The 576,716-nt window shown below is 45.0% G+C and overlaps 5 protein-coding genes and 1 non-coding gene across 17 annotated transcripts; 3 read left to right on the top strand and 3 right to left on the bottom strand.

The window, feature by feature from the left end:
• Positions 1-70,597: 70,597 nt before the first annotated feature.
• On the bottom strand, positions 70,598-137,315 carry CDH26 (cadherin 26). Its single transcript, XM_039479333.2, is given in 22 exon segments — positions 70,598-70,798; positions 73,402-73,404; positions 76,444-76,518; positions 79,849-79,902; positions 81,261-81,329; positions 83,188-83,265; positions 86,063-86,088; positions 86,091-86,192; positions 86,770-86,991; positions 88,278-88,517; positions 90,465-90,607; positions 98,402-98,661; positions 99,918-100,103; positions 102,419-102,547; positions 103,360-103,454; positions 103,457-103,525; positions 105,122-105,269; positions 122,226-122,387; positions 123,786-123,890; positions 124,960-125,011; positions 133,014-133,144; positions 137,244-137,315. Coding segments are annotated over 22 exon segments (2,622 nt in total).
• Positions 137,316-141,049: 3,734 nt separating this feature from the next.
• Positions 141,050-151,332, bottom strand: FAM217B (family with sequence similarity 217 member B). Of its 2 annotated transcripts, none has more exons than XM_010343169.3 (4): positions 151,249-151,332; positions 149,540-149,651; positions 149,352-149,437; positions 141,050-147,583 (listed from the first exon to the last, which is right to left on the bottom strand). In XM_010343169.3, the coding sequence occupies exon 4, from the start codon at positions 147,577-147,579 to the stop codon at positions 146,428-146,430; it is 1,152 nt and encodes a 383-aa protein (XP_010341471.1). In that variant the 5' UTR covers positions 147,580-147,583; positions 149,352-149,437; positions 149,540-149,651; positions 151,249-151,332; the 3' UTR covers positions 141,050-146,427. The 2 variants fall into 2 exon arrangements, with proteins under 2 accessions (XP_010341471.1, XP_074262832.1); XM_074406731.1 differs by lacking the exon at positions 151,249-151,332 and adding an exon at positions 150,620-150,707.
• A 120-nt stretch (positions 151,333-151,452) lies between these two features.
• On the top strand, positions 151,453-155,079 carry PPP1R3D (protein phosphatase 1 regulatory subunit 3D). The gene has a single exon (XM_003932713.4). The coding sequence runs from the start codon at positions 151,878-151,880 to the stop codon at positions 152,775-152,777; it is 900 nt and encodes a 299-aa protein (XP_003932762.2). The 5' UTR covers positions 151,453-151,877; the 3' UTR covers positions 152,778-155,079.
• A 15,877-nt stretch (positions 155,080-170,956) lies between these two features.
• Positions 170,957-237,705, top strand: SYCP2 (synaptonemal complex protein 2). Its single transcript, XM_039479600.2, has 43 exons — positions 170,957-170,980; positions 171,905-172,048; positions 172,873-173,001; positions 174,048-174,152; positions 174,448-174,472; positions 176,992-177,077; positions 178,008-178,093; positions 178,349-178,383; positions 179,197-179,339; positions 179,421-179,473; positions 180,997-181,042; positions 181,868-181,963; positions 186,135-186,195; positions 192,372-192,520; positions 193,390-193,464; positions 193,922-194,068; positions 198,293-198,392; positions 200,038-200,198; positions 205,614-205,683; positions 206,314-206,371; positions 206,789-206,922; positions 207,062-207,498; positions 215,027-215,154; positions 215,903-215,939; positions 221,786-221,856; positions 221,950-222,007; positions 222,469-222,524; positions 223,226-223,283; positions 223,755-223,923; positions 226,418-226,455; positions 226,913-227,083; positions 229,311-229,509; positions 230,941-231,146; positions 231,834-232,019; positions 232,920-233,010; positions 233,271-233,426; positions 233,981-234,117; positions 235,173-235,267; positions 235,383-235,482; positions 235,876-235,934; positions 236,084-236,162; positions 236,288-236,344; positions 237,364-237,705. Exons 1-43 carry the CDS (start codon positions 170,957-170,959, stop codon positions 237,439-237,441), a joined length of 4,593 nt encoding a protein of 1,530 aa, XP_039335534.2. The 3' UTR covers positions 237,442-237,705.
• Positions 237,706-246,911: 9,206 nt separating this feature from the next.
• On the top strand, positions 246,912-246,973 carry LOC120367985 (U7 small nuclear RNA). Its single transcript, XR_005582217.1, has one exon. It is a non-coding gene; the product is annotated as a U7 small nuclear RNA (small nuclear RNA).
• A 5,042-nt stretch (positions 246,974-252,015) lies between these two features.
• On the bottom strand, positions 252,016-515,504 carry PHACTR3 (phosphatase and actin regulator 3). Of its 11 annotated transcripts, none has more exons than XM_074406723.1 (13): positions 515,349-515,504; positions 355,195-355,356; positions 350,814-350,891; positions 343,267-343,449; positions 331,330-331,539; positions 325,298-325,472; positions 324,209-324,456; positions 291,774-291,927; positions 263,101-263,156; positions 259,245-259,306; positions 258,135-258,275; positions 254,425-254,501; positions 252,016-252,607 (listed from the first exon to the last, which is right to left on the bottom strand). In XM_074406723.1, the coding sequence occupies exons 1-13, from the start codon at positions 515,455-515,457 to the stop codon at positions 252,592-252,594; spliced, it is 1,671 nt and encodes a 556-aa protein (XP_074262824.1). In that variant the 5' UTR covers positions 515,458-515,504; the 3' UTR covers positions 252,016-252,591. The 11 variants fall into 11 exon arrangements, with proteins under 11 accessions (XP_074262824.1, XP_074262823.1, XP_074262826.1 ...); XM_074406722.1 differs by having other exon boundaries at positions 331,330-331,542; positions 515,349-515,503; XM_074406725.1 differs by lacking the exon at positions 515,349-515,504 and adding an exon at positions 513,512-515,200 and having other exon boundaries at positions 331,330-331,542.
• Positions 515,505-576,716: the final 61,212 nt, after the last annotated feature.

Below are 576,716 nucleotides of genomic sequence, written 5' to 3'. Positions count from 1 at the left end.
TCCCCATCTCACACACAGATTGATAGATGAGCAGAATATATAGAGACATGGGAGGGAGAAAGAGAGAGAAACAGAGAGAGAGAGAGAGAGAGAGAGAGAACAAGCTCATGTGGGTCATCATTTACTGCTCTCATCAGCCAATATCGCCGGCATACCTGGTAGGAACCTCAAGAACCCGGGGACCAAACAGAGAGGCCTCTGCCTCTCTCCCCTTGGGGATGTTCTCGCTGAGCTAGCAGCAGCTATAAATGATCTGACATGCTATCTGTCCCTTTGCTCTTGGGACCGTAAATGCAGCTATAGTATGTGATGCACGGGGCTGGGCCGTTCCCAGCCTCCCAAGTAAGCAGCTCTACCCAAGGCTGTAATTTCACTTTATCTCTCTCCCATTAAAAGGCAATTGAAAGTGAACCGAAGAGAATGAGGGCTGCTTGCAGCTCCTGGAACCCTTGAGCAGTGCGTGCTGAAGGGCGGCTGGTGGCCCAAAGGCACCTGGTGCTAAAGGAATGGAAAAAAGGCAACTATTTGCAGAATAGCAAACTCTCAATAATAGTCACAGAAATAATCACAATAACCGCTGCTGCTTATGAACACTTCTGGATGCCAGGCTCGGTGCTAGGGGCACAGGTAAATGCTATTGTTGGTCCCATGAGACGAATTTGCAGTAAAAGAATCTGAGTGAGGTCCAGCGAGGTCTCAGCTTAAAAGTCAGCGAGCCAGGAGCTGAACTTGGCTCTGCCAGACTCCAACGTGTCCGCTCAAGACTCGCATGTCCTCCTCCTCCTCGAACCTGGAGGATTCAGCAGAGTCCCCCGCTGAAATTTCTGTTTTTAAATGGCAGAAGAAGGTTCCTCCGAAATTACGTTTCATCAGGCGTTTGGTAGCCAATGAGCAACTGGACTCAAGATTCGGACCCCGCCTCCAAATCCCGCCTTCTTCCCAGCGCGCCAAGGTTTTCTGCTCAGCTTCTGCTAAAGCAGCTCCTGAGAAGTTTAGCACTCAAAGTGACCCCCCACCCACCAGGGGATGGGTGGGATTCCAGAGCCCAGGGCATACAGCGGTGGCAAAGGGGCCCCACTGGAACTGCAGGCTTGACAGACAGCATTGGCACCTTTGATGAAGATTCAGCCTATGTTAGGAGAATTGCCAAAAAAACACCCATTCAGATAAACCCAGGTCGCCCTCAGGAGCAGAGGAGAATATTTCCAAGTCCATAAAGTCCCCAAGAAGAGGAACAAGATGAAGGACAGGGGCTTTGTCCTCAGGGTCGACTCCCTGGGCACCTTGCTTCTCCCTTTGTGACCTTGAGTTATTAATTAATACCTGGCCGGGACTCTGTTTTCTCGTCTGTGACTGGAAGATAAAGACAGTGCCCATGCACCCTTCTGGAAGGAGCAAATTTAAAATGCATTTAAGATGCTTCACGCAGTCAATGGAAATTGTTAATTGCATAGTAAATGTTAGAGATAAATAAGCCCATTCTTACTGATGATAACAGCGCTTGTCTTCTGTCAGGCAGTGAGCCCTTCCTCTTTGTTTGGAATCTAATTTCTTGCGAAAATTGTGAGGCTGCTCAAGGCTAGTAGCACTTTTTGCAGCTTTTTTTGCCCCTTTTTGCATTTTTCCCCCTTTCCTCAGATGCCAGACTCATGACACACACTGCTGTCTAGTTCCTAAGAAAAGCAACCATCCGTGCATTTGTTCATTGTAAGATATATGTGGCTAAATGCAATTGGTGCCTCAGCATTTCGTTTTAAAGAGGGAGCCTGAGAAGAGGGGTGTGGTGGACCACAGGGCACCATCGAACCTGGGCAGGGTGGCTACAGGAGCACTCTCGCGTTCCTGCCATTGTAGATGGTAGGGCTGCTGACTAGGGAAGGGAGGAGAGCCCCTACACTCATTTTACAGGAGAGGGTGGGAGCTCATGTCCGTAGAAGGAAGTGGCTTGCTCAGGGTCAATTAATAAATTAATGGGAGATGTGGGCACAGGACCAGTTTCACCTGGGAGCATCACATGCCCTTCCCACCTCATCCCATTGCCTGGGTGACACCTGCTGTGCAGAAGTGAATGGTAGCTGTTAAGAATCTTCTGTGCCAGTGATAAAATCCCATGCAAACTGGCTTCTGTTTGAAGGAGGAAGTGATTGGCTTGCATATCAGCAAAGTTAGGGAGGGGAGCTCTGTCTTCAGAACCAGCCTCGCTCAGGTGGCGTTGCAGGGACACTGCTCTGCCTCAGCTCCTTGTCCCCATGTCACAACACGGAAGTGGACAGAGAGAGGCAGCCCCCGCTCAATGCAAGCAAAACACCCAGCGCTCAGTCCCAGAGTTTTATTCCTCCCTTAATCCCAGCAGCCAAGAGCAAGGCTGAGTCACCGCAGGAAGCTGTTCTGTCTCAGGAGAAGAGACAGACTCAGCCGTTCAGAGCCAGGCTCTGCAGCCTGATACCTGGGTTAGTCTCAGTTCTGTCACTTTCTCATCAAGTGAACACCAGTAAGATATTAAATGGCCCTGGGCCTCAGCTTCTCTGAGGGTAAAATGGGTAGCAGAGTGTCTGTGGTGCTGCTGCAAGGCATGATGAGATAATCAATATCAGCTCTTACCTGGGCGCCCTGGCAAAGAGGGTGCCCACAGCAGGGAAAATCATTCTCATCTGAATGCACATGGTCTAGGAGGAAGCACGCAGCCATCCAGAGAAGCCCTAACAATCAGGGGTGCCCTAATTTATTCAGACTCATCATAAAATCCCATTAAACTGGTCAACAAATGCCAACTGAGGACCCACCTACTAGGTGCCACAGCTTGCTTTCAGGCTACACACTGGGTTACATAAGCGACCACCAAGACAACAGAAATAACACTCAGGTCACCGTTCTTCATGACAGATCCCTTTTCGTGAGTCCAAACAAGCCTGGGGGGATGGTTAAGATACTGTGAAAATGCATTATTACTGCCCCGGGCATCCAATTACATATATAAGTTGCATGTTCTAATTAACTTTTCCTAATGTCATGTCGGCTTTGCCCACTGCTATTAATTACTGAAGCCATGTTTGGCTTAGCTGGATTTTCCTCTCCCACCTCACCTCCCGTTCACTCTCTTCAGTCCTGGCTGCCCCTCAGCTGGCTGCAACCTCTCTGAGGACGGATCACCTTTGAGCAAAGGCACCCACCGTAAGTCTCCCCTGTTGGACAGGGGAGGAGTCACCCGTTAAGAGGAGAAAGCATCACCAAGCTGCTTCTTACCAAAGACGATAAGCACGATGATGGAAACGGGATATTCCAAAACATCAGAAAGCTTCCCTGCCCCCCTCCCCCAAGGGGCTCATTTGCTCTCTTCTCACCATCACCCACCCCCTGCCCTGAAAAAGTGATAACTGCTCCTTCAGAAGGTTAAAGGCTGTGGTCAGAGCCCAAGACGAAAGCATGCAGGCGGATTCAGCAGAGGGCGGTTCCCAAGCCCCTGAAACCAGACTTTAAAGCATGCCACGGATGAAGGAAAGATGCAGAGCTGGAGAAGAACGAGGAGCCCAGCCTGGAGCTTTTTCTGCTGTGGCCACCCTGGGAGCAGCCCCAAAGCAGCAAGCCCAGCCCTTCGCAAAGACTAATCCTGCAACCACACACCCGCCGTGCCCCAGACTCTGCCCATGGCTCCCACCCACAACCAGCCCACCTTTTGTGGTAAGCACCCAAGATGTGCAGAAGCCCGAGACGCTCCTGAGCCCTGGACCACGCTTGAGGTATGCCAACAAGCATAGCTGGAATGAATTCGCATTCACAGCACTAGGAAGAAGGACACGCCACAATCTTTATTTTCTCGGAGCCAAAGTTCATCTGCAAATAACCCTCACTGCCCAAGGGACAGCAAATTCAACTGTGGTCCTTGTTACTCCCCCACCCCACGGTGTCTTCGGGGCCTGGGCTCATGCATGGTGGGCACCCCACAGAGATGGGGCCACGGGGGCAGGACCTCTGCCCGAGTCTGCTGCTCTAAGTGCTGGTCCCTGACCCTGAGGTGTCACTCAGCTCCAGGGAAAGGCCTCAAGGTGCCCCTGGCTGCTGTCCATTCTCGTACAGAGTGGCCCACAGGACCGCCTCAGCTGCTCTCCAGGCCGTGGGAAATAGTACCCCACTGTCCACCCACCCACAGCAGCTTCTCATCAGGCGTGCTGCAGCCCAGCCCCACTCCGGTCCTCAGCGAGAGACGACGCCCACTGCCATGGTGTCTGGCAATTCCGACTTTTGCAAAAGACAAGTCACTAAAACCTCCCTTTTCTAGACACAAAGGCCTAGACCTGCGAAATGAAAGCTTAGCTGCCATCCATATTGGGAGTGGAAGCAGGGAAATGTCAGCCAAGAGATAAAGTGTTCGACATACGACTGCATCCACACAGTTCGTACGGGGGGACAGCTCACCTGCCACATGCACACATTTCTGCTCTCTGTCCCCGAATGAATGTGAAACACACAGAGGACTAAGAGTGGCTCCAATAGCTGATGTGCTCAGGGAGAATTTTAATCATTTATTCATTCAACCAGAAAACACCTTCATGAGTGCCTGTGATGTGCTAGGCATTGTGTAGGCACTGGGACACACTGCAGACAAGAGAGACACAGTTCCTGTCCATGTGATGCTGTAACTATAGAGGGGGTAAAAATGCTGCATAAGCATTGGGTGTGCAGGGAAAGCGAATTCCAGGCTACCGTGGGTACGAGTCAGCATAGTCTGGGGTCAGGCTGCAGTGATAAACACAGACTGGAAACCACGATGCTTGCATTTGAATCCCAACTCTTCTACCTTGGATGTAACCTTCGACAAGTTCATTTACCTCTTAGTGCCTCAGTTTCTCTACCTGCAACTGGAGACTATATGTGATCTATGTCGTAGGGTTATTGTGAGGCTTAAATGGGTTACTCTATGTAAAGGCAAGCACCTGGCACATAGCAAGGGCTTTATTAATGTTTGCTTATGCAGGTATTCAGGGAAGTCCCCTCTGAAGAACTCAGACTGAGACCTGGAAAACAAGCAAGATTTGGCAAGGCAGGACTGGGGAAAGATGTTCTTGGTAGAGGGAACAGCGTGAGTGGAGGCTGGGCGTGGGGAGGCGTGGCATTAGAGGAACCGGAAGAAGATAGGGAGGCAGGGAGCAGGATGGGAGATAAATGGACAAATTGGTTAGGATCATGCCCCCAAAAGCCTTAGGCCATGTAGTGATCTTGAACTTTGACCTCAAGAGCCATGGAGGTTTTAAGTCGAGGTTAACGGTGATTCCAGCTACTCCGTGGAGAACAAATTCATGAGAGTGATGGCAGGAAGACCCATTAGGAGACGGCTGAAACTGCAGATGCAACGGTCCAAGGAGGTGTTGGTAGAGATGAGAGGAAGTGTATAAATTCAAGAGGTAGTGAGAAAACAGGGGAAGCAATGCTTAGTGAATGACTCGGTGTGCGCGGCAAAGGAGAACGGAAATTTTAAAATGATGCCAAGGTGTCGTGCTTACTTGGAAGATGGGGTAGACAGTAGCACCATTCATTGGGCTTCACACAGAAGAAAAAATTATTGAAGGGGACATTATCTGTCCTGTTCCGGTCATTTGGCATGCAAAGGGACAAACTGATCAGGTAGTTGGATGCGGAGATTTTGAACTGGGAGGAGGGGTCATCACAATACCTCAGATGCCAAAGAGCTACACAGACAAGGTCCTTTATGGAGTGTTTGGGATCAGCTCTTGCTAGACCAGCTCCAGATAAGTGACAAGCCCTGTGAAGGGCACTAGGATTTCAGAGATGAATAAACATTGTCCCTGCCTCAGAGGTGACAATCTCATTGACCCTGCAGTCATTCTCAATCTGCCTTTATGGTACGGCATCTCTGTTCACCAAAAAAACTATGTTTGGAATCCATGATTTTGCCTGTAGAATGCCAAAAGACTTTCTCTACTTCCTTATTGTGACAGACAGATTCCATTAAAGTATCAACAACCCTGAAGCTCTGTTTCTCCCCCACTGCCTCCCCTCAAGAAGTAAAGAGGATGATTATTAAAAATTACAAGTGCCACCTTCCACACTCCATCTCCCAAACTTCATTTCGCAATGGCTGCTGACATCAATAATGTCAGACAGGATAATCAAGTTTGCATAATGTAACAGTCCTCCCAGGGTCCCTCTGCACAAACACCCCTCCCAGCCTGGATACAGGGAAACAGACAGACCTTAGATGAGACAGGAAAGGCCCTTAGACTGTAAAATGCAGGAGTCCTTCCTCCACATATGATTTTACAGGAGTGAGCCTCCATCAGAGAAGCTGACTTCTGATTCCAGTTCGACTCTTTCCTGGCAGGAGGTCAGGGGCAAATCATTGAATCATTCTGTGCCTCCATTTTCTCTGCTTTAAAGTGGAAATAACTCTGTAGTATTCCAAACGAATGTCAGTGTTAAATGTCATATACATACCATGTAATTGATGAAGTTTATTAAGAATAAAAATACGGTGATAGTTCAATAAGTTACTTTGTCAACTTATTAAATATTCATTAACATGCATTGCCAATAAGTTATTTGGAAAATAACTAACATTTAGTAAAATAGAACAACAGAATTGCTAGCCTCTGGTATATCTTAAGATGAACTCTAGAGAAAATGTTAAAAATTCAAAAATCAATGACACACTAGTTAAAATGAACAATAAATTAAAACAATTTCTTGTGGCCTCTTGGTAAATTTTACTTATAACATGTAATTATTTGCAATTTATTGCATATAGATAGGGTGGGCTCTATGCCATTTACATTCAGTTTAAGATATGAAACCCAAAATGACACTAGATAACAAGACAATACACGTGAGAAGATCTCCACAAACTTGCTGTGTTATTCTGAGCCAGACTTTGACATGCCAGGTGTTTGTGTCTTGCATGCCTCCCTCCACCTGCCTCCTGACTGTCCTCATAACTACTTCCTGTTCATTCTTCCATAATCTTACATATTACTTCATCTGGAAATTATGCCTGACAGTGCGTGCTGTATCTCCACTGCCCAACAGAGGGCATGGCACAGAGGGGTGCTTATGTATATTCCCTAAATGAATAAATGACATAATTGAGGCAATCATAAAGCTTAGCAGTTAGTGAATGGCTGAGGCTGAACATGCATGATGAAGGACTCAGAATTCTACTTTCAGAGCACACAGGAAAGGTAAACCCTAAGGACCAAGACATTATAAAAATTCCTTTGGGAGGCCAAGGTGGGTGGATTACTTGAGGTCAGAAGTTCAAGACCAGCCTGGCCAACATGGTGAAATCCTATCTCTATTTAAAATACAAAAATTAGCCAGGCATGGTGGTGTGCATCTGTAGTCCCAGCTACTCGGGGGGCTGAGGGGGAGGATCACTTGAACCAGGGAGGTGGAGGTTGCGTGAGCCAACATAGTGCCACTGCACTCCAGCCTGGATGACAGAGGGAAGGTAAAAAAGAAAGAGAGAGAGAGAGAGAGAGAGAAAGGAGAAAGAAGGAAAAGAAAAGAAAGAAAGGAAAAGAAAAAATAATCATGCCATATCTTTTTCAAAGGGCTTGGAAGAGACTCAAAGGAAGAAATTACTTGCAAAAGCACTCTGTGGACTACAAAACACTCTGCCCGTGAGGAAATATCCCATCTCACAGAGGATGTTCAAAACACCTTTGCAATTTGCACAAATACATACCAGTGCCCCATGTGGCCCAGTCTTTGCATGGAATAACACTCAAAGACACACATTCCAACAGCTAAAAATGATTAGAAATAAATTACCATATTTTCTTGCTTCTCTCCATGGACATAATGGGAAGCCTATTTCCAACCCAAAGCATCACTTCTCCAAATTTTCTTTCTTCCCCAATTACCTTATATCCTCCAGATGTCCCACCTGCCAAAGCCCCAAATCAATCTCCCGATATCCAAAATGGCCCTCTCTTCCCCTCCTCCTCCTCTACCCACCCCTTCAGAATGTCGACTCTCTGGGCACTGCCGCCGCCTCGCCCAGCTTTCTCTTCGTGTCACCCATAACCCAGATGTCATACAAGAATAGAGCGCCTGGGTGCTCTTCCAGCCAGCATGAATCCCTCCATCATATTTCCAGTGGACCCTGACTTTCCATCTCTGCATCTCAAGTCTTAGACAGAGGAAGAACTGAGGACAGTAAAGTCAAGGTCTTCCTAAAGGTTGGAGGGTCCTGCGAGGAGGGGCTGGATGATGCCCAGCCATGGTCAGTCCTATCTCTCTGGAATCTCGGCTTCTATTTCCACAGCATTTTGCAGTTTACAAAAACATTTCCTTGCCATCATCTCTACCTTTCTTTGCCAAACTGGGAAGTCATTCTCCCTCTGCCCCCACCTTTTTTTTATTTTTTCCAGATAAGGAAACTGAGGTTCAGGTAATCAAAGGGACCAAAGAAAAGTCACATATCAAGCAGGAGACAGAATGGAGCTGAAACAACACAACCTCTGACCCTGAGGGCACAGATGCCAGCTCTCCTTAATGCCCTGTGTACCAGCTACCAGGCAGCAGACTCTAGTGAGCGGATACGATCACAGTCATCCTCACTTTACAGATGGGTAAACTGAGGCTTGGAAAGGTATAGTAACTTGACCAAAATCTCACAACCAAAACCTGGCAAATCTGGCACTTGATCCGAGTCTGATTAATGGTAAGATCTGCGTTCTTAACCACTATGGCATCTGTCCATTAGATGTTTGTCCCACGAAATATGATCAAAAATGCTAATAGTTGTTCACTTCTCTGTTCTCTGCTTGGGGCATAGAGCTCACCCTTAAAATACTAATGAAGTCAAAGAAGCATGTCTTTTGTGACCCTTCTCAGCCCCTCCTTCCGCCTGTGCCCCAGGACAGCGGCCTCACCTTCCAGGACAGGCCCTGCCCATTCCTGCTCTGGAGGCTGCCTCGCCTGGACCCTGTCAGTCAGGGCTCTCTGCAGCAGGCAGAGAGCTGGAGTCCACAAGTGAAAACGGCGGGCACCTCCACCAGCAATAACAGTAGCTCAAGTTCTAGACCAGGACTGTTCCCAAAGGGCTTTATTTTACTTTATGTTTATAACCTCAGATGGATTTTCTAGGTCTTTGGGGGCTTTTATTTGGTTAGGGAAGAAAACTAAGCAAGATTGATTTTTCCCCATAACGTCAGTATCAGAAACCTGTCATGAGCTTGGCCCGTGGGTCAGACAGACTTCAGCTTTAAGTTCCTACTGGTTCCCTTGCACTCTGGAGGACCCGGGGCAGCTGCTTAATCCCTGAGGTTGAGGTTCGGTCCGTCTGCAGTGAAATGGAGATGAAGCAGGAGGGAAGCTTCATCACGGATGACCTGTGTGCTGTATTCCTATCCACAGAAGCCGGAACACACAACCCTCACCTGTGCGTGTGATACGGGAGGGCTCAGTTACACCGAGTCCTTTCTGTGTGCCAGAGCCACCTGCTGTCCTCCCACTCTCACACCTTAGCTCCAGCCCAGACCCAGGGGCGTTGCACATCTCTGCTCTCTGCCCTTCCGCCCCTTCCCTCCCTCCAGTTCCCATTGTGCTATGAGGGCTCCGAAGTGTCAAGAAAGTCTTCTTTTTTTTTCCAATCAAAAGGGGAGAATTCTTACATCTTAAGTCTGGGTGCTTCCTTGAAAGGTCACCTAGTATACACCCTTGACTCTAGATGGGGTCATTTTTAACTGATCCAGACAAAGAGGAGCTTTCTTCCCACATTTGCTTAAAAAGGACACTTCTTTCTTTTTTTGTGGTTTGGGAAGAAGCTAATTTTAACACATCAGAGAAGATATTTAAAGGACAGAGCAATATGCAGTCAAATGTGCCAATTATACCTTTGAGCCATTTGGGGCGAGTGCTAATGAGTGGGCCCTTTTCATAGGCAGTTGTCTGGGCCAAGTCCTCACAGGGTCTGTAAGGTCAACCTTTCTTGTTCTTGATTTTGTAAATCGAACAGGGATAGCCTAGACATGCAGATAAAGACCTAAAGTCACGATGAGCACATTGGGACAGATTAGTTCACTTGATCTATAAATGATAATTCTGGAAAAAATTAGAGCATGGTAGCTTCCTAATCAAAAGCCCTCACCTGCTCAGCCTCCTGAATAGATCGCTGCCAGTTCCTGCAGCTGACGGCCTCGGCTTTGACACATTTTTTATCTTATTATTTGAATACCTCAAGAAAGATAATCCAATAAAAAGAGGAAAATAATATTGGAGCTTCCAGCCAAAAGAGAGATGCATTCGCTGAGGGCCCACACCAGTTTTAACGGGAGCCAAGGACCTGAGTGTTCCCAGGGAACGGTGAGACTTTGAGGGGACAGTGCTGAGCATGAGAGAGGGGGAGGCTTGTACCCCAGTCAGGGCCTCCGCCTGAGAGCGTTCATGTGCAGAAAGCCACCCTGCAGAGGAGGAGCCACCTCAGAGGCGCAGGTGGGACGGGTTCTGCATTAGAGCCACCTGAGGCTGAGAGCAAGGCCTGGGCAGAGCTCACCTGTAGGGCTCGGGGATCGGGGTTCAGGTGAGCAGGGTCTTCAACAGGCTTCCTCACGGCCTCTCTGGGGCTGACCACCTGCTCTTCGGTCATGCCCTGACAGGCTGGGCCTCGCCTGTACCTTCCTGTCTCTCAGCTGGTCTCAGCTGGCACCAATTTTGACTTCCCAGGGAACATTTAGCTTTGTCAAGAGATACTGCTGGTTATGATATCTGCGGAGGGAGTGCTGCTGGCATTGTGTGGGTAGAGGCCAGGGTGCCATGCACAGCACAGCCTCACGACACAGAATCCCACACAAAACGTCAATAGTGCTGAGGCTAAGGAAGCCTGCCCTAGAGGCTGGGTGGACATTGCTGAAACAATCATGGCAGCTCTGCAAACAGCTGAGGCACTGCCACTTTGGGAGACTGTGTTGGGAGTGAGCCCTTCCCTGGCTCCCTGTCAGGCACCTCACAAGTCAGAGAGGACGGTGACAGGGAGGGTGGCTGCGAGGCTGCGAGGCTGCGGCCTGCCGTGTGCGGACAGAACAGTGAGACAAGAAAGGGAGGCGGCCGGGCCCTCTTGCTCCCCCCACGCAGGACCGGAGACCAGCAGCGAGGACAGAGCCAAGTGGAGGCGGAATTGCTCCCGTGATGGGACAAGGGGTTCTCCTAGACACGGGGCCACGGTGATTGCATTGTCTATTTCTGTGTGTTGTTCATCTGAGATGTCATGAAATTGGATGAATGTGACTTGGGGAGTGTGTGAGGTGGGCAGGAGTGATGTGTAATCATGGCAGGCAGGGAACTCTCCCAGACATGCAATTGTTTGATTAAACCAAATCACCCCTGGAAGGAGCAGACAGAACAGACTGGCCTTGTTCCAGCACAAAAGGCCACAATGGGAAGGCTGGACTGTTCCCTCGTGGAACAATCAAAAGTGTTTCCTCCCAGCCTTAGCTGCAGGTGTCAGCCCTGCCACCGGGGCCGCCACCGTTTAAAACAGAGCCTCGGGGCACAGGAGTTGCAAAAGCATTTGTGTAAGGAAAAGAGAAGTGCCCAGAAGGGCAGCTTCATCAGTCCATTCACTGCTACAAGGCCCAAGCCCCACCTCTCCTGCAACCTCCCACAGGGGCCTTGGGAGAGGCAGCAAAGGAGGGAGCCCCAGCCCAGGACCTGGCTAAAATCCAAGCACCTTACCTAAAAAATTCACAAGCAGTCCTGTTGCCCTCTGTAATGTAACTGCATTGTCTTAACAGTCTTCAAAGGCTGACATTGCTGACTGTGGAAGAAACTGGTGATCCAGGCAATACACCAGCCTTCTCCCTGGGCTTCACTCAGCCTCTGCCTCTCAGCCTTGCAGCCCTGAGACCTGCGCCCCAAACCAGAGAATTTCTGCCGTAGGGTTAAACCGAGTCACAGTGGAAAGGAGCACACACAACCATCTGGTCCTGTCCCAACAAGAGACAACTAAGGTGCACTCCTTCAGCCTTAAATGATGTTAACAGTAATTAACAAAGATGCTGGAGAGGATGTGGAGAAACAGGAACGCTTTTACACTGTTGGTGGGAGTATAAATTAGCTCAACCATTGTGGAGGACAGTGTGGCAATTTCTCAAGGATCTAGAAATAGAAATTCCATTTGACCCAGCAATCCCATTACTGGGTATATATCCAAAAGATTATAAGTCATTCTACTATAAAGACACATACACATGTATGTTTATTGCAGCACTGTTTACCATAGTAAAGACTTCGAACCAACCCAAATGCCCATCAGTGATAGACTGGATAAAAAGAATGTGGCACATATACACCATGGAATACTATGCAGCCATAAAAAATGATGAGTTCATGTCCTTTGCAGGGACATGGATGAAACTGGAAACCATCATTCTCAGCAAACTGACACAGAAACAGAAAACCAAACACCACATGTTCTCACTCATAAGTGGGAGTTGAACAATGAGAACACATGGACACAGGGGAACATCACACACTGGGGCCTGTTGGGGGGACTAGAGGAGGGATAGCGGGGGGTGAGGGGATTGGGGAAGGACAATATCAGGAGAAATACCTAATGTAGATGACGGGGGGTGGATGCAGCACACCACCGTGGCATGTGTGTACCTCTGCAACAATCCTGCACCATCTACACATGTACCCCAGAACCTAAAGTACAATAATAATTTTTAAAAGGTGGAAAAAAATAAAAAATAATAAAAGCCATGGGATGCTAAAAAAAATTAAAAATAAATGCAATGGACATTTTATATGGTTTTATCACATTTGATACTCTTGAGATTAAGGTAAGTTCTATTATTATGCCCATTTTACAGATGGGGAAACTGAGGCTCGGGGAAGTTAAAGGTTTAACCAGAGTCACATTGCTGAGGCACTAATTGAACCCAGACAGTCTCCAGGCCAGGGTCCACCACAGCATAAGACCTGGTAGGCTCAGGAGCTCTGCAGAGAAGGAAAAGAATGTGCATGAATCTCACTCACTCGTTCATCCAGCAGACATTCAGCTTTGCCGTCCCTGCGGACACAACGTGCTAGATGCTGGGAAAATGTGGCCAGAACGACACCATCTGTGCCTGCAGACATGTGCCCTGTGTGGAGCTGAAGGGAAGATTTCCTTGGCAAATGCCACCAAAGAGACGGGAAGGGCGAAACCCATGGGTTAGAGCTACCGGGAAGCTCTGGGCAGAAGCCTCAAGGGGGAAGACAAGCCTGACAAGATCCAGGAGCAGGAAGAAGGTTTCAGAGCAGTGCTTCTCAGAGTGCGGGCCCCGGACCCGCAGCATCGGCCTCACCGAGAAGCTTGTGAGAAATGCACCTTGTGAGCAGAAACTCCAGGGAAGAATGTTTTCACAGGTCTCCCAGGTGAGACTGATGCCTTCCCAAGCTTCAGAGCTGTTGCTTTAATCAAAAAGAAAAAGTACAGAGAAGATGGAGTCCGACATACCTGAAAATCAGGGAGAGCTTCCACACAGACCCTGCTGGCTGCTGTGCCTTCTTCTCCATTCTCAGAAATCTCTGTCTGAGCAACAATGTGCATCGGAAAGGTGGATGAATCTCTTGGCCTAATCCATGCGTCTGCTTTTGATGATTAAAGAGGAAAAAAAAAAAAAAAAAAAAAAAAAAAAACAGAGAAGAAATCAGCTAGGCGGGCTTCCAGGGAAAATTGTGCTCATCTGCAGCGGTGTGAAAGGTGCCCCTCTAAAGATCATCCACATCCTAATTCCCAGAACCTGTGAATGTAACCTTACTTGGAAAGAAGGGCCTGGTCTTTGCAGCTGTGATTAAGCATCTCGAGATGCGATCATTCTGGATTTGAGTGGGCCCTAAATCAATGACACGCGCCCTTACAAGAGATAGGCGAGAAAAAGATGCGGACGCAGAGAAGGCCAGCTGAGGGCAGAGACGGAAACAGGAGTGACGTGGCTACAGAGGGAAGACGGCCAGGAGACGCCACCAAAAACCACAAGAGGCAAGGAAGGAGCCTCCCGAGGCCCCCAGAAAAGCACGGCCCTACCAACACCTGGAGAGAATACGATTGTAGTGATTGAAGCCACCTGATGCGCGGTGCTTGTTACAGCAGCCACAGGAGGCTAAGCCACCGCCGACACAGTGTATTCCCTGATGCTTTCATTTCCTTTCTGCTACACACTGCAGTCTCCAAGACATGCAGTTACCTGTTTGGTTGGTTGGTTGGGTTTTTCCCCTGTGTTCCCACTGGACTGTGAGCACTGAAAGGGCATCATCTGGCGTTACATCCAGCACAAAGCAGGTGCTCCGGAGATAGTCGTTAAACGCATGCACGCATGGAAGACAATGACATCACAAAGATCAGCTTCTGACTTCAAGTAAATATTTCCTCCTCTATGCGTTAACAAAATGACAGAGCAAATGACAGTCTAACCAGTCATATTATGACACTGAGCGCCTGGTGCTTGTTAGGTCATACCACATCAACGTGAAGGGCACGCTGCCTCTCCGATGCCCAGCTGCTGACAAAGTGAGGCACATCAGAGTAAAGTTGGCTCACTGGGCCTACGGCAGGGTTGCTCAGCCTGGGCACTATTTATACTTCGAGGACAATTCTTTGTCTAAGAGAGGGTGGCCTGTCTGTGCATCTTAGAACATTCGGCAGCATCCCTGGTCTCCACCACCAGATGCTGGTAGCATGCCCTCCCTGTCTCCATGCCCAGTTATGATGACCAAAATGTCTCTAGACATTGCCAAGTATCCCCATCATGCAAAATCACCCCAAAGTAAGATCCACTGACCCAAGGGATCCACAAGTAGACTAGTAAAGTCAGCCTCGCCTGAGGCTGGGGAGCAGCACACCGCCAGCCCACACTGATGGAAAGCCACCAGAAGCAATCCGATCAGGTCAAAGTCAAAGGTGCAGAGAAGGTCAGTCACTTTAGCTTGTGGTCAAGCAAGAGAAGATGCGAGAGTCGGGGCCTGGGTCACAGGTTACCAAGGAGAAAGAGAAACCATCTGCTTGGGCTGGTGACCCCAGCAGGCTGGGTGAGCAGGACCCAGGCGAGAAGGGACAGCCCTGTCATTTTCACTAACTGGCAGGCAGTCCTGAAGAGTGACCTAGGAATCAGCATTGCAAGTCCAAGGAGGCCATGAGGGACACACATAGTGTTCCCATCAAGCACAAGGGCCTACACCCCAATTTCTCAATGGGTTGCCATTCCCACCTCAGCCTGGGAAGAGCGGGGAGCCCAGAGGGTTCACCCCAAGCTCACTGGATTCACACCAAAGCCAGGCACAGAGGATTTAGAGGGATGCACACAGAGCCAGTGTCGAAGAGGATGATGGGGCCATCTAGCATTTATTGGACACCTGCCCTGTGCCAAGCACGGTGTTAATCTAACTCAAAATACCTGAAGAATAACCATTTTCAGGGCCCAGCCTCTATCTCCAATTTTTATAAGAAAGATGAACAGACAGAACTGATAGAAACACAATAGGAGCCTTTGAAACACCTCTCTAGTCCTTAATGGAGAAACCAAATAGAAATTTATAAAGAAAATGTCATGTGTTTCCGTATTTACAACAGACCTTTTTTGGTTAATGTGTAAAATACTACAAGCCCCTTTGAAGCCCCATTTCTCTGTTCCCATTTTTTCCCTACTTCCTCCCTCCACAGGGGAAACCCTGATTCTTGAGGGTGACGAATACCTCTCTCATCTGCGCTTTGGATGATATATGTGTATATATTATCTACACTTGGGCTCACAAAATCATATAGAGCATTGTTTCTTGTTATTTTACCATAAATCATATCATGATGAAGATGTTCTTTTTCACTTTCTTCTCACTGTCTCCTCCCCCATATTAAGTTTTTGAGCATTTTCCAGGTTGATATGGGTAGACCTAATTTAATCACTGTATCTGTGGCAGGGTCATCCATGGCATAAATTACCTAATCCAATCCCCTACTGAGGAACATTTAAGTCACTTCTGATTTGTTAACCAGTACGAATGACGCTCCAATGAAAGTTCTGACACACAGCATTCATTGCGCATGCATGGGGGAATTTCTCTAGCCAGGGTCCCCAACCCCGTACTGCCTAGGAACCAGCTAGGATCTGGGCTGTACAGCAGGAGGTGAGCAGCCGACGAGTGAGCAATGTGGCAGCTGCATTGATACCTGCTCCCCATCACTCACATGACCTCCTGAGCTCTGCCATTTGGCAGGTCAGCAGGAGCATTAGATTCTCACAGGAGCGCAAACCCTGTTGTGAACCGCACATGTGAGGGGTCTAGGTTGCACGCTCCTTATGAGAATCTAACGCCTGATGATCTGTCACGGTCTCCCATCACCCCCAGAGGGGACCGTCTAGTTGCAGGAAACATGCTCAGGGCTCCCACTGATTTACCACTATGGTGAGTCATATAATTCGCTCATTATATATTACAATGTAACAGTAATAGAAATAAAGTGCACAATAAATACAATGTGCTAATAATAATAGAACGAAAGGGCACAGTAAACATAAGGCACTTGAACCATCCTGAAACCATCCCCCACCAACCCAGCCCACGGAAAAATTGGCTTCCACATAACCAGTCCCTGGTGCCGAAAACACTGGGACTGCTACTCTATGGCCCAGATATAGGAGTAGCGTTGCAGGAGCATAAGGCATAAATGTTCCGACTCAACTGGATATTAACAAAAGACTTTCCAAAGTGGCTGAAACTATTTATACTCCCAACAGTGGGATAGAAGTTACTGCCTGCCAGAGTTTTATTTTCTCAAACCTTCAAGGAACTGATTATTTCTGTACTATAGAAATAATTCCAGTGCATTGAGAAAGACAAAAAGTCACTGAATGGTTTTCCCACAGTCGGTATAACCTGAATGCCAGGGCCTGACGCAGATTCCCCTCCGAAAAAGGTAATTAGAAAAAATTCATGCAAAAAGCTTGAGAAAAGTGCCGGCAAATGACACACCATGATGATGAGTAGCTGATTCACACAATCCAGGAGCTATTTGGTTTAGGAAACTTGTAAAAATCCTCTCAAAATGTTAACAGGACAGAGGGAATAGAAGTATATGATCATTTCTTAAAAGTCATAAAACATTTGATAAGATTTAACATCCATTTCTGATTCTTGAAATGATCGGTAACACCTTATAAGATTTTGTTTGTTTTTTTGCTTTGAAGTTTTTTTGTTCTAGTTGTCTGTTTGTTGTTTTTTGGAACAGGGTCTCACTGAATTGCCCAGACTGAAGTGCCGTGGTGGCACCATGCCATCTCAGCTCACTGCAACCTCTGCCTCCAGGGCTCAAATGGTCTTCCCATCTCTGCCCCATGAGTAGTTAGGTGTGTGCCACCATGCCTGGTTGATTTTTTTTTTTATTGTTTGTTTGTTTGTTTGTTTGTTTTGTAGAGACAGAGTTTTGGCACGTTGCCCAGGCTGATCTCAAACTCCTGGGTGCAAGCAATCTACCAGCCTTGTCTTCTCAAAGTGCCAGGACTGCAGGTGTGTGCACCATAGGATTTTTTTTAATTCACATTCCAATCCAAAAGTTACCATCAAATTTACTTGTTAAAAATACTAGCAGCATCCTATGAAAGCCACAAGGTAGGAGTACCCTTTACAACTAGGATTGTATGACATTATTTTAGAAGTACTGAACAAAGCATTCAGACAAGAATATAAAAACAGTCATGAACATTGAAAAAGGCAAAACAATCATAATTTGTAGATAATAAGGTTGTATTACAGGAAAACCCAAAATAATAGAAAAGCTATTAAAACAATAAAAATACAGTAATGTGATCAGTTATAAATAATACACAACAATCAATGACTATCTTACATGTAAATTACAAGTTAGAAAATACATACATTAAAAAATCATTTCCTCTGAAATACCTAAAAATAAATTTAACAGTACAGTTGCAGGACATGTGAAAAGTCAAAAATAAGTCTCAGTGAAGATCTTCTTAAGAGATTTCAATACATGGAAATTCATGTCTTCTTTATTGGATAAGAAGACTCGATGCAATAAAGACATATTTTTTCTAGACATTCAGCATAATTGCAATGTGGGATATATTTGACCTTAGACAAAAAGAGTGATTCTAAAGTTTACCTAGAAGAATAAACATCTTACAACCACCAAAAAAAACTTACAAAGAGTGACATTGAAGAACTTGTCTTGCTAAGTATTAAAAATGTATAAGATGATAACGGTTCAGTAAAGCACTGTGGTTTGAAAGGAGAACCAAAAGATAGCTCAAAGAAACAAGCTGAGATTATAGGAAGAGTCCCAAGTATGTAGATATTTTAGAACATAATACAGTGGTCATTTTTAATAATGGAAAATATGGAAATGGAACAGCTGAATCACCATCTGGGAAATGGAAAACTGGAAGCCAGTCCATTTCTTACTGCAAAGTAAACTCCTAAAAGAATCAAGGTTTATAGGAAAAGAAAGTAATACCAAAAGCAAACATGGGAGAATATTTATATAATCACTAAGTTGGGGTTGATTGACCATTCTAAACATATGAGCATCAGAAAACACAAAATAAGACATACATTTAACAACATACATATTTGCAACATCTCTGAACGGCATTAAACTTGATAAGCAAAGCTAAAGATGACAACAATTTCATAATTCTTATCACAAAAGCTAATATTCACAATATACAAAGAGCGCTAACAAATCAATAAGAAAACAAGTTAGTATATGAAGAGAAACATTGACAAAGGATATGAACAGATGTTTCACAAAAGAACAAATGCAAAAGGCTAATGGGCATGTTCAAGCTCACTATCAATCAAATAAAATTAAATATCATTTTTTACCTAACAGATTGAATGAGAATTAAAACGTAGTTGGAAGCATTTAGGAAAACAGGCGTGTTCATGCAGTCTTGGAGGGAAAGTAAAATGAGCACCATTTCTGGAAGGTAGTTTGACGTTATTGTTTAAAAATGTAAAATGGTCATGACTTTGAACCCAGCAATCCAATTTGGGGAATTTATTCTAAGGAGATCATTTCAGAAGTGGGAAAAATGCATGTGTGAAAAAACTTTCTATACCCACCACTGAGTCTTGGTTAAGAAAAATGCAGTATGTGCTTGAATAAGTGCTCTGCAGCAATTGAAGATGATGGTGAAATATATTTGTTGACTGGCAATATTACCTTTGACATTTTCATTGAGCAAAAAAGGCAGGTGCCAGCGTATAATGTGGTGTCAATTACGTCAAATTACACACATGTAATTTGTATTTATTTGCATCTATATATGTCAAAGGATTTTTCACTCTAGCTCTTTCCTAAAACCTTCATAGCCCCCAAAGTTTGCATGGTTCTGTCTCATTGTTGAGAAGATCATCTCAAAATAGACACCACCTGGAACTCTTTTATCTTGTGGTCGTCATGATCAGCATCTGAAAGTACCTGTGTATTTCATTTTCTCATTGGCTTATATGCTGCCCCTTCCATGAGAAGTGACACCATGGGGCCAGGGCTGGCTGCTCCACTCAGAGCCTCCAGAGCCTAGCACAGACCTGGCCCAGAGTCCCTGCTTGGTAAATACTTGCTGGATGAATGCATGATGTTGAGAGAGCAGCATTTATCAAAGCACACTCTCCAGAAGAAATGCCAACCTGTGCAATGGAATAAGGTTAGCAAGTAGGTTTTGGAAACATGGCATTGGATCAAGCCAATCCAAGGGTTTATTTGGTGCAGAACTTTTAAGAGCCATCAGTATATGAATGCACATTGTGACTGTCCAAGAGTCTCCCAGTTCTCTTGACTGCAGAAATCCCTCTCTCTTCAGCACCCTTGGAGCGTCTCATATCATGGGACAGTGCGGGATAAACTATCTTCAGAAGAATATTCAGCAAAATATTAAATTGGGGGCTGAGATTAGAGCTGATCCCCGACTTGTCATCATACTGTCCGTTGTTGTTTGAAGTGTTGACACTGATTGAGCACAGATCATTTCATAAACACATCAGTTTTTCAAGATAAAAGAATAAACATTAAAAATGCACTATTGTCTGAATCTCAAAATCAAGTTTATTTTCTAAAACCATGAATCCCATTGAAGTTGTTTTGAAAGAAGAAAGGCTGGCTTGAACCACATAGAAACACAGAAAGTAGCAGAACTAGGTTTTCCGTATTCAACTTCTACGTTCACCATAGACTTATTGAGCATCTTTGGGGAAATCACACTAGATCACAGTCTGTAGGTGACGGGGTGATGGATGCAGCAAACCACCATGGCAATATGTATACCTTTGTAACAAACCTGCATGTTCTGCACATGTACCCCAGAACTTAAAATATAATTTAAAAAAGGAAGTACATATATCAAAGAGAAAAAAAAATGAAATCCCTCATAAATTGTGAGGATTCAGAGTAAAAATCTAATAAGCCCCAATAAACAGTAGCTTTTCCCACTGTTATCAGCACTGATAAATCTAAATTAAATTGTCATCTAAATATGTTTGCATTCCGCTTATTTCAGCCTGCTCAAATCATGGTCTATATCCAAACTCTCCAGAGCCTAGAGCTGCCCCCATTTGCTAAGAAGTCAATAGACAAAGGTTTCGGGTAGGTCCGGTGTTTACTCCTGTTTACCATCAGGAAGTTCCGTGCTGGAGTCACCTTCAGCCTGTGACTGTGCCCATAGCCCTCTGCCTGCCAATAAGGGCTGTGCTGAAACAGGGTAACCATCGGAACCCAGCCCTGGAAGAGCCTCTGCTGGAACAAATGCTGAGAAGCCAATTCCCACAGCTGGGGGTTCTGTTTGTTTATGGAGTGGTTATTGCAGTAACATCTGGATTCCTTAACCAACACCATGGAAAGCCAAAGGTAATGTTTAGTTGCCTGGTGTATTTCAAGAGATGTAGCTTTTATTCTGCACGATCGGGAAGTGATTAGCAGCTTAAACGTGATGCCTTCACTCAGAGGGGATTCCATGCCTCTCTTTCAGCAAGGACAGCAGTAGAATTTGTTATTAATAAATTTCTACTGTCTACCCCAAATCCTTAGGTTCAATGCAAACAGAAGACCTTTCTGTCCTTTGAGTAATTTACAGTTTGAGTTGCCTTTTTCATGGGGCCCCATGATGACCAGGAAAAGTGAAATGGAAAAATTACCCAGCAGCCTGATTATTCAACAACCTTTACCAAAACACAGTCACGGCTACTGTCCACCAAGCAGCAATGGGATATACCTGGGGCTGGGGACGTGGGGAGAATCAACCAGGAAGAAATACTGAGCTTCAAGCGTAGCATGGAAAGGAAGGATTCAGGCTGGAGATTGGATTCCTCTCTGTCTGGATCCCGTCTCAGCTGCGTGACTCCATTTCCGTCTAGAATGTGTGCTCTCCCCATCTTCAAAGTAGGGGAGTGACAGTACTGATGTTGCCATGCTGTCTGGGAGGCCAATAAGAGTGCACACAAGGGGCTTTGCTCCAATTTGGGAACAGAGTGTCGCATTTACCTGGTGGCTTTACTTCTGAGGGCTGCGGCACACAGCATTTCCACTGAACAGATGAGCACGGGCTCAGCGAGTGGGCTGCTGGAGGCTTGGGAAGAAAGCCCTCCAGCCTTCCAGGAGAGGCCCCTGTGCCAGCTCTGGGTCTGAGCGCCCGGCACACCTCCACCTTATGATTATTCACCGACCTTTCTCTTCATATAGAATGGTCTATGGTTTTATACATCTAAAAAATGTTTTTAAAAACAAAGCTCAGGAAGCCGAAGTGACTCGCCCAAGGTCACACAAAGAACTGGAAGTAAATATGCATTTGGAGCCCATTTCTCCAAGTATCACTAACAAGCTATGGTTCCCGCTTCTCGTGGTGGTCACAGGCATAGCCTCCCCCTGGGTTGGAATTCTCCATTCCCATACAGGTCACTTTCTTTCCACATGTGCACAGACACAGGCACACAACACATGCACACGCAAACACACACGTGTCCACACACACGCATGCATGCATACACAAATGCCCAGCACACAATAGGGGTTTAATAATGGCAGCACCGATTTCATTGCTGACATAATGACCCAAGGACAGTCTTAACAGAACAATGGCCTCATCTGTGTGATGGGGACAAACCTGGGAAGCCCCTTCGGGACTGCATGGAGATGAAATGGCAGAGGGTACTCACAACACTTAGAATAGGGCCCGGCATGTAACACAGGCACAGTCAATGGATGTTATTATTGTGGTCCTTGTTAATATCAGCCTTCCTCTGACTTATTTCCAAACCAAAACATGTCAAATTCTCCCCATCCCTTCCTTTGGAATATGCATGTTGGCTCTGAGCGGTAGAAGAAATCTTGCCAGGAAATGCCTTCGCTCCTGGTCTGTAGAAAACACAGCCCGAAGCTGGGCTTTGCACCTCTTCAGCAAAGTCTTCTCTGCCCAAGTCAGGACCCCATGCCCCTCCTCATACAAAAGCTGCTGCCAACCAGCCGGACGACCCCCAGGTAACACAGCTCCTGAGAAACTCCAGATCCCCAAAGTGGATTCTTCCAGCTTTCTCCAAATAGAAAGGTTTTTAACATGTTTTAAAACTGAAACTCATTAGTTTAAAACCCCAGAGTGTGATTGTGCACATTTATCTCCCTACCATTATTTTTGAGATCAGAAAAAATATATAATTTTCCTTCCTGAGGAAACTCAAATTACATGTGCACTGACTTTCTTCAAGTAACACAACCCCAGCCCTATAATTGATATCACCACCTTCCACAGGCTCGTCATTAAACATGAGATGCGCAGGACAGGGAGGAAGTCACGGGAAGGCAGGAGGTAAATCACTGGGCTGGTCTCTGCCACGGTTTCTTAGGAGCCCATAGGAAGGAGGGAGGTGGCATGGGGACCAAGAGCAGCCCTGAAGCGGGCTGGAGGTCACCTGAGCCCACACAATCATTTATTTCCCTTGATGGCCCACTGACCCAGGGCCGACCCAGGAGCATGAGGCCAGCAGTGTCTATGAGTGACTGTGGCGTCTTTGTGCGCTGCCTGACGTATACTCTGCTGGGATGGCCAAGGTGCAGACACCCCAGCCTGTGGGCTGGCCTAACATGAAAGGAGATGGAGGGTTTGTCCTGAGTCCGTCCCTGCTGTTCTCACCGACCCTGAGTTTCCAGAAACCCCTATGCGGGGAAGATCTGAAGGATCCCTTGAGTGTTCTCCCTGCTTCTTGTCGTCTCCTCCCGCCACAGACCTCGGGCTGCGTGGCTCTTCCCTCTCCCCGCTTCTCCCAGCAGTGCCCACCCAGTGTCCCTCCTCTAGGCAATGCCCACCCTCCTCCCAGCAATGCCTTCCCAGTGTCCCTCCTCCCAGCAGTACCCACCCTCCTCCCAGCAATGCCCACCCCACATCCCTCCTCCCAGCAGTGCCCACCCAGCATCCCTCCTCCTGGCAGCACCCACCCAGCATCCCTCCTCCCAGCAAGGCCCACCCTCCTCCCAGCAGCACCTACCTAGCATCCCTCCCGCCTCCTCTGTTCCCCAGACTTCCCTGCAGGAGGTGGGAGCCACAGGGCAGGTCGGGTGAGATGGAAGGGGGCCTGCAGCTACCAGGCTGATGACAACTTGTGTGCCTCCGTGTTCTCCCCTTTGACAAACCTCAGAGGCCACGTATTCCAGGTGAGGAGACCAGGAGGTGGAGACGGTTCTTTAGGTGGAGCATGGACAATAGAGGGCCACGCCCACCTGCGCTGGCGTTGTCATGTGATCCGCAAATAAACCTCTCCGAGACAAGCCACTGAGGTTCTCTGGGTTATTCGCTGCTGCCCCTTGTATTAATTACTCTACTAAAATCAGCACATTCTCTGTGCCGGGCACTGGTCCATGCAACATGCAATAGCCTCGTGAAAGACACAGAAAAACAAATACATATTTAAAAGTGTGATCAATTTTATGAAAGACATCAACAAGATAATGTCACAGAAAATAACAGGGGCAACCTACCGATGTAGCTTGACCAGAGAAGGTCTCTCTGAAGAGCGACATTTAAGACAGAATGATCAACATCTGGGAACAAGCCGCACCACGTGTGGGAAAAGCTTGTGCAAACGCCCTGTGGGAGAAGGAAATTTGAAACTCTTTGAAAAACAGAAAGCAAAAACCACGTGGCTATGATTTGGGGCATGATGGGACCAAGAGAAGGGGAGGAGACAGGTGGGGATGGGTCCCCTGGGCTTTTGCTCTAATTTTCACAGTGCGAGGGAGCCTCGGAGGATTTTTAAGGAAGGGAAAGACGTGGCTGGTTGGCTTGTAAAGGATCACCCTGTATGGAGAAGAGGCTGCACAGGGGCAAGATGAGAAGCGGCGAGATCAGAGAGGAGTCATGGCTGCCACCCCCTGGGAGACAGAGGTAGCTCAGGGAAGTGTTAGGAGAGAGGAAGAAGGCCACGCTCTTGAGAAGCTGTCACAGTGACAGCTCCTGGCCTTCTTCCTCCCTCCTTGTGTGCCACCCGGTTCTCAGGACATTCTTCCTCACCCCAGGTGCGAGGTGTGCAGTTTCATCTACTCAAATCCTCAATGCTGAGGATCCTGGCCCCTGCCAGCAGCCCCTAGGGCTTCCAACTGGTCCCTGAGGTCTAGCATGTGCATCCCCTTAGAGGACACTGATGTCAGGACCCTAAAGAAACCTTAAAGATCCAAGCAGGGACATATGGAGAGGCAAGAGGGCCTCGCAAGTGTCTCCAAGAGCTCAGCACCCAGAAAGGGATGCAGGGTCACCAAACAGGCCTCTTCACAGATGGACCTCCGCGTGAGGACGCAGGCTGTGACACTGACCTCCGGGCATGGAACTCTCTGTCTGCCGTCTCTGTGCTCCCTGTGTGGTTGGAACACTGGGGAATGGGCTCCCCATTTTCTGCATTTTCCCTTCTTTCAAACACATTTTCTCTGTTTGGAGGTATGTGTGGCTGCACGAGAAAGTTAGCGTCAAATATGATTCTGCCTCAGTGCTACTTAGGAAAGCTTTTCAAAAATACAGACTCCAGGACCCGTGGTGGATCAGAATTGTTCAGGAAGAGTTCCAGAAGTCTCTTTTTCCTAAAAGCCCCCTAGAAAATTCAGAGGACCAGCCGCTTTAGCCCAGGACCAAATGGAATTAAAAATGCAGAGATGCATTGCTACCTTTCCCCAGAACTTGCTTTGAGGATCTGCCATGCAATCCCAACGCACAGCACGGAGAACTGGCTCAGACATTAGAGGCTGGGCAGAGCACCCACAAGAAATTCCAGCTAGGAGCTCCAGCGTCCCCAGGACACCTGCACTTCTGGCCAACTGGCCAAAAATGTGGCATTTCCCACAACCCCCTTAGCTTTCGAAATTTGCCAGGAAACTGCTGCCGTTACAAAATTACAGTGTTGCTATCTAAGGGTGGAAATGCAGCCCAGCACAGTGAAGAGATGCGTAGGGCCAGGCCTGGAAGGCTCCATGGCACCTCCCTGTGGGTCAGGACAAGTCACCTCCAGGGACCTTGATGTGTTCACCAATAAGGACCTCACCTGAGCCCAAGTCCAGAATTTTTATTGGAGTTTCATTACATAGACATGATTGATTAACTCACCGGCCATGCAATTAAACTCAGTCTCCAGCCCTCCTACCTTTACTGGAAGACGGACGTCATGTGGGTCAAAGCCCAAGCCTCCAGTCACCTGGTCGGCCTTTCTGGTGTGCTCAGCTCGCATCCCGGTAATTTCTGAAGCGTGAACTCTGGCATGGTTGGAAAGTCCCACCATGAACAACACAGATTCTCCCTATCACTCAGGAAACTCCAAGGACTTAGAGATTTCCTCCCAGAAACCAGGGCCGTAGCCCAGCCAAATCCTTTATCATCGCACGGGGAGATTTGTAACTGAACTGACGCTGTCACACTGTCACGGAAGAAAGCCATTTATGGTCTGGCCTCCGGCAGAAGCAGTTGACAATAGCCTTGAGACCTCCACCTCCTTGTTAGTGGCCTGAGGGTGAAACAAAGACAGTAAGGGTCTGGCCATTTATCACAGGGTGTGGGTTCTGTGGTGAGGACAGTCAAATTGGAGGAGAATTTAGAGAACATTCTGGAAGGAGGTCTGTGTGCATTTCAGGGAAATTTCCTCTTTCAGTTGTGCTTCCTCGGCACCAGACTGCCCGGGAAGCTCCCCAACTTCCTGCAGGGTGGGCTGGGTTCTGTGGGTTCGCGCCGATCCGGGATCACAGGCAGGCACACAGCTTCAAAGGCTCAGGGGTGGAGGACCAGGCCACATCCTAGCACAAGAAACGATGTCTACACCACAGTCCGTGACACCAATGGCCATCCATGCCGTAGTGGGTTCTGGGCGTCATGCTTCCATAGCAACTCCAGGCTCTCCTCCCCAGCCTCATTTCTTGTGACTCAGAGGGAAACTAGAAAGAGAGAGAATCCATTTTGGTTTTTCACTAAAGAGGACCACAGTGGAGGGAATTAAATTGCTCCTAGTCAAGGCTGTTCCCTTCCAGTCCTGAGGGAAGACGTAATTTTACAAATTAGCCCAAGAGCCCTAGACTGAGTGAGATCCACGGAAGCCACAGTCCCATTCCCACCACTGCAGAAGGCTCGGGCCTGTGAATTTAAGACGCTTTCTGCCGCCCCCAACTCAGAGCACACTCTCCCTCAGGCCTTTTCAAATCCTCCCAACTCTTCTCCAAGCAGCCAGCTCAGTCTTGGGTTCCAAGACCCATCCATGTTCAAAGCAGTGACTTTGGCCAGAAAACACAGCGAAAGAAGGGAATTCTCTGTGCGAAATAACAGATTACAGATACAGGCACTCCCCTGTCACTGCCACCACTTTAAAATGAATTTCCAATTGAAAATAGCCGTCGGACTATAGATAGCTTGGTGCGGAGATGGCCGGTCAGGCTGCACTTTCAGATGCCCGGGTCAGCAAATTCCAAAGCATCTACTCAGCAGTTCCACATTCTTCCAAGAAAGTTCACCTCTCTCTCTCCTCTCAGCCCTGGGGCCCAGGGGCGAGAGATGAGGGTGGCCACCCCCACCCTGTGCTGATGCCAGGAACCTCTCCCATGAGGGACTCCAGGTACCAAGTTAAGTAAATTAAATAAAACTATTTGAGCTTATTTATGGCTTGTGGGTTTTTCTGGTCAGCCTGACCTCTGTGAGCACTTCCAAAATAAGATTTCTATTAGGGAAGATGACTTCAGTGTTTTTAACTTTTTTCTTGCCCCCAAATGTCATGTTTTAATTAACAGTATCAGGAAGTGGCTCTCGCTCAGACAGCGGCGACGCAGGCCTGCTGAGGCCCAGCCGGGAATGAGCCAAGCGGATTCTGTTTGCCTTAATCCCGCCAGCGCAGAAGCTGCGTCTCAGCATAGGGCGACTGCAAAACGAGCTTTCAGGCCATGAGCATCTTCCAGCAGAGTCTGGGGGTGTCAAGGCTGCCAGACACAGCAGGCATGCCCACCCGATGCCACGCGGGACAGGCCGGGCTCGTGGCAACCCCAGCTTGCTGCAGGGAAGGCTGCGGAGAATCCCAGCTGCAGCTGGTTCCTGACAGGCCAGGCGGTACTTTGGCACTGCAGATTCATCGTCTTCTCAGGCACCCAGCTTCAGTGCCAGCCTTGAAAAAAATCAATCAGCTGTGACTCTAATTAATTACAAGCTCTGTGCACCCGAGCCTGTGCCATGAGACAGGCTGAGCTCTGCATCCTGGCTTGGTGGGGCCCGTGGGTTTAACAGGTCACCGCGGCAGCATGGCTGCAAAACGCCTTTCCCACTGTCCTGGTAGCACTGCTGCCTGACAGCGAGCGGTGAAGCCCTAAGAGAGGATTTCCAGCAGCCATTCATGATGCAGGTTCTTTGGGAGCATTTATTCTGTCTCTTGTCAATGGCAAGGCGAGGCAGAGATTCATCGCGACAGGCCCTGTTCTTCCTGATTCGATTCTGTGTTTGACGTCGCCCGATCATATAAAAATATCCCCCTCTACCAGCAATTTAGGTCAGGTAAAGTACAGACACCTCTCACTGTCCAAATATTGTCAATTCCTGGAAACACTGTGGAGAGCAAATTTCCAGACATCAGGGCTTCATCCCTTTATGTGCACTGAGAAAAAATAATAACACGTTCCCAGGCCAACAAAACAAATCCCCAACCAATTTCCCAAATGTCTCTTAAAGCACTCTTAAACACCTACAGAGCAATACGCTAAGGAGGCTTGCATAATGCAAACATTTAGAAGCCCGGCTTTTAATTAGTCTACACGGGATGAACTCCTGGCTGGGGGTGTTCACATGCAGTATTTAACTGCACTGAATGGAGTCAGATTGGAAGGATGCTTTCCTTCTACACGGTAAGGGACGTGCATAAAACGTTAACTGCACAAATGAGGTAACAAGTGAAAGACAAAAGCTAGGTTTGATCCAGTTTGCGAGGAGCAGCCATGGGAGCCTAGAAAGGGCTACACCCCAAGGAAAGGGAGGGAACAGGGAGATGACACTGCCAGGCTGCTCTGAACGACCTGGCAGGATCCCAAAGGGCAGGGAGCCCAGATGCCCACTGCTGTGCCCCCACACTCTTGTGGGCACTTCTAGGCACTTTCTTATTCTGAACAAACTTGGGTATGATGTTAACACATTGCTAAGGTAGATAATTCAGATCGGGAAAACCTGGGGTGGGTGGAGTTAACAATGCTGGGTCTTCCCTCCCAAAAGGGAATTGAGCAATGACCGTGTGTGACAGAGACAAATGCGTTCAGGTGCCAAGAGTTCAGCCCTCCTCTTCCCCCGCCCACTAAAGAAAGTGTCACGTTTGCCATTTAGCGTGTCTGCCTCATGCTACGAAGTGGAGCAGCAAACAAGGCCAGAGCCGGGAGGGCTGGCTCCGCGGAACCTCTGGGAAAGAAAAGGGCCCTGGAAAAGCTCTGGAGTGAGACCAGGGGAGGGGAGAAGCCTGGAGGGAGAGAATCGAGAATCGGAGGGGAAAAATCAGAGAGGGCTTTAGAGGCTTAGAGACAGCTGGATCTCCTGCAAGTGTCTGGATGAATTCAAGTCATTTGTCCAACTCCCTGAGTTGCTTCTCTTAGTGGGATGCTGGCTTAAGAGCAGCGCAGAGGGGGCCCCGGAGACATTCAGGTTATGCTGGGAAGTTCAGTTCAGTTTGCCCAGATTTACTTTGGGGTAGCAGCATTCACTTTTTAAGGAGGCTACAGGTGTCACCAGAAAGTCTAGTGTTCAAAAGTGTGCTACAAACACAAGGAGGCTGAGTGCCACCTTGTGCCCTGTCACAGTATCCGGTTACCTGTCCACCCCGACACACCTGAGCTTCCCCAAGGCGACCCTCATTCACGAGCCCTTGCTGCCTGGTGGTGCTGCAAGCATTCCGCCGTGAACATGTTTCACCTGAGTCTTGTTCGTGTCAATGAGAAACTAAGCCCAGGTTATCGGGCAATTTCCCCGCCTCCCTCAGGACACGGTGAGTCTGGGATCTGGACCCAGGCAGGGCGGCTCTGCAGCCAGACCCTTCATGCAGCTGCCCTTCCAGGAATGCCTGGCTGTGCAAAACTGCACGCTGAGCCACCTGCTGTGACCACTGATGAGGCCTGACCTGCCCCTGCAAGGCTCATGCCTGCAAGTCATTGTCGGGACTCACCTGTCAGAATCACGCAACCTTGCTTCTTGACCTGGTTCTGCTAGGAGCCTCAGCCATGACACCCCTCAAGCCTATGAACCTCCCCAAACCACAGATTCTTCCTTGTCAAAGCGATGTTGTTGTGAGGGACCCACGAGGCAGCACCTGTGTGGAAGGTGTGGGGGCCCAGGGCCCACCTGCCATCACCTGCAGCACAGATCCCCAGCCTCTGCCTGTGGACCCTCGCTGGCCCCAGGGGCACAGGGCCTGTGCTGGGCAAACTAGAAGTACCAGGAGTTCACGCCCAAGAGCAGGAGATGGCGGTCAACACAGTTTTCTGGCCCTCCAGAGAGCAACTCTGACGCATGAGAGAACACAGTCTCTTAAATGCCCCCACCGGGAAACGGAACCCCGAGGTGCTCAGTGCTGACTGGGATCACCGTCACCCTCATCCCCGGCCTTCCTCCCTTCCGGTTTCCAGCCCCGCCTCCTCACAGCACTGCTGGAGCACTGTCCATGTTAGCTGCTTACACCCGAATCCTCAGCTCAGGGTCCGCTTTGGGGCGACCTCAGATTAAGAGAGGAGGGCCTGGCACCTAGTAATACTAAGCCCTCAGCAAAAGGTGTGTGTGTGATGTAGCGGGAGAAAAGATTCATGCATGTGTGTGTGTATGTAGGCATACAGGTACCAATGTGCACGTGCAAATGTGTAAGTCTATATGAATGCACGTGTGTTTCCCTGTATGTCTATATGCATGCATACAGATGTGTGCATGTATGTGTATGTCTATTTGATATTTGTCTATATTCACACACGTATGTGCATGTATACAGATGTGTGCATGTATGTATGTATGTGTATATAGTATTTGTATGTGTACCTAGGAGTGTATGTGTAATGTATGTATGTGTGAAGAGGTCAGTGCATGTGTGTATATGTACATGAATGTGCATGCATGTGTAAACGTGTATATGTGTGTATATATATGCATGCATGTGCATATTTAGATACAGCTGTGTGTATATGTTTGTGAAGGTATATGTGGACATATATGTGCATATATGTATAGGTATGTGTATATAGATATGTGTGTGTTTATACACAGACATGTGAGTATATATCACATATATCTATATGTGTATAATATATTAGACATATTTAGAGATTGGACATAAGTATTTGTGAGTACATGCATGCCTATTGTATCTATGCACATCTGTAAGGATGCACATTTATGTGTGTATCTGTAGGTCTATGTGTACATGTGCATGTGTGAGTGTACATGTGTGTACAAGTGTATACATAGGCATGTGTGTATGTAGATATGAATATGTGTATTCATCATGTCTATGTGTGTGCCCATGTATGCACATGTTCCTTTGTGTGCATGTGTTTGTGTGTGCATATGTATTTCTGTGTGCACATGTGATCCTGTGTGTGTGTGTTCCTGTGTGTTCATATGTGTTTCTGTGTGTGTGCATGTATTCCTGTATGTGCATATGTGATCCTGTGTGTGCATGTGTTTCTGTGTGTGCATGTGTTCCTGTGTGCATATGTGATCCTGTGTGTGCATGTGTGATCCCATGTGCACATATGTGTTCCTGTGTGTTCATGTTTCTGTGTGTGCATGTGTTCCTGTGTGCGCATGTGTTCCTGTGTGCGCATGTGTTCCTGTGTACACATCTTTCTGTGTGCATGTATGTGATCCTGTGTGTGCATGTGATCCTGTGTGTGCATGTGTTTCTGTGTGTGCATGTGTTCCTAGGTGTGCATATGTGATCCTTTGTGTGCATATGTGTTCCTGTATGTGCATATGTGATCCTGTGTGTGCATGTGTTTCTGTGTGTGCATACGTGATCCTGTGTGTGCATGTGTTCCTGGGTGTGCATGTGTGTTTGTGCGCATATGTGATCCTCTGTGTGCATGTGGGTTCCTGTGTGTGCATGTTTCTGTGTGCATATGTGTTTCTGTGTGCATGTGTTCCTATGTGTGCACATGTGTTTCTCTGTGCAAATATGTGATCCTGTGTGTGCATATGTGTATATGTGTGTGTGTCCACAGCTGGGTTGTGAAAGTCACACAGCAGGAAATAGGTGTTCCCTGACTGCACCCCAGAACTTATTCTGGGGTCTCTCAGTGACTATGTGTTGGCCTCACTTCCCGGCCCCCTCGCTGGGCCTTATCACACCTCTCCCTGCCCTCAGTTCCTTCTTTGCACAGGTTCCCATTCACCAGAGGTCCCTGCCTTCTTCCCGACACCGCGTTGCCTCGGGAGGTGGGAAAGCTGGAAGGGGAGACCTTGCAGCAGAGCCCACCGACAGCTGCTCAGTGGCAGGACCCAGGGCCGCTGGAAGGAAATGAAATCCCCTCTCACTTAACAGCCTAATAAGTATTTGAACCTGAGTCTGCCAGGAATTGTCAGTTTAACTGCTTTCTCAGATGTGAAGAACATGTCTGGGCTTTCAAGCATGCCCCAGGGAGGAGCCGCGACAGGCTGGAGGGGAGGATGGCGCCTCGTGCTTAGGCTCCACCTGCCCGAACGAGCTTCTCTGTGAGGCCCCAGAAAACAGCGCAGGCCCGGTGGGGAGCTAGATGTGCAGACGAGAGGTGGCAGCTGCCCGGGGAGACCAGCCCTTGCAGGGGAAATGGTGTCAGCAGACATGGCTGGAGCGCAGCCAGGAGTCTCTTAAAGACATTTCCAGCTGCCCTGAGCAACCTGATCTTCCTGGGAGAGGGGCCCATGGACTCAGAGGGGCTGCGGAGCTCAGAGCCCAATCCTCAGGGCTGTGCACTTAGCCAGACAGGCTGAGCTGCATGAAACTGCTTCGTCATTCACACGGGGCCATTTATACTCTCCCAAGTGGAATCCCCAACCCAACCCTGCTGGCAGGTAGCTGGGCCACAGGCCACTCACTTCCTCCTTCTGCCTCATCTGTTCTGCTCAGCCACCTTGGCCTCCTTCTAGCTCTTCAACAAGAGAGGCTCATCCCCTCCCAGCGTTTGCTCCTGCTGCTCCCTCTGCCTGGAGTGCCCGTCCAAGCTCTGCACAGGGGTGGCTTGTTCTAGGCATGAGGTGCCTCAGGCTTCCCTGACCCCTGCCACCAGCCTCCTGCTTGATTTCATTCTTGCAGCTGGCCCTTTCCCACTCTGTCCTGTTTAACTAACTCCCCACCAGTGTGCTGCCTCTCTCCCTGGAAGCTGTGCTCCCTGTTCACCACCAGCCTTGCGTGTCTTTCTCATGCTGAATCCTCAGGGCCTAGAGGCATGGAGTAGCTGCTCACTAAATCCTCATGGAAAGAATGAATGACTGACCACACCCATCACATTCAGTCTTAAGGGATTATTATCAAGAACGCCCTGTTTAATGATGGGGACATGCGGCCCCACTTCCATCCCTGGGCCTTGGTGCACAGACCTGAAAGCCTGGGACAGACCACCTGTTCTCCCTACAGGGGACCAACTTGCACAAGCAAATGGTCATCAACACCCACTGGGAGCAGCCGAGACCCCCCAGTCCTCAGTGCCAGGTGCAAGGCCAGTTCTGAGTTTGTTCAGAATCCTGCCTAGAATGAAGGATGTTCCTACACTGGAGGTCTCTTAATACGACCACCATACACCACGGGATTTTCAAAGGCAGCGGCCACAGCCGCAGAGCACGAGCTCGGTTCCTGGCTTGCTTCTGCCATCTACTGGCCACTTGATAAAAGGCACCGGGGGGTTATTTTCCCGTCTCTCCGATGCTCTCGTTTCCTTGCGAGAGGAACTCATCACCACCTTTATTTATCTTGACGACGGCTGCTTGGCAGACCTGTCCCATAAGGAGTGCAATAAGCAGAGAAGATCCTAGACCCCGTGTGGGAGGGGGACACTCATCCGTCCTGCATCTTATGACTTCACACGTTACAGTAAGGGACAATTATCATTAGTATCTACAGGCAAGGATAGTCAGGTACACAGAGTTTCAGTTGTGCAAAGTCACACAGCTACAGAGTTGTGGAGCTGAGATTGCAACTCAAGGATGGCAGGCACCTTGATGGCACACCCTTTACCAACAACCATGCAAATGGCCCAGGTGCCCCTGTGACCTCTGACCCAAGGGGAGCCAGAGGGGAGCACCAGGGAGACAGGAACGTGGGAAGAGCCGAGGACAGAAGAAGACATGTGCAGCTCTGTCTTCCCACAGAGCCCTTGCGCCTCGTCCATTCAAACGTTCCCTCAGATGGGAGCCTCCTGTCGGAGGACAGGAAGAGGCACTCTAGCCTTCTGAGCCTCCATCTTCCAGTCAGGAGAATGGGAGCACTGGATGTGCACTCTCAAGGCTTCATCTACAGTTCTCTGAACGGGACAGAGGCGGGGAAGTATAGTGGTTAGAGCACAGGCCTTTTGGTCAGACAGATGTGGGTTAAAGATCAGACACCTCCAGTCACCCTCAGTGCATCCGTATCTGTAAGCCTAAGCTTCCTTCCTCACACATGTTGATGAAAAAAAAAAAAAAAAAAAAAAAAAAAAAAAAAGAGGCCAATTGCAAAGTTTTTAACATTGTTTCTGTTCAGGGTATGGACTTAATAAATGTTTTCTATCATTATGACCACATTAAAGGCTCTGAGAAGTCCTGCAGGAAGGAAAACTACTTGTCTTGATCTCGGCCATCCCCAACCTAGCTGCCTGCAGAGTCTCCACGGGCCTGCAGCTGTCCTCCCACACAGCCCATGTGCCTGGTCCATTCAAATTTCCCCTCGGATGGGAGCCAGAAGTCCCACTGGAAGCAGGCTCAGGAAACAAACGCAGGCCCCCTGCTCCCGGCTCCGCGCTCTGTCCTGTTTCCACGTCCATCTACCCCAAAAGCAGTTTTTATAATCCATAAACAAAAGAATTCAGAGACAATTCTCCAAGGCGCCCAAGACTAAATATTTCATCTCTGGCTCTACAGTGCTTATGTGCAGGTTTTACAGACCAGAGGCAATTACGAGTCTAAGGCCGAGAAGACTGTTTTTAATAATTCTGTCATTATTCTCAATTTTCAGCACCACCACACATGAAAAACCCATTTCCAATTTCCTTAAAGGTGCTAAATGGTTTTTACACTGCGTTGCAAAAGTTTGCCGTCAGCCACACTGCTGCGAAGCCGGCTTGCAGCGTCCGGTCCTGAGCTGTGGGAGCGAGTTGGTGGGGCCTGATCCGCTGGGGCCTAGCTCTTTCCCCGAGTGTTCAATTCCCAGCACAGGCCACGCGGGGCACTGCGGATTTCAGGGCGGACTCACAGCGCTGCGGGATGTCGCAGTCCACGCGATTTCCCAAGACAGCGCAGGGCAGGCGGGGTGTCAACAGGAAACCGCTCTTTCCTGCTGGTGGACGCCCAGGAACTGATGAAGTAACCCGGTGCCCAGCCCCTCTGACAGCCACGGAGCCACGAAGACGGAAGGGGGTTAGCATCCGAGGCAGCCCCTGCAAAGCACGGGGCAAGTTCAAGGGGTCTAGGACTCCCCAGCAGCTGGTGGGGGCCAGGGAGGAGCAATCGGTTTTCAGGGCATTGAAAGTCCTTGGAAGGAGAAAACTTTTATGAGGAGTGTCAAGGCCTGGATGCAGAAGGTGGGAGACCCCTGCCCTTAATAACAGTCATAGTTAACAATGACAACTATGATATAAAGATGACTTTCCATTCCATGCACCCGCTGCCCTCCGTGGTTCTAAGCACATCACAGAGAATTCTGAATTCTCATGAGCCCCCATTAGGATATCTTATAACTGTGATCCTTGTCAACATCCTGATGTTACAGATGAGGGAACCAGGACACAGAGATGCTGAGGGACTTGTCCAAAGTCACACAGTGCGGACACAGCCTGGGACATAGCAGTGAGCGGGACAGGCCCTGCCCCTGTGCGCCGAGCCATCTGCTGGGGACGCAGAAATCAAACAGCTCATGGCTGCCCTTGTGCCCAGCTGTGAGCAGGAGCGAGCTGTTTGAAGAGACAGCGAGGTGACCTGCCCTGATGGCCCAGGCAGCGCCACACAGCAAGAAGGCAGGCTTTGAAGGGTTTTAAACAGACTTGTTCCCACGTCCGCAGTGAGAGGCCTGCAAGCCTTTGTGTCTTCACACAGCGTTACCCACGGCGTTGAGGTCCACAAACCCACCTGGGAAGCTGCTCGTGGGCAAATGGGTGACCACAGGTGGGGGAGGACATTTCCCCCAAACACACACAGGCTTCACCTACAGCAGCCCAGCTGTTTGTGTGTGTATTCGTGCGTGTGGATGTGTGTGTGTGTCTTATGCCTAATGGTTCATTCAGTTAAAGGATCTCTCAGCTCCCTTTCAGCAGAAAGGTTTCATAATTTGGTAATTAGCACACAGCGACCAGGCAATACACGTTCATCAAAACGCACCGATGAGGTGGAAACAGGAGAGGATGTCTTGGCAGGAAACAAAACATCCAGGAGCACGGCACACCCCACCCCCCAGCCCCAACCTCGGAGACCAGCAGGGGAACAAAGGGCGTTAGTAAGCAATGACCAAAGAGGCTCCCCAGCCGTCTTCGGGCTCCCTGCGACACGTGTCTGGCGGGACAGAGGAGGAGTTACTCTTATACCCAGGAAACAACCAAACATTGTACATGCTCAAAGCCAATTCGGATTTAAATACCTTTTATAATTTTTCTGACTATGGAGATAATACATCCTAAGGGCATAAAATTTAGAAATTGTAGAAGAGCATTTGGGCAATAACCACAATAAAGATTTTACTGTCTTCCTTTCTTGTCATTTATCTAGGCTCATACAGATACCTGGGGCTTTTTTTTTTTTTAACAAAACTAGAAAAATGTTAAAAAATATATTCTAATATTCCCTCAAGATTTTATTATTAGATTTATCATAACAATAAAAGACTATAACACTTTTAATGACAGCATAGTATTCCATTTACACGGAATTACCATAATGAATCCCCTACTGTCGGCTTTCAGTTGCTTCCAAATTCGAATGTAAATAATTTGGGTACAGTTCTCATTCCAGCAGACTAGGTTGAATACAGCCGAGGTTTTGCAGGCACACGCTCTGCCCAGATTAAAGCCACAGCCCAGGATGCTGGCCGTGGACAGATGATGCTTTCAGCTGTATCAACCGCTGACGCTGGTGAACCATCGCTTCTCCCCTCCAGGCGCCAGCAGATCCGCTCCTCACACTCTGGGCTCTTTGCTGTGCTGACAACTCCCTCCTTGCCCTGCAGGCCTTCCCTGAGCTCCAGGGTCTTCTCTCTGCTCCCATCCATAGTTCCCTGTGGCCACTCCATCTCAGCACTGACACCCTCCAGGGCTCTTTGTCCACACCTGCCTCCCCGGACCATGCGTGCCTTGTGAGCTGGGCCTTTGCCTCCCACATGGAAGTTCTCACTAAACGCTTGAGTAAAGGAAAGAGGACATGAATGAAGGAACGAGCAGCTAGCAAGGAAGGAGCACGTGGGCTGGCCTTGCAGGGCGCTCGGGCCAAATCCTGGCAGCGCCTTCTGCAGCTGCTTCCGTCTCCCCCACTGTTCACCTGCTGCTCAGGCCGCACCTCAGCAGTGGCGTGTGCAGGAAGCGCGTGCTTGTTTGTGCTGGCTCCATGTTTGTTTGCATTGAGGATCACGGCGTTTACTCAATTAAGAAATAGAGTGAAGAGGAGGCACTGCCTGTATTTGGCAGACAAAATAAAGAGAGGAGAGGGGAAGATGTCTCGGGCAGCTTTCTCCCGCTTTCACTCTTAAATAAACCAGTTTCCTGATGCCAATTTTTCCTCTTTATGATCTTGTCCATCTGTGCACAGACGATGAGGTCTGATCCCTTGCGGTCCCAAATGCCAAGTGGCAATTTGTCTCCAGGCCTTGTCCACATTGCACCAGGACAGCCCAAGTGTGTCATTGTGAGCATGTTCACAGTTAACCTTGTTGATCATTACATGAATGTATTTCATCCTTACAGCAAGCCAAAGAGATAGGAACTGTTATTGTCCAAATTGCACAGATGGGGAAGCTGAGACACGGAAAGGTAATGTAACTTGCTCAAGGCCACACAGCCAGCAATGACAGGGCCTGGACTTTAATCCTGGCAATCTAATTTCAAAACCTATACCTGTGCTCACCAGCTAGTCCTCAATAGCCAGTGTGCTAATTTCTAAAGAAATTCTAGCACATTTCTGTCATATATAATCAGCCTGTTATTTCCAGGGAATATAAATGCCTTGGGTTTAATTTAATGAAAGCTGTTATTGGAAAAGATACACGAAGATAATTAATTCCTTAAACAACGGAAATGAGGCTGCAATTGTGTACAATTTTGTTTTTGATTGGAGGTCCCCCACCTCTAGGAGAGGGTGCACTAGAAAGCTGACAATCCAGGAAGAGAATGGTTGGGTGATTCTGGAGGCTGCACGGGCCTGAGGGTCATGGAAGGAGCGCTGGTGTGTGCGTACCAGATCTGAAAGGGGGTGCTAAGATCACCTGGAACAGAGCATCCAGGGAGCTGCATGAAGCTCTCGGAGCTCCCTTCCTGCTCCGACATGAGATAACCAATCCAGGGTATAAGTCCATCCTGGAGCCCTGGCAGAGAGCGGACTAGGACCCAGCCCACCAGCTCCTTTTTGAGGCTGGGACATCTTGTTACCTCTACAGGATAGTACGATAGAAGTCCCACCTGGCATAGAGCCAGCTGGCACATAGTAGGTAACTTCTGCAGGTTCAGAGGTTAGTTTTAGCCTTCTTTCCTTTGATGATAGCACCCTGATCCCCCACCTCGACTTCCCATTGTGTAAGTCCTGCTGGGACCCTCCAAACCAGGATCCCACCCTGCCCAGAGGGGAGGCACGTGACCTGAGCAGATCCACTGGACCCTCTTGCTCAAGGTCCCCCCTTCTTTGAAGAGAAGACCTTCAAAAGAGTAGAAAAGGGCCTATTTCTTCTGGCCACAGCCCTGAGGTCCCAGACACCGAGGTGCCTGGGCTCTTGTTCCTTCTAGCTCCATTTTTCCAGCTTCTGCCCTAGCTTTGTGCACTCCTCCAAGCCCTTCCAGCAAACTCCCTCTCGGCTTCCCTGTTATGCAGAGCCAGGCTGATGCTGGCCCGGGGCCCCTGTCAAAGCAGACACCTCACAGCTGGTTGTTGAGAGAATGAACAGCATCTGAGTAGGAGCGTGCGTCCTCTGCAGCATGCCAGGCCCCGCTTAAGGGCACTGCCAGGAAAGCCTGGGAGCATCTCTGCACCCCACTGAGCCTCTGTGTCCCCGGTAAGATGAAAACCATGACAGTCCCACAGGGCAGGAATGTGGATAGAACAAGGTCATGAACATGAAGTGCCAAGCTCAGAACTTGGCACCTGGCATCTGGTACAGAATAATGGCATTCTATGTCAAAAGCCCTGGGCTGCAATCTCCATTCTCGAACGTCCTCTCTCTGCAACCTCTTTGAGGCTCTGTTTCTTCAGCTCTGAAATGGACACAACAGGGCCCAACTTCAGGAGTAAGAAGCATGGGAAGTGAAATACATTAACACCCCTGAGCAGGAGACACGGACCTCGATGATTTTTTGAGGTCCACCAACAGAGACACGATGAGAAGTACTTCGTTTTTCTAACTGCCCTTCTATCTTCTATTCCCCTGTTCCTTTACTGCCTACAAAGTTTCCTGTCAGCACTCATCTCTAGCAAAGACCCCATTAGAATACAGAGAGCGCAGAGCTCAGCCAGGTCCTCACAGGCAATACTATCAACCAGCATTTAATTGTATGTTTTATGTCACCTTTTTTGTGATTTCTTCCCATTCCTAGAAAGTGTTACTAGTTTTCCACTTAGAAGAGAGTTGGAACTCTTAACTTTTTAATGTTTTAATTTTTGTGGGTACATAGTGGGTATATGTATTTATAGGGTACATGAAATGTTTTGATCTAGGTGTGCAATGCATAATAATCAAATCATGGAGAATGGGACATTCGTTGCCTTGAGCATTTCTCCTTTGTGTTGCAAATAATCTAATTATACTTGATTAGTTATTTTTAAATGTACAATTAAGTTATTATTGACTCTAGTCACCCTATTGTGCTATCAAATAGCAGGTCTTATTCATTCTTTCTAATTTTTTGTACTCTACTTTTAAAAATATATTTATTTTAAACTAAAAATTGAGTTGATTTAAAGAAAAATGGGAAGTAAATAATAGTACCAGCATTACAAGAACGTGGTCAGGACCCTGAAGGTGCCACATGCTAGAAGGTGGGGAGGCTGGAGATAGCGGAGGTAATGCAACAGGAACATGCAGGTGTGCTGTCAAGCCAAGCTGCCGGCACCATTATCATTAGCCCCAGTTAGCAGGCCTTGTGAGCAGAGGGGCTGGCCTGTACTAACCCCCTTCTGAAAGCTGCTACCTTTTGGAAGAATAATCAGCTCTGAGGGCACTAAGGATAATTACACAGGGGATCCATGCCACTGCGCCTGGTGATTAATCACCAGCTCTCCCTGACGCTTCCAAACAACCCCTGCTGATGGGCGTAATCAAACTCTGCAACTTGGGTCCTCCCTCCAGCCACAGAAAAGTGTTCCTTGTGGCTCAGACAGATGTTCCTTGGGTTTCAGACCATGGGAAAATGAATGGGCTAATTCATCACTGCTCCTCTGAAAAACATAGTCCAACCCTGCAATATCCACCAACTCCCTGCTGGCAGAAGTCACCCCCTGCACTAGAGACCCCAGGAGACAAATGGCATCCTTTGCCTGTGACTGCTTAGTGGACTCCTGGTGTGCCAGACCCAGACACAGCCATCAGGCAGAGTTCATTCTCAACCCCACCTCCAGGTGGCACTTTTCACCTGAGAGGCTCAGCCCCAGCCAGGTAAGCCCAGCTGTGCTTAGCTATGTGTGCCACAGGGAGGAACTAGAGACAATGCTCATAACGCGCCTGGGCAGGGGATTGGCACAGGTGAGTTCTTGTGATGGTCTGCTTGCATAAAAATGAAAATGAGCCAGGCAAAAGCCTGCAATATGGAGTGTGGCTCTGACTGGAGCTGGACAATGTTTGACCCCCTCATCCAAAATGTCCACATCACCACATCTTTCTCCTAATAGAGTTGTGTGCCTATGAGCCTTGAAAAAATATCTACATTATAATTTGTAAATGGCCAGGAGTCAGTGTCAATTCTCTGAGGACTCCATGGATATGATGAATGGACAGAAAGATCAGGACAAAATTGGGACCCCAGGGGAGAAGGGAGGAAGAGGGGGAAGGAAGGAAAACAAGAAAGAAGGAAAAGAGACGAATCATAGATTAGTCAGGACCTCTTGAATGGAAGTCGCAACAACCTAAAATAAACTGGATTAAAAAGAATATTGACTCATGGAAATGAGATATCCAGCAAATGAACAGATGTCAGGCAAAACCGGATGCCGGTTTCTAAATAAGAGTATTGGCACCCATTGTCCCTCCATCTCTTCATGCTGCTGTCCTCTGCACCTCAGGAAGGCAGGTATGGAGCAAGGCTAGTCTCCAGCAACCTCGGATTTTCACCACCTTACAGCCCAGTAAGCAGGAGGCAGGAGAGAAACCCGGAAGTTATATCATTTCCTGCCCCGCCTCCCTGACAAAGACTCTCATTGGCTTTCCCAGGTCATGTGCTCATTGCTGGACCAATCACTGAATCCAGGAACAATGAACCATTCTAATTGGTCGGCTTGGGACACGTGATTAACAGTAAACAGCAACGTGGACAGAAGAGGAGGGAAGTTCCCAGCATGAGGGCAATTCCGCAGATAGAAAAGGCAGAAAGGGCAGAGAAGGAAAATGAAATTTCCTGGACACCTGCTCTCTGTCAAGAACAATTGAAATAGCTGGGGTTTTTTTCCAATTTAATCTTCATAATAACCCTGCCAGATTTGCATTTGTGTCCCCATTTTACTAGTGAGAAAATGGGAGCAATGTCAAACTTGACAGCTTCCAGCTTTGCAGACGTATCAGACACTGGAATGTGACCACTGTGGATGGATTCACGCCGCCCCACCTCCACCACAATACCCAGGACTGATGTGTTCAGGAGCCCACCCGGGCTGCTGACCCATGAGACTTCAGCTCCAGCCTTAACTGGTCACTCAGGCAGCAGCCCGGCCTCCAGTGCAGCTCATGGAATCTTCACAGACCTTTGTTACTTTATTACTAAGTAATCGTCGGTGCACTTACTCGTCATGTCAAAATACCTTCCGAGTCCCTACCATACACCAGGCACTGTAATAGGGACCAGGGACACACAAATGAATAAGATACAACCCCAGCCCTCAAGGAAAGACAGGGGCAGACAATCGGGAAAATCAAACAAACATTTGTAAAAATATTCTCAAGAGGCAAATGCAGGAAGATCTTGATTGTGAGGAACACACCAAAAATTTAGCTAATTCAGAGGGGTCAAACTTTCTAGATAACTAAGGCCTTAGGTGTTTTCTGTTTGCTTGTTTGTTTGTTTTTGAGATGGACTCCCACTCTGTCACCCAACCTAGAGTACAGTGGCACGATCTTGGCTCACTGCAACCTCCACCTCCCAAGTTCAAGCAATTCTCCCATCTCAGCTTCAGAGTAGCTGGGACTACAGGCGCACGCCACCATGCCCAGCTAATTTTTGTATTTTTAGTATAAATTAGGTTTCACCATATTGGTCAGGCTGGTCTCGAACTCCTGACTTCAGGTGATCCACCTGCCGTGGTCTCGCAAAGTGCTGGGATTACAGGCGTGAGCCACTGCACCTGACCAGGCTGGGGTCTTTCAGGATAAAACTGGCTACAGTGAGCTATAATTGCATCACTGAATTCCAGCCTGGATGACAGAGCAAAACCTTGTATCTAAAATAAAAATAAACATAAAATAGCAGGGGTCCTTCTAGGGTAGAAATATTTATTAACTGTAGCACACAGTTTTCCTGACAAACTGAGTGGCATCTGCTGCACCCAGTGGAAACTTCCTTGATGACTTGGGCTCTTCATGATCAACATGAGTGATGTAATGAACTGAGCGGCCTCACAGTGGACCTGGCTGCCCAGGGGAAAGTACTGGAAGCACTAGGGGAGAGGCGACATCCCCATGTGGGTGAGATCTTGTAGGTAGATTGAAAAGAATGAGGGATTCTGCAGAGATTCTCAACAGTGGTTAATTGTGTCCCCCAATGGATATTTGGCAATGTCTAAAGATATTTGTGATTATCAAAACTAGGGATGGAGAGGATGCTGGTGGACTCCAGTGGGTAGAGGCCAGGGATACTTCTAAACATCCTACAATATACATGATGGCCCCCTGCAATAATGCATTATCCAGCCACAAATGTCAGTGGTACTGAGCTTGAGAAACCTCAGACTAGAAGGAAATTGGTTTGTTGACAGTTTAAGAAGTAATCCAAGTAGATGATTTAGCTTAGTGTATGGCACATAAGGAGCTGTTCAAATGTATTAAAATACTTGCTGCTATTATCTTCATCACCACCATCATCACCGTTACCATCATCATTGTTATTATCGTAATTTTTTTCTTATGAAGATACTTCCAACCTCCTCTATTTCAGCTCTGTGCCATCTCAGCCATTCTTGCCCACTGGCTGAGGACTATTCAGGCAATGGTAACAAGGATTTCTGGGTTAGACCTCCATCATCAGAGCACACACATTGTTGTTCCATCACTGACGCCTAAGTTGACTTTCAATACATTACACTGACCCTCCTAAGGAGCTCAAGATCCTCACCTATAAAATAGGCAAACTACTGTCCCCTTCATGTGATGAAGACAGAGCCCAGTGCACATTAAGTTTCCTGCTGTGAATTACTTTGAACGTCATGATGAAAAACAAGGCTATACATCCGAGAAAGTGAATTCCCATATTCCTCCATAGTTGTCAGTGTTACTGCTGGAGACACCACAGCTGTCACCCTGACTACCCTTCAGCTGTATTCCTTTCTTGCAATCCTCCAGCCCTTCAACATCCAGGCAAAATAACTGCCCCCGCGTGCCCCCCGCAACACACATGTCTCCCTGGAGTGTCTGCCCACCCCAGAATATTTCCGAAGATTCTAAGAAGTGGGAGAAGGAGGCGCTGGGCTTTCCAGTGGTTGCCCTGCCTGTCTTCTTGCTTTTCTCAATACCACTAACGTCTTGTTTCTATTGTGGCTGATCCATTCTGGCCCAAATGTGAACACGGCTTCTCTGTTTCATTTCCCAATATACCACCTCATACGATTTACACCAGGTAAACCTTTCCTACCGAGTTAGTGAATATAGAATCTCATGACGAATTGGAGTAGGAGGGCTGTAGAGAGCATGAGGAAGGCAGATCAGAGCAGAGAGCAGCAAGCAGCTTCACACCAGGTACCAGATGATGCCCGCTCAGCCCCTCAGCCACAGCCCACCGTGGGAGCTCGGATCTGCCCTCCCCTGCAGTGCCAGCCTGCCCTGCCACCCACGCCCATACAGAGCCCATTCTTCCTTGGGGCCACATTCCCTGCCTCAAATCTGTCTTCAGGGCCTACTCCAAAGAATTGTGTTTAGGAGCTACTTCTCAGAAGACTGACAAGTGTAAACTACAATTGAGGAATATTTTGTCTGAAAGAGTGAAAAACATTTCACACAGGAACATGGAGAACTCACATTTACATTATTGTGCAGAACAATGTGGCTTTCTCTGCCAGGATTTCCCCATTCCAGGCGACACTGTGTACTTTACCTCCCATGACAAATAGGCCCAACAAACGTTTTCTGAGGCAGAATGGCTATTTTGTTAGGCAATAAATTTTCCTTCCACTTCCTCATGCAGCCAGAATGTGTTAGGCCTGGTTTTTAAAACAGGAACTTCTCCTTGTCCCGGTGCACTGTCTTTCAGAGCCACATCGCTGTGGCGTCCTCTTTCCGCTGGGAGCAGTTCCGATGACCTTGGGGCAGCCTTCCTCCTGGGAGACAGCCCAAGAAGCTGCTAATCCCCTTGATCTTAGCCACAAATCCATCATCTACTGGATTGTTCTTCTTGGAAGATATTCAAAATGTGATACATTTTAAAACCACTTTTCCTTTGGTGTCCAGTGACTTATGGGTCTCATAGAGCTTATTTGAAAGCCACTAGAGGCTATTTGTCTTCCTTCTCTTTTGCTATTCAATATGGCTTTGAAGGCTTTCCCCAAAGTAGAGATAAAACTCATATGTGTATCATGCTTTTGACTCAAACTCCATTCTGCTGTAAAACACCAGAATGTATTCATCCGATTTAAGTGTAACTTTGTACCCATAACCAATCTCTCTGCATTATCCTCTTCCTTCTACCCTTCCCAGACTCCGGTAAACATTATTCTGTTCTCTGCTTCTATGAAAGCAGCTTTTTCTGAATCCACAAATGGTGAGATTATGCTCTGTCTTTTTGTGCCTGGCTTACTTCACTTAACAAACGTCTTTAGGTTCATCCACATTGCCACAAAGACAAGATTTCATTCTTTTTTGGCTGAATAGTATTCCAGTGAGTGTGTGTGTGTGTGTGTGTGTGTGTGTGTGCGCGCGCGTGTGTTTCTTTGTCCATTTATCCATTGTCAGACACTGAGGTTGACCACACCTTGGCTATTGTGAATAGTGCGGCCATAGACAGGGGAGTTTGGGTCTCTCTTAGATATACAGATTTCATTTATTTTAAATAAATACTCAGTAGTGGAATTTCTGAATCATATGATAGTTCTTTTGAAACCTCGGCTGTGGTGATTTACATTCTCACCAACAGTGTTCCCTTTCTCCACATTCGACCCCGGCATTTATAACTTTTTGTCTTTTTAATAGTAGTCATTCTAATTTGGGTGAGGTGATATCTCACTGTGGTTTTTATTTGCATTTCTCTTATGATTAGTGAAACTGAACATTTTTTCATGTACCCATGGGCCATTTGTATGTCTTTTTTTGAGAAATGTCTATTCGTATCATTTGCCCATTTATTAATTTATTACAGTCATCCCTCAGAGTTTCAGGACCCCCCTCAGATGCCAAAATCCTCCGACGCTCAAGTCCCGCAGATACTACATTTTCAATCCACGTTTGGTTGAATCTACGAATGCAGAATCCACAGATGTGAGACCCTCAGAAAGGGACAGCTGGCTGTATTTGCTTTTTGCTGTTAAGTTGTTTGAATTCCTTATGTATTCTAGATAGGAACTCCTTGTCAGACTCATAGTTTGCAAATATTTTCTCCCACTCTGTACGTTGTCTCTTTACTCTGCTGATTATTTTCTTATCCTCTGGAGCTAGAACAAGACAAAGACACCGATTTTCACCACTTTTACTGAACAAGGTACTGGAAGTTCTAGCCAGAGCAGTTAGGCCACAGGGGGAAAAAAGGGGGTGATCCTCCAATTGGAAATGAACAAGTCAAATGGTCCCTGTTTGCAGAGGACATAATTGTGTGTATAGAAAGCCCTGATGACTCCAAAGAATGAAATCCTGTATTTGTGGCGATGTGGATGAACCTAAAGACACCAGTTTTTTAAAAAACTGTTAAAACTAACGAATTCAGTAAATTTGTAAATTCAGTAAATAAAAATTAGTGGTGGTTCTACACACATTAGTGACATATATGAAAAAGAAATCAAGAAAGCAATCCCACTTATAATAGCTACAAAAATAAAATAATCTACTTAGGAATACATTTAACCAAGGAGGTGGAAGACTTCTACAATGGAAACTATAAAACATCAATGAAAGCAATTAAAGAAGACAAATATAAATGGAAAGATATCGCATGTTCATGGTTTGAAATAAATAATATTGTTAAAATATTTATACTATCCAAAGTGAGCTACAGAGTCAATGCAATTCCTATCAAAATGCCAGTAACAGTCTTCACAGATTTTTTTTTAAATCCTAAAATTCTCATGGAACAACAAAAGACATTAAATAGCCAAAGCAATCTTTACAAAAACAACAAAGCTGGAGGCATCAAACTACCTGACTTTAAGATAGAATATAAAGCTATACTAAGAAAATAGTATGGTATTGTCAGAAACATAGATCAATAGAACAGGATAGAAAAATGCAAATAAATCCACACACTTAAAGCCAACTGATTTTCCACAAAGGCACCAAAAATACACATTGGGGAATGGACAGTTTCTTCAAGAAATGGTGCTGGGGAAACTGGATATCCACATGCAGAAAAATGAAACTAGACCCCTGTCTCTCACCATGCACAAAAATCAAGTCAAAATGGATTAAAGACTTAAACGACTTACATGTAAGACCTGAAACTACAAAACTACCAGAAGAAAACATAGGCGTAGGGGAAATGTTCCATGGCATTGATCTGGGCAAAGATTTTTTGGATAAGAACTTAAAGGTATAAGAAACGAAAGTGAACACAGACAAATTGGATTACATCAAACTAAAAGATTTCTACACAACGAAGGAAATCAATTTTCATTTTCTTACGTCAATCGGTCTGTGGCTCTCCAATTCTCACCTACCTGGGAAAAAGGGGGAGGTGGAAAGCTTGTCTCTGGCATGGTTCTAGCTCTCCCTTGACAAATGTCAAGCAGAGTTCCTCATCTTTACATGCATCAGAAGTCACTAGTAGGGCTCATTAAAATACTGATTGCTGGACCACACTCCCAGGATTTCTGATACAATGGGGCCTGAGAAACTTTTATTTCTAACAATTTCCAGGTGATGCTGATGCTGCTGTTCCAGGGACCACAGGCAATAAGTTATATCAATAGTTATAAACTAGCTCAGTGGTAGTTTAGACTGTTGAATATACAAGTATCATCAAGGGGTTTTTAATGATGAAGATTTTAGATCATAGTCCTCAAGAGAAATAAAATACAAGCCACATGTGTCATTGTAAGTTTCTAAACTTTTTTAAAAAAAATAAAAAGGAACATTTTTAAAAATCAAGGGGAAACCATGAAACTAATTTTTAAGATATACTTTAACAATATATTCAAACTTTTATCATTTCAACATATAGTCAATATCAAAGTAATTAATAAAATAGTTTTCTTATTTATACCAAGTTTTCAGAATCGAGTGTGTATTTTGTGCAATGCAATTTCCGATGCTCAGTAACCGCTGAGGGCTCACGGCTCCCATGGCAGGCAACGCCATTCTAGGGCCTGACCCTGGGAAACTCAAGAAGCTCCTCTTCTAGAAAGTCCTGCCTGCCTCCCTCCTGCCCCTGAACTTCCCTCCAGCACCACACAATTTGTACCAACTTTCTCTAATTCAGTGCTTCTCAACGCTGGCTGTGCACTGGAATCACTCGAGGGGCTTTAAAACATCCGAGGCTTGAGCTTCGCCCATCTGTGTTCTGATTTCAGTGATGTCGGGTGCAGCCCAGGCAGTGGGTAGTTTAAATCTCTGCAGGTTATCCTAATACCCAGCTCTAATCATCTCATGGAAGCTCCGTAACCCAGCGTGGCTGTTGGCTCCTGAAGACAGTGATCCTCACCTCCCGGAACCATCCAATATGTTCTCAACCCCAGGCCTCATCCAGACCTGCTGGGTTAGGTCTGGTGTTTTTGTAAGATTGTCAAGCAATTTCTCTGCATATTGAAGTTTAAGAAGCACTGCCTTAACAGGAGCAATTAAGAAATTAGTTGGGCAAATATTTCACATTGTCTGTGAGGGAGACAAATACACCTTCTCTGTCCTCCACACCGGGGGCCCAGGCCTAGAGTAACTTCTCAGTAGAAAGACAGAGGTTGTGCAAGGGCTTCTTGGAGGGGTCGTGGCTCCAGCTCCAGCCCAGTGGTTGCGCTTGCTGCTCTGTGTTTGGGAAACTCACTTGCCCTCTCTGAGCCTCAATTTATGTAGCCATAAAATGAGGACAAAGAGCGTAATCAAAATGACACAAGTCTAGTTTCCAGAAGCATTTCTCTAGGTTAATAACTTTCAAAAATCAAATTGGTTTCTACTGTTTAAAAAAGGGAATTTGACATAAAATCCCCAAATTCTAGTTTATCCTTACAAAATCAGAGATCTGGCATCCCCGGGTCCGTATTGCTTCTGGCCAACAGTTGGGTCAAGCAGTTAACCCTCCAGGTGCTCACAGACTCACCCAGCTCCTCCGCTCGTGACAGTCCTCACCTGGACCAGGAGAAGGTTGTTCTGAGAACTTGTAGTGCAGCAACAACATTGAGCTGGAACTGTATTTCCCAGAATTCTTTCTGCTGTATGTTTCCAGGCCAAGGTTGGCCGCAGAAGGAAACTGTAGTGCCCTGGAAGGCAGAAGTGAAGGCACATCAAACAGGCTTAGAAGGTCTGGGCGTCGCTGAAACACCTGAGCGTTGTTTCTGACTGCGGGCCAGGCCTGCAGCTCTTCCAGCTCCAGTGAGTCCTGGGTCAGGTGCGTGAGCAGCTTCCTGGCAGCTTCCTTCTGCAGGTCACTTGTGGCTGTCACGTGTGGAGGGGATATGAGACAGATGTGGCTTCTCCTTGGCCCTTGTGCATTCCAGGTTTCCCTTATTCTCCCTACCTCCTGTCTCTGGGACTCTCAGCACCTGCTGATCTATGGGCAATTCAGGCCAACCACCAGGTGTGGAAGCAACAGCCATACGCTTCTTCCCCATCTTCCTACTTGCATAAGGTATAACCCTATAAGAAATCTCAAACTCCAAATCACTCACAGGGAAGTGAGCCATCAGGGAAGCAAACCCTTTATCAACAAGGCCCTGGACTTCACAAGTCTTCAAAGCAGCAGTTACATTTTGTGGTCAGGTCAATATGAAAATCATGTGAGAACTCTGGGATCCCTCACAGACAATGCAAAATATTTTGCCCAGTGGATTCAATAGACGAGTGGGTCTCAAACTTTAATGTACACACATATAACCTGGGGATTATGGTCTCTTCTGAAATACAGATTCTGGTGCAGCAGGCCTGGGGTGGTAGCTGAGAATTCTGCATTTCCAACAAGTTCCCAGGGGATGCTGGTGCTGCTGGTCCAGTGAGCACAGGTTGAATAGCAAGGTGTTCAAAGGTTCATAAGCATCTCATGGAAGATCTCCCCTAAGATCACTCCTAATTATAATGTGCAATTGTTCGCCCAGTAGTTTGGCTGAATAGATTCCCCAAACGGAGAGGGAAGTCTGAGTTTGCCTGAGCAATGTCTGCTAAACCTCATCATAAATGTCCCCCTGAATCCCCACAATGAAGCTTCAATGAGGTAGAAAGCAGCTCGCGCCCCAGGCTCTGCAGTGGTGACCGGACAGCTCAGCCAGCTTTGATCAGCACAGCCTTGCTTCTGGGAAGGAGATGCTTGCCCGCCCTGGGCAGGGAGCGAGTTCAGATAAAGACCTTGGCTACAGGGTACTCTCTCCCTAGCCCCCACCTGCCACCTGTGGTGAAGTAAGGACTTCACCGTCTTCACTTTCCCATTGAGTTATACAATCCAGAGCCTACCAAACTGTGGGTTTCTATAGACTGTGTCATCCCTATTTACCTTTTTCTCTAGCACCCTGTGCTTCCTGATACACATAGTAGATGCTCAGTAAATGTATGTGAAATGAATGAGTGAATGAATGAATATGAAATTTTCACAAGAGTTTATCCGAAATTAGGCTCCCTTGGCCATCCGGTCCTGCCAGGGCTCCCCACCCGCCTCCCACTGTTTATTTTTGTGAGCATTCAAAGACCAGAGGCTCTTGTCACCATTGTCCTCGAAACAATAGAATTAGAATGGTAAGTCCATGGTTCAAGGTCACAAGCATGGTTTTCAGAGGCAAAGAAAGGTTGAGAGCAGAGGTTCTCAGATTTCAGCAGGCACTCCAGTCACCTGTGAAGAGTGTTAAAAATGCAGATTCCAGCCAGGCAGGGTGGTTCAAGCCTGTAACCCCAGCACTTTGGGAGGCCTAGGTGGGCAGATCACTTGAGGTCCAGAGTTCAAGACCAGCCTGGCCAACATGGTAAAACTCCATCTCTACTAAAAACGTACAAAAATTAGGTGGGCGTGGTGGCAGGTGCCTGTAATCCCAGCTACTCAGGAGGCTGAGGCAGGAGAATCCCTTGAACCTGGATGGTAGAGGTAGCAGTGAGCCCTGATTGCGCCACTGCACTCCAGCCTGCGCAACAGAGCAAGACTCCATCTCAAAATAAAAAAAGCAGATTCCCAGGACCTCAGCCCAGACCTGCCGATGAGCCTCTGGAGGTAGGATCCCAACATCTGCATTTTAACACACTCCCCAGAGACTTTGGTGCCTGGTACCTTAGGTTCCACCCCTCATGACCTTCTGTCCTGCACCCACCCTTTGTTAGCATAAAATAGCAAGGGAGTGTGTTCTTTCAACCTTTAGTGCAACGTCTGTTGACGAAGGTTTCACTTCTCAACAGCACTGTGTTGAGTGTGAAGCTACAGAAGAAGATGAGACACATCACTGACCCCCAGGGAGCTCGCCTACAGCCTAGAGGAGGGGCAGGCAAGCTGGGAGGCAGTGTATTTCCCAGTGGTTCTGTGAGGAGCTGCGGGGATCAGAGGAGAAATCTGGCCCCGTGGCCATCCTTGCTGGCACCTGAAGGCTGAGAAGGAAAGAGCCAGGAAAATCTCAGTGTGATTGGGACACAACATTCCAGGTAGAGTGTGGAAGAAACACGCTTGAGGGTGTCAAGTGCAGAATCTGGCCTTTCATCCTGGGGGCCGACAGGAATGCAACATGTAAAATCCACACTTTACAGTTAAACTCTCATGAGATGGGTGTGGAGGCCCACAGAGTGTCAATGAGGTGCCCTGGAAACATCATCTACTTTTTTTTTTTTTTTTTTTTTTGAGACAGTCTCATTCTGTCACCAGGCCGGAGTACAATGGTACAATCTCAGCTCACTGCAATCTTCACTTCCCAGGTTCAAGTGATTCTCCTGCCTCCGCCTCCCAAGTAGCTGGGATTACAGGTGTCCACTACCATGCCCAGCTACTTTTTTTTGTATTTTTAGCAGAGATGGGGTTTCACCATGTTGGCAAGGCTAGTCTTGAACTCCTGACCTCAGGTGATCCACCCACCTCGGCCTCCCAAAATGCTGGGAGTGCAGGCATGAGCCACTGTGCCCGGCCAACACCATCCACTCTTGAGAACGTAGGTGACTGTCTCCCTTCTGAAAAGAGTCTGCAATAAAATAGTCTTTACATTTATTCAGAGTTCACCCTGATCCTGCCAACCTCCATGCTTGATTTAAAATCTTTCCATCTGGAATTATTAGTCCAGGGCAGTTTATCAAAGAAAAGATGGATAGTGCAAGCCGACTGCTGCTAGCATTCAGAAAAACATGTTCTCTCTCTGCCATTCAGCGAAAGTTCTTTAATCACAGTTGATTGGAGGTTACCAACCTTGAATTATTAGTTAATGGCATCTCTGCAAAGGAATGATTTATTGGGTGAGTAAACTTCGCAAACAAACACAGATCCTCAATCGCTGGCTATTTTGTCAGAAGCTGAAATATGCATTATTTCAACTATTTGTCTTTCCAGTGGAATCAAACTCCCAAGCAGAGGCTAATATTTAGCCTTGATCTCAGATTTCTCTGCCGTCCAGATGTTAAGAACACAGAATGCCAAGGCACAAAAGAATCCCCAGATGTTCTGTTTCCAGGGTTCACCTGTGCTCACAGGCTCCCTTGCAGCTGGCACCCCACCTGGGGGCAGCCTCCCTGTCGAGGATCACCGTCAGGAGAGGAGCCTGCGGCTCCATAGCTGTACCTCCGTCACCTTTCACCAGGACCCTATCCTGAAACACCAGCCACGGCCAGCACCACTCGCTGCTGGAGGATCCCTGCTCTTCACCTCCCCGTGGTTCATTTGCTTTCAAGCACATGACACTGACACCCAGGGAAAGGAATGTGATCTATTTGTCAATCGTCAGACAGGGGACACATCTTCCCTTTCTTCCCTCAAAGGGGGACTTGTTCAGCCTCAAACCCTCTGAAGGGCAAGATTGATCGTGGGAAGCAGGAATGCTGGGGCTTCCTCAGCCCTCTCCCCAGCCTTGTGAGTCAGGGTGCACCAGGCTCCCTTCTGCTATCCCTCTGCTGAGACACCACCCCCTCCAGTTCACAGTTCAAACTTACAGACAGCTTGGGCATTTGTGGGACTTCCCTGACCCCCAGACTAGGTCAGACCCCTGGGGATACACTCTCCTGACTCACAAACCTTTTGTGTGGCACCAAATATAGTTCCGAATGCATTTGTGTGTATGTAATTATTAGATCAAATTCCATCTCGCCTCTCGGGAGGCTCACTGTTTTTGCTTCCTTCAGCATCCCTGGGGCCCAGTGCTGGAGCTGTGGTTGGTTACTAAGAATGACCAGCGAGAGCAAGAAAGCCCAGGGAGGTGGCAGGTGGAGAGCACCTTCCCACTCTGTTACACAGAGGAGGGGGCTGACTCGGGCATGCAGCTCATGGGCTGGCCAGTCCTTGCTGCTCCCTTTGCCACCTGCAGCCAAGACCCTGGGCAGCTCAGTATCCTCAGCTCTTTGTTAACAACACCGGAGGAGGTAAGCAGAGCCCCAGCAGCTGCGGGGAAAACAGCAAAGTATCTGCCATGAGGGCAAGAGGACCAGAGCCCACATGCGATCTGGGGAGGTAAACAAGGCTTCCTGGGCAAGTACCATCAGGGCTGCCAGGAAGGCTGGTGGAGTTTCTGTAGGTAGGGGTAGGGACAGAACTCTAGGACAATGGAACAGCATAAGCAAAAGCCTGGAGGGAGACCCAAGATGGTGTCTGGGGTAAGGACCTGTAGCCGGAGTTTCTGGCTTCAGAAGAAAAGGCAGGCTCATGGTTCAGAGGCCATTGAATGGAAATTCCCAGGCACTGAAGAGCCGTTGATGGTTTTGACCCAGGAAATGTGTGGCGGGGGATCTTCTGCAGATGTTTGTACCCCACAGATCAGAGCACTGAAGCAGGAAGATTTGTCCAGAGGCCAGGGGATAGGTGGCAGTGGGGACAAGAAGGAGCTTGGGCAGGTGATGCAGATCCAGCATGACTTCACAGCTTAAAGGCTGAGCTTGGAGGAAGCAGAAGTGACAGTGACCAGGATGAGAGACGGGCCATCAACACCCCGCACAGGACACACACAGCCAGGTCAGCTCGCTGTGTTCCAGGGTCAAGTCTGGTTTGGTGCAGGAAGGTGCAGAAGTTTCTCGTCACCTCCTTTTCTCACCATTCAGAAAGCGGTGTCCTCTTAAAGCCATAAAGAAGGGTAATATATTTGACTACGTTTTTTTTTTTTTTAGTTTTTGCATGGAAAAATATATCAAAAAACAAAGGACAAACTGAAAAACAAATGTAACATATATAACAAACAGAGCTAATATCCCCACAGACTGTATTAGTCTGTTTTCACACTGCCATAAAGAACACCTCTGAGACTGGGTAATCTATAAATGAAAGAGGTTTAATTGATTCACAATCTGCATGGCTGGGGAGGCCTCAGGAAACTTACAATCATGGTGAAAGAGGAAGAAAACATGTCCTTCTTCACAAGGCGGCAGGAGAGAGAGAAGAGAAAGTAAAGCCCCAAATATAACCCCCAAATCTCACGAGAACTCACTATCACAAGACCAGCATGAGGGAACCCCTCCCCATGATCCAATCACCTCCCTCCCTCAACACACGGGATTACAATGCGAGATGAGATTTGGGTGAGGACACAGAGCCAAACCATACCATATACAAAGCATTCTTACAAATAATCCACCCGAAAAAAATGGGTGAGTGACAAAAACAGGCCGTTCGCAGGAAAGTAAGTGGCTCATAAACATAATTTCGTATGTCCCAGTTTCATTTATAATAAAAGATACGGAAGTTAAGACTGAAATTACAAACTCTTTTTAGGTCTTTTCACTTAGGCTAGTGAAGATGGAAGAACTGCTAATACGCACAGTTGGTGGGAATGTTGGAAAATACTTGTCAATAGGTATTAAAATTTTAAGTGTACGTTCCCATTCCTCTAGGAATTTCACCGCTAGGACTGTATCCTAACAATGTGCTCGTGCATGCATAGAAAAAGGGTAAATTAGAATGTTCTTAGTGGGACTGTTTGTTGTAGCAAAAGCCAGAAATCGCCTGAATGTTCTCAGCAGAGAACTGCTTAAGTTACAACACAATCACGCAAACAATGACATCAAATCTCTAAAAGCGTGCTAACTATACATATGTTGATAGGGCAGGATCTCTTAGGTGGATTGTTAGGTGAATAAATTAAGGTGTGGTACAGTTTACACATTGGTATTAAAAAAAATTTTTAATAATTTATTTTATTTTAGGTGAATACTATATCTGGCATTTCTCCCCATGTTATCCTTCCCCACCCCCCACTGTCTCTCCCCTACCCCCACAACTGTCCCCTGTGTGTGATGCTCCTCTCCCTGAGTCCACGTGTTCTCATTGTTCAACACCCACCTATGAGTGAGAATATACGGTGCTTGGCTTTCTGTTCTTAGGTCAGTTTGCTGAGAATAATGGTTTCCAGATTCACCAAGTCCCTACAAAGGACACGAAGTCATCGTTTTTTATGGCTGCTTAGTATTCCATGGTGTCTATGTACCGTATTTTCTTTGTCCAGGCTATCATTGATGGGCATCTGGGATCTGACAAAAATGTTTTAATGATATGCATTCCTATTTAGAAGATGCTTTGAACCATGATCGCCTCTTTGAAGGAGGATCAAAGAACTTGGATCTGGGATAGGCAGGAGTCCAACTTTGAGCTGCTCAAGGTTTGATCCCGTCCTTATTAGGCCTTCTGAGCCACAGCCTTCCCTGCCTGTGCTGGAGACTCCACCATCAGGTTAAAGCCCGCTGTGGGTGGGGGCGTTCAGTCAGCAACCACGCATCTCTCAGACTGGCTGTCCACAGAGTGAAACAGACAGGGCCTTGGCTCCAGTCTCTGACAGTGTCGGGGAAACTTGCTGAAGGTGGCCTTTCATTTGAGCCTGAACACTAAAGGAGAACTGGCAGGAACACCCATCTGCAGGCAGCTGGGGGCTGGCTGGCCTTTGCAGCTGCTGGGGCCCCTGGTGCCCACACTGCAGGCAGCTCTCCCCGGGCTGCCTCTGGAAAGCAGCCTCCCAAATGTAATCTCTAGGTCCCTGACCAAAGTATTTTTAGCCACCCTCCCTGGTAGCCACAGCTCTGAGGCTATGAGCCAGGGAACATTCCTGAACTCTGGGTGTCTGCTCTGGGCCTGGCTTGTTCCCAAGGCCAATGGAGAACTTTCCTTGCCGCCCTTGTGACCTTTTGCCTCGTGACCCTTCCCCCAGTGCACAAAGCTCCGGCTCCGCAGTTCCTGACACGGCACACTGTCTTTTCAGGGTGAGCAGCGGTGGAGGGACGTTGCCTTCCCTTGGAACAATGTGGCTTTCTGGACAAATGGAGCTGGTGAGACTCAGTCTTGAAGAGCAGCCCTTCTAAGCTGGAATGCAGGAGACACTCCCTGCCCCAGGGTTCCTGAAGCTTTAGCTCCTTGAGCTTCCCACCTTTGCTATATTGACAATTCCTGCTGTTCCCTCGCTGCCTTCTGCACTGAGTCACCCTCTTCACCCACAGATTTCCTTTAGTTGCACCCTAAAAGATAGGATATGTGACGTCATGGGTTTAACATGCTAGTTTTTTTTTTTGTTTGTTTGTTTGTTTTTTTTTTTAATGCATTAAAGGACATCCTGTTAGAATTTGTAGAAAGGAAAACAGAGAAAAAGTAATTCTTTCATGCATACTAGATAAGCAGCAGCCAGGCCAGTGATGAGAAACACAGTGAACTGCCATCCACAGTTTGCAGAGGAAAAATTATTTATGACCAGGCCTTTGCACATTATTTCTTCTTCATGATCACACACACACACACACACACACACACACACACACGTACACACACACACACACACACATCTTTTCTACCTGGATAATTGCCACCTCCTCCAGGAAGCCATTTCCAAGGCCCTCACCACCAACAGCAAGCCCATATCCCTCCGCTGTACTCCCGGCTCAGCCTGAGCTGGCCCTGCCCATCCTCCTCTGCAGTCTCCTGGGAAACATGCCTTTTTGTTAAAGGGTGATGGGGAGTGTGCAGTCCGGACTCGAACCCCACCTCGTTCATTTCTCAGCTGCATAACCTTAAACAAGCGGCTCATTTGCTTTCCTCAAACCTGACTTTCCTCATCTGCAAAATGGGGATGACAACAGAAAGTGAGAATGAAATAACGTAGGCAAAACGGTAACACAGGCTTAGCGTTCACTAAGCATTTGCTAAGTATTTGCCAAAGGCGTGTATGCATGAAGGAGGGTACACACAGGAGGTTAGACAATAACCCACAGCTTAAGATCCACCAAAAATCTTACTACTAAGACAGCTTCCTGGGGTCCAGCCGGACTTCCTGAGTCAGGTCTGGAATCTGTATTTCTAACAAGCCCTCGGCCCCGTTTCTGTCATAGAGACAGCGCCCAGCCACGGAATGACCACGGACAGCTTCTGGGTGCCTCCACAGACACAAAGTCCCCAGGTCTGGTCACCTTACCCCACTGCACTCACGCCTTGTTCACCACTGCTTATAGTCATAGTGGGGCTCTCTCTGAAACTGGAAATGGAAGATAGCACGTGGAGGACAGTCCGCAGGAACGTGATGTCTGAATGACGGTTCACCTGTTCAAGACCCAGAAGTGCGGTTTGTTGATAGTATTATTGATGATAATGATGGTGGTGGTGATGACGGAGATGAAGATGGTGATGGTGGCGCTGGTGATAGTAACAGCAATGGTTTCTTTAAAAACCTGTAAAAGGGGACGTACTATTTTCCCCATTACACAGACAAAGCAATAAGGATTAAGTGTTGAATACACTTAATCAAGCTCACACAAGGGGAGGAGTGGAGCCAGTGTCAAGCCCTCGCTTCCTCCCCTACCAAAGCCAGTGCTCGAAATGCCTGTGTCATGCGTCTTTCACACGCTGTAGTTTGACCCTCTATGAGACACCAGAATTGGAAATATGATTCTTACGTTACGGCCACATTGAAGTTCTTCATAATTCCCTCATCTAAATCAGTCTTGAGTTTTATTTCTGACTAACAGCAGTGGAAATCCAGCTTACACTGGTGGAGGGGCCGCGTGCGTTCCGTATCTCCACGTTCCTTCTCATCTCCTCGTGAGTCGCGGCCACAGGACCAGTTCTGGCCAGCAGAGTTTAGCAGCCACTGTGCTTTCTTCATCCTCCGGCCACAGCCAACCTAGAGGCCCGAACTGTACACTTGCTGGATTTTGCCCGAAAGAGAAGTAAACCTTTATTGGGTTAAAGGTCTTAGTGGATTTACCTGTTTCAGCTGCCAGCATTAATTTCTCTGACTAATATACAGATTGATTTCAGGGTGAATTTCTCACTCAACTTTCCCCACACATTGCAAAGCTCGTGCTTTATGCTACCATGTTAATAATGATAGTCATTGAATTATAATACGGTTACATTATGATTTTTCTTTACTATTCTTAGCCTGTTCGGCTTTTGAGAAACAACTTGGTGTCATTTCATATTAAAAACTGACTTACAGAAAGAAGCAGTCCTTCCACACAGTGTCACCTGTGTAGTGAAAGCTAATAGAAGCAGACAGCTGCCTGTTGGGGCCTCGATTTACAAATCACCTGACAGATGAAGTCTGTAGGCTTCCAAAGTGGGAGGATGAAAACTTTAAAAAACAAAACCAGAAAGTGGGAAAGCAAAGACACTGGCCACCACCCAGCTCCGTGATAAACTCCCGAGAGGCTGTGAGCCAGTGTGGGAAGGATGCGGCCCTCACACCTTGGGTTCCAGCCTCTCTATAAAGGACCATGCCAATCAGCAAAATACAACAAAATAACCTCAACTGTTGCGGAAATTACAAGCAGAATTCTGTGAACATCATCCTCCTTTCATCTAAAGAACCTGAGGACATTTTTACAAATAATTAATTCAATGTATTTAATTCTGAAGGATTAACTTGAGAGGCCTGAATCTGTAACTGAATCTTTTTTAAAAAGGAGAGATCCAATACACGCAAAAACGTGGAGACTCAGACCTTCCTTGTGGTCACAAAGACCATTGTAGAAAGAGGCATTTGTGTTTCGCAGGCTGAGTCCGTCCCGGTGACATCATCTCCTTGTAAATACCTTGCGGTCCCCTCCCAGCCGTGGCTCTGCCCTGGGGGCTGATGCAGCCCCTGCTGAGGCTGAAGTCATTTCTCAGTTTAGACCACACAGAGCAAGTGAGAGGTGCCCACGAGAAGGTTCTCTGGGATAGCAGGGCTTGCAGTCCGACCGGCGCCGTGACAGTTTACAAATGCCATGGCGACATCAGGAAGTCACCCTATATGGTCTAAAAGGGGAAAGCATCAATAATCCACCCCTTGTTTAGCATATTATCAAGAAATAACCATAAAAAACGGACAACCAGCAGCCCTCAGGGCTGCTCCGTCTACGAAATAGCTATTCTTTCTATTCCTTTACTTTCTTAATAAACTAGCTTTCAGTTTGGGAAAAAAAAAAAAGAAAAACTTTTGAAGGAAATGTTTTCACTCTGGACTGGTTTCTAAAAACTTGAATCAGGCACGAAAGTGAATTCATTGGTGCAGGTAATTGTCCAAGGGCTGTCACGGCTTCTTAACTAGCTGCAGGACTTCAGCAGCGTCACTAGAACTCACTCCTCTCCCTCTCAGCTCACTTCCCTGCTGCCCACATCTGGTGGCCCCCAACCACTCTGCATCGTCACCTCATGCTCTCAAGGTGGCTGCAACTGCCCCTGCACTTACAGCCTCTCAGCTTCCAAGTCCATCCAAACAAACAGTTGGAAAGACCCTGGGCCCGACTCTCACTGGCTCAGTTTGGGTAACATGCACATCTCTGAACTAATCATGCTGGCCAAGGGAATGGGCTACATCAACTAGCTACAGTCTTCCAGGATCTGACTCTCGAACTCACAGAAACAGAGGATGAAGGGATGGGGAACTGCCTGAAGGAAATCCAGGTGATTTCCTAGAAGAAGGTGAAGAGATGCTGGTAAAAACCCACATACTTAAAATACCAACAGACCGAAGTTTCTCTGCCGTGATTGACTTCAAATGACCCTGGTGTCCCTGGAATGCTGAGGCTCTGGAGAGCTCAGGTGGAAAAACCCCACAATCAAAATGAATCCTCTATTTTACAAATAGACATTGAGGCTCAGACTGCGGAAGTCACCCAGTAAAAAACTAGCAGAGCTCCACCAAACTTGGTTCTGGTGATGGCATGCTGGGTGTACACATATGTCCAGACTCCTCAGATTGTAGATATTCAATAGGTGTCATTTTTTATATTAACATATCAGTTATACCTCAATAAAACCAGGCAGTTGTGGGGGAAGGTGGCAGAAAGGATCCCCAGTTCGGCTTCTCTTCCCCTTCCTTGTTTTTCTGCCTCAGTGAGGACGGAATCTCTTGCCTCTCAGCGACCATGTATTCCTTTACTTTTATGTATTATTCATTTATTTATTTTTGGTGGTAAGGACACTTAACATGAGACCTACCCTCTTAACAAATGATTAAGTGCACACATATACACCACGGAGTACTATGCAGCCATGAAAAAGAATGTGTTCATGTCCTTTGCAGGGACATGGAAGAAGCTGGAAACCATCATCCTCAACAAACTGACACAGAAACAGAAAACCAAACACCACATGCTCTCACTCATAAGTGGGAGCTGAACAATGAGAATACATGGACACAGGGAGGGGAACATCACACACTGGGGCCTGTTGTGGGGCGGGGGGCAAGGGGAAGGAGGGCGTTAGGACAAATACTTAATGCACACAGGGCTTAAAACCTAGATGACAGGTTGACAGGGGTAGCAAACCACCAGGGCATATGTATTCCTATGTAACAAACCCACATGTTCTGCACATGTACCCCAGGACTTAAGTAAAAAAAAAAAAAAAAAAAAACGTTTAAGTGCACAATGCTGCAGTGTTGACTAGAAGCACTACATTGTACAGCAGACCTCTAGGGCGGATTCCCCGCATGCAACCGTCACTTTCTACCCGCTGACCAACAGATCCCCTCCGACCCTCTCCCATCTCCTGGAAGGCTCCATTCCAGCTCCGGCATCTTTGTCTGACTCTTTGATCCCTCACATTGGTGAGCCCTTCCAGCGCTCATCCTTCCGGGTCCCACTTAGTTCCCTGAAAAGAATGTCTTCCCTTGTTGTGGCAAATGGCAGGATTTCCTCCGTTTGGATGGCTGAATAGCATCCCCTTGTGTCTCTACACCACGTCTCTTTCCTTGTTCATTTATCTGGGGACATTGAGGTTGTCTCCATAGCGTGGTGACCGTGAATAACGCTGCAGTGAACTTGAGAGTGCCGATACCTGTTTGACATCTGGATTTCTGTTCTTCGGATATGTCCTCAGAAATGGGATTGCTGAATCCTACCGTAGTTCCATTTTTAATTCTTTAAGGAACATCCGTATTATTTGTCATAGCAGCAGTACCATGTTACATTCCCACCAGCAGAGTACAAGGGTTCAAATGTCTTCACAACCTCACTTGCCATGTGGATAAGACACGCTATCCATGCAGGTCTGGCTTCACAACCTTACTTGCCATGTCAGCCTAAGACACGCTATCCACGCTGGTCTGGCTGCAGCCCCTGATTGGCCCTGCCTCCCAGCTGTTGCCCACTCTGTGCCCCTCTGAATGCCTCCTGCCTGTGACCTCCCTACTCAAGTGTTTTGAATTGTCTCCTTCTGCAAGCTTTTCTCTCCCTCCACTGCACCCTCTGCATCGCAGGGACTGGCACGTGCATGCTTTTTTATTTGGATTGCCTCTCGCTAAATCAATAAACATAGAGTGCCTACTAACTGTCAGGCCCTGGGGATTCAGCCATAAACAGTTCCTTCCCTCAAGGAGCCTGCAGTCCCAGTGGGGAAGACAGACATTTTTTAAATGTGGCAGATCAAAAGAAGCCAATCTCAAAAGATTGCATACTGTATGGTCCCATTTATATAACATTATGTAAACGAAAACATTTTAGAAATGCAGGAGACACTGATGGTCACCAGGGGTTGGGAGAGCGAGTGGGGAGAAGAGACAGGTGTGGTTACACTGGAGCCCCCTGGGGTCCTTCGAGGGTCCTGCCTGGCTCAGCACCTTGTTCAGCATCAGCCAGTGATGGTGACCACACAGACCTACCCAGGTGAAGAAACAGTGCAGAACTTAGTACGCACGCAGAGGAGGACAGGTGAAACCCAGAAGCGTGAGTGAGGTGAGTGGAGTGTGACTATGTCAGTGTCCTGGTTGTGACACTGTCCAGGTGTCTGGTCAGATTGTTACCCTGGAGGGAAAACCGAATGAAGGGTGTAAGAGACCTCTCTGTATTGTCTGGTACAAATGCATGTGAATCCATCATGATTCCAACTACAATTTCAATTTAAAAACGTGTCAGGTCACCCATATAGAATATAAACTTAGATTATTTAAAATTGAATAAAATTAAACATTCAGCTCTTCCATCTCGGTAGACACTTTTCCAGTGCTCAAGAGCACACTAGTGGCTGCTATGCTGGGCAGCACCAATCATTTTCATCACTGCACACCCTGCTGTTGGCCGTCAGAAGCTCACTGCACACCCTGCTGTTGGCCGGCAAAAGTCTGGTCTTCTCTGGGATGTGGGTTACACAGTTGAAGGCATTTGTCAAAACTCAGGGAATGGTGAAGTTAACATCTATAAATTTCCTTTGTAAATTTTACCTTTAAAAGTATCGAACTCAACTAACACTATCTAGGCAAAGGTCTTTAGGGGTAATGTGCACTGATATCTGCAACTTACTTTGAAATGCATCAAAGAATAGGATGAAGAAAGAAGAAAGAGGATAAAGAGAGAGGAGGAGGCAGAGGAAGAAAAAAGAGTGACGGAAAGATGCATTAATGTGTGTTAAAACAAATAGAGCAAAACACTAATATAGAATCCAGGGGATAGGTGTACGTGACCTCATTGTACAGTTCACTTAACTTTTCTGTATGGAGAGAAAAAAAAGCAGTAGATTAAAATGTGACCCTATGACCCCCATCCTCCCACCGCTATATCCTTCTTTTTCACCTGAGCCATGTACAAGCAATGACCTTGAGGCCTCTACTGGCCAAGGGAACAGAATCAGAGTCTTGTGATCACATCGGCACTACTTTGCCTCTGCCCAAGACCATACCCCTGTTTCCAGAGAGCTAAGGGACCACCCGCGGCCCCTACCCTCCACGTTCCCCCCAACATGCACACGACACACACTGTCCTGGCTTCATGCGCTGCTCAGGACCCTCACGTCTCCTCCAGCCTCTTTGCAGGAGCCACATACCAACAGTCACCACTTCACTCACTCACTCGGTGAGCACTGAATGAGCACCTATGCTGCTCCAGACACTGTTCCAGGCACTGGAGGTGCCTTGCCAAAGCTTCCCTCTGGAAGTTTACATTCACACTAAGGGGGAGTGTATGAGTCTTCTTTTGCTATCAAACAGATAACCAGAAAATTCCCTGCTTGAAAGCAGCAGAAATTTATCCAAGAGTGTCTGTAAGTCAGGAGCGTGGGCACAGCATGGCTCAGCTGGTTCTCTGCTCTGAGTCTCACAAAGTCAGGGTGTCATCCAGGCTGCATTCCCTCCTCCAGGCTCTGGGGTTGTTGATGGAATGCAGGTCCTTGGTTGTGGGACTGAGGATCTTGCGTCCTTGCTGGCGATCACCAGTGGGCTGAGGGGATGCTCAGATCCTGGAGGCCATCCGCATTCCTTGGCTTGTGGCCCCCTTCAAAGCCATGAATGGCAGGGTGAGTTCTTCTGCTCCAGTCTCTGTGAAGTCCCTTCTGCCTCACCTCCCTCTGCCTCCTCTTTTCTCTCTCTCTCTCTCTCTCTCTCTCTCTCTCTCTCTCTCTCTCTCTCTCTCTCCAGCCAGAGAGCTGTCTCCACTCTTACGGGCTCATGGGATTTCACTGGCCCACCCACAAGATGCAGGATCAACTCCCCGTTTTACAATCAGCTGGTTCTTTACTTTAATCCTCTCTGTAATGGCCTTCACAGCAATGCCAGATTAGAGTGTGCACTGAAGGGCCTCAGGAGTCTTGGGAAGATGTCTTTACCGTTCTGCCCCACATAGGAAAACCAACGATAAACCCAGAGCAACCTCGGACTTCCCAGAGGAGTTTAAGGCAGCAGGCATTTTGTGGGACTTCATCTCCTGCTAGATTCTAAGTCCGAATGAAGCCTTTTTTTGGGTTGTGTGTCCCAGTGAGGGCCTGGTGCCTGGCTCTGGGCTCTGAGAAAGTGAAAACCACAGATTCCACATAAATGAAATAGTGTCCAGCACACAAGGTTCATCTTGGTAGATTGAAAGCATTCAACACTCTCATTCTGTCTATGCAGGGTTCATTTCGATCAGGGCCAAGAAGCTCCTAATCACCTTTATTCTATTTTTCAGACTCTTGGTTTAAGGGTGTTTTGTTAAAGGACAGTGTCAGCTGGAGTCAACACTTGGCAGTCTGGGTGCTGGGGAACCTGGCAGCCCCAGCCCAGAGTTGGCAACCTAGAAACATACTTACTCCACCGCTTAATGCTCCTCTCAGCTGGGCTGAGAGAGGAAGTTTCTACAGAGTCACTTAAAACAGGTATGCCCAAGGGCTCAAACCCAGTACAGGCCCATGTGGGAATGGCCTTGTGACTCGGGTAATGAGCCCATCTGCCCTTCCTCACACCTGCTCCCAGCGCAGAAGGGTGTCGCTGAGGCTGATCACTCACCTGCTTACCCTGCAAGGCCCTGGAGGGCTTCCGGCAGTTTCCAAAAATCAGATCTAAGCTCAAAAAGACACTGTGACATTGTGTGGTCAGTGGAAAGGGCTAATTGAAAGGATATGCTATGGGGCAGTGACAGCCATTTTGGAAGAGAATTTTAGAAATCTGTTAAGCAATAGTAGAGCACAGCATAAGGAGGAAACTCACTCATTGTACAAATACCTGGTTGAACATCATGGGAAGAATCGGTTCACTGAATACGTTTAACTCATGGAGGTAATCACTCTCAAGCATGACACCCATTTATGCATCAATGGTTTCTATGTATTGGTTTGCTTTTTAGGTCACATTACTTGGGCTAATTAATATTGACTATGAATGACAGAACACGTTGCCCCAACAAATACTGACTTACACTTATTTCTCTTTCGTAAAAGTTTGGGGCTCCAGGCCTTTTTGGCCTGCCAGTGTGAGGGACTCAAGCTCCCTCCAACACAGGATTCGGCTGTGGACAGCTCCATTCCCGAGCTCTGCAGATAGTCCCCCTTCACGTCTGCAGCCAGCCTGCAGGAAGAGGGAGGAGGGCACACCTGCTCTCTGCAAGACTCTCCAGAACTTACACAGCCACCTCTGCTGCCACTGCATGAATCCCATTGGCCAGAACTTAGTCACCTGGTCACAGCTAGTTCCGGGAAGGCTGAGAAATGTGTTGCACATTTGGGAAACCCATAGTCCTGGCTAAATTCAGGGTTTTGTTTCTTATGACTAAGGACAGAAGAGGTCACGGGAGGCGTGGGAAGATAGGAGTCTCCACTGCAGTCCACTCCTTCGGCCACGCACAGGCCTGTGTGAGCCTTTCTTCCCATACACAGAACATGCTCATCTCTTGTCCCCAAGAGATACATCTGCAAAGTTCCATCCAATCCTGCATCTGGCTCTAGAGCTGGGAACCCAGGGTAAAGCACAGTCCTTTCTATGAGATACGGATGAGGATTTTTATGGCTTGACAAACTAGAAACTAAATAAGAAGTTACTTGTTCTCAATACATCCAACATAAGGGAGATGAGTGAGAACAGGAGAGCTGTGATTAAAACTCCCACCTGGCCGTCGGAGGCTGACACACACAGCCGTCATCATCCACACACCTGAGCACATCCCAGTGGGCGGGAGGACTGCAGTCTCCTTCTGTAGCATCACTCACCACGGTCACGGCCTCGTGTTCTTGGGGGCTCCTCCCTACTTTTATCTCCACCGCTGCACCCAACGTGAGGGGCGGAGGGTAAGCCCTTCCTGAGGCTGCACAGCGCTCACAGTCAGCTTCTTGTTTTGAAGGTTGGTGGTTCCAGGGATCCCTTTGGGGTGAAACAATCACAAGCATTCACAGACCAGGCTGCTGGTTTCTTTGGCAAAACCATTTTTAAAAAACATAAAGACTTCAGATCTGCTCGTTTCCAGTGAGCTCTGCTGGGAAGACACGTTTTTAATGCTGAAGCTTCTGTTTTTTTTTTCCTATTGGGCCTCCACGCTCTGCTGATATTCTCTCTCTCTCTCTCTCTCTCAGCGTAATGGTACCCACCTGCAGCCACGGGAAGCAAGGGCTTAGCTGGGAAGACAAAACTCTTAAAATGACTTTCGACACAAGGTTCCAAATTGGTGGGATGGGCACTGGTTTTATTTTCTGCTAAGCAGGCTGCTTTGCAGAAACAATTTCTACGACTGATGTAGTTTGCAAAACACAGCAGTTGCTTTTTCAAACCTGCAAGGCTCCAAATCACCAAGCTCTCAGTCCACTTAAATCGCGGTCCACAGGCAGAGCGTCTCCATCAGCACACTGTGTTTCCTTTCATTGTTGCTCAGGTGCCGGCCAGCAGGGGCCCAAGTCCAGCTCACTCTCATAGAATGTTGCTAAAAGCAGTGAGAAGCAGCTAATGCTTTTTTTTTTATTTTACATTCTAAATTTATCCTGCCATTTTCTGCGTCTGTCCTTCTCAGGACATGGGCTGCTTTTCAAAAAATAACAGGCAGTGGTTTTTATCAAATGCTTTGTTTCTGTATAACCAGGGTCACGGGCTCTCTAGCTCACAATGTTTAGCGCCTGCCACCTGAACACAACCGTTCAGCCAACGCCACGTGCTTAAGTTCTGCTACTGCAGCTCGCTTCTCTGGTTCTCTGTTTTGTATCAGTTAAGATGAGATCTGGCCTTGACTGACAGAAAATCCAAAAGAGTAATGGCTTAAACCAGACACGTTTAGCTCTTCCTCATGTGGAGCGGGGCTTCCTGGTGCCCGGGCACCTCTGCCTCTCTCTGCTGTACCACACTATGTATCAGCTCTGATGGCTGCCCCACCTCCAGCCATCACATTCTAAGCCCAGCAGACACAGCACTCTCTGCAAGGACACTTCCTGGAAGTTGCCATCCATTGGCCAGAATGTAGTCACACAGCCACGCCCCGCTGAAACGCAGGATGGGAAACGTTGCTGCCATTCTTCCTGGCATGTACACAGAAAAAAACTCAGGGTTCTTCTACTGGAGAAGAAGAGGAAACACATTTTAGGGCAACCAGTAGTCTCTGCAGCCTCATACTTGCATAAAATTTCAGTAGTAGAAGGCTTGTATTGGGAAAAGTTAAAAGACTGTTTTTATGGCTCCAGAATTGTTTATACTCTCCTTCTTCATAGCAGGTTTGTTTGGCCTTTGACACACACATTTCAGAGAAGACAAGGGCTAGACAAAGGTCGCAGGCTCTGCCACACAGAGAAACTTCTTGATGAGAGAAAGCCATCTCCGAAACACCCTCCACCTGGCACTGTCTTGATATCCTTGATGGCTGCCACTGGTCATCTTTGAGGGGACGGTGGCTGTGTCTACTTCTCAGAAACATAAAATGAGGTCTCCTTAGTCAGTGTTTCCCTTGGGAAAAGGAAAGTTTTCACCACTGAGATATCTGCTGTGTTTAGTAAATCGTAAAAGTAAGCAAAACGAGCATCTCAGATGAAAAGCTCCACAAAACCAATCAGATTGTTATTGCACATAAAAACCAAAATTGATGAAATGCAAAATAAATATTTAACGTCTCAGACTGCAGCTATCTTTGGACTACTAAGTAATTTGGATGCTAATGTTCATAATAAAATCACATTTTCTCTGAAAATATTTACTATTTCAGTTTATTGCCGTATTCATGGCCACTAGCAAGAATTGATTTAATTCACGAGAATATGTGAATTCCATTACAGGCTAAAAATTTTCACCAAAACCTCCTGGTGCTGATGTTCCTAATGGATACTTTCTTTAAGCATGTAGGTAGACTTGAGAATGAACTTGTGCGGAGAACCAGCAGACATCCAGAAATGTTTCCTGCAGACATCAGTCGGGGAATGTGACAATACGTAGCATAAACTTGCATGCAAAGGGAAGGGCTGAAGGGTCCTATGCAAAGGGTGCTTCCTAAAGATGCCAACATGGCCATTTTCTTCACAGGACAGGAATTCCAAGACTGAAGGCCTGTGAACACAGTCAGAATCTGAATCTACGTGTGTGTGTGTGTGTGTGTGTGTGTGTGTACAGATATAGGTATCAGCTTCAAAATACACAAAGAAGAAAGTAAACTAAAAATTTGTAAATGTCTAACTAAATATCTACAACATATGACATTTGGTTATCCTCATTAATTGTTAAACGTGCTGTTCATGAGTACTGCATGAATATTTTATTACTATTAGAAACAATGTGTTGAAGAGCTGCTCATAATGGGGGAATTGACAAATCAGCACAGCTGACATTCTGTAGCCAGTAGCAAGATAAATAAGTTACCTACAGTTAAAAATGAATGTAGTTAAAAGCTTTCAAAATTCATATTGCATGTGTTTTTTTAATGCAAAATATGAATACATCCTAAAATATTCGATGTGATGTAGAGTTTCCATATAGAATGCCCCAGAGAAGGAGTCAAGCACACGTTTTCTATGAAGAGCCAAAAAAGCAAAGATGTAGGCTTTGTGGGCTGTGGGGTCTCTGTTGCACCTACTCGGCTCTGCTGCAGAACACAAAAGGATCCATGGGTAATAGCTGCACAAATGATCATGGTTGTGTGCCAATAAAACTTTATTTACAAGAACAGACAGTGTGCTTTATCGTGTTAGTAAGGTAAATCTGGAAGGGCCAATAACCACCCATTGCCCCTGCCAACAGTTCAGACTCAAAAGTATATGTTTCTTGGAGTGACATCAGCAAGATGGCCAACTAGAGATGTCTGGTGCTCCCCAAGACCCCCACCGAGAAAGAATCACGGCAACAAATAAACAGCTAAGCTTTAACTGGAGTGTTGAAAAGAAAATGTTGTCGTGCAGCAGGGGAGTGGAAAAGGCCCTGTGATCCTGGAAGCCTGGGAAGGCAACGCAGACGCACCCTGCATCTGTGCCCCATCTCCTCTGCCGGACTCAGATCGGCCCAGAGACAGGAGGACTTTCGCTGCAGGAAAAGGTAAGCAGAAGATCCCTAACAGTCCCCATTGCCACTGCAAACACCTACAGTCCTTATGCACGAGACTCCCACAGTCCTCACAAAGCCATCTACAGATGCAATGCAAACATTCGGTTTCAGATAGCTAGAAGGGGGATATTGAATGCTCCCTCCCAATACAAAGAAATGAAAAAATGTTTGAGCCAATGATTATGCTAATTACCCTGATCTGATCACGGTAAATGTATTGAAACACGAAAAATGTATGGAAACATCCTTATGTATCCCATAAATATGTACAATTATTATGTCAATTATTTAAAATAATTAAGTTTCAAAACTTGAGAGAATTTTTTATAAATGTGCAGGGAACAGAATGGAAGAGACAAGTATAAGGAGGCAATTAAATAAACTAATGTGTTTATTTTGTTTGTTTTGTTTTCCAAAAACATATATTTTTTAAAAAAATGACTTTTATCCTGAATTACTCAGAAAATGTCCTAGACTGTCCTCTGAGTCATGCTACGATCAATACAGCTGCTCTACACATTCAAGCATCCTATTCAGACATGCCAGTGCTTTAAATATGATTTTTCTCTTTTTTCAGCTTCCCAAAGCAGAGAAAAAGTGAGGTAACCAGGTAGAAAAAGTCCAGATCTCTTTAAAAGAAGTATTTGCACAGCTTCTTCAAAAAGAAGGAAAAAGTTTTAACTCTGAGCTGTAACTCACGTTTACCATAATGCTTCACTGATTTAACAGCAAACATGTTTCTACTGATTTATTTTAGGGCGTGAGAGAGGGCATTCACAAAAGGTTCTGCTCATTAATTATATAAAAATGTTTACAGGGCTGTAGACTTTTAGATATCCAGCATGTGCATTAAAGTGTCCTAACAGCATTTTAAACTTTGCTTAGACAGTGTCTTATCTATTACTTAGACTAGCAAACTGACTATTTACAGGGTATATGTACCCCTATTAAGATTTTGAAAAGAAACCATTTACTCCCCTGAAACTTACACTAGCAGTAAGTGGACAAGTAAAAACCAATTAAATTTTGTGGTTTGGTTTAAAGATAAAATCTAACCAGAAGTTATTCATTCAAAGCCTCCTAAACTCTTTTACTTACATAACACATACAAGTTAAATTATGCCAGCTCATCATTTTTTTAAAGAATGTACTGTTTATAAAGCTTTCAGCATAATCACTTCTCTCAAGATAACATATTTCATCTATTTATGTCATCAAAAAGTGAACAGGGACAAATATTTATTTTTTAAATCACTTAAAATACTGATTACAAACGTTCTAGAAAACATTTCTCTATTTACCTAAGTTTTCCCTTAAATGGAAGGAGTATCATAATCATAGAAATGTAAATAATATTTTCAAAATCTATTTTTATTTTTCTTCAGTATTACCTACCGTTCCCAAGTGGCTGAGTAATCTATGGGTTATATTTTCAATTACCCTCAAAGCTAGGCTGCCAGTGGAAGCCAAGAATAACACAATTAAATTTAAGTTTGTCTAGAAAATATGACAAATCAAATTTTAAGAAAGCATAACTTGTGGTTTTGCTTTGGTTCAACGGGGCTGGTCTGAGAATATCCAAGCATTTAATTCAAACTAATAGCGTGTCCTCATCCTAAGACTAGAAGGTAATTTTTTTTTCAGGAGAGAAAAGAAGAACAAAGGTGAAAAATCCTGGAATAGTGATTCCCCTCCATGAATTACTTCAATTCTCCAAAATATGCACCATTTTAGAAAGGAACGCCCGACTCTGAAGGTATTTCCTGGAATGGCGTCGCTTTGGAACCCAAAGAGTCCAGCAAATCAGGCGGCAGCTCCTGTTCCGAGCTGGCCAGAGAGCTGGGGGACGGGGCCCCTCCACACTCCCCCTCCTCACTGTAGGCATGAGGCAGGTAGCTGGGGTCATCTTCCAGCACATCCGCTACATGGAGCTTGTGGGGAAAAGCGGGGGAAAGAGGGTAAACGCCACATGCTTCCATAACCAGCTCATCTCTGCAGGTACGATTCGAGGAACACCCCAGTGCAGTAGTAACAGCACTCAGACCCCGCGTCCTCAGCTGATGCAGGGAGTTTGTACCGTCTCAGAAGTGGCAGCCACGCTGAGGGGAAGATCGCACCTTCTAGTCTGACAGGGAACTGTGACACAGTGGTGGCCGTCCCAGGCAGTATGACAGGAGCTTTCAGGAGGACCCACCACCTGCTCCCACCCTCTTGGAGATTCATTCCTAGGGACTCACCCTTCCCTGCCCTGTGCCCTGGACACCTCCCCTTCCATTAACCCCCAGACCCTCGTTTGGACAACCGTCCCCTCTCTCTTCATCTTTACGTGGCCTCTTGCTGTGGGCTCCTTTCTCCTGATCCACAGACGTGCTCAGGTCTATCCTTCAATCCACTCCTACCTCACAGCCTCCTCCCAAGAAAACGTGGCCACCCCTTCCTGCTACGACTTTCTCACCCACATGGCTCCTCAGACCACTGCCCTCCAGTCTCCCGGTCCATGCTCAGGCCATGGCTTCGTCCATCCCTAACCAAGGTGATGTCCCAACCACTGTCTCTCTCGGTGACACTCCCTATGGTCACATCCAGAGCCGAATCCCAACCAGACAGCTCCGCAAGGACGTCCGCAGAGACCTCGGGCTCAGCATCTTGGAAACCACGTCGGCTGGCCCACAACCTGCGTCTCCTCCTCCACGCCCCCCGCCATTCCCTGCTCACCAAGTGTGGTGCGCACTCCCTGTTACAGGGGCTGGCTGGCTGGCTACAGCCCAGGGGACAATCCGGGAGACCACCTGCTGTTGGAAATTAAGTTCTAATGGAGCACAGCCAAGACCGTGTATTTGTGCATCATCGGTGGCTGCTTTCACAGAACAACGGCAGAGCGGAGCTGTGGGAACCGGCCTTCAAATCCTACGAGATGTACTCTGGCCCTTGACAGGAAGTTCACTGACCCCTGCAGCATTAGATGATTTCGGTGGCATCAGGACACATATTTATTTGAGTCGATGGCCATTTTATCATATATTTCAAAACATACTAACAAGCATATCAACTCCATGATTGCACAAATACCATGGCTTAGCGGATCATAAAGCCAAAAGCTAATTAACATGGAACTGATTTACAGAAATGCATTAAATACATAATAGTGAGTGGGTTAAACACAAATGTGACAGAATGACCAGAGTTCACGAAACTCTAGCCTGGCTCAAGTCAGGACATCCCCAACAGCCCGGCTGCTCAATCGTGAAACCTGGAGTCATCCCCAGCTCTCCCCGCCTCATCTTCTCAAATGCTCAGCCATATTTCTAGTTTTGCCCCCTCTTCTCCAGCCCCAAGGCCAATGCCTGAGGATAGGTCCTTATAGTCACTGGGGTGAAAGCGGCAAGGAGTTCATCGAACTCATTTCCTGTTCTTCTGGGCACCCGGCGAAATCACATTTCCCGCCTCTCTGCTAGATGTGGCTACAGGACTGATGAAATACGGATGTCAGGGACACGTGTCCAGCCATGAAAACCTCCCCAGGAGCCTCTGTTCTCGCTCTTTCTGTCCTTCAGCCCCATCTCCAGTTCCGAGTGATGGCAAAGCCACAGGTGGGAGGACCCTGGGCAGGCTCCAGCTCAACACGCACCCTGATCTGTGATGTGAGCCAGAGGTGTCTGCTCTGCGCATTAAGCCGCCCTGCCATGGGGCGGCCATAACCTCCTCCTCCTTCCCAACAGCCCTGTTCTCACTGTCTCCTCCTCTCCCCAACCTCTCCCGCCTCAGGTCCACCCTGTGCACAAACCCCAGAAACATTGTCTAAGCTTCATAGCTGCTCTTTCGTCTGTCTAGAACCCTACACAGTCTTCCTCTGCCAATCTCCACCCAGAAAACTGCAGCTCAGCATCCAGGGCCCGGGTCATCTCTCTGTGAAGAGGTTTCCAGCCTGAGTGATGAGGGAGGGGAGGGAGGGGGGAGGAGGCGAGAGGAGGGGAGGGGAGGGGAGGGGGCTTCATCCTATTTACCTTCTAAGACCTCTAAAGGGTGTTGTCTGAACCAGGAGCCAGTTCCACAGACCTTGGCAGTCATGGGTTTAGTGGGAGCCTGTCTGATTCGTCACTGCTGAAAGTGATTCTGAGAGGGTGAGCTCACGTAGAGCATGAAAACAGTCAGAATCCTGGGGCTCAAGCCCAAGGTGGAAGATGGGGAGAGCCTGGAAAGGGCAGCTCCGGGGACCCCACGCGCGTCCCCATTCTGATGACACCACTGGGCATCCAAGCTCTTAACTATGCCCCTTCCCACGGCCCCCCGACACACCCTAGTGGCTGCAGCAAGCTGTCTCCAGCTTCCTCTGGTTCACAGGAGCCCTGCCTGGGCCCTCGTTTAGAGGGAAACGCTGTCTCCCGGCCCCCGTCTACTGCTGTGTCAGCTTGGTGCTCACCAGAAGCGTGGGAACGCTCACCTGGACATCCGACCCATTGACTGGGTCTGCTTATTCAGGGACTGTGGGCCACATGGCGTGGGGGGTGGGCTGGGGGTGGCGGGAGGAAAGAACCTTCTTGCAGCAAAACCAGCAGATTCACAAGCTCTGGCCTAGTGTTGAGAGTCCTTTCACATCCTTGCAGGGAAGCTGAATAGATCGTTAAGGCGGACCTGATGTGCGCAGAGCAAAACAGAATCTGCGGTGGGGGCTGCGCTGGGTGGATTCGACTCAAAACGGCCCAGGCCGCCAGCAGAGCAGCGGGTGTCTACGCCCTGACTCAGCAATTTTGGAAGCCTCGTCAGATCAATAATTCATCATACAACACCATCCAAGTTAGAGCCACACAAAGAAATAACCGGCCCCTCTAATCCGGTGTTTCCTCCTCTCTCACACCACCAAGCAGAGCTGCGAGCTTCCTTCCCTTCAGTAAAGCTGCCTGCCTGCCTGCCCCGCAGAGGGAGGAGGGTCCCACAGCTGGAACACATCCATCTCCTGCTCAGCCAAACAGGACCCGCAATCCTGTCCACGTGGCCCATTTGGCCCGAGTGGTATACGTGCATATGTGTGTGTTCGTGTGTGTGTGTGTGTGTGTGTGTGTGCACATATGTGAAAATGGGTAAGCCAGATGCTATGTCATGGTCACCAAATGCTACATTACGTAGTGACATGATTTTGTCTGCACAGAGTTTCCCCCTGCTACACTAGCAGGGCTGCCGCAACCCTCTTTTGTAGATGGGAAATTAAGGCTCAGAGAGAAGGGTCTTCCCGGACCCCGATCAGGGCTGAGGTGGGCCCATCCGTAGTCGGCCAGCCTGCGCCCCATTTCCGGCTCTGTCCCTCGTGCCTCCACCTTTGGAGCTACTTGTCTGAGCCTCCATCTTTTGATTCATCTAGCACATTGGGTTATAGTGAAAAGGATTCTTTCACTGATTCTTCAGTGACCTTATGTCATGCACCAGTAATGACACAGCCTGGCCCTCAGGGAGCTTACAGTCCGCTCAGGAGACACACATGGAAATTTCCCCGCGGCTCATCCTGCGGGAAGAGCTCTGCAGCGCTGACTCTGTGGACCCACAGCCCCTTCTGCAGGAGCCCGGCTTGCCTGGTTTTAGGGAAGCTTATAGCCTTGGAGAAGTCTGTGTTCTCTCAAAGTAGCTGCCAGGCAGCACCCATTCTGCAGGGCTAAGGAGCAGGAGTGAGGAGGGGCCACGCCTGCAGTGCCTTTGGGGCTGTCACTGAGGCACAGAGCTGGAGCCCCAACCTGCGGACTGCCACAGCAACCAGAGGAAGCTGACGCTGGGGAGCCCCCAGGCAGTGACTCTGTGTCCAGACACAGTCTGGGTTCACTTCCTCAGGCCACGGTGTTCACAGCGCTGTCTGTCATCCACTCTGACACCCACAGCAGGGGACACCCAGGCTCACCACCAGGTTTCACAAAACAGGGTCCCAGGACCTCAACTCAGAGGCACAGCTATGCACCCCAGATCCACGACAGCAGTGCCCACAGAGTTGGTGCTGAGGATTGCTGCTTTTGCATGTGTACCCCGCAAGTGCCCAGACCCTGGAGCCCCGTTGCCTGTATTTGAGTCCCACATCTACTGCTTTCTATGGCTGTGACCTTGAACACATTACCCAGCTTCTTTGTTCCTGGGTTTCCTCATGTTATAAAAAGGTGTGTGGCAGCACCTGCCCCAACAGGCAGATGTGCAGACTGAAAGTTACCATCTTTCAAGTGCTCAGAATAGAGTCTAGGACAAAGAGTGTTACACACGTGTTTGTCAAAAAAGCAAATCTAGCCTGATGGAGCCTGTCTACGTCTGTGTCTGCCTTTGTGTTTATTATTCCTCCGGCAACAGGAGGAGTCGCTGAGAGTCAGAACAGCCTGGGCAGCTCCCTGGTGCATTCTTCCCCAAGCAGGGGGCACGGAGAGCCGCCAAGACACGAGCAGGTGGACTGGCCCTGCCATATCCCGTGGGTTTGCCCAGCTCCTGAGCTGCTTTCTAATCCTGCCAGGAGTTCACAGTGGCTGCATTGAGGGACCTTTCCAGATATACCTAAAATCAGAGTCACCCAACAGACCCCTCCAGGCCACTCAAACCGTATCTTTCCCAATTTTGTAGAGGAAGACCCTTCATTCTGAGGTAGGAGACCCATAGGTCTTGTTTCCCACTCTCAGCCCTGCTGACCAAAACAGGATCTGGTCCAGATGGGATGAATTGAAAAAATAAAAACATGGCAGAAACCAGCAGAGGAGACGAACGTGATCCCTGGTTGGCCTCATTGCTGGTTGGTGCAAGACTCTCACAGCAGCACCATGACAGCTTACAAATGCCATGGCAAGGACCCGGAAATGACCACGCCTTTCCCAGAAAGTTCTAAATGAGCAGCCCCTCAGTTTGCATCAACCTGCCCCTTAATGTGCACGTGATCGAAAGTGGATTTTCATGGGTATAAATAGAGTTGCCAACAGCCCATACGTTTCTGAGTCTGAGCACACTGCCTGTGAGGCAGCCCTGCCCTGCCAGGAGCGTACCATTCAATAAGACTTCTGTCTAACACACCACCCCACCTTTCCTTCTTTCCAAGAAGCCTCCGGGGCTCGCCTGTCCTGTGTCAATTCCGTCTTAGGTTGAGTTCTACAATGCATCGCTGGAGGGAGGATCCCCATGATCGTGATTGCTATGGACTTAACTGTGTTCCCTCCCCAAATTCCTACGTTGAGGCTCTAAGCCCAGTGTGAAGGCATTTGAAGATGGAGCCTTTGGGAGACAATTAGGTTTAGGTGAGCTCATGAGGGTCGAGTCCTCATGGTGGGATTAGTGCCCTAATAAGAAGAGATACCGCGGAGCTTGGTCTCTCTCTCCATCCCATGTGAGGACACCGTGGGAAGGTGGCCTAAGCTAGCGAGAGAGCCGTCACTGGAACCCAACCCTCAGACTTCCAGCCTACAGAAACATGAGGCGAGATGTCTGTTATTTAAGCCACGAGGCAGGGTATGGTACTTTATTATGGCAGCCTTAGCTGACTAACACAGTGATTCCCAAATCAAGCCTGGAGCACAGTAGGGAGGCAGGACCAACAGCCAGGGCACAGGACAAGGGGAGCCCTCCATACCTGACTCAGCGTCTCAGCCGTCCTTCCTTCCACCGGCGCCAGGAGTCGTCTGTGCACTGTGGAATCTGGGTAAGCCTGAAAGCAAACGAGTAGAGGTTAATACGAGGAGCCCTTGTCCCGACCTCTGTGTGTCACCGACCCCAGCACAGAGGGGCGAACTCAGTGCAGTTCCCTGGGAGGTAAAGAGCCAGGCTCAGGGCAGTTTGCTCAGATTTCCTCTCTTTGTGTTGGGGTGAGAGGGAGATGCTGCAAGCTCTCATGGCTAGACCTTCCATGCCTGAGCTGAAACACACCTTTAGTGAGGAAGGAACCTGAACAAGCCTGGCCAGCAGGGTTGTCCTGTTGACAGCCTCAGTCATGCCTTGCGCCCACTCAGCTACACTGCCCCTCCTTGCTCATTTTGGCTTCTCTTCCTCTGAGCCCTGCCCACTGTTCTCCATGGTGGGCTGCCAGCAGTCACCTGCTCATCTGGCCCATGTCTGTGGCTCTGGGCCTCTGTGCTATCTAGGGCAGTGGCAGGAAACAGGGTTGGCACCTACAGGGAAGACCGGCTACCTGGGGACCCACCAATCCCACAACTAAATCACACAAGTCGGGGTGGCCTGGAAGCAAGGACAGCGCCTGAGGCCTCACTGTCAGGGCCACACAGGGGCAAGGCCGACACCTCACAGAGAGTGGCGATAAGTGTGAGCCTGATCACCGAGGGAAGATTTCAGAAGGGATCTCACGCAGTTGAGACCAGGGAGTTCTCAGGAGGAGGAGGGTGTACAGCCATGGAACAGAAGGGAATTTCAATCTGAAGAAACAGCACAGGCCCTGAGCAGCGAGTGAACTTGGAGTGTCCTGTGGCTGGACCCCAAAGAGGTGGGGCAGTGGGAGGGCTGGGGAGGCGGGGGGGGTCACAGCAAGTTGATGCCGTAGGTAAGCAAAGGCCGCATGGGCTGCACAGGACCTTAAGGTCATAACGCTGAAGACTGTATCCCAGGTGCAATGACAAGCCATCAGAAAGTTTTAAGTTAGAGAGTGACATGATACAATTTGTCATGTCATGACAATTTTGTACGTCCATGAGGCTATATATACACATACATATATATACATGTACATATACAGACATGCATATACACATGTTCATATATACATACTTACGCCTATGTACATGCTTAGATACACAGACATATACACTTACATGTATGTGTGTATAATCTATGTATATATGACTTACATGTATGTGTGTGTAGACATATACATATGCAGTTGACCCTTGAACAATGTAGGGCTTAGGCTGCTGCCCCTGGCAGTTGAAAACATGCCTGTAACTTCTGATTCCCCCCAAAACTCAACTCACAGCGTAGTGTTGACTTGAAGCTTTTCCAATAACGTAAACAGTCAATTCATGCATATTTTGTATGTCATATGTATTATATATTATAATAAAGTAAGCCAGAAGAAAGAAAATGTCATTAAGGAAAATATATTCACTCTTCATGAAGTAGAAGTGGATTATCATAAAGGTCTTCATCCTCATGTCTTCTCTCGGAGTAGAATGAAGAGGAGGAGGGGGAAGGGGGCTCTGCTGTCTCGGGGTGGCAGAGGCAGAAGAAAACCCTCATATAACCGCACCCACGCAGTCCAAACTCCCGTTGTTCAAGGTCACCTGTCTATACAAATCTATCTATATACACATACATACATATGGTCATGCACTGCATAACATTTCAACGCAGACCACATATATACGGCTTGCCCATAAGATTGTAAAGCTGTATTTTTACTGCACCTTTTCTGTGTTTAGGTGTTTAGATACACAGATACCACCGTGTTGCAATTGCCTACAGTAGTTAGTACAGTCACATTCTGTACAGGTTTGCAGCCCAGGAGCAACAGGCTATACCATGAAGTCTAGGTGTGTAGTAGGCTACACCATCTAGGTTTATGTAAAACACTTGATGAGGTTCACACGATGATTAAATCACCTAATAACACATTTCTCAGAATGTATCCCCATCATTAAGCAATACATGACTGTACATATACACATGTGTACATATATAATGAAGCCACATCATACCAAGGTAAACCGAACCACACATACTTAGCCAAAGAGGCAAGGTGTGGACCACTACAAACAGCCCTAGGGACCCTGCCTGCCTGGCTCCCAGTGCTGGGAGCACTTAACTGGAGGTGCTGTCCCTCAGTCTGTTTAGCTCCAGGGGCCGCTCAGAGGAGGACCCTTCAAATGTAGGCTCCGTACAAAGTACCCTCACACCAGATGCTCACTGACCAAGCACAGGGTTCATCCAGGGCTGGAGGAAGACGCCATGTCCGTCTCCAGCCTGGCTCCCTCCGGAGGTAGACTCAGCGGTGATTTTGCCTCAAGCCGACTTCAGGTCCTAATCCCACACCACGCATGGCTGCGCTGTGGCCCGGAGGGCACCATCTCTCCTCTCCGGGCTTCTGTGGACTTAGCCACTGGTTTCACTCTGTCCGCAGGGCCTACGACTCCTCAAAGTTACTTCAGCCAGAGTATTTGAATTTTCTTTTCATTATGTACAAATTATTCAATAATAATATTGAATATTCTTTGTATAATATAGGAGAAAGTGGTTTACATCCTTTTTTTAGTCTCCCACACCAACATGAATTCGGGATGCCATGTTAATTTGCTTTTATGAAACGCGAATGAAGCTTTTTGTCCCATGTTTCTTTAATCAAAGAGAATCCTAATATTGTAAACTGAGCTGTTCAAAAACCATTAATATTTGAAACTGCTTGTTTGTGTATATCAAAATTTCCTTGATACTTAAGAAACAAGTTTATAATAATATAATGCAATGAATTTAAGTTAACGTAAATTTGCAAACTATATCCACAACATTCAACTTCCTTTTGTTGACATCAGAATTATTATTTTTATTGGCTATTTTGGTAATAGGTGTGTGATATAAATGTCACTGCATACAAAGTTAGTACTTAGATGTTTGATATATAATGGAGTTATTTGTACGATCTCATTTGAAAAGAATTCTGCTGTAAAACATATTTAGAAAAAAAAAAATGTCCAGATGATCTCTAAGACCCTCTTAGCTCAAAATGTCTATAGGTCTGTGACAAAGTGCAGCAGAAAACTCAGCCTATGATTGAGGTCTTACCAACTCAACAGCAAAAGAAATTTGCCAGGGACTGAAAAGCTCTTATGCCCTCAAGTCACAGGATAAATGTGCCTTAACTACTTCCAAGCCCTCTTCCACATCCACTTCTCCTTCAGTTTGTTTGGATGTTGGCACATTTTTTTTTTATCATCTCTTCCCTTCCACATTTCCAATGTTCAGGGCTTTCCACAGCTTTGAGACAGAACAATATTAAGGTAATTTTTTTCGCAATCACACCTACATCTGTACTTACGGGAGTAGAATATATGTTTTTCACACCTCTTGGCTCAAAGAGCTCTCCATAACCCTTAAATTAAAGAAAGATGAAATATTTACTGATTTCAAATAAATCACCAGAGGATGCAAATACCTAACTAGAAATTCTTGCAGTCATATTGCTTTTCATTTTGTACTAAAGTATAGTAATTCTAATGAATGTAGATATTCATAGTAGAAATCCATGAACAAGTTCTGCAGTTGCTTTGTAAAGAAGAAACATGAGAATATTAGATTTGCAAGCCCTGTCTTGAGTCCACGAACACCCAGTAAGATTTCCTTTGTGCCATGGCCATGCCCTGAATACAAACAAATAACACACATCTACTCCTAGGACCCAGGCTCAGCTACACAGCTCTCAGGGCTCAGTGCAAGATGAAAGTGTGAGGCCCTTTGTTCAAAAATTAAGCATTTCAAGATGGTGACAGTAGAACATTAAACCAAGCAGGGGTCCTTTAGAGCAGGAGACCCTGTGCCATGGTGTGGATTTCATGTCCACGCAGCTAGCCCCACCAGGACCAGAGGGGCCCTTCAGTGATGGATTTATGGCATCGTCTTTGTGTAAAGAAGAACAGCACGTTTTCATCTCCGCTCAGGTGCTGTCTGTGCACAGGTATGAAACTGGAGAGATCTTGAATTTATTTTAGAAGCTTTCCCTCATAAAAATTGGGTTATGATTCCATGACTCTTTAGACCTTGAATATCTCTTTTAGTTCTATATTAGAAAAGTAAATTTTTGTTAAATAATGGCTGGTTAAACTGGCGAGGTCCAATTAAGGTTTTCGATTGAGACCTGCACTCACTGTGTTGTGCCAAAGTCCATTCTCTGGTTTGATCATGGCGTAGGGTTACATAAGATGATATCCTTGGGGGACCCCCAAGAACTCTCCATACTATTTTTGCAACTTCTAGTTAGTCTAAAATCCTTTCGGAAAAAAATCATTTCACAAAGCAAAGCAATATGTATGTAGAGTATACGAAGACACCACACAGAGGTGAAGTCAGGCCTCCCTTTGGCTGGAAGCATGTAGTCACTGGGCTGGAATTTGGTCAGGGTCAAAGTCTTGTGCTCTTAACTTTATAGATGATCTCTGGTGCCCTTAGAAGGACACGAGAAAATGTGTCTATTTGTGGATGTTCTAAAAAGTGTTGTCTTTGATCAGGACCATCCAACAACTCGATAAACAGCCACCACCAATAATAATAATACCTATTTCTATAGATGGAAATAGAATTGCGTGGAAAAGGCCCAACTTCTCAGATTTTAATTGACTATGTGTCTTTTGCTGAAAGTATCACAGAATCTTCTAGAAGGGCCCTCCCTCAAGGGAACCAACTGTCAGTCACTAGTGAGATGGCGACCGCAGGGAGCAACCTTCTGAAACTCACCCTACTCCCCAGAGCAGAGCGTGCTTGGGCTGGCCTGCTCGGTGCAGACAGAGGCACTTTCTGGAGATCCTAGGGGAAAAATGCTGATTCACTCAAAAGAGAAGGCATTTCTCTCCAGCTGGAAACAAGGTAGGCACGTGTGAGCTCCCAGCCCTTTCCCTGGCTCATATACTCATAGGTGAACACAAATCAACACGATGAGAGGGAGGACAAGCGGGAGTGGAAAAGGAAAATGAAGAGAGGCAGGGAATTAAAGGGCAGGTGCAATGGAACCGCCTGGCCTGAGGAGGCTGGAGCTTGAAGACGCTAATGTTCTTTCCAGGACAGACACCTGAAAACCGCACAGACTCGAGCACGAGGCCTAGAAGGCGACACTCGCGGGCGAAACTGTTTAGATGTAGGAATGGGATTGTGGGCATTTTCTGCTTTGGGTTTCTATTACTTTCATAGTGACCCTTCAATAACGAAGTTAAATTTCAAAGAAAATAAAGCAGTCAACGGACCTGGACAGTGGTCTCATTGAAGATATTTCATGCTATGCAGCAGATTTTAAAATATCGGGTTACCCCATAAATCGTAATGATGGCTTAACATAGAGAAAGTGTGTGAATGGAAGTTTGCTTAAGCAGTCACCACAGATGCACTTACTGGAACATTCACAGGACACTGAAGGGAACCCAGAGATACACCAAAGCCTAGACCAGGCGTCCCCAAACTTTTTACACAGGGGGGCAGTTCACTGTCCCTCAGACCGTTGGAGGGCCGCCACATACTGTGCTCCTCTCACTGACCACCAATGAAAGAGGTGCCCCTTCCTGAAGTGCGGCGGGGGGCCGGATAAATGGCCTCAGGGGGCTGCATGCGGCCCGCAGGCCATAGCTTGGGGACACGTGGCCTAGAAGGCAGAGGCCTGGTTTCCTCCCCTGTAAAACAGGGAAGCAAGATTGCCCCACCACACACACACCCCTATGGGTTCTGGTGAAAATTCATTAAGATGCTGCAGGCAAAGTGCACGGTGTCCCTCAGGGCAATGCCTAGGCCTCTAGAAGAAGACTGGCTCAGAGGAAGGAGAGAGAAGGCTCCCACCAGCCCAGGAGGCAAGTTTGTAAAAACTAGAAAAGGTAACCCTTCCCCCAGAAGCACGGATTAGCGGTCAGAACGTACAGCGAACCCAGCCCTGCTCACTGCCCTGGCCAGGCACATGCTCATTTATGGCAGCCCTGGGTCAACTTTCTGTATTCAAAGTAGGGGACACCTATGACTTATAGAAGGGAAGATTTAGCTACTTGGGAAGCAATTTTAAATAACGCTGATTTGCATGGTGAGAAAATCATTCCCTTTCTAATTCCATTTCCACATCCCAATGACATCCAGGAGGACGCGTCACTCTGGCGCTGGCCTGGCTTCCGTGCGCCGCCTTCCTTTAGACGGGCCCCAGGCCTTTGGCAGTGACGTCACCCACCCAGTCATTGTGCACTAATTCTTTTGTGTCTATTTTCACACTTGCCCGCTCTTTTAGTAAAACTATGTTTTTATTTATGGTTGAAATATAAAACTTCCTACTTAAATAAATGTACTTAATGTGGACAGAAGCCCATTTTAAGAAAAAAGTGTTTTAAGAAATACGCTAGTCCAAGTGGCAGGTGCATATGGCAAAACATGATCATATGGCACTGGACACAGTGATATTTGGAAGCGCCGGGTCATCCGATGCCGTAGCAAAGATGAAGGAACTTGGCCACCGAAAGGCAAGGGTGTGTTACGCTAAGGGGACCATGGGGCTTTGCAAGTGGGGGCTGGGTCACTGACTTGCGGAAGGACCTCCCTGGATGTGGCAGTGAGGGGAGCATCCCAGGTGTTCCTTGTCAGGCAAACAGGAAAGTCACTTCTCTGTCTGAAATCCAGAAGCAAGTAAGGGGCATGTTACCTTAGCTCCCTGCGTGGCTCCCACTGCAGCCATGCAGAGCAGCAGAGCCGGCCTCTGGCCTTCAACATCTGACCATGTCTATAGAACACAGGGAAAGAAATGTGAGAGGGGCTGAAACCACAGACTGCAGAAATAAAGGCAGAAGGAAAGGAACGGCATTTTCTCCAAAACACATTGTATCTATGCCGACACAGAAGAAGTCCAGACTGTAAAAAAAATATACCCATCCTATAAATCTGGACGACTTATGTGGGTAAAAATGGTATTTTTGTTTGTCTTTTGTAATTGCTCACTGGGAGGTTAAGCTTCTCATGGTTCAGTGCTCCATGTAAACTGATGGTAAAAGACTTGTTTCAGGAGGCCTCAGAATCTCGAAGCTCATATTTTTCTAGGGCGTGGTGATGGCTCTTGGGGGTCACCACTGTTGCATGGTATTCTTTACATTATCCCATTTGTTTATCATACAACATATATGTTCACTGAGGGACTCGTGTTGATGGCTGCTGGATTTCTGTTGGCCAAGGGCTCATTAACTTCCTGATATGCAGGGCAGGCATCCATGCAGTCCCATAGGTCATCAGATGGCATCCCTATAGTTTAGCAGCAGAATGTGACAACGTGTGTGCAGCTAGTGGTGATGTCTTAGATGGAGTCTTCCCAAGAGCACAGAATGTCCCTGGTGAGTGGTTGTGCAGTGTAGGATGGTCTATTTGCACAAGATGGATAGAGGGAAGTGCACCTAGAGATGGTTTTATTTACCAAGGTTACACAGACATAATCAGTAATTACTGCTAATAATGCTAATATTGGCAGCCACCCTTTACTGCATGCCTGTGAGTGCCAACATTTTTACATATTATTTGATTAAAGTGTCCAATAAACCTAAGAGAAAGGACTATCAAGCTGACTTTATATGTGAAAGCCAGAATCTGTTAGATTCCGTAACTGATCAATCACAGATTTGGAATCTGTAGATCTCAGGTCTGCTGGCTCCTACTTCTTAGAGCCCTAAGAAACTGACACTGAAGCAGGAATGGAGACGTGCCTTTGGCTGTAAGTGGGAAACAAGAGGAAGATTTGCTGGAAAGAGAGGAGAACAGAGCCCCTTGCCCTGGATGAGGCTCTCCTGTCCCCCTGGCATAGCTGGTCTTTGACCAGTGCCACCATGCCATTAAATCCCCTCCACCCTCCCTGGTCGTAGCATCCCACGGGCCAAGGCTCCTTTCCATGCACATTGCTTCCATAGCAGCTTTCTCTTTTCCAAGAGCCAGTCACAAAGCTGCTGGGCAAGAGGGGTACCCAGGGCATCCCGTCTGTCCCTTTCATCTCAGCTACAACCTGAACCAGTGCTCAGGGAGTGCGACATTCCTGCCAGTCTCCCCCAAGCTCAGCAGCCCTCACTCCCTCCCGCCTAGAAGGAGGTTGAGGCACAGGCCCTGGGCCTGGGAACCATTTCTGTTTTCCTTCATGGTTGAGCCTCTGAGCCAGCGGAACTGTCCAAGGCAAGAAATTCTACTGGTACACAAAGACTACCGTTTGTCCAGACGGTTGTCTTCTTAAAATTATACAACAAATCAAGTTTGCTGCTGCTCTCACATTTGGGATGGGGGGATTCCTTCCAGGGGACCTCACAACCTGGGGAGTTTGGACCTTGCTCCTGCTTCCTCACCCACACCCAGGAAGGGCTCACAGGAGGGTGTGCAGGCACATACCTGCAGAGGGGCCTAAGCGGCTGCTCCCTTCCCTCCTTCACACCACAGGGAAGACAAAATGCTAAGAACCCTGGGAGCCTTGGGTGAGCACCAGTTTCTTCAATCTAATATTTTTGAGAAAATCTCTCTAATTACATGAGCATCACATCAAAGTTCATTGGAGTATCTTTTTCCCTCAAGTGTCTCATTTCATTCAACAAATCTCTCTCTTCCAGGAAAAATAAAAAAAAAAACATTGGTGGAGATGTAAGATGGGGTGACTGAATCCTCTGTGTGTGTGTTTCTTTTTGACATTTCTTTTGTGTTCATTTCCTAAGTCAACCGCTTAATTCTAGATAAAGACAAACAGGAGAGCTCACAGTGCTTTCATCTCTTTGTCTGTCTCACCCCAACCCAGGGTTGCTGCAAGGATGATTAAAATAAGGCAGGGCTCATTTCAGAAGCAGCAGATTTGAAAAACCAGTGGCTATTGGCCAATTAATTACATGGGTCAAGCCTTGTGTTAGGTACCTTCATAGGTATCCTCTGATCCACAACCTATCTGTGAATTTGACTTTATCACCGCAGTTCACAGAGAAGGATGTGGGAGTAAACAATGCAGCTAATGAGATGCAAAGGCAGAAGCAGAGCCCAGGCTCTCCTGGTTGGCCTTTGCCAGCCAAGGAGAGAAGAGCAGGTTCTGCCACGCTCTACCAAAGGCCATGGCAAAGAAGCCAGCTCAGATCATTCAACTAGCGAGCCTAACACCATCCCATTTAGAGAACGTTGACGTAATAAAAATCACTTTTCCCCCGAGCACATTTTCTCAAACGCAGCCCTTTGGAGACTGGGCCAGAGAATTCTCTGTGGCAGAGGCTGTCTGTGTGCTGCAGGATGTGTAGCAGCATCTCTGCCCTCAACCCTAACTGTGATAATCAAAACTGTCTCCAGGCATTGGCAAATATCCCTACGGGGCAAAATTACTCATGGTTGAGAACCACTGATCTAAAACTGTAAGTTCATCTACCTGAGTTAGATAGCTTTTGCAGGCACACTAGCAGCTACTCAAACATGGGTAAGAGTAAAGAATTAAGAGGTGGTACAATGGGTGAGAAAACATGTACCATATGTCTGCGTATTACTGAATTCCTTGCCATAAGACACACAGCATGACTCTCCACTACCTGGGCTGAAGTGGCTTTGCTCTCCCGTTATACACGGCCAGTGTTTGGTGGCCTTCGCCATTGGAGATGGAGCATCCGTGCCTCTTGGATTCAAGCACAAAACAGTATCACAGCAGGAAAAGCAGAGCCACTGTGAAAAGACAAAGGGTGAAAACGGATTAGACAAGCTCACTCATATCAGAGTTTCATGAGGGGCTTGTTCTGTTTATTGATAACTCAGCCGTGAACTGGCAAGGCCAAATTGCATCTTAGTCACCTGTGTAGTCACAAAGTTTAGCGCAGTTTGGGGGCGCAAGTAGATGCTACAGAACTGTTTGTTGAATTAATCAGTAATACTATCTGGCCTAGTAATATTGTACTGTTTATTGGAAAAACTGTCTTCTTTTTAGCTTTTCCAAGTTCAGGAGCCTGGATATCCGGACATTGCCATCCCCATGGTTATTACAAACAAAGGGCCACTGCTTGACTGTGTTTACCAATGGATTCCATTGCTAGGAGAAGCTGCTTTTGCTGACCAGGGGTCTCGTCCGGCCAGCATGGCAACCTCTGATCTGCATCTAGGAGGCTGAGTAAACCCAGAAGTCATCCTTAGAGCCATTCCACCCATCCTGCCACCGGCTGTCTCCTACCCCAGCAAACTCCATACCCCTGGCATATTGCCTGGGGAGAGGAGCCACTGTCCCAGGATACCCCTACAGACCACTGACCTGCCAGAGCCGCAGATGCTGCACACACAGGGGACAGAACCCCCACAAGAAGCCCCACTCCTGCATCTGTATGCTCCACACACATGGGCCCACTGGCACAGGGGTAGATCCTCACATGGACAGTTTGCCTCTAGGAAAGTCCCTGTTTGTCACCAATGAAGAGTGGCACCAAGTAATTACCACGTGGCAGGCTTCTCAAGATTAAACGTTCAACTGACTGACCTGCAAAAGAGAAAAGAACGTGGCGTGCATTGATTCACTCATCTGTTCATCTGCTTAATGCATGCTTACAAAGCACCCTGCACAGGCCAAGCTCTGTACGAAAGTAAGCCAACTGCAGAGTTGGAGGGAGGGGTCCCCAATAACACCGTGACTTCTGACACCAGCTGCAAGGTCAGGGATTCCCAAGACCACCGTCAGGTTCTGCAGTTCTCTAGACTCACAGAACACACTGGAGGTTGTTACAGTGATGGCACCATTTTCTCCAGGGAAAAGATCTAGATGAAAGTCAGACAAGGAAAAGGTCACCTAGGGCAGAGTCCAGAAAAGCGCCAACTGCAGAGCTTCTCAACATGCTCTCCTGAGAAGCCAGGTCAGCATGGATGAGGGACACACACATGGGATGCTGGCAGCAACCTGGTGGGCCTCCCAAGTGAGCAGCCTCAGCCTCCATACTCTCTGGTAGTTGACTGACACTATGTGACCCGAAGTTCCCAATCTAAATCACATTGACCCTATCAGGCTCAGCCCAAGACGCCCCAGGTAAAGAGACGCTTGTATCAGACGTGATATCCCGAGGGCTTAGAGATCACCCAGACCGCGTGGACAAAGACCACACCTCTCTTTGGGCAAGATGAAGTGCTTTACTACATACTTCAGATCTGGGAGCTATAAACATGAGCGCGCAGTGCCAGCTAAAACCATGCCACAGTCTACAGACCCGGCGGAGAGAGGTACAGAGGAGCGTGTTGACAGTGGATGCCAGTTGCTTTCACCTGCTCAGCATGTTCATCTTCTGGTAACAGCGCCCTACTGTTTCTCTGGGGAAGCCCGCCCTTCCTGAATTCTCAGGATGAAGCAGGAGAGGCTGAGCCCAGATCCCTGCAAGGTCCAGGTGTGGGCTGGGAGCCAGCCAATCAGCATGTCTGCCCTCCCAAGTCCCACCCACAGTGATTGACGGGGCAGCTGACCCAGGCCAGTGACATCAATCCTGGAGCTTTCCTGGAAACACCCTTCTTGCCAGGTGCGAGCATGTGTCTCAGGGACTCCCAGCAGCCTCCTACCCCTCGATGAAGTGAACTTCCTAAAACTGAAGGAACCCAGAGAAAGGTAGACCGTGTGTGGGAAGGTGGCTTCCAGGGATGTCCTTTGAGCACCTAGAGTCAGCTCTGCCAGAACACAGACTTTGCTGGCTTTTTAAGCTAATAAAGTCTTTTTTTGCCTAAATCTCTTTGAAATGGATGTCTTTCATTTTCCACTCTTTGCCCCTGACCAATACAAACACTCACCCCAATTTTTCCCCGACTTCCACGTGGACTCTGCATTTCCCCAGGTATTGTCCGATTCAAATGTAAATGGTTCCGAGAAGGACTCCAGGTCCGGATCCGCTGCCTCAATGTGGAGGGCCTCATGCACAGCAGACTCACAGACCTCCACGTAGCGGGAACGGGGCTGGAGAGTCGGGACGTTGTCATTGATGTCAGACAGGAAGAGCATTAGGGTCCCCGTAGCAGTCTGCGGTGGGAGGCCTTGTAAGGGGAGGAAGTTCCAGAAGGAGTTGTTTATTTCATGCACACAGAGCCCTGGAGGATGAGCACTCTCCGTCTCTCAGAAAAAAAAAAAAAAAAAAAAAAAAAAAATTCCTGAAATACTAGAACTGTTTCCCTTTCAAAGTCATAAGCTCTCCTGGCAGGCACGTGATCTGTTTTCCTGCCTTTATGAACGTTCAGAATATCTGGGTAAGGTAAGCTAATAAAACAGTGGCCACCTTAAATAATTTGTAGAACACGTAGAATGAGGCATCATTAAACAAACAAAAGGTGCCAGGCGTCAAGGATGGGTGGGGTGGGGAAAATGGCTGTGACTAAAGAAGGGCACCATGGGGGTCCCCGTGGGGAGGGAAATGCACTGTGTCTCTGCATCGATGTCCTGGTTACAAGGTTAAACTGTAGTCCTGCAAGGTGTTGCCCAGGGGGAAACTGGCAAAGGATACTCAGAATCCACTAGATTATTTCTTAAAACTGCAAGGAAATCTACAATTATCTAGAAGTACTTTATTTAATGAAAAAAGTGGCAATCATCAATTCACAACTGCAAATATGGCATACTTAAACTACGGAATACTACTCAGCCATAGGAAAGAACGAAATAACATTTCTTGCAGCAATGTGGATAGGGCTGGAGGCCATTCCTCTAAGTGAATGTGTAGCACAGCTTCCCTGTGCTGGGGAGGGCACACAAGCTCAGGTAAATGGGACTGTAATGGACACATTTGTCATGAACCAGGATGGGTGGTTTCACGAGCATGTTTCAGCACTTTTCTCTACACTCTCCTAAGGCTGAATCTTTAAACACACCAAAACAAAGCTGAAGAAATAAAAGTGCTCAAATAACTTTAGAACTATATTCAAGAAAGTCTGTGAACTAAAACCCAAGCTCCAAGTGACACGTAACTATACGTTCCACTCTGTAATTAACTAGTGGAACCAAATACTCTATGTTCTCACTTGTACGTGGGAGCTAAGCTATAGATATACAAAGCGTAAGAGTGATATAAGGAACTCTGGAGCCTCAGAAGCAAGGAGGAGGGAGCCAAGGGCTAAGAAACCTCACACTGGATCCAACGTGCACCACTCAGGTGGCCAGTGCAGTAAAACCCTAGACTTCACCACCGCACAGTTCATCCACAGAACCAAAAACCACTTGTACCCCAAAGGCTTTTGAAATAGAAAAAAAAAAAAAAAAAAGAAAGAAAGAAAAAAGTGTCAATCATAAAATCATCCATCACAGAATCATGGAGCCCAGAAACATTGATCCCGCTTTTTCTCCTTCATACGGATTAGGAACATGTTTCATATCTCCACTGCCCCCACCTCTAACATTCCACTAGTTAATTACAGAGTGGAACGTATAGTTATGTATCACTTGGAGCTTGGGTTTTAGTTCACAGTCTTTCTTAAATACAGTTTTAAAGTTATGTGAACATTTTTATTTCTTCAGCTTTGTTTTGGTGTGCTGAAAGATTCAGCCTTAGGAGAGAGTAAAGTGCTGAATCATGTTCATAAAATCGCCCATTCTGGTTCATGACAAACGTGTCCCTTATAGTCCCATTTACATGAGCTCATGTGCCATCCCCAGCACAGGGAAGCTGTGCCACATATTTATCACACATCATTGGCTTTGACAAAGAACTAAAGAGTTAGCTCATGAACAGATAAAAAAGATGTCGGGTTTGATTGCAGCTTCCTTGCTGGTTTAATTGTCTCTTCTGAATGAATGCTGCCCTCTTTCGATGGTATTGCTCCCTCCTTTACCATTTAAAGAATTATTACCAAAAATAATCGCCAGCATGGATGCAGAGTGATAACAAGGTTTATTTTATCTTTTTCTCAGCTGTGCCGAAAGACTCTCGTGAGGGTTATTTTCCCGCAGGAAGCGAGAATGAGCATTTCATTTTTCCAATTTTGGGTAAACACCATCATCAACAGCGTGAACAACGATCATATAAAAACTGTCGTTTACAGGAGGGGCTTCTCGGTCAACTGACTCTACGGTGGTGACCACTTCAGAGTTTTCATCTACACTGACCCAATTTGCTGGGTCATGAATCAGTTTATATCTTGTAGAAGGACAATGGACAGCAATTGTTAAAGTTAAAAAGGTACATCAAAAGATGTAAAAAATTACATCAAAACACCAAAATATTTCATAGAAACATTGTTTCTATCACAAGTAATTTGAGAAATTCTAAGAGCAATTAAACTACGAGAATGTTTAATTCATGAATGGAATGGAGGCCCAGGGAGGACAGCCCAAAGATGCTCCTAAGTCTGTGCAATCGATAGTCACCAGAAGACCAAGCATCCCCCATCCTTATTGGACTGAACACAGTTTTGTCTGCCCTAGGGAAATGTTCCATCCTGGAAAAGAACCATCTTCAGTCACCTGTAGGTGATGTTAGCTTAGTGTGAAATACCAAGCTGCTCTTGCAACAGAAACCCAGGACTTTATCCCTGGTGTGTCAGCTTTGCCACAGAGGCCCCACAGTTCACAGGTGGGTAACTATTCCTCAAAGTGGTCTTCTACATCTCCCTTCACCTCTGTGAACCTGACACCACTTTAAGGGGTGGGCATGCCAAGCCCTCCAGGATTCCTGAGAGCTGGCAGCCACTGGATGGCATCCTTTGCAACCTCGCCAGGTTGCCATCCACAGCTACGTGCTAAGGGCCCCACAGCAGGAACCTCCTGGACTCAGGCAAACAATAACAACAGTGAAAACTGCAGGTCCCAGAAAGGTGTGGAGAGGGGCAGTTTCTCCTTATGCTTTTCGTTCATCATCCAGGCAAATGCTTTCCAAAGGATCAACAACAGTCCCTCTCTCATGTTGGGTGGGTCACAGTTTTTAAAGGGATTGAAGCTTTATGTGCACTGCTTCACCTCTTAGGGAAAGTTCCAGAAGTTCCTTAGAAGCACTGTGATTTTGCAATGTTTACAAATGAGGGAAAGAAGCTCAGAGTTCATCTGTGGATTATCTCAGGTCAAAAGGTAATTCCCTCAGCTAATGCAGATGAAGCAGAACCAGAGGAAGCCAAACCAGCCCCCACACCCAGATCATGCCTCCACCCTATTACAAAAGACTCACCCTGCCTCCTGGGCAATGCCACACTGAGGCTAAAATGATGGACTGTTTAAGTTCTTGATTTCAGCACAGTCCAAACATTTACTGAGACCTACATATGAGCCAACCATCCTCAAGAGACAGGAAGACAGCAATGAATTGGAAAAGGCTCTCTAATTTTCTTTAATAAAAAAGAGTGAAAAAATTATCAAACCCTTCAAAAAATATGGTATTATGTAAAAAGACCTAATCTACACTTGATCAGTGTACCTGAATGTGACAGGGAAAATGAATCCAAGCTGGAAAACACTCTTCAGGATACTATCCAAGAGAACTTGCCCAGTCCAGCAAGGCAGGCCAACATTCAAATCCAGGAAATACAAAGAACACCACAAAGATACTCCTCAAGAATAGCAACGCCAAGGCACATAATCATCAGATTCACCAGGGTTGAAATGAAGGAAAAAATGCTAAGGGCAGCCAGAAAGAGAGATCGGGTTACCCACAAAGGGAAGCCCATCAGACTCACAGTGGATCTCTCAGCAGAAATCCTACAATCCAGAAGAACGTGGGGCCAATATTCAACATCCTTAATGAAAAAACTTTCGACCCTGAATCTCATATCCAGCCAAACTAACTGTCATAAGTGAAGGAGAAATAAAATCTTTTATGGACAAACAATTTTTGAGAGATTTCATCACTGCCAGACCTGTCTTACAAGAGCTCCTGAAAGCAGCACTAAACATGGAAAGTAACAACCAGTACTAGCCTCTGCAAAAACATACCAAATGGTAAAGATGCAATGAAGAAACGGCATCAACTAATGGGCAAAACAACCAGCCAGTAACAAAATGGCAGAATCAAATGCACACATAACAATATTAACGTTAAATGTAAATGGCCTAAATGCCGCAATTAAAAGACACAGACTGGAAAACTGGCTAAAAAGTCAAGATCCATCAGTGTGCTGTATTCAGGAGACCCATCTCATGTGCAAAGACACAAATAAACTCAAAATAAAGGGATGGAAGAAGATTTACCAAGCAAATGGAAAGCAAAAAAAAAAAGCAGAAGTTGCAATCCTAGCCTCTGACAAAACAGTCTTTAGACCAACAAAGATCAAAAGAGACAAAGAAGGGCATTACATAATGGTAAAAGGATCAATGCAACAAGAAGAGCTAACTATCCTAAATATATATGCGCCCAATACAGGAGCACCCAGACACATAAAGGAAGCTCTTAACAACCTACAAAGAGAGTTGGACTCCCACATAATAATAGTGGGAGACTTTAACACTTCACTGTCAATATTAGATCAATGAGACAGAAAATCAACAAAGATATCCAGAACTTGAACTCAGATCTGGACCAAGCAGATCTAATAGACATCTACAGAAATCTCCACCCGAAATCCACATAATATACTTTCTTCTCAGCACCACATTGCAATTACTCTAAAATTGACCATGTAATTGGAAGTAAATCACTTATCAGCAAATGCAAAAATACAAAAATCATAACAGACAGTCTCTCAGACCACAGTGCAATCAAACTGGAGCTCAGGATTAAGAAAGTCCCTGAAAACCACACAACTACATGGAAACTGAACAACTTGCTCCTGAATGATGACTGGATAAACAATGAAATGAAGGCAAAAATAAACATACTTGAAACCAATGAGAATGAAGACACGATGTGCCAGAATCTCTGGGACACATTTAACGCAGTGTGTAGAGGAAATTTATAGCAATGAATGCCCATATGAGAAGTGAGAAAAGATTTAAAATCGACACCCTATCATCCAAATTCAAAGAGCTAGGGGAGCAAGATCAAAAAATTTCAAAAGCTAGCAGAAGACAAGAAATAACTAAGATCAGAGCAGCACTGAAGGAGATAGAGGCACAAAAACTCTTCAAAAAAATCAATAAATCCAGGAGCTGGTTTTTTGAAAAGATCAACAAAATAGGCAGACCATTAGTCAGACTAATAAAAAAGAAAAGAGAGAAGAACCAAATAGATGCAATAAAAAATGATAAAGGAGATATCACCACAGATTCCACAGAAATACAAACTACCATCAGAGATTACTACAAACAACTCTATGCACATAAACCGCTAAATCTGGAAGAAATGGATAAACTCCTGGACACTTACACCCTCCCAAGACTAAACCAGGAAGAAGTTGAATCCCTGAACAGACCAATAACAAGGTCTGAAGTTGAGGTAGCAATTAATAGCCAATCACACAAAAAAAGTCCAGACCCAGACAGTTCACAGCTGAATTCTACCAGATGTACAAAGAGGAACTGGTACCATTCCTTCTGAAACTATTCCAAACAATACAAAAAGAGGGACTCCTCCCTAACTCATTTTATGAGACCAACATCATCCTGATACCAAAACCTGGCAGAGACACAATTGCAAAAGAAAACTTCAGGCCAATATCCATGATGAATACAGATGCAAAAATCTTCAATAAAGTACTGGCAAACTGAATGCAACAGCACATCAAAAAGTTTATCCATCACGATCAAGTAGGCTTCATCCCAGGGATGCAAGGCTGGTTCAACATATGCAAATGTGTAAATGTAATCCATCACATAAACAGAACCAAAGACAAAAACCACATGATCATCTCAATAGATGCAGAGAAGGCCTTCAATAAAATTCAACAGCATTTTATGCTAAAAACTCTCAATAAACTAGGTATCAATGGAACATATCTCAAAATAATAAAAGCTATTTATGACAAACCCACAGCCAACACTAGAAGCATTCCCTTTGAAAACTGGCACTAGACGAGGATGTTCTCTCTCACCATTCCTATTCAATATAGTAGTGGAAGTTCTAGCCAGACCAATCAAGCAGGAAAAAGAAATAAAGGATATTCAGTTAGGAAAAGAGAAAGTCAAATTGTCTCTATTTGCAAATGACATAATTGTATGCTTAGAAGACCCCATCATCTCAGCCCCAAATCTCTGTAAGATGATAAGCAATGTCAGCAAAGTCTCAGGATACAAAACCAATGTGCAGAAATCACAAGCATCCCTATACACCAATAACAGACAAACAGAGAGCCAAATCATGAGCAAACTCCCATTCACAATTGCTACAAAGAGAATAAAATACCTAGGAATACAACTAACAAAGGATGTAAAGGCCGTCTTCAAGGAGAACTGCAAGCCACTGCTCAAGGAAATAAGAGAGGACACAAACAGATGGAAAACATCCCATGCTCGTGGTTAGGAAGAATCAATATTGTGAAAATGGCCATACTGCCCAAAGTAATTTATAGATTCAATGCTATCCCCATCAAGCTACCATTGACCTTCTTCACAGAACTGGAAAAAAACACCATAAACTTCATATGGAACCAAAAGAGAGCCCACGTAGCCAAGACAATCCTAAGCAAAAAGAACAAAGCTGGAGGCATCATGCTACCTGACTTCAAACTATACTACAAGGCTACTGTAATCAAAACAGCATGGTACTGGTACCAAAACAGAGATATAGACCAATGGAACAGAACAGAGGCCTCGGAATTAACGCCACACATCTACAGCCATCTGATCTTTGATAAACCTGATAAAAACAAGCAATGGGGAAAAGGTTCCCTCTTTAATAAATGGGAGTGGGAAAACTGGCTAGCCATGTGCAGAAAGCAGAAACTGGACTCCTTCCTTACACCTTACACTAAAATTACTCCAGATGGATTAAAGATTTAAACATAAGACCTAACACCATAAAAACCCTAGAAGAAAACATAGGCAATACCATTCAGGATATAGGCATAGGCAAGAACTCCATGACTAAAACACCAAAAGCAATAGCAACAAAAGCCAAAAAAGACAAATGGGATCTAATTAAATTTAAGAGTTTCTTCACAGCAAAAGAAACGATCATTAGAGTGAACCAGCAACCAACAGAATGGGAAAAAATTTTTGCAATCTACCCATCCGAAGAAGGGCTAATACCCAGAATCTACAAAGAACTAAAGCAGATTTGCAAGAAAAAAACAAACAAGCCCATTCAAAAGTGGGCAAAGGATATGAACAGACACTTTTCAAAAGAAGACATTTATGAGGCTAACAAACATATGACAAAATGCCCAACACCACTAGTCATTACAGAAATGCAAATCAAAACCACATTGAGATACCATCTCATGCCAGTCAGAATGGCGATTATTAAAAAATCCGGAGACGATAGATGCTGGAGAGGATGTGGAGAAATAGAAACACTTCTACACTGTTGGTGGGAGTGTAAATTAGTTCATCCATTGTGGAAGACAGTGTGGCGATTCCTCAAGGATCTAGAAATAGAAATACCATTTGACCCAGCAATCTCATTACTGGGTATATAGCCAAAGATTATAAATCGTTCTGTTATAAAGACACATGCACATGTATGTTCATTGCAGCATTGTTTACAATAGCAAAGACCTGGAACCAACCCAGATACCCATCAGTGATAAACTGGATAAAGAAAATGTGGCACATATACACCATGAAATACTATGCAGCCATAAAAAAGGATGAATTCATGTCCTTTGTAGGGATATAGATGAATCTGGAAACCATCATTCTCAGCAAACTGACACAAGAACAGGAAACTAAATGCCACATGTTCTCACTCATAGGCGGGTGTTGAACAATGAGAACATATGGGCGCAGGGAGGGGAACATCACACACTAGGGTCTGTTGGGGGATAGGGGGCTAGGTGAGGGACAGTGGGGTGAGTGGGGAGGTTGGGGAGGGATAACACTCGGAGAAATGCCGGACGTAGATGACGAGGGGATGGAGGCAGCAAACCACCATGGCATGTGTGTACCCATGCAACAGTCCTGCAAGATCTGCACATGTGCCCTACAACTTAAAGTACGATTAAAAAAATAAAATAAAGTAAGAAAAGGCTCTCTATCAGTGGTGTTGAAAGATATACATGATGGGGAGGAAGATAAAAAATCATACAGCCATGTGGGTGCCCATGCAACAATCTTGCATATTCTTCACAAAATATGTGAAGAATATTTTAGGTACCCCAGAACCCAAAATGCAATTAAAAATAAATTAATTTTAAAAAATAAAAAGAAAGGGAGCCCCAACCAGCATCACTGGCATCCTTGGGAGTTTCTTAGAAATGCAAATCTCAGTTCTGGCCCCAGACCTCTCAATCAAACTCTAGGGGTGGGTTAGAAACCAGTCTGGCCAACATGGCAAAACCCTGTCTGTACTAACAATACAAAATTAGCCAGATGTGGTAGCATGTGCCTGTAGTCCCAGCTATTCGGGAGGCTGAGGCAGGAGAATCATGTGAACCTGGGAGGTGGAGGTTGCAGTGAGTTGAGACTTTGCCACTGCACTCCAGCCTGGGTGACAGAGAGAGACACCATCTCAAATAAATAAATATATATATATAAAATTCTAGTGGTGGGGTCCAGCAATCTGCATTTTAACAAGTTTCCCCAGAGACTGATTCACACTATAGTTTGACAGCCACCTCTTAAGAGCCACGCTAATGCAAGACACACCACTGTGCACCAGAAGGGGTCTGTGAACTCTTGGTTAGCTGAGCACGAGATAATGCAATAACGAAGAGCAAGTGTTGAGAAGCTCTTAGAGCTGTCAGCATTGCTGTGTCCCACTAGTGCATGACAATTTTTCTAGTAATTCAATTTCATTAGATTTTGCAGACTTACCACACCATCATGAATTGTAAAATTTTTTTAAAACTTAGCCTTTCCCAACAGAGGAACTGAGAAGTATTGCTGTAAGGCGAGGAATCTCACATCGGAGTGTGGACAGGGGCAAGGAAGCACTAGAAATGAGTGGAGCCAGCGGAATGGGGCCTGGGGCTGACTGCTGACCTCGGCCCGGAGAGGGAAGAGGCATCATGACGCATGACCCCACTCTGTCCCCATGATCATGGTCTCATGGAACACAGACCCAGAAATGCCAAGTTCTTTCATTTCTTCAAGAATATCAGGAGATTCAGGCCATATGCAACCCAAGCGCCTGTCAATGGATGAGTGGATAAACAAAACTGTGTCAATACCACATATGCATATTCAGCATCAGAAAGGAAGTAAATTCTGATACACGCTAAACATGCATGGACACTGAGGATATTATACAAAGCGAAATAAGCCAGTTACCTAAAGACAAATGTTGTGTGAATCTACTTCGTGAATTATCAGGAGTCGTCAAACTCAGAGAGACAAAAAGTCGAATGATGGGGGCCATGGGCTGGAGAAGGGGGAATGAGGAATGAGTGGTGAATGGGGACAGAGCTCCTATTTTGCCCGATAAAGAGTTCTGGAGATGGATGGGGGTGATGGCTGCATAACATTGTTAATATACTTAATGCCCCTGACCCGTACCCTTCAAAACGGATAAAATGGTAAATTTTCCACAACTTCCTAAAAAAAAAAAAACAACTCACTTTTCTTGCCGAGAAGCAAGAGCGGTACTGGTTTATAACTTCTGGTACAGAGAGGGGAGATCGAAAAATACAATAAATTATTCTAACACAAAGGAAAGAATACAAATAGAAACATGGAAAATGCAAAGGAAAACCAACAGGTGAGTTCTCCTTGTAGGGTCAGAAAAAGCTGCGGATGGAAGACGACATTTAACCCAGGCCACTGATCATGCACTGTGGCTTCCTGTATTTTCATCACGGAGACTGAGGCAGCCTTGTGAACACACCCAAGGAGCTGGTTTTCCAACAGGAGCCCTCTCGGCTATGTGCCTATTTCCACCCAAACGACGCCCTTCCTGGCCCTCTCTTTTCACCTTATCTGGCTGTCTGGATCCATAGCATGGAAAGTTCCCAACAAGGTCCCAGGCCCAGCGCCCTCCTCTTTACTGACAATGAAGCTCTGGGGGTGAAAGGCTGGTGGGTCGTTGGCATCTGTCACCTGCACACTCACAGTGGCACTTGCTGCGCCCTTCTCTGGCAGCTGAAGCTTTCCCCTCTCGCAGAAGAAGAGCTGCTCCTCATTCTCCACAGCAAAGACGAGGCTGTGCACTGGGCGAGTCTCATAATCCAAAGGCTGGAACCCCAGAGAAAGAATTTCATTAGCACCTGCTGCCCCTCTAGCCAGAGGAAGCCCAGCACCGAGCCATCATGGCGAACTCAGAGCCTGTGGCTTTTGCTCTTCATTCATTATTTACATTGTCTTTGATAATGATCAAAAAGACAGTCTTCAGCTCATTTTCAAATCATTTATGGAGTTCTTTTCTCTTTTATTTTTCCCTCCTCCTCTTCTGGTGGAAAAGAGCCACCATCCTTCAGAGACTAATGAAAAATGCAACAAAAACCATCGCCTAATGAAACATTAATGAGACAACCATGCTGCAAAACAAAAAATCAGGGGAGCTTAGGGAAATGTGGACATTAATGATCACAGTCATTCGGGTACAAAGTGGCCAGCTGACTTAAAAGGATTGGAGGGCTGGGAGTAGTTTGAAATTCAACCCCCAGCGTCTGGTGGAGCATCTGTCGAGTTGTTATTCACAGAACGGTCTGCAGGCCATTGGCATCCCCTGGTTAAGTGAGTAGCAGAATCTCGGCTCTGCCCCAGACCCATGGGCTCAGGTCTGCCTTGTCCCCAGGTGACGACTCACCTGCACCGCACTAGACGCCCTGATCACTCTAGGTCTGGCTGTGAGCAACAAAGACTAGAGGCACTGGGGCCAGACTGCCCCGGGGGATCCTCCACTCCACCGCTCTCGAGCTGTGTGGCTTTGTGTAAAAGACCTAACCCCTTGGGGCTCTGGTATCCTAATCAGTAAAGTGAGGTGGTGACATTAATACTTTCTTCCAGGCCAGCTTCTCCACTAGTTACAGTACCAGAGGCTCGCCATACTCTTAGGGGCCACACAAAAGCACCCCCATTTCTTTTAAACTTTAAAAGTCTTAAATATTGACAACTCAGACAAAAAGAAAGAATGTTTAAGGTTGAAGAAAATGTTTTCATTTTTTAAATCACATCTGAAAAGGAATAATCATCCTAAGGCCAATGTAAATCTATTATATTTTGCCTAAAACAACAAAAAATTAAACGGTGAAGTATTTAGTCATATCAAAAAAGTTTTATTATTGATATTATTTTGGGCGGAGGCATGCTCGGCCTGCACACAGAAGTGGCACTGAGACCCTGCCTTCCTTGCCAGGTGACACGTGGTACGTAATGGGCTCAGCACACAGCATCCATGGTGTTAGCTCCTAGTTCATTACGAGTGATCCTACAGAAGGGGCCTCAGCGTCTGCCACCACCTGGTTCACATGTCACTGCTATGGTGTTACCTGGATAACACGTAATATCCCTTCATTGGTCTCAGGGTCAGTCGAAATGTCAAAACGTCCCTCCTCGTTGCCACGAGAGATGTTGAACTTTACTCTCCAAGCTGATGTAAATGGAGAATCTCGATCTTGAACCAGGAGACACAGCACGCCCTGGCTGACTCGGCCTTCAGGAATCTGAACCTTACACTGAAAGAGGCAATCACATGTCCATACCGTGGAGAGAAACACAACCGAAAAGGAAAGCAGAGAGGAAGGAGAAAGAGGAATGTGGAGAGAGCCAGAGAGACAAGGAGAAAGAAAATGTAGCTCCTCAGCACAGCACCCGGGATATTCCTCACGCTGCTGAACTTGACCTAAAGGATTTGAAACTCTACCTGTTACAGCAGAAGGTGCATCCATTAGAATATCTGCCCCCTCCTACCTGTGACTTGCTGAAAAATTTTAAAGTGCTCTTAAATCTAACTCAATGCACTATTTTTTTCTAAGAATGTTACAAATGATACTATGCAATCCTAGTTTGTGCTCTCCAAAAATCCTAGCTCTTCCCATAAAATAGGACACCGTGGTTTATTCAGATTAAGGTGATCATTTTTCTAACACACATAGATCTTCAAAATAACTCGTTATTCAATATTTTTGGTGACAATGTTTCTAGACGAGCACTTCACAATAACAGGGTATATTTTTTTCCAGCTGTATTTTTGAGAGCATGGCTTTTTAGCAAGCCAGGAAAAGATTTTGAAACAAGGTTCAAACATAACATTGTTTTGTAGTTATTATATACTTCTGGCCAGGTGCTTTGGTTTGCAAACATTTCACTTTGGTTTATAGGGATTTTTTATAGTAAACGACATCTTCTAAAAATCATTGTTCGCGTCATTTATTCAACAACAGCTACACATTCCATTTCAGATGCCATGAGCAAGACAGGCAACAATTCCATCCTTGGGGAGCTGAGAGCTGAGTGTGTGTGTGTGTGTGAGTGTGTGTGTGCGCGTGCGCACACACGCGTGTGTGTACAGGGATTCATACAATAAATGAAACCAAGTGATTAAGTAGAACGCTACTAAGAAGAAAAAAGCACAAAAGGGCTTGAGTGTGTCCCAGAAAAGAAATGGGAGGGTTTTATCTGGATAGTGAAGGCCTCACTGAGAGAGTCAGAAGAAAGAAGAAAATGTGGTCAATATTTACTCTTTAAAACTACATATGGAAAAAAAAAAAACTACATATGGAATAGTAAAAAATAAAAGATCGGAAATAGATCTTGAGTGGTTCTTATTTTCTCTCTTAGCCATCTCACATGCCTTAAGTGGAGCATCAATCCCAAACCATCTCACACAGTGGTTTTCAACACTTTCTTAAAGGCTAGATGTCTTGCAGCCTGAAAAATCCCATGTGGACCCTGACAGGCAAAGCAGGTGAGGCGGGAAGGCGAGGCCAAACCTGCCTGCTCACCTTCCCCTCTAGGATCCTGAATACACTGTGAAAACCTCAGGTGCAGACTTCTCACCCACGGGTGATTCTTCTCCCTGAGAGACATTTGGCAATGTCTAGTGACATTTTTGGTGGTCACAGCTGAGGAGTGCTACTGACTTCTACTGAGTAGAGGCCAGGGGTGCTGGTGAACATCCTGCAGCATGCACAGCAGCCCCCACTCCAAATCATCATCCGGCCCAGTGTCAAAAGGGCTGAGCATAGGAACCCCTGACTTCAAGTAAATGGGAATTCTCTGTCTTCCCGAGGCCTCAGTTTTCCCAACTTTAAAACAGAAATCATGTCACAGTTTCAACAATCAAAAATGAAAAAACACATGTAAAAGTTCTCAGCATAGTTTCTGGCATAGAACCGTCAAACATGTCAGCTCATGTGACCATTATGAAGTGCTTCTATGTCGATATGATTTGGCTTCTTGATTCTAGCGTAAGTCACTTTTGAGAACTGCACATATCTTGGGTAACTCCCTGATATAGTTTGGATATTTGTCCCTGCCCAAATCGCATGTTGAAATGTGATCCTCAATGTTGGAGGCGGGGCCTGCTGGGAAGTGTCTGGATCATGGGGGCAGGTCCCTCATGACTAGCTCCAGCCATCCCCTTGGTGATAAGGGAGCTCTCGTCCTGAGTTCACATGAGATCTGGCCATTTAAAAGTGTGTGGCACCTCTTCTCTCTCTTGTTCCTCGTTCCCCCACCCGCCGTGTGTCACTTGCTCCTGCTGTGACCAAGTGATATGCCTGTTCCCTTCTCCTTCCGCCATGATCACAGACTTCCTGAGGCCTCCCTCGAAGCTGAGCCTCTGCCAGCACCATGCTTCCTGTACAGCCTGCAGAACCGTGAGCCGATTAAACTTCTTTGCTTTATAAATTACTCAGTCTCAGGTATTTCTTTATAGCAATATGACAACAGTCTAACAGCCTCCCCCGCACCCCGAGGAAAACTGAGCCTAGGAGCCAAGGGCTGCTTGTGTTGGGGCTTAGCCATCGGGGCGGCCCAGGTGGCTCACCTTCTCCTGGGTAAAAGCGGGCCTGTGGTTGTTGCCTTCCTGCAGGCCCACGTGAACAGTGGCCGTGGATGACAGTGACGGTTCTCCACAGTCCCTGGCTCTGATTAGCAGTGTAAACTGAGGAGCAGTCTATATGGGAAGGAAATGGAAAGTTAAGCCCCTCAAATACAGGAAAGGAAAATATTAATAAAGAAATATTCTGTTTGGGAGGCTGAGGCGGGTGGATCACGAGGTCAGGAGATTGAGACCATCCTGGTCAACATGGTGAAACCCCGTCTCTACTAAAAATACCAAAAAAAAAATCAGCTAGGTATGGTGGTGCGTGCCTGTAATCCCAGCTACTCGGGAGGCTGAGGCAGGAGAATTGCCTGAACCCAGGAGGCGGAGGTTGCGGTGAGCCGAGATCGCGCCATTGCACTCCAGCCTGGGTAACAAGAGCGAAACTCCGTCTCAAAAAAAAAAAAAAGAAAAAAAAGAAATATTCTGTTTTACCAATTTCAATGGCAAATCTAGTCACAGAGGGTTTTCCACTACAAATGTAGAATCAAAGCCTGGGGCTCAAGGATGAGCCGCACATTTCATTTAAAAAAATAATAAAATCCGGCCGGGCGCGGTGGCTCAAGCCTGTAATCCCAGCACTTTGGGAGGCCGAGGCGGGTGGATCACAAGGTCGAGAGATCGAGACCAACCTGGTCAACATGGTGAAACCCCGTCTCTACTAAACATACAAAAATTAGCTGGGCATGGTGGCACGTGCCTGTAATCCCAGCTACTCAAGAGGCTGAGGCAGGAGAATTGCCTGAACCCAGGAGGCGGAGGTTGCGGTGAGCCGAGATCGTGCCATTGCACTCCAGCCTGGGTAAGAAGAGCGAAACTCCGTCTCAAAAAAATAATAATAATAATAATAATAATAATAATAATAATAATAAAATCCACATAACCTCATAATCTAAGCATCCGGAGAGTCGTATTTCTCCACTAATATGATCAACCCGGAAACCACCTTCTTTCAGTAATGATGTTTGAGAAACAAGGAATAAAGGACTTGAGAATTTGGAGTGTTTTCTTCATCCAAATCAACTGCTGACATCTGAAAAATAGGTCGACCTAGAAAGAATTTTTTAAAATTGTTACTATCAGAGAAAGGTAGCCCATCAAACCAGTAAGAGGATGAATTACTTGCTAAATGGCATGAGGGCATATACGAAGATGAATGAAATGTTTAAATATAAAATAAACTATGAACATACTAGAAAAGACAAGGATGAATTTTAATTAGCTATAAGATCATGACTGCCAATGCAGAAGACTTACAGGACAAAACTGGTAGATCAGATTACATTTTTAAATGTCTGGCAAAAAACTATAGACAAAATATAAAAGAATATGATAAAGCAGAAAAAAATGTTTGAAACACACATGGCAGGCAGATATTCTTAATATAGACTGCTGAGGTTAAAATAAGAAAAATGACAAACACACTAACAGAAAAATGAAGAAAAGAAAGGAAAAAAGCCACTGACAGAACATGGAAATGGCCAAGAAACATATCAAAATGTTCAAGCACATGTTATCCGAGACCAGCAACACACCAGGCTCCTTCATGGATTGCAGGCAGGTGAGCAAGTGAGGACCCTTACATTGTATGTGCAGTACGAACCAGCAAGTCTACATCTCTGAATTCATGCTAAGTAAATAATGCTTCATTGGGAAATAGATATAGCTTAAATTTTGTCATTGAAATATATTTTATAAAAATAACAGAAAGTGGCAAAAACACAAATTTCCAACAATAATAGATCAGTCAAATACTTTAAAGCACATCCATAAAATATTACACAAAGGGTATTTTAGAAAAATATCAAGTTATAAGCAGTAAAACTGCATCTTTAGAGAGGAAATTTATAAATATGCACATGTAAAAAAGCTCACAGAATATGTGTAAGTATATAAATATTTACTATATATACATATACAATGTATACTATGATAAAGATGAAAAATGTATGTATATACAAATATTAAAAATGTATGCACATACAAAAAAGTATGTATATACAAATACAAAAAATATTCATTTGTAATTATATTACACATATGCAAGTTTAACATATTGTGTGTATATACACACAGAAAATGCAAGGAAAATGCTGAAAGAATACAAACTAAAACATTAACGGTGCTTCTATCTCATGGGTAGTATTAAAGATGCTTTCTTTTTCCGTCTTTTCCTTTCTTGGAATTTTTTAGAGAGATGATTATACCAAAAAATGGTTTTTGCTATTAAAAATAGATCCACATTCTAGTAAGAGTAGGTTGGCTTTAAAAATGCACAGTGTCTGTATGTAACTCAGACGCTTTAGATGTGATCGTGTTGCCATTTTTCAGACAAAAAATTTGCAGAGCTGTGCAGAAGCTCATTACCCAGCTCTTTTTCCCTCACTGCATGTGGCTTTATTTTTAGAATGCCATTTACATATCAGCTCTTCCCACTGATGCAATTCAACATCATTTTATTACAATACAAAACGAGGCTTACAGACCTCAAAGCCTTTCGCTCAGATCTGGGGCCTGCGACCTTTGAGATGTGAACAGTAAAAACTCTCCCTGAAGACGACTAGGATCAAGCTCCTCATCAATGTTAAGGAAGGGAAACAGAGCAGAGACAGAAGGAAGCCCAGCAGTCCCCCCAACCGCACACACCTGCAGACTGGTTTTCTTGCACAGTGATGTTAAATTCCTTCTCTGGAAACTGGGGTGCATGATCATTCACATAACTGATTCTAATGTTGAAAATTAAGGATTTATCCACAATTTTTGCTGTTGAGCGATCCGCAACATTAAAATAAACCTGGGAAGCAGAGAGCTGTAAAAATGCTGCAGAACAATTTACTTCGTGATGCTCTAATCAAATAACTGTTATCCTAACTATGTGTTTACATCTGTCTCCTTCTCTAGACTGAGCTCCAGAGGGCAGGAATCAGACTGCCCTCATTCACCACGTACCCCAGAGACCAAGCACAGTACTCGTGGCACAGACGAGGTGTTCAGCAAATGTGTAGAACAAGCCAATGCTCTGGCAAGGAAAACAATTATCAGTTGTTATTAGGTTCAAATCTCAGTCTCTCCACTGTGTAAACACACGCAGGTTGCTAGTGAGCCTCCATTTCTGTGATCTATCAGTATTGTAATGGGAAATAAATATATTAATTGAATATTACTGAAATATCACAGAGAGCAAACACTTAAAGGTTTTTGGGAAAGTGGACATTTACAGTAACTAGCACAGCTATTAACATGCTAGGTTGTTAAACGGTCACTGCAGTTACTTATCTGCTTGGAGAGAAAAGTCAGAAAATACCCATGTGTGAAGTCTTTCACTTCAAAAGGTTTCAAATCAATAGTTTAAGCTTCTGCCTTAAGAAATTTTAGGAGAGAGATCCAAGATGGCTGATCACTAGCAGCTCGGGATTGTAGCTCCCAGTGAAAATGAAAAGAACGAGAGGACGCCACACCTTCACATGAATTCTTGTTGCTCACGCACCAGGAGATTCCCAGCGGAGGAGCCCCATGGGTCGCCAGCGCGACTCTTGTGACCAGCGAGGCGGTTTTGCCGGCACCTCAGAGCGTCGGTTCTTGAGGCAGAGTCAGAAAATCACCAACAATCTTAACGCTGCTGATTTAGTCGGCGCAGTGGGTTGCTCAGATTTCGGCGCTGAGAATCAGTAAGTTGGACGTCCACTCAGAAACCCAATTACAAAGACGGTAAATACAAAGACCACAGATGGATAAATTTATAACGAAGGGAAGAAAACAGCCAAAAAAGGCTGAGAATACCTGAGATCAGAACGCCTCTCCCTCAGCAGGGGATCCCAGTTCCTCATCAGCAACGAAACAAGGCTTGATGGAGAACGAGTGTGTTCCAATTACAGAAGCAGGCTTCAAAATGTGGATAATAAGAAACTTCTGTGAATTAAAAGAACTTGTTCTAACTCAATCTAAAGAAACAAAGAACTTTAAAAAAAGGTTTGACGAAATGTTAACAAGAATACACAATTTAGAGAGGAAAATAAGTGAATTGATGGAGCTGAAAAACACAATACGAGAACTTCGTGAAGTATGCACAAGTTTTAACAGCCGAATTGATCAAGCAGAAGAAAGGATATCAGAGGTCGAAGACCAACTCAATGAAATAAAACTAGAAGACAAGATTAGAGAAAAAAGGATAAAAAGGAACGAGCAAGTTCTCCAAGAAATATGGGACTATGTGAAAAGACCTAATCTACGCTTGATAGGTGTACCTGAATGTGACGAAGAGAATGAATCCAAGCTGGAAAATACGCTTCAGGATATTATTCAGGAAAATTTTCCCAACTTAGTAAGGCAGGATAACATTCAACTCCAGGTAATACAGAGAACACCACAAAGATATTCCTCAAGAAGAGCAACTCCAAGGCACATAATCGTCAGATTTGCCAGGGTTGAAATGAAGGAGAAAATACTAAGGGCAGCCGGAGAGAAAGGTCAGGTTACCCACAAAGGGAAGCCTATCAGACTTACAGCAGATCTCTCAGCAGAAACCCTACAAGCCAGAAGAGAGTGGGGGCCAATATTCAACATCCTTAAAGAAAAGAACTTTCAACCAAGAATTTCACATCCAGCCAAACTAAGCTTCATAAGTGAAGGAAAAATAAGGTTTTTTTCTGAATAAACAAGCACTCAGAGATTTCATCATCACCAGACCTGCTTTACAAGAGCTTCTGAAAGAACCACTACACATAGAAAGGAACAAACAGTATCAGCCTTTCTAAAAAATACTAAAAAGAGCATCAATAAATGAAGAATTTACATCAACTAATGGGCAAAATAGCCAGCTAATATTAAATGGCAGTATTAAACTCACATATGTCATTATTAATTCTAAATTTAAATCGACTAAATCCCCCAATCCAAAGACAGACAGCCAATTTGAATAAAAAACTAAAACCCATCAGTATGCTGCATCCAGACCCATCTCACATTTAAGGATACACAAAAACTCAAAACAAGGGATGGAGAAAGATTTACCAACCAAACAGAGAGCTAAAATAAATAAATAAATAAAAAGCAAAGTTACAATTTTTGCCTCTGATAAAATAGTCGTTAAAGCAACAAAGATCAAAAGAAGCAAAGAAGGACATTATATAATGATAAAAGGATCAATGCAACAACAAGAAGATCCTAAATATATACTCACCCGATACAGGAATACCAGACATACAAGACTAATAAAGAGACTTAGACTCCCACACAATAATAGTGGGAGACTTCAACATTAATATTAGACAGATCAATGAGACAGAAAATTAACAACGATATCCAGGACTTGAACTAAAATCTGGAACAAGTAAACATAATTAACATTTATAGAACTCTCCACTTTAAATACACAAAATATACACTCTTATCAGTACCACATCATATCAACTTAGAAGTTTAAATGAAATGTTGGTTGGCTCCTTGTTTGTTATTCTCTTCCCTCATTTTCTTTCATGTCTCCATTATTAAGGACAATTAGAGGCATACCCATATTTAGACTGCATTCTAGCCCGGGCAATAAAGCAATACCCCCATCCTCTCTCCCTCTTCCTCTTTCTCTTTCTTCCTCTTCTTTATTCTTTTTCTTATAAAGAAAAAAAAAAAAAGAGGGGGAAACAGTTTGCTAGTGTGAGATGCTGGAAAGAGAAGGGAGGCATGCAGGGGCAACAAGCCAGGGTGGGCCAGACAGGATGCAGCTCACAGGGTGGGTGGGCCGCAGAGCAAAGGATGGCACACCCTCAGGAAGTGAGTAGAGAGTATAGGTAGGCACCCCTGTAAAAAAAAAAAAAAAAAAAAAAAAAAAGAAAGAAATTTTAAAAAGAGATCATAATAAACCCAAACAAACTAAATGTGATAATAAAGGTAAAAAGCATATATCAATGAAATGGAAAACAATCAAACAATAGAGAAAGTCATGTGACCAAAAGAGATTCTTTAAAATGATCGATCAAATGAATAAACCTCAAGAAGGACTGATAAGGGAAAGGAAGGAAGAGGGGGGAATCATCAATAACAGGAATGAAAGAAACGCTATCACTAGAGATTCTGCATCTGTTAGAAGAATAAGGACTAATATGACCAAGTCTATGCCAATGAATTCAGCAACTTAAATAAAATGGACCAAATTCTTGATAAGAAAAACTATCAAAACTTTCTCAAGAAGAAATAGAAAATCTGGATAGTCCTATATTTTTTAAAAAGTGGAATTTGTAGTTTAAAATTTTTTGAGACATAAAATCAACAAACTCCAGGCCCAGATGACTTCAATGTTAAATTGTAGCAAAATATGAAAGAAGAAGAACGGATTCAACACTCTCTTCCAAAAAATATGAACGATAAAAAGACAGATTATACGAGACTAACATTACCATGATACCAAGTCAAATTTCTATGAATTACAAGGAAAACTACAGAACAATATCTCTCATGAATCTAGAGTTAAAAATTCTCAACAAAATACTAACAAATAGTATCCAGAAACATATTAAAAGGATAGTACAGCATGACCAAATGAGGTTTATCCTGAGAATTTTAGACTGATTCAACTTTCGAAAATCAATTTCAGCAATGTCACAAGATATAGTTAATCTGTAAAAATCAACTACATTTCTATAAACCAGCAATGAAAAATTAGAAAAAAATTTTAAAACAGCCCCGTTTACAAATCTAAAATATGTACAGGATCTGTTTACTGAAAACTTTAAAAATTTTTTCTTTCTTTGATGAAAGAAATCAAAGAAGACCTAATTGAATGAAAAGATATACTGTGTTTATAAACGGAAAGATTCAGTATTGCCAAGATGGCAGTTCTTTCCAAATTGATCTATAAAGTCAGCACAATCCCAATCAAAAGACTAGTGGAACATTTTAAAGATACCAACAAGCTGATCTGAAAATTATATGGAAAGGCAAAGAAATTGAATACCGAAAGTCATTTTGAAAAGAAAAACAAAGTTAAAGGACTCACACTATGTCATTTCAAGATTTATTATTAAAAATACAGTAATTCAGAGAATATAGTATTGATGAAAAGATAAATATATACATCACTGAAACAGAGTCGAGAGTGCAGAAACTGGCCCGCACAGTATGGTTGATTAACTTTTGAGAATATGCAAAGACTAGCCTTTTCAACAGGCGATGCTGAAACAATTAAATGTCCATATGCTTAAAAAAAAATTTAACCTGGGTCTTTTTCTCATACTTTAGACAAAAGTTAACTCAAAATGGATCACAGACCTACAGGTAAAACAGAAAACTATAAAACTTTTAGTAAAAAAAAGAAAATCTTGATGACAATGTGTTAGATACAATACCAAAAACATGATCCAGAAGGGAAAATATTGATGAATTGGATTTTATCAAAATGTAATAACTCTTGCTCCACAAGAAATGCTGTTAAAGGCCAGGTGCAGTGGCTCACGCCTGTAATCCCAACACTTTGGGAGGCTGAGGCGGGTGGATCACGAGGTCAAGAGATTGAGACCATCCTGGTCAATATGGTGAAACCCCGTCTCTACTAAAAATACAAAAAATTAGCTGGGCATGGTGGCACGTGCCTGTAATCCCAGCTACTCAGGAGGCTGAGGCAGGAGAATTGCCTGAACCCGGGAGGCGGAGGTTGCGGTGAGCCGAGATCGCGCCATTGCACTCCAGCCTGGGTCACAAGAGCGAAACTCCGTCTCAAAAAAAAAAAAAAAAAAAAAAAAAAAAAGAAAAGAAAAGAAAAAGAAAAAGAAATGCTGTTAAAAGAATGAAAAGACAAAGAGAAAGAATGAAAAGACGATTGCCTGAGAGAGAATATTAGCATATCATATGCTGACAAAGCATTTGTATTCAAAACTCGGTAAGAAGGCAGACAAATCGTGGCTGGGCATGGTGGCTCAGACCTGCAATCCCAGCATTTTGGGAGCCAAAGCAGGTGGATCACCTGAGATCAGGAGTTCAAGACCAGCCTGGCCAACATGGTGAAATACCATCTCTACTAAAAAAATTACAAAAATTAGCCAAGCATGGTGGTAGACACCTGTAATCCCAGCTACCCGGTAGGCTGAAGCAGAATTGCTTGAACCTGGGCGGTGAATGCAGTGAGCTGAGATTGCACCATTGCACTCCAGCCTGGGAGACAAGACAGAATCTCCATCTAAGAAAGAAAGAGAGGGGAGGGGAGGGAAAGCGATGGGAAGGGAGGGGAGGGGAGAGGAGGGACGGGAAGGGAGAAAGGAAGGAAGAAAGAAGAGAGAGAGAGAGAGAGAAGTTGAGTTATTCTGAGAAATGGTTTGGGAATTGCTTATCAGGTTAAACATATACTTTTGTGTTCCAACGAAGCCACTCCTAGGTATCTACCTAAAATAAATGAAAACTGATGTTCACATAAAAACCATATATGGGCCAGGTACGGTGGCTCACACCTGTAATCCAAGCAATTTGGGAGGCTGAGGTGGATGGATAACCTGAGATAAGGAGTTTGAGACCATCCTGGCCAACATGGTGAAACACCGTCTCTAATAAAATACAAAAATTAGCCAGGTGTGGTGCTGGGCGCCTGTAATCCCAGCTACTTGGGAGACTGAGGCAGGAGAATTGCTTGATCCTGGTAGGTGGAGATTGCAGTGAGCTGAGATTGCACCACTGCACTCCAGCCTGGGGGACGAGCAAACTCCATCTCAACGTGTGTGTGTGTGTGTGCGCGTGTGCGCGCGCGTGTGTGCATGTGTGCATGTGCGTGTGTGTGCATGTGCGTGCGTGTGTGCGCATGTGTGCACGTGTGCGCATGTGTGTGTGTGCGTAGCAGCTTTATTATCACCAAAAATGAAAAGAATCCAAGCCTCCTTTAGTTTTCTAAAGTGAGAAGAAACTACTCAGCAATAAAACTCTTAACGCACATAACAGCATGGATAAATATCAGAGGCCTTATGCTGGGTGGAAAAAACCTAGACTTACAAAGCCATGTATTGTGTGAGTCCATCTCTATGATGTTCTGAACAAGGTAAATATATTGAGATGGGAAGGAAATGAGTGATTTCCAGGAGTTAGGAGTTGAAGGAGGGTTTGTCAAAACTCTTAGAACTATACATTAAGAGGTATAAATTTTACTGTACATGAATTTTTAAAATAAATTTTTAAAAGTAAAATACATACAAATTTGGAAGGAATAATGGCAGTTAAGGGTTCTCAGGTCAATGTATTGTCAAAGAAGTTATTAAAAACTTTATATCAAATCTAATAAGCAAAGAATGAATGTTGTAATTTCTCTGTAATTTTTTTTCTCTGTGGAATTAGATCAAAGGGAAAAGTTGTGGGTGGGGTGGGATTCTTCACTTCATATATTGCTTGAATGTTTATAAGAAGCCCTTATTAATTTTACAAGTAAAAAGTAAATATAGGGCCGGGTGTAGTGGCTCACGCCTCTAATCCCAGCACTTTGGGAGGCCAAGGTGGGTGGATCACCTGAGGTCTGGAGTTCAAGACCAGCCTGGCCAACATGGTGAAACCCCTACTCTACAAAAATTAGCCATGCATGATGGCAGGTGTCTGTAATCCCAGCTACTCTGGAGACTTGCTTGAACCCAGTAGGGGGAATTTGCAGTGAGCTGAGATCATGCCATTGCACTCTAGCCTAGACGACAGAGCAAGACTCCTTCTCCAAAATTTTTTTTAAAAAGTAAATATAAATAATAGGAACTCTTCTTTATTGCTGGTGAGAATGCAAAATGGTGCAGCCACTTTGGGAGACAGTGTGGCAGTTTCTTACAAAACTAAACTTACTCTTGCTATACAACCCAGCAATCACCCTCCCAAACCTGTTGAATATGTATGTGCACCCGACAACCCGCACACACTTTTACAGCAGCTTTATTCATGATTGTCAACATGTGGAAGCTACCAAAACGTTTTTCAGTGAGTGAATGGGTAAATAAGCTGCGTCCATCCATACAATGGAATATTATACAATGAAAAAAAGGCGTGGGGGACCTTTAAATGGATATTGCCAAGTGAAGGAAGCCAGTCTGAAAAGGCGGCATAGTGTATGATTCCGACTATGCAACCTTCTGGAAAAGGCAAACGCTGGGAGATAGTAAAAAGACCAGTGGTTGCCAGGGGTGCTGGGGGTGGGGAAGGGGGAATGGGCAGAGCCCAGAGAATTTTTAGAGCAGTGGAAGCATTCCTTACGACACTGTAGTGCTGGACACGTGGTGTCGCACATTTGTTGAAACCCATAAAAGGTTAAGATGCTAAGAGTGAACCCCAATGTAAACTGCAGGTTTTGGTTAATAGTAATGTAAAATACTCACTCAACAATCACAGCAAATGTGGCACACTTCTCTAAAATGTTCATAATGGGAATGTGGGGGGGGGAGTAGAGGGGAGGATGGGCACTCTATGCTTTCTATTCTGCGCTTCTGTCAATCTAAAACTGCTCTAAAAACTAAAACCCATTAATTTGAAAACTATGTCCCTACTTACAAAATAAATACATATATGTGAATAAAATATATGTAAACTATAATAAAATACATACATGTGTATTTTAAATAAATATACATGTTTCTCAAAGCAGGTCTGATCTGCCCTGCCCCTAAATCCCTCGTTGATCTATTATCAGTGGAGTTTTTGTTTGTGGAAGGCTGAAAAGGCTGTGGGGAAAGGCCGGAGTTCAGAGTCGCAGCAAGGAGAGCGGGAATAAACGTGAAAGCTGGCACGAGGGTGGTCCAGGCAGGTGCCTGCTCTGCGGGGAGGTCATTGCATTCTCAGGGACCATCTGGTGGCCAGGTACAGTAAGTATCCTGCTTGGGGTAAAAAGGTTGCTTTCAGAAGCATGGCTGCGGGCTTCCGCCAGGCCCAGGGCGGCCTCGCCAGCACCAGCCCTACACAGAGCTGGCCTCCCTTCATCCTCGCTGAAGCCCTGGAGGAAGGCACCCTTGCTGTCGAGCTCTGCACTGTGGAGAGGCTAGGCGACCACTCCACCTTCAGCTTGGACGCAGAGCAGCCCAGATTCAAGGCCAGTCAGAGGTCAGGACTGCACCTTCCGCCAATTCTTCCCCCCACATCTCTCTGTGGCTACTCAGTGGACAGGGTCGCCGGCCCTCCTGGGGGTGGGGTGGGGCGGTGGGGGGCTCTCAGGGCCTTTAAAGCTTTAGGCAACACTCTCTCCATCCCCTTCCTCGGGGGCCTAAAGGTCTTTCCCTCTGTTTTGCTTTGCGTGGCTGCTTGAGCCCCTTTTCCTGCAGCCTCGTGGCTCACTCCGCAGCTTCCATCACCGTGGTCCAGCCAGGTATCCTGCAGCAGCAGCGGAGACCCCATGTCTAGTGCAGGCCAGCGCTCTCCTCCCCCGCAGGAGGACCGAAGGAGGCTTCAGGGCTTCTACACCGAACTAGTCTGCTTCAGGGACTCCAGCGTACATTTTATATTTTTGTGCGGGTAAACTGGCTTTCTCTCACACCGTCTCTGCATTCTCCTCCATAATTCATGACTGGGCTGGCAACTCTTTGCTCTTTAATCACGCTGACTTCTGGCTCCAATACTGTGCCAACTGTATTCTTTCCATTTTAAAAAGGAACCACTCATTTATTTTATATTTATTACTTTATATTTCATTTATTATCCTAAGGCTACATATGAGACCTTTAGTTCCGTAAGACGCCTGAGAAACATGAGTGCTGTTTATTCTTTGGCAAGATGCTAAGAATTTCTAGGGACTCAGAATTACAATGGAGAAAAGAAATGTCATGGACATTTTTTGCACTTGGAAGGTGTTTTCAGCTTTTGTTATCGCCTCAAGATTTATACCTTTGGATAAGCAAACCACGGTGCATTGACATGATGCATCACCATATGGCTGTTTGAAATTACAGGCACGAGATCCATGGTCTTACACACGAACGAACACATGGAAACACCTTTGGTACCACGTGCACAGTGAGAAATCACTAAGGAATAGGTTAAACTGTGTGGTGACAAAAATTAACAAATAATTATTTTGAGAAATATAAAAGGATGGATTTTGGGGTAGCTTTGTATTCTATAAAAATGAGCATATTTGGATATAAATAGATAAGGTCCACACACAGAAAAAAATCAACTTTTGTCTTGCTGTTTCTGTCTTAAATCAGACAGTAATTCTCAACTAGTGTTACTGCTTTCTTGTAGATACATTGAGTTAATAAAAGGTTAGCCTCCCCTTAACCATGCCCTAAACATAATTTTGCTCTGGCAGGTTTTAGAGACCCCATCAGAATGCTCCCGAGTGAAGAAGTGTTACTAGAATGTCTTTTTGCCACTACATGAGGCTCACTTGATTTTTCATAATGGACTATCTCGATGGACTTCCAAAGCCAATAATAAACTTCTCTTACAGGAGTAGAAGGGTAAGCTAGGATGCTCAATTTGTCTCGTGTTTAGGACATGTCCTAATTTATAGGACATGGCTTATGCCACCCTTCCTGGTTGGTGATCCTTCTTATTGGACCATTTCATATGCTCCTAACTAGTGTGTAAACCCCTGGCTGTCAGTTTCCTGTGGCTGCTGTAACAACATAGCACAGACCCCGTGGCTTATGCCAGAAATGTATTATCTCACAGTTCTTGAGGCTAGAGTGGAAGTGGAGGAGTCAGCAGGGTCGGTTCCTCTGGAGGCTCTGAGGCAGAGACTATTCCCAGCCTCTCCTGGCTCCCGGTGGTGGCTAGCGAGCCTCAGTGTTCCTCGGCATCACTCTCATTTCTGCCTCCATCTTCACCTGGCATTCTCCTCTATGTCTGTCTCTGTGTCAAAGATTCCCTCTTCTGGTCACAGGGTTATGGCCCACCCTAATCCAGTATGACTTCATTTTAACTTGATTACACCTCCAAAGGCCCTACATCCAAATAAGATCACAGGCATAGGTACCATGAGTTAGGACTTGAACATGTCTTTTGGGAGACTCAGTTCAACTCACACCATCCGGCAAGGCCGAGGCTACATTTCGCTGTGCTTGTTCATTCATTTAGTCATTCATCTCACATGATTAAGAGAGAACCTGTTATGTGAAGAGCCCTGATTGTGACCCTGGGGCAATGGCAGACTTTCCCCAGAATCAAGAATAAGGCAGAGTCTCTCCCTTCTTAGAACCTGCATTCTGATAGAGGAGATCAACATTCTAATGGAGGAGATCAACTATCAACAGGGAATTAAACGCAAAGTCCACATTTCAAGGGATGAGCGATGTTGAGGAGAAAATAAAACAGGGAAATGGGATGGAGAGTGACGGGCAAGGTTGGGGCATACCTCAGAATCTCCACCCCGTATCTTTCTTTGTAGAAGTTTATAGTTAAATGAGAAGGCCAAGGATCAAATAAGTAGATAAATCAATATTACAGGACAACTATGGTCAGTGTTTGGGGGACTAGATCATGGACTTGACCAAGCCGGGGAGGTCCGAGCACAGGGCCCTGAACACCTGACATGACAGGACGAATGGGGATGCCGTGTGCTCCCCCGCAACCACACACTGTCACTCCGCTCTGAACGGTGCCCAGGATCGCTCTGTGACATGCCAAGCATCTCTAACTCAACTTCGAGTTTCAGGAAATGCTCTTAGATATTTGGCTTTAGCGTTATCAGCTTCTAGACACAAAGTCCCACATTAAACATTATGAATGCCAACCCTTACTACGTCATTTAAAATGTTAAAAGCATCATTTGCAAAACTGTTCTCCCATTCGGTAGGTTGTCTGTTTACTCTGTTGATAGTTTCCTTGGCATCTGACAAAAATCTAATATCTAGTATCTATAAGGAACTTAAATTTACAAAAAAAAAAACAAACAAAAAAAAAAAAAAACATTAAAAGGTGCACACAACGAACATGAACAGACACTTTTCTAGAGCAGATATACTTATGGCCAATAAGCATATGAATAAAACATCACTGATTATTAGAGAAATGAACATCAAATCCACAATGGGATACCATTTCACACTAGTCAGAATGGCTATTACCAAAAAGTCAATAAACAGCAGATGCTGGTGAGGTTGCAGGGGAAAAAAAGGAGCATGCATACACTGTTGGTGGGAGTATAAATTACTTCAACCATGGTAACTGGTGGTGATTCCTCAAAGAGCTAAAAACAGAAATATCATTCAAACCCAGCAATTCCATTACTGGGTATATACCCAAAGGAATAGAAATCATTCTACCATAAAAACATATACAAATGTATGTTCATTGCAGCAGGATTCACAGTAGCAAAGACATGGAATCAACCTAAATGCCTATCAGTGGTAGACTGGATAAAGAAAACAGGTTTGCAGACACCATGGAATACTATGCAGCCACAAAAAAGAATGAGATCATGTCCTTTGCAGGAACATGAATGGAGCTGGAGGCCATTATCCTCAGCAAACTAACACAGGAACAGAAAACCAGTACTGCATGTTCTCACTTATGAATAGGAGCTAAGTGATGAGAACACACACGGACACACAGAAAGGAACAATAGACACTGGAATCTGTCCGAGGGTGAAGGGTGGGAAGAGAGAGAGGATCAGGAAAACTGAGGATCAGGAAAATCTAATAGTGGGTATTAGGCTTAATACTGGAGTGATGAAATAATCTGTACAACGAACATCCATTACACAATTTACCCATATAATAAACCTGTAGGTGAGCTTAAAATGAAAATTAAATGATAATGATAATAGTAATAAAAGGAAGGAAAAATATTAAAAGCAAACAAGCAACGAGTGAGCCCCGCATGTTTGTCTCCATCCTTGCACAGATCACGCCATGATCATCACTAGGCCCTCCCTACTCAAAGCGTGGAAGCCCAAGGGACAGCCGCATGGGCCTCACCTGGAGCTTGCTAGAAATGCAGGTTCTCAGGCCCCGCCCTGACCTACTAAAACAGAATCTGCATTTTTACCAAGATCCCTACTGATCTGTTTGCTCGTTAAAGATTGAGAAGGGCTATCTCAGGGTCACCTTATGACTACTCTATTCCTTCTTTGTAACAGACACAGTAAATTCTGCACAGAAGCGGGGCATGCATTTACATAGATAAGGAAGACCTAGAGAGTCATCTTTGCATGTTCATTGGAGTTTTAGAACAATTTTCACCTGTTTAAAACTTAGAGATTCAGAGCCTATTGATGAGTTAAGGGTATATGTTTTATTGTGTATGTAAGTACTTTGAGGTTATTAGAGAAATGTTCATATAGTACTTTTTTAATGTTAATCAACGTCTTTCCACCCTGAAAGAGTTAATGAACAAATGCACAGCCAAGCAGGCCTGAGAACCAAGCCCAGTTCCCAGCAACTCCATTCCACTGAAGTCGAAATAGAACAAATTTTGACTACCTAAAGACTCCCTATTATGTTAGATGGGTAACGTGATACATGGTTTAGAGCTTTGTTCTTTGAAATTTCTAGTTTAGAACCTGAATTTCAGCTTTATAGCAAACCACACTATAGGAGTGATGAAATCATAGGAACACCTGTGCTCACAATAAGACATTGTCAACAGGTGCACATTTGGTCATTCACCAGTTATTGGGCAACCCGTCGGATCTGTCATGGCTTGCCTCCATATTTCAGATGTTACTCATAACAAAATAAATTAGCCCCTTTTCTAAACATTCTGTGACCCTTATCCCCAAATGCTTTCAGATATCCTCATCGTGCTAGGACACTGGTCATTAGAATAAAGACCTATAGCAGCTCACATCAATTGCAGAAATCATTACAAAGTCAAAGTCCACCACTCTAAAAGAAGATTACAAAAGTCTCATGCCTACTTATAAAGCTCGTCACAATGTATAATTTCTCAGTCTCCCAGAACCTGACACAAAGTCAGCTTAAGTAATGCTCACCAAATACAACAGTCTTGCAAGAGCTCTGAAATCCAAGCTTAGAATATACCAGGTTTTAGATACCATGAAAGACAGTGTTGTTTCTCTATCCACAGGGCGGTGAACATATATCCTTCTATTCTCATGATCTTCTAGAGAAAACAAACCAATCTCTGGGTCTTCATCCACACCGGGTCCACAGATTAGATACCTTAGTGACACGTTATCAGACACGTTATCCCGAGTGAGGAAGTGTTACTAGAATGTCTTTTTGCCACTATATTAGGCTCACTTGATTTTTCATAACGGACTATCTCGATGGACTTCCAAAGCCAATAATAAACTTCTCTTACAGGAGTAGACGGTTAAGCTAGGATGCTCAATTTGTCTCGTGTTTAGGACATGTCCTAATTTATAGGACATGGCTTATGCCACCCTTCCTGGTTGGTGATCCTTCTTATTGGACCATTTCATATGCTCCTAGCTAGTGTGTAAATCCCTGGCTGTCAGTTTCCTGTGGCTGCTGTAACAACATAGCACAGACCCCGTGGCTTATGCCAGAAATGTATTATCTCACAGTTCTTGAGGCTAGAGTGGAAGTGGAGGAGTCAGCAGGGTCGGTTCCTCTGGAGGCTCTGAGGCAGAGACTATTCCCAGCCTCTCCTGGCTCCCGGTGGTGGCTAGCGAGCCTCAGTGTTCCTCGGCATCACTCTCATTTCTGCCTCCATCTTCACCTGGCATTCTCCTTTATGTCTGTCTCTGTGTCAAAGATTCCCTCTTCTGGTCACAGGGTTATGGCCCACCCTAATCCAGTATGAGTTCATTTTAACTTGATTACACCTCCAAAGGCCCTACATCCAAATAAGATCACAGGCATAGGTACCATGAGTTAGGACTTGGACATGTCTTTTGGGAGACTCAGTTCAACTCACAACATCCGGCAAGGCCGAGGCTACATTTCACTGTGCTTGTTCATTCATTTAGTCATTCATCTCACATGATTAAGAGAGAACCTGTTATGTGAAGAGCCCTGATTGTGACCCTGGGGCAATGGCAGACTTTCCCCAGAATCAAGAATAAGGCAGAGTCTCTCCCTTCTTAGAACCTGCATTCTGATAGAGGAGATCAACATTCTAATGGAGGAGATCAACTATCAACAGGGAATTAAACGCAAAGTCCACATTTCAAGGGATGAGCGATGTTGAGGAGAAAATAAAACAGGGAAATGGGATGGAGAGTGACGGGCAAGGTTGGGGCATACCTCAGAATCTCCACCCCGTATCTTTCTTTGTAGAAGTTTGTAGTTAAATGAGAAGGCCAAGGATCAAATAAGTAGATAAATCAATATTTCAGGACAACTATGGTCAGTGTTTGGGGGACTAGATCATGGACTTGACCAAGCCAGGGAGGTCCGAGCACAGGGCCCTGAACACCTGACATGACAGGACTAATGGGGATGCCGTGTGCTCCCCCGCAACCACACACTGTCACTCCGCTCTGAACGGTGCCCAGGATCGCTCTGTGACATGCCAAGCATCTCCAACTCAACTTCGAGTTTCAGGAAATGCTCTTAGATATTCGGCTTTAGCGTTATCAGCTTCTAGACACAAAGTCCCACATTAAACATTATGAATGCCAACCCTTACTACGTCATTTAAAATGTTAAAAGCATCATTTGCAAAACTGTTCTCCCATTCGGTAGGTTGTCTGTTTACTCTGTTGATAGTTTCCTTGGCATCTGACAAAAATCTAATGTCTAGTATCTATAAGGAACTTAAATTTACAAAAAAAAAAAAAAACCAAAACATTAAAAGGTACACACAACAAACATGAACAGACACTTTTCTAAAGCAGATATACTTATGGCCAATAAGCATATGAATAAAACATCACTGATTATTAGAGAAATGAACATCAAATCCACAATGGGATACCATTTCACACTAGTCAGAATGGCTATTATCAAAAAGTCAATAAACAGCAGATGCTGGTGAGGTTGCAGGGGAAAAAAAGGAGCATGCATACACTGTTGGTGGGAGTATAAATTACTTCAACCATGGTGGAAGACAGTTGGTGATTCCTCAAAGAGCTAAAAACAGAAATATCATTCAAACCCATCAAATCCATTACTGTATATACCCAAAGGAATAGAAATCATTCTACCATAAAGACATATCCAAACGTATGTTCATTGCAGCAGGATTCACAGTAGCAAAGACATGGAATCAACCTAAATGCCTATCAGTGGTAGACTGGATAAAGAAAACATGGTTTGCAGACACCATGGAATACTATGCAGCCACAAAAAAGAATGAGATAATGTCCTTTGCAGGAACATGAATGGAGCTGGAGGCCATTATCCTCAGCAAACTAACACAGGAACAGAAAACCAGTACTGCATGTTCTCACTTATGAATAGGAGCTAAGTGATGAGAACACACACGGACACACAGAAGGGAACAGTAGACACTGGAATCTGTCCGAGGGTGAAGGGTGGGAAGAGAGAGAGGATCAGGAAAACTGAGGATCAGGAAAATCTAATAGTGGGTATTAGGCTTAATACTGGAGTGATGAAATAATCTGTACAACGAACATCCATTACACAATTTACCCATATAATAAACCTGTAGGTGAACTTAAAATGAAAATTAAATAATAATGATAATAGTAATAAAAGGAAGGAAAAATATTAAAAGCAAACAAGCAACGAGTGAGCCCCGCATGTTTGTCTCCATCCTTGCACAGATCACGCCATGATCATCACTAGGCCCTCCCTACTCAAAGCGTGGAAGCCCAAGGGACAGCCGCATGGGCCTCACCTGGAGCTTGCTAGAAATGCAGGTTCTCAGGCCCCGCCCTGACCTACTAAAACAGAATCTGCATTTTTACCAAGATCCCTACTGATCTGTTTGCTCGTTAAAGATTGAGAAGGGCTTTCTCAGGGTCACCTTATGACTACTCTATATTCCTTCTTTGTAACAGACACAGTAAATTCTGCACAGAAGCGGGGCATGCATTTACATAGATAAGGAAGACCTAGAGAGTCATCTTTGCATGTTCATTGGAGTTTTAGAACAATTTTCACCTGTTTAAAAATTAGAGACTCAGAGCCTATTGATGAGTTAAGGGTATATGTTTTATTGTGTATGTAAGTACTTTGAGGTTATTAGAGAAATGTTCATATAGTACTTTTTTTAATGTTAATCAACGTCTTTCCTCCCTGAAAGAGTTAGTGAACAAATGCACAGCCAAGCAGGCCTGAGAACTAAGCCCAGTTCCCAGCAACTCCATTCCACTGAAGTCGAAATAGAACAAATTTTGACTACCTAAAGACTCCCTATTATGTTAGATGGGTAACGTGATACATGGTTTAGGGCTTTGTTCTTTGTAATTTCCTTTCTAGTTTAGAACCTGAATTTCGGCTTTATAGCAAACCACACTATAGGAGTGATGAAATCATAGGAACACCTGCGCTCACAGTAAGACATTGTCAACAGGTGCACATTTGGTCATTCACCAGTTATTGGGCAACCCGTCGGATCTGTCATGGCTTGCCTCCATATTTCAGATGTTACTCATAACAAAATAAATTAGCCCCTTTTCTAAACATTCTGTGACCCTATCCCCAAATGCTTTCAGATATCCTCATCGTGCTAGGACACTGGTCATTAGAATAAAGACCTATAGCAGCTCACATCAATTGCAGAAATCATTACAAAGCCAAAGTCCACCACTCTAAAAGAAGATTACAAAAGTCTCATGCCTACTTGTAAAGCTCGTCACAATGTATAATTTCTCAGTCTCCCAGAACCTGACACAAAGTCAGCTTAAGTAATGCTCACCAAATACAACAGTCTTGCAAGAGCTCTTAAATCCAAGCTTAGAATATACCAGGTTTTAGATACCATGAAAGACAGTGTTGTTTCTCTATCCACAGGGCGGTGAACATATATCCTTCTATTCTCATGATCTTCTAGAGAAAACAAACCAGTCTCTGGATCTTCATCCACACCGGGTCCACAGATTAGATACATTAGTGACACGTTATCAGACATATTATTGAACAGCTGGAAGAAGGAAAATGGAAAGAAGAAAAAAAGCAGGATAAGAATAAGCCACTGTGATAATCAAGTATCAAGGTTAAGAATCAATGGCATCTTTAAGAAATTATACCCAGCAATGGCACATCTGAGAATTTATACCAAAGAAATAAACAGATAGGCAGAGATGGAGGAATGATGGTGTGGGCTGCAGTTTGGTCTATAATAGTGAAAATTTGGAAATGTTTATTTCCATAAATGTTCACTGACATGAAAAATATAATAGAATGATACTCCCTACACATAGCATGGGATATTCTGTAGCCTTTAAAGATGTATCTACACGGCCGCGGAAAGACAGGCAGGACACATCATTAAACAGGAAAGGCAAGCAGAACCACACACCAAGTAGAATCTCATTTCTTTGATGCAGATTCACATCAGAAAATCTATAGAGAAATATCTGGAACCGCACACACCAGTTTGTTAATATCAATTATCCCTTGAAGGAAAGAGAAGTCGTGATCACACAGCTAACGTTTAGAAAGAGCAAGCCAACAATATGCCTTACTTGCCTTAACCTATTTAATCTTTAAGACATCTCTGAAATGTAGACAATATCACTGACCCCATTGTGCAGACGAGGACACAAGAAGAATCTCTAACCCAGCAAAGATGTGCTGCAGTAGGTATATGAACCCACTGACTCTTAAGAGTATACACTTTTAACCACTGAGACTTGAAAACTTTCTGTACTCTTTATGGTTGTTTTTTTTTTTTTTTACAGTAGGCATCCACCATTTCCATAAATATTACAAAATACAAGATAGTTTTAATTTTTTCTAAGAATCATGGAATGTCACAAGTATAGCAGAGCTTAATCAATACATAATTCAAAGGCCCATTGGTACCAGGAAGATAGTGGAAATAAACAACCTGGACCTGTGTAAAGATTCTGCCATTCCAATATCATGTGACTTCTTCAAAGGGCTGCTTTCCCTCAGCATGAGGGAGGCAATGTGGAGTGGTGGAGACTGGTATTCTGAGTAACTGAAGCTCCACCTAATTGTTGTCATGTGGAAAGGATACAATCTCCCTATTTTTAAATAATATATATTTTTTAAAAAGCCTCTGCCTGGGCCAAATAAAGCAGACCTGTCAGTTGAAATTAACCACCCTGTTGCTGTATGTGATTCTCGTCTGACACTCACATGGAGAAGTGACTTGCTCAAAGTCACATACCCAGGTAGAGGCAGAGTGAGTTCTAGAACCCAGGCAACCTGAACCCCAGGCCAGTGCCCCTTCTGCTCTGCTTCACTTCCTGGCCTCACTAGCACACAGCCCATCAAGACAGTCTTCCTGGCCAAAGGGGTGTGCTTACTCAGAGGGCACGATGGGGTCATTCCTTACGAGTAGACACCTTACCTCACCAATGAGTTTGGGAAAGGGTCCTGGGTCTTCTTCCTCCAGCTCCAAGGTGGTGGTAACCCATCTTCTCTTGGATCGCCATAGAGTTTGGTAGCTCTTTCCCTGGAAATGATAGTGACAATGACGACAAAAAGGATGGCTGTGATGCTCACAGCCAGGATTGATCCTACCCTTACTTCATATAAAGGCCCTGGGCTGACACTTGGCCTGCATTCTCTCCTCATCCCCACAACAGTCACCTAAGTTTGGAAAATGCAAGTGCCTGTCCTCTTAATAGCTCTAGAGTCATCTCTAACCATGGGGGCAGATGCCACCCAATGATTTTACGTGGTTCTTGAGCTAATTTTTGGAGCTCTCCAGACATAGTATTAAAGATCGCTGCTCTGTGCCAATGCTTGTCCTATAGTAGACATGCAAACATGTCTAATACTAGTTGTTGAGAAAGTTTTCCCATTTCCATTTGTCTCTCAATCTTCCTGAGATTATTGATGATTAGGTGCTAATAGACATTTAATGCCTCTCTGTCCACAAATATTCCTTTTAACAAATGTGCAGACATGTAGGCAAAGAGAAAGAGAGTGACTTAGACTCAAATCTTGGGCTCAGATATTTGCCAGGTAAGAGAATATATGAAATTTAAAGCATTGTTTTGTTTGAGTTATGTATTTATACAGTTGCCATCTATTACGAGTGAAGCTGGTTTTAGCCACATTAACTTTATCAACAAAAATGCAAGTTCCTTTTTTAAAAAATTACTTTATGATAAAGTGAATTGATCAAGAGAACGATACCAAGTAAATAATCCCAGCGTGGCACGAGGATATGGCACAACCCCACAGTGGTGGGTGCGTGACTGCTACAGTGCAAAGTATTAAGTCCAATATATTTTCATTCCATTAAGAAAAAGATGATGTGGACAAACCTCCAAGTTGGCACTGTGCAGTTGAATTTTGCTGTTCGCAGGCTACTCATATTCTAATTAGACATAAAAGCATCATCTGCAACTCTCTGGCAGTCCCTCAAGATCCTAAAGGGCCACATGTAGTTACTATTTTCTTTTCTGCAAACCAAACATTGGCAGGGCACTACAGAACTCCAAACTGCAATTCTATCTCAAAGCCAAGTGTAGAGACTGATTTTATATATTAAGAAACTGACTTCCAAACCTCACTTTTGTTTGCTTAGTAAGATCATCTTTTTCTTGCTGGATGCTATTAATAATACTGACCATAAAATGATGTTAATAGTAGAGAATATACTTATCAGAATCACATAGGCACTGCCTGGAGTTGCACAAATAGAGAATCACAAATGACCAAAAAGAACTTCTGCATTTAGGTTTGGTAAATGTAATTTCTTATCCTCTACATCTTAATTCCTGATTACCACTTATCTGCTCTAACTCTAGGAGAAATAACCAAAAGAATTCTGATTTATTATTCGAAATGGTGGGGAGACATTTAAAACCATACAACGCTACTGTCAATTAACAAAAATAAGAAGTAGAACTTCTTTATTCAGGATGAACACAGATGAATTTAGTACACATGTAAAATAACACCAAATGTTAGTTGGCAATGGGGTTTTAATGGGTTTTTCTTTTGTTTTTGTCCCTAATTTCTAAGACATTATTTACCTCAATTAATAAAATAATAAACATATACTTTATCTTTACATAATGGATTACAGTGGTAATTACTTATCTATAATTTATATCTCAACAATCCTTTCCCTTCCTCCAAAAAATATACGAGACTGTTGAAATAGAAAGACATAAGTCGGCCAGGCATAGTAGCTCACATCTGTAATCCCAGCACTTTGGGAGGCCGAGGCAGGTGGATCGCCTAATGTCAGGAGTTTGAGACCAGCCTGGCCAATATGGTGAAACCTGTCTCTACCAAAAATACAAAAATTAGCCAGGCATGGTGGCACACACCTGTAATCCCAGCTACTCGGGAGGCTGAGACAGGAGAATCGCTTGAACCCGGGAAGTGGAGGTTGCAGTGAGCCCAGATTGCACCAGTGCACTCCAGCCTGGGCAACACAGTGAGACTCTGTCTGAAAAAAAGAAAAGAAGAGAAAGAGATAAGTCCTCAATGTATGGTTAGAACCAGCAGCAAACGAAAGTGTGGGAGTGAGGAAGGAGAGAGAAAGTGTACACACAGGGTGACTTGGATAAAGCAGATGGGGCACAAAGTATAACTGGTGAATTTTCATACAGGGTATTTTGGAATTCTTTGTATTTTCCTTAAATCTTATAAGTTTTATATTAAAACAAAAAGTTATCAAAAAAGACAATTTCAGGAACTAACATTGGGTATTTAACTTAGCACTAAGATCCTTGCCAATTATAATAAAAAGGGAAAGTCTATCTTTAAAAATGAAACATATTTAATACAACCTTTTCTTGTTATATAGTCTTCCTATTTAAAAGAAAATTTGATAGCAAAACACTTTAAGCATACAGAATGGCATAATGACGCCCATCACCAAGTCCTATCAAATCTTAATACTTTTACCCTATTTGCTTCCAAGTGTTGAGATGTAAATTGTTACAGATAAAACTGAAACTTCCTGTGTAGCTCTCCCTCATCTCACTTTTCCCTCAGAGGTAACTCTTACCCTAAATTATATTTAGCATTCCAAAGCGTGTTTTTAAACCTTCACAATATGGATCTGTGTATTGAGATAACATCTTTATATTCATAACAATGTGTCATTTTTATGGTTTTGGATTGGACTTTTAAATAATGGTTCACAGTAAGCACCATCCCATAACTTATTTTCTTTAACTTGTCTTTTTTTTTTCATTTTGGGGGAGGATGTGTGTTAACGCCTACAGTTCTAGTCCATTCATTTTCATTGCTGTAGAGCATTTTACTATATGAATTGACAAAACTCTATTTAATCTATTCTTCTAGTGATGATCTTCTAGGTTGGTTCCAGTTTTTCATTACCAAAAATGCTGTGGTAATAAACATCCATGTATATATTGAAAGTCTCTCTCTGGCAGCAATTTTCAAAGTATGGTTTCTACAGCACTGCAAGAGAGTCCACAAGTCCAAACTCTTCCATAAGAACGTTAAGGCATTGTTTGCCTATTTTGCTATCTGACATTTGCATTGATGGTGCAAAACAATAACATCGGTAGATGAAATTGCTGATGCCTCAGCACAAATGAAGGCAGCGGTACCAAACTCCCCATTCTATTCTTCACCACCACGCACTTGCAGGAAAAACAAAAAAGCAAGAAAAAGAAAACTAGTTTCATTTAAGAATAAAATAATTGGTGAATTGACTCAATTACTGCAACTGTTTGAGAACTGATGAAGTAGTAAAAACATTAATTATTTTAAATTGCAACACTTGAGTGTCCATCTTTTAAATACTCTTTGTGAGTGGATGGAAAGTATGTGCCAAGCTGTTGCTGTATATCAAGGCAGAAGGTTTATTCCAGAGAAAAGTACTTGTGTGATTGCTTGAGTTTCCAGCTGAAAAGGCCACTTTCTTTTTTTTTTAAACAGACCACAATTTTACTTGAAAGAACCAACGAATTATGATGATTCACATCTGGTTATTTGATACATAGTTCTTTGATGATGAACAAAGTGAGTCTTTCACTTCAAGAAAATCGGTCAATGCACAGTATCTGTTCCCAATGATAAATGTAAGCTTTCAAGCAAAAATCCGAATTTTAGAAAACTTGGGTCTGCCAATAGGAGCGTAAAAGCTTCATAATAAGGGAAGATTTTTATGATAATAGCAATAGTGTTTTTTTTTTAATTTTATAGGCTGAAATATGTCCACATTGGAAATGCCTGCATAACTCAATGAGTCAATGGCTTCCTAATGATCAACATATCGTGTTCTAAAATCAAGTGCAGGTGACAGAGTCATCTAGAGTGCAAGAGAGATGGTGGATTTTAATGGAATGGTGTAGGGAAAGTTCATTGACATAGTATCAGATTCCACATTGCAAATAACTGTTAAGACATTACAATGTGTCAAATTTTGGTATAATATCAAAGAAAAATATCCAGTTATCTATTCTAGGTTATTAAAATATTCTTCCCTTTTTGAATATCTGTGTGAGGCCAGAATTTCTTCATATACTTCAACCAAACAAATTCACAACAGACTGAAGGCAGAAGCAGAAAGGAGAATCCTGCTGTCTTCTTTGAAGCTGGACATTCAAAATATTTGCAAAAATAGATAGATAGTGCCACTTTTCCCACTAAATGGAATATTGAAAAATATGGAAGGTTTTCAAAATATGTGTTATTTTTATTAACATAGAATGGGTTTATTATGGTTATGTCCAATGAATTGAGAAATATGTTTAACATTTCCCTATTTTAATATTTACCATGGTATCAGCACATATAACCCACATAAGCTAAATCTCTAAGACTTACACCTAAATCAGCAGGGACAGAGTCTCCACCCTGGTTGCCTTGTCCAGGTCAGAATATCTCCTTATTTGAGATCCATCACAATACAAGAGACCATGCATCTGAAAGTGGTTTCACGCAAATGAAGAACATTCTTCATATGTTCATTTCTTGTGGTCAGCCACTCTCATGGTGGGTGGGTGATATTATTGGGTTATACCGTTAGTGTCAGAGCTAATATTTGCATCCTGGCCAGATTATATTTCTATCTATATACCTGAAGGAGAAGAATGTTCAAAGTCTTTGAATTCTGAAATCTCTAACTGACTTTTTTAGACAATGAACGCTTTTTGATTAATGTTGGCAATTTTAAATTAAAGGCCTACCCAGGTGCATAATTTTTAAATGGAGAAAACTGTACCTCCCGCAAAAGATAAAGAAATTAATTCTGTTTCTAAAACAGGTGTATTTCCAGGTGGCCAAGGTTATTAACAAGGACTATACTGAGGTTTTCTGTTGTCTCTGGGCCTCAGTTTCCCCTTCTATAAATTGAGGGTATGAGACAAGGTGTCTTTAAGGGCTCTTTCAACACTAAAACTCTGTAAATTCATTTGAATAAGATAACACATAAATGGCACAGTGACAGTCATGTAAGATCTGGTTGTGGTGTTCAGAAAGAGGCTAGAAATGGTGGATGTTTATACTTTGCCAGAGATGCCTTAAATTTCACATCATTGTGTGTGTTTCATTTCTCCTCTCTTTATGCATGCCTTGGAAATTAACTTGAGATCTCTTATATGAGTGATGCAGGAAGAGTAGAAATGGTTACATTTTCTGTAATGATTTTGTAAGTGCTCTTACTATATTTCTCATCTGGGCCAATTTTAGGCAGTCTGTCCAAAGAGGAAATCATTCCAAAGATTTGCATAATGCTTTCTATAACATGGTGGGGAGGGGCAGAGGCAGGGGTTCTTTCTAGATGCTTGTTCCCTCAGCTGCCATGTCCACAAAACCACTTTATCAGAGAGGACCAGGCGGTCATATGATTGCATGGTCCACCTTGCATATCATTTGACAGCTGGCTCTGGACCTGGGGCTTGTAGCCAATATTCAGGCTGGCCTGGCTGGGCAGCCATGGCACCTTTTGGGAGAAAATTTTCTGGGTGAATGAAGATGTAATCTATGACTATACAGGATACTAAAGAGCTAAGAGGTCTATATAGAAATCAGTACTTCCCAAAATGCTTGAAAATATTTCAGTTTTGAATGCAAGCTTTTATTCAAGCAGAATTCAAGTCCTAAAAATAAGCAGAATTTGGATGCTGGACTCTGTTCTGCAGGTGTATGTCTTTGTATAAGGTTCAGTGACAAGTAATGACAAGCCATAGGAAAGCCATCATTCTCTCCTCTTCGGTCATTTCCAGTCCTGAGAGCCGATGAGTCCTCAGCCTGGGCTGTGGCAGGCTTGAAAGACCAGAGAGAAGATGAAAATCGACAGTGAGGAAAGCCTCTTAGGCTTCGTTCAGGGAGAATTTGGATTCTAGAAATCACAGAATTTCCTATGAGAGATTCCTGTAGATATTCTTTTTTTTTTTTTTTTTTTTTTTTTGAGACAGAGTTTCGCTCTTGTTACCCAGGCTGGAGTGCAATGGCGCGATCTCGGCTCACCGCAACCTCCGCCTCCTGGGTTCAGGCAATTCTCCTGCCTCAGCCTCCTGAGTAGCTGGGATTACAGGCACGTGCCACCATGCCCAGCTAATTTTTTGTATTTTTAGTAGAGACGGGGTTTCACCTTGTTGACCAGGATGGTCTCGATCTCTTGACCTCGTGATCCACCTGCCTCAGCCTCCCAAAGTGCTGGGATTATTTAATCCGTATCCAGTATCTCTCTTCTGGGTTTTAGACCAGTGCAGTCCCAGGAAGTCTCTGTGAAGATGAAAATGTCCCTGCTGTGCTGGCCACTGTGGTAGCCCCTAGCCACATGTGGCTAATTGGGACCCTGAAATGTGGCTGGTGTTAGTGTAGAACTGAATTTTAAATTTTGCTTAATTTTAATTAATTTAAATTGTCACATGTGACTAGAGGCCGATGCAGACAGCATAAACTAGTGGTTAAACGTGGATTTACACATTTAGAAGACCTGAGTTTAAATCCTGTTCTATGGGCAACATGGCACAATCCTGTGTCTACAAAATGTATAGATGTTAGCCAGCCATGGTGGCCCATGCTTGTAATTCTAGCTGCTTGGGAGGCTGAGGTGGAAGGATAGCATAAATCTGGGAGTGGAGACTGCCGTGAGTCGAGATCATGTCACTGCACTTCAGCCTGGGTGGCAGGGTAAGACCCTGCTAAAAAAACAAACAAACAAACAAACAAACAAACAAACAAACAAAAAAAAAACCTTTTCTGCCTCTCACCAACTACATGTTATGTGATGTGGAACAGGCAATTTATCCTCTGGAGTCTGCATTTCCTCATCTGTGCACACACATGCACACCCCCCACATACGTAAATGTAGAAGTGTATGTATATATTGGGTCCTCCCAACAGCCCAATCATGAAGGTATTATCATTATTTCTTTGTAACATATGACACTCGCACACAAACTGCGTAGGAGGGCAAGGGCTACGTGAGTGTTTCCTCTTTTTCCAAGTCTTTGGGCAACATTTCCACTTGCATCACCCACAAGCAACTCAAATCCTACATGTTCAAGGCTGTTGGCGTAGCTTGTCTCCTCACAAACCTGCCCATCTTCAGGGCTCCCTAACCACAAGAGACACTTACCTGCTCATTCCCAGGGTCATCCTTGATACCTCTGCTTCCCTCATCCCCATGCCCAGGTTCCATCAAGTTGACTTCCTAAGGCCATTACTGTACTGTGAATCTAATAGCAGAGAGCGGCTCTCTAAGAGAAGATAATGTTTCTTTGGGAAAGGACATTGCAGTGGGAATATGTGTGCCACGGTAAACGATGTGCATAGTCAAAGCAGTAAAGGAAGATAAAGGTTTTTAAAGGGAAAAATGAGGAGTATTATATCATTGTTTTGAAATAATTATCTTTGGCTACAAAGGTCAATAACAAGGGTGACACCGATCTGAGTTTGCACAAAATTTGCTAAGAAGATTTCTTTGAAAAAGTATTTTTTGTGTAAGGTTTCAATGGCCTTTGTGCAAAGTTATGTTATTTTTGCAGAGCTTTTGTGATTTTTAGTTATCAAGCATACAAATGTGAGAATCCCCTTTCCTTAGCCTTGTGTCTACATATCGGGGTTTGTGCGTACATGCGTGTGTGTTTCAACGTAAGGAACTCCATTTTGATTCTGACAACTTATGCAGTACCAAGGGCTTTTACGCATTTTCTCATTTACGCTCACAACCACTGGGTCAGGTAAAGTCAATTATTACCTCCATTTTCAGGTGAAGGAAAATAGACTTAACAAGGTTGTATTAAAACTCCTGACACCCAGGTGCACTCCCAGGTCAGCTCAACCTGAACCTTTGGGAGCAAACCCAAGCATTGAGATTCCCTTGATGCTCCCCAGGTGAGCTCAACTTGAGCCAAGGTGAGGACTGAGGTTAAGCTGGCCTAGGTCCTCAGCTGACTGTGAAGGAGCCTGGGTCAGGACGTCAAGCAGCCCAGTCCAGAGCTCACAGTCACCAACCACTGTGCCGCTTCCTGCCCTCAGCTGATACTGAAAGGAAGAAATGGTTCCCTCTCCCTACCTATAGAAAGCCAGTGAGGCAGATCATGACCAACAAGCACATGCAACATTACCCCTGTCCACTGTAGGTACAAACAGAGCAAGGGCCATCTGTTTCAAATGCTGACTCTACTAGTTTGTTTTCCTATATAAACAGCAGCGGTTGGGGGCAGTGGATTTAATCCTTCCACCCAGTGGGTTTGCTCAAATTGCCTTTGATGCAGACAACTGAGATTTCCTCAATCTTATGTGAAGTTTGAACAGAAGTATCATTACGAAACGCGGCAGCGCTCAGTGTCTCATGCCTTTCATCCCAGCTCTTTGGGAGGCAGGCAGATCATTTGCGGTCAGGGGTTCAAGACCAGCCTGGCTAACATGATGAAACCCTGTCCCTAATAAAAATACAAAAACTAGCTTGGTGTGGTGGCATGTGCCTGTAGTCCCAGTTACTCAGGAGGCTGAGGCAAGAGGATTGCTTGAACCCAGAAGGAGGATGTTGCAGTGCTCTGAGATGTCACCACTGCACTCTAGCCCGTACGACAATGAGACCCCGTCTCAAAAAAAAAAAAAAATTATGTGTGTTGGGTAGGTGAGGTGGCTCATGCCCATAATCCCAACACTTTGGAAGACCAAGGCGGATGAATCACTTGAACTTAGGAGGTTGAGACCAGCCTAGGCAACATGGTGAGAATCCATCTTTACAAAAAATACAAAAATTAGCCAGATGTGGTGATGAGTGAATGTAGTCTCAGCTACTTGTAAGGCTGAGGTGGGAGGATCACTTGAGCCTGGGAAGTTGAGGCTGCAGTGAGCTTTGATCATGCCACTGCACTCTAGCCTGGGTAATGAAGCCAGACATTGTCTCAAAAAAAGGAGAAAGAAACAAAGAAAACGTGTGTGTTGATGTAATCTAAATAAAAATAGTGTGAGCTATATAAATTAGTTTTAAACAAGTCCTTTAGCCTGCTCCCACTGTTGCCCCAAACAGTCTGGGACCCTTAACCTTTCTTCATATAAATCCAGAGCCCCCCACTGCCTCAGCCATTCTAAAGACTGTCACTGAGTCACTCTCCCGTCCCTTAGCCTGGAAGAAGCAGGGCCAGCTTGCCCTTGGCTTTCAGTCCCCTGCACCTGAGCTCTAGGCTCCAGGCTCAGCTCACCTGCAGCAGCCACAGCAGCAGCACTAGAAGCAGCAGCAGCGACGGGTGCCTCCTGGATCTCATGGCCACACGAGAAGCCCAAAACAGACTCAGAACGGGCAGCTGCTAGCCAGTCCTCCAAGCTGGTGGTCTCACTGGAGCCACACACCCTCCTTCCCAGCCAGTGGCTTCTTCTCCGATGGTTTTCAGGTCACTTTGGCCCAGATAGTTTCATCCCAACTTGCTCCTTCCTATCAGAGTGGGGCGGGCTGCTTTGTAAGCCTCAACATCCGTTTGCCACAGGTAGAGTTCCTAGGAAGGGTGGGGTGGGCACTAAAGCCACCATGGTCCTGCCCGTACACAAAAAACTGGCTGAGGGCTGACCTCAGAAACAGCAGCTCAGCCAGAGGAAGTAAACTAGCACCTGTCACAAAGTAGAATTATTTGTTTCCTTGTTCATTCTAGTTCACAAATAGAAGGCCCAATCATCTCTTTCTATAGCAGGATATGTTAATGACTATTTTCTATAACACTTATGCTCTTGAAACAAACAAACAAAAAAAAGAAAATGACTGCAAGAAATGATAATTTAAGGGGGAAGGGATTTGGAAGAATCAAAGAAAAGAAAAAACAACTTTTACTGTCCAAAACACTAAAAATCTTTATTCCAACAATGTCCCAGGGCTCTGGGGTTTGCAGATTATTTCTCCTAAAACTTCTTTTAAGCTCAGATTAATGTGCCTTTTTGAGTTTGGAATTAAAGTGGGAGGGAGAAGTAATGGGAAAAAGCCTCCTTGTGGACAGAGATCTCTGTGGTGACTTGGGAGTCTGCATTAGAATTCTGAAAAAGGACAATTTGAGATTCTATTATACTAATACTTAAGATGGCAATAAGCAAGTTCTCAGCAAACTGACACAAGAGCAGAACATCAAACACCACATGTTCTCACTCATAGATGAACAATGAGAACACATGGACACAGGGAGGGGAGCACTACACACTGGGGTCTGTAGGGGGGAAATGGGGGAGGGATGGGGGGTGGGGAGGTGGGGAGAGATGGCATGGGGAGAAATGCCAGATATAGGTGAAGGGGAGGAAGGCAGCAAATCACACTGCCATGTGTGTACCTATGTAACGATCTTGCATGTTCTTCGCATGTACCCCAAAACCTAAAATGCAATAAAAAAAAGAAAAAAACCCACAATCAGTGATACATTAACCCCAATTACCTTAACATGACCTTGTTATCATATTACCTTGTTTAAAGTAGCAAACAGATAAAATAAAGGTAAACTTTCTTTGTTTATTCTAGACATTGGCTTAGGCAAGGATTTCATGACCCAGAACCCAAAAGCAAATGCAATATAAATGAAGATAAATAGTTGAGACCTAATTAAACTAAAGAGCTTTTGCCTGGCAAAAGGAACAGCAAGAAAACAATCCACAGAGTGGGAGAAAATCTTCACAATCTATACATCTGACAAAGGACTAATACCCAGAATCTACACGAACCCAAACAGATTAGTAAGAAAAAAACAAAAAATCCCATCAAAAAGTGGGCTAAGGACATAAACAGACAGTTCTCAAAAGAAGATAGACAAATGGCCAACAAATATGAAAAAATGCTCAACATCACTAACGTTCAGGGAAATGCAAATCAAAACCACCACACACACGATACCAACTTCACTCCTGCAAGAATGGCCATAATCAAAAAGTCAAAAAAGAGTAACACGTCTACACTGCAGGCAGAAAGGTAAACTAGCACAGCCCCTATGGAAAACAGTGTGGACATTCCTTAAAGAACTCAAAGTAGAACTATCATTGGATCCAGCAATCCCACTACCAGGTATCTTCCCGGAGGAAAAGAAGTCATTATTTGAAAAAGATACTTGCACAGGAATGTTTATAGCAGTATAATTCACAATCGCAAAACCATGGAACCAACTCAAATGCCCATCAATTAACTACTGGATAAAGAAACTATAATGTGTGTATATATATATATATATATATATATATATATGTATGACAGAATATTACTCAGCCATAAAAAGGAATGAATTAACAGCATTGCAGTGACCTGGATGAGATTGGAGACTATTATTCGAAGTGAAGTAACTCAGGAATGGAAAACCAAACATCCTATGTTCTCACTGATAGGTGGGAGCTGAGCTATGAAGACACAAAAGCATAAGAATGACACAACCGACTGTGGGGACTTGGGGGGAAGAGTGGGAGGAGGCGAGGGATAAAAGACTACAAATCAGGTGCAGCGTACACTGCTCGGGTGGCGGGTGCACCAAAACCTCACAAATCACCGCTAAAGAACTTACGTAACCAGATACCACCTGTACCCTAATAACTTATGGAAAAATAAAATTAAAAAATAAATTTAAAAGAGCATATCAAAAGTAAAATATAAAATAAAAAATCTCCCATTTAAAAAACTTTCTTTGTTTGACTGAACATTCATGGCTCTGAGATGCTGCCGAATATTTTAGTTTGAATAGTTTATTATTTTCATTGAAGTTAATAGCTTATGATTGAAAACAGGAATAAATACGACTTTAAAGTCTATAGATATTTCCTGTGCATAAACTGAAAACCTTGCGCTGACTTTAAAAGTGGATGTTTCTATAATAATAGCCTATTGAAAAAAACCTAAGTTAGAATTACTAATTTAGAATATGTAAGTCAGGTGAGCTAAGCCATGTTAAATATTTGTGAAAAATACACACAGGTTGAGCACCCCCTGCAGCTAGAATAGTGCTGGGGACTAAACTGTTCTTGTTAGAAAGGAGCCTCGCAAAGGTCTAGCCTGGGAGGGGCTGGGGGCTGACAGTGAAAGATTCCACTTTCACATTCGTTTTAAGTTTAAAGAAATTGGTATTTTAAAATTAGCCGAGCATGGTGGCACACACCTGTAATCCCAGCTACTCAGGAGGGTGAGGCAGAGGAATCACTTGAACCCAGGAGGCGGAGGTTACAATGAGCTGAGATCGCACCATTGCACTCCAGCCTGGGCAACAAGAGTGAAACTCCACCTCAAAAAAAAAAAAAAAAATAAGGAATTGGTATTTTAATATATTAGAAACAACCAAGTTTTCAACGTTCTCAAGCATTTAAAATAACTGAGCAAAATACCAGTTTCCCACACAGCAGCCCTTCTTGGGTAGGCCATGGGGCCGTGAACTCAGCTAGTGATTCTGGGCATCGCCTGCCGCTCGTCTTGGGTGAGGCTGAGCTAGAAGATGTCCCACTCCCTTTCTATTCTGAGCATGTGATCACAGGGACAATAATCTAGTGCTCCTTTCTGTGTCCTTGGAAGTACAGTAATACTTTATAACGACATGGTGGCAGCTCCCAGCTCCCTGAAATTGCTCTTGAGATAAAAATTACTGGATGATTGCAAGGGAGGTATGAGCTACAATTACTTACCCAGAGTCAACCTTCTCATCTTTTGGAGGGCTGCCCCCGCCCACCTCCAGTTCTCACTGTTCTTTTTTTTTAATAATGACGTATGCATCACGAGGGCATCCCCACCCGGCTTGGACGTCTGCTTGGACAGTGGTCTGGCTGGCCAGGCCCATACCCAGCTGAAAGGAAGGAAAGCGAGGTGGACAGCGGGCCTGAAGGAAGATAAACGCACCTGCCTCTGCCTCCATTTGGCATTTTCCACAAGGATCAAGTAAATAGCAGACAAGTAAAGTGCTGGGCTCGAGCCTTCTTTTCTGTCCGGGGAGGTGAGAAGGTGGGCGTTCGATGCAATTCCCCCTCTGAAGAGGTGAGCAAGCCGCAGTGAAAGGCTGGGAGGGTGGAGGGTGTCCTGTTACAGAGGACAGGTCTTAGGCTCTCTCCGTGGTCTCTCTTTCTGTCACCAACACTGAGGGAGACACAGCCTGGAAGAGGGAGGGAGCAGAGGTGTCCGATGGCAAAACGCCACCACGCCCTAGGATCTCGGTGCTGGGTTGAAAGGTGAGGAGGGACTGCCCAAGCCTCCCCTGCCCACACACCCATCTGGGAGTCTAGCCTACCCAGGGCAGATGGAAGAGATTAGATTTCCATCAAGGTGGACATTGAAGTTTTCAGCTGGGCTGGTTTTACTAACTGACACAACTAGGTAATGATGAACTTCAGTTGTAACTGAGAGATTGAAATGGTTTGGGTGAAGACTCAGATTAGGGAAGAATAACATGGCTCATGCTTATGAGTCAAGACCTTGCTACGTTCACGAACAGAGAAATCATTCTGTAGCCAAATACTTCTGAATTCAAGGTCCCGTTTCTTCATTGTCACAAGAAAAGTTTTAGTTCTCAGAACATTCTTGAGAAGAGTTTTTAAAAATAATCAAGTTCTGCTTGCAGTAGTGGTGAAGTAGCTCCAGCTCTGCTGTAGACAGAACAGCTATTAACAAAATATAAAGCAGGGCTGGGCATGGTGGCTCATGCCTGTAATCCCAGTAAGGAAGGGGATCACCTGAGGTCAGGAGTTCAAGACCAGCCTGGCCTGTCTCTACTAAAAATACAAAAAAAAAAAAAAAAAAATTAGCAGGGTGTGGTGGCAGCTGCCTGTACTCCCAGCTACTCGGGAGGCGAAGGCAGGAGACTCACTTGAATGCAGCAGGCAGAGGTTGCAGTGAGCGAAGACACGCCATTCCACTCCAGCCTGAGCAACAAGAGCAAAATTCCACCTCCAAAAAATACATAATAAAATGTATAAAACAGCTACCCAGAGTGGAGACCCTGGAGGGTGAGCACAGCAGGCAGAAGCTGGAGGGAGTCGAATGCCTGGAAGAGGCCATAGCTGGGACTGCTAGGTGGCTAGAGGGTTGGACGGAGCAGATGGAGCCAGGTGGCAACTGTCCAGTTGTGAAAGTAGGCATGCATGCATTCACTGTGAAGCCCTTTCCACTGTCCTGTATGTTTGAATTGTTTTGTTTTGTTTTGTTTTGATACAGAGTCTCACTCTGTCACCCAAGCTGGAGTGCAGTGGTGCAATCTCAGCTCACTGCAACCTCCGCCTCCCGGGTTCAAGTGATTCTCCTGCCTCAGCCTCCCGAGTAGCTGGGACTACAGGTGCGTGCCACTACACCTGGCTAATTTCTGTATTTTTAGTAAAGATGGAGTTTCACCATGCTGGTCTGGCTGGTGTCGAACTCCTGACCTCTGGCGATCCACCTGCCTTGGCCTCCCAAAGTGCTGGGATTCAGGCACGAGCCACCATGCCCAGTCTGAAAATGTTTATAATGCAATATTGGGAAGAAAACAAATGGTGAATTTGACTCCATCAAGGAAAACTCCACCAGCACTTTTCTTCTCTGGTGTTTACTTGATCCATATGGGAAATGCCAAATGCAGGTAGAGTTGGATTTGTTACCTACCCTCAGTCCTGCCGTCTTCCTTGGTTCCCTTCCTTTCAGCTGGGCATGGGGCATGACCAGCCAGACCACTGTCCAAACAGAAGTCCAAGCTGGGCAGGCATACCCTCCTGATGCATTCATCATTATCAGGTATAGAAAACTATACTTATTTTTAAGTGTAGTTTTACCCAATACTTGATATTGTATCTCTACTTGTACCCCAATATCTTTTCACATATATTAAGAACTGAAGTTCATTAGACTTCTTATTACAATAAAATACTCCGTCATTTGTATTTCTGAATTTCTTTTTCAAGGTTTAAGAATTTCGTTTTACAATTCTGATCGCTTTACTGATCACATGGGTTGATCTGAGTGTGCAGTTTCTTAGGTTTTGTATGTCGTCAGCCACCAAGAGCTGGCCAGAAAATTACCTCGGAGAGCTTTTAGTCTCCTGCCCCAATTTTTTCAATTAATCTGTAGTTGCAGATGAACAATTAGAAAAACAAACAAAAACTCTGCCGGATATAATATATTGAAGGCTTTTGGCTAGTATATTCCAGTGCTAATCATACTAATGGTATGAATCACCATGCTCTTTCTTCCATCATTTTTGTTTGTAAATCAAGATGGTTCAACCTGTGACCCAGGACAACTTTGAATGTGGCCCAACACAAATTCATAAACTTTCTTAAAACATTACAATTTTTTGTGAATTTTTTTTTAGCTCATCAGCTATTGTTAGTGTTAATATACTTTATGTGTGGCCCAGGACAATTCTTCTTCCAGTATGGCCCAGGGAAGCCAAAAGAATGGATACCTCTGACATAAACTGTTTATCTTTCTTTAGGAAAGGAGAAAAAGAAGGAAAGAGAAGGGGAAGATTTAAACAGCTGTTTTTATCTTTCTGCATCAAAACCTGTTCTGCTAAGGTGAAAATACATACTTTTAAAAAATCAGAGCATCTTCACTTAAATTTGTTAAGCTATTTCAATATTACATAAATTCTATAAAAAGCATTTCATTCCAGAATTTAGAAAACTGAAAACACCACAGGAGAAAAGCAAAGCCTTCCTTTTCTTTCTCCTTACTTTATTTAGGCAGAGTATCTCAAGAGATAGGTTTAGAGGAAAAGCTTGCTGACAGATGGTGAAGACCCTTCTAATGCTGCACAAAATGACCAAGTGAGCGAAAGGAAAGAGACAAGGGAAGGTAGAGTGAGTGTTCCACACCTAGAGTTCGAAAATCTAGGAGTCTGAATGTAAGGAAAATGAGATGAGGTGGTTAGGTGACCCAAGAAACCCGAACGCTGATATTTTAAGTCTTTGATCCATTTTGAGTTGGTTTTTGTGTAAGGTGAGAGATAGGGATTCAGTTTCATTCCTCTACATGTAGCTTGCCAGTTTCCTGAAACACTAAAAATTCTAGAAGACAACATTGGAAAAACTCTTTTAGACATTGGTCTAGGCAAAGAATTTATGACTAAGACCCAAAAAGCAAATGCAACAAAAATAAAAATAAATAAATGGAACCTAATTGAACTAAAAGCTTCTGCACAGCAAAAGAAATAATCAGCAGAGCCAACAGACAACCACAGAATGGGAGGAAGAATTTGCAAACTACACATCTGACAAAAGAAGTAGTATGTAGAATCTACAAGGAACACAAATCAGCAAGAAAAAAAACTAGCTAATCTCATTAAGAAGTAGGCAGAGGACATGAGTAGACAGTTCTCAAAAGAAGGTATACAAATGGCCAACAAAAATGTGAAAAAAAATGCCTAACATCACCAATCATCAGGGAAATGTAAATTATAACCACAGTGAGATACCACCTTACCCCTGTAAAAAAGGCCATTTTTAAAAAGTCAAAAAACAATAGATATTGGCATGGATGTGGGGACAAAGGAATCCTTATACACTGTGGATGGGATGTAAATTAGCACAACCTCTATGGAAAACATATGAAGATTCCTTAAGGAGCTAAAAGTAGATCTATTGATCCAGCAATCTCTCTACTGGGTGTTTACCCCAATACAGTTTGGCTGTGCCACCACCCAAATCTCCTCTTGAATTATAGTTCCCATAATCCCCACAGGTCTGGGAAGGACCTCTTGAAGGGTGATTAGATTATGGGTCGTCATAGGGTGAGTGAGTTCTCATGAGATCTGATGAGGGTTCCCCCTTCACTTGGCTCTCATTCTCCCTCCTGCCACCCTGTGAAGAGGTGTCTTCCACCACGATTTTAAGTTTCCCGAGGCCTCCTCAGCCATGGGGAACTGTCAGTCAATTAAACTTCTTTTCTTTATAAATTACCAGTCCTGGGTATTTCTTCATAGCATCATGGGAAGGGACTAACACGTTCCCAAAGGAAATGAAGTCGTTACATGGAACACACTTGCACAGTTATATTTATAGCAGCACAATGAGCAATTGTAAAGATGTGGAACCAATGTAAGCCCCATCAACTAATGAGTGGATAAAGAAATGTGGTATACACATATATCTGTATCTGTATATGTCTATGTACACGCGCACACACGCACCATGTATGCCATGGAATACTACTCAGCCATTAAAGGGAGCTAAACAGTGTCTTTTGCAAAAACTTGGATGGTGCCGTTTAATTGTTCTCTAGGAAGGAGAAATTTAAGTCCACAAAAACATAACGTGAATTCTGTTTATTGCATACAAAACTAAACCTACAATATAACAACATTATTCTAACTGAAGTAACATAGGAGTGCTCAACCGAAATCTGTGTTCTCACCTACAAGGGGGAGCTAAGCTATGATATGCAAGGGCATACGGAGTGATATAATGGACTTTAGAGATGGAGAAGGGGAAAGTTGGGAGGGGAAGCTAGAGATAAAAAAAAAAAAAAACTGCACATTAGGTACAATGTACGCTACTCGGGTGGCAGGTGCACCAAAATCTCAGAATTCATCACTGTATAATTTATCCATGTAACAAAAAAACACACATACCCCAAACGCTATTGAAATAAAAAAAAAGAAAGAAAGAAATTTCAACTCCTTAGCATTCACTTGTGGAGCAGACATCAGAGGCCGTAAATCACTCATTTAGGCAACCTCTTAGGTAAACAGCCAGCCCAGTGCCTTTAAGCTATGGAGAAAACAGGGCTAGATGAGCAAATGGCTTGCCTGAGGGGAGGGAGGGCCTGCCGGCTACTCACATACCATAAAGGCAGTCACTCAAACTTGCAGACTTCAGGAAAAGCAGGTTTCTCAAACTTTAATGAGCCAAGTATTTTGTTAAAATGCAGACTGTGACTCAGTAGGTCCAGGGAGGAGCTCGCAATTTCAGTAGCAAGGCAGGAAACTGTCCTCGCTTAATGTAATCTAAATACATGCTATTTGTTTGCTTTAAAATCTCATTTAAGCTAGGACAATTATATTTATGACTATCCCATTTTTAAATTCAATATATATTTTCCAGTATTATTACAGTAATTTCTTATATATTAAATTGCTGAAGACAAAAATCGTTGAATTGTATTTTATGAAACAGGGATCTCTGTGAAGATTTCTATAAATTAGTGATTTATGTTACTTTGTTGAGCACGATTCTATGCTGGATACAGTGTTTTATGATGTGGGAATGTTCAATGAATCAGAGAATCCTCCACATCACCTAACTGCATATAATAAACCATTTCATTCTCTGATGGCAGAGTAAAGTTAAATCAAGAACATGCTTTGGGCCTGAAGTCAAAAAGTCTTTTTCTCTCCATTTCTTTTTGATTCCAGTAAAAACCTTTTTATTTGACTAGAAGGCACTCACAGGCCAAATTCACTGCAATCTGAAAAGGTTTAGTCGCCACCTTGTGGATAAGAAAACAGCAAAATCCCAAAATAATACATTTCCTGTGCAAAAAAAGAATGAATTTAAGCCTCCCACATGGTTTTCAAAACATACCCCCAAAATTATTTTTAAGCCACCAAACATTACTGCCACAATTTGGTTGACTCAAAAGAATGCACCCTATTATCAGAAGTGAAGTTAAAAGAGCAAAGGGCCTTTCAGAATGCTTGCAGCCAGATCTACTCGAAACTGCCCTGTCCTAACCAGGCCACTTCCTTGAAAGAGACCTACTCACTTCCGGATATGTACATAAAGGTACAACTTCATTACATCACATGTTATCTTAATTTATGCTTACTGAATTTGCATCCTCCTTCCCTAATTAATCCTCAACACCTTCTGAGGGGCAATAAGGAGAAGACAGACTCAAGAAATTTACTGTTATACTTCTCAAATATATCTGGTCATGTTAACTCTGGATACCTATGTCGCTTACTGGTAAGACAGGAGTTGAAACAGCATTTCATCCTGGGTAATTCTTTTAAATAACCAGGCAGCAAATAAAAGCAAGCTTCAGAAGAGAACTGCATGAAGAGCAAAGCAAAACAATACCAGAAAAATCCAGACAGTATTTTTCTGCTGTTTAATTGATCTCAAGGAAGGAGAAATGCAAGTCCACAAAAACTTACATGAATTCTGTTTATTATATACAAAACTAAACATACAATATAACAGGAAATAACGAACATGCTGAATATTTTGAGGCCATTTTGAATGTCCTCCTGTACATGTACATAAATAATAAATACTGCTTCTGAATTACCTTAAAATACAGTACCACCAAGAGTCTTATATTTTTATGTAACTACTCAATAAATGAGCATACAGGAATGAGGAAGTGGACAATACCCATATCATATGAAGTAGAAAGTCTTATGTCCTGAAAAGCAACATTATAGGCTCAAGAACAACTACAGACCATTTTCCTTTTAGTAATTAGGTATATGGCAAGACCAGTGATACTCACTTACCCATCCTTTTGGTCATAGGGCACGAAGTCTACCCTATTCAAGTTAGTTACAAGTCTTCAGCCCATTTAGTCATTTAAGAAGTTGAGAAAGAGTCTAAGCCTAAATAATCATAGCGAATACTGCAAATGCTGATATATCTTATTTTTGTACTTTTTTTTACAATTTTTCCATTAGATAATTCTAAGCCTGCAATATTTTTCTTTTCTCTGTGTGTGTGTGGTTTTTTTCATTTGGATTGTTTTAATTGGTTTAAATGCAGGGTATATGTAAACAACTCCCCCAAAATGAGAGGCACTTCTTGGAAATACAATGACCCACGTCACTAGACTAGCAAGACACTCAGTGTTTTTGACTTGATGAATTGAATGAGTTCATGATTTAACTTTCCAATGTTGTCTGCTTGAAAAATAGCAAGATTCTTATCTGCAGCATTTAGTGCATTAAGATGTATTAGATATGTGTATCACATATCATAAAATTAAAATTGTGCTTATGTTAATTCTGTAATAGACCTAACTTTAAAATACTTCATGTTATTCACTAGGAGCTATGACCCAGCCACAATAATATTGGTTAAAATAGCCAATCTGAGGCAGAGTGAAAACAAGCAAAGTCACTTTTTCAGGCGTTTAAAACTGTTTAACACATGAAATTATGGCTATTTCCCAGATTATGGAATCAGCTTCAGTTGAAAAATAACAAATGTATGAGGTATTACCTCTAAATTTCTTCTTTCTTTCTTTTTTTTTTTTTTTTTTTTTTTTTTTTTAGGACAGAATTTCACTCTTGTTGCCCAGGCTGGAGTGCAATGGTGCAATCTCAGCTCACCACAACTTCTGCCTACCAGGTTCAGGCAATTCTCTTGCCTCGACCTCCCAAGTAGCTGGGATTGCAGGCATGCACCATCATACCCAGCTAATTTTGTATTTTTAGTAGAGACCGGGTTTCTCCATGTTGGTCAGACTGGTCTCGAATTCCCAACCTCAGGTGACCTGCCTGCCTCAGCCTCCCAAAGTGCTGGGATTACAGGCATGAGCCACATGCCACCGTGCCCGGCCACCTCTAAATTTCTTAATCATGATTGTCTTCAGCTCAGACATACACAAGGCAAGTAGAAATATTAATAAATCACTTTACCTTCAACTATTCAAGGTCTCTAAGAATACGCACATGGATACATTAGAGAAAAAGGCAGCAACTCAGCATAAACCCTTTAGTTTAAACATAAGGAGTATATATATACACATGTGGATAGAATATCATGCTTTTGGATGTCTGTCGGCCATGAAACTTCATAGAGAGCTGCAAAAAATCTAGCAGAGAAAGGAGCATAAGGCAAAGTGCCAGCCATGGGTAACAGACTCATCTGTGCTCACAAAACAGAGCAGGCAGGGAACACCAGACATCACTCAGGAATCACATGAAAGCCAAGGATAGTGCTGTTTTCCAAACAGAAAACATACTAAGTACAAAAATTATAGTATATTTGAGGACTACGGAAGTAATGCTTACTCTATGTATGTCTTTCATTCACGTAAAAAGCTTAAAGACCATAGTGTAAAAGCATGCTTTCTCCAACAGGATGGTGTGAGAAAGAAAGAATGTAAGAAAGAACTCGTACAAGTTTGAAAATTAAGTCTTGAAAGAAAAAGCGTACCATAAAAAATTTTAGGTCGTTTAGTAGGATTAAAATCAGATTTTAAAAGATCTTAAAACTTAGCCTTTGCACATTGTTTTTTATAATTATATACATATAATTATAGCTACATAATCTTGTCCTTATGCTGTTTTTGATATTTTTTCAGACATTTACTGCTGTCTGGAAAGCTCTTATATATTCCCAAAGGAAAAATGCCAAGTTTTTCATTTGCCCCAAAGGTGAAAAAATGGAAATCTCTATGTGAAAAACAAATGCAGTAATTGTTTAAAGGGATAAAATCAACTATAATTACATAGGCAGTATTAAAACACACTGCACAAATATAAACTGAAAGCCCACAGCACAACTATACGAACAAGAAACCTTGGAGAGAGTCAGGAAGCCTTAAAACCAGATAAGGGGGTTTAAACACCTTCAGCAACTTTATACATATTCCACTCTCCCGCCCCGCACCCCCAAGCAAGATAATAAATTTCTGCTCTTGAAAACTAAAATGGATCATTATTTTTAACTAAGGACAACAGGGTGTGGATCCCAAATCAGTAACTTTGTAACTATTATATTCAATGTAGTTGCATGTGTTCTGATCCTTTTACAGGCCCTTCATTTACAAATTGTAAAGAGTGATTTCCCTGTGGCACCTCTCTGGAGAAGCCTTACATGCCAGCAATTCCAGAGTGTCAAATATTTCATTCTCAGCCCCACCAAACAGCAGTAATCATGCTAAGCCCATTGTCTTTGGAAAATTCTGCACATTATTTTAACCTCAGTTTGGAGAACTAAAAATTGGATTTTACCACCACCTCTAAGTTTAAAATGCCCTTTAAAAAAAAAAAGAAAAAAAAAAACATGTCAAAGAAAATGTATTAAAAGTACTAGATTCCACTGTCTCTAAAGAGCCAGCAGCTTAGTGATCAATGACTACTCAAAACACAAGCTCACTCCTCGCTGACTTGAGGAAGAAGTAGAGCTTCTCCTAAGGGTAAAATGAACAGAAATTCGGCTTGAAGAGCTTATAAAAAAGTAAGAGAGCCACTGGGAGAAGTAAACTAATTGCCGGTGCTCTGTCAGCGAGGGCAGGAAGGGCCTTCTTTTAAATAGTTAGGATGCCACACCATTGGAAACAGTCTGCACTATTTATATACTTCAGTGCATGTGAAAATGGGAAGCTAACACCACTCCCTGCTCTACACAGGCCAGCTACTAGTGCCGAGGCTTCGCTGGCTCTTCCCCTGGAGAGAAGCCATTTTATTCCTTTATATGGCACATATTTTAGGTAATTTTTATCTAAAGTGCTCTCATTTGCCTACGACTGACAAGAAGAAAGGCTTATTGAAAGACACTTCTCTTTGAAAATAACCCCACGGGGGGGGGGGGTGGGGGGGTAGAAATAAGGTGGACAAAAATGCCTATCAACCGCTTAAATGTCAGTATTGTAAAATTTCTCAAAATGCACAGTATTTTGACTTATGGAAGAGCTCTAATATCGAGGTACCTGCAGGTCTTGGCAATTCCTCATTTTAGATATTTAGTTGAGTTTGTATGTGTTTTGCTTTGCTCCATTTGTTTTCAGTTTTTTCTCACTCGACACAGTGGCATGACCACTGCCCTCTGCCTTTCCCTTTTTCCTAGGATGTGCATGTGCTGGCGTTCTGGAGGCCTTGCAGGAATCGGCTGAGTCCAGAACCACAGCTGCCTGTTTGGGAATTCGAATGTTCCCGTTGGTTTCCACCTTAGAGCTGCTGTCACCGCAGGACAGATCCCAACGCTGCAGCCTCACACACTTACTGGGTTTCTTTTTCTTTTCTTCTGTCCTCATTTCAAGGGTTTGTTTCTGAGAACAAAACCTGGTACCCCCCAGCACATCAGCGGGCCTGGGGGAAGTCTCAAATGCATAATGTGATGGATGGACTTCATCACGGCGAAAAGCTTTCTTTCGGGAAGGACCGAACTTTGAAGCCCCTTCCTGGTGAGGTAGCGGCCTGGACAGAGCACTAGCAATTAGCTTAGTTCTCCCAGGGCTTTTCAGTGCCCCTGGGGTCCCAGGAAGAGTGGGAGGCCTTGCTTTGGGCGCCTTTGCTTTTTCATACTGTACAGTCTGGATCTGCAGCCACTCAAGCTGAATAAGTCTATCGATATACTTGCCAAGAAGCCCTCCCACCCGGGGCCCAGCTTCAGTTTTGTACTCTGCATTCAGAAGCAGGGCCATATCTCGCAAATCCCAGGAGCTGAAAGGGGGTGGAAGGAAATCAGGATAATAGTATTCAGACTTTGCATGGTCCTGACCAGGGTGAAGATCAAAGTAAACCGGATCAATTTCTTCAGCTCGAAGATTGAGATCCGGAGGTGTGAGGGGAGAAGGAGGAATGGGAATTCTTTCTGAATCAGACAGATCACTTGCACTGTCCTCATCGCTATCTTCTTTAATAATTCTCATTGACTGGAAATCAAGAAACAATTTATGCCCTGAGGTCCCCTGACATCTGGAACCGAGTGGACTCCTTTTGGGTCTTGCTTCTGGGGAAATGCTTTCTTTGAGTTTTGCTTCCGTTGGCTGGGTGACAGCTGAGAGGCTGCTGCTTGGCTGGGAAGAAGCATGGGGTACTTGGGATTTACTCTGCCTTTTTCCTGTAGAATTCTTTGAATGTTGCACTTTATTCCAAGACGGGCCAGCATTCATATTGCTGTAAAAAATAAACTGCAATTCTTACCACATAAGACAAAAAATGGTCTGACTATAATGAAAGGAACAGAAAGAATCTTCCAGTTATACTTCTTTGTCCCAGCTATTACCGGGCATTACAAAATGTCAGCTTCTGGCCGGGTGCGGTGGCTCAAGCCTGTAATCCCAGCACTTTGGGAGGCCGAGGCGGCTGGATCACGAGGTCAACAGATCGAGACCATCCCGGTCAACATGGTGAAACCCCGTCTCTACTAAAAATACAAAAAAAATCAGCTGGGCATGGTGGCGCGTGCCTGTAATCCCAGCTACTCAGAAGGCTGAGGCAGGAGAATTGCCTGAACCCAGGAGGCGGAGGTTGCGGTGAGCCGAGATTGCGCCATTGCACTCCAGCCTGGGTAACAAGAGCGAAACTCCGTCTCAAAAAAAAAAATAAATAAATAAATAAAATTAAAAAAAAATGTCAGCTTCCAAACTCCTGACAGCAGAAGTAATTTTACAGAATTATTTTCCCATATAATACTCTATTTGAAGTACATGATACAATGCATGTGACAAAAGAGAATGGACAGTTTCCATTTTATATCAAATATTAGAATTTAGGAAAAACTAACAATTTCTCAAAGTGCTTGTTTTATACTTTTAGAGCAATTATGTGTACTGTAAAAAAACGTAAGTTTGGAAAAAAATCAGTTGTAGAACTCTGGAATTGTTATGGTCAAAAGCATTTAATAATATTCAGAAGTAAAAATCACTTTTATTTTATACACCTCTTTTAAATTAAGTGTAAATATAACATGCAAGTTTTGCAATTTAATCACTGATTAGCGACCATTCTGAGCTGAGTAAAAATTTAATATATAAAAGTGTAGCACGCACGAACCTATACCATAAACCAAAAGCTTGTTAAAGTATTTTCAAACAGAAAACACATTTGGGAAAATTGTGTTTAAAGAACAGAAATAAAATCACATGGTGCCGTAAACACATATGAATGAAAACACAGGGTCTTAGAGCTATCTTGTGAATAGCAGGTAAAGGAAATAATGAATACTGTGTCCCTTACAAGCATAGCAACTAATTCTTTCAGGCATAATTTATTCTGAAGCCAAATCTCACATGAGAGTTGAAAATATCCTCTTTTCAATTTATTTACCAAGTACTTAGCATTTAAGATTAATAATACTTCCCTGCAATATAAGTCAGATAGAATGAATAGAAATGGGTGATAAACATGGTTTCCGGAAACCTCAGAGATTCATTTGGCCAGTGGTTTCAAACAAACCAAGCAACTATTTGAATATGTACTACATTTTAATTGAGAATAAGGAGGATATTAAATCATTGCCAATAGTATAACGTGTACTCAATAAATGCTGAATAAGTGAATGAAAACATGAAAGAATGTCCATTATTCAGAATTTGTAACCTGTTAAAACATTTTGTTTCTGCCTGGTTGTCAGTGTGCATCCATAAAAGTTAATTATTGTTAGTAACCTTTTTTATAACGGGAAACTAACATAGAAAAGTGAGTAAGGGACTTACTCAAAATTATAATTCTGCTAACAACTGACAGAATTATGACCACTAGAATCCTTATCCACTAATAAATATGCTTAAACTCCTTTTCCACTCATTTCTGCTAGATAAAAATTATAAATGTATGTTTCTTATACATAGACATGCTTTTTTTTTTCCAAATCTACATATTCAATCTGGACAACAGAGATAATGAGTCTTTTGCAAGATACAATTATACTAAAACTATTTACCTGCTTTTCTGATGCGATTCATTCACCCTATTCCTCTTCTTGAAAAAGTCACATGGCTGATCATCATGTAGGGTTTGACGGGCTGTCTAAAAATCAAGGATGCAGTAATAAATACTGTGAACACATACATGAGAAACAAACAAAAAACCCAGAATAAATCTAAGATTTTTCTTCTAAGTTTACATTACCTTTTCTGTAGTGCTCAAAATATTCTTGCTCAATCTGCTGGAAGATGATGACAGCTGGGGAGGTGACTTCTTTATTCCTCTTATATTTGGAAAGGTCTCCTCACCACCGGAACTAGAAGCCACAGAATACTGTCAGTAACTATTGATTGCAAATGGTCCTACCACCGGTATTGGATTGGTTTTTCACTTGTTTTTTTAATACTTATATAGTATTAAAATATTAGGGCTGTGATCCTGGGGAAGGGAGACATTGTCTTATGCTTACAGTTTTGTCTTTTCTGCTTATTACAGTAGATATTAGAGACAGGATCACACTACTATAACTACTGTGAACAGATTCCATCTCTCTCTCCCTCCCCCTATTCGCACACAGGTATATCTTCCTTGGAAATAACATGTTTAAGAAATTTGGAAGGCTTAATAAGGTCAGGTCTTATTACAGCGTTCAGTCATTGCGTTGCCCAATCATTCATTCATTCAACAAATATTTATGGAGTGTCCATAATGGCAGCGATGATGCACGTCCTTGCTCTACAGGAGCTTAAACTCTAAGAGGAGCCTTCCCATTCAATTTTTCTGCCTTCTCTATCGCATCAATCCATTACAAGATTTTCCATATATTCATACATATTGCATATTATCTGTTTGTGAAATATTGTTGACCCAAACCACAGACAGCTGTTATTCCCCTCTCATTTTGAGTGGCCTGTTAAAAGTGCACTGAATGGAAATTGGATATTTCTCTTTCCCACATCACCTGTCTCTGTAACATAAAAGAGACGTGACTATATTTTCTTCCTGAAACTTTCCTGTATTTTTTCCACAATAATCATGCAAGCCTTTTTAGTTAGCTCACATTCGATGATAAATAAAAACAGTCTCCCACATTTAATGAATTATACCACAATCAACAGGCTCGACTCATTTTGTAGAAAATGTTCTTTAATAAACTCCCCTTCCTTAGTCCTTTTTTCTTTCTGCTTTGTCCCTCTGGACAGGAAAAAGGAACCTTCTCAATGCAATGCCTGGCCCCAAACTGCTCTCTGGAAAGTGCACTTGGATCTTTCTCACTCATTTCACCTGGTAAGATTTACGCCAAAGGCTGTGTGGGGTTTTGTGCTCAGAGCTACCCGGTGAGAGACTCGGAGGCTTTCAGGGTTCTAAGGATGCAGAAAACGAGCTCCAGGCCTCGCTGGTGTTTCCGGCTTGCTTGGAAACAAAAGCTGAAAGGCGGAGACTCTGGCTACAAATAGGCTCCCCAAGCGCCAGACGGTGATTAAGGGCGGCTGCGGAAGCCGTCCCCGGGTGTGAACTCTGGTTCCCCGTCTTCCTCTCCGGCGCTGCGTCCAGGAAGACAACAGCAGCGCGTCCGTCCCCACCCTGCGGGGAACCTGCGGGCCGCTCGCTGCGGCGAAGCGTTGCGGGTGGCGTGGACAGGACGCGGATCCCCCACGCAGCGCCGCTCCCGCGGTCCGGCCCGGGGTCCAGGTTGCGGTGAAGCTGTCCAAAGCCGGTGCCGGCCGCGATGTTTACAATTAGGCCGGGGCCAGCTCGCGGCAATGCCGGTCTCTGCACCCCCGCTCCCCACGCCACGACCCAGAAATGGAAGGACGCGCAGCATGCATTTTCCTCGTCCTCCGTGGGTGCAGACACGGTCTAGGATCGATAGGCGCGCAGTCCGGGCAGACGTAAACAGAAATTGATCAGACCTGTTTCGCGACTGCAGCGCACACGTGACGAGGCCGCCAGCCTTCCTTCCTCTCCGGCACCCGCGCAGCGAGGCCCGGCTGCGGCAGCGGAGCTGGAGGCGGCGGCGCGCGGCTCCGCGGAGCTCCCAGGCCCGGCCCGGGCCCACGGCGGCCCGCCCGCAGGCGGCGTCACGAGGGGCGGGGCGGAGGCTCGCTGGGAAGTTGCACCCGGTCAAGTTGCGGCCTCGTAAGTAACGCCACGGACCGGGAAAGTGGGAGGGGCCGCTCCCGGAACGCAGCCTTCTCGTAAGAACCTCCAAGGAAGCAAGAAAAAAAAAAAAAAAAAAAAAAAGGAAAGAAAAGACAAAAAGAGGCGCTAGCCTGAGCTCCCGGGAGGCCTCTGAAAGCTTCCACTCGAGAGGAACTCGTCTCTTACAATTTCTTTAACTGCAAGAAGCGGAGGACCTGGGCGAGGACTCCAGGGGCAAGGTGGCGAACGAGAGTAGGGCGCGCCGGGCCCCAGCGGTCCCCCGCAGGTTGCAGACACGGCGGATTCTCGGCGGCTTCTGAGCACGGAGGGAGCTGTCGCGGGGTCCGGAGGCAGCCCCTCATCCCTGTCTCCCCGGGATCTTCCGACGGCCAGCGGGGCCATGTCCAGAGGCCCGAGCTCCGCAGTTCTGCCGAGCGCCCTGGGATCCCGGAAGCTCGCCCCCCGGAGCCTCAGCTGCCTGTCGGACCTGGACAGCAACGTGGCCCTGGAGCCGCGACACTGTAGGCCCCCGGGGAGCCCCGGCCGCGCGCCGCCACCCACGCCGGCGCGGTCGGGCTGCGACCCCCGCCTGCGGCCCATCATCCTGCGGCGGGCGCGCTCGCTGCCCAGCTCCCCCGAGCGCCGACAGAAGGCCGCGGGCGCGCCGGGCGCGGGGTGTCGGCCGGGCTGCAGCCGGCAGCTCCGCGTGCGCTTCGCCGACGCCCTGGGCTTGGAGCTGGCGCAGGTGAAGGTGTTCAATGCGGGAGACGACCCGTCGGTGCCGCTGCACGTGCTGTCGCGGCTCGCCATCAACTCGGACCTGTGCTGCAGCAGCCAAGACCTGGAGTTCACCCTGCACTGCCTGGTGCCCGATTTCCCGCCGCCCGTCGAGGCCGCAGACTTTGGCGAGCGCCTGCGGCGGCAGCTGGTGTGCCTGGAGCGTGTCACTTGCTCGGACCTTGGCATCAGCGGTACGGTGCGCGTGTGCAACGTTGCCTTCGAGAAGCAGGTGGCCGTGCGCTACACTTTCTCTGGCTGGCGCAGCACCCACGAGGCGGTGGCGAGGTGGCGCGGGCCCGCGGGGACCGAGGGCGCAGAGGACGTCTTCACCTTCGGCTTCCCGGTGCCGCCCTTCCTGCTGGAGCTCGGCTCCGTCGTGCACTTCGCGGTGCGCTACCGAGTGGCGGGTGCCGAGTACTGGGACAACAACGATGGCCGAGACTACAGCCTCACGTGTCGCAACCACGCGCTGCACATGCCTCGCGGGGAGTGCGAAGAGAGCTGGATCCACTTCATCTGAGCCGCGCGGGGCCGCAGCCTGCAGCCTCCACACCGAAGCCGCGCCTGCTGTCATTCATTTCCCTGCTGGGCCCCTCCGCTTGTTCTTCCCCACCCTGCAAGTCCTCCGACCTCATTTTCTGCTGCGAGGTCCCCCGGCAGAGACCCATCCTGCCTTCTGCTTGAAACGTCTGAGTCACTTGGTCTAAAAAGCAGCCTCAGGTGGCCGGAAGGCCGAGTTGAGTTGTGTAATGAGTTGGGGCACGGTGGTGGGGTAGGTGCGTGGCAGGCTGGGCCCTCTGGGGAGGCCCGAGTCCTGCTAGGAAGAGCTTTTGCCTGTGTCCTGAATGTGTCTCTGTAAACATAGCTGTTATTTATTATTGTGATGTTGGGACCTTTAGCCCATAGCGAATGCCTCCTCAGGAATATTCTCGATTTAATAAGCTAAAAAGTTCTGTTGTGCATTTGTGCCTACAGTAAACAGAATGTACAGTGTGACCCACATCATGGTCCCTCCAGGCATTCCTGCCCCACGACGAGGAAAACCTGAGACCGTATCTGCTTGCCAATGGCTGTAGTCTTCTAACAGTGGGAAACTATTAATAGGCAAGAAATTATCAGTCATCACACAACCATTCCTGGGCATTGAGAAGGCCCTGGTGGGGCTGTGTGTCTCCAATGTTAACAGCTGGGGAGGAGGGGAAAAGCTTCAGACTTAAACTAGCAAAACAGTTCTTTCTCTGCAGTCACAATTCTGATTTCATGTATTTCTCTGTTCAGGCCATTCTGTTTAAGTTGGAAACTACCTAAACATTTTAAGAAGTCTTATCTATTTCAATTTTCAGGTGACTAGAGAATTTTAGGCAACAGTGCCCTTGGGATTACCTTTTTGACCATTAAGGTGACTCTTTTTATTTCTTGTTAAGCATCAAAGGATGTCAGCATTTATCTTTTGGGAATCCAGTTACAAGGTGGAACTAGAAGGTGTTTCAGCAATAGCCAGAGCACTAGAGAAAAATAATTGACAAATATTTGTACTTGTAAATTGTTTGGAACTGTATTTACATATGTCATGTTTTATCAGGTACCCACAACTTTATACTTTGTGCCTTCAGATAGGGTTTCTACCATGTTCTAGATTTGTCAGTTTTAAAATATTAAATTCTTTTTTGTTTTAAACCTTCAGCCAAGAAGTCAAGACCACTGTCTCCTGCTGGGTTAGGCAATCGCTTAAAACTCCGAAGAACTCCAGGCTGATGAGTTCTTTTGGTGCTGAACAGTGGTCTCTCTGATTACAGGTGCTAGAACTAAGGTGTGGGGAAAAAAAGCCAAGAAGGATCAGATCTCCAGTTTGTGAAGTGTGATTGTGATACAGTTGAAACCAGTGTGATCAGTTTTGTGATACCTGTCACCAGGGAATTAATTCTAAACTTTTGAATGCTTGTTGGCATCTGTGAAATCAATACCGAAAGGACACATTTTGCCTTTTACCAATTTGGTTTTGATAATTGCAACCTCTGTGCTTTTATAGTTCAAAGAACAGGGATGGCTTTCTTTGGTATCTTTTGATCTAAGAACACTGAATTTTGACTTAAAATATTGTGACTAAATTGCAGTCTTTGGCCGTTAGCACTGTTCACTACATTGGCATGCAAGAGAGAGGAAAGCCTGGTTACATTTCCTGCTATTTAACCAACTGTCCAATTAGGTCGGCAAGCCTGTTCCGGGCCTTGGCTGTTACGCCCCTGGCCCCCCAACAGAGAGCAATACAATGGTCCAGAGAATTTAGGTATGAGAGCTGCCAGATTTATTTTACTTAAAGGCATGTAGGGAATCTCATAATCTATGTGTTCAGGTCATGAAATAGAAAGTCAATGTTATATCTTGAATATTAAGTTAACCTCAACGTGCCTTTTAAAAAATATCAACATTATGAAATTTAAAAGCTTAAATGTACTTGCCTAGTTAATAAAGATGCTGTGGAACAACTGAAGGAGAACTTTCAGATTGACCCTAAAACAGTTATATTGCTTAGATGTTAACATTTTCTAGTGGACTGTGCAATTGCTGGGTTGTGTCCCCACACATATTTTATTGTTATTTAAAATGATTTTACCCGTGCCTAAGTATTAAAGTGTATGTGTAAAAATAGCTGTGGGCCATTCTATTACGCTAGAGTATGTTTTTCTTGTGGCCTAATTACAGAAGACCAAGCTTTAGGAACTTCTTGTTTAAATAATTTCACGTCTTATCCTTTCTACGACACTGATAAATGTAGAGTGTTGGCAAAAATAAATAAATTTTGTCATTGTGCCTCAGCTTCAGTAGCAGAGTTGTTGTGTATGTCTTTGAGAAAAGGAATTATAATTTTATATGCCAGGTCAGCATGACATATGAAGAAAGCTCTAGGGGAATACAGGGAATCGAACTTTAATGTACTTCTCTTACAACACTTAATGACACTGTGCAGGCAGTAATGAGTGTGTGTCTGCCTTCCTCCCAGATCAGGACCCTCACCTAAGTACAAAGTCTTGCACATGGGGGAAGAAAACCTACATTTATTATGTCTTCCCTTATTTGCTTGGCCACAGTGCTGCATGCTTTAAATATGTGATTTCATTTAATTCTGAATGTTATGCTACCTGGTAGACAATATCCCATTTTTCTTAGCTGACAAGAATAAGGCTCAGAGAGGTTTAGGTATAGCCATAGGCTACGTAACATTTCACTCAACAGGGGACTGTATGTTTAACAGTGGGTCCATGGAATTATGCCCCCTTTTTTTTTTTTTTTGAGATGGAGTCTTGCTCTGTCACCAGGCTGAAGTGCAAAGGTGTGATTTCAACTCACTGCATTCTCTGCCTCCTGGGTTCAAGCCATTCTCCCATCTTAACCCTCCTGAGTAGCTGGGACTACAGGTGTGTGCCACCATGTCCACATTTTTTTGTATTTTTAGTAGAGACGGGTTTCACCATGTTGGCCAGGATGGTTCTGATCTGACCTCACGATCTGCCTACCTCAGTCTCCTAAAGTGCTGGGATTACAGGCGTGAGCCTCCATGCCTGGCCTATACCATATTTTTACTTTTCTGTGTTTAGATATGTAAATACTCACCATTGTGTTACAGTTATCTACAGCATTCAGTGCAGTAACATGCTGTATGAGTTTGCAGCCTTGATGCAATAAACGGCACTATACATAGCTGAGGTGTGTAGTAGGCTATACCATCTAGGTTTTTGTAAGTCAACTCTAAGATACTCACAAGATGATGAAATTGCCTAAGGACACCTTTCCCAGAACTTACCACTATCATTAAGCAATGCATAACTGTAATTCACCTAAAGTTCCTTAGCTGGTAGTAACAAATTGAGCATTTAACCCTATTTCAAAGTCAATGCTCTCTCTACCTGTGATATGACATATAGAATATTCCAAATAAATGTTGATTCAGAAAGCTAAATTAATTGAAAACCAAATTTTGATTTTTTTTTTTTTTTTGAGACAGGGTCTTGCCCTGTCACCAACGTTGGAGTGCAGTGGTACAGTCATAGCTCACTGCAGTCTCCTGCTTCTGGGCTCAAGCAAAATTCTCCCACCTCAGCCTCCAAGGTAGAGTAGCGAGGTCCACAGGTGCATGCCACCACACCTAGCTAATTTTGTTTTTTATAGAGACAGAGTCTAGCTATGTTGCCCAGGCTAGTCTCAAATTTCTGGCCTCAAGCAATTCCATCAACTCAGCTTCCCAAAGTGCTGGGAATATAGGTGTGAACCACTGCATGTAGTTTCCAAATATTATCATAAGTTTTTCATGAAACGCCGCAGTCTAAAACCTTTAAAAAGAATTCAATTAATATTAAAATTAGAGATACCCTTTTTTCTCCCATGTTGTCATTTACTGATGTTTACTAAATAATCTGCAGGCTTTTTGAATATATGAAGCAATAAAAAGGGATCTAACATGGTTCTTCTACTAAAAAATGGCAAGGTAAAAAAAAAATCACCATTAATTTTTGAAGTGTATTAGGAAAATTGCTGTGCATTCGAAACTCCATCATGAAGGATCCTAAATCTATTGGCAAACAATTAGGTGTGAAAATAATTATGCGAAATTGTCAGGTCACAATTTTGAAGTGCTCTACAATCTTTTTACATTTTGTGTTATACATTAATACTTAAACGTATGAAGAATTCAAAAGCTTTGAACATATATAAAAAAGCTTTGAACATATAAAATCCCCTCAAATCCCTGCGTGCACCTGTGTACGCATAGGTACTGTGTCAACTGAATTTAAAAACTAATATATCAAAATTAAGTCAAATTGGGGTCGTTAAAAGGTTGTCAAGAAGTTGGTAATTAAGCAGAATATTTAAAACACTTTTGAGAGCTTATTTAATGTGATTTGATTGCCTCTGGTCCTCAACTGAGCTTTGATTTTATTCCTTGGGTTTATTTTTTCAAGTGCTTTCCACTACACATCTAAATCCTAGTCCCGTATTTTTAAACAATTGGTGCCTTTTAGATAGAAAATTTAAATGTTATTAAAATAGAATTTTAAATTTTGATTTAGCGATATCTATAAAAAGTTTACACATACAATTCCACTTTAAAAAATCTATCTGACACAAATGTTGGATAATCCAAAGGTGGTTTGCTGCAATATTATTTGTAATAGAAGCGTAGGCTAATCAGTGGAGGGCGGAATTCCTCGGATGAAGTTAATCCACGTAATTCACAGCTGTTAGAAAGACCAATTTGCAGCTCAGTGCATGTGGAACACTTTCCATCCCAGAAACACGTGGAAAACACCCAGAAGGCTGAGCACCGAACACCGACGCCCTCTGCGAGCCAAGGGGCAAGGGGACCTTTCACTGCTATGCCTGTCTCCAAAGGACTTGCGTTTTTTGTTTTTGTTGTTGTTTTGAGACGGAGTCTCGCCGTGTCACCCAGGCTGGAGTGCAATGGCGTGATTCTGGCTCACTGCAACCTCTGCCTCCCAGGTTCAAGCGATTATCCTGCCTCAGCCTCCCGAGTAGCTGAGATTACAGGCGTCCGCCACTGCGCCCAGCTAATTTTTGTATTTTAGGTAGAGATGGCGTTTCACCATGTTGTCCGGGCTGGTCTCGAACTCCTGACCTCGTGATCCTCCCACCTCGGCCCTCAAAGTGCTGGGATTACAGGCCTAAGCCACAGCGCCTGACCCAGAGCTTGCGTTTTGTACACAAGCACCTGCTGGCTGCGTAAGTTAAACAGTTATTTTAAACGAAAACCTCTGAAAGGGCCTAGGAACACGCACGCGGTAGGGGACCCAGCTCAGCACCGCGTCCAGGCGCCCGGGCCCCTCCCGCACCCAGGAGCCCGGGCGGCCCTGCGCCCCCTGCTGGCTGGAGCCAGGCTTCGCCCACGAGCCATCGGCTCCGCACCCGGCTCCCCGGAAGTCCGGCTCGCCTCCGCCTCCCCAGCGCTGGCTGCAGCCCCGGGACCGGTGGCTCCTGGGAGGCGCTCCTCCTGGTTCCGCTCGGGCTTCCATCCCGTCCATCCTCGCCTGTCCCGGGGCCAGGGCCCGAGTGTAGGCGGCGCGTCTCCTCTGGGGCAGGAGCGACTCCGCTCTCGGGGCGTTCACCAGGAGAGCGCAGTGCGGGAGGACAGGGAGCCGAAAGGCCGCCCGCAAGGCCGGAGCTCCGGGACAGCGGGACCCAGGGACCGGAAGGTCCGGCCTGAGCCACGCCCCCTGCGTCCCCCACACACACACCCCCCCGCCACGCCATCGCAACGACCTCTCAGGTCACGGACTCCTCAGGCCTCGTGTGCGTTCAAGGGGCGGGGCCTGGCCGGCGGCGACGCCGATTGGACGCACTACCGACCGCGCCTGGCGCGGATTGGACGGGCTCGTCCCGCCTTCCAGCGGCTTCCGGAGGTGCCGCGGCGGTGCGTGAGGCGCGGAGCTGCGACGCCCGGAGGCAGCGGGGACCGGTCCGCCGACGGCGCGCGGAGGCCTCCTCCTGCCGGCAGGGTGAGCAGGGCGCCCGGTGGGCCTCCCCGGCGGCGGGCGCGGAGGGAGGGCGCGGCTTTGGCTCGGTCTTCCAGGCCAGGCGGGCGGGAAGCTGCCGACGGTTGAGGCGGCGCCGTTGTGGAAGCCGCCGAGGGGGAGGGGCGCGGTTCCGCGGCCGCGGGGCGGAGGGGGGACGCCGGGCTGGGCCGGGGCGCGGGCTCTGCGCGGTCGGCGGCGAGGGTGGGGCGCGGGGCTCGGCCTCGGGGTGGGACGTGGCTCTCCGAGCCGCCCCGCGCGTTCGCGACTCTGTCAGCGCGGCTGAGGCGCGGGGCCGAGGGGCGCGGGAGGGGGAGCCGGGCCGCCCTGCCTGCTGCTGTGGTCCGGCGCCCCCCGCCGCGGCGTTGGCGCTGCGGCCTGGGGTGCGCCTCAGGGGGTGTGTGCTTTGTTGGTTCGGGGGTGACCCTGGGAAAAAGGGTCGTTGGGGAAAAAAAAGGTGTCGGCGTTGGAACAGGAGCTTCGCCTTCGGCCTCATGGCTGCCACTGCGGGTTCCACTTAGGGAACAACGGAGCGCGCTCAAAATGGCCCCCCTCCCCCCTCCCGCCTCCCTCCTCCCCCCTCCCGCCTCCCTCCTCCCCCCTCCCCCCTCCCCCCTCCCCCCTCCCCCCTCCCGCCTCCCTCCTCCCCCCTCCCGCCTCCCGCCTCCCCCCTCCCCCCTCCCGCCTCCCCCCTCCCGCCTCCCTCCTCCCCCCTCCCGCCTCCCTCCTCCCCTCCCGCCTCCCTCCCCCCCTCCCCCCTCCCCTTCCGCCTCCCCCCTCCCCCCTCCCCCTCCCACCCCTCCTCCTCCCCTCACCTCCCCCTCCCCTCACCTCCCCCCTCCCCCTCCCCCTCCCCCTCCCCCTCCCCGTTTCCCCCTCCCCCTCCCCCTTCCCCTCCCCCTCCCCCCCTCCCCCTCCCCCTCCCCCCTCCCCCTTCCCCTCCCCCTCCGCCCTGGCCGTCCGTTCTTGCTTTCCCTCCTTCCGCCTGCACCTGCGGCCCCGTGGGTGGCACGTGGCTCCACTTGCGGCCTCTCCTGGGTGAGGCCCGAGGCCCAGCCGAGGATTTGCAAAATCAGCAGCGTCTGCGTTTTTATTTGTATTTATTTTTTGAGACACAGCCTCGCTTTGTCACCCAGGCTGGAGGGCAGTGGTGCGATCTCGGTTCACAGCAACCTCAGCCTCCCGGGTTCAGGCGATTCTCCTGGCCCAGCATCTGGAGTAGCTGGGATCACAGGTGCGCGCCACTGCGCCCGGCTAATTCTGTGTTTTTAGTAGAGACGAGGTTTCACCGTGTTGGCCCGACTGGTCTCGAACTTCTGACCTCAGGTGATCCACCTGTTTCGACCTCACAAAATGCTGGGATTACAGGTGTGAGCCACCGCGCCCGCTCTGCATTGTAATTTTAGTAATGACGCTAGGAGGAGGACATCTTTCCTCCCCTTCATTTGCCTTTAATGGCTTTTTGGACATCTTAGCTATGTTGTTACCATGGCAGAGGGGACTTTGATTACCCACTGCTGCTTGTGTTCATTCAGCGATTTTTCCTTTGGGGGGGAAAAATCTGTGCCTCTTCCATCTGCCAGTTTGTTTTGCTTGTGGTGGTTTTTAACTGTAACCCCTTCTGCAGCCTGATGATACACAGTCATCTTCTCACTAGTTCTCTGTTGCCCGCTAACCAATCCCGAGTTCAGTAGACTGGGGCTCAAAGCCTGCTTACTTGACATCGAAGTCCACACTTCTCTTGAAACATTTTTATTTTATGTGCTCGGTTTCCGAAGTCGTTTTGTTACATAGCAGTAGTTCCTAAATATCTTTTATATTGTTTCCTCAAGGGAGTGGAAAAAAGTGTATAACTTTGTTTCTTTTTAGTTATATTTCTCTTTCCTTTGCAAATGTTGACTTGTTGATACTGTGGATAGTGCTATACTTTTGACTCTTGCAGCCTGTATACATTTAGCTTTGAGGCGTGTGTATGTTTATGTGTAAATGGATTACTCAGTTTGCTTTCCTTCCTTGGTTTTTCCCCGACTGACTTCGTGCAAAAGTAGATTAGAACGTAAAACCTTCTTGTTAGCCTTATGTGCCTTTTTGGGTGTACTTTTTTCTGTGCTGTAGTTCATGTCTCAGGGCACTTTGTAAAATACACTGTTGCAAATCGCTTTACTTATGAAAACAGCTAAAGCATATACTAATAGGCAAGGCTGCCGTAACAGTTGTTGGTCCTAGAGAAAGGGTGTAAATGGAGCCCCCAAAACATATTTCAAGTTTTTTAAGTTTTCAATCAAATTTTCAAACTGAAATAAAATAGTCTCAAATTTTACAAATACACTTTCACTGCATTGAAATAGAAAAATACATGTATGGCCGTTACTGAGACAGGGTCTTGTTCTGTCCCCCAGGTGGGAGTGTAGTGGCGTCAACATGACTCATTGAAACCTGGACCTCCCACTTCAGCCTCCTGAATAGCTAGACCACAGCTGCAAGCCACCAGGCCAGGCTTACTTTCATTTTTGTAGAAATAGGATCTAACCATGCCCATGCTGGTCTGGAGCTCCTGGGCTCAAGCAGTCCTCATGCCTGAGTCTCCCACAGTGCTAGCCACCAGCATTACAGGCATAAGCCACTAGCCATGGCTATTATTTTTATGACTGAATCCTGAAAAGTATAAAAGATAACTGAATGCATTTATTATGGATATCTGATGATGGACTGGTAACCTTTAAGTGATAAAATACATAATAAATTACTATATATAGTCATTTTTAAACGATGTTATAATGAAGACTACTATTGACAGCAATGATCTAAGGATTAAAACTAATTGTTCAAAGTGTGTTATACTTAAAATGTATCAAATTTGGGGTTATATCACAAACATAAAATACATGTAAAAAGTATTTTTCTTTAAAAAAAATCCTGAAGTATTAACATTCTGATAGAATTGTAATTAATGATTTCCTTAAGATATTTTATGAACACTCGAATTGCTTATTTCTCAATAACATACTCAATATTTTAGAGCAATCTATTCACTATTTTAGTATTTGCTTGCTGTCTAATGTAAAAAGTTCATATCATGTTTGTGTAGTTCTACATATATATTAATATGGATTGCTTGCTACTACAAAATGTTCCTCAGCCACCATGTGCAACTGTTGCAGGTACTGTGCACGAATTTGCTAGTATTTCTAGAGTCACAAATTGGAATAAAAAGAGAAAGAAGATGGGCATTTGGCACTGTTAAGAAGTAACATTTTATCATGCAAGAATCAAATGTATTCTTGCTCTGCCAGAGGAAGGATTTGACAATATCTCTTTTCTCTTACCTAATAAGCACTTTCTCACATGCAACCTTCATTCTAAAGCGGAGACTAAAATACCAGTATTAACACAGTCTGAAACCTTCTCTGCATTCAATTGTGGCTTCACACTCGCCGACTTCTTTCAATATTTTAAAAAATTATTATGGAAAATTCTGACACACATAAAGTAAGCAGAATGGTGTAATTAATTGCAGTCCCTTTCTTTCATAGGCATAGGCAAAAGAAGTGTTTCTCAGGGGCCTGAAGGATAGAGTTATGAGAATGAATAATGTGTTCACGGTTATAGACTTTCTGGGGGTAGTGCCAAGTTCTGGATTTTGAGCTCATAGAGATGCCTGTGTGTTCCATAAGAAGAGAGTGAGAAAGAGATTGCACTACACAGAGCGCATAGCAGGGGCCCCTTTAGCTCTGTCCTAAGGGTGTGGTGATTAACAGGGTGTATATGAATGTATGTTGAACCTTAGGAAATAGAATTGGGTTAATTTAATCCATTGTATTCTCAGTCCAGACACCATGCATTACTACACTCCTCTAAATAAAGAATTAAAATTAAAAAAAAAATGTTTTTTGGGGGCATTTGGTCCGTTTTATTCCCTATCCCTAGGGTTATTTTTCTTCAATGTTCATATATCTAGTATTTATATCCTTCTATAATTCGGTACCCTCTAATTATTATACACACATATCAATACCAGTGCACATAAGCTTTTATTAAATATATTTTAAATTTTACATAAAGAATTTCCATATCTTATTCTGCATTTCCTTTGCTTTATATTGTGTTTGAGATGCACCATATTCTGAGATACAGATCTTGTTCATTATATTCAGCTACTGTATTCAGTTGCATCACTCACCACGTTTCATGTTCATTTACTTCCTCCTCCACCACACTGACATTGGGGCAGTTTCAGTTTCTTGCTATAAGAAGAAATAAATCAGAAAATGTTTTTATATTCTCTTTGGGTTTTTGAGTTTCTCTAGGGTGTAAAATTAGAAGTGGACCTACTGTGTTATATGGTATTCAAGTTTACATTTTTACCCAATGCTATCAAACTCTTTTTCAAAGTGCAGTTATTTACTTCCCACCAGGGGTACATACATGATTTCCATTCCTTTATTTCCACCATGACTTGGTAGTATCACTCTCTTTAGATTTTGCCAATCTGGTGGATGGTGGAGAGGGGACTGGTTATTGTTTTACTAGCATTTTGATTACCATGGAGGTAACATTTTGTTTGCTTTATTCGCCAATTGAGTTTTCTTTTCTGAATGAACTTCTTTTCCATTTTTGCTATTGGGTTATTGCTTTTTCTCCTTGATTTGTAAGTGCTTCATAATAATTCTTTTTATGTTAATCCTTAGCCTCTTATTCCTTTGCAAATGTCTTCCTAATATGCTGCCGCTTTTACAAACAGTGATGCACAAAAAGTTCAAATCTATTACATTTTATGTTTTGTGCCTTTTGTTTTAAATTCTTTGCTGTTGGAACATCTTAGTGATAGTCTCCTGTACATTTACTTTTTACATTTAGGTAGTTAATGTATCTAGACCTTATTTTTTAAATGGCAAAATAGATGTCTAATGTTATTTTTTCCACATGCCAAGTCACTTTTCCCAGACCATTTATTGACCAGTTTACCTTTCCCCGATTTGCAAAACCATCTTACTCAAATATGAACTTCTAGTATATGTTTGAGTGTGCATTTGAATTATCTTCTGTTTTATTGATTCATTTGTCTGTTTTCCATTCTTAATACTTCACTGTTATTTCTTATGACTTTGTAATATGTTTTAATATCAAATAAGGTGATTTTTCTTCTCTGATATTTTAAAAGTTATTTTAGTATTAGAGCAGCATTATTCCTTCATACACATTTTAAAAGAGCCTAATCTCTCAAATTATTATTTTGTGGTTTTTACTGGAATTTCTTTGATATTTAGAATTTCAGATATTTATTTTTAATGAAGCATTGATGGTTTAATAATGTTAAGTTCTTCCATTAATGAATAGGAACAGCTTCATGTATTCCTATCTCTTGTTAAGGTCTTTAGTATATTATCTTCATAAAGATTATGTTTCTTTTTTGTTACATTCATTTTAGTTTTCTACATTAACAATTGTGTGATTATTGCTAACTTAAAAAAAAAAATAGATGTTTATGCTGAGCCTTGCTGGAATCTCTCAAAGGACTTCTAAAAACAGCATTTCTCTTTCTTCCTGGGTTCTAATCAAGTAGGAAAAGGAGTGCCAGAAATAAAACCTTCATTAGTCCTATATTGGTTCAGTTCATGGGTGTGAGTTTAGATTATTGGCCTAGTGAATTTGTTAACACTGAGCTTCAGAATTAAGCAAATTTACTGCCCGAGGCACTCCAAGATAAATGAGTCAGACCTTTCCAGCCCTGCATTTTTTAGCTTCTACCCTGGAGGAGAAAGCTTACTATATTGACTCCAGAGAAAAAGGACAGAGCAAAATACTTCTCACAAAAACAGAACCTCCAGAAAACAACATAAAATTGAAAACAACATAAAACTCCTTTTTCAGTTTTCATGTAACAAAAAAAAGAGGTGAGCTGAGCCTGACTCATTTTCCTTCCCAGATTTACTAATCAAATAATTCTAGCTCCTCACTGGTGATGTAAGTTAAAGCAATAGAGCGCGGCCAGTAGTATACTCAGTCTTTCTCACAGAAGCTAGGAGTAGGGAAGAGGTATTTCTCTCAAACATTTCCTAGATTTGTGTTCACTTAACCTGTTTTTTTGGAGGAGATTTATCTGAATGGTTCTTTTCCTTTCTTCATGCGGCCATTATCTTCTTTTGGGTATTTGGACTGTGGAAGAACTTTAGATGTTGACCCTGGAAAATTCTACTTTGAATTAGAACAGAAAATTAATTAAAATCTAATGCCACTTTCTATCTAAGGCAGAAATTTTATTATACTTCCCATTCCAAATTATGTCTATTTATATGGTAGAGAACCTTTGATATACTCTATTGAACAAAGGCATTTGGCAATACATAATGATATTTCAGCAGTAAAATGCCAACAAATGTGAATATAAAGCCATTCTGTTTTGAACATCTCAGGGAATATTACATTTGAAAGATTAAAACCCTTTATAAGTTCAAGATCAAGGACTGAAAGATTTAAATGTCCAGAATAATTTTTTTTGTGCTTCTGAATTTAAAAATCTAGAGACCAGGCCATGCGCGGTGGCTCACGCCTATAATCCCAGCACTTTGGGAGGCCTAGGCAGGCGGATGATCTGAGGTTGGGAGTTGGAGACCAGCCTGACCAATATGAAGACACCCCATCTCTACTAAAAATACAAAATTAGTCAGGCGTGATGGTGCATGCCTGTAATCCCAGCTACTCGGGAGGCTGAGGCAGAACTACTTGAACCAGAAGGTCGAGGTTGCCGTGAGTCAAGATCATGCCATTGCCCTCCAGCATGGGCAACACGAACGAAACTCTGTCTCAAGAAAAAAAAAAAATCCAGTTAAAGTACCAAATACACATTCTCCATTCTCAACATCTTATTATGTTCAGGGGCAGTCAGATTCTTTGATGGAGTTAGAGTTCCTTCATCAGCTGTAGCTTGAGCTGTCTTCAATGGAAAGGAAGCACCAGTTAAACACATTCTCAGAAACTATATTAATTCAATGCCAAAGTTCTGGTATATATTATCTTCTAAAGCATTAAAAAATTAGTAGGACATTATGCCTAGTACATTACTGGACCTGTTTCAACATAGAAAAATTGCCAATACTTGGTCCCTGGTACAGTAATTTCAGGGAAAAAAAAGTTTTTATTACCTAGTACTTAGCATTGCCAAAGATTGTTTCAGCAGGCTCAGTGGTATGGTGGCAGGGGAAGAGAGTAGCCCGAGATGATGGTCTTCTTAACACTTTGCAGTAGACCAATCTCTGTCACTTATCCAGAATCTGACTTGCTTTACTTTAATTGAAATGGAGAAAATATTTCAGCAAGAGGCTAATTTTGGCACTACATTTGGGGAAAATTTCTATGATTATTTCACTCTGTAATGGCATTGCTGCCTTATATGCAGTGGTAACCGGGACTGCCCTGGTTACTAGCTCTTATTTGACGTTTTCCTTCCCCACCCAGTACATTAAAAACTTCAACTTTTATTTCTTCTTTGAATCCCAAATGTTTGGCATTCCAATATTGAATTAAGTTTGGTATGTAGTGACTGTTATAGGTTGAATTTTGTTCCCCTAAAAAGCTATATTGAGATTCTAATCTCCGATATCTCAGAATGTGACGTTTTCTGGAAATAGGGCCTTTTGCATTTAACCAAGTTATTAACTTACTAAGTTATTAAGTTATTAGGGTAGGCTCTACTCCAGTGTATCCTTATAAAAAGGGGAAATTTGGATACAGATGTGCATAGAGAGAAGACAATGTGAAGAGTAAAAGGAAGAATATCATGTGAAGAAAGAGGCAGAGACTGGATTTATGCTGCCACAAGCCAAGGAATGTTGGCAGCTACCAGAAGCTGAAAGAGACAGGAAAGACCCTTCCTCTAGCACTTTCAGAGGGAGTATGGTCCTACTGACCCCTTTATTTCAGATGCTTTGCCTCCACAATGAGATAATAAATTTCTGTTCTTCTGAGCCATCTAGTTTGTGTACTTTGTTAAGGCAGCCTTAGAAAATTAATACAGTGACATAGAGTCCACACATAGCTGTGAGCAAATATTTTTCTTGTTGTGTTACAGAGGCAGTTGGCAGAATACTACCTCTTAAGGAATTTCGCAGATTTATGAAGCCTGTTTTACAGAAGGGTCCTCCTTCAATCCATATTTGTTTTGGCTGAAGACTCTCTCCCAGCAGATTCCTGAGAGGAAGCTGCTTTTGTTGCTTCTGAAGTTTGTTTCCTTAATACTAGGAGGTGGGGCCGGGTGCTGTGGCTCACGCCTGTAGTCCCAGCACTTTGGGAGGCTGAGGCAGGTGGATCACCTGAGGTCGGGAGTTCAAGACTAGCCTGACCAACATGGAGAAACCCCATCTCTACTAAAAATTAAAAAAATGAGCCAGTTGTGGTGGTGCAAGCCTGTAATCCTAGCTACTTGGGAGGCTGAGGCAGGAGAATCGCTTGAACCTGGGAGGCGGAGGTTGCGGTGAGTGGAGATCACGCCGTTGTACTCCAGCTTGGGCAACAAGAGAAAAACTCCATCTCAAAAATACAATAAAATAAAGAAACTAGGAGGTGGGGTGAGGAAGAATTGTGAGCCTATAGACAAATAAACATAAATTCAGAGCTATTATTTCCACAGTTCTCTAAAAGATTTTGACAAGCTAGTGAGGTTTTAAAGCAGGCAGTGTTGATGTGCCTCACTTAATCTCAATGGAGCACTCATGAACTTCTGGTTTCCTTAAAAAAAAGAAATCTAGCAGATTGAAAAATTATGGTATCTACATGCATGTGGGAGAAGACATAGTCCTAGCAATCCTCTATTTGATGAAGAAATCTTGTATTCAAAACATTTATGAATCAAAGATGTCAATTATAACCCTGTTGCCAGGGCAATACGTTAACAAGTGAGGCAACTGCTCAGAATTACAGATCCTTTTGAAGGTGAAAGGTCAGAGGCTATAATATTAAATAGGTTGTGGTGCCAAAACAGGACCTTTTTGTTCAGTTCATATTTCCAAGAGTATGTTTACATTAATTGATAACCAAATAACTTAGTAACACTTGTGAATATTCACACAAATGAATAATGTACAAGAGAAAAATATCTTCATATGTGTTGCCTGCCTTGTTGTTCTCTTCAGTGATGTTTTTCCAACAGAGTTCTTTCTTTTTTTAAAGAAATCCCAGACATGCATGGTGGCTCAGGCTTGTAATCCCAGCACTTTGGGAGGCCTAGGCAGGCAGATCACCTGAGGTTGGGAGTTTGAGACCAGCCTGACCAATATGAAGAAACCTCGTCTCTACTAAAAATACAAAATTACTTGGGCATGGTGGTGCATGCCTGCAGTCCCAGCTACTCAGGAGGCTGAGGCAGGAGAGTTGCTTGAACCCAGGGGACTGAGGTTGCAGGGAGCCGAGATCACGCCATTGCACTCCAGCCTGGGCAACAGGAGCAAAACTCTGTCTTAAAAAAAGAAATTCCATGCTCGTGGATTGAGAAAATCAGTAACTTATTTTATTTTAAGTTCTAGGGTACATGTGCAGGATGTGCAGGTTTGTTTCATAGGAGAATGTGTGTGTGCCATGGTAGTTTGCTGGATCTATCAACTTACAAATATTAAACTCAACATGCATTAGCTATTTTTCCTGATAACACTGCCCCCGGCCATCCCACCGGGCTCCGGTGTGTTCCCCTCCCTGTATGCATGTGTTCTCATTGAATAAGAGTTTAAAATTTTAAGATTGTCCAACTTACCAGTCTTTTATGGTTAGAGCTTTTTATAATCTGTTTAATGGATTCTTGCTTATTGCATGGTCATGATGTTCTAATATATTATGTCCTAAAAACTTAATTATTTTACTTTCACATGTCAATTTCATTCCACCTGGAAATGGTGTTTGCATATAGTATGAGATAGTTGGTATGAAGTCATAAGGTTTTATTGTATTTTTTATGAACATCCAGTTGAACAGTATAAATTAATTGAAAAGATTATCTTATCCTTTCCTTACGGCTTTGTGTTCTACCTTTATCATAAATCAAGTTATATGTATAGTCAGTTTCTAGATTCTCTTTTGTTCCATCTGTGTTGGACTTTTATGGTTAATCCAACAATAATGTAGTTTTATTAGCTTTCTTTTGGTTAATGTTTGCGTGATAGATATCTTTTCTATCTTTTTATTTCCAACTTTGTATAGCCCTTTGTTTAAGGTATATCTCTTAAAAGTCTATTTTTGGACAGCATGTGGTTTTTAAAATGATTAACCTGATAGTCCAACTTTTTTCTTTTTAATTTTTGTGTGTACATGGTAGGTGTCTATAGAGTACATGAGATGTTTTGACATAAGCATGCAATGTGAAATGAGCACATCATGGAGAATGGGGATATATATCCCTTCAAACACTGATCCTTTGAGTACAATCTGACTTTTAATTGGAGTTGTAGGGAAGGCAAAACTTTGCCTCTTTCCTTTTAGAGTTAAATTGACATAGATCAACTGGAGAAAAGCTACAGATTTTTTTGATGCAAGTTTTACATGACACAGGAGACCTCATAAGAAAATGAATACCCCAAGAAGCAGTTAGGGTCAGTTAGTTATATACTGAATTGGACAAAGAATAGTAAGTTGTGAAGATAAGGCAAAGGGGTTTCGGGCTAGGGAAATTAGTTAATTAAGTAGAGAAATGACTAGGAAGATAAGGTTGATTTGACAGTTTGGTTGTACAGATTTTCATGATTTTAACTTCCCATCTTTGAAAAAAAAATATGTGTATGTGTATGTATATGTATATGGAGGACCTCTTTCACACAGGAATTTCATTTCCTGCTTTTAGGAAACAGAATGAAGATCAGAGTGGTCTTGTACCTGCTGTTTTTTGTTAAGTGTCCTTAATTTAAGACAGTCAACATGCTAGAGCAGCATATTGACAGGGTGACATATTCTTACTTCTTCAGAGTATTTCATATATTTTACTTTCAATGTGTATCTACTGGTATGTAACTTTTAATCTACCACCTTTGTGTTTTCTGTTTTTCCTCCTTGTTCTGGGTCTCTGTCTGTTTCTCTGTCTCTCTCTGTCTCTCTCTGTCTCTTTCTCTCTCTCTCTCTGACTGATTAAAATGAAAACATTACAGCTTTCCTTACTCATTTAGCTTAGTAGTTATGTATTCATCCACTACTTATTTAGTGTTGCTTTGAGAATGACCTTTGGTACTTTGTTCCAAAAAAGACGGAAATAATTGCACATATTCTACAAAATAGGGATACAGAGTTTTGAGGATGACTACAGCAACAATTTGTATTTTCTTGACCAAAATAATGTTAATTCCTTAGGTGTTCATGGCAGGGAGAATAAATGACCTTTATCTTCCCACTTGTCAGAAGCACACTAGACAGGATTGTTTGAAAGGATTTAATCTGCTTTTGGTCGTGTTTTCATAAGCATGGAATCTCTCATTAGAACCTGGGGGATACTTGGTGTTAGCCGTATTGTAATATATTAATTTGTGGCAGTCATTTGTATTTGGACCCCATGGTCTTTAAGGACCCACATAACTTTGGGAAAGTGATGTCCTCACCTTAATTTCACCATTCAACCGGAAACTGGGGGTTGGTTCTTTCCTGCACACTCTCCTGGACATAAGAAATGTGTTTGGGTTATCTTTTCCTCCTTTCCTTGCATATTTGATCCTGTTGACTATTAGTATATCTGCATATTCCTCCGTTCTTGAATATTAATAGTCCAAATTTCATTTAGACATTAATTCAAGTTATTTATGTATTTATTTATTTTTGTTCTCAAAGGCGGAACAAGTATAGCAGGGAATCATTGGAAAGGGAGATACAGGTTTCACTGCTTTTACTAACTATCTTTGTGACCTTTTGGCAGGATATTTTACATTTATTTAAGTAACCTATAAAAATAAAGAATTTGAATAAATGATCTTCAAGCTTTTCTGTAGAAACTTTTTTGATCCTATTTAAATATGTTTTAATAAACGTAAAAAATATTTAATGAGGAAGTTAAACAATATTTATTGCCTTTGGTATAAATAACAATGCTTATTTATGTATGTAAGATTTTTAAACTGCTAAACACAGGAAACAGATTGTGAGATACAGAAAATATATCTTTTCTTTTATAGTGTTCATTTTGTCCTGCCTTTTTTTTTTAAATGAAGTCAAAATGCCACTAAGATCAGATCTCCAGGTATGTAGCCCTAGACCAAAAGTAACTCTTTTAATTCTGAAAATCGCTTTTTGTTTACTTAGAAGTATTTACTGCTATGATTTTAGCAATGACAAAGCTTACAAGTTTTTACAAAATGGTCAAGAATAGTTTAAAGTGCTCTTTCATTTAGTCAATAGATTTTTGCAAAAGCTATATTAAGAATATAAAGTATTAAAGATGTCCATTCTTTATACCTACCTTTTACATTGAAAAGAATTGTGCACTGATTTATGCATAATTTATGCTTGGATATTTTCATATTAAGTTTTAGAGATTAAGATATTATGTATTTACTTAAAGTGTAAGTGTTAATAATCTATTCGTATATGCACTTCACAGCCAAACCTGTTTAGTGATCAGGTTGTAGTATGAACATTTGTTATTTGTGAAGTTGTATTTTAATAGCAATGTTGGCATATTTTATTAAGATTATAAATATTATATAAGGGTAATGCTTAGGTTATGTTGGCATAATTTCTAAAAGGTGCTTTTGCCTGTCTTTATGCATTTTTCTTTACTATTTAAACCCTGTTAAGAGATCAGTAGTCAGATATGCTAGGCTTTTATTCATGGTATTATTAGTTACTCTAAAGTTTATTTTGCTTTTTTCATTAAGTTTTTTTTGAGTTTGACATAAAGATGACTTTAGTAATAAAATATATGAATTGGGAAATATTAGTAAAAAAATTTTTCCTGTTGAGAGTCTTGTTGTCAAAGAAATGTAATTTCTAACTCAATTGTTCCAAATTTAATAGTGGCCACATTTTTAAAAATTAAGCCAATTAATATTTTATGAGCTCATTTGAGAGTTTTCATGTGAAAACAGTTCTCAAATTACTAGATTGCGTAAGGTAATTAATTTTGGTTTTGATTCAGTATGTGCCAATTAATATATTTCTCTAGCAGCTGGAAAAATGCATTGATGATGCTCTAAGAAAAAATGATTTCAAACCTTTGAAAACACTTTTACAAATTGATATTTGTGAAGATGTGAAGATTAAATGCAGCAAACAGTTTTTCCACAAAGTGGACAACCTTATTTGCAGGGTAAATATTTGTTTTTGCTGAATGATTGTTAAAATTATTAGATAGAACTCTAGTTTTAGGAAGAAGTACTCCATCAGAAAAAAAAAATAGAAAGGCTTGGGCAAGCTCAGTTATAATTATAGTAAATAAATGCTTATTTTACCATTTGCTTATTTTTGTTTGAGGAATATCAACACATGGAATGTCATTTCCCAAATAAAAAATACAAAAATAGGTATTTACATAGGCTTTACTATTATTAGCTGTTACTGAAATTGGGGAAAAATTACTTCAGCTGTTTGAAGTTTGCACAAGTTGATAGATTTTCTTTTAAACACCTATCAGTGTATACTTAATGTTACATGGACAGTGCCTACTTCTGTCAAAACTAGTATGGAAAATAGAAAAAACACCCCAAACCTTGAATTAAATTGATCATATTTAAGGCATTTTCATACACGAGGAAGGGTGGTTATTGATAATCCCCTCAGCATCTGAGATTCATTATGAATCCAAGAAATTGAATAAGAATTTTTTGTGTCTGTAAATACATGGAGCTTTTTAGAATGGAAAGTAGCTGTTTCATTGTATCATAGTATAAGGTTTTTTGGATTTATACAGATCTCCATTTTTGTTCTGAGTTTTGTCATTCCCTGACTGTGTGGCTTTAGACAGGTTGTGTTCTTGAACCACATTTTCATCCATTGCAATATAGAGATGATTGAAATATGACCATCATTCAGGATTTGTGAAGATTATCAATATGTATTTAAAGCTCCTTGTACAATGTCTATTTCATACTGTTTTGTATTTACAGAAATGTTAATGTATACCTTTTATTTCAGGAACTTAATAAAGAGGATATGCACAATGTTTCAACCATTTTGGTTTCTTTTGGAAGATGTGGCAAAAATATCAGTGTATTGGGGCAAGCTGGACTTCTAACTATGATAAAACAAGGACTAATACAAAAGATAAGTATAGAATATGTAACACATTCATGTGTGTATTTTCTAATAAAATAAGAAATTGTCCAAATTGTTGAAAATAAATTTAGCAATTTCATAAACAATTTTGAGAATAAAATATTTCTATAACTCATGTTACAAATACGAAGATCACAAGAAAACTGTACAGACTCCTTGATAATCATGTGAGTTTAAGCTCCCTAAGGCCTTTATTTGCTTTATTATCTCTTAAACTCTTATTATCTAACTTCATTTTTGTTTTTATATTGTTGTCTGTCTCCCATACTAGAATGTAGGATATTGATTTTTGTCTGTTTCATTCATTGCTACATTATTGGCACCTAGAATGATCTGATATGTATGTACTCAAATATCTGAATTAAGGTAAAATAATATGAAAACTTCTCATACAGTAACAATACCAAAATGGTCTGAATTGTGATGATAGTTTACTTCCATATATTATAAATAATGTATCCTAACTAGGAATTTGATGGACGAAATGAGGATCTTCTGCATGGAATCTAGATTAACTTAATCTCTTCCCATTTTAAACAATAGGAAAATATTTAAAAAAAAAAAAGGAAGATCTTTAAAAGCATTGTTTTGATACAATATTAAAATTTTGATTTTGAGTGTCTTTTTTCCTAGGTTTATACAAAGACAGATAAGTACATTCTTAAAATTATTAAAATGGCTGGGTAAGTGGCTCAAGCCTGTAATCCCAGCACTTTGGGAGGCCGAGGCAGGTGAATCACGAAGTCAAGGGATCGAGATCATCCTGGTCAACGTGGTGAAACCCTGTCTCTACTAAAAATACAAAAAATTAGCTGGGCATGGTAGTGCTTGCCTGTAATCCCAGCTACTCAGGAGGCTGAGACAGGAGAATTGCCTGAAGCCAGGAGGCGGAGGTTGCGGTGAGCCGAGATCGCGCCATTGCACTCCAGCCTGGGTAACGAGCGAAACTCCGTATCAAAAAAAAAAAAAAAAAAAAAAAAAAATTATTAAAATGGAACTCAAAGTAACTAATAAGTTCATTCCTTTTTTTTTACATGGTTTCCTGGTTTGAAAAATCCAAGGAGATTATTCAGAGTCAAGAAAATTCAAAAGATGAAGCTGCTCTAAATATGATAGAAGACTTAGTTGATCTTCTGCTGGTAAAAATCACACTGATTACCCTGATGTTTATAAAGCATGTGTTTATTTAAAAAACAATTTGTGTTCTCTGTGCCCTGAGCCTAAAAGTCACTAACAGATTGATTGGTGACTCGATTGGATATGTCGTTCAGATTATATCAAGCATTTATTCTGATGAATATAACTAAATGATTAGTTAATAAAAAGTAATTTTGCTATGAGTTAAAATGCAATCTGTCATTTCAGGACGATTTGTAATGGTTTATAATATAGACAGTAACTTGTAAATTAAATATTATTCACTTTTTTTTTCAGGTCATACATGACGTCAGTGATGAAGGTATAATACTATTTTCTATTGGAACAATAAATTACTGTTAGAGTTTTAGTATAATTTTACAATTCCCATAGTATTGTCTTAGTATTAGAAACTCATTGTTTGATTCAAGGATAAAGAAACTTTTTCTGTAAAGGGCCAGAGATAGTAAATATTTTAGACTTTGTAGTCCAAGAGAAAAACAATTAAGAATATTATGTAGGTACTTGTACAACAAGAAAAACAAATTTTTATAAATGGTTTATTTATGCCATTGAATAATATAATAGTAAAAATAGTTGTACAGTTTTGTAATATAGGTTTCCTAATAATGAAACTTGCATTCTTTTTGTGAGACAATAACATTACACTTAATTTTAGGGTTCAGAGTTAGTGTTCTGTTTTCCGAATTGATTGTAAACATTCATTTGTTAATGCCTATCTATAATGAGGTTTTATTTATGTCACATTAGAAAATGACTTTTCATGCAGACAGTGCCAAATACTGATATCAGTCCATACGCATGCTTTTAATTGAGCGTGTTCATCACTTAAAAGGTATTAATAGAATTGTTAGGTTCTTAACATTTGCATTTTAGAATGTCATTACATTGCATATTAATCACTTCCAATTGAAGGTTATGTGGAAGCTTTCCAACTGCACAATTAAATGGATTTTGAAATCTGGAAATTTCCTTTGTACTTACAACAAAGTTTAAAAACACTGCTAGACCTGTAGTTGGAGTTTGGAAAAAATATATTCCCTGAAAATTTGTGTGGAAATGGAGATGTTGCTTCTTGTTTTAACTTTGGACAGTCTGAGAAGTTATAAAGCATTGCCATTCAAATCACCATAGTTACCAGAATGAGTTCACTAGAGTGTAAATTCATGATCTAAGCATTATTTTGTAATTTTGGGCCCAGTTCATTTAGAAACATTGTCAACTCTGCAACCAGTGCTAATTACCAAAGTCATTGAGTATTCAACAATAAGGGGTGATAATGATTCTTGTTCAGAAAAATTTCAGTCTTGGTGCTGGATATAAAAAAGTCACAATAAAACCCCACTGCCACTGGGCTGCTGTGTGTTAGGGAAAGTCAGAATATTCAGCTTCTGCTTCTGACAAAAATTCAAATAACTAACCATGGCTAAATTGACAAGAGTGAATGATGTTCACCTTTGACACTACTGGTTTAATAAAACACGATAGATTCAAATAATTTTCACAAAGCACTTGCTGTTGAGTAATACAGTCATGCAAAAACAGGCAATGTGAGTTACATTTAGTTTGGGGGCCATAGTTTGTCAACACTTGATCTAGTGGAACAAATTTTCAATAGTAAACTATTGAAAATACAGAGCATGTTACTCCTCATCCTTTCACTTGTGGCCTGCAACTGTCTTGTGCCAAGCAATCGGATCAAGTTATTTTAGCTCTGTGTTGATTGAAGAAGTCTTACCTAGGACTAGTCACCGAGGCTGGTGAATTACTTATAAAGATACTTGCTGCCTTTAAGAGTTTTAAACAGATTGCCATTGATGTAAACAATAATTAATTCTACTTCTTCATTGACTCTTTTTGCTACATAACAATGTAGTCTAAATTTTGTTTTTAGGGAGAAAGCAATCTAAAGCACCAACAATTGTAAAGTGATCCACCTGGTTTTTAAAGTAAATAATTGTATCTTTTCATCTGAGTACTTTTGCTCTATCTATGTAGTCACTTTGGAAAATTGTACATTAACCTAAAAAATTGTATGTTACCCTAAAATTGGCTCATATCATTTAGAATTTCATTAAGGTTAAGATATGTTGGTCTTTATGGGTATAAAAATTTTGATGTCTAACTGAAATTTTTTGATGTGTAACTAAAAATGAGGTCAGTTTTAGAAAAAGCTTCAACATTGAAGTTTCCACTTTGGAACTATACTTAATCTAAACAAACAAACAAACAAACAAACAAAACAAAGTTCCTTATGTGCCTGCAGTTAGAAGCTAGATCTAGACTTACTCCCTTGACAGTATTAAAATCAGTCCTATCTGTTGAGTGGAAGTTTTTGCAAGGCCACATAACTAGTTTAGTGATAGAATTAGGAACTTAGTTTCATTCTTTCTCATCTCTAAGCCCTAGTGAACCGCCTTCTGAACTACAGTAGTATATCCTTTGCACTAACTACTTTTATTTTTTGATAGAGTCTCTTGTCACCCAGGCTGGAGTACAGTGGTACAATTATGGCTCAGAGAAGCTTTGACATCCTGGGCACAGATGATTCTCTCACCTTAACCTCCCAAGTAGCTGGGACTACAGGTGCCCACCACCAGGCCTGGCTAATTTTTGTAGAGACAGGATTTTGCCATGTTGCCCAGGTTGGTCTCAAACTCCTAGGCTCAAGCAGTCTGCCCACCTGGGCCTTGCAAAGTGCTAGGATTATAGGCCTGAGTTACCATGCCTGGCTCCCTTCCGCTAACTCTTATAAGAAAAGACTGACAGTTACAATAATTTGAAATGAACATTTATCAATAATTTAACACTTTTATTCAGGTAAAAAACAAGTAGTGGAAAGTTTCGTACCTCGCATTTGTTCCCTGGTTATTGACTCAAGAGTGAATATTTGTATTCAGCAAGAGGTAAAATCATTTGTTTGATTCTGTTTTAAAAACTAAAAATGAGAAAGTGAAGAAAATCAATAAAAAATTGAAAAATTATTTTATCTAGGACTGAATTACTTAACCTGGAGTTTATTTCTATCATCTTAATGATCTATTATTGCCTGATATATTTCTTAGTTATGGAAAATTTATAACCATACTGGTTTATGTATACATGTAGCTCAAATGGAAATTATACCATCCAGATTTTTGGGGTCCTTAAGTATTTAAATGCTGAAAATAATCTGTTAGTATATGTATGTGTGTACACGTACTACAGTCATAAGAACAAAATAAGTTAATACTTTTTGGCTTTCTTAGATCTTATAATGGAGTTATAATAAATATAAGTTGTATTGTAAAAATTAAATGCTTTAAGTACAGGAGTCATGTTATATCCTACTTTTGATATTCCATAGTTTGTTTTTATATTCATTATTTTATACTTTATCTTTGTATTTTTTGGGACAGAGTCTTGCTCTCTGCCTAGGCTGGAGTGCAGGGGTGCAATCTCAGCTCACTGCAACCTCTGCCTTGCAGGTTTAAGTGTTTCTCCTGCCTCAGCCTCCCAAGTAGCTGGGATTACAGGTGTACCCCACCATGACCGGCTAAGTTTTGTATTTTTAGTAGAGACGGGGTTTCACTATGTTGGCCAGGTTGGTCTTGAACTCCTGACCTCAAGTGATCCGCCCGCCTAGGCCTCCCAAAGTGTTGGGATTACAGGTGTGAGTCACCATGTCTAGCCTATTTTATACTTTACATATTCTTTCCTCCATCCTACTCCATTCCCATAATAAAGTTTAGTGATTAAGCAAAAATTAGGCTTATAAGTTTATGTGTCTAGAATATTTTTCTAAATAGTATTTCACCAAATATAAAGTTAATGGATTATCTTTTTTTCTTTTCTAGATAATAAAAAAAATGAATGCTATGCTTGACAAAATGCCTCAAGATGCCCGGAAAATACTTTCTAACCAAGAAATGTTAATTCTCATGTAATAATTTTTACTATATTGTTTTGATTCTTAAAATCAAGAATTTAAGAATGTTTTATAAGACAATCATGAGTTTGCATTAATAATGAAACTGATAAACTTCTAACTTTTTAATATAATTTAGTATATGTATATAATTTCTGCAAAAGTTGGTGATATTAGCCACTTATAAATTTTAGTGAAGTTTCTTTTTCTCATGGACTTCCTATTTAATTGATTCTGGTCCAGTTTATAATCTTTTGTTTTAATTCACAGGGGTAGTATGGGAGAGAGGATTTTAGACGCTGGAGGTAAGTCTTTTCAAATCTAAAATTATTCCATATTTATGAAGAGTAGATAGTATCTTTTAAATTAGAACATTAGCATAGTAACGTGAGACTGAGGGAATTATAAACTTTACGTACAATCAAGCAATTTTTAATAAGTAAAAATGAAAATTATCTTTGGGACAAAAATGATTTATGACAATAGGTGTTAGATACATAGAATTTGTGCCTAATGGTAGACTTATGAATAATATAATAGCTTGATTTTTCAATAGATCTGAACTACTTGTGCTAAAAAATTTCTCAGATGGTATTTTATGAAATTAGGGTGTCTGATATACTTGGTATTGATGAATTTGTTTTTAAACAATTTGTTTATTAAAATAACATAAAATTTATTTTCTAAGCTTTTTTGTGAATGCATTTTATTATGATGATTTACATGTAGAATAAATCATGGTTTAAAGTACTCTGAGATAACTATAATCATGGTTACACAAAAGGAAAGCAGATTTTATGACTTCTAGACAATTGTATGGGGTTACTTTGCATTTTGTGTCTCTAATGATGAAATGGCAGTGTCTTTGAATATTTAGAGGTCTCTTAAAATTTTAAAAAATTTTGCTTATTTCTTCTGTTAACATGCTCATTATTTGAGCTGTGTTAATTCCTCAAATGATATTTCTAATCCTTATGAAGAAAATGTTAATAGATTAATAAATTACACTAATATGTTCTTATTTCTCTTGCTTATTCTAATGCCTTGTAAAATATGTGGTCTTTTATAAACTTAATTTTCATAATTGTAAATCAGACATTAACTATTTTTTTAAATAGATTATGACTTACAGGTAGGCATTGTAGAAGCTTTATGTAGAATGACCACAGAAAAACAAAGACAAGAACTGGCACATCATTGGTTTTCAATGGATTTTATTGCTAATGCATTTAAAAGAATTAAGGACTCTGAATTTGAAACAGTAAGTTGTATAAAAATAAAAGAAATTCATGAATTTTTAAAAATTATTATGATTTTTAAAAGTCTTTCTCTTTAAAATTAGGATTGCAGGATATTTCTCAACCTTGTGAATGGCATACTGGGAGACAAAAGAAGGTAAATTTAATGGAAGATACAATCATTTACTGATAAAGAAACAGAGTTCAAGAGTGAGCACCCAATGTTGAATCTTTATAAATTTAACTGTATTTGTTCTGTTATGTTGGAGTGTAAAATGTGCATAGATATTTTATTTAAAACAATAACTTGATTTCAGCAAATTACTACACTAGTAATCTGAAATAATTCTGCACTGGCCTTGTTTTATTTTGTACTTTTCAGAGGGAAAAGTTCATTTCTGTTTAATTTATAATAATAACTTTGTATGTTCAAAATTGGCTTTCTATATTTCTGAGTTGCATATCCATTATTAATGTTTGAGGGATAAGATAAATCTAGATATATTTATTACTTGAATTGTCTCTTCATCCACATACTGGAATGTAAATACATAGCAAACAAACCGTCTTCCTTTATAATTAACATACTTTAGGGTCTTTCTGAGGGGCATGAAAGGATATGTAATGTAAATTTTAATTATTTTTTTATAATGACAGAAAAACAGAGTATTTGTAATACCTGGCACCTTATAGATGTTCAACACACATTTATTTGATGAATGAGTTCGCATTTACTTTACTTACTAAAGAAATTAAAGCTATTGTAAGGGTGGTGAAAGGAGTCTTATTACCTGGATTTGAATCATAAATTTCTCTCTTGCTGTTCTAATATTAGGCAAACTATTTAATCTTATAGGCCTCAGTTTTCTTAGCTATTATATAGTACTAATAACTACCTCATGTGTTTGTTGTATAGATTAAATGAGATAATATGCTAAATATTTAAAATAGTACCTAAGAAAGCATTCTGTGAATTTAACCATTTTTAACAGAATTATTCATTTATATTCTTATCTCATTTAAGTTATATGGAAACATCTGTTATACTAATAATATAAGCTAAATTAGGAAACTCTGGTCATATTTGATAGCACACTGTATTAATCCATTTTCATGCTGCTGATAAAGACATACCAGAGACTGGGCAATTTACAAAAGAAAGAGATTTAATTGGATTTACAGTTCTATGTGGCTGAGGAAACCTCACAATCATGGCGGAAGGCGAGGAGGAGCAAATCCCATCTTACATGGATAGCAGCAGTAGCAGCAGGCAGGGAGAGAATGAGGAAGATGCTAAAGTGGAAACCCCTGATAAAACCATCAGATCTCGTGACACTTATTCACTACCACGAGAATAGTATGGAATAAACTGCCCTCATGATTCAATTACCTCCTATGACATATGGGAATTATGACAGTACTTTTCAATATGAGATTTGGGTGGGGACACAGAGCCAAACCGCATCACATACAAAAACATTTGGTGCAATCATTTTGATCAAAATGGTAGATTGAGTAGCATCCTCAAAGTACTATGATTTTCTCTGTGTAAATGTCCATTAAACATGTATTTTGAAAAATATTAAAGAGGGAAATAAGATTGGGCATGATTTCTATTGATGGACAAGATTATGCTGTGAAAGCTTATTTATATTTTTCTTAAACTACTTTTTATTTCAGGGTTTTTACATTTCCTTGTTTGTCAGCATTTCTTGATAAATATGAGGTAAATTTTTAATTTAACATGTTATTTTAGCTAGTGCATGAATTTTGATAGAGTCAAGTGAATTGTCAGTTAAAAATGAGTAAGAAAATTAAAAATATTTGTAATTAGATCATGAATATAGCTGGTCTAGTATTCTGTATCTGGCAGTGACACCAGGAGAAATTTTATGGAATAGCATGTTCATTGCCAAGAATAACTGAAAAATAAAGGCTGTAGTCCAAATTTTCTCCTGTTTCCTTAAGACCATTATTGATTTATCATGTATGAATCTATTCAAACTAGTACTTTCAACTTTTATTAGCATTTGGAATATTCATGATTTCTTGGAACTAATTGATTTTTTTGTAAAATGTTAAAGTAGGCTGGGCGCGGTGGCTCAAGCCTGTAATCCCAGCACTTTGGGAGGCTGAGGTGGGTGGATCACGAGGTCAGGAGATCGAGACCATCCTGGTCAACATGGTGAGACCCCGTCTCTACTAAGGGTGCAAAAAATTAGCTGGGCATGGTGGTGCGTGCCTGTAATCCCAGCTACTCAGGAGGCTGAGGCAGGAGAATTGCCTGAACCCAGGAGGCGGAGGTTGCGGTGAGCCGAGATCGCGCCATGGCACTCCAGCCTGGGTAACAAGAGCGAAACTCCGTTTCAGAAAAAAGAAAAAAAAGTTAAAGTAGCATTTCATTTGATTGTTTTAAAATTTATCTAAATACTATACTTGTCTCTATTCTCTCTCCTACTTTGTTTTCTTGATGTAGCCATTAATGCAACATCATAATTTTGTTATTTCTAAAATCATTGTATATGCCAGTTTTATATGTTTATTTTATTAGCTGCAAATACCATCAGATGAAAAACTTGAGGAATTTTGGATTGATTTTAATCTTGGGAGTCAAACTGTCTCATTCTACATTGCTGGAGATGATGATGTAAGTTTTATTCCCTTGGTATTATTCTATATGTATATGTGTATGTAAGATTTTTACTCATTGTAAGAACGTGGATTTCTTTATATATTTATTTTTCTAGCCAGTCTTTACATAGATTTTTAACATTAGCTCTAGTAGTTTAATTAGATACCAACCTACTATGCTAATTGTAAATGAAAATGTTTTCTGATGTTTTATTGTACCAGAAAAAAAATACTCAATTTCATACTAATTTTTTAACATAAGCTTTTCAAAAGTAAACTACATGTTAATTTATGACAGATAAAATTTTGTATTCATATAAACAAAGTGAATTGACTTTTAAAAAGAGAACAGTTACTCAAATACAAAGGCATTTTATTAAAAATTTTGTTAACAGGGACAAGTAGTCTTAATCATTCATAAAATCTTCTCTTTGGAAATAGGACTTGATTGGAAGTTAATTTTAGCTCTTTTCTTCCTATGCTTTATCATAGCTATGTTTAAGTCTTCCAAATAGGTGGCATATTTTCTACTGACCTGCATATTTTTTACCTGAGGAAAATCTTTGAGCTATTATTTCATGATAGATAGCACCTCATATTTGATACATTTGCATACATTTAGCTTAAATTGTGTAGTCCATTTGCCAAAATCTGAATAAGAGTTGATCAGCATTTACTAATCTGGTTGCAGCTGGTGATACGATAATAAGGCATTAGTCTTTTTAGTTCTTTTCTTCTAGAATCCCACTATTTGTCCCAGGTAAACTTTATAGGTGAACATTAACCAAATGCCTTTTAGGATTTCCACGTCTTTACTGCTTTTTGTTCTAGAGTACTTTCTTTTAATGCTTAAAATTGAGTTCCAGTGATTAGCACTGCTTCTCAGGGGCACTGACAAGTTTCCATTAGTGTATTTCTCCTGCAGAATTTGTAGGAATACTTGAAACATTTTTTTTTTTTTTTGAGGAGCCACTTAGGCAGGTGCAAAAGTAATTGTGGTTTCCACCATTGCAGGTAATGGCAAGAACTGCAATTACTTTTGCACCAACTGAATAGAATTTTAGGAGAAGAAAAAGTATTTATATTAAATGGCAGTAAGTACTATAAAGGAAATAAAAAGGGCAGTGTTCTTCATTCAGCTTGGTCTAATGGATTATTGACATAAGAAAAGCAATTACACTATAAAAGTAAAAATGATAGGGAAAGTGGAAAATGCATTTAGAAGTGTTAAATGCCTACTATGTTCCAGACACTGATCAAGATACTGGGGGATTCTTCTTTCCAAAACTCTGTTTAGAATCTGCTCTTTTCTTAATTTCTGTAGCTGTAGTATGTTGTCCCTGTATTCTCTTCCTGTCCATAAAAGCCATTCTCCACAGTGGCTCTTTAAATCCTTCTTCTGTCTCTCTGACATGGCATACAAGGCTTTTTGTGGCTTGGTCTCTGGCTGGTTTTCTGATATTTTATGTATTTTCTATGATGACTATGTTCCAATCACATTTTTTTTTTTTCTTTTTGAGACGGAGTTTCCCTCTTGTTACCCAGGCTGGAGTGCAATGGCACGATCTCGGCTCACCGCAACCTCCCCCTCCTGGGTTCAGGCAATTCTCCTGCCTCAGCCTCCTGAGTAGCTGGGATTACAGGCACGCGCCACCACGCCCAGCTAACTTTTTTGTATTTTTAGTAGAGATGGGGTTTCACCATGTTGACCAGGATGGTCTCGATCTCTTGACCTTGTGATCTACCCGCCTCGGCCTCCCAAAGTGCTGGGATTACAGGCTTGAGCCACCGCGCCTGGCCCTTTTAATTTCTTTAACACAGATCATACCCATCTTAGGTCTTTCTACTTCTTAGTTCTTCTGCTTAGACCACTTCTTCCAGGTCCTTGTGTCTTAGTCCTTCCCATCTAGATTTAAGCACAAATGTTGCCTTCTTATAGAGTATTCTCTGGTTACTCAATACAAAGTATCCTCACAGCTGTGGTATTCCACATGATGTTATTTCCTTTATAGTAGTTATTACTATTTAAAATCATTTTGTTTTTTGTTGTCTGCTTTTCTGCATAGAGTAGAAGATTAATAAGATCAGGAACCTACCTTTTTTTGTTGTTTATAGTTATTCAGTGGCTCATGTTTGTTGCAAGAATGAGTAAATGGAACATTGAAAGAATTAAAAGATACATAGAGGGCATAGGGGATTGGAAAAATATAGGAACTGTGGAGCCAAAGGAGGATTATAAGAGGTAACATCAGTTCAGTGAATATTTGAGAACTATGTGTCACAGATGTACTAGGCACTAGAGAACACATATGTGTAAAAGATCCCCCCAGTAGGAGTAATCGATAAAAATAGACTGGGGAGAATGGATTAAAAAGGAACCAGACAAGAGGCAGTTTGGAGTCTTTCACAGTAATCCAGGTGAGAAATAATTATGGCATTTTTTTGAGATGTGACAATGGGCATGGATGGAAATTGATAGAATCCAGAAGGACTTGAGAGGAGACCGGACTGAGCAAACTTTGTGATTTGTAATTTTTTTGAAAAGAGGAAGGATTACTAAAATGTGGGTAGCTAGATGGAAATTGAGCCATAAGTAGAGATATAGAAGCTGCCTGTATATAAATGACAGAACCATGGGATTTAATGAGTGCCTACATGAAAGAACTTTGAAAAACATACATTTCTACAGGATAGGTAAATGAGATTTTAGCCAGAGGTGTACTTGAAGAATCGGCCAAAAGGGAACAAATTAAAAGGGTATAGTGTTATGGATGACAAAGGAAAGGAATTTTTATGAGAGAAAATGATGAACACAGTGAAATACTCCTGAGAGGTGGGATTAAATAAAAACTGGTAACCCGTGAAAGAGCAGTTTCACTTACGGGATGAAGAGTTTAGGCCCTCCTAGAAAGTTAAAATATTTGTCGAGGAAGTAAAGACATTAAGGAAAGAGCTAGCGTGAGATACGGATTCAAAGTAGGGGTTTTTATTGGGTATATTAAGGATAAAAGCTTTCAAAAATTGATGGTGAAGGGCAGATAGGGAGAGATTGAAGGGAAAAAATGAAGTCCAAAGGAGGAGGAATATAATGGAAGGAGAGTGGAGATGAAAATGGAACAAAATTACTATGACATACTGATAACTGTTGGAGCTTCTTAAGGGTCTATTTTGGGTTTATAATAAATACTATGATTTCTGATTTTAAATAATCTGAAAATTTTCATTATGTAGTTTTTTAAAGTGAACTAAATGCCTTGATATATAAGGAAGAATCACTTTTAAGTTGGTAGATGATAACAATTATTGAGAATAGAGTATGCCAGCTGAGATATTCCTCAAAGGAGTTTTTTACACACAGAAATATGAGGCTGCTCAAAGCTTTGGGGAAAAATTGGAATACCATCCCTTTCCTCCTGATCCTGAGGTTTTGAGGTAAGGGATAAAGGTCGTAACATCATCAGGGTATGATTGGTTTCAATTAAGGTATAGAAGAGAAGAGAATTAGTGAAAAGAATGATGATTTAGAGGAATTACTCTGGAATGAGTCCTTAAATAACAAAAGTTGTGATTTATTTTTCTTACAAGATTTTTGTAAGGTTTTAGGGTCCCATTTTTTTAGGAATGGTATTTAATTTTTACTACAGCTTTATGAATTCAGTGTCATTTTATTCACTTACACAAATTTTCAATAAAAATACTTGGGGCAAACATTTTGGGCTATCATTCATGTATATTCATATTTAAATCAAAGGATAATTGGTTAATGAGTATTTTGGTTACAGGACCTGGAATATGTAGTAGGAGTGGGAATTGAGGAATGACTATGACTTCACAAAATATTTCAAAGACAACATAAAAACACTTGGTAACATTTTTAAAAAGGGTATCCTCTAATAAATATTAACAGTCATTCTTTTTTGGCTAAGGATAGGGAATTGTCAGTACCATCATTTCTTTTTAAAAATGAACAAATACATTAAATGTAACATGTATAATATGTAGTTAATTGATGGAGTGAGAAAGGTGTTATGTAAACTAGTTACTTGGAGATTATTTATAAACTAGTTGCTTAGTGATTATTTAGGGAAAAAAATGATAGTTCATGTAACCTAAAATATGATGTTTAAAGAAACTTTAAATCAGAAATAAATTATTTACTTATGGCCAAACCTGTTTTTAAATTTAAGGATCATCAGTGGGAAGCTGTTACTGTGCCAGAGGAAAAAGTACAAATATACAGCATTGAAGGTATTAAACTTGTTTTTTTAATGTAATTTTCTTCTCAGTTCTTACCATATGGAACAAATGTTACATCCTTTCTGAGTTAACAAAATAGGCTAATGAAAGCAAAATTAGTATTTCCAGATGTTCACATTCAGAAATGCATCAAATTCCTTGATCCCATGTTTCTCTACTAATCTCCCAGCCCTACCCATGTTCTTACTTTCTTCCATTTGGTCTAGAACCAGTGATCCACATTTGTCATTCTTGTCTCTATGTTCAAGGCTCCACATCTTTCATCTCATTTGCTTGATTAAATATGAATATCTGGTTTCTCCAACCCTATAATGGGAACTGCATAACACTATGGACAAAATCAGACTAATACTGTTACAAATTCAGATATTGACACATATTTTAGTCATTTCAGTAGACATGTAGTAATTTCTTAATGCTTTTTATTTGCATTTTCCTAATGATCAGCAATATTGAACACCTTTTCTTGTGCTTTCTGGCCATTCATGTATCTTCCTTTGTGAAGTACATATTTAAATATTTTGTTCATTTTTTTAAATATTTTGTTCAAAATTTTTTTATTGGACTCTCTAGTTCTTAGGTATCCTAGATTCCAATCCTTTGATAAATGCTCTAGTTTTCTCCCAAACTGCATCTTGCTTATTCATTTTCTTAATGATGTCTGGTGAGCAGAAGCTTTAAATTTTGAGATCTACTTGATCTGTTTTTATGGTTATTGCTTTCTGTGACCCAAGAAATTTTTGTCTGCTCTTAAATTGTAATCTCAAATTAATATTTGATTGAGGTGTGATGTACAGATTGGAGGTTCATTTTTTCTTATAGGTATGCAGTTATTACAAGATTATTGCTCTAAAGGCTTTTCTTTTCTACTGGATTTCTTTGGTTTCTTTTTGAAAATCATGACTCTGTAAAAGTGGGTCTATTTCTTGGTGTTCTAATCTGTTCTATTTATCATAGATCTACTTGCTCTTCTTCATGTCACTACCATACTGTTTTGATTATGGTAGATTTGTGGTTAGTCTTGAAGTCAGTTAGTATGTCTTCCAACATGGTGGTTTTTAAAAGTATTGTTTAAGAAATTATAGGCCTTTTGAGCTTCTATGTAAATTTTAGAGTTAATTTGTCAGTTGTTTCATGGAATTATGACTCAGGTTTTAGATTAATATGGGGAGAAATAACATGTTAACGGTAGTAACTTTTAGTTTATAAACATGGTGTATCTCCCCATTTGTTTAGGTCTTTGATTTCTCTCAACAGTGTTTCTTAGTTTTCATTATATAAGGCTTTTGGTGAATTTATTCCCAAGTATTCAGTCTATATGACGATAAATAGAATTGATCTTTAATTTTACCAGTAATGGGATCTGCAAATAGAGATAGTTTTACTATTTCCCGTCTGATCCTTATGCACTTCCTCCCTCCCTTCTTTCCTTTTGTTGCTTTATTGCAATGGATAGAGCCTTGAGTGCAATATTGAATAGAAGGGATAAAAGTGAACATCTTTGCTTGCTTCCCAATCTTGGCTTAGGAAAGAGCATTCAGTATTTTACCACCGAGCATGATGTTAGCTGAAAGTCTTTTGTAGATAACCTTCATCAGGTTAAGGACATTGTTAACTCTTCATGTTTGTACATGCCTGTGAAACCATCATGGCAATCAAGTTAATAAACATACCAAAATTTCTTTGAACTTCTTTTAATGTATCCATCCTTCTCCTACTGTACCCCCCGGCAGTTACTAATGTTTTCTTTATCTTAGATGCATTTACATTTTCTAGAGTTTATATAAATGGAATCATACAGTATGTAGCAATTTTTGTCCAGTTTCTTTCTTTTAGAATACTTTAAAAAAAAAAAAGATTCGGCCGGGCGCGGTGGCTCAAGACTGTAATCCCAGCACTTTGGGAGGCCGAGGTGGGTGGATCACGAGGTCAGGAGATCGAGACCATCCTGGTCAACATGGTGAAACACCATCTCTACTAAAAATAAAAAAATTAGCTGGGCATGGTGGCGCGTGCCTGTAATCCCAGCTGCTCAGGAGGCTGAGGCAGGAGAATTGCCTGAACTCAGGAGGCGGACGTTGCGGTGAGCCAAGATCGTGCCATTGCACTCCAGCCTGGGTAACAAGAGCGAAACTCCATCTCAAACAAAACGAAACAACACAAAACAAAAGATTCAAGCCTGTTGCATGTATCAGTTTGTTTTTTTCACTGCTGGATGTTATCCTATTGTATAGATATTCTTCAATTGGCTTCTATATTCAGCTGTTAGTTAATAATGAGCATTTGTAATGTTCCCAGTTTTAAGCTATTATGAAATGCTGCTGTAAATATTCATGTATAATTTCTTGTGAGAATATATGCTTTTATTTCTCTTAGGTAAATACTAAGGAGTTCAGTGGTTAGTTCAGACCCATAAGCATATGATTAGCTTTTGAAGGAACTTCTAAAATGTTGTCCAAAGTGATTTTGCCATTTTACATTACCACTATCATTGTATAAGAGTTGCATTTGTTCTACGTCATTTCTAACACTTCTTATGGTCAGTTCATCCTACCATGTTGCCTTATTGCACTGGCTATATAATCTTCAGTACAATGTTAGTAGAAATTATGAGAGCAGACATACTTGCCTAGTTTATGATGTTAATGTTTGAGGATGGAGGGGATATTTTTTCTTCAGTAATTATTTCATGGTGATGATTTCTCTAATCAGGTAAGAGGGGGTTGTTTGAGTATGGCGCTTCCTCATCACTCTCTTGCTACCTTTCTTGCCATATGACACACCTACTCCCATTTTGCCTTTTGCAATGATTAAAAGCATCCTGAGTTCCTCATCAGAGGCAAATGCTGACACCATGTTTCCTGTACAGTCTGCAGAACTATGAGCCAAATAAACCTTTTTTAAATGAGTGGCCCACTCTCAGGTATTCCATTATAGCAGACTAATGCAGACTAATATAGTCTTCTTCTAAAAAGATCTGTTGTTTTCTCTCTTGATGAGTCATGTTGTTTTCTCTATGCATGTCAAATAATTTTATGATAGATAATGCATATAGAGGACCTGCAGATGCTCCAGATGGTTCTTCTACCACAGGGGTTTCTTTTTTCTTCTTAGGCAGAGGGGCTTAAGGACTGATCTAATCATGGATATTGGTCTGTGTTCTAGTTTTAAATTTACTATTTGTCTTATTTGCCTCTATTACTCAGGTGTGGCCATCCCAGTCTGTTGATCATGAGCCTATTAGATTTGTATCTTCTGAACTTGAGAGACTGTGGGAGATACAGTTCTGTCTTTTAGAGGATTCCAGCCCAGCTCTCCAGCCTTTTACTCTACTCAGTCCAAAATTCAGCAAATGTTTTGAGCAGGACACTGAGCATATGCCTGAGGATGATACTTGTATCGGGCAGTGCCTTGATTTTAAACCCGTGAGGCTATTAGAGAGATAACTCTGCCTTTTCACAGATTTTGTCCAGCTCCTTGTGCTGCCCCACAATGAAGAGAAAACTAGTTATGCCTTTAAAGCCTCTGAGTGTCCTGTTTGTTACTCCAGGGACTACTGCTCATTAAACACTTGCTTGTCTTTCTTATCTCCAGCAGAGATTCTCTTCTTAAGCCTACAAACAGAATTAGCAAATTTCCTTAGAGAAAAAAGGGCCAGAGATATTGTTACATGCACAGCTCAATGACACCTTTAAACATACAGTATTTTAATCCTACTGATTTTTCAAAAGTGGATATTAGCCTGCCACAGTGTACTACATTTTCCCTGGAAGTGGAAGTCTCCAGCTTCCAATTTTAAATCTCTCTCACTGCTACTTGGCAGTCTTCCACGTTCATGGCTGCCATCCCTCTCCAGTTCTCTAACAGCCGCTATTTAAAATTTTAAATCATCCTTAAGAATCTTGCCTTTTTGCTTTGATGTGTTAACCTTCACTATGATGTGTTAATTCAGAACATGAATTTTTCGGGTAAGAATGCCTATACATTTTGGCCCTTCAGACCCTCCATCTCCAAACATCTATGTATCTGCATCCTCCTTTATCTCTCCTGTAAACAGAAGATAGGTATCTACTCTTGTTGAAGGGTAATTTCTCTGAGTTCTTCATACATGTTATTCTAGTCTTTTCTCCATCAATTCATATTTCTTGTATCTTCTCTCTCTCTCTCTCAGTACCTCTTTTCTCTCAGTATATCAATGGGCTCAAATGTCTACATCATAAAACAAAAAGCCTACTTTTATCCTGCATCTTCCTTAAGCTATCTTTTTCCCCATTCGTAACCAATTTTGAGAGAACAGTTTTTACTCTCCCCTTCTCTTTTTAGTCATTCTTATGTTATAAAATATTGATGTATTGATATCCATAAATACTTGAATTTTATGGCAAGCAACAAAGCAAAGTTTTCTTGTATCTCAGTAATACTGCTAACTAATTAAAAAGGAAACCAGGCCATGATTTAGTCCAGACAGAGCAAATATCAGGAATTTCAACAAAGCAATCATTAAAATAGGACAGATATTGATAAATTCCTGTGTAAGTAGTTACAATATAGGTAGACAGATTTTTGTACAAATAGGCACAAAGCATTCAGCAAAATACATTTTAAGTAATTCTAATACCATGTGCTTGCAAGGAGTGAAAACAAATATTACATTTAGTATGATTTACAGCAAGCTACTGTGAAAAAGTCAAATGCATATCAGAGGAATAAAACAATCAGCCAAAATAAACTTAAGAATTATGAATGTTTTAATTTTCCTCAAAACATGAAACATCATCTTGAAAGCTCACTAAATTTTCGTCTCTGAAACCTGAAAATTTGTCACTGTTGAACTTTTAAAAACTACTGGCACTCCTTGAGTTTGAAACTATGGTTGCCACTACTTTAAAGCAATTGATAATTCTTAGTACCTTCCAAGGGCATTACTGTGAAAGTTTCATGATGCTGGCCGGGCGCGGTGGCTCAAGCCTGTAATCCCAGCACTTTGGGAGGCCGAGGCGGGTAGATCACGAGGTCAAGAGATCGAGACTATCCTGGTCAACATGGTGAAACCCTGTGTTGTCTACTAAAAATACAAAAAATTAGCTGGGCATGGTGGCACGTGCCTGTAATCCCAGCTACTCAGGAGGCTGAGGCAGGAGAACTGCCTGAACCCAGGAGGCAGAGGTTGCAGTGAGCCGAGATTGTGCCATTGCACTCCAGCCTGGATAACAAGAGCAAAACTCAGTCTTAAAAAAAAGGAAGTTTCATGACCATATACTCATATACTTAAAAAAGCAAATAAAACATTTTCTGCTTGGGCAGGCCTCGTAAGAATTGGGACATTTACAGCCTGTAGGGACATTTGTTCCTTAGGCCACATCATGGCTTGGCCTGCAGAGCTTTTTCAGAAGTAGAAATTTCCCTACTTTGTGTGATTCTGCTCCTTCAGGGTGTTTTTCTCCTGCCCAAAAGTACATTTCGGGCAGAGGTGGAGACACTTCATTCAGCAATAGAATCCCTGCCAGAAGTAGGACAGGAGCTTGGTGGCCTCTGGTCTGTAATACAGGCGCATTAATTAGGTGCCAGGTAATTTTTTGGTAACTTTTGTAGGGAGGGAGAGTGTCACTATTTCTTATAAACTGGTACTTGCTGTATTCTCTGCTTACTGGACTGGTAAGTTAATTGAGGCCAAATACTAGATCCTTCTCACTTCACAATTTCCTGACTCTTAATTTTTATTAAATGTTGTTTATTGTCAACATATTTATAACAGCTGTGGATTTAATAGAAATTGTTATATGTTTATGCCAAGAAATGTGGTAATTATAAAAGTTATTTTTGTTTGACTTTTTTAAATGAAGAAAATAATATTTTCAGATGTGTTCAAGGAATATTTTATTAAGAATGTGTTAGGATCCAGAATGTATTTGGGATTCTAGCTTATTAGTCATGGTAGTATTCTGTAATTTATAGATCAGAACACTGAGACTAGCAAAATTAAATTGACTTATTTGTTTACATAGGTAGGTAGTGCCACAATTGATTACTTTAAACACTGTTCAATATTGAGAGTTTGAATTTTGATTCCATTAATATGCTGTATCCATGTCTTATTTATAGTATACTTGCAGAGTAGTATCATAGAAATTCATATAAACTAATCAGTGTTATTTGTTTGTATACAGTGAGAGAATCAAAGAAGCTACTGACCATAATTCTAAAAAATACAGTAAAAATTAGTAAAAGAGAAGGGAAAGAATTGCTTTTGTATTTTGATGCATCACTAGAAATCACTAATGTGACTCAAAAAATTTTTGGTGCAAATAAACTTAGGGTAAGTTTTTAAACTTCCTAATAAATATTTACTATTTTCATAATTCTGGAAACACTTAGTTTGGTGCTATAAGTTTTATTGCATTTTTTTCCTTTCTAGAATTCTTAAAATGACATGTACATTTTAGTTCTTTAAATCTGTACTGTTGAATAGCCATCAGCTTGTTAGTTATATCAATTAGAAAGTATCTCAGTTGACAAAATTAGCAGCAGCTGCTCAAAACATTTAACGAATTTCTGCCAGGTGTTTAAAAAGTAAAATGAGAGAAAGCAGTGTTTTCAAGATTTTAAACATCGTGAGAATTACATGATACATCAGAAGTAAATAATGGCATAGGGAACATGAGTTGTAGACATTGAAGAAAGAAAATACTCATAAAGAGTTAGGTTTGGAGATAGGCATTATTTTTAATAGCCTTGAAATGGCCTTCGAAGTTAAAGGAAAGGATTTAGATTAAATACTTTCCAGGAATGTGAAAGACATGAGACAAATATTGTTTAACCAAATTATGTTTGAGCCAAAATATGTTTAACTGAGAATTCTAAAGTGATGCATTCATGTGATGTTTTAGGGAGATATTTAATTGACAAATTTGGATAGTAAAAAAGATTTATGTTGCAGAATATTAGATGTATTTGTGAGGAACACTTGTTGTAGAGGGACCAAAATGACAGGCTAAGAAAACTGGTTAATGGGGAGTAATTGAAATACTCTGAGAAGGTATTCATATATGCAAAGTAATGACTTGGAATATTTAGCAGTTTTGGTGGAAAACAGAAAATAATTTCATTAAATGGAAATAAAATGACATATGAAAAATTGAAAGAAAATGAAGAAAATGGCATCACTGTGAATTGATTTAATTTTAGGAATCTATCAGAAAACAAGGTATTTCAGTTGCCAAAACATCAGTGCATATACTTTTTGATGCAAGTGGATCCCAGGTATGTCTCAGACTTACTTGATTTTTATCACTGGGCTAAATTTAACTGTAACTAATAGAACAGTAATAAAGTTGATGTTGGAGGGTGACTATATAGAACACAAATGGTTTCAATATAAACAGTACCCCAATGTATGATTTTTAAACATATTAATAATTTTAGTGTAAACCAAGAGTTATTAATAAGTAGCAGTGTGGTAACTTTAAAAATTTTAAAAAGCAGTAAATGTCCTTCCATTAATGCTAAGCTTGTTTTATGGGTATTAGAGTTTGAAAGTATGGATACTTTTTGTAGTGTCACTTTGCAAAAGTTATAATAGCACGTGGATAGAAAAGGGAAATAATTGATAGTTGAATATGTGAGGTGAGTAGGAGCTTTATTAAGACATCCAGTGATTTTTGAATACTTTCTGTGGTTTGCAGTTTTAAATACTTTTTTTTATCTTATTCTCCAACAGATTCTAGTGCCAGAAAGTCAGATCTCACCAGTTGGAGAAGAACTCGTTAGTTTAAAAGAAAAATCTAAGTCCCCAAAGGAATTTGCTAAATCTTCAAAATATATAAAAAACAGTAACCAAGAGAATAGAAACAATAGTCAGCTTGAGGTAAAGATGGTGTCAAAATACTGGTTTATAAAACTACCACTGATCAAATCATTACTACGTATGAGTATAGAAAGAAGCATCTAGAATTTTTTTTTACTGCATTTTAGGTTTTGGGGTACATGTGAAGAACATGCAAGATTGTTGCATAGGTGCACACGTAGCGGTGTGATTTGCTGCCTTCCTCCCCTTCACCTATATCTGGCATTTCTTCCCTGCTCTCTCTCCCCAACTCCCCACCCCCATCCCTTCTCCATTTCCCCCCAACAGACCCCTGTGTGTAGTACTCCCCTCCCTGTGTCCCTGTGTTCTCATTTTTCAACACCTGTCTATGAGTGAGAACATGTGGTGTTTGATTTTCTGCTCTTGTGTCAGTTTTCTGAGAATGATGGTTTCCAAGTTCATCCATGTCCCTACAAAGGACACAAACTTATCATTTTTTATGGCTGCATAATATTCCATGGTGTATATGTACCACATTTTCCCTGTCCAGTCTATTATCGATGGGCATTTGGGTTGGTTCCAGGTCTTTGCTATTGAAAACAGTGCTGCAATGAATGTCGTGTGCATGTGTCCTTATAGTAGAATGATTTATAATCCTTTGGATATATACCCAGTAATGGGATTGCTGGGTCAAATGGAATTTCTATTTCTAGGTCCCTAAGGAATCGCCACACTGTCTTCCACAATGGTTGAACTAGTTTACACTCCCACCAACAGTGTAAAAGTGTTCCTATTTCTCCACATCCTCTCCAGCATCTGTTGTCTCCAGATTTTTTAATGATCGCCATTCGAACTGGCGTGAGATGGTATCTCTATGTAGTTTTGATTTGCATTTCTCTAATGACCAGTGATGATGAGCATTTTTTTCATATGTTTGTTGGCCTCCTGTATGTCTTCTTTTGTAAAGTGTCTATATTAATGGTGTTGATCAAATCACATTGGAGAGTTTTACTCCGACCTTTGACAAACGCAAACAAAAGATAGTGTCTAGCAAATTGTGTACGTGTATAGGAGTTGAAACAAGATACACTTTACACCTGTAAATTACAAATTAAAGATTAGAGAACATTCTTCTTGTATTTATCCTTTTTGTTCTATCGTTGCATTTGGATATAATATAGAAAAGTATAATGTTTATTTGCATGAGGGAAAAAGAAGAGCATGAGGTTCTTTTTCTTATTTTCTTCCTCTTCCATTGAAGGACCTCCTCTAGGTCACACCCAAGAGAACCATTTCTCATACTCCACCCCCCACCACCATACCTTGTTGTGACACTTGACATTGTTGACAGCCCTCTGTTTCTTGAGGCCTTCTCCTTCAGCTTCCACCATATATCACAGTTCTCTTTCTGCTTCTGTTACTACATCAGAAATACGTTCTCTCCATCTCTGCATACATCCTTGTAGGTTTACTCCAAACTGAAAACCCTGATATTCAGCTTTTGGAACATCATGTTGCCTTCTTTCTTAGGGAGCTGCTTTGATGTTCATAATACGAGCTCTTAAAATGTAGTAGACTTTTCTTCAAAGCTCTATAGCTGCATCTCTGCTTGTTTTTCTGGATGTCCCTTTGTATATGTCTTCAAGCCCTTTTCTGAAGTCTGAGCTCAAACATTTTAACTTTTGCCTAAAATCTGCATCTATCTGTATTTCAGTAATACTGTTATTTATTTATTTATTTATTCATTCATTGGGCAGTATGCTTGATTCCAGCCTCTTCTCCCCTTATATCTGGAATCAAGGTACTTGTGATTATTCTTTCATAGTATCTCTCACATCTGTTCTTTCTTATTTTTTCTACCATTGCTCATTGTAGCACACTTAGGTTAATACAGTAGCCTCCTCATAGGACTGTTGCCACTGTTTTATCCTGTGAGCTACCCCATATAGTAAATCAGCACTTTTTCTTAAATATCAGTACCTTGGTAGCATTCTTCTGCCCCAAAAGCTTAGTGATTTCTGTATTCATCCCACTGACTCAATAAATTTTGGCTCAGTTCTGAGACTTCCTATAATTTAGTTTTACTCTTGCTATTAAAACTCTAGTATGTGTTCTCCCTTTTTGTAAGGTAGTTTGCTTTACTGTTTCTTTGCATGCCATGTTCATTCATGCGTCAAGATCTTTATTGGCATTCTTTTTTTTTTTTTTGCCTTTACTCATCTAAAGCATATTTAATGTTTGCTAGTCTTGTTCATTTTCATTCTTTAGTTTTGCTTTCCTTTTAAAACATTTTACATATCCTTTCTTTTTTTAGGAAGTCCTTTTATATTGTACTTTAAGTTCTGGGATACATGTGCAGAAAATGCAGGGTTGTTACATGGGTATACAGATGCCATGGTGGTTTGCTGCACCCATCAACCCGTCATCTACATTAGGTATTTCTCCTAGTGATATCCCTCCCCTAGCCCACCACTCCACAACAGGCCCTGGTGTGTGATGTTCCCCTCCCTGTGTTCATGTGTTCTTATTGTTCAACTCCCACTTACGAGTGAGAACATGTAGTGTTTGTTTTTCTGTTTCTGTGTTAGTTTGCTGAGAATTAAGGTTTCCAACTTCATCCATGTCTCTGCAAAGGACGTGAATTCGTCCTTTATTATGGCTGCATAGTATTCCATAGTGTATATGTGCCACATTTTCTTTATCCAGTCTATTAATGATGAGCATTTGGGTTGGTTCGAAGTCTTTGCTATTGTAAATAGTTCTGCAATAAACATACGTGCATGTGTCTATAGTAGAATGATTTATAATCCTTTGGATATTTATACAGTAATGGGATTGCTGGGTCAAATGGTATTTCTAGTTCTAGATCCTTGAGGAATGGCCACACTATCTTCAACTTTATTTTTATTTTTTGAGATGGAGACTCGCTGTTGCCCAGGCTAGAGTACACTGGTGCTATCGCCACTCATTGCAACTCCGCCTCCCAGAACCTCTGCTTCCCAGGTTCAGGCAATTCTCCTTTGTCAGATTCACAACAAGCTGGGATTATAGGCACCCCCACCACACATGACTGATTTTTGTTTTCTTGTTTTAGTAGAGACAGGGTTTCTCGTATTGGCCAGGCTGGGCTCAAACTCCTGACCTCAGGTGATCTGCCTGCCTCAGCCTCGCAGAGTGCTGGGATTACAGGCATGAGCCACTACACCCAGCCCATTTTTGCTTTCTTCATGGAGTTTTGCCTGATAATTTCAGTTTTTACTAATCTCTCATCTTTAGGTAACTCTAATTTTCACAGGCACTTCCATACATTTTGGCATATTTATGTTATTCACTGTTTTAGTCTTTTGTTAAATACATGCTCTGTTTTCAATAAGGATGAAACTGTTTGAGACATTTATTTGAATAAGTAACTTTTCATGTCTCACTATACCACTAAAAACTGTTAATTTCTCTACGAAGAATCTATTGGCTCAGAAGCTTGTTTTCTAGTTAATCTTAGAATTGTCTTTTCTCTTATCCTTTCCATCCTTCCCTCACATCCCATATACATACCCATTCACAACTCCATCAGTTTTTTTCCCCCTGTTCTAGGGACAGGTGCCTCAAAGCAAAATGAAACAGCTCTCCTATGCCTCTATGCCGTATATCACCATCTACTTCTTTATATGGAATCCTCTGAAACTCCTATCTCCTGTAGTCCCTGCCTCTGCTTATCTACTTCTGTCCCTCTTATAAATCAGTGTGAGGTGATATGGGAATACACAGATCTTTACTGGAACCAATAGGTTATGTGCCACTGAATCTTTGAATTCCTGCAGCTACTTCACTCCAGTTTAGTCTTCACAGATTATTAGTACAATTTTCAAAAATATGTGAATGTTTTGAAGAAAGCTTGACATGAAAGCACTCACAATAATTTTATATAAATATGTAATGCATACATTATCCTCATGAAATACAATAGGAAATTGCAAGCTGTGGTTAACTAGATAAACTCAATATCGATAAAATGTTTTCAGGTAGCATATAAAGGTACTGTACTTAATAGGTATGGATATTTTATAAATATTCTTTAAAGCGGTATTACTTGTTTTAGCTACTTATTCCAAACATGATCATGTTTTTCATATCAGCCTAAAACATGGAAATGTATGGATATTGTGGTGTTTATTTAAAAACCATGTATCTTCGGCATGTGTCAAGGCAAAATGTTATAAGTAAAATTGTAGGATATTTAATTTCAACAAGACTGTTTACAGTGGTTGTTTTTCATTATGGTTTCAGATAATTACTCCTAGTAAAAGAAAAATGTCTGAAGCATCAATGATTGTTTCTGGTGCAGATAGATACACCGTGAGAAGTCCAGTACTTTTCATCAACACATGTAAGTTTTATAGTTTTAAAAGATTTCTAACAATTATTTTAAAGAAGGTATTTTTTAATTTAAGGAAATTCTGAACATAATTTACCTAAAGGATGAGTTTGGTATATAAAAATTGATAAAATATGAACCACAAATGTCTTCTATTGGGAAGAAAAGTAATCCTAACATATGAACAGAACAATGTTCAAAATAGTAATATTCAACATTAATAACTTATTGTAATTTAAGCAGGACACGGCATGTCTCACTGGTTAAAACATTGAACTAACCAGGCCAGGTGGGCTTAGCTCCCCACTTCCAGCTGTGTACTTTGTACAGATGATCCTCTAGCTAAATTTAGAACCCGTTTGTTTTCTATAAGTGGCACTAAAGTATCTTATCAAGTTGTTTAGAGGATTAAATAAAAATCATTCATTCAATAAGGAATCTAGTGAAACTTTAAACAGTGTCTGATACATACTAAGAGCTCAATAAAAGTTTTAAAACTTTTATTACAAGTACTAATACTCCATTACTACATTAATACTCCAGTATTGCAATTGTTAATGCTCTGTTATTACAAGTTATTGATACTGTGTTCTAGTTTCTTTAAATAAAGTCTTAGTCTATATGACAATTTAATATTGACCTTCTGTTCTAAAAATCTAGTTGCCTACTGGCCAGTTGCCTAGTATCTGACAGGTTTCTCTGTGGCATTGATCACATTGGTTTGCCCCACTTTTGGGCACCTCCTGTAATAATGATCCTGTCGGGTCTCCTCACATGAGGCACCAGCTGTGGTGTTGATCACATTGGTTTGCTCCATGTTCAGGCCCCTGCTGTGATGCTGATCATGTTGGGATCACCACCTGAGACATTTATTACCACCTGGGGGTGGGGTCAGTCCTGCAAATAACTCCACAATGGATGAATAAATAGACTCAAACACAAAGTACAGTGGGCTCGGGAGGTCATCAGCTGCTCTCAGAGGGCAATTGCAGCTATCCAACCTCTATTAACTGTTCTTCCTTGCATTTATTCAGTATAGATTTAATGACAGAGTTTCTGAGTTCACACACTTGTAGATAATTAACATGATTAAAAGTCGTTTTGTGAATGATAAAAGCTTTGGTTCCAGGGCTGAGAACAAACACCATTAATTGGTAATCCCCCCTCAGCCTCCCTGAGAGGGCCATCTGGCACAAAGTTTACATAAGTACAAAGGAATGTGGGGTAAACAGACTTAACTGGGGAAGCTTCTATTATCCCTAACTTTCACCCTATGACCTAATACTCTAAGGTGAGAATAGGCAGTCTTCAGTCTGATCCATTATTACAAGTTAATGAAAAACCTTTTGGCCTTGCAAAAGGTTTGAGACTGTATCTTAAAACTTTCCCTAATGTTTCTCTTAATATTTTGCCAACCACCCTGAGTGAATCCCAATACTCCTCAGACTTAATAGTCCAAAATTAATCTTTCCACCCTTCTTGCACATTTTTCCTTCACTTCTTTTCTTGGTAAATGGCATCAGTATTTACTTACTTAAGCCAGAAACCTGGGAACCATCTAAGAATCTTCATTTCTTAACTTCCTCATCTGAAAAGTACCTCAATAATAGCAATAGGTATAAAAAGAAAAATCTGTAATCTTTGTCCTTCTTTTTAGCAATACCACCACAAAGAAGAAAAATTAAACCACCACTGCAAATGATGAGTTCTGCAGAGAAATCTAGTGCTTTTCAAACATTAGAAAATAGAGTGGATAGTGCTGCATCACTGAAATCTAGACCATCAGAAGGAAGACATAGAAGAGATAATACAGACAAAGTAACTTTACTTGAAAGTATTTTTAAACTATTTTTTTCAAGTAATTGTGGAAATATTATATATATTGAGCTAACTTCTTTTTCAAACAGCAAGGGTCTCATTTTATTTAAATAATTAACTTTTCCCCCCTAAATATCATTTATTGCCCTTGAAAGTAGGGTCCTTCTGGCATATGACTTATTTTCCGTGCTTATAGTAAAACTAATGAATATTCATTCACTATAACTTGATTTATACATTTGGGAGCATAAATGAACTTGCCATAATTGGTTTATTATACAAATTAGTAACTGCTATGGGGAAGGTTCTGTTACAGAAATGTGATGAGATACACAGGGACTGTGTCCTTAAGTTTCTCAAATTCTGGCATGAAAATTAGAAAAATTAGTAAGTTAAAATATACTACAGGCATTCTCAGATTTACAGATATAGGATGCAGTAGGAACCAAGTAGAGGGGCAAATGCCTAACTCCATAGCTAGAGGTGAGGGTGAAGATCAGGAGATGCTTTTTAAGAAAATACGGAGAGTGAATTGACTTTTCAAAGGTCAATAAAGAGTCAAATGAATATTGAGAAAGGCATTTATTCCAGGTAGTTGAAAAGACAGTGGGAATGGATAAGAGGGAATAGTTTCTTGGAGAAACAGGTGGTGATCAGATGCAGAAAAGTTTGTAAATGAGGAACACCTAATAGCTTTTGTTTACTCTGAAGTGCGAATATGGTGATTTTCTCCTGGAGATCTGTTGAAGTAGAGGGTTCAGGGACATGTAAAGCTATGTGCAGGGTAACAGAGAGGCCTAAGAATAAGTGCTAGAAAAGGTTGAGGGCCAGTTTAAATATGAGTATGAATTTTATAATAACAAATATGTTAATAAATATGTACAGTTTTCTCAAAACTTAGTAGCCTTGGTGTTAATAGTAAGATGAGAACAGATGGTAGACTCTTTTTTTGAAAATTTAAGTGGGTATATGACAGAAAGATAAAGGGTATGAGAGTTGATGATATTAAAAGAAAATAGTTAAAGTAATGATTTAAATTGTCTAAGCATTTCTTAATAAGAGGACACAATAATAGGGGGAGACTTTAACACCGCTTTGTCAATATTAGATCAGCAAGATAGAAAATTAACAAGGATATCCAGGAATTGAACTCAGATCTGAACCAAGCAGACCTAATAGACATCAACAGAACTCTCTACCCCAAATCTACAGATACATTCTTCTCAGCACCACATCACACTTATTCTAAAATTGACCACATAATTGGAAGTGAAACGTTCCTCAGCAAATGCAAAAGGACAGAAATAATAACAGTCTCTCAGACCACAGTGTAATCAAATTAGAACTCAGGATTAAGAAACTCAGTCAAAAATCGCACAACTACATGGAAACTGAACAACCTGCTCCTGAATGACTAATAGATAAATAATGAAATAAAGGCAGAAATAAAGATGTTCTTTGAAACCGGTGAGAATGAAGACACAACATACCAGAATCTCTGTGACACATTTAAAACAGCTTCTAGAGGGAAACTGATAGCACTAAATGCCCACAAAAGAAACAAGGAAAGATCTAAAATTGACACCCTAACATGATTAAAAGAACTAGAGGAGCAAGATCAACCAAATTCAAAAGCTAGCAGAAGGCAGTAAGATCAGAGCAGAACTGAAGGAGATAAGAGTCACAAAAAAACCCTTCAAAAAAATCAATGAATCCAGAAGCTGGTTTTTGGAAAAAAATTAACAAAATAGATAGATGGATAGCCAGACTAATAAAGAAGAAGAGAGAAGAATCAAATAGATGCAATTGAAAATGATAAGGGGATATCACCACCAATCCGACAGAAATACAAACTACCGTAAGAGAATACTGCAAACACTTCTATGCAAATAAACCAGTAAATCTTGAAGAAATTGATAAATTCCTCAGCACTTATACCCTCCCAAGACGAAAACAGGAAGAAGTTGAATCCCTGAATAGACCAGTAACAAAGTCTGAAATTGAGGCAACAATTAATAGCCTACCAACTAAAAAAAGTCTACCAGACAGGTTCACAGCCAAATTCTACCATAGATACAGACAGGAGCTGGTACCATTCCTTCTGAAACTAATCCAAACAATACAAAAAGAGGGAATCGTCCCTAACTCATTTTATAAGACCAACATTATCCAGATACCCAAACCTGGCAGAGACACAACTAAAAAAGAAAATTTCAGGCCAATATCCATGATAAACATTGATGAAAAAATCCTCAATAAAATATTGGCAAACCGAATCCAATAGCACATCAGAAAGCTTATCCATCATGATCAAGTCGGATTCATTCCTGTGATGCAAGGCTGGCTCAATATATGCAAATCTGTAAATGTAATTTACATAAACAGAACCAAAGACAAAAATCATATGATTATCTCAATAGATGGCAGAGGTCTTTGACAAAATTCAACAGCCCTTTATGCTAAAAATTCTCAAACTAGGTATTGATGGAGCATATCTCAAAATAATAGCAATTTATTGACAAACTCCCAGCCAATATCATACCGAATGGAATTTATGACAAACCCACAGCAAGTATCATACAGAATGGAAAAAAATGGGAAGCATTCCATTTGAAAACTGGCACAAGATAAGGATGCCCTCGCTCACCACTTCTATTCAACATAGTATTGGAAGTTCTGGCCAGGGCAATCAGGCAAGAAAAAGAAGTAAAGGGTATTTAACTAGGAAAAGAGGAAATCAAATTGTCTCTATTTGCAGATGACATGATTGTATGCTTAGAAGACCCCATCGTCTCAGCCCAATACCACCTCAAGCTGATAAGCAACTTCAGCAAAGTCTCAGGATACAAAATCAATATGCAAAAATCACAAGGATTCCTATACACCGGTAATAGTCAAATCATAAGTGAAATCCCATTCACAATTGCTACAAAGACAATAAAATACCTAGGAACACAACTAACAAGGGATGTGAAGGACCTCTTCAAGGAGAACTACAAACCACTGCTCAAGGAAATAAGAGAGGACACAAACAGTTGGGAAAACATTCCATGCTCATGGTTGGGAAGAATATTGTGAAAGTGGCCATACTGCACCAAGTAATTTATATATTCAGTGCTATCCCTACCAAGCTACCATTGACTTTCTCCACAGAATTGGAAAAAAATCACCTTAAACTTCATATGGAACCAGAAAAGAGTCCACATAGCTAAGTCAATTCTAAGTTAAAAAAAAAGCTGGAGGCATCATGCTACCTGACTTCAAACTATACTACAAGGCTACAGTAATCAAAACAGCATGGTACTAGTACCAAAACAGAGGCCTCAGAGGCAATACCACACATCTACAACCATCTGATCTTTGACAGACCTGACAAAAACAAGCCATGGGGAAAGGATTTCCTATTTAATAAATGGTGTTGGAAAAACTGGCTAGCCATATCCAGAAAGCTGAAACTGGATCCCTTCTTTACACCTTATACAAAAATAAACTCCAGATGGATTAAAGATTTAAACATAAGACTTAACACCATAAAAGCCCTAGAAGAAAACCTAGGCAAAACCATTCAGAACATAGGCACAGGCAAGGTCTTCATGACTAAAACACCAAAAGCAATGGCAACAAAATCCAAAACAGACAAATAGAATCTAATTAAAGAGCTGCTTCACAGCAAAACAAACTATTATTAGAGTGAACCAGCAACAGAATGGGAAAAATTTTTTGCCATTTTACCCATCTGACAAAGGGCTAATACCTAGAATCTACAAAGAACTTAAACAAATTTACAAGGAAAAAAAAAACCATCAAAAAGAGAGCAAAGGATATGAACAGACACTTCTGAGAAGAAGACATTTATGCAGCCAATAAACTTAACAAAAAGCTCATCATCACTGGTCATTAGAGAAATGCAAATCAAAACCACACTGAGATACCGTCTCACGCCAATTAGAATGGTGATGATTAAAAAATCTGGAGACAACAGATGCTGGAGAGGATGTGGAGAAATAGAAATGCTTTTAACTGTTGGTGGGAGTATAAATTAATTCAACCATTGTGGAAGACAGTATGGCGATTCCTCCAGGATCTAGAAACAAATACCATTCGACCCAGCAATCCCATTACTGGGTGTATACCCAAAGGATTATGAATCATTCTATCATAAAGACACATGCACATGTCTTTATTGCAGCATTGTTCACAATACCCATCAATGATAGAGTGGATAAAGAAAATGTGGCACATATACACTATGGAATACTATGCAGCTATAAAATAGGATGAGTTCATATCTTTCGCAGACACATGGATAAAGCTGGAAACCATCATTCTCAGCAAACTGACACAAGAGTAGAAAACCAAATGCTGCCTGTTCTCATAAGTGGGTGTTGAGCAATGAGAACACATGGACACAGGGAGGGGAACATCGCACACCCGGGCCTGTCAGGGGTTGGAGGCTGGGGAGGGATAGCAGGGGATGGGGCTTAGGGGAGGGATAGCATTAGGAGAAACACCTAATGTAGATGATGGAGTGATGGATGCAGCAAACCACCATGGCACGTGTATACTTAGTAACAGACCTGCATGTTCTGCACATGTACCCCACAACTTAAAAGTATAATAAAAAGATTATTTTTTAGTTGTATCACATGGTCCTAAATGTTGTAAGATGATAAGCATCTTAGCTAGGATTGTGCTTACGTGTTTATCAGGAGAATCCCTCTGTCATTGTGACAACCCTAACCATACCTGCGTATTTCCATAATGTTCCCCTCCCAGTGTGGAGAATCATTGGCTAGAGGAAGAAGGAAAGGCAGCCAGGATGAGGCAAAATATCTTCGACTAAAGGGTTTATTTTCTGATAATAGAGGCAGATTTGTATTTGATTTGGATTAAGTGTATGTCTCTGGCTATGGAAATAGGGAAGCTTGCTGTAGGAAAGAAGTTACCTGGGCAATGCAATAGATATTGTTGTAAATAAAATTACTAAACAAAAATCATCTTCTTCAATATCTGATTATCTGAAGAAACTGGAAAAGTGAAATATAAGAAAGAACAGATCATATCAAAATCGATAAAGCAGGCTGTGTAATCAATAGCAACAGGAAAGATTTGTAATGGAGAATCTAGAAATTGTCAGTTACAGATGAAAATTGAATTATTTGCAAGCTGTGGATGTGATCAGAAAATGTATGTGATCATCTGCCTCCTTGTCTGTAGTGACAGTTTTCTTGTGTTTTAGGATGGAGAAATTTGAAAAATGGACATAACATTTATGAAATACATGAAAGTAATATCCAACTTTTCATAGCAAGGCAGATTTATTTTAAGACTCAGACCTTAATACTTTGATGTTTAACTTGTTTTCATGTAACATCTTAATTCAAGTTTACATTAACATGCTTCCTGTGTTTATAGCATGTTAAAACCGCTAAATGTGTAGAAAACACAGAAAATAAGAACATTGAATTCCCGAACCAAAATTTTAGTAAGTAACTTGCGGTTTGATTTCAGCCCCCCCCCCCTTTTTTTTTTTTTTTAAGAAAATATATATACTTCTTCTGTGTTTTCCTTTAACCCCACTGGCTTTCATTGATTTTTCTGGGTACAGTGGCTCATGCCTGTAATCTTGGCACTTGGGGAGGCAGAGGTGGGCGGATCATAACGTCAGGAGGTCGAGACCATCTGGGCCAACATGTTCAAACACCGTCTCTACTAAAAATACAAAAAATTAGATGGTGTGGTGGCACACATCTGTAGTCCCAGCTTCTCAGCAGGCTGAGGCAGGAGAATTGTTTGAACCCAGAAGGCAGAGGTTTCAGTGAGCTGAGATTGAGCCACTGCACTCCAGCCTGGGCAACAGAGCAAGACTCTGTCTGGGGGGGGAAAAAAAAAAAGAAAGAAAATGATGTGCAAAGAATTTGTTTGGCTTTGTGCAAGGAACTTTTGAGGTTACAAGGAAATACACAACCTCTGTTCCCCAGAAGTTTGGGTCTGAGAGAGAGGAAGCAAAATCAATCCATTCCTCCCAATATGTGAACTTTTATAGACTTACATACTAACACTTCTGCAATCTGCATTAAAAAAATGAAAATATTATTTTATTCATTTTGCTTAGACAAACTCCAGGATGTTATACCTGATTCACAGGCAGTAGAAAAAAGAGATCATTCTACGTAAGTATGAGAAAATCATCGAATCAGTTAGTATCTATCAATGCCCTTTTTAGTGCATATAACTGATTTGAAGGAAAAGGACTTTAAATTTAGAATATAGCATTAATCATCACCGAGGTGTTATTATGACAGCAAAAATGGAGAATGATGTATATGTTTTTCTCCCCCCTTAGAGACCAATATAACTCTTTTCAAGTTGAGAGACATAAAATAAATGAAATTTTTAAAATTTATAAACAATAAGTGTGTAGAAACTTAAATATACAGTAGAACATGTAAGATAAGATGTATTTATGCATTATTTACACATACATAATACAGTTCCTTCAGTAAACATTGACTACATTAAAAATCAAGGTCTGAAAGTCATAGGCTAATGTTTTGTTAACATATTAAGAAAATTAATTCATTTTCTAGATTACCTGTTGTTTTAGACAACATCTGTGGAAATAAAATGCACAGCAAATGGGCATGTTGGACACCTGTAACAAACATTGAACTATGTAGTAACCAAAGAGCAAGTATTTCATCAGGAGACACTTTTAATCAAGGTAAAACTTAACAGTTTTATCTGTTTAATAGTTCAGTGTTAATTTTCTCAAATGTCTAACAGTCATTAAAATAAATTGAACAAATTTTACATATTGTCAACTTACTAATTTAATAGGAATTTCTCATTTTCCCTATTAGATATTGTTATAAATAAAAAGCCTACTAAACAAAAATCATCCTCTTCAATATCTGATGATAATTCTGAAGAAACAGCGAAAGTGAAATATAAGAAAGGAAGAACCGACCACATCAAAATAGATAAAGTGGAAGTCGAAGATTGCAAAAAACATAGCCAACAACAAAATCATCCTAAATATTCAGAGCAGAAAAATACTGAAAATACCAAGCAGAGTGATTGGCCTGTTGAATCGGAAACTACTTTTAAATCAGTTCTCTTAAATAAGACAATTGAAGAATCGCTGATTTATAGGAAGAAATGCATATTGTCAAAAGATGAGAATACTGCTACTTGCGATAAAAATCCTTCTACTAGCAAAAATGTGAGAAGTCATAGAAAAGCAGAGAAAGAATTGACTTCTGAACTTAATTCCTGGAATTTTAAACAAAAAGATATGGTGAGCTTTCAATGTGCTTTGCTTTCTGCGTATCCCTAAGATGCCTACTTGATAACATAAGGAAGAAAGAAAGCTTGATTGTTACGTATTTAACATGTGTAATATCTTGTTTTTTAATTCAGGGCCCAGACTCTTGAGAATTCCTTCTTAGTCATCCCTCACATCTCCCTAGTCCTACCTAGCTCAGATAGAATAGTATGAGGCACCTATCAGGCATGTAAATATGTATGGAATTAATGAACTATGCAGTTCCTATCTCTTTTTGGGTTCCTCCCACTCTTTCCTTTCAAGTATGCATATAGAACTGTTTGTACATCTCTTTAAATTCTTACCTTTCTTTTTAATAAATGGTTATTTTGGTTTTTTCCCTCTTGGACTGTAACCATAGACTTTTATTCAACATGTGTTTTCCTGCACATCCTAGCACAGCCTTATAACACAGTAGCATCTCAAGTATTTTTGGATGAATGCATTTAACTTTGACAAGGTTTTGGAAGAAAGTAAGTGGGTTGGAAGAGACTGTCTTCTGTTGTAACTGTTACTCATCATTATTAGAGTTCCCACTGTCATTTTCAGATTAATCGTCTCTGGAGAACGTCTCTTAAGACATTTCTAGCTGCTTTGCCACCAGACTTCCAGGGGAGAAATTTTTACTTTTTGTAACAGTTATGGGTAAATCATTTTTTCATAACTATCAAAATGCAGATTAAGAAAAATTGCTAAATTAGAATACATTTCCATTGCAAATAATGCAGTCTGCGTTTTGATGTTTCTAAAATCAGGTTTTGTAGGCTTTTATTTTCATTTATCTTTTGTAGTAATGCTGATACATGATTAACGAAATTTCTAGAGTCAGTGTACACAATGGAGCATCTGAATATGCAAATGATGTTTAAGAGATAATTTGCAATTATTGTCTATAATTAGACATTATTTAATTTGTCTTGACCAGCCTCCTTTAAAAAACTTTTTTAAACATGAAACTCACTTTCTGTTCCTAATTTGGCTTTTTTCTTCTTTAATCATGTTCTTTGAGTCCCTTTTTGCTTAGTTCCTAATATGTTATTTTCTCTTTCTCATCTTAGCTACTATTTACTTCCTCAGTCCCAGGGGAAATAAGGTGCTTTTTGTCCAAACACAGATCTGTCTTTAAATTTAAATTTTGAAATTGCTTTCTTTGGTATTTAGAATAATTTCACATAATTTCTCTGAGGTATTCATTTATTTTCTGGGAGCACAAAACCTAATAATCTTTTAGGCTGTGCTCTGATTTTTAAAAGATCAACTTGCTGTTTTCAGAAATTGTCTTCTGTTCTTCATAGCGTCACTACCTGTGTCCCTCTGTAGAATCTCCCGCCAGTTCCATGGATCACTGTCTTCTAAGATAGTCATCTGTCTGATACTGTCTTTCTACCTACTGGGTCACCCCAGAGCAACTTTTGTAGTTCAACGGCACAGATTTCCCAGGCTGGCTCCAGTGATACTGGAATTTCTGAAATCATACAGTATTTTGGAGAAGGTTCATTTTTGCAACATGTCTATCAAGCCAAGTAAACCATGTCTGCTCTCTGATCTTAAGGGGACATTAAGTAATAACTTACTACCTGTTATATATAAGAACATATGAGAAGATGGCTGAATAGGAACAGCTCTGGAGTGCAGTTCTCAGCGAGAACACAGGGTGAGTGATCACCGCATTTCCAAACGAATTTTTACTGCCCACAGACCAGGAGATTCCTGGGTGGAAAAGCACCACGAGTCTTCAGCATGGCCGTTTCAGCCGGTGCAGTGGGTCTCCACACAAAAACACAAATCTGGGTGCTGTTTCAACTGGTGCCTAGAGCACCTGGGAGACAGAGTCACCCATTCAACTGAAAAGAAAAGGGGGAGCTGAAATGGAGCCAGGTGATTTGGCTTGGTGGGTCCCACCCCCACAAAGACCAGCAATCTGAAATGCTCTGGATTGAGAGTTTCACAGCAAGCACAGCTGGACCTGGGACAGTCCAGCTTTGTAGGGGGAAGGGTATCCACCATTATTGAGGCAGTCCACCGTTACTGAGGCAGTCCGCCATTACTGAGGCAGACTGCCCTTACCAAGGCAGTTCTAACTATACCTCTATAAACAAAAACCTCAAGGAAATTTACACACCAGGGGGGCAGAGCCCACGGCAGCTCGGCAATGCCTCTGCTGGAAGACTGACTAGGCTACCTCCTTGCTGGGCAGGGCATCTATGAAAAAAGGCAGCAGCATGTCAAGAACTTGTAAATAAAGCCCCACTTTCTCAGGACAAAACACCTGGGGGGAAAAAGCGGTTATGAGTTCCGCTGCAGCAGACAAATGTACCTGCCCAGCAGCTCTGAATGGAACAACGGAGCTCACAGCTCAGCACTTGAGCTCCTATAAGGGACAAACTGTCTCCTCAAGCAGCTCCCTGACCCCTGTATATCCAAAGAGACCTCATAAAGGAGAGCTCAGGCTGACATCTGGTGGGTATCCTTCTGGGACAAAGATAACAGAAGAAGAAACTGGCGGCAACCCTTACTGTTCTGCAGTCACTGCAGGTGATCCCCAGGCAAGCAGGGTCTGGAATAGACCTCCAGTAGTCCTACAGCAGAGGGGCCAAACTGTTAGAAGGAAAACTAAAAAATAACGTTGTCATCAACAAATAACTTTGTCCACTCAGAGACCCTGTTGGAAAGTCACTAGCTACAAAGACCACAGGTAGATAACTCCACAAACATGGGAAGAAACCAGCACAAAAAGGATGAAAACACCAAAACCCAGAATGCTTCTCCTTCTCCAAGGGATCACAACTCCTCACCAGCAAGGAAACAAAGCTAGATGGAGAATGAGTCTGATGAATTGACAGAAACAGGCTTCAGAAAATGGGTAATAACAAACTTCTCTGAGCTAAAAGAACATATTCTAACCCAGTGCAAAGAAACAGAACCTTGAAAAACGGTTTGACGAAATGCTAACGAGAATAAACAGCTTAGATAATAATATAAATGAATTGATGGAGCTGAACAACATGAGAACTTTGTGAAGCATACACCAGTTTCGATAGCCGAGTTGACCAAGCAGAAGAAGGGATATCAGAGATTGAAGATCAACTCAATGAAATAAGAAGGCAAGATTCGAGAAGAAAGAGTAAAAAATGAACAAAGCCCCCAAGAAACATGGGATTATGTGAAGAGAGCTAATTTATGTTTGATGGGTGTACCTGAAAGTAACAGAGAGAACGAATCCAAGCTGGAAAACACTCTTCAAGATACTATCAAGAACTTCCCCAACCGAGCAAGGCAATTCAATATTCAATTCCAGGAAATACAGAGAACACCACAAAGATAATCCTCAAAAAGAGCAACCTTAAGGCACATAATAGATTCACCAGGGTCGAAATGAAAAAATGCTAAGGGCAACCAGAGTGAAAGGTCAGGTTACCCACAAAGGGAAGCCCATCAGACTCACAGTGGATCTCTCAATAGAAACCCCACAAGCCAGAAGAGAGTGGGGGCCAATATTCAACATCCTTAAAAGAACTTTCAACCTAGAATTTTATATACAGCAAACTAAGCTTCATAAGCGAAGGAAAAATAAAATCCTTAACAAACAAGCAATTGCTCAGATATTTCATTACCACCTGGCCTGCCTTACAAGAGCTCCTGAAAGAAGCACTAAACATAGAAAAGAACAACCAGTAACGGCCACTCCAAAAATGTACCAAATGGTAAAGAGCATCAACACAATGAAGAAACTGCATCAACTAATGGGCAAAACAACCAGCTAGCATCAAAATGGCAGGATCAAATTCCACCTAACAATATTAACCTTAAATGTAAATAGGCTACATGCCCCAATCAAAAGATACAGACTGGCAAATTGGATAAAAACTCAAAACCCATTGGTGTGCTGTATCCGGGAAACCCATCTCACATGCAAGGAAACACGTAGGCTCAAAATAAAGGGATAGAAGAAGATTTACCAAGCAAATGGAGAGAAAAAAAAAAAAGGAGTTGCAATCCTAGTCTCTGATAAAATAGACTTTAAGCCAACAAAGATCAAAAGAGACGAAGTAGGGCATTACATAATGGTAAAAAGATCAATGCAACAAGAAGCGCTAAGGATCCTAAATACATATATGCACCCAATACAGGAGCACCCAGATATATAAAGCAAGTTCTTAACAACCTACAAAGAGACTTAGACTCCCATGTAATAATAGTGGGAAACTTTTAACACTCCACTCTCAATATTGGAAAGAACAATGAGACAGAAAACTAACAAGGATATCCAGGACTTGAACTTGGATCTGGACCGAGCAAACCTAATAGACATTTACAGAACTCTCCACCCCAAATCTACAGAAATACATTCTTCTCAGCACCACATCACACCTACTCTAAAATTGACCACATAATCGGAAGTAAATCACTCCAGCAAATGCAAAAGAATGGAAATCATAACAAACAGCTTCTCAGACCACAGTGCAAACAAATTAGAACTTGATACTATGAAACTAACTCAGAACTGCACAACTTCATGGAAACTGAACAACTGGCTCTTGAATGTTGACTGGATAAACAATGAAATTAAGGCAGAAATAAAGATGTTCTTTGAAACCAACAAGAACAAAGACATAATGTACCAGAGTCTCTGGGACACATTAAAACAGAGTCTCTAGACACATTCCTGTCTAGAGGAAAATTTATAGCAATAAATACCCACATGGGAAGCAAGGAAAGATCTAAAATCGACACCCTGTCGTCAATTTAAAAGAGCTAGGGGAGCAAGATAAAAAAAAAAAAAGCTAGCAGAAAACAAGAAATAACTAAGATCAGAGTAGAACTGAAGGAGTGACCCAGCAATCCCATTACTCGGTATATATTCCAAGGGATTAAAAATCATTCTGTTATAAAGACACATGCACACGTATGTTCATTGTGGCACTGTTTACAATAGCAAAGACCTGGAACCAACCCAGATGCCCATCAATCATAGACTGGACAGGGGAAATGTGGCACATATACACCATGGAATAGTATGCAGCCATCGAAAACGATGAGTTCGTGACCTTTACAGGGACATGGATGAACCTGGAAACCATCATTCTCAGCAAACTGACACAAGAGCAGAAAATCAAACACCGCATGTTCTCACGCATAGGCTGGTGTTTAACAATGAGAACACATGGACACAGGGAGGGGAGCATCACACACTGGAGTCTGTTGGGGGGGACTAGAGGAGGGACAGTGGTGGGTAGGGAGTTGAGGAAGGATAATATGGGGAGAAATTCCAGATACAGGCAATGGGGATGGAGGCAGCAAACCACATTGCCATGTATGTACCTATGCAACAATCCTGCATGTTCTTCACATGTACCCCAGAACCTAAAGTGCAATAAAAGATGTGTGTATATAAAAAACAGACTTAAAAATGGTTAAAATAGTAAATTTTGTATTTATTAGAATTTTGTGTATTTTGGTTTAATTAAAAAACCTATATGCCTGATAACTAGAGAAAAGTAAATATAAAATCAGGAGACCTCATTATCTTTAAGGATACTATTAAGAGTTTATTAAAACTAAGTTATCTAAAATTATGCTGAGAATAATTCTTATTTTGTAGTCCTCCTACTTTTAAAAAACTTATTTTTGGAGCAATTTTAGTCCAAAAAATGAGTAGAAAGTACAGATATTCCTCATATACCCATTTATCCATTTTCCTGTTACTAACATCTTGCATCAGTGTGGTACATTTGGTAGAACTGATGAATCATTATTGATAGGTGATGATTATTAACTCAAGTGCTTAGTTTACATTAGGCTTCACGCTTTGTTGTACATTCTGTGTGTTTTGACAAATATGTAGTGAAGTGACATATCTACCATTGCAGTATTACACAAAATAGCTTCAGTGCCCTACAATTCCCCTGTGCTCTACCTGTTTGTTCTTTCAACTAGGAATCTGTTAAATCTATAGATTAAATTGGGAAAACTGACATCTTGACAGTTTCGAGCTTTCTATTCATATATGTGAAATATCTCTTCATTTATTTAGATCTCCTTGATTTCTTTCATCAGAGTTTTGTAGTTTTTCTCTTGTACATGTTTTGTTAGATATAAATATTTCTTTCAGCCGTGCTAATGTAAATTATATTGTGCTTTTAATTTCAAACTCCACTTGTTCATTGCTAGTTTACAAGAAAGTGGTTGACTTTTGTATACTAACCTTGTATTTTGCAATCTTGCTATAATTGCTTATTACTTTCAGTCGTTTTGTTGCTAATTCTTTGGGATTTTGTACACAGACAATGAGGTCATTTGTGAACAAAGAGAGTTTTATTTCTTCCTTCCCAATCAGTATACCTGTTATTTCCCTTTTCTGTCTTACTGTATTAGCTAAGACTTCTAGAACAATGTTAAAAATAAGCAATGAGAGGGGACATTTTTGCCATGTTTCTGATTTTAGCAGGAAAAGCATCTCGTTTCTCACCATTAACTGTGATGTTACGTGTAACTGTTTTTGTAGATGTTCTTTATCAAGTTGAGAATGTTTCCCTTTATTCCTAGTTTGCTAAGGGTTTTTTATCATGAATCTGTTGGATTTTCTCAAATGCTGTTTGTGTATCAATTGATGCAATTTTAAATTAGCCTGTTGATGTATTCGAGTACATTAATTTTCAAATGTTGAATCAGTTTTGCATACCTAGAATAGATTCCACTTGATCATAGGTTCATAATTTTTTAATACATTGTAGGATTTGATGCTGATATTGCTGACATTGAGGAATTTTCTGTGTGTTTATGGGAGATACTGGTTTGTAGTTTTATTTGTAATATCTTTGGTTTTGGTATTAAGGAGATACTGGCCTCATAGACTAAGTTAGGAGGTAGTTCCCACTCTTCTATCTTCTAGAAGATTTTGGAGAATTGGCATAATTTCTTTCTTAAATGTTTGATAGAATTCACCAGTGAACTCTTATCTGGTGTTTTGGTAGCATATCAAATATTCCTTCCATTTCTTTAATAGATAAAGGCCTAGTGAGATCATCTGTTTTCTGTTTGCGTAAGTTTTGGTAGATTGTGTCTTTCGAGAAATTGGTCCATTTCATCTAGCCTATCAAATTTGTGGGCATGGAGTTCATAATATTGACTTACTATCATTTTTATGTCTCTGTGATCAGCAGTGATGGCCCTTCTTTCATATCTGATAGTAATTTGTTTTTTTCTTCTTAACTGGATTAAAGGTTTATCACGGCTTCTCTTTTTTTAGTCTTTTACTCTCATGTAGAAGTGTAGACATTTTAAAAAATGTCTACAAAGCAGTATGTATCAGTTCTGTTAAAATATTTATTTTGGGTTACTTTCATGCCTAACAAAGCTCAAACTTACTAAATAATTGACTACTTATTTCTCTTTGTAGGTATAAATAGAACAAGATTTATCTTAAAAGGTTTTTTCAGCCTTTATTTTTCCTTTGAAGGTTAACTGGTAATGTTTAAAAGTAACATAATTTTTTTTTCAGAGAGAAAAGTCAAAAGGAAAAGAATTTACTGATGCAGCAGAATCCTTGATAAGCCAAATCAATAAAAAATATAAAACAAAACATGACATAAAGTCTACAAGAAAATTAAAGGAGTCTTTGACTAACAGGTGTGTTCTTAAATTTCAGGCGTGAATATTTTTCTAACATACAACTATGTTATTTTACACAACTTAAAAGTTAATTTTAAACATATGTTCAAATAATATAACTTTTCAGTAGAAAACATGGTTACTTAATACTTTTATAAACAGTAGGTGTTTAAATTACACAGGAAGGGAGCTAAATTTGAAATTTGTCATTCTACTGTCCAGTTACTTTTTATATAGGATCAAAAAACATGTATCAACACAACATACTATTTTAGAAATCTTTAGGGTACAGACATTTTAGAATTATATTTACTGAATCTAGTAATGAATAAACTAAATATATTTAAGTATATTGCTTAATAAAATACAAAAAATAACCAGATGTGAGAGTTTTTTACAGTAAATAGTACATTCTTTGCAGAATTTCTGAAGATTAATTCTGTTTTTATTACAAAATGCCCATTTATAGACTGTCAGGTTGTCAATTAAAATTTAATTTTATCCTTACTATATAGGTTATGAATAAATGACTCTTATGGCAGAACCATTCATTTTAAATTCACACTTTCTGCTGCATTAATGATTCAGCTTTGAATGATCTATTATAGGTTCTATTTACTGTGAATGAAGTTACAAAAATATCAAACTATTACTGTTACATTGAATATAGATTTAGTGACATAAATACGGTTTATATAAAATGACATGAAAAAATTCTATTGATACTTAATTGCATTTTCAATTCTGACAAAATCTTTTTTTACAGTGGTTTTTCAAACAAACCTGTTATACAGCTCAGTAAGGTAGGTGTTCTTTACTTAACTTCACCATATTGGTAGTTAAACTCAGTATTTGACCATAAACACTAAAACGGCATAGTGATAAAATGGAATTTGATATGATGTTTTCAGAATATTGCTAAATGAATGATAACCACTGACAGGTTTAGTAGCAAGTACTCAAAATCACTCTCTAATCTTCTGTTTTTCAAAGAAAATGCTTCTTTTACATATATGAGCACAGTGTTTTTACTTTTTGGTACATGGTTCAGTATATCTTTGTGTGTGTGTGTGTGTGTGTGTGTGTGTATTTTTTAAATAGCTGGATCCCATCTCTCCTAACAATTAGATCCTACTGAAGTTCCAGTTTTGTTTTGTTGTGTTTTTTTTTTTTTTTTTTTTAAAAAACTTTACTCTTTAGGCTGATGATATGAATTATCTTTTTTGTTTATTATACTTCAACTTATAGGGTACATGTGCAGATTGTGCAGGTTTGTTACATAGGTATACATGTGCCATGGTGGTTTGCTGCATCCATTCCCTCATCATCTACATTAGGTATTTCTCCTAATGTTGTCCCTCTCCAATCCCCCCACTCCCTGCTATCCCATTCAAATGCCAATCAGTGATAGACTGGATAAAGAAAATATGGCACATATATACCATGGAATACTGTGCAGCCATAAAAAAGGATGAGTTCATGTCTTTTTCAGGGACATAGATGAATCTGGAAACCATCATTCTCAGCAAACTGACACAAGAACAGAAAACCAGACACCACATGTTCTCACTCATAAGTGGGAGTTGAAGAATAAAAACACATGGACACAGGGAGGGGAACATCACATACCAGGGCCTGTTGTGGGGTGAGGGGCAAGGGGAAGGAGGGCATTAGAACAATGCATGTTCTCACTCATAAATTATCTTTAATTCCTCACAGTTGCTCTCTGTGTCCATTTAATATTTCAAGTTTTGAAGTTCACCCTCTGTAAGTTCTTGAATGTTTTCTCCACTGTCTAGGCCAACTCCTATTAGCCTAGTTTTGATTTTCATTTCTAATCACTGGATTGTTACAATAGGCCTTCTGTATTAATAATTTTCTTTGCCTCTAGTATTTCTCTATGTCAATCCATACGTTACATTTAATACCAGCTTTTTTTCTTTCTAAAGGACACAGCTCCAATCATGCCACTTTCTTGTTGAGAAACATTCTTTGGTCCCTGTTGCTTACTGAATTAAATGGAAACAGACTGGCTGACTAGTTTCTTTAAAAGATTGTCTTGTTTTTTAATTTTTTAGGCATGTCATGTTTAACTGAAACATGGTAACTTGAGGTTTCCTGAAGTGTCTTTCCTAAGTATTCTCTTTTTCTTTTCCGTTTGCAAAAAACTTTGAACTGAGTCAGCAGGCCCTCTCACCCTCCTATCTGATTATTAAAATATTCCTTTTCACAAGTGTTGCTTTGTACCTTCTTTATGAAAACTTTCCAAGGTGCCCTGACTCAAAAACCTGTTTGGCAAGAATTCTGAATCTGCATAATAGTATGTTTTGGTACCTTTTAAATTGTTATTTATTTTTGCTATTTTACCCATGGGTTTTTTTTTCTTTTCTTTTTTTTTTAAGTGTCTATTTAAATCTTTTGTTCCTTTTGTATTTGGCTGTCTCTTCCCTTATTGTTGAATTTTGAGAGTTTTTAGATGTTTTTGATAAAAGTTATTTATCAGATACATGATTTGCAAATACCTTCACCCAGTGTGTGCTTCTGCTATTTTGTGCAAGAAATCTTTGTCTAACCCAAGATGGCAAAAAATGTTGTCCTGTGTTTTCTTCTAGAAGTATTATAGTTTTGGGATTTTGTACTTGGGTTTATTGTTCAATTTGAGTTAATTTTTGTATATGGTACAATGTGTGGATCAAAGTTCATTTATTTTGCACATGGATATTCCCTTTTTTAAGAACCATTTGTTGAAAGGCTGTGTTTTTGCCCCAGAACTGTGCTTTAAACTTCGTCAATAACCAAGTTTTCATTTATGTTTGAGTCTGGTTAGAACTCTATCCTGTTCCCTTGGTCTATTTGTCTAACGTGACTCCAGTACCACACTGTCTTGCTGCAGCTTTAAAAAATTTGAAATCGGGTCATGTTTAGTGTTCCCAGCTTTCTCCCTCTTTTCAAAATTGTTTTGACTAGTCTAGGTCCTTGGCATAGCCATATAAATGTCAGAATCCGCTTGTCAATTGTACCAAAAAAGTGTGTGAAGATTTTGGTCAAGATTGTGTTTAATCCACAGATCAATTTGGGGAGAATTTTAACCTTAGCAATATCAAGTCTTCAATACCGTATCTTTGTTTATTTACATCTGCTTTTATTTGTTTTGGCAGTGTCTTATAGCTTTCAGGATAAAGGTCTTATATATCTCTTGTCAAATTTATGTCTATGTATCACACTTTTATGCTACTGTAAGCAGCATTGTTTTATTTAAATTTCTGATAGTTTGTTGCGAGTACATAGAAATGCAATTGATTCTTGCTTGCTGATCCTGTCTCCAGCAACCTTGCTCATTCATTAGTTTTAGGGGCTTTTCAAGATTTTCTCAGATTTCCTGTGTAAGCCATCATATTATCTGGGAATAAAGGGAGTTTCACTTCTTCCTTTCCAATTTGAACATTTTATTCCTTTTTTTTTTTTTTTTTCATTATTTTTTAGGCCAGAATATCAAGCACACTGTTAAACAGAAGTGGTGAGAGCAAACATTCTTGTCTTGGTCCTGACCTTAGTGGGAGAATATTCAGTATTTCATAATTAAGTATGATGTATGTTATAGTTTATTTCATAGATTCCCTTTATCAGGTTAAAGACATTCCCTTCTTAGCCAAATTTGCTGAGAGATTTTTAATGAGTAACAGATGTCATGTTTTGTCAAATGCTTTTCTGTGCCTATTTGCTCTGTTTATATGGTGAATTACATTAAGTTGATTTCTAAATGTTAAATTCTTGTATTTCTCAGATAAATAGCATGTGGTCATGTTGCAGTCTCCTTTTTCTAAATCATTAGATATAGTTGCCAAAGTTTTATTTAGAATCTTTGGGGTGTTTTTTTTTTCTGTTTTTTCACTACATTTTACCTATTTTGGATCATCTTTGTATCTTCTTTAACATTTTTGCTCACCTTTATATCCTCTATAGTACCATTGCTAACTTTTGTTTATCTTTAACATCTTTGCTCATTTTTACATATTCTGTAACAGCACACAAAAGATGCAACAGATGAATGAACATATGTATGCAAGCACTGGTAAAAATCATATTGGGAAGGATAAATCAGATAAATGATCAGAGGAGTAATATACTAAGAGATAAGCTATTTAAAATAATGCAAATACTTCTATATAAAATAGCCAAAATAAATAAATTGAAGATGAATCACAAAATAAAATTAATATTTTAGGTTTTAATATTTCTAATTTACTGGATATTAAGTTAGTCTAATAATTTCTGATCAGTAATCAATCTAGTGGTATTATGTGTTTAATCATAGTAAATTTCTTTAATAAAATATATTACAATTGATAATTTATTAAATTTTCTTTTATTGAACTTCTTTTCTGCCCTCAATACTTTGAGAACTGGTTGAATATATTTTTAGTTGTAGGCTGTATGAATAAACTAACACATATTTTTTCCTAACAATATAATTAATTGATAACTTTTTGATTCTTTTATGTGAGATTTTACATAAACATTAGCCTCTCTCAAAGCTTTCTATTTAAGAGTTTAAAGCAACTGAGGGTCCAAAACAAAGTAAAAGCATACTTGTTTTGTGATCCTGGCACCATCAAAATTTAGCTTGTAGAATTCCAGTAAGGAGGTCATTTATCTCCATACAACATCAGTAAGTATTAAGGTTAAAGGATTTCATTAGATTTACAATATTTTCCATTACATTTTTAGTATTTGTCTTCAGTATTTTAGAAAATGTGAATGTTTATTTTTTATTATATATATTAAGGTGGATAACATAGTGAAACGGTTACTATAATCAAGCAAATTAATATATTCATTCATCTTTGTGTGTATGTGGCAAGAACACATAAAATCTCTTAGCAAATATCCCAAATATAATAGGTTGGTGCAACAACCGATTAATACAATGCTGTATTGTATACAGTTTGTGTATTATACAGTACCATACTATTAATAGTCCTCAGGTTCTGCATTCCATCTCTAGACTTACTCATCCTACATATCTGCAACTTTGTATCCTTTCATCTCCCTATTTCCATACCCCAACCCCACCTCCGTGTTCTGGTGACCGCTGTTCTGTTTTATTCTCTTATTTCTGTGGATTTGGTTTTTAAGACTCCACATATAAGTGAGATCATGCAGTATTTTTCTTTCTGTCTGGCTTATTTCACTTAGCATAATGTCTTCTTGGTTGATCCATGTTATAGCAAATTGCAAGATACCTTGTTTTTAAGGCTGAAAATATGTATTGGTGTATATATAAATGCACCACAATTTCTTTATCTGTTCATCTGTCAGTGAATACTTAGCTTGTTTCCATGTTTTGATTATTATAAATAGTACTGCAATGAACAGTGAATGCAGATATCTTTTTAAAAATTTTTATTTTATTTATTTATTTATTTATTTTGACACAGAGTCTCACTCTGTCCCCTATACTGGAGGGCAGTGCATGATCTCAGCTCACTGCCACCTCCACCTCCCAGGTTCAACCAATTCTCCTGTCTCAGCCTCCCAAGTAGCTGGGAATACAGGTGCATGCCACCACACCCAGTTAATTTCTGTGTTTTTAGTAGAGACGGGGTTTCACTATATTGGTCAGGCTGGTCTCAAACTCCTAACTTCAGGTGACCCGCCTGCCTTGGCCTCCACAAGTGCTGGGATTACAGGTGTGAACCACTGCTTCTGGCCCTAGGAGTGCAATTATCTTTATTGGTGGTAATTTAATTTCTTTTGCATATATTTTATTCAGTTTACATTAAGGAGAATGTTACAAATGTCAGATTTATATTAGTGGAAGCACAACTAGAAAAATATATAAAAATTAATTTAATTGCACATTATTTGTTTGCCATGTAAGGCAATGTACGTGTGTTTTTTTTTGTTGAGGTAAAATATACATATAAAAGTTAATGATCTTTATCATTTTTAAGTGTATGTTTCACTGATAATATATTTATATTCTTTCTTTTTAATCCCTTAATTTCTCCCTACTCCTTCCTACTCTTCCTGGCCTCTGGTAATCACTGTTCTACTCTTGCTATCTCCATGTGATCCACTTTTTTAGCTCCCACTTGTGAGTGAGAACATAAGATATTTGTCTTTCTGTATTTGGCTTATTTCACTTTACTTTGGTCTCCAGTTACATCCATGTAGCTACAAGTGACAGGATTTCATTCTTTTTTATTGCTGAATAATATTCCATTATATATACACATATACCACATTTTATGCATTTATCTATTGATGGACAATTAGGTTTCAGTAATGCTACAGTAAATGTGGGTGTGCAGATACCTCTTTGGTATATTGATTTCCTTTCTTTTGGATATAAGACCAGTAACTTGCTGGATCATATTGTAGTTTTATTTTTAGTTTTTTTGAGAAAGCTTCACATTGTTATTCACAGTGGTTGTACCACTATTTGCATTCCCAGCAACAGTGTATGAGACCCACATTCTCACTAGCATCTGTTATTGTCTGTCTTTTTCGTACAAGCCATTTTAACTCAGGCCGACATCTCATTGTAGTTTTGATTTGCATTTATCTGATGATTAACGCTGTTGAGCATTTTTTCATACACCTGTTAGCCATTTAATGATTTCTTATAACCCTCTTTTGTGTTTAGGAAAAAGTTCAGAAAAAAAGCTACAGAAAACTGAAGACTACTTTTGTTAATGTTACTTCTGAATGCCCATTGTAAGTATTTTTTGTAAATATTTTTCATTTTCCTTATATTTGAAGAGACTACATGCATTTAAGTGGAGCTAATATTTCTTTTCATTTTCACAGGAATGATGTTTACAATTTTAATTTGAATGGAGCTGATGACCCTGTCATAAAACTTGGAGTAAGCTAAAAATCAATAGATATTTTGTATTTACTCAGAAATTACATTTTATTTATGCAGCTATTAGATAGTATGTTTTTGATGTGTGTTTCCTTATATACTTTAAATTTTTAAGAAATATGTGATACCATTTTGGATAACCAGCCTAGGTATATTTAGGTGGCTTTTTTTTTTTTTCCAATTTTTTTTTTTTTTGAATAAGGTAGAAAAAAACAAGCAATTGTGGGATAGAAAGGTTTCACTACCAAGAAAATCACCTTTCTAATTGATGGAAAAATACTGTTATTATTTTTTTGTACTCTATTGTATTAGTTTTCTTTTTAAATACAAATGTTACAGTAAAGTTAATTTTATATCAAATCTTATGATTTTGTGAAGTGAAACTACATTTTATGTTTATTTTAATTTTTATCTTATTTTGGCACTGACAACTCTTTTTTTAATGTTTATTTACAATATAGATTCAAGAATTTCAAGCTACAGCTAAAGAAGCCTGGGCGGATAAGTCAGTAAGATTGTAGGTGTTTTTATTAGGTTAAAATATTCCGATCTCCTTTTTTTTTTTTTCTTCTCTTAAATACCTCCTTCCAGTCTTAGAGTTTGTTTTTTTTTTAATAAATTAGAAGAGTGGATTAAAATGCTAGTCATGATTACTCCCGTTATGATTCTGTTACTTCAGCATTTATTCTTTAAATTAATATGCACATTGTCTTCACTTTGAATATTAGTTGTATATCCTAGATCATAAACCTGAAAAGACTTAGTAGTTCTTTGATCCAACATAGTTATTTTATAACTGAGGTCAGAGAGGATAAGTGGCTTGGCCAGAGTAATATAGCTAATTAGTGAAAGAGTTAAGACTGAAAACTCAGGTCTAATTGTTCATTGTGTATTACCTTAAGAAAACAAATATGGAGGGTCTTTTGTTTTTGTTTTTTTGAGACGGAGTCTCTCACTGTCACCCAGGCTGGAGTGCAGTGGCGCTATCTCGGCTCACTGCAAACTCTGCCTTCCAGGTTCAAGCGATTTTCCTGTCTCAGCCTACCAAGTAGCTGGGACTACAGGCATGTACCATCACACCCAGCTAATTTTTTGTATTTTTAGTAGAGATAGGGTTTCAACTTGTTAGCCAGGATGGTCTCAATCTCTTGACCTCATGATCCGCCTGCCTCGGCCTCCCAGAGGGTAATTTTAAATTAATACTTATTTTTGTTTAAGGGTAGGTCTAAGGAATCAGGATGAACTTGAATCTTCTGTCAAAACAAAAGATAAAAAAGTAAGTTATAATACCTCAGTGTGTCTATTAGAAATAGAATTTCTCTTAATTTTTAATGTTAAAGATTATCAAAAACAAAAAACATTTTTGATTATTTTATTTATGCAATTATCCACATTCCTATTAAGAATTTTATTTTGGTCTTTCAGCTATTCATAATTATCTAAGAAATGACAACTGTGGTTATTTTTTTGATATATTAGGTTATATCTCTCTGGAAGTAAGTTGTTATGATTTAACTTTGATTTAACAACATCAACACCAAAATACAAATATCAGTATCTGATCTGGATTTCCAAGTGACTTTCTTGGATAGGTTATTAATGCCATCTTAAATTAGAATGTCAAAAAATGACAAGTTTTCCTGTTTTGTGTTTTTTTTTTGTTATTTTTATTTTTTGGTTTAACTTACCTTGCATGACATATAATGAGATGTATTATTTCTTCATGTATTTCAAACATTTTTTATAGATTATAACAAATGATAAAAAGAAAAATCTGTTTAGTGATACTGAAACAGAGTTCAGATGTGATGACAGCAAGACTGATATTAGCTGGCTAAGAGAACCGAAATCAAAACCACAGCTAATAGACTATAGCAGAAATAAAAATGTGAAGAATCATAAAAGTGGAAAATCAAGTAAGAAGTTATCTTTTAGAGAAATGTTACAAATGATTTTACCATTTATTTCAATTATATAAAATGCTTTATTGGTTATAAGCTTATTTTCATATTTAGACTATTCATTACTATATACTTTTATGGATAGGACAAAACACTACAGTTTTTATGTTTTTGTTTTATTTTGGTAATATGGTCATATTTAAATTTATTTTTAATAAGACCTTAGGGACATAAATTATGATTTATCATAATCCTTGCCTCATGACTCTTATCACTTGTCTACTCATGGCCCAGCATTAACCAGTTATTTAATTATTGTGAATAATGTACTAAGAACTCATGAGCCCAACACCTTTAAGACCAAGGCTTGGACTTTGACACTAAGCTATATATACATTCATTTACATTTGTGTGTATAAAAAATATATATAGCTTATATTTATGTGTGTGTGTGTGTGTGTGTGTGTGTGTGTGTGTATGTATGTATTTTACTACTCAATATCCCATCTTCTTGCTGTACCCAACACATATACTTTTTTAGGAATTTATATAGATGCACAAAAATGTATCAAAAGGAAACAATTTCTTCTTGCAGATTTTTTTTAGCCTAAGTTATCCACAAAGTATTTTCCTCTGCTTTCTCTTTGTGATAGTGAATCCCTTGAAGTAGTTGGTAAAGTCTGAGGTGTAAGTTTTGGCTAGAGAGAATTACCATTTTCATAGCTGAAAATCAGTTTCCATGTTTGCTAAAACACAAAGATTTTATATGTTGCATTTTTAAAAGAAGACTTAACTCTGTACTTGTGAATTAAATGTATAGTAAGGGGATCAGCTTTTATTTTTTTTCAAGATAAAAGTAACCAGTAGTGACCTAAAAATAGAACTGAATTTTGGCATGTGTTTAGAAATGAAGTCGAGTCTTGAAATTTAGGTGAGAGGTCAACCAGAAACATCAGGAAGTAAAGCAATAAGATTATCATATATAAAAGGAAGAGGAATATAGAACAGCATAGTATATTCAGGTAATGCAGTACTGAGGTAGTTGGTACATAGATCTTATCTGTAGAGAAATGGCCAAAGGTGAGGCTAGATTGCTAGGTCTGAACCTTGAAGCAGTGTGTTATAAACCAGAGATTAATAAGATTTACATGCCCTCAGGGAGCTTACAGTCTAGTGGGAAGTTGTACAAATAAAAACATTTATAACATTAAGTACAAGATTAGATATCTCAGGAAGACATTTCAGGCTAGAATATGATCATCACTAAATATTTATAAAATCGAACTTTTGAAATTGAAATTTTGCATGAATTCTTTTGTTTAAAGTATTGAATAACTGCAAGTTAATGTATATGAGTTGATGTATTGCCCAGATTAGAGGATCTTTCTTCCAAAACAGCTTTGCTTCCTTGACATGGATAATCTCATTTCTTAGGTTTCAGAGACTATTTGGAAAGATGACATTATGCTTGAAAGGCAAAAAAGGGAAGTGAGACTAAAGCTGCTATCAATAATATGGATAAATCTTATTAACATAGTGATGTATGGAAAACAAATTATAGGTTATTATACAGGACATGATATTATTTTCTAAAGCTCATTGTTTTGTTTAAAGATACGTATCTGTGTAATAAAACTTGTTTTTAAAACAAATGACCCGCAGATTTTAGGACAGTAATGACCTTTTAGCAGAAGAGACACAGAGGATAGTATAAGAGAGCATACATAAGTAGATTCAGCATTATCCACAATCTGGTTCTTATACTGAGTGGTAGATTTATAGGTGTTTAAGTTTATAACTTATGTTGACATATTCTCTTTATGTTTAAAAAGTTGTATAAAATAAAGAAGGGGAAGGAAAACTGGCAATTCATACCATACCAAACACTATACAGTAAAAGTTCTCAATTCTTGAAAATTACATTTTTGATTGAGTTTAAAGATGGTTCCAATCAGAGATGTGGTTCATTTGGGTTACTAAAAAGTTCTAGGAAAAGAAAAGCTTCCAAAGCAGTGTGTCATTGTGAGGCCAGATTCTTCAGCAGAAGAGGTGAGGAGAGGATTAGGTATCAGGAGGGCCAGTATCCAGGTGGCCTGAAGCCACATGGACATTAGCTTATTAAATGCTAACAAATGCTTTAAAAACTTACTGTTTTTTTATTTTAATTTAGGCTGGGTGCAGTGGCTCATACCTGTAATCCCAGCATGAGACCATTCTGGCCAAGATGGTGAAACCCCATCTCTACTAAAAATACAAAATTAGCTGGGCATGGTGGCATGCTCCTGTAGTCCCAGCTTCTTGGGAAGCTGAGGCAGAATTGCTTGAACCCAGGAGGTGGAGGTTGCAGTGAGCCGAGATCGTGCCATTGCACTTCAGCCTGGAGACAGAGTGAGACTCCATCTCAAAAAAAATAAATAAATAAAATAAATATGCAGAAATGATGTTATAATACATTAACTGCCAATTCTTATTTATTGTGAAAATGTGACCTTATTTTCCTGAATTGCAGGATCATCCCTGGAAAAGGGACAACCAATATCTAAAATGGTAAGCCAAGAAGTTTATGCTCAAGCATCCCTTTAAAATTATTTTTCCATGTCATATAAAAATCATCTTATAATTTTATCCTTGTTAACAGTCAAGTATTTTATGTACTTGTTCCTGCTTTTGCACACTTTCTCCTAATTTGTTTCTTTTTAAATCACATTGGCTTTATTTGAATTCATTTTATTCTGTGCTTTTAGGTATTTTTTAAATCTCTTTTACTTCAGTTAGATAATATATATCAGGCTTCCCAGGGATTTAATGGTAAGGATAAAGAGGTAGTAAAGAAGATAACTAGAATGGGAAGATAAAATCCATTAATTTAAAGTATGTTAGTCAAGAATCATTTCTACAAATATTTTATGTAGAGCTTGTCACAGTGCCAATTTTATGGCAAATTGCTTGTATTCTTGTACCTCAAATATTGCTCTAATAATATTCAGGAATTTTTCTCTTAAAGACACCCAGTAAAAATATCACCAAAAAAATGGACAAGACAGTTCCAGATAGAAGAATCAGACTTCCACGAAGAGCAACAAAAGCAAAAAAAAATTATAAAGATCTGTCAAATTCAGAATCAGAGTGTGAAGAAGAATTGTCACATTCATTTAAAGAGAACTTGCTAGTAAAGGTAAATAGATTCAGTTCTGATTAATAATTTCTAAAAGCCTCTTCAAATACTAAATACATACTTTTGTAAAAAATGTCAGATTTATACTTAAGAGTGAACTTTCTATACAACAAAACTTAATAATTCTAGAAATTTGCCCTTAGGCAATATAATGCTAAATTTTATAATAAGTTGGCATGTGTGTTATAAAACAGATGTCTGAATCTAGTGAAATTATAACTTTATGATAGTATCTTTGAAATGATGAAGTACTTAATCTTCTAAAATTAGGCTTTAATAAAATATAGCATGGAGAAGCTGTGTAGCTGTTGAATGAAAGCAAAATATTTGTGTCTGAGGTCGTTCCCACACACTGGCCCACCTGTCCCCATCCCTGACATCTTCCTTATGTCTCATAATGTCCAGACACATTCCCAGTCACCTGTTCTTAAAGGCAAAGTTAAGTATTTATTCATTTGTCTGGCAGTCCATCATCTGTAGAAGTAATGAGATGTCAATATAAAATTATTTTTTCTTTACTTGAATATTCAATAGTTTTATACTCTATGAAAAAAATATACTTAATACATATATTACAATATATAGTAATCACTGTAAATATACACATAGTATATGTGTATAGTATATATGTGTGTGTGTATATATATGTTGTGCTTACAATGTGCCAACTCCTGTATTAAGCACTTTACAGATTTAACTTCTTAAAATATCATAAATACTATAGGTAATTAGTACTATTATTGTCATCCCACTTTACAACTGAGGAAATTGAGGCTCAAAGAGAAGGAATTTGCCCAAGGTGACACAACTAGAAAGTGATAGAGCTAGGATTTGAAACCAGAGAGTCTGGCACTGAAGATAGGTTTCTGACCATTACAGTGTGCTGATTTGAAGTCATAAACTTTCATCTCTTCTTGTTTGCAATCTTACCTCTTACCTAGAAGACTTTAGAGACTTCATAACTTAATGTCTACATTTTCTACCTTCTTGTTTTTTTGAGGTGAGGGAGAGAAGAAGTCTCACTCTGTTGCCAGGCTGGAGTGCAGTGGCACGATCTTGGCTCACTGTAACTTCTACCTCCCAGGTTCAGGCAATTCTTCTGCCTCAGCCTCCCACGTAGCTGGGACTACAGGTGCGTACCACCACCCAGCTAATTTTTGTATTTTTAGTAGAGACAGGGTTTCATCATGTTGGATATGATGATCTCGTGGTCTCGATCTCTTGGCCTCATGATCTGCCCACCTCAACCTCCTAATGTGCTGAGATTACAGACATGAGCCACCACCCCCAGCTTTCTATCACTTCTTCCCCGCTCCTTTTTTTTTTTTTTTGAGGTGGAGTTTTGCTCTTGTTGCCCATACTGGAGTGCAGTGGTGCAGTCTCAGCTCACAGCAACCTCCAGCTCCCAGGTTCCTCCTGCCTCAGCCTCCCAAGTATCTGGGATTACAGGCATCTGCCACCACACCTGCCTAATTTTGTATTTTTAGTAGAGATGGGGTTTCTTTATGTTGGTCAGGCTGATCTCAAACTCGCGACATCAGTTGACCTGCCCACCTCAGCCTCCCAAAGTACTGGGATTACAAGCATGAGCCACCACACCTGGCCTTACGTCACTTGTTAAAGGAAGTTTACCATGCAAATAGTCATATGCCTTCCCAGGCCATCTCTCATCCTATCCCTCTTCAAGGGAAAACCCTGAAAATATCTCTGTTGTCAGACATTCAAAGCATCAAAATACCTTTCCAAGTTTTTTTCTACCCTTCTGCAGTATATGCCCAGAACTATGTAATGGTTAAATAGTATAACCCGTGACTGTCACTAAGACCTGTGCTTCTCAACTCCCTTTGTTCTTGCGAAGTCTTCTCTGTTCCCAGTATGTCTTCCCCTTTACACCTCCTTTCACAAACTCCTTAGTATCTCAAATACTATGAAATTTAGGAATTCTTTCTAATTTCCCTAAGCTGGAGATACAATCTTCTTTGAACCCGCAAAGAAGGTTATTTGTTTCTCTTAAGATGTTTATTATAGTAAATGTATTATATTTTCCTGTGAATTTGTCTTATGCCTTCTAGTATATTAGAAAGTCTTTGACTACTCGTCTAAGGCCTTGCTATGCTTGTATGTGGTAATATACAACATTTAATAAATATTTTAATATAATTTGTTTATGTGTCCAAGTGTAAGTATTTGTACTTGAGTATAATTTGAAAGTTATTGATACATTTAGGAGGAGAATATCCATTCCAGAATCAAAACTGTAAAGCTACCAAAGAAACAACAGAAAGTCTTCTGTGCTGCAACAGAAAAGCAACTATCAAAACAATGGAAAAACTCAAGTCTACTAAGGGATACTATTCAAGATAATTGCCTTGACTTATCTCCTGTATCTTTATCTGGCAGTTCATCATCTGTAGAAGTAATGAGATGTCAGTATAACTTCATTTTTTCTTTACTTGAATATTTAATAGTTCTCTACTATAGCTCTAATTGTGGGAAAATATACTTTTAAGACTGATCTTGAGGGGTATATTCATGACTATAGTAGTTAAAACTTCATTGTTAAACTACTTAATGCTAGTAACTTGACTTTTGCTAACACCGGAACAATGTTACTAGGATACTGAAGTTTTTCGTGTTAGAAAGATAAAGATCAAATGCTTTAATATGGAAAATATTTAATATGTATTCACAAATTATAATTTGAAAGCTTAAATAAGTACTTAATTTTTAAGGTGCTTTTTTAAAGTTCAGTATATATGTAATAAGAATTACAGAGAATTCTCATTTTTCTATTTACATTTCATTGACAAAAGTTGAAGGAATATCTTGCTCATTCTGTGGACCCACATTAATTCTGTGGATTAATACTATATACAGTTGAGGTTTTGCTTTTATTTTTAAATAATTGGTAAAGAAAAACTCATATTTTTTGGAGTTCTGGTATATGTGTATGCCTTTCTAGTATAGAAAGTATAAGTATGCCTTTTTATACCATTTTCATTTCCTTGTAAGGATATTTTAAAGCATTGCTAAAGGCTAAGCACATACTCAGATCAGCCTGACCAACATGGAGAAACCCCATCTTGACTAAAAATACAAAATTAGCTGGGCATAGTGGCGGATACCTGTAATCCCGGCTACTTGGGAGACTGAGGCAGGAAAATCGCTTGAACTCAGGAGCCGGAGGTTGCTGTGAGCTGAGATTGCACCATTGCACTCCAGCCTGGGCAACAAGAGTGAAACTCCATGTCAAAAAGCATTTCAGTTAACATGCAAGACTTAGTATACTTCTACTTCCTCTAAAGTAGCTATTGTCTTCTCAGTACTCAGGACCACTATGAAATTTCAGATAAGCACATACTCAGAAGACAGATGTACATGCCCTGATTTGATCTGAAAATTGTCTGAGGATTTATTCAGATTTATTCCAGTAATAAATTTTCTAATTTTTATATGAAAAATTTAGAGCATATGATTTTTAAAGTCTTTTTCAATCATAAAATTTTGTGAAGTTAATATGTAACACAATTAGATATGATGTCAAAATACTCAAGATAATACTTAGATTGATCCTTATATTTCAGGTCATAATGTAGATATTTTTGTTTGAAAATGTTTTGAAAGCCCTTATGGTTACAAGTACATTTTAAATTCAGCCATTATTGTTTTTCAGTCTTATAAATATTTTAAATATAACTTGCTCTTAATTTTTTGACAGGTATCCTTTTTACAGCTTAAATTTGAAGATGTGACAAATTTTTATATTCTTAGAATTTAAGTTAATTTTGCTATTTCTAGTGCAGACATCAATGATAACGCCTGCCATCTGTTTTCTTGTGTTTTTTGATGGAATATAGGTATAGAGAAAATAACAGAAAAGGATTTTATTCAGGATTATGACTGCATAACAAAATCGATATCCCCTTATCCAAAAACTTCATCACTTGAATCCTTAAATAGTAACAGTGGAATTGGAGGTACAATAAAGTCACCCAAAAACAATGAGAAAAACTTCCTGTGTGCAAGTGAAAGTTGTTCACCAATTCCAAGACCACTGTTTTCGGTGAGAATGTATATATTTTTTTCTTTATCAGGTATATCTGAAGGTAGTAAGTCATTTCTCTATCATCTTAATCAGATACACATTGCTTGTCTATTTAAGGTTTTGGGTTTGGTCTAGGGTCTTGGGGGAGAAGGACATAATGACAAGAGAGAGATACTTCCCAGTCTCAATGAACCTAACAGACAAATGTATAGCTATGCAGGAGGAAGACTGGTGGCAGGAGAGTACAGTAGTTTCCCATTATACGTGGTTTCACTTTTTGAGGTTTCAGTTACCTATAGTTAACTGTGGTCTGATAATATTAAATTCTATCATTCAACAGTTTATATTGCTGTCTATACAGATTCTCTTGAGTTTTCTGTATAGACAGCCATGTAAACTGTTACTTACGATGATTGGAACTGAAAATGCAAACAAAATCTTACTCATTTTCTTTTTATTGTTAAGGTGACTTTGACCTCGAGCATAGAAACTATACTAGTGGGGATCTTTATCTCTAGGTTTTGGTCATCATAGTAATTACTTGCCTAAGGATTTTTTATTTTTAGTTATGAATGGGAATTGAATTTTTGCAATGAATTGAGTAGTTTTTCTTTAATGTTTCTTATGTTTATGTTCAACTCTTTTTGGGGGGCCTTTGAATAATTTTGTGACTTTTGGGTTTTTGTGTGTCTTATTCATTTATAGCCCAGACATACTCCAACTAAGAATAATACTACTATAAATAGGAAAAATATAAGTTCTCTAGTACTTACACAAGAAACAACAAATCATAACAGCTATACAGATGCAAGCAGTTACAGTTCAGAAAAACAGTTTGTGGAAATTGAATCTACAAATATCGGAGAAAATCATATACAAAGCAAAAGAGAGGTAAATATGCTACTCTAACTTATAAATTTTTCTTAAACTAAGATGGTTCTTACAAGATTCAGATTACTGACCTTTAATGGTAATTATACTATTTTAATGCTTTCAATTTGTTATGTGAAAAATCTGATGTTTAAATTATATAGAATTGCTTGATTACAGAAAATTTTTTTTTTAATTTTAGAAAAATGTTTTTTGATAGACGAGTTGAAACTTTTAAAATGAGAGTAGTAAGGTCTTAAATAGTGAGGATATCACTGCTGAACCTCTGATTGCATATGTATCTTTGGCACCTTCTGGTTTCATGAATATATAGGTATTTGGTTGAACTTCTTGCCACCGTAAAAGCCCATCAGTCCATCAATAAAAATATTTTTAATAACCTCCAAAATACAGAAAATCAAGACAGAATTTTACAACTTGGAGAGGGCTGTGATTTGAGCTAGACCTAAGTGGATGAGTTAGGTATATACAGATTAAGTGGAGAAAAATGAGTAACCTGTGTAAAGGTTACTAAGTAAAAAACCCCTGTATATTCAAGTAGTATAATATAAGGTTAGAAGTAGAAGATGTTTTTGTTTGAAAGAAGAAGAGTTTAAACTTTAGTTTTCTGTGGATCCCCGTTTCTTAACTCAGAAACGGAAATTCTAATAAGAAAGAATTGAAAAGCAGAAATAGTTAAGAAAAAAAAAGATAGCTCACAGCTATTACAAGAAGATTGAGGTCAACATAGAATCGAGGTTACCACATGGTAAATATTAGAGATGAAAAGGAAGGGATAGTAGCAAAATTTGAAAAAGAATAGACAGCATTTAAAATTACTGGCTTTTGGGTTTCAGAAAGATGAAATGTGAATCAAAACATATTTACAGAATTTTTTCTAATTTCTAATATGTATTTTAGGAAAGATATTCAGCATCTTCATTATCCAAGTCTAGTGAAGGAAGAGAGAATTTGTGGTTGGACATGCCCTGTGATGCTACTCATGTATCAGGTTTGTAGTCAAAGTCTTGCTTAAAAAAAATTGCTGAAATACTACTATGACATTTCATCAAAAGGAATTATGTATTTTAAGTTGAACCATCATTATTTAACAATGTAAAAAAATAGTAAAGTAGGTAGAATTTAATGCACAGTTACCAAAAGCATAATAAAAATACTTAGTGGCAACAAAGGCTTTTTTAAATGAAAGCAAGAAAATATTAGGTATTTTTAATGAAAATTGTAGCACTTTTAACTTTAACTGTTCCTAAGGCCCCACTCAACATCTTAGTCGTAAACGAATGTGCATAGAAGATAATCTAAGTAATTCCAATGAAGTAGAAATGGAACAGAAAGGAGAAAGGAGAGCAAACTTGCTTCCCAAAAAACTGTGTAAGACTGAAGATGCAGATCATCATATCCACAAAAGTAAGTAGGTCATTCGCCTGTGTTAAAATGTAGTTATTTGGAAGGTGGTTCTTATATTTTGAATGATTCCATCCACAAAACAATTTTGTAAAGGCAACTTTGCATATGCCAAGATATCCAAAGTTTATTGAGAACTTCATATATGAATAATGTTTTAGTAAGGGTCTTATATACCCATAGATCTCCCTCATCATTCCATCACTTATGATGTTTAGGTTTTACTGGAGTATGAATTTACTGATGTGATAGTACTTTACTAAATATTTACATTAATAATAATGCAGAAGTAGTTAAAACAAGTTTAAAAATCCAGAAATGTTCTAGTTTAAAGTAGTCATTTCTGCCTTTATAATAGCCATGCCAAAAAGCTTTTTATAAATCAGAATAATCTCATTTTAAAATTAAAAAATCATAAGGAACTTTGCCTTTGATTTCATAATCCTTAGGTTAGCATAGATTCAGAAAATAAGATAGATTTTGTTCTTAGCCTAATGACAAGGCTAAATTTACAGTAATGCTTATTTTAACTTAAGCAGATTGTTTTCATTTTTTAGTGCCTGAAAGTATAACTTCATTATCAACAAATGACTTCTCTATTCCTTGGGAGACCTGGCAAAATGAATTTGCAGGTATAGAGATGACTTATGAGACTTATGAGAGGCTCAATTCAGAATTTAAGAGAAGGAATAATGTGAGTTACCATTCTTTAAATTATTATTTATACCTAGTAATTTCCATACTTTCTACTAGACCATTGGCTTGTTTGATCCTTTGGCAACAAAATATACATTCATGAAACCAACTTTCATTATATGTCAATAATTGGAATAAAATATGTATATTATCTGTATTCTCTCTTTTGCTACTACTCTCTCTTTTATTCTGTTTCCCTTTTCAATTTAATCTTTTGGCTCTTCTATCATTTTTCTTTTTTTACTGAACAGTTTTGATGCTGCTTTTCAAGGCATTTTTAATCTCATGGAGGTGACCATTAATGAGAGTACTATAGTGTAAGGATAAGCAGCTGCAGTCAGAGAAATCCCATTTCACTTTGTTCCACTAGCTCTGTATTATACTTATGTAATCTTAGCTTGTGAGGTTCCTGTGAGATATTGAATGCAAACATGCTTTTAAAAACAATTTTTAATTATTAGTAATATTTTTCCACCTATCTCTTTCACATGCCTCTAGGGAATAGTTTTTTTATGCCCTCGTTTGAATACAAGATTTTTTTGGGTGCAGGTTATCAACCCCTCCCCCATCTTGCTTTCCTTTCTCCTATATTCAGGGTTAAAATTAGAAATTACTTGGATTTTTTTTCCCCAAGGCCAACCTAATCTGAATACTTTGACTCACATGTTCTAGTGCATGTCTGTGGCTCGACTTGAACATATGTTTTTGTGAAAAATGGTTTTAAAAAATTCTGAGTGTGACTTTTAGGCTGTGTCTGTGGAGAATTATAACCATTAGCACTTTTGTAAATACTGTAGAGTGTGGTGTTCTTACGAAAACAGTTGAGTAGTAATTCAAGCCTTAGTCAAAGACTTACTGATGGAGTTACACACTGCTCTCTGAGTGAGCTTATTTATTAACACCTCAGTTTAAATAACTGAGTTTTTAATTTTTCAGTTTTCCAAACTCTTCTTAGTAGTCTACATTTCATGGAAAATGATTTGCTCTTACTGTAGTCTTGGTTAGATTGTTATTTTGTAAGGATATTTTAAGTCTAAAGTGAGTGTTTTTCAGATTCGACATAAAATGTTGAGTTATTTTACTACGCAGTCTTGGAAAACAGCTCAACAACATCTGAGAACAATGAATCATCAAAGTCAGGAGTCTAGGTCTGTAATAAAAATCTGTTCTGGAAACTTCTGAATGCTACATATGAATATATTATGAATACATGTTCTCAATGCTATAGTTTTAAAAATTAATCTCATTTTGTTTCTGTAATAGGATTAAAAAACTTGATAAATTCCAATTCATTATCATAGAAGAGCTGGAGAATTTTGAAAAAGATTCACAGTCTTTAAAAGATTTGGAAAAGGAATTTGTGGTTTGTTACTTTTAAAATTTTTAAAATAAGTTTAAAACCTTGTTTTTAAACAGATATGCTTGGAAAAACTTCACTTTCTTTTTTGAGAGCACATCCTGAAGGTTTTTGTTATTTAGAACATAGTTTAATCTTAGATTTCTAGTTAGCTTTGTATAAAACTTTTGAATTATAAACTTAAGTTTATGATGAAATATTTGATAATAAATATGAAGTCCTGAGAGATTTTACTTTCAATTTTATTTTAATCTGAAAGACCATGTGACATCTGGAATATTCTTAACATATGTTCACATTGTTTATTTACATTTGTAATAATAGAAATAGAGTAATTCTGTTGGATTTTGATTTTTAATCATGTTAAAGTTTAACTGAATTTTGTACCTTACAATTTAGGACTTTTGGGAAAAGATATTTCAGAAGTTCAGTGCATATCAAAAAAGTGAACAACAGAGGTTAGTATGACAGTCTTAATGACTATTATCTGTAAAATTATATTTATAAATAAATTTCCATGTGAAAAATTAAAATTATACTATGTTATAGCAATTTAATTTGAATTAGTGATAAATACAAAGTTAACTCTCATTATTTTACTTGTTAGGCTTCATCTTTTGAAAACTTCATTGGCTAAAAGTGTCTTCTGTAATACTGATAATGAAGAAACTATTTTTACATCTGAGGTATAAATTTTATGGTTTTTATAGGTAACCTTTCTTGATTACAAGAAAGGTTGGTTAATCTAACTTTCTTTGCCGTGAAAACTTTTTGATAAATTTCATGGGGAAATGTATTTACTTTTTTACAGATGTGTTTGATGAAAGAAGACATGAAAGTCCTGCAAGACAGGCTTCTTAGGGACATGGTAAGTCAACTAAATTTGAAAATGGAATAAACATACTTTAATGTCTTTTGTTTTTGATTTGTATGTGTGTGTGTGCTTTCATGTCTTGTAATAAGCTATTCTTGCACAGGGCTTCTTTTTCTTTTTTGTTTGAGAGAAGATAGCTTAACCCAATTACTTTTAGTTCTTTAAATAATGGGAGCATATTTATATTGAAAGGATAGGAGTAATTTAAATGGTGAGGTCCTCCTACAGAGTAAAAGAGAATATCAATTTACAAATTGAAAAATTAGCTGAAAGAATGATTTGCTTGCAGTGTTTCTAAACACTGTGTACTGCAGCAGACCTCTGTCCTGCTCTGCCCTCTGGAGGAGAAGATATGGCAGAACAAAACTCCCAGAGAGTCTGTAGTTTAGTGGAAGAATTACTGTCTGTTTGGACAAGATGTCATTTATGTAGATTGGAGGATAAAATTAATTTACTTTCCAGTGGTCTAGCAGACCAGCAGCTGCATTCTGGGGGAAAATGCAGACCTGGAAAGGAACTAAAGGTACTGCTTTAAGTGATAATGTCTTTGGAGTTTTCTCAAAGATGAAAGGCATTTTTAAGTATACTGATCTTTGTATACACAGTACATTAATATACTTACAAAGTTTTAATAGAACTTCAATATGCTGACATAGTACAGGATTAAGATGTGGCTAAGGTAGTTTAGTTTCAAGCAAACAAGAAGCTACTTAACTAGTTTGATCATTGTTGAAATTGTTTTCTAGACTTTTTATTTTGCTCTCTTCCTTTAAAAATTAAATCTGAATTTCATTGATTTAGGGATTTAAAATATTAGAGCCTTCTCTAATCTTTTTAGATCACAGAATTCTGTATATAGGTAGATATAGACCTGGTAGAATGCAATATCTTTATGAAAGAGTTGTTTTAAAATGAATCACTAATAACAGCTTGATTTTTTTTTCCTATTTTATTTGATGGTTTTCCAGCAATAATGTGAAATCTAAGTGTGATTTTTGTTTTCTTGGGCATAGCTAGAAGAGGAGCTTCTTAATGTACGCAGAGAACTGATGTCAGTATTCATGGCTCGTGAAAGAAATCTTAATGTGTGAAATCTAGTTTTTATCAACATACTTTATCTAATTATTGTTTGTGTATAACTGAGGAAATAACAGAGTAGTCCTACAATGAGAAAAATATACATGTCACCCAGGCAAGTATACCCTTTGTAGGAACCCTCAAATTTAAAAAAAAAAAAAAAAAAAAAAAAGTATTTTAATGAATAAGAAATAACTACTATAATACTATAACATGACTCCAAGCCCAGACTTTTGTCTACAGAATATTATTTTTTAGTTTTAGAGATAAAAGCTTTAAGAAACTTTTTGAGTTAATTATATTTGTAAAATGAGTTTCTTTACTAAATTTAATTGTGTAAAATGTATTATTTTATTACATAAAATGTTTTTGAATGAATGCAGTTTTGTGATGAATATATGTTATTAAAATGTTTAATAGCTTAGAATTCAAGTAATAAAAATTTAGCCACACTTAGAAAGGGGAGGAAGTCCCTAATTTAAAATGTTTAACCAAGTGGTAGATCAGTACTTTCAGCACACTGTTGGAAACATTTATTCAATCATGGCTCTAACTTATTAGGAGACACTAAATGGCCTAAAATAGCTACTACATTGCCTACATATGTTAATTCAATATAAAAGTCTTATTTCATAAGCAGGCTGTTTTACAAATACCTTTAATCTACTAGTAGTCATTTCAATATCTTGCTAAATTAATTTATAAAAATGAGTATACATTTGATTTGCTTTTAATGAAGTTGAAATAAATACTTATGTTACTTGAATAAGTATAAACATTATATTCTTATTTTGTGAACATTGGGTATCTGAAGAAGGGTATTTTCTTGATCCAAAGTGTAATACTAAGTAGCCTTACTATTTCTTGTCTATTAACGGTAGCAGAGTATTATTCAAAAATAATGCCAGTAATTAAATACAGTGGGAAAAGTGGCTTCTTAGTCAAGATAAGCAAAAGAACACCCTTCTCAACTTAGTCAGCTTTACGCAATTATTAGCACCAGCTAATATTTATTGATAGGGCAGTGGGGTTGCTATTTTAAGAGAGTGACAGCTGTTGTAATATTAAATATCACTCAGGACTTGCAAATCCATGTTGCCCTGTGAGACTAATTCCATCATGTCTTACCACCCCGTTTACCTCATTATCAGCCAAATTTACAAGACTCCTAAATTATACATACTTATTTTAATACTGTACTGTATGTGTAATCCATCCCGGGTTCTTTATTCTTTGCAGCTCTTCTAAGGTCTTGTCATTACAAGTAGTTGTGTCCCTCTAAATCTCAATTTCCAACATTCTTGTCACCCTAGCCTGTCTTGCCAGCTTGCTTTGTATAGCAGTCTCAGGCCATTTATGCTTTTTCTCTATGCCTGTTACCTTCTTGTCTGTCCTTCCTTCCTTACCCATTCTAGATGTGATAGTTAAAAATAATACTCTCTTGCCCTTTCTCCTCCTGTCAACTTTATCCACTAATTCTTAGCTCTCACCCTACCAACTGAACAGTACAGGAGAAAATAATACAATCAGGCTTTAAATTTATGGCCATGTACTTCAAATGGGAATTCAGCATTGCTCAACAATCCTTACCCTGCTCTCTTTAATTGGCTTTACCACATTTACAGAATATTATTGCATATAAATACCTCTTTCCTTAATTCTTTATCTTTGAGCTGATTAGCTGACCTCATAATTTTCTCATCTTCACCCTAAAATCTAACATGTTTCCTGCATCAATATCAGCATTTTCTGATAGCTCTTTCAGTTCAATAGCAGATTTGTTTATTTAAGAACAGTCACTTTATTAATGCTTTAAATCTCATTATCTTTGATTTTCCTCTCCTGATTTTTATAATCCATTTTAATTAAATAACTAACTAAATAAGACCCTCCATTGACATCAAGTTCTCCTGAAACCACTGCTGTATCCATGTAATTCTCTATTCACTTTTATAGTGAACATAGCAGAATACTCTTCTCAGGTTGCTATCTCAACCTCTTTGCTTCCTTTCCTCAATGTAGCTCTGCCCCTACTATTTCATCAAAACGACTTTTATCAAAATCAACAGTCATTTACGTTACCAAATTTAATCTCTTTTAGCCTCTCAGTGGCATTTCACATTTAAAACCCTCGGCTGGCATGTATTTGCTACTCTTCTGTCTCTTTTCCCTTGCTTCTGTCTTACTATTTAATGTGGGGTTCATTCCTAGTTTCTTTCTTTTCCTTAGTCAGTACTTAAGTAATTTCATCTAGTCCCTTATAATAACTGTGTTGATGATCTCAAATTTATAAAAGTTCTGACGTTTACTTTGGACTTTAGAACATTATAAATACTGCTTTATTGAGACTTCTAATAAGAATCTCAACTCTCAAAACAACTTGATTTGTCTCCCTTGCCATTTTTTCTCTTCATCAAAGAAAACATAAACTGTTTTCCTGTCTCAATAGTTATTTTTTAATTTTAATTTTTTTATACTTTAAGTTCTGGGATACATGTGCAGAGCGTGCAGGTTTGTTACATAGATAGACATGTGCCATGGTAGTTTGCTGTACCCATCAACCAATTATTGACATTAGGTATTTCTCCTAATGCTATCCTTCCCCTACCCCACCCACAGACAGGCCCTGGTTTGTAATGTTCCATGTGTTCTCATTGGGCATTTGGGTTGGTTCCAATTCTTTGCTATTGTGAACAGTGCTGCAATAAACATACGTGTGCATGTGTTTTTATAGTAGAATGATTTATAATCCTTTGGATATATACCCAGTAATGGAATTGCTGGGTCAAATGGTATTTCTATTTGTAGATCATTGCAGAGTTACCACAGTGTCTCCCACAATGGTTGAACTAATTTACACTCCCACCAACGGTGTAAAAGTGTTCTGTTGCTCCACATCCTCTCTAGCATCTCTTGTTTCCTGACTTTTTATTGATGGCCATTCTAACTGGTGTGAGATGGTATCTCATTGTGGTTTTGATTTGCATTTCTCTAATGACCAGTGATGATGAGTTTTTTTCATATTTGTTGGCTGCATAAATGTTTTCTTTTGAGAAGTGTCTGTTCATATCCTTTGCCCACTTTTCGATGAGTTTTTTTTCTTGTAAATTTAAGTTATTTGTAGATTCTGGATATTAGACCTTTGTCAGATGGATAGATTGCAAAAATTTTCTCCCATTCTGTAGGTTGCCTGTTCACTCTGATGATAGTTTCTTTTGCTGTGCAGAAACTTTTTACTTTAATTAGGTCCCATTTGTATATTTTGCCTTCTTTTGCCATTGCTTTTGGTGTTTTAGTCATGAAGTCTTTGCCCATGCCTATGTCCTGTATGGCATTGCCTCGGTTTTCTCCCAGGGTTTTTATGGTTTTAGGTCTTATGTTTAAGTCTTTAATCCATTTGAGTTAATTCTGTGTAAGGATAAAGTTACCTTTATCTACTCAACTATTTAAGCCAAAACCTAATGGTAATTTCTAATTTCTTTTTCTTTTAGCCAAACAGTAAATTGATCAACAATTCCTTCATTTCTCACATAGACATTTCCAACAGCCTCTTAAATGGCTTTTCAGCATTTATACTTTCCTTTCCACACTTTTTTCACTTAGCAGCCAACATTTGTCTTGCTAAAGCATAAATCATACCATGTTGCTCCCTTACCTAAAACTCTCCAGTGACACACACTCTTAATCAGTGGTCAAGGGAGAATTCATAAAAGAAGTTGGAAAATACTTTGACAAATGAAAATGCAACATACCTAAATATGTGATCTTTTCAAAGCAGTGCTCGGAGGGATCTTTATAGCTGTAAGCACCTACATTAAACGGGAAGAAAAGTATCAAATCAATAACCTTATTTTATACCTTAAATAACTAGAAAAGTAAATTTAAAGCTGTCAGAATCGAAATAATAAAGACTAGATCAGAGATAAACAGAATAGAAAAGCACAGGAAACCAATAAAAATCAATAAAAACCAACTTTGGTCCTCTGAAAAGATCAAGAAAACAAACCGTTAGCAAACTGACTAAGATAAACAGAAGACTCAAATTAATATGAGAAATGAAAGTTGGGGACATGACTACTAAACTTTCAGAAATAGAAAGGATTCTAGGAGAATACTATAAATAATTATATGCCAACAAATTAGTTAACCTAGATGACATTGATAAATTCCTAAAAGCACAAGCTACCAACAATGACTCAAGAAGAAATAAAAAATATAAAACAGACCTATAACATGTAAAGAGGTTGAATTTTGTAATTGAATTTGTGTGTACCTATGCAACAATCTTGCATGTTCTTCACATGTACCCCAAAACCTAAAATGCAACTTAAAAAAAAAAGAAAGAAAACCTCCCAACATAGAATTCTATCATTTAAAGAATAACAGTTCTTTTTAAATCTAATTTTTCAAATTAGTTGTTTTTTTTTTTGTTTTGTTTTTTGTTTTTTAAGTGACAGGATCTCACTCTGTCACCCAAGCTGTATGATTTTAGCTCACTGTAACCTCAAACTCCTGGACTCAAGTGATCTTCCTGCCTCAGCCTCCTGATTAAGCTAGGACTCTAGGCATGTGCCACTGTGCTCAGCTACTTAATATTTTGCAGCGAATGAGGTTCTTCTGTGTATTCCATGCTGGTCTTGAACTCCTGGCCTCAAGCAGTCCTCTAGACTTGGCTTCCCAAAGCACTGGAATTATAGGTATGAGTCACCATGCCCAGCCCAATCCTTCTTAAAAACTCTCCCAGAAAACAGAAGAGGAGAGAACATTCCAAACTCATTTATGAGGCCAGTATCACCTTAATACCAAATCAGACAATGGCATCATTACAGACTAATATTCTCTATGAATATAAATGCACAAACCCTCAACAAAATAGAAACCAAATCCAGCTGCACATTAAAAGCAATCCATACCATGACCAAATGGATTTATCCCAGCCAAGCCCGGGTGGCTCAATATATGAAAATGAATGTAATATACCATATTAATAGAAGAAAAAGAAACATTATTTGAATTGATGCACAGGAAGCATTTGACAAAATCCAATACCCTTTTATGATAAGACTGAAAAAACTGGAAATAGAAGGGAAATTCCAAAACATGATAAAGAGTATTTATGAAAACCCTATAGCTTACTTAATACTCAGTGGGGAAAGACTAAAAGCTTCCCTGTCCTGCCAAGACCAGGAACAAGACAAGGATGCCTGCTTTCACCCCTCATACTCAATATTGCACTAGAAGTTCTACCTAGATCTATAAATTGTGCAAGAAAAAGAAAAGATATCCAAGTAGGAATGGCAGAAATGAAAGTATTTCTCCTCACAGATGATTTGATCTTACATATAAGAAAACGTACAGAATCAAGAAAATCATTAGAAGCTAATACAAATTCAGCAAAGTTGCAAAATCAATGGAAAAAGCAGTTGTATTTACAATGGAAATTAACAATGCCAAAATGAAATTAAGAAGACAAATTTCCTTTACAGTAGCATCAAAAAGATTAAAACTCTTATGAATAAATTTAACCAAGGAGGTGTAAGACTAAAAAACTACAAAACATTCTTGCAGTAAATTAAAATTGGCCTAAATTAAATGGAAAGGTCGTCTATGGTCATGGATTGGAAGAGTTGATGTGTTAAAATGGCCGTACTCCCTGAAGTAGACTACAGATTTAATGCAATCCATATCAAAATCTTAACGGCCTTTTTACAGAAATGGAAAAGGTAACCCTAAAAATCATATGAAAATGGAAGAGACCCGCCATAATAACAACAAAAATATTTAATGAATAAAGTTGGAGAACTCATACTTCCCAAATTCAAAATTTATGACAAACCTACGTTATCAAAATCGTGGTACTAACGTAATGATAGACATATAGACCAATAGAATGGAATTGTGTGTCCAGAAATAAATCCACTCATCTATGGTCAACTGAGTTTCATCAAGGGTATAAGACCATTCCATGGGGGAAAGAATCTTAAACACATTGTTTTGGGACAATTGGATAAACACATGCAATATGAGGATGGAAACTTACTTCACATCATATACAAAAATTAATGGATTAGAGACCGAAATGTAAGAGCTAAAACTGAAACTCAGGAAAAAATGCAGCCATTAATCTTTATGACCTTGGATCTGGTAGTGGACTTTTAGATATGATACAGATACAAGCAATGGAAGAAATATTAGATAAATTGGACTGCAGCACAATTCAAAACTTTTGTGCATCAAAGCACACCCCCAAAAAGTGAAAAGACACCCTACAGAATGGGAGAAAATATTTGCAAATTATATCTTTGAGAGTGTAGTATCCAGAATATAAAAGAAGTGTTAACAACCAAACAACAAAAGTGCAAATAAAAATGGCCAAAGGACTTGAATAAGCATGTCTCCAGGGAAGACATACAAATGGCCAGTAAGCACATAGAAGGATATTCAGCATGCTTCGTCATTAGAGAAATGTAAATTAATACCATAATGAAATGGCACTTTATACCCACTGGAATACTTAGAAACAATAAATATTAGTGAGGATGTGGAGAAATTGGAACTCTTGGACATTTCTGGGGTGATGTAAAAGAATGCAGCCACAGTGGAAAACAGTTTGGTGGTTCCTCAAAAAGTTAAACCTAAGAGTTACTGTATGACCCAGCAAGTCTATTAGGTATATGCCGAAAAAAATTTGTATTAGTCTGCTTTTGTATTGCTATAAAGAAATACCTGATACTGTGTAATTTATACATAAAAGACATTTAGTTGTCTCGTGGTTCTGCAGGCTTTATGGGAGGCATGGCGCTGACATTTGCTTACCTTCAAGGGAGGCCTCACAAAGCTTATAATCATGGGGGAAGGTGAAGAGGAAGCAGACATGTCATATGGTGAAAGCAGGAGAAAAGGGAGAGTGGGAGAGAAAAAGAGGAGGTGCTGCCACACAGTTTTAAATGACCAGATCTCATGAGAACTCACTATTTTGAAGACAGCATCAAGCCATGAGGGATCAACCCCTAGGACTCAAACACCTCCAACCAGGCCCTACCTCCCACATTGGAGATTATAATTCAACATGATTTGGTGGAAACAAATAAACTACATCATTCTACCCCTGGTCCCTCCTAAATCTTATATCCTTCTCACATAGCAATATACGACCATGCCTTCCCAACAGTTCCCCAAAGTCTTAACTCATTCCAGCATTAACTCAAAAGTCCCAAGTCCAAAGTCTCATGTGAGACAAGGCAAATAAATCCTTCCACCCATGAACCTGTAATATCAAAGGCAAGTTATTTACTTCCAAGATACAATGAGGGTACAGGCATTGGGTAAATACTCCCATTCCAAAAGGGAGAAGTCAGCCAAAAGAAAGAGCAACAGGCCCCGTGCAAGTATAAAACACAGGAAGGCAGTCATTAAATCTTAAAGCTCTCAAATAATTCTTAACTCCATGTCCCAGTTATCATACATTTGAAATCTAAGTGGAGGGTGCTAAGCCTCATTCACTCTTGTACTTTGTGCATTTACAGGCTTAGCACCATATGAAAACCACCAAGGCTTATGGTGGCTTGTGCTTTCCGGAGTGGTGGCATAAGCAGTATCTGGGGCCCTTTGAGCTCAGACTGGGAGATGGAGGCAGGGATATAAGGAGCAGTGTCCTGAGGCTGCACAGGACAGTGGGCCCTGGGCCTGGCCCACAAACTATTCTCTCTGAGGCCTTTGGGCCTGTGGTGGTAGGGGCTGCAATGAAAGTTCTCTGAAATGCCTTCAAGGCCTTTTCCCTGTTGTCTTGATAGTAGCACTTGGCTCTCTTTAAGTTATGCCAGTTTCTCTAGTAGGTGGTTGCTCCACAGCCTGCTTGAATTCCTCTCCCAAAATAGCTTTTTCTTTCTTTGCCACACAGCCAGGCTGAAAATTTTCAAAACTTTTACTCTCCATTTCCTGTTTAAATATAATTTCCAACTTTGAGTCATTTCTTTATTCCCACATGGGAGAATAGTCTGTTAGAAGCAGCCACGCCACTTCTTGAACACATTGCTGTTTAGAAATTTCTTCCACCAGATACCGTAGGTCATTATTCTCAAGCTCAAACTTCCACAGATCCCTAGCGCATGAACAGATTGCGTCCAAGTTGTTTGCTCTGGCATAAAATATGTGACCTTTGCTCAAGATCCTTGTAAGTTCTTTATTTCCATCTGAGGCCTCTTCAACCTAGACTTCATTGTCCATATCACTATCAGTGTTGTGGTCACAAGCACTTAACCAGTCTCTGAGAAGTTGCAAGCTTTCCCTTACCTTCTTTCCTTTTTCTGTGCCCTCCTCATTATTCTCATTTCTGTCTGTTAACCAGTTCCAAACCTGTTTCCACATTTTCAGGTACCTTTATAGCAATGCCCCACTCCTCAGTACAAACTCTCTGTATTAGTCCATGCTTACATTGATATAAAGAAATATCTGAGACTAGATAATTTAGAAATAAAAGAGATTTAATTGGCTTACAGTTCTGCAGACTTTACGGGAAGCATGGTGCTGGCATCTGCTTGGTTTCTAGGGAGGCCTCAGGAAGCTTACAATCGTGGCAGAAGGTAGAGGAAGCAGGCAAGTCACATGGCAGAAACAGGAGCAAACAAGAGAGTGAATTGTGGGGGCAGGTGTCACAGAGTTTTAAATGACCAGATCATCTGAGAACAGTTATTTATTAACAGTTGTTATTAACAGTTATGTTGTGATGAACTGTTTTGGAACTAGATAGAAGTGAGGTGGTAGTTACATAACATTGTGAATGTACTAAATGCCACAGAATTATACTATTTTAAATGCCTTATTAATCTGTATTTCATCTGAATTACTAAAAATTATTATTAAAACCTACCCTTTATATTATGGCCTAGAAGGCCCCACGTGAGCCAACCTCTGCCTCTCTTTACCTTATTTTATACTCCTTACCCCCTTGTTGCATATGTCTCAAGCATTACTTGAGCAATCTTATTTTTTTCCGAATCTTTGGTTTTGAGATTCCATTTTCCTGGGAACTCTTGCTGTTCTTCAGGTCTCCATTTAAGTGGTAATTCTTCAGAGAGCACTTCCCTCACCATCCAATTAATGTTACTGTTTCTGTCTACCCTGTAGCAGTTTTATTATCTGAAATTTCTTTATTTCTGCCTCCTGTCCACAAACTCATCCTGTCAATTCTATGGGGGTAGGAATTTTGTATGTCTTCTTCATCACAATTTACAGAACCCAAAAGAGTGTCTGAAAAAGTAGACTTACTACAATGTAATGAATAAACTAATGAATATGGCAGTTTTAGGTAGGAATTATACTAAGTTCAAAGAGAACTAATGTGTCTCCTAAAATTTGCAAGTCCTATATGGTGTCAGCATTTTCATTGCAATTGATAAGGAAATATTAACCAGCCATTTGAACATCTGTTATATGATATGCACTGAGCTCATATCTAGATACAGAAATGAGTATAACCCTTCCATGGTGTTACAGCTCTTTTAGAATATGTCTAGCAGGTTTTTCAGTTTTCACCAGAACGCCCACCTCAAAACAGATGAACTCCCTACTTATGTGCTTTAAAAATGAGGATATATGTGCTTTTAAAGTCATGCAGAATCATACGGATTTCCATTTCATTGAACCCTTGGAATAATTGTATAGGCGAATCAAATGTACATAGACTTCTTTGTTAAGACAATGTATTTGTAATGGTTAGCTTTTGTTTTTCTACTTAAATGGCCATGAAAGTATTCTGAATTAACATCTATAGGAGAACAACATTTTATTTAGGGATACAGATGTGTTGAGTGAGATCAATATGTTGTACCATCTTGAACTTTAGATAATATACTTTTAGCTTATGCTGTGATAGCAACAAGTTTAAAAGGAACTTGGAAGAAAAGAAGTCACACTCATGAAACACTTGACATTGATTGTGTACCTAATTTGATGTACATTTTGTACAAGTCATGCAAAGACAATTGAGTTTATAATGAGTGTTGAAATTTGGAATAGATCAAAGATTTTAACCTTATTTAAAAACATAATTTAGCTCTTTGACTTCTATGTAACTCATTTCTAAGATGTTCTAGTATATGTTTAAATTTTTTAAGCTCAGAGCAGGATCCAGCAAAGTTTGTCCTGAAAGGCTATACAGTAAATGTTTTAGGCTTTGTGGGGCAGAAGGCAAATTTCAGAATATCATGTCAGTCCATATTATAATCATTTTAATTGTAACTAAATATATAAAAATCATTCTTAGCTTACTGGCCACTAAAAAAAAGGGGATTTGGGAGTGGCTAGATTTTGTCTGTGGGCTGTAGTTTACAGACTTCAAGTTCAGAAAGGAAATCTTATAGATCAGAACTCTGTTCTTTATTATAACATTTTTCCTTAGTTTATCTTACTATTTCACAGAAATAGTTATTTAAATCAATTTTGCATAGCAGAGGCTGAGTATATTAATTAATATAGCTAAAATTCTTGATCTATTTTAAACATATTAAAAATAAATGATCATTGTAGCTAATGACTTAAATTTCTTACCTGGATTGTAATCTAACACCCTGGTTTAGGTTTACCATGTGTCCTCAACCAAATACAGCTTGTAAGGTGGTAACTGTCCAGAAGTACACATGGAAGAGAAGAAATTTTACGTTAGTATAGCTAGGCAGAAACCTAAATACTAAACTCTACAGCTATTACTATAGTGATCTTATTGCTACCAAATCGTAGTATTATGGATAGCCAACACAAACTTAAAAGGCCAGCATATCTTTTAAATGAATAATGGATTGAGTAGTCTTCACGTAGCATTTAATTCCACATGAAATTTGTATTTTACAGTGACAAATTCTGCCAACTCTGAGCTCAGTGCCTAGTGTGGTGCTTCACAGTTGCTGGAGTTAGTTCTTTAGCCATTCTGTCATCATTACCTATTAACAGTTAAACCAGATAAAGTTAGTGTATAAGTTTCTTATCTACTTCAAACTTAGAGTAGGTATGGAAGGAATCATATATGCTATGAATAAATAAGTTGAATTTTGAGCAAAGTAACATACTAGCAAATAATGTCAACAAACAAATCTAACTTGGAATGTAAAAACTGAAGCAAGATGATAGGTGGTTCCGGAGATTGTGTTTTCTGCCACATCAGGTATCACCACTATAATTACTAAGAAGCAGGCTAGCTGGAAAGCAGGGAATGGACTAGTGGTATAGACCAGTCTTTTAGGGAACACACCTGAATTGTAGTAATATATTCAGTGTATGTATTTTTGAAAAGGGATAACAAATTGCATTTAGAAGAGAATACACATATATAACATGTGTGCAAGTTGAAACATGAAATTGTTGCCATATATATAATATAACCAGAATTCTTCCTTTCCATTGCTTATTATCAAGAAAATTGAATTTTTAGAATTTCCCTATTTATAGTTGAGATTAGAAACTTTGAAAAGGATTTTTAAAAAATTTTTATTGCTTTAAAAATACTTCTCTGTTTTCTTAGAACTATGAAACTGCTAACTGGTACTTTCTCCATTGTTCATTCTAACATTTTTTGTTTGAACTAGTGGTATGTTCCTGGTAGCATCACTGTAAATAAATTTGCAGGGAAATAAGCAAATGGGGTTTGTAGGAATCTACTTTTTGAAAATATTTTTCATATATTCAGTTTCGTATGTTCATTTGCTTATGAATATCTTCTGAGATGTTTTCATACGAAAAATGGAGGAAAAGGTCTCTGAAAAAAACTAGATAAATTGGTATTGGAAGCATATAGTAATAGTGGTTTTAATAGTACAGCTAGGATTTTGCATTTCTGGGCTTGAATTTGTTGTTGAAGGACTAGACATACATAGCTAAAAGCAAACTGCGTTTACTTCCAATGTGTAATAAATTTAGGCCTGTAATTACCATATCTTTCCACAAGGTGGATGTCTCGATGTTAGATTAGATTCTTCCCCGACAATCCCCTGCCATTTCAATTGTCAAAAAATTACTTAGGTGCTGTGATTTCAAAATCTTTTTAAATGTATTTTTACTTTTACATTTTTTTGAGACAGGGTATTGCTCTGTTAGGTTGGAATGCAGTGCAATCACAGCTCACTACAGCCTTAGCCTCCTGGGCTCAGGCGATCCTGCCACCTCAGCTTCCCTGGTAGGTGGGACTACTGGTACATACTACCACACCCAGCTAATTTTTTGTCTGTTTTGTAGAGAAGGGTTTTACTATGTTGCCCAGGCTGGTCTTGAACTCCTGGACTCAAGCGATCCACTCACCTTGGTCTCCCAAAGTGCTAGGATTACAGGCCTGAGCCACCATGACCAGCCCCCTTTAAATTCTTTTAGATATACTTTTTACAAAGTCATATAAGGTAGTATTTCCTCTACTACATTAGCTTAAAAAAGTTAATGGATGTGTCTAGAAAATAATTTCCTCCCACAAAATTACCAACAAGCTTGTAAAAATGTTTTGAACTCCTTAAAAACAAAACTTATGATTTAAATATTCATGGTTGCTTTAATATTTTTTTCTGAAAATAGCAAATGATTTGTAAATTTTTATTGTATAAAAACTTCATTATTGAATACTAGTAATGAAGAATTCTGATAATTCATATATAGTTATTTAATAAGACTTTTTTATAAATCTGTAGGCTGTTAAGTATATAAACGTTCTCTTCAATTATAAACATATGCAAATGCATGTACATATACATATATATCATCAGTGCCATATGATTTGTGAATTGCTTTTTAATTTTGTTCCTCCAACTAACTTGAGAGATAGTTGAGATGTGATGTGGGTGGAGAGTAAATATACTTGATTCACAGTTTCAGTTTATCTCTTAACCCTTATAATATCTGATAAAAACATCAAATACCTAAGTACAGTTTAGAGTAATAGTCTATGCATAATAAAAACACAATGGTAGAAGTTAGATACTATTGCCACACATTTAGATTAAAAGGAAAATGTCTGCTGGTTTTAGGATATCTTAGAACCTTTGAGTCTGAACCAGTCCAAACCCTCCTTTGGTTATCCTGCACTTTTACTCTTTTGGTTTTATTATCCACTAGTAATGGGACTTGGGCCAAAAACTAATTATGTGTCCCATTTAACCAGGTTATTGTTAACCATAGGTGCTGCCTGGTTCTTTTGTAAGCAGTACTGATCTTTTGGGGGCCAGGGTGATTTCTAAACAGTAGCACCTTTTCCCTTTCTTTGTTTCATAGTAAGTATATTAATATTTCTTTGTGAGGGAAATTGAAATCTTAGTTTTACATAATTTGGGCTCCCATTAATATTTTCAATTGAATATAAAATAGGAGGAACTTCTAATATATAGCATAAAATAGGTAAAAGTTTTTGGTAGTTGGTTGGCTACAAATAATGTGTTATGAATAACAGAAAATATATAATGTATGTATATACATATTTTAAATCATTTAAATTTAACTGACTTCTAATTTAAAAGGATTTAGATACATTTCACAAATTGAGACTCAGTGAAGTCAACTGATTCACAGAAGTTACAGAGCAACTAAGAGGTAGAGCGGGAATTTTTCTACCATAACAATAATTTTTTTAAAAAAAACCTATAATTCAACTAATCGTGTGTTTTGCTAGTCTCTAGGACTCATCACAAGTCACTTTGGACAAAGTGCTACTACTGTAAAGACTAAGGAGTTTCTATGGGCATCTGACCCAGTAGCAGTCTTAAAGAAGTAGAGAAGGAAAGATAGTGGAAAGCAGTGAGGTAGCGTATGTGGTAAGAAGTCATAGAGGACACTCGGTTGCTTCAGGTGCTACCTGGCAGCCATACCAGTAGCTAACATTTATTGGATTCCCAGAATGTCCTGAGCACTGTGCCAGCACTTTAGCTTCTTTATCTTATAATACAGCAATGTTGTGTGAGAGAGATACGATTATCCTGTAGAGAAAATAAGTTGCTTAAGTAGCACAGAGCTTGGGTTTGTGCACAGGTTCTGCAAACTCTGAAAGTCATGTTCCAAGTTACTGTGCTTCCTGCCTCGCCTCGCCAGTGTACCAGGAGGGAAGGAGGGAAGGCTCATCTCGGTAAGGACACTTATTTGAAAACCAATTAAAAATATTTTTCAGGGAACATTTATTGTTATTTAGCTTGTTTCCCCCTTTGTGCCAAGATTTGCACCTTTGTGCTGGGGTAAATTTCCTTTCTTTATAATCCCTACTTCATCTAAAACTTGGTCTCTTTTAACAATGTTTTTAACAATGTTTGCAGAGGCGAGCTTAAAAATACTCTTAAAGGGGGTCATACTTTTCATTTCGATAGAATTTTTCAACAAATTATTGCTTACTTCTTAGTTAAATGCACTCTTCAGTACTCACTGATACATAAATTTAACTTGAAAAAGATAATTTGATTTTCTAAGGCACAAACCACATACATAAACAAAATTTACAAAGCACGTAGAAAGCTGGAATTCTCATTCATGTGTTTGGATTCTGATGGTTCAAAAGTAAAAACTGACTTGTTTCACAGATCTATGTTCTAAAGTACCACTCATCCCAACCCCAAGAAAATGTAAAGCCTGGGTTAATTTCCTGCAATAAGTAGTCATTTAATTAAAGAACAAAATTAACAGGAATCAAAATGTTGCAGCTGTATATTTTGTTAGACATTATATAAAAAAGGAAAAGTATAATACAGTAAATCATTTTGTATAACAGGAAATTAAAGAGTTTTCAAATTAATTGTGATCAGGATAAAAATGTCTTTTGAACATAATACTGAATGACACTGTCACATGTCCCTCATGTCAGAGGCCTGGGAGTGGTGAGCCTGCACATGCACGTTGCCCGTCCTCCGTTACACCGCAGAACTGTAAAACAAGGTTGAAAGGCAAACAACAGTTTTCTTCTGATAGAGTTATGTTGGGTCTTAACTGACCCCAACAGTTCACACTCCTCAGACACCAAAGAAGGAAGGAAGTGTGTCCTCTGGTTACTCCTCTTGCAGGTAAGTGTGGCCAAGATTGCACCTGTGTGTGTGATCCTGCTCTTCTCACAAACACAGCAGGTAGTCTTGAGCTGAACTTCAGGAAAGTTCCCTGACGAATGTTCAGTGTTGGTATCAAAAAATTAAACACAAATTCTTCTCAGAAGAAAATCTCTATGGCCTATGGAATCTAGAGATTATAAAAAAGACAAATAATTTAAGGTTATGTATTTCTAACAGTTAAAATAGCCAAAAACCTCCTACAAATAAATTTGCTACTATTAAAAAGCTTCCTAGAAGTCCCATATGTAAAACATGAGGATGGAGCTACTTTGTTTAAAATAGGGTAGAGTCTCAGAGGGCTGCCCACTCTTAGGCCCTATTATACCCCAAAACATATTCTTCAGACTACCTAGAACTTAGTTTGAAAACTATTGGTTAAACCCTTGAAGTACACAGAAAGGCCAGGGCTTTGCTAAATCAGTAGAAATAATGAATTTGTTAATAAATTATTGGAAATTATAGTAGAGTTATGGCTTTTTTAGAGTAATATATTCATAATTTTAATACATGTAAGAAAATCTCATAACTAAAAATACTGTTCTGACTCTTAAATTGACATGAAGAAAGTGCTAAAATGTAGATGTTCAAGTATTAAAGTCATTCTTTAAAATTTTGTCACTTAAAGCTATCAACTTAGGACAGAAGATAATCATCCTTTGTAAACATTTATTTTAATAATGTATAATGGGAAAATGTATGAAATTGGATTATAATATATAGAATATGTAGTCATTATATTAAGACAGAATAAACATTAAAAGTAATTGTGCATGATTTACATTCATATGACCCATTCAAAACAAAAAAAAATAAAATTGCCTATTCCTCCCCAAAACTATGTCAGTCATGAGAGGGAACCTTAAAAAAATTTGCATAATTTTCTCCTATTCATCCAACTTTCCCTTCCTCCTTGATATATTCACCCTAAAACCATTGGTTAAGATAGAATTCCATTGTACTTAGTTTCTGTTCTATAGCCACATTAAGCTTACACAGTAAATATTTCTAATAACAATTGTAATGGCCACTTTGTAACAAACAGAAAATTATTATTTTGGTTTAAGGCAGTATCTGTATGCATGATTTCCTTTCTCTTTGAATGTGGGCCTTGAGCATGTTCAGATAAAAGGAGAGAGGACAAAGCAACTGATACAGTTGAAAGCTTGTTGTGCCAGAGTCACCTGCTTTAGAACCAGACATGTTTGAGAACTTCACATAATTACTACTGGTCATGGCCATGGAAAAGTGGGGGAAATCCTGAAAGAATATGAAGTTCAGTAAGTAAAGAGAGCTAAATCCTTTCCCAACTTTGTTATCACCAAGAAGCCAAGTGTCATCCCTTGCATATGGTAGCACAGACAGAATATATTCATCTTAATGGGAGAAGTCTTGATTATGGAAGAATCAGCCAATATATTCCCAATAGAATATAAACTCCATGACAATGGGAGCCTCCTTTATCATATTCACTATTGCATTCTCAGCACATACTCAAATATTTGCTGAGGAAACAAATACTCAGCTTTAGGAGAACATTGTGTTAAAGATGTGACTAATAGTTTAAGATAAGAGAAAGTAAATGTGAAGGTGGGGAGTGACTAATTTCACAGCAATATATACGTAGGTGAGTTCTAAAAGTTAGAGGAATTCTGAATATTCGAGGGGAATTAAATACATTGAAAAATTACTTTCATTGCCGTGAGGCTTATTTTCTTAAATATGCATTAACTGCTTAAATAAACCACTACTGTTACCATACATACCACTTTTCACCAAGTCCTGTAAGAAATAATGGGAACTGGCAGCATTTTAAGTTGAGGTACATTCTGTTTGTTCAATACAGTTCTTTGGAGAAATGCTGAATTTGTTTAGCTGGATACATCGTTTCTGGGGTGTGTGTTTCAAAAATATTTTAAGTACCATGAAATTCATACAAAATCTGACCTTGTCAAGTGCTTGCTTGATGCATGTACCTCCATTTCATTACTTTTGTACTCATTTAATTCTTTACGAATTGCTGCCTAAAATATAAAAACAAGACATTGCTTTTCAGGATATTAAAAAATCAACAGGAAAATAGCATCGTGTTTACAAATTAACCATTCCTAATACTTGACTCTATTATTATGTAATATACAGAAAAAAAAATACTTTGGGTTCAGCATTAAGACTGCCATACTCATTTTTATAGTCCTACCAAGCTAGTATGTAGCTAATATTCTGGAAATCTTTGTAAAAATTTTTATCGATACATAATATTTGCACATATATAGAGAGTACATGTGATATTTTGTTATGTGCATCAACAGTGATGATCAAGTATTCAGGATGTCTATCACCTCAAGTATTTATCATTTCTTTGTGTTGGGAACATTTCAAGTCCTCTCTTCTAGCTGTTTTGGATTACACACAACATTGTTGTTAACCACAGTCACCCTACTCTGCTATAGAACATTAGAACTTATTCCTTCTATTTAACTGTATGTTACTACCCATTAACCAACCTCTCTTTCTCTCCCCAAACCCTGCCACCCTTCCCAGCCTTTGGTGTCTATCATTCTACTGTCTACCTCCATGACATCAACTTTTTTGATCCCACATGAATGAAAACGTGATATTTATTTTTCTGTGCCTGGCTTACTTCATTTAACATGCTAACATCTAATTCCATACGTTGTCAAAAATGACTTGATTTTCTTAAGGTGGAATATTTCATTTTGTGTGTGTATATACACACGTTTACATATATACACACATATATATGGATACATGTGTATATACACACACACAACTACATTTTCTTTATCCATCTATTGGATACTTAGATGATTTTTATCTTGGCTGTTAATACTGCTGCAGTGAACAGGGGAGTGCAGATGTCTCTTCAATGTACTGATTTGATTTCCTTTGGATATATACCCAGATGTGGCATTTTGAATCATACAGTTTTTAAAAATATTTGGAGGAGTCTCCATACTGTTTTCCCTAATGGCTGTATTAATTTACATTCCCATCAACAGTATATAAAAGTTGACTTTTCTCCTAATCCTTTCCAGCATGGTTTTATCTTTCTAATAATAACTATTCTAACTGGAATAAGATGATACCTCATTGTGGTTTTGATTTGCATTTCCCTGTTTATTAATGATGTTGAGCATTTTTTCATATACCTGTTGCCTAGACCAATGATGTCCTAGAGTGTTTCTTCTCTGTTTACTTTTAGTGGTTTTATAGTTTTGGGTCTTACATTTCAGTCTTTATTCTTCAAGTTGATTTTTGTATATGGTAAGAAATAAGAGTCCAGTTTCATTCTTTTGCCGTATGGATATCCAATTTTCCCAGCATCATTTATTGAAGCGTGTCCTTACCCAGTTTATGTTCTTGGCACCTTTGTCAAAAATCAGTTGGCTGTGAATATGTGAATTTTTTTTCTGGGTCTCCTATTCCGTTCCATTGGTCTGCGTGTCTTTTACGCCAATACTATGCTGGTAGTATAGCCTTATATTTTAAAGTTAGTGTGATGCCTCCAACTTTGTTCTTTTTGCTAAGGATTGGTTTAGCTGTTCAAGTTCTTTTTTGGTTTCACAGGAATTTTAGGATTGCTTTTTCTATTTTTGTGAAAAATGATACTGGTATTTTGATAGGGATTTCACTGGATCTGTAGATTGCTTTAGGCAGTATGGTCATTTCAGTGGTATTAGTTCTTTCTATCCATGAGCATGAGATATCTTTCTTTGTGGCCTCTTCACTTTCTTTCATCATTGTTTCGTAGTTTTCCTTGCAGAAGTCTTTCACCTCCTTGGTTAAATCCATTTCCAGGATTTTTGGTACCTATTTTAAATAAGATTGCCTACTTGATTTCTTTCTCAGCCAGTCCACTATTAGTTTATAGAAATGCTACTAATTTTTGTATGATTTTGTATCCTACAACTTTAGTGAATTTATCAGATCTAAGTTTTTTTGGAGTCTTCAGGTTTCTCTAGGAATACGATCGAACTGTCTGTAAAGAGGGATAACTTGACTTCCTCTTTTCCAGTTTGGATGCCTTTTCTTTCTGTTGCTGTCGATTGCTCTGGCTAGGACTAGTATTATGTACATCTTTCATGAATTCATTCGCTGGACTGTAGTGGGAAGACAACCCTCCCCCAACCCCGCCCACTCCATAACTAAATAGACCAAGCACATGGTTAGGGTATTAATAAAGCAGAACACCAAGATAATGAGTAAACTTCAGCTTCTGGTGAACTTGGAGTTTTAAATCAGAGATCATCTAGAAAAGTCATTCTGACTTCAGCACACATTAATACTTTTACTTCCCCAGGCCCACTTTATCATGTACTTCTTTCTCAGATAAACACTCGTGGGACCTAATGAGACTAAAACATCAAACAAGGAAAGGAAAGTCTGTAGAACAAGGAAAGGAAAGTCTGTAGGACAAGGAAAGTCTTCAGGGATATATTATTCTCATGCTCAAACACACGTGCAGACTACCAAAGATACTTTCTTTCTCCCCTTATCATTGTGATCCTCTGAGCACATCACTCACAAATAACCAGGCAAGTTAGTCCAACATGTTTGCATTTCTTCAAGTTGATGCAATTATCTATGTATATGTATAAGCTCGTAAACTCAGCATATAAAGAATGAAGAACAATTAGCTAATTCCTTGGCTGAACGTATAATTTTTCTCTTCCTAAAGGCTTTACGTCTTCTGAAAATCACTAGAAGAAGGTGTGACAGACCCTATAGATACTCTTGGGCTTAAATCCTGCCAATCAATACTGTTTGATCACAGACAAGAACTTACCCTCTCTGTGCTCAGCAAATGTCATACCTTCTATTTCAGTGCAGAGTCTCTGTGACCTGCTGCCTCCTTGTGTTCCTGCCTCTCTAACTGTTCAGTTCAGACTCTTCAGGAGGTTCTCAGAGATATGTCTAACTGTGCAAGTCCAGGAGAGAGTCTAAAACCTCTTCCATACTGTAGAGGCTTTCTTGAATGCCTCTTTGTCCCCCACTGTAGCTCGTTTTGTTTAAACTTGCCAGTTGATCTCTTTTATGACAGCCTTGCCCACCTTTGATTTATGCCTCATACCAAAGTTTCTCAATTTCCACAGTTTTGACATTTGGGACTAGATAATCCTTTGTTGAGGGGGCTGTTATGTGCATTTTGAGATGCTTAGCAGCATCCCTGGCCGTTGCCAGTAACACCCCCAGTTGTGACAATCAAAAATGTCTCTAGACCAGGCATCCCCAAACTTTTTACACGGGGCCAGTTCACTGTCCCTCAGACTGTTGGAGGGCCGCCACATACTGTGCTCCTCTCACCGACCACCAATGAAAGAGGTGCCCCTTCCTGAAGTGCGGCGGGGGGCCAGATAAATGGCCTCGGGGCAACGTGCGGCCCGCGGGCCGTAGTTTGGGGACGCCTGCTCTAGACATTGCCAAATTTCCCTAGTGGCAAAACTGTCTTCTAGCTGAGAGCCACTGCTCAATCTGACCCTGAATTATCTTTGTGAAACCAATATTTATTGCAGGTATACTCTTAATTTAAATAGTTGAGGGCTCCCTTTGTCTACGAATAAACTCCCTGGCATGACATATTTTGCCCTTATAATAACATACAACAACCCCCACCAGCACAGACAGTTACGTACCTTATCTGCTGCTGAAAGTCTTGTCCAGGGTTTGTCTGCCCTCCTGTCATAGTCCTGTGCCTTTGCTACTTCCACATAATCACTGAATCGTATCAGAATTTTTCTGTCTCTTAATTCATCAACGGTGGGTCTCTGATTAAGCTAAAATAAAAGATTATCATAGTTAAGTATCACATGCCAAACTAGATTTTTTGAAGTTCTCTGAACAAACAGCAGCTTTCTAAAAAACATAAAACTCTGCAACTGTGAAATGTAACCTGAATACAAGCAATCTCTAATGTGAAGGGCTTAAATTATATACTGTACTCTTACGTCAAAGAATGTGACTTAAAATATGTAAAATATGTTCCTCCAACATATTTTATCAGAAGGAGTCACACCCCCAATAGTACATAGCACTTGCTCAAGGAATGGTTCGTGAATTAATTTAGATTTTATGGCACCAATGGCTTCAGGTACAATTAGATACGCTTTTCTGAAGTACTAATAAAATTATTGTATGTCAAGATCAGGAATGATATTCTGTTAATTTCAAGAGAATGATTATGGAGCAACACAACGAAGAAGGTGAAACCAGAACACTTGAATTTAGAAACAATCAGGGCTTTAAAAGTAGATTATGGTTTTCAGAGTTGCTACCTGTATTGGCCATAGTACATTTTAACTATTTGAGTCATAGATAACAAACCCTGAGTCTAATAAAGTTTTCTACAACTGAGGAGCTTCTAGACATATTGGAGGTAAACAAAAGCAATGAGTGTAAAAAGTGACTAAAACACTGATGCCCAGGTATGCTTTTCCTAGACACTGTAAATTAAGAAAATGCCCATCAACTTCTGGCTTCCACCTGTACATAAGTAAAAATGTCATCTGGACTGTACACCTCTTCCAAGTGCTTCTGTGCTAGGGAAGGACCTCGTCCATAGGGAATGTCAAAGGGAGTTAGTTAATTGTTGCTGAGCAAAAATCCCAATTTAACTGATAGCATGTTATCCAGGAAAACATTATTCATGATCACAGAGTAATATCAAGATTTCCCTTCCCACTTACTACAGAAGCAGCTATTCTCTAGTTCACCTTTTATTATTTAGGCAATAAAACTTACAGTACCTTTCTTGTCAATCTTTGCTTAATTTCTCTTCTTTCTTCCTGCTCTGTCTGATCATTCCTTTCTGTGCAAGATTAAAATAGGAAAAAAATAACAAAGAAAACAGGTTGAAACTTTCTTTCCTTTAGCAGGGAAGTGTACTCAAGATATCCATATTTCTGAGAGCTGAAGACCTTTTTCCACATCACTGTTACCGTGTTTTTTCCCACTTTGTCAATCACTGCTCAGGAGATCATGGTTTCATTATACAGAAATACTTGTACTAAGCGAAGCTTTGCTGTTATCCCAACCCGGTCTCCTCAGCCCTCTGTGCATTAGAAACAACCACAGTTATGGCTGCTGTTTAAGGAAGTAGACATCTCTGTGTATGTCTGTCTCTCTTACTGATTTTCTCTTTCTCCCCAAATATCTTTATCTGTGTATTTACATCTAGCACCTAGATGCCACATAAAAATAGCTATAGTAGACTAAGTAAATATATGTATGTGTACATTTCAATATAAACAGCGCTGCCACTACTTTTTTTTTCTTAAGTGTACAGACTTTTTAACCAACATAAATGTGGAACACCTTCTTCAGCTTCTGGGCAGCATATGCTTATATGTTCAGACAGTATTTCAAATCTTAACCTATCTATAAACCTACCTGACTCTCCATTGCTGAAGTGTGAACACTGTTATATGAAAGTGCCATTTAAAGGAGCCCAAGTCCCTCAGCAAAATTAGCTTTGCTTGGTAAGTTGTGACTATTAACATTCAAGCTGTGCTTGCACCTACACTTGGAAGCTAAAAATAGACCAAAGTGCTGAGATATAGTATAAAATGGAAGCTTCCCTCTGGGATACGAGATAATGGCTGTCCTATTTCTGGTGCTTCCTGTTGCCAAATAAAGCCTCGGGTCCCTGACCTGAACACAGCTCCATTCCTAGGAAAGAGATTTCAACAATCAGCACTCCTAGAAACACTGCTAGGTTTTGGTAAGGGAAATCCTGCTACTTGCAGTTAACACAATTTCACATTATCTGCTTTTATTTAAAAGATGCATTTCAAATATTTGTGCATTTGTGGGATTGGTTTATATATTGTGCTCTTCTGTAATTTTTTTAAGAGAGTCATCTCGGATTAGGGTGTTTTAGAAAGGGTAATGAAATGCTGTTTGTGCTTAATTCTTTGGATAAGTGATAAACCAGAAGAAACCATACTTTTGAGATGTAATCAGAAAGCTGATGATACAATTAGAAAAACGTGAAAGTATCACATATAAGGCCAGCCATGAGGGATTTAACAGATATTAAATTTTTCAGATTTCTTAAAAATAGGCCATAGGCAACTCCCAAGTGCAGCCTCCATGTGAAAAGATTGAAACAAAGTCAGATCTTTTGTTAAATAAAAAAAAAATCCTGAAAAATGCCATAATTACTACCAAGGTCACCAGCAAGGTCTTTGAAGAGTTGATCTTTGAAAGTTCCTGTCAGAGTGCTTCTTTATGCCAGGTGGTCTGTTGGACACCTCCTCCAAGAAGTCCTTCCTGTTAGCCTAAGCCCACAGACCTCTTCCTCTGAGCTCCCTATAGTTATATGTTTCTGGATCTCTTATTTCCAGACCCAGAAAATCCTGTGCGTTATACAAAGCAAGGGACCCATAATCAGGACCACTATACCCATATTTTCTGGAAATAGCTCTAGCAGCTTGGACAGTTACACATGAGTCTTCCATAAATATCCAGAAATGTATCACAGCTTCTGATGCAGTAAAGAAGATGGGCAGTGGAGTTAGGCAGACCTGGGGTTGAACTCTAGTGCTATCCTTTTTCCAATACTCATTTGTTAAAAAGTGCAAACCTCACAAATATGTTGCAATGATTAAATGAGTAAATATATATCAAGTACTGAATACAGTGCCTGGCACAGATTGGGCCATATAGAGTTAACCATCATATAAAGGGGTCACTGCTCTTCTGATTTTGTATCTGTGTTATACTGTTACATGAGCAGAGTTCTGAGTATTCCTCAGATATTATTGCAATTAGTCATGAGTTCCCCACTTGAAGCAAATAAAAAAAGTCATATTCTAAGGATTACAAGAAGAAAATGCAATATATTATGAATTCTTGAAGTCCTGGTTATCAAGAGCCTATGAGTATGATGTTCCATACTGGGCTATATATAGTTACCCTATTCTCAGCAGAACAAAAGAAAAACCAAATACCCGCCACAAACCTAGCAGTAAAATTCTCAAGTCCTCCCGCTAAGGACAAACCTACATTCGCTGATGAAGGCACAGTGTTTATGGCAGGATTGCCATGGCCACTACAGAGAAAACCCGTTTTCCCTTTTGGGCACTGAAGGTGAGTGAGTCAGTTTCAGTTATATACTTACTAGGTCTCTGTTCACCAAAGATAGTTCTATTTCTAAGGCTCTGATATTTATTTCCAAAGAATAACACAATTAGAAGCACTTGCTGGTGGGAAGAGCTGGCTGCCCACAATAGGAAGAAGAGGCTGCTACTGAAAGAAGACATGGTTCCTGGTTAAAAGTCTGGGCTGCAGTACTCTCTCCTGCTGCTGACAGTGGGCTACTCGGAATGTGGAGCTTCCTGTGTCTTGAACTTGCCCGGTTCAAGTCTAGACTGCTACTTTTACTACATCTGTAACTAACAAGCTTGATAAAGAAGTGACTTAATTTTTAAAAATTCAAATATTTGGCAACTGAAACAGCTTGACTTTTCTGCCTACTTAATTAAGCATGTTATCAATGAAAAGCTTTTCTTTAAATCCTCAGAGATGGTATAATTAACATAGAACAGTAGTCACCATATCTTAAGTTTAAAAAGTAAAATGAGGTCTTTATCTGAGAGTTACTTTCAACAATCTATAAAGGAGGAGATCGTTTTAGGCAGTTAATGAAGGTATTGAGGCAAAGAAAGGAAAGAGGAATCCATTCAAGTTCCGTACCCAGACCAGCAAGGGGGTACCATTATAACTTCACAAATAAGTTTGTGAAGTTTCTGACAGAAAGCTTGGTACCATTATAACTTCACAAATAAAGATGTTCACAAATAAGAAACTTGGAGAAAGTCTGTAGTATTCCTCACATAACGATTTTTTAAAAGTTCTTTAAAAATCCAAGCCATTAGAAGATACTTTCTGTTGAATATGTTTTAAAAACAAAAAGACCAGATAAAGAATTATCTGAGAAACACTTTTTCAAGAGGTTTGGCTACCCCTAAATCACTGACTTTATGGAATATTTGATGGAATATAGTGTCCTAGAGCAGGGAGGTTACTCATGAACACCGATGCTCAGCATATGCTGTAATTGTCTACCTAACAGGAAATGCAAAGGGGGTGCAAGGCTGGGAGCGACAGAGGGTCCTGGAACCACAAAGACCTGAGCCACAGGAAAGCTTCCCATGGCTTCACTGTTTCCCTGAGCTGACTGCTTTATTCCTCCCAAGTGTAACAGGCAAGGGGTGTGTCCTTCTCTAGTGGGATTTATGATTCAGTTCATGCTTTACCTGTGATTTCTGTAGCTATGAAGAACCCCCACCCAAAACTGCCAGGAAAGCCCTGCTTGAAACCTAATGCATTCAGACATATGGGACTGACTAACTCTGAAAATAAGAACATCTTTATGCTAAGAGGAGAGGAGTTTTTTTTATTTTATTTTAAAAGAGAATGTTTCTAGATATATCAGCTTTCCTTTGGGGCTTGCTTTCAGAATTCTTCAGTGGCTCAGGTTTACTGAGAGCATGGAGCATTCTGCTTGCAGAGAAGGGCTGGGTTATGGGAACTCAGGATTTGTGCAACAGCCTCAACACACGTGAGGAAAAACCTCTAGAGGAATCACCAGCTACTCACGTTTCAGGATATTTCTTCTCTCGAGCTCTTCCACAGCAGGTCTTTGGCTCAGCCGTCTGCGGAAAAACACTAGAATTACATTTTGCACCATAGTGGCTGCCTGCAAATTCCATCTAGGGTCTGCAAGGATGAGAGGTGGTTGTCACACCGCTATAGATCGCCTCCCAAAATTGGGAGAAGAGAAGGTGAACCTTTGGTTGTCGCCTCTTGCTGGCAAAATCAAGTCAGACTTCCAGGTGAGAGTGAAAGCCGCCCTGTCACAGAGCTAATACTGGGGTGTCCTTGCTCCGTCTCCACGTGCAGCTCTTCATTTTTCCCATCTGTCGCCCAAACCTTGCCTGGTCTGGACTGTTCACTGGAGCAGTGTATTTAAGCAGCAACAGATCTGTTCAGGAAATTCTTTTTCCTGCCCATTGGCTTAGGAAGGGGTGGCTAGTACCACCTTTTTTCAGGCTTCTGGGTCCAGAGGTGCTGGGAGATCCATGCCTCCCAGCACTGCCTCCGTCGTCAGCACAGGAGACACCAGCCGTGGAAACACTGATCTCTCCTTCCAGCTTTCTGCCTGCTGAACTGCTGAGCAGAGCCGCCTGTGCCCAGCCCAGCACAGGGGGAGTGTCTAAAGATGTCTAAGGGGCCTCCTGCCTCTTGTCAGCAAGCATGCAGCTCAGCTCAGGCACTGAATAAAGACTGGGAATCTCTTCCAGCCAGCGCAGCTAACAGAGCTGAGCCTACCCACACACGCTCCCCTCCATCAGCCCAGATGAACTGTGCGATGTGCAGACAAATTATCTTTTTCAAATGGTCTGTCATTGAGGGAGTTGGAGGATGCAGCCAACAACAATCACCACCAAAATACATAAAGGGCTTGTCAGGAGAAGGAGGCATCATTAGCCAAAATTAATGCGAAGCTCTGATTATTTTTGTGACTACACTAATGTTATCTTTGGGCCAGAGCCAGAAACCTCCCCACTTCCAGATCCTCTAACCACAGCAGGGAGTCAACAGAGCCTAGTATTTGAATGCCTAGAATTTAGAGCTATATTTTGCCCCAGTGAGGATGTTGCCTCCATTTAGAAATTATTTATCTCCTATTTATAAGCCTTGCCCCAGCAGAAAGCCTAGGGCGTTGCGGGCTCAGCTGCTCCTCCCTCCACACTAGAACACAACCCTTTGTGGTTCCACTCCCCTGAGGGTTTTGTCTTCTGGCTCTGTGGGTGGTTCCTTCCACATAACTCGATGTTCGGTGAGATTTGAACCTGCCCCGAGGATTCCTGGCTGGAATCCAGTGGCAAGGTCCTCCCCAGTCTGTCCCAAACAATGCGTGCAAAGCGAGCTCCTAAATGTTGCTCCTGCAGTCTGGTCAAAACACCCCAAAGGCCATTGACTCAAGCACTCAGGAAATGACTGAATATTTGTGATGTGCCAGGCACTGTTCCAAGCCCCTAGAACACAGTGCTGAATACGGGATGCCTTCCCTGCCCTTAGGAAGCTCATAGTCTAGAGCATACTTGTCTAACCCGCGGCCTGCAAGCTGCATGCAGCTCAGAACAGCTTTGAAGGAGGCCCAACACAAATTCAAAAACTTTCTTAAAACATGAGATTTTTTTTTTTTTTTTTTGCAATTACTTTTAGTTTATCAGCTATCGTTAGTGTATTTTATGTGTGGCTCAAGACTATTCTTCCAGTGTGGCCCAGGGAAGCTGGAAGATTAGACACACCTGGTCTAGAGGGAAAGGCAGACAAATAAACAAATGAACAAAACCATCTCAGAGAGTGGTCAATGCCATAGAGGAAATGAAATGGGGGATATGGTGGGTGAGTGGTTGGGCAGGGGCAGGTATGTTCAGAATCTGGCAGGGATACATTTCCACTGAGATGTATCCAAACGAAGAGACGGAGCCAGTGTGGGAAGACCACAGCTCTCTCTACAACGTCTCTTAACTATTCACACATTGGACTTAAAAATTGACAGAGCAAAGATGGGGGTAATCAATGCAGGCTTCATGGAAGAGGAAACTTCTGACAGTTATACAGAATCCACTTGGTACAGCAGTGTCTACAAAGGTCTTCGAGAAGGAATTAGGTAAACAAAAAAAAAACATCAAGAAATTGGAGTTGTCTGGAGTCTCCCCTTAGAGCTGGGCAACCAGCATTAGCTCACTTCTCAACGTATCTCAGGCTCCGTAAAAAGGAATGGTAAGAGAACCCGACAGCCTCTCTGTGTCTGAATATTGGTGGAGCAGGCCGCCACAGGAGAAGCACAAAGAAGCCAGACCCCTGGCCCCAATGCTGGCCACAAAAGGCTCAGAAGCAGGAAGGAGATGGGGTGGAGCGGAAGGGGACACTTTTAGAGCAATAGAAACGAAAAATCCCTCAAGTCCAGAAGGAGCGGGTGGGCCACGAGTCTTTACCCATGAAAAGGTACTTCCTTTTCACAGCTCCTCTGGCTAAGACGGAGAGGCTATGTGTAGGAATGGGATCCTGGGAAGTAAAACATGTGGAGTCCTAATAAGTAAGCGACAATGAGGAAGGGGTCCCAGGTCGGGGAGAAAAATTGTTCTGAGAGCTGGCTAATCACAGACAACCTACCGTCAGGACATCCTGTTTCCAAATACCTTGTTCCGCTAGAAGTCCTAGCAGCATGACCTTATCAGCACACCTCATCTGCACATAAGCTTCTCCAGCACAACCCTAGAAAACCTCCCTCCAGCCCCTTCTCTGCTGTGCTGCTGGTTACACCCTTGCAGTGGATCGTCACACTTTCATCTGCCTTTCTTTGCCTACAGCCATCTCGGTAAACTCTCTTACTGTCCGCAATGCTGGTCCCAGGCATTTGTATTTTACGTGTGGCTCGAGAAAGTTCTTCAGCCAGCTGCCCAGCCAGGAACACCCACAGGGACACCTGAGGAGTGAGGCTGTGCATTTCCTCAAATCTAAGAAGTACTCCCTATCTCCCTGGAGGCTGGTGTCCACTGGCATGGCCCCGAACAAGGCTTTTTCCTTTACTGGAACCTTGTCTTCTCATCTAAAATGAGAATTAGCATCAGACCCTCTTAGAGTTATGAGAATTAAATGAGATAATGCACAAAAATGTTCGTGATGATGCATGCTTGGGATATAGTAGTTTCTCAACCCAACCTGCAACTTGCCAGCTCATCATGGACCATGTTTCCAGAAAGGCATTTCATCCAATTGATACACCTTAGGAAAGTGTGGACATCAAACCAGCAAAAGCTATGCCACTGGTCCCAAGGCGCAGAGGAAGTGGCCCAACTGCTCACTGCAGGGCTTCATCTAGCTGCTAAGCTTCTCATTGAATGTCACCAAGCAGTAAGGCACAGCTGGCCCCCAGGGTTCTCTAGAATATGCAGTCCTCTGGGTGGACACAGCCCCGTAGGTACAGGCTTGTAAACAGAGCAAAACTGTGCCCAGGCCAGGACCCCACTGACTTGTGACCAACCCGCCTCTCTACCCACAGAGTGCCAGGCCCCCACAGCTAGAGGGGCGGAGGCAGAGCTCCAGTCAGCACTGTGGGCCCCAATACCCTCCCTCTAGTTCTCACTAGCAGAGGGGATTGAGGTGAGCAAGAAGACCCTGATTGCCAGAAGAGGGTGCTGAGCAGAGTATTAGGGTGATGCCACCAACCTAACAAGACCAGGCCACAGTTCAGACTAGACTATAACCTGAACACTAATGGCTTCCAGAAAGTGACACCTCAGTTGGGACTCAGAGGGTGAGTGGGATCGCTAGGTGAGCACCGGAGGCAGAAGGGAGGATATGTGCAAAGGTCCTGAGGTGGGTTCGTTTAGTTGCATGAAGGTACGTGTGCATCGAGGCTGAGCAGGGGCAGGACCCACACAGCCTGGCATCCCTGGAGAGGGAGGAGTCTGGATTCCCTCCTGGAACCCTGGAGTGGCACTGAAGGATTCAAAGCAGACCTGGGTGAGAAGGGGTACAGGTGTACAGGATTAGGTCTGCATTTGGAAACACTCTCTGGAATCTTTCAGATTTCTAACAAAGACAGAGTGGAACCCACAACCAAGAGACACAGACCTGCTCAGACCCCCACCAGACATCAAGGACAAAATGCCACAGGCCTGTGAGTGGCTGAGGGGCCCTTGAAATGTTGAAGACTTGGGGAAGAAGTTGACTGTAGAGCAAAAACACCCCAAACTCCAAATTAATACTTGTTACCCTAAGTGTATATAAAAGCTATCCTTTGTCCACCTGCTACTTGAAGCTTAACTAACTCTTCACACAGAGTTGGGACTTCCAAAAGGAAGAATGGCGATGAGCCTGATGCCAAGGGCAGGCAATTACTATGCCCATTTTACAGGCGAGACCCTCGAGGCTCAGAGAGGATTGTGATCAGCAGCTACTACAGCTGGAATCGGAACCCACAGCCAGTTCCAGATGCTGGGAGGGCTGAGGCAGGGAGGAACACCCACAACACCAGCTGGCAGGCGCCAGCCAGCAAGGACACAGCTGGGACGAGGCCCAGGAAACATTCTTCCAGCACAGAGAGTGAGGTCCAGGCAGAGGTGAGCATCACAGGCCACCACTCCGCCCCGCAGCGTGCTGACCCCTGCTTGGCACACAGTGGTCACTCAGGCCAGGGTGACCCAGGATATTTTCTGGGCAGAACCAGGGCCAGGAAAAGGGCAGTCAGGCTGAACGAGACATGAAGCTCTGCAAGAGCAGACCCCAGGCGTCTCCTTCCCCACGCAGGACCCCAGGGCCAGCACAGGCAAGAGGAGCAGCCTGCATCTAGGAGCAAAGGAGAAGGTGCCGGCTCCTCTCCCTCACCACACAGCCTGCTGGGGCCTGGCTGGAGTGCGGACGCTGATGCCACCAAGGCTTCCTGGGCTTTGAGCCTCAGGAGCAAGGTGCTCTCTGAGGAGCCGCTGGAGACACCGCCAGAGCATTGCTGGGCTTTGGGAGCTGCAAAAGGCCTTAGGGAGGGATGGGGCAGGGTAGGTGGGAGTCCACAACCCCTGTGGGATTCCCCAACCCTCCTTACCCTCTGCAGCTGCTGGAAAATCCTGATTCAGAAATGGGGCTGCAGGTGACGTGCTGGTGCCGCCAGAAGCTGGGGAAGCCACAGTCTATTTCTGACTCTCCCCACTGAGAAAGCCTGAGTGTGGCAGTTAATTAAAGCATCACATGAGTGTGAGAGTGACACTAAGAAAAGAAACTCCAGGGACAGAGAGCAGCGTCTGCCCGTCTCTTCACCTGGTCCCTGCCTGAGCACACACAAGAGGTGGGAATGGCAGGGAGGCTGGAAGGACTGGGGAACCAGGAAGAGGCTGAACAGGTCCTCATTCACCCTCTCCATCAGACACTCACACCCTCTCCATCACTCAGACCCTCTCCATCAGACACTCACACCCTCTGCATCAGACATTCACACCCCCTTTCATCATCTACTCAGTGTCCATCACTCACCCTCTTCCATCAGACACTCACATCCTCCTCCATCAGACACACCCTCCTCCATCAAACACTCACACCCTCTTTCATCACCTACTCAGTGTCCATCAGTGTCCATCACTCACCCTCTTCCATCAGACACTCATACCCTCTTCCATCAGACATACCCTCCTACATCAGACACTCACATCCTCCTCCATCAGACACTCATCCACATCCTTTCCATCAGACACTCACACACATGCTGCTCGGTCTGACATAGCCTCTTCCGTCAGACACCCCTTTTCCCCCATCAGATGCTGTCTCAGTGCCAAGCTTGTACCAGTTTCTGAATCGTCCTCTGCACACACTGCCAGCTGACGCCTTCCTGCATGGTGAGCACTGCAGCAGGGGCTGCAGGTAATTTCAGGAAGTGGAAGGACAAGGGTCAGAAGGAGCATGGTTCCAAGCTCACCAAGCTTTGCCTCCCTGACGAAGCACCAGCCAGCCAGACTGCCCCACTAAATGCACATCCCCCCAAATCTTGATCTCACCCCAGCACAGATGTCACAGAAGAGGTTTGAATCAACATCTAAAGTCTCTTCAGTGTGGAGCAGAAATTGAGAAGCAATCCCTTCCATACAAGGCAGAATGCCTTCCTAGAGAGAACAGTCAACTACTCTACACCCACAGGGGACGCCAGGGCTATTTTGGGAGGCTCCTTTCTGGGAATGCCAATCCTGCCCCACAGCCGCCTTGAGTCACTGAGAAAAGCTGGCAGCCCCCGCCTGGAGATGGGATTCCCCAGCAAGGCAGCCTCTCCACACACCATTCACATGATGAATCGTCAGACATCTGATGGTGAATGGGGCAGATGCCTCCTCTCCTTGCCCCCAGGCGCTCACTGGCACGGTGTGTGGATGACAGTCACATTGATTCTGTGTCTCAGAGGATCAGGGCAACGTGGGTGTGTCTGCAGAGAAGTTCAGAAGGAGAAGAGGTCTCTCCAGGCCATAAAATGAGACCTGGATGATGAAAGAAAGAGCCCAGGGAAAGACCAGGGACGGGCATCCAGGTCGAGGGGATGGGGTGTGTCCACAGGAGGAAACAGCAAGTCCCCATCGTCACCATCACCCTGCATGCAGGGATGATCTGCCCACTGAGGGCCCAGGGGGAGGTGCTGGCTGCTGGTCCCCATGCCTGGGGCAAGCCCCACCCCAACACCAGCAGTCCTGGCTTCCAGAACACCAGGGAGGACGCGACCCCCAGCCCTTTGAGACCCGCAAGCCCAAAGCTGACTCTACACCCTGTGCCCTACCTCCTCACACCTGCTCTATGCCCAGCATTCTGGGCTCAGAGGCTGGCTCCAGCCACCACCCAGGGACTTACTCTGACCCCTGGGAGACCTGGCCTCCTCTTACTCCCCCACTTCCAGCACCCGAGGGAGCTCCAAGTCTGCTGGGTTCTGCTTGCATCCGTCCGTCCATCCATCTCTCCACCCCCAAGGCCATTCCCTGATCCAGGCCACCAGCCTGGGCCCTGGCTGACGGAGACTTCTACGCTGCCCACCTCCCTGCCCACGGCAGCCTACGTCCCACTCCCACCATCCTCAGGACAACCTCCAAGGCCCTCGGCAAAGCCTTTCAGTCCACAGCGACCCCTCCCAAAACTCTGCCCCGTGATGGTCCCATGCCAAGCTGTGTTTACAGACAGGCGGCCGTTCAGTGTCCCCGTCCTCCTCACTCAGGGGTCCCAGCCCCTCTGTAGCCCGTGTCCCCATTATGACAATTGTTCTGTCATGTCCCTTTTCCTGTAAATCCCTCACATGCAAAACTAAAAAACAAGATAATATCCTATCTGCAATATAAAGGAAGAAAAAGAAAATTAAGTTTTAATCAAATAATACATATTCCAATAGGTAAGTAAGTGCCAGGCATGGCTGGATTAGGTAACACGGGCACACTGCCAATGCTGCCCCTACAGAAAAATCACCAACACAGTGCCAGCCACAAACGCAGACAGACCCACAGCTGCCACACTGGTCACCCCACGCCCTGAGAGACACTGAGGGAGGAATGCTTCGTGGTCAAAGCAAAGTTCGCCCCCCCATCAGTGGAAGAGGTTTCTGGCATTTGCACTCCAGGAAACTCCACCTGTGATACAACTCCACCAAAATCCCTCCTATGGGTGTCCAAAACACACTCAGGCTGAGGCTCAGGCCATCGTAGACAGGCTTTGGACTCTCGTGAGTGTTCCAGGGACATTCAGAAGTCGAGTGGAATGGGGGCCAGTCTTCATTGCTAAGGAAGTGCCCCACAGCTGCAGAACACCTGCCTGGCGGGACCGTCCTGAAAACAGCAGGAGCCCCAGCTGCTGTGACAGTCCACAAAGCTGCCCTGAGTTTCCAAAAGGCCACAGAGAACCGCTGAACTGCCTCCAATGCCCTCAGGACAACTTCACCTCCACCATGAAGCCCCGCCAGGCTTGGTGCAGTGGGGGCTTCTGATATCTGGGAAGGCATCCCTTGCCTCCTATTCCCACAGTGACAAGTCTTCAGGCCAAAGGCTCCTGCCTACTCTGTCCTCCCAACCCTGCCCTGCAGGAGGAGCATGACCCCTGGAGCCTGGGCTCCCTCCCAGGGCAGCGCAGAAAAGAACCCAGGTACCTGGAGTCGGCCTCCCAGACCCTCCAGTGCCTCTCGACCTCCACCTCCTGGGTGCAGCCTGTCCCCTCTCTGCACCTGCATGGCCTCACCTAGTGCGCTTACCTAGCGAGACTGAGAGGAGAGAGCCACGTGACGGGGCTGGCCCAGCCGCTGTGCCTTGAGCTCCAAAAACTGCACACTGCATCATCTCCATCACTATTGCTATTTCTGTTTTGCCAGCCTGGTTCTGTGACCCACCCTAAGTCACAAAGGTAGTCTAGACTGCCCCGCCCAGGGACAGGTAATCGTCCCTGTGCTACAGATGACTCCCTCACCCTCTGCACCAGGAACAGCCCCATTGGTGGTGGGGAGGGGTCTCACCTCCAATCAGCAGCCTAGAGCTGCATGTTCCAATGACTCAGGTCGGGTACCAAGATCACCTCCGTCTCCGGTCTCCGCCCATCGCCGCCTGCTGGTCACCCACACCAGCCTCTCTGGATGGTTCCTGGCTGCCCTGAGAGGCACCCCCCACTCCACCATGGACATGCCCCTTCTACCTCCTCTTCCTATGGGAGGTGGTAGATAGAGCAACATGGTGCTAGATAGAGCAACATGGACATCAAGGCACATCCAAGTCCCCTTCCATTTGGGGACTCTCAGGGGTGTTGAGGAATCACCTGGTACCTGAGAACTCTGGAGGGGGAGGGTAGGAGGGGGAGGGTCAGAGGGCAGGGAGGAGAGAAGGGAAGGGGGAGGGTCGGAGGGCAGAGGAGGAGAGAAGGGAGGGGATCGAGAAGAGGGAGGGATTCGAGTCTTTCAGAGAGAAACCAGGCCCTTCCTGGACTTTCAGGAACAAGCTCACATTTACCTGTAGAGAGTCACTTTCTGTTCTCACAGCCAAGGTGACGCAGAGAACGTCATTCACAGTGACACCCAGCCCTGCCCGTGCTATTTTTGAAAGGAAGAAAGTGGAGTGAGGAAGAAACGCCAAGAACGTGTGTTCAAAGAGGAGAAAGAGAGGCAGCCTGCAGGGAAGGACGTGAGAACGGGAAGCAGAGAGACAGCGGGCGTGAGCGGCAGGGCCAGGACGGTGGGTGTGGTACAATGCCAGTTGTAAAGCTGGGGCAGGGAAGTGCCCTGGAGGGAATGTGCCCCATGCCCCACCGGGCCCCACCACCCTGCCTAGCCTCCTTGGGTCTCAGCCAAGGGTGAGCCAAGCCCAGGTTGAGTCTGCTGGGAAGAGCCAAGACACTGGCCCCACATTGGCCTGGGCCACGGACACTCAGTGAAGATCTGTGTTCATCCAGCAGGGCCCAGAGGCCCCAGGCCATGGCAGGGAGTCCCTGGAAGGAGACAACCCGCTGAAGAGCAGAGCTCCCACCCGCTCCCCTCCCCTGCCCCTCACTGCTCCCCCTCCTCCCCATACCTCGTCCTCCTTCAATCGCGCTGACCTTCTGAGCTGCCCTTGCCCAGCTGGCTGCGACAACACAATCCCCTAAACTCAGCAGCCAATAAACAACAAAACAACATTTCTCCCAGTTCCAGAGTCTGGGAAGTCCAAGGTTGAGGTGCCGGCAGGTTCGGCATCTGGGGAGGACCCGCTTTTCCAGAGATGGCATCTTCTCTCAGTGTCCTCACATGGTGGAGGGAGCCACACAGCCCTCAGGGCTCCCTCCTGAGGGCGCTAATCCCGCTCATGAGCACTGCACCCTCATCCCCTAATCACCTGCCAGAGGCCCCATCTCCAGGCACCATCGTACTGGGGGTGACACATGAATTTTGGGGGGTACAAACATTCAGACCACAGCACGTTCCAAGCCGATTCCCACCCAGCGCCTCTACCTGGGCCCTTCCGTCTGTTGAGAAGGCTGTTATCCAGATCTCCCCACGGTTCAGCTTAAACCTCTTCTTATAGAAAGCCAGCTCTGACTCCTCCCGCTTAAGTAACTGGCTCCTTCCTGCACAGGCTACCCCCCAGTGCATTTGGGTATTTTGTGGCCCTCATGGCCAGAATTATTTATATGTTTTGAGCATCTTAATGGTAAGAACTGCATCGGTAGTACCCAATGCTGTGTACAGGGCCTAGAACCAAGCCTGGTGCACGGTAAGTACCCAATGAACGAGTGAGTGAGTGAGTGAGTGAATGAGTGAATGAATGAACGAGTGAATGAATGAACGAATGAGTGAATGAACGAGTGAATGAATGAACAAATGAACGAGTGAGTGAGTGAGTGAATGAATGAATCAATCAATCAATCAATGAACGAGTGAGTGGGTGAGTGAGTGAATGAATGAATGAATACAGGAATGGGACATCAAGGCAAGGCCAGGTTTACACTGAGAGACTTGAGCTCAAAGCCTGGTTTTGACAGCAACAAGCCGTCCTCCAAGGCTGCGAAAGACACACCACAGTCCCACGCTTGCGCAGCTGCCACCAGAGTGCCAAAGACAATATGCATGCTAACCCAGGACAAGGTACCGAGCTGGCCATTTAGGGACTCAGGATCCCTGCGAGGGCAGAGACTTTGTCCCTAGCGGGTCACTGCTGAATCCCCAGCCCTCGCACAGCCTCTCAAGCTGGCACAGCAAAATGAGCAGAGAAGTCACTGGCAATGCAGGGGTCCCCGCTGCCGGGGGACTTGTGGGACAAAGCTCGGCCTTACTGGTGGAACTGGGCGGCAGTTGTGGTGGAACTCCAAACCTCACCGCCATTCACAGACCTCCATGGAAGTAACAAACACATGGAGTGTGTGGTCGTGCCAAACGGTACGCCACTGTGCCACCTGCAGATCAGCAGAGGGCAGAAAGTTGGGAGCTCCACAGTGTTGATGGGAGTGTAGACAGAGCCCCTCCCCCACCACTGATGGGGCTGTCAATCAGTGTCATTTCCTGGTGATCAGCACTCAGGTCAAAAATTACAGAAGCACATATTCTCTAACCCACCAGTTCCACTTCCAAGATTTCTGATGATGTGTGGACAGCCTTCCACACGGACCTCTTACAGACACACACGAATGAGGATGTTCATTATAGCCAAGCCCAGGGCAGAGCCTTAATGCCCATTAGGGCTTAGATGAAGGACATGTGTTCAACCCCGCGGTGGAATTCAATGCCATTACAGACAGAAACCAGGTGCTGTTCCATCAGTCCTTATGGGGAAGGCTCTCCCGGCCAGGCTCTGGGGAAGATCAAAGGGAACAAGTATGAGTGTGGGAACTGCAAAACCACATCATGGTTAAGAGTGGAAGCTTTGAACCTGCCCTTTGCTTGAATACTGGCTTCTCCAGCTGTGCAATCTTAGATCTGCTCACAAACCTCTTGCCAACCTTGAATCTGTGAGGGTCAATTTGATGTGTCAACCTGCGGGGTGCGGAAGGTGGGCTCGCAGTCCCCAGTCACTCAACCACTCATCCAGGTGTCCTGTGACAATGTCTGACAGATGTGATCAGGGCCATCATCAGCTGGCTTTAAGTCAAGGAGATTTTCCTGGCTGACCTGGTGGGCCTGGTCTGATCAGTGGAAAGGCCTTTGAGGCAGGCTGAGGCTTCTTGAAGCAGAAATCCTTCCTGTGGGCCCTGGCCCCAGCCACGCCGGGAGTCCTGGCCTGAGCTCGCAGCCTCTCCAAGGATTCCGGAGCTGCCTGGCCACACCAGCTGAGCCGTGCATGGATCAGGAACTGGGTGCTTTTGTTCCCAAACCTATTTGCATCAAGTGTACTTATTTCTGTCATTAGATAATTTCATTAAGCTTTAAATGCACATTGATTAAATGATCTCATATGGCTGTAAAATGAAAATGTAACTTCTATGAAAAGCAAGCTTTGGAGTCAGTAGAGGCAAGTTGCTAAAAATACTGCTGTGCAGTTTGCGTGGGAGAGAAATGTGAGATGTAGGGAGGCAGGGCCTTAAAACTCTGGAAGGATTCTACGCTCAGATTGCTTCCAAGTGCCTTTAAATACTCACTCACTCCTCTCCAAAGAAACCGACCGTGAAACTTGTAGGAGACCCAGCCAGCGCTTGATCAGAGCAAAAGAACTGGAGTTGGTAGATACTTCCTCAGAGAAACGTCCTTGGGTTCTACCTCAAAGTGCTGGCCAGACACCTGTGTGACTTAGGTTAAAAGTGTTGAAAGCATGAACAAGTCATGCTTATGATCTCTCCTTTCAAAGGCTTTTTGAGAAGTCACCCGGGGCTGGGCACAGAGGACAGGTCTCTGCTTCACCTCCCTCCAGAGACTGATGCCCACTGAAGGATTACTGCAGGGGCAGCTCAGCCCCAAGCTGGGCACAGCGCACGGGGGCAGTGCCTGCAGGTGACCGTTCTGGGCGTTAGGGCTCCTCTAAAGACCCAGTTCTGAATGATCACAAACGTCCCGTGGAGCAGCTGACTCCGGACAGATGGATGAGGTGGGAGTGAGAAGTATCGTTTTATCTTTGACCATCTATATAAGTCCCTTCTTCAAATTTTAAAAATGGCAAGAATGCGTAATGCTCCCCACTGCCTGCTCCCAGGGCTAAGATCCTTTGGAGTCCATTCCGCAGGCACCAACGGAGACCTGCCAGGTGCCATAGCCCCCCTGCCCTCCAGCTCCCTCCGCTTCCCTCCTCGGGCAGCTCCCTCCGCTTCCCTCCTTGGGTGCCGAGCAATGCTTGCCTCTGATCTTTGGCTCGGGCAGGGCCCCTGCAGCCCTTCCGCTTCCCCTTCCCATCTCCCTCTCTGGGCTTCCAGGGTCACTCCCATGCATTCCTCCCTGGGGCCTCCCAGGGTGCCTGGCCTGAACACCCCACCCCTCTCCAGAGCTCACCCAACAGGCAGCTCTTCCCCTGGGCACGCCCCCATGGCTCCACCCCTCTTAGTGAGGCTGGGAGCTGGAGGCAGGGCCTTGCTCAGCACAGGGCCCAAGGCACAGGGTAGGTGCCCATCAGGCTGACCAAACAGCCCAGTCAGAGAGAAGCCAGATCCACCTGAAAGTATCCTTGATTTAAGAAAAGACAGGCACACCTCCCCTGCAGACCACACCATTTCCACAGGACACACACCTTCATCAGCAATTGCACTGAGGTGCACCGGCACCCATCAGCCCGGGAGGGGACACTGGGAGCCAGCTGTGTGAAACACAGTCACTCTGGGCTGCAGCCCTTCCCATGTCCAGTCATGGCCACGTGTTCCACGCGTACCACACACGTGTTCACGTGACCTCCCCTCCCCGATGCCGGCGGGTGGAATGGAAGCGTCGGAAGGCAGCCCCTGCATCTGCTTTGTTCCTTCCCCCAGTCCTAGGCCCAGTGCAGAGAGCGGCACACAGAGGCTGTTCAGGAAACATCTGCCGCTGTAACTAAAATGTCAGGGAGGAGGGTGGGATCGCTGGGCAGGGGGTGGGATCACTGTAGAGAGGGTGGGATCGCTGGGCAGGGGGTGGGATCGCTGTAGAGAGGGTGGGATCGCTGGGCAGGCGGTGGGATTGTTGCCGAGGGGTAGCCATGTCTGTCCACATCCCTCTCAGGACCCCTCTGGTTCTCCTTTCCCTCCACCGCCTCAACTTCCTGCCAGCTGCTCACCTCCCTGGCCCAGCAGCGGAGGGTCAGGAATGCGGCAACTGAAATTCCTGGTGGCGCTCTCCAAGCCCACAGGGCTCCACAGGCACTCCTCGGGCCAGGCTGCTCCAGAAATCATTGCTACGTAACAGAATGCTTTCGATGCCCTCAGCCACCTCACAAAATTCACTTGTACACCCTAAAGCAGCAGAAGCCGTGAGTTTCGTGCCCCTCTCCCTTCTCCCCTTCTTATGCCTGAACACTGGTTCTACTCAGGGCAGTCTCTTTGCCACATGAAAAGGGTCCAACAAGGAACTCTAGGTAGATGTGTGTGGAGGAGCTTCTGGAAGGAGCCCTCTGGAAGAGCTGAGCCAGCTGAGATGCATGCTCCTCCTTTGGGACTTGAATGTGATGTCTGGTGCCCTTGCAGCCACCTTGGACCATGAAGGATCAACACCAGCATAAAGGTAAATAGCAGGAAGGTAAGAGGAGCCTGGGCCCCTGGTGATTTTGGAAAAAACATGCCAGTCTTGACTGCCTGTGTAGCTATTCCAGGGAGCAGGGTGGCTCCAAGTGTGGGGTCTGGAGTCAGCCTGCCTGGATCAAATTTCAAATCCACTAGCTTACCAGCTGTGTGACTTTAAGCATCTTACCTAATCTCTCTGGGCCTCCATTTCCTTAGCTGCTAAGAACATCCAATGATAGCATTTACATCTTATGCTGAAATGAATGCAGGCAAAGCACCACCCCTCACACATAACACGAGTTTAGTATATGTCGGTGAGCTATGGTTGCGCTGTTACTACGCTAATACTCGCACACCCTAAGCCCCGATCCCAGGTGAGGCAGGGCTGTGTGGTGTTCAGTCCCCACCAGCATCTGAGCAGGCAGGCCTCACTCACCCATTTCAAGGCTTGGACACATCAAGTGACTTCCCTGTGCTCACTCAGCCCATGACTCTCAGCCAGGCAGCCTCAAGCCCACCAAGCCACCTGCTTCCTGGTTTGGGAATTGGGTTTTAATGATACTGAATGGGGGTTGATGTTGTATTGCATTTTCTTACAAAACATGCTGTACCATCCTCTATAGATTCCCAAGCAACCAAGAAAAACAAACAGCAGTTGACCCCCCTCCCCCGGAGGCCTCAGAAGGGACAGGATCACTTCACACTGACACTAAACAGACGGGGCTTGAGCTTCTCCCCGGCACAGGATGGGACTCAGGCTCCGCTCCATGTACCTTGCACGCCACACACAGACGGGCTCTCCCTCCCTGTACATGGCGACTTCCACCCAGGATGACGAAGCCTCATATTTATATCCTCTGGGGCTGAGATTTGCCAGTTTAAACTTGTCCCGATTTGGAAGCTGTGTGTTCTGTTGCTTAGCTACCTCCGTCTAAAAGCAGAATGCACAGATCCATACATTATAGCGACCGCTTTGCTGGGTCCATGCTGGCCTTGCCTGCCCCGGCCTTTGCAGGAGCACCAGGCCCCCCACTTCAGGGCTGAGATTGAACTCTCCCCACAACACCCCACAGAGCCTGCTCACAGCACTGCTAATGAGCTCCTTTGCATTTGTGCAATGAGTCCTTAAACATGCCATCAGAAGTCTTGGTGGTCCTCTTGACCTTGGAGGCTCTGCAGTGTCCGTGGGCAGGCCCCTCACCACAGCGGTGAAGCAGGACATGGTGCCACAGCCAGCGCGCAGGAGGGTGCATCTGTGTAGAGCAGCCCTGACCCCTGCTTGCCCTGAGATTTCTAAACAAAGAGACTGGAAGCCCCAGCAACGGTCGCCCTGGAGGGCTGGAAAAGTCAGTCAGATAAATCTGCAGCATCAAAAAAGGAAGAAAATCATATAAATTGCTAAATGCCAACGACCTCTGTTCTTGGGATATCAAAATCCAAAGCAGGTTGTAGATTGCAGAGTCCCGCATGCCTCAGTGATGGGTGGTCCGTACCAGGACAGCACCGTCCCAGCCAGGCCAGCTCGGGGGTGGCCGCCTGAGCTGAACCGTAGGGACCACAGGGTCCTGGCTCAGACTCACCTTCCCACCATTTCTTTTCTTGCCTTTTTTTTTTTTTTTCACCACAGGGTCTCATTCTGTTGCCTGGGCTGGAGTGCGACGGCACCATCACAGCTCCTTAGAGCCTCTAATTCCCAGGCTCGAGCCATCCTCCCTCGTGGCTGAGGTGACAGGTGTGCACCACCATGCCCAGCTATTTTTAAATTTCTTGTTTACTTGTAGAGATGGAGTGTTGCTGTGTTGCCCAGGCTGATCTGGAAAATCGCCGGAAGGTAAGAGAGAGGTGCCTCAGTCCTGTGGGTACTTGATGACACAGGCGCCTCCCTCTTACCTGCCTGTGGGCACCCAGGTCTAGTGATCTGGGCAACACAGCATGTGATCCTGGGCTCAAGCGATTCTCCTGCCGCAGCTTCCCAAAGTTCTGGGGTTGCAGGCTTGAGCCACTGCGCCCGGCCCCCACCATTCTCGAGAGTCCTCGTCTCTCCAGGCATGGTCAGGCTCAGAGAGGCTCGGAACCTGCTCTGGACGTGGGCTTCCTTCCCCTCACAGGCCAAGCCCCCAGAAGCCAAAGGGACTGAGACCCCAAGTTCCCGGAGTGTCTCCTAGGGAGCCAAGGTGGGGCAAACTGGGGATCACGGAAAGGATGCAGATGATGAGGATAAAACGGTAAGAAAGTTGTCGCTAAAGATGATGGAAGATAATGAGGAAGAAACAGATGAAAATGACAGCGGCAAAGATGATAGACAAGCAGTCACGGTGACGATGGCGCAGAAGAGAAAAGGGTGACAGTGAAAAGATGCTGGAGGCAAGGAGAAGGATCTGAGGAAGACAGAGCCGATGAAGGGAGCGGTGGCGCCAGCACGTGGTCGCGTTTAGGAGACGCCTTCCTGCGCAGTTTCCCCTCCGTCCCTGCAGCAGTCACTGCAAAATCACCAAGTACCCAAAGCACTCCGGCATCAGCCTAGGGACCGTAGATACAGCTGACGGGGGAGAGGCTTCTCTTTGGAGTAAGGGAAGTATCTTAAAATTGATTGTGTTGGTGGAAATACAACTCTATGAATGAGTTGGAAGCCCTGGATTGAACACTGAAAGTGCGTGAAGTGTGTGGTGTGTGAATGAGATTTCAACAAAGCTGTAAAGCTGACAGAGACAAATTCCCTGTCCTCATGAGCTCAGATTTCTTCCTTTTCTACCCCAAGAGCTTCCCCTCTGCCAGGCACAGCTCCAGGCATTCCACATGCGCTGGCTCATCGCATCCTTCCTGTGGCCCTACAAGACGGGCTCTGTTGTAATCACACCCGTTTTACAGAGGAGGAAAGTAAGGCACATGTCAGGAGGTGACTTTCCCATGCTCACATGCTGGAAAACGGCGAGCTCTCTGGGAACCGAGGCGTTCTGTCCAGGGCTCTGATTTCTCAGCGTTGTCCTGCGCTGCCTCCTCAGAGCAAGGGTGGAGCCAAGAGGGTCGCACACAAGGGCAGCCCCCTCACATGTTAGAGGAAGGAGACAGGTTCGCTGGGGCTCCCTGGGGTACTGCCGATGGTAGCCCTGAGACTTCTGTACCACCAGTCAGTTTACAGGATGACCCGTATATTTTCCCTGCCTAACTCAACCGTTGAAAAATCCCCTTAACCTAACTCAGTACAAACGAGCGTGTGCTTCTCCCAAAACAAGTGCCTAAGTGACTTCATATCAAAGGTGGCCAGGGGATGGTCCTGGGCCAAATATGGTCCGCAAATATATTCTCTGGGTCCACACATTGCTTTTAAAAATAAGAAGAGGCTGTCAACATTTACATGAAGGCTATTTCACCAAAAAATCAAATCTTCAGTTTCTCTTGGAAATTCTGGCCACACTGGCCTGGCATAGGGCCAGTAGTGATGCCCCAGAGGACCTGAGCAGCAGCTGCCCTCCTCAGCAGGTGGGCACACTCCCCAGAATGCCACAGCCCTGCCTGACCCAGGTCACTATGGAGCATTTGGGGTTGAATGAGCCATGAAGACGCCATCCCCCGCCTGCCTCCTGTGGCCAGTCACGGGTTAACATCAGTCTTACTCATCCTGGTAAAGCTTTCTCGCTTCTTCATCCTGACAAGTGCTCAGAAAGCTTTAGGAGAGGCCTGCTGTCCATCAGAGGCTTCCTTCCAGTGAGGGTGAGGTGGGAGCTTCTGGAGTCTCCCCACCTGAGGGCCTAAGGACCTGCTGTTCAGAAACAGCCTGGGCTAGTCGGCAGGCAGACAGCAGTGGTGTCGCTGGAAGCACGTGCCGACCGTGGCCTGGACACAGCACAGAACCAGTCTCCAAAATTAGCAATGGCCGCAGAGGACCTGAGGCTCACACGACTCGCAAATACGCTTCTGAATGTGTTGGTCATAATCAACGTGGTAAATGGAATCATTGCTTAAATGTATCCAAAGAGCCTACTACGTAAAGACAGACATTCATTCAATAAACACTTACTTGGTTGAACTGACTCTTAGGGAATTGCATCCAACCCACTGTGGCTGCTGAGATGGTTGAGTGGATGGAGGGACAGGTATTAGGATATGTCCAGCCATTCAGAAGAATGTAGTTCAACAGTGTCTCCACCCACCTCCTCATCCAACTACACGACATTCAACCACGTGTTCACCCACTATCCATTCATCCAGCTGTCTCTCCACCCACCTACTCATGCATCTCATGATGCAGCTACCCCAGCAGCCATCCATCCATCCGTTCAATCATCGCTGCACCTAGGTGGCCGTCCATCTAACCACCCAAACACCCACGTATCCAATCACACAGTCACCGGTTTATCCATCTTACCAGCCATCCATTCACCAGTAATTAGCTGAGAGCCTATTTTCTGCCAGCCACTGAGGATAAAGCATTGAAGAAATTTCTTCCCTCCCTAAAGGAACATGAACTTCCTAGGTGGAGTATAATTTGAACCAGAGGATGGTCATGGATCATGGATGAGTTTCACCGAGTTGTGAAATCGGCTAAGGAAAAGGACGCTGAGCTGGAGAGGCTCAGGTTCATAGCCTCACTCAGCTACTCACTGGCTACTAACAGTTCTGAGCCTCCATTTCCTCACATGCAGAGTGGAGGCTGTGAGGCCATTCACACGGGAGGGAAGGAAATGCTGTAATGGACCCAGAGTCCCCAGCACATGCAGACCTCTCTTGAACAGGGGTCCCAACCCCAGGACCCATCTGGGGGAACCAAGCCTGTTAGGAACCTGGCCACGCAGCAGGAGGTGAGCAGTGGTGAGCAAGCATGGCCACCTTCACTCCACCTCCACTCAGATCAGCAGCAGCATCAAATTCTCAGAAGACTGTGAACTGTGCACTAGAGAGGTCTAGGTTGCACACTCCTTATAAGAATCTAATGCCTGATGATCTCTCACTCTCTCCCATCACCCCCAGATGGGACCGTCTAGTCACAGGAAAACAAGCTCAGGGCTCCCACTGATTCTGTATTAAGGTGCACTGTATAATAATTTCATGATATATTACAATCTAATAATAGAGATAAACTACACAATAAATGTCATGTGCTTGAACCATCCCAAAACCATCCTCCTCCCCGGTCCATGGAAAAACTGTCTTCCATGAAACTGGTCCCTGGTACAAAAACGGTTGGAGATCACTGCTCTAGACTAGGACCACTGCTCTATGCAAGGAGAAATTTCTGGAACCACAGAAGTTTGCACAGCTGACATGCTTACAGCTCTCGTCCAGTTCAAGGACCCATGATCCCAAAAGGTAAATGATCACAAGCCTCATCGCCTGTTTTGCAGCCTTGGGGTTCGCTACAAAACAGGAACCCCAGTGCAGTGGAGTCTCTCCTGCCACAACTGCACTTCTTCCGGCCGAAGATGCCCAGCTGTGGGCATTTTGTTCAAGAACGATCTTGGACATGATGCGTTGTTAGCCCCTGCATTTACCTTCTTTCTGGTGATCCCTTTGGAAATTGTACCACTGGCAATTTCAGAGACGGAGCAGACAAATGGGCTTTTGAATACAGGAGGCCAAATTCCCCCGATGAGGCCCTCCCCATATGTGCATCTCACTGGGAGAAGTCTGGGCTTTGCTCCTTGAAAGCTGTTCATTAACAAGGAGCCCTCTGCAAGTCGAGAGTTCTCTGGATTTCCCAGTCCAGCTTGGATCCACAGGGACAGTCCCCAGGTCTGGCTTATGAGACCTCATCTCTGAACTCAGAGAACTCAGCTCCCAGCCCCCTTCTCAGCAACAGGAGGGGATCTCACTGTCCCCCTCACTTCCTGTTCTATCCAAACAGAAGCCCTTTGTCCTTGATGTGCACAGGCCCAATAGCTGAGGTCCCACAGACCTCAGAACCAGAAAAGCGGATTTCAAGCCCCCATCTTCTTCAGGGTGTGCTTAAAAAAAAAAAAGTTTACCACTGCTCCATTCCCGAGAGATGAATAGGGCTTATTTCACTGGAACACACAGAAGCCTGTCCTACTTCTTGGTGGTCAATGAAAAACAACTCGCCACTCCCTTTCCTTCTATACAAGTGTGTGAAGCTGGAGGGAAGATACTACAGAAGGAAATGGACCAAGGATAACGGGAACTTCAGGATCCTATAAAACACCATGATGGGCTCCGAATGCCCCCGACCTCTGCTGAGACCAGCGAGCTCAGAATGGACCAAGCAGTCTCTCCTTCCACCCCATGTGCTCCCTGGTCAAGCTCATCTGCACAAGCAGATGTAACCACTGCCAAAAACCCCAGGGACCTGATGGCCCAGGGACACAGCCAGCTCTTTAGACATACAACCTTTCCCCTGCGTCTGCCTTCCTTCTTCCTGGATTCTCTCCCCATTGCAGACTCGCCCACTCCAGGCTGGCAGCCCCTCATCCCTCGCCCCCAGGCCTGCCATCCATCCTCACCAGCTCTACCATCTTCTCTTCAGCCCTGTTGCCCCAGGATGGTGCTGGATCTTGGGCCTGCAGCACTTGGGAGACCCGCCTACCTCTGGGCTTGCTCTCCCAAACCAGACTGCCTGCAATGCTGGGCAGGGACCATCATCCCTGCTCTGCAGATGAGACCTGGCAGAGAGAAGCTAAGCAGTGCCCCAGGGTCTCACAATTCATGAACAGCCAGGCTGTGGGCCCCAGGGGCCTCGCTCCCAAACACAGAGCCCTGTGCCTGAGGCCAAGCATCTGGCTCACACCCTGTGGACAGGGCCAGGAGGTCGATGATATACTATAGCTAGGGCATTTCCCAGATGTGCCCTTGCTCCTGACCCCTCAGGGAGCCCTGGCTGCATCTTGGGAAAGCCAGGCCTCCTCATCTACCATTTCCCACCAGCTTAGCCAGGGACTGGCTCAGTGGGCAGGGTCCTCACGGAATAGCAGGGCAGGACTCCGCCATTCCAGTGGGTACAGAATAGAACAGATGAGTAAGGGCACTTTCAGCAGCTGTGGAAATGGCTAAGAACACAGCAGTGGACGATGTGACACAGGCTAACAGCGAGGCTGTGCCACTGGGGGACGGTCAGGAGGGTCCCTTGGGGAGGTGACGTCTGAGCTGAGCCTGGGATGACAGGAGCTGTGTGTGGATTGGGAGCTCATAGCGGGCAGCACAGGAGCCGCCACTACCTGGCCCTCGGCCCCTCCCTCCACCCCACCACCCCCACCAGCTCTGAACCTTCTCAGCCCCCAGGGTGGCCCTGGGAAGGCGCTGCTGGTGCTGCTTCCGGCCTTGGAGAGCTCTCGCTGGCTGCCCTGCCCGGGACATCCTCCCCCATCCCGCTGGAGCTGGTCCACACGTCTATTTCTGTACATCTTATCACCATACTCAATGATTTATTTATCACCGGCGAGCATGTCTTTTCATCTCTGCACCCCAGCGCCTAGCACGTGCATGCTACATGAATTTGAAATCTCTGTAATTGGGGGATAAGCACCCCAAGAGATGGGCAAAGGCATAGGACATGGCAGGAGCAACGTCCCGTTCTGCAGGCGCAGCCTCCCTTGTAGGTAATTTCAGACGCCACCTTCCACCCCAGCAGCCATGAGTTAACCCTGAGGCTGAAGACAAACTTCACAACCACTTTTCAGGACAGCAATGGTAACTGTGATAAGAGAAACCTTCAGTGCTCATGGTGGCTCAGCCCTGCACCGGGAGTGACCCATGTCAGGTGCCTTCACTCCTCAGTGAGGGTCTCAGGGATGTCATAAGATCCATGAAGGAGTGTGTGTCCCACACTCATACCACATCAAGCACAGAGCTTCAGGGTTGCAGCCGCCAGCAGGCGAAGGACTCAGCCCAGTGAACCTGGATGGTCACCACCTCATTAATACAGACATTCACTGGAAACTGGACTTTAACTAGAGTGACCATCAGCCTCCCGGCCCTGTCCACAAGATGTGAGCCAGATGTGTGGCCTTAGGCGGCAAGGCTCCGTGGTTGAGAGCAAGGGCCCTGGGGCCCACAGCCTGGCTGCTCATGAACTGTGAGACCCGGGGCACTGCTTAGCCTCTCTCTGCCTGGTCTCCTCATCTGCAGAGTGGGGATGATGCTCCCTGCCTGGCACTGCAGGCAATCAGCACTGCGCCTGCCCAACAGCAGGGTGGACCCTCTCAGATGCTGCTATTGGTGATATCATTATGAAGGCCAGCATTGGAAGCTGATTCTTCCCCCTTCCACATGCCTGAAATTTACCGAAGACCATTTCTGTGGAAGTGAAAATTTCTGTCCATTCAGGTTCAGGCACAAGCCCACAGCAGAACGAAGTCCCCAGTGAGACAGGCTGGGTCCCCGCTGGCCCAGTGCAGTCCAAACCACGGCTTCTGCAGGGACACTGTCTGTCTTCACGTCTCTGCATTCTGTCTCCAGGACCAAAAATAGGCCTGCCTTGTCTCAAACACATCTAGAGGAGGGAGCATCTAAACCTGTTGCACGCTGTGTCCTGCTCCCGCAGACAGAGCAGGAGTGGGAGGCCACAGCCCAGGAGGACGCCCGAGGGTGCAGCGTGTTCTGGAGACCAGAGAACAAAACGTACAGAGAAGCCACTCAGAGATCCGCTAACTGCTGCCGAACCTGCTAAGGGCTCCTCCTGAAAGACGCTACTGAGCATTAATCAGCTTCTCACACATACTCCTGGGAGCAAAGAATGCCCCAAGGGGATTAACAATAGAAGGTCTGTGTGTGACTTAAGAGGTGCCCGCCCTGTTCCTCACTCTCGGGGCAAAAATTACATAACAGTCACCAAGGGGAATGACACTCCAGCCCGTCCACAGCAGTGCTCCTGCACTCCACGGCTGCCTGGCATCGTGACTGCCGTTCATGCAGCAGCCCTCATCTCCTGCTGCTGCTGCTGGCCTCTGCCGGGTGCAGGTGACAGCTTGCCCAGGAGTGCACCCTGCCTTACCTCGACAGCAGCACCTCCCGCCCCCAGCACCCCCTGCTGAGAACATGCTTTTATGACTCTCTACAGGGACTAAAGTGGAACCTACCAGAGGGCCCTGAGGCAGGTACTGCCACCATCCCCATTTCACAAACCAGGAGAGAGATTCTGAGACAGTGGTGCTGGCCTGTCTCATGCAGCTGACACAGGGACGGTTGGGTTCTAGCCCACCTGCCACACTGCTCCAGAGCCCTGGTGAGGCTGCGTCTTTCTCCTTACGTTCCCCCTGACAATGTCCAACTCCCCACTGCTCCCTGCTGGGTGATATTCTGCACTGCTTTTTACCCCCCCCCCCCCGCCCCCGGGAGCAGAGTCTTGCTCTGTCACCCAGGCTAGAGTGCAATGGCACAATCTCGGCTCACTGCAACCTCCACCACCCAGGTTCAAGCAATTCTCCTGCCTTAGCCTTCCAAGTAGCTAGGATTATATACACCTGCCACCATACCCAGCTAGTTTTTGTATTTTTAGTGGAGATGGGGTTTCACTATATTGGCCAGGCTGGTCTCAAACTCCTGACCTTAAGTGATACGCCCACCTCAGCCTCCCAAAGTGCTGAGATTACAGGTATGAGCCGCCATGCCCGGCCAACATTCTGCACTGCTTTAATGCAAAGGTGAATTCCTTTGCCTGAGAGGCCTGGAAAGTTGCCTGGTTGCCAGCAGATACCCTAAACGAAGCGAAAACAATGTAAGAAAATTCAAAGCCCTGCCTAAGATAAACAGGGAGCCCAGTGTCTAGAATGCTTCTCCCAGGCCCAAGCTCACTCCTCAGCAGCTTCTGTGAGGTGCTTGGCCCTGGGCCAGACACCTTTTCACTAAGGCTTAATTTTCCCATCTGCAAAATGGAGATGATTGATAGCAACACCTGCTTTACTGGCCACTGTGAAGACTACATAAATGAAAGCAAGGCAGAGACACCCAGCACGTGGCCGGCACCCATGCTGAAAGCCGGCAGCAGGCCCTTCCCATGGTTCTCCTTAAACGGTGGCTGCAGACAAGATGGAGGCAATCCAGCTCGTGCCTCTGTGCGTAATTTCCAGGCCACACCTTCCATTCAGGAGCTGTGGGTCTCTCATAGTCTGCAGATGCATCTACTTAAGTTTTAAAGGTAAGCTGAGCTCCTAGACAGAGAGGGGGTGAAAATCAGCAAAGATCTTTACTCTTTCAAACAGGACCCTGACATCCCTAGGGGTCCGGGGGCCAAGCACGTGGATGTGTTCAGGAGTGGCCCCAGGGAGCAGTGACTGCTTCACCTGGAAAAGGCCCGGCAGCACTCAGAAGATAAAATATGAAGGTTCTGGAAATTAGAAAAAGGAAATAGCAAATGTTCTTTGGGACATGGTAGATGGCACGTTGCCATGGCAACCAGAGGCTGCCTTACTTAGCAAGAGATGGTGGAGGAATCTCCTAAAGGAGCAGAGCAGAGACAAAGGGAGACCAATTAAGCCGCTGCTGTCGGGAAAACAAGCAGTGCCTCCAGAAACCACGTCTGACCTCCTGGGAGGCAGCTCCCCTGCTGCTGTCTTCTCTAATTCTGGGCTTCTGAACGTGGTGACAAATATCCAGGGAGCTACTACATCCCAGCCCAAGGTTTAAAATTAGTTCCAGATTCAGTAAGTGATGGAAGAAAAGCAAGTCACAGGGCTCGTGTTACCGGTACTTCTTACGTAGGGGGGCGTCTGGGATATCCCAAAACGCGGCCCAACCTTCTCCCACCTCCACAGTCAGGGGCGGGGACCCCAGGCTTCTCGCATTCCAAACACCACCAGAATTGCTGCTTTTGGAACCACGTGTACTGTCATCCGTTACTTACCTTCTTTTTTGTTTCTATCAATTCACTTAATATTTTAATTTGAAAGAACTTGGTTTGATTATCAAATAGAAAACCACCGTAAACTGGCACAGGTAAAGGCATCCGCAAATAACAGAAGGGAATGGAATTCTGTTTACCTCCAGGCTGGGCAGGATTTTTGAACACATACCAACGGGGCAAACCATAAAGCACATCAGGGGTCAGCAAAGTGCCAGCTGAACCCAATGGACCGCTGGCTATTTTTTGTAAATGAAGTTTTATTGGCACACAGCCGTGCCCGTTCAGCTGCTTCATTAGTACAGCGGCCACACTGAGCAGGGCTGGTGGAGACAGCTGGGCTCACAAACCTCAAAACACTGACCCCTTGGTCCTCGCAGAGAAAGGCTGTGAGCTCCTGACATTTATGATCGGAATTCTGACAACCCTAAAACTCAAAACTTCGGTGCCTCAACGAAAAGTATTTTGAAACTGAAAACACAAGCCCCAAACAGAGAGAAGAATCATGTAACTCAAAACTGGGAAGGATTAGAAGCCACAGGTTCAAAAGTAAACTCTGAAAAATCATTAAGATAAAGAGAACTTCAGGCAAAGTACATAAATCAAAGAAGAAACCAAAAAAGCGGATGAAAGCTGAAAACAATGTTCAACCTCACCGGAAATCAGACACAGAGACCCAAGCCCTGGGAAGAACCCGTGCCCCATCACGGAGACTCGCAGAACTGAACGCCCTGGACGAGGACACAGAGGTGCCGGCACGGATTTCCCAAACGCTGGTCAAAATGCCGCCCGCTCCTTCGCCCCAAGCACGGCTGTGCAACGCCTGGAAGGGCAGGACAGCGCGTTCTATGCACAGCCCCGCCCCAGGCCGGGCTCACGCGCTCACCTTCACGGCCCTCCCCTGTGAAAACACTCCAGTAAGGATTTGGGTGGGAGTTGAGATCACTGGGCTCAAGCTCCCCAGCGGAGATGAGAAACAATCCTTCCTCGAAATGAAGAGCCCCGCTGCTCAGAGGAAAATCTGCCCAAAGCGGGAGTTCAAACTTCAGATCATGGATTCTCACCCAAGGACCATTCTGTTTTCTCCAACCTCAGGGGACACTGGGGGGCCTCTGGGCCGCGTTTCGTGGTTAGAAGTGGAGGGTGGACTGCTAGTATCTAGTGGGTGGGGGCAGGGATGCTGCTAACAGCCCCTCCACGGAGAACGATCAAAGTGTGACCCGCAGCCCGGCAGCAAGTGGAGTCGGCAGCCCCAGAAGCTTGCTAGAAATGCAGACTCGCAGGCCTCACTGCACCTGCAGCATCAGAACCTGCATTCTCCCAGGGTCTCCGGTGACTCGGGGGCAGGGGACAGCAAGGGTGGAGAACAAATCAACAGAGGCCGTGGCGCTCCCTGAGCGGGTTTCCCTCAGCCCTGGGGCACTGTCTCTCCCTCCAGGGAAGGGTTGGGCATTTGAGGTTCAAAGACGGAGCGTGCGGACGAGGGGCAGTCCAGGGCACTGTCTGCCAAGGCCAGCCCTGCACAGAATGCTCACACCTCACAACTGTGGGCAGGAGAGGCTCATTGTGGCTGTTGGGACGGCTTGCGTGAGCGCCGTCAGAATGTCCCCTCCTGCTGCATGTGGGACCCGTTGGCCTGCCATCCAGCCTGGTAGGTTCAGAGGACACAGAGGCCCACCCTGCCGGAATGGCATGACTTTGAAAGCCCACCGATGCCTGCTCCGTGGCTTTTGGCAGCTTCAGGCAGCGTCATGGGCACGAACCCGGCTACGCAGCAAGCTCTGAGGGGTTTGAACCCCAATGGCTCTGGAATGTGGAGAGCAATTAGGGAGGTGCCCAACCCTGGAGAGCCACACAGGGCAGCTTCACCTGGCTCATGGCAGCCTTGCCTTCCAAGAGAACGTCCCATGCTGTCTCAGGGGCATGCCTGGATCCCCAAGGCCTCACCCAGCAAGACGCGGTAGCTCGACTCTGTCCTGCCCCATGGCACCGTCCAGCTCCAGCCCAGCAGACCACAGGGACCACCCAGGGAACCTTTGGGGGGTGCAACACAGTAGGTGCCCACCCGGGGCTTTGGGGTGCAGTCAGACAGCAGATGGGTGGACTCAGTGTGCACACTGTCCAGAAAATGATGCGTCTGTACGTGCACGTGTGTATATGTAGACACCCGCCTCATGACATTTCAGTGACAGGCCACATAGACGACAGCTGTCCTGTAAGATGAAGACGGATGTAAATTTTCTAACGCCTAGTGACATTGTTGCTGTCATATAACATCTTGGCGTAACGCGTTCCTTACATGTTTGTGGCGATGCTTTGTGGCACTTTCCGTGCCGCCAAGTCCTCTAAAAGTCTGGTACATATAACCGCGCGGTTCATCGCACTTGATCATGTTATTACATAACCATGTTACTGCTTTATGTACTCACTGCTATTTTAAAGATTATTTTGTTAATCGTTTTATACTGTATGTACTCCTCCTACTCATTACAAAGAAAAGTTAATTGTAAAGCAGCTTCCGGCAGGTCCCTCGGAACACGTCTTGTCCCACAGGGGCGGTGCCGGGCATGGAGCTGCACCTCCCGTGAGAACAGTGCCTTCTGGACTCCTCCTGAGAGACCTGCCGGAGGCTGCTTTACATTCACTTGGCCCTGTGGGACAGGATGTGGAGGATGAAGGCAGATCTCGATGGTCCGAAAGTGTGCAGGCCTAGGCTAATGTGGCATTTGTGTTGTAACTTTTAATAAAACATTTAAAAAGTAAAATTGAAAAATGTGAAAAGCTTATAGAATAAGGATAAAGAGAAATTATTTTTGTACAGCTGTATAATGTGTGGTTTGTGCTAAGTGTTATTGTTAGAGTCTAAAAGGTAAAGTTTATCCAGCAAAAAGTTACAGTAAGCTAAGGTTAAATTATTGAAGAAAAAATGTTTCTATAGATGTAGCGTAGCCTCAGCGTGCAGTGTGTGTGACAGCTGCAGCGGGGCCCGGCCCGGCCTGGCCTTCACACTCACCGCCCACTCAGGACTCCCCGACAGCAGCTCCGAGGCCTGCGAGCCCCACTCACGGTAAGCGCTCTAGACAGATGCAGCAGTTTTTATTTGTATGTCGTATTTGTACTGTACCTCTGCTCTGTTGAGGAATGTTTCTATGCGATAATATGCTAGAACTGCCAACAGCGTTCAGCGCGGTCACGTGCTGTAGGGGCGTGCAACCTCGGAGCCATCGGCCACAGCTTATCCTTGGACGTGCAGCTGACCACACCCTCTGGGTTTGTGTAGCACACACCGTGATGTTCCCACAAAGACAAAATCTAATGACGACGCATTTCTCAGAATGTATCCTGTCATTAAATGACACATGACTGCATAACCGTGTGTGTGTGTGTGTGTGTGTGTGTGTGTGTGTGTGTGGTGTAGATTTACTTCACAAACTTAGAAGATCTGGCCATACTGGATCCACATTCTTGCAGGAAAATGGTCAGATAGAGGTGGACAGAGACTGCCCCGCCCCTAACACTGACAAGCCACGCCCTCATCAGTTTGGCCCAGTCCTTGCCTGGCTCCTACAGGCCAGTGGAGCAATTCACACCCCAGGAGGCATGTCCAGGGACAGTTCTGGTCATCACTGGAAGTGTAGTGTGTAGGGGCCGGGAGTGCCCCTCAACATCCCGGCATGCACGGGACAGCCCCAAATGTCAGCGGTGGCGGGGCCAAGAGACCTGACGCAGAGGCTGTGAGTGTGCCCCGGCCTGGCACACCCAGGATGTGGGATCTCAGAGGGCTCAGCCTGCAAGGCCAGGGCGCAGCCTGCTGTGCCCGCACGCTGCCACTTACTTGGAGAGCTTCATCTCGATCTGCTGCCGGATCTCCTGTCTTTCTTCATCAGTCCTTCTGGGGAAAATGTTCCGGTCTTCTAGTTCCTGTTTGCTGGGCCGGTTCCTTAGTTTCACGGCCAGGAGCTCCTTCTTGCATTTCCGTGGTAGTGTTCCTAAGAGCCCCCATCCAGGGTAAGAGGAGAGAAGGGGACAAAGGAGACAGGTCTTAGTGGAGAGCTGGCTTGTCAACGGAGCTACCCACCTGCCAGAGGAAGGACTGCGAACCAGGGTGATGGTGGCTAGAACTGAGAGGACAGGACACGTGCTCACAGCTTGGGGCACTTTCCAGTGAACAGTGGGCAGCTCAGGGGCAAGGTGATATCACTGTCTCTGTCCACTAAGTCCCCTTCTCATGGGTTTCCAGAAACAGCCTCCATTAACACCTGTTGTCCCAGATGACTACTAATAGCACCCACTTTTTTCTTTCAAAAATGTCTGAGTTTGGACCAGAAATGACACAGTGACTTTCCCCATGGTGGCCGCCGCCCCCACCTAGCTCCATATGACCCTTGCACTTTCTCCCTGCCCACTGTCCCCCCAGACACATGGCTCTCCTTCAGTTTCTGGATGACCACCTGAGGGTCTCCACATCATCTCCGTCCTCTGCCTGCCACACAGCTCTGCTGGGATCGTCCAGGGCTGGACCCAGCCCTCAGAAGCCCCCGCGCCTCCAGTCACACCGCTCCACTTATCTTCATCCCTCCACAGCTGGTGGCTTTCCAGTTTGTTTATTATCTGCCTCCTGCATAGACTTTTGCTAAGTAACATCAAAGAAAATGGCGAAACAAAAATCTCTCCTTTGGAAAAGCAAAGGAAAATGGAAAAAAAAAAAAAAAGATTACAGTCGACCTTTTCACAATTCTGGAAATCAAGCACAGGTTTACAGCAAAATGAGGAATGTTGATTCCAGAAAAATCGGCTGAATTTTGAAAAGAATGTTTCACCTTTCCAGTCCTGTGTCCGTTCTTCAGCTCTGCCATAGCCTTGACATGTGACAGTCTGCATTTGTGGTGAAGACCAGCAGCCTGGCAGCCACCGAGGGAACAGACTGGGCTAGAGCTCTTCAGGGACGAATTCCCTACAAACTGCCATCATTTGACCCACATTGTGTTCCTGGAACACCCCTTTTTGCAAGTGTCTGTACTGGACCTGATCCAGAGTTCACCCAGTGCAGAAAGCCTTTTCTCTCAGGGGGTTTTGAAAATAATACAGCCTTGTCTTTCCAAGTACACAACTTGGATTTATCTTCAGACCAGTCTTGCTCGGTAATACCCTACGGAGCTCCGTATTGGCAAAACTCAACAAAAATCCATGCATTGTGCAAGAAATTAAATGAAATAAAACATAGAACCCTGATATTACCAGCTCTAGTCCAACTCCGGCAAACATGGTGGGCGAGGGCACCTTTCCAATGTACAACTGACAGGGCTTAGGAGGAAGGGTGGGCACTGCCAGCTCCTTCTCTCTGGGTACAGAGTGGCGCAGATAGCTCTAAGTGGCACCACTCTCGGCTCCACCTCACCAAGCAGGAGCTGCCTTCCACATTCCCTGCACACAGACACACAAACGTGTGGGGCTCAGGACACTGCCCCAACCCCAATCTCATCAGGTCCCATCTTCCTTCCCAGTGGAGCAAAGGATGCTCAGAAGCCCAGACTCTGTACTCAAGCACACAGAAGTACAGAGTCTCTGGATGCTGTCGGTCTCTCCCTTCTTTGTGAAAGGCTCTCTTCTCTCTCCTTCCAGGTCTCTGCCCTAGCCTGCTGTACTCCTGCCCTGATGACCGTGTCTCAATTTACTTCACTGGCTTTCATAATCTCCCCCACCTCCAGAGGTGGGTGTGCCCAGGACCCAAGTCTCAAACTCCTTCCCTCTCTGTCCACATTTGCTTCTTAAATGACCTCCTGTGTCCCATGACACTAAGAACCAACTGCTACTGGCTCCATATTTCCATCCCCAGACACCACCTCCCTCCTGAACTCCAGGCTTGCACATTAGCTTTCTTCACCATGCTTCCCCCTGGATCTCTAGCAGGCATCTCAAACTTAGCAGGACCTCCTGCTCTCCCGTTGGAGCACAGAGTGGTTAAGAGGCGGAACCAGGATGTAAACGTAGGCCTGAACCCAGAGACCACAGTCCCAGCTGACATTCATGGATGTGCTGTTCAATAAGGCGCCTGTCCATAAGGGGCCTCTCCCATACCTGGCACTGAAGAGCAAACAGGAGAAAGATGCAGCGTGTGTCTGGCTGAGCTTGGTCAGGTGAGGGAAGGAAACGTGAAGCCAGCACGTGTCATGTTCTCAGGAACATTCTATGTGTTTCCATTCGGCACTGTCACAATATATCCTAACTATGTGTGGGGCTCTTTCCCTAACCATGGGCATTATGTGAGCTTAAAACATTTTCACTCCATGGAGAAAAACAAATACGGTGAGTTTATTCATAGCGAGGATTATATCTCGTTCATTTTTGCCATATACAAACACAAAAGCTGCAGAATGATCTGGTGTAAGAGAGAATACATAAGCCACAAAAGGAAGGGAGAGTGCCCAAAAGGGATTTTTGAAGGAAGCAGCATCTGAGCTGAAGCCTACAAGAGAAGTGGGGTTCCCATCTAGGGACACCCAATAGCAGAGACTAACTTGGGTCTCTAGAAGGCATGTGCTGTGAAAACTTGTCTCAGTCTTCAAAGTTATGACATTAACTTCTGCTTCTGACTGTGGTGGAGAGACATGGACTGAATTGTCTTTCTCATTCAAATCTCAAACACAAAGTCAAAATGTACAAAACAGTAGTTTTCAACATGTTAGAAATCTGCAACAAAGGGCAGTGATCCTTGAGAGATGAGAATCGAATGAAGCAGCCCTATGACTGGCCAGCTACTGCCTCTAGAGAGTCACCAGGCCACAACCAGGGAGGGTGAACGCAGGAAGAGCCTGGAAAACTCCCTGAGTTGAGAAGATGAAGCTGAGAGGACATGAAGATCAGGGAAGCCAGAGTGAGCAGAAAAGAGACCTGGAGAGGAAAGAGTTGCGTAGAAAGAAGACCCAAAGATCTGCAGAAGGTCCCTCGAAACTTTAGTGGATTAACGTGTGCCTCTGAGGAAAGAATCATTGGAAATGATGAGGTAACAGTGCCTGGTGCACACACAGCACTGGACAGAGGGCCGGTTCCCATCAGCCAGACAGAAAACTTCATGATGTACAGGGCAGTCAACAGAGTACACAGAGGGTTCTGCCTCTGGAATGGGAGAGTTAGCCATTGAGCTAACTCAGTAACTGAGGACTCCTCTGGTTCTGTCTAACAAATGTTAGCAAAACCTGGATGAATTAGACTCCTTTCAAGTAACTTAACAGCTTCCCAGAACAAAACTCAAGAGCATTTACAAGAATACAAAAAACATCCAACACCCAAGAAGGTAAAATTCACAACGTGTGTCATCCAATAAAAAACTACCATGCCTGCAAAGAAGCAGGAAAAAGCTCAGTGAACTTTAAGCATGAAACAAAACTGTGTCTGGGCCATCATGATCAAAATCCGTAACCATTAGGAAACATTAAAAGTGTCCAGAGCTAACAAGACATTCTCTATATTCTCTGTACAGAGTAACAAAGAGACAGATGACAGCAGATGTGTCAAGAGAAACGATGCCGATGAGAAGACAGGGGAGTAACAAGTACAAAGTAATGAAAGGAAAAAAACAAAGTCGGAATTGCACACTTGAAAAAACATCGTTCAAAATAAAGACAAAGTCAATGCCTTCTTGGACATAAAAAAGCTGGAAGACTGCATAACCAGCAGACCTCATTATAAGAAATGACGAAGGAAATCCTTTAGGCAGAAGGAAAATGGTAGTGGACAGAAACCTGAATCTGTACAAGGGAAAGAAGAGTAATAGAAATGGTAACCACAGGTGGAAATATATAATTTTTTTCTTATTTATCTTTAAAAGAAAGCTGACTTTGGTAATAAAAATAAAGTAGTATGAGGTTTAAAACATGAGTGAAATGGACAACAGAACACGTGTTGGGAAAGGAGAATGGAAGTACACTGTGCTGAGGTCACGAGCCTCAAAGTGAAGCAGCGTACTATCAGCTGAGGCGGACGGGGATAAAATAGAGGTATGCTCTAACCACTAAAGCCACCATCATAACTACTGAAATAGTCAATCGGGTATAGCTAATAAGCCAGCAGAGGAGAAAATGTGGAATAAAAGAATCACTCAATCCAAAAGAAAGCAGAAAGATAGAAAGGATAGAAAAAACTAGATGGGACAAATAGAAAATAAATAGCCAGGTGGTAGATTTAAACCTATTTAAAATCACCATTAAATGCAAATGGTCAGAATACCCTACTTAACAGCAAAATTTTTCAGAATGGATTAAAATATGAGACAAAACTATACGCTGCTAAAAAAAAAAACATGTTTTATATTTAAAGAACGTATAGGTAAAGAACAACACTTTACATCTATTAAGATACAAATAGATCAAAAATAAAATCTTAAAAAAGATGTACCATTTGGACACTGACCAAACAGAACTGCAATGGGCATGTTAGTATTGAGTAAGGTAGAATTCAGAGCAAGAAACCTCATCAGGTTCTTTGAAAAGGGTCATCTTATGATAAAGATATAACTTCATCAGGAGAGTGTAATGATACTAAATATTGGTAATCTATGTGAGATTTAAAGTACATAAAGCAAAAAGTGATAGAACTGAGGAAAGAAAGAAATAAATCTACACATTATTCCTTGGAGATTTCAAAACCCGTCTCTAAATAATTGATAGAATGAACAGAAAACCTGTAAGGGTACTGAAGACATGAGTGACATCAACCAATTTGATCTAATACTTAGAAAACACTGTATCAAACAACAGAAGATCACGCATCCAAGTATACACACAGCATTTACCAAGATAGGCCATATTCTGGACCAGAAGTAAGTTTCAACAAATTTTAAAGGACTCATTCATACAAAGTATGTTCTCTGACCAAAGTGGAAATAAATTGGCAATCAATAATGAAGAATACACAAATATTTGGAAATTAACTTTAAAAACTCCTGAATAATTCATAGCTCCAGTAAGAAATCAAAAGGGAAATTTGAAAGTGTTTTGAAACAAATGAAAATACAATATATCAAAATAATGGTAGGAGGGAAATTTATAACATTAAATGCCAATATTTAAAAAGAAGGCCTCGAATCCATGATATCTGATTCCACCTTAAAAACCTAGAAAAATAAAAACAAAACAAACCACAGGAGAAGAAAAAAAATAAGAAGAATCAGAGCAGAAACCAATGAAATAAAAAATAATGATAAAGAAAATAATCAGGAAGAAGAAGAAAAGAGACAGTGAGGGAACAATTACCTATATCAGAAACTGGAGAGGTAACACTGACATCATCTAATTCTACAGATGTTAAGAAGATATAAGGAAAAATAATTAATCGCTTCATGCTAATACATTTGACAACTGACATAAAATGAATGAATTCCTTGAAAAAACACAAACTACCAAACCTTACTTAAGAAGTAATATGTAACCAGAATGGACCTATCAGGCACACACACATGCTGCAGTCTCAGACACATGCACAATGAGTTCTAGAAAACATTTAAGGAATAATACTAATTTTCTATAAATTATTTCAAAAAAGTGAAAGGAAGGTGTTATGGTTTGAATGTTTGTATCCCTTCCAAAATTCATGTTGAAACGTAATCTCCAATGCAATAGTATTAAGAGGTGGGGACTTTTGGAAGTGATTAGGTCAGGAGGTCTCCTCCATCATGAATGGCTTGAGGGCTCCTCGATAATGAATGGATTTAAGGTCCTATAAAAAGGGCTTCACAATAGTTCACATCTTTTTGTCCTTCCATCTCTTGTCATGTGAGGACACCTACATGATGCCATCTATGATAAATGAGTTTTCACCAGACAGTGAACCTTCTAGCATCTTGAACTCCTAGCCTTCAGAACTGGGAAAAAAATAAGTTTGTATTATTTATTATCACCTCGTCTGTGGTATTTTGTTACAGCATCATGAACAAACTAAGACAAGAGAGACTACACATCATTCTGCGAAGCCAGAATTTACTCTGACAAAGTAAAACTAGAAAATACTTCAAGAAAAGAAAATGAAAGACGACTATCCCTGAAGAATACTGATGTAAAACTCTGAAAAAAATAGCAAACCAAACCCAATAATTTATAAAAATTGTGATACACCATGACCAAGTGGGTTTTTTTTTAACCCAGGAAGAAAAGATTAGCTTGTCACTCAAAAAGCAACAAGTTAATTCACCAAAACTGACAAACTAAAAAAAGCACATAATTACTTCAATGTACATAGAAAAAGTATTTGACAGCCAATGAGAAAACTAACAATATAGCTTGCTACCACTATGGCCACAGATTTCTGCAGACTAGGCAACAGAGGTACTCGCAGGCATTGCTGACATTTATTACAGCTGAAAAACCTGCACAGAGACTACACTACTGCACCCACCTGGAACCAAAGGCAATGTGCTCTACCTTACTGACACCCTAGGGTCCATCTACTGGTAAAAGTTTTTCGCAAAAATATGCCACTCTATAAATTTAGATGAGGTGACTTTCACAATATGTGGAGATTATCTATGCAGGGACACAAGGAACAAGAAAGCAAGGAAATGTGATGCTGCCAAAGAAACATAATAATTCTCCAATAACTGACCCTAAAGAAAGAAAAATTTATGAATTGCATAAGAAGAAATTCAAAATAATGACCTTAAGAAACCTTAGCAAGACACAAGTGAATACAGGTAGAAAATTCAATGAAATCAGGAAAACAATTTATGATCTGAATAAGAAAGTCAACGAAGAGGCATCATTTAAAAAAGAACAAGCAGAAATCTTGTAGCTGAAGAATTCGATAAATTTTTTTAATTGAGAGCTTCAACAACAGACTAGATCAAGCAATATGAACTCCTGAACTCAAAATAACCCATCCAGAGGGGAAAAAAGAGATAAAAAATGAATTAAAAGGTGAAGAAAGCCTATGGGATTCATGAGACACCATTAAGCAAACAAATGTTTGCATTATGAAATTTTCAGAGTAAGAATAGACAGATAAAAACACAGAAGACTTATTTAACAAGATTACAGATGAAATATTCCCATGTGTTGGAAGAGATATGGACATCCAGATCCATGAAACTCAAACATCCTCAAATAGCTTTAGCCCAAAGAAGTCCTCTCTCAGGTACATCATAATCAAGCCATCAACAGGTAAAAACAAGAAGACATTCTAAAAGCAGAAGAAAAGAAAAATCACGAAGTCACATATAAGGGAATCCCCATTAGCCCACAAGAAAAATTCTCAGTGTAAATCTCTCAGGCTTGAAGAGAATGGGATGATATATTCAAAGTGATAAGCAGGAGGGGACGCCCTACTAACAAGAATATTACATCCAGCAAAGCAATCCTTCAGAAATGGAGAACATATCTTTCCCAGGCAAGAATAAGCTGAGAAAATTCGTTACCACTAGATTACCTTTACAAGAAATGCTTAAAAGAGTCCTTTAACCAGCAGGGAAAAGACATAATTACTATCACAAAAACATATGAAAATATAAAATCACTGGAGAAGGCAAATTTATGATCAACTTCAGAATCTTCATTATGGTAATGGTGTGTGTGAATCTTTCAAATCTCTAGTATGAAGATTTTTTAAAAAATCAATGGTCAAGGCCGGGCGCGGTGGCTCAAGCCTGTAATCCCAGCACTTTGGGAGGCCGAGGCGGGTGGATCACGAGGTCGAGAGATCGAGACCATCCTGGTCAACATGGTGAAACCCCGTCTCTACTAAAAATACAAAAAATTAGCTGGGCATGGTGGCACGTGCCTGTAATCCCAGCTACTCAGGAGGCTGAGGCAGGAGAATTGCCTGAACCCAGGAGGCGGAGGTTGCGGTGAGCCGAGATCGCGCCATTGCACTCCAGCCTGGGTAACAAGAGCGAAACTCCGTCTCAAGAAAAAAAAAAAAAAAAAATCAATGGTCAAAATAACAATAACAAGGGATATGAAGGATCTCTTCAAAGAGAACTACAAACCACTGCTCAAGGAAATAAGAAAGACATAAACAGATGAAAAAATAGTCCATGCTCATGGTTAGGAAGAATCAATATTGGGAAAATGGCCATAATGCCAAAGTAATTTATAGATTCAATGCTATCGCCATCAAGCTACCATTTACTTTCTTCACAGAATTAGAAAAAAAAACACTTTAAATTTCATATAGAACCAAAAAAGAGCCTACATAGCCAAGACAATCCTAAGAAGAAGAAGAAGAAGAAGAAGAAGAAGAAGAAGAAAGCTGGAGGCATCATGCTACCTGACTTTAAACTATACTACAAGGCTACAGTAATCAAAACAGCATGGCACGATACCAAAGGAGACATATAGACCAATGTAACAGAAGCCTCAGAAATAATGCCACACATCTACAACCATCTGATTTTTTTTTTTTTTTTTTTTACAAACCTGACAAAAACAAGCAATGGGGAAAGGATTCCCTATTTAATAAATGGTGTTGGGAAAACTGGCTAGCCATATGCAGAAAGCTGAAACTGGATCCCTTCCTTAAACCTTATACAAAAAAGAACTCAAGATGAATTAAAGATCTAAAACCATAAAAACCCCAGAAGAAAACCTAAGCAATACTGTACAGGACACAGGCATGGGCAAGGTCTTCATGAATAAAACACCAAAAGCAATGGCAACAGAACCCAAAATAGACAAATGGGATCAAATTAAACTGAGGAGCTTCTGTATAGCAAAAGAAGCTATCATTAGAGTGAATAGGCAACCTACAGAATGGAAGAAAATTTTTGCAATCTACCCATCTGACAAAGGGCTAATATCCAGAATCTACAAATAACTTAAAGAAATTTACAAGAAAAAAACAACCACATCAAAAAGTGGGTGAAGGATATGAACTTCTCAAAAGGAGACATTTATGCAGCCATAAAACATATTTTAAAAAACCAGACACTTTATAAAAGAAGACATACATGAGGCCAACAAACATATGAAAAAATGCTCATCATCACTGGTCATTAGAGAAATGCAAATCAAAACCACATTGAGATACTATCTCACACCAGTTTGAATGGTGATCATTAAAAAATCTGGAGACAACAGATGCTGGAGAGGATGTGGAGAAATAGGAACACTTTTATACTGTTGGTGGGAGTGTAAACTAGTTCAACCATTGTGGAAGACAGTGTGGCGATTCCTCAAGGACCTAGAAATAGAAATTCCATTTGACCAAGCAATCCCATTACTGGGTATATATACAAAGGATTATAAATCGTTCTACTATAAGGACACATGCACACGAATGTTCATTGCAGCACAATTTACAATAGCAAAGACCTGGAACCAACCCAGATGCCCATTGATAATAGACTGGACAGGGAAAATGTGGCACATATACATCATGGAATATTATGCAGCCATAGAATACAATGAGTTCGTGTCCTTTGTAGGGACATGGATGAACCTGGAAACCATCATTCTCAGAAAACTGACACAGAGCAGAAAATCAAACCCCGCATGTTCTCACTCCTAGGTGGGTGAACAATGAGAATACATGGACACAGGAAGGGGAGCACTATACACTGGGGTCTGTTGGGGGGAAATAGGGGAGGGACAGCGTGGTGGTGGGGAGTTGGGGAGAGATAGCATGAGGAGAAATGCCAGATGTAGGTGATGGGGGGGGAAGGCAGCAAATCACACTGTCACGTGTGTACCTATGCAACAATCTTGCATGTTCTTCACATGTACCCCAAAACCTAAAATACAATAAAAAGAAAAAGAAAAAGAAAAAAGGAAAAATAAAAAGCTCATAATCACTGGTCATTAGACAAATACCAACCAAAGCCACAATGAGATACCATCTCATGCCAGTTAGAATGGCAATCATTAAAAAGTCAGGAGACAAAAGATTCCAGACAGGATGTGGAGAAATAGGAACACTTTTACATTGCTGGTGGGAGTGAAAATTAGTTAAACCATTGTGGAAGACAGTGTGACGATTCCTCAACGACCTAGAACTAGAAATACAATTTGACACAGCAATCCCATTACTGGGTTTATACCCGAAGGATTGTAAATCATTCTATTATAAAGACACATGTACACATATGTTTATTGCAGCACTGTTCACAATAGCAAAGACTTGGAACCAACCCAAATACACATCATTGATAGAGCAGATAAAGAAAATGTGGCACGTATGCACCATGGAATACTATGCAGCCACAAAAAAGGATGAGTTCATGTCCTTTGCAGGGTCATGAATGAAGCTGCAAACCATCATTCTCTGCAAACTAACACAATAAAGAAAACCAAAAACCATATGTTCTCACTCATAAGTGGGAGTTGAAAAGTGAGAATACATGGACACAGAGAGGGGAACATCACATACTGGGGCCTGTCAGGGGGTGGGGGACTAGGGGTGGGATAGCATTAGGAGAAATACCTAATGTAGTTAACGAGGTGATGGATGCAGTAAACCACCATGGCATGTGTCTAATTATGTAACAAACCTGAATGTTCTGCACATGTACCCCAGAACTTGTATAATAAATAATACAGTATAATAAACAATAAAATAAAATAACTATACCTACAATAAGTTGTTAAGAAAAACACAAAATTAAAAAGATGTAAATTAAGGCAACAAAATTATAAATTATGGAGGTAGGGTAAGGCAAAAGTCTAGAGTATTTGTATGTGACCACAGTTCAGTTGTTTTCAATTTAAAATAGTCTTTATAACTTAATAATTTTTTATATAAGTCTCATGATACCAAAAACAATTACAGCAGATACACAAATGAGAACAAGGAAAGAATCAAAGCTTAGCACTACAGAAAACTATCAAACAGAGGAAAAGAGGAACAAGAGATTTATAAAACAACCAGAAAACAACAAACAAAATGGCAGGAGTCTTTATCCATCAATACTAAAATTGAATATAAATGAATAAATTCTCCAGCTAAAATATAGAGGGGCTAAATAGATTTTTAAAAATAAGACCTAATTGTATGCTGCCTACAAGAGATTCAATTCACCTCTAAGGAAACAGACTGAAAGTGAAGTGAAGGAAAAAAATACTTCATGCAAATTGAAACCTAAAGAAAAGCAGGAGTAACTATATTTATATCTGATAAAATAGAGTTTAAGTCAAAAACTGTAAAAAGAGACAAAAAAGGTGATTATACAATAATGAAGTCAATTCAACAAGATGATATTAACATTGTAAAATATATACATAAATTTGTACCTAAATATATTAACACATATTATTAGATCTAAATGGAGAGAAAAATTGCAATCCAATAATAGCAGGTGATGTCAACATCTTACCTTCAGCAATGGACAGATCATCCAGACAGAAAATGAACAGAGAAATATTGGATTTAAAGTGTACTCTAGACTGAGAAGACATAATATACATTTACAAAACATTCTATCCAGCAGCTGCAGAATACACATTTTTCTCAATTGCACAGGGAACATTCTCCAAGATAGATCATATATTAAGCCAATAAACAAATCTCAACAAATTTAAGAAGACTGAAATCATATCAAGTATATTCTTTGACTACAAAGGTGTAAAACTAGAAATTAATAACAGGAGGATCTTCAGAAACTTTACAAATATGAGGAAATAAAATGTCATGCTCCTGAATAACCAAGGAGTCAACAAAGAAATTTAAAGGGAAATTAGAAAGTATCTCTAGACACTCAAAAATTGAAACAAAACATACCAAATCCTATGAGATATAGCAAAAGCAGTTATAACAAGGAAGTATACAACAATAATTGCCTACATAAAAAAATAAGATGTGAAATAAACAACCTAACACTATACCTCAAGAAACCAGGAAAATAAACTCAACCCAAAATTAGTAGAAGGAAAAAAATTAAAGTTTAGAACAGAAATAAAGACTAGAAAAATGCAAAGATTAACAAAATGAAGGGTTTTTTTTAAAGATAAAGCTAACAAATCTTTAGCTAGAGTAAGAAACAAAAGACTCAAAATCAGAGATGAAAAACAGAACATTGCAACTGATACCACAGAAATAGAAAGAATCATGACACTTTGACCAATTACATGCACAATGCACAGTATGAACAATTGGATAACCTAGAATAAATGGATCATTTTCTGGACACATACAGCCTACCAAGTTTTAATTATGAAGAAATGGAAAGTCAGAACAGACCAATAATGAATAAGGAGATTGAGTCAGTACTAAAAAATTTCCTATCAAAGTAAAGTCCAGGATATGATGTCTTCACTTCTGAATTCCACCAAACATTTAAGGAACTAATATCAGTTCTTCTTAAACTATGCAAAAATATTGAAAAGGAAGGAATATTTCCAAACTCATTTTATAAGACCAGCATTACCTGTTACTAAAACCAGACAAGAACACAACAAAAAAGAAAACTATGTGTCAACATACCTGATGAACACAGATACGAAAATCCTCAACAAAATACTAGGAAACTAAATTCAAGGACACATTTAAAAAGCTCCTTCAACATCATCAGGTGGGATTTATCCCAGGAATGCAAGGATGGTTCAACATACCCAAATTGCATGTTATATCAAAAAAATAATCATTTTAATAGATGCAGAAAAAGCGCTTGACAAAATTCAACATCATTTCATAATAAAACCTCTTAATGAAGTCAGTTTAGAAGGAATATAACTCAATATATTAAAGGCCATATATGACAAATCCATAGTTAACACCACTTTGAAGGAGGAAAATTGAAAGCCTTTCCTCCAGGATCTGAAATAAGACAAGGATGACCACTTCTCTTTTTTGAGATGAAGTCTCACTCTGTTGCTCAGGCTGGAGTGCAGTGGTGAAATCTTGGCTCACTGCAACCTCTGCCATCCAGATTCAAGTGATTCTCCTGCCTCACCCTCCTGAGTAGCTGAGATTACAGGCATGCACCACCACACCCAGCTAATTTTTATATTTTTAGTAGAGATGGGGTTTCATCATGTTTGCCAGGCTGGTCTCTATCTCCTTGCATTGAATTGAATCCACCCACCTCAGCCTTCCAAAGTGCTGTGATTACAGGTGTGAGCCACCATGTCCAGCTAAGGGTACCCACTTTTACCATTTTCATTCAACAAAATACTAGAAGTCCTAGCCAGTGCAATTAGGCTATAGAAAAAAAAGGCATCCAAATTAGAAAGGAAAAGCTAAATTGTTTCTGTTTGCAGATGACATGATCTTCTACATAGAAAACCCTAAAGATCTCACCAAAAAACTGTTAAAATAAACAAATTCCATAAAGTCACAAGATACAAAAGTCAACACACAAACATCCCTGCTGTTCCTGTACACCAATAGCAATCTGTATCTGATAAAGAAATTAAGAAAATAATCCCATTCACAATAGCTACACAAAATAAAAGGGGAATATAACCAAGGACATGAAAGATCTGTATTCTGAAAATTATAAATCATTGAAAGAAATTGAAGATGACATAAATAAATGAAAAGATATCCTTTGTTTATGGCTTGGAAGGATAAGCACTGTTAAAATGCCTCTATTATCCAAAGTGGTATATAGATTAAATGCAATCTTCATCAAAATATCAATGACATTATTCATAAAATTAGGGGGAAAAAATGAATCTTAAAATTGGTATGGAGCCACAAAAGACACTGAATATTTACAGCAATCTTGGGCAAGAACAAAGCTGGAGGCACAACACTACCTGACTTCAAGATATACTACTACAGGCTGGATGCAGTGGCTCACACTCAGTATTTTGAGAGGCCAAGGTGGGAGAACTCAAGAGTTCAAGAGCACCATCGAAAACATAGTGAGACCTCGTCTATACACAAAATACAAAAATTAGCTGGGTGTAGTGGTACATGTCTATAGTCTCAGCTACTCAGAAAGCCAACGTGGGAGGAACACTTGAATCCAGGAGGTCAAGGCTTCAGTGAGCTGTGGTCTTACCATTGTACTCAAGCCTGGACAACAGAGTGAGACCCCATCTCAAAACAAAACAAAATAGATAAACTACAAAGCTACAGTAACCAAAACAGCATGGTACCAAACAATATTTTGGTATAGTAACCAAAACAGCATAAAAACAGAGACATAGGCCAATGAAACTCATGAAACGCTCAAACATTAAAAAACAATTGACCTAATTTTGAAAAATGGGCAAGAGATTTTAACAGGTGTTTTCCCAACCAAGATATGATGATAAGTATATTAAAAATGCTCATTGTTAATCATTAGAAAAATTGCAAATTAAAACCATAGTGAGCTATCACTACATACCCACTAGAAATAAAAATTAGATTCTAACTCTCTGCTAAGTCTATGGAATTCTGTATATAGGCATAGACCAGCCCTTGGCCAACTGGATCTGCCCAGAACCCTTTAAATGAAATTAAAAAGATTGACCACATCAAGTATTGGATAAGAAGATGTGGAGGAACTGAAACTCTGATACCTTGATGTTGAGAATGTATCAGAGGACCACTCTAAATGGCAGGATCACTTTACATTTTTCATTTTATTAAAAAGTTAAATACCTACCACATAACTCAGCCATTCCACTTCTATTTATCCAAGATAAGTGAAAGCATATGTCCATACAAAGACTTGTACACAAATGCTATCACAGCTATATCTGTAATAGCTAAAAAATAACCCATATGTCCATCAACAGATGAGACCTGGTTGATCCTTCCAAGGCCCTTCATTTACTCCCAGCTGTTCCTGACAGCCCCACTCCATGAAGACCACAGACGGCACTTTGATCCTATGAATAGCTGCCCTCGCTAGAGTGAAGAGAGGTGCCTGGCTGTAAGACTAGTCATCAGAATTCTCCCTTCTAGGCCTAGGTGGATGGGGAGACAGGAACGGGACAAAGAGGAGGAGGCAGATCTCACATCAGTCTTCTCCTTGATATGTAATCTCCAAGGTAGAAAAGTTTTTTATATATTACTACATCTGTGCTTGTATAAGCATAAAACACCCCCAATGGGACAGGTAAGAAACCAGTAGCATTGGGGCTCCTTTGAAAAAGGAATCTGGTGGTTGAGAGACTGAAGTAAGAGAGACTTTCCATAGCACAGTCTTGAGTTCCCTTGCAATGCATAGTGAGCATACCACCCATTTGCAAAAACAAATAAAAATACTATCAGTATGAAAAGTACTTGCATGCTTCTCCAGAGTGACCTTCTAGCCACTCCTCTGGGCAATGATGCTTGAGGTCAGGGCTTCCCAGAGGTCAAGGCTATAGAGTGATTTGCTTCCCAACAGGGAGTTGCAGTCAGAGCTACCCTTCAACCTACCAGGGAGTTTGCTCTGACCATCAGAATTAGAGCTTATCTTTGTTTTATGCGGCTATAACAGAATACCCAAGACTAGGTAATTTACATTGAACAGAAATGTATTGGCTCACAGTTTTGGAGGCTGGGAAGCCCAAGTGCAAGGAGCCAGAATCTGCTAGAGGCCAGCTTGTGATGTCGTAACATAACAAAAGGGCAAAGAGAGGATGAGAGGTCAGACTGACGCTTTTTTTTTTTTTTGAGACGGAGTTTCGCTCTTGTTACCCAGGCTGGAGTGCAATGGCGCGATCTCGGCTCACCACAATCTCCGCCTCCTGGGTTCAGGCAATTCTCCTGCCTCAGCCTCCTGAGTAGCTGAGATTACAGGCACGCACCACCATGCCCAGCTAATTTTTTGTATTTTTAGTAGAGACGGGGTTTCACCATGTTGAACAGGATGGTCTCGAGCTCTTGACCTCGTGATCCACCCGCCTTGGCCTCCCAAAGTGCTGGGATTACAGGCTTGAGCCACTGCGCCCGGCCCAGACTAACTCTTTTATACCAGCATTAATCCCACCCATGATGGTGGAGCTCTCATGGCCCAATCACCTCTTAGAGGTCCTACCTCCTAATACTGTTATAATGGCAATTGAATTTCAACATGAGTTTTGGAGAGGACAAATATTCATACCATGGTGGAGCTGAAAGGTGCTCACCAGGCTCGTCTTTTACCCTCACCTCCCTGGTGAATTAACAAAAAGAACGCCAAAGCCCGTGGAGATATGAGTTGTGCAAGGTCACAGCTGAGAGAAGAAAGCTGAATGCCTCCCAGCTCAGCCCAGAGAACTATGTTCTCTTCCTCAGCTACAAAAATAATGTACGTGCATTGCAAACAACTTAAGTCTAACAGTAGTATTGAGGAAAAATAGTCTCTTTCTCTGCCCACATTTCGCCTCTAAAAAAAGCTACCGCTAGCATTTTGCAGTATCTACTTCCAGACCTATTTCTATACAATTAAAAATTTACAGACTCCCACTTAATTCTGATGTTTTACAAAAGTGGGATCACACCATGCATAGTACTTTGCAATATGCTGTTTCCTCCACACCACAGCTGGTCCTAGTTCCAAAGCAGTGTTTTAATCCAGCTCTTTCCCTTTAATAGCTGTCAGTAATCCCATAGTGTGAACATCACATAACCCTGTCATTTATTGGTCCAGCTCACAATAAATGGGACACATACATCAGTTTGCTTTTGTACTTCTAACCAAAGCTACAGAAAATGTCCTCATTCCCACATTTCTCTGCCTGCATATGAATATTTCTGTCAGCTTGGTCCCTAGATCAAGGGGAGAATTCCCAAGTCAGAGTTTCTGATTACTGTAGGTTTTGACAAAGTAGCTCTTTTGGTCATTTCTCCCTGTATCACTTGGCTGGCTACTGCTTTTAGAACCAGTATCAGGTACTCTCCAGGGAAGAAAAAGGATGCCAGTGTGGTGGGAGGAGGGGAGACGATCAGGAAAAATAACCAATGAGTACTAAGATCAATACCTGGGTGATGAAATAATCTACAACAAACCCCCATGACACAAGTTTATCTGTATAACAAATCTGCACATGCACCCCTGAACTTAAAATAAAAGATAAATTAAAAAAAAAAAAAAGGAACTGTAAGGGGTATTGTGTATAAATAAGAACATAAGGCAAAGAGGCTTTGGAGTTAAAACAAACTCACCATGATATATCTTTTTCTCAGTTAGGCTGCATGTTGGAATTTATCCTAAGGACATAATTACAGAGATGTGCGAAGTCTTAGTTACAAGGAAGTATGTCTCCACTATGCTAAGGCAATCATTTCCCAGCACAAACTGCAAGCCAGGATTGGCAATCCTAGAACCTCAGACTGCATGAACTGATGTGCCTGAGGCTTTGGCATTTGAGTAGAGGGAGTAATAAGTCCCAGGAGAGAGGGGAGGGTGGCAGGGATTCCCCAACTCACCCCAGCCTGGCCTCTGTTCTGACTTTATAAGCCCCTGTGTGAGAACAACCTGGAGTCTGTTTTACACAAGCAGTGACATTTTCAGATACTGTACTGTTTAATTCTAGAACTTCCATTTGGTTTTCTATTAGTTTGTTTCTCTGCTAAGATTCTCCATCTGGTCATTCATTACGATCATCTTGTCCTCAAAGACATCTAACATACTTATAATAATTGTAGGTCCATTTTGGTTTTGAACAAAGTTTTAAGGTATGCCCCTTATTCCTAAGGCTTGGTCTTTGTGGGATTTCAACAGTCTGTTGCATTCATCAAGTTCTCTTCATGCTGTTGGAGCTGAACCCCCAACATCTCCCAGCACTCCCTGAACTTCAGCTCTCATGCTCACAGGCAATCTCTGCTAAGCCTGTAGAATTCTGCATATAGGCACAGCCCAGGCCACGGCCAACTGCATCTGCACAGAACCCGTTACAGAGCTCCTTCTTGTCCTACAAACTCCAGCTGCTTCAGTAGCCCAGACTTCAGTTTCTGCCTCCGCACCTCAGTGAGATCACCACTCTGCCCAGAGGCCACCTCCCTGCATCTTGTAGGAAAATGCCTCCTGCAGAAATCAGGGAGATCAATTATGGGCTCACCCAGGGGTCTCCACTCTCTCAAGGAGGACAGGCATACACTGTTGCTATTCGATGCCTCAGAACAGTCCTCTCATTCATTTTGTCTAGTCTCTCACTTGATTTTGGTGGGAGGGCAGCAGCTACCATTGCTTTGTCATGCCCAGAGGCAGAAGTGCCTGACGTTTTCTAAAACAACAGTGACACTTACAGATGCCGACATCAGACTCTGGGGTTCTTGAGGGCAGACTCTCCCTGCCATGCCCGACACATATATCATGGCACATCTTTTCTGAATGAGTGAGACTGTAATGTTGGAGGAGGGGACTGCCTGGGCTTTGACGTGGAAACATGGAGATGACATTGGCCGAGTATGAAGATCTGGGAAGTTGAGCCGGTGTCCTGGGAAAGAGGACAAGGCTGGCTTTGGCTCTGCTGAGTTCAGGGTGCATCGGGGCCTCTACGGGGACAGTGAACAAATGGACATGTCAGGCCTTAGCATCAGACAGAGCTGGAGCCAGGGATGGAGATTTCCGACGATCCACTTCTGGGGGCAGATGTGAGGCTGAGCCTCGAGAGAGAGCACAGAGCCGGCGAAGGAAGGAGCGGGGAAGCTTGGTTCTGCTCACCTTTAGGGGCGGATCACAGAATAGGGGCCAGGATGGCAGGAAGAAAGGCAGGGAGGGTGTCCTGGCAGCCAGGGAGAGAGCAGGGTTGGAGGTTAATGAGAGGAGGGAGCCAAGAACGGGTGAGGAGGGGCTGCCAGGTGTGGGGCATCCAGCCCTTGCTACGGGTGGCTGAGGGTAAGGGAAGTGTCACTGTCTCTCAGTCTGAAAGGAGAGCGTGCAGGGAGGCCTTCTGGGCTGATGAACTTTCTCCAGAGTAAAACGCATCTGTGCAGTGACCTGGATGAGACTGGAGGCTATTATTCCCAGTGAGGTACCTCAGGAATGGAACACCAAACATCCTATGTTCTCACTGATAGGTGAGAGCTAAGCAATGAGGGCACAAAAGCATAAGAATGATACAACCGACTGTGGGGACTTGGGGGGAAGAGTGGGAGGAGACGAGGGATAAAAGACTACAAATCGGGTGCAGCGTACACGGCTCGGGTGGCGGGTGCACCAAAACCTCACAAATCACCGCTAGGGTCTTCTTCCCTTTAGTCCACTCAAAGGCTGAGTTTCCTTCCCCGCCCCCCGAGCTTCTGCACCTGTGAGACCCTCCCAGCTCTGCTCCTCCTCTGGATCTCAGCTTAGTGTCCTTTCCAGCCCCGCCCTGGAAGCCCATGCACTTGCCAGGGCACTGCCAGCTCCATCACAGGCCTGTGTGGGCCATCCTCTGCCAGAGCGCCTGTGCCCATGGGCTTGATTTACATACTCATTGAGAAGTTAACATCAACTCTTCATAGCAGGTCAAGCGCTGCAACGAGGCCACTGTTCTCCTAACTTCCTACAAAAAGGTGGTGTCTATTTCCCAGCACTGGGAAATGGTTTTGCCAACAGAAGAGGGCATAAGTGACAGGGTTTCCTATTGCTTCCACTCTGCATGGTGTCCCTTAATCTGGCACCACTGCCGCCATAGCCATGAAATTTAAAACAACACAGGCACACTGGATTATAAAAGTCCTTAATACTTCCCGAAAAATATAGTGATGAGTGAAGATCACCATTGAGAACTACATTCAGCACAGAGAGAGACTTCTGTAAACACCTATCAACTGCACAGAGAGAGCTCCATGGACACCCGTCAACTGCACAGAGAGCTCCACAGACACCCATCAACTACACAGAGAGAGCTCCATGGACACCTGCCAATTGCATAGAGAGAGCTCCATGGACACCTGTCAAGTACACCGAGACAGCTCCATAGACACCCGTCAACTGCACAGAGAGAGCTCCACAGACACCCATTAACTGCACAGAGAGAGCTCCACAGACACCCGTCAACTGCACAGAGAGAGCTCCATGGACACCTGTCAACTACACTGAGAGAGCTCTATAGACACCTGTCAACTACACAGAGAGAGCTCCATGGACACCCGTCAACTGCACAGAGAGAGCTCCACAGACACCCATTAACTGCACAGAGAGAGCTCCACAGACACCCGCCAACTGCACAGAGAGAGCTCCATGGACACCTGTCAACTATACCGAGAGAGCTCCATGGACGCCTGTCAATTACACCAAGAGAGCTCCATGGACACCCGTCAACTGCACAGAGAGAGCTCCACAGACACCCATCAACTGCACAGAGAGAGCTCCATGGACACCTGTCAACTACACTGAGAGAGCTCCATGGACACCTGTCAACTATACCGAGAGAGCTCCAGGGACACCCATCAACTGCACAGAGAGAGCTCCATGGACACCCACCAACTGCACAGAGAGAGCTCCATGGACACCTGTCAACTGCACCGAGAGAGCTCCATGGACACCTGTCAATTACACCGAGAGAGCTCCATGGACATCTGTCAACTACACCGAGAGAGCTCCATGGACACCCATCAACTGCACCGAGAGAGCTCCATGGACACCCGTCAATTATACCAAGAGAGCTCCATGGACACCCATCAACTACACTGAGAGAGCTCCATAGACAACCGTCAACTGCACAGAGAGAGCTCCATAGACACCCATCAACTGCACAGAGAGAGCTCCATGGACACCCATCAACTGCACAGAGAGAGCTCCATAGACACCCATCAACTACACCAAGAGAGCTCCATAGATACCCGTCAACTGCTCCAAGAGAGCTCCATAGACACCTGTCAATTACACCGAGAGAGCTCCATAGACACCTGTCAACTACACAGAGACCTCCATGGACACCCGTCAACTGCACGAGAGCTCCATGGACACCCATCAACTGCTCCAAGAGAGCTCCATGGATACCTGTCAACTGCACCGAGAGAGCTCCATGGACACCTGTCAATTACACCGAGAGAGCTCCATGGACATCTGTCAACTACACCGAGAGAGCTCCATAGACACCCATCAATTACACCAAGAGAGCTCCATGGACACCCATCAACTACACTGAGAGCTGCACAGACACCTGTCAACTGCACCGAGAGAGCTCCATGGACACCTGTCAACTGTACAGAGAGCTGCACAGACACCTGTCAACTGCACAGAGAGCTCCATAGACACCCGTCAACTACACTGAGAGCTGCATAGACACCTGTCAACTATACTGAGAGCTCCATAGGTACCGGTCAAGTACACAGAGAGCTCCATAGACACCTGTCAACTGCACTGAGAGAGCTCCAGGGACACCTGTAAACTACACAGAGTTCCATGGACACCTGTCGACTGCATAGACAGCCTTCTATATGCCCCTTTCACTGCTCAGCTCTGCTAAGTACCATGCCACGCACAATGACCCTTTGACCTGTAGAACCCTCTGGATAGCTCCACCCCTAGGGCTCCTCCCTGGGCTTCTGCGAATGGACCTGTTCATCCTAAGGAGAGAGGAGCAGGAGGCCACAACAGCCCTCACTGTCCCCACGACAGGGCCCGGGAACACACAATCTCACATCGTTGAGTAGTCAGGTTCTCAAAGCAATTCTCAGAGAGATCACCGTGCTGGGTACACGCTCACTGGATGGATGCTGCTGTTGTTGGCCACAGTCTTCCTCTGTAGATATGACTTGGCTTTGCTCACAGTGCATGCAGGAGGTGCTCAATAAATGCTCTTGAATGACTATATTGTCCCTGTTGACCTGGAGCTGGGCAGGGCCCCTCCAGGGAGCTCAGGTTGCTGGTAAAACGTCTCCCACTTCCTCCCCTCTGCACGTCCTCTTTCAGCCAGGGGCCCACAGCTCCAAGAATGGAGGCCAGCAGCACCATCCCCGCGCCCCAGCTCCTGCCAATTTCTCTTCTCTGCCTCAGTCTCCCATATTATAGTTCAACTGTGTACCACCCCTCTGCCCCAGAATTCACAAGTTGAAGCCCTGACCCCCAATGTGACTACATTTGTGGGTATGACCTGTAAGGTGTGGCTAAGGCTAAACAAGGTTGCAAGAGCAAGGCCCTGATCTGATGGAATTGGCGTCCTTGTAGAGAAAACAGAGCCAAGTGCTCATCACCCAGTCTCCCAAACCAGCACACCGCGGAACGGCCACGTGAGGACACAGAGAGGCCTCATTGGAAATCAACTCTGCCAAGACCTTGTTCTTAGACTTCCAGCCTCCAGAATGGTGAGAAAATAAATGTCTGTTGTTTCAGGCACCCGCTCTGTGGCATCCTGTTACGGCAGCTGAAGCTGACTCTGATACTCCCTGCAGACACTCCCCTGGGCCTCCGCATGGCCCCTCCCTGTCTTTCACCCTCAGGAAGTCCTGCACTGCCTCCCGCCCATGGCAGCAAGAGCCGCCAAGAGTTAACGAGCCCCTGCTGTATGCCAGGCCCAGAGGTGGCCTTGGCACATGTGTCCCATGTCATCTCCCCGCAGCCCTATGAAGCAGGTGCTAGGATTTAGTTTCCTATTTTGCAGATGACAATGTCCCACCTTGTGGCCCTAGGCCACGTAGCCAGGAGGTGAGGGACTGGGGACAACCCTCAGAGGCTTCACACTTTGGTGCCTTTTGAACTCCAGCTTTCTTTACAGGGAGAACAAAGGTCTCTCTCTCTGGCCAGCCCGAGCTCCCACACTGGGCCCTGGGACAACCATGCCACTCTGCACATCTCACGCTCATGCCACCCCCGTGTGGAAAGCCTTTACCTGGATGACCAGGGCTCCTCATGTGAAAGCTTTGGTTCTCTATCCTGGCAGCACTTGAGAGGCACCTGGTGTTTGGGTCAGGGCTCTCCAGAGACACAGAAATGACAGGATATATACACACCACACACATTCATACATGTACATATATGTATGTACATACACATTCTATATGTATACAGATGTGCACGTGTGTGTATATTAAGAAATTTATTTTATGGAATTGACTCATGCGATCATGGGGGCTGAAAAGTCCCGGATTTGGAGGGCAGGCCCGTGGCTAGAGCTGATGCTGCAGTCTGAAGGCAGGATTTCCTCTTCTCTGGGAAACTCCAATTTATTCTCAATCCTTTAACTGGCTGGAGAGGTCCACTCAAAGCCCCTGCAAGTCACCGACTGCATGTGACAACCACATCTACAACATACCTTCACAGCAACGCCCAAACTAGCATTTCAATAGGTGGGTGGAACAGCGCAGCCAAGAGGACACGCAGGATTGACCTTCACCCCTGGGGAGCCTGCAAAGTGCAGAGGCCCAGGCCCTGGGAGACTGATACAGCTCCCACCAACGCTTTTCAAAGTACGCGCTGGCCCAGACGGCTGCTTTCAGATGCAGAAACCACAGTATTCCTTGCCTGTATCCGTCTGGTGCTCATCTCCCAATCTTGAAATCACCTCTTTGGCGATTCTACCTCCTCCTCACTGCAGGCACCTGCAAGCTGGGACCCTGGCTGGTATCACGGGGTCCACAGCACTCAGGGCAGGGCCTGGCACCTATGAGGTGCTCACAAGTTGGATGAACAGTGGGCTGCACTCACGGACTGTGAAGCTGGAGAGCCCTGGGTTCAAAATGGGCAAATTCCATCCCCTCTCTTTGCCTCATTTTCCTCAGCTCTAAAAAAAATAAAAAAATTTTAAAAAGCTGGGAATGATGGCTCACACCTGTAATCCCAGCACTTTGGGAGGCCGAGGCAGGTGGAGCACCTGAAGCAGGGAGTTCAGGACCAGCCTGACCAACATGGAGAAACCCCAACTCTACTAAAAATACAAAATTAGCCGGGTGTGGTGGCGCATGTCTGTGATCCCAGCTACTCAGGAGGCTGAGGCAGGAGAATCGCTTAAACCCGGTTTGCGGGGAGAGGTTGTGGTGAGATTGTGCCATTGCACTCCAGCCTGGGCAACAAGAGTAAAACACCATCTAAAAAAAAGAAAAAAGAAAGAAAAGGAACAATAATAGCAGCTGTCTCCTCACCTTGTCCAGGGACTTAGGCAACAAACCGCAGGAAAAGTGCTTATCAAGGTGCTTGATGGGAAGTAACAGCTCAAAAAAACACACAAGGCCGGGCGCGGTGGCTCAAGCCTGTCATCCCAGCACTTTGGGAGGCTGAGGCGGGTGGATCACGAGGTCGAGAGATCGAGACCATCCTGGTCAACGTGGTGAAACCCCGTCTCTACTAAAAATACAAAAAATTAGCTGGGCATGGTGGCGCGTGCCTGTAATCCCAGCTACTCAGGAGGCTGAGGCAGGAGAATTGCCTGAACCCAGGAGGCGGAGGTTGCGGTGAGCCGAGATCGCGCCATTGCACTCCAGCCTGGGTAACGAGAGCGAAACTCTGTCTCCAAAAAAACACACACACACACACACAAAGCAGCCCTGTTTCAGCTGACGGTCATTGGGGCTGCGCGTTCCCACTCCGATAACTCTGCTGCTTGGTGCTCAGCCAGAACCACCCAGGGCCAGACCTGCTCCGCAAGACGCCCATCAGGTGGCCCCGAAACCAGGTTCTCCCCAGCTTCCCGCATCCCGGCAAGCATCTCCAGCGCCCCCTGCCGTCTGTGCGGGAAGTGGCCGGATTTCCGCATCCTTTCAAATCTGTGGCCCCAACTGGGTACCTACGCAACAATCCTGCATGATCTGCACGTGTACCCTGGAACCTAAAGTACAATTATAAAGAAAAGGCAGGGCCTGCCTGCTGTTCTGTGAAGTCCCCTGGTATTGTCTAAACTCTTTTAAAGAAAGTGTAAGCTTAGACAACTTAAGTGCCCGAGTATCGCCTCTTTCCATGTAATGCTCTCCGTGGCATCAAACGCCCAAGCCACCACAGTCTTGGAGTCACACATCTGTCTTAGGACTTCAGTATGGTTTGGCTGTGTCCCCACCCTAATCTCATCTTGAATTGTAGCTCCCATAATTCCCACTTGTTGTGGGAGGGACCCAATGGGGGATAATTGAATCATGGGGCAGTTTCCCCCATACTGTTCTTGTGGCTGTGAATGAGTCTCATGAGAACTGGTGGTTTTATGAAGGAAAATCCCTTTCGCTTAGTGCTTCTTCGCTCTTGCCTGCCACCATGTGAGACGTGTCTTTCACCTCCACCATGATCGTGAGGCCTCCCCAGCCGTGCAGAACTGTGAGTCCATTAAACCTCTTGTTCCTTATAAATTTCCCAGTCTTGGGAATGTCTTTACTGGCAGTGTGAAAATGGACTCATATTTCACCTCCTGACCCAGCCCTCTTTTGCATTGTTGAGTTTATAGTGAACATCAGCTTTTAAGGTCCGTCATGAGCTCCTAGAGTGCGGTTTCTCCTTAGAATTATCGAGGCCTAGGCTGGGACATATGGTACTTGTTGAACACTAGCAAGGGGGTTAAGAAGCTTTAAAAAAATCTCTAAAGCACTGAAATCCTGTATGTCCTTTGACTCTTCTGCAGACTAGCTGACTGGAATTGACTCATGCGATTGTGGGGGCTGGTCTGTATGTTTCCACTCCTGCAGCAGCACTAGAACCCCTGCTGTACTCGCTGAAATGCACTTCCCTGGGCCTCACTTCCGGGACTCAGTGACGCAGGCTGTGCTCGAGCATATCCATATGTACACAGGCACCCTCCCGTGCTACCCTTGTTACTATCTCGCATGCATATTTTATAAAGTGTGCGGTATATTACTATGATACCTCTTGTGTGTAGTTTATAAATAATGTACAAGTATTGGATTATTTTTATTTTGTGACCAGGACACACCCTCAGACAACCTTGGTGGCAGGGCTATCACATGAGTGCCTCGTGCCCCACACAGGCCAGACCCTCCATGGGCCTTGCCTCATCCGCCCCAGGACAAACCGCAGAGGGGGTCCCTGTCATCAACTGTGAGCTGCCAACAGGCAGCCAGGGCCCGGATGTGCCACCAGCTGCCCAGGGTCCACCAGTGGGCACAGTGATCTGAGGCTGGGTGCCATGGGTTACCCGACCTGGTCTGGGACGGGTGGCTCACGGCCGGTGCCACCGAGAGGCCTTCTTGAGGCTTGTTTCTCCTGATCAACCCAAAGGTCCCCATCAGTCTGCCCCCAGGTGCTGGGGCACCTGGACCCCAGCAACTAATTCTCCTTGCCATCATTCCTTGCTAAGCAGGCAAGCAAAACCACACCCAGTTACACACACACATCAATTGCACGTCCGGATGGAGGACAGACGTATCTGTGCGGTGGCCGAGAAATGGGGACTAGCACAAATCAGCTACCGAATGCTGACGAACCGGGAGCCACAGCTCACTTCGAGCCCGTGACGCGGTATTCTGATGGGCTGCGGTGGATGCCCAGATCCCCCCTGTTCCTGCACACTCTCCAACCACGGCGATGAGGATGCCAGTGCTAATGACCCCGGCAACCGCTTACTGAGCGCAGTGAGACAAAACTATGCTTTGGTGAGCACCCCTGTTTACCTTCATAAGAACTTTGTTATCACCCCCATTTACGAGGAGTATAACGGAGGCACAGAGAGAGGAAGACACTTTTCCAAGGTCACAGAGCTAGAAACGTGTCAAGTGGGGTGGTCATACCCTGCAGGGAGTCTCTCTATGCAGTAAACCCCAAAGATGAAGCCCCATCTGGCTGCACAGACAGCCCTCCCTGAGACATTCCCAAAGCAGGAGGCCAAATGTTTGTGTCCCCCAAATTCATACATTGAAGCCTAACCCCAGTGTAATGGTGTTTGGGGGTGGGGTCTTGGAAGGGGATGAGGTGGAACCCTCATCAGTGGGATTGGTGCCCTTAGAAAAGGGACCCCAGAGAGCTCTGCTGTCCCTTCTGCCAGGTGAGGACACACAGAAGACACTTCTATGAGAAAGCGGGGCCTCTCCAGACCCCACATGTCAGAACCTTGATCTTGGGCTTCTCTGCCTCTGGAACTGTGAGGAATGAATTTCTGTTGGTTATTAAGACCCCCAGTCTAGGGATTTTGTTCTGACAGCTCAAAGGGACTAAGACCCTAGCATGGATGAAGTGGAGGGCCTGCTCCCTCCTTACATGGGCTCAGCTGAGACGAGCTCAGTCTGCAGCCTTGCTGTTGTGAACACCTGGAAGAAGCTGTCTGCAGGATGAGCAGCGGAGGCAGCTGGAAGGCTCTGGAGAGGTCTGGAAGGCTCTGGAGAGGTCTGGGGGACTCTGGAGAAGTCTGCTTTCCTGAGTCCGCAGGTCCTTCCTTGCAGCCCTGACTCCCCCAGCAGCCCCTCAGTCCCTCGCTCCCCCTCATCATGTGTTTCTGCTGTGCCCGGAGCCAGGACACTGTGACAAACCAGGTGTGGTCATGACTCTTGGATCAGGACAGAGAAAAGACAAAACACAAACATCTTTTTCTTGACAGGTTTTAAAACTTAAATCTTGGGGCAGTGACAACATAAAGACTGTTTCTCATAAAATTCACCTTTGATGACTGGAGAATGTGCCTAAGGCCGTGCTCACCCACCACTGACCACGGAGACCCACGAAGGCACCACTGACCACGGAGACCCACGAAGGCACCACTGACCACGGAGACCCACGAAGGCACCACTGACCACGGAGACCCACGAAGGCACCACTGACCACGGAGACCCACGAAGGCACCACTGACCACGGAGACCCACGAAGGCACCACTGACCACGGAGACCCACGAAGGCACCACTGACCACGGAGACCCACGAAGGCACCCATGTGTGGGCCTGTGTGCAGGCGGGCATGTTGGCAAGGACTGTGGATGCAGGCCTGCCTCTGATGGGGCCTCCACTGTTTCCAAAACTTAAATTCTGACACAGACTCATTCTCCACTAATAGAGAATTCAGGTTCACAAAAATGTTTGATAACAATTTTCTTTTTCGCATGGGATAACACAGTGTCTGCCAAGGCTCCATCAACAGGGGAGAGAGGGAGAGAGGGAAAGAGAATGAATGAATCAATGTCTGAAATAGTGGTTGTTGCCATCAATAATTGATTAACCTACTGCCAGTGCTTTTCCGCTCCCACACCATGGAGACCTGAAAGTAACATATCAGGCGAGATGGTGGGAATGGGGTTTGAACTCTACACACTGCAGAGAGAAGCAAATATCAACCATTATTCACCACTGTCTGCACCAGGCAACACAAAAGACTCTTACAGGCCTCTCTGCAATGCGTGCTACCTTCCCTACCCTCAGACCCCAGCTCAAACTCCATGTTCACTTACGGACAGCAGGTTTCAAGGACAAACAACGAGAGGCTCAGGCCTGAGCCACGTCATGGGGGAAACAGCACAGGGATGAGGGCTCCCTGGACCTGGCACCTGTTAGTACTTCACAGGCACCAGCTCCTCGAATACCCCATTGGCCCATTCTGGCTCATTCATTTAACTGACATTATTTTGTACTTAGCACTCAAGAGCTGTGCACACAGCAAGAACGAGAGGTGAAGCCTCGGCCCCTCAGAGCCCACGTGCTGGTAGAGAAGCCGCGTGGGCAAAGCCAATGGGACTGGGGTCAGGGACACAGCCTCGGGGAATGAGGTTGGGTGAGGGGAAGGGGCCACGTGTTGCCACACAGTGGCCAGCTGGCTTCCGGAACAGGGCGGTATTCTAAACGCAATGGAGCCATGCATACCTCCAGGGACAGCAAGAGTCTCAGAGATTGGTGGTTAGGGTGTGGTCGGAGTATGAGGACCATCAAGGAAGCCCATGGGCTAGGTCCAAGGGAGAGGCGAGTTGGGAGTGGGCGACAGGCCACATGGAGTGCGGCCACAGGCACTAGAGAGGATGCGGCATTCGACGCCTGAGGAAGCCACTGGAGGGATCTGAGCAGGAGGTGATATTTTTCAACTTACATGGGACCCTGGTCCTGTGGCCACTCGTGTGGAGACTGAACTAGAAGTGGAACAATGGTGGCACAGAGAGACGCCTGGGGGCCAAGTCCAGGCAGGAGAGCACTGTGAACCATTGCCAGAGAAGACAGCGACAGCTGGAGCCTGGACCGGCTCCAAGGGGAGCCGGGAGGACTTCAGGGTCATCTGGACACCAGCACAAAGCCAAGAGCTTCGCAGGAGGCTTAGATGTATTGACTGAAATGGGGAAAAGTTCCAGCTGGGGCACAGATGGAACCGAGCTCTGCGATGCGCACCAGGCCCCACGTGGACGCACAGAGTCCACAGAGACACCCTGGAGCTCAGGGGGCGTCAGCCAGAGGGACAAGATTTGTCAGATCACAGACGTGTTGAAAGCCATACATCCAGCAGGTGCTTACTGACTCTTAGAATCAGGTACCATGGGACAACGGGGACACCTTGGGGCACAGACAGACACCAGCAGGATCCCCCATTCAGACAAAACTAGACAACCAACAATAAGTAATGGATGGGTAGCAGACAGACAGAAAACAGATAATGACAAGAATTAGTGTGACTCTGGAACTGTGTCCCATCTAGGAAGGAAGGTTCAGTGTTGTCTTAGAAGCCAACCATGAGGGCCTTTGATCTGACAACAAGGAAATGGGGCAGGGACGGGGCGGGACCTGCCCAGGGCCAAGTCCAAGTTCACAGCATATTCTGTTGGCGGCCATGGACTGGCCCAGCCACAGAGATCCCAGGGAAGCGGGGGCTTTGGGAGTAAAAGCCAGGGCCTAGCTTTGGCTCAATGAGACGAGGAATGAGTTATCTAAGAGAAGTTACTTCAGGAGGTTGAAAGGGGGTTCTCTAAAAGACGTGCCCAAGTCCACGTCCCCAGAACCTGTGAAACTGACCTTATTTGGAAAGTGGATCTTTGCAGAAGTAATTAAGTTAATCTTTAGATGTGGAGATCATCCAGGATCATCCAGATGGGCCTGCCTGCAATGACGACTGTCCTTATACGAATGGAAGAGGAAGGAGGGAGAGGCGGTGGCCATGTGCCCACGGAGGCGGGGCTGGGAGTCTCAGGCCGAGAAACGCTGGAACCACCAGAAACTGGAAGAGAACAGCTCCTCCTTGGGGTTCTCACAGGCAGCATGGCCCTGCCCACAGTCTGATTTTGGATTTCTAGCCTCTAGTACTGCAAGAGAGTAAATTCTGTGGTCATAAGCCACCGAGTGGGTGATAAGGTGTTACAACGGCCACAGGAGGCAAACACAGCTGGCCGTGACCAGGCCACCCGGCTGAGTAGGAGGAGCACTCAATCAGAGGAGGAGGGTGCTGGGCAGGAGGGATGGAGGTGGGAGCAAGGGTGCCACTAGATGCGCTTTGATGCCATCTCCAGTGCAGAAAGTCTGCATCCTAAGATGCTGCCACAAAGTGTTTGGAGGGCACACCCAGGCCAGCCTGAGGCTGCTGAGAGGGGAAACGCAGATTCCCATCCTCTTCCATGTTTAAATAAAATGACTGCATTATACCTTTAAGGCCAGGTGTGAGGACACCGTATCTGGATGGCCTAATGATGCCCTGAAGGAAAGTGAAGCTGGGAGGTCCTTCTTGGGCAGAGGCTCTCCTCCTTGTGTGGCTGGTGAGGACAGGAACTGCTGTCCAAGGCTCACTTTGAGCCAGGCCCTACACCAAGGGCTGATGTGGATTGATCCACTCATCCTCAGAGAGGGTCTGGCACAGAGTGGAAAGCTGGAGCCGGCAGCCTGGGTTCAAGTGCGGCACCAACAAGCAGCGTGGCCACGGCCAGTTATGTGCCCTCCCCATGCCTCAGCTTCCCATGTGTAAAATAAGGATTATGATGTCACCAGCCTCATGAGGCTCCTGTGAGGATAAAACATTTCTTGTCACAACCTCAGACCAGCATCCCAGATGCAAGAAACACCCAGTATAGGGGCCTGGCTTTTGACGTTGTCAGTATCAAGAGGAAGCAGTCTGCTTCTCATCAATGGAAGCCTTGTGTCCTGCAGTGGATAAGGGACTTGTAGAAGGGCACTGGCAAACCAGGGGCACGGACTAGGCCAGTGATTCTCAACAGGGGGTGACTCTGCCCCTGGGGGACATCTGGCCAATTCTAGAGACATTTGAGATTGTCTCCTCCTGGGGTGGGGGTGTTACGGGTGTCCAGTGTGGAGACGCTGCAGAATATCCCAGTGGGTCCAGGACAGCCCCTCCACAGCAGAGAAGCACCTGGCCTCCTGCCCCTAGCGCTGAGGCTGAGGGACCCAGGGACCCTGCTCTAGCCCTGGGCCACCCAACGCCAGCTCTTCTCAGAAGTGCACCCACATAGCAAGGCTCACAGGCATATAAGGGCAAGGATTCCAGGCCCGAATAAGTTTGGGGAACACCACAGGCCCCAGCCTCTTCGGAGATGTCAGTGCCTCAGGCCAATGGCCAGCAACAAGTTTCGGCCACAAAGACACTGGTTCCGCGGTGGAAGTCAGCTCCCTCCAAGCACACGGGTGACAGCACTGCCTTCATGTTTTGCAGCCACATATTCAGAATTGCTTCCTCAGACCCAGTGGAAAGGCTCGGAAACAGCAGGGAGGGGAGGCTGTGATCCCTGGACTGCCGGTCTGTCCCTCCGTCACAGCACCCACCACATGCCTTCAGTACCAGCCAGGGTCAGCACCAACATCGCTGCCCTTTCCACCTCCCCACAGACACCCAGGAAGATGCGGCCTGATGGCCCATGCCCGTAACAGTCGCCGTGAGATGCAACGCTTCCTGATTCCTCCCTTGCAGGCCAACCACCACGCTCACCCCGGACCCTCCTGGAAGTGAGCCGAGGGCCCTGCACAGCCAGTACCGGCTGGGAGGGAACCCCTCAGCACTGCCTCCTCCTGGCCTGAGCCTCCTTCTTCCTTCATCACAGGGTGGTCTGCAGCCCTCTCTTGGCCCGAGCCCCAGAGTCCTCAGGGTGGGACGGAGCAATGACTCTGACCTTGAGAACATGGACCCCGTGAGCACCTGCTCCCAAACATGCAGACGCTGCCTGTCCCGTTCACACCACCTCTGGACAGCCACTTGGGATCAGTTGAGCAATCTCTCTCTCTCTTCCCCCACTTCCATCTCATCTTGCTTTTCTTGTTTTGTGTGTGTTTTTTTTTGTTTTGTTTTGTTTTGTTTTGTTTTTTGCTATAACTTCTAAACACGGCGCCTCTGTACCCCACCGATACACTGTTTGTCACATTATCCTCAGGGGTGACATTCTCAAAGTCACTTGCTATTCCCCTTTTATGGGATTTTTTCACATGCATATGAAAACTAATATGCAACTCTCAAAACAATTTCACGGCGGTATTTTCTAATTCCTTGCTCTAAGCCTGGCTGTGCACCCCACCCCAGTTTATTTCAGGAGAGACTGATTTCCAGGGGACATGACCCCCTCCTGTTTCTCCCCAGGTGCAGCCCTTCGACCTGTTCCTCCCCCAGGCATAAGCTCTGTCCCCAAAACTCTGGTGACACCAGACCTCTGGCCGAAATCTCCACACTTCATGACTCATCCTTTCCTTACCAGAAATAATGGAATCGTTCAGTGCCTCCTCGTCCTGATACAGAAGCAAGTCGTCCTTGAGCTCAGAGTTCATGATCAGGTTCTCCTTGTCCTCCTCGCATTCCCGAGCGGCAGTTCGCCTGTTCTCCAAGGCCCCGTCAAAGCTCCAAGCCTCCTCCCTCTCCTTGCCCCGCTCCACGCTGGATGTTCTCGACAGACGGATGTCCAGTCGCTTCTTCGGAGACACTTTACTTTCCCTTCCTTGAAAACTAAACCAGAAAGACGTTCAGGTTACGTGTTGCCCGCTTTACTCGGAAACTCAGCACGATCGACTTTGGGGCTCGTCATGAACATCACAGAGGCAAACCCCAAATGTGTGCAGCTTTCAGCGTTTGTCCTGGAGACACCAGAAGGAGCACGAGGCTTGGAGTCCAAGGAAAATGGCTGTTTAAAATGTGCTGTTTTGGAAAGCACAGAACACACACATAATAAAACCTGCCCAAACATAGTGCAGTCGAAGCTCAGGCTGAGGACTTCACGAAAACTGAGACGCACATTCTGCTTGTCTGATGTTCCTCCAAACCACACTGCCTCCCATTACCGACTTTACCTCCAGCAAGTCACTGTTTCTTACACAGATGTGGCCTCTAGTCCCTCACAGCCCACGAGCCACATGTGATCCAAAGTATCAGGGCAAGCTGCAGGCACAGGCTGCCTTACACTCTTGCCCAGTGAAAACTACAAAGCCCTCAGCGTCCTGGAACAGTGGATCGGCCACTTCTCCCTAAGTCATTCTCTCCTGCGGAGCTCCCTCCCCACCCTGGGTCCTGAGGGGCTCCCGCAGGGGACTTTGTGGCCAGGTTCCCACAGTGCACATTCACTGTGCACCCCCCTCCCAGAATGTGGGAACCAAGATCAGTTATGTAATCTGCAGAGCGAGGTGCACAATGAAATGTGGGTTCCTCGTTCAGAAGTTATCAAGAATTTCAAGACAGTGACTGTGGAACATGAGAGCCAGCCGGGGTCCTGGGCGCTGCACAGGCTGCCATCCTGGGGCTGGCCTGCAGGGGTTCTGGTGCCACAGGTTTCCCTCATGGGGCAGGGCCTCACCTGTCCTGGCGGTGCTTCGTGGCCAGTGCTCTGTGCAGCTCCTCAATGACGCGGCTGGGGGGCAGTGGCCGGTGGACGGTGGTGAGATGCGGAGACCCCGTGGGTGTGGAGAGCTGCCCCCGGAGGGGAGGGTCGGCACTTTTCATGCTGGAGCCTTGGAAGAGCACAGCTTGGCCTGGCATGTGGGAGGAAGCAGCAAGAACGTAAGTCTTCAGGAGCAGGGACCAAGGGTCTTGCTGGGACCAGAGACCAGGAACAGTGAGGACGTCCCCTGTACCCCCGAGAGGCAGCCCCAACTAATGCCAAGATGCTGGACCAGGATCCCTGCTCCCAACGCCAGAGGACAGGGTGCGTCTCTGTCTTGTTCTGCTCCATCTGTAGTGCCCACCCTGCTAGGGGCCAAGCCCTGCAGCTGCCAGCACCAGATCCTCCCTGCAGGGCATTTCGCTTAGAAAAGCCTCCTTCCTGCTTCTCTGCTGTGAGTTCAGCTTCCTGAAGCTGCTTCTTGTTCTTGGGAAACCTGGAAGAAACTCGGCAGCAACCCTTCGGCCTGGACGAACACCACAGCCTGCTCCGCCCTTCCCACAGCATCTGTGCCAGCCCCCAGAATAATGGGGAGGAATCAATTTCTGGTCCCCAACCCTCTCTCTGTGTCTCCGCCAGGGGGAACTCCCCAGAAGGTGAATTGGCTCACTCTCCCATTTTCCTTAGGACATGATTCAAACTCATGGCCCCGTCTCAAGGCCCCTGGGGGTGGCCCCGCTCGGCTCCCTGCTGCACCTCCACCCCACTCTGTTCACTCCAGCATGAGAAGATCTCTCCAGTCCTGGAAGGCACCACGCTCCCTCCACTCTGCGCCTTTGCAGGGGCTGTTCTTTCCGCCTGAAATGCTTCCCTCCTCCTCTCCTAGAATATCAGTTTCTTAGAGAGGCCTTGGTCAGATCCCCTGCCACCTGCCCCTGGGACCTGAGCCTGCCCTGATGCCTTTCCTCTTACTTAGAATCACATTGCCCAGTATGTGTCTTGCTCCAGGGACAGGCCTGTGTCCACCTTCCTGCCTACACTTTTCCCAGGCCCAGTGCTTAAAACACGTGCAATAAACACTGGTTTACATGAAATGACTTTGAAGACGATTCTAAACAGGCTTTCTCAACCAAGTCTAAACGAGTGAAACACCCCCTCCTTCCTTCAATGACGGTCTCCTGCTTGTGCTGCAGGCTGGCAGGCTGGCAGGTGCCCAGAGGAGCAGAAAACATGGGCTTTGTCTTCTACAGATTTGGCCTCTGGTCTCAATCTGCCACCTCCCAATGTTCAGGACCCTGGGAACGTCACTGAAGCTCTCAGAAGCTTGGCTTCCTTGCCTGTAAAATGAGACCATCAGGTCCTCATCAGGAGCCCAGCAGCTCTTAGGTGTTCAGCACAAAGTCTCCTTCCAAAAGCATCCCGGCAGGACCAGTGCAAACACCAGCTTCCCTAATCTCACCAGGAAAACAACCAGATCTAAACTACCCCATTCCCTAAAAACCGGAAACAAACTCTCCCACTATAATCCTAGAGTGGACAGCGCCAATAAAAGTGTTACTCAAAACTCAAAGGGAAACTGTAAACCTCACGGAGGATTTTAGTTATTCCACTTTCTTCACGAGCACCTGCTTTGCCAGACAAGGCCAGGCCACAGGGAAATGGCCCAGGCTCTGCCCTCAACTGGTGGAGCCAGACAGGGGCCAGGCAGACAGACAGAGAACAAAACGATTCCAGAAGAGAGAGAGAGACAGAGGGAGAGGGAGAGACGGAGGGAGAGGGAGAGACGGAGGGAGAGGGAGAGACGGAGGGAGAGGGAGAGACGGAGGGAGAGGGAGAGACGGAGGGAGAGGGAGAGACGGAGGGAGAGGGAGAGACGGAGGGAGAGGGAGAGGGAGAGGGAGAGGGAGAGGGAGAGGGAGAAGGGCGAGGGCACCGTGCACATGGTCCGAGAGCACCTAGGCGGGGCCGGGGGAGGTGGTGGCTGGTTCAGACGAGGCTCCTCTGCAGAGGGGAACTTTGAGCTGAGACCTGAGAAATGACAAGGAGCCAGCCATGCCAGAAATGGCCAGGCCAGGCAGGGGCTGCAGGGAGACCCATACCCTGCCTCCACACACTGCGCTGTGCATTCACCCCCAGCCTCAGCCTCCCCAGGCTGCTTGGGCTCAGGACAGTGCCCCACTCCTGAGCACACGCAGGTGACTCTCAGCATCCCTCAGGCCCCCATCTCTAACCATCATGGCCTCTATACCTCACCCCAACACCATGAGGAAGGAATCACTAGCCCTGTTGTACAAACAGGGAAACTGAGACAGCATGGCTTGCCTGCTCTCACTCAGCTTGGTGGAGCTGAGATCCCACCCGGGTCTCTGCCCCACTGTCAATCACAGATGTGTCAGCCAGCACCATGCCCACAGCCCCCAGAGAGCACTTTGCCTGGCTCACCCTACCCAGCCTGTGCAGGGGACCTCTTGTCACCCCCACCTCACAGATGAGGAAGCTGAGGTTCAGAAGCCAACTGAGGGGCAGGTCACCAGGAGGAGGTGGGGGCTGAGATTGGCACATCGCACCCAGCTCCACTGACACTTGGCAGAGGCAGGGATCCCCATCCTGCAGAGCTGAGTGCCAACCAGCTGGACCAGGTGCCAGCAGGGAAGGCTCTAACGGGAGAGGGGTAAACATATCTCCAGGGACCAGGAAGGTGGAATCCAGGAGTGCAAGGGACCTCCTGCAATTCCTGCCCCAGGGTCCGGGCGGGGACCGCAGCATACAGAGGAGAACCGGCCTGTCTTAATGGGCCTGTGCTGACTCAGAGGCTGATCAGAGATGAAGATGTTTCAAGAAAGGCCAGGAATTTGGCCAATGAACCAGCAAGGGAGCCCTCCTCAGAGACACCACATCTGCTGGCATCTTGGTCTTGGAATTCTAGCCTCCAGAAGAGTGAGGAATAAATGTCTGTGGCTTATAAGCCACTCAGATGAACTAAGACACCTGCGGTCCTTGGCTGGAGACTCAGCTGGGCCAGAGTCCCCTCCTGCCGCACGGGAAGCCCAGGGAGGGACCTTCTTCTTTGCTGCCATCTAGTGTTCACCTGCTAAAGCATGTGAAACTTTTCCCAAAGGAAAAGGAAAAAGACAAACTGAGAAAATTAAACCAAAGTCACCAAAAGGTAGTCTCCCCAGTGAGAAACTCAGGCCAGGACCCACAGCTCGGAACCAACCTCCTCCGCCCTCCCAGTCTCAATTCTGTCCCCAAGGCAGCACACTGGCAAAGTGTCAAAGTGTCCCCTGATGTCCCTGCAACCCACGGCAGGGTGGAAGCCAGAAGTGTCCACAGACTGGGAACAGAATGCCAGAATTTAACAGGTGTGGAGTCAGAGTCAAGACCTGGGCGGCCTGAGGCCCGACCTTCCCAAGCTCGGGAGAGGCAGGAAACTCTCTGGATCACTAAGTTACTGAAGGCCAGGAACAAATTATACATTAGCTAGAATAAGATGAGGTGGACGGTGGCTACTTGAATGGACTTTAAATGGTTTTAGGTTTCAATGGAGGAAAACAGGAACTATCACACAGACAATAACAAAAGGCAAAGCAGCAGCTGGCCTCACACTTTGTACTGTCATGTATGCTGCCACGTCACAAAGACAGAGTATTTGGATTCATTTACAGAGATGTAAAAAGATGCAGAAAGCAGACAGACAGGTTCAGAACATGCATGCATTCATTTGCTCATTCACTCATCCACCCATCCCATCTTCATCTGTACATGCTGAGTGTCTGCTGTATGCCTTGCACTATGTCTGCACTTGGATTTGATGGTGAGCGCTGAGGTGTGGCCAGCTCTCTGGCACTACTGTCTGGGGGGCAGGTGGTTAGCGGGAAGCAAACCACCCAGCAGACAAGGCGTGTAGGCTCCTTGGGCAGCCTAAAGCAGCAGAACAAGCCTCACGGTTCTGGAGGCCACCATTCCAAAATCAAGACTCTGCCAGGGGTGGTTCCTTCTGAGGCTGCGAGGGAGAAACCGTCCCAGGCCTCTTTCCCAGCTCCTGGTGGCTGCCGGCAATGCTTGGCATTCTGAGGCTTGTGGGGGCATTAGTCCCATCTCTGTGTGTCCTGTTCTGCCTCTCACAAGGATGCTGTTGCTGGATTCAGGGCCTACCCTAATCCAGCATGAGCTCAGCTTGATCTTTAACTTAATGACAGTTTAAAAGACCCTTATTTCAAACAAGGTCATGTACCGAGGTCCCAGGTGGACATGAACTTTGCAGGGGACACTGTTCAACCCACTAAACCAGGTGGAGCCGTATGGTAAATGCTGGAAGATGAGGTGTGTGGTGCCCTGAGGTCAGGGCTCGGGGTTGGCTCCCCGAAGGAGAAACAGCTCGAGCTGCGGTCCCGAGCATGCAAAGGTACTGACCAGGCAGAGCAGGAAGGGGGAATGTTCTGGCAGGGAGAAGAGCCTGGGTTAAATCTTTGGGCAGGGGGTGGGGCATCTCCTCACTCACCCCTCCACCCAGCCAGCTGCACATCCTCCAACATACTAACCCTACTCAGAGAACCACGGGGCACCACAGCCCCGCATCTAACCCATCCACAACATCTGCCATCCCAGCTGAAGAGCCCTCTTGTGGGGTGTATCTCACCTCCTCTGGTTCTGTGCTGTCTGGTTAAGATCATCAGTTAGACTGGGATACTTAATTTGTGTTAGGTACACAAAGAAAACGTCCCACTGAAAGCATTTTCCACCCAAGAGTCACCTCCAGGGTGAACATTCACCCCATAAGGGGCAGTAAAGTTCCTGCAAAAGAGGAGGGGCTGGGACCCAGTCCTCCCGAGCTGTGCCCAGGCTTTCCCTGTCCCAGCAGCCGACACCTCTTCCGAGAGGTGGCAGCTCCCTCTTCCACGAAAACTGGAAAGCAGCTCAGTGAGGATGAGGTGAGATCAGAGGGGAAAGCACCGGTCCCTGACCACATGTGTAGCAGCAACAAGCTCTGGGCCCAAAACTGGGTTCAAAAGTCTCCAACATTTCCAGGACCTGGGACAAGTTACTGGAGTTTCCTGAGCCTCAGTTTGCTCAAGTATAAATGGGGCACCTGGTGCCTACCCAGCAAATTGCAATCATTGATGGTGGTTAATCATTGGTGAGATGATTACAGCAAAACTGTCAAACGCTGCTATGTGTCATCTTTCACGCACACAGCCTTCAAAGACAGCATGGAAGGCTGTACTCTGAAAAGTAATTCTCTCTTGATATATCAACAGCCTACTTTTTCTCTGAGCCCATCAGTGTGTCCTGTTTCCAGCAGTAATGGGACAAAAAAATACCTAAGCTTGTGAAGTAATCACCTCTACTTGCTGGGATTATTCTGCCAGTGTGACAAAAGCTACGTAAATGTATGACTTGGGGACCTCTGTCGAGCTGTGCACCCCAATCTAACCACCAACGTCTGGTGTTTACTCCTGGCTCTGCCTTGCTGGACAGAACTCACTGGAAAGTGAAACAGCAAAACAGAGACCAGCAGAGAAAGGGAGGGGGAAGGGAGAGAGATTGAATGAGACTGAGACTCAGAGAGAAGCAGAAAGAGAAAGACAGATGGCTGGCTGTATCTCTTACATTCAGGTCCTGGAAGATGCCCCCTTCGACTCCTGCAACAAGCCTCCCCTGTTTGCTTAAGGGAGTCTAGGCAGTCTCCTCCTGACAATCACAGTTTCGTTGGTAAGATCTACTCCTCTGGACCTGCTCTGAGCCCCAGTCACAGAAGCTAATGATGAAAACCAGCCCATAGTGGGTGCCCAGTCAAGACTGGTTAAAAGTACTGATGGATGGATGGATGGATGAAAGGATGGATGGGTGGATGAGTTAGTAGGTGAATAGACAAATGGCCAGACGATGGATGGGCGGATGAATATATGAGGGATAGATGATGGATGGATGGATGGATGGATGGAAGGATGGATGGATGGATGGAGCAGAGAAAGGAAAGGGGATGGACAGGGTGCATGGGGACCCACCTGTGACATTTTTTGTGGTTTTGGAGCTTGTCTTGGGTGGTGGAGTGGGCAGCAGTGGGGGGCTGGGGAGTTGGCCCACGGATCTCTCCAGAGGTCTGGGAGGACTGTCCAGGGAGTCAGACCCAGCTAAGGCTTGGGAGAGCTCATCGGTGGTGGGCAGGAGGCTGCCAGCGTCTGCTTCTTCACCACTGGACGCAGATGGCATCTTGGCTGCTTCAAAGGCAAAGCAGAGAGTTCAAAAACATGTTTCATCTGAGAGCAGTGGAAGTAGGAGAGCAAAGCAAGAGGGTGTGGTGGGACGGGACAGTAAAGAGCATACAGAGAGTCACCTCGCATGGGAACTGACTTCCTGCAAGTTCAACTCTCAATAGAGCCATCAGAAGCAGACAGGGGGATGGAGAAAGAGAAGTCATTTCAGTAGCGTGAAGGATTCCATTCTTTTTTCTACATGAGGGGTGCATGCCACAGCTCCTGCCTCACCTAGGAGCAGTTTTCACCATGCCAGGTTTTGGAATCAGAAACACCCAGGCTCAAGTAGTCTCTGTACTTACTCTGGAACCTTGTTTAAGTTACTAAGTCTTTCCAAAACTCCATTTACTCATGTGTGGCATTGTGTTAACAACAGCCCCTCACAGGATTGTTTCTCAATTTAAACAAGAAATGGCCACGAGAGGTGTTCCTGACACAGTGTAGCCCTCCAGTCCAGCAGCTCTCATTCTCAGGTGTCTGTTTGCAGCAGCCCTAACATCTAGCATGCCAGCCCAGGGCGGCAGCGAGGATAGGAAGGATTGACTTGGAGGAAGGGTCGGACCACCCAGAACCCTCATCCCCCCTTTCTAGCTGCTTATTCAGGCTCCTTCCACCTCCTTCACCACCACCCCTCAGCCTGCCTATCCTCGGCTTTCCCTCAGCCCATCAACCCTTCCCATTCTTATTCTCTTTTTACCTGGCTTGGATTCCATCATCCCTCACTTCAGCAACAATCTGACCAACAGCCTCGGCGTCCTTTGCCTGGATTCCTTTCCATTTAACTCTCTGGAAAAGCTCCATCTGGGGATGAAGCTGCCACCTGTCTGCTCCTGCCCTTGCCTCATATTGCAGCAGGAAGAGCCTTGTGGGGTCCAGCTCAAGAAGACCTGTCACTCTACAGGACCTGTGGCCAGGAGCATCCTCCTGCAGGTGCTCTGCACGACTGTTCAAGCCCTTTCTTTCCCTTCCCCACCTCCAGCTTCCCACCTTTACCTGCTCCTGCCACACAACTTCATCTCCAGCCTTACAGGGGAAACTGAGGCCATCAGACTGGGGCTCCTCTTGGATTTCTGACTTGAATGCAAACTGCTGTCCCCAACACCTCTGTTCTTCCTTCCCTCTTATCCAAGAGAGGCGGTCTCCCTGGGACCAGCACTCCCTCACCCCCTGCCCTCTCAGCACACTCCTGAGTGGTAAGGCCTGTGGAAGGCACCTGGCACACATCATCTTATTCAGTTTTTACAACTACCCAACGAGGAAGACACAAACACTCTCCCCATTGTATGTCTGAGGGAGAAGCCTGGTGGAGCTGGAGCTTGTCCTTGGGTCACTGTGTTAGCTCCTGTGCGGTTCATTCATCTATCAGCTGCTTTTCTGGAGGTACCCAGGAGCTGTTGGTGCTGTCCGTGGTGCTGAAAACAGTGGTGGCAGGAGGGGGTGTTAGAGCAGGCCCAATTCCTGCCCGCAGAGAGCCTCCAGTGAAACACCAGATGCAAATAGCACATGCCCCCTGTATCCCATTACTTATCATTAGTTTCTGTTCCTTTATTACCCATGTTAGAAGTTTTAAATTCTCATTCCTAGCCCTTTCTTATGTTAAGTTCATGACACTGGAGTCCTTATCTCAGAAGGGCCAGCCCTCCTAACACCTGAAGAACAAAATATCTGAAAGCAGAGATGGGGTATGTGTTGTTCTCCCCCAACAACATATACTCCATTTGCACAGGAAAGACTCAGCTCTGTGTTACGAAGTTGGCCTGAACTGACGACAACCATTACAGTTGGCTCTCTTTTGTTCTGCATGGATACCCACGTCAAAGTGCAGTTTTCATTTTATTTTTCTTATTACTATTGAACTGTCCTCAAAAGTGTTAACTTGTTAAAAAGGGTTTAAGACTCCTATGCTGTCATTATGTCATCTGAATTGTAATTTAAAATGTGCAAGAGTCTACAATTCTGATTAGCTGTTTAATTTGAGTAAGTTTTGCCCTGGTAACATCAAAGTTAAACATCTTGTGCCTTCCAGGTAAAAATAGTTGTGAGGTTTCCTTGTTAAGCCGCAGGTAAGCATGAAAATGCCCATTTTCTCTACGTAGGCTCCAGTTATGACCTTGTGGAGCTTTCTGTCCACGTAAATCAGCACAGGCAAGTGGACACCCTCATTCTTGGGACACCACGCTCCAAAGCCCACTTCCTCGGCACCCAAGCTCGTGGCCAAGACCACCAGGCATGGGGTGAGCTCTCAGTAGCCAGCCCAGGCCTAGTTTTCTCCTCTGAAGTTTCCTCCTGTGGGTCCCACCCCTTTTCAGATATTCACACATCTGCTATTCTAAAGGCCTTCAATGTGGTCCTTGTATCCACACCCTGCTTTGTTTGGCTTCACAGGACTTCTTGTTCCTGATTGCTTCTTTGTGAATTGGTCATGCTCCCAGGGGACTGGGCACCTAGCACATTTCCAAAGTCCTGCTTTTGGGAGACAGATGTCATGGAAATGGCTCATCTGGCCTCAGTTACACAAGTATCCAGCATCTGTCCCCTTCCTCTGTGTGTTTGACCTATTTACAGATAAGTGACCTTGGTCTCCACCTTGCTGAGTGAGTCTCGGTTTCCGCATCTGTACAAATATCTGCATGAAATACCCGGCCCTGCCCACTACAAGGGTGGAAAGGCCAACATGAGACCACAGCAGTGAAGGTCTGTCTAGAGCTTTCAGTGCTCCTCTTCACTCATCTCCTCCAGGGTCCTGGGGGCTGAATAAGGTGGCCAGCATTCGAACCAGGCTCCGAGGGTCTACTCGGAGTTGCCACCAAAGGAAGCATTACCAGGGAGGCAGAGCAGCCTGGGGTCGGCGTCCCCACCACTGGGTCAGCCCCAGCCAGTCATCTGCATCTATCTTCTATGTCCGATCTCCACATAAGACTTCACTAGAAAAGCACTGACTTGGGCCAGCTCCACATCCCACTGAGCTATTGACAGGTTGTCCCCTTTGGCCTGCACCACTGACTCCTTCTTTTTGGGATCCCAACAAGATCTAAAATCTGCTAACGAAAACCAAGGCAGTCCTGTATACCCCCAGCTTTGGCTGTAATTATCTGTTCCTTTGAAAAATAAACTTATGAAGGATGACCTTTAACGCTGCATCTCCACCCAGCAAGTCCTGGGCCCCTCACTGAGATCGGGCCACCCCACCCAGCCGTCCACCATCTCTAACACTTCCCCCCAGCTTCCTGACACACTCTCCTGGTTCTCCCCTGGGGCCCCGGCCACCTCTGCTCAGCCTCTCTGGCAGGTCCTGCTGCCTGCATCTGAATCTCCACCTGGGTTGCCCCAGGATGCAGGCCTACGTCTTCCTCATCTGACCCTCTGACACGTCATTCCCAGCCACTCCTCTGGCTTCAGAACTGATCCCATTTCTCTGTCAACCCTAAATCATTCCTCTGAGCTCCAGACTCATATGTTACCAGCCAGTCACATTGGCGTCTATCTCCATTTGGAGGCCAATCACATCCTAACCAGAGCCTTGGTCCCCAGGAAAAACCATCCTGAGTATTCCCTTCCCTCTCACTCATCCAACGATCAACTATCTTACAAATGTTCTTGAACAACCATGGGATTCAGGCACTATTCTAGAAGGTGTGGACATGACACTAATCCAGACAAACCCCCACTCTATTAGTCTTTTCTCACACTGCTAAAACAATGGCCTGAGACTGGGTAACTTATAAAGGAAAGAGGTTTAATTGACTCACAGTTCGCCATGGTTAGGGAGGCCCCAGGACACTCACAATCATGGCAGAAGGTGAAAGGAAAGCAAGCACCTTCTTCACAAAGTGGCAGGAAGGAGATGTACCAGGTGAAGGGAGAAGAGTCCCCTGTACAATCATCAGATTTCCTGGGAACTCACTGTAATAACAGCATGGAGGGAACTGCCCCCAGGATTCAATTACTTCCACCTGGTCTCCCCCTTGACACATGGCAATTACGGTAATTATAGGGGTTATAATTCAAGATGAGATTTTGAGTGCAGACACAGACAAACCATATCAGCCACTTGCACCATGTTCAGTGCTCCATAGCCCATCAGCTGTCCAGCCAGACCAGATGCCCCATGCCATCCTACGCTTGTCCTCTCCTCCCTGTTCCCTACCTCTTATATCCAATTCACAGACTAGTCCCATGAACTTTACTTCCAAAGTATTTCTCAGAAATATCCATGTGTCTCCCATTGTGAGCTATCAGAACTTCTGCCTGGGCCTCCTCACCAGCCTCCCAGCTCCTGGCAATGCTTCCCACCCCAGTGGAAACTCATTCTCCAAACCAGGGATTGGCAGGCCTTTCCTGCAGAGGGCCAGGTAGAAAATATTTACGGCTTGGGCCCTGTGATCTCTGTTGCTGTTACAGTGTCTGTTAGTATGGAGAACTCTGGAAGGCTGGGCTTGGGCCCTGTGATCTCTGTTGCTATTCCAGTGTCTGTTATACGGAGAACTCTGGAAGGCTGGGCTTGGGCCCTGTGGTCTTTGTTGCTATTACAGTGTCTGTTAGTATGGAGAACTCTGGAAGGCTGGGCTTGGGCCCTGTGGTCTTTGCTGCTATTACAGTCTCTGTTAGTATGGAGAACTCTGGAAGGCTGGGCTTGGGCCCTGTGGTCTTTGTTGCCTCCATTCCACCTGCCCAAGGTGGGACTGTGGGTTCCCCAACCCCCACCCTGATGGTCTTTGGACTCACCAGGAGCTATGATCACCAAAACCCTCCTCCAAAGTCTCCCCCAAAATATCCATCCTCACCACACACAACCCTCACCTCCTTTGTCTGCCTGATGGCTCTAAGGGCATGAGACGGTTTTCAGCATCCCCTCCCTCCCTCCCCATCTCCCTCCCTCCCTTCCTCCCAGCTTCCCTCCCTTCCTCCCTCCCCCCCATCTTCCCTCTCCTCTCTGACACCGTCCTCTGCATCTCATGTGAGTGTGCAGCCACCATTGTATTTTGGAATCTTGTCAAAACTGAAATTTCAACATCTGTTAATGTCTCAAGTGCTGAATCAATTTTGTTAAAAAGTGAAAGAAGACATCGGCTCTGCATGTTCCCTGCATTTGGGGGTCTCCTTCCTTTGGGGCTGGACCAGCAGAGCTGCCTCTTACCAAATGCAGTCTCACCAAAGGCTCCTACACTGTACAAACCCCAATGCAGAGGTCAGAGCTAGGAATGGAAATACCTGAAGCTCAGCCACACCACCACAATTTCACAAAGTACTTGTATCTCTTTGCTAAGCACGTTCCACTGACACCCTTCTGTGTAATCCTCACTTATTTTCCAGAGCAGGGGCTGATAAACCTTTTCTGTTCAGATCCAGACAGTAAACATTTTTGGCTTTCTAGAGCAAGAGGCAAAATCAAGAATATTATGTAGAAACTTAAACAATAAGAAGAAAAGCTCCGCCCTGCTACTTGCCTTGAGAGGGCTACCAGGACAGGGGGCACACTTTGCAGCCAGTTACCACCCGCTGAAGACATTCTGGAGTTCAAAGGTAGCCAGCCCAAGGATGGACGTGGTGAGCCATGGTCACTTGTACTCCACCCCCGTGACACCCAGCACGTTCTTGGTCTCAGCTTGGGCAGCTGGCTTTGGGCCAGGTGGCTCACCAACTCCCAGATGAGGTTCCTCCACTCAGTGTCCATCAGTTACCCACAGCCCACACCCCAGGAGTAGCCGGAACCAGCACAGGCCCCAGGCAGTAGTGAAGGGCAGCCACTAGCTGGGGAGGCAGGTGCGGGGCTCAGGGAGGGAGGCACCTCACTGTGGTCTCCTGGCTCCCAGGGCCAGCCCACTCAAGCAGTGCTCCATGGCCATGCAGACACAGACATGGGCAGTATCTAACCTGCAGCCTGCAGTTTGACAACCCCTGTTCTAGACTTCAGAAGCCACTCACATTCCAGAACATTCTAGAAGCAGAACAAACGTTTATCTTCTGCTTGGCTTTAGAATTTAGGCTATAGAGTGTTATGGTTAAGATCAAACCCAGTCCTGCCATGTTTATGCTCTATGGCCTTAGAAAAGTGACTTAACCTCTCTGGGCTCTGTTTTCTTGTCCAAAACTATGGGGCTGCTATAAGATAACAGAGTGCACACAGAACCTGCTCCCTGAGTGCACTCTCCTTTTTCATTAACGCACTTGTGGGAAGGCAGGAACTCACCCCGTCCCACAACGAAAACTCTGGACAGAACCCTGTTCCCATTTGTGTCAAAACACCAGACCCTTCTGGGCTTTGTAGGGAATGCTCTGCCACTGGTGTGGCACTTTCTAGTCGATTTTCACGCTGCTGATAAAGACATACCTTTAATGTATGATTAATTAAAGACATACCTTTAATTTACAAAGAAAAAGTTGAATGAGCCGGGAGCGGTGGCTCAAGCCTGTAATCCCAGCACTTTGGGAGGCTGAGGCGGGTGGATCACAAGGTCAAAAGATCGAGACCATCCTGGTCAACATGGTGAAACCCCGTCTCTACTAAAAATATAAAAAATTAGCTGGGCATGGTGGCACATGCCTGTAATCCCAGCTACTCAGGAGGCTGAGGCAGGAGAATTGCCTGAACCCAGGAGGCGGAGGTTGCGGTGAGCCGAGATTGTGCCATTGCACTCCAGCCTGGGTAACAAGAATGAAACTCCGTCTCAAAAAAAAAAAAAAAAAAGTTGAATGGACTCTACCTTCCATACAGGCAGGGAGTCCTCGCAGTCATGATGGAAGGTGAAAGGCACGTCTTACATGGTGGCAGACAAGAGAGAATGAGAACGAAGCAAAAGGGGTTACCCCCTCATAAAACCATCAGATCTCATGAGACTTATTCACTACGATGAAAACGGTACCGGGAAAACCGCCCTCATGATTGAATCATCTCCCACCGGGTCCCTCCCACACAACACATGGGAATTATGGGAGCTACAATTCAAGATGAGATTTGGGTGGGGACAAAGCCAAACCATATCAAGCACCATCCAAACAAAAGCAAGCAAAGCAAAATCACCCCAAACACAAAAGCCCAAAGTCAACCCAAATGGCCGAAACAAAGGTTCAAGGAAAATAATGGTCAAAATCATTGCCAGTGTCCTCCTCCCGAGAGATGTGCAATATTCAGATGTATCCCCTTCCACCTACACTCGTCATGGTTGGGGCATGAAGAAGCAGCAGCCCCAGGCCTGGATGTTGCCACCTGGATGCCAGGAGTGACCCAGGACAGCCCCTGGTGCTTGTTGATGACTTCTCTCCCCATCCACAGCAAAGTTCAAGGGAGAACTTTTTATAAGAGAAAGCAGCTCTCCTTTCAGGATGGCAGTGAGCACCACTGCAGAGACCCCAGGGGCTCCTACAGGTGTAGACCATCACCCATAGGGCACCACCTTCTGGACCCCCATGACATTTCCCTGAACTTGTCAAGGACAGAAGCAGGGCCCAGGCTCCAGCAGTCACATGACACATTTGCCACTCAAGGATCTGGCTTCGTCTGCCATTAGATGACATCTGTGTGTTATAGAATTACCCACAACACAGAGCCACTGGACCCAGATGTGGACCGCTCCCCTGGGTGCTGAGGTGCAGAACGTGGGAAGAGAGCAGACAGCATCAGACAAACAGCATCAAACAGCTGCTGGATCCCTGAGCTCTGCAGTACCAACTGGAGACTGAGGACCATGTTGCCTCACAGTGGCCTCAGGCTTCAACTACTCACGTGGCCGTAACTGTTCCCTCACAAAATTCGAAGGCCCAAAGAGCAGAAGATGACGTCAGTAACACAGGGGTTGGCTCCAAAGACCAGTCTCCTAACCTTCATGGAAGGGGTTGCAAATGCCAACACTCAAAGGGCCAGGCCCATCTACGGGGACGCTCCTGCTTAGCACCAGTGACCCTGGCTATGTGGGAACAGGGACCCGGGGGGCCTGAACTTTAACGACTGAAAAGAAACTGCACATGTGGATTTCTGTGAACACTCCTGATTTTTAAACATTGGCTTGCAATTTTTTCAGTAGTGCATTAAGGTCCCTGTGTTAAGTTACAACCCCTTTGGGGGTATTGTTCATGGCCAAGCTTCTAAACGTTGCCCTGGTGTTGTGGAGGTGGGCAATGTCCCTGCTGCAGGGTCCCATGCCTGTAGGGCTGGATGAGGCCTCGGGGTTGTCCCAGCTTAACAGCAAACCACAGGTGGTCCCACATCCCAAAATACACGTGCTGCTAGAGACAGGGGCTCTCAGGGAGCATCTGTAGGCAGCTAAATACTGTGTGTTAGTGCATCCCTTTCCAAGGGTTTGTTTGGCAATGAAGACAACAGATGATGATGCTGATGATGGTGAGAGTAACAGTGAAGCTACAGTAGCCGCAGCAAACACTTTCTGAACGCTCGGTGTGTGTTAAGATGGAGGTATATCTTTCCTGGGGATCACCTCATTTAATTTTAGCGATCCTGGGAGGTCAGACTGATTATTATCCTCATTTCAGTCGGTTAAACAGAATCAGAGATGTTAGGTCACTAGCCCATGGCCCCGCAGCTCAGCAAGTTCAGCCGTGTGCCTCAGACCCGGGTGGGCCTCATGTCGAAGACGTTGCCCTGTTTCCAGCCACCTGTACCAGTTATTCAACCTGTGTGCCAGGCTTTTATCACGGGTATGAGACCCCTGGGGGCCACTTCAGGTCCAAATGAGCTAATGAGTATGCAGTCCTTAGCAGAGCGTGCTCCTGACCCTGCACGCAGGCAGCCACCTGTGTCAGCTCTTGTTATCCCTGGCTTGATGACAAATGTCACTAACTGCTATAAGCCGGCTGCATCCCTAAGGAATGAAACGGCCTTTCTCAAACCAGGCTTGTGGCTCCTGCTTTAGGCATTTTGGACATTCCTCTGTACTTTCTACACTTCTGTTTGCTAGATTTTACTTTAGGTGAATTCACATTTTTATCTCCATAAGAAAATCTTTATTATTGCCCCAAATGAGAAGCCAATACCTCTTGCCCTAATTACCAAAAGTGTTTTCATTATTGTTTAATTAAACATCTTCATTACTAATTAGACATTAATAATGTTTTCTCATTGTCTGTCCATGTGCCATTCACTTGAAGTCATCTCACGAGCCCCAGGGGCACAGGACTCACACTGGGGAAGTCGGGAATGAGACGGTCCCCAGGGAACCACACGCTGCTCCGTCAGGCTCCCTGGCCCCAGGGCCTGCCCAGCCAGCAGCAGAGAGCTTCCTACAAAGCAAAGCCCATTGTCTCTCCAGCCGCTGTCAGTTCCAGCTGCCCTCGGGAAAGTCTGCTGAGTCTCTTCTCTCTCTCCGATCTGTGGGCCATTTTTATTTGAATTTCTTTTGAAACACAGTCTGGCTCTGTCACCCAGGCTGGGGTACAGTGGTGCAATCACTCCTCACTGCAGCCTTGACCTCCAGGGCCCAGGCTATCCTTTCACCTGAGCTTCATGAGTAGCTAGGACTACAGGTGTGTACCCACAGACTCAGCTAATTCAAACCAGAAGCCAAAAAACAAAACTTTTTCATAGAGATGGGGTCATGCTATGCTGTCCAGGCTGGCTTTGAACTCCTAGGTTCAAGCGATTCTCCTGTCTTGGTTTCCCAAAGCACTGGAATGATAGGCATGACCCACCTCACCGGGCCCTGGGCTGTTTTCAATCAATAAAGTTCCAGTGACAAGAGCCCCACCCTTCTGTCATCTATGAGTGGAGTGGCTGCGGCAGACACCTCCAGCCTACGGAGCTGACGCTCTTTCCTCTCTGGCGCTTTAGAGAAAACGTGTGTGCTCCCGTCCCGCCTTCGCATGTTATTCCCCTTTCTGGGACGCTCCCCACCTCACTCTCTGCCCAGCTGATTCTCAGTCCTCCCTCAGACCCCCCCAGCATGCCTCACCCAGGAGAGGGTCCTTGATACAAATCCAGAATCTCAAGAGACACACACCGCTCTCAGGAACCCATCCCCACACCCACCATCGGAGAGAGCGAGAGCGTGTGTCTGAGGTCAGAAGAGAATGCTGAGGGAGCAGGCCCTGGCCCAGAGCTGAGCTACAGAAACCATTGACAGGCAGTGTGAGCCCCAGCACGGGCTGGGCACAGCAGCCTGCCTCCCTCGGGAAGGCTCGAGGGCCACACACAAGGGCTGGCTGCAGGGTCCACACCACAGCAGGAAGGCCAGGCTCTGCTCAGCCTAAGAATCACGCCAGCCCCAACATCAGACACCTGGGGCACATAGAGACCTGTGTGTGTGGAGGGGGCCTCTGTGTGCAGAACTGTGTGTGTGTGTATGTTTGTGTGTATATGGAAGGGCCTGTGTGTGTATGTGGAGGGGCCTCTGTGTGTGGACGTGTGTGTGTGTATGTGTGTGTGTGTGTGTATGTGTGTGGAGAGGCCTCTGTGTGTGTAGAGGGGGCCTCTGTGTCAGAGCGGGGACCCTCCAGGGGCCACAACTCTCAGACCCCAAATTCCAAGGCAAGTGAAACTGGAGAGACGCAGCCAGCCACCCACAAGGAAGGCCGAGCACAGCCCTGGGCAGGTGTCTGCTAGCACCACAGGCACGCTGTGGACGCCGGAGAGGATGGCCTGCAAGGATGTGGCTGTCACCTTTGTGTGGCAGAAGGAAGCATGGGCCTGGAAGACCAGGTGTTCCCCTGTTCTGAAGCAGAAGGCCAGCCGGCTATCCTGGGGCTGGATTTCCAACCTCCCACACTCACAGAGGAATGCGCTCACCTGCCCACCCCCAAGCTGTGCGAGGCCTGTTTATAGCCTGAAATTTTATGAGACGATGGGATTCCAGGTCAACAGTGACACTGCAGAAGAATCGCTCTTCCAGGTGGGAGAGGAGCAGGAGGAGCTGGTGAAGCACCCACAGATTTCTGCAGCTGCTTCCTGCTTTCTTCCCTTCTATCCTTCCTTCCTTCTCCCCGTCCTTGGGAGTACCCTGGTCTATTCAATTAAAATAAAAACCACCACCACTCCCCAAAGCCCCTACTGTCTTTGACAATAGTTACTCTACACAGGAGACGCTGTGCGAAGTTCCCCCCACCCTCCAAACAGCCCTGACGTAGGCCCATTACTTTTCCCATTTAACAGAGGGAAACTGAGGCTTGGAGCAAGGCACCAAACCCACTTCCACTCATGCAGAAGCGGGAAGAGCCCTGCACAGAAAACAGCATGCAGAGCCTGCGTCAGCACTGGCCAGTTCCCAGGCATGGGTGCACACAGGGACTTGAGCATCTCTCAGGCAAAGAAGCCCTCTGGGGCGGGATTTAGGCCACAGGAAAGTCCCTCAACCCTACATCCTACCCCTTTGTTTTAGGGCCACCAAAATCCCCCAACTGGGCAGTTGCCCTTCTAGAGAGCACTTTCCTGCCTAGAAGGTCCCAGTGAAATGCAAAGACACCCTGGGAGGGGAGGAAGGTGTGCCAGGGAGAGGAGGTGAAAATTGTTGAGCGCCTTCATTTGTTGGCTGTGCCAGACTTGGAAAGAGACAGCAGAGAAAAATGCTCCAGCAAACACTTCAAGCCAGCCAGGCAGCACAGCATGGCAGCGCTTGGAGCATGGGCCGGGGTCTCTTGAGAACAATGTTCTTTGAGGGCTGTTGCCTAAGCTATAGCCAGGGGCACCAGTGGGGACCAATGACCATCCTAGAAACTCAATCCCGCGCCATCTCCAGCCAGTACCTGCATCGTCCAAGTGGGCGGCTGAGGACAGTGGTTCATCCAGGGAGACCTGGTCCGTCCCAGTGGCCGAGGGGCTTCCGGGCTGGGCATCTTCTGAAGTCAGCATCTCTGGCTTGGGAGTAGGTGGTTCACTCTGCACGGATCGGGGTCCTCCATCGGGGTTGCACGTTTTGCTTTCAGCATCTGCAAGGAAATGCAGCTGTCAGCCGGCCTGCACCTCCCTTCCTTCATCCCTTCTGTCATCTCAAGAGTCTTCCTGAGAAGTATTTATTCCAGGCTCTGGGTGGTTCCCCAACTCTCTTCCCGGACCATACACCCCAGGAGTCCTTCTCCAAGTCCAGACTTTCCCCAGGAGAGCCCTGGGCACCTCAGCACACCTAGCCTGGTTTCTGCTCTGACACTGAACTCCATGTGCCCTCTCTTCCTCCGATACCTGTAGGAGATTGTGCAGTGTCCCCAAGCCACGTCCACACCCACTGTCACGCGCCTTTGCGGTAGCCCCACTGTGCCCTGGCTGCTGCCGTGTGTCTTGCTTTGGTCGATGGGACACAGCGGGTATGATCAGCAGTGGCATGAGAAGTGCCTTCACAGTCCTGCTTGTCCCTCCTGTGTCCCTGGACCCTTGTCCTGAGGACATGCCCAGCAGCTGGCCGGAATCAGCAGACACATGGGGCAGATCATAGGCCAACCCAGACAGAGGACAACAAACGGTGATTGTGTAGGCTACCCAGACGCAGGGGTTGCTGTGGCTGCACAGAAGCAACTCGCCTCTGCACCCACCGTTCGACCCTCGGCCAGCCATTAAAGAGGCATGTATGGGTCACCCATGACATGTCTGGCACTGTGACAGGCCCTGGCAACAAGATACAGTCCTTGCCCGAGGCTACACAGAAGACCACATGCGGCACCGTGAGCCCAGGAATGAGGGCACACCCATGGAGGGAGGGGACACAGGGCCGGGAGTCCCCAGGTTTGACAGGAACCTTCCCAGAAGAACAGGCACTTCAGGGTGTAAGGAAAGGCCCAGAGCTTCCCCTCTCTTGACGCTTGCCTGCTGCGGCCTCTGAGGGACTGGTCCTTGACTTGTCATCCCTGGGGTCGCACCTTATTGGTGAGGGGCTCAGCACTCAGAATGCAAAAGAAATGGCCCAGTTACCCAACGGCAGGATGTCAGGGCCCTGGGCCAGCCAGTCACAGTCGCATCACCCAGGTGCATGTTAAACCCAGGCCCGAAGCCTTCACCTGGCCCTGCAGGACTCCCCTCAATCTGTGCGGTGGCTCCTGGAGGCCTGGTGCAAAGGGCAGTGTGACCTGCGCACATTAACACAGCCATGAGGTGGCCGTGTGGGGACGCTAGCAGGCCCTGACCTCCTCCCACATGCCTCCCGTCCTGGCACTGGAAGGAGGAGGGAACACTTACTGCGGGGACAGGGTCCAGAAGCCCTTGTCAGTCCTGATCCCCACCTGCCGCCCGTGTCCTCGACAGTGTTCCTTTCACTCCTGAAAGTGTCCTGTTTGGACAAACAGCATGCACATGCCATTTTTTGTGCCCGAACAGCAAATTCCTCTGGATCTCAGCTTCCTTATCTTTAAAATGGGGATAATATTTCTGCTTGCTTCATGGCAATGCTGAGAATGCATGAAGCTAAGGTATGGAATGCATCTGGCATGGAGTACCCATGCTTTCTGTTATTGTTCTTGTTGGTGACAGTTTCTAATGATGACAGGAGGGTAACAAGGGTGACCTAGCCCCTTGGCCTGCACCTTTAGGCCCATCTGCTGACAGCAGGCTCAGGACAGAATCGTTTCTCCCTCCACGGAGTCCTCACCACACCCAGGACTCATGCCAGACCCATTTCCTGCCTGGGACTCCGGAGAGATTTGACCTCATCATCGCTGCCGGTCATATTCCCTCTGCTGCACATGGTTCCTCTGGGTAAATGAAAATGTCAGCCATGCCAGAAGTCTGGAGATTTGGGGCTGGACCATCTCATCCACACAGCCACGTCAGCTGCCCAGAGGTCCAGGCGAGCCTGGCAGCCTCTTCCCACAGGGGCAGATGGTGAAGATGCTGGACTTTACGGGCCACCTGCCATATCACCCGTGCCGCAACTCTTCCTTGATTCTTTTTTATTTATATGAAAGTCTTTCCATTTAAAAAGCACTCTTAGCTGAAAGGCCACATAATAACAGGTCTTGAGCCAGATTCGACCCTGAGCTGTAAGAGCTCACCAACCCAGACACAAGCCAAGAGAGCGCACCATCTAGACAAAATTAGATGCCACAAAGCTCAAAACTGCAATCAGCCCTTCTCGTGGCTGGCTGACTCGCACTCGACATGCAACGGTGACAGCACAGCTCACCGGCCCCTGGCAAAACAGAGAACGTGAGAGCCGGCGCGGGGGAGTGCAGGGCTCTGCCATCTTGACTTCACACCCACCCCATGTGACAGGCAAGGCTGCCACCTGCCACTTACAGTTGTGGACACAAAACCTTAGAACGCGCAGATCTTTTGCTGCCAGGACTGTCACTGCTGTTAATAAGGAAACCTCCATCATCACCATCATCATCAAAATCATCACAACCACCACCATGAAAAGGTCAGAGCATTGAACCTGGAAGGGCCAGAGGTCTCCAGACTCAGAGAAAGCACGAGGCCCTCTTCAGTCCTAGAACCTTCCCTGCTTTTGCGGCTCAGCAGCCCTTGCGGGACTTTTCTGGGCTGTGCTCAGAGCTCCAGCTCATAATCATGTTCAATGAAAAGTTGCAGTTCCCAAAATAGCCCTGGTGGCAGGGCTGTTGCTAAGAAACGCTGGCTGGGAGGGGTGGGGGGAGTGGTGGGAGCCCAGGCCCCCCTCTTCTTGCTGGAAGGTCAGCCTCCCCCGGGCCACTCTCCTTCTGAGGGTGCAAGTGGGGAGGGCAGAGCAGGGCGCCTGAGCAGCCACGGTGAGGCGGAACGTGCCGCAGATATGCACATGCACTCCTAGAAACACACACAGGCACACACGCTTTACAGTCACGGCACATGTATGTGCACCGTGCAAGCACACGTGGGTGGACATATGTGCACACATGCAGACATGTGTCCCCTGGCATTCCTACCACATGGAAACCAGACAGGCTTGACTTATCGCTAATTCCCTGAGGAAAGAATGCCTAGTCAATCTCAGGTCACTGAACACAGCACACGGTAACAAACTCTCTTCTTTTATACCCAGTGACAGGGTATGAAATTCCTTAAATTATTTAAGAAAATGCCAAGTCAACGCATACAGGGAGATGGAGGAAAGTCATTCAGAACATAAACAGTGTCTGGCACAGAGAAACTTAGGCTGGGGACCAGGGCTAGGAGGCTGGGGAAGGGGGGTCCTTCCTGCCAGATTGGGTCTGGCCTTGCTTGGTCACTGACATCTCAGAGGAGGGTGGAAGGAGCAGTGAAGTCAGCAGAGAGGTCACTCTCCCCCCACCCAGGACACAGGTGGCCCCACTGCACACATCTAATAACGTAATAATGCCACCAGCAGGGTCCTTCCTAGGTCCTAGCTGATGATTAAAGTCACAGGAACAGGAGCGGATGGGGTCAGAGTGGTTCATAAAACGGACCATCGATCATAAAGTAACACCCCGTGGGGGAGCAAACTCGTGCCCTGGACGCTGCCTCACCGCCCATGGCGCTGGTGGGCCCTCTCCTGCAGGCCCTGCCCCGAGCCCAGCTCACTCCACCAGGCTGCCCACCTGCTTCCAGACACGCTCCAGGGTGTCTGACGTGTATGCACAGGCGTGTGCGCATACGTGCGCGTGTGCAGGGCAGAGGGCACTCCTGGTGTTTGTCCTGGCCAAGGAAGTTCAAAGGTGAGTTTGCGGGGGGGCGGGGGGCTCAAATGGGGCTCCGGAGTCCCTGCAGTCCCCTCCCGCGGCGTCACAGGGCCTGTCCCGTGAAGTCCCTGCCGCCGTGCAGGGAGGCTCCTGAGCCTGGCGGGCCACAGGAGGGCGCCCGCGGCTGCAGATTCGTCCCTGCCAGCCGCGGAAGGCAGTGGCTGGGCCCGCGGGTTCCTTCACCCCAAAGCCAGGAAAGCACGGCCGCCCCTCACCCCGGAGAGCCCTCGCCCCCACGGCGGAGGCGGCAGCGCGCCGTGCCTACCCTGGAGCAGCAGCCCTCACTCCGGGTCCTCCCCTGAGCCGGAGAGGGCGGCTGCACACCCACCGCCGACAGTTCCAATCGCCCTGCAAGAGGACCCGGTGACCCGGCACCAGGACGATTAGGGACAGGCAGGGCCTGACCTCAGGTCGACCCAGTGAGAAAAGGCATTTTTGAAGCCGGTGAAGGCTGGGAACCGCGGCGCAGGGAAGGACTGGGCGCGCACCCTGCCATTACCACGCTGATTACGGGTTGATTACAGGTGGCACGCAGGAAAGGATTCAAGCGGCACAGAAGAGGCGACTGTCAACAGCCAGTCCCTTCCCAGAGCAGCCCCTGCTGCCCTGTCCCTGACGTTTCCCTGCAGAGACACTCGGGCTCCTGGCAGACCCCACTCACTTGCCCTGTGGCCGCCCCAGGCTCCTGCAGCAGCATGGTCCTGCTTCTGCGTCCCAGCCGGCGTGTGGGCAGGAAGATGAGAAGCCTCTTGACCCAAACCCCTCCCCGTCTCCTGCTGCTTCCTCCTTCCTCCTTCCCTCCAGCCCAACACCATCTCAAGGTTTCTTCCACTTCGGGCACTTGCTGCTTCCGTGGGCTGGAAGCCACTACCCGCCTCCCTCTGTCTCTTGGCTTTTCAACCTTCCGGCATCAAAGTTGGAATCAGCTGTGGAGGATGAGGAAGCGCTGCTGCCTGGGTCCCACGCCCAGCGAATCTAATTTAACTGCTGCCTGAGAGGTGGAGGGTTTTTAAAGCTCTCTAGGTGATCCTAACATGCAACGAACAGAAACAGCGAGGGGCCTCCTGCCCACCTTTAGATCCAACTCAAACATCTCCTGGCCCCCGAGGGCCAGGTCAGGTCCTGTCTCATGTTTTTAGGGTGCTGCATTCTTCACCACACTCATCTCAGTTGTGAGCTGCTGGCTCTGTGTGGGGTTATCTAAAGGGCCCACTGGGTGTGCATTCAGAAAAGTGTTTTGCTCACCTGTATCCTCAGCAGCTAGCACAGACCCTGGCACATAGTGGGCCCGCAATAAAACGTCATGGCATCAGTTTGGGAGTGCATTTTCCCTCTCAAGGAAAGAGACTGTGTTTCAGGCCACTCTAGTTATCGGGAAAGCATGGAAGGTAAAAATGAGCAAACCACAGTGTGCGCCAATCCAGACCCCCACCTGGAGGTGGCATCTTTAAATGGCTGACGAAAGAACAAAATCAGAGGAAAAATAATAGTTTGTGGCACATAAAAATTATATGAAATTCAAAGGCCAGTGGCCATAAATAAAGTTTTCTTGGGACACAGCCACAGCCTCTCCTGCATGTTTTGTCTCGGGGTACCTTTGTGCTGCAAGAGCAAAAATGAGTAGTTGCAACAGAGACTGCGTGGCCCCTTCCAGGGCACTATCTGACCCTCTCCAGAAAAGGTTCACCAACCCTGATCTGAAGTGATTCTGTGAGCCTGAGGGTATGTGATGTCGCCCTCAGACTTGGGAAAACCAGAGAGCAGGCTCCCACGACAGCCGGGTGGGAGCCACGCCGTCCGCCTGGCCACAGCCAAGCGTGCCTCTCCAGCCTCTGCTGAGTTCATCAGACAAAATCATCTGCAAAAATTCAGAGGGAAAAGAAAGCCAACTCTCCTAGAAGTTTTCCCCTTGAATTATTCAAATGATAGCTTCGTTTTTGAGAGGAATCAAATCTAGATACTTATTCTTTACACAACAAAAGTATTTTTTTTTTTTTTTTTTTTTTTTTAGAACAGATGAGAAAAGGTCTTAGCACTGTTTTCATTTTCCTTTCTCCTTCCCTAAGATCCAAAGTCAGGCTTGTTGGCAACATGTTCAAAACGCCAGAGTGGGGCACTTTTTTGTCCCATCCAGATTGAAATCCTCCAGATTTCCAGCCCGGCAACAGCATTCCGCAAATCTGAGCGTCGCAACAGAGCGTTAAGCATCTGAACGGCACGGGACTTGACACCGAGCTTTCCTCATACTTGTAAGGTTTTATGATCAGTATTAAGCAATTTCTCATGTCGATTTCCCCTAAAAATAGCATCATCAAAATACTTCACTCTTTGAATCTAAAGAAGGGAAATGATGACAAAGGCCTGGGCCCACAATTAGGTTTGTGCACTGACAGGCCTGGCTGCATAAAATCTGGATTCATTTATTTCATGAGCTTCCTTCCTAATTCCTGATATTTGGGCCAAATCACAAAAACACTAGTAATATTTTAAGGCTGAAGCGGGGAGAGAGGAATTCAATATATTCAAGCAAGCCTCAGGAAATTGGCTGTGCATGGCCAGATTCCTTAAATCAGGAGCCAGGCACTTGGTCCAGCTCCAGAGAGTCTTCCAGAGGCAGTGAGGTTTTGTGAAACCTCCTAACCAAGATTTAGCCTCTCAGAGAACCAGAAAGCACCATGAGCTGGTGTCAGCATCCAAGTCCTGGGCCTCACACCTGCAGGCATCCATCACAAAGAGAAAGATTTGGGAATTAAAGAACTCTGTTTAGTTAATCACATGAGTGATAATAACTGGCCTTTCTGAAAGACTGAAAAGGTGACTGTGTACTGAGATTAAACTCTCCAGACCAGAGACCAAGAGACCAGGATTTGTTCTGCATCTCTGCTGCCAGGCTCCAAAAACTTGGAGCAGTCACTACCAAGACCCTCACACTTCTCATCTGCAAATGGGATAACTGCTGCACCCTTCCACAGGGATGCTGGGAAGACCAGTGAGACAGGGTGTGCAGAATGCCCCACGCAGCCCCTGCATGTCCTGAATGCTTCATACATGGTGCTAGTGGGAGTAGATGACAGTGGAATTAAAAATAATTTCCCCAAATGGAGGACTGAAATGTGAATATGTAAAAAAAAAAAAAAAAGTTAATGCTGAAAAAAACATTGCTGTACACATCCAGCTCAGTTAGACATTCCCTGGGGAGGCGTCATACCCATGACCGGGAGCCCTTCAGCTCAGCGATGGGGTTTCCCACACCCCTGGGGGCTGGACCAATGGAATGGCTCCTGACATGGGCCACTGCTTCAACTTTTCAGGCTTCATCTGGACACGGCCCTCTTCTGATTCTACTCTGTCTCTTACGGGCTTCCTGGGTTCACGTGAGACTTTCCATTCTGCATTCCCAGAACCAGGCCCTATGAACCAGGGACTGGTCTCACTTACCCTGCTCCATCATCTCCAGCCAGGATGGGTCCCATTTACCCTGCTCCATCATCTCCAGCCGGGATGGGTCCCATTTGTCCTGCTCTATCATCTCCAGCCGGGATGGGTCCCATTTACCCTGCTCCATCATCTCCAGCTGGGATGGGTCCCATTACCCTGCTCCATCATCTCCAGCCGGGAGGGGTTCCATTTACCCTGCTCCATCATCTCCAGCCGGGAGGGGTCCCACTTACCCTGCTCCATCATCTCCAGCAGCCCCTTCTTGATGAGCTCCTCTCGGCCTTGCCTGCCGGCCATCTTCTTCTCCAGCGCTGCCCAACACACAAACACACAGATAAGTCTTGGGCGAAGGTGTCACCAGGCCCTGTCCAAGCCATAGCCAATGCCCGGCTCAAGTTTACCAACCAAAAACAGTGAGCTAGCAGGCACCTTCGGGTCAGGGGCCTGGTCCACTGGCAAGGCCCAACTTTCTTACCAAGTGCTCTGCCCAGCAATGCATAGCAGACACTCTACAGCAATCCTTTCTGTGAGTTATCTGGAAAGCCCCTCCACACAGAATGCCGCTCTCTGAGCTAGCTCCCACCATCCATTCCTACCCTTCATCAAATGCTCCTTAACTTACCAATCGAGGAAAGCACCCCCCTCCTCTGCCCGCAACACCCTGGACTCCTTTTCTGTGATTCCTGTTAGCTTTTGCTAAGTGCCTCCTGGCCACTAATGGATGAGATCCTTCTGTGTGGCTCTCCCACTAGAGCTTCTTCCCATAAACCCAGGTGAAAAGCTTTGGAAGAATCTACCACATGGGCAAGAAGTGGGGAGGGAGGCCAGCCCCCATCCCCTTCCACCAACCCTAATTTGCCAAATCTTTGTCAATTCCTCCTTCGGAATAGCCCTTCCTGCCTCCCCTTCCCAGAGCAAAAAACATGGGTGACTTGTGCCACCTTCTCTCATTCTCCCCCCACTCCCAGGTGGGCCTCGGGCTGCTCCTCATCATCATTTTCCTTCTGTCAGGAAAACTATCTGCCTACGGGGCAGCCCCAATTTCCAAATATAAGACTATGTAACCACTTCAACCCTTTCTTTGAAAGATGCAGAGTGCCTGCCATTAAGCCTGGGTCACAAAGAGCCCCTTAGTGTTGGGTGTGTGCAAGGGGCCCTGCCAAGTGCCGGGGGACAGACAGAGTCAGCCCACCTGGCTGAGCTAAATGTCCAGTAGGGGAGGCAGGTGGCAAACAGGCACTGGCAATGGAATGATTCCACTTATTCAGAAGTATTTCCCGGGACCTGCTATGTGCCAAGTGCTGAGCTGGGTGCTGGGGAGTCACAGAGGGCGGAACCCACACAGCCTCATGGTCAGAGGCATGGGCTCCATTGGGGGAACAGGCCGTGGTGACCAGGTGTTCAATCTGTGGGAACCCCTTACACGTTTACTGAGCACCTACTGTGTGCCAGGCACCATGTCAGACACAGGAGATTCTGCCGTGAGCAAAACAGGCACAGTCTCTGCGTGGGGCCAGCACTTGTGGGGGGACACAGGGCAAGTGTCTAGAAGTGGGTGAAGAGGGATAAGTCTGGCTCAGGGTGGGGGACTGGTAGGAGAGGGCAGTTATCTGGGGAAGCCCATCCCATCCTTGACCTCCAGGTGGCTTCCCCAAGGATATTTACCCTAAAGCCAAAGGACAAATAGAGAAACCCAAACACAGCAGGGTGGGGGCATTTTTGGGCAGAGAGAACAGAGTTTCCTTTCCATGGTCCCAATTTCCAAGCCAATTTCCAGGTGCCGGAATTGTGGACAAAATTGACAAAGTGAATGCTGACCTCGGGAGGTGTCAGCAAAGAGACTGCAGCCAGACTCACAAAACAGCTGAGAAGATCAGGGGTGCAGGCTTGGAGCACTGAGTGGACCCGTCGGTCCCCAGGCCGGCAGCAGGCAGTGCCCATGGCGGCCAGCCCCAGACATGGCAGGTCTTCGCCTGCACTGACCGGAGGACTTCCCAATGACCCAAAGAGGCAGCTGCCAGGGTCTAGTCTCCTCATCTCAGGGATGGGGGCATCAGGGGCGGCGCAGCTTGTAAAGGTGGTGCGGCCTGTGAATGTCTGAGTGGCTCTGAGCTGCCTGCTGCTGCAGGCACGGACTGAGACGCTGCTCCCACCCTGCAGCCCCTGAGAGCCAGCTTCAGTGGGTTCCCCCAGCCCCGCCTGCCAAAACCGCTGTTCACTGCATCTTTCTCTTTCAATCATCTTTATATTGACTTCAGCTCATCCTAACCAGTGATGCCCGTGAAATCAGGAATTTGACAAGCCAAAACAAGCAACACCCCCACTTGAAGGAAAAAGGGTGGTTTGGAATAAGTAAACAAAATGCAGCACTGTTCCTCAAATTTCCAAATGCCTGCAGGATGGTCCTGCGGGAGGGGGTACTGCAGGTAATAACCTCAAGACCCCCCAAGGCCCTTGCAGGGCCTCCAAAGCATCTTGATGTTGAACTCACACAGCACAGCATGGAGTAGGCCAAAGAGTCCGGAATCCTCAGGAGACGAACCTCAGCCTTCCAGTCCCACAGCAGTGGGGTGGGGGTGGGGGGAGAGGGGGGCGGTGGGGTGGGTGGGCACTGGGCCTCGGGAATGTCAGAGACCCACCCGAGGTCACGGAGGTCCCTCTGCTCCAGTCTCCCCACCCTCCAGCCTTTAACAGCTGCACAGATGTGCCTTCCCCAGCTTGGCATTTTGCAAGGGCTGTTCCCACTGCCGCAACGATGCTTTTCCCCCCGCCTTTCCCAATGAGCCAATTACATTTCAGCCCAATGCAGCCTCCTCACCTGGGTCTTCTCAGACCACTGGGCCCAAAGCAGTACCCGCCTTGCTCATTTCTACCCCAGGGCCTGGTCAGCGGTCCTGCCATCCAGCCTGGAGCGCAAAGAGCCCCTCGGTGCTGCGTGTGTGAGGGGCCCCACCAGACGCAGGGAGCACATGGAAGCGGCCCGCCTAGCTGAGCTTCACATGCAGCGAGGGAGTCTGTGACCGACCCGCGAGCCAGTTCACTGGTGGCTTGCACAGTTTGTCACTCGACTCCCTACTCTGCGGAAAGTTCTAGGTGAGCGGGGCCTGGGGCCCTGCTGTTGGTACCAGGCACACAGGCGGTGCTCAAGATTTGCTGAATGATGATGCTTGTTCTGTTTTCATTTTGACAAGAATTTTACCTACCAACTTCTTGGGTGGTGGAAATAATAATTTTCTGAAGCACCCACAAAAGCGTGATTTGGGGGACTGCCGTCGGTGCTGGCTGCCTCCCCTGCTGTGGGCCTGGGTGCTGTACCACCTGGCCTTCATCTCCACCATTCTCAAGGCCCCAGAACTCATGCCTCTTTAGAGCTGGAAATGGGGCCCCAGGGACCACCCGAGGCAACAGCCTGAGACAGACCCGCGCCAGGCCCGGTTCCTGAGGCCTGGGACTGACGCCACATCCGCAGCTCCCTGACTCTTTGCTTTTAGGGGTTGCTCACAGGGTCTGGCTCAGAGGCCGGGTCCTAGGATGGAGACGCCACCTCCTGCGGCTCTGCTTCTCAGAACACTGCCATCCACAGAGCCCAGGCTGAGGAGCCAGCACACCAGGCTGCCAGAGTTTAAGCCTCAGCCCCGCCACCTGCTGGCTGTGTGACCCTGGATGAGTGACTTCCGCTCTCTGGGCCTGTTCTCCATCCCTATGATGGGGCAGGATCCTGGGAGGGCGCTGGCGTAGCAGGGGGTTCTGAGGGTTGAGTTGGCTCCTTCGTGCCAAGTGCTGGGGGCGGGGCCGTGCCCGGCCGCCATGTGCCTGCTGGTCCCATCGTCACTGCCTGAGTCCACCCTATCTGTGGTTCAGCCTCATGGCTGCAGTTCCCAGGGTGGATTCCAGGGAGGCAGAGGCAACAGACCAGCCATCACAACCGTACTTCCCACAGAGCCAGGGCTGACGGGGTGTGAGGGTGCAGGAGGTGAGTGGAACCTTCTGGGCGCTTTGGTGGAGGGTGTAGGGACAGGCATGCTAAGAGAGCTTAGGAGCCAGGGAGCAGCCTCTGTCTTTCAGGACGAAGTGAGGCCCAGAGGTGTCAAGGCCAAATTGGGGGCCTCGACCTTGAGTCACTCGGGGGCTCTTGGCCAACTAAACTTGAACCTTTGGGGGCAGGCCCCAGGCCCCAGCATCCTCCAAATGAGATTGCAGGTGTGGGAGGTGAGGCCCTGTGGGTGTGGCATGGCGGGGCGCTCGCTGCCCAAGTGAAGCCAGAGAGCGAGAGCTTGCTCCAAGGCCAGTGTCTTCGCCCAACCAGCCCTAAATGAGTCAGAGGCCTCATTTTGAACAGGGACTTGTTAGGTCCCAGGGGACCTGTGGGCACCTTAGGGTCTGGGCAGAGCGTCCCACATGAGGTACCTGGTGCCAACCCCACCACAGGGCCTCGGGGCAGCCAGGTGGGGCCAGTGGGGGAACTTGTGTGGCTCCCGGCCATCACAGGCCAGGGAGTACAGTCTGCCCCTCCCCTGCAGGGGCCGGAAAGTCACAGATCAGCAGGGGCCACAGCACCATGACAAGGACGCTGGTCCCAGCCAGAGCCGCCCGCGCCCATCACCAGGCCCTTACCTGATGTGGTCTGCTTCAGTTTTTCGTTTTTCTTTTTCCTCCATTTCCAGGGTTTGAAGATCCTGCCCAGGGTGGCCAGTTTGCTGTTCCTCCTCACAGGGGGAGTTCGAATCCCTGAGACCAGATATTCAGGACGCGCCGGAGGCGTTTGGTCCATCTCATCTGGAATATGAAAACCAAGCGGAGTCCTCAAGTAACCGCCAAACCTAGGTGACTCCTGGGGGTGAAGGCGACCACCCCTCTCCCCCTGAGGGGTCACCAGTGATCCCCTAAAGCCTGGACTCCAGGAGGGTTGTCAGAACCACAGAGAGCCTGGGGCTTGCGCCGGCCAGGGGGTGCGCGCAGTGGCTCAGCAGCGTGCGCTGAATTTCCCTCTGTGAGACCCTCCCTCCTGTGACCTACTCAGGGCCACCAGAAGCCCTCGCCTTTTGCCATATAACGTGAAGTTGTCCCTAATTCCAGGATGAAATGCTGCCTGCTCATGCTCTGCCCTCCATCCATGCTACCCTCCCTCCCACTTCTCTGCCTCATAAACTTCAGCTCCTCCGCTGAATGAATATGCCTTCCTCTTGTCCCAGACGGGGGTCACTCCCTTGTCTTATGCCCATGAAGCTACCCTATGCAGGCACCAAGGAGCCTCAAAGACCTCTACCTGCCTGCTCTCCTACCAGGCTGTCACCTCTCCTGGGGCAGAGGCCAGGCCTGGGGCAGCCTTGGACCCCAGCGCAGAGCTAGGCCAGTGAGAATTCTGAGTGAACGGCTGCAGAGCAAGTCTGTGAACAGACAGAAGGAAGGACCACTCCTAGGACCTCTTCCTTGTCCATGAAATGGCCATGTCTGTAGACTCTGGGATGTGCGAAGGTCAACGTCCCGGGAAGCTCATGGCAGTGCTGTTTGTTGTAGCAGAGACTAGTAGCAACTTACATGTCTGTCCACAGGGGACTAGGTAAGTCATCATCTATGCTGTCAATGACCTGTGTGCAGATGTGGAAAGAAAGAAAGTGATCTGCATGCACGGACAGGTAACTGATCTGAAATAAACAGGCCAAAGAAAACCCCAGTGCACGAATTCACACGGCACATGCCACCAGTGTGTGAACAGGGATAGTATATGGGTGCACAGTGGTGTATGCAGAGAAAATGTCTGTGGGCCCCCCAGAGAAATAGAGAACACTTGGGCTGGGCACCGTGCCTCATGCCTGTAATCCCAACACTTTGGGAGGCCGAGGTGGGCGGATCATGAGGTCAGCAGTTCGAGACCAGCCTGACCAAAATGGTGAAACCCCGTCTCTACTAAAAATACAAAAATTAGCTGGGTGTGGTGGCAGGCACCGGAAATCGCAGCTAGTCAGGAGGCTGAGACAGGAGAATTGTTTGAACCTGGAGGCAGAGGTTGCAGTGAGCCGAGATCGCGCCATTGTATTCCAGTCTGGGTGACAGGGCAAGACTCTGTCTCAAAAAAAAAAAAAAAGAAAAGAAAAAAAAGAAAAAGAAAAAAGAAATGAGGAGCCCTGGCTGCTGGCATGAGGGGGAGAGAGGAAGTTGCTTCATAAGCTGTTTCTGTAGCACACACTATGTGTTACTTTGTAAGAAAGATAGTTAGAATGAAAACAAAATGCAACTAACAAAATAGTAAAGTTAGAGAAGCTCACGAAGTAAGCCAGCATCACCTCCATCCCATGGTCACAGTATAGACCAGAGTTCAGGCCGTCACCCAGGCAGGACTGAGAATAGATGACCACATTGCCCCAAATGCCTCCTGGGACAGTGAAGGGACTTGTCTTCTGGCAGCAACAAGGTCCTGAGTCCCAAGCAGGCTCCAATTTAACCTCCCAGTATCGCTGGGGTGGAAGGTTGCAGACTCAAGGTGCTCCCCAGCACAGCTGCTGGCACAGGAGCCCAGACCTCCGCCACAACCCCTCACCCTTTGGACATACACACCCGCACCTGCTCAGCCGCCATGGTCAGCACATGGTCAGTTCCACGGCCAGCAGGTGAATTTGCCTTGCTGCTGCCTGTGGAAAGGGCTGGGAGCCCTGAGCTTATGCAAACGTGAGAGCCCCAGGAAGCATGAACATGCTGGGAGAAGGGCGGGGGGGAGTGGCTAACAGGAGGGCTCACCTGAGGAAAGAGGTTACCGTTGTGAGAGAGGACAGGGAGGGAGGCCACCAGTGTTGGGAGTGGAAGGGGTATCACCAGCATCCAAGGGGCAGGGGGTTATGATTGACCAGGTCCCCTCAGATCCAGGGAAGGGGTTATGCCCCACCTTTCCCACCTAAGGCACCTGATGCATGCAACCAGCTGCCCCATGGAGGCCCAGGACAGCTTGCTCTGAATCTGGGCTCTGCAGTGCTCAGCCTGGAGAAGAGCCATGTTTGGCAGCACCTGAGGGCCCAATGTCCCACATGGCAGTGACCTCTGTGCCCCCAGCGACAGGTGGCCTGTCTGACAGCCCCTAGAGCTTCCACAAGGTCTGGCTTCCAAAAGGCTGCACCTGTCTCTAGCCCTGGGCCTTTAGGTAAGCCACCCGGCACCTTGGAACCTCAGTTTCCACATCTTAAAAAAATACACTATGATAATCATCCCTGATAGGTAAGGTTGAGGCGAGGACTCAGTGTGGTGATACATCTGGAAAGGCCAGGTGCAGTGGCTCATGCCTATAATCTTAACGTTTTGGGAGGCCAAGGATAGAGGATCACTTGATCCCAAGAGTTCGAGACCAGCCTGGGCAACACAGAAAGACCCCACCACTACAAAAACAAATTTTGAAAATTAGTCATGGTGGCGCATGCCTATAGTTACAGCTACTTGGGAGTCTGAGACAGGAGGATCACTTGCGCCTAGGAGGTCAAGACTGCAGTGAGCTATGATTTGCAACTGCACTCCAGCCCAGGCTGCAGGGGGAGACCCTGTCTCTAAAAAAGTGAAAGTACAAAACAATCTGGAAACAAAGGTAAGCATCCACAATACACAGTTTATTCATAGTTCATGTGATCATCCACGTAAAACAATAATACCCACATGTCTAGACTCTGCAGTCACTGATTAACACAGCATGCCAGTGTGGGTAACGTTTGGTGAACATTCTATTATAGGAATTTCTATCATATAAATGGAATGATGATGATGGAGTCAACGTTGGTCACTGCTTGTGCAGGGACAGGAACTATCCTAAGACATTGTCTTATTTTACTTTCACAATAAATCTATGAGCTAGAGGTCATTCAGTTTTATATCCATCTTACAGATGAACAAATTGACGGTCAGAGCCCTGAGCCATTTTGTTGTTGGTCACAGAGCTGGGAAATGCCATGGCAGGGCAGGACCTTGAGCACCCTGACTCCAGAGACTCCTCTCATCTTCCTAAGATGCACCAAGGGGACCAAAAGCAGAACACGGAGGGATGGAACACCAAGACAAGAGGATAAACCAGGGCCACCCCAGGTGGGTCAGGACATGAGGCCATTCTCTCCAGGCATTACTAATAGAGTGCTGATACATACGGTTAGGCTTTGTGTCCCCACCCAAATCTCATTCTGAATTATAATCCCCATAATCCGCATATGTCAAGGGAAAGAAGAGGTGGAGGTGACTGGATCGGGGGTTGGTCTCCCCCATGCTGTCCTCGTATATTGAGTGGGTTCTCATGAGATCTGATGATTCTATAAGAGGCTCATCTTCCTTCTCTCGAGACTTCTCCTTCCTGCTGCCTTACTTCACCTTCTCCTTCCACCATGATTCTAAGTTTCCTGAGGCTTCCCCAACCATGCTGAACTGTCTTTCCTTTATAAATTATTCAGTCTTGGGCAGTTCCTTTTTGTTTTACTAGGGTCACTTCTTTGTAGCAGTGTGAAAATGGACTAATACAAGTGTTAACTGTGCTAGGCGCTTTGTCCACAGTTGCTCCACAAAGCAGCCCTGTGGAGAAAGACGAGCCCAGGAATGTCTTGTTTGAGGACTCCTCCCTCTGGCTCTGCATACCATTAAGGAAGCTATAGCAGTGGCATCCTCCACCGTGTTTTGGGGGTGACCCCAGCATGCAGTGCCTGGTACCCAGTGGGAGCCCAGGAAATGTGTGGGGCCAGGGCAGCTGCCGAACACTGATCAACCACAGATCCTCCCGGCCACCCTGTCCCCAAGGCCACGGGAGGCAGAGGGATGTAGAGGGGTCCTTCTCTTCTCAGAGACAATGCATTCATGCTCTCGTCCTATCCTTTCCTTCATCTGCCTACAGATGCCTACAGATGGGAGCAGGACTATGAGTCCACATGGTCTTGGGAGAGCCAGCTGTTCTGAGCATTCCTGGCACACAGGGAAGGATGGGCTGGGTCTCCCCAAGCCTCCGAGCTCAGCTGAAGATGAAGACAAAGATCCCCAGGGATGAGAAGAAGAGATGAGGATGGAGCATTATCATTGCTTTATTTATATCTCACCTCCTTCACAAAGGATTGGCAGCAGTCACCAGAAACACACACACAGCTGCACGATGAAGGAAGTATTGGGAGGGATCTGGAGGAAGCAGGGTCTGCTCAGGGCCACAGCACCAAGGAGTTAGGTGGTCCTCACAACAGACACCACATGGGCTCCAAAGGAGAGTGCTTGTGTGCCCTGAACTTCCTAGCAGCCAAGGCAAAAAGGAGCAGCACATGGAATAAACTACAGATCAGGCCCTGAACCCCACTCTGTTTGCCACCTGCATCACTACCACCCTGGCCCAGCACCAACATCTCTGCCCCAGATACCTACAGTGGCCTTCAGCTCATCTTCCTTTGATCTGAGCTCTTAGAAATGGAACTCTAACCCTATCAATTCCTGCTCACTCCCCCCAATGGGGGCTTCCCTTCTCATTTAGGACAAAATGCAAGTTAATTACAAAACTTGCGTGCTCTCTGTGCTCTGCTGCGCCCCCGCCCCCATCATCATCCTTACTGTGCATTGGTGCTTGCCACGTGCCATGGAAGTCGGTGTGATGTGGCTGTGAAGAACACGGGGCCTGGGGCCAGGCACCCAGGCTCCCTTCCTGGCTCTGCTACCTTCTAACAGGAGGTTGAAACATTGACCTCACTCTCCCTACCATGCATTCCTTTGCCAGGGCCTTGCTGGGGGTACAGTCTCTACCCCTTGCTGCAGATATGTGACTTTCCACTCATGAAAGTTGGGAAGGAGGGCTGATGCCTCCTCCTCCTCCTCCCTACAACCATCGCTGCCAGGACCACCATCACCACCATCACTATTTTACTCAGCCGCCTCCCCCACTTCCACCCTAGCGGCTGGAGCAGATTCTGAGTTCCCACCCTGTCTCTGAAGCACAGTGGTCTTCACGGCAGAGCTAAGGGCTGGGAGCAGAGCACCTTGGCCACTGAGGAAACTGCACTCCTCTCTCCCTTTAAGAATTCACTCACTCACTGGCTCGCTCACTCACTCACTCACTCAGTCATTCATTCCACCTTTCAACAAATACGTACTGACCCCAACCATGTGCCATGTATTCTACTAGGCACAGGGTGTGCAGAGGTGAACAAAAGAGACAATGCCTGCCTTTGTGGGGCTGTACTCGCCTGCGGGAGATGAACAATGAATAAAGGTGTGAATTTAAACCCTCCTGGCTCACCCCATGTGGATAGAACTCATCACGATCTCTTGCCTTCCTCTTTATCTTTCTCACAACGGGTATCAGCTGGTGTGCATGCACACACACGCACACACAGACATGCACACACAAAGACGTACACACATGCACACACACACACAGACATGCACACACATACAGACAGGCGCACACACATACAGACACGCAGGCATGCACACACGCACACACAGACATGCACACACACAGACATGCGCACACAGACATGCGCACACACGCACACACATGCACACACAGACATGCACACACACAGAGACACACAGACATGCGCACACACGCACACACACAGACGCACACACACAGAGAGACATGAACACACATGCACATGCACACACACAGACATGCACACATGCACAGATACGCACACGCACATGCATGCACACGTTCATTTGTAGTTTTGTCTACTTCTGCCCATGCCCCGAGCTGAAGCCCCTGATGGCAGGTCCTTGATGGATATTTGCAGCTGTATCTCCAATGCCAACAACAGCTCAGGTACATGCCAGGGGATATGCAGAGGGTCTTGAACCAGGATCCCCCAGAGTCAAGGAAGGGCAGGACCCAGGTCCTACTCAGGGAGCCTTGAGGGTAGGTGCCAGCTGACCAACTGTGACAGGGAGGGCTCCAGAGGGCTGCCCCAGCAGGGAACAGGACAGGGGCTATGATGGGAAAGGGGCAGGCTGTCCCAGGCAGGAGGGAAGCAGGGGCTGAGGGCATGGATATGCTGGGGAGGCAGGCAGGGTCATGGTCAGGGACTTGGACTTGATTCAGAATTCAGCAGGGAGCACTAGAGGGTCTTCAGCTCAAAAGACCCAATTTGCTCATAAACCAACAATCCAATGCATTGACCAGAACAGCTGCCGTGTTCTGAGCAGCTCCTCCAGGGGCTCAGGTGTCACCAGGGGATGGAAGACCCATGCCCGGGGCCCCAGGCTGAGCTGCTCTACATCCCCTGGGGAGGAAGTTTCCTCTCCCCTCTGCCTTCCCTGGGGTGGCTCAAGCCCAGAGCTGTGCCAGGGGAGGGCTTGTGAGAGCTATGACTCTCCGCCCAAGAAGAGAAACTTCAAAATAGTGCTGCTCACTGGAGAAAATAACTTACAAACCCCCCCAAGGGCAAAGAACATGAGTGCATTGCTGCAGGTGTACATGGAGCAGGTGTGGTCGTCCAGGGCACAGTGTGGCCTGCGGACACCGGTAGGCGGGTGCGTGCAGTGGGTGTGTGTGCACCTCTGGGGGGGTGGGTGAGCACCTGCAGAGCCAGCGTGCATGGGCGTGGGTGGATGTGCACCTGCATGGGTCAGATGCCATTTGTGGGTGGGTGCATGCGGCCCATGCTGCCTGTCCACAGAGGGAAGGGACAGATGGGGAGCACCTCCCTCCCTGGCTCGGGAATTCTCTCCGCATTTCTCCCTGCAGGTCCTGAGGAACTGCCTTCTCACATTGGGAAGACTCTGGGAGGTGCAAACACATTAGCAGCCCCCCTCCCTGGCCCCTGAATAACAGCAGTGCCAAGTTCCGCCACACCTCTACCACCTCTGAGGCATTTGAGGTTAATTAATGGGAAATGTTTCTCACACCTGGCATTTGTGTGAGGAAGTGCCACAGACAGCCTCAGGTCCTCAGATGATAGATGGGGCGGCTGGCCCTGCCCTGCTGATGTCACATGCTTGCAACTCAAGGGGCAGGCTCCAGCCTCTTTGGCAACTCCAGCCAGCCCTCTCCCAGGCCTCTCTCAGGTTCACAGTAGCTGGTATACTTGTCCCTGGAAAACTGACTCCATCCCTTTCCCCCATCAACAGCCACACAGAGCTAAGAGGCAAGAACTGTCCTAGGACTGATGCAGCAGCTGACCTCACAGAGCTTACACGCTAATTTCCATGCCTGGCACAGGCCTGGTCCCTTTATTCATCTTTCCTTCCATCCTAGTTCCGATCACTCTCAGATTGTGTCCTGGGATTCACTGTTTACTGACTGTCATCTGCATCTCCCATGGGAACAAACGTAAGCTCCATGCCAACCGTCACTCTCATGCTTGTTGCTGGGTATCTGGCATCTTTGCTGGTTCTTGGCATGGAGGGGGTGCTCAAATAAACGCCTACTCAACCTGTGAATCTGGAGCGCAGGGCTGCCAAACGCTGGAGCCAGGGTCTGTTCCTCATCCATCTGACGCTGATGTCCACCCCTTGGTGACAGTGGGTATTTTTTCATCCTCATCTTTTATCCACTAAGATATCTTACCTTATCCTTCCATTTCACAGAATACCTTTACCCCAAAACATATTGGAAGGAAGGCCCCATATCTTTGGGGGAGTGAGGTTAGGTCCCCAGTGCCATGTGCTGCACGGCTGACTTCTTAGAGAAGAAAGGTGCCATCTCTATCAAACAATATCGGAAAACAATGTTTCCTTGTTTCATTCATTCACTCACAAACCCATTCATCGTATCAGCTGAGGGCCTGCTGTGTGACAAGACTGCTCTGAGTTTCGACAAAGCAGTGAATTCCATCAACGTGCCCGCTGTTTCCTGCTGCATGAAGTTCATGTGTTTATGGAGGAGAAAAGAGGAAACGGAAAATGTGAGGCAACCTCATAATGTGACCTCAGCCACAGCAGAAGCAAATGAAAAACTGAGATATGGCCTCGATTTCTTCTCTGAGTCCTTTCTTGCCACAAGGACTGAATTGTCAATATGCAGTGACCAGTGTCTTTGAACAAAATGCCGTGTTAGGCCTGAGGGAAAAGGTGGTACCAGGCACCCTCTCTCCAGGGGGCTCAGTGACCACGGAGAATTCGAAGGTGCATGGAACCACCAGGAAGAATCAAGACAGAGGATTACAGCAGCAGAGGAAGCGACTTCTCCTGCTCAGGGTGGGATAACACTAAGAAGGCTGCAGAAGCTGGGGAGGTGGCGGACAGTGATAACTGAGTTGGATATTAGAGGTTGAGTAGGACTTTAGTAAAAAGTGCAAATTCATAAATGCATGGCAGTACCTGGTGTTGGGGAATGGGAAGTCATTTGGGGAAGCTAGGTCTGACATCCCAGTCTCTAAGGCTTAGAAACCCAGTAAAATTTCCACATACAAAATCGGGATCCACAGAGATATGCTAATGTCCATCATGCCAGTAATGACCAACACACACACTTACACACTCACACACATTACACAAAGCAATCGTCTACTGTCATCACCATTTACTACACATAATAGGGAACATATAGTCTCAAAAAAAAAAAAAAAAAAAGAGCATTTTTAGGCCTGGGCACAGTGCTTTGAAAAGCCATTGCAGGAGGGCTGCTGGAGGGCTGAGTTCAAGCCCAGGCTGGACAACATAGTGAGACACTGTCTCTACAAAAACTCAGAAAAAAAAAATTAGCTGGGTATGGTGGTGCACACCTGTAGTCCTAGCAACTCAGGAGGCTGAGACAGGAGGATTGCTTGTGCTCAGGGAATCCAGGTCACAATGAACTATGAGTGCACCACTGTGCTCCAGCCTGAGCAACACAGCAAGACCCTGTCTCTTAAAAAACAATTGACTACACATTTGTAAATGAAAAACCAACTGCATTGTTCTTAGTGTTCTTAAGTGCCGGCAGGAGTCTGTGCACTGGAACCTGAGAAGCCTCAGACTGGAGCTTAAGGTCTACGGAACAGAGTTGCTTGAGAAGGCACGTGAGGGCCTGACTAAGAAGAGCTGTGTGTGGCTGTGATAAGAGTCCTGGGGGCCATGTGGAGCCATCGAGGGGCCGGGAGCAAGTTTAGCCTTGTGACAAGACCACAGGGAATCTTGATGGGGACGCCAGACTGTAGGCGGAACGAGGCTGAAGGCAGGAAGGCAGGGGATGAGACACTCGCACATAGGGAAGCGCCAAGGAATGTGAAGGTTTGTTTCTGTCATCACTGTCATCACCAGCAGCAGCATCTGCTGAGCAGTTGCTGAGCAATAGGCTCAGTGCTGGGCAGCTAACATGAATTTGCTCATTCTATTCCCATCATAACCCCAGCCAGCAGAGAACTATTTTCATCACCCACATTACAGATGAGGACAATGGAGGCACACTGATGTGGAAATTTCCCCAGGTTACTTGCTGGTTAGTGATGGAGTGGGGCTTAGAACTCAGGTCATCTGCTATAAAAGCCCTGATTATAACACCACAGCCTGTGTGACAGCTCTGCCCCTCACCCAGTCCTGTGCTAGATGACACAGAGCAGATGATAACACTGCTGTCTAACATCTGGGAGGAGGAAGGAGAAACAGGCCTAGGAAGAAGCTAACCATGAAAGCCACATAATAACCTCACAGGGAAGCACTGAGCTCTGAAAGACCAGTTGCCTGTGGCCAGGGTACAAGACATGTGGCTTGACGACCATCTGCAGAAAAAGTGCTGGGCATTTTCAGAGAGCGACCATCAGGATGGGGCTGAACCTCCAACATCAAGTTTTAAAAATAGATTTCAATCTCCCAAATGTAAAAGTTCTTGGCTTGACCTCCTCCACCCCTAGAAAATTCTTAAGTAATGACTGAAGAGCATGATATTTTGGGTGTGCTGATCAATAAAGACAGAACAAGGGTCACACTCTCCAAGGACAAAATGAGACAATTTGACAAGCGCCTTAGAGTCACACTGCTTATAACGGAGGGATAAACTGCTTGCTGGTGTCAGGTGGAGGGCAGGGAGAGATGCAAAGAAAGGGGGGTGAATTTATTCAAAAAAGGGAAGAACATACTGCTAAATGCCTGTGGCTCTACTCCCAAAACCTTATAGGCTTTTTCCTACAGCCCTGCAAGCTCACGCATCAGAATCTGTGATCTGATTACAGCCCTTGTTTGATGGAATAAGTGCTGATGTTTCCCGTGTCGGGGAAACAGAAATCTTCACAGCTACACAACGCAATTCCTGGGCTTAGGGTCCTCTGCCTCCTCTGGCACCTAGCACAGTGCCCGGAAGGTGGCTTGAATGAATGAGTGAGTAAATAAATGAATGAATGAGACTGATCCCATGATACAAAAATGGAAGCAGAATCCAATGCAGGCCAATGGTTATTAACAACGGCCTGGAGCTGTCCCAGTGACTCCTGTCGATGGAAGGTAACTGCAATTCTCCAGCAGCCTCCAGACCTCATGTCGGCCATGGCTTCTCCCGGCTACCCCTCTCAGCAGCCCTTCCCTCAAAGGGCATCTCCTTTCTCTCCTTTGCTGGTTAGTGGAGGTGCTAAGAAGCACAGAGGAGAAAAGACAAAAGCCTGGCTAAGCTTCAGAGTGAAAAATTTGCCTCTGGAAAATGGTGAATTGAATACTTAAATTTAGGAGAACTTATATTTTACTGCCCAAAGGGAGGCCACCAAAATCTTTTGCATTTTCACTCCGGGCAAACAACCCTCACAGGCAGGGCCGATGTTTTCAGCTCCATTTTACATTTAGAAAGTAGAGGCTCAGAGCAGGGACGCTGTCACTTAAGGTCACACAGCTGTAAACGGCAGGTCTGGCCCAGGCTCTCTGATCTTAAGTTTACCATCTGAACATGACAGCCGTGTTTCCCAGAGTGATTTCTGTGTAACTCTAGTGTAAGGAGATTCTGGGAGGATTAAAGTAGTTGGGAAATGCTGTCTGTACTAAAAGCCTCTTTATGAGAGCCCCAATCCACATTAGCACAGTATAGGCTCTGAGAAGTCCTGCAGGAAGAAATCATATTCAGTTGTTTAGCTAGATGTTCCTAAATAGATCGATCAGACAACCCCTATTGATATCTTGCTGCGTAGACTGCTACAGCCCCACAAAAGCTGTCAAGTGGTTGGAGCAATAAACCCAGGACAAGCACTTTGAACGTCTTCCTGGTAAACAGTGTTAACGATGATTTATTTTTGGACTATAAAAGTCCTTGTCCCACTATCTGTATTCCAAAGATAACAGGATTCTCTAAGAGCTAGGCAGAAGCTGGGCCTCAAAATTTCCCAAGTCACTAAGCTTTTACTAGCTGTCTAAGGCACGCCGCACAGCAATGACACTGAAATTAAGACTACACAAACGGGCGTCGCCGGTGCTCTGACACCAGTGGAAAAAGCAAGACATTATTAAAGTGGTTTCTTTTCTTCCTCATATGTATTGTGGAAAAAACAGCACATCCAAGTAGAAGCCCATCTGTTTAGTATCAACCCCGTAGTTCTGCCAATGGTCGCGGGTGCCTGCCAGACATATGGTCAGTTTTCCAAGTGAAATTCAGCTCAGATCTGTAAACCAAGTGGATCTGAAAATGCTCTACAGAATTTGGCAACACAGATTCAAACATGGAGAGGATGGGGAAGGAGAAAGGTAGAATGTGGAAAACTGGCTCTGCTGTCATCAGAGCGGTTTGCGCTGTTGTGACGTGGCTTGGTAGGGTGCGTCTGCATTTGCAATAAACAAACTCACAAAAATTCTCACACGAGAAGCCCACCCCTGTCTTTGCAAAGGCTAAAATCTGCTTTTAGAAACTTCTTCCTAGAGATCATACCTTACAGAAAAGAGGGGGAAAATGAGCATTTCAGAGAAAGGACGAAAAGAAATAATGCATCAGGAGACTAGAATTCTGCAGAAATTTAGGGAAATAACATCATGCAACATCTTCAGGAGACTTTAGAATTGTGCTAAAATTTAGAGAAATAATATCACGCAGCATCTTCAAAGTCTGAGTTCCAACCCTGACTTTCTAAACCTAAAGCATAAGGTGAGTTTCTTATATATAACGTCAGTGAAAGCTTAAAGAAAAACAAAAGTCAATTTTAGAAATACGTATACTTGAGCATTTTTCAGAGGAATTAAACACGTTTAAGTGCTAGGAAGACTTTAAGCCAACAGATTTGTGTTTTTATAATGTGTCCCTCACTCACTTTGCTTAGGTCAGGAATTGGCAAATGTCTTCTATAAGGGACCAAATAACAGATCTCTGATGCTTTGCAGGCCACACCGTCTCTGCTGCCACCACTCAGCTCTGCTGCCGTAGCGTGAGGCAGCCACAGATGAGACATAAATGAATGGGCATGGCTATGTTGCAATAAAACTTTATTTGCAAAAACTAGTAGCAAGTGACTTTGGTGTGTGGGTTTGACAATCCCTACCTCAAGTGATCCTTTCAGAAATGTCTCCTGGGAAAAAATACTACTGGGTGCCCCCAGAAGAAAACGGGAGAGAAGAACTTGTTTTGAATCCTGATCTCTTATCTTCCTTTCACTTCTAACCCCTGGGGGGCAGTCCAGCATTGCTCTCACCTGTCCAGCTCTGCAGCCTCTGCCCTGGTTTCCCGCTGCCACTCCTGCCTACCTCGCAAACAAACAGGGCCTTGTATTGCTCACCTGCGCAACATCACAGTGGCTCCTAGGATAAAATATAAAACCCGCACTGTAACCGCAGAGCCCTGGCCTTCCTTTCTTAAGCTCATCTAGCGCCACGCCCCTCCGCACTCATTAACTGCTTTCCCACCATGGGGCTGCCTCCCGTGCCGTTCCCTCTGGAGGCTGCACTTTTCTCTGATGAATTTCTACTCGTCCCTCATGGGCTCACCCTTCCTACCCACCTGTGAGGCATCCTGTTATTTTTCCACCACGGCCTTCAGCACGATTTTTAATTAGCTCTTGCTGTATGTGTTCATTAGTTTTATGTCCCTCCTGGCTACTTGACCATGAGAGCAGAGGCCAAGTGTGACCTGTACAGCAGCCTCTGCAGGCCGTGAAACCAAGCCCAGGAGGGCCTGGCCAGGGCTCAACAACTATACGAGACGTAAAAGGAGACGCGCTGAAGATCCTTCTGCGCTCAAGTTCACGGTCCCTACCTGTGCAAACCAGTCTAGGCCCATCTGAAGCTCAAAATCCTGCAGAACAGAGCACACTTCTGAAGAGTCACCACGTCCAGGTCCAACATGAATTTAATGACTTTCCCTGCCACACCGGGGAGGACTTCTGCCTGACAGACAAGGACATCATGCTTGAATGTCTGGAACTGTCTGCGTTTCTGATGTCATCAGGGCTGCTCGCTTCACGACGGCCCTTGCCTGGGCCTGGTTCCTCTGGTGATTGTCACGGAAGTGGCAGAGTGAGATGGAACCATTCCAGCAGACCAGCAAGTCATGCAGTGCAGGCTTCCCAGGAGCCGCTGACAGCAGGTGACATGGCCCCTCCCTCTGGGACCCTCCTCCTGTGATAGCACCATCTGTGAGCATCCTTAGTGGTCACCCACGGCTGTTGAGGAACCACTTTCTCTGTGCCCCACAGAGAGGGCACCCCGGCTAGCAGATGCATCACTAACTCCCCTGGCTCTGGCCCGTTGCTCTCCATCATCCTGGGCACCAAGGTGTCTCCGGTCTCCTGTGAGTGATCTGGGCTGTGCAGCTTCTCTGCCCACTGACCCCTCACTCCGCACACTGCACTGGCTCACACGTGCCTCAGTCTACTTTTCCTGAGCATCTTCTCTGGGCCTGAAAACTGGTGTCTGCTCTCACAGTCCTGAGGCCCAGGACAGCCAAGTGAATGGGCAGTCAGGACAATGTGACTTCACTACATCTACCCCACCCTGACTCCCCCTGGCCCAGGTGTCCCTCGTCACTCCTAGACTCCCGAAACACCTTCCCTTTGGGTCACATCTAATACACCCCGGACTCCACCTTACCCTGCCTTAACCCCTCTAGTGGCTTCCACAAGAGTTAGGCCTGCCCTTGGGCCTCAGAGCCCTGTGACCTCTCCCTATGAGCAGCCTCAGTTTCAGAGTTCTCTGCGTCTTCCTCAAGCTCATCCCCACCTCCGGCCCCTCAAGAGAGGCTCTCCTCCACCTTTGCAAAGCTGCCTCCTTCTTATCACATCTCCTCCTGGTCCATCTGAGCAACAGGGAGACACCCAAGCACCCTCCCACCCAACTCAAAATTCTCGGCATGGCACATCCTCCCTCTACAGTGCTGCTATTTCTGCTGACTTGGTGCTGTGAGTCCCTCCCCACTGGAGTGCCTTGTCTACAGCAGGCACCCAACAAATACTTTGGAAGGAATCAGGGAATGAATTAATGAATAGAAGAGTCATGATGGAGATTAAGACAGGGATCTGTGGACAGAAGAAAGAACAGTCTCCAGACCCAGGGAAGGCTTTGTGGAAAACAGATCACAGCTGAGGTCAGTTTTGAAAAAATCAATAGGAGTTAAGAAAGCTATGATTATAATAACAACAAAAGGTAATAGCCCATTGTATGGAAACCATTAACCCACCGATCTGTGGATGGTCATGTAGGCTGAGTGCACATACTGGCTATCATGAACCACCGTGCTGTTACTGAACATTCATGTGCAGGGTTTCCACCCCCCCCAATACCTGTTTTCAGTTGCTTTAGTTATAGACCCAGAAGTGGAGTTGCCAGCACAAACAGTAATCCTACATTTCACATTGTGAGGAACCACCCAGCTGTTTTCCACAATGACTGCACCATGTAACACTCACCCCATCTGTAACACTAACCCCACTGAAGCGCTGATGCCCCTACAGCATGGAGGCACCCCAGGATCGTGATGCTAAATGAAAGAAGCCAGTCACAAAAGGCCACTCGACAAGGCAGACTGCTGGCTGCCGGGGCACAGGGAGAGGGGTGGGCATGGGATCTTTTTTGGGCGTGGTGTGAAAATGTTCAGGCACTAGATAGACATGGCAGATGCCCAACATCGTGAGTGCACTAAATGCCACTGAGCTGTACACCTTAAAGTGGTGAATTTTATGTTACATGAATTTTACCTCAACAAAAATAGCAACAACAAAATAAACAAAATCCCCTATCCACTGGGCATTTGGTGCCAGACAGTTTTGTGCTGGGCCCTTTTCGCGTCTCATGTACGCTACTAAGGAGGCAGGCATTACAGATGCAGCATTCTTGATCTGAAATGCTTGGGACCTGAAGTGTTTCAGATCTCAGATTTTTTTCTGATTTTGGAATGTTTGGGTTACCAGCTGAGCATCCAAAAATCTGAAATCCACCATTTTCTGGTGTGTATTTTCCTTGAGCATCCTGTCAGCACTCAAAAGTTTTGAATTTCAGAGCATTTCAGATTTAAAATTTTTGAATTAGGCTATTCAGCTTGTACATAAGTACTTCATTTAGTGGGTAAGAAAAGCAAGATTCAGAGGGAGAGGTGACTTGCCCAGGGTCACACGGCACCAAGTGGCACAGCGAGGCCTCCAACCCAGGTACAGCAAATTCTCGAGATTCAAACCTGGCCAACACAGCCACCCCTCCTCCAGGAGACAGAAAGTCTCTGAGGGTCAAGAACCGCAGCTCTGACAACCCAGTAAGTCCCTCAGGCCTCCCCTAAGCTGTGACATGATGAGGCTAACTGCAGACCTTATACACAGCTGCCACTTTTACATCAGGCACCGAGTATTGACCTAAAGCAAAAAAACAGCCCAAACGTCCATCAGCTGACAAATGGACACGTGAAACGTGGTCTATCCAGATCAGGGAACATTCCCCAGCCATAAAAGGGAATGAAGCCCAGACACGCTACAGCATGGAGGGGCACGGATAACATGATGCTGCGTGGGAGAAGCCGGCCACAGAAGTCCGTATATCATCCATGTAGCATATGATTTCACTTCCATGAATTGTTTGCGCAGACCAATTCATAGAGACAGAATGTAGACTGGTAGTTACTGGGGGCTTGGAGGAGGGGACAATGAGGAGCATCACACAATTTCCTTTCAGGTGATGAAGAAGTTCTGGAACTAGACAGCAGTGATGGTTTTGCAACAATGTGACTGCACTCCCTGTGCGGAGCACCGAATTATACTCTTTAGTTATTTAAATTAAGAATTTAATCACAAACACTGTAAAATGAAGAGATAAAACGCCGTGCAGGAAAAGATGTTGGTAACACGTTTAAGGAACATAGTCCAGTTTCGAGAACATCAAAAGAACTCCCACAAATGAATGAAGTCAAATAACCCAAGGGTAAATACGCAAAGTCCTAGAACACTTTCCAAAAGGAGAGATTGAAACCATCAACAGCATTTAAAAAAGATTTTCCCCCAATGAACATTCAGGAAAATGCAAATTACATCTAGCATGATTATCACAAATGCATCTTACCATTCAAAATGGTTGAGATGGTAAATCTGATGTCACACGTAGTTTGGTGCAACTAAAACCACAAAAAGCATTTCCTCATTCTGCGGAACTCCCTACCAAGTCAAGAAGCGGAGGCTGGACCAACTAAGCCAACCGTAAGAGCAGGGGTTTCCAGGGAGGGAGGAAGAGCCGACAGTTACGTGTTTTTCCATTTGCCTGCATCTTGAGTCTGGCTTGACCTGGTGCTGAGGAGGCCCAGTGTCATGGGGAATTAATGATGCAATTATTCTAGCAGCAGCAGCTCTGTACCAAGCAAAGCACTTCCCATTGACTTAGTGCTGGTGGCTTCTAGGCCTGGCATTCTCATCACACATGCCAGGCAAGCAAGCCCTTAGCAAATGTAGGATTGGGGGAGCCGGCAAAAAGCTGGCCAGGATGCCAAGTGACAACCCAAACATTCAGCATGATGGTGATTTACGCAGATTTCAAAGAGCAGTGAAGTCTCATGCAATATGCAAACTTAAAATTACCCTAAATAAAAAATTTGTCAGGGATCACATATTTCAAAGCATCTGGCTGAGAGGATCGTCAACTGGGCTCACGCTATCGCCCCTGGAGGCACTGCTGTAGCTGACATCAGAAGCATGTCTCCCTCATGCTGGAGCACATGATACATCCTGTTCTGGAAGGCCTATTGGAAAGGATCAGGGTGGATCACTGGATCCATGTGGCCCAACCCCAAGTGGATATTGTCAGTGCTCTGCCCACCCCTCCAGTCCAAGGCTGTGGACCCTCCCAGCTCCCGTGTGCTTCTGCCCCTAAGGGCACCTCTCCAGGCCAACTCCCAGGCTCCCAGCTGCTCTGTCCTCCAGCACAGGGTGGAGAGCCAGTGACTGGAGGTTGCAAGAATGTGGCCTAGACCCTGGGCTGAGCAGAGACGAACTCTGACACACTCATACTCAGAGTCCCCTCAGGGTCAGGCTGCAGCTGCCCCTGCACAGGTATGCCTGATACTAGCCCCTCCTTGGCCTCCCTGTGCCACTTTCCCAGCACTGGTGCCAGCTTCTCCTGGGAAAGCTTTCTTATAAATCACTTGCTCTCAAATCCTCATCCCAGGATCACCTCCCCAAAACCCAAATCAAGACAATCATCTGCTCTGTGCCAGGTGCTGGGGTGATAGCCATGAGCAAAACCAGGTGTGGTGTCTGTCCTCACTGAGCTCACAGCCTCAATAAGGCACACAGCTCACCTGAGCTCACACCCACCTAAGTTCATACTGACCTGGGCTCACAGCCTCGGTGGGCACACACCCTACCTGGACTCACTGAGCTCACAGCACACCTGGGCTCACACCTACCTGGGCTCATGGCCTCATTGAGCTCATAGCTGCCTGAGCACACAGCACACCTGACCACATACCTACCTGGGCACACAGCCACCTGAGTTCACAGACATCAGTTAGTGAATGTTGCGCATCGTAACTGCATCATGGAAGTGCAGGTAAGCATTTTGAGGAGAGGGAGAGAGTTGCCTAAAAGCAGGTATTGGAACTGGAGAAACTTCCTGGAAGAGATGCCTCAAGCTGACGTGAAAAGCATGCGCTAACTGCAGAAGGCTAACGACTCGCTCAGGGTCACACTGCGCTGGGGGACAGCCCTGTATGAATGCACTAGGCTTCAAATCTCCCCAGGTGAAGAGGATTCCTACAGGTCCCTGCTGGTCACCCACCCCTGAGGGTACCCAGACCAGAGCATTACAAAGCACGGAACTAATTCAGTTGCTTCTTGCAAACTTCAAAGGCAAAGAAACTGTGGACCTCGGAGTGACCCTGTGCCTCCCCATTCAGATGCCTTTTTAAAAATCATTCCTCCTAAGCTACCTTTATGAACATAAAATATTGGAAGATCTTTGATCACAGTTCCAAACCTAGCAAGCAACCCCCCACGCGGTGGTTTAAATACACTGTTGAAACAGAGTCCTTGGGGACCAATCCAGTCTTGGCCTCAGAAATCATTTCCTCCCTCATGCATTAAGTAAATGAAATTAAGCCCTAGAGCTCAAGCCCTTTTGGGGGTTGAAATGAACATGGGTAGGAACAGAATGAGAGAAGTCCTGCTCCAGATCACATCCTGACCCTGAGGGTGCAAGTTGGCCAGCCCAGGCACCATGTCTCGTGGTCAGGGATGTGCTGGCACTATGGCCAGGCAGCTGGTCGGGTCAGGTGTGACTGTGTCAAAGGTGTGCAAGCTCAATGAAAGGTGCATACAAGGAGGTGAGAAGTCAGAGCCTTCACAACAGTGCAGAGAATGTAGACGAGGCAGCTGACGTGGAAGGAGTCTGGCAGCTCCTCAAATAATTCAACATCGAGTCACCATACAATGATTCTAGTCCTGAGAAGACCACAAAGATCTAGTCGCCATATCACCATTCTGCTCCCAAGTAGACCCTGAAGATCAAGTCATCATACAACCCTTCCACTCTTGACCATGCCCCAAACACCATATAACCATTCCTGGCCACGCCCCAAAGACCGAATTACCAATCATTCCTGGCCACGCCCCAAAGACAGAATTACCATATAACCATTCCTGGCCACGCCCCAAAGGCAGAATTACCACACAACCATTCCTGGCCACGCCCCAAAGACCATGTCACCATATGACGACTCTACTCCTCACCATTTCCTGAAGACTGAGTCACCATGCAACCATTCTCCTCCTGAGTAGATCCCATAGAACTGAAAATAGGTGCCCACACAAAAACGTGCACATGAATATGCACAGCAACTCTACTCATAAGAGACAAAAAAGGAGGAAATAACCCAAATGCCCATCAATAGATGAATGGATAAGTAGAATATGGTCTATGTACAATGCAATCGTCTCAGCCCTAAAGAGGAATAATGTGCTTTCAATGCTGCAATGCAGGTGAGCTCGAAAACATGGTGCTCCATGAAACAACCCTGTCATAGCCAACCCCACACTGTTCCATCCTGTTTGCATGAAGGGTTCAGAGAGACAGAAAGTAGATTCGCGGTTGCCAGGGGTAGGGAAAGGGGAAGTGGGGAGTGACTGCTTAATGGACATGGGGTTTCCTCTTGGGATGATGAAAATGTTCTAAAATTAGACTGTGGTGCAGTTGCATTAACCCCTGGATGTAGTAAAAACCACAGAGCTGTGAACTGTATAAGGGCGAATTGTATAATATGTGAATTATAGCTCAGAAAAGCCGTGAAAAAAAAAAAGAAAGAAAGAAAAAAAGAAAGAGAAGCAAGATGGTCAGGGCCTACCCACATCCTCTCTCAGGGCCAAAGGCTGAGCTGGTTGAGAGCCACAGGGCGTCTTTCCCAACACACCGTGTTGAAGTTCATCTGATAGCCGGTGAGACCCAGCAGCCAGGCCAGCCTCTCATTAGCTGCAGTCCTCACCACTGCCCCACACCCCTGCCCCAGCACAGGCTCCTCCCAAAGCAAGCATGAGCATTTGCCAACCTCTCCCAAACCCCTGGGGATTCCTCACCGGCCATGGCTGCCCCACAAGCCCATTCTCCATCATGTGTGGCATGCATGATGACAGAAGTGTCCCCCTCATCCCCTGCCCATCCCAGCTGCCATTCTGGCCACTTCCCGGTCCACTGACCACATGGAAGCAAACAGATCCCCAACAATGCCCAGCAGGCCTTGCCATGCCTTGCTGAAACCCTCCAGGGCATCCCCCGACCCCTGCATTGAGGATCCGATCCGAGCCCCTGAGGAGCCTCTGGCCTCACTTGGTGCCTTCTCCATCATGCTGCCTCCATTCCAGCCATGCTGACTGCACATGGCACGTGCCCTGTTTGTTGCTGCCTCAGGGCCTTTGTGGCAGCCACCCTCTCTGCCTGGAACACCTTCACCTAACATTGCCACAGTGCTGACTCCTCACCCCCGAATGCCCACTGCACAGAGATGCCAACCTGCCCACCTACTGCGTGGCTTCCCATACCCCCCTCAGTTCAATCCGAGGTGGCACCTTGTTTTACTTCCTTTGGGCCACTTGTCACTCTCTGACTTAATCTGGTGTATTTTTCTTTTCTGTTGGAATACAAGCTCCTTGAGAATGGGGACTTTGTTTCTCCAACGATGATATGCCACAGAGCAGCAGGGACACAATACATTTCAGCCAACAGCAAGTAACTCCTGTGTTCAGCTTCCACCCCCTCAGGATGGGAAGCCCCGGCAGCACAGTCCTCCCTGCGCGGTCCGCTCCTTGTCACTCTGCAGCCTCCTGACTCATCACTCTTTGCTCCATGCAGACCGGCCTCTTCTAGATTCCTCAGGGTATCTCCAGTTTCAAGAACTTGACACGCACTTTGCCTTCTAGTACCCGCTTCCCAAAGCCTGGCCTGGCCATCTTCTACTCTGGGTAACAGCTCACACTTTCCTTTTTTCAAAAGGCTGTTCCTGACATCAGTGGATGAAGCTGCCCTGTGCTGCCACCTCCTCCACCATCACCCATCACCATGTGTCACCCAGAGCTGGGAGTCACAGGTTTCATCAGGTTTCTTGCTGGACTGACCAGAGGGAGAGACAAGGGTGCCCTGCCCCCCACCTACCGGCACAGAACCTCTATAAAGTCAGTCCTAGGAAGGACGTCTGGAGAGAAGAATGGTCACTGCAGGTGCGTCCTACACAGCCTAGGGCAGCACAGCAAGGCTTGGGCCGCACAAGCCAGAATGCACTGGGTTTGAATGCAAGCTCTTATTAACTGCTCAAACTTGGACAAGTTTCATAATCTCTCCGAGCTTCTGTTTCCTGTCATATGTGCAATGGGGATAATACTGGTACCCACCACAAACAGTGGCTTTAAGAATTAAATGAGCTAATGCATAGGAAAGCATTGACATGGTCCCTGGTGATAGCAATGTTAATAAATGTTAGCCAGCCACAGCACAACCTCCATCATCCATTTTTCTAAGCACCATGGTGTACCAGGGTCCCTGACACCCAATAGGAACGCAACAAATATTTGTGGGAGAAGTGAAGATAAAGACACTACAGAAATCCTGGGTGAAAATCACTCAATTTTCAAGGACAACACAAAAAGCAAAAAAAATCAACAGTCTTTAATTTTCAACACAATGAATGTCCCTTCCAAAAGCAAAAGACCAAAGATGAATTAAAAAATCAGCAGTTCCTTCTGGAATCTACAAGGACTGGGTTAGATGTTTTTAGGAGAAGTGGCCACTTTGGCAAGATTCTTAAATCCTTTTTAAGTATCTGGGGAAAAAATGCACAACAAACAAAATTTGGAAGAGCTGATGTACTTGGATCACGGGAGCTATAGTCCTTTGTGTACAGCTCTGGCTTCCCCTTGAGGTGGACTTTGGCAGGAGAACTCAGGCTGCACGAAGATCAGCCCTGAGTGGGCACACTAGAGGGAACAGTCAGGCACAGTGTTGTGCTTAGCAGATGCCATCCGCACCATGGTCTTTGGTGGGGCACCATTAGACAAAATGTTTGGACTACACCCAATAAGTGTCCCCCAAATATGCAAAGGGGACAAGAATTGAGAGACAGAAGGGCCTGTGGAATCTGCCTGCCTCAGTTTCCCATGCCCATCCAGGTGAACTGCTGGATTCATTGATGGGTGATTTGTTTATTGATCATGTACTGTGGACACACACAGGCCTGCAGAGCCCAGCAGACCACCCTGTGAGATGCGGTCACTTTGCACAGTCCCACCCAAAGACATGGAGACTTTTCAGACCAGAGATGCTGGCCTGCTTGAGAGATGTTTTGGTCTTCAAGAGGGCACCACACTCCACTGCAAGGCAGTTGGCCACGACGCCCCATCCTCGTTTTCGGTCACCCCAGCACAGATGCCTGTCTGTAGACTCATCGCGTGCCTCTTATGAGAGAGCTGGCAGGGCAGAAAAACCAAGACGTGGAAACATGGGGTCCCACTTTCCAGGAATCTACTGGATTTTGCTTTTCACTTGGAAAAATGAAATGCAACCAGTAGGCATTTTGAAAACATGAAGAAAGCCTGGACTTCAGAATGAGGAGATGTAGGCTCTCAGGCAGGCTCCATTTCTTCCTGGCCTGCAACCTTAGGCGGCCCCAGGCCCCTCCGAGCCTCTCCAGGGTCCTCCCATGTAAAACGGAACAACACCAATGTTAACAGCAGTCACACCAGTGATGAAACTGGAAGAAGAAGGGGCCACTAAAACCAATCAGTTTGGGAAACTGAACTAACTCCCCTGAATCCTTCAAATTCCCCAATCCTTGTAGATTTCAGAAGGAACTGCTGATTTTTTTCAAATCCAATCTTTCAAGTCAGCCAGGATTGCACATTCGATGCCATTGCGCTGGGGGAAGGTAGCTAAAGGGTTACTGAGGCGTCCTTTTGGCTGAAAGCATGACACCCTTCAGACTCTGGCAAACTTGGAAACCCTCTCAAGAAGAAAAAGAAAAGGTAGGAAATTCCCTTTAAGAATAAACTAAGGGCCGGGTGCGGTGGCTCAAGCCTGTAATCCCAGCACTTTGGGAGGCCGAGGCGGGTGGATCACGAGGTCAAGAGATCGAGACCATCCTGGTCAACATGGTGAAACCCCGTCTCTACTAATACAAAAAAATTAGCTGGGCATGGTGGCGCGTGCCTGTAATCCCAGCTACTCAGGAGGCTGAGGCAGGAGAATTGCCTGAACCCAGGAGGCGGAGGTTGCGGTGAGCCGAGATCGCGCCATTGCACTCCAGCCTGGGTAACAAGAGCGAACTCCGTCTCAAAAAAAAAAAAAAAAAAAAAAAAAAAAGAATAAACTAAGAATAAGAGAAAGGGAATTTTGCCCCAGTGTGCATTTTCGCAGCCCAACAGCCCCAGGGGAGGTGCATTCTTAATTCGTTCAGCTGGTGTTAGCAAGGGCTGCAAACTATTTTACTTAAAAAAAAAAACCCTCATGCAACTGTGCACTTTCACACATTAAATTTTCATAAGATCTGATGGGTTCTTGTCTGGATGAGGAATGGCTCTCAGGAGGGGCCTGCCACCACTTGGAGGAGCAGAGATGCTTTCTGGTGACAACACACCCATGCGTAGGCCAAGCAAAACGACGTAACCATTCACAGCTGCTTGCAACACATGATAGACTTACGCCAGCTTCTCCACGAGGCTGAAATACGTTGACACCCTTTTTAACACAGAGCCATGTAAAGTGAAAAGCTGACTATTCCTCAAGGTCTTAACTTAACTTGCATTAGATCGAACCATTTAAAACTACCAATATTCAGCTGTCCTCGACCCATGGAATAGGCAATTTCAAACAGATCACCTAAATATAACTCAAGACCAGATCTCATTCTATAATGAAATATAAACAAAGATAGGAAAATGATTACAATTATTTTGGAGAGAGTTTTTTTCTATATCATCAAAAGGGGCCTTTCAGGATGCTGTATCTGTATGTCTTTTTCCTCTGATTCCAGGCAGGTGCACACACTGGATTTGACCTTGTAGATGGTACAGGTAGGTGAAACCAGTGGCCTTGGGATCAGAGACCTTGGAGAGGTCTTGCTGGAGCCCAGTCACAGACACTGCTTCTGCATTTTCCTCCTGTCCAATGGGACCAGTGGGATTATTGGGCTGGGCAGCAGGAAACCTCATGATCCAGGGTCATTCCCAGCCACCCAGCAACCAGGAGAGGAATTGGAGTCCCTGGGTGCCACCCACAGAGCAGGGCACAGCAAGCGGCCTGGGAGGTGGGCACCCACGGTAACACAGCTGCTCAGGACCCAGGCCTGGGGGAGCCATTTCAAATCTTCCATGTGATGTTTAGGAAAGAAAGACAGAAAAGGGAGACTCTTTTTGCCCTTGACCACCTAACTTCCGGGTTTCCCCAACCCCCTAGCTTCTAAGAATATGTGAGGAAATGACAAACCCAAGCCTCCTTCTGCTTGGGACCTTTTCCAGCCTCTTGGTTGTATCTGTGAACCTGGGTGGGAGATAAGTCTGTCTACAATGAAAATGAAAGACTATGAATCATAAATGAGTATATCTGAGTGCTTCATCAGAGATTTAGGTACCTTGAATTTTTGCTGAGGTTTTCTTAGACTTCAGATTTCTTAAAAAAAAAAAAAAAATGCCATTCTCGAGAAACAGTAAAAAATAAATAAATAAATAAAACACCTTTATTTATGTTAAGCACGTAATTTTCTTCTTTAGAGATCTCCAACAAGGAACAGATCTATATATCATGGTTTATGCTAGCACCATGAAGAACACAGGCTGAGGGTTGGGTTTCCAGTGGGAATTACAGCTCCACCCTCCAGCATGTGTGAGGCTGTTGACTGAGTTGCTCCACCTCTCTGAGCACAGGTGTCCCAGGCTCTAGAACATGGGTGATAAAGCTATCCCCCTTACAGCACTGTTGTCGTGATTAAATAAGATAAAGCACTCAGCACAGGGATGCAGATGTGAATTAAGTTAGCCGAGGGGCTAAGTTCAGTAGAAAAGTTCTGTGGATTTCACCCATGTCAGTATCCCAATTAGGTTTGTATATTCTAGTTTAGCATCGGGGGGGAATTCAGTAAAGGGTACATAAGATATCTCCCTGCCATTTCTCACAGCTGCATGCACATCTACAATTATCTCAATAAAAACTTCAATTTTAAAAAGTCACCCAGTGCTGTTTTCATTATTACGATCATTAATCCTGCCAAAAAGAATACACTGAATAAACACTCAAGGGGCCTTTCAATTTTTCATGAATACAATAAATAATTATTTCTTCATACTGTTTGTGATGGAAACAAAATGAATGTAGGAACAAAACAACTTAATCTTACTGCAGTAAATCTGTTTAATCTTTGTCTTTCTTTATGAGCATCATAAATTTCAATTGCACTTCATCCATCCATTGATTCACTCACTATTTCATTCATGTATTTTACCAGTACTCAGAGAGCACCCAGTGCTGGGCGTGGGGACCCATTAGGGAGCCAGATAGATTCGGCCTTCATCTACATTTGAGTTTTTTATTTTTTCATTTTGCTGCCTATTAATGGCCTTCTAGAATCCTTTAGAAAGGAAGGAAAGCAATGCACATTTATTGAGCATTTAATGTGTGCCTGGCCTTGTATTGGGCACAAGAGTATCATTTGGTGATGACAAATGACATTAAACCAAAAATAATCATACAGATAAAGATGTGGACTACAAACATGCAATCCTAGGAGGGAAGAGGATGGGGCCCTGGGCCTAGGGGTCTGCAGAACCTCCTTTAGCCCAGAAGACCAAGAAAGTCCTCTTTAAAGTAGTGACATTAATAATAAGTAGGACTCTCAGATGAAGAGTGAAGGGAAGAGGGCCGGGTACAGGGGATCACACCTGTAATCTGGGTGACCAAGGTGGGTGGATCACTTGAGGTTGGGAGTTCGAGACCAGCCTGGGCAACATGGTGAAACCCCATTTTTACTGAAATCACAAAAATTAGCCAAACTTGGTGGCAAACACCTGTAATTCCAGCTGCTTGAGAGGCTGAGGCACAAGAATTTCTTGAACCCGGGATGCGGAGGTTACAGTGAGCCAAGATTGAGATCGCACCACTGCACTCCAACCTGGACAACAGAGCAAGACTCGTCTCAAAAGAAAAAAAAAAAAGAGTGAAGGGAAATGCAGAGCAAGAGGAGGGGACCTCATTGCGGAAGGTTCTGAAGCAACGCTGGGTGGGCACATTCCAGAGACCGAGAACATGAGACGGAACCCTGGAGTGGAATGAGTACCATGAGCCAGAGGAGGGGCAGGGCCAGCACATGGCTCAGAGCCCACAGCTGGGTGCACGGACACACACTTTCAAGCTGCAATAGAAAACACCCCTTGGTCCAGAACTCCCAGAAGTCAGGTATGTGTGTTTTACTTCCGCTGTATCCTGAATGCCTGGCAGTGTCTGATATGCTACAAACACTTAGGATATTTTTGCTGAATAAATAAATACACAAATGAATCCTTCCCACTAGGGGAAAATATGGACAGGCACCTCTGCTTCTATCTTTAACAATGTTTTCTTAATTTGCAACCTTACGTAAAGGATGTCACCTCTTTGAAACATCTGAGTATCTGCTGAAGGATGCACAGGCCCCCAGTAAATTCCTCCAAACTCTCAAGGAAAAAATAACACCAGTCTTACACAAGTCTCAGAGAGAATAGAAATCTTGAGGGAATCTATTTTAAGAGGCCAGCATAACCTTAATACCAATGCCAGAAAAGGGCACCACTAGAAATGAAAATGACAGGCCTATCTCTCATGACCATAGATACAGAAATCCTACAGAAAACATTAGTAAACCAGAGGCAGAGAAATGCAGAAAGACACAACATGGCAAACAAGTTAGGTTTATTCTAGAAACGCAAGATTAGCTTGGCATTCAAAAAAATCAGTGGAAATCACCACGTTGACAGAATAAATTAGAAGAAAAGTTACATGATCACGTCCACAAATACAGAGAGATAGCATTTGATAAAACTCCTAACCCATTTATGATTAGAAACTGGTAGCAGATTAGGAATAAAAGGAAATTTCTTTAATTTCATGAGGAATGTATACAAAAAACCTATTGCAAACTTATACTTAAGGATGAAATAACTGAAATCTTTCCTTCTGAGATCGGGAATGAGACAAGAATGTCTTCATTTAAAATTGTGTTAGAGGTTTTAACCAGTACAACAAGGAATAAAATGTTTAAGGATTGAAAAGGAAGAAATGAAGCTTTCTTTTTCCCCAGAGAAATGTTTTTAGAAAATCCAAAATAATCTTAATTAGAATAATTCAGCAAGTTTCTTACATAGGAAGTCCATATACAAAAATAAATTGTATTTCTATATGCCAGAACCAAAGAATTAGAAAATTATATTTAAATGAGATAACTTGAAAGTCATTAAAGCAGCATAAAATACTCCAGAATAAATCTAGCTAAAGATGTGCATAAGACCTATACATAGAATGCATTATTGAGAAAAAAGAAAAATAGCCTAAATATAAAATGGGATATACCATGTTTACAGACCAAATGACTGAATGTTTTAAAGATTTTATTTCTTCCTAAATTGACCCACAAGTTCAATATAATTCCAAGCAAAATTACAAAAGGTTTGTGTGTATGTGTGTAAATTAATTCAGATTTTTATATAGAAAAATCTAGAACCAAGAATGATTAGGACGAGCTTGAAGAAAAAAAAATAAAGTGGTAGGATTTCCACTATCAGATATCCTGACTGATTATAAATCTCTAACAATTATGATGATCTGCTATTGGTGCAAGGGCAGACAGACCAACGGAACAGAACATGGAGTCCAGAAATAGACCCACACAGCTGTACTGACTGATTTATGAGTAAGGGAACACAGCTGTGCAGTGGGAAATGATGGTCCTTTCAACAAGTTGTGCAGAATCCATGGGATATCCATATGGGAAAATTGATTCCTGATCCCTCCCTCATACCATATATAAAATCGATTCTGATTCCAAATTTCAGAGCAAAAACAGTAACACTTCTAGAAGAAAACAGGAGAAAAGCTTTATGGTTTGGGGATAGGCAAATACTCCTTAAGATTCAAAAAGGAAAAAAGATTGCTAAATGGACCTACATTAAAATTAAATATTTCTTTTCCTGAAAAGATAGCATTAAGTAAATGTAAAGGCAAAGCGCATTGAGGAACTTCAACCAAAGACTCATAGCCAGAATATATATTTTTTAAATTTCTAGAATTCCATTTTTAAACCTTTCAAAAAACTGAGCAGGTACTTCATAATACAGATAGCCATGAAAAAATAAAAAGGAGCTCAACCTCATTCTTGTTTTCAAGGAAATATCAATTAAACCACAATATAATATTTCCATACAAGTATCATGATAGCTAAATTTTTTAGAAATAGCTGACAGTATCAAGGGTGGTGGAGATTACAGGACGAGAACTTCCATGCTGCTGTGGGAGCTGCTCCTCGTCCAAACGTTTTGGAATACTGTTTCACAGTATCTGCTAATGCCAAATATTAGCAGAAACTGTGAGATGTTTGGCATTAGCAGATACTGCGAAACAGTATTTCTTCACCAAAAATAGGAAAAAGGCAAAACAGAAGATAAAAACAAGTTCAAGAAGGTTCCCAATGGTATCACTCATAACAGCCAAATAATAGAAATAACACAAATGTTATTAATAGTAGAATGGATAAATTGAGAATATATTCAGACAATGGAATACTGTACAGCAAAGAAGATGAATGAAATACTGTCACACCCAGTAACATGGGTCAATCTTAGAGACACAATGTTGAACAAAAGAAGACAGATACAGGAGGAGGGACGGGAAGGTGGGGAGGTGGGAGAGATAGCATGGGGAGAAATGACAGATACAGGTGAGGGGAAGGAAGGCAGCAAACCACACTGCCACGTGTGTACCTATGCAACAATCTTGCATGTTCTTCACATGTACCCCCAAACCTAAAATGCAATAAAATAAAATTTAAAAAAATACATGAATAAAAAAAAAAGACAGATACAAAACATTACATATTATTCAGTTCCAATTAAGACTTGAAAACAAGTAAAACTAATCAAGACGATGTAAATTATGACAGTGGTTCTCTTTGGGGTGGTAATACCTGGGTGGGGGTGTACAAGGGGACTACTGGGCTGCTTTGCTATGCGAGGGTCATAATCAATAATTTTTTTTACACTAAAAGAAACCTGTCTATTGAACACCTGTTCTGTGCAAAGTAATGTCCTATGCCTAGTAGAAAACACAAGAAGCACCAGATATGTCCAGGAATCTACTTAAGTGTTAAGCCTCAAAACCTAAAATGCAAAATAGATAGATAGATAGATAGATAGATAGATAGAAAAACAAGTGGTTGGAATTTCTCTGGGCCTCTGTGGACCCTCATGAAGGTAAACATATGCCTAAAAAGGCACACACTCTACAGGCATTCAGGAGAGCCATTTCCCCACCTTCACCATGATTCAAAATGAGAACTCAGACCCTAGACCCTAATGTGAGAAATGGGGCAACCTCACTTTGTTCACACAAGGCCTCCTTCCAGGCTGATCCAAGGTTGTTTTACACCTCAATGGAATGCCTTGGGTTGAAAATAGAAATGAGAGAATACAGAAATTAGAATGATGATGTTTTTGGTTCGAAAGCAAAAGTAAATCATTTTCAAGAGTAACTATAAATGGGCTGCTGAAAAAATGTCTTCATTAATATACTAAATGTCTGGTGATTACAAACAGCAATGAAAGTTAAATTAACTTGAGGTGAAGCTGAGAAACACAAGTCGATTAAATACAGCATACATTTGCTTCCTAAACTTAATCAAATAATATAGCTGATTGTAGTTGTCTAAAAACACAACTCACCCCAAAAATGACCAGAAAGAAATTGCACAATCAACATAACAATGTGTTTTCAGTGAATTATTTCTGGCCAGTGCTGTGATGGGCTATGCTACAGGGGATGCACAGTTGATGAGGACAGCTTGAGTCCTGTCCTCAAGAAGCTCACAGTGAACTGAAGAGTTAAAGGCATATGCAACAGTTACTGGAACCCTTGAGAGTAGTGTGAAGTTTTTGCTGACCGGGGACTATAGTATACAAGAATGACAAGGAAAAGTACCTAACAGACCTGAAAATGCATCTCAAAGCTATAATACCCAAAACTGCATGGCAATGGTGCAAGCCTCATTTTGCAGATCATGGGGCACATCCACATGAAATGTGGGTTAGGCTAACTCAAGATGAACGAATGCACCCTAAGCCAATTGGAAAATCACGTTTCTCAACACAGCAGAATCATAATCAGATATTTGGGGAAAAGTCACATTGGAAATCTTTCATACCTTTACTAAGATAGATTTCAGTTTAATTTGAAAAGTACAGTTGTAGAAAATTTAGGAAAACAACTGATTCAGAGTTAAGATAAAAATTTTAAGCTTAAAGGAAATAGAGCAATCAAGAACAAAAGAATGGTTAGTCCAAATTACATACGAATTTTTAAAATTTTTAATTCAAAATCCAAATTATAAAAGTCAAATAATGAACTCTGGAATGTATTCACAATCAATGAAAAAAAGTAAAGTCCTTGATATATAAAGACCTCTTTAAAATGAACAAGAAACACAAAAGCCTCCTCTTTCCCCACCTCCATTGAAAAGTGTACAAATGTTTTTAGAAGAAAAAATATAACAGTAAACAACTGAAAAGAAAATTACACTCTACAAGTTATCCCAAAAGAATTAAATTAAATACAGACTATCCCTGACTTACGATGGTTCTACTTAACACTTTGACTTTACAATGGCGTGAAACTATTGCAATTTTGGCATAGCAAGCAATATTTAATAAATTAAGGGATATTCAATACTTTATCATAAAACAGGCTGTGGTAGGTGATTTTTGCCTAACTGTAGGCTAACAAAAGTGTTTTGAGCACATTTATGATATGTGAGCCTAAGCTATGATGTTCTGTAGATTAGGTGTATTAAATGCATTTTGGACACCATCTTTTCAACTTCAGGTGAGTTTGTCAGGACAAAACCCCACTGTAAGTTGAGGGGAATCCATAATGATTTTTCATTTTTGCCAAACTGGTAGTTGATTTTTTAAAAATCAACTGATCAGATTTAAAAAGATTTGGAAAGATGAGCTTACAGTACATATGGGAGTGAAAACAAATAGCGTCTTCCTGAGAAAACGTTTGGCAATGTGTGTCAAGAGCTTAAAAGAGTTTATACTGTTTAAACATACTTATATTTCCACATAAATAATCAGAGATAGAGACAAAGCTTTATGCACAATAAAACAATGTAAACAGTCCAACAGTAAGAGGAACATTTTCATAATTGTAGAACAGAGGTAGAACAGAATTTCAAGTATCCAGTGAAAATTATGTATTTGAAAAACAATGGTGCCAAAAAATTCTCAAGACACATGCTATATTTAAAGTTGGGATATGTAATTATATGTACAGTATGGTATCAGTATTATAAATATTGTATGTGTGTATGTACACATGAAAAAAGAATGGAAATATGCAAATATTTGTAGTGATTAATTCTGGCTGGTATGGCTGGTAGTGACTTTTATTTTATTTATAAATATTCTATAATGAGTAGGCAATACTTTTAGACTCAGAAAGAAAAAAAGACTTCCATTTTTTCCCAGAAAATCTTTCTGAAGGTGTAGCATTTGAACCAGACCTTACAGGGTGTGTAGGATACCGACAGGTGGCAAAGAGCATTCCCATAAAGGAAGGTAGGATGCAGGAACAGCAAGAAGTGGGCAAGGGCGTGAGGGAAAGCCATGGTAAGAGAGGTGAGGAAGAAAATGTAGGAGGAGGCCTGGAAGAGCCTTGAATGCCAAGGTGAAGGCTAATGAGGATGAACAAGATGCAGCTGGAAGTTAGGAAGTCATTAATGTAGCTGTTCATTAAAATAGCAGAGGGGAAGCCTCCGTAGAAAGATGTCAAGTGTCTCTAGGAATCATGCAGTAATTTAGAAGCAAGCAAGGTAGTTAACAACAGTGGGAAATTTGAAAGTATGTACCTGCCTCCTAAAGGGCGTGGCCAGTGAACCCAGCTGCTGTGGTGCCCATTTTGATGGTTCCGACGATGCTTTGAGCCCCAGCTTGACCTTATCACTGTCTCCAAAGAAACAAAACAAGCTTAAAAAACCAGGGCCCAGTCACAATCTGAAGAGGACCATTAACATCTCACTTCTGACAACCCCATCCTTCCTGAGGTCTGCTTAGAGCCTGGGAGACTCCTGGTGTGGGATAAAAAGTAGGAGAATGGGATGAGTAAATGGGGTCACATCTATCTTTTCCATCCTTATGTACAACACCTAAATAGATGGGATTTTCTGTGCTTGTTAAGATAAGTCTTTTGATTGAAGAACTATGGGGTAGAGAGTATTTAAATAAATCTTTCCAGAAACCAATCTGCAAAAATATAAAGAAGAAAAGATCTCATTTACACCAGCTCAAATCCGACTTTTGTTTTTCCTGTACTTGCTACTAAAAGATTCTTCATGCAAATAGATTTCATATTCTTTTTAGTTAGAAAACAACAAGCTATTTCTAGAGAAGCACTGAGGATAAGGGCTGCAGATGACCTGAGGACTTGAGAGGTGGAGGATGTTTTAAATCCAGGAGACAAAGCAGGTTGCCTCCTCCTTAATCACAAAGGAAAGAACCAAGAGCCCAGACCCCAGGGAATCAGGCTGGGCGTGGTTTCCCTGCGGTGTGTCCAGTCTGGGTGTTACAGAAGGTCCTCTGGTTGTTCTGGCTTTTCATGTATGTGTGTGACCATGTTGTGTCTATGTTCCAAGCAAAAACACCAGATTGGAGCAAGTGAAGCAGAAGAAAACGCTTCCTTCCCCAGTTAACAGCTCTTGGGGAGAGGGCTCAATTATCTTTACAGGCACACACTTAACGACCGTGAACAGTAATGTGATCCAGGCAGGAACCTGGAGAGGCACTGGCTCCTGTGTGCTCTCTGCTCTGGGCAGTGGGTTGATGAGCAGCCTGAAGTCCCACCCACCTAGATGGGGTCACGGTGCCATGTGTCCCTATTTCCACCTTTGCAAAAGTCTCCAGAAAACACTGGCCACACTGAACCAGAGAGACCCAGAAAGGAACACACCGCTGAAATGTGCCACAGTTTGGGTACCTCTCTGTCATTTTCCAGTCTGTCTGTACAGAGTCCCAGACCTCACTCATCCTCTGAGTGGCCTTATCAGACTCTTTTCATTAACTAGGATGGAGTCCCACAGTCTGAAACTCCCAAATCAACCCTTTGCAGAGAATGCAAATACGACAGGCCAGTATAGGAAAACTTTGAGTTGATCAAGGAATTCAGAGGATGCCAATGGGTCTCAGTGTCACTGTTTTCATCCAGAGGCCATAGAGTTAATTACGTGAGAAACTTGGTTGCACAATTCAAGTTAAAGACTATTGCACAATTCTTCCGGAAGGTCACCCGCTGACTTGGAATTGGTGCTTTGGAAGGTGGCGTGGGCTCTTTTGGCTCACTGGGGCTCTGGCCTCTGAATCGACTCCACCTCCAAGGTCCTAATCCAGCACTTGGATCAAAGAGTAACTGGATACCCAGGGCAGATCCTTGTCCCTCCTCAGCCACGAAGGCCAAGCATGAGGAGGCCACCAACTCCTCTCACAGCCAAGCAGAAAGACCAGAGATCTAGCAGCATTTTATTCTGGGGCTCATAGCCTGCAGGAAGGGAAAGGGCAGTGAGAGGTTCAGCAGACAAGCCTTCTCCACAGAGAGAGGGCAGGCGCCAGGCAGCAGACCTGCCCTTGAACCAGGAATGTCTCAGCTCAGGGGCACTATGAGCCCCATCAGAATATTCTGATGGGAAGCACCCCTTTCACTGTTCACCCTTTGGGCAGCTGATGAACCAATCTACACTCAGAACTGAAGAGAACCAACTGGTTCTCTTTATTTAAAATACCAGAACCAACTGGTATTTTAAATACCAAAAGAGTATTTAACATAAATACTAAGTAATAAATACTAAGAGAGTAAGATGAATTACTCTTTTAAGGTTGCAAAATGAACGAATTCAAATTAGTGGTTTTTTTCTAATGTTAGCAAAATCACCAGATAGTTTAATAGAAAAACAAAAATCTCATCTGCAGTAACCAAGGCAAAACATTAGACACATAGAAATAAAACTCATAATAAATTGTTGAGCTCCCTGGGAAGAAACAAAAACATTTAAACTTAGAATTATATTGACTTTAAAATTCTCAAATACTGGCCAGGTGCAGTGGCTCATGCCTGTAATTCCAGCACTTTAGGAGGCTGAGGCGGGTAGTTCGCTTTTTGCTCAGGAGTTGGATGCCAGCCTGGGCAACATGGCAAAACCCGGTCTCTACCAAAAATACAAAAATTAGCTGGCGTGGTGGTGCACACCTGTAATCCCAGCAACTTAGGTGGCTGAGGCAGGAGAATCACCTGAACCCAGCAGGTAGAGGTTGTAGTGGGCCAAGATGGCGCCACAGCCCTCCAACCTGGGCCACAGAGTGAGATCCTGTCTCAAAAAAAAAAAAAAGAAACTCTCAAATACTGAAACAGACATACTAGGCTTTTGAATGAAATTACTCAATTTGGTAAAAGTATCAGTTCTCCAAGATAATTTTATAACTTTTATGCAATTCTCACTGCATTTTATAATCTGGTCTGATATAACTCATAATATTCTTCTTGTAGCATACACATAATAGAATGGCTCTCAAAACTGAAAAAAATATAACGAAGGAGGTGTTTGGCTGGATATTAGAATATATAATAAAGCTATAGTTATTTAAACAGTTAATATGAAGACATGGCAGATCCAGATATGTAAAATAAAATTAAAAAGCCCAGAAAGAGAATTTAGTATAAATAAAAACTAGGCATACTATAAGCCATGCATTTCCAATCAGTGGCAAAAAAAAAAAAAAAAAAAAAAAAAGGCTATTCCTAGGATAGTGCTGAGTCACTGGACTACCGAGAATGCTCGGGAAGCTCCACCTCACATTCAAATGCATTTCCCATGTGCTGAAGTGGAAAGAAAAGGAGCCTACAAGAAAGCCAGAAGAAAATAATGGATAACTAACTTGGCGATGGAGACCTTCTTAAGTATAGGAGCAATTAATGAAGTCTTAAAGAAAGAATACTAGGTTTGACCTAACAGTTTTTCAAAGTTCTGAACATGAAAACACACCACAGCAAAATCAAAACACTATTGAGAAACTAAGGAAAACGCATCTAATGCAGACAACAGGAATATATCAGTACAAGAGAACGCTTAACGTCACTCTTAATGGGGCATAAAAAGAGAGGTCATTTTATTCCTTGCTGATGGGAGGGCCACTTGGCCCCTTCTCTCTGGAAGGTTACTTAGCAAAAATGTATGAAAGCCTTTATAAAGTGTTCAGGCCCTTTAGTCTAAGAATTTCACTGCTAAAGATTTTTTGTAAAGAAAGGAATGAAGATGGTTTCAAAGATTCCAGTGTGAAGGGGCTTTCCAACACAACTTTTCCTACACTGAAATAACAGCCCATTATTTAGAAATCATGTTTTCAAAGAAATTTTTTAAAATGAGAAATTGCTGGTGGGACACAAAATCAAATATAGAGAACTATCTAAACTTTGCCTTGAAATATGTGATATGGATATATTTAACTTTCTTTCATTCAGTAAGTTGGCACTGAGTGTCTTCTCAGGCGTACGCACTATAAGAGCAATGAACAGGACAGACAAGAACTCTGCCTGCTTGGAGATGAAATCACACACACACACACACACACACACACACACCCCACAGAACAAGAAAATACATGAAAATATTAATGATATCTAGAGGAACTGTCAGTAAAAGTTATTTTATTTCTTGCACTGATCTGAAAATATTTATCATGTACAAGCCTTAGTTTCACAATTGGAATGAACCTTTGGTTAAAAATCTCACCATTTTCTACCCAGAACACAAACCTTCCCCCTAACAAATTATGCAATGATCTCCTCAGTGTGTCTATAAAGCTAGGTTTCTCCTAGGCTCGTCGTGCATTATTTGAAGATGCTTTTCCTGAAAATAATTTCCTTTGTAAAAAGCAAAAATGGGCAAAGAGAAAGAATACGAGACAATGATATGACTACTATATTTGAAAAATCTAAATGACCTTTCAAAAGACTTGGACTTAAAATAAACACATGACTCAGGAACGAGTGATCCCAGTGACTAAACGTCCTCATAAAAATACCTTTAAGCCATCCCTAACTGTAGATAATTCACCATATCAAAAAAAAAAAAAAAAAAAAAGGCTATTCATGCTTGGAAGTACTGATAAGAAAATGGGAATTATGTCAGTAAATTTCAGGACCTGTTCAAAACTAACATATTTATGATGCTTATCTGTGCCTCAGGAACGGAGAATGGCAGAATCAACATAAACACCTTTCAAAGGCCAAAACAGATGGAGAAGAAGGGAGACAAACAGCATTTAAAAGAGGATCTCTTTGAAATTGATTCTTGCAACAACACGGAGCACTGCCAGCTCTATCTTAGACTCCATAAGGAGGGCCAGGTAGACTAAACTCAAGCAAAAGCTACAAGAAGACAAACATGGTCCCATCCAGGTCTGAAATACCGGCTGCCAGAGACATAACCCTCCACACTGGAGATGTGCTTCTCCTGGTCTCTCTCTTTTCATGGATGCATATGATCTTTCTAGAGGGAAAGCCATCAACTTGAAAAACGCTGGGGTAATCAGATCCAGCATTCACTTATCCAGCAAATATTCTGTGAGGCCCCAGGCACAGTTCTAGGGCTGGGATACAGCCAGGGATAAGCCAGATGTGGTCCCTCCCTCTGCGGAGCTGACATTCCAGAGGTGGGGGAGAGATAATGGCCAACTAAACCGGCAAGAGCCACTTCAGAGACTGCAAAGTGCAATAAAGGAAATCCCAAGAGGAGCCTGTGAGAGACAGTTGCCTGGCAGCATGCAACCCTTTCAGTAAGGGGGTCAGGGAGGGCTTCTCAGAGGAGGTTTCACAGCGAGAAGACTTGGGGTGAGAACCTTCTGAATAAAGAAGAATAAAGTATGAAGTTGCAGGATCCAACATCGTGCATGGAAAAACAGGAAGGAGGCTGGAGGGTCTGCAGAGTCAGAAAAGAAGATGGAGTGGGAAAGAAGGCCAGGCAGGGAGGTGAGGACGGGTCCAGGCCATTAGAGTTCAGGTCGGGAGAACATCTGAATGCCCTTCTAAGAGCAATGAGATTCATGTATGAAATTTAATCATTTGGAAAATATTGGAAGATGCCATATGCCGAAAAATGGGATGAAGTGAAGATATCCTTCCACAAGTAAATGCATAAACACTATGGTACATCCCAACAATGGAATATTAAGCAGCAATAAAAAGGAATGAGCTATTGAGACAGGAAACACACGGAGAAACCTTAAAGGCCTACCACTTAGTAAAAGAATGCATCGGGAGGCTGAAGCGGGCAGATCACCTGAGGTCAGGAGTTCGAGACCAGTCTAGTCAACATGATGAAACCCTGTCTCTACTAAAAGTACAAAAATTAGCCCGGTGTGGTGGTGGGCGCCCGTAAGCCCAGCTACTGAGGAGGCTGAGGCAGGAGAATCACTTGAACCCAGGAGGTGGAGGTTGCAGTGAGCCGAGATGGCACCACTGCACTCCAGCCCAGGCAACAGAGCAAGACTCCCTCTCAAACAAAAGAAAACAAAACAAAACAAAGAATACAGTCTGAGAAGTCCACTACTACCTGATTCAAACTACATGACATCTTGAAAAAGGAAAACCATAGCGACAATAAAAAGATCTGCGGTTGCCGGGGGTTCTGGGGAGGTGGAGCACAGGGGATCGGGAGGCCAGTGCAGCTGTCCTCTATGATGCTGTAATGGTAACTACGTGGCATTATGCATTTGTCAAAACCTGCGGAATGTAAACAGCAAGCGTCAGCCCTGATGTAAACTGTGGACTTCAGTTAATAATTCATCAACACTGGTTGATCAGTCGTAACAGATGTGCACACAATGCAACATGTTACTAATAGGAGAAACTGGGCAGAGGAGAGGAGGTATGTGGGAACGCTTGCTTTCTGCAAAATTTTTGTGTAAATTTAAAACTGCTCTAAAAAATAAAATCATTTTTTAAAAGGAATTGCTGGTGTCATGTTCATAGAATACCTTTATTTCTGTCCTGGCCTATCCCATCTTACTGGAGCCTGTCTGGTAGCTGGACTGTCAGAGTAACTAGTGTCCCAGAGCCTGGCAGACAGGTGGTACCCAGAGAGGCAGCAGCTGGGCAAAGTGATGGTCAGGCAGAAACTGTCTATTGCTTTGTGAGAAGTCTGCGTTCCATGGTTCTGCTACCTGCTTAATCTCTCTGGACCTCTGTTTTCTCATCTGTGAGACAGAAATAAAAACACTGATCTCAGCCTCACAAGAATGCTGTGCAGAGTGAGAAGACATGGGCCAGGCACTCACCCTCTGCCGTGAGCCCAGAGGGAGCTTTTGCTAAATACAAGCAGAAAACAATTCATGATGACTTATTGTCCACATTTTTATTATATGAGTCAGATCTGTTTCATCTATGGCTTGGACATTTCTGTTATAAAAAGGATAAAGAGCCAGATGCAGTGGTACACACCTCTAACTGCAGCATTTGGGGACACTAAGGCAAGGAGGGTCACTTGAACCCAGGAGTTTGAGACCAGCCTGGGCAACATAGTGAGACCCCATCTCTACAAAAAATGTTAAAAAAAATTAGCTAGGCATAGTGTGGTGCACCTGTAGTCCTAGCTACTTGGGAGGCTGATGCGGGAGGATCCCTTGAAGCCCAGAAGGCCAAGGCTGCAGTGAGCTGTAATTGTACCAGTGCATTCCTGTGTGGATGACAGAGCAAGACCCTGTCTCAACCCTGTAAGAAAGGAAAGAAAGGAAAAGAAAGAAAAAGAAAGAAAGAAAAGAAAGAAGGAAGGAAGGAAAGGAGGGAAGGAGGGAAGGAGGGAGGGAGGGGGGAGGGGTGGAGGGAGGGAGGGAAAAAGAAGGGGAGGGAGGGGAGGGGAGAGAAAGGTAAGTAGCTACAAAAGTATAGAGCATGGAAATGTCAACTACCACATGCTCATCACTCAGCTTCACTTCAACAACTACCAAAGCATGCTGATCTCTTTCCAGACATTCTCCCACCTGCTCCCTCTCACCCCAGCTGGATTGTGCTGAAGTGAATGTAAGATATCATATCATTTCAAGTGTAAACATGGCTTGGACCTAAACCAAAAATGACGTTTTAAGCACTAAACCTTATAGATCCGTCTTTTAGAATTGTCAATGACCTAGGTTGGTGAGGGCACTGACAAACAGTGCTGCCGTTTATTTTTCTGTGTTTATAAGTTGATATAATATCTTTGAAGGCCAATGTTTTACACTTAGACAGACTTAAAATGCACACATAATTTGGCCTAGCATTTGCAATCATCAGAACATATGTTACAAATAAGCTCAAATCTGAAAATAAATAGGCACACATGGATAAAAGATTGTTCAAGGTAGCACTGATTCATTGACGAATGTTTGGAAACAACCTCAGTGTCTATCCATAGGGCAGCGAAGAAGAAACTTTTCCACAGACTGTCAGGCAACACATAAAAGACTGAGAAAGACCAACACCTACCTCCACGAAATGATCTCCAAGAAACATTAGAAAGTGAGGGGAGAGAGATCCAAGATGGCTGATCACTAGCAGCTCGGGATTGTAGCTCCCAGTGAAAACGCAAAGAACGAGAGGACGCCTCACCTTCACGTGAATTCTTTTTGCTCACGCACCAGGAGATTCCCAGCGGAGGAGCCCCACGGGTCGCCAGCGCGACTCTTGTGACCGGCGAGGCGGTTTTGCCGGCGCCTCGGAGCGTCGGTTCTTGGTGCAGAGTCAGAAAAGCACCATCAATCTTAACGCCGCTGACTTAGTCGGCGCAGTGGGTTGCTCAGATTTCGGCGCTGAGAATCAATAAGTTGGACGTCCACTCAGAAACCCAATTACAAAGACGGTAATTATAAAGACCACAGATGGATAAATCTACAACGAAGGGAAGAAAACAGTCAAAAAAGGCTGAGAATACCCAAGATCAAAACGCCTTTTCCTCAGCAGGGGATCCCAGTTCCTCAACAGCAATGAAACAAGGCTTGAGGGAGAAGGAGTGTGTTCCAATTACAGAAGCAGGCTTCAAAACGTGGATAATAAGAAACTTCTGTGAATTAAAAGAACTTGTTCTAACACAATCTAAAGAAACTAAGAACTTTGAAAAAAGGTTTGACAAAATGGCAACAAGAATACAAAATTTAGAGAGGAAAATAAGTGAATTGATGGAGCTGAAAAACACAATACGAGAACTTCGTGAAGTATGCACAAGTTTTAACAGCCGAATTGATCAAGCAGAAGAAAGGATATCAGAGGTCGAAGACCAACTCAATGAAATAAAACGAGAAGACAAGATTAGAGAAAAAAGGATAAAAAGGAACGAGCAAAGTCTCCAAGAAATATGGGACTATGTGAAAAGACCTAATCTACGCTTGATAGGTGTACCTGAATGTGACGAAGAGAATGAATCCAAGCTGGAAAATATGCTTCAGGATATTATTCAGGAAAATTTTCCCAACTTAGTAAGGCAGGATAATATTCAACTCCAGGTAATACAGAGAACACCACAAAGATATTCCTCAAGAAGAGCAACTCCAAGGCACATAATCGTCAGATTCACCAGGGTTGAAATGAAGGAGAAAATACTAAGGGCAGCCAGAGAGAAAGGTCAGGTTACAAAGGGAAGCCTATCAGACTTACATCAGATCTCTCAGCAGAAACCTTACAAGCCAGAAGAGAGTGGGGACCAATATTCAACATCCTTAAAGAAAAGAAATTTCAACCAAGAATTTCACATCCAGCCAAACTAAGCTTCATAAGTGAAGGAAAAATAAAGTTTTCTGTGAACAAGCAAGCACTCAGCGAATTCATCACCACCAGGCCTGCTTTACGAGAGCTTCTGAAAGAACCACTACACATAGAAAGGAACAAACAGTATCAGCCTTTCTAAAAAATACCAAAAAGTAATATATCATTATTAATTCTAAATTTAAATTGACTAAATTCCCCAATTCAAAGACAGACAGGCAATTTCTACAAAAAACTAAAACTGTATGCTGCATCCAGACCCATCTCACATTCAAGGATACACAAAGACTCAAAACAAGGGATGGAGAGAGACTTACCAACCAACCAGAGAGCAAAAATAAATAAATAAAAAGCAGAAGTTACAATTTTTGCCCCTGATAAAATAGTATTTAAAGCAACAAAGATCAAAAGGAGCAAAGAAGGACACTATATAATGATAAAAGAATCAATGCAACAACAAGAAGAGTTAAAGGTCCTAAATATATATGCACCCAATACAGGAATACCCAGACATACAAGACTTATAAAGAGACTTAGACTCCCACACAATAATAGTGGGAGACTTCAACATTAATATTAGACAGATCAATGAGACAGAAAATTAACAACGATGTCCAGGACTTGAACTCAGATCTGGAACAAGTGGACGTAATTAACATTTATAGAGCTCTCCACTTTACACAAAATGTACACTCTTATCAGTACCACATCATATCAACTTAGAAGTTTAAACGAAATGTTGGTTGGCTCCTTGTTTGTTACTCTCTTCCCTCATTTTCTTTCATGTCTCCACTATTAAGGACAATTATAGGCATACCCATATTTAGACTGCATTCTAGCCCGGGCAACAAAGCAATACCCCCATTCTCTCTCCCTCTTCCTCTTTCTCTTTCTTCCTCTTCTTTATTCTTTTTCTTATTATTCTTTTTCTCTTTCCAAAAAGAAAAAAAAAAAAAAAAGAAAGTGAGACAAGGCACAAAACAGTATGTGTAGATTACCATCATTCATGTGAAACACACACACACGCAAGAATGACACGAACGAAGCCACAAGAAGTCACAGAAAAGAAACTTGTAACAGGGGTTGCCTCAGGGAAGGAGAACTGGTCAACCAGAGAGTAAGTTCAGTATGCAGATATTTCACTATCTAATAAAGGTGACGATGATGATGATGGTATTCAAGATAGCAATGCACACCTTTTCATGCTGCTTAATTTTGTAACCATATATGTTATATATATAATATAAATATATCCTTACATTTATTCTAAAAATAAATAGAATATATATACATAGCCTATTAAAACATAATAATATACTATATATAGCCTATTAAAATGTAATAACAAGCTATATATAGAACCTATTAAAATGTAATAATAGGCTCTATATATAGCCTACTAAAATATTTTTAGAATAAATGTAAGGAGAAAGAGAGAAACAGAAAACCATCTACCAGACCAAATATAATCTCTAGCCTCTTAGGAGATTCAAGGGAAATAACAGCATCCAAGAGACTGGAGTGAACAAAACTAGGGGCCACGTTTTAATAGCATAAAAAGATATGTCAGGGGTTTAGGAGTCACAAGGGGCAAACGAGGTATCAGCATATTCCTCACGAATCAATAACTTAAAAATCTAAAGTTTTTGTTTTGGTGCTGCATTTTCTGTAGCTCTGGGCCCCAAATCTAGAAAATGTCATATTTGTCTCAGTCCAAAACTAAAACAAGACGAGGAAACATAGCTGTCTCCTTGCAAACATCACCAACTTCAGGGATTTGAAAGCAGATAAGGGGAGTCACCAAGGGGCTCAGCGCTTCTGTCCTCTTCTGGCTTGGATTTAGATATTTTCCCTGTTCTTGGAATCTGCTGGGCTTATAAAAGCTAAGAAGCAACAACACTTTTTTCCAGTTAATACTTCATAAATTTGCTGATGTTTTTATAGCTGACATGACCTTGGGACTTGAGGATCAGCAGAAACTCTGGAATACCTGGGGGAAGCTGTGTTTCTGAATGTACTTGCCAGGCAGCATTGATCTTCTTTCAATATCCTGTGGCTCAGATGGGCCAGAGGATGGCGAGCTGAATATCATCAAACTGAGAGAAAGAGTCATCAAAGTCAAACTTACTTAGCTGAGGATTTATTTGTGTGCCTGGTAGAAAGCTAGTACCATGGACAGTTCCATGGGCCATGAACGTGGTAGGCAATTAGTAAATGTTTGCTGCAAACATTCTCCCAGAAGAAAGAGAGTTGCTTTACAGAGGTAAGTCAAATCATAACTCGACCTTAAAATAAAAATCATTAGACATCCAATCTTTCCCCTTCCCCTCCAAGCTCCTCAAATAAATCTCTTATTTTAAAAATTATTTTGCCAATTCCTTGAGTAACAAAAGAAAACCTAAAAGCACAGGGAATAATACAACAAATGGACAGAACCAGAGGTTATTGAGGCTGTCATCTGGTGTGTGCTTACATGTATAAAAAATCTATGTATCATCTATAATGAAACATTCCTGATAAAGGTGAAATCTGTATTTTTTTTTCTTTTTTCTTTTTTTTCTTTTTTTAAATCGTTCAACACTCACAGAAGGAACAGTTATCAGACGTTTGGTATGTGTCCTTTTAGTGTAATACCTACAGCTCTCACACTCTCTTGCTTGCTGTCCCTGTCTCTGTCTCTGTCTCTCGATCTCCCTGCCCCTCTCTCCCCATCTAGTCTTTTTTTCACTTCACATTGACATGCTATATATGATATTATTTTGTTGGGGTGGGTAGGTTAACAAACATGATAGTATGCTGTCCGCTTAATTTTTTCCCACAGAAATTTAGTTCACTGCTTTTAACTACTGCCACATGTCCCATGGTGAGAACATGCCACATTTGATGTATCCAGCCTCCTATTAATAGTTGTTTAGAATTTTTTCCAGTTTTTCACAATCACTCACAACGTTGACATTGTCATGAACATCCTGGCCCAAGCTTCCTTACCTAGAAATAGTCACAGAGAGTCAGGGCATTTGCATTTCCAGTTTTACTTAATATTGCCAAACTGTGTCTGCAAGGTAGCCAGACCAATTTAGACCAGAGACATATAAGAGCTGTTTCCCCAGCTGTTTGCCAACACTTCATATTGTCAATGATAAAATTCTTGCAAAACAATGTAAGTTTAAAAAACCCAGGATACAGCATGAGTGGTTGCATTAGTCAGTCTATTCTCAAATTGCTATAAAGAACTACTCGAGACTGGGTAATTTATTGATTAAACTAAAATTTTTGTCAATCTCTTAGGTGAAAAATGTCCTGCTTGTTCTTTCTCATTCCTCCTTCTAATCTCTGCTCCTTTCTTAGCTAGTACACTGCCTAGAACATCATGCATGATGACTATTTCCTTGGTCTCATGGGTACCAAACAGCAATAGCAGCTACCTGAGGTTCAGGAAGGTTCAATGAGTTACCAGTGGTCTCATAACTAACAAGTGGTGGAGCGGATCTACAGCCAAGCATCCTGGCTTCCAAAGCCCCCTTAATCCCTTTGATATTTGTTAGGGGCCTCTGTGCCTGCAAGGACAGGGATAAAGAAGTAAGTCTGAGCCACCATGAAAAATACCTTTCCTTTTTCTATTTCTATAAAGTCATGATATAGATCCATGAGGCCTCTGAATTTGGCCTTCCAATAGCAATCAATACAATATAATGCGACTGCACACTCAGAAGAAAGCAGACAGAAGGTGCCCCCTGAGATTTGCACGTGCCTGCCTCATTTGTCACAGGCTCTGGAACAGGGCTGCTGAGCTCCTGGTCAAACCTGGAAGATTTATTTCCACCTTCTGAGCCTTTGTTTCACATCCTTGTAAGTGGGGCAGTACTTACCTCACAGGACTCTAGGGAAAATTTAAGGGGCCAATGCTTATAGGGCTTCCTATCACATCATTATTTAATTCTGTTTTACAGCCTGTCTCCCTCCCTCTGCCCAAACATTTGGGGTGAATCCCAGAACCCTCTGCTGACCTATGAGGCCCTTTATTGGATCATCACTGATAGATTCAGTCTCCATCCCTCTGGGCAAGGCAGAGCCTGCACAACAGGAAAGCGTGGACCATCTCGAAGTCCCAGTGGCAATCCAGGTAAAGCAAGAGTGGGGCTGGGGAGAAAACACATCAACCTTCAAGGTCTCCCAAAAGCAGACCCGAGCCCCTGAGGGGCCGCCCAGGTTCCCGTCGGCCTCCAGTGGTCAAAGGCTGGCCTGGCTCTCCTCAAATGCTGCTGGCTCGTGTTCTCCATGGGCACCTGCCCAGGGAGCCTGGCACGGACGGAGCCAGCGCAGGGGCTGCTCCTTAGTATGCACCAAGCTGCTCCCTGGCCTTCTCAGCAATGCTGGCTGGAATACAAACAGCCTGTGTCTGAATGTACAAACTCTGCTTAGGTGTGAAGAGCATCCCAACCAGGCCAGGGAGAAAAACTCCGTGTCCTGAGGAATGCTCCCAACATGCTCAGACACTTGGAGATGACACAGGTCCGTCCCTCTGCCATGGGTCAACCACATGAAAAAGTACCTTCTCAATGGGCCTGAGATGGTCACTCATGGCCCCACTCTCCGTCCTCACCACCCTTCAGAGGCTCTCAGTAAAGCCTCAAAAGAGCCTGGCCACCCACTGCCCAGTGCTAATTGATGCTGTGCTTCGTCTTGGAGGCAGTGCCATTGCATTATTGCTGTCCTTTACAACCATCCACTGTCATTCTGGACGCTTTGGGAATCCCTAAGTGCTCTCTGCTTTGATATCCATTTAATTTTATTATGTGTTAGCACCAAAGCACACGGAGCACTTCTCTCTACGTAAAACCTGGCACTACGTTCACTCTTCCTAAATAAAGGAACGTATTGAAAAGTTTACGGTGGATGTTATGAAACTGGGCTAAGGACATTGACTCATTTAACCCTCCCCAAGTCAAGACAAAATAGACTGGGTGCAGTGGCTGGTGCCGTGGCTCACGTCTGTAATCTCAGCACTTTGGGAGGCTGAGGTGGGTGGATCACATGAGGTCAGGAGTTTGACAACAGCCTGGCCAACCTGGTGAAACAGTGTCTCTACTAAAAATACAAAAATTAGCTGGGCGTGGCGACTTGAGCCTGCAGTGCCAGCCACTCAGGAGCCTGAGGCAGGAGAATTACTTGAACCTGAGAGGCGGAGGTTGCAGTGAGCTGAGATCATGCCACTGCACTCAAGCCTGGGAAACAGAGCAAGAATGTCTTTAAAAAAATTGACAACTTCTGTGAAAGAGATACTCTTACTGTCCCCATTTTCTAAACAGAAATCGAGTGTCTAAGAAGTAAAGAGAAAAATGCCTGACTCCAAAATTCTCAATGAGAAAATGCTCGCAAAATAACGAGTTTCAAAAACCCAAGACACAGCAGAAGTGGTAGTATTAGTCCATTCTCAGATTGCTATAAAGAACTACCTGAGACTGGGTAATTTATAAAGAAAAAATGTTCAGTTGAGTCACACTTCCACAGTCTGTACAGGAAGTATGACTGCAGAGACCCCAGGAAACTTAGAATCATGGTGGAAGGCAAAGGGGAAGTAGGCATATCTCACATTATATAGACAGAGAAGGAGAAGAGAATGAAGCGGGAGGGGCTAACCACTTTTAAACAGCCAGATCTCATAAGAACTCACTCACTATCATGAGAACAGCAAGGGGAAATCCACCTCCACAGTCCAATCACCTCCCACCAGGCCCCTCCTCTAACACTGGGGATTAAAATTCAACATGAGATTTGGATAGGGACACAAATCCAAACCATATCAGTGGTACAAATTCCAATCTTGTCTACAGGCTCTATATTTACATAGGTACCCACAGGAAAAATTATGGTAATGAACTCAGCCACGATGTCAACCACATTGCTCTCCTGGTGGTAGGGTTTTGTGTGATTGTGAGTTTATTTGTCCACATCCTTGGGGGAATTATGAAAGTGCATATTACAGCATCTAGCTTGCAGAGAGTTCACAGTCCACTTCTTCCGCAGTTTCTGGAAGCCTGGCCAATTGCTGCTCAAAGCCATATCTAGAAGAAGCACTGCATGGCATGGCACCCAGCAATCACTGGGCTGCTTCTTTCTCTGCATGTCCCTCCGAGCCCCTGAATGATCTCCTTGGATGCACAGCATTTCCCCTTGTCCCTGCTGCTGTGTCTTCCATGCTGAGGGTCCCAGTGCCCTGCATCAGCAGCAACTAGAATAACAGCTAGAGCATCCATCAGTGATGGGCACTATTCTAAAAGCTTCTATGTATTATTTTATTACAAGCCAGGTAGGTGCTACTATCTCTCCATTGTACAGATGCAGTCAGTGAGGCACGGAAAGGCCAGTGCCTTGCCCCAAGTCATACTCCAGCTTGTTGCAGAATGATTTAAATTACTCTATCTCTTCACCTCCTTCTTTCCCAATCTTTACTGCCAATGTCCATCTTTCCTTCTTCCCGCCAGGCTCTCTCTCATTTCCTTCCTATCTAGATGCCTAACTTCCCAACTCACTCACTCACTCACTCACCCCCTTCCTGCCTTCCTTCCTTCTTTCATCCCATATCTAGGTGACCTACTAGGTAGCAACAATGTCATAGTGAGTCAAAGAGATTCCTGTCTTCAGGGAGCTTACAGTTTGGGAAGGGAAGCCAACAAGCTCACTTCCACTGTGCATGTGACCAGTGTGTGACAAGCAGAGGGAGACAGAAGCCAAAAAAAAATGGTCTGTGGGTCCCTGAGGAGCCTCTCACCTGAAGAACTGAAAAGGAAGCTCATTTCAGGAATTTTCTGGCCTTTTCATGACAAGGTAGAAAACCCACAAAAGAAAGACAGATAATCTGAGTCTCTGCAAAATCCAACTAGGAGACACATTTCTATAAAGTTGCATATGATACAAAACACAGGGTCAGTCAGCCTCTATGTGGTCAGCAAAGCAAATTGCAAAAAAAGGCCACATTTCTTTATCTCCCCAGGCCAGGCCCCTCTGCAGTGAACCCTGTTCTTCCTGTCAAGAGAAGATCTGTGCCCTCTTTCTTTGAATCTGGGTTGTACTGGGACTTACGTTGCCAACCACATGCAGAAGAGATAGTGGGCATGATTTGAGCCTAGGACTAACAGGGGTTTGCACATTTCCCTCTTGCCTGGGGCTCTGCCTTCACCATGTGAACAAGCCCAAGATGAAAAACATACAGAACAGAGTTGAGTCATCCCAGTTATCCTAGTTGACACCAAAATCAGCCAGTGTTACACCCAGCCTGCAGTTGAATATGGATGCATGCGGGGGCCTAGCCAAGATGGGAAGAACCACCCAGCTAAGCCCAGCCTCAATTGTCAACAAAATCACAAGCTAAATTCTGGAATGATTTGTTACCAGAAATAGATAACTGAAACATCAGGTAACACGTCAGTCTCAGAAGAAGTGAAGCTACAGACAGGATCTGGTGCATCCCCCAAGAGTCCATAGAGTCTATATAAATGGTTGTGTGTCATCTCCGATAGATGAGACAATAGAAACATTATATTCACAGAGCTCAGTGAGAGCACATGAATAGATGTAAAGTCAAACAGCACTGTCCCAATGTCTCAGAAACCTAAGTTTATCCCAAATGAAACAGACTACCCTAAAAGTAGGTCATGATTCCACAAACCGACCCCAAGCTCAACAAGCATTTTTTTTCTTTCTTCTTTTTTGTTTTTGCTAAACACATATTTTTAAAGATTCCCAAAACAAAGAGAAGAGAAGGGAGATGGAAAGGGATTGTGGACTGAGTCAAGCACACAGGTGCAACAGTCATAGGAACTCAGAGGATGAGGATCTCTGTGCCAGGCGCCAAGCTGAGAATTCTCTAAGCATCGCTCATTTGATCCTCACAAAACCCTGAGCCAGCCTCTGCAGGAGCCCCACTTTAGAGTGGAGGCAACCACAGCACAAAGGGGTGAAGGAATCTGCTCAAGGTCACACAGGTGGTCATGATGGTGACATTACCTCAACAAATCCGCAAACTGAACCAAACCAAAAGAGAAGACAGCCACATACCACATCTAATGATGCTTTCACTTTATAAGTGAAAAACCTAAGGCTTAGAAACATTAAACAAGTTAATAAAACCATTACTTTTTTTTATTGAGTACTTACCTGATGCTAGGCAATGACCTAAAAGTTTTGTGTACATTTTCTCATTTAATCCTAACACACTATAAATGACATACATCATTCCAGCTAACAGGTGAAAATACGGATGTGGAGATTCATAAGTTTCCCAAGGTCATAAGGAATGGAGCTGATTTTTTTTTCTCAATTTTTTTATTGCATTTTAGGTTTGGGGGTACATGTGAAGAACATGCAAGATTGTTGCATAGGTACACACGTGGCAGTGTGGTTTGCTGCCTTCCTCCCCATCACCTATATCTGGCATTTCTCCCCATGCAATCTCTCCCCAACTCCCCACCCCCTGCTGTCCCGCCCCTATTTCCCCCCTACAGATCCCAGTGTGGAGCTGATATTTTAACCAAGGTTCCCTGGTTCCAACTCTTGCCACAGAGCTCCAGCCAAGAGGAGGCATGCCCTAGCAGGGCACCAGGCCCTCTGTGCTCATACTGACTCTGCATTCACTTTGTTAGTGCTCAGTCTCCTCATCTGCCTCAAAGGGTTGTTTGAAGACTAAAGGGTTAACTCATGGAGAGTACAGAGAACGGCATCAGGCACATCATCCAAAAATGTTTGTTGTTTGCATCACCAGAAGCATCCGTCATCATCCGCCTTCCTCCTCCTCTGAGGTCACAGAGACCATGACAGACTCAACCAAACCACAAGCCCAGGCCCCTGGCAAGGGACAGTGGAAATCATCACTGGGCAATTGGCCTGATGCTATATATAAGTTGATGGTAACTCAAAGTGAGTACAAACAAGGACACCTCCAGAGCCAAACCACGGGTGACCTTCAGGGTTGTCACCCAATTCTATTTATTACCATTCTAGGCCAGTGACCCCGCTGGGTACAGACTTGTAGGGCTTTTGTTCTTGAGACTGGATTTCACACCACTCACTTCCTTGGCAAACGCCATGGCCTGGGTACTTGTAAGATTTCCCCACAAGATCAATGAAGCCAACCTCTCTGAAAGAGCTTCTTCCGACTTTGACCACAGATACAGAGGAGTGGTGTGACTACATCACAGCCTATCTCGGAAGGCTAACAGATAAATGGAAACAAAGGTTGAATTCCTTAACTTTGCTCTTTCTTCTCAAAGCAGCATAGCAGAAGGAGGTAGTTGGAATCAAAAGGTCAAATTTAAATCGTAGCAGTCCACTAAGCTAAATATTGATTAAGTACTCTCTGGGTACCTGAAAACATGCAGGGTCAAAAGCTGGAGGCTTAGTGGAGGATCTGGAGGTGGGTCTAGGGTTTGAGATTCCCTGGTTTCTCACTGCCACAAACTCACAGCATTACTTTGATAAAATCATATCCTCTGCGGAAAATGAGAGAGTTAGACAGAAACCTCCTCACCATCCTTCTAGAATTAAAATTCTATAATTCCTACACAACTAAAATGCTACTAAAGTTATCAAAGATTTAAAAGACGTATCACAAATGTTAAAATTTATATAAAAAATTAAAAGAAGAACTAGAAAAAGCTGCAAGAGGAATAAGAGATGAGGGAAACAGATTTCTGTTATTAAAACATATATTATAGTGATAATAATTAAAACAATGTGGCTTTGTTGCAAGGATAGAGAGAATTCAATGGGAAAAAAATGAAAAGTCCAAAAATAGACACAAAATTGCATGGAATTTAATATATTTATAAAGGAAGCAAGAAAATCAGAGAAAAGCAATTATCATTCAATAAATGGAGTTGGGACAATTGATAGCAATCTAAAATAGAAAAGTGGGTTGGCTCTGTCCCTCACATTTTATATCAAAAGAAATTCTAGACTGATCGAAGTTTTAAATACAAAAGAAAAAGCATAAAGAGTAAAATAAAATCATCTCTTGTTGACAATCAGAGGAAGCTTCTGACGAGAGAGCCAAGGTCTCCGCCAGGACACACAAGACTACATGGAAGCCACAAATGTGACTGACATCCCCTCCATGTGCAGGGATCCTGCTCTTACCCAGCCTCAACTAGTTCTTCTGACCTCCTGAACCAAGACCACTGAGATGCCCTATAGTGAGAGGCCTCTTTCTTTATAGTATCAGATAGAGCCAGCCCTTGCTTCTTTCATTTCTTCTAGAATCATCCAGTTCATACCTTAATCCCTATTAAAAAAAAAAAAAGTTCCTCCAAGTCCTGCATATTGGGATGCTGTCACGACCCTCAATGCTTTGTTACCCTATGATGCAGGAAGCTCCATAAATCTAATTTTATTTGACCCCAGGAGTGCCTCTGGTGGCCTTTGGCAGTGAGGGTTTGGTAATATGAAGAGGTAGCAACCATTCATTACATGTTTATTATTAGTAAAGGGGGATAGTGAACTGCAGGTGCTTTCCTTGCCTGGGAACCCTGGATCTGAAACTATTCCACCATGAGATGCTTCAGCCATCCAGTGATGGGGGAGGATTTACGAGGAGGAAGAGGAGGAGAGGGGAGACATTTCCTGCTTGAACCTTGGAACATAAAACCACTTCTCTGTAACACAGTCTCCCTGCAAACCTGAGGTGTCCTTTCACCCTGTACATACCTCCTGTGCCCACAGAGGCACCGTGCTGAAGGCCTGGGACACAGACCAATGCTATATGTGACCCTGGTTCTCAGGAAGCTGACAGCCCAGTGAAGAAAGAGAGAGAACGAGCCCCAACACTAAGACAGTGGGGACAGGGCCTGAGGGCCCCGAAGGATTAGCCCAGAGTGACAAAGAGCATCAGACAGGATGATGTGATGGGCCCTGGTGAGATTGGAAGGGGCCTTCCTGCAGAAGCGATGCTGAGGCTAGGATGGGAGGGTGAACTAGAGCCAGCCAGCAAACATCTGTGTTTGTGCAAGGTAGGGGGTGTTGTAGGTTAGAGTTCTAACACAGCTCAGACCACGTGTCCAGGTCCCCAGATTCAGAATCATGCCATCATGAGGCCAGAGGTGCAGGGAGGGGCTTGGTGAGGAATTTGGTTTTGTTTTATTTTGATTTTACAAGCCATGAGCAACCACTGAAAGATCCAAAACAAGATGGGAACGTGGGGGAAGGGGTGTAGACTGCCATAACCAGATCTGAGGTTTCAAACGATCACTCCCATTACCCAGCAGAAACCCAATTAGATGTGCCTAACAGAGGAAGCTGGGTGGCTCAGGATGCATCTGTATCCTCCCAGCACAGAGACAAGGGCGCCTGGACCTTGGTGGTGTGGCTGGGGGTAATGAGAAGCAGATGAAGTGGAGAGGCGCTGGGGCCTGGACCCCCCAGGATGCAGGGATGTGGCAGGGATGGGGATGAGGAGGAAAACGGAGCGGCAGGTGGACACCCAGCTTTCCGGCTTCTGTAGTCAGGTGAAGGGTGGTGTCCTACCCCAGAACTTTACAAGAGGATGAGGGATTACCATTTCGGGATTCCTGGCAAGGCCTCAGTTTCCTTTAGTACCAAATGAGGGGCTGGACTACTGCAGGGCGTTCAAAATTGTTTCACCAGCTATGTCTGTATTCCAGAAGAATCCACGCAGCATCCTAGTATCCAACCTAATCCGACGGGAGGGGACAGGGGACGGCACCTGTAACCCTGTCAGCTTGGTTTGCTCCTCAATAGGCAGGCCCTGTGGCACCTCTATGCAACTCAAGATCCCCAGATAAGTGTGAAAAGACGCAGGACGCAACAGCTCCCCAGCCCCTGCCATCTCTGTGCCACTCTATGTTTGACACACCATCTTCCCTGCGCTAGGTCGCCTCACTACCTGGCCTCAAGACCTACCCCAAGGTCCATTTGGCCTTCTGGTCATTCCTGTAACTACAGCGCCTGGAAGTGAGTTCTGCCCTGCTTGGAGAACGCCCCTCCCTCCAAGGCTGCCCCACCGAGTGCTGAAAGCACAGTGGGTCCCACCGATTGAGCTGACGCTGCTTGTGCGTTGTTTTTCAGCCCTGAAAATCCACATGGCAACTCTCCTAGCATCATGAAAAGCCTGCACACAGCAGAGAAGTTGGCTCTCAAGACACGCATTTAAAAATACCCATGAGATAGTGTGGGTATCTCGAGAAAGAATGAAGCCAGGCACCTCGGCCCACACAGGATGCAAATACGTGCCTTGGAGGAATCTATGTTGTTTCTTAAACAGAGGCCTGAGATATGAGCACCACCAAATAACAGAAATTAGCATTCCCAACAACCACAGCGTCGCCCAGCCCAAGCCCCGGAGAACAAAGCTTACTTCCTACAACACTCTCTCGGTCTCCTTGTCCTGATCCCATTAAAATAACTCTAACAATGGAGAAGCCCCAGTCCCGCAGTTTGAGGAAAAAGTTTCATCATTATTTATTTATTCAGCATTTATGCATTATCCCCACTGTGTGCCAAACAATGATGTAAGACAGCTTACAAAAATGTATCTGCAGTTAAGAAAAAAAGACAAAATAAAAAAGGCCAGGGAGAAAATAAATGAAGGAGGAAAAATACATGATTCCATGGCTTCAACACATAAAACACAGACTGTAGGATTCTGTACAGGGATTGGAGGTTTGGACTGAAATTGGATGCTGGACTTCCTAGCAACCCCAGTGAAGAGAGAAACATGATCACTGACAACATTCTCAGATCCAAAAGATAAAGCCGACTAGGCTTTTCCAGTCCTACTAATAATACAGTCCTGTGGTTTCCCATAAAGCAGATGTTTGGGATGAAGGAGGATGTCCTTAATGCTGTTTCACCAGGGATGAGGGGGAAGGGCTTATCTGTCCCCAAATGACCTCAAACATCCATTTGGTCTATTCTCACTCCTCTATCCCACCTTCTGCTAGAGTCCTCTGCAAATTTGTCTTGTATCACTTTCATGATTTTTGTCATATATACACACTCAGCTGCATGATAATGTACATTATGTTTTAATGCAACTCACTTTTTTGAACCTAAATATCTATTAAAGAAACTTTACATCTTGGCTCTAACAGGAAAATCAGAATTAATATCCAAAAACATTAAGTGGCCACAAAATAAATGCAATGGAAACAAGTCAGTGTAATTCTGGCAAGACACTGTGCTCTATACGGGTTCTGTGCCTGGGGCTGTTCTCTGCTTGTTAGAAAAAAGAAATCATCCAATATCACCCGTCAATGACACATGAGCCACAAACTACAACTTTCTCCTCCATATACAACCACACGACTGAAAGAAAATTCACAGGGGAGCGGCCAGCTGACCACAGGATTGTGAAATTCGAAGCCCCATGTGATGTGATTTATCTCTGAAACAGCGCTACTCGAAGTGTGTCCTCGTACCGTGTCCTGCACAGTGCCCATCTGGAACGTGTTCTGTGCTGGCAACTGCAAGATAAGTATCTGTTCCAGGTACCAGTCCACAAACCTTCTCTTAGGGGTGAAGTGTGAAAATGTTTCTCTACACATTAATGAAATTATCAGTTTGCAACAGATTGAAAATGTTTTAATGGGCTCGATTTTACAGAGGGTGTGAAAAGCACTACTCCAAAATCATCTCTGACACCTTCTGGAGGCTTCAGTCCACACTCTGGGAAATTATGATCCTCTCTTCAGCTTCAGTACATTTTGGTTTCAGTAAAGTTCATGAGTCTGCTGCATTCAACTGATACTGGACTAAGTGGGACTCTTCCTTTCCCTAGCAAACACTTCCTGTGCCCTTCCTGTCCTCTTATTAACTCACTAGTATTTCCTTTAATTCTACACTATTCCACTTTTTGAAATCTACTGCAAGGTAACAACATCACCCTCATTACCACCATCACCATCGTCATCACCACCGCCACAGCACAATCACCATCACCATCATCATCGCCATCATTATCACTATCACCACCATGATCATCATCATCACCATCACCACCACCATCATCACCACTATCACCACCATGATAATCATCACCACTATCACCACCATGATCATCACTACCACTATCACCATCATCATCACCACCACCATCATCACCACCATCACCATCACCATCATGATCACTATCACCATGATAATCATCACCACTATCACCATCACCACCACCATCATCACCATCATCACTGTCATTATCACTATCACCACCATTGTCATCATCACCACTACCACCACCATCACCACCATCACCACCATCATCACCACCACCATCACCACCATCACCACCATCACCATCACCATCATGATCACTATCACCATGATAATCATCACCACTATCACCATCACCATCACCATCATCACCATCATCACTGTCATTATCACTATCACCACCATTGTCATCATCACCACTACCACCATCATCACCACCATCACCACCACCATCACCACCATGATAATCATCACCACTATCACCATCACCACCACCATCATCACCACCACCATCACCACCATGATAATTATCACCACTATCACCACCATGATAATCATCACCACTATCACCACCATGATAATCATCACCACCATCGTCATCATCACCACCATAGCACCATCATCACCACCACTACCACCATGATAATCATCACCACTATCACCATCATCACCACCATACTACCATCATCACCATCATTATCACTATCATCACCATCGTCATCATCAGCACCATCATCATCACCACCACCATCACCACCACCATCATCATGATCACTATCACCACCCTGATAATCATCACCACCATCACCACCACCATCATCACCACCATCATCATCACCACCACCATCACCACCACCATCATCACTATCACCACCATGATAATCATCACCACTATCACCATCACCACCACGATAATCATCACCACTATCACCATCACCACCACCATCATCACCATCACCGTCATTATCACTATCATCACCATCGTCATCATCACCACTATCACCATCATCACCACCACCACCACCATCATCACCATCATCATGACAGCTCATATTTACATAGAATTACTATGTGGTGGGCATTGGCACTCTTCCAGGACTTTAAACATAACTGACTCATTTAATCCTCCCTCCAACTCTAGAAAAGATATTATTATTCTCCCCACTGTATAGATGAGGAGACTGAGGTATTGTGGCATAAAATGAAGTTGGCCAAGGACACTTGGCTAATCAGTACTAGGGGCCAAGCTCACATGTGGGCAGTTAGGCCCCAGCTCCATGCTCTTGGCCACTCTCCTCATTCCCTTTCAGTCTCATTCAATAACCATCATAATGCTGTGTCCTAGGATCTGGACACCTTGCAGGGTCCACTAAAAGGTATGAGCTGAATTCCTGCCTTAAAGGTGGGCACCTTATAAATTCAGAAGGAAAACTTTCACATAGGAAAAGTTAGGTACGGGGTGGAGCGCACTCCAATGCCACATGGATGAAACAGTCCCTCATATCATGGTTCAGCATCTGTGCATTATTCACACCTCATTCCTGCATTCATTCAGCCAACTGGCAGTAACCAAGGCCTCCGGTCCAGGCAGTGTTGATGCAGTACAAGAGACAACAGGCAAGGCTGCCCCCTCATGATGGGCAAGTTCTGGTGGGGGGAAGCAGAACTTACCAGCAGACACAATCAGGTGAGACTGTGATGGGGAATGGGGGTGGGGAAGCCACTCTAAACAGGATGGTCAGGGAGGGCTGCTCTCAGCAGGTGACATTTAACCCGGGCTGACCAAATGGTGAGGCAGGGGACCAGTGTCCTGAGAGAGCACGGCAGGGGCAATAACCTTGAGGTGGGAGATGGTCTGACGAGTGCCAGGAACGTGAGCAGAGGCCAGAGTGGCCAGAATGCAGGATCAGCAGGGAAATGGCAAGAGTGGCAGTGAACCCTTCTGGAGCATTCGTCAGCCTTGTGCTGGACAGTGTTCATAGCACTTGAATATCTCAACTTTTAGAACAACCCTAACAGGCAGGTACTTTCAACACTGCCATCTTACAGATGAGGAAAATGAGGAACCAAGTCACGGTTCAAACACAGGCTGGTTGGGTCTCCCAAGTCCATGCTCCCAGCCACCCGGCTATGTGGCCACTGTTCTCCAGGAATGGAAGACCAGATGAGGAAGGGTGGCAGGATCTCAGAGACTGTGGTCCAGAGGCTGTGGTCCAGGGGCAGTGGGAGGTAGGGACAGGAGAAGGTTTGATATGCACTTCAGAAGGCCCTCCCAGCTGTTGGGGATGAAGGGAGCCACAGCACTGCAGGGCAGAAGCAGGGGCCCAGCAGGAGGCGGGTGCAGGAGCCCAGCAGGAGGGGGATGCAGGGGCCCAGAAGGAGGGGGATGCAGGGGCCCAGCAGGAGGTGGGGTACAGGGATCCAGCAGGAGGGGAGTGCAGGGGCCCAGCAGGAGGGGGGCACAGGGGCCCAGCAGGAGAGGGGTACAGGGGCTTAGCAGGAGGGGTGGCAGGGGCCCAGCAGGAGGCAGGTGCAGGGGCCCAGCAGGAGGGGGGAACAGGGGCCCAGCAGGAGAGGGGTACAGGGGCTTAGCAGGAGGGGTGGCAGGGGCCCAGCAGGAGGCAGGTGCAGGGGCCCAGCAGGAGGGGGGTGCAGGGGCCCAGCAGGAGGGGTGCAGGGGCCTAATGGAAATGGGTTGCAGGGGTCCAGTGGGAATGGGGTGCAGGGGTCCAGTGGGAGGGGGATGCAGGGGCTCAGGAGCAGGACGGTGGCAGCAGAGCCACAGGTGGGTGAGGTGGGCAAGAGGTGGAGGTGGTGAGTCAAAGTTTACTAAAACAGGGAGCTCTGGATGCACACGCAGAATTCAGAGAACTCAGGAAGAGTAGGGAGGACATGCCAGACCAAGGGATCCACAGAAGCAAAGGGGTGACAGCTGAGCCACAGGACATGCTGGGGCTCGGAACGAGCTGGCTCAGTAGCCTGGAGCCCAGCAGTTGTGTTGAGCAGCAGATTCTTCCATCCTCACAGCCCTTCATCCGGCATTTTCAGAGCATCTCCCAAATGCCTGCACAGTTGTGGGAATGATGCTGTAACAGCTCCGCAGATCCTCTTCTCCAGGGGTTCCCAGCCCAGGGAAGGTGTCGGACGCTTCTGGATTCCTGCGGGTGAGGTCGTGGAGGGAAACTGCAAACCCACAGTAGAAGTCCCTCAGATCCAAAATCCCTTCTCACGCTGCGAGAAGCCTGAGCCTGTTTACATGCTATGACAGCAGACTCCCTCCCTCACCATCAGCCTGGGGCGGAATGCAGACAACATGGACAACTCCCATCTCCAGACACAAAGCACAGGAGCATCCATGCCTGTCTCCAGACAAGCCACAAAGAGAAGGTTCTGCAAAGGCCTCTCAGCACCAAGGCCACCTCCAGGCCTGGGCAACCTGAAGCAAAACCCACGAACCGAAACACGCCACGAGCACACACAAGGCCTTTGCTGCTGCATTCTGCAACAAACAAGGTCGATCCTGGCTTACCAGGCATTTGAGGAAAGCCTATAATGTCAAAAGGGACCCCAATATAGAAACTGAAAAGAGAAACAGCCCCAAAGACAGGTATTATTCAGGAGCAGACTACTTAATTTAAAAAATATGAGTCCCGGTGAGAATTCTCAGAGAGAAAGCCTGTGCCCAGAGGGAAGTGAAACCAAATCCACTTTTATCATCTTATCCTTCTCAGCTGCCCCCAGGGCCACATCCTAGAACCATGCAGGAAAAATCCCACCCTTTCTTTCCCCGACTGTCATCCGCCAAGTCTGTTCTAAAATAAATAGTCATCATCCCTCTAAGCATTCTTGCAAATTGTAGTTTGCCTTTCAGAAAACACATGGTCCTAAAGAGAACCCACCCTCTAGCAGAGGGTCAAGCTGGACCCCAAGCTTCCTACTTTATTCACTATAACAGCTGCTCAGTTCAGCATCTCTTCAAGGGCTAGGTACATAAGAGGTAAGAAGGTGACTTTAAGGGACTCATGGACCCAGAACAAAGCAACAGAAGCTAATTTCTTGTCAATTTCCCACCAATCTTCCAAGAACTTCAAGAGGAGAGTCTTTGGTATTATGATGCCCCTGGCATCTGATACTTGTTGATCTATGTGTCTGAATAAATACAGAGGATGCTCTGGCTCAAAATCCTTGGTGAGAGATGATGCCTAGTTTGGACTAAATGTTGTTTTCTTGGCATTGTTTTATTTTATGGTTACCATTTATCAAAGGCAAGCAATATTGGATTTCTCCTTAAAAGCGCAACATGAAATATCCTTTTAAAATGAGTTTAAACTGAAAAAAAAAAGGGGGGTGGGGAGCTGGGCACAGTGGCTCACACTTTTAATCCCAGCACTTTGGGAGGCTGAGGCAAGCAGATCACGAGGTCAAGAGATCGAGACCATCCCGGTCACATGGTGAAACCCCATCTCTACTAAAAATACAAAAATTAGGGCCGGGCGCGGTGGCTCAAGCCTGTAACCCCAGCACTTTGGGAGGCCGAGGCGGGTGGATCACGAGGTCAAGAGATCGAGACCATCCTGGTCAACAAGGTGAAACCCCGTCTCTACTAAAAATACAAAAAAATGAGCTGGGCATGGTGGCGCGTGCCTGTAATCCCAGCTACTCAGGAGGCTGAGGCAGGAGAATTGCCTGAACCCAGGAGGCGGAGGTTGCGGTGAGCCGAGATCGTGCCATTGCACTCCAGCCTGGGTAACAAGAGCAAAACTCCGTCTCAAAAAAACAAAAAAAACAAAAAAAACAAAAATTAGCTTGGCATGGTGTCGTGCGCCTGTAGTCCCAACTACTTGGGAGGCTGAGGCAGGAGAATCACTTTAACCTGGGAGGCAGAGGTTACAGTGAACCAAGACTGCACCACTGCACTTCAGCCTCGCGACAGAGGGAGACTCTGTCTCAAAAAACAAAACAAAACAGACCTGGTTTAAAAGAAAGTATTTGGCAAATTAGACTACAGGTGGCAGACAAATGACTATGTTTGGGAGAGCGCGCATTTGCTCCTGTTCAGCTTCTGCTCAGCTGCGGCCTCCCAAATCACAGCTTCAGCCCAAACCCCTCTCCCAAGCGCAGAGTTCTGCAGCCAATTGCCAATGTCATCTTTGCATGGTTGTCAAATAGATGCTCCTAATTCACTCTAGTTGAAATGGACCTGCTCTCTCCCTGAAATCTGCTCCACCACAGCCTTCCCCTCACAGGCCAGGACCAATGTTCCATCCTTCTGGTGCTCAGGACAGAACCTGAGAGTCCTCCCTTGAAACTCCACTGTCCCTGTTTTCCTAGCTGCTCCCTCAGCCAACTGCATCGTTCCACCTTCTAGAAGTACACACATCCACACACTCACTGTGGCCAGTCAGCATCATCTCCCATCTGGACCGTAGCCATGACTGCTAGGCTGGCCGGTCCCCGCCCCCAGACACTAGCCTGTTCTCAAGTCATCTGATGAATCATAACGAAATCTCCAACGCTCCAGTGGCGCACCCCATCACACTCAGAGCTAAAGCGCAAGCAATGGCAGAGGCCCCTCCCTACAATGTCCCTGCTTCTCTCCCATGTCCTCCCCAGCAATCTCGAGCAACTCCAGCCACCACGGGCTCCTCCTCCCTGTTCCTGGAACCCGCCAGGCAGGCTCTTACTCGGGGCCTCTTCACTGAAGGTTCCCTTTGCCCCAAAGGCTCTTGCCTCAGAGACCCACGTGGCTCATTTCCTCACCGCCTTACAGCTTTGCTCAAATGTCACCTCCTTGATGATGCCAATCCTGACACTCCACGTAATACTCAACTGTCTACCGCCCACCACATTTAGCTCTCTTACACCCCCCTGCTGCTCCTGTTCATTTCCCACAACACTTATTACTAATATGCAGGACAATTCCCTACTGGTTGAAGGTCCTGTTCATTGTCCTCCCCCACCAGCACACGAGCTCCGGGAGGCTTCGTACTCTGATGTCCCAGTGGCTGGAACAGTGTGCACACACACACACACTCTAGGGACCCTGCAGACATTGGTTCAGTTAAGAGGCCTGGTTTCTTTTTTTTTTTTTTCCCCTTGAGACGCATTCTCACTCTGTTGCCCAGGCTGGAGTGCAGTGGCACAGTCTCGGCTCACTGCAACCTCTGCCCCTGGGTTCAAGCGATTCTCCTGCCTCAGCCTCCTGAGTAGCTGGGATTACAGGTATGTGCCACCATCTGGCTAATTTTTGAATTTTTAGTAGAGACGGGGTTTTGCCATGTTGGCCGCACCGGCCTTGAACTCCTAGCCTCTAGTGATCCACCTGTCTTGGCATCCCAGAATGCTGGATTACAGGAATGAGCCACCGTGCCCAGCCAAGAGGCCTGATTTCGACTGAAGTCTGCTCCTTGCAGGATCTAGGAAAGGGCTTTGTAAATCTAAGCTGGATACCTGATGCTCATCAACATGAGACTCCTCCTTGTTGACTCAGCCTCCCTAACAGTCTGTTGAGATATCTATTTGGCTCTTGAGTATATGGGACGCTTTGTTAACGCTTTTATTGACTTGTGTCATCTACCCATTCAATTAAACTGCCAAGTGGGTGAGGCCAAAGGTGAAGACTCAGAACCTGGGACGGAGGCCTGCACTATTCCTTTAGAGACGCGGGTGGTCACCGCTGCAGTCAGCAAAACGTCTTACAAATTTTTTGGACATGAAGAAAAGTAGTAAAAAATAGTACAATGAACAATCACATGGACTCTAGACTCCACAACTGTCAACATCTTGCTGCATTTCTTAGTATGAGTATGTATGCACATGTGCACGTGTGTGTGTAGAACTTCCAAGGGAGCCATCCCACAGAGACAAATCAGGGTGGGCAAACTTTTTCTGCAACAGGCCAGAAGTAAATATTTTCAGTTGTGTGGACCTCTGGTCTTTGCCTCAGCTACTTTGCTGGGAAGCAGCCAGAGGAGTGTGTAAGTGAATGGCTGTGGTGTGTGTTCCAATAAAACTTTATTTAAAAAACAGGGCAGCAGCCTGAAAACCCTGAGAAAATGATAAGTGGTACATGACTCAACCTTTTCCTGGGCAGACACCACAGCATCCTATAGGGTAAGGCACCTGACATCAATATTTTAAGCACACCCTTAGAATAACCCTGTGTGTTCCAAACTAAGGAATTTGGGAGTGGCCCACCCGCAGATCCACTCCTTTCTATGATAAACATCTGAGCCTCCAGCCTGCCCTGTGGAACATGGGCCCTACAGGGGATTGAGGCTATGAGTTTTAGGTTACTATCGGGGTGTCCAAACTTTTGGCTTCCCCGAGCCACATTAGAAAAATAATTGTCTTGAGCCACACATAAAACACACTAACACTCGTGATAGTTGATGAGCTAAAGAAAAATCACAAAAAGTCTCATAATGCTTTAAGAACGTTTACACATTTGTGTTGGGCCACATTCAAAGCCATCCTGGACTGCACGCAGCCCACAGGCCTCGGGTTGACAAGCTTGAGTTCCATGAAGGTTGCCAGGCGGAGGTGGCTAGGGGAGGGTGCTAGGTGGAAATGCAGTGTAAACTACATGATGTTTGCACGTGGTTGCAGTCGTGGTTTTCTTGCCCAGCCTGCTACCTCATCGCCTTATGGCTTTGCTCAAATGTCACTCAAATGGATTTTTCTCATTTGTTTATCTTAGATTGTGTCTGTGGTAGATTACGTAGGAAGGTGGATATGTCGTCCAGCCTGCTGCTACTGGACCGTTTCGTTATGTTAAGACAGCCCTCTCCAGCCCGCCACCATGGGACTCTCTCTTCTGCATGTAAATCCCTAAAAAACCCGCATGCCTTGTTTGCTGGCTCCAGGTTTCTTCTTTGGCCTCTTGAACCTGGTGCCTTCCCTACTGAGGTTAATAGGGTTTCAGCACAACACATCCCCACACAGAACCCTCCTGGACCAGAGTCCTTTGATCCAGACATCACAAGACAGGAGGTGGGACGGGAAGAAGGAAGGAGGGAAGGAGAGCAGAAGAGAGGGATGCCAGGGAGCAGGGGGTGAAAGAGAAGGGAAGGGAAAGGAGGAAAGAACAAGGAGATAAAGGACCAGGGAGAATGGAAGGAAATGAGAACGCGTGGGCATGATATGGTTGGGCTGTGTCCCCACCCAAATCTCATCTTGAATTGTAGCTCCCATAGTTTCCCCGTGTTGCCGGAGGGACCTGGTGGGAGATAATTGAATCATGGGGGCGGTTCCCCCGTACTGTTCTCATAGCAGTGAATGAGTCTCACGAGATCCGATGGTTTTATAGGGGGAAATCCCTGTCTCTTGGCTCTCATTCTCTCTTGTCTGCTGCCACGCAAGACGTGCCTTTCACCTTCTGCCATGATTGCAAGGCCTCCCAAGCCACATGGACCTCTAAGGCCATTAAGCCTCTTTTTCTTTATGTATGTCTTTATCAGCAGTGTGAAAATGGACTAATACAGTGGCCATGCCACCCAGAGCAACACAGCTGTGAACATGTGGGTGATCTTGATTTACTCACCACTATACACACACACAAGAAAAGCTGTCCTAAGCCCTATTATTGTGTTTACCATGTTAATATGTTTATTATGCAGAAAGCATCAGAAATAGAAATATGAAATTAGAATAGTATGAATACCCGTTGTTTCAGCAATTAATATTTTGCTGTTTCATGTGTGTGCGCACACGCGCGCACATGCACACACACACACACACACACACACACACACTTCATTTATGTCTGTGTGTGCTGTTGGCCATCTCAAAGTAAGTTGTCTGAGTCGTGATGCTTCATCCTCCCTAAATAACATCACGGCATCGGACACTGTCAGGAGCCATCCTCCCAGTCCTCTAATTTTATTTCAGCTTTAATTTCTTTTTCGATCAAGTCCGTCTTCAACCGCGTGGACAGGATACACAACAACTGAAAATCTCCTGCTCCGCCATCTGTGTATTTCTTAAATTGGCTGCCTGGACGCAGGCATTGTCCACCCCCTAAATATTTACCAACCCTCCTCCGTGATCTCCATCTGTGATGCAAAGTGCAGTCCTGGGCCAGCGTCAGCATCACCTGGGAACTTGCGAGGGATGCAAATTACTTGCCCTACCCCAGACTTGCTAACTCAGAAACTCTGCCAGTGCGGCTGCAATCCCCCTTGTGACAGCCTCCAGGTGCTTCTCACACCGGTCCCCAAGCTGTGAGAACCACTGCTTGTTGCCTTCTGGTCCAGCAGAAGGAGGAGCAGTGCCTACCGTCCAGGCACTCCCAGCCAGGAAATGAGCAGAAAGAAAAGAAAGGGATCGATTTTGTTTTGCATCTTTTAAAGTTAATTGATAGTATCATAACTTTCCCCATGAATAATATGCTCAGGTAAGGACTGTTTCTGCCCCACAAAATACAGATTACAAAACACAGTAAGCTCTGCAAACGGATGAGATTCAGCTGCAACATGTCGAATTATGTCAAGACACAAAGAAGAAAGGAAGCTGAAAATAGCAGCACAGACTCAGCACCAAGAGCTCCGGATCATCAACCTCAGGACTGGAGAGAAACTGCCTCCAGCCATTCCTCGGGTCCTAAGAGGCCCCAGACAGGAGGAACGCGCTCCTGTCCATATGCCATGAGACTTCATGCCAGCAACTCCGCGGTACAAAGCGTGTGGTTCCCAGGGAGGCAGGAGTGAGCAGGCTGCTCTGAAGAGTGGTATTTTATCCTTTAAAAATAGAACATTCTGAGCATACACGATATGAGCAGTCACCCCACAAGCAAAGCTACTGCATTATATAACCACGATGTGTTGAAGCCCTGAAAACCACAGGCTGCAGGTGTATGATAAAGACTCAGGGCTCAACAGCTTGGCAAGCAAAGAGTTAATAGCCAAAACATACAGGAAAAATAAACTGTATCTATTCCATGTAGACAGAGAATTGCAAACTGCCAAGCGACCTATGGGCTTGGTTCACGAAGGGAAGGTAATGAATGGGAGAGAAAGCACATTTTCATCCTGGCCTATTATTTCAGCTCGCAGGGTAAGAGTTATGAGATTAACCAACAGTGAATTTGCAAAACATCTTAGTGGGAATGCTTGCTTCTGCTGAGAGTTATGCCTAGGTGACAGCCGAAATGGTGGCTCCAGGAATATGCTCCTCTGAACCTCTCCTTAGTTAGACAATATACTCTTGATGATTTCTGAATGAACCTCACCATGGATTTTTCTGATTTGTTATTCTTAGAATGTGTCTGTGGTTACCATCGTTATGCATGCGCATAATTCCGTAATCCATCCTCAAAGAACAACATGCAAACCACGCTCCACAAAAGGACTGTTAATTTCCCGTATTTCCTGTCCTAAAAAGAAAGCCAGCATTTCAGGGGAGGGGGTTTAGCATTCAGACAACCTCTCCTAAAGTCCTTAGGATCCTGAATCGCCATTTTCCACTGGGTCAAAAAAAGTAAATAAAAACCTTGCAGCTTAAAAACACAGCAGGCATCTCTGGAAACCAATGTTGCTTCCAAGAACTTAACCGCGACCCATATTCACACTCAGAATCCACTTCTCCATCTCCTTCTTGGGCCCCAACTCCAGACATCCAACTTCACTTGCAAACCATTTTTCAGAACCAAAAGTCCACAAACAATACCAAATGTAAAACCACACAAAAGCCAAGTGTGCCCTCTCCCTCACCCACACCTGCACTCCCAGCCCGGGCTCAGTGGTGGAGATCCCCGAACGACAGTCCTGAGGTGAAGCGTGTGTTCCTGACGCTAAATGAAGGCTTCCACCTCCTTCGTGGGAAACCTCCTCTACTTTGAATTTTTACAAAACCTGGCTTAGTAAGAGGACACACTGCAGTCAAAGAGCCTATCAATGACCATCTATTATTTCCTGGAAGCTTACAATCTTACAATCTAGAGACGAAAAGGCATCCAAGTGGAATTTTTATTTTTAGCCCAGAAGTAATAGGTTAAAATAACGTTCACATGCAAACAAAAGACTTCCGTGGCTCTTTCTGGAGTCTGTGGCAGAAACCCAGGGCTGATTCTGGGCTGACACCCTAGACACATAAAAATGACCCATCTGTCTCCAAGAGGGGCGGCCCTCACCCCTCACCCCAGCCTCCAAATGCAGTCATCTGATTCAAGAAAAATAATAATTTTTAAATAAAAGCCATTCTCCTAGGGACCTGCTGCTGTTGGAATTTGCAAACTCTTTGCCTTTAAGAAGCCTGCCCCCTAGACAGAGGCCCAGCCCTCTGCCTCACCAGAGGCATGAGGCAAAGCAACTCACCTTATGGTCACAGAGGGATCCTGGATGAAGAACTTCATCTTCCCCAGAACCCCTGCTCTCCCTGCAGGCTTCTGGAGCCTTTCTCCCAAACCTCCCTGAAAGGCTGAGATTGGCAAAGAGCCCCCCAGCCCTGGGACTCTCACTGGCTCCTGCGGACTAGCTCTGCTCCCTGAGAAAACTTCCAACCCAGCACGCACTGCAATTGTCAGGAAGCTCCTGTCTGCCTTTTGGGGCTGAACACCATTATTATCTGTAAACATTTTTAAATATAGATGTTGCAGGAGTCAGAGATGGGGCAAGGGTGGGGGTGAGGAGGGTGACCCGGGCCTGAGGGTCCGACTCAGTGGACCAAGTGCCGCCCCCCTCCAAGCCTCCCCTCTGCTCAGGGCCAGGCGCTGCTCCTCTCTGTGCCTGTGATGTCTCACTCAGCACTGCCAGGACACTGCCCAGGCTGGCGTCTGGCCAGAGGCTGGCAGAAACTACCTGAACCAAAGCCCTGAATCCCATATGCAGAATCCACAATGGCAGCAACTTCTCCTGGCCTTAGGCATGCTCCAGGAACTAGCAAAACTGGAGTTTTTCTTAGGGCCCTCTCCTCTCCTTCCCCTGCCTCCACTGCTGTCACGATGACCTTGGCGACCTTGGGCAGAGGGACGTTGAGCCATGCAGAGTCCCGAAGCCGCCGCTGAAGTCTTAGATCAGGGAGGCTGCCTGCAGCCAAGCCCTAAGGGAACTCAGGAGGCAAGAAGGAGTCTGACATGCAACCCGAAAACAAAAAGCTCTGAGGGCGGGGACCCGGGATGAACCTTTTATTCCAGGCACAGGTACAGGCGGCAGACGGACGCAGATGTCAAAGGCCTAAGCTCACCTGTAGCCCCGACACCTGCTGCTGCATGTATGTCTATTGCGGGCTTAGGTGCAGGAGCATAGGGTCAGCTGGGGAAGGGCCCAGAGCAGGGTTTCTCAGCCTCAGCACCAGTGACATTTGGGACCACACAATTCTCTGTGGTGGGGGAACTTCATCGTCCCCAGAACCCCTGCTCTCCCTGCAGGCTTCGGGAGCCTTTCTCCCAAACCTCCCTGAAAGGCTGAGATTGGCAAGAGACTGACCTCTGTCCTGTGCATCGTAGGAGGTTTCGCCACGTTCTGACCACTGCATGCTGGAGGCCAGAAGCACCCTCCGCCCGTTATGACAACCAGAAGGTCTCCAGGCACTGCAGTGTCCTCAGGGAGGAGAGTCACCTCGAGGAGAGGAGTGCTGCTGGGAAGAAAGACAGCCGCGGTTCTGAACCAGGATCCCTGCTACATAACCACCTAAACCCAGGCAAGGGGCTTCACCTCCTTGAGCCTCAGAGACAGGGGTCACAGCCCAGAGACAGGAACTGAACAAATGAAGCTTTGCTATGGAGAGGCAGTCGCCCCCTGACACCACAGGAGTCCAGATCCTTCCTGCAGGGGATGGGGGGCTGGACTCAGGTCCAAATTCTCCTCCCAGCACATTGTAGTGGGGACATCTCTCCCCTCTTCTGTGTACCTACCTGTACATTGGGGTACCCTTCCCCAGGAATTATGTGGCATGAGCTAAGAGAGGTACCCAAAGTGCCTATCACAAGGTACAACCTCAACACAATTAGCTGGGAAGAGGGAGGAGGGGGAGGTAGATGGAGGGGAGGAGGGGGCGGGAAGAGGGAAAAGAATAGGAAGGAGAGGAAGAGAGAGGGAGGAGGAGGAACAGGGAGAAGAAGGGGGAGGAACAGGAGAAGGGGGGGAACAGGAGAAGGGGGAACAGGAGAAAGGGGAACAGGAGAAGGGGGAACAGGAGAAGGGGGGAACAGGAGAAGGGGGAACAGGAAAAGGGGGAACAGGAGAAGGGGGAACAGGAGAAGGGGGAACAGGAGAAGGGGGGAACAGGAGAAGGGGGAACAGGAAAAGGGGGAACAGGAGAAGGGGGAACAGGAGAAGGGGGAACAGGAGAAGGGGGAACAGGAGAAGGGGAACAGGAGAAGGGGGAACAGGAGAAGGGGGAACAGGAGAAGGGGGAACAGGAGAAGGGGGAACAGGAGAAGGGGGAACAGGAGAAAGGGGAACAGGAGAAGGGGGAACAGGAGAAGGGGGGAACAGGAGAAAGAGGAACAGGAGAAGGGGGAACAGGAGAAGGGGGAACAGGAAAAGGGGAACAGGAGAAGGGGAACAGGAGAAGGGGGAACAGGAGAGGGGGGAACAGGAGAAGGGGGAACAGGAAAAGGGGAACAGGAGAAGGGGAACAGGAGAAGGGGGAACAGGAGAAGGGGGAACAGGAGAAGGGGGAACAGGAGAAGGGGGAACAGGAGAAGGGGGAACAGGAGAAGGGGGAACAGGAGAAGGGGGAACAGGAGAAGGGGGAACAGGAGAAGGGGAAGAGGGCAGAGGGGGACAAACCCCAGGGCAGGAGTCAGAGCCACGCCCCCCACAGCACTGCCTGGCAGCACATTAATTCTGAACATTCTGGGGGTGTTCGTCCACATTTAGGGCCTCTGGGTCTCTAAACGCAGCAGCCACAGACTGTCCTGACAGTTCGTTTCCACTTTCAGAAGAGGTCCTGCCCTGACTGAGACACCTTCAAACGGGAGGTGGGAGGGAGCCGAGCCCAGGACATTGACAGCCGAGGTCGCTCTGATTCCTGCCCCTTGTCAGCTTACAGGGAACAAAAAAATGAAATCTCGGCTGAATTTGGTCAGAAACTCGACTCAGGGGCAGAGAGGTCTGGAGACCAGCTCGGGGTTTCCTGGCCATCCCAAGCTTTGGGGCCGCTCTGCCAGGGGCTGCACTGAAGCCCTAGTGGCTTGACCTGGCCTCCCCCTCAGGCTCTTCTGCGACTGCACTGTGCAGGTCAGGTGAGGAAACCAAGGCTCAGAGAGACAGAGTGAGCTGCACAAAGCTACCCAGGTCGGACACAGTTGGATGGGGTGTAGACACCACCTGGTCCACCCGGGCCTGACTCTGACCTTCTGCAGCTCTGAGGCACTGACATCCAAGGGCCCTGAGCTCACTGTTCCAGCCCAGAGATGGTCCCAAGACTGCGCCAAGTAAGGCTGGGTGCAAGTCAGAATCCCGGGGCCTCCACAGGACACCAGGGTCCCCAGGGTCACCATCCCAGCTGCTTGTCTTCCCCTGTGGCCAGGAGCCCCAAGTGCTACCAGGCCAGCTCCCAGTCACCTGAGCACTGGCCACATTGAGGGCCCAGAAGCACAGCTGTGAGCAGGTCTAAGAGCATCCAAGGTCTGGCCCTCGCCGTACTGCTGACCCGGATGGTGCTAAGGCAGACACCCCACTTAGCACCACACCGCTCGGCCATCAGGAAGAGATCCTGATCCCAGGCCCACGCCTGTGCTTCATGAGCCCCTCATTTTGAGGGGGGCGTCCAATACCAGGTCTTACCTAAACCTCACAACAGGCTATGTAGTGAGGCATTCTATTCCCATTCTACAGATGAGACACAAAGAGGCTCAGCCAGGAAGACAGCGCTGAACTTAGTCTGGGGACCTTCCTGCCACACCCACAGATACACTCCAAGAAGATGCCACATAAACTGGGGTTGTCCCAGGAAGACGCCCTGAAGTTCCAAGTCTGTTCAAATCCACGAACTACAGAGCCTCAGGTACTGGAGAGACGCCGAGGGAGACGAGGTGCCCTCCTGCCCTCAGATTGCTCCCAGCTCCCCGTAACAGACACATCCAACCTGCAGGCTACCCCTCCGGGCTCTACGTCCAGGGCCCCTCCCCAATTCCTCCCCTCCTCACCAACCCCACCACCACAGCCCAGGCCAAGCCCCACTCACCTCTCTTGCCTGGAAGCCCCCAAGGGTCTTCCCACTTCCACGAGAGCCACTCTGGGGTCCAGTCACCAAAGGGCAACCACAGACAACTTCCTAAAACTTTCCCGGGGTATGTGGGGTCAAGCAGGAGGCTTTACCTGACTCGTGGATGAGGAGAGAGTGGGTGGAGGGGAGGGGCCGCGAGCTGAGTGTCAGGGCACACAGTGTGTCTCGGGAGACCCCGGAACCGCACGGCTGAGTCAGGATGGCAGTGCTCATGCACGTTCATCAGGTTCCGAGCGCCCAGTGCAGACATTAAGCCACTTAATCCTCACATCCTCAGAGTCTGCCCTATCCCTCTCTTGATGCCCGGATGAGGAAACTGGGGCTCAGGAAGGCAAATGAGCCACCCATGGCCACACAGGTCGATTCTGCAGCCCAGATCTTAGCCTAGGGTCTCCCCAAACATCAGAGCTGCAACCTGGGTCACTGAGTGTGATTCCACACACAGTGTGGCATTTCCTCCCCATCCAGCTGTGAGGGGTGCAGGTGAGGATCATCCCCACTTTAGAGATGGGAAACTGAGGTTCAGGGAAGCAGGAAGTTCAAGGCCAAGTACAGCGTTGGGACAGGGACTCAGGGCACTGTGACTCCAGCGCAGGGCTCCTCGGCCTCAGCAATACTGACATTTGAAGCAAAATGGAGCTCTGTGGAGGGAGCCATCCTGGCCAGTGTGCGGTGTTTAGCAGCGTCCCTGGCCTCTGCCCATGAGATGCCAGTGGCACCATGCCTCTCAGCTGTGACAACCAAAAATGTCTCCAGACAGTGCCCAAACTGCCCGTATTCGAGAGCCGCTTCTGAAAGCTGTGCTTACAGCTGGGGGACTCCAGACCTCCTCAAGGCAAAATTTCTAGCTGTGGCCTAATGGGTCACATTTCAGAATAAAAGAGGATCCCTTTCAGCAAGAACTTCTTGCCTACGGTTGCTCCCAAGGATGAAATGCAAATGTCCTAGAGAGGCCAGGCTGGATACACAGGCAAGTAGGTGGGTGAACCAGGTGTGAGTTCTCCATGTAGGTGGCCAGGGGGCTGGCCAACCTGGAGAAGGCAGGTCCTGCCTAAAGCAGGCAGCAGCCATGCAGCTCGGCAAGAGCCATGGCCGGTCCATTCCTTCATTAAGTGGGTGGACCTCACCTGCCAGGCACGGTGCGGACCCTGGAGACAGCCAATATCACAACCGGACAATTCCTTCCTCAGGAACCTTCTAGCCCACCAATAGCCAGCAGCACCCACGTTCTGAGGTTTTCAAGCCAAGTCAGAAAGAAAATCCAGAGGTTTGTATGAAATCTCCCTACTTTTAAATGTTGGTTCGATGAAATGCACAAACACTGTGTTCGAACCAGCCAAGTCTGCAGGCTGACCTGCGCCTCCGGGGCCACCTGTTTCTGACCTCGGGTTTCTACCTTTCCTTTCCACCAGACTAAAGCAGAGGAGGGCTAAGCCACCTCCCAGGGCTGCCTTTGAACTCTGTGGCTTCCAAGCTAGACCCATGAGAGAAGGAACGCATCATCACTTTGGAGAAACTGACTCTTACTCTAGACCTTCCCCACAAAGGAGAGGGGAGGCCCAACCAGCAGGGAGAAGGGAGGCCCACCAGGAGGGAGAGGGGAGACCTGCCCAGCATGGAAAGGAGAGACCTGCCCAGCAGGGAGAGGGGAGGCCTGCCCCCATTATGGAGAGGGGAGGCCCGCCCAGCAGGGAGCCGCACCCCCAGCTTCTTGTGAACACACAGATGGTCACAGCCTCACTACTTGCCCAGGCCAAGGAGGCCACTTCACCAAGGCCCAAGGAAGGCCTAATATTCTGGAAATCCCCCTTTACTTGGCTCCTGTGATTTTCCATGATGGGAACTCATGCTAAATGAAGAAAAAGAAAAAAAAAAACCCTCAGAATAAACAGAAGGAGATCCACCTGGCTCTCCCTGACACCAAATGCTCTGTCCCAATGGACCAGGGAGGAGCTGAGCAGGGTGGGGCAGCCTCTCGTGCTCACTGGGAAAGCATGCACACGTGAGTGCAGAAGGCATGCCTCCAGACTTTGGTCTGAGAGCAGAAAGTACGAGATTGCAGAGGAGAAGTGGAAAGGACATTTAAGGTGCTGGTGAGCGATGCTCAGGAGATGGCAGTGAGGGTGGGAATGACTGCCCGACTGGGGAAGCGCGCTGGAGACAGAAACCACAGGACCATCTGGGTCTATGGGCCTGCAAACAGCCAAGGGCAGTAGAAGATGGAGGACCGAGCAGGCTGTAAACACAAGCACCACGCGCTGTCAGAGGCCAACAAAGCAGCTCGAATGCTCCCTCTAGGAGAACTTAAGAGCAGAAAAGCCTGGGGTCTTCCTGGACCTTCCAGGATGGAAACAGTGAAAGTGCCTGCCCCCCGGCAGATGGCTGTCCTCATCTCCCCTCCAAATAAGGGGAGAACAGAGAGAACATGGAGGCTTCCATGTAACTGAGAGCGCAGGTTGGTGGACGTGTGTCCACACTCTGGCCCTTCACACGAGCTTGTCCCGGGCAGGGGGTGACAGGACCCTGTGAGGCCAAGTGAGGCTTTTCACAGGACAAAGGGAGGATTCTGCCTCGCAAGGTGGCCCCATCTCCAGCCCTTTAGAGGTTCGTCACAGTCCACCCATTTCTGAACTTGACCCAGACCAGTGAAACCCGTGGCTCTGCGCCCACATCCCTCCCGAGAGAGACGCCTTCCCCGTGCCCACATCTGAAGCAGCACCCATCCCTCCTTCCCCCAGCCAGCTCAATCTGTCCCGCATTCATCATCACTGACGTCACGTATGTATCAATAGGTTTTTGTTGTTGGTCATCTGCCCGAGATCAGAAGCAAGAGCGGCAGCGTCTAAACGACCCCCACTCGAATGGGACCTTCCATGATATCAAGAGTCTTAATTGCCTAGTTCACAGATTCATCGAAAGGCCTTGCACAGCATCCAACACTTACTAGGCACTCGATAAATATTCGCTGGGCACATAAAGAGATGGATTAATGGACTCTACCATTGATAAGCAGACAGTTACATCAAAACAAGAACGTTAAAAAAAAAAAAAAAAGAACTTTGTGAAAGGCAATTTAGGTTAAAACAATTAATAGAAACAACACAAATGCCCCTCAATTGACAAGTGGGTAAACAAAGTGTCGCGTATGCAGACAGTGGAATAACATTCTGTCATAAAAAGGAATGGAGTCCTGCCACATGCTCCAATGTGGATGAGCTTTGAAAACATGACGCCAAATGAAGGAGGCCAGTCACAACCGCCACAGGTCATGTGGCTCCATGTCTATGAAATGTCCAGAATAGACAAATCTAAAGAAACAGAAAGTGGATTAGCGGTGGCCACTGGCTGGGGGAAAGGAAAATGGGAGTGATTCCTAATGGACACAGCGTTCTCTTCGGAGGAGAAGAAAATGTTCTAAATTTGACCGCAGTGACGGTTGCACAACACTGCTCATATACTAAAAACCATTGAACAGTTTACTACCAATGGGTGAGCTGCATAATACGTGAATTCTCTCTCAATACAGCTGCTACCAAAAGAATTAAAAGAAAACTTGCAGGGCAGCTTGGCCATGGATCAGCTTCTCCTCATTTGGAGGCCACTTCTTGAGTGTAATAAATTAGGCAACGGGGAAAACCAGCACTGATTCTTTAAGTGTCCAGGGGTCAGTAATTGACCCCATCTTCAGCAGCTAACACAGCCTTGAGACAGGGATGCTGAGAAACCTCCTCAGTGCTGGACGCCTACTCTACACAGGGGCTACTCTACACTGGGGCTACTCTACACGGGGGCTACTCTACACGGGGCCTACTCTACACGGGGGGCTACTCTACACAGGGGGCTACTCTACACCGGGGGCTACTCTACATGGGGCTACTCTACACCGGGGGCTACTCTACACCGGGGGCTACAATCCCAGCATGGGATCCCCACAGGTCATATGGTAAGCCACACCCACTGGGCTAGATGGTTGGTCATTTTTCACTTTTACTTCTGACATCATCACCTCATCCTCCCCTGCCTTATGCTCTGCAATTACTTCATCTCACCATTAGCCCATCCCAAGACAAAAGAGAGAGGTTTAAATGACAATCTGGGGTCTTCCAATAGAATATCGTCACCCTGAGCAACAGAGGCACGTCCAAGCTGAGATCTCCAGGTGGTCTGTGTCCCGTGTTACTTGTCGGGACTGTCAGCACTGCTGTGCCTCTGCTGGCCACCTGGGACATTGCTCCCCAAGCGTGAGTCTCTCTGTTGGTCAACGAATGACCCTCAAAGGTAATGAAAAGGAAGTAGTGCTACAATTTCATGTGATAATAATAAGAGTTACCCTTTTAAAGATCACACCATGTAAAGACCAGAAGCCCACTCAGACCAGTTTGGTCAGAAGGGGTGTGATGGGGCTTCTCTGGATCTCAGGAGACCTGGACTTCCAGCCTACCCTGGATCCCCCTTCGTCTCTGAGCACAGGCTCCCACCTCTGCTTCAGTCTGCATGTGGGAGGCAGGTCTCTCCCCCTCTCTTTGTTCCTGTCTTTCCCTCTTTCTCTCTGTCTCTCGAAATGTCTCTCTCTTTCTCTCTCTCTCTCCTTCTTTCTCTATCTCTCTGTCTTTGACTCTCTCTCCCTCTCTCTTTGTCTCTCTCCCCTTCTGTTTCTCTCCCTTTCTTTGTCTCTCTCTGTCGCTGCCTGTCTCTGTCTCTCTATCTCTGTCTCTTTCTCTGCAGTCAAGCTCCTTCTGCTTCACCCGCCCACCGCTTGATGTTCCCACAGCTCAGCTGTCACAGAATGGTGGCCGCAGGCCCTGAACCTGACATTCCAGCTCTGTGCCTTTCAGGTGACCCCCAATGCTATGTCCAACCCTATCTTCCTGTGAAATAGACCAGTGGCCTGGTTTAGGCAGGGTGGGAGAGGGCAGACTCGCAGGGCATGTGGGGCCGTGGCTTGTGCAGAGCTTAACGGGAGGCGTGAGGCAGGGAAGAGACAGATAGAAGAACGATGCCTTGGTCTGCCTTGTGCTAACCCCATGGGGTGCCTTCCCACGCCAGCACATTGATGTCCATCTCTGTGTATTTCCACCTCAGCCACAGAAAGCCCAAGTGAGGAGAGAGCTCAGGCTGCCATGCCTCCCTGCAAGGGACCTCCAGCAGGCAGATGGAAGCTGGACAGACCTTCAAAGGCCCCTCCATTCCTAAGTCCCAGCCTCTGGGCCCCAGTCCTCTCTGGTCCCTTCCTCCTCACTCAAGCTGCTGTTGGCAAACTTCCTTGTGTCCTCTCTACCACCTGTGCATTGAACTGCAATCAGATTTTCCTCCTTTTAATGTGGGTCTGGAGCCAGGATGGCCTGATTGGCCTCAGCTCTGTGACCTGCCCCATGTCCTCTGCTGCTGCTCCGCAGCCCCTCTTTCTCAGGAGCTCAGAGCCTGTAATTCCTCCAATCCCCAACTCTGTCCTTCACCCGCCCTCATCCTGGCTACACCCCTGTGGCCACTGGTGCCCAGCAGCTGGCTTCAGTCTCCGTAGTCATCCCCTGGATAGCCCGACAACAGGGGGATGCTTGCAGCCCCCAGCATCGTGAAGCCTTGACGTCCTCAACGCCAACCCCACTCCTGATGACCTTAACCATGGCCAATACAGACTTAGCTTGTGGCAGGATCTGCACCCCCCACACACGTAAGAATGTAAGCCTCTGAGTCCCGCCTGCACCCAATCCTCGTCCTTCCATCTCCTGAGCCTTCAAGTCCACACAGGCTCTCCCTCCCCCTTGCAGCCCCTCTCTCAGCTTTCCAAGTGTTATTTTCATCCAATTCAACCCAGACCTCTATGGGCAGCATTTCCAACCAGCACCCAAGATCCAATCCTCCCTCGACCTCCACCACAACCTCACTGCCCCTACCATCTGTTTTTCCTTATTTCTGCCATCAAGCACATAGCTTAAAATCTGCTGGAAAAAAAAAATCATAATATGACAAACTCATTTTACTTGGCTTGAGCAAGGTGCTAAGGATCTTCGGGTTCTTTACTGATCCCCAGCTGATTTTTCTGTACCATTTCGCAATCTTTGCAGGGTACAGCAAAATCACCTTTGAGAATTGCTGGTAGCATCACAAATCAGCATGACCCTTCTGAATGGCATCCTTTCTCAAAAGGCATAGGGCATTTAGCTGCAGAAATTCATGTCAGAGAATCCATCCCAAAGAAAGAATCCTAGGTGGAGACAGTGCCACATACGTGAAAGATTTCCTGCTATATTAGTAATCACACTGAAAATGGTGATGCCTTGAAAATCTGCAGCACAAGGGGAACCCCGTTAAAGAAATTTTACTACAGTGGATATCCTACTGAAAGACTGCTTATGCCTGCAGTTTTCAAAATAAAACTTCAATTTAGACCCCTTGAAATACACTATTTGATTTGATTATAAAATAAAACCAAGTAAATCAGGTGCAATGTAAGCATATTATACTATTAGAGAAGGAGATAAGAGCAAGTATCTAATTCATGTGAGAGGGTTGAGGCTGCAGAGGGACCAGGAGAATCCTGCCCCCTGCCCGTGATGGATACCGCACAGACGTTCACCCTCCTCTGATGAATCAGATGGAAGGCTTCACAGACAAGGTCAGGTTTCAGGGGCTGACTTGCGAAAGGTGGCATCTGGCAGGTCAGCAAAAGATGTATGGTGCCTCCAGTGAGGGGTGGAGGTGAGACTTGAACCAAGGTCTTAACAACTTTGCCACACTGAGACACACAAAAGGATTGGCGAGCAGCCCTTTGGCCTTTGCCAAAACTGGGGAGAACGTACAGAAGTGTGATTATAGGATTTCTGCCAGCAGTGAGGCACTGGCTCCCCAGGATCAGGAGGGGGACGCTGAGGTTGGGAAAGGGGGCGTAGGAGAAGGTCAAGGCTGCGGTCCAATGGGGAGTGAAGCCAAGTATGGTCCTGGGGACCCAGGCAGGGTCGGCAAGTGGCTGAAGCCACGCCAGGAAAGGGCTGTGAGGAGCAGCCCTGGAGGAGCCTCCGGGAGGACTGGAGGACAAGGTCACAGGAGGCGGTGGCAGGCACGACTATAAACAGAGTAGGCTGCCCGAGGTTCACTTTGGAGGAAGAGCCATTCTGCTGGATGCAAGGAACGAGGCTATGGCCCTGAAGGTGGGTTGCTGGGGAAATCTGAAAACAGAAAGATACCAACTATGTCTCTAGTATCTCTCAAAAGTAAAGCGCCCTTATAATCACTCTTTTTGTGGCTTGTTCACTGCCTTGTCTCCTTCCTGTGGTGAAGCCTACTGTTTTTCTTACCCATTTGTTAATTACTTATCCAACTACCACCACTTTCCCAGTCTACTAAATAAAGACTCCTTAATAAGTCAGAACCTATAGTTAAGTGTAGCTTTTCTCTCCTAAGTGTTTAGGAAAACGGGAGACTCACAGGAAAACAAGCAGTTGTCAGTAACTTATGCTAAAGAGTAACGTGGACGTTTCAATATGCAGCAATAAGATCTTGGACACTCTTGTTGATGTGTTTGGTGGAATATACGATATGATCTTTATACGTAAGGCCTTCAGTAAAAGTAAAATAAACAAGCAAGCAACACAGACTGGTTCTTTGCCAAGCACGTGCGACCATGCCACGAGCCTTTCCATGGCCTCGTTCCCCGGCGTCTCCTCCTCCGTTGCACGAGGAAATAACTTCAGCCCAGAGAAGCCAGAGCCCTCCTCAAGGCCACACAGCTGGAAAGTGGCAGCTTGGGATGAGAGCCCAGGTCGGCCAGCCCCCGAGCCAGGGAACCACCTGCATGCGGCATCGTCAGCCAGCCTGCTCTGCGTGAGGGCACAGTGTTGACACGTCGTGAAAAGCACATAGCCCTTATGAAACTGAGTCACTGCCGCTGGCCTACATGTCAGCTTCACAAGAATGGCTTTAATTAAGTAAGAGTGAACTGAAACATTTTCGGTTTCATTGTTAAAAGAAATACATAAATAACCTGAAAAGAACTGGGGGTCTCACTAGGTCTGGTGACGTCACGTATTCACGCATCCAAGTGTGTTTCTGGCTCAGGGGCCGTGATGCCCTTCTGCTGGCCTTGGTCTGTCCTCCGCGTCTCCACCCAGTTGCTCCAGCCACCCGGAGCCATCCTTAGCAGCTCTGCCTCCCTCTCTATCAGGTTGAATAGTTCCCCCCAAGATTCATGTCTACCCAGAACCTTGCCTAGAAGTAAGATTTTTGAAGATGTCATCAGTTAAAATGAGACCATGCTGGCTGATGGTGAGTCCTAACCCCAATGACTGTGTCACTGTAAGAAGAGGAGAAGATGTGCAGAGACACGCACAGGAAAAGCCAAGTGAAGGCACCGCAGGGGCTGCAGTGACGCGGCAGCAGCCAGGCAGGGCTTGCAGCCCCCAGACGTTAGAGAAGCCAGGGGGCATCCTGCCCCAGAAACTTTCAAGGACAAGTTTCAGCCCTACTGATGCCTTGACTTCAGACCTCTGGCCTGCAGAGCTGTGAACAGTGAAGGAACACGCCTCCATGGTTTTCAGCCCCCAGGTTGTGGATTATTTGTTACAGCAGCCCTAGGAGACTCACACACACTCCTTCACCTTCCCTATGAAGTCTGTCACCAAGTGGCATGAATGTCACCTCATGCATAACTGTGGGTTAGCCCAGTTCCCTCACCCACTCCCCATTCCCACTGGCCCCCAGCATCTCCTACCTCAGCGATCACAGAAACAGCCACCCTGCCCTGCACCACCTGCCCCCTCCAGCCCCTTTTCCTCCAGAGGGCTCTCTTAAAAACAGCATTCGAATCATGTCACTCCCTGCTTAACAGCTCCAACTTCTTCCCTTCTGTTTTTAGGATAAAATGCCGGTTCCTTCACAAAGCTACAGTCTCCAGGATGCAGCCTCTGAGACGTGTTCTCTCCATTAGCAATGTGCATGCTTCCGCCTTCCCCACCCTCCAGACACAAGAGCCTTTCGTTGGTCCATGTGTCCTGCTCTCTCCTGCTCAGGACCGCTGTCTGAAACACCATCCTGCTCCACATTCATCTCCGACTCTCGTTCCTCATCTAGCGAGTGCTCCCCCACTGCAGGTCTCAGGGTAAAGGCTGCTTCCTCATGGAATCCACCCTGTCTCCCACCCCACACGGAACTAGGTCACATCTCCCCACTAAATGTCCTCACCATATCCTAAGCATCTTCACATACACCCATATGTCATTTCTTGTCTAATATATCAAGACTACCTGCCCTTCCGAGTGAGACTCTTATTTACCACCACAACCCCAGTGCCACGTGTGGTAGCTGCAACATAGTAGATGCAGACAGATTTGGGGTGAGAGAATGAATGAATGAATGAATGAATGCTCTGTAGCCACACAAAGGGTGTCCCTTGAGCACAAGGTTCGTGTCTCTAGATGGTCTCCTGCGCAGCACTGAATACTCTATTCCACCGTGAGTCCCTTTCACAGGGGCCCAGAGAAACGGATCTAATCCAAGGCATTCCACACACAGATCAGGAGCCACAGCAAGCAGCCCTGCCACTAGCAGCCACTCTGTGGACAAGAGAAGCCAGTAGAAATTTCATTTTCACACCGTCTAACTGCTGAAGCCAGTCGTGCATACAGATCAGGTTTCCATCTGATTTGACTTCCTGAGAACTCCCACGGAGAGGCGGGTCTGTCACTCCACGGCCAACCTGGAGTCCAAGGAGCCAAGGCCACATGCATGCCAAAAATAACATGTACTGGCTTTTCCGGCCACAGACAGAAGCTCTACGGGAGTCCAAGTTGGACAGTTTTCAGGCTTGTTCAAGAGGATGTGGCCAAACCCATTTGCTGGTACACGTTATACCCTGGGATCTGAAGAAGCAAGTCCTAAAAAGGGGGTCCTGTCCATTGTCCACTGAGCATTAGGATGAACCCGACCACGTGGTCTGGTTCTCACAATAAGAAGTGGCTGTGGAACCACACCCCTAATGGCACAGCCATCAAGTGGCTCAGTCCAGCAGGAAGCAGCACCTTCTCTTGCTCAAACTTCCTTAATTCAGAACAGAGTCATGGTACCTGGGAGCACCCTTCTGCTAATCATGCCCCTAGAATCGAATCCAATTTTCCTTTCCCAATAAGGTAATAGGAGGATCTAGAAACTTGCACAAGCCACTGTTCACTTTAAAATTCTGAAATAGACAGCAGGAACACGAGAATCACAGTGTGAAGAGATACAGTCAAACATTCGGGTTGCCACATTCTCTTCCTTGTCCATCAGAATTACAGAAAAACAAAGAACATAAGTCAGGACAAATAGAAAGTGTTTGCCCCAGATGAAGTCATGGTCTCCTGATTTCCCTTCTTTATCCTTTTCATAGGTAAAGGCAATGACTATTGTATAATTTCCCTATTTTTAGAAAGTGGACTAAATTAGAACTGTTTCGTAAAACAACTCACTTTCCGGCTCTCCCAGAGAACGATGTTCTTGCTGTAGACACTCAGTGTTTACATAGGACTAACTTTCGTATGGAATCCAGATTATGGAGATGGAGTGATAGCAAACACTATTTAAGACATTTGCCAGCTGCCTGCTTCCACCCCTGACAGTAGCGTGATAACAGGGAATTGCCATAGATTGGAGGAAGGAGAAACTTGCTGATACTTTAATGAAATTCTGATGGCCAGACGACAGATTAGAATGTGAAGAAGCCCAAGCTGCAGAGTGAGTTTTTAACCACTGGTTACTCGTTTGTACAGGTCTTCATGGAAGTAAAGCAAGAAAACCACAAGATCCCCCAGAGATCTGCGGTGTCTTGCCTAAGTCAAAGGCAGCTGCCCTCTGAAAGTCAGGGGCTAAGGAGGACACTCAAGAGAAATCTACCCTGGGAACTCTGGACATTCAGTGATTGAAGGCTGGGGGCTGGGAAGACAGCTGGGAGAAACCTCTCTAGGGCACTGCAAGTCTTTACTGAAGGCAGGATAGATATCCTACAAAGTCTGAGTAGCAGAGCAGAGAGAGCTCTCCAGTGGGACTAGAAAACAGAGGTAACTCTCTGTGACCCCTACATCTGCTAGCAAGGCACATTAGAATGTGAAGCATGGTCGAAGCACTCCAAGATTCAGAAAGCTAGTACCTCAGATATAAAGCAGAAAAAAAACCTCTCAGTGCTCAGAACCTAAGCTGTGGTAAGGAAAATCCTGACCCCTCCCTCTAAGCACTTGAAGCTTGTAATAAATGGAATCAAAATAAAGTTATAAAAAGATCCAGACCTGGCTGGGCATGGTGGCTCATGCCTGTAATCCCAGCACTTTGGGAGGCCAAGGCAGGTGGATCACGAGGTCAAGAGATCCATACCATCCTGGCCAACACAGTAAAACCCTGCCTCTACAAAAAATACAATAATTAGCTGGGCGTGGTGGCATACACCTGTAGACCCAGCTACTTGGAAGGCTGAGGCTGGAGAATCGCTTCAACCCAGGAGGCAGAGGGTGCAGTGAGCCAAGATCATGCTACTGCACTCCAGCTTGGAGAAAAAGCAAGACTCCATCTCAAAAAAAAAAAAAAGAAAAAAAGACTCAGACCCAGATGACTGACTCTTCAATTATGATAAATGGAAAGAAAGAAAATTTGCTGTTATTTGACACAAAATTCTTGACATGTAGTATAAACTATGATGCCTGAAGAAGAACATTTGACTCATGATTAGAAAAAGAAAAGACAATAGAAGAAGATTCAAAAATAGCCTAGCTATTGAAATTATCAGACACAACTTTGAAATATCCATGAGAGCAATTTTTTAAAATAGTGGGTGAAAGGTAAACATGTATGATGAGATTTTTTAAATGAAACATGTAGAAACTGTAATAAATATCCAGATGGAAATGCTATAGTGAAAAAATATAATATCATTTAAAACATTCATTAGATGGGCTTAATGACAGAATAGGCAGAGCAAAAAAAAAAAAAAAATGATGAGTAAGTATGAAAACAGGTATAGAAGGCTGATAGCTCCATGATAGCAACAAGCTAAATTGTAGGCCAGATAGTTTATCAGAGGGGATCAGAGAAAGACAGCTAAGAAGAGATCTCCTGGTCAAACCTCAAAGACTGACATTAAAAAATATCCCTTTCAAAGGGGTTCAGATTTAATTGGATCAGATTGTAGAGGAATGTATGCACCCTGGACATTGTCAAAAATAATGGAGTGATAATTTGGCAGTTAGCCTGATAGCTTGGTATAATACCAACAGAGGCAGACAGATTAACAGGCAGATTAGGGGAGAAGGCAGAAGGGAGAAGTTGAAGAAACACTTGCTAAAACTACTGTCATCTCAAGGTGACTGTGCACACTCCCAAGGCTGCAGCATCAGAAGAGCAACATCAAAGTTTCCACACTGTGGGGAGAGATAAACACTGAAATAGCCTATCCCTGTCACAAAAAACATAAACAAGCAAACAACAATGGCAAGCTCAGAGGAAAGAGAAACCAGTATCCAGAGTTGCTAAAATATATTAACTACTAAAATGTCCAGCTTTGAAAAATATTCAGTATGTATAAACACACAGGAAAGCACACCCAATACATAAGAAAAAAAAAGCATTCAAAAGAAACTGCCTATGAAAGGGTCCAGCTGTCAAACTTAGCAGACAAAGACTTCAAAGCAACTATTAGAAATATGTCCAAAATATTGTAAATATGTACACTCTTAAAGAGGAAAGAGAAGGTGCATTGGCAAATAGACAAGGTTAATAAAGAGACAGAAATTATTTAAAAGAATCTAATGTAAACTATAGAAAATTACAATAATTAAAGCTCAAAATTCACTAGAAGGGATCAACAGCAGTTTTGTTGAATTGGCAGAAAAAAGAATCATTGAACTTGAAGACATTCAGAGATTATTCAATCTCAAGAAGAGAGGAAAAGAATGAAGTAAAAAGAACATAGGCTTAGTAAATTGTAGACACCATTAAGTGGACCAACATATGTATAATGAGAGTACCAGAATAAGAGAAGAGTAAAACAGGGGCAGAAAAAATTTTCAAAGAAATAGTGGCTAAAACCTACCAAATCTAGTGGGAAAAACTCTAATCTATAACTCCAAGATATTCAACAAATTCTAAATAGCATAAATTCAAAGAAACCCACACTCAGGTACACCAAAATCAAAATGTTGAAAAACAACAAAGAGAAAATCATGAAAACAGTAAGAGAAAACTGACTAGTCACTGCAAGGATGTCTCAATAAGATTAACAGCTGACTTCTCATCAGAAATAATGGAATCCAAAAGGCAGTGGGATGACATATTCAAGATTCCGAAGGAGAAAATAAAACAACTGTTAACCAAGACTATTACGTCCAACGAAAGTATCTTTCAAAAATGAAAGTGAACTCAAGACATTTGAAAAGAAAATATAATTTATTGCTAAACGACCTGCCTTATAAGAAAAGCTAGGAAAGTTTGCAGGCTGAAATCAAGTAACAACAAACAGTAATTCAAATCTACACACACAAAAAACAAGAAGGTTCAGTCAAGGTAACAATGTAATAAAACAGGCAGTCTGAATGCATATTTCTTTTGCTTTATTCTGTTCACTGATTTAAAAAACGATTGCATAAAGTAACACACATACATGCAGAATATACTTCTGTTATTGTGCCTAACTGTAAAATGCTTGACAAGAACAACACAAAGGAAGTATTTGGGAGCAAAGATGAATCAGAGTAAGGAAATGACAGAAGATAATAACTTGAATCCACAGAAACAAATGAAGAGAACCAGAAATGGTAAATTAAAGGGTTAAGATAACAGACTCTATAAATTTGTATTTGCTCTTCCTTATTCTCCGAGCTTCCTTGAAAGCCATAAATTCATATAAAGTAATAGTTAATTGTAACAATGTATTGTAAAATTTGTAGTATATAGATGTAAGATGTATAAAATTATAGCACAAAAAGGAGGCAGAAGAAAAACTCATTCTATTCAGGAGATGTGTCTATATCTAACTAAAATTAAGTTAGTATGAATCTGAAGAATTCTGATAAGATGTGTATGGTAATCCCTACAGCAACCACTAAGAAAATAAATTTTTAAAGAATCATTAGAGAAATAAAAATGTTACACTAAATATACTCATTTAAAGCAAAATAAAGCAGTAAAGGAAAATAGAGGAATAAAAAAAGCCATGAGAGATATAGAAAATGAAGGTAAAATGGCAGATGAAAATCTAACTATATCCATTATATCAAAAAATGTGAATGGATTAGACAATCCAACATAAGGTAGAGACTATCAGACTGAATAAAAATCTTGATAAAACTATACACTAGCTACAAGAGACACACTTTAGATTCAAAGACACAAACAGGTTGAAGTAAAAGAAGTGAAAAAGATACATCATGCAAACAGTAACCACATGAAAGCTAGAGTGGCTATTCCAATATCAGGTAAAGCTATTTTCAGACTACAGATATAGAAAGTTGATGATGAAACAATGATGAAAGAGTCAATCCATCAGGAAGGCATAAAAATGATACAGATATGTGTACCTAATATGAGATCCCCAAAGTATATGAAGCAAATATTGTTAGAATTGAAGGGAAAATAACTCAATAATAAAAATGGGAGACTTCAACATCCCACTTTCACTCATGAATAGACTAAGTGGGCAGAAGATTAAGAAGGAAAAATAAAAGATGAACAAAACTATAAATGAACTATATCATATACCATAGGACACACATCTGTCAAACACTTTACTCAGAAACAGCATCATGGGACATTTTCCAGGCCAGATCATAGGCAGAGCCATAAAACAAACCTTAATAAATTCAAAATAATTGAAATCATAAAACGCATAATTTCTGACCAGAGTGGAATGAAATTAGAGAACAATAACAGCAAGAAACTTAGGGAATTCACACACATATGGAAATTAAACAGTATGCCTCTAAATAACCAATAAGTCAAATAATACGTCATAAGGAAGATTAGAAAATAGTTTGAGATGAATGAAAATGAAGAAACAATGAACCAAAATTTATGGAACAGAGCTAAAGACATGCTTAAATGGATGCTTATAGCTCTAGATTTCTATTTTTAAAGAAAAAAAATCTCAAAATGAAAGCCAAATGCTTCACTGAAGAAAGCAGAAAAAGAAGAGCAAACTAAACCTGATATAATCAGAAGGAAGGAATTATAGGCTAGGGCAAAAATTAATGAAATAGAGAATAGAAAAACAACAGAGAAAAATCAATAAAATCAAGAGTTGTTTCTTTGAAGAATCAGTACATTTAGCTAGACTGATAAAGAAAAAATAGAGAAGACTCAAATTACTAAAATCAGAAGTGTAAAAGGGGCCAACACTACTAACTTTACAGAAATAAAAGAAATTATAAGGGAATACTATAAATAACTGCATTCCAATAAATTGGTAACTCAGATGAAATGGACAAACTCCTAGAAAGCCAAAGACTACCTATTGTGATGATAGTTGCACAACTCTGTAAAGACATTTAAAACAATTAAAGTTTACATTTCAGAGGTATGAAGTGTATGGTATGTTAATTGTATCTGAATAAAGCTACACGTAAAAAATAAATTTTAAAAAACTATAATGAGACACCATTTCACATCAGCCTTACTGGTAAAACTAAAAAGGAAAGACAACACTCACTTTTGAAAAAGTTGTGAAGCAACTAGAACCCATGCCACTTAGAACTATTTGGAAACATAAACCTACCCTATGGTCCAACAATTTCACTTTCACAATTTACCCAAAAGAAATAAAAACAAATATCCACAAAAGGACTTATACAAGAATCTTCACAGAAGCTTTTTTCACATTTTTTCACATCATCCAGAAAATAGAAAAAAAAAAAAAAACCCACAAATATGCAACAGTGAGAAACTAGACAAACAAATTAGGGGGTATTCATGCAATGGAGTACTCAGTATGAAAAAAGAAACAAACCAACACACACACACACTGAATGAACTTCTAAAATATTATGTTTAGTGAAGGAATCCAGACACACACACACAAATGCCAACTGTATGACTTCACTTATACGATAATCTATGGTGACATATCTATGGAAAGTAATTGTCTCTATGAGCTAAGGAGGAATTGGCTTGAAAAGGAAACTGGGAGAATTTCTGGAGTGATGTGACTTTTCCATATTTTATTTGAGAAGTTGGTCAATTTGTTAACATGTTCCTTTAGCCCCCGTATTTCCTGAAAACTGGTAGTAAAATTTAAAAGCTTGGTCACATTTACGCTTAATTTTTTAGGCAAGAATCCTTTACAGGCAGTGGTGTATATTTCCACTTGCATATTAGGAGACACATAATGTCCGGTTGTCCTACTTTTAGAGAGGTAAAATGAGATCAGTACATTCAGGTTATATGAAGCTGATTTATCCATTATAAAATTCGCCATTGATAGTTACCTAATAATGTTAACACCTATTGATAATAATTGCCTACACTTGTTATTTCTCATTCTTTCCTTTTTTGCTTTTATCAATTAGAATTTTTCTATAAAGAAGACTTTCAGTCACCAACTATTTGGTTACCCTGAAATATTAATAAAACAGGAAGGCAGAATAAAACCTTGTTCCTTATTCCCTTTTTAGCAACTTTCAGAATAGAGAGCTGGTGTTCTAGCAATACAAAACAGTGACCAATTATTTTTTGAAGTACCATCTGAAGGCTCAGATTTTTATAATTCTGATGTGTTTCAATCAATTCTAATCATTATCCTGTTGGAAATATATTAAGCATTTCCTATCAGCTGGCAGAAAACCAGTCATTTTAATCCTTTTGCAATAATCCCATTAACCTTTGATAGCTGATTTACTTTCTGGCATTATAAAGTATCCTAGACCAGGAAGCAGTTTCTCCAAGGAACTTTGCTTCTTTTTAATGGGGAATGGTATTTAGTACACAAAATCTGAATGTAGCAAGTGTTCATTGCTATAGGGTTTTCGTTGCTTTTAGGCTTTTTCAGCAGACAGAGTTACAAAATATTTTAAGAGCAAAGAATATAATGAATTAATATTGGGTATTTCCAATCAAATTTAATGTTTTAGGATTTCAGGTAACTTTTAAAAATATTATATCTTATCTCTTTTTTTTATTCTAAGAATCTTGATTCATAACATTAACATATTGCTTAAATGCTTTCTCCAAGTTAATCCCATAATTTCAAAATATTAATACCCACAATACAGCTAATAATAACACTAACCGTGAAATACATGATTCTTTGTATTTACATATGCTAGCATCCTTAAGCTCCACCCCACTACGGATGCACAGTTAAAATACTGGGTTTTAACGTTACTTAAAGAAATTACTTTCTCGGGTTAAGCTAACGACTTGATATACAGTTAGGTTCGATTATTTCCATCTGTTTTCAATTATAAGAATTTTTTCCCTATTAATTTTTTGAGTATGTAAAAATATGTGCACATTTTAAAACTCAGAATCATATAACAAAGTACACTCATGGAAGTCTCACTTCAATATCTGCCCTCCCCTCTGTTACTTCCTCCACTATAGGCAACCATTACAGTGATCACTTTTTGCTCCCAGCATTTATTTTGAACAATCTAAGTAAACACATGCATGTAAATACACATATGAACACCTATTCTTCTTACATGAAAGGCAGTATACCATAAACACTGTTCTATATGCAGATTTTTTTTCCACTCAGTTATTGTGATGTTACTTTTACATGCCAATATGGACACAGGTGTCTAGATTAAGTGATATTGTGGATTGTGAATGTGTCTGTGAGGGCATTTTCAGACCTTAAGAAATGCTAATCTTGATGAAAATCTGTACACTCCTAAAGAGGAAAGAGAAGATATGATGACAAATAATGTCAATAAAGAGATAGAAATTATTTATTCGAAAGAATCTAATATAAATTACAGAGTACAGTAATGCTAATCTCGGTGAGATTCGCATGTTTTTATTTTAATAGATAAGAGCTCACTCTGTTGCCCAGGTTGCAGTGCAGTGGCATGAGGTGCAATCATAGTTCACTACAGTCTTGAACTTTTGAGTTCAAGGGATCCTCCTGCCTCAGCCTCCCAAGTAGCTAGCACTACAGACAGGTGCATTCCACCATGCTGAGATAATTTTTTTATTTTTGTTTTTGAGAGATGGGGTCTTGTTATATTGCCTGGGCTGGTCTGGAACTCCTGGCCTCAAGTCATCCTCCCTCCTAGACACTCCCATCCCAAAGTGTTGGGATTACAGGTGTGAGCCACCACATCTAGCAGAGACTGGCATTTGAATTGCTGAATTCAATAAATCACACGGCCTTCCCCCGTGTGAGTGGGCAACATCCAACCTGATGGGGGCCTGAATAGAACAAAAAGGTGGATGAATGAGGAAGTCACCCTTTTTACCTTGCTTCCTGCCTGCCTGCATGAGCTGGAATACAGACCTTCTCCTGCCCTTAGACTGGAAGTTCCATTACCAGTTCCCCTGGTTCTCAAGCCTTCAAACTCAGACTAGAATTACACCATCAGCTTTCCTGGGACTTCATCTTGCAGAGAGCAGATTGTAGGACTTCTCAGCCTTCATAATCACATGAGTCAATGTCTCATAATAAATCTCCTTTCATGTCTCTATCTATCTCCCTATCTGTCTGTCTAGCTATCTATCCATCCATTCATCCATCTATCTAATCTAATGTACCTACCTACCTACCTATAAAGAGATCCTATTGGTTGAGTTTCTCTGGAAAACTCTGACTAATAAATATCATGATATATCCTGGAGATGACTTCTACAGGGTTAGAGAGAACATGCTTACTTCTCTTCATGTCTTCCAATACCTCTTTGTGTGGATATACCATAATTTATCCAGCTAGTCCACTGTTCATATATGCATTGTTTCCAACACTTTGCTATAATGAATAATGGCAAACAAATACCATTGCACGTGTGCTATTTTTTACAATTTGCCGAGATATTTTGGGATAGATTCCTAGAAGTGGGATTACTGGTCCAAAGTGGGACTACTTATGTAATTTTGCTACATATAGCCAGATTTCCTTCCATAAGGTTTATATGGCTAGCTAGTAATGGCAATATGACATAACGTTTTAATCTTTAAATGTTCTATTTTTATATTTCATATTAATTAATAGATATTTTAGCAACCAAATATAGAGGCAATATTTCATAATGTACTACATAGTTCAGTGGCTTGATTTATTCTAGTTTCTGACGTGAAAAGTTATACTATTTTAGAAAATGTAATCTAATGAGAGGATTTATTTATTCATTTTATAGTTTTTTTACCTTAGACAAGGTTTTATATTTTTTACTTTAGACACATACTATCACCCAGGCTGAAGGGCAGTGGTGCAATCACAGCTCACCGCAGCCTCAAACTCCTGGGTTCAAATGATTCTCCTACCTTGGCCTCCCAAAGTGCTGGGATTACAGGTGCACACCACCATGCTCAGCCCAAAGATGATATTTTTTTGAACAATTTAAATACACACACACACACACACACACACACACACACACACACACACAGCATTCTTGCATTCAACAACCAGAATTAACAAAGATTAACATCTTGACATAGTTGCTTAAATCGAGTTTTCTTTTTGATAGAAAACACAAGAAAAAATAAAACATTATAGATCAAATGTAAGCCCCTACAGTCACCCCAGAAGCCCTATCAGAGCTCCCAACCCGGCCACACTGCAGAGGCAAAGACAAGGGTGATTTCAGTGAAGATCCTTCTTGTTTATGATTTCTCATTCCACAACTGATGGTCTGTCCCACCACCCTCAACCACTGCCATTTTTCTTTCTTTCTTTCTTTTTTCTTTTTTTTTTTTGGTGGCAAAAACTGCTTTGGAAAACATTCCTGGATAATTCTCTTGCCACTCACAAATGTGATTTTCTCCAGGACAAAGGCCTGGAGAAGCACTGCTGAACCACAGTGCGTCCAGCTCAAGGGGATTGGTCCTAATTTCCCTCCAAAGCAGTTGCACCTATTGACACTAAGATCGGCAGGTCTCCATCCTTTGGAATCACTTGCCGTTGTTATATGCTTTGATTTTTTCTAGTCTGATGGGTAGACATAGTAGTTCATTCTTTTAATTTGTATTGAATAAGATGATGTTTAAAAGAAATAGTGCCTTCTTTTCATGGGAATATTTACTTTCACTTGACTTTTTAAAATTAACTCCCTCCTGCTAACAAGAACAATCAACATAATGCAAAAGACAGGGTACAGCTTTATACATGTATTCTCAGACTTAAGAACTTAGAATCTTTGTATCTGCAACCCTTCATGTGAATCGTAGGTATATGCAGATATAGACACACATACCTTATTAATTTTTAGAGACAAATGCAAGCATCAACATCACACCCACTTGAAATGTTCTCTGAATTTTTCTGCTGATGTATAAATATTTCTTTGTTTTGTAGTAGAAACACAGCTTTCTAAGAAGCCTGTCTTAGAAAATAAGACCGAAAATGCCTGCACATCTTTATTGCATTGTGAATATTATTCTATACCCAGAGCCTAGTATGTTACTCTTTATAGTTTAAGTTTTTTGCTCATTTGCCAAAAGAAATTCTTCCAGCATCCTTTTATATCTATTTTCATACTCACAAAAATAAAAGAGATGTACATCTATGAATTATTCATCTATATTTTGACAAAAGTGCCAAATTAATCTTTTGACCTTCATGGCAAAAACCATAAATACATGATAAGGTTTTAGTTTCTTATTCTTAACATGGAAAGCAAGCATTGATTGAGTGCTTCGGAACAATTTGTTTCATATATGGAAGGCATACTCCCAACTTACAGTGATACTTTTAAACTAAAGAAAATACACCACTGAATATTAACTGAGTCATGAACTGAAAAAAGTCTTCAAAATAATCAGTCTGCATTGACATCTGAGTTCTTAATTGGAATTTCTAACTGTGACTCTTAACAGAATGATGCTTTTTGATAGCTCGAAGTATGGAGAAGCTCTTCAAAACCAAATAAAAGTAAATACTCCATAAAATTCCAACTGTCCTTTATATGACCACAAAACACCTAGTACAATTTAGCCCCCAACTGACAACACAAAATATATACAATATTTAAAGAAAGAAATGTTGCTGCTACTTACAATTAACTCTTTGTTGAATTTACTTCATTAATAGATATGCCTGTGTCTAACAGCATTATATTGACACATGCTTTAAAAAAATATTTTGAAGAAAAATACACATATCTTGGCTGGAATCTTCATAAGCATCAAGCATTAAATAGAGTTGTTTTGCCCTAATCACTACCATCATAACTTTTCTGATAACAATTTCATAGACGGGTTATTTGCTACTTGCTTTTCAATATGCTTACCATAAAATCTCACTCTCATCCCTTCTATATATATATATGAGGCCAAGTGATAGAAAAAAAAATGTTCAGAAATTAGCTCAAGTAAATAAACAATTGTCCAGCCCGGAAACTCGGGGGGAAAAACATCCAACTCTTTACCACACTCATCCATCAACAATGCTGATCTAGATGAAGCAAAGGAAACTGATGCTTCAGTGCCTACATTCCCGGTTTCATCATGTAAACATGGACATTCCCAAGCAGGAACAACAGGTCGGTGTCTTCCCAGCAGGTGCTCTGGGAGAGGTGATTGCCAAGCCTTCCAGCTCCTCCCATGGGGGATGCGGGCTGCCTGTGGCTACACCGAGGTGGTTTGTCTAAGGGCGAGCTTGTCACTCATTCGCTCCACCTCACATTGAATCACATCAACCCAATTTATCATTTTCCTAATCCAAGCGTGTCCTCTTTAATTAGTGCCAAAAGGACATGACAGTGATGGATGCTGGTGAGCTGAGGAAAGGACAGGCCCTGCCTTAAGTACCAAGGTCAGCGCAAGCCTGGACTGGGAAGAAAAACAAATGCTATGGTCAGCCCCAGAAAGTCAGCCCCTCCCTGACCCTCTATCCCTGGCCTCTGGGATAAACAGATTAAGCCATCCTCTTGCTGATTAAGAAATCATAAGGAGATTTTAAAGAACTTTTTTAAAGACTCTGAGATGGACTTTTTTTTTTTCCTACCCAATTGCCATCACAACCTTTTCAGGTCACAGCCCCCCGATTTCCCTCAAGGGACTTACCCCTTGCCCAATGAGCCCATGTGATTTGAAAGAAGCTGACCACTTCCAGGCCAACAAGATTTATTCCTGGAGCTTTGGTCTTCACTAATAGGAAAGAGAAATACTCCTCCTTCCTTGAAATGGCTGGAGCCTAAGGGGACAGAAGAGAAGGAAATGTGGACTCACAGCAGGCCAGCAGAGAGGCAGGCAGTGAGAGGGATGAGAAGCAACAGTAAGCAATACAATTAGACCCTATGGTCAATGGGCCTGAAGTCAAACTCCCCCTTGACTAATCGCAAATTGGTGTCAGTCAATAAATGCCTGTGATGGTGAAGCCAGTCTGGGTGGGTTTCTCAATGGCAACTAAAGCCATATGCAACTAAAGAATCTTCACTAATAAGATGAGGAACTTTCTGAAGGGAAGGCACCTAGCCGACAACATCCATCCATTAACCAAAAGGATGTTTTCCAACACCAATAGTCTAGATGAAGTAAAATCCTATGGAAAGTTTCAAGGCTGGCAGAAAGTAGAAAAACAAAACAATGCAAAATCCCCCATTTCACAGATGAGGAAATCGAGGCAGGAAAGGCCAAGCACTTCACTGAGTTTCACAAGTGCATCAGCAGTGGGATTGGGACCTGAATCCAGGGACCCTAATTCTCATTTAGGCAATGAGGTTAGGGAGTTGGGTGTTGTGGAAGATGAGTTTCTATGGGATGTGTGTGTGGCTGTATGTGATGATAATGGCATTCCTTTCTTTCAGGAGATGTGGAGCCTGTTGACCAAGAGAACACAGGAAACTAGTGGGGAAAGAGAAGGAAAAGGATTGAAAGAAAAGGTGTGAGTAAGAATCAAGAGGACTGTACCCCCACCTGCATATACCTCCAACACTCTGCTCCTCAGTCCGGCCAATGAACCCCCAAGGGCCTGGCGGCCACACCGGGATGAGTGACCCACACCATCCTCCCCAACCCCTGGGGGCCTCCCATGTGGTTCCTTCAACTCCACACTGGCCTCTCCAGCTAGCTGATATGGTTTGACTGTGTCCTCACCCAAATCTCACCTTGAATTGTAATAAGGGCAGGGCCAGGTGGAGATAACGGAATCATTGGGGTCGTTTCCCCCATACTGTTTTCGTGGTAGTGAGTCTCACAAGATCTGATGGTTTTATAAATGTCAGTTCCTCTGCACACGCTCTCTTGCCTGCCGCCATGTAAGACACGGCTTTGCTTCTCCTTTGCCTTCTGCCATGGTTGTGAGGCCTCCCCAGCCACGTGCAACTGTGAGTCCATTGAACTTCTTTCCTTTGTAAATCACCCAGTCTCAGATATGTCTTTATTAGCAGTGTGAGAACAGACTAATACCCTACTCATCAAATCTTTGCCAAGCTGGTCTGCCCAACTCCAACCACCATGTTTAAAACCCTCAGAGGCTTTACTGGTGCTCTTCATTTAAAGACAAAAACCTCTTTCGTGAACTCTGCCTGGTCCCACCCTGGGCTTCCCCCCATAACACTGGCTTCTAAGTGCACTGCAAGGAAAAACCCTTTCAGAGTCACTCATACCTCCCCCGATACTCACACACTCTTCTGCCACAGAGCACGTGTGCATGCATGTATGTTGTCTGCTCTTCCCTAGAACATTCTTCCCAGCACACTCCCTTCCCCATGCCCAATTAACTCCTATGCCTGGTCAGATTTCAGCTCCAAGTCATGTTTCCGGGGGATGCATCCTCGCCTCCAGGCCTGGACTGGTGGCTGTGGGGCCTGCACTGGGGAAGTGTGCCTACTAAACGATCAGATTTACACCCTGGGCTCCGGCTATGCCTCCCAGGCACGTTGGGCCCAGATTGAGAAAGTCCGAAGGAAAGGCTGACAGAGAATCTTCATTTTCACATCATTCAGTGTAACTCCTCTATTTCAGTAGATCACAAGGTAAGGTGCTTTCTTTTGACTGGGAAAAACGGATTTTTTTTAAAAGGCAACCATGACAACTCAGTGGAGAAAGAAATTTTAACTTGCTGCTATTGTAAAAGTCACTACAGGCCATTTTAAGAAAATGTAGTTTTCTTTGTGGTCTTTTAAAAAAATGTATTATGGTATCCAGAACCAACCCAATTTTTTAAAACAGCCTTTGCCAAATAGCTAAACCTTGCCCCCAGTTACACAAAGCAGGCCAAAGTGAGCCCAGCTCTGACGGGACATTTGTCCAGGGACCCAGGGCTCCCACTAATGAGCAGCAGCTACCGATGACAGGAACTGCCCACCTCACGGGACTTGAGCCTGTCTTCCTCCCTCAGATATCCCCAGGGACTGGCTGGAGGCTGGATGACTGACAGGTCCCCTCAGAACAGCAGTAAGACCCTAGAACTGCCATCAGAGTGGGCAGGAGCATGTAGCCCTTGCTACCTGCAAACACTCTGGGCAGAACAGGGCCAGGGGCCTCCTGAGTGGGGCTGAGTGATGATAGTGACCAGCAGTAGGCAGAGGCCCTGGACTCAACCGCCTTATTAAAAAGGAAAGGGGACAAAAACTCATTCATTAATTCCAGCCATACTTATTAAGCTTTCTTAATGTGCCAGGCACTGAGCTAGGTGCTGTGAGAGACTGTTTTCATTCCAGCGTCACGACATGAAACAGAAGGCTTTCTGTTTTCATTAAAACATGACGGTGTCATTAAAACATATTCTGGTGGTGTCAACAGCCATATGTACACACACACACCACATACACATATGTAAATGTATATCATTATAGAAATTTATGTTTCACACGAAATAAAAGCAACATTTAATTGTGCATACATCACATATGTCCAGATGGTTTTAAGCACACTCAGAATCAAATCGAGCAGGACGAGGAGAGGTCAAGGCTTGCAGGGGCCGGCGCGTTAGCCTCCGAGGCCAGGGAGGGCTGTGCGGGCCGGACACGCACATGATGAGAAGGCGCTGCAGGCTGAGATCTGAGGGAGGCTGTTTCAGGCAGGAGAAAGAGCCAGGGCAGAGGTCAGCCCTCCTTCCTTCCTCCCTCCACCTCCCTCCTGATTCCACAAGAGAGCTTTTGTTCATTCTAAAAATACTGAGCACCTGTTCTCTGGGCCCGGGGAGGTTAACCCAGCCCTGCCTCTGGGGGACTCACCACGCATGGAGAATCAGATAGTGGTTAAAAAAAAAAAAAAAATCTGCTAACATTAAAAAAGAACAAAATCATATCCTTCGCAGCAACACGGATGCAGCTGGAGGCCGCTGTCCTGAGCGAATTAACACAGAAACAGAAAACCAAATAGCACATATTCCCACTTATGAGTGGGAGCTACATCTCGGGGACACACAAACATACAGAACAACAGACACAGGGGACTCCGAAAGAGAAAGGGAGGGAGCGAAGGAGGCGAACAAGGGCTGCAAATCGTCCTCTCAGGCCCTCCGTTTGCTGTCTGCACGACAGGATCAATAGGAGCCCCAGCCTCAGCATTAGGTAACGTGCCCTGGGAACACACCCGCACATGTACCCCCAGAACCTAAAATAAAAACGGAAATTTAAAAAAAAGAAAGATCTTCTAAAATCACTGGCCAACAAATGAGCAGCGATGAGGTGGAGAAGTGCCCCATGGGGGAGGTGCAGGGTGCAGGGGCAGTGACCGAGGACTGCCAGGCTGGTGCAGGGAGGAGCAGCCTGGGGACACCAGGACAAATGTGTCCTGACCCCATATGCTGGAAGTGCTCTGGCCACACCCAGCACAGGACCTCCCGCTTCTGCCTCATAGTGCCAAAGTGTACATCTGCCCATTCGACACGTACCTGCTACAGGCTGCTACGCACCAGGTGGGGTTAGACCCTGGAGTCCCAGCTGGGAGCAAAAACAGACTCAGCGCCTGCTCCCCTCTTGGAGTTTGCAGTTCAGTGGTGGGGGAAGGGAATGAGAGAGAACAAGGACTAGGAAGACGGAAGACAGTATTGAAACTGAACAACCAATGTCATGGTCACTATTTGTTTCCTTTTATATCTTTTTGTATCTATTGTTTATATCATGACAAATAGAAGTTAATTCAAAACTGTTTTCCACTTCAAAATACAACACACACACACACACACACACACACACACACACACACACACACGTTTCCCTAGATACACAGCAAACCTCACTCCCTTTTTACTATAATCTTGCTAGTAATGACTTGATTTGTGGCTGCCTTCTCCATCTGCCTTGCCCTGTGAAGGAAGCTTCTGTCCATCAGAAGGGTGCTGCAACCCTAGCTCCGTGCCCGCACATCGCAGGCATGTGAGGGACTTGGACGTCATAACAGAGCCTTTCCTCCCTGCTATACCAGAAGCCCTCCAGTGCATCCGTAGCCTTTGGCAGTTGCTAAGTGTGTATTGGCAAGACAGATGGATGCAGGCAGGGTTGCTCTTGTATGTTCCAGGTCTGCTGATGCCCTTGAGGAGATGCCGCTTAATCCACGAACCCTCTGCTCCACCTCCTTCCTCAAACACAGCGAGGAATGCTCTCTAAGTCCACCAAACAACACCAAGCAGGATCGGATACCTGCCCCAGTGCTGTTTTCACAGGACATCCAAACGGTGACTACAGGAGGCGTGGCAGAAGGCTTTCTATCCCCACCCACCTTTTCACTTGGAATCCAAAATTTTTAGACAAAGTAAAGCAACCGCACCACCAGCACCCGTGCATCTGCCCTGAACACTACGCACGGAGGGGCTGCCTCCCTCCCTCTCGGCCTCTCGCCACTCCATCAGGCGTGCACCCAAGTTCCCCTGCACTGCCAAGAAGGATTAATTCTCCCACTGGGATTTTATTCAGATGCATTTTAACATGCAGTGTTTGCCTTCTAATTTTAGAGTCTAATTATCCTGTGAAGAGCGAGCAAACGTCTGTTCTCCTCCCGGAGCAAGGGCACCGTTTTCTGCAGAATTACTCACAACTTGTTGCAAAATTTAGCAAAAGGCAAAGTTAGGGTGCTCACATGAAAACAAGATGCTTAAAATCATAATAAAGACCGATCGCTCTGTGTGTGTTGAATTCTCCCAATGCTACTTCCTTAAGGCCAATTTAAAGTAACAAGGAAATCAGGCATAAATGTAGTTCCCACAAATGGGAGAAAAAAAAAATACCACAAATGAAGAAGGAGAATCACACTCCTCATTTAATGTACGTTGCATGCATGGATGGCATGCAGGATTCCTTCTCACCTTACTGCGATCCCCAACTTTTAAGAGAAGAATGAAATTCTTTAAAGCTATTGGATACAACTAGAGAGCTCTTTCTGTAGGCAAACATCACAGTGTCAGCAGAACAGCAAGTTGCTACCATGCCCCAAGGGTTTCCAACCTTCATTCCTTCTGCCCCAGGTTCCTGCTTCTAGGAATTTAGCCTAAAGAAATAACCAGAGGCCGGGCGCAGTGGCTCACGCCTGTAATCCCAACACTTTGGGAGGCTGAGGCGGGTGGATCACGAGGTCAAGAGATCGAGACCATCCTGGTCAACGTGGTGAAACCCCGTCTCTACTAAAAATACAAAAAATTAGCTGGGCATGGTGGCGCGTGCCTGTAATCCCAGCTACTCAGGAGGCTGAGGTGGGAGAATTGCCTGAACCCAGGAGGTGGAGGTTGCAGTGAGCGGAGGTCATAGTAAAAAGGGAGATTATAGTAAAAAGGGAGGTTGCACTCCAGCCTGGGTAACAAGAGCGAAACTCTATCTCCAAAAAAAATAAATAAATAAAAGAAAGAAAGAAATAACCAGAGAGGTACGCAAAAAGGCAGGCAGCCTGAAGTCCATCTCAATTACTATAGCAAGAAAGAAACAAAAGCCTCAAGCCAGACTCAGTTTCCAATGAGAGTAGAATGGGCAAATAAACAGTGGCAAATTCCTATTCTGGAGCATTTGGTTCCAAGTGGCTCTGAGCAGTGTGGAGAAATGCTTCTGATGTATTAATTTAATAAAGGATGTAGACTGAACAATCCAACACAGCAAAAATGTTTACATAGGAACACACACAAAAATAACCACAAACATTATCTCTCGGGTGGGGGTGAGGGGGGTCTGTGAATGTTTTTGATGTTCTTGATAATCTTCTATATATTCTGAATTTTTGATAATAAGTATAATTTTTTGTTTTAATCAGGAAGTCTAAAAGAAATAAAAGTGAAGAGATATCAATGAAGCAAGCAAATAATTATCCACTGAACCTCCAAAAGTCCAGGAAACTAGAGGAAGAGTAAGCTGGGGCAGCATGCTTATCAGTGTCTGAGTCTTCTAACCTCTTTAATCCTGACTACTTCTTTCTAAATTCTAATGCTCTGCAGAAAGGCTGCCTTCTCTGCATCCAGATCTCCGCAGGCCATGCCACTGCCAGATGCAGGACAACGATCATCCACAGACCCGGGAATTCCAACAGAGATGTTGCCTGCACCCTCCCCAGGAGCTACGGCAGCCATGCGCCATCCACTCAGGATTCCTAAGTGACAGGGAGTGATTTCCATGAGAGGTTCCTCCGTGAGGGACTTTGGGAAGTTTAATTGACTGTAAACAGACTAACAGAAGATCAATTAATAAAATGACACTAGGGCATCATTGCTGCATAATTTATTTGTACATACAGAAACACTGGAAACCACCAGGTCACAATTAATCTCTGCCTCAAGGCTGTGAGACATCCTTAACAGTATAATTATATATTCTATATATACAAACATATGAACACACACACATACATCTATAGATATGCATGGGATGGTTCATTTAATGTGTCAACTTGACTGGGCCTCAGGGTGCCCACACATTTGGTGAAACATTATTTTGGGTGCCCATGAGGGAGTTTTTGGATGAGACTGACATTTGAATCAATAGTCTGGGTGAAGCAGATGGCCTTCCCCAGCGTGAGTGGGTCCCATCCAATCCATTGAGGGACTGAATCGAGAAGGAAGACGGAATAAGAAAGAATTCTCTCTGTCTTCGAGCTGAATTGTCAATCTTCCACAGACTCAGACTGAAATTTACATCATCAGTTCTCCTGGTTCTCAAGCCTTCAAACACTTGCACTAGAACTACACCATTGGCTCTCTCAGATCTCAGCTTGCTGACTGCTGAGACTTCTTAGACTCCACAACACATAGGCCAATGCCTTCTAATATATCTAGAAAGATAGGCAGACAGACAACGAATGAATGGATGAAAATGATAGATAGATAGATACATACATACATACATACATAAATGGATAGATGGATGAATGGATAGATGATAAATAGGATAATGGATGGATAAACAAAGATGGATGGATGGATTGGTAGATAGGTAAATAAATAGATGGATATATAGAGCATAGATAAATCTCCATATCCTATTGGTGGCATTCCTCTGGAGAACCCAGACAAATATAATACATATATATATATATATATGTGCATACATTATCTCTGTATCTTCTCCCCATATATCTATGTATCTATATTTACACAAATGTGCTTATATAGAGAGCTAATGTCAGCAACTTGGGGAGTATGCAGGTAATTCCCCCCTCAAAGACTATGTCTTTGTTTCCTCTTTACCATCTGTCCTTCTGGCTACCTGTCCTTCCACCACTGTCCTTTGAGCTGCCTGGACTTCTACCCACGCATCCATCTATCCACCCACCCACCCACCTATCCACTCATATATCTACCTAGCCATCATCAACCCATCTATCCACCAATCCACCTAGCCATCTACCCATCCATCTACCCATCCATCCATCCATCTATCCATCTCCATTTATCCATCCATCCATCCACCTACCCATCCATGCACCTACCTATCCACTAGTATATCTACCTACCCATCAACCATCAATCCATTCACTCACCCATCCACCCATTCTCCAATCCATCCACCTACCCATCCATCAATCTCTATCCATTCATCCATCCATCCATTTACCCACCCACCTATCCACTCATATATCTACCTAGCCATCATCCATCAATCCATTTACCCACCCCCTCATCCATCCATCCACCATTGACCCACCCATCTATTCACCCAGCACTTATTGAGACCCCACTGTTTGTAAAGCATAGATGAGGAATGGAGAACAAACTGGATACTGTCCCTGTCCTCCCAAGGCTATGGCTTGGCTCACCTAACATAGCTACAACTACTAAGAACCTAAATAGCAATGAAATTGCAGTGTTGCTGAGTACTACAAAAGCACTTTCAACATGCTAAGATAGATTATACCAGTGAACCCCACCTGGTTGGTGGGAGGAGGGGTAGTGGTACAGTTGTCCAGAAACCCAGGCAGATTCAGTAGCCCCAGTAGGTACACTGGGCTAAGACCACGGGGTCAAAAGCAAAATAGCCTGATTCTGACCCTGGCCCTATCGTTTTTCTGCTCCCACACTTCCCTGGGCCTTAAGGAACAAATTGGATTATAAACAAATTGAGTTTCCACATGTTCAAATGGGGATAATAATAATGGGAATCTCTTAGAGCTCTGATGAGACTTCAGGGAGATAAAATATGTAAAGAACTATGTGCTTGGCAGATAACAGCCATCCCTCAAGAAAGATGGTAGCCGCCCTCATAGAACCACCACTGACCCTGTCCTCTAGCAACTTCTCAACAAGCAAAAAGAATGTACCCTAATGCAATCATCAGAAATAAAAGAGAATTGTAAAAAATGCATCCACATCAACCACAGTGGGGAACAACGTTTTGCCAAAAGAATGACTCCTCCCTCCCTGTTGTTTGTTGGCGTTTGTTTTTTAATGTTGTGTTTATTTATTCTAGTAGGTTGGTTGGTTAAGGATAATTTCAGATTTGTTCACGTCGGGCACATGTTTGGGAGGAGGATAGGGGCAGGGGTCAATGACAGGGTCATCCTTTTTAAGGAGTGAATTCCCAAGAGAAATGCATCCCTTATAGACATCAATTTCCACAGAGTGCTTAATCTGTGGCATTTTTACCAGCAGTGAACTTGGAATTCACGTGACCTAAGATGTTTTGGCCTAGCCAACTATGTAATCCCAAGAAAAGACGAAGAGCAAGCACAGCTAGATGTAAAACAGAGGTCACTAGAGGACACAGTTACAGACGAGGCCACCTGCCCACAGTGATGTCTTTGACCTACAGCAGAAAGGTCAGACTACAGGGCAACAGGGAAAAGGCACCTGCCAGAGATATCGCTTTAGTGGAGCTGCTCAGGAGCCGTGGGAGAACCCCAAGGACTTAGAGGCTCCAGCTCTAGCAGCCCTGAGTCCTGCTTCTGAACATAGAACAGACCCCATACAGGAAACAAAAGCCACCAACCTGCAGAGTTGTGGCAAGCTGGGGCAGTCAGCCCCCCGGGAAGCCTGAGGAGCAGCCTGCTTTTGAAGCATGGCAATGTCCTTGCCCAGATCATTCTACAATTCTCCTGGTCACCTTGGATAAAGAGTCTGTGTTGGTGAGGTAACAGCCTGCACCCATCGAGGGCTTTCCAAAGGGCCCTTGGCAGGCAAAGCCTTCTTTGCTTATGATACTACTGAATGTAGAAATACCTTCACTGTAACATATTGACAGAATACATAGCTAACTCTCAGGTAGCAACTGCCTTCTAGACACTTTCTGTTTATGATGTTTGCTCTGTATTTTCATCATTGTATTAATAATCATTGCTAACAGTACAGAAAGCAGCCGTCAATTCTCAAGTATCAGTGAAGTACAGAAATTGCACCAGGGCTTTCATATATGTCTCCATTTCTCTTTACAACAACCTGGCAAGGTAATTATCCTGATACCCATTTGAGAGCTGGGGAAACGGCTCTGAGAGGTCACGTAACTTTGTCCAGAGTAAGCGGAATCCAGTTCCAGATCTTCCTGGCCATCTCCCACACCCGTTCCCCTCCCCATGCCACCCATGTTGTCCTGACCAGGAGTGTGACTCAGGTGACAACATGCCCTGTTCAAATCCGGACTATGTCCCTCACCCACCAAGACTTGAGGGAGTTCTCAGTTTCTTCACCTGTAAAATGGGAATAGCCACACCTGGCTCCTCAGGTGGTTATGAATATTGAATGAGCTAAAACCTGCAAAGCTCACAGTAAGCCCTCATTAAATCCAGTGCTATCGAAGTCAGTTATCTGTGGACCTGATCCATAACCCCATTAAACTGTCCAAAGACTCATGAACTGGCTTCTAACCACTGGCCTCACCCAGAAACTAAAAGAAGCGAGAGAAATGAGCAGAGATACTTCCAAGCAGTGACTTCTGGGGACAGGACTTATTTTTCATTAAGTCAAAGTGATGGAAATATAGCCAAGTAATTTTTTACAGCAGATTGGCACAAGGAAGAAAGATGAGCAAGCTAACGTGAAGGAGTGGCAGCCTGTAACGTTTTCTGTAGAAATATATGTTGACCACAGTCTCTTAGGAGGACCGCATGACCACTCTGGACAAACATGAAAAACACAGAAATACTTCACAGCAAGGACACTCATCACTGAATGGCTTAAGACAGTCCCCAACTGTGTGCTGCCTGGAGGGATCCCCAGAGAGGCCACTGCACACTGGGCACCCTGCAGCCATTAATCTGGATACTATGAAGCTCTGTGAGGTACCTATCCCAGTGGAAAAGTGAGGGCACACCCCATGCAGACATTATGACCCCCCTATTCCACACCATACAAATATTTGAAAATGAAAGCGCACGTACCACTCAAAATTCGTAATCTCCACAGCATGGATTAAGACATCTTAACTTTTTCCTTCATGCTTGTCTATGTTTACCAAGTATTTCACACAAAGGAGTAAGTTCAACTTTATATTTAAAGATGCTTTGAATCAGCAAAAACATAATAAAAAGCAAGGAACGGGCTGGGCACGGTGGCACAACCCTGTAATCCCAGCACTTTGGGAGGCCAAGGTAGGTGGATCACCTGAGGTCAGGAGTTCGAGACCAGCCTGATATGGTGAAAACTCGTCTCTACTAAATACAAAAAAATTAGCCAGGTGTGGTGGCACATGCCTGTAATCCCAGCTACTTGGGAGGCTGAGATAGTCGAATCGCTTGTACCTGGGAGTCAGAGGTTACAGTGAGCCAAGATTGCGCCATTGCACTCCAGGTTGGGCAGCAAGAGCGAAACTCCATCTCAAAAAAAAGAAAGAAGAAAAAAGAAAAAAGCAAGGAGAAACCTTTCCCCTTCTCCTTATTTCAGCCAAGCCAGTGCCCTCCACCCAGCACTCTCAGAAAGAATTCTAGAAAGGTGGCGACTGGTCCTCTACTCTGAGCTGCTGTGATGTCACCGCACTGCCCGATGTGGTCGCCATTAGCCACAGGTGGCTATTTAAATTTAAATCAATTACAGATAAGTAAAATTTTAAAATTCCATTCTGAGGTTACAGGAGCCACATTTCAAGTGTTCAGCAACCATCTGCAGCCAGCGGCCCGGTCCCCGGGCATGGCGCAGACCTAGAACGTTTCCATCATCACAGGTCACTCTGCGGGACAGCGCTCACCTACAGTGGGGCCTCTGAAAGGAGACCCAAGAAGATAAAAGCCAGGAGGCTGCCTTGAGGGCAGGGAGCTGCGATTTTTTTCTATAAAGGGCCAGAGAGTAAACAGTTTCGACTGGGAAAATTTTCTGGGAAAATGCTCAATTCTGCTACTGCAGTGTGAAAACAACCACAGGCACTTTATCAACAAAGGAGCGGCGGGCCAGGGTAGGCACTTGCTCCTTGTCATTCCAGCGGCTGGGATTAGATGCCATCACCATTTACGGCCAACGCTCCTAACCTATTCCTCTGTGCTGGGCTGGGCACCACATTAGGTGTGTCTTCCCTGCATTTTCTCATGGACTCTTCACTGCAATGTAACCAGGTTAATACTACTAGTGTGCCCATTTCATGAAGGAGGAAACTGAGTTGGAGAAGTGATGTAATCGACCTAAGCAGAGAGGCCGGGATTCACACCCAGCTCAGCATGACATCAGAGACTGCACCTGCCACCACAACACTTTCTCCCTCATGAGAACTGAAATATTACCCTAGAGCATTAAAATATTGTCTTGTGTTACAAACCCTTTTAGGGCTCATAAAGCCTGAATCCATTATATCTACCTCCCAGGCGATAAGGTGAAGACCGAACGCTCTGCACTGAACGGGGATGGAGGAAGCAGAACATTAGTATTTAAACCAAGCACAGGAATAATGTAAAAATTAGACATTTCTCAGTAATGTTACACAGTTGAGTGGTTTGGGAGAAAATATTCTTCGGAAAAATCAAAACGCTAATGAAGTTAGGAGCCTATTAGTTAATCTGTTACAAAGTCTTTGGCTTTGTAAGAACCTCCTAAATAAATAATTGTGTTATCCATTAACCTCCGCCCTACTACACCACTCAGGGAGCTAGAGTCTGGAGCCACAGGATGTAATAAATTGTGGGCATGGGTGACTCATTATTAAAATTAAATATGTCATTAGCAGCTCCTGAGAATACCTTTTCCATGACTTATAGAGCCTTCCACAGCACAAAAACCCAGGCAATATTAAAGCATCCAGGCAAGTGGGCTTCTATTTTCTTTTGTTTTCTTTTTTTTTAAATTTCTTCTAAAATAAAACCAACAAAATGGTCTACATGTGCAGAACGTGCAGGTTTGTTACATAGGCATAGGTGTGCCATGGTGGTTTGCTGCATCTATTGACCCGTCCCCTAAGCTCCCTCCCCTCCTCCCCCCCCCCGGCCCTAGTATGCGTTGTTCCTCTCTCTGTGTCCATGTGCTCTCAATGTTCAACTTCCACTTATGAGTGAGAACACGTGGTATTTGGTTTTCTGTTCTTGCGTTAGTATGCTGAGGATGATGGCTTCCAGCTTCATCCATGTTCCTACAAAGGACATGATCTCATTCCTTTTTATGGCTGCATAGTATTCCATGGTGTATATGTACCACATTTCCTCTATCCAGTCTATCACTGATGGCCATTTGGGTTGGTTCCATGTCTTTGCTATTGTAAATAGTGCTGCAATAAATGTGTGTGTGCATGTGTCTTTAAACTAGAATGATTTCTATTTCGAAACCCTACTTTCATGAAAAAAAATCTAACTCTAGCATGCTCTATATCACCGAGAGTGTCACAGGTTCCCCCAGCAGCAGACGCCATGTCATCTCCCCATCAACCCCCATGCTCCTCCCCCTCCAGCCCTCACGCACCCCAGGACGAAGGTGGAGCCAGAATTGCAAGAGCAAGGGTACCGCAGGTCAGGCTCTCTAAGCTCCCGGGTGACTGCCCTCCTGGGAAACACTAGGACACTCCACTGTGAAGCAGCTTTGGGAACTTTTGGTCAGGCAGAATCCCCAAAGAGTGATGGGGAAGATGGGTCTCCCAGGGATTGGGCATGCGCTTAAAGCAGGCAAGGGAGAGTGATGTGAGGGAAAGCAGGTGAACATTTGGATTCCAGCCTCATTTGGATTCATGAGCCCTGTGATCTGGGCAAAGCTACTTCCTTCCTCTAAGTCCCTGTAATAATCAGAAATGGCAGAACCCCAATCAAAGCCGCTGAAGCCTAAAAGGGCGGAAGTGTTTAACCGAGAAGCCTGGGGGTGCACCAGCTTCACACACACTGGATCCAGGGATGCAAATAATGCCATCAGAAAATCAACCCTCAAAATATCTTTGCTCAGCTTTTCTTTGGGCTGGTTCCATGCTCAGGCAGGATCCACCTGAGATGGGGAAAATGGCCACCAGCACTCCAAGCCCACCTCCAACCAGCTCTATGACTTCTTGGTGAAGTGAAAACAACCTTTCCAAAAGCTCCAGCTGAAGACCTAGAACAGATTCTCATTTGTGAAGAACAGATTCTCATTTGTGAAGCCTGAGTCACGAGCCCATCTAAGAACCAGTTCCCAGGGGCAGAGACCGTGGAGGATGATGGTCAATTCCATGTGGGTAGAGACAGAGGAAGTGAGCTTTTTCCCAGACAGACATGAGGGGCTGCCTGAGGAACAGGAGTGGGCTACTGGACCTCCCCGGGCTTTGGTCCCCAACCCCAGCACATCCCAGGATGTGACCATCTCGGGAACCTGGACCAGTGGTAGAACAGAGTCAGCACTGCCCATGGCTCATCATGGCCTATATAAAGGCATGTGGTAGCATTAGATGAAGGCCGCCAGCCACCACCCAGATGATACAGTCCCCGTACCTCCTGTGCGTCGCAGGGTGGGGGCAGTGGGGAGGCAAGGGCAGAAGCAGGGACACTCCAGGCCGGTGTGTGCTCAGCGCCCCCATGACCGCCCTCCTGGGGAAAAAACCAAGAGGCTGGAGCCGTATGCCACCACGCAGGGGCCTGCACAGACCTTCGCTTTAAGGACCACAGGCATTCCCATTCTTACAGCCGCAGCCCCCAGGCCTCAGGCCGTTTATCCATGCTGGCTGGAGTGATGTTTCTCAAGTCCCTTCAAAAATGAGGACAACACAATGAGGCGTTTTGGGGGCTGCCTCTGTGTCCTTTAGAAGACTGTTCTCTATGGGAGCGTGTGGCCTTCCTGAGTCTTTGGATTTGAAATTCCATTTCTTTTAGGAAATACAGTGATAATAATGTTATTATTATACTATTGTCAAACCAAGGATGTTTAGTTTTTCTTCATTGTTGTTTTTAAACATCCCTATTTGACCAAAAAATAAATGTTGGCAACTCCTGCCCACCCGTCCTTCCTCTGTCAAGCCCCCTGTAAGCCGGACCAAGACAAAGTCCCACTGTCCTCTCTCCTCCGTCCATAGCTACCCAAAAACAAACCTCCTGTCACTGCAAACAACCTCCCTCCCCTGTCCCTGCAGAAAGGCAGGCACCAAGTATCTGCTGTTGCTGGGGGCTAGGGGACAGAAGAGAGGGACATTTGAGAGCAGCATCTCTCAGGAACTCATTAAAAATGCAGAGTCTCAGGCCCTACCCACTGGATCAGAATCCACATTTTAACCAGATTCCCAGTGATGTGTATGCACATAGAAGTTTCAGAGGTGCTGGACCAGACTTTCATCCAAGGACCTCGTCTTGATCAGTATGGCAACAGAGGGCCCCTAAGATGGGCATCTGCCCCCAAATTTTAGCCCCAGACCATTCTCCCCTGAGCGCGGCTTCTCTCCCAGTATGGGAGGTCTATGGCCCCTTTCGGCCCTTCTGTCTTAACCCACACTTTGACTTCCAGGCCTCAGCCACAATGGCAGCTAACAGTCATGACCAGCTCCACATGCCAGCATCCCTGGTGGTGGTCACTTCAACTCCAGGATCCCCACAGAGTCATCCCTTCTTCATGGACGTTATACCAGCTCCCTCCAACCACCCCCATCTACGCTGCATGTGTAGCTTTCCTCCTCAAATCCCCTGGAACACCGAGATCCCTAGATCTTCCTTGATAAGCCTAAGGACCTTCCGCCCCCGAATCAACATTCCTCATGCCAACCCCCACCCCACTTCGACAGTACAAGCTCCTTGAGGGTGGCGGGGACTGGGCCTTGCCTCCGCATGGCCCCCACCCCAGTGACACTTCCTCTCGATGGCGCTGGGTAACTGCACCACACGGTGTCTGCCCAACTTCACTCGCCCATCACCACTCTTATGGATGTTGCTCTAATAGAACCACTTGGTCTAAAATGAATATAATGTTTTCTTAAGAAAGTTTAAAATGAAAACTTGACATCTACTTTAATAAAAATGCAACATTTTGGTAATGAGAAACTAAACGTGCTGGGCGCGGTGGCTCATGCCTGTTATCCCAGCACTTTGGGAGGCCGAGGTGGGCAGATCACCTGAGGTCAGGAGTTTGAGAACAGCCTGGCCAACATGGTGAAACTATTCTCTCTATTAAAAATACAAAAATTAGCTGGGCATGGTGGTGTGCACCTGTAATCCCAGCTACTCAGGAGGCTGAGGAAGGAGAATCATTTGAACCTGGAAGACGGAGATTGCTGTGAGCCAAGGCCACACCACTGCACTCCAGTGTGGACTACAGAGTGAGACTCCCTCTCAAAAAAAAAAAAAAAAAAGAAAAGAAAAGAAAAGAAAAGAAAAAAGAAAAATTAAACAGACATATACCTGATTTCAATGTTCTTTATAAAATTAATAGCCTATCTATCTCCTAAAATCATCTCGTACACTGCCAGGAAATCAATGTCAGGATTGACACTAATGAGTTGACAGGAGAATGATGATCACCAGAACACACTCATCCGTGGCCTGGGCTTTAGGTCCCGGCCCTGTATTTGTGCCTTCTGCAGGAGCATTTCTTCTTCCTTTGGCTGCATGGAACCCCTGGCCTACAGCCACACCCATGAGTGTCACTTAATGCCATCACAGGGAGCCGGGTACTTCCTTCTAGTGACTTGCCATCAGTCACAGCGGGAAGACAGAAGGCCACAGTGGCTGTCTTGACAAGCAGGACACTCATACAGTGCCACCTACTGCAGCTGTTGTGAGGACAGTTGTGAAGTTAAGAGAACTTTATTTCATGAGCCCTAAGCTCCAGTTCCAGAGAAGCAACCGTATTGATTCCGCTTCATGGTCTGACAAGGAGCAGAAGCTGGAAGCCTCCAGATCTTCTGGGGACAGGCGTGGAACGCATACCCTGGAAGTACAGGATGATCATGTGAAGAGACCCAGGGAGAAGGCGGCCACTCACAGCCACACAGAGAGTCCTGGGACGGATCCTGTACTCATGGCCCTCAGAAGGAACCCGCCCTACCAGCACCTTGATCTCAGATCTCCAGCCTCCAGCCCTGCGAGAGAGTAGGTTCCTGCTGCGGAATCCCGCAGTCTGCAGCACGTGTTATGGCAGCCACAGGAGATGGGCTCAGCCAGAACGGAGGAGGGAGGAGAGGAGGCTGGGCCTTCTTGGCCAGCTGGGGTCTTCCTGAGGAGAAGGAAGGCAGGCAGGGCAAGGGATGGAGCCTCCACAGGAACCAGAGAAGCAGAGGCCTCGGGGCCAGGAGCATGGTGGGGGCACCATGTAGAGAAGAGGAACCAGGTGGCAAAGGCTGCCACCGAGCCAGCACCCACCACATGTCGCCTGTGCCCTCAGGAGCCAAAGGGCCTGGTGCCTCATGATTTAAAGGTCAAGTCTCACCTGGTTATTGTGAATCTATAAATGCGATAAAATTCTCTACAATTATTCACCGACAAAACAGCAAAAGTTCTTGTAAACCCTGGTGGAATTCACTAAGGCCTCTGGTTTAGTTAACGTCACTGTCCTGACATCTACCTCCTGCTATCAATCAGTGAACCATGGAAAGTGAACCGTAGAAAGGCGGATGCTGTCACTGAGGGGAGCTCTGCAACCCCCATGTGAGTCTAAACTTATTTCAAAAGAAGAAGTTTAGAAAGTGTAAACAATTGTATTGAGAAAAACAAGGTCCAGCCTCTGTGGCTCTTCCCGGCACAGGAAGAGCCTGTGCTGCTGCTTCTCAGTCCTTTTACCAGCCCTCCAGGGTCCCGCAAATCCATCTTCCTCTGGCCCACCTAGTAGGTGACGTGGGGAATCTTCCAGAGCACAGGCGCCAGGGCAGGCCTGGAGACTAACCAGGAGCCGCGAGAATGAACTGATCCTCTCCCAAACACTTTGTGTTGTGTTTTTGTGAATTTTGTCAAACAAAACTCAGGGAGAAAACAGGGCTCACCTCTCTCCCCAGGAGCCAGGAGCCAGAGAGGCCTGCACGTGGCCCCATGCACGGCTGCACTCCGAGGGCCAAAGCCTCCATTCACGTGTAGGCTGCGGGGACAGCACAGCCCTTGCTCCCTGTGAAATGCCCGATTTCAGCTTGCGGTCATCGCTAGCTTGCACAGTATCCCTGGCCTGCCTCAATGGCAAGCCTTGTCCCCAAGAAGCACAAAGCCACCTCTGCTCGGGAGCCAGGGCTGCAGCTGGGGGGCGTCTCCACCCCCATGACTGGGCCCATTCTTCCCCAGCACACAGGCAACCCTGCCAGGGAACACGCATGGCTCAGAACTCCCAAGTGCTCTCTCCTGGCAAGTGAGGAGTGTAAATAAATCTTGGGAGGAGGACATGAGAGAGAAGCACAGCCCCGGAGGACAGTATTCTGAAGTGGTCACGTGAGTTGGAAACTTCGACGCTGAAGCCTTAAGAGGTCACTGACTTTCCTGCCGCTGAAGGCATTTGAGCAGGGCCAAGACTTTACCTAGGCAGGGAGGGGCTGAGGATGGAGCAGAAAGAAGCAAGCACTGCCTGGACAGACGGACTGATGGACAGAGAGATGACAGAGAGGCAGATTGACAGATAGTGGTAGATGATCAATTAGCAAATAGATGATAGATTACAGACATATTGAAAAATAGATGATAGAATATATTGATACACAAATAAAAATAGATAAATGATAGATCGGTGGCTAGATGCTAGAATATAGATATATTGATAAGTAGATGATATATTGATAAATAAACAAAAAAGAGAGATAAATGATAGATGGATGGATGATACACACATACATAGATACATAGATGTTTCTAAGCAGGAGTGCACAACTGAGCTACAGATGCAGGCGGGCACCTTACCTAATCGGTGTTGCCCAGTCCCAGATATCCCTATCCTATCCACACACCTCTCCCCATCCATGTTCTATTTCCATCTGGGGATCTGATAGGTCTCTCAAACAGAACAAGTCCAAAGCTGAACACGGCACTGATTTGCCCAACCCCCATCCTGCTCATCTCACTGGCCCCTCCCCATCGCCTCCAGAACTTCTCCATCCTTCCAGCGGCTCAGCATGGAGTCCCTAGAGTCACCCAGCACTCTTCCTTCTCATGCCAGCCATCTGATCCCTCTCAAAGCACACCCAGTTCTATGACCATCTTAGTTGGATTCTCCTAAAAGCAGAGGTGCAGGCGGGCTTAGGTGCAGGTAGCTTATTTGGGCGACATCTCAGGAAGCAGAGTGAGGGAGCAAGGAGAGGGAGGGAGTGAGGAAGGGAGGAAGGGCAAACCCACACACGGGTGCATTCCAAGGTCACAGCTGTAGGCAGCAAGGTTGCATTCTGAGAGATCTCCAAGAAGCACCCATCTGAAGGCTGAGTGCCTGGATGTTTACTCCCCTACTGTCAGCAGAGGATTGCCCTGCAGACATCAGCTCCCTGGTGTTCTGGCTTCCCTTCGATGCCTGGGAGAAGATCCGTGGCACCAAGCTCATGGCTGTGCCGTGCTGGAAAGTGCTTGGGTGGTAGAAGGGAGCTGGTATGTATGTTTGCCAATTGCCGTGGTGTAAATACTTCCCACTGCGGCTAGCTTGCAGCATTCCCGAAAATGTAACCACCTGCTCCAACACAGCACTGATTGCCTACCGTGCTGGTTGACTGAAGGCACAGCTAAAGACCAAGCCAGAACTAGTCCAAGGGACTGTGGCGCAGGCACCAAAAACATCTGCTGTGAACAGCCTGCTCCAAACCACCAGCATCTCTGACTACATGACCTGCGATTCCTCCCTTGCCCAGCACAATCTCGTCTCACATTGCAGCTATTCTGATTTCCTTCAAAGGGCAACTCTGAAAATAAAGCCCAAGTCTTCCCCCAGGCCTCGGCACCTGCCCAGGATCCTCCCCCTGGACACCTCCTGGCATTGTGGGCATCAAAACTTGCCCTTCTCCATCACTCACCACTCAGCCTCACTCGTCTCCTTGTTCCTCCCACACCCAAGCACATGTCTGCCACAGGGCCTTTGCACCTGCTGTTCCTGCTGCCCTAGTGCTCTGTTCAGGGTAGTCACATGACCAGCTCCCTCATTCTGCCTGGTCTCGACACAGATGCCCTGCAGATAGATGTCCTCTCTGACCATCTATCGCAGATAGATGAGCTCTCCCCGCTGCCAGTCTCATTCCTCCAGACTCACTTTATCATCATTCAAGGCATTGATGACCACCTAGAGTCCGAACACACATCTATTTCTATGCTGTCTCTTTCTCCTCATCCCATGGGACTACTCACTCCATGAAGGTAGAGACACCAGTCACCACTGCTCTCTGCCATATACTGCTATGTATACACATGCTCCAAAAACCATGACCGGCTTAAAACAAGTGTCCAGTGAATATTTGTTGAATGGCTGGCGACCATGAATTCTGGAGGGAGAGTTCAGATTGGTTTCATTTTTGAATTCCCTGCAGAAGATTGCAAATAATATGTCTGGCTCTGAACTCCCGGGTCGGATGCCATCTAAAGTTGGATGCAGCCATGGTACACCAAGATGGGCTTGCCTCTCCCCAGCACAACAGAAGCACCAAGATCTCTGGCAGCACAGAAATCTCCACATCCTCCACCACAAACCATGAGGTATGCAGTCACAGATATAAGTGGAGCACCCTCCAAATGCCGCCCAAATCCAAAACCAGCCAGAAGTGAACAGAAAAGCCTCATCTCAAAGTCAGCCTCTGCCCAGGAGCTCTCAGCCAAGAACCCCAGCATAACAAGGGTGAGAAACAGCCCCAGGCTGTCACGGGAGCCAGAGACAGTGCGTGCGGAGGGAAAGCCTGCATGCATCCGTGGTGAGGACGTCCCACTCTGACATTAGGGTGAGAGGCGGGAAAGCTGGGCTCAGATGGGCAATGGGAGTTGGGCAAATTCCTAAGCAAGAGAAGAAGCCAAAGGCGGCCAGGGAGACATCAGCATGTTCCTCCTGCACAGCCACGACATCCTACAAATGACATCTCTTAATTTTAACATCAGCTTTGGGAGAGGGCCATGAATAGCTTTCTAAATATATTCCAGAGCAGAATTAAGTGGGATCTTCCAGTTTCTGAAAGTGACTCGCGGAGAGTGCATCAGATGGGATGAGAACATGACATCAGCTACACAGGCAGCCATACTGGCAGCCGCCTGCCAGGCGAGCCCTGTGCCTGCAGAGACCATTCCCAATCACTCCTTCCAGTCACACCAGCTCCACGCACCTTCTCTAATAGGAATGGGGCCTACCTCACGGTCAACTGAGGCCTCTAGCTGTCAGATTCCAGAAAGATCTCTGCAGACCCTGGCTCTGGGCAGAATTTTCAAAGAAAACAACTGAAAATCTATTCCATGACTCAAGATGCCCCACAAGCAGATGAGGAATTTTAAAAGAAGTTCTGGATTGAAGGACATTCTGCAGAATATCCTACAGGTGCTCCTCGAAACTTCTAAGGTCACAAGAACAAGCAAAATCAGAAAAGACATCACAGCAAGAGAGCCTGAAGGTACCTGATGGCTAGATGTCATGTGGGACCTGGATGAGATGCTGGGATGGAAAAAGGGCATTAAAAAAAAAAAAAAACTAAGGACATTGGAATAAAGTATGGACTTGAGTTAATAACAATGTTTCAAGAGTGGCTCATTAGTGATACAAATGTACTACAAGAGTATAAAGGCGCCAGTGTGGGGTTTACGCAAAGTCTTTGTATCAGCCTTTGTACCAGCGTCACAATTTTTCTGTAAAACTGAAATCATGCTAACGTTAAAAGTCTTTTTTTTAAAGGACTGTTTTCTTTCCATCAGACTGAGTGAGGGGGCTCCTGCAGGTCAGCTCCAGCCCCTGGAATGTGTCCCAGAGAATGGCACTCAAGGTGCCAGAGACCACTCGGGTAGGGACAGAAGTGACCAAACTGGACCAGCCTGAACACCTAGCTGCCAGGACGTGTCTCCTGCAGGCTACACAGGAGCAATGTGGGAGGGAGACCAGACCAAAGATGTTTCTAGTCTTCAGAGCAGGGTGTCCTCAGACCGGCAGCATCGACAGCTCCTGAGCCCTTGCTAAAAATGCATGTTCACGCTGGCTTCCTGGCAGATGCATCAAGTCAGGAACTCTGGGAAGGGACCCAGCATGCTGTGTGGAGAAGACCCCAGGCGAGTCTCATGCACCCTAAAGCTTGAGACCCCTGCTCTAGAAGACCACCCAGGAGGACAGAGACCCCAGCAGAGAGTGGGTGTGGAGCAGGCCACCAGTGGATCAGGGGCTGTGGGGTACTGTCACATAGGGGTTGGTACATGCTGTACTTGAAAGATGACCTGTGGATCAAAATATCCAAACACCCAGGAGAACACCAAAAGAGAGGCAATTTTAACCAACTTCCAGCCTACATCAAAGAAAGCCACCCTCTGGAGACACTGCCCCAACCATTTCCCACTCCTGTGTCTCCTCCCACCAAACCATCTACTCGCCACTGCTTCTCCTGCCAGCAGGTCCACCCCCTCGACACAATACCCGTGGGCCCCAAAGCAGAAGTGGGGGGACCTTTCCGAGTCCCAGATCCATGGGTCGCCCTCTGTCCCACAAGCATCAGCAGCTCTCCATCACTCCACAGGATATAGACAAAAATCCTCAACCCGGTCTTCCCTGTCCCGCGTGGCAGGCCTGGGTCACCTCGCCATCCCCACCCACCAGCCGTTCAGCCCATGCTCACACAGTGCCCCTCCCACCACAGGGCCACCACATCTGCTGCTCCTCTGCCAGGGACAGTGGTCACTGTCCCCACCCCAGCTTCATCTGGTCCATTCTCATGTATCCTTCAAAATTCGTATCTATGGCCCCTAGATACAATTTTAAGAGGAAAAAAGCCAGGCACAGAACAGGAGCTAGCATATGCTTCCCTTGACGTTAAAAACCAAAGAAGAAAAAGAAAAGAATGTACAGAAATTTCCTGAAAGCATACACAAGAAATTCATCACTAGTTGTCTCTGGGACAAGAGATGGTATACAACCAGAGATACCTGGTTTTCACTAATGAAAAAGACAGTTGATGTTTGTTAAATACATACATGTGAGAGGCATGTGACAGATCATACCATTTAACCCCCACAATAACTGCACAGTGCAGCTGTGACTATAACTCCCATTTCATAGATGAGGAAACTGAGGCCAAAGAGGAGAGGCGAACAGCTGGCAGGTCATAGCACGGGCTGGACCAAGCCTGATCCACGCGGAGCCGACACGCCTCCTCCACCCATCCTGTCTCCAGCCATCCTGGAATTTTTCAACATGCGCGTGTTCCACTTTTCCAGTTTTAAAAAGCCTGTTGAGTTTTTTTCAATAATGCTCCTGCCTCCCACAAAAAGCATTTATTTTCCCTTCCCTGCCTATATTTCCAAGGGGTGGGGGAGTGTTTTTGAAACTATGCATCATACAGGAACCATGGTTCTGAATGTTTGCTTAAGATTTGGGATTTTTTTTTTTTTTTTTTTTTGGTCAAAGCTGCTGTAAAATTAGAATCCTTGTATAAGCCCTCCTCAAAATACATTTCACAGAGGAATGACATATCAGCCCAGGGGTTTTGCTCCAACAGGATAAGCCCAGACACTCTGGATAGCAGTTCACAGCCTTCAAGCAGGACGCGCATCTCCTGGTGGGTGCCCGGAATCGTCAGCCTTGGCCAGAGTTGGCGCCCTCAGAAGCCCAGGACAGATGGACAGATGGGACCCAGTGCTCGGCTCAGGTCCTGAGATGTCTCTGACCCCTGGTCTCCCTCATGCCCATTATGGAGCTGAAGGGTCAAGAGACACACACGGCCTCTCTGTATGCAGCGAGGTGGCTGACCCTGCCGGGGCAATCTCTGGGCCTCCCCAGCAAACAGGGAGCCCCCCTCGCAGCAGGCACATGGCAGCCTCCTCCTGAGACTCGGCGCCCATCGCAAGTCAGAAGACGGCTGCTGTGTCATCAAGGCCAGCACTTTCTACTCTACTAACTGACATGAACAGAGCATTTACCTGTAGGTAAATTACAGTTATGTCACTGTAATGTCAAAATCCTGCAAAGGTCACGTGCCTCATCTGGAACTCATAGCCCCCCAGGAGTAGGAACTAGCATTGTCCTGAGTTTATAGAGGAGGACCCCCAGGCACGGCCTGATGACAGGACTGACAGAGGTTAGCCAGGCACAGTCAGTAGGGCTGAGGCTCAAGCCTGACCTGAAGGCCAGCTCCCAGGCAGCCAGGCATGCCGGCTCCAGCTCCCTGCAGGAGGGAAACACCACCACCCTGACCCGGAGTCCCTTCCAGCCTTTCAAAAAAAATGAGGGGAAGTTATGACACAAAAAAATGAGGGGGAGCACCCACTCGTGCACATATACACACACTTGCACATACATACACATATGCACCAACATGCACGCATGCACACATGAACACACACTCAATGATTCAGTCTCCCAATGAATTTCGACAAAAATAAGCAGAAAAAGCTATAATGAAGGTTATCGCCTAAAACACAGATGGCAAGGTTGACCTTAAAAGATCTGCTGCGAGTCTCAGAGGCTGTGCCTTCTCCCATGAGCTGCCTCTTCTTTTGGGGAAGAAAGGAGGGGAGTCCGAAGGGAAGAGGAAAGGCAAACAAAGTGCCATGTGATTCTACAAAGGTGACCTCCCTTCCCTTGTCCTCTGCCACCCCCAGACTCTTCTCCGGCTTGGTACACTGTGTGGCAGATATGGCTCACCGTGCCCTCCACACCTCCCCAGGGGCCGGTGGCCTGTGCCTCCTGTCACTTGTGTGCAGCTCCTGCCACTGAGGCATGCAAGAAGGCTAGACTGCCACTGCCCGTCCATGCCTACCTGGGGAAGGCCACTGTGGGAAATCTACAAAGGGTTCCGGGCCACCCATGAGGGCAAGAAAGACAGGAAGGAGGCAAAAATCTCATCATGGACCAGAAATATGCCTGAACCCCATAAGAGAGAGAGAAACGGGGCATGTTGCATGTCCCAAGACCATGCTCCCAGCCCTGACACTGTGGATGGTTCCCACGATGTGCCACCAGCTGCCCAGCATGGCCCCACCTAATCCCTGTGTGGGGTCTAACTCATAGGTCCTTCCACAGGGCAAGAGCAAGAGTCTGGGCAAGCCCCAGCTCTGCCACCTGCTCCCTTGGGAATCAGTCTGTGTGCACCGGGTGCTCACCTACAAATACCTACCTGCCCAGGGATGTGCAAGGATGAGGGAAAAGCAGGTGTGGGGGCCCGCAGCCCCCCACAGCCACCCTCCCAAATTCTGCACAGTAGGCATCTCAGCAGAGGTGAGACCCTGGGGGCCTGCAGCTGCCAGAAAGCAAGAAAGAGCTCAGACAATGATGGGAGCACTCCACCCGCACGGGCGCCGACTCAAAGGAGCTCCCGGTGGCCACATCTGGGACAGTTCCAGCACCAAGAAGATGACAGCAGCGGACTCTACTCCACAGAATAAACACACATGCAGGCGTCCACACAGGCGTAAGTAAACAGGTGAATAAATACACAGAAGGGTGGGGGAAGCTTTCCTTCATTAGTGAGTAATGGAACTCACTAATACATTTAAGAGAAATGATGGAAAGTGAGCCACCCCTGAACATGCACCACTGTGACCACTGGCAGGTGGGGATTCCCAGGGTGGGAAACGGTGCAATGAGAAACGATGTCTGATGGTCTCGAGGGAGGTTCCCACAAAACGCTGACTAATTGCAAAGAGGAAGAAAGTGTTAACTTTAGAGCAGAGACATCGGGCTGAGCACCCACAGTCAGCATCACCAGGATGGGGACAACTCACCTAGGGGTCTCCAGCGCCATCACTTATGAGGGATTTGCACCAAAAACACATGAACTGGATTTAAGAAGAAGGAAACCTCAGACGACCCCTCATTAGGAACGATCTACAAAATAACTAAAAGCACTCTTCAAAGGCATGAGGCTATGAAAGACACTAAAGAACTGTCTCACATTGGGGGACGACACTAAGGAGACATGATGGCCGGATGCTTCGTGGGATCCTGGGTGGATCACATGATAGAAAAGCACATCAACAGGAAAATGGACTAAATTCAGATCAGGTCGGTAGATGAGTTAACTGTATTGTACCAAAGCTAATTTCTTCGTTTTGATGGCTTACTATATTTAAGTAGGATGTTATTTGGGGAACACAGGTGAAAGGTACACAGGAGTTATTTTTACTATTTTGTGATGTTTTTAGATGTCTAAAATATTTCAAGTGAAAAGTTTTAAAATGTTTTAAAGCAAATCAGAAATACACATACAAAGGAGTGGATATGGGGCTAGCCTGAGAGTCAGACTAGTAAAGCCACCAGGTAACCATGGAAACACACCAGGGTCAGGGTGAATGTGAGGAGCCAGGGAGGGTATCGGAGGGGTGCCCACCAGGTTCTGTGTGCCAACAGGGAGGGTGACAACAGTCAAAAAGGCCTTGACACTTTCACAGCTGGCACAGCCTCCACGCCACCCTTCCTGCGGCCTCAGGACAATGCCATGATGGGCCCATTTCACAGATCGGGAGACCCAGGCAGCGCAGAGCAGGAGCATCAGAGTCTGGCTGCACAGCTTTGCACCTCAGCTCTGTCAGGATAGCCAGGTGACCAAGATGATCCCTTCGCCTCTCTGAGCCTGAGGCCTTCCCCTGTAACATGGAAGCAATAAACTTCCCTTCTCACGTAAATTTACTAATGCTGCATAACACAAAACCATAAGCTTAGTGGCTTAAAATAACACCCCCCTATTAACTCACCATTCTGTAAGTCAAAAGTCAGGACATGGCAAGACTGGGTCCTCTGCTCGGGGTCTGAAAGGCTGATGTTGGTGTGTCGGCCTGGGTGCTCTGTTATCTGCTCGGGGTCTGAAAGGCTGAAATCATCACTTATGGGGGATTTGCGCCAAAAACTCATAAACTGGATTTAATAAGAAGGAAACATCAGACAACCCCTCATTTAGGGACAGTCTACAAAGTAACTAAAAGTCCTCTTCAAAGGCATCAGGTGTGTCAGCCAGGGCATCCTCTCATCTTTCCTCCAGGGGAGACTCTACTTCTGTGCTCACTCAGGCTGTGGGACTAAGATCCCTATCTCCCTGTTGACCGCCAGCAGGGGCCACTCTCAGTTCCTAGAGGTCACTCACATTCCCTGCCACATAGGCCCCTCCATCTTCAAACCAGCATCCCCTGCGTCCATCCTGTGCTTCCAAGCTCAATCTCCAGGAAGAACTCTGTCCCCTTTAAGGCTCACCTGATTAGGGCAGGCCCACCAAGGCTTATACTTTCTTAAGGTCACCTGTGCATATAACATGGCCTAGGCATGGGGGTGAAACCCGTCACAGTCACTGGTCCCTCCCACACTCAGGGGAGGGGGCTATACCAAACATGGGTCATGGAGGGTCTTCATATAACAATTCTCCCTTCCGCATTTGCTCACAGTAGGAAAAGCACATGGGAAGCACTCAGCGAGCACCCACCCCTGCGAGTACGCCTGCTCCATCATTCCAGGAAAAGAACCTTTGTCTAAGGAATCCACATCCAGCGCCTCACATATAAAGAAGAAAACACCATTCATCCTAGGGCACCCCAGGCAATTGCTCCAAGCATCCTGCATTACCCCAGAGTCTCTCCAAACAGGTCCAGGCTCTCAGCCTGCTCAGGGTGAGACAGCACCTCTCACACAGCCTTTGGGCTGTCTGCACTCACCTCATGAGGGTCCTGGGCAGAGCCTTCGGCTGCACCATGGGGTACCCGGACACCACACAGGTGCCTCATGGCAGATACCCTTCCCTTCCCCATCCCGCCCTTCCCTTCCAAGCTGAGATGGAGCCTCCTCTCCTGCACAGACCCTCCTCTGGGCAATGCAGTCTCAGCTCCTTTTCTGAATGAGCTCTGCAAACCCCCAGCCCAGGCCCCTACGGCAGTCACTGTCACATCCTCCTGCCTGGTCTCACTCTGCTGCCTTCCTGGGACCCATTTTCACCCGGGGTGGCCAGCCAGAGTGATGGCTTGGAAATGTGCCTGATCACACTGTCTCTTGGTCTCTCGCTGTCACACACACTCCCCTCACGCACATACACACTCACACCCCTCTCTTCAGACGTCCCGTGGTTCCTTCATGGCAGAGAAGCTCCTCCCCAGGCCAGGAGGCCCCACCCGGTTGGCTTCTAGCTCCCCTCCAGCCCCATCCAGCACACTCCTGCTTTTCTCTTGCTTCTCTCTTGCCAGCCGAAGCTGCCCCCACCACCTGGCCTTTCACTGCCAATCTCTCGGCCTAGCACACATTTCCCTTCCTTGCTGGGCTAATTCCAAGCCACCTTTTGGCCCGAACTCAAGTGACCTCCCCTGGACACTTCCCTCAGATCCCCAGACATGCCAACCCTTCAACAGGCCTGCAGGGCTCCAGGGCAGCCTCCCCACAGCTGGATGGGGCATTTGCATGTGGGCTGATATGATCCAAGCCCACCACCCAGCAGACTATCCGCCCATGGGGATGAGGCAACAGGTTTGCTCACTGTGCTATTCCCCAAGCCCAGCCCCACCCCTGGCATTATCATAGGCACTAAATTTGCTGGAAGGGAAAGAGAAAGAAGGAAGACAGATGGAGGGGTGGAAGGAGTGATGAAGGAAGAACTGACACATGCCATGAGCGACATGGCATCATCACACATCTTCTCTACGCCTCTTTTTTCTACTCAGGTTCTCAATTGTGAGCAGAAGCCACTTCATTGCCCTTCTGCACCTAGCCCAGGCGCCCAGAATGTCAGCCCCATGAAAGGTTAGCTGAGCCCCTGGGTGCTAAAGCTACAACTTCCACCTCCTCCCTGCTTTAGATTTTGCCAGGCAAGATGCAAGCATCAGTTCAACAAAACAGGAAAAAACAATGATTGGAATCCCTCTTTTCCTACAAGAAAACAGCTGCTCTACACTAATATCCTTCTGGAATAAATTGTTATTAGTTAATTTTTTTAAAACCACACAGAGACCAATTATTAACAAATGTGTGGGTTCACTTTCAGTGACGCGCAGCCGCGACGATTCACGCTCGGGCTCCTGCCCACTGGCTTGCTCCCTGCTCCAGGAATTTCCAAAAGGGTGAGACTTTAACCTGAAGCTGTCATGGAATTCTTGGCTGTTGTTGTTTTCAATTCTTCCCAGCTCAGTTTTAATTTTTCTTGTGGGAACATGGGAGTGGGTATAAGAAGGGGTGCTAGCTGTCACTGCTGTGTCCTCAAGAGTCAGTCAATGTTTACCAAGCACCTCCTATGAGCATGGCTCTATTCTACTGCCCAGGGCAGAGCTGGAACACCACGAATCCCTAAAGAAAAAGGACACAAATATACTCCCCAAGTGGAAGCGGGCTGGAAAAATATTACAGGAAAATAATCGCATTTAAATGTCAACACTGTTTGAAGTAATGATCTTAAGGAAAAGACAGGCTGTATTAGATTTCCGGGGATAGGGAAGGGGGGTGGGAAGCAAGGGGGAGAGCCAGCCCAGGTGAATGAGAGCACAGGGAACGTGCTGAGCTCACCCCACAGGGCATGGTATTAAATGTGCTCCAATACTCACCCTTCCCATTTTAAAAAATGACCTGAATTATAAATTTTCCCTAAATCTTTTGTTATTTTACATCAAAGCAGAGCCAGCTACTTGCAAGGATTAGGGGTAAGAAGTAAACAGAGCAAACAGCCCGTGCTCCCTTAGCTCAGTATCCATGTGCAGGTTCCTTCCTGAGCCCAAAGACAACCCTAAGGAGCCCAGGGGCTCGTGGTCAGCTCAGCATAGCCACAGCCTCATGTCCCAGCCGGAATGAAACTCAGCCTTTGACCCTGGGCCTTTCACCCAACTCAGCGTTGTGACTGCCTCAAGTCAGCTCCCCCACTAGGAAATCAGGGTGCAATGCCTTAGAGGAGCTTCCTGGTACATTCAGTGATCTCCTGAGCCAGCTCCAGGGTGGTACAGGGTGAGGGGAAGGGGAGGAAGTTCTAGAGGGACGCCCGATTTCACCCAGCAGCTCGGGCCAGGAAAACCCTCCCTCCTGTGTCTTGAGGCCCAAAGGGAGACGAGGGCATCTGGGAGCCTCAAAACTTCACCAGATCAGAGCCTCCTGCCCTCATCCACCAAGACATGGCCTTTGGTGGAAGCTTCTCCACAATGATAGGAGGAGGCTAACGCTAGTTCATGGTGACCAGGATCTTCCTGTGTCCCAGGCAGTGTGCTAAAGGCTTTACAGAAATCATCTCATCTCGGCATCATGACTGCCCGTCTAAGGAGGTATTAATATAAGTGAAGTAATCCTCATTCTGCAGATGGGAAAACTGCAGATCAGAGATGTTAGGTAGGTCTTCCAAAGCCACACAGTGAACCCAGGCAGTCTGACACCAGAGTCCATGTATCTGCAAGAACCCCACAGACCTTGTCTGTTGGCTTCCAGTGTCAAGGCACCACCCTATTAGAGGTGGCAAGAGATTCCAAGATGGTTCCGACTCTAGGAGCCCACAGACTACATAGGGAAATAAGCTTGTAGATTACAAGACTGGCCCCAGTTCCTCACCTCACCTGTGTCTACATATGACTTTCCTGCTCCCCTCACCAAAGGGGTCAAGCATACTTCCCTCCCTTTGACCTGAAGTTTGCCAATAGGGTAATAGAATCAGCATAAGTGAAGGTTTCCAGCCGAGACCCTAGGAGGTCCCACGTATCTTCACCAGTGCACAAGACAAACACTGCTGGTTTAGACCGCAGGCCAGGAAGGATAAGAGATGCCTGGAGAAGAGCCAGCCTGGACCATCGACCCGGCCAACATTCAGAAACCCAATGACTGAAAGCTCAGTGGGGTCTGGAGATTGCTTTTGCAGAAGCATGTGACACCTGGCAGAGAATGGAAGCAATACAGCAGAGAAGGGGACAAGTTTGAGAGGTCTGGCACTTACTACTTATGTGTCCTGTCGTTTCACTTGTGAAAACGTTATGGCCCTAGCCAGACCCTGAGCTTCCCGGATGCAGCATACCTCTTTACCTCACCCCCACACCATGCTCCATGCACACTGCAGCGCTTAACACACCAGCAGATAGATAAGCAATCATGACCGGGCCACAAGACCAAGATGCCTACTGACAACAGCATTTCCCTGTTTCACTGAAACGCGTACACCAGCCTTGTGGGTTTCGGCATGCCTGTGTCTTCCAAGCGCGACCTTCATGGTTTCTTTCCATATTTCTGTGTATTGCCACCACTACATTATTAATACTTTTAAGTCATGTTCTTTTTTATGTAAATAAGCTTGATTGGAAAGAACACTTCTATAGGACCCCTCTCAATGGAGAACCTGTATCTCTGGTTGTACGTAGAGTATAACAGGAAAATAAAGAATGTGGGGCAGGGGTCAGGCAGACCCCAGAAAAACAGGAGACGAGACAGTCCTGACACCATGGAGGTCATCAGATCTCAAGAGTTTTGTACAAAAGACCCGGCCAATAAATGTGCCAAGGTCAGCAACCGCTTGAGTCAAGAAACACAGTCAACCCAGGAGTAAGGCTTCCTAAGACAATGCCTTCCTGCCAAAGGGAAGCAGAAAGACCATTTTTGGCATATCTTCCTGACTTCACTGAAATCCCAGAGCTAGTGATTACAATCAGGCAACAATTTCTTCTACCTATGGATACAAACTTTCAAGAGGTAATGGAACCAAAAAGTAACGCAATAACAATTGTAACTCATTAGAAAGAGTACTGCAAGACCAATGTGATTTTTAAAAGGGTTGTATTACAAACAAGAGCACAGTACATACAATAAATGTATTTCTTAAGTCGTAGAGCCACAGCTCCTGTTCTCTCAGTGCAGGGCAGATCCATCTCATGGCTGCCAACTAATCAATGTCAAAGTCTACAGACATCCTGCCCATTAGATAAGGTGCGTTGCCAAGCTACCCATCCTAACGACTTGCTTTAACAAACAGGAACACGAGCCCCAGCCCATTAAAGACGGGACCTTCAACAACTCCATAGACAGCTGATTCTCTGCCATCACCTTGCCTGACTTTCAATAAATAAATCTTGTCCCAGTGGCCATTTTGGTTAAATGAACTGGGAAATGAAAGAGTACATCTGCCTATGTGTGCTTTTGTGACTACAGGTATGTATACATCTGTCAGCTAGATGTGTGGAGCCAGGAATGAGGGTGAAACACACGCTTCTATTCCATGTAAAGGACAGAGGGCCACTTTCCATTAGGCGCAGGATGAGGGGGGCAGAAGCTGGGTGGTGCAGATGGGGTGGGCCAGGCCTCAGACTCACTTGGATTCAAGCTTCTCTTCAAGCCACCCCTTTATAGAAATGTGACCCTGGGCTGCTTACTCAGCCTCCCTAGCTTTCTGACCCCACCTCAAGGGTTGAGAGGAATATTCAATAAAAGAAAGTATGATGGCTCCTTTTATAACAAGAGTTGACAATATTTTCACTCCAGCCATTGATCACTGACCAAATGATGGGCTCTGTGAGGAACAGTGACCCTGCCTCTCTTCTTCCCTGAATAAATATTGTTAAATAAAGTTAAAATAGACATTATGTTTAGGTTTGGATAACACATCTTAGTCAAACCTTTAATTTCTTAGTAATGGCACAAAACATAAAAACCGCTTCAGTCTTCCCATGAGATTCTTTCTATCTGAGGTTTGAAAGGGCAGCTACAGGCCACATGCAGCTCCCAGACATGTTTTGTTTTGGTCACATGGTGCTTTTTTTTCCCCTTAAGATAGAGTCTTGCTCTGTCACCCAGGCTGGAGTGCAATGGTAAGATCTTGGCTCACTGCAACCTCCGCCTCCTGGGTGCAAGCAATTCTCTGCCTCAGCACCGCCCCCCCCCACCCAACCCCAAGTAACTGAGATTATAGGAACCTGCCACCACGCTTGGCTAATTTTTGTATTTTTAGTAGAGATGGGGTTTTACCATCTTGGCCAGGCTGGTCTTGAACTCCTGACCTCATGATCCACCCACCTCAACCTCCCAAAGTGCTGGGATTATAGTTGTGAGCCACCACACCTGGCCACATGGTGCTTTTTTAAAGTTGATATGGCAGGGACTGTAGTTCACTACCTGACAGTCATTCACATCCTCCCCTTCCTCTGAACCTGCTCTTGTTAGGGGTAGCAATACACCTATCTCAAACAAACAAAAGAGAAACAGCTGTACTTCCCAGGCTCCCTGGCAGCTGTAGCCATTTGATGCTCTCAGGCCAAGGGGGTATAAGTGGGTGTCACTGGGCAGGGCTCCCAAGAAGGCAATGGTCAAACTCAGCAGATTGACAGTCCCGTGCCTCTCGCTATCCTCTTTGTCCTGCCTAGAAAATGAACTTGTTGCTGGAGGTGAAGCAACTATGTCGTAACCAGAAATCAGTAAAAAAATCACTGAGCATTCCACCCTGCAACAGGGAAGCCATCATGCTGTCTGGACTTCCAGTGGAAGGAAAACCTTTATCTTCTTAAGCCAGGGTTATTTCGGCTCTCCATTGTGTAAAGTCAACCCAATCCCTAATAGATAAACTCGCAATATTTAAAAATCACATCTGATAGGTTTGAATGTCTGTCCCTCCAAATCCCATGTTGAAATGGAATCCCTAATGTTGGAAGCAGGGCCTGATGGGAGGGCTTTCATTCATGGGGCAGATTCCTCATGAATGGCCTGCTGCCCTTCCCTTGGTGCTGAGGGAGTTCTGGCTCTGATAGTTCACAAAGATCTGGTTGTTTAAAAGGTCACGACAGTTCCCTCCCTGATCCGTCTCTTGCTTCCACTCTTGCTGTGGGATGGGCCGGCTCCTGCTTTGCCTTCTGCCATAATCGGCAGCTTCCTGAGGCCTGAGGAGGAGCAGATGCTGGCACCATGCTTTCTGTACAGCCTGCAGAACCTTGAGCCCATTTAGCGTCTTTTACTTTATAAATTACCCAGTCTCGGGTATTTCTTTATAGCAACACAAAAACCAAATACACATCTCATATAAAAATCTGGATTCCCAGTGTTGCTCTTAAAACAGGATGGTTGGTGGGGCTCACGCCTGTGATTTCAGCACTTTGAGAGGCTGAGGCAGGTGGATCACGAGGTCAGGAATTCAAGACCATCCTTGTCAGCATGGTGAAACCCTGTCTCAACTAAAAATACAAAAAACTAGCCAGGCATGGTGGCGCACGCCTGTAGTCCCAGCTCCTTGAGAGGCTGAGGCAGGAGAATTGCTTACACCCAGCAGGTAGAGGTTGCAGTGAGCCAAGATCGTGCTACCACACTCCAGACTGGGCATCAGAGAAATACTTCATCTAAGGGGAAAAAAGCAAAAACAAACCCGGATGGTCTCGCCAGCCTGTGCCCATATTTCCATGTGGCGAAAAGCAGCTCTGCCCTGGCAGGCATGCACGCTGACCCTCCCAAGGCAGGGGTCCCAGTCCTGCAGACCGTGCAGTGTGGTGCCCTGCACAGAACAGTTTTCTATGCATGGAATAGAATCCAGCTCTCAAATTCAATAACAAAAGCTCCCAAACTATCTAATATGCTTGGTTATAGTCAAACTCCTTCTTTTTGCCTCTGTTGCTGTGTCACTTCACATCCATCCATAAATGCTGCCCTGGCTGAAGCCCTGGGGAGAGCGCGGGACACACCCGCTGTCTGCGCCGTCCCATCCGGCATGCTCTGGCCACAGGACTAGGATTAACATGGCTCACGTGTGTCATTCCGAACAGGTGCCCTCCCCTACAAAGCACCATACTTGCAAAGGAAACAAACTCATCAGAGTAAAACAATCCCCCCAAAATACACATTCGAATCCCATTTCAAGACAACCAGCGTTCTCTCCCGTAATTACCAGACCAGAGGGAATAACTTGTGAAGGCGGGAGGACTCTAGGAGATTTCCAGTCATGAGCTGGGGAGGCAGGAAGGGAGCTGGGGAGCAGCATCTGAGGCTGGGTGAGCCTGGGGCTGGAGAGGGAGGCAGGGATAGGGAGGCACAGCCTCCACAAGAGGTGAGAGTGGGAAAGCATCGGGGAAAAGCCTATGAGAGCCAGCCCGCCCAAAGTCCAGAATCGGAGCAGGAACCCACACCTTCCTCGGTCCTCCCCCATTCTGGGAACGGCCCTGGTGCCTGAAGCTGTTCTGCACCCATGACACCTGCCTGGCCCCTAGCCAGATCAGCCCTCTTCAATTTCACAGAGCTCGGAGATGCTGACCAGCTCAGCCAGACACAGAGCAGGGCTGGGGTGGACCTGCAGGCTGCTCCTCCTCCCCCTCCCTGCTGCATGAATCACTGTGGTCACTGCCACCATGACTTTGTTAAAAAGAATGAAATTGCCTCAAGGGGACTGGAGAATGTCCTTGGAGGTGTCTGCCTCCTAAAGCTGCATCTCAAAAATTAGTCATTGTTAACAGCTCACTCATCCTCACTCACTCTGAACTTAAGGACAGTAATGACCATCATTTTACATGAAAGGAAACTGAGATTCAGAGAGGTAAAGTGACTTGCTCAAGGTCACACAGCTTATCCATGGCTGAGTCACGACTTGGACCCATTTATTTAGCTCCAGGGGAAAAATCTCTTTGCAGCTGATTGTTCACTTGGCCATAGAGGCCCTTCTGGCAAGAGCCAAGCATGCCACCTTGCAGGTTCTCTGGGAAAGCTCCCTGAATTGAAAGAAATGAGTCCTGTGTGGACAGGAAATTATCTCTGCTGGGTATCCCCCCATTCAGAGGATTCAGTGATGAGACTTGGGAGGCTAAGGGTCCCTTCCTGCAGGAGAGCTCAAGTCCACACCAATCACTCTGGCACATCCACACCGTCAGCATCCACTGGGGAACTACCAGGTGTTAGCACAGTGCCAGCACTGGTGGCACAGCCAAGAAGACCACAGACAAGGCCCTGCCCTCATGGAGCTTACAGTCCAAGCAGCACTGCCCAGCACAAATGTTCTAGATCTGCACTGTCCAGTATGGCAGCCACAGCTGCTTGTGTTTCCTGCACACTTGAAATGTGGCTAGTACAAGTGAGGAAACAGAATATTTTATTTAGATTTAAATTGCCACATGTAGCTAGTGGCTACTATATTAGACCATAAACAAGTTTGTCTAATAAACAAATGAGATCATCGCCAAGAGTGCCAAGGAGGCTCCAGTGATGAGGAGGGAGGCAGGTGAGGCTGGAGGGTACCCCTGGGTCTGACTTCCTCACATCCGCTGTTCCAATGCTAACAGCTTTGCCTGGTCCTTCGGCAGGCCCCAAAGACAATGGGGTCCACTGTCATTGGCTTCTGTGTGGTGTTAGGGTGGGAAGGGACAGAGAGGATTTTTTTTTTCTCTTTGGAGGCAGGGTGTACCTCTGTCACCCAGGCTGGAGTGCAGTGGCATGATGTTGGCTCCCTGCCACCTCTGCTTCCCCAGCTCAAGGGATCCTCTACACTCAGCCCCCGCGAGTGGCTGGGACTATAGGCGCTCACCACCACACCTGGCTAACTTTTTGTATTTTTTATAGAGAGAGGGTTTCACTATGTTGCCTAGGCTGGTCTCAAACTCCTGTGCCTAAGCAATCTGCCCACCTTGGCCTCTGAAAGTACTGGGCTTACGAGTGTAAGCCACCGCGCCCAGCTGGGAAAAGGAGTTTTAGTTCATCCATCTTCTATAATGAACAGGCAATGCTTTTATAATCAGAAAAAAAACTCTATGTTCTTAAACTTGGTATTTTCTTAGGCATCTAGCTTCTACGTTTTTAATAACCCTGAAGAAGCTGACAAGGTGATTACTGCATAGTCGTACTGCTAATTAAGCCATGTAGACACCCTACAAGGGGCCAGAGGGAGATCCCCAGAACCCAGGACTCTAGAATAAGAGAATATTCGAGGAAGGAAGCTAGATAGAGCCACAGTACAGACAAAAGAGGCTCCTGCTCCTGCCCTCCCCCATGCCCAGGCAGGGCAGTATTACAGGCTTTGAGGCAACAGAGACACTAGACCAGATTTGCATTTTGGAAACATCCTGTTCTGCAGGAAAGTGGTAAGAGGAAGAGAATCAAGACTCAGGGTTGAGGTTGTCCAGGAAAGGGAAGGTAAGAGCTAAATCCGGGTGGGGGTGAGGGTGGGGGTGGGGGTGGGAGAAACAAGTGGGTGGGCTTCAGGAGGCCAGTGGCCGGCGGGACCTGGGACCATGGGAGAGGGAAGTGTCAAGAGCAGAGCCTGGTGTTGAAGGTGTGCAGGTGATAAAGCGGCCATCAGCACAAGCCCACACCTGCCTGCAGGCAGAGCCGCGTGAAGGAGGAGGGGGCCGGCATGAGATGCCCAGAGCCGAGGGCCTGGGGAATGTGGCTGAGCATCTGTGCATAGCTCGGGATAGGGGAGGATGCTCAGAGAGGCTTCTCGTTCTCCAGGCGGTCAAGCAGACCTGGATCCGGCCCTGCGGAAGGACGCAGGTGCTGGCTCCTCCTCACTTGCCCTCCAAGCCCCTCTCTGGCCCCATCCAGCTGGCAGGAGTGACCAGTTGCCTGGACAGGCACCGCCACATAGGTTGAGGCACCAGTGCCTGGGGCTTGTGCCCATTCGTCCTAAGAATGCGTACTGAAAATCTCCTGCATATGAACTCTGTGCAGAGCTCAGGGGTACAGCACCGCAGGTGGCAGTCAAGCTCCCTGTCCTCAGGAGGATCCCGGTCTAGAAGGAACAGTCCTCAGAGAATAAAACTGACAAGAACCCCAGGTGGTGATGGTGCCAGAAGCAAATCAGAAATGCGATCAGAGCTCACTGGGGTGGGGCACAGGCCTGAAGGACTGGAAGGAGCCAGCAGGACACAAAGGTCTGGAGCTCGGAGCCAGGGAGGTTGGAGAAAGGAGCTGGAGAGGCATGGAGCCAGGACAGAGCAAGGCAGCCACAGCCAAGGGACAGGGGTTGGCTGGTGAGCAGCAGTGACAGGATCATATTGAGGAAGGTCCAGGAGGCAGCCTAGGACCCGACAAGAAGGAGGCCACCATTGTGCTGGCACCGATGCCAGGGCTGGCCCTGGGAAGTGTCAGAGGCAGAAGCCCATTTCCAGAGACTGAGAGCAGCTGGAAGAAGAGGAAGCAAAACTTCTCATGACCATGGCTCCTTCGAAGGAGGAAAGATCAGGGGATGCTTCCATACCTTTGATTCCATTTTTATTTTGGAAGAGCACCTAACCATGCTCACAGGCATAGTCTGTGGGTTTACAGAGAGGCACACTGGGAAGATGCAGATGGGCACATTAACTAAGCAGTGGTGAGAGCAGCGGGAAGGTCAGCCCTAGGGGAAATATTTCATCCCGTAGTCCACGGCCACAGATCTGGCCATGGGGAGATTTAATGCACTAATAAGGCCACAAAAAGACACTCATGCTCACTAGCAATCAGAGAACTGCAAATTAACACAACAAGAAACGATTTGTCACCCTTCATGCTAGAGAAAAATAGATTGATGATCTCAGGTGTTGGCAAGGGTTTGGAGAAAGGGCACTCTCATCGATTACGGAAAGAGTGTGAATTCGTACATTTTCTAGCAGGGTGCAATATCATTAAAATAAAATATGTGGGTCTCCCGTGGCCTCAACATCCCAAGAGGAAATTCTCAGGTGAGAACAAGTCAGTTTGTGCCCAGGTAATTACAGCTGTGTTGCCTGCAGTGGGTAAGAACTGGAAACAATACAAATATCCGATGGCTAAACTGAAAATCTGTTCCTTAGCATCCTGTTAAAAGAGAAAGGGAGACAGATACTGCAATGAGGCAAGATCTCCAAGACCCAGTGTGGAGTACAACCATCCACGGAGGAACCGTGGGCCCAGCACATCCCCGTGGGCCATTTTCCAAGCAACACAGGTACATAAAACACTGGGAGCAGTCCAAAGGATGCTGCTCAGTTCACAGCAGGGGTAACCTCCGGAAAATGGGAAAAAGAGGTGTCAAAGCATAGTCCACCTTTCTAAGAATGTTTCGAGTCCTTGGAAAGGGAATATTGATGTATTAAAAATGGCTTTGCAGGGGAAAGGGTAAACACAACTTTGGACTCTTTCATGAGAAATTACAGAATTTAGATGGGAGGAGAGAGCTCTTCTACTTTACTCTGTGTGAGGTTATTCCACAGCTGGAGCTCTAGGTTCAATTTTCAGGAATCTTACATTAAAGCAGCAGGTAGACAAATGAGGGAGGCCATCTAGGGAGAGCAGGTGAAGGGCTGAGACTCTTCAAGAACTGACTGAGGTTGTTTCAATATCTAAAACCTTAGGTTCTCTGAAAGCACTGAGTAACATGCAGCAGAAGATCCCATCAGGACTGATGGGTACCAGACCTTTTGGAACTGTTGGGAAAAATTCTTAAACAGATCTGCCCAAAGACAAGCATGTACTACATCAGAAAGGAGTACACCATCAAAAGAGGTATGCACGCACACACCAGGCCAGCCAGGCGAGGTGTGCATGGAAAATACTCCGAGTCCACCCGTCCTGCCTCAAGTTCCTACATCCCTTCCAACTTGATGATTCTGATTCTCTTTCTGCCAGAACAGAAAGAAACACAATCTGCTCCACACAATCCATAAGTACTTAATTGCTTGGTGCTTTTTAGTAAGGTTCTACTGCTCACAGAATTGCACATATTTTAGACTTTTCACCTCTGGCATCTGCTCCCGGGGTCCCATTTTGACCAGTTGCACCAGAGGAGAGCTCAAGCCTGCACCCTCCCACACATAACTTCATCACAGACACCCCAGCCCTTCCTCCTCCTTCCCTCATGGACCAGCACCACCTGCCCAGCCCTCCGTTCCCACCCACAGAGGCATAAACTCACAGACAGCCAAAAAGCCGAGTCCTCCATAATTTCCATTTCAAGTTTGCTTCCTTTTACTGCCAGGGAGACAAAGGGAGCTGAGAAGGATTCTCATGAAGAGGCACTCAACTTCCATGATTGCAACAGTGGAGGATTCTCCTCTCCAACCCAGAGAAAGGCAATCCATCATGGAGGGCTGAAGGCTGAATCCCCCATTCCTAATAAAAGGATTAATTAAAGCCTTAAGGGTCTGCCATGGCAGCCTCTGCTTGAAACTCTAAGGAAATTAACCTGCCCTCCAGATAGAGAAAAGTCAGAGATTTCTTCAGGCTGGAACCTCAGTTTGACCAAGTGACACAGTGTCAATTGTTCTAACAAAGAAATCTTCCAGGATTTGCATTGGTTTATTGTTTAAATTTTCTAATGGGGGGGGGGGGCTCCAGTGCCCACACAGCTGCCTGTAATAGGTCCTTGTAGGCAGTTTATCAGGAAGCTCTGATGTGTTCAGTGAAGGAATCCCTTCCCACAAAGCCAGCCTTCACCCGGGCCCCAGGGATTATCTCTACTTTGATGCCCACCATTTAACATGATCAAGTCCCTATTTGGGGTCTTTGCATTTAGAGAGAATAAGTCTTCAAAGGCAGGCAAAGCAACTTGTTATCAAAACAGAATCTACGAAGGAATTGTGCTTCTCTAAGATACAAAACTGAGTCCTGTGGCTTGAGACCAAAACACCAGCTTTGATTCTTTTTTTGAACCCTACATTTCAGAAGCCCAGACTTCTCCCTGTGAAGTGAAAATTGCCTTCTGGTGGAGAGAGGTTTTAATGATCACTTTGCTTCCTGCGTCTCCATGGTGACAGGCGCACAGAGCCCACCCCCCTCCTGCTTTATTAGGCCTTTCTTCCTCTCCGGAAAGTAATCAATCAAGCCCTATAGACGCCTTTGTGACCGGTTTATCGCCTAAACAATCCACGCTGCCTTGGGGGTGGAAGAGTGGATAGAGTCCACACACTGTCACGAAGCCGGGCTCTGTCCTGGCGCACGCCCTTCCTCTCCCTGCCGGTGGCTCTGCCCAGCACACCTGTCCGGGGGTCGGGCGTGCCCAGGTGCGCCAGGCCCCGCTGGAGTCAGGCGGCCAGTGGAAGCCCTCAGCGCTGTGGTCTCAGCTGCGGAGCGCTGCCCTCTCAGAGCGGATGCCCAAGCGGGGATCACCGGAGCTGGGGCCCGGCGTGGGGAGGGAGGGAAGAGCCCAGAACCAGCGCTGGGCGGAGGCGGCCACGGGTCTGCCTCTCTTCCCCCAGCCGGCCAGCACCCGAAGAAGGGAAGCCCCCTTCCAGGGGACGGCAGAGCTCAGCCGGCGAGGAGGGGAGGCTGCAGCGCCGGGCTCTACCCAGGAAATCAGCTCTTCATGGACAAAGGGCTCCGAGGCGCCCCAGCCCTGCGAGGCTGGGGATAGGAACCGCGGGGCCCAGCGCCGGGTCCTGCCGCGACTCCCGAACGCAGGCAGCGCGCGGAGCCCGGCGGGGTCCTGCTCCCAGCGCCACCTGCCTCAGGCCTCCCCGACCCCGCCCGCCGCCCCCGCCCAGCCCGTTACCTGGGTTCTCCCCGGCGTCCGCGGAGGAGGTGGCCGAGGAGTCGGTGAGGACGCTGGGGTCACTCTGCGAGCGGCCCCGCGACACGAGGCAGCCGCTCCCGTCCTCCGACGCGGCCATGGGCCCGGCCGGCGCGGGGGCAAGTTAGAGCGAGCCGCGTGGAATCAGAGCATCCGAGACGGCCAAGGTCACCGGCGAGGGGGCTGGAGGGGGCGTCTTTTTAAAACAGAAAATTTTAAAAGGGCCGGGAAAGGAAAAGAGCTGAAAAAAGACGCCGGGGCTGGCGTCAGGGTGGGGAGACAATAGCCTCGCCGGCTGCAGCCAGGCGCATCCCGGCGTGCGCGGCCTCGCTTTGTTATTTATTCGTGTTTATTCCCATTCTTCAGTCTATATTCCAGGAAAAAAAAAAAAATAAAGTTGAACCAGGAAATAAAAACTTTTTCTTGTCAGTGTTTATTGCGTGCTTGGGGCAGGGGGTGATGTCCTGGAATGTCTGGGGGCGCTCCCTCCCCCCACCCCACCCCCCACCCCCCCGGAAAAAAAGGGAAAAGGAAGAATCTTTGCTCTTGCGATTGCTTTAATCCGAAAGCTGTTCTTGGAGCATCTGTTGGAAAACATTAGGATTCTCCCATCATGCCGTTCGAGAGGAGCATGACGTCACGGGAGAGGGGCGTGAGAAGGCGCGTGGCCACAGGGAGGGGTCGTACATACCTGGACCACGCGCTGGGGTAGGGGAGGCGGGGCTGGACCGTGGATTAGGTGCCGCCCACCCCACCCAGCTGCGCTCTATAAGCAAGAAAGCTTCCTAGTCCCGCTTCCTCCTCTCCCCGAGGAAAGGGAACCCTGAGGGCCCCTAATTTCCCCAGCAGCTGCAGGCAGCTGGTTTCCCTGGTCCTTCCTCTCCTCGAACTCGGAGGCCAGTGGGTCCCGACGCGCCCACCCCGGCACGGGGGGAGCAACCTGAGGCTTCCTCCCCGAAGCCATCTGGCCTGGGCCTAATGGGGCACCCCGACACTCCGACCCCTCAGCCCCTACTCCCTCCCTGAGCGGGAGAAAGAGGGAGGAGGGCCCGGGCCCTTTCCAATGAGCCTTCTTCTCAGCCGCCCTTAGGAAACTGAGGGGACAGGCAAGGGAGGCGACCCCCCCTAGGGCAGCCACTCACAGAGGTGTCCTCCAGGGTGCTAAGGAGCGATTCTCACAACCCTGGCGGGGGTGTGGGGCGAACACAGGCCGGCAGCTGCTGCTTTCCAAGCAAGGGCAGGGAAGGAAGAAAGCACCGGAGACGGGTAGAGAGGAGGCCGGAACGGGGCAGTCACCTGGCCTGGTCCTGGAAGGTGCCCAGAGGAGGAGGCATTTCAACAGATTTCAGGATTCAAGGGTTGTAGAGACACCAGGGGGAGCACACCCCCATTTCAATTTCTCAAACAGCCCCATGGGGCAGCCCTGCTCTGAGTCCCCTTTGCAGGTGCTGGAAATGAGGGGCAGAGTTGTTCACCAAGGGCCCTCCTGCTAGGGGCAGAGCCTTCCATGAGGCTGTCCCCATCAGATTAGCACCCACAGCAGAGCCTGGGAGTGCAGGGTGAGCGCTGGCAGTATGGACGAAACCCCGGTGAAGTGCCAAGGACAGAACTGAGCCGGATGGGGGTGGGGGAATAAAATGGATGTTCACTCCATACAGAGCTTTGAGCTCTCAGCAGAAGCTATTTCAGCAGCATCCCTCGCATCCAAAGAAAGGACTCATTCATTCATTCAAACTATGTGCAGAACCAAGTGTGTGCCAGGCACCACACCAGGCATTAGGGACCTAGCAGTGCACAAACACAGAGACACCCCAACCCCTTGAGTCTTCCAGGCAAGAATGGTCACCAACAAACTAATAAGATGCCCAAATAATCATTTAATTACAATTGGCAATTAAGATCATAAAACAAAGAGGAAACTGATGGGAAACTGCCAGGACTAGATAGATACATTTTATCCACATAAAAATGTGCTGGCTGGATGATGATGTGCCCTGCTAGCCTTGGACTGGGCATTTTGCATGAGGACCTCATTCCTTCCTACAACTGCCCTGGGGGGTGAGAGCTACTGTGGTCTCCACTTTTGAGACGAGGGCAACTTCAAGAGGTGAGCACTCTTGCCCAGGTCACAAGCCAGCACGTGGAAGAGCAGGGCCACAGCCAATGCTCCTGGCCCAGGGTCTTTCCAAGTGTGTCTTCAACACCTCCCACTCCAGGTCCCCGGGGTTCTCCCGACACACTGAGTACAGCCCCACAGGAAGGTTTCTGAATCCTTGCCCCCAACCACGCCATGGGCCCCTCCCGAGTCTGGGTGAGCGAACATCTGAGACAGTTGAGCTCCATTGGAAGGAAGCCTGCAGTTGACCCAACTGTGCAAGTGGGGATGGTGGGAAGCAGCAGGAACGGATGGAGGCCAGAGACTGGCTGTGGGTGGGGAAGAGGAGGAGAAAGCGCACACCAGAGGTCTCCAGCTCTCTGTCATTTGCCAACCACCCCTACGTTTTTTAGCCTTCCTTATTTACAACCTATCGTCCCATTGCCTTAAGATTTGTCTTTAAATCAATTTTTTGCACTTAAATGCATTTTTCCTCTCTCTCTTGCAAGCTTCCTCCCTCCCTCCCTCTACTTCCTTCATTCCTTCCTTCCTCTCTTTCTCTCTTTCTTTTTCTTTTTTTTGACTTTTGCTTTTTTGTTTTGTTTTGTTTTGTTTAAAGAGTTTTGCTGTGTTGTCCAGGCTGGAGTGCAGTGGCTACTCACAGGGGCAGTCATGGTGCACTGCAGCCTCAAACTCCTGGGCTCCAACAATCCTCCCACCTCCGCTTTCCGAGTACTTGGGATTACAGGTGTGCACCTCCACGCCTGGTCCACATGCATGTTAAAGGAAGCCTTCAGTAGGACGGGTGGAGCACAGCCTCGCTGGCTGGCATCGGCGACAAGGAGCATGCGCTTAATAGCCGACGCACTCTTGGCCTTAGTTGGCTCCTGTGTGGTTAAAAAGGGCCCAAAGGTAAGAGAGATGTTCAACTAGGCAGGCATCGAATGGAGACATCCTCTTTAATGTTACCACAAGGACAAAGAACAGAAGGAACTTTCTATCTAAGCCAATGTTACTGCCTTGTCCACGAACCACCAAAAATTATCTCTAGTTTCTTCAGATGGTCCACACTGCATGCCCATCCACCTACTCCACCAAACTGTGTATGCATGAGGGTTAAAAACACATCAAAGGGTAAGACATAGCATTTGAGCTCAGGAGCCCACGTGGAGTGGGGAAGCAGAAGATGAGATACAACCAGGTTTATTTCCAAAAGTATCTATTTTAGCAAAACACTGTGGTTTGTTAAAGGTAGGTAGAGATGGAGCTGTTCATTATATTACTGTTTGGCTTTGAAATGTTCCATACTAAAAATAGATTTAAATTAAAAAAAAAAAAAATAACAATCCCACCTCTACTGGTCAATGGAAAACAATAAGGTCTCTGGGTAAATTGCCTGCAGGAGACACATCGGCTCAAGTCAGTCATCTCCAGACCATGACTGGCTTGAGCCCTGTGAGGATCTGGACCCCAAGGTGCATGAAAGGCACCTGTTTGGAGGTGGGTTTTTGTGTAAGTCACCAACTGTCCCTCCAAGGGTTGGATTTGGAAGGCCACTGCAGAAACCCTAATGGAACTAACAAAGCTGATGGCCAAAAAGTTACAATCTAAGTGTCCATGGACTGATAAATGGGTAAATAAAATGTGGTCCATTCTTACTTTAGGACAATGTGCAGCCATGAAAAGGAAGGACACACTGAGATGGGCCACAATGTAGGTGAACCTGGAAAACTTGGAAGGACACATTGACACACTCTACAGTGCAGGTGACCCTGGAAACCTGGGAAACATGGAAGGGCGCACTGACACGTGCCACGCAGGTAAACCTGGAAAACATGATGCAAGTAAAAGAAGCCAGTAACGAAAGGCCACACGCCACACAAACCCAGTCACATGCAATGTCCATCGAATCGGAAAGCAGATCTGTGGATGCCAAGGGAAGAGGGGCTGGCTGCTAGTGGGTACAGAGTTTCCTTTCTGAGTGCCAGAAATGTTCTCAATCTTCTAAAATTAGATGATGGTGACAGTTTTTATTACTCTGTAAATATACTAAAAACCACTGAATTTTATACTTTATATGGGTGAACTTAATGGTATGTAAGTTCTTTCAACAAAGCCATTTAAGCTGGGTTTTTTTAAAGCATACAGAGGCACTAGGCTGAGCTTTGAATTTGGAGAATTGGGTTCCACTTCTTGCCCTGGTGGGCATAATCACACTGAAACCCTTCCTGTCCCCACCCAGATTCCAGATCAGATAGAAGCTCATTGAGGACCCCCCGCCAACACCTCCCTCCTCCCTTCCCCCCTTCTGTGCCGTGCCCCCACCCCTCCATCCTTAATCAGAAAACTCAAAGCCATTTCTTGACTCAGGGCAGCTATGATAACCCAACAGCACTCCTAAAGAACCACAAAGATGGGACAAAATTGGTCCAGGTTGCCCAAGTGCCCCTTCAAAACTTACAAACCTGCAAAGGCAAGGGCAGTTTCCCCTGCTCAGGGGCAGCTGGGGAACACATCACTGCAAATGTGGCTCAGAGAGGGCAGATCCCCTCCAACACACAGTGCACATAGCAAGTGCCCTCACTCATCTGGGAGTTGTGGGGAAGGGTACCCCAAGACCAATTCCACCCACATATACCTCCCAAGTTGATCTCATTCTTAAACCAGGTACAGACCAATGGATGCATCCATCCATCCAGTATTTCCTAAGCATCTATTCTGTGCCAGAACAGGCATTTTGTTAGGAATCCCACCATGAACGAGACACGATTGCACACTGGCTTTGTGGAGCTCGAGGTGTGATGAAGACAAGATTGACTAATATGAATCAATAGATCAATTAATTTCCACGAGCACACAGTGCAGGATGCCTCATCTGGAGCAGGAAGGGAGCCTGCTTTGAAGAAGCAGTGCTCCGGAAGTGCGGGGGTAAGTGGAAGCCAACATGCAAGGGAGGAAGGGCACCCCGGGCAGAGGGAACAGCCTGAGCAAAGGCCATGAGGTGGGAGCAGCATGGAGCCCTGAAGTCCCCACAAAGAGGCCAGAGCAAAGGTCTGCAGCCACAGAGAGGGGATGACCCAGACCATGCAATGTCTCAGGGGCCTCAGAACAACCTGATTTTGTTCCTAGGATGGTGGAAAACCACTGAGGCAGTTGCGGGTCTCCAGAGCATCCTTCTGGCTGCCATTAGAGAAGGAACCCATGGGGCAAAGGAGGAAGCAGCGGGATGGACCTTCCTTCCAGGAGGCTGGAAATCATCATGGTGGGTGGTAGCAGCAACCTGGCCCAGCAGGGAGAGGCAGAGGCACCCAGCAGGCTGGAGTCAGTATCCTCTGAAGGCAGCTCCCATAGGTTTGGGATGGATGATCTGTCGGGGACTAGAGAGGGAAGCCAAGGATGAATCCAGGGGTTGGTTGTTTGGTTGGTTGGTTTCTTTCTTTGCTTTCTAATTAACCAGTTATAAGGGGGTAGAATCGAGGTAACCAGCAAGTCTGATATTGACAGCAGGGTGGGTGTGATGCTGTTTCCTGGGTGGGGAGGATCAGATCAGGGAGGGATGAGGCAGAAAAGAGGAGGAGCCCCATTTGACAAGCAGCCTTTGTGGTGATGTGGAAGAGTCTGCTGCCATGGCTCAGCGACCATCAACACTCACAGGCACCATCTGCTCCATCAGGGCAGGCAATGGAAGGGCACACACTCACACCACCTGCAGATGGGCATGCTCATGGCTCCATCATGGCCTTGCCATGGCCGAAGGCGCAAGGGTTAAACCAACCCTGGTGGTGGCTCTGCTGAGACTCACCCACCGTAGGGCTTCAGCTCCAGGTAAACCCAACTTCTGAAGGACCCATTCCAATCCAACCAGACACACTTTAAAGGCATCCAGAGTGCATCGCAATGGGGTTGTTAACTGAAGTCCACCATGGCATGAGGCTTCTTGCAGGCGCTTAGACGGTTAGCTCTATTCTGCAGTTTTCTTATGCTAGAGTCTACCAATTGCTTTCCTGGGGCCCTGGCAGCCATGAAGGCCCCTGGAGAGCTGAAGGGCCAAGGACCTGAATGGTAGCAATGTCAGCTCCACAGGCATGGCGATTTGTGTTGTGTTTGTTCACCCAAAAATGTGCAGGTGGTAATCTCCCAGCACATACATATCCACTGATGAATAAATGAATGAATGTGCATTGCGGGCAACTACTCTGCTCCAGGAGCGAGGGCTCAGCCTCCCCCCACCGCCTGAGCCAACCCCAGGCTTTGTGGGACTGAGGGGGTCACCCTCTCTCTGCTGCCTCAGTCCCCAGGAATATCTGGTTTTTCTGGGGCTCCCGGGACTCTTAACCCTTAATGTAAAAGTAACTCATTCAGCAAACTTCAAATGCTTAAGAAGAACTGCTCAAGTCACCGTCTCAGGCCAAATTCATAGGGAACCAACTAAAGAGAAACGAGAAGGCAAAACGCCGGAGTGGGAATTCCAGGACCCAAGGGAAGAAAAGATGAAGGCAAAACCACCACTCGGGCAGAGGCCAGGTTCGTAAGGTGGGCAGCCGCGCCCTCTGCTGGTCACCTGGGAAAACAACACCTAAAGGAGTTGCAGGTGGGAGTGGTCCTTAGACCTGGTTGAAGACATAGCCTTGAACCTCACTTCCTGCACCTTTGACCACATCTTTGAGGGACTCTCTACCTAGAGCTGTGACCATAAGGTTACCCAGAGTGGTGCTCAGTGCAATGCCAATCAAGGCTTTTTCAAAACAGCACACCCAGCTCTTCTAGACCCAAATCCCTGATTTCACCATTCACGGCCTCTGGCCTGAAAGGCACCGGCAGCCAGAGTTGCCATGGAAGAATGTGCTGTGGGCATCCCATGGCTTCCTGGAGATGTGCCCAGCCCTCCTTAGGGTCAAGTCCATCCAAGCTGTCTAGGGCAGGAGCCACAGACCCAGGCACAGACCCAGATCGGGTCCCAGCATTTTCTGACTGTGTGGCCTTGAGCTTGCCACACAGCCCCGCTGATCCTCAGTGTGTAAGTGAGAAGACGAGGGCCTCCCGTACAGGGTCGGGCATTTGACACAGCACACTGAACCCTCAATACGCCTTCACCATTAGCAGAACAACAAGTTCCTCGGTGCGAGACCATCTGCCCTTTGATATTCTCCTTCCGTGCCCCCAGCACATCCAGGTGACTGGGAGAGGGTCCTATGAGGCAGCAGAGACAGAAGAACACAGAGCAGAGAAGCACAACCCGGGGCAGGGAGGCTTTCAGCAGGGAAGGCAGAAAGTAGCCCCCGCTGGCTCCTGCAGACTTGGGTCACGGGACACTGACCCATCTTGTATATTGTCAGCACGGAGCTACAGACTGCCAGGTGACTTTTCCTCCACGCGCGCTCTGACTCTAGCTAATGAAAGGAGAGGAGCAGGCATCAGGGGCCTCCGGGAAAGATTGCCGATAGACAGAGAGAGCCACATACAGAAAAAGCATATGTCACCATTGCAGGTGCAGTTTGCGGTCCTGACTACATTCCTGCTTCCTGCCCTGGAGTGTCCTGTGGGGCCTGGAACTGCTGCAGCCAGCCTGCGGCCCTGCAGGGACACGCACGAGGATGAAACGCTAACAGCAGCAGGAGACCTCGCACCTGTCTCCCTCCTGATCTCTTGTAAAGGAGGCAACCATCCTGCTGGCACAGGCCTCTCTGATAGCTGGGTTTTCATTTACTTAACACGTAGCTCTTACCACGTGACAGCCATTGTTCTAAAAACTTTACAATGATTGATGCAGCTAATGCTGAAACTATCCAAATCAGGCAGAACTGTGATTTTCCCATTTAGCAAATTAGGAAAATGAGAGGCAAAGTTCTTAAGTACTTGCCCCGGGTCACAAACCTGCAAAGCCTGGACTGGATCCCATGTCCTCTGCTCTAGAGCTCAGGCTGTGATGGCATCAAACATACCACAACTCAAATAGGCAGGAACCTCATGCTTATGTTGGGTCCCCCAGAAAGTCACTGACTTGGTGATGATGATAAAGGACGAGGAAGTATGAAAGAAACAGGAGGAGGTAACAAGATGAATGATGACAGCCTTTTTGCAGAGCCTAGAGCTTACCAAGGAGCTCGCATGCATTGATTTCTAATCTTGTGAGGTTGGGATAATTATCCTCTTCTTACAAACAATGAAGTTGAGGCTCAGACAAGAGTTAGTAACAGGACGGAAAAGAGCTCCCACGTACTTTCCATGATACCAGCTCGTTCCTCAGGCCTCTCCAGCCCACCAACATCGCTACCAGCAACCCCAGCTTACAAAGCAGACATTTCCTCAATGAACATGCACCGAACACTGACTCCATGCCAGACCCTGTCCTGTATGCTGCCAGACATGGGATGGCTTGGCCCAGTCTGCGTGGTGAAGGGGTAAGCCGTGTCTATGGCGTGAGGCTTCTTCTTGTAGGCACTTGGATGGTTAGCCCAACTCTGCAGTTTTCTTATGCTAGAGTCAACCACCACTTTCCTAGGGCCCTGGCATCCTTAAAGGCCCCTGGAGAGCTGACGGGCCAAGGACCTGGATGGGACAGTGAAGGGTACCATCACAACACGGAGAGGTAGGAACATGTGGAGCCACTGGTCAGGCTGGGAAGCTCAGGGGAGCTTCAGGAAATAGCCTTTCATTGGTGCCTGCACGTGACCTACATTTGTTGAGTAGCTGCTATGTACCAGGCACTGGCAATCTAGCAGTAAACAAAACAGATGCAAAAACACACCACCGCCCTGCTGAGCAGACCTTGGAAGGACACAGAGGAATTTGCTGAGCAGACACACAAACTGTGCATGCCAATGTCCAGAGGTGCCACACGCAGAATAACTCCTCCAAATCAAACATAATCATTAGACAATAACATTTTTTGAAACTTTTAACCAAAGAACTTGAAGAGGAATTAAATCATGTTATATTCACACAATGAAATACCGCACAGCAGTGAAATTAACTAGATAAAAATCTGGGTAGGTATCACAATATTCTGTTAAGGAAGACTATGTTCTATCTTACTCCATTTACAGAATGTTCAAAACCAGAGCCAGGCATGGTGGCTCATGCTTGTAACCCAGCACTTTGGGAGATCCAGGTGAGCAGATCTTTTGAGGGCAGAAGTTCAAGACCAGCCAACATGGCAAAACCCTGTCTCTACTAAAAATATACACACACACAAATTAGCCAGGCAGGGTGGTGTATGCCTGTAGTCCCAGCTACTTGGAAAACTACCAGGAGAATTGCTTAAATCCGGGAGGTGAAGGTTGCAGTGAGCCAAGATTGTGCCACTGCACTCCAGCCTGGGCAACAGAGTTAGACCTGTCTGAAAAAAAAGAAAAAAACAAAAAGCAAAAAATAGATAACACTACATGATGATGTTAGACTGCAGGAAATAGCTACCCACGGGGAGGTGGCTTTTGTTAAGAGGGGACATGACAGGGCTCTGGGATCCAGGTTATGTTCTGTTTCTTGAACTGAGTTCCGCCTACAGAGGTATGTTCACTCTGTGAAAAGTCATCAAGATGAATGCTTATGGTATGTGCACTTCGCAACAGGTATCTTACAATTAACAGTAAAAAAATAAAAGTGAAGAAGAAAGACAGAGCAGACCTCAGAGCAAGAAAAGCTACCAGGGACAACGAAGGGCATCACATAATGATAAAGGAGTCCATTTTCCACGAAGACATAACAATCCTTAACACGTACGCACCTGAGGGCAGAGCATCAAAATACATGAGGCAAACATTGACAGAACTTCAAAGAAAAAAATAGATGAATCCATGATTAAAGTTGGTGACTGCAACACCCCTCCATCATAAATGAAACAGACCCATCCAGCAGAAAATCAGTAACGACACAGTTGAACTCAACAGCACCATCAATCAACTGGGTGTAACAGACATCTGTAAACCACCCCATCCAACAGGAGAAAACCCATGCTTCTCAAGTGCACGTGAAATATTCACCAGGATAGACCACATTCTGGGACACAAAATACACATTAACAAATTTAAGGGCCGGGCACGGTGGCTCACGCCTGTAATCCCAGCACTTTGGGAGGCCGAGGCGGGTGGATCACGAGGTCAAGAGATCGAGACCATCCTGGTCAACATGGTGAAACCCCGTCTCTACTAAAAATACAAAAAATTAGCTGGGCATGGTGGCACGTGCCTGTAATCCCAGCTACTCAGGAGGCTGAGGCAGGAGAATTGCCCGAACCCAGGAGGCGGAGGTTGCGGTGAGCCGAGATCGCGCCATTGCACTCCAGCCTGGGTAATGAGAGTGAAACTCCGCCTCAAAAAAACAGAACAAAACAAAACAAAAAAAAACACAAATTTAAAAGAAAAGAAATTATACAATATCTGCTCTCAGACCACAGCGAAGTTAAACTAGAAATCAGCAACAAAAAGGTAACTGGAAAATCTCAAAACGTGGAGATTGAACAACACATCTTACATGCCACATAGGTCAAAGAAGAAATCACGAGTGAAATTTAAAAATATTTTGGAGTAAACACAAATAAAACACAACTTATGAAAATTTGTGAGTGCAGTGTGAGCAATATTTAGAGTGAAAGTGAAACACTGAAGGTATATACTAGAAAAGAAGAAAGATCTAAAATCAGCTAAGTTTCTACCTTAGTAAACCAGAAAAGGAGCAAATTAAATCCAAAGCAAGCAGACACAAAAATAATAAAAATTTGAGCATAAATCAATGAAATTCAAAATAGAAAATCAATAAAGAAAATCAATGAAGCCAAATGGTGATACTTTGAAAAAAAAAATCAATAAAATTGTTAAGTCTGTAGCCAGCCTAACGAAGAAAATAAGTGACCAGACACAAGTTACTAGTATCAGAAGTGAGAGAGGGCACGTTCATTGCAGTTCCCATGAACAGTGAAAGGAAACTGAAGGAAAACTCTGAACAATTCTATGCCCACAAATTTGATGACCTAGATGAAATTAACCAACTTTTTGAAAGACGCAATCTGCCAAAACTCACACAGGTTTTCAACATTGTGTGTCTGTTCAACATTGTGCAAGTCCAACCAATGCTGTAAGACAGGAAAAGGGGGGAAAAGTATCTAGATTAGGAAGGAAGAAATAAAGCTGTCTTTGTTCACAGATGACATGAAAATGTATGTAGAAAATTTAAAAAAACTTAACAAAAAGCCTCCTGAAACTAATAAATTATTGTAGCAAGTTTGCAAGATACAAGGACAGCATACAGAAGTTAAATCTTTTTCCTATGAACCAGTCATGAGCAAGTCACCCCTCAAAATAAAATACCTGGGTATAAATCTAACAACATATGTATAACATTTATTTGACGAAAATGAAAAACTCTGATGAAAGAAATCAAAGAACCAAATGAATGGAGAGGGAATCCATGTTCATAGATGGGAAGGCTCAATATCGTCAAGACGAAGACGTCATTTCTTCTCTATCTGAGCCATAAATTCAATGCAATCTCAGTCAAAATCAGTTGTGACTATTCACAAACTGAACCTAAGGTTTACATGGAGAGGCAAAGGCCTAGAATACTCAACACACTGTTGAAGGAGAAGAGCAAATTTAGAGGACTGACATTCCCGACTTGAAGAATTACGATAAAGCTACATTAGTCAAGACAGCGTGGTATTGGCCGAAGAACAGACAGATAAATCAATGGAACTGAATAGAGGGCTCAGAAATTGACCCACATCAATGTAGTCAACTGATTTTTGACAAGGAATCCAAGATGATACAATAGGCAAAAATCAGCCTCTCTTGCCCCTCAACTCTCCAGGCCTCCGGGTCTTCTCTGGCTGCTCCCGGAGAAGTGCCTTCCAGGACTATCTCAGGAAGATTTTTGCCATACGTCCTACCGTATTCTTTATATTTTTACCATATACATCTATCACTTTATAGAAAAACAACACAAAATAAAGTAACAGACGCCTTGGCCCTGCCGCAGGGAGCCACGTGGTTTCTGCGGCGACACCCTCGGCCCTTCAACATTCACAGTTCTCCCGAGGCTGTGGGCAAAGGGTCTGGAGAGCTTTGCAGAAACGAAGCCACCGTGGGTCTCAACGGGTCTCCATGGGTGAGATCAGCGTGAGCGCTCCCCCAACGGCACTGTGCTGCGGGAAAAGACAGGCAGAATCCCCTAAAGAAAGTGATCAGCCCTGGCTCCCATCATGAGGAGCTGGAGTTGCTGGTGCCCCAAAGTTGTCCCTGGTCCACCTCACCTTGAAGAACTGTCTGCCTGAGGCCTCAGCTTCCTCATCTATACCCTAAAATACCCACCAAGTTCCCTGCATGGCATCACCCAGGAAGACGTGGAGGCCAAGGTCAGAGCTGGCGCAGGGAGATGAGGAAGGAGCCTTGCACGAGTGGAGACCCGCAAAGCGGACACTGACGGGAGCCACCGGAAATGGGGAACTGAAGCGCTGGGGCCCCGTGGGAGGGACCCTGAGATCTCAGCCTGGAGGGAGGAGAAGGGGCCTTCAGAGAACACGGGATGTGTCCATGTGAGGGACGAGAATGCCGGAGCACTGTTGAGGGCAGGCGGGGGCTGGTGCAAATTGCTGGGGAGGCTGCCTCATCTCTGGGGCTGAACCATGCACCAGAAGATTCGATGAGAATGAAGATGATCTACGTGGTATGGCCCAACATGGGAGCCACAGGCGCTGAGAGTGCTTAAAACGTGGTGCTGCAGAGGACCTGACGTTTTCATTGCATTTCATTTTAGTTCATTTAAGATTAAAATAAATTTCAGCAGCCACGGATGGGACATGGCTCCTGTACAGGACAGCACAGCTCTCAGAGATGGTGGTGATCAGGTCATAAGGGCACCACCCTCGTCAATAATTAGTGCCTTCTAAAAGAGGGTCCAGGGAGCCCTGTGTACACCTTTCTCTTGTGAGGACGTGGCAGCAAGGTACCATCTCTGAGGACCCGGACACTCACCAGACAGCAAATCTGCCAGCACCTTGATCTTGGACTTCCCAGTCTGCAGAACAGTGAGCAGTAACTTCCTGTTGTTTCTAAATTATCCACCTAAGATGTTTTGTTGTTGCAGCCCACAAAGTCCAAGACAGGAACCAGTGGAGCTCCTCAAGGCCACAGGGCGAGGGAGCAGGAGGGCTGGCATGGATCTGTCCCCTGAGGCCTCCTTCTTAACCGCCAGGCTCTCCCTCCGTCCCCAAGGAAGAAAGAATAAACCAACAAACAGGCAAAGTTGAAAGTCTAACACCAAGTGCCGGTGAAGATGTGGTGAAACAGGCACCGCAAACGCTGGGTGGGACTGAAACCAGCTGCCCAAATAGAAAATGTCCTGTCCCAGATCATCCAGCTCTTGTCATCTACGCCAGAGAATCCCAAAACACAGGAAGGTATGAATAAGGTGGATGAAGTGCAAACAACCTCAGTATCCCTGAAAGCAGAACGGCTGAGCTGTGGCCTGTCCACGCTAGAGAATACCAATCAGCAGCTTCTTTTTAACTGCAAAAGAGCGTTGTAGTCTAACATCATTGGAGCTCCTGTTTCCTGAGTGACTACATAGCAGAATAACATAGCAATGCCATAATCACTCAAGGTGCACACACATGCACGCACACACCACACACACACATGTGCCCACACACGCTCACCAGTACCATGTCTTTTCCACAGACACACATGACTGTGGGAGCCCCTGGCAGATGTTCATCTCTGTCCTCCATGGTGAAACTGGTGCCTCCAGGTCTGGACTCCACCATGGTGACTGTCCAAGCTCCCTGAGCCCCTACTCAAAATGCTTTCATTTTTGCCAGGAGAAGGAGATCATGAAATACTTACATAATTAGAATAGAACGTTAATAATAAATAAAAGGTCAAACCTATAACCCTCTTCTAGAATTATGATTGTGGTACACACTATTAGGGATTTACTTCTTTCTTTTCAACTTTTAAAGGAAGATCGTTCATGTTTAAATAATGCCCAAACATGTTCTCCTTTTCCCAATTCCATGTGTACATTCCCTCTGTTTACTGGATTTATATGCTTCAGAGAGCTGTTTCTTCTCCCTGCAGAGCCGGGCTGATGGACTCACCACAGCACAGATTCACACCACCAGCACCCCATCACGGCAACTATAGATTAAAAACTTTACAGAGTAACGATTCAAAAGCAGCGTCAGAGCCTGAGCTATAAATTACAGAAAATCCATAGCAGTGAATTTACAGGTAGTGCTTTAAAAATAGATCATACGTTCTGCAGTCGTAGCAATGATGATCCCAAGAATCAACCTGTACAAACCTATAAATAGTGACGGCTGCCCGTGTTTGCACAGCAGCTGTGATCTCTCTGGGTGCCTGCCATTCATTAAAACCGGTGTGCACACTGAAGCTGGTGGGTCCACAGAGATGTCGAATTTGGGGAGAGCAATTATTTAGGCAATTAAATTCTGGCGCCCTCACCGGCCTTTGTTCTGAGATATTAGTAATAGTGCAAGGGTTTTCCAAAGCCCACGGGGTAATAACAGTCACTTCTCTATTTCGAAAAGCCACTGCAGTCCCACAACTTGGGATGGGACTGTAACGATGATGACACCAGGTACTTCAGGCCGCAGTTCGGGGTCACAGACTCTGACGGTTCATTTCAATGGCTACTTGGGGAGATCTGTGAGTCTACACACGGCAGCATAGAGGGAGCCTCCCTGCTCCTGCGGATGGACCCCGGGGGGCCGTCAGCGGTTGGGAGTGAAGGTGCAGGCATTAGAACAGAGAAGGTTCTGCTCCCTGTTCTAATGAAAAGGGAAGCCTGGGACTCACAGCCAAGATGGGAAGTGGACCCTTCATTCAGCAACGGGCCTGAGAACCACAGACCCGCCAGGCTGGAGGAGTGTCCTTGAGACACAGGCCCTGTTATATTTGAGCATTTGAGTCACTCATTCATTGATTCATGTGTCCACTCATTCAACCAGTATTCACCGAGCACGGGGCCTGCGCCAGGCATGGGGGCTGGGCTGTGGGGGCGGGGGGTGGGAGGGCAAGACTAGCAAGCACAGGGCAGTTGGAGGGGCTGAGAAGCAGCCAGGGGTGCAGGGTGGGGCAGCACTGGGGAGACGGCAGGAGGCTGGGGATAGGGACAGGCCTCAGGACTCAAAGGCCCTCTTGACCCAGCATGAGCAGAAGCATGGATTTTACCCTGGGAGAAACAGGAAACACGGGAGGGTCTCCAGCCAGGAAGAACTGAGAGCAGATGGACCTGTCTTGGAAAGGCACTGGGGCCGCCAGATAGAAGATAAAGTAGACAACAGCAGAGATGGGTCCAGGGAAAAGGCGGGTGGGGCTGCAGCATCCAAGGACGGGTGGCAGCCTGGACCGGGGGTGGGGGGTAATGGAAATGCTGAGAAAAGGGTAGACCCCAGATCTGTTTTAATTCTATTCACTTTAACTATATTCAACCTTGTCTTTTTATCAAAAGCACCCTGCAGCTAAATCTGTAATAAATGAGAAAACTTCCTATGCACTGTTACAGCTACAAATCAGTCTCACGTATGAGTTTATGTGCTGTGTAAGTGAGAGGTTGTTTGTTTTACTGTGAGGTTCCTCCAAGCAGCTTAGCCACTTGCTCACAGTGCAGACAGCAGAATTTGAGAGCCATTCATTCCCTCAGGACTCCTGACCCCCAGTGATCCAATCAAACACCAATGTCGGCACCAAATGCAGCTGGAATCAGGGTTACAATCAGGAGACCTGAAGACAGGGAGACGAACCTGGAAGACCTGATGGGCCTCATGTAATCTCTCAGGAAGCAGAGGGCACAGTAGGCGTGGGCAGAGGGGAAGGAGAGATTTGAAGGCTGAGAAGGATTCAGCCACCCTTGCTGGCCTCGAAGGCGAACAAGAGCCAGGGAAAGCAGTGGCTTCTAGAGCTGAGAACCAGAATGACCTGGACCCCAGCCCCAGCCCCGGCCCCGGCTCCCACTGACAACCAGCAAGAAAATATGGACCTCAGTCCTACAGCCTCAGTGAACTGGATTCTGACAATCACCAGAATGGGCAGAAAGTGAATTCTCTCCCAGAGCTTCCGGCAAAGAGCAGAGAGCTGCAGAGCCCAGGGTGGTGGGGGAGCCAGGCAAACCCAGCTGCACCCCTGACCCACAGGCTGTGTGTGGCAATAAATCAGTGCCGTTTCAGCTGCTGAGTTTGTGGTAAACTGTTCCGGCAGCAATAGAAAGTGAATGTCTGCATCTCTCCTGTGGTCCTCCTGCACAGCCATGAACACTGGTCTGGGAATCGCACTCTATCCATGAGGAAAGCCAGGCTCAGAGAAGGGGGAACATGAACAAGGTCACACCGCAAGCCAGGGCAGAGCTGGGGACACTCCACGTGTGCCTCCTCTCTCAACAGTCCTTCTTTCACCTCTGTGCAACCCGCATCTCCTCCACCCTGCTTAGACGATCCTCAGAAGAAAGATGTGCTCATATCCGACATCAACTCAAGACTCTAACAAAGGGAACAAGCCACAGATGAGGACAGGTGGAGAGAACCAGCCAGTGTCCACCTGCAGGGCACACGCTGTCCCACCTGTGGGCCACCACATCCCACCTGCAGGGCAAGGCTCTTTTCAGTCAGCAGCCTGCTTGTTTCCAAGACAGGCACCCCACGGGGACAGCCAGAGTTTGGGCATCTTTTAAGGGCTTCCAAATCAGGCAGTAACAACAAGCATTGAGCTGCTGTCAGTCACTTTCTAGAACCAAAGGTATACAATATAAATGCAAGTTCATGGGAGACAGGATGACAAACCGACCCAGAGCGCAGCAGACTGTCCAGGCCCAAATTCAGCTCACCAGCTGTGACATTGGGCAAGTTACTTCATCCCTTTAAGCCTCAGTTTTCCTCATCTGTCAAATGGGGTCACACCAAGTAGAGCCCACCTCCCACAGAGATGTGTGGCTGAGTAGGCAGGACTGGGGACAGGCCTGGCTGGTGTGACTGTCACTGTCCCTACAGAGTGACTGCAGGATGGCTCCTTTCCAGTCCCCCACTGCAGCGACCCCCAAGCAAACCATGCAAATGATCAGTGTACAATATTCTGCACTTTCACCCGTGACCACAATACTCTAGGCTGGAAATCACATTAATTTACAAATAAGAGGAATAGCTCCTTATTTTTTATTATCCCAATGTTTAACCAAATAGTAAGAAAAAATGGAGTAAATTTATCATGATTTCTCATGGATTGTAGGAAAAGGCAAGATAGCAAAGCCATTAAAATAAAAATAGAAGTGAAAACGCACATCCAGCCGAGTGAGGCGTGTCCTCGTCATCAGAATTTGTGTGAAGGAGGGTGGTTAAGGGGACGTGGTCACGGAAGACGGACAGCTGTTTCAGACACTCGTGAGTGGAGAGATGCAGTCCTTAGTTTCTATTAGAAACCTCGCCCCGTGAAGAGAGTCTATTTTTAGTGCTTGCCCTCTAGGTGAGTGGCAATGAACAGGTCCCAATGTGCAGTGTACAGGAGGCAGGAAGCCTGTGCCGGCCTCCGGGAGGCAGAGATCGACCACAGAGCAGGCCGGGCAGGCCACCTGGAGGCAGGCTTGCATGGAGATGGGCTCCCAAGGGCGCCTGTCAGGTGACCGCGCAAATCCACAGGGTGCATGTTGGAGAAGAGGTCCACGCAGGCCTGCACGCTCCCATCTCCAGGGCTGCTTGGGAACAGGTGTGTAAGTCCTTCAAGTCGGTCTAAAAATATGACGAGTTTTCAGTAGGAAGAGCCAGCTTCCACCACTGAGAGACTCATGCAAAGAGGCCACATGCCCACTTCCTGCAACTTGAAAGGGATAATGTTTCTAAATTAGGAGATATTTTGCTAAATGCCTTTCCTCTAGGGAGAAGCGAAAGGCCCAATGTCAGAGCCACACCACTTGAAGAAACTCCTGTGAGCCACAGGGAAGGGCCTCTCAACGGGGGTGAGGAAAGGAGGCGTCCCTGCCACCAAGCCAACCTCCCCATCACCTCCCCATCAGGCTGTCCATTGGCGCAGAGCTTGCGGCACACCTGCGAGGTGTCAGGAGTGGGCTGCATGCGCTGTGCACAAAAATGAGCCAGTCACCGCTGCCCTGGGTCTACCTTTGGTGGAGAAGACGGATCATTAAGAAGAGAGCGAACAGGATGATTATTGCACTGGGCGTCCCCATGACCACCCTCAGGTTGAGCGATTCGCTAGAGGACTCGTGGCACTTGGCTGCTGCTGTACTCACGACTGCGAGTTCCCACAGCAGCAACAGGTGGAGCACACCCAGCAGAGAGACACGTGCCTGGAAGGCATCTGCCGGAAACCAGGCACAACGTTCCAGGGTCCCTCCCTGCGCAGTCACAGGGGACACACTTCATCCCTCCGTAAATGAGCTGTGACAACACAAGGCCCCTGTAAAATGTCCACCAGGGAGCTCATCTCGGTGCCCAAGGTCTCTGTTGGGGGCTGGTCACGTAGGCACCTCTGCCTGGCAGGAAGAGTCTAGACTCAGGAGGACAGCATGCTCAGCATGAACCACACTGTCTGCACAAACCATGCAGAGGCAGGGAGCCCCTCTCAGAAGATGGTGGGAACGCTCCCAAAATCCAAGTTCCCAGACACCAGCAGTCCTTCTAAGGAGAGTGATCTCAGGCCTGTTTGCTGAACAATTTTTTGCACAATTACACGTGGTGGCGAGGGTTGTATGGGAACTAAACAGGGGGTGTTTCAGGACCAGTGCGACAAGAGGAAGGGGTCGTTTAGATAGTGTGGCAGGTGAGGTTTTACAAAACATGGCCACAACATCACCTCCAACCTCACGTGGTCTTCCCGCAGTGTGGCTTTGCAGCCTCCCACCGAGTGGTGAGTTCATGCCAACCGTCACCCCGTGAGTCAGGGAGGACCGATTCTAAGGCAGAAGTGGGACGATAACTTCCAAAGCCAGATCATAAGCAGTGACAGAACTCGAGTCTGTTTCTCTCGGGTTGCTCACTTCTGCAGCCCAAGCTGCCCGTGCAGAAGCCCGAGTGGAAAGGACCAGAGGCCCAGCTCACAGCCCCAGCCGAGCTCCGGCTGTCACGGGCTGAACTGTATCCCCCTAATATGTATATGTTGAAGCTCTGATCCTGTGACTCAGAATACAATATCTGGAGAAACAGTTTTTAAAGAGGTGATAACATTAAAATCAGGCTGCCGAGGGAGCGTGGGGCCAATCCAATCTGACTGGTCTCCTTATATGAAGAAGAGATTTGGACAATAAGAGTTTACAGGGGGAAAAGATCACTCCAGAATGGCAGGTGAGAGCTTTCACAGGCCAGTTCTCACTGCTGGGCCTTGACAGATGGGTACACTTCACAGGAGGCCAGGAGTCTTCCGGCAGGAGGAGCAGCACAGGTGAAGGCGGGGAGCGAAAGTAGAGGCCTGGCTTAGATGGAGGGTCAGGGGCTGGGAGCTGGAAGACCTCCTAAGCCTCTGGTCAGAGCAGGGCTGTGCTGAGGCGGGCACACTACATTGAGGGAGACAGGATCCATATATACATGCACGCACACACTCACGCACACACACATGCACAAACACATGCATGCACACTCATGCACACACACTCATACACGCTCATGAACACACATGGTCATGCACACATGCTCATGCACGCACACACACATGCATGGACACATGCGTTCATGCACACACACTCATGCACACTTGCTCATGCACACACACATGTACACACGCTCATGCACGCACACACAAATACATGACACATGCGTTCATGCACACACACTCATGCACACTTGCTCGTGCACACACACACATGTACACACACTCATGCACACACACTCATGCACACCTTCACACACACAGCTTCACACCCTCATACACACATGCATACACACATATACAATCAGGCACACACAGGCATGTGCACTCATGCACACCTTCGAACCGTCACACAGTCATTCATACACAGGCACATACACACTCTCGTACAGCCTCACACATGCATACACACACAATCAGGCACACACAGCCTCACACCCTCATGCATGTTCACATACACTTGCCTTCAGGGCACCACCTGAGGCCCTGAGACAGGGCTGCCCCGTCGCACTCACAGGCACTGGCACAACACCCTCTTGCCCACTCGCTCACTTGTGTTTCCTTTGGCCCACACAGTTTGCAACTAAAATGCCTGACAATGCCAGGGTGTGAGCCTGGCACAGGAACCTTCCATAGAGAGCCCCCCGGTCTGGTCCACTTCCTGGTATGAGGCCCAAGGGTTGCTGAATTCCCTCCAGGAAAGGCCTTCACAGGTCCACGCGTGAACCCTCCCTGGTGACTGGCGCACCTAAGCAGCTTTCGTGAAAATACTGTAATCATGCAAAGTTGACATTGCTCCAGGTAATCTAGGCCACGGGGTCACCAGCTTCCAGAGGGTAACTCCTCCTGCTCAACACAAAGCCCACAGTGCAGACCCCAGGCCAGCCCAAAGAGGGCCAGACTCCTGTTCCTCCCAATCCCACATCCCAGCCAGCCCCGGTCCAGCCTAAAAGTCCTATGCAAGGGATGTGTACTGATGTCGTTTTTCCTTAAAATAAACTGTTACCGAAGTCTGGTAGAAATCCCAAATCAGAGGAGGGTTCTGGGAAAGCCAGTGCCCTGCGCTTGTTCAGAGTCAGTCCGAGGCTGCTCGTGTAGGCAGGCATGCAGGAGAGCCTCCCTCCTGGGGCCGCCCTCCTGGGGCCGGCCCTGGTAACACAGCCAGGCTGCAAGGAGCATCCAAATTTCTCCACGCGGTGATCCCTGCCTAGGAAATGTACAGCCAATTGTCAATTTGTTATCAATAAAACCAGGTAGGCTACAAGATCAGTCCAACTCTTGCCCAGACCTGCTCTGAGTTTTGATTTGGAATCCATGGTCCACTTCACAGTTAGGCGTAAAGTAAATTGCCTGGATCTGCCCCCAGCCCCGGACCACGTGTCCTCCCTCTGCTCACTCAGGGCTAGAAATCTCCGCCAGAATCAACAGACCCCTGGGTCAAACCCAGTGACTCCTGTAGCCCTTATTAAAAACCTGTCTTCTACCTCATACTATCCATTCACACACGTTCTAGTAGATAAGAAAAATAAATGCAAAGAGAAAAGCCATACAAGCCTCAAAAGGACACATGGAGGGCCGTGTTTTTGAGCAACCATCCTGGCATGCCGAGGTCTGAGCAGCTCTCCGGGGCAGGACTTCCAGAGCTAAAACCAGGATGCTCCCTGCGACACCAAAAGCAGCTGTTTCTGAACTTGAGGCAGAAAAGGATTTCTTAGACACAAAAAGCAAAAACAAAGAACAACCTGGATACATTTTACCACATCCCAACGAAAAGCTAAAAGCTCCTATCCAGACGAGAACACGGTAAACAAAGTGAAGAGACGCACGTGTGTTTGCAGCCAGCGGAGGACCCGGGTCCAGATCGTATCAACGGCGCTCATAGACCATTCGGAAAAGATGAAGGGCCCCCTGGAAAAAGTGGGCGAAACAAATGAGGAGGCAATGCTCAGAGAGGGAAATCCAAAGGGCCACCTCTCAAGCAATCAAGGCAATGCAAACTAAATAACGTAATTTCACTTCTCCTCTCGAGGACTGGCCAAATTTCAGAATCTGAATGTATCAAGTGCTGGTGAGAGAAACCGTACCTCTGACATCGCTGTTGGGAGTGATACAGCTACTCTGGGCAACAGCCTGGCAATAGCAGGGTACACTTAATATGCACTCATCCTAAGCCCCAGGAATTCCATTCTTAGGATCTGCCTTATAGAGAGATGACTGTACAGAAGCCGTGGCCCACTGCACAGTTAGGGGTCAAGTAAATCACCTGGACCTGACCCCGCCCCCAGACCGCCTGTCCTCCCTCTGCTCACTCAGGGCTAGACGTCTCCACCAGATACTCCCTACAGCACTGCCTGTGACAGGATCTGAGAAGGGTCTCCATGGCTGTCGGTAACAGAAAGGCGAAAACAGCCATGGAATATTCTAAAGCCATTAGACAGAACCCGTGAAGCCAGGTAAATAATCTCCAAGACCACTGCCGAGTGGAAACAGCTTCACGGCGAGAGGTGCTGTGTGATGCCATTTCTTTAAAACACACGGAAACAATGCTGTGCATTTTTCTCTGAGACCTGCATGCTTATGTCAAGAAAGTCTGGTGGGAAACACGGTGAGTGGTAACAGTGGCTTCCCTGAGGAAGGGCGGGGGGATTCAGGTTCCAAAGGGATTTGAGCCTTATTTGCAAAGTTTTCCATTTCTCACTTGGAGAATGTATTTATGATCTACTAGTGTAATTAAATACATGCATGTATGTGTTTGTGCAAGCCATTTTTTTTTCCAGAAAAACTTATCGCCTGAGCTGGAGAACACATTATCCATTCATCCAATAAAATATTTTTGGAGTGCCAATTACAGGTTAGGCCATTTCTAAAGACTGGGGATCACTACTTTCCCTTCAAACAAAAACGGAGCAATCAACTGAGTCATTGGCAAAGTTCACCAGAAGACGGCAGTCCTTAAGGTAATGGAGTGGCAGCTGCGTGGGGATTTGGGATACGTTGTGAGAAAATGTGATGCTCAGAGCAGGTGAAGAAGCAGACCTGAGAGGCCACCAGCTGTGGGGAGGTTCTTGCCTCTTACAGGTGTGCCCTGAGCACCCTGGGGGACAAGGAGAGAAAGGAAGACGTGCAGCTGGGTCACACCTCTCCCAGGGCCTTCTCCAGCTGCTGGGACATCATGACTCTGCCTTTTGCCTCCAAACACCCCTTGGTCACAGGAAAGAGAACTGAAGGCTGCAGGGCTTTGCAGGTCAGGTGAGCACAGCTGTGGGGTTCTTGCACTGCCATGCCGGGGTCTGTGATCCCAGGACCCATCTCCTTCTGTGATCCTCCTGAACTCCTGCTGGAAGTCTCAGGCTGGCTATGGCAGGGATGCCAGCTCCATTTCTGGACAGGAGGCGACAGAGAGCTCAGCCATTCAGTCCTCCCCACTCCCTCGCTCCAGTCAGTGGTTCAAGGACCAGCAATATGACCCAGGCTGCACCCAGGACAGACAAGGAGAGGCTAGCTGGAGCTGCAGACGCCCAGTGTCCTGAATTAACAGATGGCCCTTTCGCTTCTGTGGGTCTAGTCCATTTCAGTCACTTGCTACCAGAAAAGCCTGCTACGTCCAGCTGGTTGTCATTAAGATTTCAAAAGAATTGGGCAACTCCAGACCCGATCTGGGTCTTCAGAGTTATTGCCTTCGGGGAGCCTTGCCCAGCCCTGACTCTGAGCTGAGCCAGAGAAACAAGGCATTAAATTTCAAACCGTCTTTTGCAGCCCCTAAAGCCACAACTTTTAACGAGCATCAGCTGGGACATGTCATGATATCATCGATCACGCCTTTCTCTTCAAAAAAAAATTTTTTTAATAGAAAAAAAAATCATTTAGTGCAGAAATAACTCAGTACGAGTCAGCTCTTGAAAATCAGACTTCGAAGTCTGGAAGAATGAGTGGTTAATTTGTTCCTAAATTAATGCAGCCCTGGCCACAGAAATAGCACATTATCCCTTTAAGGGTGAGAGTTAAGATTCCCAAGCAAGGTCTGGGAAGTAGCCACACAAATCCAGGAAGCTGAGCTTCAGGTGGCAGCTGGACAGATCCTCCTGGTTCCAAAAGGAACAAGGTCAATGGGACCTGCTCAAGGTCTGGCATGAGAGTGCCCAGTCGTGGGCACACAGCCTGGTTCTTCCTTGGGTGCCTGGATCCTTGCTCCAAACCAGAACTTGGCATTTGGACTGGGGTCCTATCTGACTCAACATTGAAATGAAGCATTGAAACCAACACACCCAGCCACACGCTCTGCCTCAGCCCCCTCCCAAGTGACCTCCTGTAAGTGCCAGCCCCATTCTGATAAATCTCAGATTGAGCCTCCAGACCAACCACCGCCCCAAGCTCCAGACTGAGACGTGCAATAGCCCAGTGCACCCAGCCCTCCAAATTAGCACGGTCAGCACGGAATGTATGCTTCCTCTCCCAGACCTCCTCTCTCCACAGAAGGTGAAGGAAGGCCCTGCAGAAGCCCCCTGCGAGCCTCCCTCCTCCCCCACCAAGCCTTCGACGCCCCCATAAACAGCACCACCACACACCCGGTGCTCAGGCCCCAAACCTATGTGGCATCCTGGATTTGGGGTACCCAAGTCATGAGCAGGTCCTATGAGTCCCGCCACTGAAATGCCCCGTGCTTCCTACTCTCTCCATCTCTGATATACCCTCCTGTCCTCTGAGCAGCTGGCAACTCCCCCAAAGCCACAGCCTCCAAAGAAACCTGCAGCCACACAGCAGCCGTGAGGAGCTCTCTCCCAGACATAGAGCAACATGCAATTCCTCAGCCCAGAACCTGCCAGTGGCCTCCGGCTGCACGTGTAAAACCCCAGGACAGAGGCCAAGGCCCATGGCCCCCACCACAGACTCAGCTCCCTCAGCCCCCTGCTCATGGGTCTCCACCCTCAAGGACCCTCCTGTCTCCCAGTGCCACCAAGTGACTTCTCACCTCCGGGCCTCCCTGCTCCCCGCAGCATCCCAGCATCTAGATCAGTGCCTGAAGCATTTTCAATGATGAATAATCATTTGCTGACCCACTGACAAAACATTCTGTTTTCTCCTTGGGGAAAGTGGGTCAGCAGTGGCTGAGCCCTGCCATCCATCCGTCAAGGCCTAGACAGAGGCCGCAGAACTATTTTAAAAATGCCCAACAACTGAGGAGCGAAAGGAACAGGTGAGGAGTTGCGTAATTACTGCAGGCAGAACGTGGGCTCCTGGTGGCCCGGAACCCGCTTGCCAGGCTGCGGAAGGTCAGGAATGGGAACGCCCTTTCCCAAAACCCAACCTGGAATATGCCTCGCTGTGCTCAGTACCAACAAAGGGGTGCTTTAGGGGAGGGCACTGGCACCTGTGGGCACCTACTCTGTGCAGGCACTGGGGGAGGGGGCTTCTGACCCATTAGAGGGGAGCACCCTCGAGGGGGCATATCTCCCTCTCTTTCCCAGCTCCACTCTGGGAGCTCAGCACAGGGACTGACACTTAGTAGGTGCTCAATGATGAGTGGATTCAGCTGCCCATCCTCCGTGCCTGGGTTAAGCTTCTGCCACAAGCTTCTCCTCCAAGGGCACCACAGAGGGCCTGGCAGACGATAAGTGGGCTGTCAAGTGTCCCCCAAGCCCCTGTGTCCTGTTCCCCCTTGTCGACCTCATGACTCCAAGTATCCCAGCATCTCAGGGATTCCCAACCCCAGCCCTAGCCTGCGGACTATGCCATTGTCTCCTCGGGGGGGGAAGGAGGGTCCTGGCAGTGCAGGATGCTTAGCCATGTCCCTAGCTTCTGCCCCTTGGATGCCAGTGGTGTCCCCCCAAATGTGGTAACCAGAAAGGTCTTTAAGGGAAGACAGAATCGCTCCCTGTTTCGAGGCACTGATAAGAACCACTGATGGATCTAAACCCAAGTTTCCCAACTGGCCTGACCCCAGAATTTCCTGGGCCTTTGGTTAAAAACAGACAGTGCCAGGAGATGGCAAGGGGCAGTCCTGGGTGGGGCCCCCGGAACAATCTGCAGTAAGTGTCCCCTGTATCCTCACCGAGGGCCGGTGTGGAAACACCGCAGCTCCCTCCACCCCACTCCGGCTTCCGCCTGCTGGACACCTGTACTCATGCACCATGGCCACTGAGCACAGGCCACACTCCAGCCTTGTCACCAGGTGGCCTGGGCCCCTCCCCATCCCGGACTCTTCTTCCCCGGCTCAGCTAGGGCCCTGGCCTTTTCTGGATTCCCCAGGCCCCTCTTTCTAGATTCCAGCCGCTGAACTGCAGTTGGACCCTCTCCGGGGCCAGGTGTCTGCCCAGCAGGGGGCGAGGGGCCAGCCCCACCTGGGTGGAGGCCCATGGCCCTCCCTGGGGAAGAAGAATGAACGGGCCCAGAGCCCTCCTTGGGTGGCCAGCGCCATCCACATGATCCCAGCTGCAGGTATTGGATCACCCCCATTTTACAGATGCAGAAACTGAGGAACAGCAGGGTCAAATGCCATGAGCACAGGCTCATGCAGCTGGCAGAGGGGAATATCAAACCCTGGACTCCCGACCCCAACGCCAGCGCTTCCCACCCTGTGGGCACTGCCCTTGTTTAGAGACTCAGGCGACTTTGCTGCGGGGCGGGGCGGTGGGGGGAAGCCGGAGACCCGAGGCGCCCACCTCTGCGGCTGGGGGCTCAACTGGCATCCTGGCCACCCGCAACGGCCAAGGGCAAGGAATGCAGGAGGGGTCGCCCCCCAGCGCCTCGTGCGGGGCCGGGCCCCCGGGCCCCGCGTCCCGCGTCCCCTCCCCACGGCGCGCGCTTACCTTGCGCAGGGCCTCGGGCGGCGGCGGCGGCGTCCCGGGCCCCGAAGGCGCGCAGCAGCGAGCGCAGGGGAGCATGACAGCGGGCGCGCCCCCCGCCCCGGCCGCGCATCCCGCCGGAGGGCCGCGGAGCGGAGCCGGGGCCGCGGGGAGGTGCCGGCGGGGCGGGACTGGGACCAGGGCCGGGGGCGGTGCCGCCACGCGAGGCCTGCCCCTCCGCCGGGCGGGGGCTCCGAGGGGCGCCGCTGTGACCTTGACCCTCCCCGAGCCGCAGCCTGGCCGGGGCGGGCGGGAGCGGGAGGGGAGACCTCAGCGCCGCGCCCGGGGCCTTCCAGGGAAGCCCTAGAAACGTTAAAGGGCCAGCCGGGCAGGAGGCGTAGCCGCCGGTTCCCCGCGCTGTAAACAGGCAGCAGCGCTGGGGCCGCTGTGAGGCGGCGGGCGGGTCGCTTGGCCTCTCTGAGCCTCAGTGGTCTGGTGTGTAAAATGGGCTGGGGCTGGAGTGGGGTGGCTTGCGCGGAGACTGAGCGGGGCCTGGGCCCCCTACGTTGGAGACTCCTTGGCTGCCTTTAATGTAAGGGCGCGGTGGGAGGCAGGAACCAATCGAGCCCATATACTTACTTTCGGCTGTAAATTAGCGTAATGAGTGCTGCTTGGGGGACACCTTTGTAACCGACAGCCAGCTCCAGAAGTGGAACTGTGCCGGCCCCGGGCCCCTGACCCTCCCAACGGCTCTCACAAAATGCCCAGTCACCCCACCAGCACCTGAGCGTGAAGGGGTAGAGGTGACTCCGGAGGCCTCAGTAGCCTTCACTGACTTTGGGGGTTTGGCAGCCACAGCCCCGACATTGAGACAGGATCCTGGCCTGAGATGGAAACAGGGTCCCCATCAGCACCCAGAGCCGGGTCCCCAGCGGAGGTCCGGGTAACCCTCCTCCTGACACTCGGGTCCTCAGAGCCCCAAAGGAACACCAGTCCCCTCCTCCACCACTGAGAGCTTTCAAAGTGCGCTCTGCTAAGGGACCAGGAACCCTCCGGTTCCATCCCTCAGGGCTCCCCCAGCAGGTACCATCAGTGGGCCACACAGCTGCTGGTGCAGTGCTGGGACTGGGATGGAGCCAGGCCTCCCGGCCACCTGCCTCCTCCCTGGCAGGCTGCCTGCTTCCCGCACCTCCCGCCCAGACTCCTCAGCCTCATCTTCGGAACTGCTTAATGCTGGTAACAGTTGGCAGCCAGCATCCGGCGGCACTGCGCTCAGCATACGTTCCCTGAACCTTCCGAAAACTCACTGAGGAGGGTGCAGTTATTGTGCCCACTTTACAGATGAGCAAACGCAAGCTCCGTGAGAGCTGGGACTCGGTCCGCGGCTCTAAGCCCTCTCCTACTTCGTTCGTCCTGTTCGCTCCTCCATCAGCTCCTGGAGAGAGCCACTATGATCATGCCCTCCTTTCTAGAGGAGGAAACTGAGGCCCAAAGAAGCGAAGTTACCTGCTTAGGAAGCGAGAAAGGTGCAGGTCCGGGTTCAATGCCCGGTCAGCGTTGTGGCGCTTCCTTGCTGTTTGCCCAGCCCATTGATTCGCCCTGCTGAACTCCTACCCAAACTTCACGACCCGATTTAGGTATTTGCCTCTTTTCTGAAGCCTCTGCTCCTTCAGCTTCCCTGCCTCTCTTCCGCAGGCCTGCGGCTCTCCCTGGCGTAGGCCCCCAGCACTGTGCCCACGCACTGCATCCCGCTGAGACTGTTTGTCCACCCATCTGCCCTGTCCCTCACTGGGCTGGAATTTGAGAGGACGGGCGTTGGTCCTGGTCACTTATGGACCACGTGCTTTGCAGCCTTTGTTCCACTCTGCCGGGAGTAGCATTTCTGCTGGACGCCTCCTTCCCCACTCTGGAGGACCCACGGCCCCTCCCTAACTCCAAGGGAGGGCTCATGACCTGGTCCAACCACTCAGCATAGATCATCCACCTGGCCTCAGAGACTGGGCCAGAAAAGTTGATTCACAGAAGCACAGAGTTGGGACTTTGCTGGACTGGGAGAGAGAAGCCCACAATATCCACTAGCCCTGAGAAGGATGGTCTGAACTTCCAGGGCCATTACATGGCTCAGAATCCAAACAACACAGAAGAGGGAGGAGCCTGGACAGGGAGGTGTCAGGGGCTGCTGGCATTGTCCATATGAGCAGCTGGATCCAGCTGTGCCTGAAGGCAGCCCTATGGAGGACTGGAATTTTCAGTCCCACCCTCCTTGCCATTTCCTTTCTCCCTCACCTTGGTGGGGAAGAGGTCACTGAAGGAGAGAGTTAGGAGACAGAAATGTTAGCGTGAGGACAAATCCAAGGTGTGCCAGGAAAGCCTCTCCGCAGGCCAGAGCCCTCATGACCCCTGATTTGTTTCCACAGGGGCCTCGTGGTGACCTGCAGGTCTACACAGCCCTGCCAAGTACACACCGCCAGGAGGGACGCTGGTTAGCCCTGTGTGAGGCCAGCAGACACTGTCGCCCTCCTTATGGGCGGCCTGGATTGGGGTCCCTGGACCCTGTGAACTCTGAGAAGGTTTCTTCAGAAGAGGATGCAGAGGGGAAGATGAAGGCTGACCATTCACACTCACCGATGACTTCCGACACACCAGGCCCTCCGCTAAATGCTCCATCCGCTTTATGCCGGTTCATCTTCAGAAAAATCCAGACAGCGTTATTCATTATCCCCATTTACAAATAAGAAGACTGAAGCTCTCAGAGCTTCCCTGCAGCCCTGCTGCTGATAGGCAGACAAGCCAAGCTCCAGGCCTGGTAACTGGACTCCAGGACCTGTGCACCTCCCCAGAGCCACACCACCTCGGGGTGCTTCTCGGGCAGACGACAGGCTGGTCAGGCCCAGCCCCTGCCAGGAATCCAGGAGGGCTGAAGGCCACCCCTCCAGCGGCTTCCCAGGGCCCAGCCCTTGGGTGACATCCCTTCCCTGTGAGGGCCCTCCGGGATGTCCGGAATGCCCAGGGATCAGTCTGGGCCGCGGGAACCCAGAGACGACAGCAGCTCCTGATGAGAGGTTCACCCTCCGCCTTGCAGGATTTCCTGTAAGACTATAAAACCCTATGTGAAGTCTAGGACACAGCAAGGGCCATGAGAGACAAGAGGCATTGATGACTTTCCTGCAGCCACATGCCATGGAGCAGCCACCTGGCTAAGCCACCTAGCCCCATGTTTGAGCCCCACTCACCCCAGAGACTCTTTGAGTCCCAATGGGCAGAAATCCAAGTCCTTCTGGCTGGAGCAGAAAAGGCACCCCTGGGCCCCTGGAGAGACCAGGAGGCAGGGTCGTGCCAGACATGGCTGAATCCGAGTCCCACTACCAAAGCTGCCAGGGACAGTCTCCTTCCTTGAAGCTCCAGAGAAACCCCCAAGCCAGTGTGCTTGGGCCTCCTCCTAGAATCTCTCCCCGACCCGGAGCTGCTCCTGGCCTCTAAGGGATGGGAGCTACGGGTTGGCCAGGCTGGTGGCAAGAAGGAGGATGCAAGTGGGGTTGAGTCAGCTCACCTGAACCTTCCCTCCTGAGCCTTGGGAAGGGGAGGTTCTCCGAACGCTGCTGTGGCGCAGCCACCTGGAGAGGGGGAGAGTGTGGGGCAGAGCAGACACCAGGCTCTCCACGACACCAACACTGCGCTTCCAGGCCAGGCCAGCTCCTCGTGCAGAGCGCCGTCTCAGGGGGAGAAATGGCCAGAATGACTGCAGTAAGAGCCACCTGGACAGGCACAGGGCTCCAGGCTCAGAAGGGCCCGGGCTTGGCTTCCTGCTCGGCCACCCCCCACCTCACAGCCCTTCAGAATTGTTGAATGAGGGGCACGGCACTTTGATTTGCATTAGGCCCCCGGCAGATTCCGTAGCAGGTCGTGGCTGTGAACGACCTCCCCGGACACAAACACTGACCCAACAGCAGGGACTTGCCACATTCACTGTCTCTGTCTATGCTAGCCATTCCTTCAGCACCTTTATATATATACATATATATTGCATTTTAGGTTCTGGGGTACATGTGGAGAACATGCAGGATTGTTGCACAGGTGCGCACATGGCAGCGTGACGTGCTGCCTTCCTCCCCCTCGCCTACAGCTGGCATTTCTCCCCATGCTATTCCTCCCCTTTCTCCACCCACCCCCACTGACCCTCCCCTAGCTCCCCCCGCCCACAGACCTCAGAGTGTGATGTTCCCCTCCCTGTGTCCATGTGTCCCTCAGCACTCTCACGGCCCGCAGGAACCAGCTGGGATACTTGCACAATGTTTTTCCTGCAGGATGGAGTGAGAACAGGTGGAGGTTTCCTGTAAGGCTATAAAATTCTGGTTGCCCTGCAACTTGCAGACAAGGAAGACTTGACTTCATGGACTCCAGTGTACTTATGCACGATCTAGACCTCTGTATGTACAGCACCGCAGCTCCGACCAGCCCAAAGCTTGCTTTCTCAGTGTTGGTTAGCAGTGCGCCTGAGATCCGCAAGGTCACGAGGCTGCCTCAAGGATCAGTAAGGATGCTGCAATTGATTGGCAATGTCTGATCGTGGCAAGGGCCAGCCGAGCAGGGCACGTGTGCTGCATAGACACCAGCCTTCCTGCTGTCTGGGAGGAAATGAGGCCTGTGCTCATAAGAGTTGGAACACTTGAAGACTACGCTGGGTAAAGGCTGACTATCGCTGAGGACAGAGACTGTGTGTAATCACCATTCCAATTCCCTGGGACCACAGAGGCTTTGATTCATGGGGATGTTTCATACATAATTAATAACTAAAGATCTAAAAGGCACCACGAAGATGAGGTTTTACCTTGAGATGGTGAAAATGGCTTGGAACAAGCAGAGGCAGTGGGCGCATGACATTGCGAATGTCCTAAATGCACTGAATTGTTCACTTGAAGAGGGCTGATTTGGCATTACACAAATATCACCTCAAATAATTATTTTTTTTTTAAAAAAAAAGGAAAGGATGGTTCATACCTACAATCCCAGCTACTCAGGAAACTGACACAGGAGGTTTGCTTGAAGCCAGGAGTTCAAGACCAGCCTGGGCAACACAACAAGACCTCAGCTGTACAAAAAATTTAAAAAGTAGTTGGGTTTGGTGGCACAAGCCTGTGGTCCCAGCTACTCAGAAGGATTCAGCTAAGCCCAGGAGTTCGAGGCTGCAGTGAGCCATGACATGCCACTGCACTCCAGCCTGGGCAAAAGAGAGAGACCCCATCACTAAGAATCATAAACACATAATTTAAAAAATAATAAAAGGAATCTTCCTCTTTAAAAAAATTAAAAGCCACTATAAGTTACTCAGAGTGACTGGAACAATGAAAATGAAGAAGACGGGACCTGGAGAAATTGTACAGTGCAACTGTGTGTGTAAGTAAGTGAAAGTGCAAGTGTGTGTGTGTGTGCGCGCATGCTTGTGTGAGAGGATGAGCATGTGTATGTGTGAGTGTATGTTTGTGCGAGTGTGTATGTGAGGGGGATGTGTGTGTGGGGATATGTGTGACGGAATGAGTGTGAGTGTGTATGAGTGTGTGGGTGTCAGGGGGTAAATGTGTGAGCACGTCTGTGAGAGTGGGTGGGTGTGCTTGTGTGGGGGATGAGTGACACGGGTGTGGGGATGTGTATGAGGGAATGAGTCAGTGTATGTGTTTGTATGAGTGTGTGTGAGTGTATGAGTGTGTGTGAGTGTGAGGGAGATAAATGTGTGTGTATGAGCATGTCTGTGAGACTGGGTGTGTGTGTGTGTGTGCTTGTGTGAGGGGATCACTGTGTGTATGTGTGTGTGTGTGTATGTGAGGGATGAGTCTGTAAGACGATGTGGGGGGGATGTGTGTATGTGTGTGTGCGTGTGAGGGAATGTGTGTAAGGGATGATTGTGTATGTGTGTGAGGATGAGTGTATGTGTATGTGTGTGTGTGCATGTGAGGGGATGTGTGTGAGGGGGGTGTGTGCACGTGAGTGTATGTGTATGTGTGTGTGTGCATGTGAGGGGATGTGTGTGAGGGGGTGAATGTGTGTGTGTGCACGTGAAGGGATGTATAGGGGGATTAATGTGTGTGTGTGTACATGTGAGAGGATGTGTGTGTGTGAGGATGAGTGTGTGTGTGTGTGTGCATGTATGGGATGTGTGTGTGAGGAGGATGAGTGTGTGTGTGTGCATGTGAGGGGATATGTGTGTAAGGGGGATGAGTGTGTATCTGTGCATGTGAGGGGATGTGTGTGTGTGAGGGGGGTATTTGTGTATGTGTGTGTGTGCGCATGTGAAGGGATGTGTAGGGGGGATGAATGTGTATGTGTGTGTGTGTGCATGTGAGAGGATGTGTGTGAGGAGGATGTGTATGTGTGTGTGTGCATGTATGGGGATGTGTGTGTGAGGAGGATGAGTGTGTGTGTGTGCATGTGAGGGGATGTGTGTGTGTGAGGAGGATGTGTATGTGTGTGTGTGCATGTATGGGGATGTGTGTGTGAGGAGGATGAGTGTGTGTGTGTGCATGTGAGGGGATGTGTGTGAGGGGAGTGTGTGTGTGTGTGGTGTAAGGGGGATGAGTATGTGTGTGAATCTGTGCATGTGAGGGGAATGAGTGGTGTCTATGAGAGTGTGAGAGAGAGTGTGTGAGACAGTGATTTCTGTGTTTCTCTCTCCCAGACCCTGAGAACCTGGTCCCCTTCCAGGAAGCTAATGACAGGATTCTCAGTGTATTCCCAAGTCAGAAGATCAGTGTGTCCGCGTCGTGGTCCGGGTCTTTCTGAAGCAATTTCTAAGTCTTTTCTTTTATCATAAAAATCCATGACACGTTTGCATTCTCTCCACATACACAAATTCTCCGTCCAAATCTTCCAGGGGCACTGACCCTCCAGGAGCAGACACTCAGCCCCTCTAGCGGCTCCTGGGCTGCACCCCAGGGACCCAGGACCCGAGACGCCCAGCGCTGGGCCCGACCCGGATGAAGTCTCCGTAAGCGGCTGCCCCTCATCCCAGGCTCCAGTCCGCGTCCCCGCCGTGGGTCCTTTCGGCATCATCCCCGCCTCTCCGGGTCCCGAGGTCTCAGCTGCGGCTCGAGTTTGTGAATCGCTCTGAACTGCCTCCAATCCTCTTTGAGTCGCGTGCAGCAACGCTGTTATTTCCGGGGCAGGCGCTGGGGGCCGATCCTGGCAGCGTTTCCAGCCTGCCCCAGGGACCTCTCACCCGGGCTCCTCAGCATCCCGTAGGTGGGGACCCAGGTCCAACGTCCCCCAGGCCGTGGGAGACGCCTTGCAAGGCCAGACTCTCTGCTGAGCTCTGCCTCCAGCCGTAGGATTCTCCACCGCTCTCCCCTCCGTCAGCGTGCCCACTGAGGTTGAGTCTGAGCGGCCCCCGTCCCCCCGGGAGGACCGGAGTGGGTTTGGGGCTCAGCTCTGCCCACAGCACGGGGGAGAAACTGGCAGAAACCTTGGGTATTTCCCGGAATCTGCAACCAGGGAGGGTCCGGGCGCCCTCTGGTGGCCGCTAGGACGGGTGCAGGTGAACCTGCCCACCTCTCCCCAGTTGCGGTGGGCGGCAGGTGCCCCTGCTAGGGGTGGTCTCATGTTGGGGCTGTGGCGAAAGCAGCCTTCAGTGGAGAGATGCAGGTGCTGGATCCCTTTGAGCTTTCTGAAAGTTCATCCGGTTTTTCATTCTAGCCAACATGTGTCTATATCCTTTTCAAACACATCAGTTTCTCCCCAAATATTTAAGTAAAAATCAGTGCTCCGGAAGACGCACAGCGTGTACCCAGCGACTTCCAGAGCCACTGCCGCGCACCCCAGGCACCCGCCCTGCAGCACGGCCCAGAGCCTCATGTGAGAGCTGTGGCCTGTGCCGGGAAGGACTCTGCTCTTTCCCCTCCCTGGTCCTGGCCCAATTCCCTGGCCCTGCCCTGAGGCCTCTCATTTCTCTGACAGTCCCCTGCTGAATTCAGGTGTGGGTGTGAGCTGCTTTGAACCCTCTTTCGACACATCGTGGGATTATAGATTCGTTGTTGAAAACAAATTGTCAGCATGTAAAATGGTGCAGCTACCTTGGGAAACAGTCCCGTGATCCCTGGAAAACCTAAACATCAAGTCGCCGCATCACTGAGCACCCCCACTTCCAGGTATGTACCCGAGAGAACTGGAAACATTTTTCCCCAGAAAAGCAGGTACATGGCTGCTCAGGGCAGCATTCACCATAATAACCAAAAAGTGGATGCAACTCAAAAAGCTGTCAGCTGATGATGAAAAATCCCTTAGCATCCATGGGGGATTGATTACAGAACCCCCAGGGATACCAAAATCCGTAGATGCTCAAGTTCTTTATATGAAATGGTGTACTATTTGCTTATAAGCTACATACATCCTCTTGTGTTAAATCATGGGTATCTAATCTTTTGGCTTCCCTGGGCCACCCAAAAAATATACTAAGGATAGCTGATGAGCTCAAAAGAAATCGCAAAAAAAAAATCTCATAATGTTTTAAGGAAGTTTATGAATTTGCTTTGGGCTGCATTCAAAGCCATCCTGGGCCACATTTGGCCCACGGGCTGCCCTTTGGACAAGCTTGCTTTAAATCATCTCTAGATTTCTTATAATACCTGATTCAATGCAAATGCTGTGGAAATAGTTTTTATGCTGCATTCCTTACAAAACAATGGCAAGAATTTAAAAGTTTGTACATGTTCGGTATAGATACTCCATCCTTTTCTTTCTAAAATATTTTCAATCTGCACTTGGTTGAAGCCAGGGATGTGGAATCTGAGAATTTGGAGGGCCAGATGTACATCCATACAATGGAATATTATTTGACAATAAAATGGAATGATGTGTTGATCCACACTACAACACAGATGAACCTTGGAAAGACTGTGCTAAGTGAAAGAAACCAATCATAAAAGTCTGCATTGCGTATGTCTCCACTTCCGTGAAATACAGAAAAGGCCAATCCGAAGAAAAAAGAGTTTAATGGTTGCCAAGGACTGGGGAAGGGGAGGATGGGGAGTGACTGCTTAATGGATTTTTTATGGGGTGGTGAAAATGTTCTGGAATCAGATAGTAATGATTGTTATACAACTTTGTGAATATACTAAAAACCACTGAATCATACACTAAAACGGTGAATTTAGACTGCGTAAATTATACCTCAGTTATTTTTTTTTAAATCATCAATACAGCTACCTGGTTGAGAGTCTCCCATGTGCCAGATGCTTAGAAGTAATCTGTCCACTCCCCCGCCAGCCAGCAACCCTAGCAGTTGGGAAATAAAACCCATTTTACAAGAAGAACACTGAGTCAAGAAAGCTACAGTGTTTAGATAGAGAACAGGCTCTACACCTTACAACTTGTCTGAGGAGGAGGCAGCGATAGGGTAGGGAAACAAACAGGAGGTCATGGGGCCTCAGAAGCCAATGCTGTGAACACCAGGTCCCTTACAACTGACACAGCAAGATAAAGGTGCCCACTGCAATCTGCCCATCAACTGCCCATCATCCATCCATCATCCATTTTTGTCCATTATCCATTCATTCCAGTATCCACTCATCCTCCATCCATCCATCATCCATTCATCCATGATCTACCCATACTCCATCCATCATCCCTCCACCCAAACTTACCCACCCATCCACTCGCCCTTCTACCTTCCACCCAACAACCATCCATTCATCCTTGATCTACCCATCCTCCATCCATCATCCATCCATCCATCCATTTACCCACCCATCTACTCATCTATCCATCTTCCATTCAACCATCATCCATTCATCCCTGATCTGTCCATCCTCTATCCATCATCCATCATCCATTATCCATCATCCATTATCCATCCATCCATCCATCCATCCATCCATCCATCCATGATCTACCCATACTCCATCCATCAGCCATTATCCCTCCATCCACTTACCCACTCATCCACTCGCCCATCTATCTTCCACCCAAGAATCATCCATTCATCCCTGTCTGTCCATCCTCTATCCATCATCCATCATCCATTATTCATCCATCCTTCCATCCATCCATCCATCCATCCATCCACCCATCTATTCATCTCTTGTCTCTCTTTCTCTCCCCCTCCCTCTCTCTCTCCTGCTATGTGTTTCAATAAGCTTTGGTTTTTCTTCCTGACTCTCTCTGTTCTCTCCTCTCTCTATTTCTGTTCCACTCTCCCCCAGTGTGTGTCCCTCTTGCTCTCCCCGCTGCAGGTGCAGTGGTCAGAGAGTGCTTCTGGCCCCATGGATGGAGTCTTTCCTGGCAAAGTGTGAGTGGATGAAATGGTCCAGGCAGTGCAGTGCTTCTCGCGTCCTTTCTTCCCGTTTTACCTGGACGCCTTTCCTGAGATTTACTTCTCCCTTTTATCTGCCACTGACAGAGAGGTCCTCCAGGATTTGGGCTGAGCAGCAACAGAGGCGCAGGAATTCTTTCTGGGACTTCCCCAAATCTTGGAATTCAACTGTTTCTACCGGAGACACTCTGCCTGTGCCACCACCTGCCAAGATTCTCCAGGGCCCCCTCCCCCACGGATTCTTCCCCCAAATCTCCCTACATGTCTGCTCCCCAGAAAGCCCCTCTCCAGCAGCCTGGGCCAATTATTCTCCCTTAATTTCCGCATCACAGCTCCCTGTGGGTGTCCTTCCGTGAGTTGAGACTGATCTGTCCCTAGAGCACAGACATGCTTCTGACACTCCCATTCCTCACACCTTCAAAGGCTCCAGCCTTAGTTCCCCAGAAACAGAGCCTGAGGTCCAGGCACAGGTGACCCTTTGGGGTTAGGGAGTGTGGCCCCAGGAGCCAGAGAAAGGGAGGGAGGAGGCAGCCACCACTTCATGGCAAACCAATTGCTGAATGTCAGGAGCACAGGGGAGGCAGAGGAGACAGGGCGAAAGCATCCTTCATCCCACCGTCTGGGACACTCCCTATTAAAGACACCAAGATGACAGGTAAAACCTGGAGCTGTCCCAGGCAAACTGAGACATGAGCCACCCTGTGTATAGTGACTCCCTCAGGATGACCCATCTGGAGGCGGGAAAGGAGGAGGATTTGGTGGGACGCAGCATCCCCCTGTCTCCCGCTGGAGGAAGATTTACCCCAGTGGGCCCCGACTCCCCTGACCCCCTCTCCACCTGGACATGGAGCAGGGACCAGAGCAGCTCCTCCAGGATGCCTGGGCAGCAGGGAGTGGCAATGCGCTTCACGTGGGGCCTGAGCACCATAGAGCTCGAAGTCACAGTGGAGGCTGAGACGAGAGGCATGAGGCAGAGAGGCTCCAAAATCTCCGAAAGGAGCCACGGCAGGCCCCACCCACCTGCCCAGCCTCTGGTGTGCTGTGTCCTCACCACAGAGGCCCTGTCTTTCCTCCCCTTCCCTGGGTCCTCTGGTTCGGGAGCTTTCAGTCCCATCCCCACTATACACACACACACACACACACACACACACACACACTCTCACACACACACATGCACACACTCACACATGCACAGTCTCACACACACTCACACTCTCACAGACACGCACCCAGTCTCACACACTCACATGCACACACATACACGCACACACTTATGCACTCACACACATACATGCACTCACACACATTCACACTCATTCTCACAGACACACCCAGTCTCACACCCATGCACACACATACCCTCACACACACACACACACAAACGCACTCACATGCATACTCACATGCACACACACACTCTCACATAGACACACCCACAGTCACACACTCACATGCACACACACATTCTCACACCCACAGTCTCACACACATGCACTCACACACACACGCACACACACACACTCTGCACAGCAGCGACTGGCTCCTGCCTCTGCCAGTGGACTCTGATCTCCAGGAGGACAGTGCCTACCTCTCATCCCCACTGAGCCCCTAAGCCCAGCAGGGCGCCTGGCACACAGCAGGTGCGCAACCCTGTTTGTGGAGTGAATGTTGAGAGCCAAGTGACCATGGTTAGGCATTAATCCAAAGAAGCAGGGCACAGAGATGAGACTGGGAAGGGAAGCCATGGGAGGGGATGGCAGAGAGTGGAGACCCTGGAGAGCTGACCCACTGAGGAGGGGCTGGGACCCCCGGCCCAGGCAGGGTGAGAGCAGTTAGGGCTCAGAGGCCCTGCAGACAGGGAACACCTGCCTGAGGGGCTCAGTGAGAAACCTGGGGCTTGGACCCTCTGAGCCACAGGGGCTCCTTCCAAGCCAGGATTCCTGCTGCACAGTCAGGAGAGGGTGCCCGGGATGCAGGTCTCCAGGTCCGGAAACACACAAGGTTGTTGTGACAGAGCACATGCTGCATGCCGCCCCTGAGCCCAGCCTGGGGTGTTCCTGCAGTGGGTCCCCATCGCTGACACCAACCTGAGACCTGCCACCAAAGATCACAGCCGAGGAACGAGTCCCGCTCGCAAACAGGTCGCTCCCCTTCGGCAGGTTCCCACCAATGAGCCACGCTGCCCTGGGGAGCACGAAGAAGGGATGGTGGATTAGTGAGTCTAGCCAGGGCAGGGCTGGCAGTGGTCAGAGTGGTACCAGCTCCCCATCCAGGGGTGGGGAGGACGCTGCTCATCAGTATCCAGTTCATATGGGGGCAGCAAACTTGTCCTGTAAAGCCCACATAGCAAATATTTCAGGCTTTGCAGGCCACGTGGCCTCTGTCCCTAGAGTACCAAAGCAGCCATAGACAATATGCAAACAAATGGGTGTGGCCATGTTCCAATAAAACTTTATAGACAGGTGACTGGACATGGTCCACCGGCCACAGTTTCCTGACCCCTGACCTAAAGCACGACATCAGTCTTGTGTCTGCGCCACAGTAGCCAGGACACAAAGCCTGAGTCAAGTGGATATGACTAACGCGTGCTGAGGGCCTATGGCGGTCAGTGCTGGGGTACAGCAGCAATGAGGGGCACAGAGTCCCTGACGGTGGCAAAGACCTCATCACACTCACCTCTGAAGCTGACAGCAATACAACAGGGAATCACTGTTCTCATCTACAATTTATGTTGCTCTTTAAATGGAATATGTGACTCACGGCGTTGATCACATGTCCGTCTGTGGATGCCAGGAAAGTTACAAGAGTCGGAGCTGTCTGTGCCAGGGGCTCCTAGACTCAGGAGGAAGAGGGAAGATTCGCCCTTGGATGGACCACAGGGCAGCTTGAAGCAGTGGGAAGCAAAGATGGAATTTCCTAAAGTTCTGGTTTCATCTTTTAAGGTCATGAGAATGTTGCAGTCTGCACCCTTTGTATTCATACTTAAACAAACAAATTAGCCAGGCGTGGTGGCACATGCCTGCAATCCCAGCTGCTAGGGAGGCTGAGGCAGGAGAACCGCTTGAACCCGGGAGGCGGAGGTTGCAGTGAGTCGAGATTATGCCATTGCACTCCAGCCTGGGTGACAACAGCAAAACTTTGTCTCAAAATTATAACTGTCACTTTCCCTGCCGAGCAGCTGTGTCCCCCAGGGGTGGTCAGCACGGCCAGTGTGACTGATGGCAGCCCACCAAGCCAGGGCCCCCTGTGCTTGAACCCCTGTGACGGGACCCACTTTGGAACAGGGCCAGTTGTCAGCCCTGGGACCACACATCCAGTGCGCTGGGACAGCCCGTTTGCAGGCTTGCTGTCCAGGGATGATTATCAATCCCATTCCTTTGGGATTAGAGAGAGGCTAAGACAGAGAGACAGAGACAGAGAGACTGAGACAGAGAGACAGAGACAGACAGAGAGACAGAGAAGTTGAGACAGAGACAGAGACAGACTGAGAGACTGAGAGAGACTGTGATAGACTGAGACAGAGTCAGAGAGACAGACAGAGATGGACAGAAAAGCTGAGATAGACAGAGACAGAGAGACTGAGAGAGATTGAGACAGACAGACAGAGACAGAGAAGCTGAGACAGAGACAGACAGAGAGACAGAGACAGACAGAGACACTGAGAGAAACAGAGACAGAGAAGGAACAAAGTTTGCAAGAGACAGACGGACAAGGAGAGGCAACAGGCGAAAGAAGCCTGAGCCCCAGCGACAGCCACTTGTCACATGATTGTCCACGTCCCATGCCATGGGGCTGGGCCAGGCTGGTGCCTGATGGAGCCTCCCACCCTCCTCAATGGGCATCATCCCCCCGTGGGGCCTGGGTGAGGTTGGCGCCAGGCTGTGGTCCTGTGTCTAGCTCAGCGCTGGTACATGTGCAGGCTGCGGCGGGCTCTGAATGACTAACCTTCCTTTGGTGGTTTGCTGTTAGCTGTTCATTTACACCAAGGGAGACTTGATCACCGAAACCAGGATATGTCAGAAAGGGAAAGGAATGGGATTGATAATCATCCCTGGACAGCAAGCATGCAAACGGGGTGTCCCAGCGCACTGGATGTGTGGTCCCAGGGCTGACAACTGGCCCTGTTCCAAAGTGGGTCCCATCACAGGGGTTCAAGCACGTGGGGCCCTGGCTTGGTGGGCTGCCATCGGTCACACTGGCCATGCTGACCACCCCTGGGGGACACAGCTGCTCAGCAGGGGAAGTGACAGGTATAAATTTTTTTTTTTGAGACAAAGTTTTGCTGTCTCTGTCTCTCTGTCTGTCTCTGTCTCTCCATCTCAGTCTCTCTGTCTCTCTGTCTCTGTCTGCCTCAGTCTCTCTGTTTCTCCATCTGTCTCTGTCTGTCTGTCTCTGTCTCTCTGTCTCTGTCTCAGTCTCTCTGTCTCTCTGTCTCTTTGTCTCTCCATCTCTGTCTCTGTCTCTCTGTCTGTCTCTGTCTCAGTCTCTCTGTCTCTCCATCTGTCTCTGTCTGTCTCTGTGTCTCCGTCTGTCTCTGTCTGTCTGTCTCTGTCTCTCTGTCTCTCTGTCTCTGTCTGTCTCTGTTTCTCCGTCTGTCTCTGTCTCTCTGTCTCTCCGTCTGTCTCTGTCTGTCTCTGTCTCTCTGTCTCTCCATCTGTCTCTGTCTGTCTGTCTCTCTGTCTCTCCATCTGTCTCTGTCTCTCCGTCTGTCTCTGTCTGTCTTTCTCTGTCTCTCTGTCTCTCCATCTGTCTCTGTCTGTCTCTGTCTCTTCGTCTATCACTGTCTATCTCTATCTGTTTCTGTCTGTCTATCTCTGTCTGTCTCAGTCTCTCTGTCTCTCCGTCTCTGTCTGTCTCTCTGTCTCTCCATCTGTCTCTGTCTGCCTCAGTCTCTCTGTGTCTTCATCTGTCTCTGTCTGTCTGTCTCTGTCTCTCTGTCTCTCTGTCTCTGTCTCAGTCTGTCTCTCCGTCTGTCTCTGTCTCTCTGTCTCTCCATCTGTCTCTGTCTGTCTCTGTCTCTCTGTCTCTCCATCTGTCTCTGTCTGTCTCTCCGTCTGTCTCTGTCTTTCTCTGTCTCTCTGTCTCTCCATCTGTCTCTGTCTGTCTCTGTCTCTTCGTCTATCACTGTCTATCTCTATCTGTGTCTGTCTGTCTATCTCTGTCTGTCTCAGTCTCTCTGTCTCACCGTCTCTGTCTGTCTCTCTGTCTCTCCATCTGTCTCTGTCTGTCTCAGTCTCTCTGTGTCTCCATCTGTCTCTGTCTGTCTGTCTCTGTCTCTCTGTCTCTGTCTGTCTCAGTCTGTCTCTCCGTCTGTCTCTGTCTCTCTGTCTCTCCGTCTGTCTCTGTCTGTCTCTGTCTCTCTGTCTCTCCGTCTGTCTCTGTCTGTCTCTGTCTCTCTGTCTCTCCATCTGTCTCTGTCTGTCTCTCCGTCTGTCTCTGTCTTTCTCTGTCTCTCTGTCTCTCCATCTGTCTCTGTCTGTCTGTCTCTTCGTCTATCACTGTCTATCTCTATCTGTTTCTATCTATCTCTGTCTGTCTCAGTCTCTCTGTCTCTCCGTCTCTGTCTGTCTCTCTGTCTCTCCATCTGTCTCTGTCTGTCTCAGTCTCTCTGTGTCTCCATCTGTCTCTGTCTGTCTCTCTCTGTCTCTCTGTCTCTGTCTCAGTCTCTCTGTCTCTCCGTCTGTCTCTGTCTCTCTGTCTCTCCATCTGTCTCTGTCTGTCTCTGTCTCTCTGTCTCTCTGTCTCAGTCTCTCTGTCTCTCCGTCTGTCTCTGTCTCTCTGTCGCTCCATCTGTCTCTGTCTGTCTCTCCGTCTGTCTCTGTCTGTATTTCTCTGTCTCTTCATCTGTCTCTGTCTGTCTCTGTCTCTTGGTCTATCACTGTCTGTCTCTATCTGTTTCTGTCTATCTATCTCTGTCTGTCTCTGTCTGTCTCTGTCTCTCCATCTGTCTCTGTCTGTCTCTGTCTCTCCATCTGTCTCTGTCTGTCTCAGTCTCTCTGTCTCTCCATCTGTCTCTGTCTGTCTCAGTCTCTCTGTCTCTCCATCTGTCTCTGTCTCTTTGTCTCTGTCTGTCTCTGTCTCTGTCTGTCTGTCTCTGTCTCTCTGACATGTTTGATTGCGCTCTGCATTCCCTGTTCTCGATGCCTCTCCCACCCCCCCCCCCACCGCCATCACCCTTTTCTCTCTGCGGCTGCAGTAGGAGGCTGTGATCCCACACTCGGCATCAGGGCAGGCAGGGAAGGCCAGCTCTGCCCTTGGCCCAGGGAGGACGCTGCGTTCCCCCCATGCCCGAGGTGGTCCTTGGCCTCCTCCTCTTCATCTGAATGGCAGCTGACGTCCAAAGCTGTGGGCCTGGGCAGGGGACAGAGGGAAGGGGTGTCTGCTTTGTCTCTTGGTACCATGGGTCCTAGCCCATGGCAGTCTCCGCCAGGCCCAGCCCAGCTCTCCAGCTTCCTGAGACTGGGGAACCCAAGCACGCCCTGACCTCAACCCTCTCCTCAGCAGGCCGATCAGCTCCCTCTCGGGTCTACAGATGGGTCATGGTGTGAGCCTGTCCTTTTTCAGCAAATTATTTGTGAAGACAGAGGCCGAACGCTGCCTCCCCCATGTCACTCCTGGGATTGTCGCCTGAGCGGGGTGAAGTCCTCCCAGGTTGTGAAGATCGCAGCGGGCCTCAGCGTGCGTGTGAATACTCCAGTCTATTCTCTTCTCCGTCCTTTAAGATTCTGCTAATGTGAAATTTTTTAAAAAGGTAAAATGATAACTTCAAACATATATAAAATGAACATGGGTCAAATTTATTTTTGTACTCACTCACTAATGCGGAATCAGCAAGTTGTTAAAGACCAGTTCAGGAGAATCCAAAGAGCGTCCAGCCAGGAATGCCGACATGAATTCATTCAATGGGCTTCGGAGAGGGGTCCACCGTGCCTCCACCAGCCAAGACGACCTGGGATAATCTGCACCCCATCCATTTCCACAACGTACAGAGCTGCAAAAGAGCTCAGAGACAGTGAAAGGCACAGAAACCCCACAGAATCAGACAACCCGGATGTGGGGGTAGAACCCCGGTTTTCCATTGAAATCATACCCAGTAAGTCTTCCGCAGCGTTTCCTAACAGCGTTAACATTTAAAGAACCTGGTTTCTTTCTTTCCTTATCCTTCCAAATGCTCTCTTTCATTCCAGGGCCTCCCAGACCTGCAGCATCTATGCTCTTGAGAACCACCATATAAAACAGAAAGGGTCAGCTTCTGCATGGCCAGCTTCACCTTCGCCCTCGGCTTTTGCAGACGTTGCTGATCAGCCAGAGCCTGGGTCACAATATTGATGCTGCCATCAATATTGATGGCACTATTGATGGGGGCTTCCCGTGATGGGGGGCCAAGATGGGGGCTTCCCCGGCATAGGGGTGGTCAGCACCCTGCCCCATTCATCTGCCTTCTACGCTCTGTCCCACCCTAGGTTCCCCCTCCTTCACCTCCTCTTTCATCTTTCCTCCTCCTCCTCTCCATCTCCTTCTGGTTTACTTTCATTTAAAAAAATGTGATGAAATATACATAAAATTGACCAGCTGGGCCATTTTTAGGAACATAGTTGAGGAGTGCAAGACTATTTATGTCATGCCACCATCACCACCATCCACTCCCAGAGCTCTTTTCATCTTGCAAAACTGAAACGCTACCCGTCACTCTCCCTCCTCCCAGCCCCTGGCAGCCACCCTGGCACTTTCTGTCCCAAAGAGAATCTGACGACACGAGGGACTTCTTGTGCATGGACTCTCACTATTTGTCCTTTCGCGTCTGGCTCATTTGACTTCCCATCACGCCCTCCAGGTGCGCCCAGGGTGTCGCCTCTGTCACAATGCCCTCCCTTTTTAAAGCTGAATACTCTTCTGTCGCACGTACAGGCCTCGCTGTATCAGTCCATCCTCCCATAGACTCCTGGTGGCTTCCACCTTTGGGCAGCTGTGGATAATGCTGCTATGAGCTTGCGTGTGCAAATACCTGCTGGAGTCTCCGCCTTCAGTTCTTTCGGGTATGTACTCAGAGGCAGAATTGCTGCAGCCTATGGCAATTCTGCCTGCAGTTATTTTGAGGAAGCATCATAGCCTTTTTCGTAGCGACAGCACCATTTTGCGTTCCTACGAACAGTGCACCAGGGTCCCAGTTTCTCCGTGTCCTCGCCAGCACCGATTTCGTTCTGTCTTGCTTTTTATAATAGCCATCCTAATAGGTGCGAGGTGGTTACGTTTTTACATTTGTTTCCTCCTTTTCTGAAATGTTTTGTGGTAAACTATATACAACATAAACTGCTATTTAACCACGTTAGGAGTGCCATGCAGTGGCAGTAAGAACATCTGCAATGTTGTGCGACCATCACCACCACCCAGCTCCAGAACGCTTTGCTCAGCTCCTCGTCGTTAAGCAATAACTCCCTGTTCCCGCCTGCCTGCCACCCTAACCTCTCGTCCACTTTCCATGTTCTACCGCCTGTAGTTGCTGCCGCTGGAGATGCCGGTTCCCACACAGCATCCTGGGGTCTCCGCTGGACAAGCGCTGAGTGGCAGCTCTGGTGGTTCCTGTCCCTGGACCGCAGCACGGGTGCTGGAGGTCAGTGATGCCAGCGGGAACCTCCTGGCACTTCCCTGTCTTGCTTGAGGCAGAGGTGGGACAATTTCAGCCTGGGGGACAATTTCTGAGCTGTCCTCCCAGAGTCCCCTCCTCTAGCCCTTCCAGTACTTCTGTGAGCACCCAAGCCCCTGTAGTAAATCCCATTCTGTGCAGGACTGGGACATGGTCTCTATCTCTTGCAAGCGAACCTTGCCTGACACGCCGATTCTGTTTGGGATGAACACTTTCAGGGAGTCATCGTCTGCCAGGGTGGCAGTATCCATATTGTGAACCTGCCTCGGGGCTCTTAGGACCCAGGCTCTGAGAGATTAGTGATGTCTGCAAAGGTGGAGGGTGAAGGTGAACGTGGCCATGCAGGAGCTGCCTCTTCTGCTATGTGGCAGTCCTCAAGAGCATGGATTCCGCAGACAGCCTTCTTGGTTCAAATCCTAGCTCTACTTCTGACAAGCTGTGCAACTGAAGTCAGCCACTTAACTTCGCTGAACCTCAGCTTTCCCGGCTGTAAAATGAGCATGCTTGAAAGAGATGAAGCATGTCTGCTGGTTCCAGGGCGCTGCGTCTTCATGCCCTTCCCTGCTCTGTTCTGGATGGCAAGGGGGCGGGGCTGCCTCCCTGCATCAACTGCTCCTGAAGGCCCTGGTAGGAGGCTGGGATGTTTCCCCACCACCCCTGTTCTGCCCTCCACATCTTCAGCAGTGCAGGAAGCAGCTCCCATCCAGTGACCTGGCCCCAGGTTCCCATCACCCCACCTCCACCCTCTGTCCCTCCAGTCAAGGTGTGGCAGCTTGCTGCTCCTCTGAGTCCCTGGGTTTGGCTCATGGCCATGCCACCCCCACTAGCCAATCCCCTGCCTTAAGTGCCCTGTGGGGCGAACACTTGACCCAGGTTTCCTGATGGATACTACATGCCAAGCTGACAGCCCCATGCCTGACACCGCAAAAGCTCACGAAATGGCAGCCCTTGTCATTACGGAACAAGCAACCCACTGCTGGGCAGGGGGTCTCAGAGCGGGACCCTAAGTAGCTGTACAGCAGGAAAAATTGTATGGTTTTAAAAAGGACACAGAATTCAGAGAAGCTGAAGGGGAGGAAGGGGGAGAAAAAAAGACACCAAGGAGGAGAAAGACAATAGCATTTATCAGAACAGAAACAAAAACAACAAAATAATAGCATGTGAATCACCTGTACTACCCTGAAAAGATGTTTTTTCTTTTTCATGGTGGGGAAGCTGTGAATTGTGAAGTCTGTATGCCTCCCTCTAGTGGTCACCCCAAGTGTTGCAACTGAGAATCTCAGTCCGCAAAGAGCAGATGCCCCAGATTGTATTTTATAAATTGCTTTATGTTTTACATTTTACTTCAATTTTTAATGCCATATATTCATCCAGAATATAAACATATTTTTAAAAATATAAAACACCATTTTGTTTCACTGCCTACAGGAATAAAATGCTCCCTGCTGCTCCTGAGTCCCCCAGGGGCCCTTTGGGGACACTCTGGTGTCTAGCCAGGAGGTTCTGAGAGCCCAGTTCCTGGCCCTTCTCTAAGGAAGTGGAGAGGACTTGATTGTGTAGTGTCACCAGAGAAAACACAGGGACCCAGTGAAATCTGAACTTTAGGTACCCAATCAGTAATTTTTCAGCGCATATCCCGTGTAATGTTTGGACTGACTGACGCTAAAAAATGTTCATTCTGTATCTGAACTTCAAATTTAACTGGATGCTCTGTATTTTTATTTGCTGCATCTGGAAGCTTCATCGTGGTGTGAGTCCCGGGGACTAATGTCACACCCACATCCTCTCTTTCCCTTCCTTGGCCTCACCTTTCCCTCTCACCCAAAATTTCTGCCACTTTGCTGTGTTTTGCCTGCCACTGAAAGACACCTGCATCCCCCCTTGGGAAACAATGGGGTGGGGTCCGAACAAATCCACAGTAAGGATTGTTCGGACAATCCATCACGGCCATGACAGCTCCTTGCGTCAACTCTAGCAAGGTGTTTCGTTGCTCAGGCCAACCCCAGGCCTCCCTAAGTCTAGGGGTCAAAGAGCTAAGGTCATGACGCAGCTGGGGGCAACAAGAGCTTTAGTGATAGGAACCTCAGTTCACAAATCAGATATACAAGAAAAAGGACGTGGCTAAGAGTGAAAATGGTTTTTCTTCCGAGTCCCTTTCCTGCTGGGAGGGCCCAGACAGAATCCCACACCTCCAGGTCGTGTCTGTTCGGGGCGTTTGCAGCGCCGAGGCATCCAGGACGGCCCGAGCATCCTCTGCCTCATCTGGTCTCCAAACTGCCTTCCGGGATGTACCTGCCAGATACAAGGTTCCGCCGCTTCCCATCCATTCCAAGCTTTGGGGAAAACATCTGCTTCTGGGCCTTGGACTCTCAGTCCTGAGTGCCGACAGTCACACCACACTCCTTCTCCCCAGGGCTTAGACGCCCCAGGGCTCTCGCAGGAGCAGAGCAGTCCCCTTCCCGTGCACCGATGTATGGCAGGCTCCTTCCTTCTGAGGGCTGACCTGGAACATGCTGGGCCTGGGACAACGGTCCGGAGGAGGCCCAATACCGGAGTCTAAACGTTAGTTCTAAATCAGGCTCACACACACCACAGCCAAATGCCATATGTTCTGTCCTCCTCCTTTGACCCACTTACCCTCCTGACAACCTGGCAGGCCACGCTGAGTTCTCAGAGGGCTCGCAGTTCCCTGCCAGAACATGGTGGTCCAGCCTTGTCCCCTGGTCAGGCCCACACTGCCGGCCTTTCTGCACACACCTGTGGACACTTCAGGGCACAGCTTCCCTCTCTGCTCACATCCTCCCTGCAGCTAACAGTCGGCGCACACTTAAAAATGTAATCACAACACCTTGGGAGGAACAGAAAACGCTTGTTTCATACATAAGGAGAAAAAGCAGGTGAGCATGTATTTATTCTGTGAATGGATATAAAAATGACACTTGCATATGGAAAAGATTCAAAGCAACATTCAAAACCGAAGTAAGTATTCATGGTGGAGAGAAAGTGGGATGTTTTCCTCTTCTTATTTTTCTTTCCAACTTTTAAGTTCAGGGAGCACATGTGTCCATTTGTGACATGGGTAAATTGTGTGACACGGGTTTGGTGGACAGATGATCATCACCCAGATAACACGTGCAGTACCTGATAAGTCGTTTTTTGATCCTCACCCTCCTCCCACCCTCCACCCTCCAGTAGACCCTGGTGTGTATTGTTCCCCTCTCTGTGTCCACGTGTACTCAGCATCTAGCTCCCACTTCTAAGTGAGAACATGCAGTATTTGGTTTTCTGTTCCTGTGTTAATTCACTTAGGATAATGGCCTTCACCTCCATTCATGTTGCTGCAAAGGACATGATTTCATCCTTTTTCTGGCTGCATAGTATTCCATGGTGCATTGTAGCATGTTTTCGTTATCCACTCCACCACCGATGTGCATCCAGGTTGATTCCACGTTGTTACTATTGTGAATCACGCTGCGATGAATGCATGCATGCATGTGTCTTTACGGCAGAATGATTTCTGTTCCTCTGGGTATATATCCAGTAATGAGATTGCTGGGTTGAATGGTAATTCCATTTTAAGTTCTTTGAGACATCCCCAAACTGCTTCCCACAGTGCTGAACTCATTTACATTCCTACCGGCAGCATATAAGTATCTCTGTTTCTCTACAACCTCGCTAGAATCTGGGTTTTGTTTTGTTTACTTTTAATAATAGCCATTCTGAGAGATGTGAGATGGTAACTTACCATGGTTTTGATTTGCAATTCACTAATGATTACTCATGTTGAGCATTTTTTCATATGTCTGTTGGCCACATGTATGTATTCTATTGAGAATTGTCTGTTCATGTCTTTTGCCCATTTTTTAATGGGGCCATTTGTTTTGGGCTTGTTGATTTGTTTAAGTTCTCGTAGATTCTGGGTATTAAATTGTTCTTGGATGCATACTTTGCAAATATTTTTTCCCATTCTGCAGGTTCTCTGTTTACTCTGTTGATGGTTGCTTTTGCTGTGCAGAAGATCTTTAGTTTAAGTAGGTCCCACTTGTCAGTTTTTGTTTTTGTTGCAATTGATTGTTGAGTCTTTGCCATGAAATCTTTCCCAGGGCCTAAGTCCAGAATGACATTTCCTAAGTTTTCTTCTAGGGTTTTTATCATTTTAAGTTTTACATTTAAGTCTTTAATGCATCTTGAGTTGATTTTTTTATATGGTATAAGGAAGGGGTCCAGTTTTAATCTTTAGCATGTCGCTAACCAGTTATCCCAGCATATATTATTGAATAGAAGTTCTTTCTCCATTGCCTGCTTTTTTTGTCAGCTTTGTCAAAGATCAGATAGTTGTGGATGTGTGGCTTTATTTCTGGGTTATATAACCTGGCCCATCGGTCTATGTGTCTGTTTTTGTACTACTACCATGCTGTTTTGGTTACTGTAGCCTTGTCGCATAATTTGAAGTCAGGTAGTGTGACACTTCCAGCTTTGTTCTTGCTTAAGATTTTTTTGGGCTATTTGGGCTCATTTTGGTTCCGTGTAAATTTTAGAATAGTTTTTTTACTAATTCTGTAAAAAATGTCATCAGTAGTTTGCTAGACTAGCACTGAATCTGTAAATTGCTTTGGGCCATATGACCATTTTAACAATATTAATTCTTCCAGTCCATGAGCCAAGGAATGTTTTTCCACTTGTTTGTGTCATTGCTGATTTCTTTGCAGTGTTTGCAATTCTCATACAGATCTTTCACCTCCCTGGTTAGCTGTTATCTTCGGTATTTTATTCTTTTGGGGGCTATTGTGAATGGGACCACATTCCTGATTTGGCACTCAGCTTGGACATGACTCCTATATAGAAATTCTACTGATTTTTGTACATTGATTTTATGTCCTAAAACTTTGATGAAGTTGTTTATCATATCTGTGATTCTTTGGGCAGAGACTATTGGGTTTTCTAGGTATAGAATCATGTCATCTGTGAGGAGAGACAGTTTGACTCCCTGTCCTTCTATTTGGATGCCTTTTATTTTTTACTCTTGCCTGATTACAATGGCTAGGACTTCCAGTACTATGTTGAATAGCAGTGATGCAAGTGTGTATCCTTATGTTCTGATTCTCAAGGGGAATGATTCCATTTTTGCCCGTTCAGTATGCTGTTGGCCACAGGTTTCTCTTAGATGCCTCTTATTATTATTTTGAGGTATGATCCTTCAATACCTAGTTTTTTGAGGGTTTTTAACATGAGGGATGTTGAATTTAATTGAAAGCCTTTTCTATATCTACTGAGATGATCATGAGGTTTTTGGATTTAGTTCTGTTTACGTGATGGATCACATTTATTGATTGATTTGTGTATGTTGAACCAACCTTGCATCCCAGGAATAAAACCTACTTGATTGTGGTGGATTAGCTTTTTGATGTGCTGCTGAATTTGGTTTGCTGTATTTGTTGAGGACTTTTGCATCTCTGTTCATCAGGGACATTGACCTGAAGTTTTCTTTTTTGTTGTGCCTTTGCAGGTATCAGAATGATGCTGACCTCATAGAATAAGTTAGGGAGGAATCCCTCCTCCTCGATTTTTTGGGATAGTTTCAGTAGGATTGGTACCCGCTGTTCTTTATACATCTGGTAGAATTCAGCTGTGAATCCATCTGGTCCAGGGCTTTTTCTGGTTGGTAGATTTTTTTTTTAATTACCTTTTTTTTTTTTTTTTTTTAGATGGAGTCTCACTCTGTCACCCAGACTGGAGTCCAGTGGCACAATGTCAGCTCACTGCAACCTCTACCTTCCAGGTTCAAGCAATTCTCCTGCCTCAGCCTCCCAAGTGGCTGGGACTACAGGTGTGTGCCATCATGCCTGGCTAATTTGTGTATTTTTGGTAGAGATGGGCTTTCACTATGTTGGCCAGATTGGTCTCAGACACCTGACCTCAAGTAACCTGCCCTCCTTGACCTCCCAAAGTGCTGATTCAATTTTAGATCTCAACATTGGTCTGTTCAGGATTTCAATTTCATTTTTGGTTCAGTCTTGGGAGGTTGTATGTTTCTGAGAATTACTCAGTTCTCCTGGGTTTTATGATTTGTGTGCGTAGAGGTGTTCAGAATAATTTCTGAGAGCCATTGGTATTTCTGTGGTGTTGGCGGTGATGTCTGGTTTGTCATTTCTGATTTTGTCTGGAGCTTCTCTCTTTTTTCTTTGTTAGTCTAGCCAGTAATCTATCAATCTTATTTATCTTTCAAAAAAACCAATCTTTGGATTTGTTGATCTTTTGTACGTTTTTTGCATCTCAAAAGCAGAGCAGAGCTGTGGCACCATGTGGTCCATACGCTGGAAATGGTGGCGGTGGGATGGTGTGGTTCATGCGTAAGCGTTTCGGCAAAGCAGTTGGGAGAGGCTGTGGGCGAGTGTGCCCTGACGAAGTTTGGGGAGGGCTGCAGGTTGGTGCACGCTGGCAGTGGCCTGTTTGCAGAAGCTCTCTGATTGTTAGGTGAGATCTGCGGGTAAAGGAGCTATAGCAGTAGCCAGTGGGAAGTGCACCGATTGGGCATCTGAGGCTATGCTAGATGCAGGTGCAGCCAGGCAGGGACCTTAGAGAGGACAGTAGGCAAGAGGATGCTCAGATCAGACTGGCCCTATCCCACAAGAAAAGACAGCTCTATTCTAAGGCCAAAGCCAACTACAGAAGCATGGCGAACCTTCCAGGATGCACACCCCTGGTCCTGCTCCACTACAGACGTTCCCATGCTGAACCCTCTGGGCTTTGTGCAGGCTGCAGTGCTGTTCCTACCACCTCTCCAGGGAGCTCTTCTGGCCAGGTCAAATGTCCATGTAGGTCATGGGTTCTTCTGCAGGTAGGATTCTGTAGGTGTGTGGCAGGAGTGAACCACTTGATGCCTATTTAACTTGCCCCTTTCCCAGGAGCTGCTCGGGACCAGGAACTAGTCCTGGTGCTTGGCAGCCCCACACGAGGTTCAAAGTTTCCTTCTCATTCAGCCCAGGGGCTGTGTCCTCCCTCCATCCACTCTCAATGACTTCCTTCCGAAGATCTGCTCAGAGCGTGCCAGTCTTCTTGATGGTCTGGTCTTTCATGGGATAAGCTCTTCCTGGCTGCATCTAGTCAGACATCTTGACTCCTCCCACCATTTTTCTTATTTTTATGTAAATATTTACATGATTCTTTTAAATGAGAAAAAGAAGCATCAAAGGTTAAGAATGTGTCCCCAGAATCTCTGGCATCCTTTATTGATCTGTAAAACATTTATCATCAATGATGTTTTTAAGCTATTTTCAGCCAGTATCACCTGCTGAAAAAATTGTACCTCCTTTATTTAATCAAAAAAAAAAAAAAAAAAAAAAAAAAACAACTCTGCTGCTTTCAGACCTCAAGGTATTATTACTCATTACTTTTGTATATTGTGATCAGCAAAATAATCTCCCCCAACAAAGATATCCACATCCTAATCCTCAGAAGGTGTGAATAGTCATGTTATATGCAAAGGAGAATTAAGGTTGCAGATAGAATGAAGGTCTCGATCAGCCAATCTTAAACTGCGGAGAATGTCCTAGATTATATGGATTGGCCCAGTGTAATCAAAAGTAAGAGGGAGGCAGGAGAGGTGAAGGTGAGGCCATGTGAGATCTCAACCTGCTGCTGCTGGCCATAGATGGTGGAAGGGGCCACGAGCCGAGGTGCAGAGACAGCCTCCAGAAACTGAAGAACTCAGGAAACAAATGCTCTTCTGAGCCTCCGATGCCTCGATTTAGCCTCCTGAGACCCATACCACACTCTGCTCCTACAGAACTCGAAGACAATACATTCATTTTGTGGTTAAGCCACTAATTCTGTGGTAATGTGGCAGCCACAAGAAACTACTACATGTACCAGGAGTGAATGGAGTCTGGATGTTTCCTAATCATAACTTGCATGGTTTTACAGATTCCACCCTATTCTCCTAACCTTTGCAGACTAAAGAGTTCAACTGGTTTTAAATAAAGTATTTTATAAAATTTCCTAAATTGTCATAGCCCTCTGCCCTCGGGTCTTCTTTGTCTTCTTTGTCCCTGGAGGTACGGTGATGGAAACCATATGTAGAACTTAGCACTCAGCTGTGTCATGGTTTTATACAAGCTTAGATTTCTCACTTTGTTTCTAAAATCGACTTCATTATGGTGCTTGGCCAGATGTTGGCTTTTTCAGCTGTGGCAGCAGATCAAGCCGCTGAGTGTGAGAACCATACACAATGGCTCTTTATTGTCTTGTTACTGATTGCTCATAGTTATCATTGAATATGTAGAGTTAGGATTCCTTATTTCCTTAATGCAAAAAAGTAACCATGCCTCCCCTGCCGCCTTTTAATTGGCTTACGGCAGAGCTGCCTCACAGAATTGCATGCATTTTGCCACCTGGAAGAAATCTGCATCATCTGTGAAGCGGGATGTTTTATCAGGACACTCTCTGTTTATCCACACTGTACATTCAATTTTTAACAGACACTAGCCTTTCCACTTCACTTTTTTTTTAATTGAAGACAAAATCAGCTTATATCATGCATATCTATTGAGTTATCTGGCCCTAATCCAGCTCCTTTTTGTGACAAAGCACTTTCCCCTTTTCCGTCTGCTCAACAATACCCAACCCCCTCATCGGCAATGAAGTGACTTTGTGACAACCTCCCTGGGGAACCTTGAAGGAGCTTTTCGTTGTGCTTATTTTGAAGCTCTATTATTACGTGCATAAACGTTGTGGGTATACCTTCCTGGTACATGGACCCTATCGACATTGTGAAATGATCCTTTACCTGTAGTAATGCATCATAACTTAAAGTGAACTCTGTCTGATGTACAGCATTAGTATCAATAAGTCAACTTTCTTTTGGTTAATATTTCGTCTGTCTTTTCCAACAGTTCACGTCCATCCTTTCCTAATGGACCTTGAGAGCAGAAAGTGCTTTGTTTAGTTTTATGTTGTTTTCTTTCTTTAGCTCCAGTCTAGCAACGTTTGTCTTCTGACTGGATCATTTATCTATTTATATTAAATATATTTTGATATGTATTTGGGTTTATTTATATCATCTTACCACTGAGTTACCTCTTGCCCTACTTTTATTATCCTCATTCTTGCCATTTAATAAACTAATCAAGAATTTTATATATTTCGTTTTGTCCCTCTAAAGCAAGCGTCCCCAAACTGTTTACACAGGGGGCCAGTTCACTGTCCCTCAGACCGCTGGAGGGCTGCCACATACTGTGCTCCTCTCACTGACCACCAATGAAAGAGGTGCCCCTTCCTGACGTGCGGCGGGGGGTGGGGGGGCGGATAAATGGCCTCAGGTGGCCGCCTGCGGCCCACGGGCCATAGTTTGGGGACACCTGCTCTAAAGCGTGGGTTGGAACTTATTTTACTATTATTTTAAGCTTAAATAGAACAGTTCTTATAAAACCTAAAAAGAATAATAATAATACGCACATCCTGTACCAAAATTCAAGTAGGGTAAACACAAGATAATCCACATCCACATACTTTATCATCAAAATGTCAAAAAAAGACCAAAAAAAAAAAAAATGTAAAAGTAGTGGGGAGAAATGATTCATCACATACAAGGTAACCCTAATAAGGATTACAGTGGAATTCCCATCAGAAAAAAAAAAAAATCAATGCCAGAAGGAAGTGGAATGCCAAATTTAAAATGCTAGAGGGAAAGAGTTGTCAACAGCAAAAGAATCACATTTGGAAAAATCTTTCTGAAATAAATGAAAATAAATGTATTCCAAGATAAACAAACACCAAGAGAATTTCCTTCTAGCAGACTTGCCATAAAAGAACACTAAAAGATATTCTTCTCACTAAAAGCAAGCGAGACCAAGTATGAAATCAAAATTACATTAAGAAGACAAGAGCACTGATTAAGGTAATTACATCGGTAATTGTACAAGACAGTGTAATTGCATATTTCTTCCCCTTTTTTCACTTGACTGATTTAGCAAGCAATCATATAAAACAATATGCATATAATTACACATAGGCTTACAGTATATGAAATGAAATCTGTGTGACAATAACAACTCAAAGGAGAAGGGGAAAACTAAGCTGTCTTGAGTAACAACGCCAGGGAGGAGCTTGAATCCACAGAAGAAATGAAGAGAATCCAAAATGGCCAATAAGAAGGATAATAGAGCAAACTCTGTAAATATGTACTTGGTCTCCTCTCTTCTCTGAGATTCTTTAAAAGACGTGAAATTATAAAAATAGTGACTACAATGCATTGTTGAGTTTGTAACACCTTTAGAAATAATATACATAAGAAAATAATGTAAAACTTGGGTGACGGAATTGAACTATAAAAGAGTAGATTTTCTATATCCCCCTGGAATTATGTTAGTCTAAATCTGAAATCAGTGCTGACAAGGATATTGCAGACCCTAGAGCAACTACTAAAAAATAGCTAAATCATTAAAGAAATTGAAATGTTACACTAGAAAATATTCACTTAATGCAAAAGAAGAATGTAAATCAGGAAGAAATAAACTGAGGGAAAGTGAAAGAACAGAAAGTAAAATAGCAGATGGACGTTCAACTGCACCAGTAACAAATTAAATGTGACTAGATCCAACAATCCAATTAAAAGCCAGAGATTGTTGGACTGGGTTAAAAGTAAGATTCAACTTTGTCAAAAGACAAAATTACAAATTTGAAGATTTTTTTTTTTTTTTTTTTTTTTTGCAATTCATAAATAAGGGCAGCCTCCATTCTACGAAATAGAATCAAAGCTTCCACTGAGCAGTAGGTGGGAACAAGGAAACAGATCAATGGTGGAGGGGAAGCTGATTGGCTAATGTCAGGTTACTTCTACCTACTTTTTTTGGTAAGGGTTAAAGGAGAAATGACTCTCTTATTACACTGACTGAGGAAGACCAGAATCTCCTGTTAAGTGTCGTTTTGATCATGCGTCATTTAGCATGAATGACTGTTTTGGTTTGATTTGGTCCAGTCTTCTGGGGCCTAGTGCAGGAGCTCAGTCCAAAGCAATGGCATCCCATAATTTTTGTTTAACACATTTTATGCTGTGCATAAAAAAAAAATACTTTTATGTCAAAACACAGGTTGAAAGTTAAGAATGGGAGAAGATATACTGTGATATACTGTGCAAACGGCAGGGGCAATAGAGCTTGAGTAGCTATATTAATATTAGAAAAAAGAGACTTTGAAACAGAAGCCATTATTTATTTGAAATAATATTGCAAAACTGTAGTACAGTGTCATGACCAGGATAGTGCCATTGATACAGTCCTCCAATCCCATTCAGACTTCACCAGCTTCACCTGTACTTATTCGTATTTCTATTCAATTGTGTTGCACTTGCAGGGCTGTGTGTATTCACTAGCACGAGGGTTCTGCAAGAACCTCTCATGTTTCGCTTTATAACCACCCCTCATCCTTATCCCAGGCAAACAGTGATCTCGTTTCAAGAATTTCTAGCATTTTCTCATTTCAAGAATATTACGTAAATGGAATCACACAGTGTTGCTACAGCTTGGATGTTGGTTCCCTCCTAACCTCATATGGAAATTTGATGCCCAGTGTTGGAGGTGGGGCCTAATGGGAGGTATTCAGGTCATGGGGATGGATTTCTCCTTAATAAATTAATGCCTTCCCTTAAGGATCTATAAGTTCCTTCTGGAGCTGGTTGTTATAAAAAGCCTGGCACCTCCCACCTCTCTCTCTCTTGCTTCCTCTCTCCCCACGTGATCTCTGCACATGCCAGCTCCCCTGCTCCTCCTGCCACGAGTGGAAGCAGCCTGTGGCTCTCATCTTGCACAGCTTCCAGAACCATGAATCAAATAAACCTCTTTTTTTAATAAATTGTCCAGCCTCAGATATTCCATTATTGCAACTCAAAACGACTAAAGACTAGTATGCATTCTTTTGGTACTGGCCTTTTGCACTCAGTATACTTCTCAGGAGCCTGATGCAAACTGGTGCATTAATCAATGGTTCATTTGTTCCTGGTTAATACTAAGAAGTATTTCATGGTATGGGTACACTGCAATTAGTTGAATCATTCATCTATTGAATAACATCTGAGTTGTTTCCAGTTTGGAGCTATTATGAATAAGGCTCTCATGAACATTTGTGTAAAGGTTTTTGTATGAACGTAAATGTCCTTTTCCCTTAGATAAACAACCAAGAATGCAAATAGTTGGTCCTAAGGAAATTGCATCTTTAGTTTTATGAAATATAGCTAAACTATTTTTTCACAGCGACTGTTTCATTTTAAATTTCCACCAGCAACATATGAATGATCCAGTTTCTCATCATCCTTGCCAGCACGTGGCATTCTCACTACTTTTAAATTTTAGCCAGTCCGATAGGTATATAGTGATAACTCATTGTGATTTTAATTTGCATTTCCCTAACAGCTAAGGAAGTTGAACATTGTTTCATGTGCTTGCTACTTTTATATCACTTGAGTAAATTATCTGTGTTTTTTCCCATTAATTTTTTTGACTAGGATGATTGTATTGATTTTTTTTTTCTTTTGCCCGTTTTCTAATTGAATTGTTTGGTTTTGTGCCATTGAGTTTTAAGGGTTTTTCATACATTTGAGGTCCTAGCCTTTGTCACATATGTGGTTTGCAAATAGTTTTATCATAATTTGTAGCTCGTCTGTTAACCCTTTTTACACGAGTTTTGTAGAGCAAATTTTTCTCATTTTGGTGAGTTCCAATGTATTATTTTTTCCTTTTATGGCTTTTGCTTTTGGTGTCAAGTCTGGAAACTCTTTGCCTAACCTAATATTCCAAAGATTTTTCTCCTGTGTTTTTTTTTTCCCTTTAAAAGTGTTAGAGTTTTTTGCATTCAAGACTGTAACTGTTTTGAGCGATTTTAATTGCTCTATGTCCTCAATGTCCCTTGATGCATTGGGTGTGGTTAGACGGGGTGGCTCCTCATCCACTATACTTCTGATGAAGCTGCACCCCAATACCAATTGTGATAAACTCAGCTTAGCATGTCTTAGAAGGATCTCAAGTGCTTCTAAGTGCTCAGAGCACTAGTTGGCATGTCTTAGAAGGATCTCAAGTGTTCTCCCCCACAATCTCACCTACCCCTTTACCCTCCCCTTCCATGCCTATAAGATCAATGAGATTATGCACATAATAAAAGTGTTTGGAGCACAGAGCTTGGGGCCAACATGTTTCCCATACTTGCGTTGGTCCCCTGGACCCATGTTGTAAATTCTGCTCTTGTGTCACTGTCTTTATTTCCTTTTCTCAATCCCTCATCACTGCCGGGACTAAAGGCACCCGTGTACGGGGGTGGGGCTGGTACCCAACAATGCTGGATATTGTCAGATGCTTTTTCTGCATCTATTGAGATGATCATGTGATTTTTTTGTCTTAAATTCTGTTTATGTGGTGTATCACACTTTTGACTTGTGAATGTTAAACCATCTCTGCATCCCTGGTATGAAACCCACTTGATCGTGGCGGATTATCTTTTTGATATGCTGTTGGATTTGGTTAGCTAGCATTTGCTTAAGGATTTTTGCATCTATGTTCATCAGGGATGTTGGCCTGTGGTTTTCCTGTTTTGTTATTAGGGTGATACTGGCTTCATAGAATGTTTTAGGGAGGATTTCCTTTTTCTCTATCTTGAGGAATAACATCAATAGGATTGGTACCAAGTCTTTGAATGTCTGACAAAATTCAGCTGTGAATCTGTCTGGTCCTGGACATTTTTTTGTTGTTGGCAATTTTTTCAATTACCATTTCAATCCCACTGCTTGTTACTGGTCTGTTCAGAGTTTCTATTTCTTCCTGGTTTAACGTAGGAGGGATGTATATTTCCAGGAATTCAGCCATCTCCTCTAGGGTTTCTAGTTTATGTACATAAAGGTGTTCATAGTAGCCTTGAATGACCATGTCTGTGGTATCAGTTGTAATATCTCCCATTTTGTTTTAATTGAGCTTATTGAAATCTTCTTTCTTTTTCTCTGGGTTAATCTTGCTAATGGTCTATCAGTTGCATTTATCTTTTCAAAGAACCAGCTTTTTGTTTCATTTATCTTTTGTAATGTTTTTGTTTCAATTTCATTTAGTTCTGCTCTGATCTCGGTTCTTTCTTTTCTTCACTGGGTTTGGATTTCGATTGCTCTCAAGTGCCTTGAGGTGTGACTTTCGGTTGTCTATTTTCGCTCTTTCAAGCTTTTTGATGTAGACATTTAAAGCTATGTACATTTCTCCTGGCACCACCTTTGCTGTATCCTAGAGGTTTTGATAGGTTGTGTCGCTATTCTCATTCAGTTTAAAATTTTTTAAAATATCCATCTTGATTTCATTGTTGACCCAACCATCATTTGGGAGCAGGCTATTTAATTTCCATGTCTTTGCATGGTTTTGAGGGTTCCTTTTAGAGTTCACTTCCAATTTTATTCCACTGTGGTCTGAGAGAGTACCTGATATAATTTAAATTTTCTTATATTTATTGAGACTTATTTTGTGGCCTATCACATGGTCTGCCTTGGAGAAAGTTCCATGTGCTGATGAATAGAATGTATATTCTGCAGTTGTTGGGTAGAATGTTCCGTAAATATCTGTTAAATTTATTTGTTCTAAGGCATAGTTTAAATCCATTGTTTCTTTGTTGACTTTCTGTCTTGACCTGTCTAATGCTGTCAGTGGAGGATCTAATTCCCCCATTATTATTTTGTTGCTTTCTCTCTCATTTCTCAGGTCTATTAGTAGTTGTTTTATAAATTTGGGATCCAGTGTCAGGTGCATACATATTTAGGGCTGTGATATTTTCCTGTTGTACAAGTCCTTTTATCATTTACATAATGTCCCTCTTTATCTTTTTAACTGCTGTTGCTGTAAAGTTTGTTTTGCCGGATATAAAAATAGCTACTCCTGCTTGCTTTTGGTGTCTATTTGCATGGAATATCTTTTTCCATCCCTTTACCTCAAGTTTATGTGAGTCATTATGTGTTAGGTTACTCTCTTGACAGCGGATACTTGGTTGGTGGATTCTGATTCATTCTGCCATTCCGTATGTTTTAAGTGGAGCATTTAGGCCATTTATATTTAACATCAGTATTGAGATGTGAGGTACTGCTCTATACATTGCGCTATTTTTTGCCTGAATGCCTTGGTTTTTCTCACTGTGTTTTTCTTTTATAGGTCCTGTGAAATGCATGCTTTAGGGAGGTTCTGTTTTGCTATATTTTGAGGATTTGTTTCAAGACTTAGAGCTCCTTTTAGCCACTCCTGCAGTGCTGGCTTGGTAGTGATGAATTATCTCAGCATTTGTTTTTCTGAAAAAGACTGTGTTTTTCCTTCATTTATGAAGCTTAATTTCACTGGATACAAAATTCTTGGCTGATAACTATTTTGTTTAAGGAGGCTGAAGATAGGGCCTCAATCTCTTCTAGCTTGTAGAATTTCTTCTGAGAAATCTGCTGTTAATCTGATAGGTTTTCCTTTATAAGTTACCCAATACTTTTGCCCCACAGTTCTTAAGATTTTATCCTTAATCTTGACTTTAAATAACCTGATGATTATGTGCCTAGGTGATGATCTTTTTACAATAAATTTCCCAGGTGTTCTTTGAGCTTCTTGTATTTGGATGTTCAGATCTCTAGCAAGGCCAAGGAAGTTTTCCTCAATTACTCCCTCAAATATATTTTCTAAACTTTTAGATTTCTCTTCTTACTCAGGAACACCAGTTATTCTTAGGTTTTGTCATTTAACATAATCAACAGGCATTTTGGAGGCTTTGTTCATTTTTTTAAACTCTTTTCCTTTTTTGTCTCTGTTAGATTGGGTTAATTTGAAAGCCTTGTCTTCAAACTCTAATGTTCTTTCTTCTACTTGTTTGACTCTGAGACTTTCCAGTGTATTTTGCATTTCTCTAAGTATGTCCTTCATTTCCAGAAGTTGTGATTGTTTTTTATTTATGCTGTTTTACTGGAGATTTTTTCCTTCATATCTTGTATCATTTTTTAAAAATTTATTTCATTAAGTTGGACTTCACCTTTCTCTGGTACCTCCTTGATTAGCTTAATAATTGACCTTATGAATTATTTTTCTGGCAATTCTGAGATGTTTTTCTTGGTTTGAATCCCTTGCTGGTGAGCTAGTTTGACCTTGTAGGGGTGTTAAAGAATCTTGTTTTCTCATATCATCAGAATTGTTTTTCTGATTCCTTCTCATTTGGGTAGACTACGTCAGAGGGAGGATCTGGCGCTTGAAGGCTGCTGTGCGGATGTGTCTGATGGGGTGCTCCCTTGACGTGATGTTCTCCTCCTTCCCCTGGAGATGTGGCTTCCTGAGAGCTGAACTGCAGTGATTGCTGTTTCCTTTCTGGATCTAGCCACCCAGTGGAACTACCAGGCTCTGGGCTGCTACTGGGGAGTGTCTGCACAGAGTCCTGTGATACGAACCGTCTTCCGGTCTCTCAGCCGTGGATACCCGTACCTGCTCCAGTGGAGGTGGCATGGGAGTCAAGTGGACTCTGTGAGGTCCTTGATTGTAGTTTTGTTTACAGTGCTAGTTTCGTGCTGGTTTGCCTCCAGCCGGGAAGTGGCACTCTCAAGAGAGCATCAGCTGCACTAGTACAGCGAGGATTAGGTGGTGGGTGGGGCCATAGAGCTCCCAAGAGATTATGTCCTTTGTCTTCAGCTACCATGTGGGTAGAGAAAGACCACCCGGGGCAGGGCTAGAGGTGTCTGAGCTCACACTGTCCTTGGGCGAGGCTTGCTGTACCTGCTGCAGGGGATGGGAGTTATGATCATAGGGGGATTATGGCTGCCTCTGCTGTCTCATGCAGGTTGCCAGAGAAGTGAGTGAAGGCTGGCAGTTACAGACCTCACCCAGCCCCCACAGAGCCCAAAAAGCTGGTCTCACTCCCACTGTACCCCATCAACAGCACTGAGTTTATTTCCAGACAGTCGGTAAGCAGAGCTGAGAACTTGCCCCCAGCTGCCAGCCTCCACCTGAGAGGGCAAGAAGGGTTTTCAGGTTTCACACCTCCTGACCTGCGGCAGCTTCTGTGCTGTCTGCACTCCCAATTCACTCCCTCCCGCAGCTTCTTTCCAGAAAACTTCCTGTTCAGCTGACATTGTTACAGAGTTCAGCTGGAAGTTTCCTTCTCCCTGTGATCTTTTCCCAGTTCCTCTGACAGATCTCCCCAAGGATCTCTTGAGACAAAGTCAGAAATGGTTTCCCTGGGTGCCAAGGGTGCCCACAGGGCTTTCTGTTTCTTCTTCTACCCCAGTATTTCACCTGACTCACTAAATTCGTTTCAGTTCCCAGTAAGGTCAAATCCTTCTCCCATGATCTGGACTTTCGGGTTCCCCAGTGAGTGTGTGTGTTCACAGGTGGACTATCTCCCTTTCATACTTTCACACTTAGGGCACTCACAATTTTTTGGCTGTCTCTGCGGGCCTGCAGCAGCAATCTACCTTCCTCAAAGCATCTGTGGATTCTCTTGGCTTTCCTGGTATGTTCCTATGGTAGTTCTTAGAACAAAAGTCCAGCATTACAATGTGAGTCTCTACATACTGTTCTGTCCATCCAAGTAGGAGCTACAAGTGAGACCTGACTCCTATCTGCAATTTTTTCCTTCTCCCCAGATATCCAACTCACAGTTTCTACATTGGAAAATGTGAAATCAAAGTAGACAACCAGCTTTCCCATCACCTTGGCTTTCCTGGCAGGAGACCAGTCCCTGCCTCATTCCACAGAATGTATCATAAGTACTTGAAGGGAAAACATCCCTGAGGACAGTCAGAGACAAGGGGAGGCAGTGAGACTACCATTCCCAGTCCTGGGAACTCTGCTCTGTAGCTTGGACAAAGGTGATCCTAAATCAGAGTGGCTGTTCAGCAGCTTCATATTGTAGAAAGTGCCTCCCGCAGGACCCTAGGGTGTGAGTTCCTAGTCAGCCTTCCCAGACCACTGGTATATCTTCTTTGGGACCTTTCTCATTTGAGATGGGCAGCACCAGTGTGCTGGCTTTTACTAAAGCCAAGACAAACCTGGCCTTAAGGAGCCTTCTAGTGACAAAAAGGAGACAGCGACTTAGTGGGGGAGAAGAGAAAGAATCCTAAATTATAAAGAATATTTCAGCAAATATATTCAATAAAAAACAACAGAGAAGACTGGAATAAATAATTAATCCTTCAATGCAAAGACATATGCATTCTTCCACAAGAAACAACAGTGAACAGGGAACTATGACCTCCCCAAACAGACAAAGCAAAGAACTAGTGGTTGACCCAAACTGATGACAATATGTGAGCTTCCTCAGCAATAATTCAAAACATAAGTCTTAAAGAAACTCACTAATCTCCAAGATGACACAGAAAAGCAACTTAGAAATTTGTAATATAAATTTAATAAAGATATCGAAATTAAAAAAAAAAAAAAACAGAGACATTGTGGAACTGAGAAATATATTTGCCGAACTGAAAATTCAGAACAAATCAAGCAGAGGAAATAATCAGTGAACTTAAGCTATTTGAAAATACAGACAGAAGAGAAAAAAGACAAATGAATGAAAAAGAATGAAGATAATCTACAAGATATTAAAAATTGTTTCAAAAAATCACACCTAATAATTACTAGTGTTCAAGAGGGAGTTGAGCAAGAGCAAGCAGTGTGGGAAAGCTGATTCAAAGAAATAACAGAAAACTTCTCAAAACTTGTGAAAGAGATAAATATCCAGGTACAGGAAGGGCAGATTTGACTCAAATATAACCAACCCAAGGCATATAATAATCAAACTCTGAAAGGTTAAGGATAAAGGATACTAAAAGCAGCAAGAGATATAATCAAATAACATATGAAGGAGCTCTGATTTGCCTGGTAAGAGCCTTCTCAATGGAAATCATACAGACCAGGAGGAAGGAGGACCACATTTTCAAAGTTTTGAAAGAAAGAGAGGAAAAAAAAAACTGTAATCTAGGAATATTACATCTAGAAAAGTTATCCTTCAAATATTAAGGAAAAATAAAGTAGATTCCAGATTAGCAAAAGCTGAGAGAGCTTGCCATTACCAGATGTGTCTTACAAGAAATGCTAAAGGGACTTCTTCAATATGAAAGAAGAAAAATACTAAAGTTCAAAAAAAAAAAATTTGCAGATATAAAATCTACTGGTAAAATTAAGTACACAGACAATCCCAGAATAATACTGTGATTGAGGTCTATAACCCACTCATAACTCCAGTATGAAGCCTAAAAGACAGATCTATCAAAAAAAAAAATGATAGCTACATCAACCTGTTTATATATCAAATATTTATACTGAGACAACAAAAAGTCTAAATGTTGGAGTAAGGGGATGGAATTAAAGTGTAGAGGTTTTTTTTTTTTTTTAATTTTTAAAATTTATTTGTATTCTTTTCTTTGTGATCTAGGATAAGTTGTCATCTCTTTAAAATAAATTGTGATATCTATAAGACATCACAATTGTGTTTTGTAATAGATACACTAACAATGAAAAGCAACAAGTTAAACACTTAACAACGAAGGAAGAGAGTAAAAAAAATGAAGAGTTACAAAACAATGAGGAAACGGGCAACAAAATGACAGTAGTACCTCCTAACTTATCAATAATAACACCGAATATAAATGAACTCAACCCTCCAGTTAAAAAACATCTAGGCCGGGCACGGTGGCTCACGCCTGTAATCCCAACACTTTGGGAGGCCGAGGCGGGTGGATCACGAGGTCAAGAGATCGAGACCATCCTGGTCAACGAGGTGAAACCCCGTCTCTACTAAAAATACAAAAAATCAGCTGGGCATGGTGGTGCGTGCCTGTGATCCCAGCTACTCAGGAGGCTGAGACGGGAGAATTGCCTGAACCCGGGAGGCGGAGGTTGCGGTGAGCCGAGATGGCGCCATTGCACTCCAGCCTGGGTAACAAGAGCGAAACTCCGCCTCAAAAAAAAAAAAAAAAAAAAAAAAAAAAAAAAAAATCTAAGGACTGAATGGATCAAGAAACAAGACCTAACAATATGCTGCCTACAAGAACCCACTCACTTATACAGACACACATAGACTGAACATGAAGGGATGGAAAAGATATTCCACACAATGGAAACCAAAACAGAACAGGAGTGGTTATACTTAGATTAAATAGACTACAAGTAAAAAACTTTAAAGAAGGCCAAAGAAGGTCACTATATACTGATAAAAGAGTGAATTCATGAAGAAAATATAATAATTATAAATATCTATGCACCCAACACTGGAGCTTGAAAGCATATAAAGCAAACATGACTAAATCGAAAGGCAGAGATGGACTGCAATCGAATAATAGTAGGGACTGCAATATCTGACTCTGAGTAATGGACAGATCATCCAGTCAGAAAATCAACAGAGAAACATTAAAGATAAACTACACAGTAGACCAAACAGCCCTAACTAACATTCACAGAACATTTCACTCAACTGATAATGGGATACATATTACTTTCCTCAGCACATGAAAGACTCTCCAAAATAGACCATATCTTAGGTAACAAAACAAATCTCAATAAATTCAAAAAAGTTGAAACCATATCAAGTGTCTTTTCTGACCACCAGGGAATAAAACTAGAAATCAATAATAATTAGAACTTTGAAAAATATATGAACACATGGCAACTAGACAACATGTTTCTGAATAACAAATGGGTCAATAAAAAAATAAGAAGAAAATCTAGAATTTTTTTGAAACAAATGAACAATGGAAATACAATATACCAAAACCTATGGGATACAGCAAAAACAGTACTAAGATGGAAGTTTATAGCAATAAATGCCTACATCACAAACAAAATACTTCAAATAAATAGGCTAATAATGTACTCAAAAAAGCTAGAAAAGCAAGAACAAACAAAACCCAAAATGAGTAGATAGAAAGAACGCATGAAGATCTGAGCAAAATTAAATGAAATTGACACTAAAATAACAATACAGAAGATCAACAAATGAAAAGTTGGTTTTTGCAAAGATAAACAAAATCAACAAACCTAGTCTTTTGCTCAATTAAGAAAAAAAAGAGAGAAGATCCAAACAAATAAAATTGGAAACAAGAAAGGAGACATAACAACTGAGACCACAGAAATACAAAGAATCATTAGACACTATTATGAACAACTATACACCAACAATTTGGAAAACCTAGAAGACATGGATCAATTTCTGGACACATGCAACCTACAAAGATGGAGGCATAATGAAATAGAAAACCTCAGCAAAAATAGGTACGGTTTTAACTTTTTTGAATTTATTGAGATTTGTTTTGTTGCCTAAGATATGGTCTATTTTGGATTAAAGCTGTTTAAAAAGTTTCCCATCAAATGAAAGCCTGGAACCTGAGGGCTTCCCTGCTGATTTCTACAAAACATTTAATGAAGAATTGGTACTGGTTCTACTCAAATTCTTAAAAAAAAAAAAACTGAAGAGGAGAAAATGCTTCTGATCTATGAGGCCAACATTACCCTGATACCAAAATCAGGCAAGGACACTATGACAACAAAAAAGAAAACTACAGACCAATATAACTGATGCATATAGATGCAAATACTAGCAAACTAAATCCAATGACACATTAAAAAGATCATTCGCCTTGATCAAGTTGGACTGTTCCCAGGGATGCAAGAATGTTTCAACATACAAAAGTTAATAAACATGACAAATCACACTAATAGGACCAAGAACAAAAATGATCATTTTAATAGATGATGAAAAGCAGTTGATAAAATTCAATGCCTCTTTATGATTTAAAAAAAAAAAACACCTCAAAAAATTGGGCATAGAAGGAACATACCTCAAAATAAGAAAGGCCATATATGGCAAACCAACAGCCAACATCATACTGAACAGATAAAAATTGGAAGCTTTTTCTTTAAGATCTGGAACAAGACAAGGATGCTTACTGTCACCACTGTTATTTAACGTAATACTGGAAGTCCTGAACAGAGAAAATAGGCAAAGGAAAAATGTAAAGGGCATTCGACTGGACATGAAGAAGTAAAATTAGCCTTGTTTGCAGATGGCATGATCTTACATTTTAAAACATCTTGAGGACTCCACCAAAAAATTATTAGTGCTGATAAGGAAGTTCAATAGAGTTGCAGAATATGAAATCAACACACAAAAATCAGTAGTATGCATACACCAATAGCAAAAGTCTTAAAAGGAAATCAAGAAAGCAATCCCACTTATCATAGCTATAAAGAATATAAAATGAATAGGAATTAATTTAACCAAAGAACTGAAAGATCTAACGAAGGAAAACTATAAACCTCTGATGAAAGAAATGAAGAAGACATAAAGAAATGGAAAGATATTCCACGTTCATGGATTGGAAGAACTGATATTGTTATAACAACAATACAGGTTCAACGCAATCCTTATGAATATATCAATGACATTCTTCACAGACATAGGAAAAACAGTCTTAAATATATATATGGAATCACAAACAACCCTGAATTTCCAAAGTAATTCTGAGCAAAAAGAACAAAGCCAGAGGCATCACATTACCTGACTTCAAAATATATTACAAAGCTATAGTAGCCAAATCATCCTGGTACTGGCATTAAAACAGACAAATAGACTAATAGGACCAAATTAATAACCCAGATATAAATCCATGCAACAGCCAAATTATTTTTGACAAATGTGCCAAGAACATACAACGGAGAAAAGACAGTCTCTTCAGCAAACAGTGCTGGGAAAACTGAACATCCATATATAGAAGGACAAAACTGGACTCCAATCTCTCACCATATATAAAAATCAAATGAAAATGGACTAAATACTTAAATGTAAGACCTATATGTAAGTCCTAGAAAAAGAGATAAAAGTTAACAGATTCCGTGAAGAGATGTGGCAACGAAGGTAGGTAGTTATATATTAATACAACGCAACATTATGATCAAATATTAATAATGCAACCAACAATATTTTGGTCCCACTTTTTTTGATCTAGGATCTCACTCTGTTGCCCAGGCTGGAATGCAGTGGCACAATCACAGCTTACTGCAGCCTCCACCTCCTGGGCTTAGGTGATGGTCCCACCCCAGCCTACCGAGTAGCTGCTGCTACCAGTAGCACACCACCAAACCTGATTAATTTTTAGTTTTGTGTTGTTAGCGATGGGGTTGTACCATGCTGCTCAGGCTAATCTTGATCTCCTGAGCTAAGTAATCTGCCTGCCTTAGCCCCCCAAAGTGCTGGTATTACACGCATGAGCCACCACACCTAGCCAATGCCACTTATTCTCTTAAAAATTTGAATTTTGTCATCTACTCAATACCTCCGTTCTTGTGTTGGATATTGTAGTCTTTTGCCTCTTTAGAATCCATTGGCAATCGTCCATAACTAGCTGTGCTTTGACTGCCATTGCATGGAATCTATAGACCAACTTAGGAAAACCTGACCTCCTGACACTTTTGGGTCTTCCTATCCATATACATGAACTATCTCTCCATTTATTTAGTTCCTCTTTGATTTACTTTAACAGTTTTATAGTTTTCCTCATGTAGCACTTGTACATATTTTGTTAGACTTATATCTAGATACTTTGAAAAGCAAATAACTTTTTTTTTTTTTTTACCTTAACCTTGAATCCTGTAACTGCTATAATGGGTTATTTATTACAGGATATTTTCGTAGACTCTTTTGCATATTCTCCAAGGACAATCATATCCTCTACAAACAGATACAGTTTCTTTCTCCCCACTTAGTAGACTTCCTATTTTCTTGTATTGTCATATTGCATTAGCTAGAACTTCCGGTACTGTTAAAAAAGAAATGGTGAGAGAACATTCTTGCCTTATCACAAAAACTTCTCGTTTTTCACCATTAGCTGTGATGTGTATGGAGGAAGTACTCTATTGCTGATGCGCCAGGAATTCTTTTTATTCTTATGAATGGGTGTGGATTTTGTCCAGTGCTTGCTTTCTGCATTTACTGATAAGATCGTGTGATTTTTCTTCATTCACCTTTTGGTGTGATGGATTACATTACGATTTTTGAAAGTTGAACTTTCTTGCATAAAAGCTGGTTCAGCTTTGGGATAAATTCCGCATCGTTGTGATACAACATTCTTTTCCTCATTCTCTTCCAGTTTAGATGCTGACTGCTATGAGCTTCCCTTCCTGCTTTTGTTGCCGTTTTGTATGTTGTGTTTCTGTTTACATTTGTATTTCTCTACTTTGTGTTTCTTTGAATCTGAGCCTCTTTTATATGATCATGGGCCATTTGCATTTCATTTTCTCTGAATTTTGTTCATATCTTTTACTTGATTTGAAAAAATTTGATTTTTGCTTGAATTCTTTGATTATATCCATTTTCTCTATATTACAGATGCCATGATTTTGAAATTGTTTCATGTTGTACATATTAACATTTTTTTGAATGTTTATAGCTGAGTAGATTTAGACATGCCACAATCTGTTTGCTCGCCAATGGATGGAGATTTGAATTGCTTCCAACTGGGGCTATTAGGAATCATGCTGAACATAAATAATTTGTAAGACTGTGCGTGTCTGTGTGTGCGTCTATGTATGTCTTCATTTCTCCTGGGTAAGCACCTAGCAAGACGGGAAAACTTCTCTTATACCCTCACAGGGTGGGTGATGGGGGCGTGGCTCACTTCTTCTGTGCCTCACTGCTCAAACCTCTAGCGGGAGCATGCAGACCTGGGGCTCCGATCCCACAGCATGTCTAGGGGTGAATGTTTACAGCTGAAGCCCCCATGGGCGTGTGTTACAGGGTGCTCTCTTCGTTCTGCTGTCCATAGGCAGCTTGTGTTCTGCCTCAATTCCCTCCGCCTTATTGCAAGGACAGAGTGTTGTCCGTATCCCGGAGTTCTTGCCTTGGTGCACCAGAAGAATCGAAGGACTCGTGGGCTTGGAGAATGAGTGCAAGGTTTCACTGAATAGAAGTAGCTCCAAGCAGATGGGGGAGCCAGAGGGAGTGGTTTTCCCCTGGAGTCAGGCCACTCAGCAGCATGGGCTCTCCTCTGACCACCCTGGCCAAAGCCTGCGTCATTCCACGGGTGGGTGACCTGCCAGTCTGCCCGGGACTGTCAGTGCACTCTTCTGCCGCGTGCTCCCCTTGATGAGCTCTCCACGTCCAGCCACTTGTGTGTTATTCCACCACTGTGTTCCTCTCCATTGCCAGCCACTTGTGTGGCTGCCCTCTAGAGTCCCGGGGTTTTTATAGGCACAGGATGGGGGTGTGGTGCCAGGGGGGGTCTTGGGAAATGCAACAGTTGAGCGAGAAGGCAGGAGAGCTCGTCCTCACCTAGGCCAGGGGCACAGACCCAGGGGTAGAGCCTTAGCCAGGGACCATGCGCTTCCCTTCCCAGCACTTTCCTGCCCTCTTCTATATCACTGGCAGTAGATCCCACTGGATCGACCAGTGCATGTCTGACTGTATATGGTGCTGCCATACTATTTCCAAGGGACTGCACCATTTTGTATCCTCATCAGCAATGCAATGGATCTATTATTAATTTTCAAAGAATAATACAAACGCATCTGTAAATTAAGTTTTGATTTCCAACAGTGTAATATCTACAGTACACAAGCACATATGTACCTTCTGCATAAACCAAAGCTTTCGTGAATACTCCACACAGTGGAAGAGTGCAAAGCGATCACAAGACCCCACAATTAGAAGCCCCCGGTTTCAGAGCAGCATTGAGAAATGGAAGGTGTCTGTTTCCCAGCAGCCACAAGAGGGAAGCCATGATCTCTTCTGCGTTTCTCTGGGCGGAGTTCATTTCAAAAGACACAATTCCACAAAGACCCCCTGAACATGTCCCAGGCCGCTCGCTGAAACACACCAAGCTAAGAATATAAAACCCTGGACTATGAAAATCGATTTTAAGGGTGCATTAGCACTGAAATAGCAGGGGTTTGTCACTAGGCTGCTACAGCTGTTGTTACTGTTGCTTGTTTTACCTTTATCATCGAAAGCTGCGAACATGAAAAATTTCCACACCCTTTGCCATCCCCAGCACTCTTGCCGTCCTCAGTAGATGTGAAAATGTAAATTACGGAAATGTTGTAAAAACAGACTGATTGCTCTGGATCAAACAACCTGTCTACACCAGATGCAGGCCACAGCCTCTGCCCCTCTGCAGGCAGCCTCCCCGCCCCCAAGTGGAGAGAAGACTCTAGGAGGGGCCCGGGGACCTCTACCTGCAGCCCATGTGCTCGCCCCTCACTGGGCAGACTTCAGGCTGGACCCCATCCGGATGAGGACAGCTCCTGAGCTGTATAGCCTGGGCGTTCTCTGCGCACCTGTGCACGCTCGCCAATGGAGATGATGGCTCTGCCTGCAGTGTGGGCACCGTCCTGGGAGGGGGCCAGGGTATACCCACCCAGGGGGCCTGGGCTCAGGTAAGCCCTGAAGGGCGTGGGTATCTGTCCACAGCCAGAAGCTTCAGGCATCTGTCCGGGCTCCTTTCTGCTCACAGAGGGTGACAAGGAACCAAAATGGCACACACACTGGAGCAGGGTGCAGAGAGGCGCAGTACAGGGGGGCTGGACATGGTGAGGGGATCTGGGCAGGAAGCGCCCCCCCTCCAGGATGCAGCCACGGTCACCTGTGGTCCCTGCTCCATCCGGGTGGGCGCTGCAGGCTCTCAGCCCCGGCTCAGTCCGAGGGTCACTCACCCACCTCCAGGGACTGGGCTGGACCCAGGTGGCAGGAAGCTGGGTGCACACCTGGTGCCTGGTCAACCTGGAACATGTGAACATTTCAATATCCATTTCTGTCTTTTAAATCAAGCATCCCCCTCTGGAAGCCACTAATATAGAATCACTAAGGAGCCATGAATATGTAACATTTCCAGGACTTTTGAAAAGTTTCCGTTAGTTTGGAAAGAGTCACCCAAGGACCCTCCTTTCCCGCGTCCGCAGCCCGCGTCCTCTGCCGGGCGCCTGGCGCATTTCTTTTTCTTTTCTTTTTTTTTTTTTTAATTTAATTTAATTTAATTGCATTTTAGGTTTGGGGGTACATGTGAAGAACATGCAAGATTGTTGCATAGGCGCACACGCGGCAGTGTGGTTTGCTGCCTTCCTCCCCTTCACCTATATCTGGCATTTCTCCCCATGCTATCTCTCCCCAACTCCCCACCCCACGCTGTCCCTCTCCTAGTTCCCCCCACAGACCCCAGTGTGTAGTGCTCCCCTCCCTGGGTCCATGTGTTCTCATTGCTCAATACGTTTCTTCCAGAGAAAACGGATCCCAGTGCCCACCGCGGAGCCGCGGCCGCAGTCTCTCCAGCCGCCGCCGGGGGGAGGCCCGATCCCGTGCAGGATTCCTGGGGGCTCCCAGAGAAGCCCCAGGGTGTGCTTCTGCCTGCCGGTGCTGGGAACGGGTGCGCCTCGGGAAAGCAGAGGATGAACAGTGATCCCCCACGTGCCCTCCTCAGGCCCCACCGGTGCTCCGCATTTGGTCAGTCTGTTTTAAAACCATTCCCTTACAGCCTGCTCTTTTCCTTAACGTGTCCCCTCCAGAAACTGCTTCTTCAATACTTTACATAAACAACTGTACCATCCTCACACCTCACAAAACTGCCGTGAGTCCCCGTCTCTCATAAGACGACCAGTTTTCAGCTTTTACAGCTGCTTGCAGATTTCAAACATGCCTCCTGGCAACCAATTTGCTGAAACCCATTGTCAAACAGGATCCACACATTGATGTTGGATAATACGGTTCTAAAGCGTCTTTTTACTTTGCACTCTCTTCCTTTCTGTGTTTTTGTTTCTTTGCTTGTTTATTAGCTGTTGGGGCTTCTGTGTTGTGTTGTTTTCAGTATGACATTTATTTGCTGAAGAAATTTCATACTTATGTTAGAGGGTATTGGGTGTGAGCTAACAGCCCCAACACTCCTGTGTTTCTGGGAACCAGTCCTCATCAGCAGCGGGCTGGATCCTCTGGGAAAGCCTGCAGAGGGATCAGGGGTGTGTTCCTGCTGCTCCACTCAGAACAGGAGGGTCGGGCTGTGTCTCCTTCTGGGCTGTGGTGATTGGCAGTGCAGTCACATCCTTCATCATCTGTTCACCATCCACGTTGCTCGTCGTGGGGTCAGCAACATTCACGAACATTGCCAAGTTCCATCCTTCCGCAAGAAATTGCAAAACGGTGAATTCTATTTGTATCAATCCTTCAGCGTTTATACGCCAGATTCTTCTAGTGACAATAACAGGAAGAACATTTCCTCATCGATGTGTTTTTTTCTGGTACATGGTTTGGATAGGAAAGGCGGGATCAATGCTTTTATTCCAAGTTGCATCATAAAGAGGTGGTATCCCAGCACACTGAAAGCCTTTTATTATTTTAAATTACAAAGTCATATTCTTTTCTAAAATTGATGTGTTTCAGTCATCTGCCATATCATTCTTCTGGATGGTCCCTGTCTTCACCCAGGCCAGGGGGAGCCTCTCCAGGTCAGCTCCTGCACCCTCAGGCCAGCACCCCCGAAGCAGAGAGTGTCCTCGCCTCCTGGTTGATAAGCTGTTCCTGGCTCAGGTTATGAATTTACTGCCCCAGAGTGGAACCAGCCCTTTCTTCCAGGAGACCTGGTTCAGATCTGCGGGTTTGATGAGGGCGGAATAGAGACAGTGAGGCACCCCCCACCCACCACCCGAAGGTCCTGGCAGAGAACAGACCTTTACAAACAGATGATCACACATTAATCAAATTTCCACTGTAACACACTGACTCAAACTCCTTCCTGCACAGAAAGGCTTCAGGGCCTCACCATGGTCCTTAAATGTGAGCCGCACAACGGAGGTTTGCAGTGGGTGAGACGGGGAAGGCACAGGGAGTGAAGCACGAGTCTGGACATGAAGGGATCCCGGGCGTGAGGCTACTGCATGGCCTGCCAGCCCCAGTCCCAGGCTCTCTTCTTGGTCCCCAATCCCCAGTACCTCTGGGCTGTCACCGCCAGGGCCCTTGGCTGTGGGCTGGCCACCTGTGAGGTCATGGGTGAACCCTGGACTCTCCTCACTTGTAGTAGGAAAGTAATTGGAACACCACTGTTCTACCCAAACACATCCGTATAGTTGAGAAGAAAACGTGAAACCCCATTTTTGAGGGTGAAGCAGAAGGCTGTGGATAGGCGCAGGACTGCACGCACCAGGGGCTGCCCCCCTCCTCCGCTGCAGCGTCCTCAGTGGGATTGTGCCTCGACGTTGGACAGACCTGGAGGACATTTTTTCCTGCAAGCACCAAGGGAAAATATAATTTAGGGAATTTTCAATGCCCATGAGAATCCTGAAAGACGAGCAATAATGCCGCCCAGGGCAGCCATGATGCCTGCTGCACCGTGACTGTAATTGACATTCTTATTTATCATGGGTCTCTGTCGCAGCCAGCTGCCATCACTGGCATTGTCCTGCTGTCTTCTAGAATCTACAAAAGGCATCGGCCTTGACCCTCAAGCCCTCATTCTACCCTGAAGCTCATCATCCACAGTGTGTGTGCAAGGCCACTGCTCAGCCAGATCCACGGGCTGCACAGTCTCAGCTCCCAGAGCCCCTGCCCAGCGCACCGTCAGGCAGCCCCAGACATGGGGCACCAGGGTCTCCTGCCCCAGGCACGTCGGAGCCCTCCTCACGCTCATCAGATTGCGTCACCAAGCCAGCTCCAGCCTGTCTCCCCGGAGCCCTCGGGAAGACTCATGACCTTCCATGTTGGACTGCCGTGGATTAGAGGTGGCATCTTAATGAACCCTTTTGCTCTCTTGCACCTAGACACCTAGATGTGATTTTACACTCCAGGGCTTGTCTACCGGAAAACCCACGTGTGACTGAGGCAGGAGCCAGCTCCGGACAAGGAGCTCCAGAGAAACTCACGCACCAGGTGTTTCCCCCACGGACCCAGGGCTCAGTCCTGGCCTCTCGAACTGTCGTGTGTCCCTCTGGTGGTTACCGGAAGAATTGCAGGGCTTCGGCTTTTACTCCCAAGGCTCTTAAAGGGCGAAGAACCTGCCGCAGGTTCCCTGAGGGGCTGTGCAGGTGGCGAGAGGGGCTTGGCATGCAGAATATCGATGGTGCAAGCCCCGGTCACTGACGGCGCCCCTTAGAAACCATAAAAATGATGAAGCATTTGTATTTTCTGTATTCATATAAAAGCATTCAATTTGTCCCTGAAATCTAGTAAAACGTCCTAAGAAAGCGCATGATTTTTATGTGAGAGCTGCGCTAACACACAGCCATCATCTCAGGACCCTGTGAGGACAGAGGCTGGCTTGGAAAGGATACAGCTGAGCTGGGAGCAGGTGTGTGCCCACCCGAGTCCCTGCCCCATCTCCAGATCCTCCCTGATTTTTCCCCTAGCATGGCGATTATGAAAAAGACATCAGATAAGTGTTGATGATGATATGGTAAAAATGGAAACCCTGGACGCTGCTGGTGAGAATGTAAATTGGTATAGCTGTTATGGAAAATGTTATGGGTTTTCCTCAAAAATATTAAAACCAGAACTACCATATGATTCAGCAATCCTCCTTCTAGTGTATATCCAAAGGAAATGAAGTCAGAATGTCAAAGAGATATCTTTCCTCCCATGTCCACTGCAACATTATTCACAACAGCCAACCTATGTGTTCCTCAACTGATGCAGGTATAAAGAAAATGTGGTAGTCATATATGCTATGGAATACTATTTAACCTCAACAAAGGAAGACATCCTGACATTTGCAGTAACGCGGATGAACTTGGAAGACATTATGCTAAGTGAAATAAGCCAGCAAAGGAAGAAGAATACTGCACATCCTCCCTTATATGCGGAGTGTAAAAACCCTGAAGCCATAGAAGCAGAGAGTAGAAATGGTGGTAGCCAGGGGCTGGGTAGGGGGCAGAAAGGAGGTGTTAATCAAAGGATACAAAGTTTTAAACAGGAGAATTAGTATCTGGAGATCTGTTGCACAGCATGGTGACTACTGTTAGTAAAATGCAATGCATACTTAAAATTGCCTAGAGAGCAGATCTTAAGGTCACCACACACAAAAATAAATATGCAAGGTGATGGATGTGTTAATTAGCCTAATTTGATCATCACATAATGTGTACATGTATCGATAGACCACCTAGTACACCATAAATACATGTGATTTCTATGTGTCAACCGTACCTTCATAAAGCTGAATATAAAAGGAAAGTGGGCTGGACACAGTGGCTCATACCTGTAACCCCAGCACTTTGGGAGGCCAAGGTAGGCAGATCACTTGAGGCCACAAGTTTAAGACCAGCCTTGCCAACATGGTAAACCCTGTCTCTACTAAAAATACAAAAAATTAACTGGGCATGTTGGTGGGCACCTGTAATCTCAGCTACTGGGAAGGCTGAGGCATGAGAATTACTTGAGCCTGAGAGGTGGAGGTTGCAGTAAGCAGAGATTGTGCCACTGCACTCCAGGCTGGGTAACAGAGTGAGACTCTGTCTAAAAAAAAAGAAAGAAAGAAAAAGGGCAAAGGAAAGTAGGCTTGAGTTAGTTGTAAATGTACACTGCAAACCCTAGGGCAACCATGTTTTAAAAGTTACAAAGTATAACTGGTATGCTAAGATGTGAGGGGGAATGAAATGTAAAACAATAAATGATGAAATCATAAATGGTTGAAAGGGGTGGAAGACACAATAGGAACAAAACTCAAGGGCTACAAATGGAAAACTGTAACAAATATGGAAGATTTTAATCTGTCTCTACAAATAATCATTTGAACATCAATGGTCTAAATGCACCAAGAAGAAGCCCAAGATTTTCAGAGTGGATCAAAAAATAACACCCAACTGTATGTTGTCTCCAAGAGACCTACCTTAAATATAAAGAGGCATATAAATTAAAAGTAAATGGATAAAGATACACCACCCTAATGCTAATCAAAACAAACTAGAAGTAGCTATGTTGATTTCAGACGGAGCCAACTTCAAAGCAAGGAAAGGTACAAGTGATGAAGAAGGGTGTTGTGTAATAGTAAGGGGGGAATTCTGCAAGAAGACATAATTTTTAAAGTGTATGTGCTGAAAATAGTGTGTCAATTTACATAAGGCAAAAAGTGATAGAACTGCAAGGAGAAATAGATGAATCCATTTTTTTAGCTGGAGACTTCAACACCCCTCTACTGAAAATGGACAGAACCAGCAGGCAGAAAATCATAATGGATGTAATTGAACTCAGTACCACCATCTATATTGCCTAAAACTGTCATCTAAAGACCTTCAACCGCAGCAGAATACACATGCTTCTCAAGTTCACATGAAACATTCACTAAGATTGACTATACTCTGGGTCAGTGAAATTGACCTTGAAGAATACAAAATAATAGAAATCATATAATACCTGCTCTCAGATCACAATTAAAATAAAACCAATGACAGAAAGATAACTGGAAAATGTTAAAATCCATGGAGATTAAGCAACACATTTCTAAATAATACATGGTTCAAAAGAAACATCTGAAAAGAATCTTAGTAATATTTTGAAAGAAATTAAAATGAAAACACAACTTACAAAAATGTGTGGGATTCAGTGAAAGCAGTGATTAAAGGGAAATTTATAAAATTGGATGTGTTTATTAGAAAAAATAAAGGTCTAAACCCAGTTATCAAAGTTTCCACCTTAGGAAGCTAGAAAAAAACAGCAAGTTAAATCCAAAATAAACAGAAGAAAAGGTGTCATAAAAATTGAGCAGAAATCATTAAAACTGGACACAGGAAATTAATAGAATCAATGAAACCAAATACGAATTATTTGTAAGGATCAATAAAATTAATAAGCCTCTGGCCAGTATAACTAAGAAAAAAAATAGAGAGGACAAATGACTAATATCAGAAACGAAAGCAGGACCTTCCACAGTGCCCACAGAGAATAAAAGGGTAATCAAGGCACATTCTGAATAACTCTGTGCCTACAAACTGGAAACCTAGATGAAACAGACCCAATTACTTGACAGGAAAATATGCCAAGACTTACACAAGAAATAGACAATTAGAATAGGTTTATAGCCATTAAAGAAATTGAGTAAATAGTAACTTTCTAAAACAGAAAGCAGCAGGCTGAGACAAATTCACTGGTGAATTGTATCAAACATTTATAAAGGAAATTATACCAATTCTCCACAGTCTCTTCCAGAAGACAGAAGGAGAGGGAATATTTCCTAAGTCATGCTATGAAGCCAACATCGCCCTAAAACCAAAACCAGACATAAGAAAACTACAGACCAATAACTCTCATGAACATGGATGTAAAAATTTTCAAAAAAATCAGCAAATTGAATCCAACATGTATAAAAATAATTTTATGCCATGACCAAAGGGCATTTATACTAAGTATGCAAGGCTTATTTTGCATTAAAAATCAGTTGGTGTAATCCCTTACATAAAAGAGATAAAAAAAAAAAAAAAGAAAAAGATTACACAATCCTATCAATAGATGCAAACAATGCATTTGACAAAATCCAACTTACGATTTTAAAAAACTCACAGTAAACTAGGAATATAGAAAAACTTCTTCAACTTGATAAATATATCTCAAAAAAAAAAAAAAATCCCTACAGCTAACATCACACATAACAGTGAGAAATTTGCATCAGGAACAAGGCGGTCCTCTCTCACCACGGCTTATCAATATTGCCTGGAAGTAATAAAGAATACAATAGGATAAGAAAAAATGTGCCCTGATTGATAAGGGAGAAATACAATTGTTTGCAAATGACTTGATTGACCATGTAGAAAGTTCAAAAGACTCAACACAAAGTTTCCTGGAACTAATAAGTGATCCTAGCAGCTTGTAGGATACGAAGTTAACATACAGAAGTCGATCATTTTCCTTCACAGTCACACTGAACAAGTGCAGCTGGAAATTAAAAACACAACCCTGTTTTTATTAGCACCCCCAAGATGACGTGTGCAGGTATAAATCTAAATGGAATCTCAGTGTCACTGTTATTTTTCTGTTTTGAAAAAAAGTGGTATGACGGAAAATGACTTATGCCCCAACTATAGTGGATGGTGAAAGACGCAGAGTGAAGAGGAAAAAGCAAACGTGTTGGGGAAAACTAGTTATCATTTTTGATGTTAAACATCATACCATTCTTGAGTCACGCAACACTTCGGCAATTTGAAGACCACAGGCCCGGGTGTGATCTTGTTTTTGGCATTTTTCCTACCTGGTGTTCTCTGAGCTTCTTGGAACTGTGGTTTCATGTCTGACATGAATTTGGAGGTATCCACAGCTATAATTGTTTCTGATATTTCTTTTGCTCCTTTTTCTATTTCTTCCCCTTTTGGGATTCCCATTTTGTTTAAGTTACATCTTTAATAACTGTCCTGCCGCTCTTGGAGAATCTGTTCTTACTTTTTTCTCTTTGTTCTCCTTGGCTTTTAGGGTTGGAGTTTTCCACTGAGATATCCTCAAGTTCAGAGGTTCCTTCCTCAGCTATGTTTAGTCTACCAAGAAGCCCACCACAGGCAGGTCTCACATTTGTTACAAGGTTACAATCTGTAGCATCTCAGAAACGTTGTTCGTATTTCCATCTCTCTGCCTCCACTGTCCTGTCTGTTCTTGCATCTGTCCTCATGATCTGTGTTCTTGTTTTAGCCTAAAAATAATCAACCACTGCCCTGAGATCTGGGGAAAGGCGTGAATTTTATCTTGGGAATGTGGATAATGCTCCAGCGTGACCATGACCATGGATTGGCCCTGCTCTGGAGGCAGCTGGAAGACAACAACTCCAGGTTTCCAGAGATTGGGTCCCAAAGGTGGAGCCAAGCCCATGGTGCTGCCCGAAACTACTCCTAGATGTCAGCAGTCCCTTGAACTGGGATGAGATGCAGGCTCCCAGGGAGGATACCAGCCCTCCCTAGCAGCACCAGACACCATCAGCGAAATTCCTCCCCCACCACGCCCACCTCGCCTGGTGCCCACCACTCACCCATGCACATCAGGCCTTCTCCTCTGTCTTGGCTGCCTCTCCATAAGGGTGATTAACGTCCTGTTTGGAGCTCAGCTCTCACACCTGGAGTGCCTTCTGGGCACTTGTCTTTCTGGTTTAGGGCTAGGGAGGGGCACTGTGGCAATAAGCATCCCAGACTCAGAGTGGGCTGACCATCAGATGGGTCAGTGGTGGCAGTGAGAGGACAGCGAGAGCTCCTGGCAGGGGACACCTTGCACAGTTACTTTCTGAACTTTTCATCCCCTGTAGTTGCCAATTCTGCATGGACTAGTCGTCTAGAAACAGGTTAAACTGAAGCAAACTGATGGAACTCTCCTCAGGGCTTGTTTTCCAAAGAAAAGTCTTGTTGGAGGAGCAGTTATTAGCCTGCCTAAGCATATCATAAGCTGTTCAAAAATAACTCAGAACCAGTCTTGTGGATGGAAATGTAGGGCTAGAGTCACATTCTGCTCAAAGTTGTAACAAATACAGATGAGTTAAAAGAAAGAAAAAAAAAAAGTTTGCAAGAGCCCACCCGGGGCTGCAGGTTCAAGAGCTGGATCTTGATCCACTCACTCATAAGAAGCAATTCCATCACCTGCACTTCCAGAAAATGCCCCTGCCGTTGATATTTGCAACCTCATCTGATGGGAATGAAACTAGAGAGGCAGGAGGCTTGGACGAGACCCCACGCTCCACCTAGAAAGCCCAAGCTCCACCTAGCAGCTGTCAGTACATTCCTCTTGTGCAGCTAGATTATTGTCTGGCCTTGGAAGACCGACTAGACTTTCTGAGCCTCAAAACCACCTCCATAAAATGGGGTAGCCAGGCCCGGCTCGTTCTGTTTTCAGGAAGATATCACGGGACATTCAGAATCAACAGGCCCAGGGCCTGGCGTACTGTGGGAATCCCTCTCCGGGGGGAAACCATTTTCCTCCTCCTACGCGGGAGGAGCTGATTTTGTAGCCCATCTTATTGCAAAATTGGTTTAGTATTGATCACATGGACACAGTAAAGGCAGCAATAGAATAGGGACTGGAAGTAGACAAGACCACGGCCTAGGGGGAACAGAACCAGGATCCGGAGATGGGGCAGGGACTCAGGTGGGCACACACCTGCTCCCAGCTCAGCTGTATCCTTTCCAGGCCCGCCTGGCATCACAGGGTCCTGAGCTGAGGGCTGGGAGTTAGTGCAGCCCTTGCATAGCAATCATGCATTTCCCTGGGACATCTGTTTTATTCAGATTTCAGGGAGGAATTGACTGTTTCTATGTGGGAACAGAAGCTGAGAATTGAGCCCAAGGCAAAATACAAATGCTTCATCATTTTTATGGTTTCTAAGGGGCGCCGTCAGTGACCGGGGCTTGCACCATCGATATTCTGCCTGCCAAGCCCCTCTCGCCACCTGCACAGCCCCTCAGGGAACCTGCGGCAGGTTCTTCGCCCTTTAAGAGCCTTGGGAGTAAAAGCCGAAGCCCTGCAATTCTTCCGGTAACCACCAGAGGGACACACGACAGTTCGAGAGGCCAGGACTGAGCCCTGGGTCCGTGGGGGAAACACCTGGTGTGTGAGTTTCTCTGGAGCTCCTTGTCCGGAGCTGGCTCCTGCCTCAGTCACACGTGGGTTTTCCGGTAGACAAGCCCTGGAGTGTAAAATCACATCTAGGCGTCTAGGTGCAAGAGAGCAAAAGGGTTCATTAAGATGCCACCTCTAATCCACGGCAGTCCAACATGGAAGGTCATGAGTCTTCCCGAGGGCTCCGGGGAGACAGGCTGGAGCTGGCTTGGTGACGCAATCTGATGAGCGTGAGGAGGGCTCAGACGTGCCTGGGGCAGGAGACCCTGGTGCCCCATGTCTGGGGCTGCCTGACGGTGCGCTGGGCAGGGGCTCTGGGAGCTGAGACTGTGCAGCCCGTGGATCTGGCTGAGCAGTGGCCTTGCACACACACTGTGGATGATGAGCTTCAGGGTAGAATGAGGGCTTGAGGGTCAAGGCCTATGCCTTTTGTAGATTCTAGAAGACAGCAGGACAATGCCAGTGATGGCAGCTGGCTGCGACAGAGACCCATGATAAATAAGAATGTCAATTACAGTCACGGTGCAGCAGGCATCATGGCTGCCCTGGGCGGCATTATTGCTTGTCTTTCAGGATTCTCATGGGCATTGAAAATTCCCTAAATTATATTTTCCCTTGGTGCTTGCAGGAAAAAATGTCCTCCAGGTCTGTCCAACGTGGAGGCACAATCCCACTGAGGACGCTGCAGAGGAGGAGGGGGGCAGCCCCTGGTGCGTGCAGTCCTGCACCTATCCACAGCCTTCTGCTTCACCCTCAAAAATGGGGTTTCACGTTTTCTTCTCAACTATACGGATGTGTTTGGGTAGAACAGTGGTGTTCCAATTACTTTCCTACTGCAAGTGAGGAGAGTCCAGGATTCACCCATGACCTCACAGGTGGCCAGCCCACAGCCAAGGGCCCTGGCGGTGACAGCCCAGAGGTACTGGGGATTGGGGACCAAGAAGAGAGCCTGGGACTGGGGCTGGCAGGCCATGCAGTAGCCTCACGCCCGGGATCCCTTCATGTCCAGACTCGTGCTTCACTCCCTGTGCCTCCCCCGTCTCACCCAATGCAAACCTCCGTTGTGCGGCTCACATTTAAGGACCATGGTGAGGCCCTGAAGCCTTTCTGTGCAGGAAGGAGTTTGAGTCAGTGTGTTACAGTGGAAATTTGATTAATGTGTGATCATCTGTTTGTAAAGGTCTGTTCTCTGCCAGGGCCTTGGGGCGGTGGGGGCGGGGGGTGCCTCACTGTCTCTATTCCACCCTCATCAAACCCGCAGATCTGAACCAGGTCTCCTGGAAGAAAGGGCTGGTTCCACTCTGGGGCAGTAAATTCATAACCTGAGCCAGGAACAGCTTATCAACCAGGAGGCGAGGACACTCTCTGCTTCGGGGGTGCTGGCCTGAGGGTGCAGGAGCTGACCTGGAGAGGCTCCCCATAATTTACTTAACTATAAGTGTAATTAATTTTTTATTGCATTTTAGACTTGGGGGTACATGTGAAGAACATGCAAGATTGCTGCATAAGCACACACGTGGCGGTGTGATTTACTACCTTCCTCCCCTTCACCTACATCTGGGTGAAGACATGGACCATCCAGAAGACTGATATGGCAGATGACTGAAACACATCAATTTTAGAAAAGAATATGACTTTGTAATTTAAAATAATAAAAGGCTTTCAGTGTGCTGGGATACCACCTCTTTATGATGCAACTTGGAATAAAAGCATTGATCCCGTCTTTCCTATCCAAACCATGTACCAGAAAAAAACAGATATTGATGAGGAAATGTTCTTCCTGTTATTGTCACTAGAAGAATCTGGCGTATAAACGCTGAAGGATTGATACAAATAGAATTCACCGTTTTGCAATTTCTTGCGGAAGGATGGAACTTGGCAATGTTCGTGAATGTTGCTGACCCCACGAGGAGCAACGTGGATGGTGAACAGATGATGAAGGATGTGACTGCACTGCCAATCACGACAGCCCAGAAGGAGACACAGCCCGACCCTCCTGTTCTGAGTGGAGCAGCCGGAACACACCCCTGATCCCTCTGCAGGCTTTCCGAGGGGATCCAGCCCGCTGCTGATGAGGACCTGTTCCCAGAAACACAGGAGTGTTGGGGCTGTTAGCTCACACCCAATACCCTCTAACATAAGTATGAAATTTCTTCAGCAAATAAATGTCATACTGAAAACAACACAACACAGAAGCTCCAACAGCTAACAAACAAGCAAAGAAACAGCAATGAAGAAAGGAAGCAGTCAGGTGCAACGGCCCATGCCTGTAATTCCAGCACTTTGGGAGGCTGAGGTCAGTGGGTCCCTTGAGTCCAGGAGTTCAAGACCAGCGTGCGCAACATGGTTAACCCATCTCTACAAAAACTACAAAAATTAGCCATGCCTGTTGTTGTACACCTGCAGTCCCAACTATTGTGGAGGCTAAGGTGGAAGGATCACTTGAGCCTGGGAGGCTGAGGTTACATCGAGTGCTGAGATCACACCGCTATACACCAGCCTGGGGAACAGAGGAAAACCCTGTCCAAAAAATCTAACAAAAAAGAAGGAAGGCAGGAACCCAAAAGACACTTTAGAAACATATTATCCAACAAACATAAATGCATGGGTCTGAAAGCGTCCCCGTAGTCCCATAGACAGTTTTTTAAAATAATAAACAAAGAAATGGACCCTTCTAGTCTTAAAGCTTGAAACTTAGATTTGTTTTATCTGAGTTTCTTCCTCAATAAAGGACCCCAGGCCTCTCCAAAAGTATGAAAGAACTGAAACTGGCCAGATCACCACCTCCATAGGAGGAGGCCCCTCATCCATCACGGTTGCTTCCTGCCTCCTCCCACGTTCTTCTTCTCCCACACATAGTTACTTTTCTTCCCTACCGTATGGACCCCTAATTTTAGTCTGTCGGGGAGATGGACTTGAGAGTGAGCCCCCATCTCCTTGGCTATGCTACCTGCTTAAAGCCTTCTTCCCTGGCAATGCCATGGCCGCAGCAACTGGCTCCCTGTGCCCTGAGCAGCCAGCCCTAGATGGATCCCTGGTGTTCCGGTAACCGGTCTTATCTGGCAATGAGTTTGAGAAATTAGTTGCCAGGAGGCATGTATGAAATCTCCAAGAAGCCATAAAAGTTGAAAACTGGTCATCATATGAGAGCAGGGGATTGACAGCAATTTTGTGAGGTGTGAGGATGGTGCAATCGTTTAAGTAAAGTGAGGAAGCCTTTTCTGGAGGGGAGATATACTGAATTATTTATAAGTGAAGCCATTCAAAGTCTGGAATCTGTATGAAGATTCTTTAAGGAAAAAAAGTGGAATATAGGGGGGTGGTTTTAACACAGACTGACCAAACGCGGAGCACGGGTGGGGCCTGAGGAGGGCACGTGGGGGATCACTGTTCATCCTCTGCTTTCCCGAGGCGCACCCGTTCCCAGCACCGGCAGGCAGAAGCACACCCTGGGGCTTCTCTGGGAGCCCCCAGGAATCCTGCACGGGATCGGGCCTCCCCCCGGCGGCGGCTGGAGAGACTGCGGCCGCGGCTCCGCGGTGGGCACTGGGATCCGTTTTCTCTGGAAGAAACGTATTGAGCAATGAGAACACATGGACCCAGGGAGGGGAGCACTACACACTGGGGTCTGTGGGGGGAACTAGGGAAGGGACAGCGTGGGGTGGGGAGGTGGGGAGAGATAGCATGGGGAGAAATGCCAGATATAGGTGATGGGGAGGAAGGCAGCAAACCACACTGCCGCGTGTGTGCCTATGCAACAATCTTGCATGTTCTTCACATGTACCCCCAAACCTAAAATGCAATAAAATTAAATTAAATTAAAAAAGAAAGAAAGAAAGAAAGAAATGCGCCAGGCGCCCGGCAGAGGACGCCGGCTGCGGACGCGGGAAAGGAGGGTCCTTGAGTGGCTCTTTCCAAACTAACGGAAACTTTTCAAAAGTCCTGGAAATGTTACATATTCATGGCTCCATAGTGATTCTATATCAGTGGCTTCCAGAGGGGGATGCTTGATATAAAAGACAGAAATGGATATTAAAATGTTCACATGTTCCAGGTTGGCCAGGCACCAGGTGTGCACCCAGCTTCCTGCCACCTGGGTCCAGCCCAGTCCCTGGAGGTGGGTGAGTGACCCTCGGACTGAGCCGGGGCTGAGAGCCTGCAGCGCCCACCCGGATGGAGCAGGGACCACGGGTGACCGTGGCTGCAGCCTTGGGTGGGGGGCGCTTCCTGCCCAGGCCCCCTCACCCACGTCCAGCCCTCCGTACTGTGCCTCTCTGCACCCTGCCCTAGTCTGTGTGCCGTTCTGAGCTTCTGTCACTCTCTATGAGACAAAAGTAGCCTAGACAAACGCGTAAAGCTGCTGGGTGTGAATGTGATATATAGGAGCGGGATTTGACTCCCAACTAGAGTGAAGACAGGCTGAAACATGGATTAGGCAAAAAGCTCATCTGCATGAGCCACGCCCACCAGCTCAATGGCAGTTTCCCATTGCCATGGCAACACCTGGACGTTGTCACCCTTTTTCTAGGAATTTCTGAATAACCTGCCCCTTTGCACGTAGCTACAAGTGGATGTAAATATGGCGGCAGCACTGCCCTGAGCTGCTGCTCTCCATACATTTCCTGGGGGGTAGCCCTGCTCTGCACGAGCAGTCACAGAGCTTAGCACCACGCCTCCGGCTCACCCGTGGCTTCTTTCCTGGGTAAAGCCAAGGACCTTTTCAGACTAAGCCCCAGTTTGGGGGTTTACCTGCCCTGCAACAAATAGAGACCTGCGGCCCACACACTTCCGGTCCTCGCCTGCTGTGGGGACCCTGCGTTGTGCAGGTCCTGGTCCTGGCCCTGCAGGGAGAGCCGCCCTCTCCATTTGCAAGAGCACAGGTGCACGTGGAGGGTCCAGGCTGCACAGCTCAGGGGCTGCCCTCATCCAGGTGGGATCCTGCCTGGGGTCCACCCAGCTGGGGACGAGTACATGGGCTGCAGCTGGATGTCCCCGGGCCTCTCCTAGTACCCTCCCTCCATGGAGGGGCTGCCTGCCACACAGCAGGTTGAGGGCTGTGACCTGCAGCAAGTATACAGAACAACTCCTCCGTTTCTTCCCGATGGATGCCGAACTATGCAACTTTGCATTTCTGTAATTTGCATTTTTGCATGCACTGGGGACATGGGGGAGTATTGGGGATAGGAGGGGGTGGTAGAAAATTTTTACTTGTGCAGTTTGTGATTAAAAATATAAAACAGCAACAATAAAAATCAGTTTTAGGCCAGGCACAGTGTGTCATGCCTGTAATCCCAGCACTTTGGGAGGCCAAGGCAGGCAGACAACCTAAGGTCAGGAGTTCAAGACCAGCCTGACCAACATGGTGAAACCCCATCTCTACTTAAAAAGAATACACACACACACACACACACACACACACACACACACACAATTAGCCAGGTGTGGTGGCACATGCCCATAATTCCAGCTACTTGGGAGGCTAAGGCAGGAGAATTGCTTGAACCCAGGAGATGGAGGTTGCAGTGAGCCAAGACCGAGCCATTGCACTCCAGCCTGAGCAACAAGAGTGATACTCCATCTCAAAAAAAAAAAAAAAAAAAAAAAAAAAAATCAGCTTCAGCACCTAATGACAAAACCCTGCCGCTGCAGTGCTAATGCACCATTGAAAGATTTTCATAGTCCATGATTTTATATCCTTGAATTGGTGTTTTTCAAGCGGTGTCCTGGGATGTGCTCTGGGGGTCTTTGAGGATTTGTGTCCTTTGAAATAAACTCTGCTCAGAGAAATGCAGAAGTGATCACAGGTCCCCCTAATGGCTGCTAGGAAACAGACACCTTCCACCTCTGAACAGTGGTTCCTGACAGTGGGGTCTGGTGACAACTTTGCACTCTTCAAATGTGTTGAGGATTCAGAAAGCTTTGGTGTATGCAGGAGATACAT

Source organism: Saimiri boliviensis, chromosome 9, assembly GCF_048565385.1.
Source record: "Saimiri boliviensis isolate mSaiBol1 chromosome 9, mSaiBol1.pri, whole genome shotgun sequence".
In the NCBI taxonomy this organism is placed as follows: domain Eukaryota; kingdom Metazoa; phylum Chordata; class Mammalia; order Primates; family Cebidae; genus Saimiri; species Saimiri boliviensis.
This window is presented reverse-complemented; position numbering and strand designations above follow the sequence as displayed.

Coding starts and splice junctions, on each gene's coding strand:
- FAM217B (XM_010343169.3), bottom strand. CDS start 147,579: ATGAATGCTGGCCCGTCTTGGAATAAAGTGCAACATTCAAAGAATTCT.
- PPP1R3D (XM_003932713.4), top strand. CDS start 151,878: ATGTCCAGAGGCCCGAGCTCCGCAGTTCTGCCGAGCGCCCTGGGATCC.
- SYCP2 (XM_039479600.2), top strand. CDS start 170,957: ATGCCACTAAGATCAGATCTCCAG. Junction 174,473..176,991: donor ACATGACGTCAGTGATGAAG/GTATAATACTAT, acceptor ACTTTTATTCAG/GTAAAAAACAAGTAGTGGAA. Junction 215,155..215,902: donor AAGGAGTCTTTGACTAACAG/GTGTGTTCTTAA, acceptor CTTTTTTTACAG/TGGTTTTTCAAACAAACCTG.
- PHACTR3 (XM_010343166.3), bottom strand. CDS start 488,947: ATGGCCGCGTCGGAGGACGGGAGCGGCTGCCTCGTGTCGCGGGGCCGC. Junction 355,357..488,829: donor GGACGCCGGGGAGAACCCAG/GTAACGGGCTGG, acceptor TTCATATTCCAG/ATGAGATGGACCAAACGCCT. Junction 291,928..324,208: donor GAACGATTCCATTATTTCTG/GTAAGGAAAGGA, acceptor GGGGGCTCTTAG/GAACACTACCACGGAAATGC.